This window comes from Dipodomys merriami, unplaced genomic scaffold (assembly GCF_024711535.1).
Source record: "Dipodomys merriami isolate MVZ:Mamm:240054 unplaced genomic scaffold, mDipMer1.0.p SCAF_57, whole genome shotgun sequence".
NCBI lineage: Eukaryota > Metazoa > Chordata > Mammalia > Rodentia > Heteromyidae > Dipodomys > Dipodomys merriami.
The window spans coordinates 2795711-3372426 of NW_027206146.1; the positions used below are offsets into that span (position 1 = coordinate 2795711).

The following is a 576716-nucleotide window of genomic DNA, read 5'->3' on the forward strand; positions in this document are numbered from 1 at the left end:
CTTATTCTGTAATCAAAGTCAAGGACCCTAAGTGAAGAGTCTATACTTTTAGGGGGAAACTTCACAGAACCTTCACCTGCATTCAGTGACAGGAATACAGGGAAGGGGCTACCAGAACCCTTCCCAAACTCAACCCAACCCATATTCTCTTATAGCACAATTTCTCCTAGAGAATCTTCCCCATGACATGGAGGATTCTGATAAATGAGGATTACAATCATTTATAGTTACGGAATTGTACCTGCGACCGTGCCCGCAGGAACTCACCCAAAGGAAGACTGAAGCTGGATTGATTTGCACCCCATGAAAGTTTCTCCTCCTTCAGCCATGAGGCCTGCGGCTGTTTCTATTGCCGCCTGCTGACCGGCAACATGCATTGCAGGCTGCCCTCATCCAATCCTGTGTCCTGGCTGGCCCACTGGGGGAGAGCTGTCCCAGGTTCTGATTCCTGCTTCAGGCCCTGCTTTCTGCACCAGGAGTTGGCATCCTTGGAGACTTGGGGGCCTAGGGCCCTACAAAGAAGCACATGAAAAGCCGGGCACAGGTAGCTCATGCCTGTAATCTCAGGAGGCTGAGATCTGAGGGTCGCGGTTCAAAGCCAACCCCGGGTAAGAAAGTCTGTGAGACTCTTATCTCCAATAAATCACTAGAAAACCAGAAGTGGTACCCAGGCCCAGAGTTCAAGCCCCATGACTGACCAAAAAACAAACAAACAAACAAACAAACAAACAAAAAAACACATGAAGGGGTAGCCCTTGAGCTGGGTGCCGGTGGCTCACACTGTCATCCTAGAAACCCAGGAGACTGAGATTGGAGGACTCCAGTTCGAAGCCAACCTAAGCCAGAAAGTCTATGAGACTCTGTCTCCAAGGAGCCACCCCAAAGCTGGAGCTGAAGGTATGGCCCAAATGGTAGAGCACCAGCCTTGAATAAAGAAAATGATCATGAGCATAAGGTCCTGAGTTCCAGCCAGCCACACACACACACTCTCTGTCTCTCTGTCTCTCTGTCTCTCTGTCTCTGTCTCTGTCTCTGTCTCTGTCTCTGTCTCTCTCTCTCTCTCTCTCTCTCTCTCTCTCTCTCTCTCTCTCTCTCATTCTCTAGATAGTAGAAGAAAGAAAGAAAGGTCCTGCCGATCTAGGAGGCAGAAATAGAGTCACCAGGAGGGTCTGGCTTTGGCTTATCCACAGGTGCTCAGTGCTTTCAGGACAAAGCAGCAGCTCTCTGTGTTTGGGGGCAGGGTGCATTTCAGGCTGAGCCCAGGCCTATACCCCACAGCAGTGGAAGAAAGAGCACTTTGGAGTGGAAGGTAGACATAAAAGGGAAGTAAGCCCTGCTCTATCTCCTGTCGTTTGGTCCAGAATATTACACGTGCACCTCCAAGCCCACTCCATCCCTTCCCTCTCCTTCACTTCCATCCTCCACATGGCAAACATTTGGGGGTGACAACTCTGTCCCCTATGTAACCCAAGGATCAGACAGATCTAGCTTTACTCTGTAGAGAGTTCCGATTTCAACCTCACCAACTTAACAGCCTTGAGAATCCAGAGATATACCATCATTTTTGGCTAGTAACCAGGGTTCACAGTCTGGATCTATTACGCTTTCTACTCAGGCTTCTTCATTGAACAACTGGTCTTTGTGTTATGTCAGCTCTCAGTGTTACACCACCCACCAGAGAGAAAAGGCTCGGTGAATAGTCTTTTCTTTATTAAAGCTACAAGATGGCTGACATGCAGAGAGAGAGATGCTTTCCAATCTCCTGTGGAGGGACAGCCTAATAACTGCACAGTAATTCTCTCTTCTTTCTTCCAATTCTGCCTGCCACTGCCTGCCTATTCAGTCCCTCGCTCTGATATATTATATTGCTCTTCTCTCTCCTGGTCCAGCTTGCCCACAGTATCACATATCTATATCTGGATGGATGGATGGATCGATAGATAAGATATAAGATATTTCAGTGCTCTGGATTGAACCCAGAGCCTCTCAGGAGTGAGGAACAAAGGACTTGGTTATCAGGACAGCAGGCATCTGGATGAGCTGGGGAAAATGGTATTCCTCTGAGTGTTGTAGACCTGCTCTTTGTGTCTGTACGGGATGAAAGCCATGGAGTCACAGGCCCAGAGGACGAGTTGTGGGCATAAGGTATTAGGAGAAGCTGACAGATCTGAAACGGAGATGGCCTGGCTTCCTCAGTAACTGTGAAGCCATGTTGTGACAAGTGTGCTGCTCCATGACCTAGGCACACACACACAAATAAAACTACATTCTCCAGGATATTTGGGACCCAGCGCAAGGTGTTGCAGACCTTAAAAAAAAAAATGGGAGCGGTTAGCTGGGTGCTGGCTCGCGTCTGTCATCTGAGCTCCTCAGGAGGCAGAGATCTGAGGATCGCGGTTCGAAGACAGCCCAGGCAGGAAAGGCCGTGAGACTCTCATCTGCAATGAACCTGCAAAAAGCCGAAGTGGCGCTGTGGCTCAGGTGGTAGGGCATCAGCCCAGGCCCTGAATTGGAGCCCAGGGCCGGTGCACGAGTATGACCCTTCTCCGGGCCTCCTCCCTCACAGAGGCGGCGGGAATCTGGCGGAACCTCGTCCGCGCAAGCAAGACCCTGCAGGTCGCCCGGTCCCCGCATGACGTCACCCCTCACGAGCGACCCCGCGCCGGAGCGGCCCAAGGGCAAGGCTTCGCCTTATCCCGCTCCCGACCTTGATTGGGCCGCAATAGCTGCTCGTTTTAGCCGTAGTTAGTAGCAACGTGGGCGGGTGCAGTCTTGGTCGCTAAGATACTCGGCACTTCCGCTTCCTCTCCACTCCCTCCCAACCCCGACTCTGGCAAGCCAATGTCGTTCTTTCCACCAATGGTAAAAGGACGGTGGGCGGGACTTCACTCGTCCGGACCAAAGAAATGCTGCCGTGGCGGTAGCGCGGCCAATGAGTGTGGGGCAGCCCCTGTAGAGTGGCTCGGGCGTCCCCACGCCCGCCTTTCCTCCTCCTTCGCGCCCTGCCCCTCCCGACCCGGGCTTCAGCACAGCGCTGGCCGCAGTCTGACAGGAACGGGACGGAGCCAAGATGGCGGCGGCCGACGGCGACGACTCGCTCTACCCCATTGCGGTGCTCATAGACGAGCTCCGCAACGAGGATGTTCAGGTCTGGAGACTAGTGGGGTCTTGGGGGAAGATGGAAAAAGCGAGAGCCGGGTGGGGGCTGGAACGGCCCTCGCGGGGGAGAGCTCTGCGTTCGCTGGGAGGGGCGGGGCGGCGGCCAATCAGCGTCCGTCTCTCATCTCTTACGGTCGCTAGGCTGCCTGAGACGGCGTCCCGGATTGGGTGTTGGCTCAGCGGAGGGCGGGGGCCGGGTCGGCCTCGAGGGTCCCGGGCCTGGCGGGTCCGCGCGGCGGCCCGGGATCTGGGACTGGGGACGGCGGCCTCCCTGACGGGGGTCGGCGACCGGGATTGGGGGCGGCCGAGGGCCGGGTGATTGGCAGCAGGCCTTGAGTGGTCCCTGGGAGACGGGGAGGACGCGTGGTGTGGCCGCGCGTGGGGAGGGGTCCTGCGGTGTGTGTGTGTGGGTCTTGTGCGGAGGCCGGGGCCGCCACATCCCCTCCCGTGCTGGGGTGGGTCCCTGGTTGGGAGGGGGACGTGATGCCCTCCCGAGGGGAGAACCGGCTACCTTTGGGGGCCAATCTGTACGGGGCGTATAGTTACGTCGACGGCTGCGAGGTGCCGCTGGGGGCTTCGAACCGGGGCTCGGCCCGTGGGTCCCCGCCCGCCCGCCGGCCCGGCCCGGCACCCGGGGACTGGGCGCGGCAGTTCGTCCCGGGCGGCTCTTTCCCATGAAGTCTGGGGCTCCTGGTGATGGCGGCTCCCCTGGCTGGTTGGGGAACTGAGGCCGCTTCGGGGTCCAGGCCCTACCGGGGGGCGCCTTACACGTTGGCCGGCACTACCGGGAGCGGCCCCTGCCCTCCCTTCAGGCCTCAGTTTACCTCGATGTAAGACCTCGCAGAAGAGGGCCCAGCCTCGTGGGTCGGGGGTAGATGACTCTGATTCTGTTATTTGGGCCTGGGCCCCCGTTAGGCGTCACCCCAACTTCTGGGCACCTGGAGTGAAATGAGGAGGGGCGATGGGCGAAGCACAGGTCCAATGCAGCCAAAGTAAAGTGAGGAGAAGGCGGAGGTCCGCGCCGCAGAGGGGTCAGGATTTGAGGCCGATAAGGGGTGGGGGTAGTCTCTCCTTCAAAAGGAGACGTCTGTCTGTCCTGACAGGCCTTGTCGGGGTTGAGGGGGGCTGCGGAGCCCTGCCCCACCATCCCACTGCCGCATCATTACCCCTGCTCCCCTGCGGCAGCATAGGGATTGGAGAAACGAGGCCTCAGTACAGTCCTGGGACTCCGTGCGTGTTCATCATCCATTCCAGCCCTGGGATGTACACAGAAAACAGCCAGTCGATGCTAGCTGCTCTGAGGACTGGCATGACAATTATGGTGATGGTGATGGTTTATTTGCCGGTGCCGCTGCTCACATCTTGTGGCCCCTACCCAGTGTCCATGCCACAGAGAGGAGCACATGGAGACCTCACCTGAAGACAAAGCAGGGAACATAGACACCTAGGTCAGTGCTCCCCAAAATGTTTTCTTAGGAAACATTTCAGACCCAAGAGCACTGTATGATTAGTGCAGGGGTCAAAAAAGCACAACCCCAGGCCAGATTCAGCCTTTGCTGCTTTTGCAAATCATATCAGTTTGTTTACATAACATCTGGCTCCTGGGGTGCTGGAAAGCCAGCTGAGTGGTCAGACTGACTGCCAGTCTAAAGCTGAGAGTGGTTACAGCCCCTCCCTAGCACAGCCCACACACCTGCGTTCACTACCCACCCAGCTGAGTTGGCTTGTATCTTTCTGGAGGTCGCTGCCTATTTTAGTTTGGACTTAAAGTAAGTTTTGAGTCTGTGAGTCTTTCATGCTGCAGTTCTTTTACTGCCTGAAACTTAGGTAGTCAATAAGGCCCAGAGAAAATTTTCAGGTGTGTATTTTTCTTTTTCTCTTCTCTCTTCCTTCCCTTCCCTTCCTCCACACCTCTTCATTTCTCTTCTCTCTCATTTTATTTTATTCTTGCCAGTCATGAGGCTTGAAATCGGCCTGGGCACTGTCCATGAGCCTCTTTGTGCTCAAATCTAGCACTCTTCCAGCACTTTCTGAGAGGTTTATTGGAGAGAAGCGTCTCACAGACTTTCCTGCCAGTGCTGGCTTTGAACCACGATCCTCAGATCTTAGCTTCCTGAGTAGCTAGGGTGACAGGCGTGAGCCACCAGTGCCCCATTTTTTTTTTTTTTGCTGTTTTTTAAAATTTATTTTATTTTATTTTATTTTACAGGATCCAGTTCATCGTCTCTTTTTATTTGCTGTTTTGTTTTTGTTTTTTAGTCGGTCATGGGGCTTGAACTCTGGGCCAGGGCACTGTCCCCCAGCTCTTCAGCTCAAGGCTAGTGCTCTACCATTTGAGCCACAGTGCCACTTCCAGCCTTTGCTGCTTGTGTGGTGCTGAGGAATCGAACCCAGGGCCTCCTGCATGCAAGGCAAACAGTCTATCACCAAGCCACCTTCCCAGCCCCTCTTTTGCTTTTTAAGACAGGGTCTCAACTCTGTAGTCCAGGCTAGCCTTGAACCTAGTATCCTCTTGCCTCAGCCTCCTCAGTGCTGGAATTTCAGGTGCACATCACTAAGCCCAGCTGCATTTTTTACCTAACTGTTCATCAGTTCCATTGTGATCCCAAAGAGATGCATAATGCCTTGATGAGAGGCTCATCTGCAGGGAAGCTCTCAGTCACTCTTCGCCTTCCTGGGGCATGGGGCCTACTCCTCACCTCAATGCAGCTTCCTGGTCTGCCATGCCCTGTGGGAGGAGGCCTTCTGTGCCCACCAGGGTTAGCTGGTCTCAGTGATGTCACTCACTCAGCACACATGATGTCATTGTGCTCCGTGCACTGGAGCTAGGCAGGAGAAGCACACAGGAGGGTTTGCAGTCTGCTGCAGTGGTCACAATCAGAGCCTCAGGGTTAGGACCCTGTCTACCCAGGCTGGCCTAGGCGGGTATCCCTTGCTCTCAGCTTGGTTTCTGCAGGGGAGGGAGGGTCTGGCTGCTCCTCCCTTCATGTGAACACACTACTAGAATTTGATGCACCTGTTCTCTGGGACTGCTGGGACAAATAGCCTCACCCAGTGGCTTACATTCACAGCTTCTATGGAGATCCACTCTGAGCTCCTCTCCTCACTTCAGGCCCAGTTATGGTTCTTGATTTTCTTGGGCTTATGGATGTATCCTCAGCCTCCCCGAGCCTCTGTCCCCAGGCTGTGCCCTCTGAGTACTGTGTCTTCTCCAGCTGGGGTGCTTAGGAGGACACTGGTTGGCTGTAGGACCCACCCCCAATTCAGAGTGAACCCATCGTGGGATGTTGAAACAGTCACCCACAGACACTACTTTCCTGTTCACCAGCACTGGCTCGGGACTGGGAAATAGCTTACAGGCCATGTGTAAAGAAAAACAAAATTAGCCGGGTGCAGGTGGCTCACGTCTATAATCCTAGCTACTCAGGAGGCTGAGATCTGAGGATCACGGTTCAAAGCCAGCCCGGGCAGGAAAGTCCGTGAAACTCTTATCTCCAATAAACATTCAGAAAACTAGAAGTGGCTCTGTAGCTCAAGTGGTAGAGCACTCACCTTGAGCGGAAAAGCTGAGGAACAGTGCTCAGGCACAGAGTTCAAGCCCTATAACCGACAAAAAAAAAAAAAGAAAAAAGAAAAACAAAATTCCCTGATTTTCTCCACCTTTCCACCAGAGTCAACAGAAAAGCTTTGGCCCTGAAAATTTGAGCATTTCTCCCCAATAGCCAGCAAGCATTTTTTTTTTTTTAAATTTGAGACTAGAACTTGAACTAGGTATCTGATGCTTTTGCTCATTGGCTGGTGCTTTACTACCAGAGCCATACCTCCTGCCCCGAGCATTTCCTTATGCAACAACAGACACAGCCCGGCCCCTCTAATTCGGTTCACTTCTCATCCTAACTTCCCCTGCTGTGGATGTGAAGGCCCAGGTTGCTTGCCTGTGTTTCTGACTCTGCCCCCACGTGAGGCTGATCGGCTCAAAGGAATCTGTACCGGGAACAAATCCTCTTGGGTTCACCATAAAGGATGCCACTGAAAAGAGATGTGTGGCAAGGCCCCGAGAGCTGCATGCCTTGTCTACACCCACTACGCTCCATGAACCCTCACATTTTTAGCTCTCTGGAAGCTCTCCAAACCCTCTTTTTTTTTTTTTTTTTAATGCAGACTTCATTGGATCGGGATGACTGTGTCAAAGTGTGATCAAGCAGAAGGGGTGTGACAGGGCCAGGCTGGGGGGCCTAGCAGCACTTCCTCCTGCACGCTGTGGCACTCCTGTTGGCATGTGGGGCTGGACCCTTCCCAAAACAGGTCTTGGGATGTACTGTGCGACACTGGTCTGGATTCTGCAGCGATGGCTCTGAGACAGAAAAGCTGGGCCCAGTAGTTACCATGTCCCTTCTCCGAAACAAAGCTCAGGTTCTATGGCCAGCATTCCCGAGGGAATTAATGAGCCAGAAACTGTGTACCCACAGCCACCTGTACAGTCTTGAGTTCCCGTTCACTCATGGTATTGCCCACAGCATGGCTGTGGATGCCCCTCTGTTGTCATTGTTATATTGAGAGAAGATCACACTATGTATCCCAGGCAGATTTTGAAGTCACGATTCTTGTGCCTCAGTCTGCTGAGTACTGGGATTACAGGTGTGCATCAGCATACCTGACTTTTGTTTTTGTAGTAATAGTATCCTATTGTTTGTTCTCTCATCATCACCATTAGCCACAAGTCTTGTGTTTAAATGCCTGTTCTGCCAGCCATTCTCTTACCTCTGTGAGCTGGCCAGAGGTTCTGCCTCGTGCTGCGCCTCACAGGATTGACGCTGTGAGCCAGCTTCACACCTTGTACGATTGCTTTGAGGGTTCAGTGAGGTTGCAGGTGTGTGTGCCTTGTCTAGGGCCTGGCCCAGAGCATGCATGCATGCATGCTATGCAGTGGCTGCTACTAAGTGGAATATGTGGTGTAGTAGCCAGTAGTGGGCAGCGTGTGTGATCTTACGTGAACTCAGAAAGTGCGCTGTTTCTATTGAACTGTGCACTTCAGGTCAGAGGAGGGCATGGTGGGTGTGCTGATCGTCTGCTCCCAGCACTGTGGAGCTCCCTTGAGTCTGGGATTACTGACATTCTCCCTCATTCTCTCCTCAGCTTCGCCTCAACAGCATCAAGAAGCTGTCCACCATCGCCTTGGCCCTTGGGGTGGAAAGGACACGAAGTGAACTCCTCCCCTTCCTTACAGGTGGGGACTCTTGGGGCCCAGTGCAGTAGGGGTGCCTGGAGATGGCTTCTGCTTAATAAGAGAAGCCCACGGCAGGGGCCCTGGATGATGGGGTACAGAGGCTGAGGTGCAGGTAGACAAGCTTTATGTACTGCAGGACTGTGTTGAGGGGAAGGCTGAGGAAGAGGAAGGTGGAGGCAGGATGTCCTCTCGGAAGTGTGCTGGAAGGCAGCCGCAAGCCCTGGAGTGAGACTCCCAGCCTGAGACCTGCCTCGGGCTCTGCCAGATAGACACATGGAGAGCATTCAGTCTGTTTAACACCTAAGTGTCAGCTGTGAGGACAGTCTCATCAGACAATGTTCTGCCTGCCTGGATGGAAAGAACTGGGGCTTGGGATGGGGGGGGAATGTGGGAGCTTCAGACCAAGAGCTGCCGGGTATACAGATACGTGGACTCAGAGCCCCAAGGGACGTTAGGTCCCTTCTTTGGACTTGCTGCCTGGGAGCCTCTCCAGTCGCATGTGGCAGATGCCGTGTCTTTGGGTAAAGGTAGTGCTGTCCAGACAGACAAGCCGAAGCCTCAGCCTCACGCCAGCAGAACATGCAGGATTGGTTTTGTAAGCGATTACTGCAGCATGATCGTGGGGTAGAGCAAAATGCCAGGCTGGCATCTTAAAGGACAGCAGTGTAATATCACGGTTCTGGAGGTGGTGCTCTGAGCCCTGGGTGCTGCGCTTCCTGTGGTGAGTCCTAGGTCAGAAAGGAAGAATCCCAGAGATGGCCTGTGCCCCGGCCTGCCCTGCCCAGCCCTGAGGCCTGAGACTGTGGCTGGCTTGGCGCTGTCTTCAGTGGGAGCTGGGCACAGGGGCCGGTGGTTGGGGGCAGGCTGGGGGAGGGACAGCCTGCAAAGCCTCCAGGAGGCAGTAGCTGAACCGAGTCTGAACAGATAGAAAAGGATTTTTGGCAGAGAACAGTGCTGAGTTGTAAGCTGTACCTGAACAGGAAATCTGCTTGCCACAGTGATGCACATGATGGGACTCGGTTTCCCCTCCCTGAGGGGTGTAGAGTGGCCCTGTCATGCAGCACTCCCCCACCCATCCCCAGCTCGTGTCTTGTTCTCTGTGCTGGCCATATGGAAAAACTCTGGGTGCTGACAGCAAGCTTGGGTTTCTTGGGGCCGGGATCCCAGGGTGCCGGGGCCCCAGGGTGGGCTGTGATGGGAATGCCCTGTCCCTACAGACACCATCTACGATGAGGATGAGGTCCTCCTGGCCCTGGCTGAGCAGCTTGGAACCTTCACTGGCCTGGTGGGGGGCCCAGAGTACGTGCACTGCCTGCTGGTGAGTATAGCATGTGGGGTCCTCGCTCCCATCCCTGGAGCGGAGACAGGCACCATGGAGCAGGGTTGGGAGGGGGGCGGGGTGCTGTCCAGGGGGATGGCCTCAGGGCTGGAGGGCTGAGCAGAGCATCAGTGCCACCCGCCCCTCCCCCGCCCCTGCAGCCCCCACTGGAGTCGCTGGCCACGGTGGAGGAGACGGTGGTGCGGGACAAGGCCGTGGAGTCCTTGCGGGCCATCTCCCATGAGCACTCGCCCTCTGACCTCGAAGCCCATTTTGTGCCCCTGGTGAAACGGCTGGCGGGGGGTGACTGGTTCACCTCCCGCACCTCGGCCTGTGGCCTCTTCTCCGTCTGCTACCCGCGAGTGTCCAGCGCTGTGAAGGCAGAGCTCCGCCAGTGAGTCCTGGGCTCCCTTGCCCACCGCCTGCCCCACCGCCTCTGTCCTGTCCCCTTGGGTCAGCTCACCTGCTGGGCCTCAGGAGCAGTCCCCTCCCCCTCCCATGGGTGTGTGAATGCACAGTAACCCTACCCGCTGCTCCCTTGAGCTGCCCTGGCCGAAGGCCGCCCTCCTCCTCTTTCTCCTATCCTGATTGAAGCCTCCTATGCCCTGGGCAACAACCATAGTGCCCAAGGGTCCATGCCCTCTGATCTCTCTCGGTTCTTTGAGTTCCTCCTGCCCAGCGCCACTCTGGATCCCCAGGTACTTCAGGAACCTCTGCTCAGATGACACCCCCATGGTGCGGCGGGCCGCAGCTTCCAAGCTGGGGGAGTTCGCCAAGGTCCTAGAGCTGGACAACGTCAAGAGTGAGATCATTCCCATGTTCTCCAACCTAGCCTCTGATGAGCAGGTGGGTCCCTGCTCTGCCCTTTCTCCTCTCCCCCACTTACCACTCCCCCCATCCCACCACTGGGCCTTCTGCCCTTATGCCCCATGGGCACTCAGCACCCCTTCTGCTCCCCAGGACTCCGTGCGGCTGCTGGCGGTGGAGGCGTGTGTGAACATCGCCCAGCTCCTGCCCCAGGAGGACCTGGAGGCCCTGGTGATGCCCACACTGCGTCAGGCAGCCGAGGACAAGTCCTGGCGCGTCCGCTACATGGTGGCCGACAAGTTCACTGAGGTGTGTGAGGCCTGCAGTGCACAGGCAGGGCCAAGGCTGAAGGGAAGAGGGAGGTGTGTCTGTCCTGCATGGGAGCAGGCAGCCTGACATCCGTGGGCAGAGAAGCCAGGGCTGGATCTTGGCAGGGTCAGGAGTGCACATTCACACTGGGAAGCTGTCACTCGCCCTGATTTGTACATGGCAGGGCCCGGAAAAGGTGGGAAAGTCAAGCTCTGTCCTGGACTCCAAGGGAGACTCTTGTCCTGCCCAGGAGTGGAAGCTGCAGACAGACAAGGAGCTGAGATAGAAACAGGGCTGCTCACCAGCACTCCATACCAGTTACACTGATAAAAGAGCATGAGGCCCTTGGAGGGCTACCCTTGTGTGTGCGTTAGTATGGACACATCAGTTCTGGTGATGGTCACGAGCAAGCATAAGGCATGTCTGGCAACCAAGAAAACCCAGAGTCACTAGGCACCTATTCGTCCAGACATATGTTCATACTGGCAACTGGGGCTGTGAACTGGGGTCTTGTGCTCACTGGGCAGGTGCCCCCCTTCTTGAGGCACACCCTACCCTTTGTATTTATTTTTCAGCTAGGATCTCCACCTTTGCCTAGACTAACCTTGGACTCCAATTCTCCTAACTCTGCCTCCTATATATCTAGCTAGATTGTAGGTGTGAGCTGCTGTGCACAGCCCATTTTATACATGTGAACTGTTATTATAGAGGGGATGTACAGAGGGATTACAATGGCATGCATGAGTCAGAGAATGAGGACATTTCCTTTTGTACAGAGTGTCTGCTGTTCTCATTCCCTCCCCGTCCCTCCCTCCCATCTCTACCCACGAGTTGTGCAGTTTACTTTCATCAATGTCTTGTGAGATCCATGGATGCACTTTTTTTTTCTATCCTTTTTCTCTCCCTGGACCCTCCCAGAGATAACACGAGAACAGACTCTTTATCAGATAAAGAACACAGAAGTATCAAAAGCTAAAACCAAAAAATATATATGTATTTTGTTTCCACATCTTGGGATTTGTTTCAGTATGTGTAATATTTTATATAAATATGAAGAGATGCTTAGGCATTGGTCCTTTGTGATTCTCTCCTAAGACTATTCTCCTTTGGTCTCACTGTGTGTGAGTCTCTGGACTCCTGTGGCATTTGTCATATCCCAGTGCATTTTAGATCTAACTTCCTTATATCAGAGAGAACACGCACCATTTATCTCCAATCTTGACATACCTCACTTCACATGATTTGTTCTAGTTCCATCCATTTCCCTGCAAATGACATTATTTTATTCTTCCTAATGATGGTGTAAAGTTCCATTGTCCACATTTTGTGGGTCCTCTCATCTACTGTGGGACATCTGGGCTATTTTCGTATCTTGGCTATTGTGAGTAGTGTGGAAGTGAACATGGGTGTGCCCTTGTCATGATGTTCAGTGTAGATGCCCAGGAATGGGTGGGAGGGAAGGTCTGTGTTTAGTATTTGGAGGAACCTGCAGGCTGCTGTGCTGAGTGGCTGCACTAGTTCACATTCCCACCAGCATCGCAGTAGGGCTCCTTTTCTCCACATCCCCGCCAGCATTTGTTCTAATTCACAATGCTGGCCAATCTAACTAGATTAAGATGGAATCTCAGGGTTGTTGTGATTTGTACTTCCTTCATGCCCAGAGATGATGAGCATTTCCTCTTGTGTTTCTTTGCCATTCTTCCCTCTTCTGAGGAATCTCTCCTTAGCTCCCCTGCCCATTTAGTGACTCAGCCCACTATATTTTAGTATAAATGTAAAAGCGGGAGACACTGCATCGATGGCATGTTTTTGGATCAGGTCACAGAAAGCCCCACTTGGGACAATGTGAACTAAGGTCTGTGGTTTTGGCGCACACTGCTGGGGACGTGTCCTGGCTCTAGGGAGATCAGCCTGCCTAGTCTCCACACCTCTGTACCGCTTCTGTATGGATTTTGGCCTCAGTAGCTGAGAGAGGCTGCCAGACCCCCTTTCGCTCCACACACCCCGCTTCTCCCTGGTTCTGGGTTTACAGCTCCAGAAGGCAGTGGGGCCTGAGATCACCAAGACAGACCTGGTACCCGCCTTCCAGAACCTGATGAAGGACTGCGAGGCGGAGGTGAGGGCCGCGGCCTCTCACAAGGTGAAAGGTGGGTGCCCGTGACCCATTCTTGAGGAGGGGTAATCAGGGTAGAGGTGCAGCCAGCTCCATCTCATCCCCCACCCTGGCCCGCAGAGTTCTGCGAGAACCTCTCTTCGGATTGTCGGGAGAACGTGATCATGACCCAGATCTTGCCGTGCATCAAGGTAACCAGTTTGGCGGAGGGAGTCAGCTGGGCTTGAAAGAGGGCAAAGAACAGGCTGTAGAAATGCTCCAGGCAGCTCGGTCACAGGCTGCAGCTAAGGAGATGGAGGCATGGACCCTGCAGCCCACCCTCATGCCCCTGCCAATCATGTTCAGAGGAGCTGAGGCAGGTCCCCCGGGGCCTCCCTCCCTTCTCCCTCCCAGGAACTGGTGTCAGATGCCAACCAGCATGTGAAGTCCGCCCTGGCCTCCGTCATCATGGGCCTCTCTCCCATCCTGGGCAAAGACAACACCATCGAGCACCTCTTGCCCCTCTTCCTGGCCCAGCTGAAGGACGAGGTGAATCTCCCCTCCCCCAGGCTCCCACCCAGGTGATCAATCGCCATCCCGGAGTCCATTGGGTATCCCCCGGGCCAGGTTGGGGCTGGGGCAGTGGCCCTGGGGAGATGGCAGGTCTGTAGGGTGTTGCTGTGGGGTGGCACTCCCCTCCCCCCATTCTGGGCCACCTTGGGCCAGGCATTACTGGAGCCCCATCCTCTGCAGTGCCCGGAGGTGCGACTGAACATCATCTCCAACTTGGACTGCGTGAACGAGGTGATCGGCATCAGGCAGCTGTCCCAGTCCCTGCTGCCTGCGATCGTGGAGCTAGCCGAGGATGCCAAGTGGCGGGTGCGGCTGGCCATTATCGAGTACATGCCCCTGCTGGCTGGGCAGCTGGTGTGTGATCCAGGGCATGCCGGGTAGGGCAGGGAGGGGAGAGGAGGCAGGCCGGCCTCCCTCATCCTCAGAGTCCTCACCACCTCTCTCCTCTGGCAGGGAGTGGAATTCTTTGATGAGAAACTCAACTCGTTATGCATGGCATGGCTGGTGGACCATGGTGAGTCCTGCTAGAAGGACCTGGCAGCCAGTGGGTGGGGCCATGCCACTGTTCTGTCTGTGCCCTGCCCCCACTGTTGGAACCCTGGGGAAGGCTGGCTCTGAGCCATGCGCACTTTAAAACTCCCCGATGGCCTTCCTGTCCCCCTTGCAGTCTATGCCATCCGTGAGGCAGCCACCAGCAACCTCAAAAAGCTGGTGGAGAAGTTCGGGAAGGAGTGGGCACATGCTACCATCATTCCCAAGGTGCTGGCCATGTCTGGAGACCCGAACTACCTGCACCGCATGACTACCCTCTTCTGCATAAACGTGAGTGGGGCCCCGCCACACCTGAGCCCAGGAGCCGGCTTGCCAGGGGAGGGGCACGCACGGTCCTGCCTTGACACCAAGCTTGCAAATGGAGAGGCTGGAGGCCAGGGCAAGCGGTACACATCTGGAGCTGGGCGGGCTCCAGACCTCCGGCACCCTTGGCCTGGGCGAGGGTGACCTGGTGTGAGACACACCGTTGGCTGCGTGTTCAGAGTTGAGCTTGTTGTAAATCGTAATCGCGGGGAGATGGTGTCAGTTACGCACTCCGTTTGGATGCCAGTGAGGGTTGGCGTAGCCTTGACACCCGGGCCCAGGTGCCAGGCGCTGACTGTACTGATCGTGTGCACGTGCTTGGCCAGGTTCTGTCAGAGGTGTGTGGGCAGGACATCACCACCAAGCACATGCTGCCCACTGTTGTGCGCATGGCAGGGGACCCCGTTGCCAACGTACGCTTCAATGTGGCCAAGTCCCTGCAGAAGATCGGGCCCATCCTCGACAACAGGTGAGCTGGGACTCGCTGTTCTTATGCTCCTCTCCAGCTACACGGTTTCTTCCTTTATGGTGATACTGAGGGTTGACCTCGCTAGGCAAGCATTCTGCCACTTGAGCCATGCCCGCAGTGCTTTTTGCCTTTGTTATATTTCACAGAGTGCATGTGTAGGCCCAGGCTGCCTGGTCTGTGCATGCTGCTCACACTGCTAGGATAACGGGTGCCACCACGCCCAGCTATTGCTAGGGCTTCCTCAGTGTCTGGGATTCCAGATGTGCACCACTGTGTTCAGCTGCCACTGCTCCCTGCTGCTTCCTCCCAGTGTCAGCTTCACTATAGACTGAGGAGTCGGCAGTGGTGGTGGCGAGCCTTATGGGGAGCGGTGTGAAGGGATGGGAGGTGAGGGGTGGCTCAGCATTGCTAGTCATCTGGAGATGCAAGGGGGTGGCCAGGCTGAACTGAGTTCCCAGCTGTGGGCCCCCATCAGCTTCATGCTCCAGCCCTTTCCCCTCTGCTTCCAGCACCCTGCAGAGCGAGGTCAAGCCGGTCCTGGAGAAGCTGACCCAGGACCAGGATGTGGACGTCAAGTACTTTGCCCAGGAGGCCTTGACTGGTGCGGGCTGCGGGTGGGCGGGCGGTGGCAGGAGGGAGGGGTGGTAGTGCCTTGGCAGGGGCCTGGGAGGGCTAGAGGGTGGCAGTACCCAGTCAGTGACTGGGGGGGCCAGACATGCGGGTGGATGGGGAGAGGGTGGTGGGGCCTGGGCAGGGGTGCAAGAGGGCCAGGGTGGGCTTCTGAGCTGGCCCATTCCTGTTCCTTCAGTTCTGTCTCTTGCCTGATGCTGGATGAAGAGCCAGTGCTTGGGCCTCCAGTGCCCGGCCTCTGGCCCACCCTTGGCTCAGCCTTCCCTGAGCTCCTCCCTCATGGAGCCAGTGAGTCACTGACAGCCCTCCCTGTGCATGGCCTGATCCCAGACCTGGCCCCACGCACGTTCCTTGAGCCGCCTGGGGAGACAGTGCCCGGCCCCCTACCAAAGGCTGAGGGACACACGGTGGGATGGACAGCAGCCAGGAAGAAGGCGCCACTCCTGCCCTGTAGGGAGAGACACGAGCATCCTGGTCACTGCCTCTTGCTGCTGAGATGGGAACCCCATCCCCAACTCTCTCCCACCTCCCTCCTCTTTCTTCCCCCCACCTTCTACCCCGGTGGTTTATTTGTGTCAACTGTACTGTTTATATTTTATTCCTTTTTTCCCTCTTTTCACAAAGAAATAAAGGTGTAGAAACAGTTGGCCCTCAGGTCTTAGTGGGGGTTGGTGGGAATGTCTTGGGACGTTGGTCTCTGCCCTTTTCTTTGAGGAAACATAGTCCTAAGCACTCACACTGAGTGTCCTGACCCCAAGGCATGCTGCCTGCTGTAGCAGAGCTGGCCAAGGACCCGGCTGCCTGGGGAGGCCCTACTGTTCACATCCTCCTATTATTCACTTCCTCCTACTGCTCAAGTCCTCTTACTGTTCACTGAGCCACACCCCTGCCCTGGGAAAATCATCCATTTTTTTTGATGAGCACATAGTATTGTATCAAAGCCTGGGTTTCCCACTGGGTACTGCAAGCATGCCCAAAGCCCCTGTGGTAGAGGACATCACTATGAGTCTCCTTTATAGCTTTATATCATTTTTTTCTTTTTTTGGTTACTCATGTGTATTGAACTTTGGTCCTGGCTGCTGTGCCACAGCTCTTCAGCTGAGGGTGAGCACTCTACCACCTGAGCCACAGTATCACTTCTGGTTTTCTGGTGGTTTACTGGAGATAAGAGTCTCATGGACTTTCTTGCCTTGGCTGGCTTTGAACCGTGATCCACATATCTCAGCCTTTTGAGTAGCTAGGATGACAGGAGTGAGCCACTGGCTCGCGGCTAGGTTTGTGTCTTTTAAAGTCTGGATTCCACCTGGAAAAAACATACTTACGTTTCTTGTCTGGCTTGTTTTCCTTCCCAAGATCTATGGTGAATTCCAGTTCCATCCATTTTCCTGCATTTGCCAAGCTTTGTTCTTCATGGAATGTTGTTTTTTTTAGCAGAACAGACAAATATACGAGATAGAAAGGAGTAGATGGCAATAGATATTATATTAAAAATTTGGAGCTATTTGGTGGTGGGGAATTGTTGTACAACATAAAGCTGACAGTATTTTCCAGATCTGTATACACCTGTCTGAACTGTAAAGCAGTGACCCAGCTCTACCCCGTGCCTGTCAGCCAGGAGGGAGAGCTGGCCCAGCCCAGTTATAAACCAACACTGCATAGAGATGACACTTCACCAGCCAAGACAAAATTGAAAGTTCAGGGTGGAAAACTGTCCCAAGCAAATGGGAACTGACCTGAAAGGGAGCCCCATTTGCTTGTCCCACGAGAGCAGGGGAGACATCAAACCCAAGTTAGGTTGATGAGATAAAGACTGTCACCCTCTGCTGACAGAACAGCTTGCCAGCCCACAGATGTCTACTGCTGCCCTGGTTTCATGAACTAGTACTACTGGATGCCATGGACCCGTAAGTCTAGGCCAAGTTAGAAAGTTGGCTTAAGACCCCTCATCAAGTGATAGGCTGTCCAGCCCAAAGTCAGCCATAAGACTTAAGGATCAAATGAAGGAACAACTTTACAAATTCAAGAATCAAAACCATATGGCAACTTTCCAGAAACTCTGGGATGCAGCAAAAGCTTCTCAGGGAATTTATAGCTATGTGGGCCTGGCATGAAAACAGTCAGGTGTCTCAAATGCAATCAACAATGAAGTACAAACCCAGAACAATGGATAGAAAGATAATCATAAGGTCTGGGAAGGTGGCTCAGTGGTAAGCACTTGCCTTGCATGATTGAGGCCCTGGGTTCAATTCCTCAGCACCACATAAGCAGGAAAAAAAAAGCCGGAAGTGGCGCTGTTCCTCAAGTGGTGCTAGCCTTGAGCTGAAGAGCTGAGGGACAGTGTCCAGGCCCAGAGTACAGGCCCCATGACTGGACTCCTCCCCCCACCCCCAGAAAAGAAAGATAATCATAAAAATCAGCATAGAGCCAGCCAGGCACTGATGGCTGCTCACCACTAATGAGAGCTACTCTAGAAGCTCAGATCTTAGGATTGTGGTTCAAAGGCAGCAGAAATGTTCATGAGGCTTATTATCAATAAACTATCCCCAGAATGTACAAAGCAGAGATGTGGCTCAAGTGGTAGCGCACTAACCTGGAGCTAAAGAAGCTTAGCAACAGTGCCCAAGCCCTGAGTTCAAGCCCTAGGACAGGCGCGCACACACACACACACACACACACACACACACACACACACACACACACACACACACACACACAAATCAGGGTAAAAATGAAAAATGGAGATTAAAGAACAATGTAAAAAAAATGAGTGAAAGAAGCTGAGCACTGGTGTATCACGCCTGTAATCCTAGCTACTCAGGAGGCTGAGATCTGAGGATCATGGTTCAAAGCCAGCTGAGGCAGGAAGGTCCATGAGACTCATCTGCAATAAACCACCAGAAAACTGGAAGTGGCGACTGTGGCTCAAGTGATAGAGTATTCGCCTTGAGCTGAAGAGCTGAGGGACAGTGCTCAGGCCCAGAGTTCAAGCCTCAGGACTGACAAAAAATTAAGCAAGGTAAGAACTTTCCTTGGGAAGATAGCTAAGACTGACAAGCCTTAATCCAAGAACAGTGAAGACATTAACTAAGAAAATTAGAATATCATAACAGTTTAAATTCAAGTTGTCACTGGGAAGTATATTAGAAAATTAATCCAACACATTAAAAAACATACAAGAAATGGATTCACTTCTTTGCATGTTGGACCCATTAGGTTTGACACAAGAAGGTTTTCGTCACCTAACTATATCTGTAATCAAGCAGTAAATAGATTTACTGACTGGTTCCACTAGGTGTTCAGAGTTACCACCAATGCTCCTCAGACAGGTTCAAAAACTAGGAAAGGAAGAATGCTACCAAACTCCCTCTCATACCAAAATGAGGACAGACTAGAGACAAGATTAGACACCTATTTTCTTGAAGAACACAGATGTAAAATATTTCATAACATACTTGCAAGTAATTTCAACAATGCATTGAAAGATCATGCACCATGCCCACGTTACATTCCACCCAAAATTGCAAGTGTGGCTCAACCAGTCCTGGACAATTTGAAGAGTAAGACCCTGGACACCCGTGGCTTGCACCTGTAATCCTAGATACTGAGGCTGAGATCTGAGGATCACAGTTCAAAGCCAGCCTGGGCAGAAAAGTCCAGGAGACTCTTCAATTCCCTACCAGAAAACTGGAAGTGGCACTGAGCTCAAAGTGTTAGAGCATTAGCCATGAGGAAAAGAGCTCAGGGACAGCACCCAGGCTCTGAGTTCAAGCCCCACTACTGATTTCCCGCTGCCCCCCTCACTCCCCAAAAATCATTATACCAAAGATCCATCTGCTTTAAAGGTTTCTCTGCCAAGACACTATCAGCTTTAAGAAGAAGTGAGTAGTTAGGGATTTTAATGAAGTAGAAACAATGGGAAGGTAGATAGTCTGGCAAGGACCTGACAAGGTAGGTGTGTGCAGTGCCAGGACTCAGGTATGACCCAGGAACACAAGTTAGATGGCGCCTGTCCTAGGCATCAGTCAATGGTTACTCCCAGATCTGACCTGGCATGAGTGCTTCTCCCCAAAACCTCCCCAGGACTTTCTTGGCCCTTCTGGATTCCGCTGTTTTGATCGCAATGGCAGCGATTTGCCAGACTGGTGGTTTTGTGAGGATGGCGACCACAGTGTGGCTTGCTGTACCAGCAGGAGGTGCACAAGGTGTGGGGCTGGAGCCCCTAAACTTAGGATGCAGGGTGTGTTTGGGGGTAACTGACTTCCCAGCCGGTTCACAGGCTGAGTCGCACCTTTGTGTCACAACCCATTTTTCCTGGAAGGATTTGTCAGGAGCTTCAAGTTATCCCCAGGAGTGAGACGTGTCTCATCCCTCCTTCATATTGAGCATAGTTACCAGGTGCTGCTGTGAATGAAGCCAAGTCAGGAGCTGGCTGTGAGCTCTGGCCGGCAGCTGTGTGGCGGGGGGAGCTGGAGTTGGGGGGTCCGTCCACTGAGTGGCAAGGATGCAGGGAACAGGAAAGGGATTGTACAAGATGTTGGCGCAGAACTGAGGGTGCTCAGGAAGAAAGGAGACAGCGATGGAGAGAGATGTCCTGAATATGTGAACTCTCCAGAAGTAACGTGTTCAGGCAGGGCTGCATGTCAGCGTGACATCGGGAGGCTGTGCTTCCAGTGGACTGCAGGGGTGCATGGGGTGCAGAGCTTAACCTTGAGCTGAAGAGGTGAAGGAGAGACAGAGCCTAGGCCCAGAGTTCAAGCCCCATGGCCGAGCAAAGAAAAAAAAGAGGAAAAGCTGGTGGAGCATTGCTGAGCGCTGTGGGGGAGGGGAAGTGCGGGGCATGGGTTGTCTTGGATTTGGATCAGGCTCAAGACTAAGTGTGAGGTGGGTGGAGGGTTGGGTGCTCCTGGGGAGCGGGTGCTGAGAGGGGGTGGGGTGGGGGCAGGGAAAGCCTGCGTCACCTCAGAAGGCAGGGAGCTGGTGGAGGAAGCACGCTGACCCTAGATCAGGAGGCTAAGTCCACATCCATGCTCTCCAAGGTGACACAGTCAGGGAAGACCTCTGGGGACGGGAACACCAGGGGTCAGGAAAGGACCAGGTGTGCGTGAGGTTAATGATGACACCAGACATCTCCCCAAGGAGCCCAGGACATGCGTGTGCTGGGAGGAATGACTTTGGGTTGGATTAAGGGCGTGGGACAGGTACAGAATCTGGCTAGAGCAAGTGTGGGGGGAGGGAGTGCAGGGACGGCAGGGCCTGTGGTTCAAGCCTTTCTGTGGTGTGGTGGATATGGGAACTTCAGGATCAGGAGGAGGCACCTGGCTCAGAGCACAGAGTCCACTCAGCACCCCGCATAGTCCCTGGATGGCTCCTGGCGGCAGGCCTGCCATCTGCTTGCTTTCCTTTTCTGTGCTGGTCCCAGGACTTGAACTCAGGGCCTGGGTCCTATCCCTGAGCTTTTGTACTCAGGGCTGGTCACTGTCCCTGGGGCATCAGTGCTACTTCTGGCTTGCTGTCACCCTGCAATTCATTACTGAGAAAAAAAGGGTGGTGGTGGAGAGCCCTGGACCAAAGGGCCCTGTTTGTCATTCAGCACAGCAGTCCTGACCTGCACCCCAGAGGCCTTTGTAAAGTGACCTTATCACAAGGGACATGAGGAGCACTGCAGGAAATGTCACAATAGCCAAGCAAGGGACTTTCTCAAGGAGCCTTTGTTTTTTAAAAACATCTTTATATTAAAAAAATGTGCTTTATATTAAAAAAAAACAAATGCATGAAAGAAAAAAAAACATTTAAAATACGTATCTTAGCGTTCATTTTCCTAACATCACCTTATCTGACCTTTTCTGCTTGACTCATACATATACTAGATATTGCAAATAAGGGAAAACATGGGACCTATGTTTCTTTGGGCCTGACTTACTTCACTTAATACAATTTTTTCCAAGTCTTTCCATTTCCTAACAAATGGGGCAATGTCATTCTTTCTGATGGAGGCATAGAATTCCATTGTGTATATATACCACATTTTCTTGATCCATTCATCTATTGAGGGGCATCTGGGTTGGTTCCAGATCTTAGCTATGGTAAATAATGCTGCAATAAACATAGTTGTGCTGGTAGCTTTAGTGTGGTCTTGTTTGTAAACATTTGGGTAAATGCCCAAAAGTGGGACTGCTGGGTCATAGGGGAGCTCTATGTGGAGTCTTTTGAGGAACCTCCATACTGCTTTCCAAAGTCGTTGAACAAGTTTACACTCCCACCAACAATGAAGTAAGGTTCCCTTCTGTCCACATCCCCTCCAGCATCTGTTGTTATTAGAGTTCTTTTTTTTTGGGTCCGGTCATGGGGCCTGAACTCTGTACCTGGGCTCTGTCCCTCAGCTCTTCAGCTCAAGGCTAGCGCTCTACCACTTGAGCCACAGCGCCACTTCCGGCTTTTTTCTTTTTTCTTATGAGGAATCGAACCCAGGGCCTCAGGCATGCAAGGCAAGCGCTCTACCACTGAGCCACCTTCCCAGCCCCGTTATTTGAGTTCTTGATTTTTGCCATTCTAACTGGGGTGAGGTGGTATCTCAATGTTGTTTTGATTTGCATTTCTTTTATGGCAAGGGAGGTTGAGCATTTCTTCATGTGTCTATTGGCCATCCTTCTTTCTTCAGAGGAGTTTCTCTTTAAGTCATTAGCCCACTTATTTATTGGGCAGTTGTTTCTTTGAGGATTTGTTGTTGGAGGATTTAATTTTTTGAGTTCCAAGTATATTTTTGATATGAGACCCTTGTCCGTTGTATGGCTAGTGAAGACCTTCTCCCAATCTGTAGGCTTTCTATTGATCTTGCTAGCTATGTCTTTTGCCAAGCAGAAGCTCTGCAACTTCATGCAATCCCATTTGTCCAACCTTTCTTTGATTTGTTGTGTTGCTGGGTCTCTAGAAAATTTTGACCTGAGTCAAGGAGACCTAGCGTTTCTCCTATTCCATCCTGTAATGTTTTCAGAGTGTCTGCTTTGACTTCGAGGTCTTTGATCCATTTGGAGTTGATTCTGGTGCAGGGTGATATATAAGGATCTAGCTTTAGTTTTCTACAAGTAGTTAAACAATTTTGCCAGCACCATTTACTGAAGAGCCTGTCGTTCTTCCATTCTATTTTTTTTTAGCTCCCTTATCGACGATTAGATGGCTATAGGTCTGTAGGTTCATTTCTGGGTTTTCAATTCTATTCCATTGGTCCTGAGGTCTCTTCTTGTGTCAATACCAAGCTGTTTTGATTACTATGGCTTTGTAGTAGAGTTTGAAATTTGGTATTGATATTCCTTCAGCACTGTTCTTTCTGTTGAGGATTGTTTTTGCTATTTGGGGTCTTTTATTGTTCCATATGAATTTTTGGATTGTCTCTTCTATTTCCTTGAAGAATGAGGTTGGAATATTGATAGGTATCACATTGAATTTGTAGATAGCCTTGGGAAGTATTGCCATTTTCCAATCCAGGAGCATGGGAGTTGTTTTTTTTTTTTTTGGGTCCGGTCGTGGGGCCTGAACTCTGGGCCTGGGCGCTGTCCCTCAGCTCTTCAGCTCAAGGCTAGTGCTCTACCACTTGAGCTACAGCGCCACTTCCGGCTTTTTTTCTTTTTGCTTATGTGGTGCTGAGGAATCGAACCCAGGGCCTCAGGCATGCAAGGCAAGCGCTCTACCACTGAGCCACCTCCCCAGCCCAGCATGGGAGTTTTTGCCACTTTCTAAGTTCTGTTTTGATTTCCTTTTTCAAGTTTTTAAAGTTTTCATCATAGAGGTCCTTCACCTCTTTGGTTAAGTTAATTCCTAGGTGTTTTATTTTTTGTGGGGCTATTACGAATGGAGTTGCTTTCCTAATTTTAGCCACACTTTTCTCATTGTTAGCATACAGAAAAGCCATTGATTTTTGAGGGTTAATTTTATACCCTGCTGTTTTGCCAAAGTTTTGAATCAGCTTGAGTAATTTGGGAGTGGAGTCTGTGGGATTCTTTAAATCAAGATCATGTCATCTGCAAAGAGGGAGAGTTTTATTTCTTCTTTCCCTATTTGGATCCCCTTTATGTTTGCATCTTGTCTTATTGCTGTAGGTAGGTATTCTAATACTAGATTGAAGAGCAGTGGAGAGAGTGGACATCCTTGTCTCATTCCTGAGTTTAGAGGAAATGGCTTTAGTTTTTCACCATTATGTACAATGCTGGCTGTAGGTTTGTCATATACAGCCTTTATTGTATTGAGGAATGTTCCATGGATTCCTAATTTTTCCAGTACCTTTATCATAAAGTGCCACGCCTACTCCGGTGGAGGCTGCTTAGCATGGAAAACCTGCTTTCAGACCTGAGAATGGGGCTTCACAGAGACCTATCTCTGAGAATGGGACTTCACCGAAGTCTACCTCGGAGAATGGGGCTTCACAAAGACCTATCTCTGAGAATGGGACTTCACCGAAGTCTACCTCAGAGAATGGGGCTTCAAAGAGGCCTACCTCCTGGAAAGGCTGGCAAGCCCCTGGGAAAAATGTGTTGCTGTTCTTGTTTTTTTCTTTTCTTCACTGTATAGGAGTGCCTATTAATCTTTTACTGTTTCTGCTGCTCATTGTACTTACTCATGCTCAACGTTCCCTTATTCAAGGCTCTTTCTTAAGAGTGTTGATGACTCCAACATCTGATGAGTGTCTTAAAAATATGACTAACTCACCAGAGTTAAGTGCTACCCCGAAAGCCCCTCTTATGGAGGCTAGTAGACAAGTCATAAGTAAATATAAAAGTATTGGGGGTTTCACGACGTCATTTCAGCAGAAGGAATTGTTTGTAAGAGATTTACAAGAAGCTGTAGGTGTGGCTAGAACAGAAAGAATGTATGGCAATTGCTGGGAGAACTACTTAGGAGAAAGAACTTCCTGTTACTCTCTTTCATTTACTAAGAGACTTGCTAGATCTAGGCCTCCTTGGTGCTTACTATTAAAGAAGGAACAGGAAAGATCTTATGGGACAGTTAAGGCCTCTATAGAAAAAAGTAATGGTTAGTTGGTGATAAACATCGAAACCCATTGTATTTCTTAAAAATAGAGGTAAAGCCGGAAACAAGTGCCTATCAGGCGACCAGCTGGTGACCACCCAAGAATGAAGCCCTGCAGCAAGATTGTGTAAACTTTTGCCCTTTTTCATGGAGACTTTTGCTATAAAAGTTTGTTATCCTCTGCATTAAATCGCACTCAGCATCCACTCCTCTTGTGTGTGAGTTGTCTGTTTGCTATCTCCCAACCTATTCCAGTTCCTCCACTAGGTGTCCTCTGTTGTCCTGACAGAGCCGGTCCGTGGCAATAAAGTGGTGTTGGATCTTGTCAAATGCTTTTTCTGTATCTATTGAGAAAACCATGTGGTTCTTATCCTTGCTCTTGTTGATGTGATGAATTATATTAACCGATTTGTATATATTGAACCATCTTTGCATCCCTGAAATGAATCCTGTTTGATCGTGGTGTATGAATTTTTGGATGAATTGTGGAAGTTGATTGGCCAAACTTTTGTTTAGAAGTTTTGCATCAATGTTCATCAAAGAAATGGGTGTATAGTTCTCTTTCTTTGATGAGTCTCTGCCTGGTTTTGGGATGAGGGTTATGATGGCTTCATAGAATGTGTTCGGTAGTGAACTTTCTCTTTCAATTTCATTGAAGAATTGGAGGAGTATTGGTGTGAGCTCTGCTTTGAAGGCCTTGTAGAATTCCACTGTAAAACCATCTGGTCCTGGACTTTTCTTAGATGGGAGGATTCTTATTGCTGTTTCTATTTCAATACTTGATATGGCCCTGTTAAGATGCTTTAACTCATCTTGGTTTAGTTTCGGCAGGACATTTTCTTTTGTACAGTGAGTGCCTGCTGTTCTCTCATTCCCTCCCAGTCCCTCCCTCCTGTCTCCACCCATGAGTTGGGCAGTTCACTTTCATCAATGTCCAGTGAGCTCCATGGATGCACTTTTTTTTTCCATCCTTTTTCCCTTCTTGGAACCTCCCAAAGATAACATGAGAACAGACTGTTTATGAGATAAAGAACACAGAAGTATCAAAAGTTAAAACCAAAACATATATTTGTATTTTGTTTCAACATCTTGGGATTTGTTTCCATATGTGTAATATTTTATATGAATATGAAGAGACGCTTAGGCATTGGGCCTTTGTGATTCTCTCCTAAGACTATTCTCCTTTGGTCTCACTGTGTGTGAGTCTCTGGAATCTTGTGGCATTTGTCATATCCCAGTGCATTTTAGATCTAACTTTCTTATATCAGAGAACTTGCACTGTTAATCTCCAATCTTGACTTACCTCACTTCCCATGATTTGTTCTAGTTCCATCCATTTCCCTGCAAATGACATTATTTTATTCTTCCTAATGATGGTGTAAAGTTCCATTGTCCACATTTTGTGGGTCCTCTCATCTACTGTGGGACATCTGGGCTGTTCCATATCTTGGCTATTGTGAATAGTGTGGCAGTGAACATGGGTGTGCAGGTGTCCTTGTCATGATGCTCAGTGTAGATGCCCAGGAATGGGTGGTAGGGAAGGTCTGTGTGTAATATTTGGAGGAACCTGCAGGCTGCTGTGCTGAGTGGCTGCACTAGTTCACATTCCCACCAGCATCGCAGTAGGGCTCCTTTTCTCCACATCCCCGCCAGCATTTGTTCTAATTCACAATGCTGGCCAATCTGACTGGATTAAGATGGAATCTCAGGGTTGTTGTGATTTGTACTTCCTTCATGCCCAGAGATGATGAGCATTTCCTCTTGTGTTTCTTTGCCATTCTTCCTTCTTCTGAGGAGTCTCTCCTTAGCTCCCCTGCCCATTTAGTGACTCAGCCCACTATATTTTAGTATAAATGTAAAAGCGGGAGACACTGCATCACTGGCATGTTTTGGATCAGATCACAGAAAGCCCCACTTAGGACAATGTGAACTAAGGTCTGTGGTTTTGGCGCACGCTGCTGGGGATATGGCCTGGCTCTGGGGAGAACAGCCTGCCTAGTCTCCACTCCTCTGCACCACTTCTGCCTGGATTTTGTCCCCAATAACTGTGAGAGGCTGCCAGATGCCTTTCACTCCCCACACCCCGCCTCTCCCTGGTTCCAGGTTGACAGCTCCAGAAGGCAGTGGGGCCTGAGATCACCAAGACAGACCTGGTACCTGCCTTCTAGAACCTAATGAAGGACTGACTGCGAGGCCAAGGTGAGGGCCGCGGGCTCCCACAAGGTGAAAGGTGGGTGCCTGTGGCCCATGCTTGAGGAGGGGGGCTCAGGGTGGAGGTGCAGCTGGCAACATCTCACCCCCACCCTGGCCCGCAGAGTTCTACGAGAACCTCTCTCCAGATTGTCGGGAGAACGTGATCATGACCCAGATCTTGCTGTGCATCAAGGTAACCGGATTGGGGGAGGCAGTCAGCTGGGCATGAAAGAGGGCACAGAACAGGCTGTGGAAACAGCCCAGGCACCTGGTTCATAGTCTTCAGCCAAGGAGATGTAGGCAGGACCCTGCAGCCCACCCTCATGCCCCTGCCAATCATGTTCAGAGGAGGCTGAGGCAGGTCCCCCCGGGGGCCTCCCTCCCTTCTCCCTCCCAGGAACTGGTGTCAGATGCCAAGCAGCAAGTGAAGTCTGTGCTGGCCTCCGTCATCATGGGCCTTTCTCCCCTCCTGGACAAAGACAACACCATTGAGCACCTCCTGCCACTCTTCCTGGCCCAGCTGAAGGACAGGTGAGTATCCCCTCCCCAAGTCCCCCACCCAGGTGATCGATCGCCATCGCAGAGTCCAGCAGGTATCCCCAGGCCAGTTTGGGGCTGGGGCAGTGACCCTGGGAAGATGGCAGGTCTGTAGGGTGTTGCTGTGGGGTGGCACTCCCTTCCCCCCATTCTGGGCCGCCTTGGGCCAGGCATCACTGGAGCCCCATCCTCTGCAGTGCCCGGAGGTGTGGCTGAACATCATCTCCAACCTGGACTACGTGAAGGAGATTTTCGCCATCCGGCAGCTGTCCCAGTTGCTTCTGCCAGCCATCCTGGAGCTAGCCGAGGATGCCAAGTGGCAGGTGCAGTTGGCCATCATTGAATACATGCCCCTGCTGGCTAGGCAGCTGGTGCATGATCCAGGGCATGCCAGGTAGGGCGGGGAGGGGAGAGGAGGCTGGCCATCCTCCCTCACCCTCAGAGCCCTCACCACCTCTCTCCTCTGGCAGGGAGTGGAATTCTTTGATGAGAAACTCAACTCATTGTGCATAGCATGGCTGGTGGACCATGGTGAGTCCTGCCATAAGGAGCTGGCAGCCAGTGGGTGGCACGCCACTGTTCTGTCTGTGTAGCCCCCTGCTGTTGGAACCTTGAGGGAGGCTGGCGCTGAGTCCTGACCCACTCTAAAACTCCCCCATGGCCTTCCTGTCCCCCTTGCAGTCTATGCCATCTGCGAGGCAGCCACCAGCAACCTCAAGAAGCTGGTGGAGAAGTTTGGGAAGGAGTGGGCACATGCCACCATCATCCCCAAGGTGCTGGCCATGTCCGGAGACCCCAACTACCTGCATGGCATGACTAACCACTTCTGTATAAACGTGTGTGTGGCCTGCGCCCCAACTGTACCCAGGAGCCGGATTGCCAGGGGAGAGGCACGCACAGCCCCGCCTTGACACCAAGTTCGGGAGTGGAGAGGCCGAGGGCCAGGGCCAGTGGTACACATCCGGAGCTGGGCAGACTCTAGGCCTCCGGCATCCTTGGCCTGGGTGTGGGTGACCTGGTCTGAGACACAATGTTGGCTGCGTGTTCTGATTTGAGCTCGTTGTAAATCGTAGTCGCAGGGAGGTGGTGTCAGTTGTGCGTGCCTTTTGGATGCCAGTGAGGGTTCTCGCAGCCTCGACACCCGGCCCCAGGTGCCAGGCACTGACTGTACTGATCGTGTGCCCATGCTTGGTCAGGTTCTGTCGGAGGTGTATGGGCAAGACATCACCACCAAGCACATGCTGCCCACCGTTGTGCGCATAGCAGGGGACCCAGTCGCCAAAGTCTGCGTTAATGTGGCCAAGTCCCTGCAGAAGTTCAGGCTCATCCTCCACAACAGGTGAGCTGAGACTCACTGTTCTTATGCTCCTCTCCAGCTACACTGTTTTTTAATTTGTGGTGATAGTGAGGGTTGACCTCCCTAGGCAAGCATTCTGCCACTTGAGCCATGCCCCCAGTGCTTTTTGCCTTTGTTATATTTCACAGAGTGCATGTGTGGCCCAGGCTGCCTGGTCTGTGCATGCTGCTCACACTGCTAGGATAACGGGTGCCACCACATCCAGCTATTGCTAGGGCTTCCTCAGTGGCTGGGATTCCAGATGTGCACCACTGTGTTCAGCTGCCACTGCTCCCTGCTGCTTCCTCCCAGTGTCAGCTTCACTGTAGACTGAGGAGTCGGCAGTGGTGGTGGCAAGTCTTATGGGGAGGAAGGTGTGAAGGGAAGGGAGGTGAGGGGTGGCTCTGTATTGCTAGCCATCTGGAGATGCAAGTTGTAATTCGGTAGGGAGTAGCCAGGCCTGAACTGAGTTCCCAGCTGTGGGCCCCATCAGCTTCGTGCTCCTGCCCTTTCCCCTCTGCTTCCAGCACCCTGCAGAGCGAAGTCAAGCCGGTCCTGGAGAAACTGACCCAGGACCAGGACTTTGCCCAGGAGGCCTTGACTGGTGCGGGCTGTGGGCGGGCGGGCAGTGGCAGGTGGGAGGGGTGGTGGTGCCCGGTTAGGGGCCTGGGAGGGCCAGAGGGTGGCAGTGCCCATGCAGGGGCTGGGGGCCAGACAGGCAGGTGATAGGGAAAGGGTGGTGGGGCCTGGGCAGGGGCGCAAGAGGGCCAGGCTGGGCTTCTGAGCTGGCCCACTCCTGTTCCTCCAATTCTGTCTCTTGCCTGATGCTGGAAGAAGAGCCAATGCTTGGGCCTCCAGTGCCTGGCCTCTGGCCCACCCTCTGCTCAGCCCTTGCTGAGCTCCTCCCTCAAGGAGCCAGTGTGTCCCTGACAGCCCTTCCTGTGCATGGCCTGATCCCAGACCTGGCCCCACGCACATTCCCTGAGCTGCCTGGGGAGATGGTGCCGGGACCCCTCCCAAAGGCTGAGGGACACATGGTGGGACGGACAGCAGCCAGGAGGAAGGAGCCACTCCTGCCCTGTAGGGAGAGACACGAGCATCCTGGTCACTACCTCTTGCTGCTGAGATGGGGACCCCATCCCTCCTTCCCTCCCACTTCGCTCCCCTTCCCTCCCCCCATACCCCACCCGGGTGGTTTATTTGTGTCAACTGTACTGTTTATATTTTATTCCTTTTTTCCCTCTTTTCACAAAGAAATAAAGGTATAGAAAGAGTTGGCCCCCAGGTCTTAGTGGGGGTTGGGGGGGAGTGTCCTGGGACCTTGGTCTCTGCCCATTTCTGTGAGGAGACATATTCCTAAACACTCACACTGAGTGTGCTGACCCCTAGGCATGCTGCCTGCTGTGGCAGAGCTGGCCAAGGACCCGGGCTGCCTGGGGAGGCTCTACTGTTCACATCCTCCTATTAATCACATCCTCCTACTGCTCAAGTCCTCTTACTGTTCACTGAGCCACACCCCTGCCCTGGGAAAATCATCCATGTTTTTTGATGAGCACATAGCATTGTCTCAAAACCTGAGTTTCCCACTGGGTACCGCAAGCATGCCCAAGGCCCCTGTGGTAGAGGACATCAGTGTGAGTCTCCTTTACAGCTTTATATCTTTGTTCTTTTTTTTTTTTTTTTTTTGGTTACTCATGTGTATTAAACTCTAGTCCTGGCTGCTGTGCCACAGCTCTTCAACTGAGGGCGAGCACTCTACCACCTGAGCCATAGTCTCACTTGTGGTTTTCTCGTGGTTTATTGGAGATAAGAGTCTTTGTGCCAGGCTTAGGGCTTGAAATCGGGGCCTCCGTTCTGTCCCTGGGACAATTTTGTTCAAGGCTAGAGCCCTTCCACTTCAGCCACAGCACCACCTCCATGTTTGTTTGTTTGTTTTTAGTGGTTTATTGGAGATGAGAGTCTCAGAGAGTTTTCTGCCTCGACTGGCTTTGAAATGTGATCCTTAGATCTTGCCTCCTCATGAAATCAGAACAAAGGCATCAACCACCACACCCAGAAGCTATTTTCTTTTCTTTTCTTTATTTTTTATTTTTATTTTTAGTTCCAGTCATGGGGCCTGAACTCTGGGCCTGGGTGCTATCCATCAGCTTTTCAGCTCAAGGCTAGTGCTCAAACACTTGAGCCACAGCGCCACTTCCGGCTTTTTTCTTTTTGCTTATGTGTTGCTGAGGAATTGAACCCAGGGCCTCAGGCATGCAAGGCAAGTGCTCTACCACTGAGCCACCTTCCCAGCCCCTTCTTGATTTTTTTTTTATTGTGAGAATACCCTACAGAGGAGTTACAATTATATGGGGAAGATAACGAGTACGTTTCTTATCAAGCATTATTGCATCCTCTTTGTTTCCCCTTCCTATCCCTTCCCATACTCCCGTCCTCCCCCAACCCGATTCCCCCCCACACCAAAGTTGTAAAGTTCATTTTTCGACATAACGACTTGTACATCTCATTGTTGCGATGGGTCCACCTGTATCCCTAGTTAAACAATTTGTTTTTTTCCCTTCCCCTCCACAAATTATACCAACATCAAATACAGTGAAAGCATGGGTTACACCATGGAGGAGGGACATAGAAAGCAACATAGAAATCATCTTATAAATATGTTAGGAACAATTGCCAGCTGATATTTTCTTTCCAACTACTTTCTTCTCCAGAACAGAAAGGGCTTTAAGAATTATTTGCTTCATTGCATAGGGAACTATTAAGAAAGAAAGAAAAAAAATCAAAGGCTCAAAATGGAATTAGGAAAACATGTTAGGTGAGTTTAGTCAGTTAATCTTGAATTTGACACGACTACCAATTAATGGGGCAGATTCTCTGGAGGAAGTTGACATGACCTAATAAGCATTATTTCAAAATCTCACATTTCCACTCTGATATAGTTTTGTGGGCCAGCACAACAGAGACAGATGAACACACACACACAGATATATAGCACACAAATGCACAGGTGTGGACGTGTGTGCCCACCTCTATCTCTCAGCAGATGACTTTTATCTAGGTGTGGAGATTGTTGAATGGCCAAGCAAAGTTCAGCAGAGATGCTAGCTTGGTGGTCCTCAGGGGTGGATCGCTTTCTTCTTCTTTGTGCAGGTGAAGAGGAGGCTGCAGGGAGTGGAGTGTCTGCTCATGAGCAGGAAAGGACTGAGGGCTGGGAAACAGCCCATAGCAAACGCCACCATATTGTGTAGCACAGGGCTGGGGTTGTAAATCACAGACATGCAAATGTGACAGATGAAGGACACGGTATAAAAGGAGACAAAGGTACTCATCACGAGAAGGAGGATTATGGTGCCTCTGGACTCGAGAGAGGCTCTGGTGGAGACGCTGATCTCTGGATGTGTCACATTCTCTGCTTGTGTCTGTACAGGAGGAAGAGCATGGAGGTGCTGGCCCGGAGATTGAGCCCCAGACACAGAACATCAGGCACTAAGAAAATGGCTGCGTACAGCACAATAGCAGCTGGGTCCTGACGCATGGAAGAGCAGTATCCATAGGCCTTTAAGCTTGTCATGTTGTCATGTGCTTTGGGTCCAGTCATGAACATAAGATAAACAATGCTCAGCAGGAGAAAGACCCCCCAGCTGAGGTAGATGGTGGAGACAATGTGTTTGTGGGCTCTCCCCTTCAGCCCTGCCCACCTGGAGTCCCCCTGGCTGATGCTGACAGCAAGGAAGATGCTCAGGGAGCAAGTGCTACTGATCGACACCCCCCTGCCCACTCGAGAAAAATAGAAGACCATTTTGCACTCCACATCATTGAAGAAATTTCTCCAGCCCAAAGCCAACATGGTTTGGGGAACATCCCTACATAGAAGACTTAGGAAGTTGGCGACAATCAAGTGCCTAATAATCAAGTCTGTGGCTCTCATTCTGTTCCCCATGCAGGAAAGGAATAGATAATAGGAGAGAAGATACAAATTACCCACAAACCCAACCACAGTCTGGGCTAAGAAGATCACCCCCATAGACACATGGGCATCTCCCATCCTCTCTGTTCCTTGAGTCTCATCCAGAGATTCTGGCCTGGGAAACTGAGGCCTGCATGGTTCCAAGGGAACTCAACATTCTCCATCCAGCATTCAGACTACTGAAAATACTCTCCTACAGTCTCTCATGTGTCAGGAAAAATCCAATTCTATTCATCCATCGGGAAGAGGAAGATGGCATGTTCAGGGAAATGGGTGAACCTGGAGAAATGGTATTAAGGGAAGGTGAGTCTGGTTCTGAGGTGAAGGTGGCTGCATTTCTCCTCTGTAGAATCAGATCTAAGATTCTAAACAAGCAAGACCCTAGTGGCTCAAGCCTGTAATCCTAGCTACTCAGGGTCTGAGACCTTGGATTCCCAATTCAAAGCCAGCCCAGAGAAGGAAAGTCTCTGAGACTTTTCTCTCCAGTTAAGCACCAACAAACCCAAAGTAGATCTGTGGCTCAAAGTGGTAGAGTCCTAGCCTTGAGCAAAAAGGGCTGAAGGAACATGGGCAAGACTCAAGTTCAAGCTCTCTGACTGACTAAAGAAAGAAACTTGAAACATGGGTGACATGTTCCCTGGGTCACAAGCACTTATACCTGAATATGCTAGCTGCAGGAGTGGGTCCCAGCTGTCACCCTTTCTTCAACACGGAGCCCACATTTCACAGAAGAAATACCAGGAAGATGAAACAGGTCTGCGTTGGGGATGTTGCCAGTGAAGAAGGAGGTGGACTTCCTCAAAAGACTTCACATAGAGCTCCCCTATGACCCAGCAATCTCACTTTTGGGCATTTACTCAAATGTTTACAAACAAGACCACACTAAAGCTACCAGCACAACTATGTTTATTGCAGCATTATTTACCATAGCTAAGATATGGAACCAGCCCAGATGCCCCTCAGTAGATGAATGGATCAAGAAAATGTGGTATATATACACAATGGAATTCTATGCCTCCATCAGAAAGAATGACATTTCCCCATTTGTTAGGAAATGGAAAGACTTGGAAAAAATTATATTAAGCGAAGTAAGCCAGGCCCAAAGAAACATAGATCCCATGGTTTCCCTTATTTGCAATATGTAGTATATGTATGAGTCAAGCGGAAAAGGTCAGATAATGTGATGTTAGGAAAATGAACCCTTAGATATATATTTTAATGTTTTTTTCTTTCATGCATTTGTTTCTTACTCATTTATAAGATTATCTCTTTGTTGCTTTGTATGTCCCTCCCCCACAATATAACCCCTGCTTTCACAGTATAACTTGTAGAGCAGATGGGGAAAAACAAGTTGTTTAAGGATACAGGTGGACCTGTTGCAACAATGAGAAGTACAAGTTGTCATGTTGAAACGAGCTTTACAACGTTTGTGCGGTGGGGGGGAGGGGGCAGGCAGGGAGGATTGGGTGGGGGGTTTGGGGGGGAGGCTGGGAAGGGATGTGAAGGGTAAACAAAGGAGGAGGCTGCAATGCTTGATAAGAAATGTACGCATTATCCTGCCCATGTAATTGTAACCCCTCTGTACAGTGTGTTCACAAAAAAAAAAAAATAGAGAAAAAACAAAGAAAACAAAACAAAACAAAAAGAAGGAGGTGGATGACAGAGACAGAGAGAGGGCAATTTTAGGTTCAAATGCCATTCTAGAGTCGCTGATGTGAACACATCTTCCCCAGTCCCTGGACAATCAGGATTCCTCCTCACTTGTCATAAACCAGGACAGACTCTGTGAGGGGAGTCGAAGTTAGGAACCAACAGGGCTTGGGGATGGGGGGCCTAGAACCCCAGTTCTTTTCACTGTTCTAGCCCATTACTATATTTCCCTGTTTCTTTGTCATGCAACCGCGTTCAATCTGGAAACCCTGCTCCTAAGGTGATCCCTTACCCAGAGTGTGGAACCTGGGGTCTCTTCTGCAGGCTGCGCCTCTCCAGTGGCAGTGAACACAAGTGCTCGCCTCTTCTCTCATGATGTTCTTGGCAGTAGGGATCGTTTCTGAGATGCACATGGGCACTACAGAGCTGCAGAGGGCTTCTTAGATAGGGGTCCAGGAGGACGGCAGCTGAGGCCATCTCCCGCGGGAGCGGTGATTTTCCCTTCACCTGCGGTGGCAAGCCAAGTTCTCAGTAAACTTTTTCTTTTCCCCCATGTGACAATTATCAAGACATTTTTCACTTTCTCGTGGGTGCTTCTCCTGGGGTCAAGGGAGTGGTGCAGTCACTTACCTCTCCTGGATCACAGTAGGCCAGCAGGAGACACTGGGGCCCAACTTGAGATTACTGTCTGTAAACAACCTCAGTGGTGTGTAAGCCATGTGTCCACAATGTTTCTTACCCAAAGTGTCCCTTCCCTTTTTTTTTTGTTTCCAGTTCTGAGACTTGAACTCAGGGCTTGGGCACTGTTCCTGAGCTGCTTTTGCTCAAGGCTAGCACTCTACCATTGGTGCCACAGCACTACTTCTGGCTTTTTCTATGTATGTGCTGCTGAGAAATTGAACCCAGAGCTTCATGCATGCTAGGCAAGCACTCTACCACTGAGCCACCTTCCCAGCCCTCCTCATCTCAGTCTCCTTTTGTTTGATCATCATATATGCTGTTAGAAAACAAAAATGGAACCTTGTACTGATGCAATCTCAGGAGCCTGATATCAGAGAATCAAGGTTCAAAGCCAGCCTGGTGAAGAAAGCCCATGAGATTCTTATCTCCAATTCTTATCTCCACTCTCTGGTGGTACAGTGCAAGCCTGGAACAAAAAAGCTCAGCACCAGCATCCAGGCCCAGAGTTCAAACCCCTGTACTGGCCCCCAAAAAGAAACAAAATAGAATGAGACATTTCTGTACAGGAGTTTCTTTCGCAATAATGGCCATTTTTTTCTAAAAATGTTTTCATCTCTAGAGACCCCATTTGAAGATTAGAGGTAAGCAATTCATGCATATTCCTGAAAGCAGGGTGATAAGTGATCTCTTTTCATGCCTGGTTGTTTCTGAGGAGGTAGCTTCATTCTCTAATTCCATACTCATTTTCATCGTTATCAGTGGTGATTTTGAAGCAGAAATTTGTCACTGTGCTCAGGAGAGGATCAGTAGTGACTCCTCACCCTGGGTTTCTGGTCTGCCTCATTGCATGGACTCCATTCCTCACCTGGACCCTACTGCTCTTGCTGACAATTCCTCTGCCCTGTTCTTGTGTGTTTCAAGAACATACATTTGCCTTTCTGTGTCTGACTTCCTGCATTTTCCACAGCGATCTGTAGTTCTACAGATGTGGCAGCAAATGACAGGATTTCCTTCTTGTTCCTGGCCTAGTCGTACTTTGTGATTGAAATAGGCTACATCTTTTTTTTGTGTGTGAAACATCTTTTTATTAAACAGCAAAGCAGAAATGCAACACAATTTTAAATATTTGTAAAATTAAGTCACAAAAGGGCTTCAAAATTTTTGTATTATGACTATTACATCTTCATATAGTTAAAGTCATTTATGAAATAATATACTAACAAGATTATCCCATGATTAAAGGAGTTCAAATCAAGTAACTGTAAGCTATATTAGTGGATCTCGTTTCCTAGTATAATATCTTAGTATTACCTCTGATATTTGTTGGGAGCCGACAGTAAAGCTCTATGGTCATCTTGACCCCTGTGCTCAGTTAAAGGCATGTACAAGGAGCTGGCTTACTTAAAAAACACTAGGTGTCCGGGATTGCTTTGCTATGTCTGCAGAGTTTGTTTTACTTTCTTCCAGTTGATCTTGTCTTGTTTTACTGCACTCTGTTTTTACTGAAATTTTCCTTGTTTTTCTGGACTATTGTAACCTTATGTTACCGGTTGACTTCTAATAGTATATATTAGGGAAAGTTAAAAATAAACGGTGCTGTAGTCTTGAGCTGCAGACCTCCAGACCCCATCCTTTGTCTTATGTCTTTATTTTTCTCATTCTTGCCCCCTAATTCAGGATTCCCTTTCGTTGCTGGCAGGCTCCAGCAAGTGGTGCCGGATAAGGGATCTGAAATCCTGGGATCACGGCAGAGGACCCCGCTAAGATAAGAGGACATGTTCGAAAAAAGAGAGTGGGTGAAAGTATAGTTGGGAGTAAGAAATTATGGGGCAAGGTAAGAGCCGCACATTATATGTGCAGGCTCTTAAGGGCATGCTTCAAGCTCGAGGAGTGAAAGTTGGACCGAGTCAGTTAGAGAGTTTCTTTTGCTTTGTCAAGTAAGTATGCCCCTGGTTCCTGGAGGAAGGAACCATTAGTTTAGAAAGTTAGCAAAAAAAAAAAAATAAATAAAAAGGAAAAAACGATTCAGGGACACTATGATCCAAATGGCCTGTAAGTTAAAACATTGCTGGTTTGTAATTGTCTGGTATCTGTGTAACCTGCAGGTTCTGTATTGGGGTTGGCAAGAGTCTTGGAGGACGCGCTACAAGACAGCCAACTAGGCCGGTGGGAGAGGTCCCCCGGATCCTCATCAGGGTAAACTATCCACTAGTGGGTCCGCACTTTCTGTCTGACAGTCTACAATGCGCATGCTGTAAATGTGTTTTGTCTCAATGTTTGTGTGTATGCATTTTGGAATTCTTGGAATGTTTTTTCTCTCAGATTCATCCTGATGTGAGAGCCCAGAGGAGGCTGGCTAACACCACCTTTTAATATCTGTTTCTCTCTAGCTCCTTCTTTTTTACTTACACTTTAAACTGACCCCCCTTTCTACCCTTCACTGCCACCTCCTCCACCCTCTCTGGATCCAGAAGTAGGGGAGTAGTGTGGGGTGAAAAACCTGGAGGATCTAACAATAACTTAAAAGGACTGGCAGGGAGAACTTGCAGCCGGATGAAAATGCCACTGACCACCTGCAAGTGACACCAGCAAGATCTTAGCCTCAGGCCTTGGCCCAGGGGGTCTGAGTAGGGGGGAGTGCCTGTAAGTCTGAGGGGATGGCCACTAGGGACTTCTTTCCCTTGCCCCAAGATGACTGGGAAATCTCATCCACCTTGGAAGGCCCCTGGGTCAATGATTGTAGGAATCTAAAAGAAAAATCCTCCGGAGGTGAGTAGAGGGTGTTCAAGTCCCCTGGTAAGTGGATTTGAGTCCCACTTGTGAATGGTGGTGAGATGTTGCCCCATTCACTGAGACCTGATTTTGTCTTTGTGGCCACTTGTCTATCTTGTTTACTTCAGTGTGTTTTCTGAGGTAGGGATAAACTGGGGGCCCATTAGCCCCCAACTCAGCCTTTGGTTGTTGTCTTGTCTAGTTCTGTTTTAGAATTGGTACCAGTTTTAAATGTATGTACAACAGATTTGGATTTTTTGCACGCTTTAAGATCTTTTTGTGTTTTGTATGTGTTTGTGAACATGTTCAAGATAAAAATTATCAGCATGCTGTAACAATTGGGTAAGTTAAAGTTTAAAATTTAAAAGGTTATGAGGTTTGGACATCACCAAAAATTTCAAAATATTTTCACAGTGTTTTAAATGACTTTTTAAGGATTCTTTATCTTTTTTAAAATTTAATTTATTTTATTTGTGAACATACTGTACAGAGGGGTTACAATTACATGAGCAGGATAATGCGTACATTTCTTACCAAGCATTGCAGCCTCCTCCTTTGTTTATCCTTCACATCCCTTCCCAGCCTCCCCCCTCGCCCCCCAGTCCCAATCCTTCTCCCGCCCCCCCTCCAGGCCCCCCTCCCCGCACAGATATTGTAAAGCTCGTTATGGACATGACAACTTGTACTTCTCACATTGTTGTAACAGGTCCACCTGTATCCTTAAACGACTTGTTTTTCCCCATGTCCTCCACAAGTTATACTGACATCAAATATAGTGAAAGCAGGGGTTATACTGTGGGGGAGGGACATACAAAGCAACAAAGAAATAATCTTATAAATGCGTTAGAGACACATGCATGAAAGAAAAAAAAACATTAAAATACATATCTAAGGGTTCATTTTCCTAACATCACATTATCTGACCTTTTCCGCTTGACTCATAGATATACTACATATTGCAAATAAGGGAAACCATGGGGCCTATGTTTCTTTGGGCCTGGCTTACTTTGCTTAATATAATTTTTTCCAAGTCTTTCCGTTTCCTAACAAATGGGGCAATGTCATTCTTTCTGATGGAGGCATAGAATTCCATTGTGTATATATACCACATTTTCTTGATCCATTCATCTACTGAGGGGCATCTGGTTTGGTTCCAGATCTTAGCTATGGTGAATAATGCTGCAATAAACATAGTTGTGCTGGTAGTTTTAGTGTGGTCTTGTTTGTAAACATTTGAGTAAATGCCCAAAAGTGAGATTGCTGGGTCATAGGGGAGTTCTATGTGGAGTCTTTTGAGGAACCTCCATACTGCTTTCCAAAGTGGTTGAACAAGTTTACATTCCCACCAACAATGAAGTAAGGTTCCTTTCTGTCCACATCCCCTCCAGCATCTGTTGTTGTTAGAGTTCTTGATTTTTGCCATTCTAACTGGAGTGAGGTGATATCTCAATGTTGTTTTGATTTGCATTTCTTTTATGGCTAGGGAGGTTGAGCATTTCTTCATGTGTCTATTGGCCATCCTTCTTTCTTCTTCAGAGAAGTTTCTCTTTAAGTCTTTCGCCCACTTGTTTATTGGGCAGTTGTTTCTTTGAGGTTTTGTTGTTGGGGGGTTTAATTTTTTGAGTTCCAAATATATTTTAGATATGAGACCCTTGTCCATTGTATGGCTAGTAAAGATCTTTTCCCAATCCGTTGGCTTTCTATTGATCTTGCTAGCTATGTCCTTTGCCATGCAGAAGCTCTGCAACTTTATACAATCCCATTTGTCCAACCTTTCTTTGATTTGTTGTGTTTCCAGGTCTCTATTAAGAAAATTTCTGCCTGTGCCAAGGAGACCTAGGGTTTCTCCTATTCCATCCTGTAACGTTTTCGGAATGTCTGCTTTGACTTCGAGGTCTTTGATCCATTTGGAGTTGATTCTGGTGCAGGGCGATATATAAGGATCTAGCTTTAGTTTTCTACAAGTAGTTAACCAATTTTGCCAGCACCATTTACTGAAGAGCCTGTCGTTCTTCCATTCTATTTTTTTTTAGCTCCCTTATCGACGATTAGATGGCTATAGGTCTGTAGGTTCATTTCTGGGTTTTCAATATTATTCCATTGGTCCTGAGGTCTCTTCTTGTGCCAATACCAAGCTGTTTTGATTACTATGGCTTTATAGTAGAGTTTGAAATTTGGTATTGATATTCCTCCAGCAGTGTTCTTTCCATTGAGGAGCGTTTTTGCTATTTGGGGTGTTTTATTGTTCCATATGAACTTTTGGATTGCCTCTTCTATTTCCTTGAAGAATGAGCTTGGAATTTTGATAGGTATTGCGTTGAATTTGTAGATAGCCTGGGAAGTATTGCCATTTTCATGATTTTAATCTTCCCAATCCAGCAGCATGGGAGGTTTTGCCATTTTTTATGTTCTGTGTTGATTTCCTTTTTCAAGATTTTAAAGTTTTCATCATAGAGGTCCTTCACTTCTTTGGTTAAGTTAATTCCTAGGTATTTTATTTTTTGTGGGGCTATTACAAATGGAGTTGCTTTCCTAATTTCAGCCATACTTTTCTCATTGTTGGCATACAGAAAGGCCATTGATTTTTGGGTGCTAATTTTATACCCTGCTACTTTGCCAAAGTTTTGAATCAGCTTGAGTAATTTGGGAGTGGAGTCTATGGGATTCTTTAAATACAAGATCATGTCATCTGCAAAGAGGGAGAGTTTTATTTCTTCTTTCCCTATTTGGATCCCCTTTATGTCTGCATCTTGTCTTATTGCTGTAGCTAGGCATTCTAATACTAGATTGAAGAGAAGTGGAGAGAGTGGGCATCCTTGTATTGTTCCTGAGTTAAGAGGAAATGGCTTTAGTTTTTCACCATTAAGTATAATGCTGGCTGTATGTTTGTCATATACAGCCTTTATTGTATTGAGGAATGTTCCATGGATTCCTAATTTTTCCAAAACCTTCATCATAAAGGGGTGTTGGATCTTGTCGAATGCTTTTTCTGCATCTATTGAGATAACCATGTGGTTCTTATTCTTGCTCCTGTTGATGTGATGAATAATATTAATTGATTTGCGTATATTAAACCAGCTTTGCATCCCTGAAATGAATCCTGTTTGATCGTGGTGTATGATTTTTTGGATGAATTGTTGAAGTTGGTTGGCCAATATTTTGTTGAGAAGTTTTGCATCAGTGTTCATTAAAGAAATGGGTGTATAGTTCTCTTTCTTTGATGAGTCCCTGCCTGGTTTTGGGATGAGGGTTATGATGGCTTCATAGAATGTGTTCGGTAGTGAACTTTCTCTTTCAATTTCATTGAGGAGTTGGAGGAGTATTGGTGTGAGCTCTGCTTTGAAGGCCTTGTATAATTCCGCTGTAAAACCATCTGGTCCTGGACTTTTCTTAGCTGGAAGGTCTCTTATTGGTGTTTCTATTTCAACGCTTGATATGGGCTTGTTAAGCTGGTTTAACTCATCTTGATTTAGTTTTGGCATGTCAGTATTTGCTAGGAAAAGGTCCATTTCTGTCAAGTTCTCAAACTTATTAGCATAATGTTTTGAGAAGTATTCCCTTATAATGTTTTGAATCTTGGTTGTTTCCGTGGTGATGTTTCCATTCTCATCTCTGAGTTTATTTATTTGGGTGTGTTCTCTTCTTTTTCTGGTAAGATTTGCTAAGGGTTTGTCAATTTTGTTAATTTTTTCAAAGAACCAACTCTTTGTTTTGTTGATTCTTTCTATATTTTTTTGGATTCTAATTCATTTAATTCTGATTTAATGTTAATTATTTCTTTCTGTCTACTGGGTTGGGGTTTATCTTGCTGCTCTTTTTCAAGGAGGTTTAGATGTCTCATTAAATTGTTAGTTTCAGATCTCTCCAATTTGTTGATGTAGGAGCTCAGAGCTATAAACTTGCCTCTGAGTACTGCCTTTGCTTTCCCAGAGGAGCTGGTAATTTGTGTGTTCATTTTTGTTGAGTAGCATGAACATTTGAATTTCCTTTCTAATCTCTTCCATGACCCACTCGTGATTCAGGAGTGTGTTGTTCAGCCTCCATGTGATACCAGACTTTCTTAGGTGGCTTTTGGTGTTGAGTTCTAATTTTATTCCCTTGTGTTCAGAGAGAATGCAAGGTATAACTTCAATGTTTCTCAATTTGGACAAGTTTGCTTTGTGGCCTAAAATGTGGTCTATTTTAGAAAATGTTCCATGTGCTGCTGAGTAAAACGTGTATTCTGATGCTGCTGGGTGAAATGTTCGGTAGATACCTGTTAAATTTTGTTGATCTATGCAGCTGTTTAGATCTGTAGTTTCTCTGTTGAGTTTTTGCCGAGTTGATCTATCTAGTGGGGAGAGTGGTGTGTTAAAATCCCCAACAATTAATGTCTGGAGTTATATGGGATTTGAGGGAAAGTAGTGTTTCTTGGATAAATTTGGGTGCTCCATTGTTTGGCGAGTAGATATTTAGAATTGTAATATCCTCCTGAAAGAGAGATCCCTTAATTAGTATGTAGCAACCTTCTTTATCTCTTCTGATGAGTTTTAATTTGAAATCTATTTTATCTGATATTAGGATTGCAACTCCTGCCTGTTTATGGGGGCCGATTGCTTGGTAGATTTTGTTCCAACCTTTAACATTGAAAATGTGTTTGTTTTTACAGGCACGATGTGACTCCTGAAGGCAGCAGATAGAAGGGTCTTGTTTTTTAATTCAACTAGACAGTCTATGTCGCTTAATTGGAGAGTTCAGTCTGTTAACGTTAAGAGAAAGGACTGAGAGGTATTTGGGAGTTCCTGCCATGTTATCCACCTTCTTGAGGGTTGTGAAAACTGGGTTCTTCCTATGGTTCTTGGATTCTCAGTTTGGGTGCAGTTTCTTGACCTTTATTGTGGTCCTGTTGGTTTTCTATGTGTAGGACATCTTTAAGAATCTTTTGTAGGGCTGGTTTGGTGGAGATGTATTGTTTCAACTTTTCTTTGCTATGGAAAGTTTTTATTTGGTCTTCAGTTATGAAGGAGAGTTTAGCTGGGTACAGTATTCTTGGTTGATAGTTGTTTGTTTTTAGGGCATGGCATACATCGTTCCAGGCTCTTCTTGCTTTGATTGTCTCTGCTGAGAAATCTGAGGTGATTCTAATTGGTTTTCCTTTATAGGTGATTATTCTTTTCTCCTTGACAGCTTTAAGGATCTTTTCCTTGGTCTGAGTTGATCCTGTGTGGATTTTAATGTGACGGTGGGATGTCCTATTCTGGTCTGGTCTGTTTGAAGTTCTAAAGGCTTCTTGTATCTGAATAGGCCTATCTTTTTGCATGTTTGAGAAGTTCTCTGCTAGGATCCTGTTAAACAAATTTCCTAGGCCATTGATTTTTGTTTCTAGGTGCTCCTCTACACCCATTATCCTTAGATTAGGCCTTCTGATGGTGTCTTCCAGGTGTTGGATAGATCTATCATATTTCTTGGCCTTGTCTTGGATGGTTGTATGTTCTTTCTGTATTATATCTAGGCTGTCTTCAATCCCTGAGATTCGATCTTCTGCATGGTCTAACCTGCTGTCAAGACTTTCTACTTTGTTTTTTTTTTTTTTTTTAATCTCTTTTCCTTCTAATTGGTCAGTTTTGATGGCTTCAAGTTCTTTGTTGAAGCTTTGTTTTAGATCTTGTATGAACTTCTTTACTTCCTTAATTTGATGTTCAGTGTTTATTCTCAGATCACTGAGTTGATTGGTTATGGTTTCCTTGGACTCCCATTCCTTCTGTTGGGTTCCATTCAGCATTCCCTTTGTGGTCTCCCTGACTTCCTTCAGCTCTTTGTTAATGGATTCCATGAATGCCTTTAGTGATCTTTGTGTGTTCTCTTCCTGCTCTCTCAACTCCTGTATTACTCTTTGATTAGCTTCTTCCCTTTCGTGGGATTCCTGTAGTTCTCTTTGAGTGTTCTCAGCCTGTTCACGCCATTCCTGTTTTTCTCTTTGAGTATTCTCAAGCTGCTCATCCAAATCCTGTATCAGCTTTTGAGTAGCTTCCTTATGCTTATGATATTCCTGTATAAACTTTTGAAATGCCTCCTCTCTCTCCCTATCACGCTCATACAGAGACCTTTGTATGCTTTCAATCTTTTGATTCATCATGTTTGCCAGCAGTGTTTGTAGAGCTATTTGGGAATTCTCCTCTGGATTATTCATTATCTGTTCTGTCCCCTGACTATCGGGATTGGGAATTGAGATACCCGGATTTGCCATTTTTCTTGTGTTTTTCCGGCTTACTCTGCCCATTTGAGATGAAAATAGCACCAGTTTTGTGCTAGAACACTATCTTAAGGCAAGCATCAACCAAAGACTGAATTTGCACAGTCAATAGTCTACAGATACAATCTAGTTCAACAGGTACATCTATTCAACATCAAACAACTATACGTTAATGGGCTACGGACTGCAAAGAAGAATTTGGAAGACCAGAAATTATTAGGGTTAGGGAGAGATGTGGGTAAAAAAATAGGAATAGATTGATGTGGGGAGGCTCTGGGGGAGTTAACTAAGTCTTAATCTGAAAGCAGGAAATAGGTTGGGTAGGATGAAAGTAGACAGAGAGAGAAAACAGAAAAAAAAGAAAGGGAACGGGAAAAGAAAAGAGACCAGAAAAAATAGAAAGGTAGAAATTAATAAAAATTATGTAGATTCGATAACAATCTATTTAGATAAGAATGTGAATTTATTCAGAGAAGGGGAGGGATATAAAGAAGATGTAAAAAACTTAAAAATAAAAATGCTTAAAATATTATATAGGTATAAAGAGGTAGTACTGCTATTAGGGAATTTACGTCTTAGCGGTTTTGACTTGTGTAATAAATTTGTGGATTAAGTGTGTACACAATGGGGGATAGGGTCTAATAGTCAACTACAGGTTTATCTGAGGGTGTGCAGGAGAAGGATTAAGTCACATAAAGAAGAACGAAAGAGAAGAGAAGGTGAAAAAGATAAGCAAGGAAGAAGAAAAAGATGAGAAGTTCAGTAGAGCTAAACAAAAAACAAAAAGATAATTTAAAAAGAGAGAGAGAAAAAAAGAGAAGACCAAAAAAGAAAGCAAGAATGCATACTCCCATATCCCCAAAATAAAAATTATAAGAGGAAAAGAAACTTTGTGGAAAACATTTTTTTTTATCAAAAAAGGCAAAGATTAAAGATTGAAAAAAGTTTTAGAAAAGAAAAATTTTTTTTAATATAAGGTACCAAAAATAAAAACTAAAAAAAAAACAACAACAACAAAACAAAAAACAAAAAACAAAAAAAACCCCAAAATTTCTTTGATTTTTTTTTTTTTTGGGAGGAGTGGGAAAAATCCTGTATCTCCCTTGTGTCCGTAACCAGCCTCTTATTGGAGTCTCTGGTCTGCTTGTGGTCCTGTGGCTTGGTTGGTTTCTTAAGTCAGTTTGTTCGAACAGGCAGTAAAATGCTCTGCTTTACCCAGGATTTGGCGATTCTCCTCTCAGGCTAGTTCATTGGGAGACAGATCTGCTTTGAGTATCACAAAAGAGGGGGATGCAGTGATGAGGCTAGGTTCTGGTAGCTTTTCCGGGGCTGGTTTGTGAAAACCTCACAGAGCCCAGTCTGGAGCCATTCTCAGGGTTTCTGTTTACTGATTTTCAATTGCTTGTGGAGGCTGCTAGAGGGAGGGGCAGCCTCTGGCTCTGATTACCCAGTGAAGAAACCCACTCCTTGGGCTGGCGCCCGAGCTGGGTGACTTTTCCCTGGGTGGAGTTGAGTCTGGTAGGTCACGCCACCGTTAAGTTCTTGTGACCTGCTAAATGACTCGTTTTATTCCAAGGCCTGAGCTGGAGCTAGCAGCTCCTCTGAGCTTTGTCGGTATCCAAGATGGAGATCACCAGTGCTGGGGGGAAGGGGTGGCCTTCCCTCCTCTGCTCCCTGAGAAGGAGTGAGGACGTCAGGCTTCTACTCACGCCATCTTGGTTCCTGGGTCGTCTCTGGTCTGGGAACTGCAGGATGAAGATATCCATTCCTTGTGGGTTCTTGCTGGTGTTGAGTAGAATCCGCTTGCCTGCTGCGTCTGGCTCCTTCGTCCCAGACTCTCTGTTGCTCAGGTATGGTGGCTGCGCTTGCCTGCCACCGCCACAGCTGCCGCCACAGCGGCGGCTGCTGGTAAGGGCTCAGATGTGTCTCCTTGTCTGAGTTTCCTTCTCTGGCCAAACTCTCTGTTCTTCCAGGAAGATGGCGGAGGAGAAGCTGGAGTCTAAGTAAGCTCTCGCATAGAAAGCAGTTTTAGAGTTCCAGTGAACAGTCCTAAGTCAGAGAATTACACCAAGTGAATCATCACAGGATTCTTTATCTTAAAAAATTAAAAAATCTGGTATTTTAAAATGCATAAGGCTGTTTACACTGTAATCAAGTTATCTGGCTTAACAAAAATGCATTGGCTGTTTGGAATTTAGTTCTCTTGGCTAAAATTTGGGGATAAATATTAAAAGTTTAAATATAAAAGTTTGTTTAACACTGTCAAAGACATTACCTGTTCTGTCTGTCTAAAACTGTGTATTTTCATTCAAAAACCAAGAGATAAGAAAAGGAAAAATCTTAAAAGCCAACAAAAGACCTATCTTTAGGGGTAAGCAGTAAACAGGCAAAAGTGCAGTTCAGCTGGTCATACATGGTGGGATGGCCATGGGAGGAGTCCACGCATGGTGAAAGAGGACAAGCTGGCACAAACGCAGTTCATCTTACCCTAAAGAGTGAGATTAGTTGCATGCCCATTCCATAGGAGGGGCCACGTGGCCCAGCTTTGTTCTGTCATTTTTCTCTGCAGATAAATACTGGAAACATGATGGTAAAATTAGTGATGTGATGATCTGATTAGTATTGCTAAAACTGCCCCTTGGACTTAAAAAGAGGGTTAAAAAATGTATTTGTATGATGTGATTTGCTTTTAATGATGTTCTACAATTAGGATATGTTTTTGAAAGTCATAAATGTGTTGTTTAACTTCTTGGTACAGTGATGATTGTAATTCTTGCATTAAGAAAAAATTGTCATTTGAGTTTAAAAGTTTTAAAGAGTACCTGTTTTATTTTTTTAAATTTTTATTGTAAAGATACTATACAGAGGGTTAAGTTACTTGAGCAAGGTAATGAGTACACTTCCTAATGAGCATTGTTACCCCCTCCATTGTTTTCCCCCTACTATCCCTTCCTTCCCTACCTTCCCCGAGATTCTTTTTTTTCTTAATTGTGATTAAGTGATTACATAATTTCCCAAATTTCACAGTATTGTGGAATAATGATGCTCATTTAAAGTCACAAGTTCATTCTAACTTTCCTGGAGCAAATTGTCTATCATAGTCTATAACATATAACGGTGTACACATATACACCATACATGTGATCAGCAGCATGGGGATATTTAGTAGTGGTTCGACCAGATGAGTGAGAGTTCTTTGTTTCTTAAGTCCTGCTAATTTTGTCATATCACCTAACATTTTGGATTTAGCATCCACTTATCAGGGAGATCATGTACCGTTTGTCTCTTTGGTCTAGGCTTACCTCCATCAACATGATTCCTTAAAACAAAAAGCCAAGAGACAATGAGTGACACTTGGCCTCGAGATTTTAAGGGATTTTTTAAAATGTAACAAAAAACTAAAGTATAAAATAATAAAAGAGATTAATAGGAGGCTTAAAAATAGGGATGGATTTCTGGATAAAATGTTTAATAGTAAAATTGTTCTTAACATTTGCCTCAAAGTGGAAAAATTAGGATTACCAAAATAATTGCTTAATTGCTATTCCAGTTTGCTCTTAGAGGTTTTTTAAGTTTCCAGCAAGCCAAGAAAAAAACACAGAGGATTCTTATAAGTTTGTCAGATGTAACTTTGGCTCTTAATAAGTTTCAGGTAAGAGCATGCTTAAAAGCTACTTCTATGTTGACCACCTTGTTGCTTTTAATTGGAGTAAAGTGGCCTTTTATAAGACTCATTGATCTGCAAACTGGTTCAAAACCAGCCTGGGCAGAAAAAGGTCCCTGTGAGACTGTCACCTCTACTCAGCCAGCAGAGTGCTGAAAGAGCAAGCAGAGTTGCTTTGGGACTCATAGTGGCAGAGTGCTAGCCTTGAGTTGTAGAGCTGAGGGAAAGCACTCAGGCCCGAGTTCATGTCCAGCAACCAGCTAAGGAAAATACAGATAAGACATTTATCCCAGTGTAGAGAAGACATTGCTGGGACAAGAGCAATGGAGGAGCATCCAGAGGCAGTAAGCCACTGCTTGGATGACAAAAATGTCAAATCCTAGAGTCATTTGTGCATGGCCCTTCAAAAATTGGTCAGAGCCAGGAGGTCATGGGAAGATAGTTGTAAGCATGCCTAATATCCATGACTATCTACTTTGTAGGGACAGAAACTTGTTATAGTACTAAAAAGCTAAAGTTATAAAATGTGGGGGATGGTTGAAATCCCAACCCCTGTATGTGCCAAAAGCACTAATTGGTAATAACTTTTGAGGTAACACCAGCTACATAAAATTTATCTGCTCAAGAAAAAAGTTTGCAAACCTAAGAGTGTGTTTCTATTAACATCTGTCTAAAGGCCTGCACAGGTGACTTAGACATTTTTAGGATCACTAGATGTCACATTCCTAAAGATGCTTTCACAAACCAAACTGCTAAACAAGCTACACTGCTGTAGCAAAAAAAAAAGTCTGTGCATTTGCCAAAGTTAAAATATTGTTCTTAATGACATCTAACCCTGGTAACCTCTTTGTAAAATAGACTAAGGTTATAGGTTCCTTGCTAGGTAGGATCAACATCCCTAAGTCAGCTTGAAGAAGTTACAGAAGATGAATCTTTGTCCATCATATCCTGTTTCGAACAAGGGATCAAAATCATGAAAAAATGTGACAAAATAGACCAAAAAAAGACATGAAAGGGGCTAGGAAAATGGCTCTGTGGTAGAACGCATACTTTGCATGCCTAAGGCCCTGGGTTCAATTCCTCAGCACCACATAAGCAAAAAGAAAAAAGCCAGAAGTGGTGCTGTGGCTCAAGTGGTAGAGCACTAGCTGAAGAGCTGAGGGACAGCACCCAGGCCAACGACCCAACCTAAAATAAATAAATAAATAAATAAAAAAGACATGAAAAATAGAAGTACAGGCCTGAGCTCTCTATATCTGCCTAAAAAAGTCAGCCTTATTAAAAAAAAAAAACCTATCTAGTTAAAATGGTTGTCATCTTGGAAATTTGTCCTGGGCTATCATCTAAATAGTCTTAAAAACTAGTGGGCCCACAGCCTGTCAATCCTATGTATTACTTGTATCCTTAACCAGGCTGTGTAGAAATTTACAGCCCAGCACAAGGTGTGTGACAGCTGATTGGAGCCACTGAGAGACCCTGCTGCTGCTGCTGCTACAGCCTGACAGTCACCTGGAGGAAATCGACATCATTACCATGACCACCTCCACTGTGGAAAAAGTAGACTAAACTCCTGCCTGATTCCATCTTTTGGATGGCTTCGCTTTGTCCATGTTACCATATACCTACTCTAATTTTATTATGGCTACTCCTCTTACCAGGGAGACTAGCAAATATTGTATTGCTCCTTCCCTACACTGCTTTGCCACTATGGGACTTCCTAAATATATTAAAACTGATAATGGTCCGGGATATGTTGGAGAAGATTTTCAAACTTTTTATAAATCTTACCAGATTTTTCACTCTACAGATATTCCCTATCTTCCTCAAGGACAAGAAATTGTTAAACAAGCCAACGGGCTATTAAAACACCAAATTTCTAAATTAAAATGGGGGAATTATGCCCCTTCTCTCCTGTTAATATTCTTCTCACACTTTATTTGTACTAAAATTTTTAAGCTTAGACTGTAATGGTCTTTCCGCAGCAAGCGGTTTTGGGAAAAAAAAGAGAGCAAAGAGCTTTTGCCCAAGTTAAGTGGAAGGATCCTTTAATAGGTGATTGGCACGGGCCTAATACGGTTTTAACATGGAGTTGATGACATGTTTGTGTTATTTTGCAGGAAGAAAATAAATCCCGCTGGTTGCCTGAGCATTGCATTAGGATTGTGGAGGCTCATTCAGATGACACAAACGATGACACTTTGGGGTTACGTGCCAGATCCCCCGATTGTGCACCCTACGACTTGGGAGGGAGTTGAAGTACTCATTCACCTCAATAGATTAGCATACAATACAGCCCCAGATCCCTTCATCCAGCACAGCAAGATGGGAGATATTTCTGCTTCAGACATTGGAACTCCTTTTTGCTTTACCACCAGCTGTAAAACCTCCATTCCAGGCTGTATTATAATGCTATCCATAACTCATAAAATTTGGATCCTGGACAAAAATCTAATGTACAATATACAGATGACATCTTTACCAACTGAACACCCAGTTCATGCAAATTCTACTCCATACCCCATTGCATTAATTCTTCACAAACAATAGTATCTACAGGAGAGCCTCATCCGAAAAGGAACAGGCATGTACAGCCATTTGTTACCAATATTTCTGGAACTAACTCTCAATTAATGGACTTGTCTGGAGCCAATCTTAATAATAAGTACAATCTTGGACTGTGTGAATGGGCATCCTCAACATCATGTTTGGATGCTGGTGACTGCACTCAGCAACATAACCTGGCCCAATTAATCTCTCTTAAAAAATATTATGAGTTGTGTATCACCACCTCATGTCATTATGTATGGACCGTTTAATATCTCTGTAGGAGCTAATTATTTTAATGTCACCTGTTCTAATTGTTCTTTTATTAATTGCTTGTATAGTGGCATAACCAAAGCCATACTTATTGTTAGACAACCATCTTTTGTTATGCTTCCTGTATATATTTCTAAAACTTGGTATAAAAATTCTGGCATTCAGGTGTTAAGACAATTGAAAGAACTAATGTGCCTTCATCGATTTGTTGGGCTACTTTAGCTGATGTTTTTGCCTTTATTTCGTTAGCTGCCTCCACAGCAGCTGCTGCTGTGGAGCTAACACAAAATGTATAAACAGCCCATTATCTTAATCAGCTTGCTCATAATACTACACAAGCCCTACCTCTGGACTCTAAAGTGGCAAAAACTGCTAAAAAAACTGTTTAAACATTTTCAACGCAATATCCCTTCCCTGACTTATGTTAAAGGATTGCTAATGTCATTCCTTGGCCTGGGAATGATTTTACTGATGGTTTCTCTATGCCTTCCTTGTATTATATGTGCACTGCAAAACTCTTTTATGAGTTTAGCCAGCCAGCTACATAAGATCAAGCTCCATATAAATGAATCCTTCCCCCTCCGCCCGAGAGGAACTGCTGCCAGAGACGGGTAACAGGGGGTGCCAGTCTGACCAACCTAAGACAGGGCCTTCGGCTTCACTCAGAAGAAGTTTCCGATGATGGGTAAGGCAGACAATGTGATCCACCCACCCTAAGACAGGTGGGTTCACTTCTTCAAAAAAAAAAGACAGAGGAAATATTGATTCCTTTACCAAATGGAATATATGAACTAAATTTTTAGAAATAGTTATGAGAATGACTAAAATTCTACCATCCAATTAGTTGAATTTACAGGGTGAGATAAAAATACTGAGCTTACCAATTATTATACATGTAAAATTCTCTCATTCATGATTCTAATACCAGTACACTCTTCAAGGAATTTGGTAACAGTTAATTGACTATGTACAACAAATAAACCTTGCAACCAAACCCTAGAGCTGGAATAGCATAGCATGTGGCATATGTAAGATGAGTCAAACAACCCATTTACATATATTTAGATATATATTCCCTGGAAGATCTGTTCTGTGCCAGAGATAATTCAAATCTGGAGTGAAAACAGTTGGAGTTGATTGCTACTTTTATCACATTATTATTATTATTTTTTGCATATTTCTATGTATTCCTCCCAGACTTTCTACTTCTAATTGATACATAACCAAAATTCTTTTTTTTTTGGGAGGGGTTTGGTCATGGGGCTTGAACTCTAGGCCTGGGCACTGTCCTTCAGCTCTTCTGCTCAAGGCTAGCCCTCTATAGCTTGTGAGCCATAGCGCCACTTCTGGTTTTTTTCTTTTTGATTATGTGTTGCTGAGGAAACGAACCCAGGGCCTTATACATGCAAGGCAAGCACTCTACCACTGAGCCACCTTCATAGCCCAAAACCAAAATTCTTATCTTTTCAGATAGCAAGTGAATTATTGGGTGCAAAACCAAGTTCGTTCTTTGTTTTTAAACAAAGATCTCAATTTGATAATTTAGTTTCAATTTAAAAATCCTCTTTATAGTCCAAATCTGTTTTCAAATGCTTAAAGAGAAACCATTAGTCCTATCTTATTATTAGAAAGTACAACTGACAAACTTTAGGCAAGGTTTTGGTTAACTTCAGGACTTACAGATTAGGTTACTGTCAGGTGATTACTTCTCAAAGTACTTTTACAAATGTGAAACTATCTTAACTTAGGAGAAGGTAAATGGGGAGGATGAGGCAGATGGAGGAGAGGCACACAATGGTGAACAGGTACATACATAAAGGTATGCATTCAGTACATGATTTTGGTCACATTTTCACAACATGGTTATTTTCTTCTATATCTTACTAATTTAGTGTGTAGTAAAAGACTAAGCCTATATATCAAAGCAAATTCAATAAAACATTCATCTTCAAGTTTCATAAATATATGCAATTCTAATTATAAAGTCTGTACAATACATCTGTACATTTTCTTAGACTAACATAATACACAGACTCATGGAAGTCTCCTGTTAAGTAGTTAATTTTGCCTAGATTTGAAATTATTTTCATAAACATTCAATGAAGTCACAAACAAAGGTTCTGTAACATTTGGAATCTACCCAAGTTTTAAAGGGGGCAGAGAAGGAGGGAGAGGAAGGGACAGAGAGAAGGAAAGGGCGAGAGAGAAGCAGTAATTCTGTAAATGAGAAGGGAACTCAATCCCTTACTTTCTTTTGCTTTTGTGTCAGTTGTTTGGAAAACACTGGAAGCAGACATGAGGTTTTCTTGCATCCACTCTTGCTGAGAGATCTTCAAGTGTGTGTTGGAGTTCCAGCACTTGATTAATAAGTCGTGTTTTCTCCTCCAGTTCCATTTGATTTTCAGCATCAACATCCATGTTAGCGTTCATCATCCTGGGCACTGAACTATGCCTCAGACAGAAAAATCCTGATGAAGGGTTGTCAGAGGCACCGGGAGGGGCAGGATCCCAAGATCATGCCTCCGGCCAGGGACTCCAGCACTGACTGACCAGGCTACATCTTCTTTATGCATTCATCCACAGTTGGGCCTTTGACTCACTACTCTGAACCTGGCTGACTTTGTTCCACACGACCATGTGCAGTGTTACTCATTTCTTTGCAGACACCATGGAACTTCTGGGTTGTTTCTTGGCCGTGGTGAATAGTGCGTCAATGGATATGGTGTTCAAAGACCTATATATTCTTGAGAATATGCGTAAATATTTCATTTTCTATTGTCTTTTTTTTTCGCTCGGTTGTAGGGTCTGAACTCTGGGCCTGGGCGATGTTCTTCAGCCCTTCAGCTCAAGGCTAACACTCTACCACTTGAGCCACAGCAACATTTCTGGCTTTTTCTGCTTAGGTGATACTGAGTAATTGAACCTGGTCATCATGCATGCAAGCAATCAGTCTACCACTGCGCTACCTTCCCAGCCCCTCATTTTCTATTCTTTTTTTTTTTTTTGGTCAGTATTGGGGCTTGAACTTAGCCTGGGCACTGTCCCTCAGCTCTTCAGCTCAAGGCTAGTGCTCTACCATTTGAACCACATTGCCACTTCCAGCTTTTGCTGTTTATGTGGTGCTGAGGAATCAAACCCAGGGCTTCCTGTATGTAAGGCAAGCAGTCCATCACTGAGCCACCTTCCCAGACCCTCTTTAGCTTTTGAAGACAGGATCTCCACTGTGTAATCCAGGCTAGTCTTGAGCCTAGTATCCTCTTGCCTCAGCCTCCTCAGTGCTGGAATTTCAGGTGCACATTACTAAGCCCAGCTGCATTTTTACCTAACTGTTCATCAGTTCCATTGTGATCCCAAAGAGATGCTTAAATGCCTTGATGAGAGGCTCATCTGCAGGGAAGCTCTCAGTCACTCTTCGCCTTCCTGGGACATAGGACCATTCTTCACCTCAGTGTAGCTTGCTTATCTGCCATGCCCTGGGGAAGGAGGCCTTCTGTGCCCACCAGGGTTAGCTCATTTCAGTGATGTCACTGCACTCAGCACACGTGGCATCACTGTGTTTCATGCACTTGAGCAAGGCAGGAGAAGCACAAAGGGGAGGGTTTGCAGTCCACTGCTGTGGTCACAATCTGAGCCTTGAGATGAGGACACTGTCCTCCCAGGATGGCCTAGGGTGGTGTCACTTGCTCCCAGCCTGGTTTCTGCAGGGGAGGGAGTGTCTCACTGCTGCTTTCTCCCTTCATGTGCACACAATACGAGAATTTGATGCACCTGTTCTCTGGGGCTGTTGGGACAAATAGCCTCACCCAGTGGCTTACATTTGCAGCTCCTATGGGGATTGGCTCTGCACTCCTCTCCTCACTTCAGGCCCAGTTATGGTTCTTGATTTTCTTGGGCTTATGGATGTATCCTCAGCCAACCCCTGCCTCTGTTCCTAGACTGTGCCCTCTGTGTACTGAGTCATCTCCAGCTAGGGTGTTTAGGAGGACACTGTGGTTGGCTCTATGACCCACCCTTAATTCAGAGTGAACTCATCATGGGATGTTGAAACACTCACCCACAGACACTACTTTCCTGTTCACCAGCACTGGCTGGGGACTGGGAAATATCTTACAGGCATGTGTAAAGACAAACAAAATTCCCTGACTTTTCTCCACATTTCCACCACAGTCAACAGAAAAGCTGTGGCCCTGAAAATTTGAGCATTTCTCCCCAGTAGCAGGCAAGCATTTCCTTTTTTTTTTTTTTTAAATCTGAGAGTAGGACTTGCAGTAGGTATCTGATGCTTTTGCTCATTGGCAGGTGCTCTACCACCTGAGTCATACCTCCCACCCCAAGCATTTCCTCATGGAACAGCAGACACAGCCTGGCCCCTCTAATTTGGTTCACTTCTCACCCTCACTTCACCTGCTGTGGATGTGAAGGCCCAGGTTGCTTTCCTGTGTTTCTGACTCTGCCCTGACGTGGGGCTGATCGGCTCAAAGGAATCAGGACCGGGGACAAATCCTCACAGGTTCACCATAAAGGATGCCACTGAAAAGATTTTTATGGCAAGGCCCATGGGAGCTGAGTGCCTTGTCTACACCCCCTACGCTCCACGAACCCTTACATTTTCAGCTCTCAGGAAGCTCTCCCAACCCTCTCTCTTTGTTTTTGTTTTTTTTTTTTAATACAGATTTTATTGGATGGGGGACTGTGTCAAAGTGTGATCAAGCAGAAAGGGTGTGACAGGGTGCTGACAGGGCCAGGCTGAGGGCCTAGCAGAGCCTCTGCCTGCACTCTGTGGTCCTCCTGTTGTCACATGGGGCTGGACCCTTCCTGAAACTGGTAAAGGAATGTACTGTCAGACACTGGTCAGGATTCTGCTGTGATGGCTCTGAGATGGAAAAGCTGCGTGCAGTAGTTAGCATGGCCGTCCTCTGAAACAAAGCTCAGGTTCTATGGCCTGCATTCCAGAGGGAGTTAATGAGCCAGAAACTGAGCACCCAGATCCACCTGTACAGTCCAGTCCCACCTGTACAGTCTTGGGTTCCCGTTCAGCCATGGTGTTGCCCACAGCACGGCTGTGTGTAGAGCACATGGGCAGCAAAGATGGCGCTGAGAGAGGTAGTTGAGTGGGCAGAGCCCGATTTGCTTTACATTTATTGCCTAATCAGACAGTGGAAGCTTAGGTGCATGATAAGGTGTGAACTTGACAGTGATTGGTTTCTTTTCCTCCCCTGTCATGCCACCTGCTCTTTTTTGCTTTAAAAAGGGCTTCCTGTGTGTTAATAAACGAGTTTTCCTGCTTGATTTGACTCTCCAGTGTGTCTGATTGTTTCCCAGGCAAAGGGAGGCTGGGGAACAGGCGAGCTGCCGCACTTTCCTTTCCTCGGACCCCTTCCATCTTTGAGGAACAGACAAAGACCCGACATCTGGCACCCAACTTGGGGCATGAAAGGAAAAGATGTTGGCCAATGCTAAGCAGTCTCTCAGGGTAAGTGAAATCCTTTGTATGGGTAATGCTATCTCACAGAAGAAGGAGGAGGAGGCAACATTAGGCCTTAGGGAGTAAAGGAGGACTTGGGAAGTGGGAAGGAAAAGGAATGGGTCAAATTTGACAGAGAATGCACTGAAACATGCACAGTGGAAGTCAAAACAAGGGTGAAAGTTACTCCCTCTGACTCAGGTGCCCCTGACAATCATAGGCCCCCTCCCTGTTCCCCTGATTGGAGGGGAGGTATGTCACCCTACGCAACCTGCAAAAGGGACCTGCAAGACCTGGACCCCTACCAACCTTCCACAGAGGGGCCGAGGGCTGGGGAAGTAACCTACTCGGTGGCCTACCTGGAAAGGAAGGGCCACCCGGGAGACAGGACCCTAGGCCATAGGATTTGCTTCCCCAGGCATATCTGGTCAATCTGGCACCATGAGCTAATAGGCCCTTGGAATGGTATCTGTGGGAAGCTAAGGACCTTTTTTTTTTTTGGGTCCTGTCATGGGGCTTGAACTCTGGGCCTAGGCGCTGTCCCTCAGCTCTTCAGCTCAAGGCTAGTGCTATACCACTTGAGCCACAGCGACACTTCCGGCTTTTTTCTTTTTGCTTATGTGGTGCTGAGGAATCGAACCCAGGGCCTCATGCATGCAAGGCAAGCACTCTACCACTGAGCCACCTTCCCAGCCCTAAGCTAAGGACCTTAAAGAGCACTGCAAGGCAGTGGTGGAGGATGGCCCGAACTCTCCTTGGGCCCAGACCCTATTACAGGACATTGCTTATCGCCCGTGTGTCCCTAAGGACTGGCTGGATGTGGCCAAAGCTATCTTCACCAGTTCTCAGTTTATTAATTGGTGTGCTTCCTTTAAGGAGGAATGCAGAGTGCGGGTGGTGAATAACTGGCAGGGTCAACCCGAGATACCTATTATTTGTGCCATGTTAACAGAGACATGGGAAGGGCACTCCACTGGTGTCCAACAGGCCGCAATACCTGGTCCGTACTGTGACCAGGTGAGGCAGGCAGGACTTGGAGCATGGTATAAACTGGATGATGGGCCTACTGAGTCCCCCAGAGCAGGAGTGAGACAAAAACCTGGTGAGCCTCTAGCTGAGTTTGTAGACTGAGTCCAAAGAGTATTAACTGCAAGCTGCCGGCAGGGAACCTCCGAGATCAGTTTGTAAAGCTGCTGGTCTGGGAAGGGATGAATGCAGACCACCGCATGGCCTGCGAGGGATTGAGAGAGAGTTCCCTAAGCATATGGGTGGTGGCCTCGCAGGATGTGGCAACACAACAGCACCAGTCCCAATCACTAGCTTTAGCCTTACAGGCTCAGACATCGGCAATGACTGAGGCTATTACCCATCACCTGCAGCCCAGGGCCAAGGAACCCCAATACCATTGGGGAGAGGGACTTGTTTTAAATGCAGGCAGGAGGGGCACTTTAAGAGGGACCCTTTACAACAATCCTGGCCAGGGGTATGGGGGGCTGGCAAATTGCCACCTGCACCCTGCCCCAGGTGCAGGAAGGAATACCATTGGGAAACGGATTGTCGATCCAAGTTTGATTTAGATGGAAAGACTTTAACCTAGGGTAGGGGCATTCTCCAGCCCCGTTAACTCAAGGAGGAACCCCCTCTGCTGCGAGGCCAGGCAGCCTTGTGGCAGGATGACCCAGGCCCATTGGACTGTCCCCCTGGTAGAGGCACTCAGTCCTATAATGAGTATTCTCATAACATAGGTGGGAAGCAGTTTCACTGCTTAATTGACACGGGGGCAGATTGATCTTTACTCAGGGAGGAGGAAGTGCCCTTGGACTGTAAGCTTGCACCTGAGCCCCCGATATTGGGGGTAGGGGCCAACTACCAGTCCAAAGAGATGGTCATCCTTATTAGATGGACTAGCCTAGATGGAGAGCAGGGAAAGATATGCCCTTTAGTGGCAAAGAACCTCACTGCCAATTTACTAGTGCACAACATGCTTAGACAAATGGATACCGTGGTCACCTCAGACCATCGAGCATCCTATGATGATATCCTGGATGGGGAAGAAGCACAAAGGCTTAAACAGGATCTAGAGGGAATTAAGGAAAACGAGTTTTTTAACTTTCATAATTACAGAGAAGAACATAGGGGACCTGCTCGGGTGCACCCCCAATCCTAAAGGCCACTCCCCCACCCCTGGTACTTCCCACTAGATGGAAGCCAGGAAGCCCTATCTGGGTGGAGCAGTGGCCATTGACCAAACCTAAACTTGTAGCCCTCTACCTTCTGGTGGAGGAACAGAAAAACCTTGGGCACATACTCCCTTCTGTGAGTCCTTGGAACACACCCCTATTTGTTATTCAAAAAGCCTCTGGGGCTTGGCCTATGCTCAAGATCTAAGTAAGATAAATGAAGGGATGGAGGTAGTAGGAATGCCCCTAAGAAGCAGGCCCTGGACTCCTGCTATACCTTCAGAATATGTACCTTGGTTGTCATTGATATTCAAGATTTTTAAAAAAATATCCCCCTGCATCCAGATGACTGAGAGAAGTTTGCTTTCTCCATCCCTTCTAGCCCGGCCTTTTGCCAACAATTCTTGGCCACACTTTAAGGGCCTATGCTTGGTTCAGATACCTCCCTTGCCTATGCCTACATGGATGATATAACACTGGGGCACCAAGACCCGGGCTACATGGAGGGCCTTCTGGCCCAGGTTCTCGCCATATTTAAAAAGGGGGGGGTTTACCATAGCTCTCAATAAAATTCAAAAGGTACCTCCTTTTAAGGTGCTTGGAACCTACCTTACCTTGACTCAGGCCAGGCCCTTAAGCCTTTGCTGGATATTCCAGCCTCTCTGACCTTAACTCAACTTCAGAGCCTTTTAGGGGAAATCAATTGGCTGTTGCCATGGGTTCCTGTCCCTAAAGATAGTCTTGTGCCCTTATTTGCCCTACTAAAAGACAGGATGCCCCATGAAGTTATTACAATTACAGACAGCCATCGGGCAATATTTTTGCAGTTCCAAGAAGCCCTGGATGAAGTTTCCCTGAGGAGGTATTCTATTTTTGATCCCATTTCCCTTTGGTTGTTTTTAGGTGTTACATTGATTTCTGCAGTTTTAACTCAAAGTGGGGAGCCATTAGAATGGGTTCACACTCCCCTAGGGGAGCAAACCTCGGGTGTACTCTCAGGCAAACCAACTTGCAGATGCTATTGTCAAGGGAAGGGCCCAAGCCCAAAGGCATTATGGCCTGGATCCTCACTCCATTTTTTTCTTTTTCGGGTGGCAGATGTTGAGTGGCTTACTCGAGCCAATGCTCGTCTTGCTCTCTCCTTGGAGGGTTTTTATTTATTTTTTTTTAAGTAGAAAATGCTTTAATGTATCATAATAAAGATACACAGACTAATTAGATATAAACATAACATACATAAGCTGGGCGCTGGTGGCTCACGCCTGTAATCCTAGCTACCCAGGAGGCTGAGATCTGAGGATCCCAGTTCAGAGCCAGCCTGGGCAGGAAGGTCCCTGAGACTCTTATCTCCAATTAACCACCAGAAAACCAGAAGTGGTGCTGTGGCTCAAGTGGTGGAGCGCTCACCTTGAGCTGAAGAGAGCAGGGACAGCGCGCAATCCCAGAGTTCAAGCCCCCCAACCAAAAAGAAAAAAAGAAAAGAAAAAAAAGAAAAGAAAAGTAAAAGTTAGAGCCAGTGGCTCATGCTATAATCCTGGTTACTCAGGAAGCTAAGATCTGAGGATTGTGGTTTGAAGCCAACCCAGGCAGGAAAGTTCATGAGACTCTTACCTCCAATAAACTACTCAGAAAAAGCTGGAAGTGGTGTTGTGTTTCAAGTGGTAGAGTACTAACCTTGAGCAAAAGAAGCTAAGGAACAGTGCCCAAGACCACAGTTCAAGCCCTAGGACAGACAAAACTTGGAGGGGTTTTTAGGCCAAATTGACTGCACTGACTGGGAGCCTCTCCCATTGCATGTGGCAGGCGCCGTGTCTTTTGGAAAAGGTGGTGCTGTCCAGACAGAAAAGCAGAAGCCTCAGCCTCATATCTGCAGAACATGCAGGATTGGTTTTGTGAGAGATTACTGCAGCATGATTGTGGGCTAGAGCAAAATGCCAGGCTGGCATCTTAAAGGACAGCAGTGTAGTGTCGCGGTTCTAGAGGTGGTGCTCTGAGCACTGGGTGCTGTGCTTCCTGTGGCAAGTCCTACGTCAGAAAGGAAGAATCCCCCAGATCGCCTGTACCCCTGCCTGCCCTGCCCAGCCCCGAGGCCTGAGACTGTGGCTGGGCATGGCGCTGTCTTCGGGTGGGAGCTGGGCACAGGGGCCGGTGGTTGGGGGCAGACTGGGGGAGGACAGCCTGCAAAGCCTCCAGGAGGCAGTAGCTGAACCGAGTCTGAACAGATATAAAAGGATTTTTGGCAGAGAACAGTGCTGAGAGTGTAAGCTGTACCTCAAAAGGAAATCTGCTTGCCACAGTGTTGCACAGGGTGGGACTCAGTCTCCCTTCTCTGAGGGGTGCAGAGTGGCCCTGTCATGCAGCGCTCCCCCACGCACCTCCAGCTTGTATGTTGTTCTCTGTGCTGGCCATATGGGAAAACTCTGGGTACTGACAGCAAGCTTGGGTATCTTGGGGCCGGGATCCCAGGGTGCCAGGGACCAGGGTAGGCTGTGATGGGAATGCCCTGTCCCTACAGACACCATCTAAGATGAGGATGAGGTCCTTCTAGCCCTGGCTGAGCAGCTGGGAACCAGCCTGGTGGGGGGCCCAGAGAATGTGCACTGCCTGCTGGTGAGTGACATGGGGGTTCCCATCCCCAGGTCAAAGACAGGAGCCGTGGAGCCATGTTGGGAGTGGGGCAGGGTGCTTTCCAGGGGGATGACCTCAGGGCTGGAGGGCTCAGCAGAGCATCAGTGCCACCCCCCTTGCTCCGTCCCTGCAGCCCCCACTGGAAGTGGGGGCCACGGTGGAGGAGACAGTGGTGTGGGACAAGGTGGTGGAGGCGTTGTGGGCTATCTCCCATGAGCTTTCGCCCTCTGACCTCGAAGTCCACTTCATGCTGCTGGTGAAACGGCTGGCGGGGGGCAACTAGTTCACCTCCCGCACCTTTGCCTGTGGCCTCTTCTCCGTCGGCTACCCAGGAGTGTCCAGTGCTGTGAAGGCAGAGCTCCGCCAGTGAGACCCAGGCTCCCCTGCCACCGCCTGCCCCACCACCCCTGTCCTGTTCTCTCGGGACAGCTCACCTGCTGTGCCTCAGTGGCTGTCCCCTCTCCCCCCATGGGTGTATGAATGTGCAGTAACCCTACCTGTTGCTCCCTTGAGCTGCCTTGACTGAAGGCCCCCCTCCTCCTCTTCCTCCTATCCTGTGTGTAGCCTCCTATGCCCTGGGCAGCAAGCATGGTGCCCAAGGGTCTACCCCCTCTGATCTCTCCTGGCTCCGGGTTCCTCCTGCCCAGCGCCACTTTGGATCCCCACCCCAGGTACTTCCGGAAACTGCTCAGATGACACCCCCATGGTGTGGCGGGCCACAGTGTCCAAGCTGGGTGAGTTCACCAAGGCCCTGGAGGACAATGTCAAGAGTGAGATCATCCCCATGTTCTCCAACTTAGCCTCTGATTAGCGGGTGGGTCTGTACCCCCCCTCCACCCGCAATTGGCTTCTCTCCCTCCCCCCCACTGGACCCTCATGTCTTATGCCCCTTGGGCACTCAGCACCCTTTCTGCTCCCCAGGACTCCGTGCGGCTGCTAGCAGTTGAGGCGTGTGTGAACATCGCCCAGCTCCTGCCTCAGGAGGACCTGGAGGTCCTGGTGATGCCCACACTGTGCCAGGCGGCCAAGGACAGGTCCTGGCGTGTCCACTACATGGTGGCTGACAAGTTCACTGAGGTGTGTGTGGCCTGCAGTGCACAGGCAGGGCCAAGGCTGAAGGGAAGAGGGATGCGTGTCTCTCTTGCAAGGCAGCGGGCAGCCTGATGTCCGTGGGCAGAGAAGCCAGGGCTGGATCTAGGCAGGGTCAGGTTAGACTGGCTTGTGTGGAGCCCTGCTGGCCCCTCCCCCCTTTTGGGGTGCACGATCACACTGGGAAGCTGTCACTCACTCCACTTTGCACATGGCAGAGCCCAGAGAAGTTGGGAAAGGTGGGAAAGGCAAGCTCTCTGTCCTGGGCTCTGAGTGAGATTCTTGTCTTGCCCAGGAGTGGAAGGTGCAGACAGACAAGGAGCTGAGGTAGAAACAGGGCTGCCCACCAGCACACTATACCAGTTACACTGGTAAAAGAGCATGAGGACCTTGGAGGGCTACCCTTGTGTGTGCCCTTAGTGTGGACCCATCGGCTTTGGTGGTGGTCAGGAGCAACCGTGGTCAGGAGCAAGCTTAAGGCATCTCTGGCAACCAGTCTCAAGAAAATGCAGAGTCACTAGGCACAACTTCTTCCAGACATGTGTTCATACTGGCAACTGGGGCTCTGAACTGGGGCATTGTACTCGCTGGACAGGTGTCCCCCTTCTTGAGGCACACCCTGCCCTTTGGCTTTTATTTCAGCTAGGATCTCAAGCTTTTTCCTGGGCTGACCTTGGACTCCAATTCTCCTAACTCTGCCTCCTGTATAGCTAGCTAGATTGTAGGTGTGAGCTGCTGTGCACAGCCCATTTTATACATGTAGGGGTCCTCCCTCTAATCCCCCACGCAATCCTTCTCCCCCCCCCACCAAAGTTGTAAAGTTTGTTTCACCACATAACGACTTGTACATCTCATTGTTTCAATGGATCCGCCTGTATCCCTAATTAAATGATTAGTTTTTCCCCTTCCCCTACACAAATTATACCAACCTCAAATACAGGAAAAGCAGGGGTTATACCATGGGGGAGGGACATACAAAGTAACAAAGAAATAATCTTATAAATGCATCAGAAACAATCACCTGAAAGAAAAACAACATTTGAATATATATCTTAGGGATCATCTCCCTAACATCAACTTATCTGACCTTTTCTGCTTGACTCATACATATACTAGTTATTGCAAATTAGGGAAACCATGGGACCTGTGTTTCTTTGGGCCTGGCTTACTTCACTTAATATAGTTTTTTCCAAGTCTTTCCATTTCCTAACAAATGGGGCAATGTCATTCTTTCTGATGAAGGCATAGAATTCCATTGTGTATATATACCACATTTTCTTGATACATTCATCTACTGAGGGGCATCTGGGCTGGTTCCATATCTTAGCTATGGTAAATAATGCTGCAATAAACATAGTTGTGCTGGTAGCTTTAGTGTGGCCTTGTTTGTGATCATTTGGGTAAATGCCCAAAAGTGGGATTGCTGGATCATAGGGGAGCTTTATGTGGAGTTTTTGAGGAACCTCCATACTGCTTTCCAAAGTGGTTGAACAAGTTTACACTCCCACCAACAATGCAGTAAGGTTCCCTTCTGTCCACATCCCCTCCAGCATCTGTTGTTATTAGAGTTCTTGATTTTTGCAATTCTAACTGGGGTGAGGTGGTATCTCAATGTTGTTTTGATTTGCATTTCTTTTATGGCTAGGGAGGTTGAGCATTTCTTCATGTGTCTATTGGCCATCCTTCTTTCCTCTTCAGAGAAGTTTCTCTTTAAGTCTTTAGCCCACCTATTTATTGGCCAGTTGTTTCTTTGAAGATTTGTTGTTGGGGAATTTAATTTTTTGAATTCCAGGTATATTTTAGATATGAGACGCTCGTCTGTTGTATAGCTAGTGAAGATCTTCTCCCAATCTGTGGGCTTTCTATTGATCTTGCTAGCTATGTCCTTTGCCATGCAGAAGCTCTGCAATTTCATGCAATCCCATTTGTCCAACCTTCCTTTGATTTGTTGTGTTTCTGGATCTCTATTAAGAAAATTTCTGCTTGTGCCAAGGAGACCTAGGGTTTCTCCTATTCCATCCTGTAATGTTTTCAGAGTGTCTGCTTTGACTTCAAGGTCTTTGATCCATTTGGAGTTGATTCTGGTGCAGGGTGGTATATAAGGATCTAGCTTTAGTTTTCTACAAGTAGTTAACCAGTTTTGCCAGCACCATTTACTGAAGAGGTTGTCTTACTTCCATTCTATTTTTTTAGCTCCCTTATCGACAATTAGATGGCTATAGGTCTGTAGGTTCATTTCTGGGTTTTCAATTCTATTCCATTGGTCCTGAGGTCTGTTCTTGTGCCAATACCAAGCTGTTTTTATTACTATGGTTTTGTAGTAGAGTTTGAAATTTGGTATTGATATTCCTTCAGCACTGTTCTTTCTGTTGAGGATTGTTTTTGCTATTTGGGGTCTTTTATTGTTCCATATGAACTTTTGGATTGCCTCTTCTATTTCCTTGAAGAATGAGGTTGGAATATTGATAGGTATCACATTGAATTTGTAGATAGCCTTGGGAAGTATTGCCATTTTCCAATTCAGGATCATGGGAGTTTTTTGCCACTTTCTAAGTTCTGTTTTGATTTCCTTTTTCAAGTTTTTAAAGTTTTCATCATAGAGGTACTTCACTTCTTTGGTTAAGTTAATTCCTAGGTGTTTTATTTTTTGTGGGGCTATTACGAATGGAGTTGCTTTCCTAATTTTAGCCACACTTTTCTCATTGTTAGCAAACAGAAAAGCCATTGATTTTTGAGGGTTAATTTTATACCCTGCTGCCTTGCCAAAGTTTTGAATCAGCTTGAGTAATTTGGGAGTGGAGTCTGTGGGATTCTTTAAATACAAGATCATGTCATCTGCAAAGAGGTAGAGTTTTATTTCTTCTTTCCTTATTTGGATCCCCTTTATGTCTGCATCCTGTCTTATTGCTGTAGCTAGGCATTCTAATACTAGATTGAAGAGCAGTGGAGAGAGTGGACATCCTTGTCTCATTCCTGAGTTTAGAGGAAATGGCTTTAGTTTTTCACCATTATGTACAATGCTGGCTGTAGGTTTGTCATATACAGCCTTTATTGTATTGAGGAATGTTCCATGGATTCCTAATTTTTCCAAAACCTTCATCATAAAGTGGTGTTGGATCTTGTCAAATGCTTTTTCTGCATCTATTGAGAAAACCATGTGGTTCTTATCCTTGCTCTTGTTGATGTGATGAATTATATTAATTGATTTGTGTATATTGAACCAGCTTTGCATCCCTGAAATGAATCCTGTTTGATCGTGGTGTATGATTTTTTGGATGAATTGTGGAAGTTGATTGGCCAAACTTTTGTTGAGAAGTTTTGCATCAATGTTCATCAAAGAAATGGGTCTATAGTTCTCTTTCTTTGATGAGTCCCTGCCTGGTTTTGGGGTGAGGGTTATGATGACTTCACAGAATGAGTTCGGTAGTGAACTTTCTCTTTCAATTTCATTGAGGAGTTGGAGAAGTATTGGTGTGAGCTCTGCTTTGAAGGCCTTGTAGAATTCCACTGTAAAACCATCTGGTCCTGGACTTTTCTTAGCTGGGAGGACTCTTATTGCTGTTTCTATTTCAATACTTGATATGACCCTGTTAAGATGGTTTAACTCATCTTGGTTTAGTTTTGGCAGGACATTTTCTTTAGTACAATGAGTGCCTGCTGTTCTCTCATTCCCTCCAAGCCCTTCCCTCCTGTCTCCACCCACCAGCTGGGCAGTTCACTTTCATCAATGTCCAGTGAGCTCCATGGATGCCCTTTTTTTTCCATCCTTTTTCCCTCCTTGGACCCTCCCCAAGATAACATGAGAACAGACTGTTTATGAGATAAAGAACACAGAAGTATCAAAAGTTAAAACCAAAAAAAATATATATGTATTTTGTTTCCACATCTTGGGATTTGTTTCAGTATGTGTAATATTTTATATGAATATGAAGAGATGCTTAGGCATTGGGCCTTTGTGATTCTCTCTTAAAACTATTCTCCTTTGGTCTCACTGTGTGTGAATCTCTGGAATCCTGTGGCATTTGTTGTATCCTAGTGCATTTTAGTTTTTCCTTGTCTTTTTTTTGGGGGGGGGGTCAGGTCGTAGGACCTGAACTCTGGACCTGGGCGCTATCCCTCAGCTCTTCATCTCAAGGCTAGTGCTGTACCACTTGAGCCACAGTGCCACCTCCAGCTTTTTTCTTTTTGCTTATGTGTTGCTGATTAATCGAACCCAGGGCCTCATGCATGCAAGGCAAGTGCTCTACTACTGAGCCATGTTCCCAGCCCCCCAGTGTATTTTAGATCTAACTTCCTTATATCTGAGAGAATGTGCACCGTTAATCTCCAATCTTGACTTACCTCACTTCACATGATTTGTTCTAGTTCCGTCCCTTTTAATGCGAATGACATTATTTTATTCTTTCTAATGGCTGTGTAATGTTCCATTGTCCACATCTTGCGGCTCTCCTCATCTACTGTGGGACATCTGGGCTGTTTCCATACCTTGGCTATTGTGAGTAGTGTGGCAGTGAACATGGGTGTGCAGGTGTCCTTGTCATGACGTTTAGCGTAGATGCCCAGGAATGGGTGGGAGGGAAAGTCTGTGTTTAGTATTTCCAGGAACCTGCAGACTGCTGTCCTGAGTGGCTGTACTAGTTCAAATTCCCACCAGCAGTGCAGTAGGGTTCCTTTTCTCCACTTCCCCATCAGCATTTGTTCAAATTCACAATGTTGGCCAATCTAACTGGATTAAGATGGAATCTCAGGGTTGTTATGATTTGTACTTCCTCCATGCCCAGGAATGATGAGCATATCCTCGTGTGTTTCTTTGCCATTCTTCCCTCTTCTGAGGAGTCTCTCCTTAGCTCCCCTGTCCATTTAGTGACTCAGCCCACTATATTTTAGTGTAAATGTAAAAGCGGGAGACTCTGCATCACCGGCATGTTTTTGGATCCGGTCACAGAAAGCCCCACTTTGGATGATGTGAACTAAGGTCTGTGGTTTCTGCGCATGCTGCTGGGGACGAGGCCCGGATCTGGGGAGAGCAGCCTGCCTAGTCTCCACACCTCTGCACTGCTTCTGCCTGGATTTTGGCCTCAATAGGTGAGAGAGGCTGCCAGACCCCCTTTTGCTCCACACACCCTCCCTCTCCCTGGTTCTGGGTTTACAGCTCCAGAAAACAGTGGGGCCTGAGATCACAAGACAGACCTGGTTCTCACCTGCCAGAACCTGATGAAGGACTGCGAGGCCAAGGTGAGGGCTGCGGCCTCCCACAAGATGAAAGGTGTGTGCCTGTGACCCTGCTTGAGGAGGGAGGCAGCCGGCTGCATCTCATCCCCCACCTTGGCCTGCAGAGTTCTGCGAGAACCTCTCTTCGGATTGTCAGGAGAACATGATCATGACCCAGATCCTGCCATGGATCAAGGTAACCAGTTTGGCAGAGGGAGTCAGCTGGGCATGAAAGAGGGCACAGAACAGGCTGTGGAAACGCCCCAGGCACCAGAGTTACAGGCTGCGGCCAAGGAGATGGAGGCATGGACCCTGAAGCGCACCCCTATATCCCCTGCCAATCACGTGCAGAGAAGGCTGAAGCAGGTCCCCTGGGTCCTCCCTTCCTTCTCCCTCCCAGGAACTAGTGTCAGATTCCAACCAGCAAGTGAAGTCTGCCTTGGCCTTCATCATCATGGGTGTCTCTCCCCTCCTGGGCAAAGACAACACCATTGAGCACTTTCTGCCCCTCTTCCTGGCCCAGCTGAATGACGAGGTGAATCTCCCCTCCCCCAGTCTCCCACCCAGGTTATCAATCACCATGCCAGAGTCCATTGGGTATCCCCAGGGTCAGGTTGCAGCTGGGGCAGTGGCCCTGGGGAGATGGCAGGTCTGTTGTGTGTTGCTGTGGGGTGGCATTACCCTCCCCACATTCTGGACCACCTTGGGCCAGGCATCACTGGAGCCCCATCCTCTGCAGTGCCCGGAGGTGCGGCTGAACATCATCTCCAACCTGGACTGCGTGAACGAGGTGATCGGCATCCGGCAGCTGTCCAAGTCCCTGCTGCCTGCCATCCTGGAGCTAGCTGAGAATGCCAAGTGGTGGGTGCGGCTGGCCATCATCGAGTACATGCCCCTGCTGGTTGGGCAGCTGGTGCGTGATCCAGGGCATGCTGGCTAGGGCGGGGAGGGGAGAGGAGGCAGGCCGGCCTCCCTGACCCTTGGAGCCCTCACTACCTCTCTCCTCTGGCAGGGAGTGGAATTCTTTGATGAGAAACTCACCTCCTTGTGCATGGCATGGCTGGTGGACCATGGTGAGTCCTGCCAGAAGGAGTTGGCAGCCACTGTGTGGGGCCACACCGCTGTTCTGTCTGTGCCCATCCCCCCCCCCACCCCCGGTGTTGGAACTCTGTGGAAGGCTGGCGCTGAGCCATGACTCACTTTAAAACTCCCCCATGGCCTTCCTGTTCCCCTTGCTGTCTATGCCATCTGTGAGGCATCCACCAGCAACCTCAAGAAACTGATGGAGAAGTTCGGGAAGGAGTGGGCACATGCCACCATGATCCCCAAGGTGCTGGCTATGTCCGGACACCCCAACTACCTGTAGTGCATGGCCACACTCTTCTGCATAAATGTGAGTGTGGCCCGCACTACACCTGCACCTAAGTGCAAGCTTGCCAGGGGAGGGGCACGCCCAGCCCCACAGTGATACCAGGCTTGGGAGTGGAGAGGTTGGTGGCCAGGGCCAGCGGTACACATCTGGAGCTGGGTGGGCTTCAGGTCTCCGGCACTCTTGGCCTGGGTGTGGGTGAACTGGTGTGAGACACACCATTGGCTGAGTGTTCAAAGTTGAGCTCGTTGTAAATCATAGTCGCGGGGAGGTTGTGTCAGTTGTGTGCTCCCTTTGGATGCTGGTGAGGGTTGGCGTAGCCTCGCCCAGGTGCCAGACGCTGACTGTACTGATTGTGTGCTCATGCTTGGCCAGGTTCTGTCGGAGGTGTGCGGGCAGGACATCACCACCAAGCTCATGCTGCCCAGAGTTGTGCGCATGGCAGGGGACCCAGTCGCCAACGTCCACTTCAATGTGGCCAAGTCCCTGCAGAAGATTGGGCCCATCCTCTATAACAGGTGAGCTGGGACTCGCTGTTCTTATGGTCCTCTCCAGCTACACGGTTTCTTCCTTTGTGGTGATAGTGAGGGTTGACCTCACTAGGCAAGCATTCTGCCACTTGAGCCATACCCCCAGCACTTTTTCACTTGGTTATATTTCACAGAGTGCATGTATAGGCCCAGGCTGCGTGGTCTGTGCATGCTGCTCACACCGCTAGGAATACGGGTGCCACCATGCCCAGCTATTGCTAGGGCTTCCTCAGTGGCTGGGATTCCAGATGTGCACCACTGTGTTCAGCTGCCACTGCTCCCTGCTTCTTCCCAGGGTCGCCTTCACTGTAGACTGAGGAGTCTGCAGTGGTGGTGGCGAGCCTGATGGGGAGGGAGGTGTGAAGGGAAGGGAGGTGAGGGGTGGCTCAGCATGGCTAGCCATCTGGAGATGCAAAGTGTAATTCGGCAGGGGGTGGCCAGCCTGAACTGAGTTCCCAGCTGTGGGTCCCCATCAGCTTCATGCTCCAGCACTTTCCCCTCTGCTTCCATCACCTGCAGAGTGAGGTCAAGCCGGTCCTGGAGAAGCTGACCCAGGACCAGGATGTGGACGTCAAGTACTTTGCCCAGGAGGCCTTGACTGGTGTGGGCTGCTGGTGTGTGAGCAGTGGCAGGTGGGAGAGGTGGTGGTGCCCGGGTAGGGGCCCAGGCAGGCCAGAGGGTGGCAGTGCCCAGTCAGGGGCTGGGGGGCCAGACAGGTGGGTGGATGGGGAGAGGGTGGTGGGGCCTGGGCAGGGACACAAGAGGGCCAGGCTGGGCTTCTGATCTGGCCCATTCCAGTTCCTGCAGTTCTGTCTCTTGCCTGATACTGGAAGAAGAGCCAGTGCTTGGGCCTTCAGTGCCTGGTCTCAGGCCTAACCTCTGCTCAGCCCTTCCTGACCTACTCCCTCAAGGAGCCAGTGTGTCACTGCCTCTTGCTGCTGAGATGGGGACCCCATACCTCCCTCCCTCCCACTTCCCTCCCATTCCCTCCCCCATCCCACCCTGGTAGTTTATTTGTGTCAACTGTACTGTTTATATTTTATTCCCTTTTCCCCTCTTTTCACAAAGGAATAAAGGTGTAGAAACAGTCAGCCCACAGGTCTTAGTGGGGGTTGGGGGCAATGTCTTTGAGCCTTGGTCTCTGCCCTTTTCTGTGAGGAGACTTAGTCCTAAACACTCACACTGAGCCCTGACCCCTAGGCATGCTGCCTGCTGTGGCAGAGCTGGCCAAAGACTCTGGCTGCCTGCGGAGATCCTACTGTTCACATCCTCCTACTATTCACATCCTCCTACTGCTCAAGTCCTCTTACTGTTCACTGAGCCCTGGGAAAATCATCCATGTTTTTTGATGAGCACATAGCATTGTCTCAAAACCTGGGTTTCCCACTGGGGACTGCAAGCATCCCCAAGGTCCTTGTGGTAGAAGACATCAGTGTGAGTCTCCTTTACAGCTTTATATCTTTTTTTTTTTTGATTACTCATGTGCATGGAACTCAGGTCCTAGTTGTTGTGCCTAAGCTCTTCAGCTGAGGGGGAGCACTCTACCACCAGAGCCACAGCCTCACTTCTGGTTTTCTGGTGGTTTATTGGAGATAAGAGTGTCATGGACTTTCCTGCCCTGGCTGGCTTTGAACCGTGATCCTCATATCTCAGCCTTCTGAGTAGCAAGGATGACAGGAGTGAGCCACCGGCACGTGGCTAGGTTTGTGTCTTTTAAAGTTTGGATTCTACCTGAGAAAACATATTTACATTTCTTGTCTAACTTGTTTTCCTTCTCAAGATGTATGATGAATTCCAGTTCCATCCATTTTCCTGCAGGTGCCAGGCTTTGTTCTTCATGGAAAGTTTTTTTAGCAGAACAGACAAATATACAAGATAGAAAGGAGTAGACGGCAATAGAAAGTATATTAAAAATTTGGAGCTATTTGGTGGTGGGGAATTGATATACAACATAAAGCTGACAGTATTGTCCGTATCTGTATACACCTGCCCGAAGTGTAAAGTAGTGACCCGGCTCTACCCTGTGCCTGTCAGCCAGGAGGGAGAGCTGGCCCGGCCCAGATATAAACCAACACTGCACAGAGATGACACTTCACCAGCCAAGACTGAAAACTGAAAGTTCCGGGTGGAAAACTGTCCCAAGCCAATGGGAACTGACCTGAAAAGGAGCCCCAGTTGCTTGTCCCACAAGAGCAGGGGAGACATCCAACCCAAGTTAGGTTGATGAGATAAAGACTGTCACCCTCTGTTGACACACAGCGAGCCAGCACACAGATGTCTACTGCTGCCCCGATTTCATGAACTAGTACTACTGGATGCCATGGACCCGTAAGCCCAGGCCAAGTTAGAATGTTGGGTTAAGAGCCCTCTCATCAAGTGATAAGCTATCGAGCCCAAAGTCAACCATAAGACTTAAGGATCAAATGAAGGAACAAGTTTACAAATTCACGAATCAAAACCATACCACAACTTTCCAGAAACTCTGGGATGCAGCAAAAGCTTCTCAGGGAATTTACAGCTGTGCGGACCTGACATGAAAGCAGTCAGGTGTCTCAAATGCAATCAATGATGAAGTACAGTCTAGACGCAAATCCAGAACAGTGGATAGAAAGATAATCATAAGGTCTGGGAAGGTGGCTCAGTGATAGAGCACTTGGCTTGCATGACTGAGGCCCTGGGTTCAATTCCTCAGTACCATATGAGCAGGAAAAAAAAGCCGGAAGTGGCACTGTGGCTCAAGTGGTAGAGTGCTAGCCTTGAGCTGAAGAGCTGAAGGACAGTGTCCAGGCCCAGAGTACAGGCCCCACGATTGGACCCCCCCCCATCCCCCCAGAAAAGAAAGATAATCATAAAAATCAGCATAGAGCCAGCCAGGCACTGATGGCTGCTCACCACTAATCAGAACTACTCCAGAAGCTCAGATCTTAGGATTGTGGTTCAAAGGCAGCAGAAATGTCCATGAGGCTTATTATCAATAAACTATCCCTAGAATGTACAAAGCAGAGCCGTGGCTCAAGTGGGAGCACACTAGCCTGGAGCTAAAGAAGCTTAGCAACAGTGCCCAGGCCCTGAGTTCAAGCCCTAGGACAGGCACACACATAAAACACACACACACACACAAACACACACACACACACAAATCAGGGTAAAAATGAAAAAAATGGAGATTAAAAGAAAAATGTAAAAAAAAATCAGTGAAAGAAGCTGGCGCTGGTGTCTCTCACCTGTAATCCTAGCTACTCAGGAGGCTGAGATCTGAGGATCATGGTTCAAAGCCAGCAGAAGCAGGAAGGTCCATGAGACTCATCTCCAATAAACCACCAGAAAACTGGAAGTGGCCACTGTGGCTCAAGTGATAGAGTATTCGCCTTGAGTTGAAGAGCTGAGGGAGAGTGCTCAGGCCCAGAGTTCAAGCTTCAGGACTGACAAAAAAAAATTAAGGAAGGTAAGAACTTTCCTTGGGAAGATAGCTAAGACTGACAAGGCTTAATCCAAGAACAGTGAAGACATCAACTAAGAAAACTAGAATATCATAACAGTTTAAATTCCAGTTCTCACTGGGAAGTATGTTAGAAACTTAATCCAACACCTTAAAAAACATACAAGAAATGGATTCACTTCTTTGCATGTTGAACCCATCAGGTTTTATCCAAGATGATTTTAGTCACCTAACTATATCTGTAATCAAGGAGTAAATAGATTCCACCAGGTGTTCAGAGTTACCACCAATGCCCCTCAGACAGATTCAAAAACTGGGAAAGGAAGAATGCTACCAAACTCCCTCTCATACTAAAATGAGAACAGACTAGAGACAAGATTAGACACCTATTTCCTTGAAGAGCACAAATGTAAAACATTTCATAACATACCTGCAAGTAATTTCAACAATGCATTGAAAGATCATGCACCATGCCCACATTACATTCCACCCAAAATTGCAAGTGCGGCTCAACCAGTCCTGGACAATTTGAAGAGTAAGACCCTGGACACCTGTGGCTTGCAACTGTCATCCTAGCTACTGAGGCTGAGATCTGAGGATCACAGTTCAAAGCCAGCCTGGGCAGAAAAGTCCAGGAGACTCTTCAATTCCCTACCAGAAAACTGGAATTGGCACTGAGCTCAAAGTGGTAGAGCGCTAGCCATGAGGAAAAGAGCTCAGGGACATCACCAAGGCTCTGAGTTCAAACCCCACTGCTGATTTCCCGCTGCCCCCTCTCCCCCCAAATAGTCATTATACCAAGGATCCATCTGCTTGAAAGGTTTCTCTGCCAAGGCACTATGAGCTGTAAGAAGAAGTGAGTGGTTAGGGATTTTAATGAAGTAGAAACAATGGGAAAGTAGACACAGTCTGGCAGGGTCCTGACAGGGCAAGGTGTGTGCAGTGTACAATAGTGGCCATCCTCATGCCAGGACTCGGGTATGACCCAGGAACACAAGTCAGATGGCTCCTGTGCTAGGCATCAGTCAATGGTTACTCCCAGATCTGTCCTGGCATGAGCGCTTCCCCCCCAAACCTCCCCAGGACTTTCTTGGCTCTTCTGGATTCTGCTGTTTTGATAGCAATGGCAGCGATTCGCCAGACTGGTGGTTTTTTGAGGATGGCAACAACAGTGTGGCTTGCTCTAACAGCAGGAGGTGCACAAGGGGTGGTACTGGAGCCCCTAAACTTAGGATACAGGGTTTGGGGGGCAGGGGTAGCTGACCTCCCAGCCGGTTCACAGGCTGAGTCCCACCTTTGTGTCACAACCCATTTTTCCTTGAAGGATTTGTCAGAAGCTTCAAGTCATCCCCAGGAGTGAGAGGTGGGTGGTTCTCATCCCTCTTTCATATTGAGCATAGTCACCAGGTGCTGCTGTGAATGAAGCCAAGTCAGGAGCTGGCTGTGAGCTCTGAGAGGCAGGTGTGCAGCGGGGGAGCTGGAGTCGGGGGTCTGGCCACCAAGTGGAAAGGACACAGGGAACAGTAAAGGGATTGTACAAGATGGTGGCGCAGAACTGAGGGTGCTCAGGAAGAAAGGAGGAGATAGAGATGGAGAGAGATGTCCTGAATGTGCGAACTCTCCAGAAGTAACAAGTCCAGGATGGGCTGCATGTCAGTATGACAACAGGAAGCTGTGCTTCTAGCAGACTGCAGGGGTGCGTGGGGTGCAGAACCTAACCTTGAGCTGAAGAGGTGAGGGAGAGACAGAGCCTAGGCCCAGAGGCCAAGACTCATGGCTGAGCAAAGAAAAAAAAAAGAGGAAAAGCACTTGGAGCATTGATGAGTGCTATGAGGGTGGGGAAGCATAGGGCATTGGTTCTCGGGTTTGGCTCATGCTCAAGACAGAGTGTCAGGCGGGTGTAGGGTGGGGTACTCCTGGGGAGCAGGTGCTGAGAGAGGGTGGGGTAGGGGCAGGGAAAGCCTGGCTCCCCTCAAAAGGCAGGGAGCTGGTGGAGGATGCACGATGCCCCTAGGTCAGGAGGCTAAGTCCACATCCACACTCTCCAAGGTGACACAGACGGGGAGGACCTCTGGGGATGGGAACACCAGGGGTCAGGAGAGGACCAGGTGTGTGTAAGGTTAATAATGACACCAGACAGCTCCCCATGGAGCCCAGAGCACGTGTGTGCTGGGTGGAATGACTTTGGGCTGGATTAAGGGCATGGGGCATGGAGAGAATCTGGCTGAAGCAAGTGTGGGGGGAGGGAGTGCAGGTATGGCAGGGCCTGTGGTTCAAGCCTTTCTGTGGTGGGGTGGCTGTGGGAACTTCAGGATAAGGAGGAGGCACCTGGCTCAGAGCCCACAGTCCACTCATCACTTGGCATAGTCCCTGGATGGCTCTGGCCAGCAGGTGTGGGGCAGGGGAGCAGGAGTCAGGGGTCCGGCCACGGCGTGGCAAGGACACAGGAGACAGGAAAGGGATTCATACAAAATCGTGGCACAGAACTGAGGGTGCTCAGGAAGAAAGGAGACAGAGATGGAGAAAGACATCCTGAAAATGCAAACTCTCCAGAAGTAACCAGTCCAGGCAGGGCTGCATGTCAGTGTGAGGACAGGCGGCTGTGCTTCCAGTGGACTGCAGGGGTGTGTGGGGTGCAGAGCCCAACCTTGCACTGAAGAGCTGAGGTACAGCGCCTAGGCCCAGAGTTCAAGGTATATGGCTGGCCAAAAAAAAAAAAGGAAAGCACATGGAGCATTGCTGAGCGCTGTGGGGGAGGGGAAGCGTGGGGCGAGGGTTGTCTTGGATTTGGATCATCCTGAAGACAGAGTGTCAGGCAGGTGGAGGGTGGAGTGCTCCTGGGGACTGGTTGCTGAGAGGGGGTTGGGAGGGGGCTGGAAAAGCCTGCGTCCCCTCAGAAGGCAGGGAGCTGGTGGAGGATGCACGATGACCCTAGGTCAGGAACGATGACCCTAGGTCAGGAGGCTAAGTCCACATCGACTCTCTCCAAGGTGACACAGATGGGGAGGACCTCTGAGGACAGGAACACCAGGGGTCAGGAGAGGACCAGGTGTGTGTGAGGTTAATGATGACACCAGACAGCTCCCCAAGAAGACCAGAGCACACCTATGCTGGGGGGAATGACTTTGGGCTGGATTATGGGCGTGGAGGAGGGACAGAATCTGGCTAAAGCCAGTGTTGGGGGAGGGAGTGCAGGGACTGCAGGGCCTGTGGTTCAAGCCTTTCTGTGGTGGGGTGGCTGTGGGAACTTCAGGATCAGGAAGAGGTGCCTGGCTCAGAGCCCACAGTCCACTCAACACCTAGCATAGTCCCTGGATGGCTCCTGGAGGCAGTCCTGCCATCTGCTTGCTTTCCTTTTCTGTGCTGGTCCCAAAACTTGAACTCAGTGCCTGAGGCCTCTCCCTGAGCTTTTGTGCTCAGGGCTGGTGACTGTGCCCGGGACATCAGCGCTACTTCTCGCTTGCTGTCACTCTGCAATTCATTCCTGAGAAGAAAAGCGTGGAGGTGGAGAGCCCTGGACCGGAGGGCCCTGCCTCTCATTCAGCACAGCAGCCCTGACCTGCACCCCAGAGGCTGTGGTAAAGTGACCTCATAACAAGGGACATGAGGAGCACTGCAAGAAATGTTACAATAGCCAAGCAAGGGACTTTCTCAAGGAGCCTTCGTGTTTTAAAAACAACTTTACATTAAAAAATGTGCTTTTCAAAAATACACTTAATGTCCTTGTTGAATTAGCAGAGAGTCTAGAGATATGTAACATAGACTGCCAAGGAAAAGAAAGAGTTGTGAAAATAAATTATGTGGAAGAAATAAGCACAGACAAGACTAAGGGAGTAACTGTCTGGAAAGAGCCTGGATGTTTGTGGTCAGAGCTACACCAGCAGGACTCCCTTCCTTCCTTCCTTTCTTCCTTCCTTCCTTCCTTCCTTCCTTCTTCTTTGCTGGCTTGCAATCTCTCTTCTCTGTCTGTCTCTGTCTGTCTGTGTCCCTCATTCTCTCTTTCCTTCTTTGTGCCAGGCCTGAGACTTGAACTCTGGGTGTCTGTTATGTCCCTGGGATAATTTTGCTCAAGGCTAGCTCTCTTCCACTTCACCCACAGCACCACCTCCATCTTTTTTTTCTTTCTTTTTTTTTTTATTATTGTGAACATACTGTACAGAGGGGTTACAATTACATGGGCAAGATAATGAGTACATTTCCTATCAAGCATTGTAGCCTCTTCCTTTGTTCTGTTTTTTGTTTTTTAGTGGTTTATTGGAGATGAGAGTCTCAGAGGGTTATCTGCCTAGACTGGCTTTGAACTGTAATCCTTAGATCTCACCTCGTCAGGAACTCAGAACACAGGCATGAATCACCAACACCCAGCTGCTATTTTCTTTTCTTTCTTTCTTTCTTTTTTTTATTGTGAGAATACCCTACAGAAGAGTTACCATTATATGGGCAAGATAACGACTACCTTTGTTATCAAGCATTGTTCCATCCTCTTTGTTTCTCCTTCCAATCCCTTCCCATACTCCCACCCTTCCCCAACCCAATTCCCCCCAACACACCAAAGTAGTAAAGTTCATTTTTCGACATAATGACTTGTATGTCTCATTGTTGCAATGGGTCCACCTGTATCCCTAGTTAAACAATTTGTTTTTTCCCTTCCTCTCCACAAATTATGCCAACATCAAATACAGTGAAAGCATGGGTTATACCGTGGGTGAGGGACATACAAAGCAACATAGAAATCATCTTATAAATATGTTAGAAACAATTGCCAGCTGCTATTTTCTTTCCAACTACTTTCTTCTCCAGAACAGAAGGGGCTTTAGGAATGATTTGCTTCATTGCATAGGGAACAATTAAAGAAAGAAAGAAAAAAATCAAAGACTCAAAATGGAATTAGGAGCACATGTTTGGTGAGTTTGACCAGTTTATCTTGAATTTGACACGACTACCAATTAATGGGGCAGATTCTCTGGAGGAAGTTGACATGACCTAATAAGCATTATTTCAAAATCTCACATTTCCACTTTCATATAATTTTGTGGGCCAGCACAATAGAGACAGATGAACACACACACAGATATATAGCACACAAAAGCACATGTGTGGACATGTGTGCACACCTCTATGTCTCAGCAGATGACTTTTATCTAGGTTTGGAGATTGTTGAATGGCCAAGCAAAGTTGAGCAGAGATGCAAGCTTGGTGGTCCTCAGGGGAGGACCACTTTCTTCTTCTTTGTGCAGGTGAAGAGGAGGCTGCAGGGAGTGGAGTGTCCGCTCATGAGCAGGAAAGGGCTGAGGGCTGGGAAACAGCCCATAGCAAATGCCGCCATATGGTGCAGCACAGGGCTGGGGTTGTAAATCACAGATGAGCAAATCTGACAGATGCAGGACATGGTATAAAAGGAGACAAAGGCGCTCACCAGGAGGAGGATGCTTATGGTGGCTCTGGACTGGAGAGAGGCTCTGGTGGAGACACTGGTCCTCTGGATGTTTCGCATTCTCTGCTTGTGTCTGTACAGGACAAAAAGCATGTAGCTGCTGGCCCAGATCATGAGCCCCAGACACAGAACATCAGGCACTGAGAGCATGGCCACATACAGCACATCAGCCGCTGGATCATGACGCACTGCAGAACAGTATCCATAGGCCTTGAAGCTCGTAATGTTGTCGTGTGATTTGGGTCCAGTCATGTACATAAGAAAAAAAATGCTCAGCAGGAGGGAGACCCCCCAGCTGAAGTAGATGGTGGAGACAATGTGCTTGTGGACTCTCCCCTTCATCCCTGCCCACCTGGAGTCCTCCTGACTGATGCTGATAGCAAGGAAGAGGCTCAGGGAGCAAGTGCTAACGATCGATACCCCCTTGCCCACTCGGTGAAGATAGAAGACCATTGTGCACTCCACATCATTGAAGAAATTTCTCCAGCCCAAAGCCACCATGGTTTGGGGCACACCCCTACACAGAAGACTTAGGAAGTTGGCTACAATTAAGTGCCTAAGAATCAAGTCTGTGGCACTCATCCTGTTCCCCATGAAGGAAAGGAGTAGATAATGGGAGAGAAGAGACAAATTACCCACACACCCAACCACAGTCTGGGCTAAGAAGATCACCCCCATAGACACATGGGTATCTCCCATCTTCTCTGTTCCTTGAGTCTCATTCAGAGGCTCTGTCTTGGGAAACTGAGGCCTGCATGGTGCCAAGGAAACTCAACATTCTCCATCCAGCATTCTGACCACTGGAAATACTTTCCTAATGTGTCTCATGTATTAGGAAAAATCCAATTCTATTCATCGATCGAGAAGAGGAAGATGGCATGTTCAGGAAAATGGGTGAGCCTGGAGAAATGGCATTAAGGAAAGGTGAGTCCGGTTCTGAGATTAAGATAGCTACATTTCTCCTCTGTAGAATCAGATCTAAGATTCTAAACAAGCAAGACCCTAGTGGCACAAACCTGTAATCCTGGCAACTCAGGGGCTGAGACCTCGGATTCCCAATTCAAAGCCAGCCCAGAGAAGGAAAGTCTGTGAGACTCTTCTCTCCAGTTAAGCACCAGCAAACCAGAAGTAGAGCTGTGGCTCCAGTGGTAGCGGCCTAGCCTTGAGCAAAAAGGGCTCAAGGAACATGGGCAAGCCCCAAGTTCAAGCTCTCTGACTGACTAAATAAAGACTGGAAACTTGCGTGAGACGTTCCCTGGGTCACATGCACTTATACCTCAATACACTAGCTGCGGGACTGGGTCCCAGGTGTCACCCTTTCCTCAACATGGAGCCCAGATTTCACAGAAGAAATACCAGGAAGATGAACCAGGTCTGTGATGGGGATGGTGCAGGTGATGGAGGAGGTGGATGACAAAGAACAAGAGGGGCAATTTTAGGTTCAAATGCCATTCTAGAGTCGCTGATGTGAATACATCTTCCCCAGCCCCAGGACAATCAGGATTCCTCCTCACTTGTCAGAAACCAGGACAGACTCTGAGGAAGAGGAAGTGAGGAACCAACAAGGCTTAGGTTTAGGGAGCCTAGAACCCCAGTTCTTTTCACTGTCCTAGCCCATTTCTATCTTTCCCTGCGGCTTTGTCATGCATCCAGGTTCAATCCAGAATCCCTGCTCCTAAGGTAATCCCTTACCCAGAGTGTGGAACCTGGGGTCTCTCCTGCAGTCTGCGTCTCTCCAGTGGCAGTGAACACAAGTGCTGGCCTCTTCTCTCAGGATGTGTGTGGCATGGCGGGTCATTTCTGAGATGCACATGGGCACTTCAGAGCTGCAGAGGGCTCCTTAGATAGGGGTCCAAGAGGGCGGCAGCTGAGGTCGTCTCCTGCGGGAGCGGTTATTTTCCCTTCACCTGGGGTGGCAAGACAAGTTCTCAGTAAACTTTTTCTTTTCCCCCATGTGACAATTATCAAGATATTTTTGACTTTCATGTGGGTGCTTCCCCAGGGGACAGGAGAGTGGTGCAGTCGCTTACCTCTCCTGGATCCCACTAGGCCAGCAAGAGACACTGAGGCCCAATACTGGATGATTGTCTGTAAACAACCTCAGAGTTGTGTAAGCCATGTGTCCCCAAACTTTTTTACCCAAAGTGAGCCTTCCGTATTTTTTTCCAGTTCTGAGACTTGAACTCAGGGCTTGGGCAGTGTTCCTGAGCTGCTTTTGCTCAAGGTAGCACTCTACCATTGGCCTTTTCTATGTATGTGCTGCTGAGGAATTGAACCCAGGTCTTCATGCATGCTAGGCAAGCACTCTACCACTGAGCCACCTTCCCAGCCCTCCTCATCTCAGTCTCCTTTTGTTTGATCATCATATATGCTGTTAGAAAACAAAAATGGAACCTTGTACTGAGGCAATCTCAGGAGCCTGATATTAGAGAATCAAGGTTCAAAGCCAGCCTGGTGAAGAAAGCCCATAAGATTCTTATCTCTATTCTCTGGTGGTATAGTGCTAGTCTGGAATAAAAGAGCTCAGCAATAGCATCCAGGCCCAGAGTTTAAACCGCTGGACTGGCACAAAAGAAAGAAAGAAAGAAAATAGAATGAGACATTTATGTACAGTAATTTCTTTGTCAATAATGGCCATTTTTTTTTCTAAAAATGTTTCATCCCTAGAGAACCCATTTGGAGATTAGAGGTAAGCATTTCATGCATATTCCTGAAAGCAGGGTGATCTCTTTTCATGCCTGGTCATTTCTGAGGAGGTAGCTTCATTCTCTAATTCCCTACTCATTTTCAAGGTTATCACTGATGATTTTGAAGCAGAAATTTGTCACTGTGCTCAGGAGAGGATCAGCAGGGACTACTCACCCTGGGTTTCTGTTCTACCTCATTGCATGTGACTCCATTCCTCACCTGGACCCTTCAGGTCTTCCTCACAATTCTTATGCCCTGTTCTTGTCTGTTTCAAGAACATGCATTTGCCTTTCTGTGTCTGACTTCTTGCATTTTTCACAGCGATCTGTAGTTCTAGAGATGTGGCAGCAAATGACAGGATTTCCTTGTAGTTCCTGGCCTAGTCGTACTTTGTGATGGAAATAGGCTATATCTTCTTTTTTGTGTGTGTGAAACATTTTTTTATTAAACAGCAGAGCAGAAATGAAACACAATGTTAAATATTTGTAAAATTATGTAACAAAAGGGATGCAAGAGGGATGTTTGCAGTATGACTCTGACATCTTCATATAGTTAAAGTCATTTATGAAATCTTATACTAACACATAAGATTATCCCATGATTAAAGTAGTTGAAATATAGTAACTGTTAATTACATTAGTGGATCTCGTTTCCTAGTATAATATCTTAATATTACCTCTGATATTGATTCCTTTACCAAATGGAATCTATGAACTAAATTTTTAGAAATTGTTATGAGAATGACTAAAATTCTACTAACCAATTAGTTGCATTTACAGAGTGAGATAAATATACTGAGCTTACCAATTATTATACATATAAAATTCTCTCATTCATGATTCTAATACCAGTACACTCTTCAAGGAATTGCCACCAAACCCTGGAACTGGAATAGCATAGCATGTGGTCTATGTAAGGTAAGTCAAACTTAACCCATTTTCATATATTTATATAAATATATATTCTCTGAAAGATCTGTTCTGTGCCAGAGACAATACAAATCTGGAGTGAAAACATTTGGAGTTGGTTGCTACATTTATCACATTATTTTTTACCTATTTCTATGCATTCCTCCCAGACTTTCTACTTCTAATTGATACATAACCAAAATTCTTTTTTTTTAGGGGGCGGAGGCCGGTCGTGGGGCCTGAACTCTAGGTCTGGGTGCTGTCCCTCAGCTCTTCAGCTCAAGGCTAGAGCTCTACAACTTGAGCCATAGCATCACTTCTGGCTTTTTTCTTTTTGCTTATGTGGTGCTGAGGAATCAAACCCAGGGCCTCATACATGCAAGGCAAGCACTCTACCACTGAGCCACCTTTGCAGCCCATAACCAAAATTCTTATCTTTTCAGGTAGCAAGTAGGTTATTTGGTGCAGAGGCAAGTTGGTTTTTTGTTTTTAAACAGATCTCAATTTGATAATTTAGTTTCAACTTAAAATACTCTTTATAGCCCAAATCTGTTTTCAAATGAATAAAGAGAAACCATCAGCCCTATCTTATTATTAGAAAGTACAACTGACAAACTTTAGGCAAGGTTTTGTATAACTTCAGGACTTACAGATCAGATTACTGTCCGGTGATTACTACTCAAAGTACTTTTACAAATGTGAAACTATCTTGACTTAGGAGAAGGTAAATGGGGAGGATGAGGCAGATGGAGGAGAGGCACACAATGGTGAACAGGTACATACATAAAGCTATGCATTCAGTACACGATTTTGGTCACATTTTCACAACACAGTTATTTTCTTGTATATCTTACTAAGTAAGCATGTAGTAAAAGACTAAGCCTATATATCAAAGCAAATTCAATAAAACATTCATTTTCAAGTTTCATAAATATATGCAATTCTAATTATAAAGTCTGTACAACACATCTGCACATTTTCTTAGACTAACATAATACACAGACTCATGGAAGTCTCCTGTTAAGTAGTTAATTTTGCCTAGATTTGAAATTATTTTCATAAACATTCAATGAAACCACAAACAAAGGTACTGTAACGTTTGGAATCTACCCACGTTTTAAAGGGGGGGAGAAAAGGAGGGAGGGGGAAGGGATGGAGAGAAGGAAAGGGAAAGAGAGAGAGGGAGAGAGAAGCAGCAATTCCGTAAATAAGAAAGGAACTCAATCCCTTACTTTCTTTTGCTTTTTGCATCAGTTGTTTGGAAAACACTAGAAGTAGACATGAGGTTTTCTATATATTGTCCAAAAACTTGGTCTTCTGATTTTAGCTTCAGAGTTTCTTCCTTAACTGCACCTACTCTTGCTGAGAGATCTTCAAGTGTGTGTTGGAGTCCCAACACTTGATTAATGTTGTGCTTTTCCCTCTCATTTTATACTTTTTTAAATGCAGATTTCATTGAATGGGGAAGACTGTGTCTAAGTGTGATCAAGCAGAAAGGGTGTGACAGGGTGCAGACAGGGTCAGGCTGGGGACCTAGCAGCACCTCCACCTGCACCCTGTGGCCCTCCTGTTGGCACATTGGGCTGGACCCTTCCCGTAACGGGTGTTGGGATGTACCATCAAACACTGGTCAGGATTCTACTGTGATGGCTCTGAGATGGACACGCTGGGCGCAGTAGTTACCATGGCCCTCTTCTGAAACAAAGCTCTGGTCCTATGGCCAGCATTCTGGAGGGAGTTAATGAGCCAGAAACTGTGCACCCAGACCCACCTGTACAGTCCCAGGTTTCCATTTACCCATGGTGCTGCCCACAACATGGCTGATGTTGCCCCTCTCTTGTCATTGTTAGTTTGAGAAAAGACCTTCCTATGTACCTCAGGCTGGTTTTGAAGTCTCGATTCTTCCACATCAGTCCACTGAGTACTGGGATTACAGGTGTGCATCAGCATACCTGACTTTTGTTTTTGTAGTAATAGTATCCTATTGTTTATTCTCTCATCATCACCGTAAGTCACATGTCTTGAGTTTAAATGCCTGCTCTGCCAACCATCCTCTTAGCTCTGTCAGCTGGCGAGAGGTTCTGCCTTGTGCTGCGCCTCACAGGATTGACACTGTGAGCCAGCTTCACACCTTGTATGATTGCTTTGAGGGTTCAGTGAGGTCGGAGGTGTGTGTGCCTTGTCTAGGGCCTGGCCCAGAGCATACATGCATGCATGCTATGCAGCTGCAGCTACTACATGGAGTATGTGGTGTAGTAGCCAGTGGTGGGCAGCGTGTGTGATCTTACGTGAACTCAGAAAGTGCACTGTTTCTACTGAACTGTGAGCTCCTGGTCAGAGGAGGGCATGGTGGGTGTGCTGAGCGTCTGCTCCCAGCACTGTGGAGCTCCCTTGAGTCTGGGATTACTGACATTCTCCCTCCTTATTCTCTCCTCAGCTTCACCTCAACAGCATCAAGAAGCTGTCCACCATCGCCTTAGCCCTTGGAGTGGAAAGGAACAGAAGTGAACTCCTCTCCTTCTTTACAGGTGGGGACTCTTGGGGGCACAGTGCAGTTGGGGTGCCTGGAGATGGCTTCTGCTTAATAAGACAAGCCCACGGCAGGGGTCGTGATGGGGTACAGAGGCTGAGGGGCAGGTAGACAAGCTTTATGTACTGCAGGACTGTGTTGAGGGGAAGGCTGAGGAGGAAGAAAGTGGAGGCAGGATGTCCTCTCGGAAGTGTGCTTGGAAGGCAGCCCCAACCCTGGAGTGAGACTCCCAGCCTGAGACCTGTCTTGGGCTCTGCCAGGTGGACACAGTCATGTGACTGGTACTAGAGACATGGAGAGCATTCAGTCTGTTTAACACCTAAGTGTTAGCTGTGAGGACAGTCTCATCAGACAATGTTCTGCCTGCCTGGATGGAAAGAACTGGGGCTTTGGATGGGGAGAAAGTGGGAGCTTCAGACCAAGAGCCGCCAGGGATCCAGACATGTGGGGTCAGAGCACCAAGGGGTGTTAGGTTGCTTCTTCTCCTGGCTTGCTGCCTTAGAGCCTCTCCAGTCGCATGTGGCAGGCACCTTGTCTTTGGGAAAAGTTGGTCCAACAGAAAAGCAGAAGCCTTGGCCTCATGCCTGCAGAACATGTAGGACTGGTTTTGTAAGCGATTACTGCAGCATGATTGTGAGCTAGAGCAAGATGCCAGGCTGGCATCTTAAAGGACAGTAGTGTAGTGTCTCAGTTGTGGAGGTGGTGCTCTGAGCCCTGGGTGCTGCGCTTCTTGTGGTAAGTCCTAGGTCAGAAAGGAAGAATCCCAGAGATCGCCTGTGCCCCGGCCTGCCCTGCCCATCCCTGAGGCCTGAGACTGTGGCTGGGCTTGGCACTGTCTTCAGGTGGGACTCTTTCTCCCTTCCCTGAGGGGTGTAGAGTGGCCCTGTCATGCAGTGCTCCCCCACCCACCTCCAGCTCGTATCTTGTTTTCTGTGCTGGCCATATGGGAAAACTGTGGGTAATGACAGCAAGCTTGCACATCTTGGGGCTGGGATCCCAGGGTGCCGGGGCCCCTGAGTGTGCTGTGATGGGAATGCCCTGCCCCTACTGATACCATCTACACTGAGGATGAGGTCCTTCTGGCCCTGGATGAGCAGCTGGGAACCTTCACCGGCTTGCTGGGGGGCCCAGAGTATTGCACTGCCTGCTGGTGAGTGGCATGCGGGGTCCTTGCTCCCATCCCCAGGGCAGAGACAGGAGCCATGGAGCTGGGATGGTGGAGGGGTGGGGTGATATCCAGGGGCATGGCCTCTGGGCTGTAGGGCTGAGCAAAGCATCAGTGCCACTCGCACCTGCCCCACCCCTGCAGCCCACTGGAGTCTTTGGCCACTGTGGAGGAGATGGTGGTTTGGGATAAGGTGGTGGAGTGATTGAAGGCCATATCCCATAAGCACTTTTCTTCTGACCTCAAAGCCCACTTTGTGCCTCTGGTGAAACTGCTAGCGGGGGGCGACTGCTTCACCTCCCGCACCTTGGCCTGCAGCCTCTTCTCCGTCTGCTACCCACGAGTGTCCGGCGCTATGAAGGCAGAACTCCACCAGTGAGTCCCGGGCTCCCTTGCCACCGCCTGCCCCACCGCCCCGGCTGTCCCCTGGGATCAGCTCCCCTGCTGGGCCTCAGTGGCAGTACCCTCCCCCTCCCATGGGTGAGTGAATGTGCAGTAACCCTACCTGCTGCTCCCTTGAGCTGCCCTGGCCGAAGGCCCCCCTCCTCCTCTTCCTCCTATCCTTCATGAAGCCTTCAATGCCCTGGGCAGCAACCATGGAGCCCAACGGTCCACACCCTCTGATCTCTCCTGGGTCCTTGAGTTCCTCCTGCCCAGTGCCATTCTGGATCCCCAGGTACTTCTGGAACCTCTGCTCAGATGACACCCCCATGGTGTGGCAGGCTGCAGCTTCCAAGCTGGGGGAGTTCACCAAGGTCCTAGAGCTGGACAACGTCAAGAGTGAGATCATCCCCATGTTCACAAACCTAGCCTCTGATGAGCATGTGGGTCCCTGCTCTGCCCTTTCTCTTCCCCCCCTTGGCCACTCCCCCAATCCGCTACTGGGCCCTCAGCCCTTATGTCCTTCATTGTAGACTGAGGAGTCGGCAGTGGCAGTGGTGAGCCTTATGGGGAGGGGTGTGTGAAGGGAAGGTAGGTGAGGGGTGGCTCAGCATCCCTAGCCATCTGGAGATGCAAGTTGCAATTCGGCAGGGGGTAGCCAAGCCTGAACTGAGTTCCCAGCTGTGGGTCCCCATCAGCTTCATGCTCCAGCCCTTTCCCCTCTGCTTGGAGCAATGAGGTCAAGCCAGTCCTGGAGAAGCTGACCCAGGACCAGGATGTGGACATCAAGTACTTTGCCCAGTGCGGGCTGCAGGTGGTCTGCAGGTAGGCGGGCGGTGGCAGGATGGAGGGGTGGTAGTGCATTGGCAGGGGCCTGGGAGGGCCAGAGGTTGGCAATGCCCAGTCATGGACTGTGGGCCAGACATGCGAGTGGATGGGGAGAGGCTGGTGGGGCCTGGGCAGGGGCGCAAGAGGGCTAGGCTGGGCTTCTGAGCTGCCCATTCCTGTTCCTCCAGTTTGGTCTCTTGCCTGATGCTGGAAGAAGAGCTAGTGCTTGGGCCTCCAGTGCCAGGCCTCCAGCCCACCCTCGGCTCAGCCCTTCTTGAGCTCCTCCCTCAAGGAGGCAGTGAGTTGCTGACAGCCCTCCCTGTGCATGTCTTGATCCCAGACCTGGCTCTACACACTTTCCCTGAGCCGCCTGTGAAGACGGCGTCCGGCCCCCTCCCAAAGGCTGAGGGACACATGGTGGGCCAGACTGCTGCCAGGAGCAAGACGCAACTCCTGCCCTATAGGGAGAGACGTGAGCATCCGGGTCACCATAGCACAACTTGCCAGAGACTCAGGGATGCAGCAAAAGCTTCTCTGAGGGAATTACAGCTGTGCGGGCCTGGCATGAAAACAATCAGGTGTTTGTTTTTTTTTGGTGGCTTTATTTATTTTTATTTTTTTAAATTAAATTAAATTAAATTTATTATTATTATTTTATTTTATTTGTGAACATATTGCACAGAGGGGTTACAATTACATGGGCAGGATAATGCATACATTTTTTACCAAGCATTGCAGCCTCCTCCTTTGTTTACCTTTCACATCCCTTCCCAGACTGCCCCCTCCCCCCCCAAACCACCCTCCCCCCCACACACCAACATTGTAAAGCTAACAAGCTTGTACTTCTCATTGTTGCAACAGGTCCACCTGTATCCTTAAATGACTTGTTTTTCCCAATCTCCTCCACAAGTTATACTGACATCAAATATAGTGAAAGCAGGGGTTATACAGTGGGGGAGGGACATACAAAGCAACAAAGAAATAATCTTATAAATACTTTAGAAACACATGCATGAAAGAAAAAAATGTTAAAATACTTATCTAAGGGTTCATTTTCCTAACATCACATTATCTGACCTTTTCCGCTTGACTCATACCTATACTAGATATTGCAAATAAGGGAAACCATGGGACCTATGTTTCTTTGGGCCTGGCTTACTTCACTTAATATAATTTTTTCCAAGTTTTTCCATTTCCTAACAAATGGAGCAATGTCATTCTGATGGAGGCATAGAATTCCATTGTGTATATATACCACATTTTCTTGATCCATTCATCTACTGAGGGGCATCAGGGTTGGTTCCATATCTTAGCTATGGTAAATAATGCTGCAATAAACATAGTTGTGCTGGTAGCTTTAGTGTGGTCTTGTTTGTAAACATTTGGGTAAATGCCCAAAAGTGGGATTGCTGGGTCATAGGGGAGCTCTATGTGAAGTGTTTTGAGGAACTTCCATACTGCTTTTCAAAGTGGTTGAACAAGTTTACATTCCCACCAACAATGAAGTAAGGTTCCCGTCTGTCCACGTCCCATCTAGCATCTGTTGTTGTTAGAGTTCTTGATTTTTGCCATTCTAACTGGAGTGAGGTGGTATCTCAATGTTGTTTTGATTTGCATTTCTTTTATGGCTAGGAATGTTGAGCAATTCTTCATGTGTTTATTGGCCATCCTTCTTTCTTCTTCAGAGAAGCTTCTCTTTAAGTCTGTAGCCCACTTATTTATTGGGCAGTTGTTTCTTTGAGGATTTGTTGTTGGGGTATTTAATTTTTTGAATTCCAGGTATATGTTAGATATGAGACCCTTGTCCGTTGTACGGCTAGTGAAGATCTTCTCCCAATCTGTGGGCTTTCTATTGATCTTGCTAGCTATGTCCTTTGCCATGCAGAAGCTCTGCAACATCATGCAATCCCATTTGTCCAACATTCCTTTGATTTGTTGTGTTTCCGGGTCTCTATTCAGAAAATTTCGGCCTGAGCCAAGGAGACCTAGGGTTTCTCCTATTCCTATTCCATCCTGTAATGTTTTCAGAGTGTCTGCTTTGAGTTCAAGGTCTTTGATCCATTTGGAGTTGATTCTGGTGCAGGGTGATATATAAGGATCTAGCTTTAGTTTTCTACAAGTAGTTAACCAATTTTGCCAGCACCATTTACTGAAGAGGCTGTCTTTCTTCCATTCTATTGTTTTAGCTCCCTTATCGAAGATTAGATGGCTATAGGTCTGTAGGTTCATTTCTGGGTTTTCAATTCTATTCCATTGGTCCTGAGGTCTGTTCTTGTGCGAATACCAAGCAGTTTTGATTACTATGGCTTTATAGTAGAGTTTGAAATTTGGTATTGATATTCCTCCAGCAGTGTTCTTTCCATTGAGGAGCGTTTTTGCTATTCGGGGTCTTTTATTTTTCCATATGAATTTTTGGATTGCCTCTTCTATTTCCTTGAAGAATGAGGTTGGAATTTTGATAGGTATCACGTTGAATTTGTAGACAGCCTTGGGAAGTATTGCCATTTTCACGATGTTAATCTTGCCAATCCAGGAGCATGGGAGATTTTGCCATTTTCTAAGTTCTGTTTTGATTTCCTTTTTCAAGATTTTAAAGTTTTCATCATAGAGTTCCTTCACTTCTTTAGTTAAGTTAATTCCTAGGTATTTTATTTTTTGTGGTGCAATAAAAATGGAGTTGTTTTCCTAATTTCAGCCACACTTTTCTCATTGTTGGCATACAGAAAAGCCATTGATTTTGGGGTGTTAATTTTATACCCTGCTACTTTGCCAAAGTTTTGATTCAGTTTGAATACTTTGGGAGTGGAGTCTATGGGATTCTTTAAATACAAGATCATGTCATCTGCAAAGAGGGAGAGTTTTATTTCTTCTTTCCCTATTTGGATCCCCTTTATGTCTGCATCTTGTCTTATTGCTGTAGCTAGGCATTCTAATACTAGATTGAAGAGAAATGGAGAGAGTGGGCATCCTTGTCTTGTTCCTGAGTTAAGAGGAAATGGCTTTAGTTTTTCACCATTAAGTATAATGCTGGCTGTAGGTTTGTCATATACAGCATTTATTGTATTGAGGAATGTTCCATGGATTCCTAATTTTTCCAAAACCTTCATCATAAATGGGTGTTGGATCTTGTCGAATGTTTTTTCTGCATATATTGAGATAACCATGTGGTTCTCATTCTTGCGCTTGTTGATGTGATGAATAATATTAATTGATTTGCGTATATTGAACCAGCTTTGCATCCCTGAAATGAATCCTGTTTGATCATGGTGTTTGATTTCTTGAATGAATTGTTGAAGTCGATTGGCCAAAATTTTGTTGAGAAGTTTTGCATCAATGTTCATCAGAGAAATGGGTCTATAGTTCTCTTTCTTTGATGAGTCCCTACCTGGTTTTGGGATGAGGGTTATGATGGCTTCATAAAATGTGTTCGGTAGTGAACTTTCTCTTTCAATTTCATTGAAGAGTTGGAGGAGTATTGGTGTGAGCTCTGCTTTGAAGGCCTTGTAAAATTCTGCTGTAAAACCATCTGGTCCTGGACTTTTCTTAGCTGGGAGGTCTCTTATTGCTGTTTCTATTTCAATGCTTGATATGGGCCTGTTAAGCTGGTTTAACTCATCTTGGATTAGTTTTGGCATGTCAATATTTGCTAGGAAAAGGTCCATTTCTGTCAAGTTGTCAAACTTATTACCATAATGTTTTGAGAAGTATTCCCTTATAATGTTCTGAATCTTGGTTGTTTCCGTGGTGATGTTTCCATTCTCATATCTGAGTTTATTTGTTTGCATGTGTTCTCTTGGTTTCTGATAAGATTTGCTAAGGGTCTGTCAATTTTGTTAAGTTTTTCGAGGAACCAACTCTTTGTTTTGTTGATTCTTTCTATAGTTTTTTTGGATCCTAATTCATTTAATTCTGATTTAATTTTATTTATTTCTTTCCATCTACTGGATCAGGGTTTATCTTGCTGCTCTTTTTCAAGGAGGTTTAGATATGTCATTAAATTGTTGGTTTCAGATCTCTACAATTTGTTGATGTAGGAGCTCAGAGCTATAAACTTGCCTCTGAGTACTGCCTTTGCTGTGTCCCAGAGGAGCTGGTAATTTGTGTGGTCATTTTTGTTGAATAGCATGAACATTTGAATTTCCTTTCTAATCTCTTCCATGAAACATTCGTGATTCTGCAGTGTGTTGTTCAGCCTCCATGTGATACCGGACTTTCTTTTGTGGCTTTTGGTGTTGAGTTCTAATTTTATTCCCTTGTGGTCAGAGAGAATCCCAGGTTTAATTTCAATGTTTCTGAATTTAGACAAGTTTGCTTTGTGGCCTAAAATGTGGTATATTTTAGAAAATGTTCCATATGCTGCTGAGAAAAACGTGTATTCTGATGCTGTTGTGTGAAATGTTCGGTAGATGTCTGTTAAGTCTAGTTGATCTATGCAGCTGTTTAGATCTGCGTGTTCCTTGTTGAGTTTTTGCCGAGTTGATCTATCTAGTGGGGAGAGTGGTGTGTTAAAATCCCCAACAATTAATGTCTTTGGATCTATGTGGGATTTGAGGGAAAGTAGTGTTTCTTGGATAAATTTGGGTGCTCTATTGTTTGGCGTATAGATATTTAGAATTGTAATATCCTCCTGAGGGAGAGATCCTTTAATTAGTATGTAGCGACCTTCTTTATCTCTTCTCATGAATTTTAATTTGAAGTCTATTTTATCTGATATTAGGATTGCAACTCCCGCCTGTTTATGGGGGCCATTTGCTTGGTAGATTTTGCTCCAGCCTTTAACATTGAAAATGTGTTTGTTTTTACGGGCAAGATGTGACTCGTGAAGGTATGAGATAGAAGGATCTTGTTTTTTAATCCAACTAGACAGTCTATGTCGCTTAATTGGAGAGTTAAGTTTGGTAACGTTAAGAGATAGGACTGAGAGATATTTGGGAGTTCCTGCCATGTTATCCACCTTCTTGGGGGTTGTGAACACTGGGTTCTTCCTATGGTTCTTGGATTCTCAGTTTGGGTGCAGTTTCTTGGCCTTTATTATGGTCTTGTTGGTTTTCTATGTGTAGGACATCTTTAATAATCTTTTGTAGGGCTGGTTCGGTGGAGATGTTTCAATTTTTCTTTGCTATAGAAGGTTCTTATTTGGCCTTCAGTTATGAAGGAGAGTTTAGCTGGGTACAGTATTCTTGGTTGATAGTTGTTTGTTTTTAGGGCTTGGCATGCATCATTCCAGGCTCTTCTTGCTTTGATTGTCTCTGCTGAGAAATCTGAGGTGATTCTAATTGGTTTCCCTTTATAGGTGATTAATCTTTTCTCCTTCACAGCTTTAAGGATCTTTTCCTTGGTCTGAGTTGATCCTGTGTGGATTATAATATGACTGTGGGATGTCCTATTCTGATCTGGTCTATGTGGAGTTCTAAAAGCTTCTTGTATCTGTATAGGCCTATATTTTTGCATGTTTGGGAAATTCTCTGCTAGGATCCTGTTAAACAAATTTCCTAGACCATTAACTTCTGTTTCTAGCTGCTCCTCTACACCCATTATCCTTAGATTAGGCCTTCTGATGGTGTCTTCCAGGTGTTGGATAGATCTATCATATTTCTTGAACTTGTCTTGGATGCTTGTATGTTCTTTCTCTATAATATCTAGGCTGTCTTCAATCCCAGAGATTCGATCTGCATGGTCTAAACTGCTGTCAAGACTTTCTACTTTGTTTTTTATTTCTTTTCCTTCTAATTGGTCAGCTTTGATGGCTTCAAATTCTTTGTTGAAGCTTTGTTTTAGATCTTGTATGGACTTCTTTACTTCCTTAATTTGGTGTTCAGTGTTTATTCTCAAATCACTAACTAAGTGATTGGTTATGGTTTCCTTGGACTCCCATTCCTTCTGTTGGGTTCCATTCAGCATTCCCTTTGTGGTCTCCCTGACTTCCTTCAGCTCTTTGTCAATGGATCCTATGAATGCCTTTAGTGATCTTTGTGTATTCTCATCCTGCTCTCTCAATTCATGTATTACTCTTTGCTCAGCTTCCTCCCATTCATGCCATTCTTGTAGTTCTCTTAGAGTGTTCTCAGCCTGTTCATGCCATTCCTGCCTTTCTCTTTGAGTATTCTCAAGCTGCTCATGCAAATCCTGTATCAGTTTTTGAGTAGTTTCTTCACCCTCCTGATATTCCTGTATAAACCTTTGGATTGCCTCCTCTCTCTCCCTATCACACTCATACAGAGTTCTTTGTATATTTTCAACCTTTTCATTTATCATGTTTGCCAGCAGTGTTTGTAGAGCTATTTGTGAACTCTCCTCTGGATTATTCATTATCTGTTCTGTCCCATGATTATCAAGATTGGAAATTGAGATAACCGGATTTGCCATTTTTCTTGTGTTTTTCCGGCTTACTTTGCCGATTTGAGGTGAAAATAGCACCAGTTTTGTGCTAGAACACTATCTTAAGGCAAGCATCAACCAAAGACTGAATTTGCACAGTCCATAGTCTACAGATACAATCTAGTTCAACAGATACATCCATTCAACATCAAACACCTATATGTTAATTTGCTATGAACTGCAAAGAAGAATTTGGAAGAGCAGAAATTATTAGGGCTAGGGAGAGATGTGAGTAAAAAATAGGACTAGATTGGTGTGGGGAGGCACAGGGAGAGTTAACTAAGTTCTAATCTCAAAGCAGGAAATAGGTTGGGTAGGATGAAGGTAGAGAGAGGTGAAAAAGAAGAAAGGGAAAGGGAAAAGAAAAGAGACCAGAAAAAATAGAAAAGTAAAAAATTAATAATATTATGCAGAATTGAAATCCATCTATGTATCTATGAATATATTGAAAGAAGGGGAGGGATGTAAAACAGATGTGAAAAACTTAAAAATAAAAATGCTTAAAATATTATATAGGTATAAAGAGGTAGTACTGCTATTAAGGAATTTAAATCTCAGAGGTTCTAAATTGAGTAATAAATTTGTGGATTAAGTGTGTACACAATGGGGGATAGGGTCTAATATTCAACTACAGGTTTATCTGAGGATGTGCAGGACAAGAATTAAGTCACATAAAGAAGAACAAAAGAGAGGAAAAGGTGAAAAGGATAAGAAAGGAAGAAAAAAGATCAGAAGTTCAGTAGAGCTAAAGAAAAAACAAAAAGATAATTAAAAAAGAAAAAAGAGAGAGAGAAAACAAAAAAGAAAGAAAAACGCACACTCACATATCCCTTAAATAAAAATTATAAGAGGAAAAAAAGTTACTAGAAAACAATTTTTTTTCAAAAAAGGCAAAAATTAAAGATTAAAAGAAAGTTTTAGAAAAGAAAAAAAATTTTATATAAGGTACCAAAATAAAAAAAAAAAAAGAAGAAGAGGGGGAAAAAAAGTTCTTTGATTTTTTTGGGAGAGGTGGGAAAAATCCTGTATCTCCCTTGTGTCCGTAACCAGCCTCTTGTTGGAGTCTCTGGTCTGCTTATGGTCCTATGGCTTGGTTGGTTTCTTGAGTCAGTTTGTTCAAACAGGCAGAAAAATGTTTTGCTTTACCCAGGATTTTGCGATCCTCCTCCCAGGCTAGTTCAATGGGAGGCAGATCTGCTTTGAGTATCACAAAAGAGGGGAACGCAGTGATGTGGCTAGGTTGTGGGTAGAGTTGAGGCCTTTCAACAAACAGTAGCTTTTCCAGGGGCTAGTTTGTGAAAAACTCACAGAGCCCAGCCTGGAGCCATTCTCAGGGTTTCTGTTTACTGATTTTCAATTGATTGTCGAGGCTGCTACAGGGAGGGGCACCCTCTGGTTCTGATTACCCAGTGAAGAAAGCCACTCCTAGGGCTGGCGCCCGAGCTTGGTGACTTTTCCCTGGGTGGAGCTGAGTCTGGCAGGTCACTTCGCCGTTAAGTTCTTGTGACCTGCTAAATGACTCGTTTTATTCCAAGGCCTGAGTTGGAGCTAGCAGCTCCGCCAAGCTTTGTCGGTATCCAAGATGGAGATCTCCGGTACTGGGGGGGGGGTGACCTTCCCTCCTTTGCTCCTGAGAAAGAGTGAGGATGTCAGGCTTCTACTCACACCGTCTTGGTTCCTGGGTCGTCTCTGGTGTGGGAACTGCAGGATGAAGATGTCTGCTCCTTGTCGGTTCTTTTTTTTTTTTTTTTGTGGGTTTGGTCTTTTTTTTTATTTTATATTTTTTATTTTATTTGAGAACATACTGTACAGAGGGGTTACAATTACATGGGCAGGATAATGCATACATTTCTTACCAAGCATTGCAGCCTCCTCCTTTGTTTACCCTTCACCTCCCTTCTCAGCCTCTCCCCTCCCCCCACCCAATCATACCCCCCTCCCCCCCACACCGACATTGTAAAGCTGGTTTTGACATGACATTTTGTACTTCTCATTGTTGCAACAGATTCACCTGAATCCTTAAACAACTTGTTTGTCCCCATCTCCTCCACATGTTATACTGACATCAAATATAGTGAAAGCGGGGGTTACACTGTGGGGGAGGGACATACAAAGCAACAAAGAAATAATCTTATAAATGCGTTAGAGACACATGCATGAAAGAAAAAAAACATTAAAATACATATCTAAGGGTTCGTTTTCCTAACATCACATTATCTGACCTTTTCCGCTTGACTCATACCTATACTAGATATTGCAAATAAGGGAAAACATGGGACCTATGTTTCTTTGGGCCTGACTTACTTCACTTAATATAATTTTTTCCAAGCCTTTCTGTTTCCTAACAAATGGGGAAATGTCATTCTTTCTGATGGAGGCATAGAATTCCATTGTGTATATATACCACATTTTCTTGATCCATTCATCTACTGAGGGGCATCTGGGTTGGTTCCATATCTTAGCTATGGTAAATAATGCTGCAATAAACATAGTTGTGCTGCTAGCTTCAGTGTGGTCTTTTTCGTAAACATTAGGGTAAATGCCCAAAAATGGGATTGCTGGGTCATAGGGGAGTTCTATGTGAAGTCTTTTGAGGAACCTCCATACTGCTTTCCAAAGTGGTTGAACAAGTTTACATTCCCACCAACAATGAAGTAAGGTTCCTTTCTGTCCACATCCCCTCCAGTATCTGTTGTTGTTAGAGTTCTTGATTTTTGCTGTTCTGAGAGGTGATATCTCAATGTTGTTTTGATTTGCATTTCTTTTATGGCTAGGGATGTTGAACATTTCTTCATGTGTCTATTGGCCATCCTTCTTTCTTTTTCAGAGAAGCTTCTGTGTAAGTCTGTAGCCCACTTATTTATTGGGCAGTTGTTTCTTTGAGGATTTGTTGTTGGGTGGTTTAATTTTTTGAGTTCCAAGAATATTTTAGATATGAGACCCTTGTCCGTTGTATGGCTAGTAAACGTCTTCTCCCAATCCGTGGGCTTTCTATTGATCTTGCTAGCTATGTCATTTGCCCTGCAGAAGCTCTGCAACATCATGCAATCCCATTTGTCCAACATTCCTTTGATTTGTTGTGTTTCCGGGTCTCTATTCAGAAAATTTCGGCCTGTGCCAAGGAGACCTAGGGTTTCTCCTATTCCTATTCCATCCTGTAATGTTTTCAGAGTGTCTGCTTTGAGTTCAAGGTCTTTGATCCATTTGGAGTTGATTCTGGTGCAGGGTGATATATAAGGATTTAGCTTTAATTTTCTACATGTAGTTAACCAATTTTGCCAGCACCACTTACTGAAGAGGCTGTCTTTCTTCCATTCTATTGTTTTAGCTCCCTTATCGAAGATTAGATGGCTATAGGTCTGTAGGTTCATTTCTGGGTTTTCAATTCTATTACATTGGTCCTGAGGTCTGTTCTTATGCCAATACCAAGCTGTTTTGATTACTATGGCTTTATAGTAGAGTTTGAAATTTGGTATTGATATTCCTCCAGCAGTGTTCTTTCCATTGAGGAGCGTTTTTGCTATTCGGGGTCTTTTATTGTTCCATATGAATTTTTGGATTGCCTCTTCTATTTCCTTGAAGAATGAGGGTGGAATTTTGATAGGCATCGCGTTGAATTTGTAGATAGCCTTGGGAAGTATTGCCATTTTCACGATGTTAATCTTGCCAATCCAGGAGCATGAGAGGTTTTGCCATTTTTTATGTTCTGTGTTGATTTCCTTTTTCAAGATTTTAGTTTTCATCATAGAGGTCCTTCACTTCTTTAGTTAAGTTAATTCCTAGGTATTTTATTTTTTGTGGGGCTATTACAAATGGAGTTGCTTTCCTAATTTCAGCCACACTTTTCTCATTGTTGGCATACAGAAAAGCCATTGATTTTTGGGGGTTAATTTTATACCCTGCTACTTTGCCAAAGTTTTGAATCAGCTGGAGTAATTTGGGAGTGGAGTCTATGGGATTCTTTAAATACAAGATCATGTCATCTGCAAAGAGGGAGAGTTTTATTTCTTCTTTCCCTATTTGGATCCCCTTTATGTCTGCATCTTGTCTTATTGCTGTAGCTAGGCATTCTAATACTAGATTGAAGAGAAATGGAGAGAGTGGGCATCCTTGTATTGTTCCTGAGTTAAGAGGAAATGGCTTTAGTTTTTCACCATTAAGTATAATGCTGGCTGTAGGTTTGTCATATACAGCCTTTATTGTATTGAGGAATGTTCCATGGATTCCTAATTTTTCCAAAACCTTCATCATAAATGGGTGTTGGATCTTGTCGAATGCTTTTTCTGCATCTATTGAACTAACCATGTGGTTCTTGTTCTTGCTCTTGTTGATGTGATGAATAATATTAATTGATTTGCATATATTGAACCAGCTTTGCATCCCTGAAATGAATCCTGTTTGATCGTGGTGTATGATTTTTTGGATGAATTGTTGAAGTCGGTTGGCCAAAATTTTGTTGAGAAGTTTTGCATCAATGTTCATCAAAGAAATGGATCAATAGTTCTCTTTCTTTGATGAGTCCCTGCCTGGTTTTGGGATGAGGGTTATGATGGCTTCATAGAATGTGTTCGGTAGTGAGCTTTCTCTTTCAATTTCATTGAAGAGCTGGAGGAGAATTGGTGTGAGCTCTGCTTTGAAGGCCTTGTATAATTCCACTGTAAAACCATCTGGTCCTGGACTTTTCTTAGCTGGGAGGTCTCTTATTGCTGTTTCTATTTCAATGCTTGATATGGGCCTGTTAAGATAGTTTAACTTATCTTCGTTTAGTTTTGGCATGTCAATATTTGCTAGGAAGAAGTCCATTTCTGTCAAGTTGTCAAACTTATTAGCATAAAGTTTTGAGAAGTATTCCCTTATAATGTTCTGAATCTTGGTTGTTTCCGTGGTGATGTTTCCATTCTCATGTCTGAGTTTATTAATTTGGGTGTGTTCTCTTCTTTTTCTGATAAGATTTGCTAAGGGTCTGTCAATTTTGTTAAGTTTTTCGAGGAACCAACTCTTTGTTTTGTTGATTCTTTCTATACTTTTTTTGGATTCTAATTCATTTAATTCTGATTTAAATTTGATTATTTCTTTCCTTCTACTGGATTGGGGTTTATCTTGCTGCTCTTTTTCAAGGAGGTTTAGATGTGTCATTAAATTGTTAGTTTCAGATCTCTCCAATTTGTTGATGTAGGACCTCAGAGCTATAAACTTGCCTCTGAGTACTGCCTTTGCTGTGTCCCAGAGGAGCTGGTAATTTGTGTGTACATTTTTGTTGAATAGCATGAACATTTGAATTTCCTTTCTCATCTCTTCCATGACCCACTCTGTTCTTGCTGGTGTTGAGTAGAATCCGCTCGCCCGCTGCGTCTGGCTCCTTCATCCGGGACTCTCTGTGGCTCAGTTATTGTGCCTGCGATCGCCACCACCACCGCTGTCGCCGCTGTGGCAGCTGCTTGCCAGAGCTCAGATGTGTCTCCTTGCTGGATTTTCCCTCTCTGGCCTGACTCTGTCCTGTCATGGCACACTTGGTGTGATTCTCTGGCTTAGGACTGTTCACTGGAACTCTAAAACTGCTTTCTATGCAAGAGCTTGTTTAGACTTCAGCTTCTCCTCCGCCATCTTCCTGGAACTCTTCTTCCTCTTCTATTTTTTTGTTAATTGACTTGTTATGTTTTTCTCTTTTTTTGTTGTTTTTTTCTGTTTTTTTTTTTTTTTGTTTGCTGTTGTTGGTTTTTTATGTCATTTTCTGTGTTTTTTTTTTTTTTTTTTTTTTTTTTTTTTGCATGTGGAAGGTCTCCTGTGGATGGATTTTCCCCTTCCCCTCGGCTTGGACCCTGTGCCTCCTGGTCCGGTCCTCACCGCTCCGGCCCTCTGTCCCCCAGGCAGGCAGCCCCCGCCGAGATCTTCAGACGGGTATGGTCCTGTGGTTGGCTGTGTTGGAATGTAGCAAGTCCTTGCTCTCCCTGGGGATACAGTTGTGGACTTGAAGGAAGCTATTGTCCCTGTCCGAGTTGTAGGTGGCGGTGGGCGTGGTGGCGGCCTTCCGCGTGTCCCTGCTGAGCGTGTACATGGAGATCTCGGTAGACAGCAGGGTGTTGAAGCCCTTGATGCCCACGGACGAGGTGTCCCTGGAGTGGGAGGGCTCAGTGTAGCAGGAGCTGGAGCGGCTGCAGCGCTGGTTAGCGGTAGCGGTAACTGGGGATGCGGGTGATGGCTGAGGCCTAGAGGTAGTCCTTGGCGCGGGCCATGGCCCACAGGTGTTTGTGGCTGTCGATAAACATGTGCACCGCAAGCACCCCGACCATCTCGGCGATGATGAAGGACAGGGCCCCAAAGTAGAAGGACCAGCAGTACGAGTAGCTGTTCTTTTAGGAGTCGCTCTTGGAGAGGTCCCCGGCATTGGCAGATATGTACACTATGATGCCAATGATGTTACTCAGACCTGGGCACGGGGCAGGACGGGTGGCAGAGACAAGGCTGTTAGTTCTGGGGTGGGCGTGGGTTGGGGGTGAGGCCGCTGTCCCAGCTGCCCCCCTCCTGGCCTAGGTTTTCACAGTCTGAGCATCTGTTCTTGTGAACCTGTCTGTCGCCAGGGATATTGCAAATGTCATCTTTTCCATTTTTCTTTTTGTGCCTGGACTGGGACTTGAACTCATGGCCTGGGTGCTGAGCGTTTTGACCCAAGGCTGGCACTCTACCATTTGAGCCACAGCTCCACTTCTGGATTTTTTTTGGTGGTTAATTGGAGATAAGAGTCTCACTGACTTTCCTGCCTGAACTGGCTTCAAATCAACATCCTCAGATCTCAGCCTCCCTAGTAGCTAGGATTACTGGTCTCCCCGGCTCTACTTCGTAGCTTAAGTCAGTCAGGGTGGGAAAGGCTAGTAGACAGAGAGGAGGAGGCCAACATTTCACACACAATCAGCTGAGTAGCAATAATACTTACAATAAGAATTGAAATTGCTTACTGAGTGCTTTACAAGCAACTTGCAGACCAGGAGACAGAAGATCACAGAAGTTTCTCTCCGTGTACTTCCGTCTCCTGGAAGGAGCTGTTCTGAAGGCAGCACAGCTTTGCACGCAGGTCTACCTTGGTTAGGCATGGCTCCTGGAGACAGATGGCCTGGCTTCAAAGACTAAGCCTTTACCTGAGTCTCCTGCTCTGTAAACAGTCACCTTAATCGAGAGGACTGGTTCTAGAGATGAGGAAAGGATGGGAATCTGACTTGAGAATGTTCAGAGAATCCCTCTGCATGTGGGAAGTGCTCCGAGGTGTTAGTTTTATCCAGTTGCTCAAGTACAATCCCTGTTCCTTTCTGGGCATCTGAAACCAGTGTAACTCATCATACAATCCAGCTCAGAAAGCTGGTTGTGGGGGCCTGGCTGCAAAAGTAGGGGTGAGGGAGGAGGAGAGTCTTCCTTGGGCTTAGCTGGGCATCAGGTAGGGGCTCAAGAAATGATGGGGAGCCAGATACTGGTGGCTCATTCCTGTAATCCTAGCTACTCAGGAGGCTGAGAGCTAAGGATTGTGGTTCAAAGCCAGCCCAGGCAGGCAAGTCCATGAGACTCTTATCTCCAATGAACTACCAGAAAACCAGAAGTGGCACTGTGGCTCAAAGTGGTAGAGCACTAGCCTTGAGTGAAAAGGGTCAACACTCAAGCCCCAAATTCAAGCCCCAAGACTGATAACAATGACAAAAGAAAAAAAAGAAGAAAAGATCAAAAGAAAAAAGAAAAGAAATGATGGGGCCCCTTGGTTGTCCCCCACTCTGTCTGCTCAGTGGATTTGCATGGGCAGAGCATGTAGGATCAGGCCTGGTATTTCCAAGTGGTGGGGAAGATGGTCCAATGGGCAGCTGGGGGTGAGTGGGGCTGAGGTTCCCGAGGGACTCAGTGAGGGCTCTATAGAGCCTTCCCTTGAGACAGCCCAGGACCAGAGATGTCCCTTACCCCAGGTCCCCCAAGTCTCCTAGCCCTGCACTTGGGGGCTTCCCTTACCCCTCTGCTGGCCCGCCCACCTGGTGCTCTCACCTGCAGACAGGAAGAAGATGCCGGCACTCAGGATGATGTTGTGCCGAGTCTTGTAGAACTCGCTGGCTGCAATGCAGTGCCCACCCATGAAAAGCAGAATCACGCTGAGGATCGGGAAGATGCTCGAGGCTCTCACAGCCCCTGCAGGACACAGAGGGCCAGGGAGTGAAAGAAAGAAGTGACAGTGAGGCTGTGGGATGGGGGGTAAGCAAAGGGAATGGACCACAGCAGTCAGGCCTTCTACGACATAGCCTAGATCCGGGTTGCTTAGCAACAGGAGAGAGGGCGGGAGGGGGGCCACTTTCCTTCAAGAGCTTTCCTCCATTTTCAGGACCAATCTCCAGCCCTTTGTCATGCACACAGAGGCCCCTGTGGGGACTCCTGCATCCCAGTGGCCATGTTCTTTCTTGCTTAGCAGAGCAAACTGCCCATGGCTCTGTTTTCATGCTGAGGACTTTTGGCATACTTAATGGAAATGTCTTTTTCTGTTCTCTCAGCAACCTTCTATTTATGCATCAAAACCGAATTCAAAGTCTTATCTGTGAGGTCTTCCCTGACTTCCTCATGCAAAACTGTTAGCTAAACTTTCTCTTATGCCTTGGAAAGCACTGGCACAGTGAGAGGGTGGCATGGCAGCTAATAGATCTACATGGCTTGAATTGGAATCTGGCTGTAGCATTTATTAGCATATACACTTAGGGAAGTTATCATGTCTTTGTGTGCCTCAGTTTCCTTACCTGTAAAACAGAGATGACAATAGTATTTACCTCCTAAGTTTGCTGTGAGGATTAACTGAGCTGAGAAAATAATTCATTTATAAAAAAAGTTACTGGGAGCTAGGTACCAAATAGCTCACATTTGTAATCCTAGCTACTCAGGAGGCTGAGAGCTGAAGATCATGATTCAAAGCTAGCCAGGACAGGAAAGTCTGTAAGACTCTTATCTCCAATGAACTACTCAGAAAAAGCCAGAAGTGGAACTGTGGCACAGTGGTAAAGTGCTAGCCTTGAACAAAAAGAGCTCAGGAATAATGTCTAGACCCTGACTTCAAGCCCTAGGATTGGCACAAATAAACCCAACAACCCAAAAAAGGTACTGAGGCAAGAAATAGTAATTACTGATACCATAGGGACCTTTTGGCCAATGCCAGGGATTGGTTGTTTGGGGATGTGTTTTGGGGTGAGTGTAACAGGTGTAGCTTCCTCCACTTCTTGTCCCTTTGAGTGGCTACATAGCCACGAGGTTCTGTCTAGACTTGTTGTTGTTGTTCTGGGGCTTGGTTCTGGAACTTGAACTCTAGGATTTGTATCCTTACTTGGCTTGTTTGCACAGGGCTGGAGCTCTACCACTTCAGTCATGCCTCCAGCCTGATTTTTATATGGATTTTTCTTCCCTGGGCTGACTACAAACCATGATCTTCCCAGTCTCTGCTTCTTGAGTAGCTAGAGTTAAAAGTATTTGCTGCGCCAGGTGCTGGTGGCTCACGCCTGTGATCCTAGCTATTCAGGAGGCTGAGATCTGAGGATTGTGGTTCCTACCTGGGCAGGAAAGACCGTGAGACTCTTATCTCCAATTTACCACTAGAAAACCAGAAGTGACATTGTGGCTCAAGAGGTAGAGCACTTGCTTTGAGCTGAAGAGCTGAGGGACAGCACCCAGGCCCAGAGTTCAAGCCCCATGACTGACAAAAAAAAAAAAGTATGGGCTGCTTTTGCCTGGTAACTAGACTTTTCTAAGAGGGTTCACTGCAATGTGTGACATGAGAAACCCTTACTTGCCCCTCATCTGCAGCAAGGTCTAGCTGCTCACTGATGCTGTAGAAGAGAGGAGACCTGGTGTTTGCGGTTGGGGGACTTGCAGGGTGGAGCTGTGCACTCAGGCTGGCTGCAGGGGCCAGAGGGCAAAGCAGTTGGCTTACCCTGCAGCCTTAGCACCAGAGGGCTGGACCCTGGTGTGGTATTCTCCTCCTGCAAGTCACCTCTCAGACAGTGAAAAGTATCTGCTCCCAACTCGCTCTCCAGCCTAGGCATGGCCACCCACACCCCCCATGACCACACAGACACATGGCAACTTGCAGCTATCTATTCCTCATCTTTACAGGAACACAGGGGTGATAAGACCTTGGGGAGGACCCTGGGGATGAGAGATGACAGTGCACTCTTGGTATTTGCAGGTGCTTGGCTCCCAGCAGACTCTGATTGAGGAAAACCTGTGCATGCTCAGGGCAGAGCTCAGTACACTAAAGTTCTGTGGGTATAGTAGGTATGAGCATTCAAACTTGAGAGAGCATGGAGCTGCTACGTTACTGTCACAAAAATGGCAGTTGTGTACTTTAATTCTGTTCACCAAAGATTAGATCTTATTTCAAGCTCTTTGTCTCAGCACTGAAAACGCTTCATTCATTCCCCCACCCCCCACTATGCCACCCAACTTCTCTTAAAAACAAGCCGCCTGTCAACAAGTCTGTAATTTTCACTTGAGTGCTTCAATTAAGCACATTACATGCCCTTTTTGGCTCAAGAGGATGACTTTAACGTTCACCTTGCTTGTTGGGAGGCAGATTTTCACTCGATCAAGGGCAGGGAAACACTCAGCAGATCACATAATGATTTAAACACAACAGATGATAACAGAGAGCTTCTCCCCATTCTCTGTCAAAACCATGTACAGGACTGGGAATGTGGCTTAGTGGTAGAGTACTAGCCTTGAGCAAAAAGAAGCTTAGGAACAGTGCCCAGGCCCTGAGTTCAAGACCCAGGACTGGCAAACAAAAGCAAAAACAAAACCATGTGTAGCTGGGTGCTAGTGGTTCATGCCTATAATCCTATATAATGTACAAGTAAGGTGGACTTAATGTATCTATCCAGATACAAGCTGTGAGGGTGCTGGGTGGTATAGCCAAGGCCTGTGAAACTGAATGGGGAACAAGAACTGTGTGTGTGTGTGTGTGTGTGTGTGTGTGTGTGTGAGAGAGAGAGAGAGAGAGAGAGAGAGAGAGAGAGAGAGAGAGAGAGAGAGAGAGAGAGAGAGAGAGAGAGAGAGAGAGAGAGACAGACAGACAGACAGAGAGAGAGAGAGAGACAGACAGAGAGAGAGAGACAGACAGACAGACAGACAGACAGACAGACAGACAGACAGACAGACAGACAGACAGACAGACAGACAGACAGACAGAGGGCAAAAGGAGGAGGATGAAGAAGAAGTAAAAGGTCTGAGGCACCAGCCCCTCCCTTTCCCCACAGGAAGAAGTGTGGCTGAGACAGTAACCAGCTCTGGTCTTTACCCAGACCTCCAATTCCAAGGTGTTTCTATGCAGAGGGGAGACCCCATCTCACACTGTAGTTCTGCACTGTGAGTGTCCCCAAGAATGTATTTCTAGGCCCCGTATACGGCATGTGTTTAATATATGACCATGGAAAGGAACCAAATTGGTCTGATTCACTTCCCTCAGGCTAAATCATACTGGGACATCTAAGGAATCCCAGCTCCTATCTCCTGGACACAAGAAACACACCACAAAGGGACCCACAGCACACAGGACTGTGTCTAAATACATATTTGGACAGAGACTCATGTGGGCTCACAGGTACCCAAGGACACAGAACACAGCACTGACATGGGGCACACAGAGACAGAGGCACCAACATTCCCACAAGAGGGGTCCCTGACTACCCCCTCTATGCTTCTCCTTTATCTTCAATCTTTGGTAGCCAAAGAAGAGGATAGGGACAGCCAATGGGTCCACCGCACTGGGTGAGACAGTGACCACTATTTGTTACTGGGGGAGCTGGCAGTAGGTGGGATGGGACTTGCAGCACCACACCTTCACTGGACCTATGTATTGTAGGGCTAAAGTGGTAACAGGGATGCATGGGGCTCCTGGGCTCTGACTCAGGCTATGGATTTCTCAGACACTCTTAGGGCTGGAGAGAAACAACTTTGATTTATCCATCTATCCTACAATGTACCCCTTTACTCATCCATCCATCCACCCACCCATCCATCTATCCATCCATCCATCCATCCATCCATCCATCCATCCATCCATCCATCCATCCATCCTCCCACTTAATCATCTATGCGCTCATCCAATCACCCATCCATCTATCCACCCACCTACCCACTCACCCATCCAACTATCCATCCACCCATCCACCCACCCACCCACCCACCCATCTATCCATCCATCCATCCATCCATCCATCCATCCATCCATCCATCCATCCATCCATCCATCCTCCCTCCCTCCCACTTAATCATCTATCCACTCATCCAATCACCCATCCATCTATCCACCCACCTACCCACTCACCCATCGAACTATACATCCACCCATCCACCCACCCATCCATCCATCCATCTATCCTTCCATCCATCCATCCATCCATCCATCCATCCATCCATCCAACTATCCACCCACCCACCCATCCATCCATCCATCCTCACACCCATCCACCCACCCACCCATCCATCCATCCATCCATCCATCCATCCATCCATCCATCGATCCATCCATCCATCTGCCCACCCACCCACCCACCCATCCATCCACTTATCTATCCATCTATCCATCCAGCCAAGTGTTGAGGACATTTTCCTTCTTCTAGGACCTTAGGAAACACAGGATGACATCTGAGGCTCAAGAATTGAGCCCCATTTTCTTGGCCACTCTAGCCTATGAACACAGGTCTCCTGTCCAGACTTGCCCTGTGTCATCCTCTGCCCTCCCTCTTTTTCTTCACCTCTTGATGGTGAAACAAGACACAGGAGTCATCCCTGGACATCTTATTCAGTCTCTTTCCTGGGCCTCCTCAGCTTCTTGACCTTTGACCTTGGGTGTCCTGGGGCTCAGTGTCTGGGCCCCCTCTTTCTTCCCATACTGCTCCCTCAGTGGTCATCAACCCTCATGGCTTTAAACTATCACTCACAGGTTGACAGTTCCAGAGCCCCTTCCTCTGCCCTGGCACCCCTCAGCCAGGCCTGCACGGAGTGCCAGACACATTCCAACTCCTTCTGTAGGCATTTCTCACCCAGAATGGCCCACACGGAGCCTGGTCTCAACCTGCTGTCCTACTCAGGCACAAGCTTGGAATCATCCAGACCTCACCTTTTCCCAGGAACCTTTCAGACCACACTGTTCCTTGTAAGAATTTCTTAGCCCTTTACTGCCACTGCCCACCATCTCTTGTCTCGATTATGCCCACAGCAGGCTCCTGACTTCTCTACTTGCCCTCATCCTGGTTTGGTCTCGTACAAACACAGCAACCAGAAGGTCCTGTCCAAAGGTGAGTTGGTGGCCCTCAATCTCAGCCACTCTCTCTCCAAGACCTTGCCACAGCCCACAGGGTTGCCAGGGCCTTTCTTCACTGTGGTTTGACCACTCCATTCTCAGTGCCCTCAGTCCTGTGCCTCAAACATTCCTGGTATGGACCTACACCAGGATCTTTGCATTTGCCAGTCCATCCTAGAACATTCATTCTGCAAATAGCCACGTGGCTACTTATTACTTTGAATCTTTGCTCAGACTTCTCAGTGAGGCCTTTCTTGATCCCATTCCTGATGTGGAATTTCTTGACTTTCTAGAAACTCTGGGATGCAGCAAAAGCTTCTCTGAGGGAATTTACAGCTGTGCGGGCCTGGCATGAAAACAGTCAGGTGTCTTAAAAGCAATCAACGATGAAGCACCGTCTAAAAGCAAACCCAGAACAATGGATAGAAAGATAATCATAAGGTCTGGGAAGGTGGCTCAGTGGTAGAGCACTTGCCTTGTATGCTTGAGGCCCTGGGTTCAATTCCTCAGCACCACATAAGCAGGAAAAAAAAAGCCGGAAGTGGCGCTGTGGCTCAAGTGGTAGAGTGCTAGCCTTGAGCTGAAGAGATGAGGGACAGTGCCCAGGCCCAGAGTTCAGACCCCACGACTGGACCCCGCCCCCCTAAAAGAAAAATAATCATAAAATCCGCATAGAGCCAGCTAGGCACTGATGGCTGCTCCCCACTAATCAGAGCTACTCCAGAAGCTCACATTTTAGGATTGTGGTTCAAAGGCAGCAGAAATGTAAATGAGGCTTATTATTAATAAACTATCCCGAGAATGTACAAAGCAGAGCTTTGTGGTAGCACACTAGCATGGAGCTAAAGAAGCTTAGCAACTGCCCAGGCCCTGAGTTCAAGTCCTAGAACAGGCACACACATAGACACATACACAAAAATAAGAGTAAAAATGAAAAAATGGAGATTAAAAAAACCATGTAAAAAATCAGTGAAAGAAGCTGAACACTGGTGTCTCCCACCTGTAATCCTAGCTACTCAGGTGGCTGAGATCTGATCATCATGGTTCAAAGCCAGCCGAGGCAGGAAAGTCCATGAGACTCATCTCCAATAAACCACCAGAAAACTGGAAGTGGCCACTGTGGCTCAAGTGAGAGAGTATTTGCCTTGAGCTGAAGACCTGAGGGACAGTGCTCAGGCCCAAAGTTCAAGCCTCAGGACTGACAAAAAAAATCAGGGAAGATAAGAACTTTCCTTGGGAAGATAGCTAAGACTGACAAGCCTTCATCCAAGAACAGTGAAGACATCAAGTAAGAAAACTAGAATATCATAACAGTTTAAATTCAAGTTGTCACTGGGAAGTATATTAGAAACTTAATCCAACACATTAAAAAACATACAAGAAATGGATTCATGTCTTTGTATGTTGGACCCCTCAGGTTTGATCCAAGATGATTTTAGTCAGCTTACTATATCTGTAATAAAGGAGTAAATAGATTCACTGAAGGTTCCACCAGGTGTTCAGACTTACCACCAATGCCCCTCAGACAGGTAAAAAAAAACCAGGAAAGGAAGAAGGCTACCAAACTCCCTCTCATATCAAAATGAGAACAGACTAGAGACAAGATTAGACACCTATTTCCTTGAAGAGCAGAGATGTAAAATATTTCATAACATACCTGCAAGTAATTTCAACAATGCATTGAAAGATCATGCACCATGCCCACGTTGAATTCCACCCATAATTGCAAGTGTGGCTCAACCAGTCCTGGATAATTTGAAGAGTAAGACCCTGGACACCTGTGGCTTGCACCTGTCATCCTAGCTACTGAGGCTGAGATCTGAGGATCACAGTTCAAAGCCAGCCTGGGCAGAAAAGTCCAGGAGACTCTTCAATTCCCTACCAGAAAACTGGAAGTGGCACTAAGCTCCATGTTGTAGAGTGCTAGCCATGAGGAAAAGAGCTCAGGGACAGCACCCAGGCTCTGAGTTAAAGACCCACCACTGATTTCCTGCTGCCCCGTCCCCCGAAAAAAGTCTTTTTTTTTTTTGTCGGTCGTGGGGCTTGAACTCTGGGCCTGGGCGCTGTCCCCTCAGCTCTTCAGCTCAAGGCTAGCACTCTACCACTTGATCCACAGCGCCACTTCCGGTTTTCTTGTGGTTTATTGGAGATAGGAGTCTCACAGTCTCTCCTGCCTGGGCTGGCTTTGAACCGCGATCCTCAGATCACAGCCTCCTGAGTAGCTAGGATTACAGGCATGAGCCACCAGTGCTCAGTGGAAAAAAGTCTTTATACCAAGGATCCATCCGTTTTAAAGTTTTCTCTGCCAAGGCACTATCAGATGTAAGAAGAAGTGAGTAGCTAGGTATTTTAATGAAGTAGAAGCAATGGGAAGGTAGATACAGTCTGGCAAGGACCTGACAAGGCAAGGTGTGTGCAGTGTGCAATAGTGTCCACCATCATGCCAGGACTCTGGTGTGACCCATGAACACAAGTCAGATGGTGCCTGTCCTAGGCGTCAGTCAATGGTTACTCCCAGATCTGACCTGGCATGAGTGCTTCTCCCCACAACCTCCCCAAGGCTTTCATGGTCCTTCTGGTTTCTGGTGTTTTGATCCCAATGGCAGGGATTTGCCTGGTGGTTTTGGGAGGATGGTGACCACAGGAGGTGCACAAGGGATAGGACCAGAGCCCCCAAGCTAAGGATGCAGGGTGTGGGGGGCAGCTGACCTCCCAGCCGGTTCAAGGGCTTAGTCCCACCATTGTGTCACAACCCATTTTTCCTGGAAGGCTTTGTCAGGAGCTTCAAGTCATCTCCAGGAGTGGGAGGTGAGTATATCTCATCCCTCCTTCATATTGAGCATAGTCATCAGGTGCTGCTGTGAATGAAGTCAAGTCAGGAGCTGGCTGTGAGTTCTGGCGGGCAGGTGTGCGGCGGGGGAGCAGGAGTCGGGGGTCAGGCCACTGCATGGCAAGGACACAGGGAACAGGAAAGGGATTCGTACAAGATGGTGGTGTAGAATGGATGATGCTCAGGAAGAAAGGAGACAGAGATGGAGGGAGACGTCCTGAATGTGCGAACTCTCCAGAAGTAAGGAATCCAGGCAGGGCTGCACGTCAGGATGACGATGGGTGGCTGTGCTTCCAGCGGACTGCAGGGGTTCATGGGGTGCAGAGCCCAACCTTGAGCTGAAGAGCTGAGGGAGAGCGCCTAGGTCCAGAGTTCAAGCCCCATGGCAGACCAAAAAAAAAAAAAAAAAAAAAAAAGAGGAAAAGTGTATGGAGCATTGCTGAGCACTGTGGGGGATGGGTAGCACGGGGCGTGGGTTGTCTTGGATTTGGATCATGCTCAAGACAGTGTGAGGTGTGAGGAGGGTGGGGTGCTCCTGAGGAGCGAGTATTCAGAGGGGGTGGGTGGGGGCAGGGAAAGCCTGCATTGCCTCAGAAGGCAGCGAGCTGGTGGAGGACGCCCACTGCCCATACCTCAGGAGGCTAACTCCACATACCTGCTCTCCAACGTGACTCAGATGGGGAGGACCTCTGAGCACGGGAACACCAGGGGTCAGGAGAGGACCAGGTGTGTGTGAGGTTAATGATGACACCAGTCAGCTCCCCAAGGAAACCCCAGCACCTGTGTGCTGGGTGGAATGACTTTGGGCTGGATTAAGGGCGTGGGGCATGGAGGGAATCTGACTAAAGGGAGTGTGGGGGGAGGGAGTAGAGGGTCGGCACGGACTGTGGTTCAAGCCTTTTTGTTGTGGGGGTGGCTTTAGGACCTTCAGGATCAGTAAGAGGCACCTGGTTCTAAGCCCACAGTCCACTCAACACCTAGCATAGTCTCGGGATGGCTCCTGGAGGCAGGCCTGCCATCTGCTTGCTTTCCTTTTCTGTGCTGGTCCTAGGACTTAAACTCAGGGCCTGGGGCCTGTTCCTGACCTTTTGTGATCAGGGCTGGTGACTGCTCCCGGGGCATCAGTACTACTTCTGGCTTGCTGTCACCCTGAAATTCATTCCTGAGAAGAGAAGGGTGGAGGTGGAGATCCCTGGACTTGAGGGCCCTGCCTGTCATTCAGCACAGCAGCCCAGACCTGCTCCCCTGAGTCTGTGGTAAAGGGACCTCATAACAAGGGACATGAGGAGCACTGCAGGAAATGTCACAATAGCCAAGCAAGGGACTTTCTCAAAGAGCCTTCGTGTTTTAAAAACAACTTTCCATTAAAAAAAAGTGCTTTCAAAAGTATTCTTAATGTACCTGTTGAATTAGCAGAGAGTCTAGAAATATGTAACATAGCCTCCAAGGAAAAGAACCAGTTGTGAAAATAAATTATGTGGAAGAAATAAGCACGGACAAGACTAAGGGAGTAACTGTCAGGAAGGAGCCTTGATGTTTGTGGTGAGAGTTACACCAGCAGGATGCCCTTCATTCCTTCCTTCTTTCATTCCTACCTTCCTTCCTTCTTCCTTCCTTCCTTCCTTCCTCCCTCCCTTCTTTCCTTTTTCTTTGCTGGCTTTCCATATCTCTTCTCTGTCTGTCTCTATTTGTCTGTATGTCTGTGTCCCTCATTCTCTCTTTCCTTCTTTGTGCCAGTCCTGGGGCTTGAACTCTGGGCCTCCGATCAATCCCTGTGACGATTTTGCTCAAGGCTAATGCTCTACCACTTCATCCACAGCACCACCAACATCTTTTTTTTTTTTTTTACTGGTTTATTGGAGATGAGATTCTCAGAGTTTTCTGCCTAGACTGGTTTGAACTGTGATCCTTAGATCCTACTTCCTCAGGAACTCAGAACACAGGCATCAACCACCAACACCCAGCTGCTATTTTCTTTTCAACTACTTTCTTCTCCAGAACAGAAAGGGCTTTAAGAATGATTTGCTTCATTGCATAGGGAAATATTAAAGACAGAAAGAAAAAAAAATCAAAAGACTCTAAATGGAATTAGGAAAATATGTTAAGTGATTTTAACCAGTTTATCTTGAAATTGACATGACTACCAATTAATGGGGCAGATTCTCTGGAGGAAGTTGACATGACCTAATAAGCATTATTTCAAAATCTCACATTTCCACTTTCATATAATTTTGTGGGTCAGCACAATAGAGACAGATGAACACACACACAGATATATAGCACACAAATGCACAGGTGTGGACGTATGTGCACACCACTATCTCTCAGCAGAAGACTTTTATCTAGGTGTTGAGATTGTTGAATTGCCAAGCAAAGTTGAGCAGAGATGCAAGCTTGGTGGTCCTCAGGGGAGGATCACTTTCTTCTTCTTTGTGCAGTTGAAGAGGAGGCTGCAGGGAGTGGAGTGTCCGCTCATGAGCAGGAAAGGGCTGAGGGATGGGAAACAGCCCATACCAAATGCCGCCATATGATGCAGCACAGGGCTGGGGTTGTAAATCACAGTCAAGCAAGTCTGACAGATGCAGGGCATAGAATAAAAGGAGACAAAGGTGCTCAACAGGAGGAGGATGATTATGGTGGCTCTGGACTCGAGAGAGGCTCTGGTGGAGATGCTGATCCTCTGTATGTGTCGCATTCTCTGCTTGTGTCTGTACAGGATGAAGAGCATGGAGGTGCTAGCCCAGAGCATGAGCCCCAGACACAGAACATCAGGCACTGCGAGCATGGCCACATACAGCACATTAGCAGCTGGGTCCTGACGCATGGAAGAACAATATCCATAGGCCTGTAAGCTTGTCATGTTGTCGTGTGCTTTGGATCCGGTCATGAACATAAAACAAGAAATGCTCACCAGGAGGAAGACACCCCAGCTGAGGTATAGGGTGAAGACAATGTGCTTGTGGTCTCTCCCCTTCAGCCCTGCCCACCTGGAGTCCCCCTGAGTGATGCTGACAGCAAGGAAGATGCTAAGGGAGCAAGTGCTACCAATCGACACCCCCCTGCTCACTCGGTAAAGATAAAAGACCATTTTGCACTCCACATCATTGAAGAAATTTCTCCAGCCCCAAGCCACCATGGTTTCGGGAATACCCCTACACAGAAGACTTACGAAGTTGGCCACAATTAAGTGCCTAATAATCAAGTCTGTGGCTCTCATCCTGATCCCCATGCAGGAAAGAAACAGATAATGGGAGAGAAGAGAAAAATTACCTACAAACCCAACCACAGTCTGGGCTAAGAGGATCACCCCCATAGACACATGGGCATCTCCCATCCTCTCTGTTCCTTGAGTCTCATTCAGAGGCTCTGGCTTGGGAAACTGAGGCCTTCATGGTGCCAAGGGAACTCAACATTCTCCATCCAGCATTCAGACCACTGGAAATACTGTCCTAATGTACTCATGTATTAGGAAAAATCGAATTCTATTCATCCATCGGGAAGAGGAAGATGGCATGTTCAGGGAAATGGGTGAACTTGGAGAAATGGCATTAAGGGATGGTGAGTCTGGTCCTGAGGTGAAGGCGGCTGTATTTCTCCTCTGTAGAATTAGATCTAAGATTCTAAACAAGGGAGGCCCTAGTGGCTCCAGACTGTAATCCTAGTTACTCAGGGGCTAAGACCTTGGATTCCGAATTCAAAGACAGCCCAGAGAAGGAAAGTCTCTGAGACTCTTCTCTCAAGTTAAGCACCAGCAAACCCAAAGTAGATATGTGGCTCAAAATGGTAGAGGCCTAGCCTTGAGCAAAAAGGGCTGAAGGAACATGGGCAAGACTCAAGTTCAAGCTCTCTGACTGACTAAAGAAAGAAACTTGAAACATGGGTGACATGTTCCAGGGGTTACATGCACTTATACTTCAATAAGCCTGGAGCAGGAGTGGGTCCCAAGTGTCACCCTTTCCTCAACACGGAGCCCACATTTCACAGAAGAAATACCAGGAAGATGAACCAGGTCTGCGTTGGGGATGTTGGCGGTTAAGAAAGAGGTGGATGTCAGAGACAGAGAGGGGGCAATTTTAGGCTCAAATGCCATTCTAGAGTCACTTATGTGAACACATCTTCCCAATTGCCTGGACAATCAGGATTCCTCCTCACTTGTCATAAACCAGGACAGACTCTGTGAGGGGAGTCGATGTTAGGAACCAACAGGGCTTGGGGGTGAGGGGCCTGGAACCCCTGTTCTTTTCACTGTCCTAGCCCATTCCTATCCTTCCCTGTTTCTTTGTTATGCAACCCGGTTCACTCTGGAATCCTTGCTCCTAAGTTGATCCCTTACCCAGGGTGTGGAACCTGGGGTCTCTCCTGCAGGCTGCGTTTCTCCAGTGGCAGTGACCACAAGTGCTCGCCTCTTCTCTCAGGATGTGTGTGGCAGGGCGGGTCGTTTCTGAGATGCACATGGGCACTTCTGAGCTGCAGAGGGGTCCTTAGATAGGGGTCCAGGAGGGCAGCAGCTGAGGTCGTCTCCCGTGGGAGCGGTGATTTTCCCTTCACCTGCGGTGGCAAGCCAAGTTCTCAGTAAACTTTTTCTTTTCCCCCATGTGACAATTATCAAGACACTTTTCATTTTTTTGTGGGTGCTTCTCCAGGGGGCCGGGGAGTGGTGCAGTCGCTTATCGCTCATAGGTCCCAGTAGGCCAACAGGAGACACTGAGGACCAACTTGAGATGACTGTAAAAAACCTCAGCGGCGTATAAGGCATGTAGCCCCAAAGTTTCTTACCCAAAGTGTCCCTGTCCTTTTTTTACCCCATTCTGAGACTTGAACTCAGGGTTTGGACACTGTTCTTGAGCTGCTTTTGCTCAAGGCTAGCACTCTACCATTGGTGCTACAGCACTACTTTTGGCTTTTTCTCTGTATGTGCTTCTGAGGAATTGAACCCAGGGCTTCATGCATGTTAGGCAAGCACTCTACCACTGAGCCACCTTTCAAGCCCTCCTCATCTCAGTCTCCTTTTGTTTTATCATCATATATGCTGTCAGAAAAGAAAAGTGGATGCCTGTACTGATGCAAACTCAGGAGCCTGATATTAGAGAATCAAGGTTCAAAGCCAGCCTGGTGAAGAATGACCATGAGATTCTTATCTCCAATTCTTTTCTCCATTCTCAGGTGGTAGAGTGCCAGTCTGGAATAAAAGAGCTCAGCATCAGCATCCATGCCCAGAGTTCAAACCCCTGGACTGGCACATGAAAAGAAAGAAAATAGAATGAGACATTCCTGTACAGAAGTTTCTTTGGCAATAATGGCTGTCCTCTGTAGAATCAGATCTAAGATTCTAAACAAGCAAGGCCCTAGTGGCTCAAGCGTGTAATCCTAGCTACTCCGGGGCTGAGACCTTGGATTCCCAATTCAAAGCCAGCCCAGAGAAGGAAAGTCTCTGAGACTTTTCTCTCCAGTTAAGCACCAACAAACTGAAAGTAAATCTGTGGCTCAAAGTGGTAGAGGCCTAGCCTTGAGCAAAAAGGGCTGAAGGAACATGGGCAAGACTCAAGTTCAAGCTCTCTGACTGACTAAAGAAAGAATCTTGAAACATGGGTGACATGTTCCCGGGGTCACATGCACTTATACCTGAAAACACTAGCTGCCAAGTGGGTCTTAGGTGTCACCCTTTATTCAACACGGAGCCCACATTTCACAGAAGAAATACCAGGAATATGAACCAGGTCTGCGTTGGGGATGTTTCGGGTTAAGCAGAAGATGGATGACAGAGACATAGAGGGGGCAATTTTAGGTTCAAATGCCATTCTAGAGTCACTGATGTGAACACATGGTCCCCAGCCCCCGGACATTCAGTATTCCTCCTCACTTGTCATAAACCAGGACAGACTCTGTGAGGGGAGATGAAGTTAGGAACCAACAGGGCTTGGGGATGGGGGGGCCTAGAACCCCAGGTCTTTTCACTGTCCTAGCCCATTACTATCCTTCCCTGTTTCTTTGTCATGCAACCGGATTCAATCCCGAATCCTTGCTCCTAAGGTGATCCCTTACCCAGAGTGTGGAACCTGGGGTCTCTCCTGCAGGCTGCGCCTCTCCAGTGGCAGTGACCACAAGTGCTCGCCTCTTCTCTCAGGATGTGCGTGGCAGGGTGGGTCGTTTCTGAGATGCACTTCAGAGCTGCAGAGGGCTCCTTAGATAGGGGTCCAGGAGGACAGCATCTTAGGTCGTCTCTCGCGGGAGCGGTGATTTTCCCTTTCCCTGGTGTGGCAAGCCAAGTTCTCAGTAAACTTTTTCTTTTTCCCATGTGACAATTATCAAGACACTTCACTTTCTCGTGGGTGCTTCTCCTGGGGTCAGGGGAGTGGTGCAGTCGCTTACCTCTCCTGGATCCCAGTAGGCCAGCAGGAGACACTGAGGCCCAACTTGAGATGACTGTCTGTAAACAACCTCAGCGGTGTGTAAGCCATGTTTCCCCAACGTTTCTTACCCAAAGTGTCCCTTCCCTTTTTTTTTCCAGTTCTGAGACTTGAACTCAGGGCTTGGGCACTGTTCTTGAGCTGCTTTTGCTCAAGGCTAGCACTCTACCATTGGCGCCACAGCACCACTTCTCGCTTTTTCTATGTATGTGCTGCTGAGGAATTGAACCCAGAGCTTCAAGCATGCTAGGCAAGCACTCTACCACTGAACCAACTTCCCAGCTGTCCTCATCTCAGTCTGCTTTTGTTTTATCATCATATATGCTGTTTGAAAAGAAAAGTGGATGCATGTACTGATGAAATCTCAGAAGCCTGATATTAGAGAATCAAGGTTCAAAGCCAGCCTGGTGAAGAAAGCACATGAGATTCTTATCTTCAATTCTTATCTCCACTCTCTGGTGGTAGAGTGCCAGCCTGGAACAAAAAAGCTCAGCAACAGTATCCAGGCCCAGTGTTCGAACCCCTGGACTGGCACAAAAAAAGAAAGAAAATAGAATGAGACATTTCTGTACACGAGTTTCTTTGGCAATAATGGCCATTTTTTTTTCTAAAAATGTTTTCATCGCTAGAGAACCCATTTGAAGATGAGAGATAAGCATTTCATGCATATTCCTGAAAGCAGGGTGATGAGTGATATCTTTTCATGTCTGGTTGTTTTTGAGGAGGTAGCTTCATTCTCTAATTCCCTACTCATTTTCATCTTTATCAGTGGTGATTTTGAAGCAGAAATTTGTCACTGTGCTCAGGAGAGGATCAGTAGTGACTCCTCACCCTGGGTTTCTGGTCTGCCTCATTGTATGTGACTCCATTCCTCACCTGGACTCTTCGGGTCTTGCTGATAATTTCTCTGCCCTGTTCTTGTGTGTTTCAAGAACATACATTTGCCTTTCTGTGTCTGACTTCCTGCATTTTCTACAGCGATCTGTAGTTCTACAGATGTGGCTGCAAATGACAGGTTTTCCTTCTTATTCCTGGCCTAGTCATACTTTGTGGTGGAAATAGGCTACATCTTTTTTTGTGTTTGAAACATCATTTTCTTAAACAGCAAAGCAGAAATGCAACACAATTTTAAATATTTGTAAAACTAAGATACAAAAGGTCTTCAAAATGTTTGTAGTATGACTATTACATCTTCATATAGTTAAAGTCATTTATGAAATCATATACTAACACATAAGATTATCCCATTATTAAAGGAGTGAAGTCCTTTAAGCTATATTAGTGGATCTTGTTTCCTAGTGTAATATCTTAATATTACCTCTGATATTTGTTGGGAGCCGACAGTAAAGCTCTAAGGTCATCTTGACCCCCGTGCTCAGTTGAAGGCATGTACAAGGAGCTGGCTTACTTAAAAAACACCAGGTATCTGGGATTGCTTTGCTATGTCTGCAGAGTTTGTTTTACTTTCTACAAGTTGACCTTGTCTTGTTTTACTGCACTCTGTTTTTACTGAAATTTTCCTTGTTTTTCTGGACTATTGTAAGCTTATGTTACCTCTTGGCTTCTAATAATATATATCAGGGAAAGTTAAAAATAAACGGTGCCGCAGTCTTGAGCTGCAGACCTCCGGCCCCCATCCTTTGTCTTATGTCTTTAGTTTTCTCATCCTTGCCCCCTAATTCAGGATTCCCTTTCATTGTCGGCACACTCCAGCAAGTGGTACCCGATCAGGGACCTGAAATCCTGGGATCAAGGCAGAGGACCCCATTAAGGTCCGAGGATGTGTCCAGAAAAAGAGAGTGGGTGAAAGTATAGTCGGGAGTAAGAAATTATGGGGCAAAGTAAGAGCCGCACGTTATATGTGCTGGCTCTTAAGGGCATGCTTCAAGCTCGAGGAGTGAAAGTTGCACAGGGTCAGTTAGCGAGTTTCTTTCGCTTTGTCAAGTAAGTATGCCCCTGGTTCCTGGAGGAAGGAACCATTAGTTTAGAAACATAGCAAAAATATAAAAGAAAGGATTCAGGGACATTATGATGCAAATGGCCTCTAAGTTAAAACATTGCTGGTTTGTGATTGTCTGGTATCTGTATAGCCTGCAGGTTCTGTATTGGGGTTGGCAAGAATCTTGGTGGACAAGCTACAAGACAGCCAACTGGGCCGGTGTTTGAGGTCCCCAGGATCCCCATCAGGGTAAACTATCCAATAGTGGGTCTGCACTTTCTGTCTGACAGTCTAAAATGCGCATGGTGTAAATGTGTTTTGTCTCAATGTTTGTGTGTATGCATTTTGGAATTCTTGGAATGTTTTTTCTCTCAGATTCATCCTGATGTGAGAGCCCAGAGGAGGCTGGCTAACACCACCTTTTAATATCTGTTTCTCTCTAGCTCCTTCTTTTTTACTTACACTTTAAACTGACCCCCCTTTCTACCTTTCATTGCCACCTCCTCCACCCTCTCTGGATCTAGAAGTAGGGGAGTGGTGGGGATGAAAAACCTGGAGGATCAACAATAACTTGAAAGGGCTGGCAGGGAGAACTAGCAGCCAGATGAAAATGCCACCGACCACCTCCAAGTGACACTAGCAAGATCTTAGCCTCGGGCCTTGGCCCAGGGGGTTTGAGTAGGGGGAGTACCTGTAAGTATGAGGGGATGGCCACTAGGGACTTCTTTCCCTTGCCCCAAGATGACTGGGAAATGTCCTCCACATTGGAAGGCCCCTGGGTCAACGTTTGCAGGAATCTAAAAGAAAAATCCTCTGGAGGTGAGTAGAGTGGGTTCGAGTTCCCTGGTAAGTGGATTTGAGTCCCACTTTTGAATGGTGGTGAAATGTTGCCCCATTCACTGAGAACTGATATTGTCTTTGTGGCCAGTTGTCTGTCTTGTTTACTTCAGTGTGTTTTCTGAGGTAGGGATAAACTGGGGGTCCATTAGCCCCCAACTCAGCCTTTGATTTTTGTCTAGTTCTGTTTCAGAATTGATACCAGTATTAAATGTATGTACAAGTGATTTTGATTTTTTCCCGTGCTTTAAGATGTGTGTGTGTTTTGTATGTGTTTGTGAACATGTTCAAGATAAAAATTATCAGCATGCTGTAACAATTGGGTAAGTTTAAGTTTAAAATTTATGAGGTTTGGACATCACCTAAAATTTCAAAAAATTATCACATTGTTTTAAATGACTTTTTAAGGATTCTTTAACTTAAAAAATTAAAAAATCTGGTATTTTAAAATGCATAAGGCTGTTTACACTATAATCAAGTTATCTGGCTTAACAAAAATGCATTGGCTGTTTGGAATTTAGTTCTCTTGTCTAAAATGTGGGGATAAATATTAAAAGTTTAAATATAAAAGTTTGTTTAACCCTGTCAAAGACATTACCTGTTCTGTCTGTCTAAAACTGTGTATTTTCATTCAAAAACCAAGAGATAAGAAAAGGAAAAATCTTAAAAGCCAACAAAAGACCTATCTTTAGGGGTAAGCAGAAAACAGGCAAAAGTGCAGTTCAGCTGGTCATACATGGTGGGATGGCCATGGGAGGAGTTCACGCATGGTGAAAGAGGACAAGTTGGCACAAATGCAGTTCATCTTACCCTAAAGAGTGAGATTAGTTGCATGCCCATTCCATAGGAGGGGCCATGTGGCCCAGCTTTGTTCTGTTCTTTTTCTCTACAGATAAATACTGAAAAAATGATGGTAAAATAAGTGATGTGATGATCTGATTAGTATTGTTAAAACTGCCCCTTGGATTTAAAAAAGGGTTAAAAATGTATTTGTATAATGTGACTTGCTTTTAATAATGTTCTACAATTAGGATATGTTTTTGAAAGTCATAAATGTGTTAAGTTTAACTTCTTGGTACAGTGATGATTGTAATTCTTGCATTAAGAAAAAATTGTCATTTGATTTTAAAAGTTTTAAAGAGTACCTGTTTTATTGTTTTTAAATTTTTATTGTAAAGATAGTATACAGAGGGTTACAGTTACTTGAGCAAGGTAATGAGTACACTTCCTATTGAGCATTGTTACCCCCTCCATTGTTTTTCCCCTAACATCCTTTCCCTCCCTAACTTCCCCTAGGTTCTGTTTTTTTCTTTATTGTGATTAAGTGATTACATAATTTCCCGAATTTCACAGTATTGTGGAATATTGATGCTCATTTAAAGTCACAAGTTCATTCTAACTTTCCTGGAGCAAATTGTCTATCATGGTCAATAACATATAACGGTGTACACATGTACACCATACATGTGATCAGCAGCATGGGGATATTTAGTAGTGGTTCGACCAGATGAGTGGGAGTTCTTTGTTTCTTTTTTTTTTTTTTCTTTTTTTTTGGGTCCGGTTGTGGGGCCTGAACTCTGGGCCTGGGCACTGTCCCTCAGCTCTTCAGCTCAAGGCTAGCGCTCTACCACTTGAGCCCTAGTGCCACTTCTGGCTTTTTTCTTTTTGCTTATGTGGTGCTGAGGAATCGAACCCAGGGCCTCATGCATGCAAGGCAAGCACTCTACCACTGAGCCACCTTCCCAGCCCGAGTTCTTTGTTTCTTAAGACCTGTTAGTTTTGTCATATCACCTAACATTTTGGATTTAGCATCCACTTATGAGGGAAACCATGTACCGTTTGTCTCTTTGCTCTTGGCTTTCATCCCTCAACATGATTCCTTAATGCAAAAAGCCAAGAGATAATGAGTGACACTTGGACTCGATATTTTAAGGGATTTTTTAAAATGTAACTAAAAACTAAAGTATAAAATAATAAAAGAGATTAATAGGAGGCTTAAAAATAGGACTGTATTTCTGGATAAAATGTTTAAAAGTAAAATTGTTCTTAACGTTTGCCTCAAAGGGGAAAAATTAGGATGACCAAAATAATTGCTTAATTGCTATTCCAGTTTGTTCTTAGAGGTTTTTTAAGTTTCCAGCAAGCCAAGAACAAAACACAGAGGATTCTTATAAGTTTGTCAGATGTAACTTTGGCTCTTAATAAGTTTCAGGTAAGAGCATGCTTATAAGCTACTTCTATGTTGACCACCTTGTTTCTTTTAATTGGAGTAAAGTGGCCTTTTATAAGACTCATTGATTTGCAAACTGGTTCAAAGCCAGCCCGGGCAGAAAATGGTCCCTGTGAGACTTTCACCTCTACTCAGCCAACAGAGTACTGAAAGAGCAAGCAGAGTTGCTTTGGGACTCATAGTGGCAGAGTGCTAGCCTTGAGTTGTAGAGCTGAGGAAAAGCACTCAGGCCCGAGTTCATGTCCAGCAACCAGCTAAGGAAAATACAGATGAGACATTTATCCCAGTGTAGAGAAGACATTGCTGGGACAAGAGCAATGGAGGAGCATCCAGAGGCAGTAAGCCACTGCTTGGATGACAAAAATGTCAAATCCTAGAGTCATTTGTGCATGGCCCTTCAAAAATTGGTCAGAGCCAGGTGGTCATGGGAAGATAGTTGTAAGCATGCCTAATATCCATGACTATCTACTTTGTAGGCACAGAAACGTGATAGTACTAAAAATCTAAAGTTATAAAATGTGGGGATGGTTTAAATCCCAACCCCTGTATGTGCCAAAAGCCCTAATTGGCAATAACTTTTTAGCTAACACCAGCTTCATGAAATTTATCTGTTCAAGAAAAAAGTTTGTAAACCTAAGAGTGTGTTTCTATTAACATCTGTCTAAAGGCCTGCACAGGTGACTTAGGCATTTTTAGGATCACTAGATGTCACATTCCTAAAGATGCTTTTACAAACCAAACTGCTAAACAAGCTACACTGCTGTAGCCAAAAAAAAAAAGTCTGAGCATTTGCCAAAGTTAAAATACTGTTCTTAATGACATCTAACCCTGGTAACTTCTTTGTAAAATAGACTGTTATAGGTTCCTGGCTAGGTAGGATCAATACCTCTAAGTCAGCTTGAAGAAGTTACAGAAGATGAATCTTTGCCCGTCATCCCCTTTTTAGAACACGGGATCAAAGTCATTAAAAAAAAAAGTGCCAAAATAGACCAAAAAAAACACATGAAAAATAGAAGTACAGGCCTGAGCTCTCTATATCTGCCTAAAAAAGTCAGCCTTATTAAAAAAAATATCTAGTTAAAAAGGTTGTCATCGTGGTAATTTGTCCTGGGCTATCTTCTAAATAGCCTTAAAAACTAGTGGGGCCGGGGCTGGGAAGGTGGCTCAGTGGTAGAGTGCTTGCCTTGCATGACTGAGGCCCTGGGTTCGATTCCCAGCACCACATAAGCAAAAAGAAAAAAACCGGAAGTGGCGCTATGGCTCAAGTGGTAGAGCGCTAGCCTTGAGCTGAAGAGCTGAGGGACAGCACCCAGGCCCAGAGTTCAGGCCCCATGACTGGACCCAAACAAAACAAAACAAAACAAAACAAAACAAAACAAAAAAACTAGTGGGGCCACAGCCTGCCAAGCCTATATTACTTGTATCCTTAACCAGTCTGTGTAGAAATTTACAGCACAGCACAAGGTGTGTGACAGTCCCTTGGAGCCACTGAGAGACCCTGCTGCTGCTGCTACAGCCTGACAGTCACCTGGAGGAATTCTACATCGTTACCCTGACCACCTTCACCATGGAAAAAGTAGACTAAACTCCTGCCTGATTCCATCTTTTGGGTGGTTTCGCTTTGTCCATGTTACCATATACCTACTCTAATTTTATTATGGCTACTCCTCTTACTGGGGAGACTAGCAAACATTGTATTGCTCCTTCCCTACACTGCTTTGCCACTATGGGACTTCCTAAACATATTAAAACTGATAATGGTCCGGGATATGCTGGACAAGATTTTCAAACTTTTTATAAATCTTAACAGACTTTTCACTCTACAGATATTCCCTATATTCCTCAAGGACAAGAAATTGTTTAACAATCCAACGGGCTATTAAAACACCCAATTTTAAAATTAAAATGGGGGAATTATACCCCTTCTCTTCTGTTAATATTCTTCTCACACTTTATTTGTACTAAATTTTTGAAGCTTAGACTGTAATGGCCTTTCCGCAGCACAGTGTTTTTGGGAAAAAATAGAGAGCAAAGATCTTTTGCCCAAGTTAAGTGGAAGGATCCTTTAACAGGTGATTGGCACGGGCCCCCGATCCAGTTTTAACATGGGGTCGAGGACATGTTTGTATTACTTTGCAGGAAGAAAATAAATCCCGCTGGTTGCCTGAGCATTGCGTTAGTAGTGTGGAGGCTCATTCAGATGACACAAATGCTGACACATTGGGCTTACTTGCCGGATCCCCTGATTTGTCCACCGTACAACTTGGGAGAGAGTTGAAGTACTCATTCATGTCAATAGATCAGCATACAATACAGCCCCGGATCCCTTCATCCAGCACAGCAAGATGGGAGATATCTCAGATCCAGGCATTGGAACTCCTTTTTGCTTTACCACCAGCTCTAAAGGCTCCATTCCAGGGTGTATTATAATGCTATCCATGACTCATGTAATTTGGAACCTGGACAAAAATCTAATGTACAATATACAGATGACATCTTTACCAACTGAACACCCAGTTCATGCAAAAAGTCTACTCCATCCTATATGATACCCCATTGCATTAATTCTTCACAAACAGTAGTATCTACAGGAGAGCCTCATCCAAAAAGGAACAGGCATGTACAGCCATTTGTTACCAGTATTTCTGGAACTAACTCTCAATTAATGGACTGGTCTGGAGCCGATCTTAATAATAAGTACAATTTTGGACTGTGATGGATGAATGGGCATCCTCAACATCATGTTTGGATGCTGGTGGCTACACTCAACAACATAGCCTGGCACAATTAATCCCTTTTTAAAAATATTATGAGTTGCATATCACCACCCCATATCATTATGTGTGGACTGTTTAATATCTCTGTAGGAGCTAATTATTTTAATGTCACCTGTTCTAATTGTTCTTTTACTAATTGCTTGTATAGAGGCATAACTCAAGCCATACTTATTGTTAGGCAACCATCTTTTGTTATGGTTCCTGTAAATATTTCTAAAACTTGGTATAAAAATTCTGGCATTCAGGTGTTAAGACAATTGAAAGAACTAATGTGCCTTCGTTGATTGTTGGCCTACTTTTAGCTGATGTTTTGGCCTTTATTTCATTAGCTGCCTCCAGAGCAGCAGCTGCGGTGGAGCTAACACAAAATGTAGAAACAGCCGATTATCTTAATCAGCTTGCACATAATACTACATAATCCCTACCTCTGGACTCTAAAGTGGCAAAAACTGCTATAAAAAACTGTTTAAACAATTTCAACACTATATCCCTTCCCTGACTTATTTTAAAGGATTGCTAATGTCATTCCTTGGCCTGGGAATGCTTTTACTGATGGTTTTTCTATGCCTTCCTTGAGTTATACGTGCACTGCAAAACTCTCTTGTGAATTTAGCCAGCCAGCTACATAAGATCAAGCTCCATATAAATAAATTGTCCCCGAGAGGAACTGCTGCCAGAGATGGGTAAGAGGGAGTGCCAGTCTGACCAACCTAAGACAGGGCCTTCTGCTTCGCTCTAAAAAGTGCCCGATTATGGGTAAGGCAGACAAGGTGATCCACCCAACCTATGATAGGCGGGTTGGCTTCTTCAAACAAAGACGGGGAAGATATTGATTCCTTTATCAAATGGAATCTATGAACTAAATTATTAGTAATTGTTATGAGAATGACTAAAATTTTACCTTCCAATTAGTTGAATTTACAGGGTGAGATAAAAATACTGAGCTTACCAATTATTATACATATAAAATTGTCTCATTCATGATTTTAATACCAGTACACTCTTCAAGGAATTTGGTAACAGTTAATTGACTAGGTACAACAAATAAACCTTGCAACCAAACCCTAGAGCTGGAATAGCATAGCATGTGGCGTATGTAAGAGCAGTCAAACAACCCATTTACATATATTTAGATATATATTCCCTGGAAGATCTTTTCTGTGCCAGAGACAATACAAATCTGGAGTAAAAACAGTTGGAGTTGATTGCTACTTTTATCACATTATTATTATTTTTTTTTACTTATTTCTATGTATTCCTCCCAGACTTTCTACTTCCAATTGGTACATAACCAAAATTCTTTTTTTTTCGGAGGGGCGGGGTTCGGTCGTGGGGCCTGAACTCTAAGCCTGGGCACTGTCCCTCAGCTCTTCTGCTCAAGGCTAGCCCTCTAAAACTTGAGACATAGCGCCACTTCCGGCTTTTTTCTTTTTCTTTTTATGTGGTGCTGAGGAATCAAACCCAGGGCCTCATACATGCAAGGCAAACACTCTACCACTGAGCCACCTTCGTAGCACATAACCAAAATTCTTATCTTTTCAGATAGCAAGTGAATTATTGGGTACAAAAGCAAGTTGGTTCTTTGGTTTTAAACAGATCTCAATTTGATAATTTAGTTTCAACTTAAAATACTCTTTATAGCCCAAATCTGTTTTCAAATGGTTAAAGAGAAACCATCAGTCCTATCTTATTATTAGAAAGTACAAGTGACAAACTTTAAGAATGGTTTTGGTTAACTTCAGGACTTAAAGATTAGGTTACTGTCAGGTGATTACTACTCAAAGTACTTTTACAAATGTGAAACTATCTTGACTTAGGAGAAGGTAAATGGGGAGAATGAGGCAGATGGAGGAGAGGCACACAATGGTGAACAGGTACATACATAAAGCTATGCATTCAGTACAAGATTTTGGTCACATTTTCACACCATGGTTACTTTCTTGTATATCTTACTAAGTAAGCATGTAGTAAAAGACTAAGCCTATATATGAAAGGAAATTCAATAAAACATTCATCTTCAAGTTTCATAAATATATGCAATTCTAATTATAAAGTCCCTAAAATACATCTGCACATTTTCTTAGACTAACATATTACACAGACTCATGGAAGTCTCCTGTTAAGTAGTTAATTTTGCCTAGATTTGAAATTATTTTCATAAACACTCAATGAAGCCAAAAACAAAGGTTCTGTAACATTTGGAATCTACCCAAGTTTTAAAGGGGGGAGAAAGGGAGGGAGGGGGAAGGGACAGAGAGAAGGAAAGGGAGAGAGAGAGGGAAAGAGAGAAGCAGCAATTCTGTAAATGAGAAGGTCACTCTGACTTTATTTTGCTTTTCATGTAAGTTGTTTGGAAAACACTAGAAGCAGACATGAGGTTTTCTATATATTGTCCAAAAACTTGGTTTTCTGAATTTAGATTTAGGTTTTCTTCCTTAACTGGATCTACTCTTGCTGAGAGATCTTCAAGTGAATGTTGGACTTCCAGCACTTGATTAATAAGTCGTGTTTTTTCCTCCAGTTCTATCTGATTTTCAGCATCAACATCCATGTCAGCATTCATCATCCTGGGCACTGAACTGTGACTCAGACAGAAAAATTCTGATGAAGGGTCGTCAGAGGCAACGGGAAAGGTGGTATCCCAAGATCACACCTCCGGCCGGGGACTCCAGCACTGACTGACCAGGCTACATCTTCTTTATGCATTCATCCACAGTTGGGCCTTTGAAGCCACTGCTCTGAACCGGGCTGACTTTGCTCCACACGACCATGTCCAGTGTCACTCATTTCTCTGCAGACACCATGGAGCTTCTGGGTTGTTTCTTGGCTGTGGTGAATAGTGCCAAAATGGATATTGTGTTCAAGGACCTATATATTCTTGAGAATATGCCTAAATATTTCATTTTCTATTTTCTTTTTTTTTCAGTTTGTTGTAGGGTCTGAACTCTGGGTCTGGGCTATATTCTTCAGCCCTTCAGCTCAAGGCTAACACTCTACCACTTGAGCCACAGCAACACTTCTGGCTTTTTCTGCTTAGGTAATGCTGAGGAATTGAACCCTGGTCATCATGCATGCAAGGCAATCAGTCTACCACTGAGCTACCTTCCCAGCCCCTCATTTTCTATTCTTCTTTTTTTTTTGGTTGGTCATGGGGCTTCAACTCAGCCTGGGCACAGTCCCTCAGCTCTTCAGCTCAAGGCTAGTGTTCTACCATTGAACCACATTGCCACTTCCAGCCTTTGCTGCTTATGTGATGCTGAGGAATCAAACACAGGGCCTCCTGCATGCAAGGCAAGCAGTCTATCACTGAGCCACCTTCTAGACCCTCTTTTGCTTTTGAAGACAGGGTCTCTACTGTGTAGTCCAGGCTAGCCTTGAACCTAGTATCCTCTTGCCTCAGCCTCCTCAGTGCTGGAATTTCAGGTGTACATTACTTAGCCCAGTTACATTTTTCACCTAACTGTTCATCAGTTCCATTGTGATCCCAAAGATATGCTTAAATGCCTTGATGAGAGGATCATCTGCAGGGAAGCTCTAAGTCACTCTTTGCCTTCTTGGGGCATAGGACCATTCTTCACCTCAATGCAGCTTCCTGGTCTGTCATGCCCTGGGGAAGGAGGCCTTCTGTGCCCACCAGGGTTAGCTGGTCTCAGTGATGTCACTCACTCAGCACACATGATGTCATTGTGCTCCGTGCACTGGAGCAAGGCAGGAGAAGCACACATTGAAGGATTTGCATTCTGCTGCTATGGTCACAATCGGAGCCTTGAGGTTAGGACATTGTCCTCCCAGGCTGGCCTAGGCTGGTGTCTCTTGCTCCCAGCCTGGTTTCTGCAGGAGAGGGAGTGTCTCACTGCTGCTTTCCCCCTTCATGTGCACACAATATGAGAATTTGATGTACCTTTCTCTGGGACTGCTGGGACAAATAGCCTCAACCAGTGGCTTACATTCACAGCTTCTATGGGGATCCACTTTGCACTCCTCTCCTCACTTCAGGCCCAGTTATGGTTCTTGATTTTCTTGAGCTTATGGATGTATCCTCAGCCAACCCTGCCTCTGTTCCCAGATTGTGCCCTCTGTGTACTGAGTCTTCTCCAGCTGGGGTGCTTAGGAGGACACTGTGGTTGGCTCTAGGACCCACCCTCAATTCAGAGTGAACTCATCATGGGATGTTGAAACACTCACCCACAGACTCTACTTTCCTGTTCACTAGCACTGGCTGGAGACTGGGAAATAGCTTACGGGCCATGTGTAACGAAAAACAAAATCCCCTGACTTTTCTCCACATTTCCACCACAGTCCACAAAAAAGCTGTGGCCCTGAAAATTTGATCATTTGTCCCCAGTAGCAAGCAAGCATTTCCTTTTTTTTTAAAAAAAATCTGAGACTATGACTTGAAGTAGGTATCTGATGCTTTTGCTCATTGGCAGGTGCTCTACCACCTGCGTCATACCTCCCACCCTGAGCATTTCCTCATGGAACAACAGACACAGCCCAGCCCCTCTAATTCAGTTCACTTCTCACCCTAACTTCCCCTGCTGTGTATGTGTAGGCTCAGGTTGCTTGCCTGTGTTTCTGACTCTGCCCCCAGGTGGGGCTGATAAGCTCAAAGGAATTAGGACCTGGGACAAATTCTTACGGGTTCACCATAAAGGATGCCACTGAAAATAAATGTATCGCAAGGCCCTGCTCCATGAATGCTCACATCTTCAGCTATCTTGAAGTTCTCAAAACCTCTCATTTTGTACTTTTTTTTTTTTTTTTTGGGTCCGGTTGTGGGGCCTGAACTCTGGGCCTGGGCACTGTCCCTCAGCAATTCAGCTCAAGGCAAGTGCTCTACCACTTGAGTCACAGCGCCACTTCCGGCTTTTTTCTGTTTTGCTTATGTGGTGCTGAGGAATTGAACCCAGGGCCTCAAGCATGCAAGGCAAGCACTCTACCACTGAGCCACTTCCCAGCCCGGCTGTACTTTTTTTTTTAATGCAGATTTCATTGGATGGGGATTACTGTGTCAAAGTGTGATCAAGCAGAAAGGGTGTGACAGGGTGCTGACAGGGCCAAGCTGGGGGCCTAGCAGAGCCTCTGCCTGCACTCTGTGGTCCTCCTGTTGGCACGTGGGTCTGGATCGTTCCCCAAACTGGTAAAGGGATGTACTGTCAGACACTGGTCAGGATTCTGCTGGGATGGCTCTGAGATGGAAAAGCTGTGTGCAGTAGTTACCATGGCCATCTCTGAAACAAAGCTCAGGTTCTATGGCCTGTATTCCAGAGGGAGTTAATGAGCCAGAAGCTGAGCACCCAGATCCACCTGTACAGTCCAGTCCCACCTGCACAGTCTCAGGTTCTCGTTCACCCATAGTGTTGGCCACAGCACGGCTGTGTGTAGAGCACATGGGCAGCAAAGATGGCTTTGAGAGAGGGAGTTGAGTGGGTAGAGCCCGATTTGCTTTATGTTTATTTCATAACCAGACCATGGAAGCATAGGTGCATGATAGGGTGTGAACTTGACAGTGATTGGTTCCTTTCCTCCCCTGCCATGCCACCCGCTCTTTTTTGCTTTAAAAAGGGCTTGCTGTGTGTTAATAAATGAGTTTTCCTGCTTGACTTGACTCTCCACTGTGTCTGATTGTCTCCCAGGCAAAGGGAGGCTGGGGACTGGTTGAACTGCCGCACTTATTTTTCCTCTGACCCCTTCCATCTTCGAGGAACAGACAAAGACCCGACATCTGGCACCCAACTTGGGGCATGAAAGGAAAAGATGCTGGCTGAGGCTAAGCAGCCTCTCAGGGTAAGTGAAACCCTTAGTATGGGTAATGCTACCTCACAGGAGAAGGAGGAGGAGGCAACATTAGGCCTTAGGGAGTAAAGGAGGACTTGGGAAGTGGGAAGGAAAAGGAATGGTTCAAATTCAACTGAGAATGCACTGAAACATGCACAGTGGAAGTCAAAACAAGGGTGAAAGTTACCCCCTCTAACTCAGGTGCCCCTGACGCTAATAGGCCTTCTCCCTATTGCCCTGTTTGAGGGGAGGTACGTCACCCTATGCGACCTGTGAGAGGGACCTGCAAGACCTGGATCCCTACCAAACTTCCACGGAGGGGCCGAGGGCTGGGGAAGTAACCTACTCAGAGACCTACCCAGGAAAGGAAGGGCTACCCAGGAGCCCCACCCTAGACCATAGGATTTGCTTCCCCAGGCATATCTGGTCAATCTGGTACCAGGAGCTAACAGGCCCTTGGAATGGTACCATGGGAAGCTAAGGACTGGCTGGATGTGGCCAAAGCCATCCTCACCAGTTCTCAGTTTATTAAATGGTGTGCTTTTTTAAAGGAGGAATGCAGAGTGCTGGCGGTAATAACCGGCAGGGTCAACCGGTGATACCTATTACTTTTGCCATGTTAACAGAGATGCAGCGTCCAACAGGCTGCAATACCTGGTCTGTAGTGTGACCAGGTGAGGCAGTCAGGACTGGCCATATGGTACAAACTGGATGATGGGCTTACTGAGTCCTTCAGAGCAGGAATGAGATAAAAACCTGGTGAGCCTCTAGCTGAATTTATAGACTGAGTCCAACAGAGTATTAACTGCAAGCTGCTGGCAGGGAACCTACAAGATCAGTTTGTAAAGCTGCTGGTTTGGGAAGGAATGAATGCAGATCACCGAATGGCCTGTGAGGTATTGAGAGAGAAAGTTCCCTGAGCAGATGGTTGGTGGCCTGGCAAGATGTGGGAACACAACAGCACCAGTCCCAATCACTAGCTTTAGCATTACAGGCTCAGACATCAGCAATGTCTGAGGCTATTACCCATCACCTGCAGCACAGGGCCAAGGAACCCTAATACCATTGGGGAGAGGGACTTGTTTTAATTGCGGGCAGGAGGGACACTTTAAGAGGGACTCTTTACAACAATCCCCCACCACCTGGCCTGGGGTAGGGGGTGGCAAACTGCCCCCAACACCCTGTCCCAGGTGCAGGAAGGGATACCATTGGGAAAAGGATTGTCGTTCCAAGTTTGATTTAGATGGAAAGCCTTTAAACTAGGGTAGGGGCATTCTCCAGTCCCGTTAACTCAAGGAGGAACCCCCTCTGCTGCGAGGCCCAGGCAGCCTCATGGCAGGATGACCCAGGCCCATTAGACTGTCCCCCTGGTGGAGGCATTCAGCCCTATCATGAGTATTCTCATAACATAGGTGGGAAGCAGTTTCACTGCTTAATTGTCACGGGGGCAGATCGAACTGTACTCAGTGAGGAGGAAGTGCCATTGGACTGGAAACTTGCATCTGGGCCCCCGATATTGGGGGTAGGAGGCAACTCCCAGTTCAAAGAGATGATCACCCTTATGAACTGGACTAACCCAGATTGAGAGCAGGGAAAGATATGCCCTTTAGTGGCAAAGAACCTCACTGCCAATTTACTAGTGCAAAACATGCTAAGACAAATGGATGCCATGGTCACTACAGACCATCGAGTATCCTATGATGATATCCTGGATGGGGAAGAAGCACAAAGGCTTAAACAGGATCTAGAGGGAATTAAGGAAAAGGATTTTTTTAACTTTCATAATTACAGAGAAAATCATAGGGGACCCGCTCTGGTGCACCCCCAATCCTAAAGGCCACTCCCCCACCCCCAGTACCTCTCATTAGGTGGAAGCCAGGAAGCCCTATCTGGGTGGAGCAGTGGTCATTGACCAAACTTAAACTTGTAGTCCTCCACCTTCTGGTGGAGGAACAGAAAAACCTTGGGCACATACTCCCTTCTGTGAGTCCTTGGAACACAACCCTATTTGTTATTCAAAAAGCCTCTGGGGCTTGGCATATGCTCCAAGATCTAAGTAAGGTAAATGAAAGGATGGAAGTAGTAGGAATGCCCCTAAGAGGCAGGCCCTGGACTCCTGCTATACCTTCAGAATATACCTTGGTTGTGATTGATATTCAAGATTTTTTTTTTTTAAATCCTCCTGCATCCAGATGACTGTGAGAAGTTTGCTTTCTCCATCCCTTCTAGCCCGGCCTTTTGCCAACAATACTTAGCCACACTTTTAGGGCCTATACTTGGTTCAGATACCTCCCTTGCCTATGCCTACATGGATGATATAATCCTGGGGCACCAAGACCCGGGCCCCATGGAGGGCCTTCTGGCCCAGGTTCTCACCATATTTAAAAAGGGGAGTTTTACCATAGCTCTCAATAAAATTCAAAATGTACCTCCTTTTAAGGTGTTTGGAACCCACCTTACCTTGACTCAGGCCAGGCCCTTAAACCTTTGCTGGATATTCCAGCCTCTCTGACCTCAACCCAACTTCAGAGCCTTTTAGTGGAAATCATTGGCTGTTGCCATGGGTTCCTGTCCCTAGAGATAGTCTTGTGCCCTTATTTGCCCTACTAAAAGACAGGACACCCCATGAAGTTATTACAATTACAGACAGCCATCGGGTAATATTTTTGCAGTTCCAAGAATCCCTGGATGAAGTTTCCTGGAGGATGTATTCTATTTTTGATCCCATTTCCTTTGGTTGTTTGCAATTTTAATTCAAAGGGGGGAGCCATTAGAGTGGGTTCCCACTCCCTTGGGGGGGCACACCTCGGGTGTACTCTCAGGCTGACCAACTTGCTATTGTCAAGTGAAGGACCCAAGCCCAAAGGTAGTATGGCTTGGATCCTCACTATATTGTTTTTCTTTTTCGGGTGGCAGATGTTGAGAGGCTCCATCGAGCCAATGCTCGTCTTGCTCTCTCCTTGGAGGGGTTTCTAGGGCAAATTGTCTGCATTGACTGGGAGCCTTTCCAGTCGCATGTGGCAGGTGCCATGTCTTTTGGGAAAGCTAATGCTGTCGAGACAGCAAAGCAGAAGCCTCGGCCTCACTCCTGCAGAACATGCAGGATTGGTTTTGTGAGCAGTTACTGCAGCGTGATTGTGGGCTAGAGCAAAATGCCAGGTTGGCATCTTAAAGGACAGTAGTGTAGTGTCGCGGTTCTGGAGGGGGTGCTGTGAGGACTGGGTGCTTCACTTCCTGTGGCAAGTCCTATGTCAGAAAGGAAGAATCCCAGAGATTGGTGGTGCCCCAGCCTGCCCTGCACAGCCCTGAGACCTGAGACTGTGGCTGGGCTTGGCACTGTCTTCGGGTGGGAGCCGGGCACAGGGGCCAGAGGTTGGGGGCAAGCTTAGGGAGAGACAGCCTGCAAAAGCTCCAGGGGGCAGTAGCTGAACCGAGTCTGAACAGATAGAAAAGGATTTTTAGCAGAGAACAGTGCTGAGAGTGTAAGCTGTACCTGAACAGGAAATCTGCTTGCCACAGTGTTGCACAGGATGGGACTCAGTCTCCCCTCCCTTAGGGGTGCAGAGTCGGACTGTCATGCAGTGCTCCCCCACCCACCCCCAGGTCATATCTTGTTCTCTGTGCTGGCCATATGGGAAAACTCTGGGTACTGACAGCAAACTTGAGTATATTGGGGCCGAGATTCCAGGGTGCCGGGGCTCAGGATAGGCTGTGATGGGAATTCCCTGCCCCTAGAGACACCATCTACATTGAGGATGAGGTAACCCTGGCCCTGGCTGAACAGCTGGGACCCTGCCTGGTGGGATCCCAGAGAATGTGCACTGCCTGCTCATGAGTGACATGGGGGTTCCCATCCCCAGGTCAAAGACAGGAGCCATGGAGCCGTGTTGGGAGTGGGGCACGGTGCTTTCTAGGGGTTTGAACTCAGGGCTGGAGGGCTGAGCAGAGCATCAGTGCCACCCCCTTTCTCTGCCCCTGCAGCCCCCACTGGAAGTAGGGGCCACGGTGGAGGACACGGTGGTGCGGGACACGGTGGTGAAGTCGTTTTGGGCCATCTCCCACAAGCTCTCGCCCTCTGACATCGAAGTCCACTTCATACTGCTGGTGAAACGGCTAGCAGGGGGAAACTGGTTCACTTCCTGCACCTTTGCCTGTGGTCTCTTCTCTGTCTGCTACCCAGGAGTGTACAGCGCTGTGAAGGCAGAGCTCCCCCAGTGAATCCCCGGCTCCCCTGCCACCACCTGCCCCACCACCCCTGTCCTGTTCTCTTGGGACAGCTCACCTGCTGGGCCTCAGTGGCTCTCCCCCCCCCCCCACGGATGCTTGGATGTGCAGTAATCCTACCTGTTGCTCCCTTGAGCTGCCTTGACTGAAGGCCCCCCTCCTCCTCTTCCTCCTATCCTGTCTGAAGCCTCCTATGCCCTGGGCAGCAAGCATGGCACCCAAGGGTCTACCCCATCTGATCTCTCCTGGCTCCAGGTTCCTCCTGCCCAGTGCCACTCTGGATCACCACCCCAGGTACTCCCGGAAACTCTGCTCAGATGACACCCCCATGGTGAGGCGGACCACAGTGTCCAAGCTCTGGGAGTAAGCCAAGGCCCTGGACCTGGATAACGTCAAGAGTAAGATCATCCCCACGTTCTCCAACTTAGCCTCTGATTAGCGGGTGTGTCTATGCCCCCCCTCCTTCCCCAATTGGCCTCTCTCCCTTCCCCCCCGTCCTGCCACTGGGCCCTCATCTCTTATGCCACTTGGGCACTCAGCACCCCTTTTGCTCCCCAGGACTCTTTGCGGCTGCTGGCAGTGGAGGCGTGTGTCAACATCACCCAGCTCCTGCCTCAGGAGGACCTGGAGGCCCTGGTGATGCCCACACTGCGGCAGGCGGCCGAGGACAAGTCCTGGTGTGTCTGCTACATGGTGGCCGACAAGTTCACTGAGGTGTGTGTGGCCTGCAGGGCACAGGCAGGGCCAAGGCTGAAGGGAAGAGGGATGCGTGTCTCTCCTGCAAGGCAGCGGGCAGCCTGACGTCCATGGGCAGAGAAGCCAGGGCTGGATCTTGGCAGGGTCAGGTTAGACTGGCTTGTGTGGAGCCCCGCTGCCCCCACTTGCGGGGTGCACGTTCACAATGAGAAGCTGTCACTTACTCCACTTTGCACATGGCAGAGCCCAGAGAAGTTGGGAAAGGTGGGAAAGGCAAGCTCTCTGTCCTGGGCTCTGAGCGAGATTCTTGTCCTGCCCAGGAGTGGAAGGTGCAGACAGACAAGGAGCTGAGGTAGAAACAGGGCTGCCCACCAGCACACTATACCAGTTACACTGGTAAAAGAGCATGAGGACCTTGGAGGGCTACCCTTGTGTGTGCCCTTAGTGTGGACCCATCGGCTTTGGTGGTGGTCAGGAGCAAGCGTGGTCAGGAGCAAGCTTAAGGCATCTCTGGCAACCAGTCTCAAGAAAACGCAGAGTCACTAGGCACACCTTCGTAGAGACATGTGTTCATACTTGCAGAATGGGGTTCTGAACAGGGGCCTTGTGCTTGCTGGGCAGGTGCCCCCCTTCTTGAGGCACACCCTACCCTTTTGCTTCATTTTTCAGCTAGGATCTCGAGCTTTTTCCTGGGCTGACCTTGGACTCCAATTCTCCTAACTCTGCCTCCTGTATAGCTAGCTAGATTGTAGGTGTGAGCTGCTGTGCACAGCCTATTTTATAACTGTGGGAGGTCCTCCCTCCAATCCCCCACGCAATCCTTCTCCCCCCCACCAAAGTTGTAAAGTTTGTTTTGCCACATAATGACTTGGGCATCTCATTGTTTCAATGGATCCACCTGTATCCCTAGTTAAACGATTTGTTTTTTCCCTTCCCTTACAAAAATTATACCAACCTCAAATACAGGGAAAGCAAGGGTTCTACCATGGGGGAGGGACATATAAAGCAACAAAGAAATAATCTTATAAATGCATCAGAAACAATCACCTGAAAGAAAAACAACATTTGAATACATATCTTAGGGATGATCTCCCTAACATCAATTTATTGGAACTTTTCTGCTTGACTCACACATATACTAGTTATTGCAAATTAGGGAAACCATGGGACCTGTGTTTCTTTGCGCCTGGCTTACTTCACTTAATATATTTTTTTCCAAGTCTTTCCATTTCCTAACAAAAGGGAGAATGTCATTCTTTCTGAGGAAGGCATAGAATTCCATTGTGTATATATACCACATTTTCTTGATCCATTCATCTACTGAGGGGCATCTGGGTTGGTTCCATATCTTAGCTATGGCAAATAATGCTGCAATAAACATAGTCATGCTGGTAGCTTTAGTGTGGCCTTGTCTGTGATCATTTGGGTAAATGCCCAAAAGTGGGAATACTGGATTATAGGGGAGCTTTATGTGGAGACTTTTGAGGAACCTCCATACTGCTTTCCAAAGTGGTTGAACAAGTTTACACTCCAACCAACAATGCAGTAAGGTTCCCTTCTTTGCATATCCCCTCCAGCATCTGTTGTTATTAGAGTTCTTGATTTTTGCCATTCTAACTGGGGTGAGGTGGTACCTCAATGTTGTTTTGATTTGCATTTCTTTTATGGCTAGGGAGGTTGAGCATTTCTTCATGTGTGTATTGGCTATCCTTCTTTCCTCTTCAGAGAAGTTTCTCTTTAAATCGTTATTCCACTTATTTATTGGGCAGTTGTTTCTTTGAAGTTTTTTTGTTGGGGGATTTAATTTTTTGAATTCCAGGTATATGTTAGATATGAGACCCTTGTCTGTTGTATAGCTAGTGAAGATCTTCTCCCAATCTGTGGGCTTTCTATTGATCTTGCTAGCTATGTCCTTTACCATGCAGAAGCTCTGCAATTTCATGCAATCCCATTTGTACAACCTTTCTTTGATTTGTTGTGTTTCTAGATCTCTATTAAGAAAATTTCTGCCTGTGCCAAGGAGTCCTAGGGTTTCTCCTATTCCATCCTGTAATGTTTTCAGAGTGTCTGCTTTGACTCCGAGATCTTTGATCCATTTGGAGTTGATTCTGGTGCAGGGTGATATATAAGGATCTAGCTTTAGTTTTCTACAAGTAGTTAACCAATTTTTGCCAGCACCATTTACTGAAGAGGCTGTCGTTCTTCCATTCTATTTTTTAGATCCCTCATCGAAGATTAGATGGCTATAGGTCTGTAGGTTCATTTTTGGGTTTTCAATTCTATTCCATTGGTCCTGAGGTCTGTTCTTTTGCAAATACGGAGCTGTTTTGATTACTATGGCTTTGTAGTAGAGTTTGAAATTTGGTATTGATATTCCTTCAGCACTGTTCTTTCTGTTGAGGATTGTTTTTGCTATTCGGGGTCTTTTATTGTTCTATATGAATTTTTGGATTGCGTCTTCTATATCCTTGAAGTATGAGGTTGGAATATTGATAGGTATCACATTGAATTTATAGATAGCTTTAGGAAGCCATCTTCCAATCCAGGAGCATGGGAGTTTTTGCCACTTTCTAAGTTCTGTTTTGATTTCCTTTTTCAAGTTTTTAAAGTTTTCATATTAGAGGTACTTCACTTCTTTTTTTTTATTTTTATTTTTTAATTTTTTTTAATTTTATTTTATTTGAGAACATACTGTACAGAGGGGCTTCAATTACATGGGCAGGATAATGCATACATTTCTTACCAAGCATTGCAGCCTCCTCCTTTGTTTACCCTTCACCTCCCTTCCCAGCCTCCCCCCTCCCTCCACCCTATCATACCCCTCCCCCACCCCACACAGACATTGTAAAGTTGGTTTTGACATGACATTTTGTACTTCTCATTGTTGCAACAGGTCCACCTGAATCCTTAAACGACTTGTTTGTCCCCATCTCCTCCACATGTTATACTGACAACAAATATAGTGAAAGCGGGGTTACACTGTGGGGGAGGGACATACAAAGCAACAAAGAAATAATCTTATAAATGCGTTAGAAACACATGCATGAAAGAAACAAAAACATTAAAATACAAATTTAAGGGTTCATTTTCCTTACATCACATTATCTGACCTTTTCTGCTTGACTCATACCTATACTAGATATTGCAAATAAGGGAAACCATGGGACCTATGCTTCTTTGGGCCTGGCTTACTTCACTTAATATAATTTTTTCCAAGCCTTTCCATTTCCTAACAAATGGGGAAATGTCATTCTTTCTGATGGAGGCATTGAATTCCATTGTGTATATATACCACATTTTCTTGATCCATTCATCTACTGAGGGGCATCTGGGTTGGTTCCATATCTTAGCTATGGTAAATAATGCTGCAATAAACATAGTTGTGCTGGTAGCTTTAGTGTGGTCTTGTTTGTAAGCATTTAGGTAAATGCCCAAAAGTGGGATTGCTGGATCATAGGGGAGATCTATGTGAAGTCTTTTGAGGAACCTCCATACTGCTTTCCAAAGTGGTTGAACAAGTTTACATTCCCACCAACAAGGAAGTAAGGTTCCTTTCTGTCCACATCCCCTCCAGCATCTGTTGTTGTTAGAGTTCTTGATTTTTGCTGTTCTAACTGGAGTGAGGTGATATCTCAATGTTGTTTTGATTTGCATTTCTTTTATGGCTAGGGATGTTGAACATTTCTTCATGTGTCTATTGGCCATCCTTCTTTCTTCTTCAGAGAAGCTTCTCTTTAAGTCTTTCGCCCACTTATTTATTGGGCAGTTGTTTCTTTGAGGATTTGTTGTTGGGTGGTTTAATTTTTTGAGTTCCAAGTATATTTTAGATATGAGACCCTTGTCCGTTGTATGGCTAGTAAAGATCTTCTCCCAATCCGTGGGCTTTCTATTTATCTTGCTAGCTATGTCATTTGCCCTGCAGAAGCTCTGCAACCTTATGCAATCCCATTTGTCCAACCTTTCTTTGATTTGTTGTGCTTCCGGGTCTCTATTCAGAAAATTTCGGCCTGAGCCCAGGAGACCTAGGGTTTCTCCTATTCCATCCTGTAATGTTTTCAGAGTGTCTGCTTTGGGTTCAAGGTCTTTGATCCATTTGGAGTTGATTCTGGTGCAGGATGATATATAAGGATCTAGCTTAAGTTTTCTACATGTAGTTAACCAATTTTGCCAGCACCATTTACTGAAGAGGCTGTCTTTCTTCCATTCTATTGTTTTAGCTTCCTTATCGAAGATTAGATGGCTATAGGTCTGTAGGTTCATTTCTGGGTTTTCAATTCTATTCCATTGGTCCTGAGGTCTGTTCTTATGCCAATATCAAGCTGTTTTGATTACTATGGCTTTATAGTAGAGTTTGAAATTTGGTATTGATATTCCTCCAGTAGTGTTCTTTCCGTTGAGGAGCGTTTTTGCTATTCTGGGTCTTTTATTGTTCCATATGAATTTTTGGATTGCCTCTTCTATTTCCTTGAAGAATGAGGGTGGAATTTTGATAGGCATCGCGTTGAATTTGTAGATAGCCTTGGGAAGTATTACCATTTTCATGATGTTAATCTTGCCAATCCAGGAGCATGGGAGGTTTTGCCATTTTTTAAGTTCTGCGTTGATTTCCTTTTTCAAGATTTTAAAGTTTTCATCATAGAGGTCCTTCACTTCTTTGGTTAAGTTAATTCCTAGTTATTTTATTTTTTGTGGGGCTATTACAAATGGAGTTGCTTTCCTAATTTCAGCCACACTTTTCTCATTGTTGGCATATAGAAAAGCCATTGATTTTTGAGGGTTAATTTTATATCCTGCTACTTTGCCAAAGTTTTGAATCAGCTTGAGTAATTTGGGAGTGGAGTCTATGGGATTCTTTAAATACAAGATCATGTCATCTGCAAAGAGGGAGAGTTTTATTTCTTCTTTGCCTATTTGGATCCCCTTTATGTCTGCATCTTGTCTTATTGCTGTAGCTAGGCATTCTAATACTAGATTGAAGAGAAGTGGAGAGAGTGGGCATCCTTGTCTTGTTCCTGAGTTAAGAGGAAATGGCTTTAGTTTTTCACCATTGAGTATAATGCTGGCTGTAGGTTTGTCATATACAGCCTTTATTGTATTGAGGAATGTTCCATGGATTCCTAATTTTTCCAGAACCTTCATCATAAAGGGGTGTTGGATCTTGTCAAATGCTTTTTGTGCATCTATTGAGATAACCATGTGGTTCTTATTCTTGCTCCTGTTGATGTGATGAATAATATTAATTGATTTGCGTATATTGAACCAGCTTTGCATCCCTGAAATGAATCCTGTTTGATCACGGTGTATGATTTTTTGGATGAATTGTTGAAGTCGATTGGCCAAAATTTTGTTGAGAAGTTTTGCATCAATGTTCATCAAAGAAATGCGTCTATAGTTCTCTTTCTTTGATGAGTCCCTGCCTGGTTTTGGGATGAGGGTTATGATGGCTTCATAGAATGTGTTCGGTAGTGAGCTTTCTCTTTCAATTTCATTGAAGAGTTGGAGGAGTATTGGTGTGAGCTCTGCTTTGAAGGCCTTGTAAAATTCCGCTGTAAAACCATCTGGTCCTGGACTTTTCTTAGCTGGGAGGTCTCTTATTGCTGTTTCTATTTCAATGCTTGATATGGGCCTGTTAACCTGGTTTAACTCATCTTGGTTTAGTTTTGGCATGTCAATATTTGCTAGGAATAGGTCCATTTCTGTCAAGTTCTCAAACTTATTAGCATAAAGTTTTGAGAAGTATTCCCTTATAATGTTCTGAATCTTGGTTGTTTCCGTGGTGATGTTTCCATTCTCATCTCTGAGTTTATTAATTTGGGTGTGTTCTCTCCATTTTCTGATAAGGTTTGCTAAGGGTCTGTCAATTTTGTTAAGTTTTTCGAAGAACCAACTCTTTGTTTTGTTGATTCTTTCTATAGTTTTTTTGGATTCTAATTCATTTAATTCTGATTTAATTTTAATTATTTCTTTCCATCTACTGGATTGGGGTTTATCTTGCTGCTCTTTTTCAAGGAGGTTTAGATGTGTCATTAAATTGTTAGTTTCAGATCTCTCCAATTTGTTGATGTAGGAGCTCAGAGCTATAAACTTGCCTCTGAGTACTGCCTTTGCTGTGTCCCAGAGGAGCTGGTAATTTGTGTGTTCATTTTTGTTGAATAGCATGAACATTTGAATTTCCTTTCTAATCTCTTCCATGACCCACTCATGATTCAGCAGTGTGTTGTTCAGCCTCCATGTGATACCGGACTTTCTTTGGTGGCTTTTGGTGTTGAGTTCTAATTTTATTCCCTTGTGGTCAGTGAGAATGCAAGGTATAACTTCCATGTTTCTGAATTTAGACAAGTTTGCTTTGTGGCCTAAAATGTGGTCTATTTTAGAAAACGTTCCATGTGCTGCTGAGAAGAACGTGTATTCTGATGCTGCTGGGTGAATTGTTTGGTAAATGTCTGTTAAGTCTAGTTGATCTATGCAGCTGTTTAGATCTGCGGTTTCTCTGTTGAGTTTTTGCCGAGTTGGTCTATCTAGTGGGGAGAATGGTGTGTTAAAATCCCCAACTATTAATGTCTTTGGATCTATATGGGATTTGAGGGAAAGTAGTGTTTCTTTGATAAATTTGGGTGCTCCATTGTTTGGCGAATAGATATTTAGAATTGTAATATCCTCCTGAAGGAGAGATCCTTTAATTAGTATGTAGCGACCTTCTTTATCTCTTCTCCCGAATTTTAATTTGAAGTCTATTTTATCTGACATTAGGATTGCAACTCCCGCCTGTTTATGAGGGCCGTTTGCTTGGTAGATTTTCTTCCAGCCTTTGACATTGAAAATGTGTTTGTTTTTACGGGCAAGATGTGACTCCTGCAGGCAGCAGCTAGAAGGGTCTTGTTTTTTAATCCAACTAGACAGTCTATATCGCTTAATTGGAGAGTTCAGTCCGTTAACGTTAAGAGATAGGACTGAGAGGTATTTGGGAGTTCCTGCCATGTTATCCACCTTCTTGGGGGCTGTGAAAACTGGGTTCTTCCTAAGGTTTTTGGATTCTCAGTTTGGGTGCAGTTTCTTGGCCTTTGTTGTGGTGTTGTTTGTTTTCTATGTGTAGGACATCTTTAAGAATCTTTTGTAGGGCTGGTTTGGTGGAGATGTATTGTTTCAATTTTTCTTTGCTATGGAAGGTTTTTATTTGGCCTTCAGTTATGAAGGAGAGTTTAGCTGGGTACAGTATTCTTGGTTGATAGTTGTTTGTTTTTAGGGCATGGCATACGTCATTCCAGGCTCTTCTTGCTTTGATTGTCTCTGCTGAGAAATCTGAGGTAATTCTAATGGGTTTCCCTTTATAGGTGATTACCCTTTTCACCTTGACAGCTTTAAGGATCTTTTCCTTAGTCTGGGTTGATCCTGTGTGGATTATAATGTGACAGTGGGATGTCCTATTCTGGTCTGGTCTATTTGGGGTTCTAAAAGCTTCTTGTATCTGAATAGGCCTATCTTTTTGTATGTTTGGGAAGTTCTCTGCTAGGATCCTGTTAAACAAATTTCCTAGACCATTAACTTCTGTTTCTAGGTGCTCCTCTACACCCATTTTCCTTAGATTGGGCCTTCTGATGGTGTCTTCCAGGTGTTGGATAGACCTATCGTATTTCTTGGACTTGTCTTGGATGGTTGTATGTTCTTTCTCTATAATATCTAGGCTGTCTTTAATCCCTGAGATTCGATCTTCTGCATCGTCTAACCTGCTGTCAAGACTCTCTACTTTGTTTTTTATCTCTTTTCCTTCTAATTGGTCAGCTTTGATGGCTTCAAGTTCTTTGTTGAAGCTCTGTTTTAGGTCTTGTATGAATTTCTTTACTTCCTTAATTTGGTGTTCAGTGTTTGTTCTCAAATCACTTAGTTTATTGGTTATGGTTTATTTGGACTCCCATTCCTTCTGTTGGGTTCCATTCAGCATTCCCTTTGTTGTCTCCCTGACTTCCTTCAGCTCTTTGTTAATGGATTCCATGAATGCCTTTAGTGATCTTTGTGTATTCTCTACCTGGTCTCTCATTTCCTGAATTACTCTTTGATTAGCTTCCTCCCGTCTGTGGGATTCCTGCAGTTCTCTTTCTTCCCATTCGTCGGATTCCTGCAGTTCTCTTTGAGTGTTCTCTGCCTGCTCACGCCATTCCTCTCTTTCTCTTTGAGTATTCTCAAGTTGTTCACGCAAATTCTGTATCAGTTTTTGAGTAGCTTTCTCACGCTTATGATATTCCTGTATAAACTTCTGGGATGCCTCCTCTCTCTCCCTATCACGCTCATACAGAGTCGTTTGTACATTGTCAAACTTCTCATTTATCATGTTTGCTATTAGTGTTTGTAGAGCTATTTGGGAACTCTCCTCTGGATTATTCTTTATCTGTTCTAATCCCTGATTATCAAGATTGGGAATTGAGATACCCGAATTTGCCATTTTTCTTGTGTTTTTCCGGCTTACTCTGCCCATTTGAGATGAAGATTGCACCAATTTTGTGCTAGAACACTATCTTAAGGCAACCATCAACCAAAGTTTGCGTTTGTACAGTCAATAATCTACAGATACAATCTAGTTCAACAGATACATCTATTCAACATCAAACAACTATATGTTAAAGGACTTCGAACCGCAGAAAAGAATTTGGAAAACCAGAAATTATTAGGATTAGGGAGAGATGTGGGTAAAAAATAGGAATAGATTGGTGTGGGGAGGCACAGGGAGAGTTAACTATGTCCTAATCACAATGCAGGAAATGGGTTGGGTAGGATGCAAGTAGAGAGAGAGAGAAAAAGAAGAGACGGAAAGGGGAATGAAGAGAGACCAGAAAAAAAAATAGAAACGTAAAAATTAATGTTATTATAGAGGTTAAAAGACCGTCTATTTAGAGAGGAATATGAATATGTTCAGAGAAGGGGAGGGACATAGAGGAGATGTGAAAAAGTTTAAGGATGCGAAAGGGAGAAGATAAGATCAGAAGTTCAGTAGAGCTAGACAAAAAACAAAAAGATAATTAAGAAAGAAAGAAAAAGAGAAAGAAGACAAGAAAAGAAAGGAAAACGCTCATTCACATATTCCTAAAATAAAAATTATAAGATGAGAAAAAAAAAGTTACTGGAAAACAATTATTTTTTCAGAAGAGGCAAAAATTAAAGATTAATAAAAGTTTTAGAAGGGAAAAAATTTATATATATATATATATATATATATATATATATATATATATAAGGTAACAAAAAACAAAAAACAAGCAAAAAAAAGAAAAGAAGAAGAAGAAAAAAAAAAGAAAAAAAATTCTTTTGATTTTTTTTTTGGGGGGGGGAGGAGTGGGAAGAATCCTGTTTCTCCCTTTTGTCTGTAACCAGTCTCTTGTTGGAGTCTCTGGTCAGCTTGAGGTCCTGTGGCTTGATTGGTTTCTTAAGTCGGTTTGTTGGAAGAGGCAGAAAAATGCTCTGCTTTACCCAAGATTTTGAGATCCCCCTCCCAGGTTAGTTTTCTGGGAGGGTGATCTGCTTTGAGAATCACAAAAGAGGGGGATGTGGTGATGAGGCTAGGTTCTGGGTAGAGTTGAGGCCTTTCAACAAACAGTAGCTTTTCCCTGGGGCTATTTTGTGATAAAGCTCACAGCGCCCAGCCTGGAGCCATTCTCAGGGTTTCTGTTTTTCAATTGATTGTGGTGGCTGCTAGAGGGAGGGGCAGCCTCTTCCTCTGGTTACCCAGTGAGGCAAGGCACTCCAATGGCTGGCGCCTGAGCTGGGTGACTTTTCCCTGGATGGAGCTGAGTCTGGCAGGTCACTTCGCCATTAAGTTCTTGTGACCTGCTAAATGACTCGTTTTATTCCAAGGCCTGAGCTGGAGCTAGCAGCTCCTCCGAGCTTTGTCGGTATCCAAGATGGAGATCACCGGTGCTGGGGGGGGAGGGGTGGCCTTCCCTCCTCTGCTCCCTGAGAAGGAGTGAGGACGTCGGGCTTGTACTCACGCCGAGTCTTGGATCCTGGGTCGTCTCTGGTCTGCAAACAGCAGGATGAAGATGTCCGCTCCTTGTCGGTTCTTGTTGGTGTTGAGTAGAATCCGCTCGTCCGCTGCGTCTGGATCCTTCGTCCTGGACTCTGTGTCTCAGGTATGACCCCGCGGCGGTGGTCGCCACCGCGACCCTGCCGTCGCAGCGGCAGCTGACGTGTTTCCTTGGCTTCCCCTCTCTTGTCTAACTCTCTGTCCTGTGATGGCACACTTGGTGTGATTCTCTGGCTTAGGACTGTTCACTGGAACTCTAAAACTGCTTTCTATGCGAGAGCTTGTTCAGATTCCAGCTTCTCCTCCGCCATCTTCCCCCTTCACTTATTTGGTTAAGTTAATTCCTAGGTATTTTTTTCTGTGGGGCTATTACGAATGGAGTTGCTTTCCTAATTTCAGCCACACTTTTCTCCTTGTTAGTATACAGAAAAGCCATTGATTTTTGAGGGTTAATTTTATACCCTGCTGCTTTGCCAAAGTTTTGAATCAGCTTGAGTAATTTGGGAGTGGAGTCTGGGATTCTTTAAATACAAGATCATGTCATCTGCAAAGAGGGAGAGTTTTATTTCTTCTTTCCCTATTTGCATCCCCTTTATGTTTGCATCTTGTCTTATTGCTGTAGCTAGGCATTCTAATACTAGATTGAGGAGCAGTGGAGAGAGTGGACATCCTTGTGTCATTCCTGAGCTTAGAGGAAATGGCTTTAGTTTTTCACCATTAAGTACAATGCTGTCTTTTCGTTTGTCATACACAGCCTTTATTGTATTGAGGAAGGTTCCATGGATTCCTAATCTTTCCAGAACCTTTATCATAAAGTGGTGTTCGATCTTGTCAAATGCTTTTTCTGCATCTATTGAGAAAACCATGTGGTTCTTATCCTTGCTCTTGTTGATGTGATGAATTATATTAATTGATTTGCGTATATTGAACCAGCTTCGCATCCCTGAAATGAATCCTGTTTGATCGTGGTGTATGATTTTTTGGATGACTTGTGGAAGTCGATTGGCCAAACTTTTGTTTAGAAATTTTGCATCAATGTTCATCAAAGAAATGGGTCCATAGTTCTCTTTCTTTGATGAGTCTTTGCCTGGTTTTGGGATGAGGGTTATGATGGCTTCATAGATTGAGTTCGGTAGTGAACTTTCTCTTTCAATTTCATTGAAGAGTTGGAGGAGTATTGGTGTGAGCTCTGCTTTGTAGGCCTTGTAGAATTCCACTGTAAAACCATCTGGTCCTGAACTTTTCTTAGATGGGAGGACTCTTATTGCTGTTTCTATTTCAATACTTGATATGGCCCTGTTAAGCTGGTTTAACTCAACCATGTGGTTCTTATCCTTGCTCTTGTTGATGTGATGAATTATATTAATTGATTTGCGTATATTGAACCAGCTTCGCATCCCTGAAATGAATCCTGTTTGATCGTGGTGTATGATTTTTTGGATGACTTGTGGAAGTCGATTGGCCAAACTTTTGTTTAGAAATTTTGCATCAATGTTCATCAAAGAAATGGGTCCATAGTTCTCTTTCTTTGATGAGTCTTTGCCTGGTTTTGGGATGAGGGTTATGATGGCTTCATAGATTGAGTTCGGTAGTGAACTTTCTCTTTCAATTTCATTGAAGAGTTGGAGGAGTATTGGTGTGAGCTCTGCTTTGTAGGCCTTGTAGAATTCCACTGTAAAACCATCTGGTCCTGAACTTTTCTTAGATGGGAGGACTCTTATTGCTGTTTCTATTTCAATACTTGATATGGCCCTGTTAAGCTGGTTTAACTCATCTTGGTTTAGTTTCGGCAGGATATTTCCTTTAGTACAGTGAGTGCCTGCTGTTCTCTCATTCCCTCCATGCCCCTCCCTCCCGTCTCCACCCATGAGTTGGGCAGTTCACGTTCCTCAATGTTCAGTGAGCTCCATGGATGCACTTTTTTTTCCCATCCTTTTCTGCTCCTTGGACCCTCCCAAAGATAACACGGGAACAGACTGTTTATCACATAGAGAACACAGAAGAATCAAAAGTTAAAACCAAAACATATATATGTATTTTTTTTTGTTTTGACATCTTGAGATTTGTTTCAGTATGTGTAATATTTTATATGAATATGAAGAGATGCTTAGGCAATGGGCCTTTGTGATTCTCTCCTAAGACTATTCTCCTTTGGTCTCACTGCGTGTGAGTTTCTGGATTTCTGTTGCAGTTGTCATATCCCAGTGTATTTTAGTTTTTTCTTTCTCTCTCTTTTTTTTTTTGGGTCCGGTCGTGGGGCCTGAATTCTGGGCCTGGGCTCTATCCCTCAGTTCTTCAGCTCAAGGGTAGCCCTCTACCACTTGAGCCACAGTACCACTTCTGACTTTTTTATTTTTGCGTTTGTGGTGCTGAGGAATTGAACCCAGAGCCTCATGCATGCAAGGCAAGTGCTCTACCACTCAGCCACATTCCCAGCCCTCAAGTGCATTTTAGATCTAACTTCCTTATATCAGAGAGAATGTGCACCATTAATCTCCAATCTTGGCTTACCTCACTTCACATGATTTGTTCTAGTTCCGTCCATTTTCCTGCAAATGATATTATTTTATTCTTTCTAATTGCTGTGTAAAGTTCCATTTTCCACATTTTGTGGGTCTACTCATCTACTGTGGGACATCTGGGCTGTTTTCATATCTTGGCTATTGTGAGTAGTGTGGCAGTGAACATGGGTGTGCAGGTGTCCTTGTCATGACTTTCAGTTTGGATGCCCAGGAATAGGTGGGAGGGAAGGTCTGTGTTTAGTGTTTCCAGGAACCTGCAGACTGCTGTCCTGAGTGGCTGTACTAGTTCAAATTCCCACCAGCAGCGCAGTAGGGTTCCTTTTCTCCACTTCCCCATCAGCATTTGTTCAAATTCACAGTGTTGGCCAATCTAACTGGATTAAGATGGAATCTCAGGGTTGTTGTGATTTGTACTTCCTTCATCCCCAGAGATGATGAGCATATCCTCCTGTGTTTCTTTGCCATTCTTCCCTCTTCTGAGATGTCTCTCCTTAGCTCCCCTGCCCATTTAGTGACTCAGCCCACTATATTTTAGTATAAATGTGAAAGCAGGAGACTCTGCATCGCTGGCATGTTTTTGGATCTGGTCACAGAAAGCCCCACTTTGGATGATGTGAACTAAGGTCTGTGGTTTCTGCGCACGCTGCTGGCGACGAGGCCTGGCTCTGGGGAGAGCAGCCTGCCTAGTCTCCACACCTCTGGCACTGCTTCTGCCTGGATTTTGGCCTCCATAGCTGAGAGGCTGCCTGACCCCCTTTTGCTCCACACACCCCACCTCTCCCTGGTTCTGGGTTTATAGCTCCAGATAGCAGGGGGACCTGAGATAACCAAGACAGACCTGGTGCCCGCCTTCCAGAACCTGATGAAGGACTGCGAGGCCGAGGTGAATGCCGTGGCCTCCTACAAGGTGAAAGGTGGGTGCTCATGACCCATGCTTGAGGAGGGCAGCTCAGGGTCGAGGTGCAGCTGGCTCCATCACATCCCCCACCCTGGCCTGCAGAGTTCTGCAAGAACCTCTCCGCACATTGTAGGGAGATTGTGATCATGACACAGATCCTGCCATGGATCAGGGTAACCGGTTTGGTGGAGGGAGTCAGCTGGGCATGAAAGAGGGCACAGAACAGGCTGTGGAAACATCCCAGGCACCTGGTTCGCAGGCTGTAGACAATGAGATGGAGGCATTGACCCTGCAGCCCACCCCCAGGCTCCCTGTCAATCAGGTGCAAAGAAGACTGAAGCAGGTTCCCTGGGGCCTCCCTCCTTTCTCCCTCCCAGGAACTGGTGTCTTATGCCAACCAGCAAGTGAAGTCCCCCTTGGCCTTCATCATCATGGGTCTCTCTCCCATCCTGGGCAAAGACAACACCATTGAGCACCTTCTGCCCCTCTTCCTGGCCCAGCTGAAGGACGAGATGAATCTCCCTTCCCCCAGTCTCCCACCCAGTTGATCAATCGAGATCCTGGAATCCATTGGATATCCCCGGGGCCAGGTTGGGGCTGGGGCAGTGGTCCTGGGGAGATGGCAGGTCTGTAAGTTGTTGCTGTGGGGTGGCACTTCCCTCCCCCATTCTGGGCCGCCTTGAGTCACGCATCACTGGAGCCCCATCCTCTGCAGTGCTCAGAGGTGTGGCTGAACATCATCTCCAACCTGGACTGTGTGAACGAGGTGATCGACATCAGGCAGCTGTCCCAGTCGCTGCTGCCCGCCATCATGGAGTTTGCCAAGGACACCAATTGGAGGGTGTGGCTGGCCATCATCGAGTACATGCCCCTGCTGCCTGGGCAGCTGGTGGATGATCCAGAGCATGCCAGGTAGGGCAGGGATGGGAGAGGAGGATAGCCAGCCTCCCTCACTCTTGGAACCCTCACCACCTCTCTCCTCTAGCAGGGAGAGGAATTCTTTGATGAGTAACTCAACTCTTTGTGCATGGCATGGCTGGTGGACCATGGTGAGTCCTGGCAGAAAGACCCGGTAGCCAGTGGGTGGGGCCATGCCACTGTAATGTCTGTGCCCTGTCCCCTGCTGTTGGAACCCTGGGAAAGGCTGGCTTTGAGCCATGACCCATTCTAAAACTCCCCTATAGCCTTCCTGTCCCCCTTGCAGTCTATCCCATCCATGAGGCAGCCACCAACAACCTCAAGAAGCTTGTGGAGAAGTTCAGGAAGGAGTGGGCACATGCCACCATCATTCCCAAGGTGCTGGCCATGTCTGGAGACCCCAACTACCTGCACCGCATGACTACCCTCTTCTGCATAAACATGAGTGTGGCCCACGCCACACCTGCACCCAGGAGCCGGCTTCACAGTGGAGGGGCACTCACGGCCCCCCTGACACCAAGCTTGCAAATGGAGAGGCTGAGGGCCAGGGCAAGCAGTACACATCTGGAGCTGCGCAGGCTCCAGGCCTCGAGCACCCTTGGCCTGGGTGTGGGTGAGGTGGTGTGAGACCCACCGTTGGCTGTGTGTTCAGAGTTGAGCTCATTGTAAATCGTAATTGGGGGAGATGGTATCAGTTGTACACTCTGTTTGGATGCCAGTGAGGGTTGGCATAGCCTCGACATCCGGGCCCAGGTGGCAGGCACTCACTGTACTGATCGTGTGCCTGTGCTTGGACAGGTTCTGTAGGAGGTGTGAGGGCCGAACATCACCACCAACCACATGCTACCCTCTGTCGTGCGCATGGCAGGGGACCCCGTTGCCAACGTTCGCTTCAATGTGGCCAAGTCCCTACAGAAGATCGGGCCCATTCTCAACAACAGGTGAGCCGGGACTCGCTGTTCTTATGCTCCTCTCCAGCTACACTGTTTCTTCCTTTATGGTGATACTGAGGGTTGACCTCACTAGGCAAGCATTCTGCCACTTGAGCCATGCTCCCAGTGCTTTTTGCCTTTGTTATAGTTCACAGAGTGTATGTGTAGGCCCAAGCTGCCTGGTCTGTGCATGCTGCTCACACTGCTAGGATAACGGGTGCCACCACATCCAGCTATTGCTAGGGCTTCCTCAGTGGCTGGGATTCCAGCTGTGCACCACTGTGTTCACCTGACACTGCTCCCTGCTGCTTCCCAGTGTCAGCTTCACTGTAGACTGAGGAGTGGGCAGTGGCGGTGGCGAGCCTTATGGGGAGGGGTTGTGAAGGGAAGGGAGCTGAGTGGTGGCTCAGCATTGCTAGCCATCTGGAGATGCAAGTTGTAATTCGGCAGGGGTAGCCATGCATGAACTGAGTTCCCAACTGTGGGCCCCCATCTGCTTCATTCTCCAGCCCATTCCCCTCTGCAGAGCGAGGTCAAGCCAGTCCTGGAGAAGCTGCCCCAGGACACGGATGTGGATGTCAAGTACTTTGCACAGGAGGCCTTGACCGGTGCAGGATGTGGGTGGGTGGGCGATGGCAGGTGGGAGGGGTTGTGGTGCCCTGGCAGGAACCTGGGAAGGCCAGAGAGTGGCAGTGCCCAGTCAGGGACTGGGAGGCCAGACAGGCGGGTGGATGGGTAGAGGGTGGTAGGGCCTGGGCAGGGGCACAAGAGGGCCAGGCTGGGCTTCTGAGCCGGCCCATTCCTGTTCCTCCAGTTCTGTCTCTTGCCTGATGCTGGAAGAAGAGCCAGTGCTAGGGCATCCAATGCCCCGCCTCTGGCCTACCCTTGACTCAGCCCTCCCTGAGCTCCTCCCTCATGGAGCCAGTGTGTTGCTGACAGCCCTCCCTTGCATGTACTGATCCCAGACCTGGCCCCATGCACGTTCCCTGACCCCCCTGGTGAGACAGTGCCCAGCCCCCTCCCAAAGGCTGAGGGACACGCAGTGGGATGGACAGCAGCCAGGAGGAAGGCACCACTCCCGTCCTGTAGGGAGAGACATGAGCGTCCGGATAACCGCGTCTTGCTACTGAGATGGGTACCCATACCTACCTCCCACCCACTTCCCTCCCTTTCCCTCCATACAACCCCCCACCCCAGTGGTTTATTTGTGTCAACTGTACTATTTATATTTTATTCCTTTTTTCCCTCTTTTCACAAAGAAATAAAGGTGTAGAAACAGCCGGCCCTCAGGTCTTAGTGGGGGCTTGGGGGAATGTCTTGGGGCCTTTGTCTCTGCCCTTTTCTGTGAGGAGACTTAGTCCTAAGCACTCAAACTGGTGTCCTGACCCCTGGGCATGCTGCCTGCTGTGGCAGAGCTGGCCAAGGCCACAGGCTGCCTGCGGAAGCCCCACTGTTCACATCCTCCTATTATTCACATCCTCCTACTGCTCAAGTCCTCTTACAGTTCACTGAGCCACACCCCTGCCCTGGGAAAATCATCCATTTTTTGATGAGCACATAGTATTGTATCAAAGGCTGGGTTTCCCACTGGGTACTGCAAGCATGCCCAAGGGCCCTGAGGTAGAGGACATCAGTGTGAGTCTCCTTTAAAGTTTTATATCTTTTCTTTTTTTGGTTACTCCTGTGCATTGAACTCTGGTTCTGGCCGCTGTGCCTCAGTTCTTCAGCTGAGGGTGAGCACTTTACCACCTTAGCCACAGCCTCACTTCTGGTTTTCTGGTGGTTTATTGCAGATAAGCGTCTCATGGACTTTCCTGGCCTGGCTGGCTTTGAACCGTGATACTCATATCTCAGCCTTCTGTGTAGCTAGGATGACAGGAGTGAGCCACCGGCACGAGGCTAGGTTTCTGTCTTTTAAAGTCTGGATTCCACCTGGGATAAAAATATTTATGTTTCTTGTCTGGCTTGTTTTCCTTCCCAAGATGTCTGAGGAATTCCAGTTCCATCCATTTCTGCAGGTGCCAGGGTTTGTTCTTCATTCAAATTTGTTTTTTAGCAGAACAAATATACGAGATAGAAAGGAGTAGATGGCAATAGATAGCATATGAAAAATTTGGACCTATTTGGTGGTGGGCAACTGATATACAATGTAAAGCTGACAGTATTTTCCGGATCTGTATACACCTGCCCAAACTGTAAAGCAGTGACCCGGCTCTACCCTGTGCCTGTCAGCCAGGAAGGAGAGCTGACCCGGCCCAGTTATAAACCAACACTGCATAGAGATGACACTTCACCAGCCAAGACTGAAAACTGAAAGTTCCGGTAGAAAACTGTCGCAAGCAAATGAGAACTGACCTGAAAGGGAGCCCCAGTTGCTTGTCCCATGAGAGCAGGGGAGACATCAAACACAATTAGGTTGATGAGATAAAGACGGTCACCAGCTGCTGACAGAAAGCGAGCCAGCACACAGATGCCTACTGCTGCCCCGGTTTCATGAACTAGTACTACTGGAGGCCATGGACCTGTAAGTCCAGCCCAAGTTAGAATGTTGGCTTAAGACCCCTGTCATCAAGTAATAGGCTATTGAGCCCAAAGTCAGCCATAATACTTAAGGATCAAATGAAGGAACAAGTTTACAATTTCAAGAATCAAAACCATACCACAACTTTCTAGAAACTCTGGGATGCAGCAAAAACTTCTCAGGGTATTTACAGTGTTGCAGGCCTGGCATGAAAACAGTCAGGTGTCTCAAAAGCAATCAACGATGAAGCACAGTCTAAAAGCAAACCCAGAACAGTGGATAGAAAGATAATCATAAGGTCTGGGAAGGTGGCTCAGTGGTAGAACACTTGCCTTGTATGTTTTTCAAAAGTATACTTACTATACTTGTTGAATTAGCAAAGAGTCTAGAGATATGTAACATAGACCTCCAAGGAAAAGAAAGAGTTGTGAAAATAAATTATGTGGAAGAAATAAGCACAGACAAGACTAAGGGAGTAACTGTCAGGAAAGAGCCTTGATGTTTGTGGTTAGAGCTACACCAGCAGGACTCCCTTCCTTCCTTCCTTCCTTCCTTCCTACCTTCCTTCCTTCCTTCCTTCCTTCCTTCCTTCCTTCCTTCCTTCCTTCCTTCCTTCCTTCCTTCCTTCCTTCCTTCCTTCCTTCCTTTCTTCCCTCCTTTCTTTCTTCCTTCCTTCCTTCTTTCCTTCTTCTTTGTTGGCTTTCCATCTCTCTTCTCTGTCTGTCTCTATTTGTCTGTATGTCTGTGTCCCTCATTCTCTCTTTCCTTCTTTGTGCCAGCCCTGGGGCTTGAACTCTGGGCCTCCGTTCAATCCCTAGGACGATTTTGCTCAAGGCTAACACTCTACCACTTCATCCACAGCACCACCAACATCTTATTTTTTTTACTGGTTTATTGGAGATGAGTGTCTCGGAGTTTTCTGCCTAGACTGGTTTGAACTGTGATCCTTAGATCCTACTTCCTCAGGAACTCAGGACACAGGCATCAACCACCAACACCCAGCTGCTATTTTCTTTCTAACTCCTTTCTTCTCCAGAACAGAAAGGGCTTTAAGAATGATTTGCTTCATTGCATAGGGAACTATTAAAGAAAGAAAGAAAAAAAAATCAAAAGACTCTAAATGGAATTAGGAAAATATGTTAAGTGATTTTAACCAGTTTATCTTGAATTTGACATGACTACCAATTAATGGGGCAGATTCTCTGGAGGAAGTTGACATGACCTAATAAGCACTATTTCAAAATCTCACATTTCCACTTTCATATAATTTTGTGGGCCAGCAAAATAGAGACAGATGAACACACACACAGATATATAGCACACAAATGCACAGGTGTGGACGTATGTGCACACCTCTATCTCTCAGCAGATGACTTATCTGTTTCTGGAGATTGTTGAATGGCCAAGCAAAGTTCAGCAGAGATGCAAGCTTGGTGGTCCTCAGGGGAGGATCACTTTCTTCTTCTTTGTGCAGGTGAAGAGGAGGCTGCAGGGAGTGGAATGTCCGCTCATGAGCAGGAAAGGGCTGAGGGATGGGAAACAGCCCATAGCAAACACCGCCATATGATGCAGCACAGGGCTGGGGTTGTAAATCACAGTCAAGCAAGTCTGACAGATACAGGGCATGGTATAAAAGGAGACAAAGGTGCTCAACAGGAGGAGGATGATTATGGTGGCTCTGGACTGGAGAGAGGCTCTGGTGGAGATGCTGATCCTCTGGATGTTTCGCATTCTCTGCTTGTGTCTGTAGAGGACGAAGAGCATGGAGATGCTGGCCCAGAGCATGAGCCCCAGACACAGAACATCAGGCACTGAGAACATGGCCACGTACAGCACATTAGCAGCTGGGTCCTGACAAATGGAAGAACAGTATCTATAGGCCTTTAAGCTCATCATGTTGTCATGTGCTTTGGGTCCGGTCATGAACATAAGACAAACAATGCTCACCAGGAGGAAGACTCCCCAGCTGAGGTAGATAGTGGAGACAATATGCTTGTGGGCTCTCCCCTTCAGCCCTGCCCACCTGGAGTCCCCCTGAGTGATGCTGACAGCAAGGAAGATGCTCAGGGAGCAAGTGCTACTGATTGACACCCCCCTGCCCACTCGGTGAAGATAGAAGACCATTTTGCACTCCACATCATTGAAGAAATTTCTCCAGCCCCAAGCCACCATGGTTTGGGGAACACCCCTACACAGAAGACTTAGGAAGTTGGCCACAATTAAGTGCCTAAGAATCAAGTCTGTGGCTCTCATCCTGTTCCTCATGCTGGAAAGTAATAGATAATGGGAGAGAAGAGACAAATTACCCACAAACCCAACCACAGTCTGGGCTAAGAGGATCATTCCCATAGACACATGGGCATCTCCCATCCTCTCTCTTTCTTAAGCCTAATTCAGAGGCTCTGGCTTGGGAAACTGAGGCCTTCATGGTGCCAAGAGAACTCAACATTCTCCATCCAGCCTTCAGACCACTGGAAATACTGTCCGAATTTATCTCATGTGTTAGGCAAAATCCAATTCTATTCATTCTTTAGGAAGAGGAAGATGGCATGTTCAGGTAAATGGGTGAACTTGGAGAAATGGCATTAAGGGATGGTGAGTCTGGTCCTGAGGTGAAGGCGGCTGCATTTCTCCTCTGTAGAATCAGATCTAAGATTCTAAAATGGGAGGCCCTAGTGGTTCAAGACTGTAATCCTAGTTACTCAGAGGCTGAGACCTTGGATTCCCAATTCAAAGCCAGCCCAGAGAAGGAAAGTCTGTGAGACTCTTCTTTCAAGTTAAGCACCCGCAAACCGAAAGTAGATATGTGGCTCAAAGTGGTAGAGGTCTAGCCTTGAGCAAAAAGGGCTCAAGGAACATGGGCAAGCCCCAAGTTCAAGCTCTCTGACTGGCTAAAGAAAGAAACTTGAAACATGCGTGACATGTTCCCAGGGTCACATGCACTTATAGTTCAATATGCTTGCTGCAGAAGTGGGTCCCAGGTGTTACCCTTTCCTCAACACAGAGCCCACCTTTCACAGAAGAAATACCATGAAGATGAACCAGGTCTGTGTTGAGGATGTTGGGGGTTAAGAAGGAGGTTGATGTCAGAGACAGAGAGGGGGCAATTTTAGGCTCAAATGCCATTCTAGAGTCACTTTTGTGAACACATCTTCCCCAATCCCTGCACAATCAGTATTCCTCCTCACTTGTCATGAACCAGGACAGACTCTGCGAGGGGAGTTGAAGTTAGGAACCAACAGGGCTTGGGAGTGAGGGGCCTGAAACCCCTATTCTTTTCACTGTCCTATCCCATTCCTATCCTTCCCTGTTTCTTTGTTATGCAACCCCTTTCACTCCAGAATCCCTGCTCCTAAGTTGATCCCTTACCCAGAGTGTGAAACCCGGGGTCTCTCTTGCAGGCTTCGCCTCTCCAGTGGCAGTGAACACAAGTGCTCAACTCTTCTCTCAGGATGTGCGTGTCATGGCGGGTCATTTCTGAGATGCACATGGGCACTTCAGAGCTGCAGAGGGCTCCTTAGATATGGGTCCAGGAGGGCGGCAGCTGAGGTCGTCTCCCGCAGGAGCAGTGATTTTCCCTTCACCTCGGTGGCAAGCCAAGTTCTCAGTAAACTTTTTCTTTTCCCCCATGTGACAATTATCAAGACACTTTTCACTTTCTTGTGGGTGCTTCTCCAGGGGGCAGGGGAGTGGTGCAGTCTCTTATCTCTCCTAGATCCCAGTAGGCCAGCAGGAGACACTGAGGCCCAACTTGAGATGACTGTCTGTAAACAACCTCAGCGGTGTATAAGCCATGTGTCCCCAAAGTTTCTTATCCAAAGTGCCCCTTCCCTTTTTTTCCCATTCTGAGACTTGAACTCAGGGCTTGGGCACTGTTCTTGAGCTGCTTTTGCTCAAGGCTAGCATTCTACCATTGGTGCCACAGCACCACTTCTGCCTTTTTCTATGTATGTGCTGCTGAGGAATTGAACCCAGGGCTTCATGCATGCTAGGCAAGCACTCTACCACTGAGCAACCTTCCGAGCCCTCCTCATCTCAGTCTCCTTTTGTTTTATCATCATATATGCTGTTAGAAAAGAAAAGTGGATGCCTGTACTGATGCAAACTCAGGAGCCTGATATTAGAGAATCAAGGTTCAAAGCCAGTCTGGTGAAGAAAGACCATGAGATTCTTATCTCCAATTCTTTTCTCCATTCTCAGGTGGTAGTGTGCCAGTCTGGAATAAAAGAGCTCAGCATCAGCATCCATGCCCAGAGTTCAAACCCCTGGACTGGCACAAGAAAAGAAAGAAAATAGAATGAGACCTTTCTGTACAGGAGTTTCTTTGGCAATAATGGCCATTTTTTTCTAAAAATGTTTTATCCCTAGAGACCCCATTTGAAGATTAGAGGTAAGCAATTCATGCATATTCCTGAAAGCAGGGTGATAAGTGATCTCTTTTCATGCCTGGTTGTTTCTGAGGAGGTAGCTTCATTCTCTAATTCCCTACTCATTTTCATCATTAGTAGTGGTGATTTTGAAGCAGAAATTTGTCACTGTGCTCAGGAGAGGATCAGTAGTGACTCCTCACCCTGGGTTTCTTGTCTACCACATTGCATGTGACTCCATTCCTCCCCTGGACTCTTCTGGTCTTGCTGATAATTTCTCTGCCCTGTTCTTGTGTGTTTCAAGAACATACATTTGCCTTTCTGTGTCCGACTTCCTGCATTTTCCACAGCGATCTGTAGTTCTATAGATGTGGCAGCATATGACAGGATTTCCTTCTTGTTCCTGGCCTAGTCAGTCATACTTTGTGGTGGAAATAGGCTACATCTTTTTTGTGTGTGTGAAACATCTTTTTCTTAAACAGCAAAGCAGAAATGCAACACAATTTTAAATATTTGTAAAATTAAGTCACAAAGGGATTCAAAATGTTTGTATCATGACTATTACATCTTCATATAGTTAAAGTCATTTATGAAATCATATAATAACACATAAGATTATCCCATGATTAAACGAGTTCAAATCAAGTAACTGTAAGCTATATTAGTAGATTTTGTTTCCTAGTATAATATCTTAATATTACCTCTGATATTTGTTGGGAGCCGACAGTAAAACTCTAAGGTCATCTTGACCCCTGTGCTCAGTTGAAGGCATGTACAAGGAGCTGGCTTACTTAAAAAACACTAGGTGTCCGGGATTGCTTTGCTATGTCTGCAGAGTTTGTTTTACTTTCTTCCAGTTGACCTTGTCTTGTTTTACTGCACTCTGTTTTCACTGAAATTTTCCTTGTTTTTCTGGACTATTGTAACCTTATGTTACCTCTTGACTTCTAATTGTATATTTTAGGGAAAGTTAAAAAAAACGGTGCTTAGGTCTTGAGCTGCAGACCTCTGGACCCCATCCTTTGTCTTATGTCTTTATTTTTCTCATCCTTGCCCCCTTTCGTTGCCGGCAGGCTCCAGCAAGTGGTGCCCAATCAGGGACCTGAAATCCTGGAATCAAGGCAGAGGACCCCGCTAAGATAAGAAGATGTGTTCAGAAAAAGAGAGTGGGTGAAATTATAGTTGGGAGTAAGAAATTATGGGGCAAGGTAAGAGCCACATGTTATATGTGCAGGCTCTTAAGGGCATGCTTCAAGCTTGAGGATTGAAAGTTGGACAGAGTCAGTTAGAGAGTTTCTTTTACGTTGTCAAGTAAGTATGCCCTTGCTTCCTGGAGGAAGGAACCATTAGTTTAGAAACTTAGCAAAAATAAAAAATAAATAAAAAGGAAAAAAGGATTCAGAGACACTATGATGCAAATGGCCTCTAAGTTAAAACATTGCTGGTTCGTAATTGTCTGGTATCTGTGTAGCCTGAAGGTTCTGTATTGGGGTTGGCAAGAGTCTTGGTGGATGCGCTACAAGACAGCCAACTGGGCCAGTGGGAGAGGTCCCCCGGATCCCCATCAGGGTTAACTATCCACTCATGGGTCCGTACTTTCTGTCTGACAATCTACGACATGCATGCTGTAAATGTGTTTTGTCTCAATGTTTGTGTGTATGTATTTTGGAATTCTTAGAATGTTTCTTCTCTCAAATTCTACTTGATGTGAGAGCCCAGAGGAGGCTTGCTAACACCACCTTTTAATATCTGTTTCTCTCTAGCTCCTTCTTTTTTACTTACACTTTAAACTGACCCCCCTTTCTACCCTTCACTGCTACCTCCTCCACCTTGTGTGGATCCAGAAGAAGGGGAGTAGTGGGGGGCGAAAAACCTGGAGGATCTAACAATAACTTAAAAAGACCAGCAGGGAGAACCTGCAGCTGGATGAAAATGCCACTGACCACCTTCAAGTGACACCAGCAAGATCTTAGCCTCAGGCCTTGGCCCAGGGGGTCTGAGTAGGAGGGAGTACCTGTAAGTCTGAGGGGACAGCCAAGAGGGACTTCTTTCCCTTGCCCCAAGATGACTGGGAAATCTCCTCCACCTTGGAAGGCCCCTGGGTCAACGTTTGCAGGAATCTAAAAGAAAAATCCTCCGGAGGTGAGTAGAGGGTGTTCGAGTCCCCTGGTAAGTGGATTTGAGTCCCACTTGTGAATGGTGGTGAGATGTTGCCCCATTCACTGAGACCTGATTTTGTTTTTGTGGCCACTTCTCTGTCTTGTTTACTTCAGTGTGTTTTCTGCTATGTTTTCTGAGGTAGGGATAAACTGGGGGCCCTTTAGTCCCCAACTCAGCCTTTGGTTGTTGTCTTGTCTAGTTCTGTTAGAATTGATACCAGTTGTAAATGTATGTACAACTGATTTTGATTTTTTGTGTGCTTTAAGATCTGTGTGTGTTTTGTATGTATTTGTGAACATGTTCAAGATAAAAATTATCAGCATGCTGTAACAATTGGGTAAGTTTAAATTTAAAGTTTAAAAGTTTATGAGGTTTGGAAATCACCAAAAATTTAAAAAATTTTTCACATTGTTTTAAATGACTTTTTAAGGATTCTTTAACTTAAAAATATCTGGTGTTTTAAAATGCATAAGGCTGTTTACACTGTAATCAAGTTATCTGGCTTAACAAAAATGCATTGGCTGTTTGGAATTTAGTTCTCTTGGCTAAAATGTGGGGATAAATATTAAAAGTTTAAATATAAAAGTTTGTTTAGCCCTGTCAAAGACATTCCCTTTTCTGTCTGTCTAAAAGTGTGTATTTTCATCCAAAAACCAAGAGATAAGAAAAGGAAAAATCTTTTTTTTAAAAAAAATTTATTTTATTTTATTTGAGAGCATACTGTACAGAGGGGTTACAATTACATTGGCAGGATAATGCATACATTTCTTACCAAGCATTGCAGCCTTCTCCTTTGTTTACCTAAACTTCACCTCCCTTCCCAGCCTCCCCCCTCCCCCCCACCCAATCATACCCCCCTCCCCCCCCACACCGACATTGTAAAGCTTGCTTTGACATGACATTTTGTAATTCTCCTTGTTGCAACAGGTCCACCTGAATCCTTAAACGACTTGTTTGTCCCCATCTCCTCCACATGTTATACTGACATCAAATAAAGTGAAAGCGGGGGTTACACTGTGGGGGAGGGACATACAAAACAACAAAGAAATAATCTTATAAATGCGTTAGAAACACATGCATGAAAGAAACGAAAACATTAAAATACATATTTAAGGGTTCGTTTTCCTAACATCACATTATCTGACCTTTTCCGCTTGACTCATACCTATACTAGATATTGCAAATAAGGGAAACCATGGGACCTATGTTTCTTTGGGCCTGGCTTACTTCACTTAATATAATTTTTTCCAAGAAAAATCTTAAAAGCCAACAAAGGACTTATCTTTAGGGGTAAGCGGTAAACAGGCAAAAGTGCAGTTCAGCTGGTCATACATGATGGGATGGGCCATGAGAGGAGTCCACGCATGGTGAAAGAGGACAAGCTGGCACAAACGCAGTTCATCTTACCCTAAAGAGTGAGATTAGTTGCGTGCCCATTCCATAGGAGGAGGCACATGGCCCTGCTTTGTTCTGTCCTTTTTCTCTATAGATAAATACTGGAAACATGATGGTAAAATTAGTGATGTGATGATCTGATTAGTATTGCTTAAACTGCCCCTTGGACTTAAAAAGAGGGTTAAAAATGTATTTGTATAATGACACTTGCTTTTATTGATGTTTTACAATTAGCATATATTTTTGAAAGTCATAAATGTGTTAAGTTTAACTTCTTGGTACAGTGATGATTGTAATTCTTGCATTAAGAAAAAATTGTCATTTGAGTTTAAAAGTTTTAATGTGTTCCTGTTTTATTTTTTTAATTTTTTATTGTAATGATACTATACAGAGGGTTAAGTTACTTGAGTAAGGTAATGAGTACACTTCCTATTAACCATTGTTACCCCCTCCATTGTTTTCCCCTTACCATCCCTTTACTCCCTACCTTCCCCGAGGGTCTTTTCTTTTTCTTAATTGTGATTACGTGATTTCCCAAATTTCACAGTATTGTGGAATATTGATGCTCATTTAAAGTCACAAGTTCATTCTAACTTTCCTAGAGCAAATTGTCTATCATGGTCTATAACATATAACAGTTTACACATATACACCTTACATGTGATCAGCAGCATGGGGATATTTAGTAGTGGTTCGACTAGATGAGTGGGAGTTCTTTGTTTCTTAAGTCCTGTCAATTTCCTCATATCACCTAACATTTTGGATTTAGCATCCACTTATAAGGGAGATCATGTACCATTTGTCTCTTTCCTCTTGGCTTACCTCCCTCAAGATGATTCCTTAAAACAAAAAGCCAAGAGACAATGAGTGACACTTGGCCTCAAGATTTTAAGGAATTTTTTTTAATGTAACTAAAAACTAAAGTATAAAATAATAAAAGAGATTAATAGGAGGCTTAAAAAATAGGAATGGATTTCTGGATAAAATGGTTAAAAGTAAAATTGTTCTTAATGTTTGCCTCAAAGTGGAAAAATAAGGATGACCAAAATAATTGCTTAATTGCTATTCCAGTTTGCTCTTATAGGTTTTTTAAGTTTCCAGCAAGCAAAGAACAAAACACAGAGGATTCCTATAAGTTTGTCAGATGTAACTTTGGCTCTTAATAAGTTTCAGGTAAGAGCATGCTTAAAAGCTACTTCTATGTTGACCACCTTGTTGCTTTTAATTGGACTAAAGTAGCCTTTTATAAGACTCGTTGATGTGCAAACTGGGTCAAAGCCAGCCCGGCCAGAAAAAGGTCCCTGTGAGACTGTCACCTCTACTCAGTCAGCAGAATGCTGAAAGAGCAAGCAGAGTTGCTTTGGGACTCATAGTGGCAGAGTGCTAGCCTTGAGTTGTAGAGCTGAAGGACAGCACTCAGGCCCGAGTTCATGTCCAGCATCCAGCTATGGAAAATACAGATAAGACATTTATCCCAGTGTAGAAAAGACATTCCTGGGACAAGAGCAATGGAGGAGCATCCAGAGGCAGTAAGCCACTGCTTGGATGACAAAAATGTCAAATCCTAGAGTCATTTGTGCATGGCCCTTCAAAATTTGGTCAGAGCTAGGAGGTCATGGGAAGATAAGGTGTAAGCATGCCTAATATCCATGACTATCTACTTTGTAAGAACAGAAACTTGTGATAGTACTAAAAAGCTAAAGTTATAAAATGTGGGGGATAGTTTAATCCCAACATCTGTATGTGCCAAAAGCCCTAATTGGCAATACCCTTTCAGCTAACATCAGCTACATAAAGTTTATCTGTTCAAGAAAAAAGTTTGTAAACCTAAGAGTGTGTTTCTATTAACATCTGTATAAAGGTCTGCACAGGTGGCTTAGACATTTTTAGGGTCACTAGAGGTCACATTCCTAAAGGGGCTTTTACAAACCAAAGTGCATAAAAAGGTACACAGTTGTAGCCAAAAAAATCTGTGCATTTGTCAAAAAATAAAATATTTTTCTTAATGACGTCTAACCCTGGTAACCTCTTTGTAAAATAGACTAAGGTTATAGGTTCCTGGGTAGGTACGATCAACACCCCTGAGTCAGCTTGAAGAAGTTACAGAAGATGAATCTTTGACCATCATCTCCTTTCGTGGATAAGAGACCAAAGTCATTAAAAAAGTGTGACAAAATAGGCAAAAAAAGACCTGAAAAATAGTATTACAGGCCTGAACCCTCTATATCTGCCTAAAAAAGACAGCCTTATTAAAAAAAACTATCTAGTTAAAAAGGTTGTCAACTTGGTAATTTGTCCTGGGTTATCGTCTAAATAGTCTTAAAAACTACTGCGGCCACAGCCAGCCAAGCTTATGTATTACTTGTATCCATGAACAGTGTGTGGAGAAATTTCCAGCCCTGCAAGAGATGTGACAGTCCCTTGGAGCCACTGAGAGACCATGATGCTGCTGCTGGTACAGCCTGACAGTCACCTGGAGGAAATCTACATCCTTCCCCTGACCACCTCCACCATGGAAAAAGTAGAGTAAACTCCTGCCTGTTTCCATTTTTTTGGATGGCTTCACTTTGTCCATGTTATCATATACCTACTGTAATTTTATTATGGATACTCCTCTTACTGGGAAGATGAACAAATTTTTTTTAATTTAATTTAATTTTATTTATGAACATACTGTACAGAGGAGTTACAATTACATGGGCAGGATAATGCGTACATTTCTTACCAAGCATTGCAGCCTCCTCCTTTGTTTACCCTTCACATCCCTTCCCAGCATCCCCCCTCCCCCCCAATCCCAATCCTTCTCCTTCCCCTCCTGTTCTCCCCCACACACACCAAAGTTGTAAAGTTCATTTTCTACCTGACAACTTGTACTTCTCATTGTTGCAACAGGTCCACCTGTATCCTTAAACAACTGGTTTTTCCCCATCTGACATCATATATAGTGAAAGTAGGGGTTATACTGTGGGGGAGGGGCATACAAAGCAACAAAGAGATAATCTTATAAATGCATTAGAAACACATGCATGAAAGAAAAAAAAACATTAAAATACACATCTAAGGGTTCATTTTCCTGACATCACATTATCTGACCTTTTCCGCTTGACTCATACATATACTAGATATTACAAATAAGGGAAACCATGGGACCTATGCTTCTTTGGGCCTGGCTTACTTCACTTAATATAATTTTTTCCAAGTTTTTCCATTTCCTAACAAATGGGGCAATGTCATTCTTTCTGATGGAGGCATAGAATTCCATTGTGTATATATACCACATTTTCTTGATCCATTCATCTACTGAGGGGCATCTGGGTTGGTTCCATATTTTAGCTATGGTAAATAATGCTGCAATAAACATAGTTGTGCTGGTAGCTTTAGTGTGGTCTTGTTTGTAAACATTTGGGTAAATGCCCAAAAGTGGGATTGCTGGGTCATAGGGGAGTTCTATGTGAAGTTTTTTGAGGAACCTCCATACTGCTTTCCAAAGTGGCTGAACAAGTTTACATTCCCACCAACAATGAAGTAAGAAGACGAACAAATATTGTATTGCTCATTCCCTACACTGCTTTGCCAATATGGGACTTCCTAAATATATTACAACTGATAATGGTCCGAGATATGTTGGACAAGCTTTTCAAACTTTTTATAAATCGTACCAGATTTTTCACTCTACAGTATTCCCTATATTCCTCAAGGACAAGAAATTGTTAAACAAGCCAACTGGCTACTAAAACACCAAAATTTTAAATTAAAAAGGGGGAATTATTCCGCTTCTCTCCTGTTAATATTTTTCTCACACTTTATTTGTACTAATTTTTTTATTTTTTAAAAATATTTTATTTTATTTTATTTGAGAACATACTGTACATACAGGTTACAATTACATGGGCAGGATAATGCATACATTTCTTACCAAGCATTGCAGCCTCCTCCTTTGTTGTACTAAATTTTTTAAGCTTAGACTGTAATGGTCTTTCCACTGCACAGCAGCTTTTGAAAAAACAAAAAAACAACAGAGATCAAAGAACATAGAGCTTTTGCCCAAGTTAAGTGGAAGGATCCTTTAACAGGTGATTGGTACGGTCCCGATCCGGTTTTAACATGGGGTTGAGGACATGTTTGTGTTATTTTGCAGAAAGAAAGTACATCCCGCTGGTTGCCTGAGCATTGCATTAGGATTGTGGAGGCTCATTCAGATGACACAAACACTGACATTTTGGGGTTACGTGCTGGATCCCCCGATTTTGCACCCTACAACTTGGGATGGAGTTGAAGTACTCATTCATGTCAATAGAACAGTATACAAAACAGCCCCGGATCCCTTCATCCAGCACAGCAAGATGGGAAATATCTCAGCTTGAGACATTGGAATTCCTTTTTGCTTTACCACCAGCTCTAAAGACTCCATTCCATGCTGTATTATAATGCTATCCATGATCATAAAATTTGGATCCCGGACTAAAATCAAATGTACAATATACAGATAACATCTTTCTCAACTGAACACCCAGTTCATGCAAATTCTTCTCCATCCTATATGATACATCATTGCATTAATTCTTCACAAATAGTAGTATCTACAGGAGAGCCTCATCCAATAAGGTACAGGCATGTACAGCCATTTGTTACCAATATTTCTGGAACTAACTCTCAATTAATGGACTAGTCTGGAGATAATCTTACTAATAGGTACAATCTTGGACAGTGGTGGATGAATGGGCATCCTCAACACCGTGTTTGGATGCTGGTGGCTGCACTCAACAACATAAGCTGGCCCAATTAATCCCTTTTAAAAAATATTATGAGTTGTGTATCAGCACCTGATGTCATTATGTATGGACTGTTTAATATCTCTGTAGGAGCTAATTATTTTAATGTCACCTGTTCTAATTAGTCTTTTACTAATTGCTTCTATAGCAGCATAACTAAATCCATACTTATTGTTAGGCAACCATCTTTTGTTATCCTTCCTGTAAATATTTCTAAAACTTGGTATAAAAATTCTGGCATTCCCTCGTCGATTTGTTGGGCTACTTGTAGCTGATGTTTTGGCCTTTATTTCATTAGCTGCTTCCGCAGGGGCAGCTGCTGTGACATTAACACAAAACACAAACAGCCCATTATCTTAATCAGCTTGCTCATAATACTACATAAGACCTACCTCTGGACTCTAAAGGGGCAAAAACTGCTAAAAAAACTGTTTAAACAATTTCAACAAAACTTTAAAATCTTAAAAAAGGAAATCAACACAGAACTTAAAAAATGGCAAAACCTCCCATGCTCCTGGATTGGAAAGATTAACATTGTGAAAATTGCAATTCTTCCCAAGGCTATCTACAAATTCAATGCAATACCTATCAAAATTCCAACCTCATTCTTCAAGGAAATAGAAGAGGCAATCCAAAAATTCATATGGAAAAATAAAAGACCCCGAATAGCAAAAACGCTCCTCAACGGAAAGAACACTGCTGGAGGAATATCAATACCAAACTTCAAACTCAACTATAAAGCCATAGTAATCAAAACAGCTTGGTATTGGCATAAGAACAGACCTCAGGACCAATGGAATAGAATTGAAAACCCAGAAATGAACCTACAGACCTATAGCCATCTAATCTTCGATAAGGGAGCTAAAACAATAGAATGGAAGAAAGACAACCTCTTCAGTAAATGGTGCTGGCAAAATTGGTTAACTACATGTAGAAAACTTAAGCTAGATCCTTATATATCACCCTGCACCAGAATCAACTCCAAATGGATCAAAGACCTTGAACTCACAGCAGACACTCTGAAAACATTACAGGATGGAATAGGAGAAACCCTAGGTCTCCTTGGCACAGGCAGAAATTTTCTGAATAGAGACCCGGAAGCACAACAAATCAAAGAAAGGTTGGACAAATGGGATTGCATAAAGTTGCAGAGCTTTTGCAGGGCAAATGACATAGCTAGCAAGATCAATAGAAAGCCCACGGATTGGGAGAAGATCTTTACTAGCCATACAACGGACAAGGGTCTCATATCTAAAATATACTTGGAACTCAAAAAATTAACCCCCCAACAACAAATCCTCAAAGAAACAACTGCCCAATAAATAAGTGGGCGAAAGACTTAAAGAGAAACTTCTCTGAAAAAGAAAGAAGGATGGCCAATAGACACATGAAGAAATGTTCAACATCCCTAGCCATAAAAGAAATGCAAATCAAAACAACATTGAGATATCACCTCACTCCAGTTAGAACAGCAAAAATCAAGAACTCTAACAACAACAGATGCTGGAGGGGATGTGGACAGAAAGGAACCTTACTTCCTTGTTGGTGGGAATGTAAACTTGTTCAACCACTTTGGAAAGCAGTATGGAGGTTCCTCAAAAGACTTCACATAGAACTCCCCTATGACCCAGGATTCCCACTTTTGGGCATTTACCCAAATGTTTACAAACAAGACCACACTAAGGCTACCAGCACAACTATGTTTATTGCAGCATTATTTACCATAGCTAAGATATGGAACCAACCCAGATGCCCCTCAGTAGATGAATGGATCAAGAAAATGTGGTATATATACACAATGGAATTCTATGCCTCCATCAGAAAGAATGACATTCCTCCATTTGTTAGGAAATGGAAAAACTTGGAAAAAATTATATTAAGTGAAGTAAGCCAGGCCCAAAGAAACATAGTTCCCATGGTTTCCCTTATTTGTAATGTCTAGCATATGTATGAGTCAAGCGGAAAAGGTCAGATAATGTGATGTCAGGAAAATGAACCCTTAGATGTGTATTTTAATGTTTTTTCTTTCATGCATGTGTTTCTAATGCATTTATAAGATTATCTCTTTGTTGCTTTGTATGTCCCTCCCCCACAGTATAACCCCTGCTTTCACTATATTTGATGTCAGTATAACTTGTGGAGGAGATGGGGAAAAACCAGTTGTTTAAGGATACAGGTGGACCTGTTGCAACAATGAGAAGTACAAGTTGTCATGTCCAAAACGAGTTTTACAACGTCCGTGCGGGGGGGGGGGGGGGGGAAGGAGAAGGATTGGGATTGGGGGGAAGGGGGGAGGCTGGGAAGGGATGTGAAGGGTAAACAAAGGAGGAGGCTGCAATGCTTGGTAAGAAATGTACACATTATCCTGCCCATGTAATTGTAACTCCTCTGTACAGTATGTTCACAAATAAAATAAAATTAAATAAAAAACAACAACAACAAAAAAACAATTTCAATGCTATATCCCTTCCCTGACTTATGTCAAAGGATTGCTAATGTCATTCCTTGGCCTGGGAATGCTTTTACTGATGGTTTCTCTATGCCTTCCTTGTATTATATGTTCACTCCAAACTCTCTTATGAGTTTAGCCAGCCAGCTACATAAGATCAAGCTCCATATAAATGAATCCTTCCCCCTCTGCCTGAGAGGAACTGCTGCCAGAGACGGGTAAGAGGTGGTGCCATTCTGACCAACCTTAGACAGGGCCTTCAGCTTCACTCAGAAGAAGTTTCCGATGATGGGTAAGGCAGACAATGTGATCCACAGGTGGGTTCACTTCTTCAAATAAAGACAGGGGAAATATTGATTACTTTACCAAATGGAATCTATGAACTAAATTTTTAAAAATTGTTATGAGAATGACTAAAATTCTAAGAACCAATTAGTTGAATTTGCAGAGTGAGATAAAAATACTGAGCTTACCAATTCTTATACATATAAAATTCTCTCATTCATGATTTTAATACCAGTACACTCTTTAAGGAATTTGGTAACAGTTAATTGACTAGGTACAACAAATAAACCTTGCAACCAAACCCTGGAGCTGGAATAGCATAGCATGTGGTATATGTAAGGTCAAACTTAACCCATGTTCATATATTTAGATATATATTCCCTGGAAGATCTGTTCTGTGCCAGAGACAGTACAAATCTGGAGTGAAAACATTTGGAGTTCGTAGCTACTTTTATCACATTATTTTTTACCTATTTCTATGTATTCCTCCCAGACTTTCTACTTATAATTGATATATAACCAAAATTCTTCTTTTTTTGTGTGTCTGGTCAGGGAACCTGAACTCTAGGCCTGGGCACTGTTCCTCAGCTCTTCAGCTCAAGGCTAGCCCTCTACAACTTGAGTCATAGCGCCACTTCTGCCTTTTGTTTTCTTATGTGGTGCTGAGGAATCCAACCCAGGGCCTCATATATGCAAGCTAAGCACTCTACCACTGAGCCACCTTCGCAGCCCATAACCAAAATTCTTATCTTTTCAGATAGCAAATGGGTTATTTGATGCAAAGCAAGTTGGTTCTTTGTTTTTAAACAGATCTCAATTTGATAATTTAGTTTCAACTTAAACATCCTCTCTATATCCCAAATTTGTTTTCAAATGATTAAAGAGAAACCATCAGTCCTATCTTTTTATTAGAAAGTACAACTGACAAACTTTAGGCAAGGTTTTGGTTAACTTCAGGACATACAGATTAGGTTACTGTAAGGTGATTACTACTCAAAGTACTTTTACAAATGTGAAACTATCTTGACTTAGGAGAAGGTAAATGGGGAGGATGAGCCAAATGGAGGAGAGGCACACAATCGTGAACATGTACATACATAAAGTTATGCATTCAGTACATGATTTTAGTCATATTTTCACATTTTCATGTATATCTTACTAAGTAAGCATGTAGTAAAAGACTAATCCTATATATCAAAGCAAATTCAATAAAACATTCATTTTCAAGTTTCATAAAAATATGCAATTCTAATTACAAAGTCTGTACAATACATCTGCACATTTTCTTAGACTAACGTAATACACAGGCTCATGGAAGTCTCCTGTTAAGTAGTTAATTTTGCCTAGATTTGAAATTATTTTAATAAACATTCAATTAAGCCACAAACACAGGTACTGTAACATTTGGAATCTACCCAAGTTTTAAAGGGGGGAAAAATGGAGTGAGGGGAAGGGATGGAGAGAAGGAAAGGGAGAGAGAGAGGGAAAGAGAGAAGCAGCAATTCCGTAAATGAGAAGGGAACTCTTACTTTCATTTGCTTTTCATGTCAGTTGTTTGGAAAACACTAGAAGCAGACATGAGGTTTTCTATATATTGTCCAAAAACTTGGTTTTCTGATTTTAGCCTTAGGTTTTCTTCCTTAACTGCATCTACTGTTGCAGAGAGATCTTCAAGTGTGTGTTGGAGTTCCAACACTTGATTAATAAGTCGTGTTTTTTCCTCCAGTTCCCTGATTTTCAGCATCAATATCCATGTCAGCATTCATCATCCTGGGCACTGAACTGTGTCTCAGACAGAAAAATCCTGATGAAGGGTAGTCAGAGGCACCAGGAGGGGCGGGTTCCCAAGATCACACCTCCGGCCGGGGACTCCAGCACTGACTGACCAGGCTACATTTTCTTTATGCATTCATCCACAGTTGGGCCTTTGACTCCACTGGACTGAACCTGGCTGACTTTGCTCCACAGGACCATGTCCAGTGTCACTCATTTCTCTGCAGACACCATGGAGCTTCTGAGGGTTGTGTCTTGGCTATGGTAAATAGTGCCTAAATGGATATGGTATTCAAGGACCTATATATTCTTGAGAATATGCCTAAATATTTCATTGTCTATTTTCTTTTTTTTCCAGTCGGTTGTAAGGCCTGAACTCTGGGCCTTGGCTATGTTCTTCAGCCCTTCAGCTCAAGGCTAACACTCTACCACTTAAGCCACAGCAACACTTTTGGCTTTTTCTGCTTAGGTGATGCTGAGGAATTGAACCCTGGTAATCATGCATGCAAGGCAATCAGTCTACCACTGAGCTACCTTCCCAGCACCTCATTTTCTATTCTTTGTTTTTTTGGTCAATCATGGGGCTTGAACTCAGTCTGGGCACTGTCCCTCAGCTCTTCAGTTCAAGGTTAGTGCACTACCATTTGAACCACATTGCCACTTCCAGCCTTTGCTGCGTATGTGGTGCGGAGGAATCAAACCCAGGGCCTCCTGCATGCAAGGCAAACAGTCTATCACTGAGCCACCTTCCCAGACCCTCTTTTGCTTTTGAAGACAGGGTCTCAACTGTGTAGTCCAGGCTAGCCTTGAACCTAGTATCCTCTTGCCTCAGCCTCCTCAGTGCTGGAATTTCAGGTTCACATCACTAAGCCCAACTGTATTTTTTACCTAACTGTTCATCAGTTCCATTGTGATCCCAAAGAGATGCATAATGCCTTGATGAGAGTCTCATCTGCAGGGAAGGTCTCAGTCACTCTTTGTCTTCCTGGGGCATAGGACCATTCTTCACCTCAATGGAGCTTCCTGGTCTGTCATGCCTTGGGAAGGAGGCCTTCTGTGCCCACCAGGCTTAGCTGGTCTCATTGATGTCACTGCACTCAGCACATGTGATGTCATTGTGCTCCATGCACTTGAGCTAGGCAGGAGAAGCACACTGGTGAGGGTTTCCCGTCCACTGCAGTGGTCGCAATTGGAGCTTTGAGGTTAGGACCTTGTGTACGCAGTCTGGCCTATGTGGGTGTCTCTTGGTCCCAGCCTGGTTTCCTCAGGGGAGGGAGGGTCTCACTGTTGCCTCTTCCTTCATGTGAACACACTATGAGAATTTGATGCACCTGTTCTCTGGGGCTGCTGGGACAAATAGCCTCACCCAGTGGCTTACATTCACAGCTTCTATGGGGATGCACTCTGAGCTCATCTCCTCAATTCGGGCCCAGTTATGGTTCTTGATTTTCTTGGGCTTATGGATGTATCCTCAGCCTCCCCCTGTCTCTGTCCCCAGGTTGTGCCCACTGTTTACTGAGTCTTTTCCAGCTGGGGTGCTTAGGAGGACACTGTGGTTGGCTCTAGGACCCACCCTCAATTCAGAGTGAACTTATCATGGGATGTTGAAACACTCACCCACAGACACTACTTTCTTGTTCACCAGCACTGGCTCAGGACTGGGAAATAGCTTACAGGCCATGTGTAAAGACAAACAAAATTTCCTGATTTTTCTACACATTTCTAGCACAGTCATCAGAAAAGCTTTGGTCCTAAAAAGTGTGATCATTTCTCCCCAGTAGCAAGCAAACATTTCCCTTTTTTTCTTTCTTTTTTTTTTTTGTCTGAGACTAGAACTTCAACTGGGTATCTGATGCTTTTGCTCATTGGTTGGTGCTCTACCACCAGAGCATTTCCTTATGCAACAGCAGACACAGCCTGGCCTCTCTAATTCGGTTCAGTTCTCACCCTAACTTGCCCTGCTGCGGATGTGAGGGCCCAGGTTGCTTGCCTGTGTTTCTGACTCTGCCCCCAAGTGAGGCTGATCAGCTCAAAGGAATCAGGACCGGGGACAAATTCTTATGGGTTCACCATAAAGGATGCTATTGAAAAGATGTGTATGGCAAGGCCCCAGGAGCCGAGTGTCTTGTCTACACCCCCTACGCTCCACGAACCCTCACATCTTCAGCTCTTTGGAAGCTCTCCAAACCCTCTCATTTTTTTTTTAATACAGACTTCATTAGATGGGGAAGACTGTGTCAAAGTGTGATCAAGCAGAAAGGGTGTGACAGGGTGCAGACAGGGTCAGGCTGGGGGCCTACCAGTGCCTCCATTTGCACCCTGTGGCCCTCATCTTGGCAAGTGGGGCTGGACCGGTCCTGTAACGGGTCTTGGGGATGTACCATCAGACACCGGTCAGGATTCTGCTGTGATGGCTCTGAGATGGAAACACTGGGCACAGTAGTTTACATGGCCCTGTTCTGAAACAAAGCTCAGGTTCTATAGCCTGCATTCCGGAGGGAGTTAATGAGCCAGAAACTGTGCACCCAGACTCACCTGTACAGTCTCGGGTTTCCATTCACCCATGGTGTTGCCCCTCTGTTGTCATTGTTATTTTGAGAAAATATTTTACTATGTACCTCAGTCTGGTTTTGAAGTCACGATTTTTCCACATCAGTCTGCTGAGTACTGGGAATACAGGTGTGTACCGCACTTTTGTTTTTGTAGTAATAGTATCCTATTGTTTATTCTCTCATCATCACCATTAGCCACAAGTCTTGTGTTTAAATGCCAGCTCTGCCAGCCATCCTCTTAGCTCTGTGAGCTGGCCAGAGTTTCTGCCTTGTGCTGTGCCTCACAGGATTGATGTTGTGAGCCAGGTTCGTACCTTGTATGATTGCTTTGAGGGTTAAGTGAGGTCACAGGTGTATGTGCCTTGTCTAGGGCCTGCCCCAGAGCATGCATGCATGCATGCTATGCAGCCGTTGCTAAGTGGAGTATGAGGTGTAGTAGCCAGTAGTGGGCAGCGTGTGTGATCTTATGTGAACTCAGAAAGTGCACTGTTTCTATTGAACTGTGCACTCCAGGTCAGAGGAGGGCATGGTGGGTGTGCTGAGCATCTGCTCCCAGCACTGTGGAGCTCCCTTGAGACTGGGATTACTGACATTCTCCCTCCTTGTTCTCTCTCAGTTTCACCTCAACAGCATCAAGAAAGTGTCCACCATCGCCTTGGCCCTTGGAGTGGAAAGGACATGAAGTGAACTCCTCCTCTTCCTTACAGGTGGGGAATCTTGGGGCCCAGAGCAGTAGGGATGCCTGGAGATGGCTTCTGCTTAATAAGAGAAGCCCATGGCAGGGACCCTGGATGATGGGGTACAGAGGCTGAGGGGCAGGTTGACAAGCTTTATGTACTGCAGGACTGTGTTGAGGGGAAGGCTGAGGAAGAAGAAGGTGGAGGCAGGATGTCCTCTCGGAAGTCTGCTGGAAGGCAGCTGCAGATCTGGTGCGAGACTCCCAGCCTGAGGCCTGCCTCAGGTCTGCCAGGGGGATACAGTTATGTGACTTGTACTAGAGACATGAAGAGCATTCAGTCCATTTACTACCTAAATTTCAGCTGTGAGGACAGTGTCATCAGACAATGTTCTGCCTGCCTGGATGGAAAGAACTGGGGCTTGGGATGGGGGAAATGTTGGAGCTTCAGACCACGAGCTGCCGGGTATCCAGAAAAGTGGGGCTCAGAGCCCCAAGGGACGTTAGGTCCCTTCTTTGGACTTGCTGCCTGGGAGCCTTTCCAATTGCATGTGGCAGGTCCCGTGTCCTTTGGGAAAAGGTGGTGCTGTCCAGATAGCAAAGCAGAAGCCTCAGTCTCATGCCAGCAGAACATGCAGGATTGGTTTTGTAAGCGATTACTGCAGCATGATTGTGGGCTAGAGCAAAATCCCAGGCTGGCATCTTAACGGTCAGAGTTCTGGAGGTAGTGCTCTGAGCCCTGGGTGCTGTGCTTCCTGTGGTGAGTCCTAGGTCAGAAAGGAAGAATCCCCAAGATCGCCGGTGTCCCAGCCTGCCCTGCCCAGCCCTGAGGCCTGAGACTGTGGCTTGGCTTGGCACTGTCTTCGGGTGGGAGCCGGGCACAGGGGCCTTTGGTTGGGGGCAGGCTGGGGGAGCAATAGCCTGCTAAGCCTCCAGGAGGCAGTAGCTGAACCGAGTCTGAACAGATAGAAAAGGATTTTTGGCAGAGAACAGTGCTGAGAGTGTAAGCTGTACCTGAACAGGAAATCTGCTTGCCACAGTGTTGCACAGGATGGGACTCAGTCTCCCCTCCCAGAGGGCTGCAGAGTGGCCCTGTCACGCAGTGCTCTGCCACCCATCCCCAGCTCATATCTTTTTCTCTGTGCTTGCCCTGCCCCTACAGACACCATCTACGATGAGGATGAGATCCTTCTGGCCCTGGCAGAGCAGCTGGGAACCTTTCCCCACCTGGTGGGGGTCCCCGAGTATGTGCACTGTCTGCTGGTGAGTGGCATGCGGGGTCCTCGCTCCCATCCCCGGAGCAGAGACAGGAGCCATGGAGCAGGGTTGGGAGGGGGGCAAGGTGCTGTCCAGGGGCATGGCCTCAGGGCTGGAGGGCTGAGCAGAGCATCAGTGCCACCCCCACCTCCCCCACCCCTGTAGCCGCCACTGGGGTCTTTGGCCACAATGGAGGAGACGGTGGTGTGGGACAAGGCAGTGGAGTCCTTGCGGGCCATCTCCCATGAGCACTTGCCCTCTGACCTCGAAGCCCATTTGTGCCCCTGGTGAAACGGCTGGCGGGGGGCGACCACTGGTTCACCTCCCAAACTTCGGCCTGCGGCCTCTTCTCCGTCTGCTACCCACGAGTGTCCAGCGCTGTGAAGGCAGAGCTCCGCCAGTGAGTCCCGGGCTCCCTTGCCACCTCCTGCACCACCACCCTTGTCCTGTCCCCTTGGGATAGCTCACCTGCTGGGCCTCATGGGCAGTCCCCTCCCCCTCCCATGGGTGAGTGAATGTGCAGTAACCCTACCTGCTGCTCCCTTGAGCTGCCCTGGCCAAAGACCACCCTCCTCCTCTTCCTCCTATCCGGAGTGAAGCCTCCAATGCCCTGGGCAAGAACCATGGCGCCCAAGGGTCCACGCCCTCTGAACTCTCTTGGTTTCTTGAATTCCTACTGCCCAGCACCACTCTGGATCCTCAGGTACTTCAGGAACCTCTGCTCAGATGACACCCCCATGGTGCGGCGGGCCACAGCTTCCATGCTGGGGAAGTTCACCAAGGTCCTAGAGATGGACAACATCAAGAGTGAGATCATCCCCATGTTCTCCATCGTAGCCTCTGATGAGCAGGAGGGTACCTGCTCCGCCCTTCATCCTCCCTCCCTTGGTCGCTCCCCCGATTCCACCACTGGGCCATCTGCCCTTATGCCCCATGGGCACTCAGCACCCCTTCTGCTCCCCAGGACTCTGTGCGGCTGCTGGCAGTGGAGGCGTGTGTGAATCTCGTCCAGCTCCTGCCCCAGGAGGGCCTGGAGGTCCTGGTGTTGCCCACACTGCGCCAGGCGGCCGAGGACAAGTCCTGGCGCATCCGCTACATGGTGGCTGACAAGTTCACTGAGGTGAGTGAGGCCTGCAGTGCACAGGCAGGGCCAAGGCTGAAGGGAAGAGGGAGGTGTGTCTGTCCTGCATGGGATTGGGCAGCCTGACGTCCGTGAGCAGAGAAGCCAGGGCTGGATCTTGGCAGGGTCAGGGGTGCACATTCACACTGGGAAGCTGTCACTTGCCCTGATTTGTACATGGCAGGGCCCGGGAAAGGTGGGAAAGTCAAGCTCTCTGTCCTGGGCTCCAAGCGAGACTCTTGTCCTGCCCAGGAGTGGAAACTGCAGACAGACAAGGAGCTGAGGTAGAAACAGGGCTGCCCACCCGCACTCCATACCAGTTACACTGGTAAAAGAGCATGAGGCCCTTGGAGGGCTACCCTTGTTTGTGCATTAGTATGGACCCATCAGTTCTGGTGCTGGTCAGGAGCAAGTGTAAGGAATCTCTGGCAACCAAGAAAAGTCAGAGTCACTAGGCACACATTTGTCCAGAGGTGTGTTCATACTGGCAACTGGGGCTATGAACTGGGGCCTTGTGCTCACTGGGGAGGTGCCCCCCTTCTTGAGGCACACCCTACCCTTTGGATTTATTTTTCAGCTAGGATCTCCACCTTTGCCTAGACTAACCTTGGACTCCAATTCTCCTAACTCTGCCTCCTAGATATATATCTAGCTAGATTGTAGGTGTGAGCTGCTGTGCACAGCCCATTTTATACATGTATACTGTTATTATAGAGGGAATGTACAGAGGGATTACAATGGCATGCATGAGTCAGAGAATGAGGACATTTCCTTTTTCACAGTGAGTGTCTGCTGTTCTCTCATTCCCTCCCAGCTCCTCCCTCCCATTTCTAACATGAGTTGTGCAGTTCACTTTCATCAGTGTCCTGTGAGCTCCATGGATGCACTTTTTTTTTCTATCCTTTTTCCCTCCCTGGACCTTCCCAGAGATAAACACGAGAACAGACTCTTTATCAGATAAAGAACACAGAAGTATCAAAAGCTAAAACCAAAAAATATATATGTATCTTGTTTCCACATCTTGGGATTTGTTTCAGTATGTGTAATATTTTATATAAATATGAAGTGACGCTTAGACATTGGGCCTTTGTAATTCTCTCCTAAGACTAAATTCCTTTGGTCTCACTGTGTGTGAGTCTCTGGAATCTTGTGGCATTTGTCATATCCCAGTGCATTTTAGATCTAACTTCCTTATATCAGAGAGAACGTGCACCATTAATCTCCAATCTTGACATACCTCACTTCACATGATTTGTTCTAGTTCCATCCATTTCCCTGCAAAGGACATTATTTTATTCTTCCTAATGACTGTGTAAAGTTCCATTGTCCACATTTTGTGGGTCCACTCATCTACTGTGGGGCATCTGGGCTGTTTCTGTATCTTGGCTATTGTGAGTAGTGTGGCAGTCAACATGGGTGTGCAGGTGTCCTTGTCATGATGCTCAGTGTAGATGCCCAGGAGTGGGTGGTAAGGAAGGTCTGTGTTTAGTATTTGCAGGAACCTGCAGGCTGCTGTGCTGAGTAGCTGCACTAGTTCACATTCCTACCAGCTGCACAGTAGGGCTCCTTTTCTCCACATGCCCACCAGCATTTTTTCCAATTCACAATGCTGGCCAATCTAACTGGATTAAGATGGAATCTCAGGGTTGTTGTGATTTGTACTTCCTTCATCCCCAGAGATGATGAGCATTTTCTCCTGTGTTTCTTTGCCATTTTTCCCTCTTCTGAGATGTCTCTCCTTAGCTTCCCTGGCCCTTTAGTGACTCAGCCCACTATATTTTAGTATAAATGTAAAAGCAGGAAACACTGCATTGCTGGCATGTTTTTGGATCAGGTCACAGAAAGCCCCATTTGGGATAATGTGAACTAAGGTCTGTGGTTTCTGCGTACGCTACTGGGGATGAGGCCCAGCTCTGGGGAGAGCAGCCTGCCTAGTCTCGACACCTCTGCCCCGCTTCTGCCTAGATTTTGACCTCAATGGTGAGAGAGGCTGCCAGACCCCCTTTCGCTCCACACATCCCGCCTCTCCCTGGTTTTGGGTTTACAGCTCCAGAAAGAAGTGGGGCTTGAGATCACCAAGACAGACCTGGTGCCCACCTTCCAGAACCTGATGAAGGACTTCGAGGCCGAGGTGAGGGCCGCGGCCTCCTACAAGGTGAAAGGTGTGTGCCTGTGACCCATGCTTGAGGAGGGCAGCTCAGGGTGGAGGTGCAGCTGGCTCTATCTCATCCCCCACCCTGGCCTGCAGAGTTCTGCGAGAACCTCTCTTCGGATTGTTGGGAGAATTGGATCATGACCCAGATCTTGCCATGCATCAAGGTAACTGGTTTGGCGGAGGGAGTCAGTGGGCATGAAAGAGGGCACAGAACAGGCTGTGGAAATGCCCCAGGCACCTGGGTCACAGGCTGCAGCCAAGGAGATGGAGGCATGGACCCTGCAGCCCACCCTCATGCCCCCTGCCAATCATGTGCATAGGAGGCTGAGGCAGGTCCCCCTGTGGCTCTCTCCCTTCTCCCTCCCAGGAACTGGTGTCAGATGCCAACCATCATATGAAGTCCCCCCTGGCCTCCGTCATCATGGGCTTCTCTCCCATCCTGGGAGACAACACCATCGAGAACCTCTTGCCCCTCTTCCTGGCCCAGCTGAAGGACGAGGTGAATCTCCCCTTTCCCAGTCTCCCACCCATGTGATCAATCACCATCCTGGAATCCATTGAGTATCCCCAGCGTCAGGTTGGGACGGGGGCAGTGGCCCTGGGGAGATGGCAGGTCTGTAGGGTGTTGCTGTGGGGTGGCACTCCCCTCCCCCCATTCTGGGACAGGCATCACTGGAGCCTGTGGAGGCCCTAGTGTTCACATCCTCCTATTATTCACATCCTCCTACTGCTCAAGTCCTCTTACTGTTCACTGAGCCACACCCCTGCCCTGGGAAAATCATCCATGTTTTTTGATGAGCACATAGCATTGTCTCAAAGCCTAGGTTTCCCACTGGGTATGGCAAGCATTCCCAAGGCCCCTGTGGTCAAGGACATCGGTGTGAGTCTCCTTTATGGCTTTATATCTTTTTTTTTGGTTACTCATGTGGATTGAACTCTGGTGCTGGCTGCTGTGCCTCAGCACTTCAGTTGAGGGAGGGCACTCTACCACCTGAGCCACAGCCTGGTTTTCTGGTGGTTTATTGGAGATAAGAGTCTCATGGACTTTCCTGCCCTGGCTGGATTTGAACCATGATCCTCATATCTCAGCCTTCTGAGTAGCTAGGATGACAGGAGTGAGCCACTGGCACCTGTCTAGGTTTGTGTCTATTAAAGTCTAAATTATACCTGAGAAAAACATATTTATGTTTCTTGTCTGGCTTGTTTTCCTTCCAAAAATGTATGATGAATTCCAGTTCCATCCATTTTCCTGCAGGTGCCAGGCTTTGTTCTTCATGGAAAGTTGTTTTTTAGGAGAACAGACAGATACACAAGATCGAAAGGAGTAGACGGTAATAGACAGTATATTAAAAATTTGGAGCTTTTTTGTGGTGGGGAAGTGATATACAACATAAAGCTGACAGTATTTTCCAGATCTGTATACACCTTTCCATACTGTGAAGCACTGACACAGCTCTACCCTGTGCCTGTCAGCTAGGAGGGAGAGCTGGCCCAGCCCAGTTATAAACCATCACTACATAGAGATGACACTTCACCAGCCAAGACAAAATTGAAAGTTCAGGGTGGAAAACTGTCCCAAGCAAATAGAAACTGTCCTGAAAGGAATTCCTAGTTGATTGTCCCATGAGAGCAGGGGAGACATCAAACCCAAGTTAGGTTGATGAGATAAAGACCATCACCCTCTGCTGATAGACACCGAGCCAGCACACAGATGCCTACTGCTGCCCCAGTTTCATGAACTAGTACTACTGGATGACATGGACTCGTAAGTCCAGACCAAGTTAGAATGTTGGCTTAAGACCCCCTCTCCTCAAGTGATAGGCTGTCAAGCCCAAAGTCAGCCATAAGACTTAAGGATCAAATGAAGGAACTAGTTTACAAATTCAAGAATCAAAACCATAGCACAACTTTCCAGAACTTCTGGGATGCAGCAAAACTTCCCAGGGAATTTACAGCTGTTTCGGCCTGGCATGAAAACAGTCAGGTGTCTCTAATGCAATCACCGATGAAGCACAGTCTAAAAGCAAACCCAGAACAGTGGATAGAAAGATAATCATAAGGACTGGGAAGGTGGCTCAGTGGTAGAGCACGTGCCTTGTACGCTTGATGCCCTGGGTTCAATTCCTCAGCACCACATAAGCAGGGAAAAAACCCGGAAGTGACCCTGTGGTTAAAATGGTAGAATGCTAGCCTGACCTGAAGAGATGAGGGACAGTGCCCAGGCCCAGAGTTCAGGCCCCACGACTGGACTCCCCCACCCCTCGCAGAAAAGAAAGATAATCATAAAAATCAACATAGAGCCAGCCAGGCACTGATGGCTGCTCACCACTAATCAGAGCTACTCCAGAAGTTCAGATCTTAGGATTGTGGTTCAAAGAAATCAGAAATGTCCATGAGGCTTATTATCAATAAACATCCCCAGAATGTATAAAGCAGAGCTGTGGCTCAAGTAATAGCGCACTAGCCTGGAGGAAAAGAGGCTTAGCAACAGTGCCCAGGCCCTGAGTTCAAGCCCTAGGACAGGCACACACATAAACACACACACACACACACACACACACACACACACACACACACACACACACACACACACACACAATCAGGGTAAAAATGAAAAAAAATGGGGATTAAAAGAACAATGTAAAAAAAATCTGTGAAAGAAGCTAAGTGCTGGTGTTTCATGCCTGTAATCCTAGCTACTCAGGAGGCTGAGATCTGAGGATCAATGTTCAAAGCCAGCCGAGGCAGGAAAGTCCATGAGACTCATCTCCAATAAACCACCAGAAAACTGGAAGTGGCCACTGTGGCTCAAGTGATAGAGTGTTTGCCTTGGGCTAAAGAGCTGAGGGACAGTGCTCAGGTCCAGAGTTCGAGCCTCAGGACTGACAAAAAAAAAAACAGGGAAGGTAAGAACTTTCCTTGGTAAGATAGCTAAGACTGACAAGCCTTAATCCAAGAACAGTGAAGATATCAACTAAGAAAACTAGTATGTCATAACAGTTTAAATTCAAGTTGTCACTTGTGTTAATCCAACACATTAGAAAATATACAAGAAATGGATCCACTTCTTTGCATGTTGGACCCATCAGGTTTGATCCAAGATGATTTTAGTCACCTAACTATATCTGTAATCAAGGAGTAAATACATTCACTGACAGGTTCCACCAAGTGTTCAGAGATACCATCAATGCTCCTCAGACAGGTTCAAAAAGTAGGAAAGGAAGAAGGCTACCAAACTCCCTCTCATACCAAAATGAGAACAGACTAGAGACAAGATTAGACACCTATTTCCTTGAAGAGCACAGATGTAAAATATTGCATAACATACCTGCAAGTAATTTCAACAATGCATTGAAAGATCATGCACCATGCCCACATTACATTCCACCCAAAATTGCAAGTGTGGCTCAACCAGTCCTGGATAATTTGAAGAGTAAGACCCTGGACACCTGTGACTTGCACCTGTCATCCTAGCGACTGAGGCTAAGATCTGAGGATCACAGTTCAAAGTCAGCCTGGGTAGAAAAGTCCAGCAGACTCTTCAATTCCCTACCAGAAAACTGGAAGTGGCACTAAGCTGCAAGTGGTAGAGCACTAACCATGAGTAAAAGAGCTCAGGGACAGCACCCAGGCTCTGAGTTCAAGCCCCACTACTGATTTTCCGCTGCTTCCCTCCCCCCCCAAAGTCATTATAACAAGGATCCATCTGTTTAAAGGTTTGTCCGCCAAGGCACTATCAGCTGTAAGAAGTGAGTAGTTAGGGATTTTAATGAAGTAGAAACAATAGTAAGGTAGATACAGACTGGTAGGGACAGGACTAGGCAAGGTGTATACAGTATGCAATAGTGGCCACCATCATGCCTGGACTCAGGTGTGACACAGAAACAGAAGTCAAATGGTGCCTGTGCTAGGCGTCAGTCAATAGTTACTCCCAGATCTGACCTGGTGTGAGTGCTTCCTCCAAAATCCTCCTCAGAACAGGACTTTCGTGGCCCTTCCTGATTCCGCTGTTTTGATCCCAATGGCAGTGCTTCTCCAGGCTGGTTGTTTTGCAAGGATGGTCACCACAGTGTGGCCTGCTCTACCAGCAAGAGGTGCACAAAGGGTGGGGCCCGGAGCACCCAATCTAAGCATGCAGGGTGTGGGGGGGAGCTGACCTCCCATCTGGTTCACGGACTGAGTCGCACCTTTCTGTAACAACCCATTTTTCCTGAATGGCTTTGTCAGGAGCTTCAAGTCATCCCCAGGAGTGAGAGGTGGGTGGGTCTGATCCCTCCTTCATATTGAGCATAGTCACCAGGTGCTGCTGTGAATAAAGCCAAGTCAGGAGCTGGCTGTGAGCTCTGGCTGGCAGCTGTGCTGCAGGGGAGAAGGAGTCGGGGGATCTGGCCACCTCGTGGCAAGGACACAGGTGACAGGAAAGGGATTCGTACAAGATGGTGGCGCAGAACTGAGGGTGCTCAGGAAGAAAGGAGGAGACAGAAATGGAGAGAGACATCCTGAATATGCAAACTCTCCAGAAGTAATGAGTCCAGGCAAGGCTGCAAGGCAGCATGAGGACCGGCGGCTGTGCTTCCAGTGGACTGCAGGGATGTGTGGGTTGCAGAGCCTAATTTTGAGCTGGAGAGCTGAGGGACAGCGCCTAGGCATAGAGTTCAAGCCCCACTGCCGACCAAAAATAAAAAAGAGGAAAAGCTCCTGGACTGTTGCTGAGCGCTGTGGGGGAGGGGAAGTGGGGGGCGTGGGTTGTGTTGGATTTGGATCAGGCTCAAGACAGAGTGTGAGGTGGGTGGAGGTTGGGGTGCTCCTGGGGAGGCGGTGCTCAGAGGGGGTGGGGTGGGGGCAGGGAAAGCCTGTGTCCCCTCACAAGGCAGGGAGCTGGTGGAGGATGTGCTGCCCCTAGGTCAGGAGGCTAAGTCCACATCCAATCTCTCCATGGTGATACAGATGGGGAGGACCTCTGGGGACAGGAACACCAGGGGTCAGGAGAGGACCAGGTGTGCGTGAGGTTAATGATGAAACCAGACAGCTCCCCAAAGAGCTCAGAGCATATGTGTGCTGTGTGGAATGACTTTGGGCTGGATTAAGGGCGTGGGGCAGGTACAGAATCTGGCTAAAGCCAGTGTGGGGGGAGGGAGTGCAGGGACGGCGGGGCCTCTGGTTCAAGCCTTTCTGTGGTGGGGTGGCTGTGGGAACTTCAGGATCAGGAGGAGGCGCCTGGCTCAGAGCCCACAGTCCACTCAACACCCGGTATAGTCCCTGGATGGCTCCTGGAGGCAGGCCTGCCATCTGCTTGCATTCCTTTTCTGTGCAGGTCCCAGGACTTGAACTCAGGGCCTGGGTCCTATCTCTGAGCTTTTGTGCTCAGGGCTGGTGACTGTCCCCGGGACATCATTGCTACTTCTGGCTTGCTGTCACCCTGATATTCATTCCTGAGAAGAAAAGGGTGGAGGTGAAGAGCCCTGGACTGGAGGGTCCTGCCTGTCATTCAGCACAGCAGCCCTCACCGGCACTCCAGAGGCTGTGGTAAAGTGACCTCATAATAAGGGGCATGATAAGCACTGCAGGAAATGTCACAATAGCCAAGGAAGGGACTTTCTTAAGGAGCCTTCGTGTTGTAAAAACAACTTTACATTTAAAAATGTGCTTTTCAAAAGTACACTTAATGTTCTTGTTGAATTAGCAGAGAGTCTAGAGATATGTAACATAGACCTCCAAGGAAAAGAAAGAGTTGTGAAAATAAATTATGTGGAAGAAATAAGCACGGACAAGACTAAGGGAGTAACTGTCAGGAAGGAGCCTTGATGTTTGTGGTCAGTGCTACACCAGCAGGACTCCCTTCCTTCCTTCCTTCCTTCTTTCCTTCCTTCCCTCCTTCTTTGCTTGCTTCCTTCTTTCCTTGCTTCCTTCCTCCTCCTCCTTCTTTCTTTCCTTTCTATCTACCTTCCTTCCTTCCTTCCTTCCTTCTTTGATGTCTTACCATCTCTCTTCTCTGTCTGTCTCTGTTTGTCTGTCTGTCTGTCTGTGTCCCTCATTTTCTCTTTCCATCTTTGTACCAGTCCTAGGCCTTGAACGCTGGGCCTCTGTTCTATCCCTGGTACGATTTTGCTCAAGGCTAGCGCTATACCACTTCAGCCACAACACCACCTCCATTTTTTTAGTGGTTTATTGGAGATGACAGTCTCAGAGAAATTTTTCCCTAGACTGGCTTTGAACTATAATCCTTAGATCTCACCTTCTCAGGAACTCAGAACACAGCCATCAACCACCAACACCCAGCTGCTATTTTCTTTCCAACTACTTTCTTCTCCAGAACAGAAAGCACTTTAAGAATGATTTGCTTTGTTGCATAGGTAACTATTAAAGAGAGAAAGAAAAAAATCAAAAGGCTCAAAATGGAATTAGGAAAACATGTTAGGTGAGTTTAACCAGTTTATCTTGAACTTGAAACCACCACCAGGTAATGGGACAGATTCTCTGGGAGAAGTTGACATGATCTAATAAGCATTATTTCAAAATCTAACATTTCCACTTTCATTTAATTTTGTGGGCCAGCACAATAGAGACAGATGAACACACACACAGATATATAGTACACAAATGTGCAGATGTGGACGTGTGTGCATACCTCTATCTCTCAGCTGATATTACCTAGGTGTGGAGATCGTTGAAGGGCCAAGCAAAGTTCAGCAGAGATGCAAGCTTGGTGGTCCTCAGGTGAGGAACACTTTCTTATTCTTTGTGCAGGCGAAGAGGAGGTTGTAGGGAGTGGAGTGTCTGCTCATGAGCAGGAAAGGGCTGAGGGCTGGGAAACATCCCATAGCAAATGCCCCTATAAGGTACAGCATAGGGCTGGGGTTGTAAATCACAGCCAAGCACATTTGAGAGATGCAGGACATAGTGTAAAAGGAGACAAAGGCAGTCACCAGGAGGAGGATGCTTATGGTAGCTCTGGACTCGAGAGAGGCTCTGGTGGAGACACTGGTCCTCTGGATGTGTCGCATTTTCTGCTTGTGTCTGTACAGGACGAAGAGCATGGATGTGCTGGCCCAGAGCATGAGCCCCAAACACAGAACATCAGGCACCGAGAGCATGGTCCCAAGAAGCACATCCTCAACTGGATCATGACGCGCAGAACAGTATCCAAAGGCTTTTAAGATTGTGATGTTGTTGTGTGCTTTCCATCCGGTGATATACATGGGAAAAACAATGCTCACCAGGGGGAAAACCCCCCAGCTGAGGTAGACGGTGGAGACAATGTGCTTGTGGGCTCTCCCCTTCAGCCCTGCCCACTTGGAGTCCCCCTGGCTGATGCTCACAGCCTGGAAGATGCAGAGGGAGCAAGTGCTACCTATCGCCACCCCCCTGCCCACTCGGCAAAGATAGAAGACAATTTTGCACCCCATATCATTGAAGAAATTTCTCCAGCCCCAAGCCACCATGGTTTGGGGAACACCCCCACACAGAAGACATAGGAAGTTGGCCACAATTAAGTGCCTAAGAATCAAGTCTGTGGCTCTCATCCTGTTCCCCATGCAGGAAAGGAATAGATAATGGGAGAGAAGAGACAAATTACCCACAAAACCAACCACAGTCTGGGCTAAGAGGATCACCCCCATAGACACATGGGCATCTGCCATACTCTCTGTTCCTTGAGTCTCATCCAGAGGCTCTGGCTTAGGAAACTGAGGCCTGCACGGGGCCAAGGAAACTCAACATTCTCCATTCAGCATTCAGACCACTGGAAATACTGTCCTACTATCTCTCATGTATTAGGAAAAATCCAATTCTATTCATCCATCAGGAAGAGGAAGATGGCATGTTCAGGGAAATGGGTAAACCTGGAGAAATGGCATTAAGCGAAGGTGAGTCAGGTTCTGAGATGAAGGCGGCTACATTTCTCCTCTGTAGAATCAGATCTAAGATTCTAAACAAGCAAGACCCCAGGGGCTCAAGACTGTAATCCTAGCTAAACAGGGGCTGAGACCTTGGATTCCCAATTCAAAGCCAGCCCAGAGAAGGAAAGTCTGTGAGACTCTTCTCTCCAGTTAAGCCTCAGCAAACTGGAAGTGGACCTGTGGCTCAAAGTGGTAGAGGCCTAGCCTTGAGCAAAAAGGGCTCAAGGAACATGGGCAAGCCCTGAGTTCAAGCTCTCTGAGTAAAGAAAGGAACTTGAAATATGCGTGACAGGTTCCCGGGGTCACATGCACTTAAACCTCAATAGGCTGGCTGTGGGAGTGGGTCCCAGGTGTCACTGTTTCCTCAACATGGAGCCCACATTTCACAGAAGAAATACCGGGAAGATGAACCAGGTCTGTGGTGGGGATGGTGCGGGTGAAGGAGGAGCTGGATGACAGAGACAGAGAGGGGGCAAGTTTAGGTACAAATGCCATTCTAGAGTCGCTGATGTGAACACATCTCCCACAGCCCCTGGACATTCAGCATTCCTCCTCACTTGTCATAAACCAGAACAGACTCTGTGAGGGAGAGGAAAGTTAGGAACCAACAGGGCTTGGGGGTGAGGGGCCTAGAACCCTAGTTCTTTTCACTGTCGTAGCCCATTCCTATCCTTCCCTGTTTCTTTTTCATGCAACCGGTTTCAATCTGGAATCCCTGCCCCTAAGGTGATCACTTACCCAGAGTGTGGAACCTGGGGTCTCTCCTGCAGGCTGCGCCTCTCCAGTGGCAGTGAACACAAGTGCTCGCCTCTTCTCTTAGGATGTGCATGGCAGGGCGGGTCATTTCTGAGACACACATGGGAACTTCAGAGCTTCAAAGGCCTCCTTAGATAGGGGTCCAGGAGGGCGGCAGCTGAGGTCATCTCCCACGGGAGTGGTGATTTTCCCTTCACCTCGGATGGCAAGCCATGTTCTCAGTAAACTTTTTCTTTTCCCCCATGTGACAATTATCAACACACTTTTCACTTTCATGTGGGTGCTTCACCAGGGGACGGGGAGTGGTGCAGTTGCTTACCTCTCCTGGATCCCAGTAGGCTGGCAGGAGACACTGAGGCCTGAAGCTAGGTGACTGTAAACAACCTCGGCGGTGTGTAAGCCATGTGTCACCAAAGTTTCTTACCCAAAGTACCCCTTCCCTTTTTTTTCCAGTTCTGGGACTTGAACTCAGGGCTTGGGCACTGTTCCTGAGCTGCTTTTGCTCAAAGTAGCATTCTACCATTGGCACCACAGCAGCATTTATGGCTTTTTCTATGTGTGTGCTGCTGAGGAATTGAACCCAGGGCTTCATGCATGCTAGGCAAGCACTCTACCACTGAGCCACCTTCCCAGACTCCTCATCTCAGTCTGCTTTTGTTTTATCATCATATATGCTGTTAGATAAGAAAAATGGAACCCTGTACTGATGCAATCTCAGGAGACTGATATCAGAGAATCAGGGTTCAAAGCCTGCCTGGTGAAGAAAGCCCATGAGATTCTTATCTCCACTCTCTGGTGGTAGAGTACCAGTCTGGAATAAAAGAGCTCAACAACAGCATCCAGGCCCAGAGTTCAAACCCCTAGACTGGCACAAAAGAAAGAAAGAAAATAGAATGAGACATTTCTGTACCGGAGTTTCTTTGGCAATATGGCAATTTTTTTCTAAAAATATTTTCATCCCTAGAGAACTCATTTGGAGATTAGAGGTAAGCATTTCATGCATATTCCTGAAAGCATGGTGATTTCTTTTCATGGCTGGTTATTTCTGAGGAGGTAGCTTCATTCTCTAATTCCCTACTCATTTTCATCATTAGCAGTGGTGATTTTGAAGCAGAAATTTGTCACTGTGCTCAGGAGAGGATCAGCAGTGAATCCTCACTCTGGGTTTCTGGTCTACCTCATTGCATGGACTCCATTCCTCACCTGGACCCTTCTGGTCTTGCTGACAATTCCTCTGCCCTGTTCTTGTCTGTTTCAAGAACATGCATTTGCCTATCTGTGTCTGACTTCTTGCATTTTCCACAGCGATCTGTAGTTCTACAGATGTGGCAGCAAATGACAGGATTTCCTTGTTGTTCCTGGCCTAGTTGTACTTTGTGATGGAAATAGGCTACATCTTCTTTTTGTGTGTGTGTGAAACACCTTTTTATTAAACAGCAAAGCAGAAATGCAACACAATTTGAAATATTTGTAAAATATGTCACAAAAGGGATGCAAAAGGGATGTTTGCAGTATGACTATTACATCTTCATATAGTTAAAGTCATTTATGAAATCTTATACTAACACATAAGATTATCCCAAGATAAAAGTAGTTCAAATCTAATAACCATGAGCTATATTAGTGGATCTAATTTCCTAGTATAATATCTTAATATTACCTCTGATATTGATTCTTTTACTAAATGAAATCTATGAATTAAATTTTAGAAATTGTTATGAGAATGACTAAAATTCTACCAACCAATTAGTTGCATTTACAGAGTGAGATAAAAATAATGAGCTTACCAATTATTATACATATAAAATTCTCTCATTCATGATTGTAGTACCAGTATACTCTTCAAGGAATTTGGTAACAGTTCATTGACTAGGTACAACATATAAACCTTGCAACCAAACCCTAGAGCTGGAATAGCATAGCATGTGGTGTATGTAAGATTTGTCACACTTAACCCATTTTCATATATTTAGATATATATTCCCTGGAAGATCTGTTCGGTGCCACATACAATACAAATCTGGTGTAAAAACATTTGGAGTTGGTTGCTACTTTTATCACACTATTTATTACCTATTTCTATGTATTCCTCCCAGACTTTCTACTTCTAATTGATACATAACCAAAATTATTTTTTTAGGGGTGGGGGGTCCAGTTGTTGGGCCTGAACTCTAGGCCTGGGCGCTGTCCCTCAGCTCTTCAGCTCAAGGCTAGCGCTCTATAACTTGAGCCATAGCGCCACTTCCGGCTTTTTTCTTTTTGCTTATGTGGTGCTGAGGCATCGGACACAGGGCCTCATACAGGCAAGGCAAGCACTCTACCACTGAGCCACCTTTGCAGCCAATAACCAAAATTCTTATCTTTTCAGATAGCAAGTGGGTTATTTGGTGCAAAAGCAAGTTGGTTTTTTGTTTTTCTACAGATCTCAATTTGAAAATTTAGTTTCAACTTAAAATCCTCTTTATAGCCCAAATCTGTTCTCAAATGAGTAAGAAAAATCATCAGTCCTATCTTGTTATTAGAAAGTACAACTGACAAACTTTAGGCAAGGTTTTGGTGAACCTCAGGACTTACAGATCATATTACTGTCGGGTGATTACTACTCAAAATACTTTTAATAATGTGAAACTATCTTGACTTAGGAGAAGGTAAATGGGGAAGATGAGGCAGATGGAGGAGAGGCACACAATGGTGAACAGGTACATCCATAAAGCTATGCATTCAGTAAATGATTTTGTTCACATTTTCACAACATGGTTATTTTCTTCTATATCTTACTTAAGTATGCATGTAGTAAAAGACTAAGCCTATATATCAAAGCAAATTCAATAAAACATTCATTTTCAAGTTTCATAAATATATGCAATTCTAATTATAAAGTCTCTACAACACATCTGCACATTTTCTTAGACTAACATAATATACAGACTCATGAAAGTCTCCTGTTAAATAGTTAATTTTGCCTAGATTTGAAATTATTTTCATAAACATTCAATTAAGCCACAAACAAAGGTACTGTAACGTTTGGAATCTTCCCAAGTTTTAAAGGGGAGAGAGAAGGAGGGTGGGGGAAGGGATGGAGAGAAGGAAAGGGAGAGAGAAAGAGGGAGAGAGAAGCAGCAATTCTGCAAATGAGAAGGGAACTCAATCCCTTACATTCTTTTGCTTTACATGTCAGTTGTTTGGAAAACACTAGAAGCAGACATGAAGTTTTCTATATATTGTCCAAAAACATGGTCTTCTCATTTTAAGTTCAAGTTTTCTTCCTTAACTGCATCTACTCTTGCTGAGAGATCTTCAAGTGTGTGTTGGAGTTCCAACACTTGATTAATGTTGTGCTTTTTCCTCCAGGTCTATCTGATTTCAGCATCAAAATTCATGTCAGCTTTCATCATCCTGGGCACTGAACTGTGCCTCAGACTGAAAAATCCTGATGAAGGGTCCTCAGAGGCACTCAGAGCGGTGGTATCTCAAGATCACGCCTCTGGCCAGGGGACTCCAGCACTGATGGACTAGGCTAAATCTTCTTTATGCATTCATCCACAGTTGGGCCTGTGACTCCACTGCTCTGAACCTGGCTGACTTTGCTCCACATGACCACTCATTTCTCTGCAGACACCATGGAGCTTCTGGGTTGTTTCTTGGGTGTGGTGATTAGTGCCACAGTAGATATGGTGTTCAAGGACCTACATATTCTTGAGAATATGCCTACATATTTCATTTTCTTTTTTTTTTTTCTGTTGGTTGTTTGGCCTAAACTCTGGTACAAGGTGATGTCCTTCAGCTCTTCAACTCAAGGCTAACAGTCTACAACTAGAGCCACACCACTACTTCTGGCTTTTTCTGCTTAGGCGATGCTGAGGAATTGACCCTGGTCATCATGCATGCAAGGCAATCAGTCTACCACTGAGCTACCTTCCCAGCACCTCATTTTCTATTCTTTTTTTTTTTTTTTGTCGGTAATTGGCCTGGAAACTGTCCCTTAGCTCTTCAACTCAAGGCTATGGCTCTACCATTTGAGCCACAGTGCCACTTCCAGCCTTTTCTGCTTCTGTGGTGCTGAGGAATCAAACCCAGGGCCTCCTGCATGCAAGGCAAGCAGTCTATCACTGAGCCACCTTCCCAGTCCCTTTTTTGCTTTTGAAAACAGGGTCTCAACACTGTAGTCCAGGCTAGCCTTGAACCTAGTATCCTCTTGCCTCAGCCTCCTCAGTGCTGGAATTTCAGGTGCACATCACTAAGCCCAGCTGCATTATTTACCTAACTGTTCATCAGTTCCATTGTGATCCTAAAGAGATGCATAATACCTTGATGCGAGGCTCATCTGCAGGGAAGCTCTCAGTCACTCTTCGCCTTCCCAGGGTGTGGGGCCTACTCTTCACCTCAGTGCAGCTTGCTGGTTTGCCATGCCTTGGGGGAGGAGGCCTACTGTGCCCACCAGGATTAGCTGGTCTCAGTGATGTCACTGCACTCGGCACACGTGATGTCATTGTGCTCAGTGCACTGGAGCTAGGCAGGAGAAGCACACAGGGGAGTGTTTGCAGTCCACTGTAGTGGTCGCAATCAGAGCGTTGGGGTTAGGACTTGTCTACACAGGCTGGCCTAGGCGGGTGTCCCTTGCTCCCAGCCTGGTTTCCTCAGGGGAGGGAGGGTCTCCCTGCTGCTTCTCCCTTCATGTGAACACATGACGAAAATTTGATGCACCTGTTCTCTGGGGCTGCTGGGACAAATAGCCTCACCCAGTGGCTTACATTCACAGCTTCTATGGGGATCCACTCTGAGCTCCTCTCCTCAATTCAGGCTCAGTTATGGTTCTTGATTTTCTTGGGCTTATTGATGTATCCTCAGCCTCCCCCTGTCTCTGTCCCCAGGCTGTGCCCTCTGTGTACTGACTCTTCTCCAGCTGGGGTGCTTAGGAGGACACTGTGGTTGGCTCTAGGACCCACCCTCAATTCAGAGTGAACTTATCATGGGATGTTGAAACACTCACCCACAGACACTACTTTCCTGTTCACCAGCACTGGCTCAGAACTGGGAAATAGCTTACAGGCCATGTGTAAAGACAAACAAAATTCACTGATTTTTCTACACATTTCCAGCACAGTCCACAGAAAAGCTTTGGCCCTGAAAAGTGTGATCATTTTCCCCCAGTAACAAGCAAGCATTTCCTTTTCTTTCTTTATTTTTTTTTTTTACCTGAGACTAGAACTTCAACTGGGTATCTGATGCTTTTGCTCATTGGTTGGTGCTCTACTACCAGAGCATTTCCTTATGCAACAGCAGACACAGCCCAGCCCCTCTAATTCGGTTCACTTCTCACCTTAACTTCCCCTGCTGCGAATGTGAAGGCCCAGGTTGCTTGCCTGTGTTTCTGACTCTGCCCCCACGTGGGGCTGATCAGGTCAAAGGAATCAGGACCGGGGACAAATTCTGATGGGTTCACCATAAAGGATGCTACTGAAAAGATGTGTATGGCAAGGCCCCGGGAGCCGAGTGTCTTGTCTACACTCCCTACGCTCCACCAACCCTCACATCTTCAGCTCTCTGGAAGCTCTCCAAAACCTCTCCTTTTGTTCTTTTTTTTTAATGCAGACTGCATTGGATAGGGGTGCAGGTCAGGGCTGCTGTGCTGAATGACAGGCAGGGCCCTCCGGTCTAGGGCTCTCCACCTCCACCCTTTTCTTTTCAGGAATGAATTGGAGGGTGACAGCAAGCCAGAACTAGCACTGATGTCCCGGGCACAGTCACCAGTCCTGATCACAAAAGCTCAGGGACAGGCCTCAGGCCCTGAGTTCAAGTTTTGTGACCGGCACAGAAAAGGAAAGCAAGCAGATGGCAGGCCTGCCTCCAGGAACCATCCAGGGACTATGCCGGGTGTTGAGTGGACTGTGGGCTCTGATCCAGGTGCCTCTTCCTGATCCTGAAGTTCCCACAGCCACCCCACCACAGATAGGATTGAACCACAGGCCCTGCCGTCCCTGCACTCCTTCCCCCCACACTGGCTTTACCCAGATTCTGTCCCTCCTCCATGCCCATAATCCAGTCCAAAGTCATTCCACCCAGCATAGGCGTGCTCTGGTCTTCTTGGGGAGCTGTCTCGTGTCATCATTAACCTCACACACACCTGGTCCTCTCCTGACACCTAGTGTTCCTGTCCTCAGAGGTCCTCCCCATCTGTATCACCTGGGACAGCGTGGATGTGGACTAGCCTCCTGACCTAGGGGCAGCGGGTGTCCTCCACCAGCTACCTGTCTTCTGAGGGGACACAGGTTTTCCCTGCCCCCACCCCACCCCCTCTCAGCACCTGGTCCCCAGGAGCACCCCACCCTCCAGCCATCTCACACTCTGTCTTGAACATGATCCAAATCTAAGACAGCCCATGCGCTGAGCTTCCCCTCCCCTACAGCACTCGGTAATGCTCCACGCGCTTTTCCTCTTTTTTTTTTTTTTTGGCCGGCCATATGGCTTGAACTCTGGGCCTAGGCGCTGACCCTCAGCTCTTCAGCTCAAGGTTAGGCTCTGCACCCCACGCACCCCTGCAGTCCGCTGGAAGCACAGCCGCCTGTCATCACGCTGACATGCAGCCCTGCCTGGACTCGTTACTCCTAGAGAGTTCGCACTTTCAGGACTTCTTTCTCCATCTGTGTCTCCTTTCTTCCTGTGCACCCTCAGTTCTGCACCACCATCTTGTATGAATACCTTTCCTGTCTCCTGTGTCCTTGCCACGCTGTGGCCAGACCCCTGACTCCTGCTCCCCTGCCGCACACCTGCTGGGCAGAGCTCACAGACAGCTCCTGACTTGGCTTCATTCACAGCAGCACCTGGTGACTGTGCTCAATATGAAGGAGGGATGAGACACGCTCACGTCTCACTCATGGGGATGACTTGAAGCTCCAGACAAAGCCTTTCATTAAAAATGGGTTGTGACACAAAGGTGCGACTCAGCCTGTAAACCGGCTGGGAGGTCAGCTCCCCCCCACCCCCTGCATCCTTATCTTGGGGGCTCTGGGCCCACCCCTTGTGCACCTCCTGCTGGTAGAGCAGGCCAAATTGTGGTGGCCATCCTCACAAAACCACCAGCCTGGCGAATCATCTTCTATTGCAATCAAAACAGCAGAATCCAGAAGGGCCAAGAAAGTCCTGGGAGGTTTTGGGGGGAAGCACTCATGCCAGGTTAGATCTGGGAGTAACCATTGACTGATGCCTAGGACAGGTGCCATCTGACTTCTGTTCCTGGGTCACACCCAAGTCCTGGCATGATGGTGGCCACTATTGCACACTGCACACACCTTGCCTTGTCAGGTCCCGGCCGAACAGTATCTACCTTCCCATTGCTTCTACTTCATTAAAATACCTAGCTACTCACTTCTTACAGCTGATAATGGGTTAGCGGAAAAGCCTTTAAAGCAGATGGATTCTTGGTATAATGACTTTGAGGGGGAGGGAATCAGTATTGGGGCCTGAACTCAGGGCCTGGGTGCTGTCCCTAAGCTCTTTTCCTCATGGCTAGCATTCTACCACTTGGAGCTTAGTGCCACCTCCAGTGTTCTGGTAGGGAATTGAAGAGTATCCTGGACTTTTCTGCCCAGGCTGGCTTTGAACTGTGATCCTCAGATCTCAGCCTCAGTTGCTAGGATGACAGGTGCAAGCCACAGGTGTCCAATGTCTTACTCTTCAAATTGTCCAGGACTGGTTGAGCCACACTTGCAATTTTGGGTGAAATGCAATGTGGGCATGGTGCATGATCTTTCAATACATTGTTGAAATTACTTGCAGGTATGTTATGAAATATTTTACATCTCGTCTCTTCAAGGAAATAGGTGTCTAATCTTGTCTTTAGTCTGTTCTCATTTTGGTATGAGAGGGAGTTTGGTAGCCTTCTTCCTTTCCTAGTTTTTGAACCTGTCTGAGGGAAATTGGTGGTAACTCTGAACACCTGGTGTATCCCATCACTGAATCATTATACTGCTTGATTACAAATGAAATTTGGTGATTAAAGTCACCTTAGATCAAACAGGATGGGTCCAACCTGCAAAGACTGAATCCATTCCTTGTATGTTTTCTAATGTGTTGGACTAATTTTCTAATATATTCTCCAGTGACAATTTGAATTTAAACTGTTATGATATTCTAGTTTTTTTAGTTGATGCCTTCACTGTTCTTGGATGAAGGCTTGTCAGTCTTAGCTATCAAGAAAACTTCTTTCCTTCACTGATTTTTTTTTTGTCTGTCCTGAAGCTTGAACTCTGGGCCTGGGCACTGTCCCTCAGCTCTTCAGCTCAAGGCAGGCACTCTATCACTTGAGCCATAGTTGCCACTTCCAGTTTTCTGGTGAGATGAGTCTCATGAACTTTCCTGCCTCAGCTGGCTTTGAACGATGATCCTCAGATCTCAGCCTGCAGAGTAGCTAGGATTACAGGCGTGAGCCTGATTTTTTTTACATTGTTCATTTAATCTCCTTTTTTTCATTTTTACCCTTATTTGTGTGTGTGTGTGTGTGTGTGTGTGTGTGTGTGTGTTTATGTGTGTGCCTGTCCTAGGTCTTGAACTCAGGGCCTGGCACTGTTGCTAAACTTCTTTAGCTCCAGGCTAGTGTGCTACCACTTGAGCCACAGCTCTGCTTTGTACATTCTGGGGATAGTTTATTGAAAATGAGCCTTGTAGGGCTGGGAAGGTGGCTCAGTGGAAGAGCTCTTGCCTTGCATGCGTGAGGCCCTGGGTTTGATTCCACAGCACCACATAAGCAAAAAGAAAAAAGCCAGAAGTGGCGCTATGGCTCAAGTGGTAGAGCACTAGCTTTGAGCTGAAGAGCTGAGGGACAGCGCCCAGGCCTAGAATTCAGGCTCCACGACAGGACCCAAAAAATAAAAAAATAAAAAAAAAATAGAAAATGAGCCTGGTGGACTTTTCTGCTGACTTTGAACCATAATCCTCAGATCTGAGCTTCTGGAGTAGCTCTGATTAGTGGTGAGCAGCCATCAGTGTCAGGCTGGCTCTATCCTGATTTTTATGATTATCTCTCTATCCACTGTTCTGGGTTTGCTTTTCGACTGTGCTTCGTCGTTGATGACATTTGAAACACCTGACTTTTTTCATGCCAGGCCCAAACAGCTGTAAATTCCCTCAGAGAAGCTTTTGCTGCATCCCAGAGATTCTGGAAAGTTGTGGTATGGCTTTGATTTTTGATTGTGTAAATTTGTTCCTTCATTTGATCCTTAAGTCTTATGGCTGACTTTGGGCTCGACAGCCTATCACTTTATGAGAGAGGGGTCGTAAGCCAACATTCTAACTTGGTCTGGACTTACGGGTCCATGGCATCCAGTAGTACTAGTTCATGAAACCGGGGCAGCAGTAGGCATCTATGTGCTGGCTTGCTGTCAGCAGAGGGTGACAGTCTTTATCTCATCAACCTAGCTTGGGTTTGATGTCTCTCCTGCTCTCGTGGGACAAGCAACTGGGGCTTCCTTTCAGGTCAGTTCCCATTTGCTTGGGACAGTTTTCCACATGGAACTTTCAGTTTTCAGTCTTGGCTGGTGAAGTGTCATCTCTATGCAGTGTTCCTTTATAACTGGGCCGGGCCAGCTCTCCCTCCTGGCTGACAGGCACAGGGTAGAGCCGGGTCACTGCTTTACAGTTCAGGCAGGTGTATACAGATCAGGAAAATACTGTCAGCTTTATGTTGTATATCAATTCCCCACCACCAAGTAGCTCCAAATATTTAATATACTATCTATTGCCGTCTACTCCTTTCTCTCTTGTATATTTGTCTGTTCTCCTAAAAAACAACTTTCCATGAAGAACAAAGCATGGCAACTGCAGGAAAATGGATGGAACTGGAATTCATCATACATCTTAGGAAGGAAAACAGGCCAGACAAGAAATGTAAATCTGTTTTTCTCTGGTAGAATCCAGACATTAAAAGACAAAAATCTAGCCGCATGCCAATGGCTCACTATTGTCATCCTAGCTACTCAGAAGGCTGATATAGGAGGATCATGGTTCAAAGCCAGCCAGGGCAGGAAAGTCCATGACACTCTTATCTCCAATAAACTACCAGAAAACCAGAAGTGAAGCTGTGGCTCAGGTGGTAGAGTGCTCACCCTCAGTGAAGAGCTGAGGCACAGCAGCCAGGACCAGAGTTCAATCCACATGAGTAACCAAAAAAAAAAAAAAAAAGATATAAAGTTCACAGTGATGTCCTCAACCATAAGGTCTTGGGCATGCTTGAGGTACCCAGTGTGAAACCCAGGCTTTGAGACAGTGCTATGTGCTCATCAAAAAAATGGATGATTTTCCCAGGGCAGGAGTGTGGCTCAGTGAAGAGTAAGAGGACTTGAGCAGTAGGAGGATGTGAATAATAGGAGGATGTGAACAATAGGGCCTCCGCAGGCAGCCCAGGTCCTTGTCCAGCTCTGCCACAGCAGGCAGCATGCCTAGGGGTCAGGACACTCAGTGTGAATGTTTAGGACTAAGTCTCCTCACAGAAAAGGGCAGAGACCAAGGCTCCAGGACACTCCGCCCAGCACCCACTAAGACCTGAAGGCCGACTGTTTCTACACCTTTATTTCTTTGTGAAAAGAGGGAAAAAAGGAATAAAATATAAACAATACAGTTGACACAAATAAACCACCAGGGGGTGGGCGGAGGGAAGGGGATAGAGGTGGGAGGCAGGTGGGGATGGGGTCCCCATCTCCGCAACAAGAGGCAGTGACCCGGATGCTTGAGTCTCTCCCTATGGGGCAGGAGTGCCGCCTTCCTCCTGGCTGCTGTCCATCCCACCCTGTGTCCCTCAGCCTTTGGGAGGGGGGCGGGTGCCATCTCCTCAGGCAGCTCAGGGAACGTGCGTGGGGCCAGGTCTGGGATCAGGCCAAGCACAGGGAGGGCTGTCAGGGACACACTGGCTCCGTGAGGGAGGATCTCAGGGAGGGCTGAGCCGATGGTGGGTCAGAGGCCGGGCACTGGAGGCCCAAGCACTGGCTCTTCTTCCAGTATCAGGCAAGAGACAGAACTGGAGGAATAGGAATGGGCCGGCTCAGAAGCCCAGCCTGGCCCTCTTGCGCTCCTGCCCAGGCCCCACAACCCTCTCCCCATCCACCTGCATGTCTGGCCCCCAGCCCCTGCATATGCACTGCCACCCTCTGGCCCTCCCAGGCCTCTGTCTGGGCACCACCACCCCTCCCACTTGCCACTGCCCGCCCACCCCCAACCCACATCGGTCAAGGCCTCCTGGGCAAAGTACTTGAAGGCCACATCCTGTTCCTGGGTCAGCTTCTCCAGGACTGGCTTGACCTCACTATTCAGGGTGCTGGAAGTAGAGGGGAAAGGGCTGGAGCATGAAGCTGATGGGGCCCACAGCTGGGAACTCAGTTCAGGCCTGGCCATCCCCTGCAGAATTACATCTTGCATCTCCAGATGACTAACGATGCTGAGCCATCCTTCCCCTCCCTTCCCTTCACATCTCCCTCCCCAGAAGGCTCACCACGGCCACTGCCGACTCCTCAGTCTACAGTGAAGCTGACACTGGGAGGAAGCAGCAGGGAGCAGTGGCAGCTGAACACAGTGGTGCATATCTGGAATCCCAGCCACTGAGGAAGCCCTAGCAATAGTGGGCATGGTGGCACCCATTATCCTAGCGGTGTGAGCAGCATGCACAGACCAGGCAGCCTGGGCCACACATGCACTCTGTGAAATATAACAAAGGCAAAAAGCGCTGGGGGCATGGCTCAAGTGGCTGAATGCTTGCCTAGCGAGATCAACCCTCTGTATCACCACAAAGGAAGAAACAGTGTAGCTGGAGAGGAGCATAAGAACAGTGAGTCCCAGCTCACCTGTTGTGGAGGATGGGCCTGATCTTCTGCAGGGACTTGGCCACATTGAAGGGGATGTTGGCGATGGGGTCCCCAACCATGTGCACAATGGTGGGCAGCATGTGCTTGGTGGTGATGTCCTGCCTGGACACCTCCGACAGAACCTGGCCAAGCACGGGCATACAATCAGTACAGGCAGCGCCTAGCACCTGCGCCTGGGTGGCGAGGCTATGCCAATCCTCACCGGCATGGAAACGGTGTGCACAACTGACAATACCTCCCCCCGACTATGATTTACAACGAGTTCAACTCTGAACACGCAGCCAACAATGTGTCTCACACCAGCTCACCCAGGCCCAGGCCAAGGGTGCCAGAGGCCTGGAGCCCGCCCAGCTCCAGAAATGAACTGCTGGCCCTAGCCCCCAGCCTCTCCACTCCCAAGCCTGGTTTCACGGTGGGGCTGGCCGTGCCCCTCCCCTGGAAAGCTGGCACCTGGGTGCAGGTGTGGTGCAGGCCACACTCATGTTTATGCAGAAAAGGGTGGCCATGCAGTGCAGGTAGTTGGGGTGTCCGGAGATAGCCAGCATCTTGGGGATCATGGTGGCATGTGCCCACTCCTTCCCAAACTTCTCCATCAGCTTCTTGAGGTTGCTGGTGGCTGCCTCACGGAAGGCATAGACTGCAAGGGGGACACGAAGGCCATGGAGGAGTTTTAAGGTGGGTCATGGCTCAGTGCCAGCCTTCCCCTGGAGGCAGGGCACAGACAGAACAGCTGCGTGGCCCCACCCACTGGCTGCCAGCTCCTTGTGGCAGGACTCACCATGGTCCACCAGCCATGCCATGCACAACGAGTTGAGTTTCCCGTCAAAGAATTCCACTCCCTGCCATAGGAGAGGTGGTGAGGGGTCTAAGGGTGAGGGAGTCTGGCCTGCCTCCTCTCCCCCCATTCTGGGACGCCTTGGGCCAGGCATCACTGGAGCCCCATCCTCTGCAGTGCCCGGAGGTGCAGCTGAAAATCATCTCCAACCTGGACTGTGTGAACGAGGTGATCGACATCTGGAAGCTGTCCTAGTCACTGCTGCCCAGCCAGCAGGGGCATGTACTTGATGATGGCCAGCCGCACCCGCCACTTGGCATCCTCGGCTAGCTCCATGATGGCGGGCAGCAGTGACTAGGACAGCTGCCGGATGTCGATCACCTCGTTCACACAGTCCAGGTTGGAGATGATTTTCAGCTGCACCTCTGGGCACTGCAGAGGATGGGGCTCCAGTGATGGCTGGCCCAAGGCGTCCCAGAATGGGGGGAGGGGAGTGCCACCCCACAGCAACACCCTACAGACCTGCCATCTCCCCAGGGCCACTGCCAGCCCCAACCTGGCCCCAGGGACACAGTGACAAGGCCACATACAGAGCCACACTTGACATTAAGTGATGGAGGCTTGGGCATCATATGACACCTGCAGTCATTCTGAGAGAACTTGCAGGAATCATGAGGAAAAATAACACAGTGGGAGAAGAAAGGTGAGCCCCAGCTCCGCCCAGGACAGCTGTGTCAGGACCCAATTGAGGCTGGAGCCAGGAGGGCGGAGTCATGGCACTTGGCCCACCAGTACTGAGACTTGCCCCTTTCATTCCTGTCACCTCAACTCCCTCCACTGACATGAGCCCCTACAAGAGCACAGCTCTGCCTCCAGGGCAAGTCTCATCCATGCCATGCCCCCACTATCCAGCAGGGCTAGGGCAAAGACAGCAGGTGCTCCATGACAGAAAGAGTTTGAACTGCTTCTGCCTCCCAGATTGTGAGCTCCGATCAACCCCACATGTGCATGCTTACCCATCCCTCAGCTCAGAAGCCCCCCCCACCTGCTGGATTCCATGATAGCCATAAATCACCTTGGCAGGGGGCTAGGGGAGGGGAGATTCACCTAGTCCTTCAGCTGGGCCAGGAAGAGGAGCAGGAGGTTCTGGAGAGTGTTGTCTTTGCCCGGGATGGGAGAGAGGCCCATGATGACGGAGGCCAGGGCTGACTTCACATATTGGTTGGCATCTGACACCAGTTCCTGGGAGGGAGAAGGGAGGGAGGCCCAGGGGGACCTGCCTCAGCCTCTTCTGCACATGACTGGCAGGGGGCATGGGGATGGGCTGCAGGGTTCATGCCTCTATCTCCTTGGCTGCAGCCTGTGACCCAGGTGCCTGGGGCATTTCCACAGCCTGTTCTGTGCCCTCTTTCCTGTCCAGCTGACTCCCTCCACCAAACCAGTTACCTTGATGCACGGCAAGATCTGGGTCATGATCACGATCTCCCGACAATCTGCGGAGAGGTTCTTGCAGAACTCTGGGGGCCAGGGTGGGGGATGAGATGGAGCCGGCTGCATCTCCACCCTGAGCCCCCCTCCTCAAGCATGGGTCACGGGCACCCACCTTTCACTTTGTTGGAGGCCGCGGCCCTCACCTCGGCCTCACAATCCTTCATCAGGTTCTGGAAGGCGGGCACCAGGTCTGTCTTGGTGATCTCAGGCCCCACTGCTTTCTGGAGCTGTAAACCCAGGACCAGGAAGAGGCGGGGTGTGTGGAGCAAAAGGGAGGCTGGCAGCCTCTCTCAGCTATTGAGGCCAAAATCTAGGTGGAAGCAGTGCAGGTGTGGAGATGGGGCAGGCTGCTCTCCCCAGAGCCAGGCCTCGTCTCCAGCAGCGTGCGCCAAAACCACAGACCTTAGTTCACATTATCCCAAGTGGGGCTTTCTGTGACCTGATCCACAAACATGCCAGTGATGCAGAGTCTCCTGCTTTTACATTTATACTAAAATATAGTGGGATGAGTCACTAAATGGGCAAGGGGAGCTAAGGAGAGACTCCTCAGAAGAGGGAAGAATGGCAAAGAAACACATGAGGAAATGCTCATCATCTCTGGGTATGAAAGAATTACAATCACAACAACCCTGAGATTCCATTTTATTGCAGTTAGATTGGCCAGGATTGTGAATTCGAACAAATGCTGGTGGGGATGTGAAGAAAAGGAGCCCTACTGTGCAGCTGGTGGGAATGTGAACTAGTAGAGCCACTCAGCACAGCAGTCTGCAGGTTCCTCCAAATACTACACACAGACTTTCCCTCCCACCCACTCCTGGGCATCTACACTTAGCATCATGACAAGGACACCTGCACACCCATGTTCACTGCCACAGTACTCACAATAGCCAAGATATGGAAACAGCCCAGATGCCCCACAGTAGATGAGTGGACCCACAAAATGTGAACAATGGTACTTTACACAGTCATTAGAAAGAATAAAATAATGTCAGTTGCAAGGAAATGGATGGAACTAGAACAAATCCTGAGAAGTGAGGTAAGTCAAGACTGGAGATTAATGGTGCACGTTCTCTCTGATATAAGGAAGTTAGATCTAAAATGCACTGGGATATGACAAATGCCACAGGATTCCAGAGACTCACACACAGTGAGACCAAAGGAGAGTAGTCTTAGGAGAGAATCACAAAGGCCCAATGCCTAAGCGTCTCTTCATATTTACATAAAATATTACAAATACTAAAACAAAACCCAAGATGTGGAAACAAAATACATATATATTTTTTGGTTTTAGCTTTTGATACTTCTGTGTTCTTTATCTGATAAAGAGTCTGTTCTCATGTTATCTTTGGGAGGGTACAGGGAAGGAAAAAGGATAGAAAGAAAAGTGCATCCATGGAGCTCAAAGGACACCTATGAAAGTGAACTGCACAACTCGTGGGTAGAGATGGGAGGACGCATCTGATGTGGCTCCCGATGTCAGATCACCACCAGACAGGGCCATCATTTAGTCTGTGACAGCCTCATCAGCAAAAGATCACACCAATAATTTCTACAAAACCAACTAATGATTTGCGCCCTATTAGAATAATTTGATGAATCGTTTGCACTTCAATTTATAACTGGGTAGGCAGTTTTTGAATATATATCATTGACATACACAGGAAAAATAATAGGGAACACTTTCGCCTCATCTTGTTTGCTAATTCCTGCGACCTTTCCTTTGAGTACCATCCAGAGACAGCCATGCTTCTGGTCTTACCCTTGACCTTGGCTTTACCAGTGACTGTCCCGCTCCACAATCTGTCTTTCAAATCTCCCTCCCTGACCATCATGGCTCACCCTGATAGCTCACTCTCCCAGCCTCCAACTTGACCCATCCCCACCCCCACCCCCAAGGCTTCTAAAGCCCAGCAGCTCACCAGCCCCAAGATCCTACACACTCACCTCACCATTTTATACTCACCTCACGTGAGCCCCCCTCCTGATCGAGAGAGCTCCCAACCAAGCCACTCCTGTACTCTGGATGGGGCTGGAAAAAACCACACACTCTCGAAGGGACCTTCAACCACTGACACACATATACTATGTCACCTTCCTTTGGGTGCCTGGTCCACTGCCCCGCCTACTCTCACAGGGGAAATGTCCCTTCCCTTCCTCCTTCCTCAAGTCACCAGCCCATCTATAACCTATCCTGCTTCCTGCTGCATCAGGAAAAAGGCATCACAGGCCACTGGCACCATGTTACCTGACCTCCTGGGGTACGTCACCCCTAACACCCCTGTGTCCTGGACCTCATCCTCTTACCTCCCTCCTCCTTCCTTAGTCATCCATCTGCCCTCTAATGGAATGTTCCCATGAGCACCACACATACCTAAACATCTACCCCTACACACACACACACACACACACACACACACACACACAGAGCAGCCAGTGGTTGTTAGACATGCCCACTAACACCGAGAAGAAGGGTGGAAGAAGGAAACTAATAAAGCAGGTGATAGAGCCTGGGCAACAAGACCAGCAAGTGCAAGAGTCCTGTGGGATGAGGGAAGGCCAAGGTTCAGAAAGAAGGAAATGGGAGGGCGGTAAGGCAGAGATAGAAAGTAGGTCTACCACCCCTGATAATGATACCCAGCACCAAGGAAGTGTGTGTGTGTGTGTGTGTGTGTGTGTGTGTGTGTGTGTGTGTGTGTGTGTGTGTGTGAAGCTGGAGGTGTATGCTCAGATTTGTATTTCTGAAGGCTCCTGGTGATTATCCTGTAGGGGGGGAAAGAGTGGGTAATAAATGCAGAAGTAAGGGGCTGGGGTATCATCCAGGGGTTGGGGGTGCTGTCTGTGGAGAGACAGGGGCAGGTACTGGGGTGCTCTCATGGGTAGGACACGGGGATGGCAGTGAGCAAGAGGAGAAGCCTGGATGGTGACAGGGGCTCTAGTGGCTGGACTCTCTCTGTTACAAGGGAGCCATGGATAGGAGAGGTGCTTGCTGCTCTCTCATGGGGCCTCAGCCCTGCTGAGTGTATGGTCCTGTGTAAGACCCATCAGCAGGCATGGGACTGGGAGTGGGACCGGAAGTGGACCCGCTGTCCATGCTTGGTGCAGCCTCTCCATACACACCCTGTGCTGGGAGCCACTTGCCCACTCAGGAGTGAGACAGGGGATTGTGGAGAGCCAGGCTGTAGGGAATAGGGGTGGTGGAGCCCAGGTAGGAGCGATGGGTCCTCGGGTGAGAGAAAAGAACTACTCTGAGCCCTTAGTGCTGGGTCCGGCTCTGTCCCCAATTTGTAAGGCACCTCAGGAAGGCCAGTATTGCATCCTCAGGGGGTCACTTCCAGTGTCACCAACATCATAGTTGCCAGCCACCAATTGGTGCTGGCTTAATGTTTGTCAGATGGAATTGTCAGCGCTTTTCAGCTGCACTGATGTGAAATTGTAACAATCTTCCTTCATGGCCCCATTAAGACTTTTCTCACAGAGAAGGCTGAGCAGGTGTGTGGTTGGAATAAGGTCTTGGGGCAAACCAGGCCTCCTATTGACACCCTGACATGCAGGAAGACAGAGGGGAGACAAGAAGGCAGGCAGGGTGAGCAAGAAGAGGGCAAAGCCCAAAGCACTTGGGGTTCCTATTTTGACCCTACCAAGCTTCCGTAGTGGCCAAAGATCCCAATGGCCTATGGGGAGTTTTCTTTCTGAGAGAAATCAGGAAAGTTGGAAAGTTTGGGACAGAGAAGATCCAGGCGTGAACAAGAGCCGGAGGCTGTGAAATGTATAGCACAGAATAATACTAGAAAGCTCTAAATGCTATGTGCATACAGAGCACATACACTATCTTAAACTATTCGTAAGGCAGGTTGAACAGCCCTCATGCAAAATACTTAGGCCTCAGATTTTTTTTTCAGATTTTGGGATATTTGTATCTATCTATAATGATATAGCCTGGAGACAGGGCCCAGGTCTAAACAGGAAGTCTATCTCTGTGTCATTCACACCTTAAACATCCAGTCTGAAGGTAATTTCCTACAATATTTTCAGCATGCCAACATTCTGACCGAGACCCTTCACCTGAGGTCAGGTGTGAAGATCCCCACATCAACAACGCACACTAGCACTCAAGACGGTTTTGAGCCAGGTACCAATCTGAGGATCTCAGTTTGAAGTTAACCTGGGCAGATAAATCCAAGAGACTCTCCTCTCCAATTAACCACCAAAAAGACAGAAGTAGAACTGTGGCTCAAGTGATAGACCACCAGCATTGAGAGGAAAAAGCTAAGGGAGAGCATGAGGTCCTGAATTCAAGCTCCAATAGTAGCACAAATAAGATGAAAAACACTTAGGATTTTGACCTTTTAAATTAGGGATTAACACTATATAGTGCTCAGTATTTGACAAGGCGTGGAGTCTCAGGACTCTATAAGAAAATTAATTACTAACAGATATTGAGGAGCTGTCTTCAATAAACACTAGTCACAAAAAGCCCCAAACATCAGTGACTAGACAGAGTCAAGTTCATTCGTCTCTTCAATTGGTCTCCAAGGACTAAATGCACTGGCCTCTGTTCAGATGGGGAAACTGAGTCAACTCCAGGAAGCCAAACTGGACCAGATGGTCTGACCATAGAAACCTGCTTTGATGCAGGATATCATCACAGGCTCAATTATTTTCCCACTCAAAGAAAGTTAACAGGCATTGGCTCTGCCTTCCCCTTGGCTATTAAAACCAACACTGGCAACTATAAATGGACTTCATTCAACACTTTCTGTGAAGGTGTCCTTCGTAGCTATATTAGTGGATCCTAGTATAATATCTTAATATTACCTCTGATATTTGTTGGGAGCCGACAGTAAAGCTCTAAGGTCATCTTGACCCCTGTGCTCAGTTGAAGGCATGTACAAGGAGCTGGCTTACTTAAAAAACACCAGGTGTCCGGGATTGCTTTGCTATATCTGCAGAGTTTGTTTTACTTTCTACCAGTTGACCTTGTCTTGCTTTACTGCACTCTGTTTTTACTGAAATTTTCCTTGTTTTTCTGGACTATTGTAACCTTATGTTACCTCTTGGCTTCTAATAGTATATATTAGGGAAAGTTAAAAATAAACGGTGCAGCAGTCTGGAGATGCAGACCTCCGGACCCTATCCTTTGTCTTATGTCTTTATTTTTCTCATCCTTGCCCCCGAATTCAGGATTCTCTTTAGTTGCCAGCAAGTGGTACCCGATTAGGGACCTGAAATCCTGGGATCAAGGCAGAGGACCCCGCTAAGGTCAGAGGATGTGTCCGGAAAAAGAGAGTGGGTGAAAGTATAGTCGGGAGTAAGAAATTATGGGCCAAGGTAAGAGTCGCATGTTATATGTGCAGGCTCTTAAGGGCATGCTTCAAGCTCGAGGAGTGAAAGTTGCACAGAGTCAGTTAGAGAGTTTCTTTCGCTTTGTCAAGTAAGTATGCCCCTGGTTCCTGGAGGAAGGAACCATTAGTTTAGAAACTTAGCAAAAAAAAAAAAAAAAGGGTTCAGGGACATTATGATGCAAATGGCCTGTAAGTTAAAACATTGCTGGTTTGTAATTGTCTGGTATCTGTATAGCCTGCAGGTTCTGTATTGGGGTTGGCAAGAGTCTTAGCGGACACGCTATAAGACAGCCAACTGGGCCGGTGGGTGAGGCCCCCAGGATCCCCATCAGGGTAAACTATCCACTAGTGGGGCCACACTTTCTGTCTGACAATCTACAATGTGCATGCTGTAAATGTGTTTTGTCTCAATGTTTGTGTGTATGTATTTTGGAATTCTTGGAATGTTTCTTCTCTCAGATTCATCCTGATGTGAGAGCCCAGAGGAGGCTGGCTAACACCACCTTTTAATATCTGTTTCTCTCTAGCTCCTTCTTTTTTACTTACACTTTAAACTGACCGTCCTTTCTACCTTTCACTACCACCTCCTCCACCCTCTCTGGATCCAGAAGTAGGGGAGTGGTGGGGATGAAAAACCTGGAGGATCAAATAATAACTTGAAAGGGCTGGCAGGGAGAACTTGCAGCCAGATGAAAATGCTACTGACCACCTCCAAGTGACCCTAGCAAGATCTTAGCCTCTGGCCTTGGCCCAGGGGGTTTGAGTACGGGGGAGTACCTGTAAGTATGAGGGGATGGCCACTAGGGACTTCTTTCCCTTGCCCCAAGATGACTGGGAAATCTCCTCCACCTTGGAAGGCCCCTGGGTCAACGTTTGCAGGAATCTAAAAGAAAAATCCTCTGGAGGTGAGTAGAGTGGGTTTCAGTCCCCTGGCAAGTGGATTTGAGTACCACTTGTGAATGGTGGTGAGATGTGGTCCCATTCACTGAGAACTGATTTTGTCTTTGTGGCCAGTTGTCTGTCTTGTTTACTTCAGTGTGTTTTCTGAGTTAGAGATAAACTGCGGGTCCATTAGCCCCCAACTCAGCCTTTGATTGTTGTCTTGTCTAGTTCTGTTTAAAATTGATACCAGTTTTAAATGGATGTACAAGTGATTTTGATTTTTTCCCATGCTTTAAGATCTGTGTGTGTTTTGTATGTATTTGTGAACATGTTCAAGATAAAAATTATCAGCATGCTGTAACAATTGGGTAAGTTTAAGTTTAAAATTTAAAAGGGTATGAGGTTTGGACATCACCAAAAATTTCAAAAAATTTACACATTGTTTTAAATGACTTTCTAAGGATTCTTTAACTTAAAAAATTAAAAAATCTGGTATTTTAAAATGCATAAGGCTGTTTACACTATAATCAAGTTATCTGGATTTACAAAAATGCATTGGCTGTTTGGAATTTAGTTCTCTTGGCTAAAATGTGTGGATTAATATTAAAAGTTTAAATATAAAAGTTTGTTTAATCCTGTCTAAGACATTACCTGTTCTGTCTGTCTAAAACTGTGTATTTTCATTCAAAAACCAAGAGATAAGAAAAGGAAAAATCTTAAAAGCCAACAAAAGACCTATCTTTAGGGGTAAGCGGTAAAAGGCAAAAATTCAGTTCAGCTGGTCATACATGGTGGGATGGACCATGGGAGGAGTCCACGCATGGTGAAAGAGCACAAATTGGCACAAACGCAGTTCACCTTACCCTAAAGAGTGAGATTAGTTCCATGCCCATTCCATAGGAGGGGCCACGTGACCCAGCTTTGTTCTGTCCTTTTTCTCTACGGATAAATACTGGAAACATGATGGTAAAATTATTGATGTGATGATCTGATTAGTATTGCTAAAACTGCCCCTTGGACTTAAAAAGTGGGTTAAAAAATGTATTTGTATAATGTGACTTGCTTTTAATGATGTTCTACAATTAGGATATGTTTTTGAAAGTCATAAATGTGTTAAGTTTAACTTCTTGGTACAGTGATGATTGTAATTCTTGCATTAATAAAAAATTCTCATTTGATTTTAAAAGTTTTAATGTGTACATGTTTTATTGTTTTTAAATTTTTATTGTAAAGATACTATACAGAGGGTTACAGTTACTTGAGCAAGGTAATGAGTACCTTCCTATTGAGCATTGTTTTACCCCCTCCATTGATTTTCCCCTACCATCCTTCCCCTCCCTACCTTCTCCTAGATTCTTTTTTTCTTATTTGTGTTTAAATGATTACATAATTTCCCGAATTTCACAGTTTTGTGGAATATTGATGCTCATTTAAAGTCACAAGTTCATTCTAACGTTCCTGGAGCAAATTGTCTATCATGGTCAATAACATATAACGGTGTACACATGTACACCATACATGTGATCAGCAGCATGGGGATATTTAGTAGTGGTTCGACCAGATGAGTGGGAGTTCTTTGTTTCTTAAGACCTGTTAGTTTTGTCATATCACCTAACATTTTGGATTTTAGCATCCACTTATCAGGGAGACCATGTACCGTTTGTCTCTTTGCTCTGGGCTTTCGTCCCTCAACATGATTCCTTAAAAGAAAAAGCCAAGAGACAATGAGTGACACATGGCCTCGAGATTTTAAGGGATTTTTTTTAATGTAACTAAAAACTAAAGTATAAAATAATGGAAGAGATTAATAGGAGGCTTAAAAATAGGAATGTATTTCTGGATAAAATGTTTAAAAGTAAAATTGTTCTTAACGTTTGCCTCAAAGGGGAAAAATCAAGATGACCAAAATAATTGGTTAATTGCTAATTCGGTTTGCTCTTATAGGTTTTTAAAGGTTCCAGCAAGCCAAGAACAAAACACAGAGGATTCTTATAAGTTTGTCAGATGTAACTTTGACTCTTAATAAGTTTCAGTTAAGAGCATGCTTAAAAGCTACTTCTATGTTGACCACCTTGTTTCTTTTAATTGGAGTAAAGTGGCCTTTTATAAGACTCATTGATCTGCAAACTGGTTAAAAGCCAGCCCAGGCAGAAAAAGGTCCCTGTGAGACTGTCACCTCTACTCAGCCAGCAGAGTGCTGAAAGAGCAAGCAGAGTTGCTTTGGGACTCATAGTGGCAGAGGGCTAGCCTTGAGTTGTAGAGCTGAGGAAAAGCACTTAGGCCCAAGTTCATGTCCAGCAACCAGCTAAGGAAAATACAGATGAGACATTTATCCCAGTGTAGAGAAGACATTCCTGGGACAAGAGCAATGGCGGAGCATCCAGAGGCAATAAGCCACTACTTGGAGGACAAAAATGTCAAATCCTAGAGTCATTTGTACATGGCCCTTCAAAAATTGGTCAGAGCCAGGTGGCCATGGGAAGATAGTTGTAAGCATGCCTAATATCCATGACTGTCTACTTTGTAGGCACAGAAACGTGATAGTACTAAAAATCTAAAGTTATAAAATGTGGGGATGGTTAAAATTACAACCCCTGTATGTACCAAAAGCACTAATTATCAATAACTTTTGAGCTAACACCAGCTCCATAAAATTTATCTGCTCAAGAAAAAAGTTTGTAAACCTAAGAGTGTGGTTCTATTAACATCTGTCTAAAGGCCTGCACAGGTGACTTAGGCATTGTTAGGGTCACTAGAGGTCACATTCTTAAAGATGCTTTTACAAACTAACTGCTAAACAAGCTACACTGCTGTAGCCAAAAAAAAAAAAAGTCTGTGCATTTGCCAAAGTTAAAATATTGTTCTTAGTGACATCTAACCCTGGTAACTTCTTTGTAAAATAGACTGTTATAGGTTCCTGGTTAGGTAGGATCAATACATCTAAGTCAGCTTGAAGAAGTTACAGAAGATGAATCTTTGCCCATCATCCACTTTTTAGAACAAGGGATCAAAGTCATTTTAAAAAAGTGCAAAAATAGACCAAAAAAAAGACATGAAAAATAGAAGTACAGGCCTGAGCTCTCTATATCTGTCTAAAAAAGTCAGCATTATTAAAACAAAAACTATCTAGTTAAAAAGGTTGTCATCTTGGTAATTTGTCCTGGGCTATCTTCTAAATAGCCTTAAAGACTAGTGGGGCCACAGCCTGCCGAGCCTATATTACTTGTATCCTTAACCAGTCTGTGTAGAAATTTACAGCACAGCACGAGGTGTGTGACAGTCCCTTGGAGCCACTGAGAGACCCTGCTGCTGCTGCTACAGCCTGACAGTCACCTGGAGGAATTCTACATCGTTACCCTGACCACCTCCACCATGGAAAAAGTAGACTAAACTCCTGCCTGATTCCATCTTTTGGGTGGTTTCGCTTTGTCCATGTTACCATATACCTACTCTAATTTTATTATGGCTACTCCTCTTACCGGGGAGACTAGCAAACATTGTATTGCTCCTTCCCTACACTGCTTTGCCACTATGGGACTTCCTAAACATATTAAAACTGATAATGGTCCCGGATATGTTGGACAAGATTTTCAAACTTTTTATAAATCTTACCAGATTTTTCACTCTACAGTATTCCTTATATTCCTCAAGGACAAGAAATTGTTAAACAAGCCAACGGGCTATTAAAACACCAAAATTTTAAATTAAAAGGGGATAATTATAACCCTTGTCTCCTGTTAATATTCTTCTCACACTTTATTTGTACTAAATTTTTTAAGCTTATACTGTAATGGCCTTTCCTCAGCACAGCGTTTTTGGGTAAAAAAAAGAGAGCAAAGATCTTTTGCCCAGGTAAAGTGGAAGGATCCTTTAACAGGTGATTGGCACAGTCCCCTGATCCAGTTTTAACATGGGGTTGAGGACATGTTTGTATTACTTTGCAGTAAGAAAATAAATCCCGCTGGTTGCCTGAGCATTGCCTTAGTATTGTGGAGGCTCATTCAGATGACACAAATGCTGACACATTGGGCTTACTTGCCGGATCCCCCGATTCGTGCACCCTAAACTTGGGAGAGAGTTGAAGTACTCATTCATGTCAATAGATCAGCATACAATACTGCCCCAATCCCTTCATCCAGCACAGCAAGATGGGAGATATCTCAGATCCAGGCATTGGAACTCCTTTTTGCTTTACCACCAGCTCTAAAGCCTCAATTCCAGGCTGTATTATAATGCTATCCATGACTCATGTAATTTGGAACCTGGACAAAAATCAAATGTACAATATACAGATGACATCTTTCTCAACTGAACACCCAGTTCATGCAAATTCTTCACCATCTGATATGATACACCACTGCATTAATTCTTCACAAATAGTAGGATTAGAGGAGAGCCTCATCCAATAAGGTACAGGTATGTACAGCCATTTGTTACCAATATTTCTGGAACTCACTCTCAATTAATGGACTGGTCTGGAGCTCATCTTACTAATAAGTACAATCTTGGACTGTGGTGGATGAATGGACATCCTCAACATCATGTTTGGATGCTGGTGGCTCCACTCAACAACATAACCTGGCCCAATCAATCCCTTTTAAAAAATATTATGAGTTGTGTATCCCCACCCAATGTCATTATGTATTGACTGTTTAATATCTCTGTAGGAGCTAATTATTTTAATGTCACTTGTTCTAATTGTTCTTTTACTAATTGCTTGTATAGAGGCATAACTAAAGCCATACTTATTGTTAGGCAACCATCTTTTGTTATGCTTCCTGTAAATATTTCTAAAACTTGGTATAAAAATTCTGGCATTCAAGTGTTAAGACAATTGAAAGAACTAATGTGCCTTCGTTGATTTGTTGGCCTACTTTTAGCTGATGTTTTTGCCTTTATTTCATTAGCTGCCTCCAGAGCAGCAGCTGTGGTGGTGCTAACACAAAATGTAGAAACAGCCGATTATCTTAATCAGCTTGCACATAATTCTACATAATCCCTACCTCTGGACTCTAAAGTGGCAAAAACTGCTAAAAAAAAAACTATTCAAACAATTTTAACACTATATCCTTTCCCTGACTTATGTTGGATTGCTAATGTCATTGCTTGGCCTGGGAGTGCTTTTACTGATGGTTTTTCTATGCCTTCCTTGTGTTATACGTGCACTGCAAAACTCTCTTGTGATTTTAGCCAGCCAGCTACATAAGATCAAGCTCCATATAAATAAATTGTCCCGGAGAATAACTGCTGCCAGAGACGGGTAACAGGGGGTGCCAGTCTGACCAACCTAAGACAGGGCCTTCTGCTTCGCTCTGAAAAAGTGCCCGATTATGGGTAAGGCAGACAAGGTGATCCACCCAACCTATGACAGGCGGGTTGGCTTCTTCAAACAAAGACGGGGAAGATATTGATTCCTTTATCAAATGGAATCTACAAACTAAATTATTAGTAATTGTTATTAGAATGACTAAAATTCTACCATGCAATTAGTTGAATTTACAGGGTGAGATAAAAATACTGAGCTTACCAAGTATTATAGATATAAAATTGTCTCATTCATGATTTTAATACCAGTACACTCTTCAAGAAATTTGGTAACAGTTAATTGACTACGTACAACAAATAAACCTTGCAACCAAACCCTAGAGCTGGAATAGCATAGCATGTGGCATATGTAAGAGCAGTCAAACAACCCATTTACATATATTTAGATATGTATTCCCTGGAAGATCTTTGCTGTGCCAGAGACAATACAAATCTGGAGTTAAAACAGTTGGAGTTGATTGCTACTTTTATCACATTATTTTTTTTTTTTACCTATTTCTATGTATTCCTCCCAGACTATCTACTCCTAATTGGTACATAACCAAAATTCTTTTTTTTTCAGGGGGGGGGGGTTCGGTCGTGGGGCCTGAACTGTAGGCCTGGGCACTGTCCCTCAGCTCTTCTGCTCAAGGCTAGCCCTCTAAAACTTGAGACATAGCGCTACTTCCAGCTTTTTTCTTTTTTTTTATGTGGTGCTGAGGAATCGAACCCAGGGCCTCATACATGCAAGGCAAACACTGAGCCACCTTCGTAGCACATAACCAAAATTCTTATCTTTTCAGCTAGCAAGTGAATTATTGGGTGCAAGTTGGTTCTTTGGTTTTAAACAGAGCTCAATTTGATAATTTTGTTTCAACTTAAAAATCCTCTTTATAGACCAAATCTGTTTTCAAATGGTTAAAGAGAAACCATCAGTCCTATCTTATTATTAGAAAGTACAACTGAAAAACTTTAGGCAAGGTTTTGGTTGACTACAGGACTTACAAATTAGGTTACTGTCAGGTGATTACTACTCAAAGTACTTTTACAAATGTGAAACTATCTTGACTTAGGAGAAGGTAAATGGGGAGAATGAGGCAGATGGAGGAGAGGCACACAATGGTGAACAGGTACATACATAAAGCTATGCATTCAGTGCATGATTTTAGTCACATTTTCACAACATGGTTACTTTCTTGTATATCTTACTAAGTAAGCGTGTAGCCTATATATCAAAGCAAATTCAATAAAACATTCATCTTCAAGTTTCATAAATATATGCAATTCTAATTACAAAGTCCCTAAAATACATCTGCACATTTTCTTAGACTAACATAATACACAGACTCATGGAAGTCTCCTGTTAAGTAGTTAATTTTGCCTAGATTTGAAATTATTTTCATAAACATTCAATGAAGCCACAAAGGTTCTGTAATGTTTGGAATCTACCCAAGTTTTAAAGGGAGGCGAGAAGAAGGGAGGGGGAAAGGACGGAGAGAAGGAAAGGGAGAGAGAGAGAGGGAGAGAGAGAAGCAGTAAGGGAACTCAATCCCTTACTTTCTTTTGCTTTTGTGTCGGTTGTTTGGAAAACATTGAAAGCATACATGAGATTTTCTATATATTGTCCAAGAACTTGGTTTTCTGATTTTAGCTTCAGGTTTCCTTTCTCACCAGCATCTACTGTTGCTGAGAGATCAAGTGTGTGTTGGAGTTCCAGCACTTGATTAATAAGTCGTATTTTTTCCTCCAGTTGCATCTGATTTTCAACATCAACATCCATGTCAGCGTTCATCATCCTGGGCACTGAAGTATGCCTCAGACAGAAAAATCCTGATGAAGGGTTGTCAGAGGCACCGGGAGGGGCGGGATCTCAAGATCATGCCTCCGGCCGGGGACTCCAGCACTGACTGAGCAGGCTAAATCTTCTTTATGCATTCATCCACAGTTGGGCCTTTCACTCCACTGCTCTGACCCTGGCTGACTTTGTTCCACAAGACCATGTCCAGTGTCACTCATTTCTCTGCAGACACCATGGAGCTTCTGGGTTGTTTCTTGCCTGTGGTGAATAGTGCCACAATGGATATGGTGTTCAAGGATGTACATATTCTTGAGAATATGCCTAAATATATCATTCTCTATTGTCTTTTTTTTTCGGTTGGTTTTAGGGCCTGGCGATGTTCTTCAGCTCTTCAGCTCAAGGCTAACACTCTACCACTTGAGCCACAGCAACACTTCTGGCTTTTTCTGCTTAGGTGATGCTGAGTAATTGAACCCTGGTCATCATGCATGCAAGGCAATCAGTCTACCACTGAGCTACCTTCCCAGCCCCTCATTTTCTATTCTTTTTTTTTTTGGTCCATCATGGGACTTGAACTCACCCTGGGCACTGTCCCTCAGCTCTTCAGCTCAAGATTAGTGCTCTACCATTTGAACCACATTGCCACTTCCAGCTTTTGCTGTTTATGTGGTGCTGAGGAATCAAACCCAGGGCTTCCTACATGCAAGGCAAGCAGTCTATCACTGAGCCACCTTCCCAGACCCTCTTTTGCTTTTGAAGACAGGGTCTCCACTGTGTAGTCCAGGCTAGTCTTGAACCTAGTATCCTCTTGCCTCAGCCTCCTCAGTTCTGGCATTTCAGGTACACATCACTAAGCCTAGCTGCATTTTTTACCTAACTGTTCATCAGTTCCATTGAGATCCCAAAGAGATGCTTAAATGCCTTGCACAGAGGATTGTGTGCAGGGAAGCTCTCAGTCGCTCTTCACCTTCTTGGGGTATAGGACCATTCTTCACCTCAATGCAGCTTGCTGGACTGCTATGCCCTGGGGAAGGAGCCCTTCTGTAGCCACCAGGGTTAGTTGTTCTCAGTGATGTCATTGCACTCAGCACACGTGGCATCATTGTGCTGCATGCACTGGAGCAAGGCAGGAGAAGCACACAGGGGAGGGTTTGCAGTCCACTGCTGTGGTCACAATCAGAGCCTTGAGGTTAGGACACTGTCCTCCCAGTCTGGCCTAGGATGGTGTCCCTTGCTCCCAGCCTGGTTTCTGCAGGGGAGGGAGCGTCTCACTGCTGCTTTCTCTGATCATGTGCACATAATATGAGAATTTGATGCACCTGTTCTCTGGGGCTCTTGGAACAAATAGCCTCACCCAGTGGCTTACATTCGCAGCTTCTATGGGGATCGGCTCTGCACACCTCTCCTCACTTGAGGCCCAGTTATGGTTCTTGATTTTCTTGGGCTTAGGGATGTATCCTCAGCCAACCCCTGCCTCTCTTCCTAGACTGTGCCCTCTGTGTACTGAGTCTTCTCCAGCTGTGGTGTTTAGGAGGACACTGTGATTGGCTCTAGGACCCACCCTTAATTCAGAGTGAACTCATCATGGGATGTTGAAACACTCACCCACAAACACTACTTTTCTGTTCACCTGTACTGGCTGGAGACTGGGAAATAGCTTACAGGCCATGTGTAAAGACAAACAAAATTCCCTGACTTTTCTCCACATTTCCACCACAATCAACAGAAAAGCTTTGGCCTGGAACATTTGAGTATTTCTCCCCAGTAGCAAGCAAGCATTTCCCTTTTTTTAAAAAATCTGAGACTAGGACTTGAAGTAAGTATCTGATGCTTTTGCTCATTGGCAGGTGCTCTACCACCTGAGTCATACCTCCCACCCCAAGCATTTCCTCATGGAACAGCAGACACAGGCTAGCCCCTCTAATTCGGTTCACTTCTCACCCTAACTACCCCTACTGTGGATGTGAAGTCCCAGGTGGCTTGCCTGTGTTTCTGACTCTGCCCCCACGTGGGGCTGATCAGCTCAAAGGAATCAGGACCGGGGACAAATCGTTACAGGTTCACCGTAAAGGATGCCACTGAAAAGATTTTCATGGCAAGGTCCAGCAGAGCTGAATACCTTGTCTACACCCCCTATGCTCCACGAACCCTCACATTTTCAGCACTCAGGAAGCTCTCCAAACCCTCTCTCTTTGTTTTTTTCTTTTTTTAAATACAGACTTCATTGAATGCGGGACTGTGTCAAAGTGTGATCAAGCAGAAAGGGTGTGACAGGGTGCTGACAGGGCCAGGCTGGGGCCCTAGCAGAGCCTCCACCTGCACTCTGTGGTCCTCCTGTTGGCATGTGGGGCTGGACCCTTCACCAAACTGGTAAAGGGATGTACTGTCAGACACTGGTCAGGATTCTGCTGTGATGGCTCTGAGATGGAAAAGCTGTGTGCAGTAGTTACCATGGCCATCCTCTGAAAAAAAGCTCAGGTTCTATGGCCTCCATTCCAGAGGGAGTTAGTTAGCCAGAAACTGAGCAGATCCACCTGTACAGTCCAGTCCCACCTGTACAGTCTCGGGTTCCCATTCAGCCATAGTGTTGCCCACAGCACGGCTGTGTGTAGAGCACATGGGCAGCAGAGTTGGTGCTGAGATAGGTAGTTGAGTGGGCAGAGCCTGATTTGCTTTAAGTTTATTGCATAATCAGATGGTGGAAGCTTAGGTGCCTGATAGGGTGTGAACTTGACAGTGATTGGTTTCTTTTCCTCCTCTGCCATGCCACCCGCTCTTTTTTGCTTTAAAAAGTGCTTGCTGTGTGTTAATAAATGAGTTTTCCTGCTTGACTTGACTCTCCACTGTGTCTGATTGTCTCCCAGGCAAAGGGACACTGGGGAATGGGCGAGCTGCCACACTTACCTTTCCATGGACCCCTTCCGTCTTTGAGGAACAGGCAAAGACCCGACATCTGGCACCCAGCTTGGGGCATGAAAGTAAAATATGCCGGCCAAGGCTAAGCAGTCTCTCAGGTAAGTGAAACCCTTAGTATGGGTAATGCTATCTCACGGAAGTGGGAAGAGGAGTAACATTGGCCTTAGGGAGTAAAGGAGGACTTGGGAAGTGGGAAGGAAAAGGAATGGGTCAAATTTGACAGAGAATGCACTGAAACATGCACAGTGGAAGTCAAAACAAGGGTGAAAGTTACTCACTCTGACTCATGTGCCCCTGATGGTCATAGACCCCTTCTCTATTGCCCTGATTGGAGGGGAGGTACGTCAACCTATGCGACCTAGGAGAGTGACCTGCAAGACCGAAACCCCTACAAACCTTCCACTGAGAAGCCGAGGGCTGGGGAAGTAACCTACTCGGAGGCCTACCCTGGAAAGGAAGGGCCATTCGGGGGACATGACCCTAGGCCATAGGATTTGTTTCCCCAGGCTTATCTGGTCAGTCTGGCACCAGCAGCTAATAGGCCCTTGGAATGGTATCCATGGGAAGCTAAGGAACTTACAGAGCACCGAAAGCCAGTGGTGGAGGATGGCCCGGACCCTATTACAGGACATTGCTTATCACCTGTGTGTCCCTAAGGACTGGCTGGATGGGGCCAAAGCCATCCTCACCAGTTCTCAGTTTATTAAATGGTGTGCTTTCTTTAAGGAGGAATGCCGAATGCGGGTGGAAAATAACCGGCAGGGTCAACCGGAGATACCGATTAATTATGCCATGTTAACAGAAATGCAGGAAGGGCACTCCACTGGTGTACAACAGACCGCAATACCTGGTCCATACTGTGACCAGGTGAGGCAGGCAGGACTTGCCGCATGGTACAAACTGGATGATGGGCCTACTGAGTCCCCCAGAGCAGGAGTGAGACAAAAACCTGGTGAGCCTCTAGCTGAGTTTGTAGACTGAGTCCAACAGAGTATTAACTGCAAGCTGCTGGCAGGGAACTTCCGAGATCAGTTTGTAAAGCTGCTGGTCTGGGAAGGGATGAATGGAGACCACCGCATGGCCTGTGAGGGATTGAGAGTTCCCTAAGCAGATGGGTGGTGGTCTTGCAGGATGTGGGAACACAACAGCACCAGTCCCAATCACTAACTAGCTTTAGCCGTACAGGCTCAGTCATTGGCAATGACTGAGGCTATTACCCATCACCTGCATCTCAGGACCAAGGAACCCCAATACCACTGGGGAGAGGGACTTGTTTTAAATGCAGGCAGGAGGGGCACATTAAGAGGGACTCTTTACAACAATCCCGGCCGGGGGGGCGCTGGCAAACTGCCACCTACACCCTGCCCCAGGTGCAGGAAGAAATACCATTGGGAAAAATATTGTTGATCCAAGTTTGATTTAGATGGAAAGCCTTTAAACTAGGGTAGGGGCATTCTCCAGCCCTGTTAAGTCAAGGAGGAACACCCTCTGCTGCGAGGCCCAGTTAGCCTTGTGGCAGGATGACCCAGACCCATTGGACTGGTGGAGGCACTCAGTCCTGTATTGAGTATTCTCATAACATAGTTGGGAAGCAGTTTTACTGCTTAATTGACACTGGGGCAGATTGATCTGTACTCAGGGAGGAGGAAGTGCCCTTGGACTGTAAGCTTGCACCTGGGCCCCTGTTATTGGGGGTAGGGCCCAACTACCAGTCCAAAGAGATGGTCACCCTTATGAAATGGACTAACCCAGATGGAGAGCAGGGAAAGATATGCCCTTTAGTGGCAAAGAACCTCACTGCCAATTTACTAGTGCAAAACATGGTAAGACAAATGGATACCGTGGTCACTACAGACCATCGAGCATCCTATGATGATATCCTGAATGGGGAAGAAGCACAAAGGCTTAAACAGGATCTAGAGGGAATTAAGGAAAAGGATTTTTTAAACTCTCATCATTACAGAGAAGAACATAGGGGACCCGCTCGGGTCCACCCCCAATCCTAAAGGCCACTCCCCCACCTCCAGTACTTCCCACTAGCTGGAAGCCAGGAAGCCCTACCTGGGTGGAGCAGTGGCCATTGACCAAACCTAAACTTGTAGCCCTCCACCTTCCGGTGGTGGAACAGAAAACCTTGGGCACATACTCCCTTCTGTGAGTCCTTGGAACACACCCCTATGTGTTATTCAAAAAGCTTCTGGGGCTTGGCATATGCTCCAAGATCTAAGTAAAGTAAATGAAAGGATGGAGCTAGTAGGACGTTCCCTAAGAGGCAGGCCCTGGCCTCCTGCTATACCTTCAGAATATACCTTGGTTGTGATTGATATTCAAGATTTAAAAAAAAAAATATCCCCCTGCATCCAGATGACTGAGAGAAGTTTGCTTTCTCCATCCCTTCTAGCCTGGCCTTTTGTCAGCAATACTTGGCCACACTTTTAGGGCCTATGCTTGGTTCAGATATCTCCCTTGCCTATGCCTACATGGATGATATAATCCTGGGGCACCAAGACCCGGGCCCCATGGAGGGCCTTCTGGCCCAGGTTCTCACCATATTCAAAAGGGGGGGTTACCATAGTCCTCAATAAAATTCAAAAGCTACTACCTTTTAAGGTGCTTGGAACCCACCTTACCTTGACTCAGGCCAGGCCCTTAAGCCTTTGCTGGATATTCCAGCCTCTCTGACCTTAACCCAACTTCAGAGCCTTTTAGGGGAAATCATTGGCTGTTGCCCTGGGTTCCTGTCCCTAAAGATAGTCTTGTGCCCTTATTTGCCCTGCTAAAAGACAGGACGCCCCATGACTTTATTACAATTACAGACAGCCATGGGGCAATATTTTTGCAATTCCAAGAAGCCCTGGATGAAGTTTCCCTGAGGAGGTATTCTATTTTTGAGTCCATTTCCCTTTGGTTGTTTTCAGGTGTTACATTGAGTTCTGCAGTTTTAACTCAAAGGGGGGAGCCATTAGAGTGGGTTCACACTCCCCTATGGGGGCAAATCTAGGGTGTACTCTCAGGCAGACCAACTCGCAGATGCTGTTATTAAGGGAAGGGCCCAAGCCCAAAGGCATTATGGCCCGGATCCTCACTCCATTTTTTTTCCTTTTCGGGTGGCAGACGTTGAGTGGCTCACTCAAGCCAATGCTCGTCTTGCTCTCTCCTTGGAGAGGTTTTTAGGCCAAATTGACTGCACTGACTGGTAGCCTCTCCCGTTGCATGTGGCAGGCGCTGTGTCATTTGGAAAAAGTGGTGCTGTCCAGACAGAAAAGCAGAAGCCTCAGTCTCACATCTGCAGAACATGCAGGATTGGTTTTGTTAGCAATTACTGCATCATGATTGTGGGCTAGAGCAAAATGCCAGGCTGGCATCTTAAAGGACAGCTCAGGCAGAAGCTGCTTGAGCGAGGACACTGTGGACCCGACAGCTTCGACAGAGGCAGAGGCAGAAAAGGATCACACAGAGCCACCACAGCCCAGCCTAGCCCACAATCACCCCAACTGAACTCGGATTGCAACAACAACTGATGACCTACACCACACAGAAACAACTAGCGCCAGGTTGAGTACCCCACAGGGGACAGTGTATCCCTCAAGGGAGACCAGAGCTGGAGGGAATCCCCAGACCCTGATCCAGACTCCCTACCCCAACACCCGGACCACAGGACCCATAGAAGTGGGAACTATTCAAGAGCTCCACCAGCCCATGGAGCACATTCTGCTGTCCAGGCTAGAGCAAGAGCACCCCTGGTAGGGAGCTAAAACATCCAAGCCAGGAAAAGTGCCCTGGGTAAACACAACCAACAGTAGAAGAAATTTGAACTGTGTGCTCCAGGCTGCATAACCTAGGTGGTATACACAGCAGCACAGGCCCAACTGGCGCACTCAGGCTGGGGGACCGGAATCAGGCCTCGGGATCTGGTGCCTGAACAACACAACCAACTCCTCCCAACTGAAGTCAAAAGCTGTGCATATGCCTCAGCAGAGGGGAGAAAAACAAGGATCTGTACCCCCTGGGAAGCACGCCTGTGACAACAAAAGACCTGGAGGCTCAGGACATGAGAAGCCCAAACCCCACCAAAACCCCACCCATATACTCTAGGCTGGGAATTGGACAACACAGGCCACCAGCATCTGATAGTAAGCAGGAGCTCAGACTGATAAGGCGGCTCAGCAGTAGAGTGATAGTCTTGGATGCATGAGGCCCTGGATCTGATTCCTCAGCATCACAAAAGCAAAAAGAGTCAGAAGTGGTGCTGTAGGTCAAATGGTAGGGTGCCAGCCTTGAGCTGAAGAGCTGAGGGACAGCACACAAACCTAGAGTTCAAGACTACAACCAGCCAAAAACAAACAAACATGCAAAAACACAGCAGGAGCCCATAGAAGACTCCAACATCTGGGAGAGTGCATCCAGAGCATCTGATCTTGCCAAGAGCACCAGAAGGAGCAAACACAAGCAGTCTAGGCTGCTCAACCCTTCCAAAGGAGAGAATTGGCAGCGATCTACAACAGAGAGCCAAGAATCCTAAGTAGGTCAGACCAGCAGCTGGAAGTAGGCTCCCAACAGAACCCAGATCAGGCACAGACTCTCTCTACCAATACAGAATCAGCAACCAAGCAAAGACAGACACACCAAAACAAAATTGCAGATTAGTCTCCTGAACCCCCATGCGATAATCACAGAGAAAAATTACAAGGTTTACCACCACCCAGGACAGCAAGCTATCCTCAATAGCCAGCAGCCACGCACGGGAGAGTCCTAGTGGGAGCAAAGCAGGAATGGAAGACAAAAGCTACATCCAAGGGTTGCTGGAGGCAATGACTCAAGAAATAAAGCAAGAAATAGATCAGAAATTGAAAGAGCACAAGGATGAACTACCAAAAGAGATGCATGCAAAAATAGAAGCTGCACAAACCTCAGTAAAAACTGAGATAAAGGCCAAATTAGAGGTAATGCATACTGATCTCACCTCATTAAGAGGTGAGACCAGTGCTTTGGGAACCAACATCGAATCCATAAAGGAATCTACTTCCTCCATGCAAACCACAATGGAAGCCACCATCAACAGAGTGAACGAAATGGAAGGTAGAGTGTCAGATACAGAAGACAGAATACACCCACTGGACCAAAAAGTGATAGATATGGAAAAATCACTCAAATTAAACCAAAAGGAAATTCAAGAGCAAGCAGATAATGCCAAGAAATTTAACCTTCGTATAACTGGAGTGGATGAAGGTGAGGAATTTCAGAGTAAGGGAATGCAACACCTATTCAACAAGATAATCGGTGAAATTTTTCCCCACCTCAAAATAGAACATCTTACCTACATAACAGAAGCATATAGAACACCCAACAAGCAAGATCCCAGGAAAAACACTTCTGGACACATTATAGTAAAAATGATAGATCTGAATAATAAGGAAACAATCTTGCATGCAGCAAAAATGAAGAAGGAGCTATACTACAATGGGAAAAAAATTAGAATCACTGCAGACTTCTCCAAACAAACAATGAACGCAAGAAAGGCCTGGGAAAGCACCATACGAGCACTGAGAGCCAATAACTGCCAACTCAGACTGATATACCCGGCAAAGCTAGCATTTACATTCGATGGAGAACTGAAAATTTTTCATAGCAAAGAAAAACTAAATGAATACATAAACATTAATCCAGCATTACAAAGAATTCTAAGAGGGGGGACACAACCTGAAGAAAGCAACCAGGAACTGAGATCTGCCCTAGACAGGCATTACTCAAAGTCTAACTGAGCAAGCACAGGAGGAAAGGAAAGAAGAAAAACTTAGGAAAATGGAATGACAGGGACAACAATGCATCTCTCTATACTTTATCTTAATATGAATGGGCTTAATTCGCCAATCAAAAGAAAAAGAACTGCAGACTGGATCAGAAAACAAGACCCATCCATCTGTTGCTTTCAGGAGACTCACCTCTCAGCCAAACATAAAAACAAATTCAGAGTGAAGGGTTGGAAAAGGATCTACCAATCAAATGCCCCCAGTAAGAAAGCAGGTGTAGCTATCCTGATGTCCGAAAAAATAAACTTTTCATTAAAATCAGTACAGAAAGACAAGGATGGACACTACATATTAATACAGGGAACAATCCAAGAGGAGGATATTACCATCATCAACTTATATGCCCCAAATATAGGTGCACCCAGATATGTTAAACAAATGCTCTCAAACTTACAGAATAAAATATATCCCAATACGATAATACTAGGAGACTTTAACACACCACTCTCACCAAAGGACAGGTCTACCAACCAGAGGATCGGCAAAGAAGCTACCAAATCAAGTGAGGCCATACTTCAAGCAGAATTAACTGACATCTACCGAGTATTTCACCCTAAAACAACACAGTACACATTCTTCTCAGCAGCTCATTGAACTTTTTTCAAAATAGACCATATCATACTTCATGCAAGGAACTTAAGAAAATACAAAAGGATCGACATAATCTCCTGTATCCTATCTGACCACAGTGGAATCAAGCTAGTTCTCAATAACAAAGCATACCCCAGAAATTTCTCTAATACATGGAAATTGAACAGCACACTCCTTAGCAATGCTTGGGTAGCGGAAGAGATCAGAGAAGAAATAAAACCTTTCCTACAACTCAATGAAAATGAAAACACCTCACAAAGAAACTTGTGGGACACAGCAAAAGCAGTCCTGAGGGGCAAATTTATTGCCCTCAGTGCCCACTTCAAGAGAATGGTAACCGACCAAGTAAATAATCTCACGTTGCAATTAAAACAGCTAGAAAAACAAGAAAAAATGGAACCTAAAGTTACTAGACGAAGCCAGATAACCAAATTCAGAGCAGAGATTCACCAATTAGAAAATCAGAAAATTATAGCCAAAATAAACCAAACAAAAAGCTGGTTCTTTGAAAAAATAAACCAAATTGATGGCCCATTGGCAAGATTAATTAAAAAAAGAAGAGAGGAAACCCATATTAACAGGATTAGGGATGCCAAGGGAAAAATCACAACACATACCCAATATATCCAAACAATTCTAACGGACTACTTTCAAAAGTTATACTCTCTAAAGGAAGAAAATCTGGCAGAAATGGATGTATTTTTTAGAGAAATACAAGTTGCCCAAACTGAGCAAAGAAGAAGTAAACCAATTAAATAAGCCAATATCCTACAACGAGATACAGGAAGCTATCAAAATCTTCCAACAAAAAAAAAGCCCAGGACCAGATGTATTCACAGCAGAATTCTATAAGACCTTTAATGAAGTACTAATACCCATACTCCTCAAGCTCTTCAGAGAAACAGAGAAGGAGGGAGCTATCCCAAACTCATTCTACGAAGCCAATATCACACTCACCCCCAAACCAGGCAAAGACCCAACCAAAAAGGAGAATTGCAGGCCAATTTCCTTCATGAACACAGATGCAAAGATCCTTTATAAGATTCTAGCTAACAGAATCCAGAAACACATAAAAAATATACACTATGACCAGGTAGGCTTCATCTCAGAGACACAAGGATGGTTTAACATACGTAAGTCAATAAATGTAATCAAACACATCAACAGAGCCAAGGTCAAGAATCACATGATTATCACGACAGATGCAGAAAAGGCCTATGATAAAATTCAACATTCATTTATGCTAAAAGCTCTGGAGAAAATAGGAATAGAAGGAACATTTCTAAAAACAATAAAAGCCATTTATGACAGACCAATAGCCAATATTATACTTAATGGGGAAAAGCTACAACCAATTCTCCTAAAATCAGGAATAAGGCAAGGATGCCCACTGTCTCCACTCCTCTTCAATATAGTCCTGGAACCTTTAGCCAGGGCAATAAGGCAAGAAAAAGACATTACAGGGATTTGTATAGGGAAAGAAGAAGTTAAACTCTCCCTTTTTGCAGACGACATGATACTATACCTTCACAATCCCCAAATCTCCATCCCCAAACTCTTAGAAATCATAAATCACTTCGGCAAAGTAGCAAGATACAAAATAAACCCACAAAAATCAGTTGCCTTCCTGTACACTGACAATGTACAAGAAGAGAGGGAAATAAAGGGAGCAACCCCATTCACAATAACCTCCCCAAAAATAAAATATTTAGGGATTAACATAACCAAAGATGTAAAAGAACAATTTAATGAAAACTATAAAAAGTTAAAGAAAGAAATTGCAGAAGACACTAGGAAATGGAAAGACCTCCCATGCTCTTGGATAGGCTGACATAATGATGGTAATACTTCCAAAATTAATATACAAATTCAATGCAATTCCTATTAAAATCCCAATGACATACATCACTGAAATACAGAAAACAGTCCAAAAACTCATATGGAACAACAAAAGACCTAGAATAGCCAAAACAATTCTAGGAGATAAAAACAATATGGGAGGGTTATCCATGCCGAACTTCAAACTCTACTACAAAGTTATAATAACAAACCCAGCATGGTACTGGCACAAAAACAGACCAGAATACCAATGGAACAGAACAGAAGATCCAGAAATAAATCCACAGGCCTACAGCCAGCTGATATTTGACAAAGGAGCCAAAGACATACAATGGAAGAAACACAGCCTCTTCAACCACTGGTGCTGGGAAAACTGGGTGGTCACATGCAGAAAACTAAAAGTGGACCCCAGCCTATCACCATGCACCAACATCAACTCAAAATGGATTAAAGACCTTAACATTAAACCTGAATCTCTGAAACTACTGCAGGACAGAGTAGGAGAGACACTTGAACTAATAGGCACAGGAAGGAACTTCCTGAACAGCGTCCCAGGGTCACAACAAATTGGAGAGAGACTCGACAAATGGGACTACCTTAAAATAAAAAGCTTCTACACAGCTAAATCTATTGCACCCAAGCTAGAAAGACAACCAACTAATTGGGAAAAAATAGTTACCAGTAATATATCAGACAAGGGGTTAACATCCTGTATATACAGGGAACTCAAGAAACTAATCCCTCCCAAACCTAACAAACCAATTACTAAATGGGCAAGGGAACTAAAGAGGGACTTCTCAAATGAAGAAATAAAAATGGCAAAGAAACACATGAGGAAATGTTCATCATCCCTGGTGGTGAAGGAAATGCATATAAAGACAACCCTGAGATACCACCTTACCCCAGTCAGAATGGCCCACATCCACAAATCAGCCAATGACAAATGCTGGAGGGGATGTGGAGAAAGAGGAACCCTATTACAATGCTGGTGGGAATGCACACTTATACAACCACTTTGGAAAGCAGTCTGGAGGGTCCTTAGAAAGCTAAAGATTGACCTCCCTTTTGACCCAGTCATACCACTTCTAGGCATCTACCCTGAACAACAGGAACCAATATACAAGGACACGTGCATCTCCATGTTTATTGCAACACTGTTCACAATAGCTAGGATATGGAAACAACCCAGATGCCCCACCACAGATGAATGGATCCAAAAATTGTGGTATCTATACACAATGGAATATTATTCAGCCATTAGAAATGACAAAATAATGGCATTTGCAGGGAAATGGATGGAGCTAGAAGGAATCATGTTGAGCGAGGTAAGCCAAGAGCAAAGAGACAAACGGTACATGGTCTCCCTAATAAGTGTATGCTAAATCCAAAATGTTAGGTGATATGACAAAACTAACAGGACTTAAGAAACAAAGAACTCCCACTCATCTGGTCGAACTACTACTAAATATTCCCATGCTGCTGATCACATGTATGGTGTATAACATGTGTACACCATTATATTTTATAGACTGTGATAGACAATTTGCTCCAGGAACGTTAGAATGAACTTGTGACTTTAAATGAGCATCATTATTCCACAATACTGTGAAATTCGGGAAATTATGTAATCACTTAATCACAATAAAAAAAAAACAACCTCGGGGAAGGTAGGGAGGGAAGGGATGGTAGGGGGAAAACAATGGGGGGGTAACAATGCTCAATAGGAAGTGTACTCATTACCATACTCATGTAACTGTAACCCTCTGTATAGTATCTCTACAATAAAAAATAAAAGATCAAACTTCAAAAAAAAAAAAAAAAGAAAGTGCATTTGCCTTTCTGTGTCTGACTTCTTGCATTTTCCACAGCAATCTGTAGTTCTACAGATGTGGCAGCACATAACAGGATTTCCTTCTTGCTCCTGGCCTAGTCATACTTTGTGATGGAAATAGGCTACATCTTCTTTTTTTGCGTGAAACATCTTTTCATTAAACAGCAAAGCAGAAATGCAACACAATTTTAAATATTTGTAAATTTAAGTCACAAAAGGGATTCAAAATGTTTGCAGTATGACTATTACATCTTCATATAGTTAAAGTCATTCATGAAATCATATACTAACACATAAGATTATCCAATGATTAAAGTAGTTCAAATCTAGCAACCTTAAGCTATATTAGTGGATTTCATTTCCTAGTATAATATGTTAATATTACCTCTGATATTTGTTCGGAGTCGACAGTAAAGCTCTAAGGTCATCTTGACTCCTGTGCTCACTTGAAGGCACGTACAAGGAGCTGGCTTACTTAAAAAACACCAGGTGCCCGGGATTGCTTTGCTATGTCTTTAGAATTTTTTTTACTTTCTACCAGTTGGCCTTGTCTTGTTTTACTGCACTCTGTTTTTATTGAAATTTTCATTGTTTTTCTGGACTATTGTAACCTTACATTACCGATTTACTACTAATAGTATATATTAGGGAATGTTAAAAATAGACGATGCTGTAGTCTTGAGCTGCTGCTGACCCCATCATTTGTCTTATGTCTTTATTTTTCTCCTCCTTGCCCCCTAATTCAGGATTCCCTTTCGTTGCCGGCAGGCTCCGGCAAGTGGCGCCTGAATAGGGGACTGAAAATCTGGGATCAAGGAAGAGGACCCCCACTAAAGTAAGAAGACGCGCCCGGAAAAAGAGTGTAGGTGAAAGTATAGTTGGGAGTAAGAAATTATGGGGCAAGGTAAGAGCTGCACGTTATAAGTGCAGGCTCTTAAGGGCATGCTTCATGTTCGAGGAGTGAAAGTTGGACAGAGGCTATTAGAGAGGTTCATTTGCTTTGTCAAGAAGTATGTCCCCATGCCCCCTGCTGGTGGCTCACGCCTGCAATCCTAGCTACTCAGGAGGCTGAGATCTGAGGATCACTGTTCAAAGCCAGCCCAGGCAGGAGAGACCGTGAGACTCCTATCTCGAATAAACCACCAGAAAACCAGAAATGTCCCTGTAGCTTAAGTGGTAGCGCTTGCCTTGAGCTGAAGAGCTAAGGGACAGTGGCCAGGCCCAGAGTTCAAGCCCTACCGCCAACCAAAAAAAAAAAAAAAAAAAAAAAAGAAAAAGAAAAAGAAAGAAGTATGTCACTGGTTTCCTGAGTAAGGAACCATTAGTTTAGTTTAGAAACTTAGCAAAAAAAAAAAAAAAAAAAAGGAAGAAAGGATTCAGGGACACTATGATGCAAATAGCCTGTAAGTTAAAACATTGCTGCTTTGTGATTGGTATCTGTGTAGCCTGCAGTTTCTCTATTGGGGTTGGCAGGAGTCTTGGTGGACGCGCTATAAGACAGCCAATTGGGCCGCAGGGACACGTCCCTGGGATCCCCTTCAGGGTAAACTATCCACTACTGCTGACATTTGGGCCTGTCAATAGTTTGGCACTTTCTGTCTGACAGTCTACAACACGCATGTTGTAAATGTGTTTTGTCTCAATGTTTGTGTGTATGTATTTTGGAATTCTTGGAATGTTTCTTCTCTCAGATTCATCCTGATGCTAGAGCCCGGAGGAGGCTGGCTAACACCCCCTTTTAATATCTGTTTCTCTCTAGCTCCTTCTTTGTTACTTACACTTTAAACTGAACCCCCTTTCTACCCTTCACTGCCACCTCCTCCACCCTCTCTGGATCCAGAAATGGGGAGTGGTGGGGAGTGAAAAACCTGGAGGATCTAACAATAACTTAAAAGGGCCAGCAGGGAGAACTTGCAGTCGGATGAAAATGCCACTGACCACCTGCAAGTGACACCAGCAAGATCTTAGCCTCGGGCCTTGGCCCAGGGGGTCTTAGTATTGGGCAGAATCTTTCAGTCTGAGGGGCGACCACTAGGGACTTCTTTCCCTTGCCCCAAGATGACTGGGAATCCTCCACCTTGAAAGGCTCCTGGGTCAACTTTGCAGGAATCGAAAAGAAAAATCTTCCGGAGGTGAGTAGACGGGGTTTGAGTCCCCTGGTAAGTGGATTTGAGTCCCACTTGTAAATGGGTGGTGAGATGTTGTCCCATTCACTGAGATCTGATTTTGTTTTTTGGCCACTTGTCTTTCTTGTTTACTTCAGTGTGTTTTCTGTTATGTTTTCTGACGTAGGGATAAACTGGGGGCCTATTAGCCCCCAACTCAGCCTTTGGTTGTTGTCTTGTCTAGTTCTGTTTTAGAATTGGTACCAGTTTTCATTGTACATACAATTGTTTTTGATTTTTGCATGCTTTAAGATCTGTGCGTGTTTTGTATGTGTTTGTGAACATGTTCAAGATACAAATTATCAGCGTGCTGTAACAATTGGGTAAGTTTAAGATAAAATTTAAAGCTTATGAGGTTTGGACATTACCAAAAATTTTAAAGACTTTTCACATTGTTTTAAATGACTTTTTAAGGATTCTTTGCCATAAAAAAATTAAAAAATCTGGCGTTTTTAAATGCATAAGGCTGTTTCCACTGTAATCAAGTTATCTGGCTTAACAAAAATGCATTGTATGTTTGGAATTTAGTTCTCTTAGCTAAAATGTTGGGATAAATATTGAAAGTTTAAATATAAAACACATAACCTGTTCTGTCTTAAAATGTGTATTTTCATTCAAAAACCAAGAGATAAGAAAAGGAAAAAACTAAAAAGCCAACAAAAGACCTATCTTTATGCGTAAGTGGTAAACTTGTAAAAGTGAAGTTCAGCTCATCATACGTGGTGGGATGGGCCATAGGAGGAGTTCACACATGGTAAAAGAGGACAAGCTGGCACAAACGCAGTTCATCTTACCCTAAAGATTGAGATTAGTTGTGTTCCCATTCCATAGGAGGGGCCACGTGTCCCAGTTTTGTTTTGTCCTTTTTCTGTGCAGATAAATACTAGAAACATGATGGTAAAAATTAGTGATGTGATTATCTGATTAGTATTTCTAAAACTGCCCATTGGACTTAAAAAGAGAGTTAAAAATGTATTTGTATAATGTGACTTGCTTTCAAAGATATTCTACAATTAGGATATGTTTTTAAAAGTCATAAATGTGTTAAGTTTCACTTCTTGGTACAGTGATGATTGTAATTTTTGCATTAAGAAAAATTGTCAGTAGAGTTCAAAAGTTTTAATGTGTATCTATTTTAAACCAAACAGCCAAGAGACAATGAGTGACTGTTGGCCTCGAGATTTTAAGGGATTTTTTAAAATATAACTAAAAAATAAAATATATAATAATAAAAGAGATTAATAGGAGGCTTAAAAATAGGAATGGATTTCTGTATATAAAGCTTAAAAGTAAAATTCTTCTTAACATTTGTCTCAAAGTGGAAAAATTAGGATTACCAAAATAATTGCTTAATTACTATTCCAGTTTGCTCTTAGAGGTTTTTTAAGTTTCCAGCAAGCCAAGAACAAAACACAGAGGATTCTTATAAGTTTGTCAGATGTGACTTTGGCTCTTAATAAGTTTCAGGTAAGAGCATGCTTAAAAGCTACTTCTATGTTGACCAACTTGTTGCTTTTAATTGGCGTAAAGTGGCTTTTTATAAGACTCATTGATCTGCAAACTGGTTCAAAGCCAGCCCGGGCAGAAAAAGGTCCCTGTGAGACTGTCACCTCTACTCAGCCAGCAGAGTGCTGAAAGAGCAAGCAGAGTTGCTTTGGGACTCATAGTGGCAGAGTGCTAGCCTTGAGTTGTAGAGCTGAGGAAAAGCACTCAGGCCCGAGTTCATGTCCAGCAACCAGCTAAGGAAAATACAAATGAGACATTTATCCCAGTGTAGAAAGACAGTCCTGGGACAAGAGCAATGGAGGAGCATCCAGAGGCAGTAAGCCATTGCTTGGATGACAAAAATGTCAAATCCTAGAGTCATTTGTGCGTGGCCCTTCAAAAACTGGTTAGAGCCAGGAGGTCATGGGAGGATAGGTTGTAAGCATGCCTAATATCCATGACTATCTACTTTGTAGGAACAGAAAATTGTGATAGTACTAAAAAGCTAAAGTTATAAAATGTGGGGGAAAGTTTAAATCCTAACCCCTGTATGTGCCAAAAGCCCTAATTGGCAATAACCTTTGAGCTAACGCCAGCTACATAAAATTTATCTGCTCAAGAAAAATGTTTGTAAACCTAAGAGTATGTTTTTATTAACATCTGTATAAAGGTCTGCACAGGTGACTTAGACATTTTTAGGGTCACTAGAGGTCACATTCCTAAAGGTGCTTTCACAAAACAAAGTGCTAAACAAGCTACACTGCTGTAGCCAAAACAAAAAAAGTCTGTGCATTTGTCAAAAGTTAAAATATTGTTCTTAATGACATATAACCCTGGTAAACTCTTTGTAAAATAGACTAAGGGTATAGGTTCCTGGCTAGGTAGGATCAACATCCCTGAGTCAGCTTGAAGAAATTACAGATGAATCTTCACCCATCATCCCCCTTTTTAAATAAGGGACCAAAGTCATAAAAAAAGTGACAAAATAGACAAAAAAAGACATGAAAAATAGTTTTACAGGCCTGAGCCCTGTATATCTGCCTAAAAAAGTCATCCTTATTAAAAAAAATTGTCTATTTAAAAAGGTTGTCATCTTGGTAATTTGTCCTGGGTTATCGTCTAAATAGTCTTAAAAACTAGTGGGGCCACAGCCAGCCAAGCCTATGTATTACTTGTATCCATAACCAGTCTGTGTAGAAATTTACAGCCCTGCAAGAGGTGTGACAGTCCCTTGGAGCCTCTGAGAGACCCTGCTGCTGCTGCTGCTACAGCCTGACAGTCTTCTGGAGGAAATCTACATCATTCCCCTGACCACCTCCACCGTGGAAAAAGTAGACTAAACTCCTGCCTGATACCTTTTTTTTGGATGGCTTCGCTTTGTCCACGTTACCATATACCTACTTGAATTTTAGTATAAATACTCCTCTTGCTTTGAAGACTAGCAAACTTTGTATTGCTCATTCCCCACACTGCTTTTCCACTATGGGTTTTCCTAAATATATTACAACTGATAATGGTCCGGGATATGTTGGACAAGCTTTTCAAACTTTTTATAATTCTTACCAGATTTTTCACTCTACAGTATTCCCTATATTCCTCAAGGACAAGAAATTGTTAAACAAGCCAACTGGCTATTAAAACACCAAAATTTTAAATTAAAAGGGGATAATTATAACCCTTGTCTCCTGTTAATATTCTTCTCACACTTTATTTGTACTAAATTTTTTAAGCTTAGACTGTAATGGCCTTTCCGCAGCACAGCAGTTTTTGAAAAAAAAAAAAGAGATCAAAGGGCAAAGAGCTTTTGCCCAAGTTAAGTGGAAGGATCCTTTAACAGGTGATCGGGCACGGGCCAGATCCGGTTTTAACATGGGGTTGAGGACATGTTTGTATTATTTTGCAGGAAGAAAGTAAATCCCGCTGGTTGCCTGAGCATTGCATTAGGATTTTAGAGGCTCATTCAGATGACACAAATGATGACACATTGGGCTTACATGCCAGATTCCCCGATTGTGCACCCTACAACTTGGGAGGGAGTTGAAGTACTCATTCATGTCAATAGATCAGCATACAATACAGCCCCGGATCCCTTCATCCAGCACAGCAAGATGGGAAATATCTCAGCTTCAGACATTGGAATTCCTTTTTTGTTCTACCACGAGCTCTAAAGCCTCAATTCCAGGCTGTATTATAATGCTATCCACGATTATAAAATTTGGATCCTGGACAAAATTCAAATGTACAATATACAGATGACATCTTTCTCAAATGAACACCCAGTGCATGCAAATTCTTCTCCATCCTATATGATACCCTGTTGCATTAATTCTTCACAAATAGTAGTATCTACAGCAGAGCCTCATCCAATGAGGTGCAGGGATGTACAGCCATTTGTTGCCAATATTTCTGAAACTAACTCTCAATTAATGGACTGGTCTGGAGCTAATCTTACTAATAGGTACAATCTTGGACTGTGGTGGATGAATGGGCATCCTCAAATCATGTTTGTATGCTGGTGGCTGCACTCAACAACATAACCTGGTTCAATTAATCCCTTTTAAAAAATATTTTGAGTTCTGTATCACCACCCGATGTCATTATGTATTGAGTGTTTAATATCTCTGTAGGAGCTAATTATTTTAAGTCACCTGTTCTAATTGTTCTTTTACTAATTGCTTCTATAGCGGCATAACTAAATCCATACGTATTGTTAAGCCATCATCTTTTGTTATTCTTCCTGTAAATATTTCTAAAATTTGGTATAAAAATTCTGGCATTCCCTCATCGATTTGTTGGGCTACTTGGAGCTGATGTTTTGGCCTTTATTTCGTTAGCTGCTTCTGCATGGGCAGCTGCTGTGACACTAACACAAAATATACAAACAGCCCATTATCTTAATCAGCTTGCTCATAATACTACATAAGCCCTACCTCTGGACTCTAAAGTGGCAAAATCTGCTAAAAAAACCTGTTTAAACAATTTCAACACTATATCCCTTCCCTGACTTATGTCAAAGGATTGCTAATGTCATTCCTTGGCCTGGGAATGCTTTTACTGATGGTTTCTCTATGCCTTCCTTGTATTATACATGCACTCCAAACTCTCTTATGAGTTATGCCAGCCAGCTACATAAGATCAAGCTCTATATAAACGAATCCTTCCCCCTCCCCCTGAGAGGAACTGCTGCCAGAGACGGGTAACGGGTGGTGCCACTCTGACCAACCTAAGACAGGGCCTTCAGCTTCACTCAGAAGAAGTTTCTTATGATGGGTAAGACAGACATTGTGATCCACCCACCCTAAGACAGGTGGGTTCACTTCTTCAAACAAAGACAGGGGAAATATTGATTCCTTTACCAAATGGAATCTATGAACTAAATTTTTAGAAATAGTTATGAGAATGACTAAAATTCTAAGAACAAATTAGTTGAATTTACAGAGTGAGATAAAAATAATGAGCTCACCAATTCTTATAAATGTAAAATTCTCTTATTCATGATTCTAATACCAGTACACTCTTCAAGGAATTTGTTAACAGTTAATTAACTAGGTACAACAGTTAAATCTTGCAACCAAACCCTAGAGCTGGAATAGCATAGCATGTGGCATATGTAAGGTCAGTCAAACTTAACCAATTTTCATATATTTAGGTATATATTCCCTGGAAAATCCGTTCTGTGCCAGAGACAATACAAATGTGGAGTGAAAACATTTGGAGTTGGTAGCTACTTTTATCACATTATTTATTACTTGCCGTGGACAGGCTCTGTCGGGACAACGGAGGACACCTAGTGGAGGAACTGGAATAGGTGGGGAGATGGCAAACAGACAACTCACACACAAGAGGAGTGGATGCTGAGTGTGATTTAATGTAGAGGATAACAAGCTTTTATAGCAAAAGTCTCCATGAGAAAGGGCAAAAGGTTACACAATCTTGCTGCAAGGCTTCGTTCTTGGGTGGTCACCAGCTGGTCGCCTGATCTTGTTTTTTGGATGATGAGCTATGACAATAGGCACTTGTTTTCGGCTTTACCACTATTTTTAAGAAATACAATGAGTTTCGATGTTTATCACCAATTAACCATTAACCAGAGCATATGGGCAAGGTGCTGAACAGAAAGGCATGAACTCTAGTACTTCATAGTTACTTTTGTTTAGTTTTGTACTTTATACGTTTTAAATCTTTTCTAAGCAATTGTGCTTAGAGGGTTCCCAATTTGTGGCCCAAAATCACGATATTCAGTATACTTAGTTAAATCTGGCCATATATCAAATTTAAGCTCATAATGTCTTTTCTATAACCCTTTCACATAATCGTTTACTCTTTTCTATACAGGCCTTAACTGTCTTATAAGATCTTTCTTGTTTCTTCTTTAATAGTAAGCACCAAGGAGGCCTAGATCTAGCAAGTCTCTCAGTAAATGAAAGAGAGTAATAGGAAGTTTTTTCTCCTAAGTAGTTTTCCCAGCGATTGCCATCCTTATCATACACACCTGTTAAAGGCTATGGATCTGGGGGAAGTCTTTGGGGTCCTCTAGATAATGGAGGATCCCACCATTTTCCTCTGATAAGCCATTGCCACCTTTTATCTACCAACCTTTTAGGAATCTTATTTAGCTTTTGGTCTAAATATCCCTCTACATCTGTCTTATCTACAGGATATCTATATGAGTCTATTGTATATGCTTTAGGATTAAAGGGAAGTCTCCAATAGCCATACACTCTTTCTGCTCTAGTTGTGCCTACAGCTTCTTGTAAATCTCTTACAAACTATTCCTTCTGCTGAAGTGATGTCATGAAGCCCCCAATACTTTTATATTTACTTATGACTTGTCTACTAGCCTCCACAAGAGGGGCTTTTATGGTAGCACTTAACTCTGGTGAGTTAGTCATATTCTTAAGACACTCCTCAGATGTTGGAGTCGTCAACACTTTTAAGAAAGAGTGTTGAATAAGGGAACGTTGAGCATGAGTAAGTACAATGAGCAGCAGGAACAGTAAAAGATTAATAGGCAGTCCTATACAGTGAAGAAAAGAAAACCAGGAACAGAAACACATCTTTCCCCGGGGCTTGCCAGCTTTTCCAAGAGGTAGGCCTCTTTAAAGCCCCATTCTCTGAGGTAGACTTTGGTGAAATCCCAATCTCAGTGATAGGTCTCTTTGAAGCCCCATTTTCTGAGGTAGACTTCGGTGAAGTCCCCTTCTCAGAGATAGGTCTCTGTGAAGCCCCATTCTCAGGTCTGAAAGCAGGTTTCCCATGCTAAGCAGACTCCACCTGAGACTTTCTACTTTTAATCAATACATAACAAAAATTCTTTTTTTGTGTGTGTGTCCGGTCATGGGGCCTGAACTCTAGGCCTAGGCACTGTCCCTCAGCTCTTCAGCTCAAGGCTAGCCCTCTACAACTTGAGACATAGCGCCACTTCTGCCTTTTGTTTTCTTATGTGGTGCTGAGGAATCCAACGCAGGGCCTCATACATGCAAGGCGAACACTCTACCACTGAGCCACCTTTGCAGCCCATAACCAAAATTCTTACCTTTTCAGATAGCAAGTGGGTTATTTGGTGTAAAAGCAAGTTGGTTCTTTGTTTTTAAACAGATCTCAATTTGATAATTTAGTTTCAACTTAAAATCCTCTTCATAGCCCAAATCTGTTTTCAAATGATTAAAGAGAAACTATCAGTCCTATCTTATTATTAGAAAGTACAACTGACAAACTTTAGGCAAGGTTTTGGTTGACTACAGGACTTACAAATTAGGTTACTGTCAGGTGATTAGTACTCAAAGTACTTTTACAAATGTGAAACTATTTTGACTTAGGAGAAGATAAATGGGGAGGATGAGGCAGATGGAGGAGAGGCACACAATTGTGAACAGGTACATACATAAAGCTATGCATTCAGTACATGATTTTGGTTACATTTTCACATTTTCTTTTATATCTTACTAAGTAAGGGTGTAGTAAAAGACTAAGCCTATATATGAAAGGAAATTCAATAAAACATTCATCTTCAAGTTTCATAAATATATGCAATTCTAATTATAAAGTCCCTAAAATACATCTGCACATTTTCTTAGACTAACATAATACACAGACTCATGGAAGTCTCCTGTTAAGTAGTTAATTTTGCCTAGATTTGAAATTATTTTCATAAACACTCAATGAAGCCACAAACAAAGGTTCTGTAACATTTGGAATCTACCCAAGTTTTAAAGGGGGGAGAAAGGGAGGGAGGGGGAAGGGACAGAGAGAAGGAAAAGGAGAGAGAGAGGGAAAGAGAGAAGCAGCAATTCTGTAAATGAGAAGGGAACTCTGACTTTATTTTGCTTTTCATGTCAGTTGTTTGGAAAACACTAGAACCAGACATGAGGTTTTCTATGTATTGTCCAAAAACTTGGTTTTCTGAATTTAGCTTTAGGTTTTCTTCCTTAACTGCATCTACTCTTGCTGCGAGATCTTCAAGTGTATGTTGGACTTCCAGCACTTGATTAATAAGTTGTGTTTTTTCCTCCAGTTCTATCTGATTTTCAGCATCAACATCCATGTCAGCGTTCATCATCCTGGGCACTGAACTGTTCCTCAGACAGAAAAATCCAGATGAAGGGTCGCCAGAGGCACCGGGAGGGGTGGTATCCCAAGATCACACCTCTGGCCGGAGACTCCAGCACTGACTGACCAGGCTACATCTTCTTTATGCATTCATCCACAGTTGGGCCTTTCACTCCACTGCTCTGAACCGGGCTGACTTTGCTCCACACGACCATCTCCAGTGTCATTCATTTCTCTGCAGACACCATGGAGCTTCTGGGTTGTTTCTTGGCTGTGGTGAATAGTGCCAAAATGGATATTGTGTTCAAGGACCTATATATTCTTGAGAATATGCCTAAATATTTCATTTTCTATTGTCTTTTTTTTCCGGTCGGTTGTAGGGCCTGAACTCTGGGCCTGGGCTATGTTCGTCAGCCCTTCAGCTCAAGGCTAACACTCTACCACTTGAGCCACAGCAACACTTCTGGCTTTTTCTGCTTAGGTAATGCTGAGTAATTGAACCCTGGTCATCATGCATTCAAGGCAATCAGTCTACCACTGAGCTACCTTCCCAGCCCCTCATTTTCTATTCTTCTTTTTTTTCTTTTTTGGTTGGTCATGGGGCTTCAACTCAGCCTCGGCACAGTCCCTCTGCTCTTCAGCTCAAAGCTAGTGCTCTACCATTTGAAAAACATTGCCACTTCCAGCCTTTGCTGCTTATGTGGTGCTGAGGAATCAAACCCAGGGCCTCCTGCATTCAAGGGAAGCAGTCTATCACTGAGCCACCTTCCAGACCCTCTTTTGCTTTTGAAGACAGGGTCTCAACTGTGTAGTCCAGGCTACCATTGAACCTAGTATCCTCTTGCCTCAGACTCCTCAGTGCTGGAATTTCAGGTGTACATTACTTAGCCCAGTTGCATTTTTTACCTAACTGTTCATCAGTTCCATTGTGATCCCAAAGTGATGCTTAAATGCCTTGATGAGAGGCTCATCTGCAGGGAAGGTCTCAGTCACTCTTTGCCTTCTTGGGGCATAGGACTATTCTTCACTTCAATGCAGCTTCCTGGTCTGTCATGCCCAGGGGAAGGTGGCCTTCTGTGCTCACCAGGGTTAGCTGGTCTCTGTGATGTCACTGCACTCAGCACAGGTGACGTCATTGTGCTCCGTGCACTGGAGCAAGGCAGGAGAAGCACACAGTGAAGGATTTGCATTCTGCTGTTATGGTCACAGTCCGAGCCTTGAGGTTAAGACATTGTCCTCCCAGGCTGGCCTAGGCTGGTGTCCCTTGCTTCCAGCCTGGTTTCTGCAGGGGAGGGAGTGTCTCACTGCTGCTTTCTCCCTTCATGTGCACACAATATGAGAATTTGATGTAGCTTTTCTCTGGGACTTGTGGGACAAATAGCCTCACCCAGTGGCTTACATTTGCAGCTTCTATGGGGATCCACTCTGCACTCCTCTCCTCACTTTAGGCCCAGTTATGGTTCTTGATTTTCTTGGGCTTATGGATGTATCCTCAGCCAACCCTGCCTCTGTCCCCAGGCTGTGCCCTCTGTGTACTGAGTCTTCTCCAGCTGGGGTGCTTAGGAGGACACTGTGGTTGGCTCTAGGACCCACCCTCAATTCAGAGTGAACTCATCATGGGATGTTGAAACACTCACCCACAGACTCTACTTTCCTGTTCACCAGCACTGGCTCGAGACTGGGAAATAGCTTACGGGCCATGTGTAATGAAAAACAAAATCCCCTGACTTTTCTCCACATTTCCACCACAGTCCACAAAAAAGCTGTGGCCCTGAAAATTTGAGCATTTGTCCCCAGTAGCAAGCAAGCATTTCCTTTTTTTTTTTTTTTAAATCTGAGACTAGGACTTGAAGTAGGTATCTGATGCTTTTGCTCATTGGCAGGTGCTCTATCACCTGAGTCATACCCACCACCCTGAGAATTTCCTCATGGAACAGCAGACACAGCCCAGCCCCTCTAATTCGGTTCACTTCTCACCCTAACTTCCCCTGCTGTAGATGTGAAGGCCCAGGTTGCTTGCCTGTGTTTCTGACTCTGCCCCCACGTGGGGCTGATCAGCTCGAAGGAAACAGGACCGGCAACAAATCCTCACAGGTTCTTCATAAAGGATGCCACTGAAAATGTATGTATCGCAAGGCTCTGGGAGCTGAGTGCCTTGTCTATACCCACTATACTCCACGAACGCTCACATCTTCAGCTATCTTGAAGGTCTCAAAACATCTCATTTTGTACTCTTTTTTTTAATGCAGATTTCATTGGATGGGGATTACTGTGTCAAAGTGTGATCAAGCAGAAAGGGTGTGACAGGGTGCTGACAGGGCCAAGCTGGGGGCCTAGCAGAGCCTCCGCCTGCACTCTGTGGTCCTCCTGTTGGCACGTGGGTCTGGATCGTTCCCCAAACTGGTAAAGGGATGTACTGTCAGACACTGGTCAGGATTCTGCTTCGATGGCTCTGAGATGGAAAAGCTGGGTGCAGTAGTTACCATGGCCGTCCTCTGAAACAAAGCTGAGGTTCTATGGCCTGCATTCCAGAGGTAGTTAATGAGCCAGAAACTGAGCACCCAGATCAACCTGTACAGTCCAGTCCCACCTGTACACTCTCGGGTTCCAGTTCACCCATGGTGTTGCCCACAGCATGGCTGTGTGTAGAGCACATGGGCAGCAAAGATGGCTTTGAGAGAGGGAGTTGAGTGGGCAGAGCCCGATTTGCTTTATGTTTATTGCATAACCAGACCATGGAAGCATAGGTGCATGATAGGGTGTGAACTTGACAGTGATTGGTTCCTTTTCCTCCCCTGCCATGCCACCCACTCTTTTTTGCTTTAAAAAGTGCTTGCTATGTGTTAATAAATGAGTTTTCCTGCTTGACTTGACTCTCCACTGTGTCTGATTGTCTCCCAGGCAAAGGGAAACTGGGGACTGGGCAAGCTGCCGCACTTATCTTTCCTCGAACCCTTTCTGTCTTGGAGGAAAGACAAAGACCTGACATCTGGCACCCAACATGGGGCATGAAAGAAAAAGATGCTGGCTGAGGCTAAGCAGCCTTTCAGGGTAAGTGAAACCCTTAGTATGGGTAATGCTACCTCACAGAAAAAGGCGGAGGAGGCCACATCAGGCCTTAGGGAGTAAAGGAGGACTTGGGAAGTGGGAAGGAAAAGGAATGGTTCAAATTCAACTGAGAATGCACTGAAACATGCACAGTGGAAGTCAAAACAAGGGTGAAAGTTACCCCCTCTAACTCAGGTGCCCCTGACGCTCACAGGCCCCCTCCCTATTGCCCTGATTGGAGGGGAGGTACGTCACCCTATGCGACCTGTGAGAGGGACCTGCAAGACCTGGATCCCTACCAACCTTCCACGGAGGGGCTGAGGGCTGGGGAAATAACCTACTCAGTGGCCTACATTGGAAAGGAAGGGCCACTCAGGAGCCCCACCCTAGGCTATAGGATTTGCTTCCCCAGGCATATGTGGTCAATCTGGCACCAGGAGCTAACAGGCCCTTGGAATGGTACCAAGGTAAGCTAAGGACCCTAAAGAGTGCAGCAAGGCAGTGGTGGAGGATGGCCCTAAGTCTCATTGGGCCCAGACCCTATTACCGGACATTGCTTATCACCTGTGTGTCCCTAAGGACTGGCTGGATGTGACCAAAGCCATCCTCACCAGTTCTCAGTTTATTAAATGGTGTGCTTTTTTTAAGGAGGAATTCAGAGTGCAGGCGGAGAATAACCGGCAGGGTCAATCCGAGATACCTATTATTTATGCCATTTTAACAGAGACGTGGGAAGAGCACTCCACTAGCATCCAACAGGCTGCAATACCTGGTCTGTACTGTGACCAGGTGAGGCAGTCAGGATTGGCCGCATGGTACAAACTGGATGATGGGCCTACTGAGTGCCTCAGAGCAGGAATGAGATAAAAACCTGGTGAGCCTCTAGCTGAGTTTATAGACTGAGTCCAACAGAGTATTAACTGCAAGCTGCTGGCAGGGACCTCTGATATCAGTTTGTAAAGCTGCTGGTCTGGGAAGGAATGAATGCAGACCACCGCATGGCCTGTGAGGGATTGAGAGAGAGAGTTCCCTGAGCAGATGGGTGGTGGCCTGGCAAGATGTGAGAACACAACAGCACCAGTCCCAATCACTAGCTTTAGCATTACAGGCTCAGACATCAGCAATGTCTGAGGCTATTACACATCACCTGCAGCACAGGGCCAAGGAACCCCAATACCACTGGGGAGAGGGACTTGTTTTAATTGTGGGCAGCAGGGGCACTTTAAGAGGGACTCTTTACAACAATCCCCCACCACCTTGCCTGGGGGCGGGGGGTGGCAAACAGCCCCCTACACCCTGCCCCAGGTGCAGGAAGGGATACCATTGGGAAAAGGATTGTCATTCCAAGTTTGATTTAGATGGAAAGCCTTTAAACTAGGGTAGGGGCATTCTCCAGCCCCGTTAACTCAAGGAGGAACCCCCTCTGCTGCGAGGCTCAGGCAACCTCATGGCAGAATGACCAGGCCCATTAGACTGTCCCCCTGGTGGAGGCATTCAGCCCTATAATGAGTATTCTCATAACATAGGTGGGAAGCAGTTTCACTGCTTAATTGACACGGGGGCAGATCGAACTTTACTCAGTGAGGAGGAAGTGCCATTGGACTGGAAATTTGCATCTGGGCCCCCGATATTGGGGGTAGGAGGCAACTCCCAGTCCCAAGAGATGGTCACCCTTATGAACTGGACTAACCCAGATGGAGAGCAGGGAAAGATATACGCTTTATTGGCAAAGAACCTCACTGCAAATTTACTAGGGCAAAACATGGTAAGACAAATGGATGCCATGGTCACTACGGACCATTGAGCATCCTATGATGATATCCTGGATGGGGAAGAAGCACAAAGGCTTAAACAGGATCTAGAGGGAATTAAGGAAAAAGTTTTTTTAACTTTCCTAATTACAGAGAAGAACATAGGGGACCTGCTTGGGTGCACTCCCAATCCTAAAGGCCACTCCCCCACCCCCAGTACCTCCCATTAGGTGGAAGCCAGGAAGCCCTATCTGGGTGGAGCAGTGGTCATTGACCAAACCTAAACTTGTAGGAACAGAAAAACCTTGGGCACATACTCCCTTCTGTGAGTCCTTGGAACACACCCCTATTTGTTATTCAAAAAGCCTCTGGGGCTTGGCATGTGCTCCAAGATCTAAGTAAGGTAAATGAAAGGATGGAGGTAGTAGGAATGCCCCTAAGAGGCAGGCCCTGGCCTCCTGCTATACCTTCAGAATATACCTTGGTTGTGATTGATATTCAAGATGTTTTTAAAAAAAAAATCCTCCTGCATCCAGATGACTGTGAGAAGTTTGCTTTCTCCATCCCTTCTAGCCCGGCCTTTTGTCAGCAATACTTGGCCACACTTTTAGGGCCTATGCTTGGTTCAGATACCTCCCTTGCCTACATGGATGATATAATCCTGGGGCACCAATACCCGGGCCCCATGGAGGGCCTTCTGGCCCAGGTTCTCACCATATTTAAAAAGGGGAGTTTTACCATAGCCCTCAATAAAATTCAAAAGGTACCTCCTTTTAAGGTGTTTGGAACCCACCTTACCTTGACTCAGGCCAGGCCCTTAAGCCTTTGCTGGATATTCCAGCCTCTCTGACCTTAACCCAACTTCAGAGCCTTTTAGGGGAAATCATTGGCTGTTGCCCTGGGTTCCTGTCCCTAGAGATAGTCTTGTGCCCTTATTTGCCCTACTAAAAGACAGGCCAACCCATGAAGTTATTACAATTACAGACAGCCATCGGGTAATATTTTTGCAGTTCCAAGAAACCCTGGATGAAGTTTCCTGAAGGAGGTATTCTATTTTTGAGCCCATTTTCTTTGGTTGTTTGCAGTTTTAATTCAAAGGGGGGAGCCATTAGAGTGGGTTCACACTCTCTTGGGGGGGCACACTTCAGGTGTACTCTCAGGCAGACCAACTTGCTATTGTCAAGTGAAGGACCCAAGCCCAAAGGCATTATGGATTGTATCATCACTAAATTGTTTTTCTTTTTGGGGTGGCAGACGTTGAGAGGCTCCATCGAGCCAATGCTCATCTTGCTCTCTCCTTGGAGGGGTTTCTAGGCCAAATTGTCTGCATTGACTGGGAGCCTTTCCAGTCGCATGTGGCAGGCGCCGTGTCTTTTGGGAAAGCTAATGCTGTCGAGACAGCAAAGCAGAAGCCTCGGCCTCACTCCTGCAGAGCATGCAGGATTGGTTTTGTGAGCAGTTACTGCAGCGTGATTGTGGGCTAGAGCAAAATGCCAGGCTGGCATCTTAAAGGACAGTAGTGTAGTGTCGCGGTTCTGGAGGGGGTGCTGTGAGCACTGGGTGCTGCTCTTCCTGTGGCAAGTCCTATGTCAGAAAGGAAGAATCCCAGAGATCGGTGGTGCCCCAGCCTGCCCTGCACAGCCCTGAGGCCTGAGACTGTGGCTGGGCTTGGCGCTGTCTTTGTGTGGGAGCCGGGCACAGGGGCCAGAGGTTGTGGGCAAGCTCGGGGAGAGACAGCCTGCAAAGCCTCCAGGGGGCAGTAGCTGAACCGAGTCTGAACAGATAGAAAAGGATTTTTGGCAGAGAACAGTGCTGAGAGTGTAAGCTCTACCTGAACAGGAAATCTGTTTGCCACAGTGTTGCACAGGATGGGACTCAGTCTCCCCTCCCTTAGGGGTGCAGAGTCGGCCTTCATGCAGCGCTCCCCCACCCACTCCCAGGTCATATCTTGTTCTCTGTGCTGGCCATATGGGAAAACTCTGGGTACTGACAGCAAACTTGAGTATCTTGGGGCCAAGATTCCAGGGTGCCAGGGCCCAGGGTAGGCTGTGATGGGAATTCCCTGCCCCTAGAGACACCATCTACATTGAGGATGAGGTAATCCTGGCCCTGGCTGAACAGCTGGGAACCTGCCTGGTGGGATCCCAGAGAATGTGCACTGCCTGCTGGTGAGTGACATGGGGGTTCCCATCCCCAGGTCAAAGACAGGAGCCATGGAGCCGTGTTGGGAGTGGGGCACGGTGCTTTCTAGGGGGATGACCTCAGGGCTGGAGGGCTGAGCAGAGCATCAGTGCCACCCCCCTTCTCTGCCCCTGCAGCGCCCACTGGAAGTAGGGGCCACAGTGCAACTGGTTCACGTCCCGCACCTTTGCCTGCGGTCTCTTTTCTGTCTGCTACCCAGGAGTGTCCAGTGCTGTGAAGGCAGAGCTCCACCAGTGAGTCCCGGGCTCCCCTGCCACCGCCTGCCCCACCACCCCTTTCCTGTTCTCTCGGGACAGCTCACTTGCTGGGCCTCAGTGGCAGTCCCTTCCACCCACCCACGGAATCATGGATGTGCAGGAATCCTACCTGTTGCTCCCCTGAGCTGCCTTGACTAAAGGCCCCCCTCCTCCTCTTCCTCATATCCTGTCTGAAGCCTCCTATGCCCTGGGCAGCAAGCATGGCACCCAAGGGTCTACCCCCTCTGATCTCCCCTGGCTCCGGGTTCTTCCTGCCCAGTGACACTCTGGATCACCACCCCAGGTACTTCCGGAAACTCTGCTCAGATGACACCCCCATGGTGAGGCGGACCACAGTGTCCAAGCTGGGGGAGTAAGCCAAGGCCCTGGATCTGGATAATGTCAAGAGTAAGATCATCCCCATTTTCTCCAACTTAGCTTCTGATTATCGGTTGTGTCTGTGCCCCCCTCCTTCCCCAATTGTCCTCTCTCCCTTCCCCACCCCCCCAGTCCTGCCACTGGGCCCTCATCTCTTATGCCCCTTGGGCACTCAGCATCCCTTCTGCTCCCCAGGACTCTTTGCAGCTGCTGGCAGTGGAGGTGTGTGTCAACATCACCCAGCTCCTGCCTCAGGAGGACCTGGAGGCCCTGGTGATGCCCACACTGCAGCAGGCGGCCGAGGACAAGTCCTGTTGTTTCCGCTACATGGTGGCCGACAAGTTCACTGAGGTGTGTGTGGCCTGCAGGGCACAGGCAGGGCCAAGGTTGAAGGGAAGAGGGACACGTGTCTCTCCTGCATGGGAGTGGGCAGCCTGACATCCGTGGGCAGAGAAGCCAGGGCTGGATCTTGGCAGGGTCAGGTTAGAGTGGCTTGTGTGGAGCCCCGCTGCCTCCACTTGTGGGGTGCACATTCACACTGAGAAGCTGTCACTCACTCCACTTTGCACATGGCAGAGCCCAGAGAAGTTGGGAAAGGTGGGAAAGGCAAGCTCTCTGTCCTGGGCTCCGAGCGAGATTCTTGTCCTGCCCAGGAGTGGAAGGTGCAGACAGACAAGGAGCTGAGGTAAAAACAGGGCTGCCCACCAGCACACTATACCAGTTACACTGGTAAAAGAGCATGGGGACCTTGGAGGGCTACCCTTGTGTGTGCCCTTAGTGTGGACCCATCAGCTTTGGTGGTGGTCAGGAGCAAGCGTGGTCAGGAGCAAGCTTAAGGCATCTCTGGCAACCAGTCTCAAGAAAACGCAGAGTCACTAGGCACACCTTCGTAGAGACATGTGTTCATACTTGCAGAATGGGGCTCGGAACTGGGGCCTTGAGCTCTCTGGGCAGGTGCCCCACTTCTTCAGGCATACCCTACCCTTTGGCTTCATTTTTCAGCTAGGATCTCGAGCTTTTTCCTGGGGTGACATTGGACTTCAATTCTCCTAACTCTGCCTCCTGTATAGCTAGCTAGATTGTAGGTGTGAGCTGCTGTGCACAGCCCATTTTATATATGTGGGGGGTCCTCCCTCCAATCCCCCACGCAATCCTTCTCCCCCCCACCAAAGTTGTAAAGTTCATTTTGCCACATAATGACTTGTGCATCTCATTATTTGAATGGATCCACCTGTATCCCTAGTTAAACGATTTGTTTTTTTCCCTTCCCTTACACAAATTATACCAACCTCAAATACAGGGAAAGCAGGGGTTATACCATGGGGGAAGGACATACAAAGCAACAAAGAAATAATCTTATAAATGCATCAGAAACAATCACCTGAAAGAAAAACAACATTTGAATACATATTTTAGGGATCATCTCCCTAACATCAATTTATCGGACCTTTTCTGCTTGACTCACACATATACTAGTTATTGCAAATTAGGGAAACCATGGGACCTGTGTTTCTTTGGGCCTGGCTTACTTCACTTAATATAATTTTTTCCAAGTCTTTCCATTTCCTAACAAATGGGGCAATGTCATTCTTTCTGAGGAAGGCATAGAATTCCATTGTGTATATATACCACATTTTCTTGATCCATTCTTCTACTGAGGGGCATCTGGGTTGGTTCCATATCTTAGCTATGGTAAATAAAGCTGCAATAAACATAGTCGTGCTGGTAGCTTTAGTGTGGCCTTGTCTGTGATTGGGTAAATGCCCAAAAGTGGGATTACTGGATTATAGGGGAGCTTTATGTGGAGTCTTTTGAGGAACCTCCATACTGCTTTCCAAAGTGGTTGAAAAAGTTTACATTCTTACCAACAATGCAGTAAGGTTCCCTTCTTTCCATATGCCCTCCAGCATCTGTTGTTATTAGAGTTCTTGATTTTTGCCTTTCTAACTGGGGTGAGGTGGTATCTCAATGTTGTTTTGATTTGCATTTCTTTTATGGCTAGGGAGGTTGAGCATTTCTTCATATGTCTATTGGCTATCCTTCTTTCTCTTTAAGTAGTTATCCCACTTATTTATTGGGCAGTTGTTTCTTTGAAGATTTGTTGTTGGGGGATTTAATTTTTTGAATTCCAGGTATATTTTAGATATGAGACCCTTGTCTGTTGTATAGCTAATGAAGATGTTCTCCCAATCTGTGGGCTTTCATTTGATCTTGCTAACTATACCTTTGCCATGCAGAAGCTCTGCAATTTCATGCAATCCCATTTGTCCAACCTTTCTTTGATTTGTTGTGTTTCTAGATCTCTATTAAGAAAATTTCTAGCCTGTACCAAGGAGACCTAGGGTTTCTCCTATTCCATCCTGTAATGTTTTCAGAGTGTCTGCTTTGACTCTGAGGTCTTTGATCCATTTGGAGTTGATTCTGGTGCAGGGTGATATATAAGGATCTAGCTTTAGTTTTCTTCAAGTAGTTAACCTATTTTGCCAGCACCATTTACTGAAGAGGCTGTCGTTCTTCCATTCTATTTTTTAGCTCCCTTATTGAAGATTAGATGGCTATAGGTCTGAAGGTTCATTTCTGGGTTTTCAATTCTATTCCATTGGTCCTGAGGTCTGTTCTTTTGCAAATACCAAGCTGTTTTGATTACTATGGCTTTGTAGTAGAGTTTGAAATTTGGTATTGATATTCCTTCAGCACTGTTCTTTCTGTTGAGGATTGTTTTTGCTATTCGGGCTCTTTTATTGTTCCATATGAATTTTTGGATTGCCTCTTCTATTTCCTTGAAGTATGAGGTTGGAATATTGATAGGTATCACATTGAATTTGTAGATAGCCCTAGGAAGTATTGCCATCTTCCAATCCAGGAACATGGGAGTTTTTGCCACTTTCTAAGTTCTGTTTTGATTTCCTTTTTCAAGTTTTTAAAGTTTTCATCATAGAGGACCTTCACTTCTTTGGTTAAGTTAATTCCTAGGTATTTTATTTTTTGTGGGGCTATTACAAATGGAGTTGCTTTCCTAATTTCAGCCCCACTTTTCTCTTTGTTGGCATACAGAAAAGCCATTGATTTGGGGGGGTTAATTTTATACCCTGCTGCTTTTCCAAAGTTTTGAATCAGCTTGAGTAATTTGGGAGTGGAATCTGGGATTCATTAAATACAAGATCATGTAATCTGCAAAGAGAGAGAGTTTTATTTCTTCTTTCCCTATTTGGATCCTTTTTATGTTTGCATCTTGTCTTATTGCTGTAGCTAGGCTTTCTAATACTAGATTGAAGAGCAGTGGAGAGAGTGGACATTCCTGAGCTTAGAGGAAATGGCTTTAGTTTTTCACCATTAAGTACAATGCTGTCTGTACGTTTGTCATATACAGCCTTTATTGTATTGAGGAAGGTTCCAAGGATTCCATGGTGTTCGATCTTGTCAAATGCTTTTTCTGCATCTATTGAGAAAACCATGTGGTTCTTATCCTTGCTCTTGTTGATGTGATGAATTATATTAATTGATTTGCGTATATTGAACCAGCTTCGCATCCCTGAAATGAATCCTGTTTGATCGTGGTGTATGATTTTTTGGATGAATTGTTGAAGTTGATTGACCAAACTTTTGTTTAGAAGTTTTGCATCAATGTTCATCAAAGAAATGGGTCTATAGTTCTCTTTCTTTGATGAGTCCCTGCCTGGTTTTGGGATGAGGGTTATGATGGCTTCATAGATTGAGTTCGGTAGTGAACTTTCTCTTTCAATTTCATTGAAGAGTTGGAGGAGTATTGGTGTGAGCTCTGCTTTGTAGGCCTTGTAGAATTCCACTGTAAAAGCATCTGGTCCTGAACTTTTCTTAGATGGGAGGTCTCTTATTGCTGTTTCTATTTCAATACTTGATATGACCCTGTTAAGATGGTTTAACTCATCTTGGTTTAGTTTCGGCAGGACATTTTCTTTAGTACAGTGAGGGCCTGCTGGTCTCTCATTCCGTCCAAGCCCCTCCTTCCCGTCTCCACCCACGAGTTGGGCAGTTCACTTTCATCAATGTGCAGTGAGCTCCATGGATGTACTTTTTTTCCCATCCTTTTCTGCTCCTTGGACCCTCCCAAAGATAACACGTGAACAGACTGTTTATCAGATAAAGAACACAGAAGTATCAAAAGTTAAAACCAAAACATATATATGTATTTTGTTTCCACATCTTGGGATTTGTTTTAGTATGTGTAATATTTTATATGAATATGAAGAGATGCTTAGGCAATGGGCCTTTGTGATTCTCTCCTAAGACTATTCTCCTTTGGTCTCACTGCGTGTGAGTCTCTGGATTTCTGTTGCAGTTGTCATATCCTAGTGCATTTTAGTTTTTTCTTTTCTCTCTGTCTTTTTTTTGGGGGGGTCCGGTCATGGGTCCTGAATTCTGGGCCTGGGCTCTATCCCTCAGCTCTTCATCTCAAGGCTAGCCCTCTACCACTTGAGCCACAGTGCCACTTCTGGCTTTTTTACTTTTGCTTATGTGGTGCTGAGGAATTGAACCAGGGCTTCATGCATGCAAGGCAAGTGCTCTACCACTCAGCCATGTTCCCAGCCCTCAAGTGCATTTTAGATCTAACTTCCTTATATCAGAGAGAATGTGCACCATTAATCTCCAATCTTGACTTACCTCACTTCACATGATTTGTTCTAGTTCCGTCCATTTTCCTGCAAATGATATTATTTCATTCTTTCTAATTGCTGTGTAAAGTTCCATTGTCACATTTTTTGGGTCTACTCATCTACTGTGGGACATCTGGGCTGTTTCCATATCTTGGCTATTGTGAGTAGTGTGGCAGTGAACATGGGTGTGCAGGTGTCCTTGTCATGACATTCATTTTGGATGCCCAGGAATGGGTGGGAGGGAAGGTCTGTGTTTATTGTTTCCAGGAACCTGCAGACTGCTGTCCTGAGTGGCTGTACTAGCTCAAATTACCACCAGCAGCGCAGTAGTGTTCCTTTTCTCCACTTCCCCATCAGCATTTGTTCAAATTCACAATGTTGGCCAATCTAACTGGATTAAGATGGAATCTCTGGGTTGTTGTGATTTGTACTTCCTTCATGCCCAGGAATGTTGAGCATAACCTCCTGTGTTACTTTGCCATTCTTCCCTCTTCTGAGATGTCTCTCCTTAGCTCCCCTGCCCATTTAGTGACTCAGCCCACTATATTTTAGTATAAATGTGAAAGCAGGAGACTCTGCATCGCTGGCATGTTTTTGGATCTGGTCACAGAAAGTCCCACTTTGGATGATGTGAACTAAGGTCTGTGGTTTCTGTGCATGCTGCTGGAGAAGAGGCCTGGCTGTGGGGAGAGCAGCCTGCCTAGTCTCCACACCTCTGCACTGCTTCTGCCTGGATTTTGGCCTCCATAGCTGAGAGAGGCTGCCTGACCCCCTTTTGCTTTACACACCCCGCCTCTCCCTGGTTCTGGGTTTATAGCTCCAGAAAGCAGTGGGGCCTGAGATCACCAAGACAGACCTGGTGCCCGCCTTCCAGAACCTGATGAAGGACTGCGAGGCCAAGGTGAGGGCCGCGGCCTCCCACAAGGTGAAAGGTGGGTGCCCGTGACTCATGCTTGAGGAGGGCAGCTCAGGGTCGAGGTGCAGCTGGCTCCATCTCATCCCCTACCCTGGCTTGCAGAGTTCTGCAAGAACCTCTCCACAGATTGTAGGGAGATTGTGATCATGACCCAGATCCTGCCATGGATCAGGGTAACCGGTTTGGCAGAGGGAGTCAGCTGGGCATGAAAGAGGGCACAGAACAGTCTGTGGAAATGCCCCAGGCACCTGGTTCACAGGCTGCAGCCAAGGAGATGGAGGCATGGACCCTGAAGCCCACCCCCAGACCCCCTGCCAATTGGGTGCAAAGAAGACTGAAGCAGGTTCCCTGGGGCATCCCTCCTTTCTCCCTCCCAGGAACCGGTGTCTTATGCCAACCAGCAAGTGAAGTCCACCTTGGCCTTCATCATCATGGGCCTCTCTCCCAATCTGGGCAAAGACAACACCATTGAGCACCTTCTGCCCCTCTTCCTGGCCCAGCTGAAGGACGAGGTGAATCTCCCCTCCCTCAGTCTCCCACCCAGGTGATCAATCACCATCCTGGAGTCCATTGGATATCCCCAGGGCCAGGCTGGGGCTGGGGCAGTGGTCCTGGGGAGATGGCAGGTCTGTAAGGTGTTGCTGTGGGGTGGCACTTCCCTCCCTCCATTCTGGGCCGCCTTGAGCCAAGCATAACTGGAGCCCCATCCTCTGCAGTGCCTGGAGGTGTGTCTGAACATCATCTCCAACCTGGACTGTGTGAACGAGGTGATCGACATCAGGCAGCTGTCCCAGTCGCTGCTGCCCGCCATCATGGAGTTAGCCAAGGACACCAAGTGGAGGGTGTGGCTGGCCATCATCGAGTACATGCCCCTGCTGGCTGGGCAGCTGGTGGATGATCCAGAGCATGCCAGGTATGATGGGGATGGGAGAGGAGGGTAGCCAGCCTCCCTCACTCTTGGAGCCCTCACCACCTCTCTCCTCTGGCAGGGAGTGGAATTCTTTCATGAGAAACTCAACTCTTTGTGCATGGCATGGCTGGTGGACCATGGTGAGTCCTGGCAGAAAGACCTGGCAGCCAGTGGGTGGGGCCATGTCACTGTAATGTCTGTACCCTGTCCCCTGCTGTTGGAACCCTGGGAAAGGCTGGCTTTGAGCCATGACCCACTCTAAAATTCCCCCATTGCCTTCCTGTCCCCCTTGCAGTCTATCCCATCCGTGAGGCAGCCACCAACAACCTCAAGAAGCTTGTAGAGAAGTTCGGGAAGGAGTGGGCACATGCCACCATCATTCCCAAGGTGCTGGCCATGTCTGGAGACCCCAACTACCTGCACCACATGACTACCCTCTTCTGCATGAACATGAGTGTGGCCCACACCACACCTGCACTCAGGAGCCGGCTTCCCAGGGGAGGGGCAGTCACGGCCCCCCTGACACCAAGCTTGCAAATGGAGAGGCTGAGGGCCAGGGCAAGCAGTACACATCTGGAGCTGCGCAGGCTCCAGGCCTCGAGCACCCTTGGCCTGGGTGTGGGTGAGGTGGTGTGAGACCCACCGTTGGCTGTGTGTTCAGAGTTGAGCTCGTTGTAAATCGTAATTGGGGGGAGATGGTGTCAGTTGTGAACTCTGTTTGGATGCCAGTGAGGGTTGGCATAGCCTCGACACCCGGGCCCAGGTGGCAGGCACTCACTGTACTGATCGTGTGCCTGTGCTTGGACAGGTTCTGTAGGAGGTGTGAGGGCCGAACATCACCACCAACCACATGCTGCCCACTGTCGTGCGCATGGCAGGGGACCCCGTTGCCAACGTTCGCTTCAATGTGGCCAAGTCCCTACAGAAGATCGGGCCTATCCTCAACAACAGGTGAGCCGGGACTCGCTGTTCTTATGCTCCTCTCCAGCTACACTGTTTCTTCCTTTATGGTGATACTGAGGGGTGACCTCGCTAGGCAAGCATTCTGCCACTTGAGCCGTGCTCCCACTGCTTTTTGCCTTTGTTATATTTCACAGAGTGCATGTGTAGACCCAGGCTGCCTGGTCTGTGCATGCTGCTCACACCGCTAGGATAATGGGTGCCACCATGCCCACTATTGCTAGGGCTTCCTCAGTGGCTGGGATTCCAGATATGCACCAATGTGTTCAGCTGCCACTGCTCCCTGCTGCTTCCCAGTGTCGGCTTCACTGTAGACTGAGGAGTGGGCAGTGGCGGTGGCGAGCCTTATGGGGAGGGGTTGTGAAGGGAAGGGAGCTGAGTGGTGGCTCAGCATTGCTAGCCATCTGGAGATGCAAGTTGTAATTCGGCAGGGGTGGCCATGACTGAACTGAGTTCCCAACTGTGGGCCCCCATCTGCTTCATGCTCCAGCCCTTTCCCCTCTGCTTCCAGCACCCTGCAGAGCGAGGTCAAGCCAGTCCTGGAGAAGCTGCCCCAGGACACGGATGTGGATGTCAAGTACTTTGCACAGGAGGCCTTGACTGGTGCGGGCTGTGGGTGGGTGGGCGGTGGCAGGTGGGAGGGGTTGTGGTGCCCTGGCAGGAACCTGGGAAGGCCAGAGGGTGACAGTGCCCAGTTAGGGACTGGGAGGCCAGACAGGTGGGTGGATGGGTAGAGGGTGGTAGGGCCTGGGCAGGGGCGCAAGAGGGCCAGGCTGGGCTTCTGAGCTGGCCCATTTCTGTTCCTCCAGTTCTGTCTCTTGCCTGATGCTGAAAGAAGATGCCAGTGCTAGGGCCTCCAATGCCCCGCCTCCGGCGGCCTACTCTTGACTCAGCCCTCCCTGAGCTCCTCCCTCATGGAGCCAGTGTGTCGCTGACAGCTCTCCCTGTGCATGTACTGATCCCAGACCTGGCCCCATGCACGTTCCCTGACCCGCCTGGTGAGACAGTGCCCGGCCCATTCCCAAAGGCTGAGGGACACGCAGTGGGATGAACAGCAGCCAGGAGGAAGGCGCCACTCCAGCCCTGTAGGGAGAGACACGAGCATCCGGGTCAGCGCCTCTTGCTGCTGAGATGGGGACCCCATACATACCTCTCACCCACTTCCCTCACTGTTCCTCCACCCAACCCCCCACCCTGGTGGTTTATTTGTGTCAACTGTACTATTTATATTTTATTCCTTTTTCCCTCTTTTCACAAAGAAATAAAGGTGTAGAAACAGTCGGCCCTCAGGTCTTAGTGGGGGTTGGGGGGGAATGTCTTGGGGCCTTTGTCTCTGCCCTTTTCTGTGAGGAGACTTAGTCCTAAGCACTCAAACTGGGTGTCCTGACCCCTGGGCATGCTGCCTGCTGTGGCAGAGCTGGCCAAGGCCACAGGCTGCCTGCGGAAGCCCTACTGTTCACATCCTCCTATTATTCACATCCTCCTACTGCTCAAGTCCTCTTACCGTTCACTGAGCCACACCCCTGCCCTGGGAAAATCATCCATTTTTTTTGATGAGCACATAGTATTGTATCAAAGGCTGGGTTTCCCACTGGATACTGCAAGCATGCCCAAGGCCCCTGTGGTAGAGGACATCAGTGTGAGTCTCCTTTAGAGCTTTATATCTTTTCTTTTTTTGGTTACTCCTGTGCATTGAACTCTGGTCCTTGCTGCTGTGCCTCAGATCTTCAGCTGAGGGTGAGTACTCTACCACCTGAGCCACAGCGTCATTTCTGGTTTTCTGTTGGTTTATTGGAGATAAGTGTCTCATGGACTTTCCTGCCCTGGCTGGCTTTGAACTGTGATCCTCATATCTCAGCCTTTTGAGTAGCTAGGATGACAGGAGTGAGCCACCAGCACGAGGCTAGCTTTCTGTCTTTTAAAGTCTGGATTCCACCTGGGATAAACATATTTATGTTTCTTGTCTGGCTTGTTTTCCTTCCCAAGATGTATGATGAATTCCAGTTCCATCCATTTCTGCAGGTGCCAGGGTTTGTCCTTCATTCAAATTTGTTTTTTAGCAGAACAAATATACAAGATAGAAAGGAGTAGATGGCAATAGATAGCATATGAAAAATTTGGAGCTATTTGGCAATTCATATACAACGTAAAGCTGACAGTATTTTCAGTATCTGTATACACCTGCCCAAACTGTAAATCAGTGACCCGGCTCTACCCTGTGCCTGTCAGCCAGGAAGGAGAGCTGGCCCGGCCCAATTATAAACCAACACTGCATAGAGATGACACTTCACCAGCCAAGACTGAAAACTGAAAGTTCCGGTAGAAAACTGTCGCAAGCAAATGGGAACTGACCTGAAAGGGAGCCCCAGTTGCTTGTCCCATGAGAGCAGGGGAGACATCAAGCCCAATTAGGTTGATGAAATAAAGACCGTCACCCGCTGCTGACAGAAAGCAAGCCAGCACACAGATGCCTACTGCTGCCCCGGTTTCATGAACTAGTACTACTGGATGCCATGGACCCGTAAGTCCAGGCCAAGATGGAAAGTTGGCTTAAGATGCCTCTCATCGATAGGCAATCAAGCCCCAAGTCACCCTTAAGACTTAAGGATCAAATGAAGGAACAAGTTTACAAATTCAAGAATCAAAACCATAGCACAACTTTCCAGAAACTCTGGGATGCAGCAAATGCTTCTCAGGGAATTTACAGCTGTGCAGACCTGGCATGAAAACAGTCAGGTGTCTCAAATGAAGTCAACGATGAAGTACAGTCTAAATGCAAACCCAGAACAGTGGAAAGAAAGATAATCATAAGGTCTCAGAAGGTGGCTCAGTGGTAGAGCACTTGCCTTGTATGCTTGAGGCCCTGGGTTCCATTCCTCAGCACCACATAAGCAGGAAAAAAAGCCGGAAGTGGCACTGTGGCTCAAGTGGTAGAGTGCTAGCATTGAGCTGAAGAGTTGAGGGACAGTGCCCAGGCCCAGAGTTCAGGCCCCACGACTGGACCGCCCCCCCCCTAGAAAAGAAATATATTCATAAAATCAGCATAGAGCCAGCCAGGCACTGATGGATGCTCACCACTAATCAGAGCTACTCCAGAAGCTCAGATCTTAGGATTGTGGTTCAAAGGCAGCAGAAATGTCCATGAGGCTTATTATCAATAAACTATCCCTAGAATGTACAAAGCAGAGCTTTATGGTAGCGCACTACCCTGGAGCTAAAGAAGCTTAGCAACTGCCCAGGCCCTGAGTTCAAGCCCTAGGACAGGCACACACATAAACACACACACAAAAATCAGGGTAAAAATGAAAAAAATGGAGATTAAAGGAACAATGTAAAAAATCCGTGAAAGAAGCTGAGCACTGGTGTTTCATGCCTGTAATCCTCGCTACTCAGGAGGCTGAGATCTGAGGATCATGGTTCAAAGCCTGCCAATGCAGGACAGTCCATGAGACTCATCTCCGATAAACTATCAGAAAACTGGAAGTGGCGACTGTGGCTCAAGTGATAGAGTATTTGCCTTGAGCTGAAGAGCTGAGGGACAGTGCTAAGGCACAGAGTTCAAGCCTCAGGACTGACAAAAAAAAAATAAGGGAAGTTAAGAACTTTCCTTGGGAAGATAGCTAAGACTGACAAGCCTTCATCCAAGAACAGCGAAGACATCAACTAAGAAAACTAGAATATCATAACAGTTTAAATTCAAGTTGTCACTGGGAAGTATATTAGAAACTTAATCCAACACATTAAAAACATACAAGAAATGGATTCACTTATTTGCATGTTGGACCTCTCAGGTTTTATCCAAGATGATTTTAGTAACCTAACTATATCTGTAATCAAGCAGTAAATAGATTCACTGAGTTTCCACCAGGTGTTCAGAGTTACCACCAATGCCCCTCAGACAGGTTTAAAAACTAGGAAAGGAAGAAGGCTACCAACCTCCCTCTCATACCAAAATGAGAACAGACTAGAGACAAGATTAGACACCTATTTCCTTGAAGAGACGAGATGTAAAATATTTCATAACAAACCTGCAAGTAATTTCAACAATGCATTGAAAGATCATGCACCATGCCCACATTACATTCTACCCATAATTGCAAGCGACCACAGTGTGGCCTGCTCTACCAGCAGGAGGTGCACAAGGGGTGGGGCCCAGAGTCCCCAAGCTAAGGATGCAGGGTGTGGGGGGAGCTGACCTCCCAGCCGGTTCATGGGCTAAGTCGCACCTTTGTGTCACAAACCATTTTTCCTGGAAGGCTTTGTCAGAAGCTTCAACTCATTCCCATGAGTGAGAGTTGAGCATGTCTCATCCCTCCTTCATATTGAGCATAAGGGGTGTGTGGTGTGCACAGCCTAACCTTGAGCTGAAGAGCTGAGGGACAGTGCCTACGCCCAGAGTTCAAGCCCCAGGGCCAAGAAAAAAAAAAAGAGGAAAAGCACGTGGAGCATTGCTGAGCACTGTGGAGGAGGAGAAGCGCGCGGTGTGGGTTGTCTTGGATTTGGATCATGCTCAAGACAGAGTGTGAGGTCTGTGGAGGGTGAGGTGCTCCTGGGGAGCTGGTGCTGAAAAGAGGTGGGTTGGGGGCAGGGAAAGCCTGCATCCCCTCACAAGGCAGGGAGATGGTGGGGGATGCGAGATGCCCCTAGGTCAGGAGGCTAAGTCCACATCCATACTCTCCAAGGTGACAGAGACGGGGAGGACCTCTGGGGATGGGAACACTAGGTGTCAGGAGAGGACCAGGTGTGGGTGAAGTTAATGATGACACCAGACAGCTTCCCAAGGAGGACCGAGCTAGGTGGAATGAGTTTGGGCTGGATCAAGGGCCTGGGGCAGGTATGGAATCTGGCTAAAGCCAGTGTGGGGGGAGGGAGTGCAGGGACGGCGGGGTCTGTGGTTCAAGCCTTTCTGTGGTGGGGTGGCTGTAGGAACTTCAGGATCAGGAGGAGACGCCTGGCTCAGAGCCCACAGTCCACACAACACCCGGCACAGTCCCTGGATGGCTCCTGAAGGAGGACTGCCATCTGCTTGCTTTCCTTTTCTGTGCTGGTCCCAGGACTCAGGGCTTGGGTCTTGTCTCTGAGCTTTTGTGTTCAGGGCTGGTGACTGTCCCTGGGACATCAGTGCTACTTTTGGCTTTCTGTCACCCTGCAATTCATTCCTGAGAAGAAAAGGGTGGAGTTGGAGAGCCCTGGATAGGAGGGCCCTGCCTGTCATTCAGCACAGCAGTCCTGTCCTGACACCAGAGGCTGTGTTAAAGTGACCTCATAACAAGGGACATGAGGAGCACTGCAGGAAATGTCACAATAGCCAAGCAAGGGACTTTCTCAAGAAGACTTCGTGTTTTAAAAACAATTTTACATTTAAAAATGTGCTTTTCAAAAGTACACTTAATGTCCTTGTTGAATTAGCAGAGAGTCTAGAGATATGTAACATTGACTGCCAAGGAAAATAAGGAGTTGTGAAAATAAATTATGTAGAAGAAATAAGCATGGACAAGACTAACAGAGTAACTGTCTGGAAGGAGCCTTGATGGTTGGGGTCAGTGCTACACCAGCAGGCCTCCCTCCCTCCCTCCCTCCCTTCCTTCCTTCCTTCCTTCTTTCTTTCCTTCCTTCCTTTCTTCCTTCCTTCCTTCTTTCCTTCCTTCCTTCCTTCCTTCCTTCCTTCCTTCCTTCCTTCCTTCCTTCCTTCTTTCCTTTCTTCCTTCTTTGATGTCTTGCCATCTTTCTTCTCTGTCTGTGTGTGTACCTGAGTCCCTCATTCTCTCTTTCCTTCTTTGTGCAAGGCCTGGGACTTGAACTCTGGACCTACATTCTGAAAGATTTTGCTCAAGACTAGGGCTCTACCACTTCAGCCACAGCACCACCTACATGGTTTTTGTTTTCTTTTAGTGGTTTATTGGAAATGAGAGTCTCAGAGTGTTTTCTGCCTAGACTGGCTTTTAAATGTGATCCTTAGATCTCGCCTCCTCATGAACTCAGAACACAAGCATCAAACACCAACACCCAGCTGCTATTTTCTTTTCTTTATTATTTTATTGTGAGAATACCCTACAGAGCAGTTACAATTATACGGGGAAGATAATGAGTATGTTTCTTATCAAGCATTGTTGCCTCCTCTTTGTTTACCCTTCCCATCCATTCCCATACTCCCGCCCTCCCCCAACCTGATTCCCCCCAACACCAAAGTTGTAAAGTTCATTTTTCGACATAACCACTGGTAGGTCTCATTGTTGCAATGGGTCCACCTGTATCCCTAAAAGATTTGTTTTTTCCCTTCCCCTCCACAAATTATACCAACATCAAATACAGTGAAAGCATGAGTTACACCATGGGGGAGGGACATACAAAGCAACATAGATATCATCTTATAAATATGTTAGAAACAATTGCCAGCTGCTCTTTTCTTTCCAACTACTTTCTTCTCCAGAGAGAAAGGGCTTTAAGAATGATTTGCTTCATTGCATAGGGAACTATTAAGAAAAAAAATCAAAGGACTCAAAATGGAATTAGGAACACATGTTAGGTGAGTTTAACCAGTTTATCTTGAATTTGATACGACTACCAATTAATGGGGCAGATTCTCTGGAGGAAGTTGACATGACCTAATAAGCATTATTTCAAAATCTCACATTTCCAAGTTCATATAATTTTGTGGGCCAGCACAAGAGAGACAGATGAACACACACACAGATATATAGCACACAAATGTGCAGGTGTGGACGTGTGTGGAGATTGTTGAATGGCCAAGCAAAGTTGAGCAGAGATGCAAGCTTGGTGGTCCTCAGGGGAGGACCACTTTCTTCTTCTTTGTGCAGGTGAAGAGGCTGCAGGGAGTGGAGTGTCTACTCATGAGCAGGAAAGGGCTGAGGGATGGGAAACAACCCACAGCAAACACCGCCATATACTGCAGCACAGGGCTTGGGTTGTAAATCACAGACAAGCAAATCTGACAGATGCAGGACACAGAATAAAAGGAGACAAAGGCGCTCACAAGGAGGAGGATGCTTATGGTGGCTCTTGACTTGAGAGAGGCTCTGGTGGAGACACTAGTGCTCTGGGTTTGTTGCATTCTCTGCTTGTGTCTGTACAGGACAAAAAGCATGGAGGTGCTGGCCCAGAGCATGAGCCCCAGACACAGAACATCAGGCACGAAGAGCATGGCCACGTACAGCACATTAGCATCTGGGTCCTGACGAATGGAAGAACTGTATCCATAGGCGTTTAGGCTCTTCATGTTGTCCTGTGCTTTGGGTCCAGTCATGAACATGAGATTAACAATGCTCAGCAGGAGGAAGATCCCCCAGCTGACTTAGACAGTAAAGACAATGTGCTTGTCGGTTCTCCCCTTTGGCCCTGCCCACCTGGAGTCCCCCTGGCTGATGCTGACAGCAAGGAAGATGCTCAGGGAGCAAGTGCTACTGATCAACACCCCCCTCCCCCCCCCCGGCCACTCGGTGAAGATAGAAGACCATTTTCACTCCACATCATTGAAGAAATTTCTCCAGCCCCAAGCCAGCATGGTTTGGGGAACACCCCTACACAGAAGACTTAGGAAGTTGGCCACAATTAAGTGCCTAAGAATCAAGTCTGTGGCTCTCATCCTGTTCCCCATGCTGGAAAGGAATAGATAATGGGAGAGAAGAGACAAATTACCTACAAACCCAACCACAGTCTGGGCTAAGAGGATCACCCCCATAGACACATGGGCATCTCTCATCCTATCTGTTCCTTGAGTCTGGTTCACAGGCTCTGGCTTGGGAAACTGAGGCCTGCATTGTGCCAAGGGAACTCAACATTCTCCATCCAGCATTCAGATCACTGGAAATACTCTCCTACTGTCTCTCATGTATTAGGAAAAATCCAATTCTATTGATCCATCAGGAAGAGGAAGATGGCATGTTCAGGGAAATGGGTGAACCTGGAGAAATGGCATTAAGGGAAGGTGAGTCTGGTTCTGAGGTGAAGGCGGCTGCATTTCTCCTTTGCAGAATCAGATCTAAGATTCTAAACAAGCAAGGCCCTAGTGGCTCAAGCCTATAATCCTAGCTCCTCAGGGGCTGAGACCTTGGATTCCCAATTCAAAGCCAGTCCAGAGAAGGAAAGACTCTGAGACTCTTCTCACCAGTTAAGCACCCGCAAACTGAAAGTTGATCTGTAGCTCAAAGTGGTAGAGGCATAACCTTGATCCAAAAGGACTTGAGAAACATGGGCAAGACTCAAGTTCAAGCTCTCTGACTGACTAAAGAAAGAAAGGTGAAACATGCATGACACGTTCCCGAGGGAACATGCATTTATACCTCAATACGTTGGCTGCATGACTGGGTTCCAGGTGTCACCCTTTCCTCAACACGGAGCCTACATTTCACAGAAGAAATACCAGGAAGATGAACCAGGTCTGAGGTGGGGATGGTGCGGGTGAAGGAGGAGGTGGATGACAGATACAGACAGGGGACAATTTTAGGTTCAAATGCCATTCTGGATTCTCTGATGTGAACACATCGTCCCCAGTCCCTGGACAATCAGGATTCCTGCTCACTTGTCATAAACCAGGACAGACCCTGTGTGGGGAGACAAAGTTAGGAACCAACAGGGCTTTGGTAATGAGGGGCCTGGAACCTCAGTTCTTTTCACTGTCCTAGCCCACTCCTATCCTTCACTGTTTCTTTGTTATGCAACCTGGTTCAATCTGGAATCCCTGCTCCCAAGGTGATCCCTTACCCAGAGTGTGGAACCTGGGGTCTCTCCTGCAGGCTGCGCCTCTCCAGTGGCAGTGGACACAAGTGCTCGCCTCTTCTCTCAGGATGTGTGTGGCAGGGTGAGTCGCTGCTGAGATGCACATGGGCACTTCAGAGCTGCAGAAGGCTCCTTAGATAGGGGTCCAGGAAGGTGGCAGCTGAGGTTGTCTCCTGTGGGAGCGGTGATTTTCCCTTCACCCTGGGTGGCAAGCTAAGTTCTCAGTAAACTTTTTCTTTTCTCCCATGTGACAATTATCAAGACACTTTTCACTTTCTCGTGGGTGTTTCTCCTAGATCCCAGTAGGCCAGCAGGAGACTTGAGATGACTGTAAAGAACCTCAGACGTGTGTAGGCCATGTGTCCTCAAATTTCTTACACAATGTGTCCCTTCCCTTTTTTTCAGTGCTGAGACTTGAACTCAGGGCTTGGGCACTGTTCTTAAGCTGCTTTTGCTCAAGGCTAGCACTCTACCATTGATGCCACAGCACCACTTCTGGCTTTTTCTATGTATGTGCTGCTGAGGAATTGAAGTCAGGGCTTTATGCATGCTAGGCAAGCACTCTACCACTGAGCCACCTTCCCAGCCCTCCTCATCCCAGTCTCCTTCTGTTTTATTATCATATATGCTGTTAGAAAAGAAAAATGGAACCCTGTACTGATGCAATCTCAGGAGCCTGATATCAGAGAATCAAGGTTCAAAGCCAGCCTGGTAAAGAAAGCCCATGAGATTCTTATCTTCAATTCTTATCTCCACTCTCTGGTGGTAGAGTGCAAGTCTGGAAGAAAAGAGTTCAGCAACAGTATCCAGGCCCAGAGTTCAAACCACTGGACTGGAACAAAAAAAGAAAGAAAATAGAATGAGACATTTCTGTGCCGGAGTTTCTTTGGCAATAATGGCCTTTTTTTTTCTAAAAATGTTTTCATCCCTAGAGACCCCATTTGGAGATTAGAGGTAAGCATTTCATGCATATTCCTGAAAGCAGGGTGATGAGTGATCTCTTTTCATGCTTGGTTGTTTCTGAGGAGGTCGCTTCATTCTCTAATTCCCTACTCATTTTCATCATTATCAGCGGTGATTTTGAAGCAGAAATGTGTCACTGTGCTCAGGAGAGGATCAGCAGTGACTCCTCACCCTGGGTTTCTGGTCTACCTCATTGCATGTGACTCCATTCCTCTCCTGGACCCTTCTGGTCTTGCTGACAATTCCTCACCCTGTTCTTCTCTGTTTCAAGAACATGCATTTGCCTTTCTGTGTCTGACTTCTTGCATTTTCCACAGTGATCTGAAGTTTTATTAAACAGCAAAGCAGAATGCAACACAATTTTAAATATTTGTAAAATTAAGTCACAAAAGGGATTCAAAATGTTTGCAGTATGACCATTACATCTCCATATAGTTAAAGTCATTTATGAAATCTTATACTAACACATAAGGTTATTCCATGATTAAAGTAGTTCAAATCTAGTAATCGTAAGCTATATTAGTGGATCTCGTTTTCTAGTATAATATCTTAATATTACCTCTGATATTTGTTCAGAGCTGACAGTAAAGCTCTAAGGTCATCTTGACCCCTGTGCTCAGTTGAAGGCATGTACAAGGAGCTGGCTAACTTAAGAAACACCAGTGGTAGAGTGTTTGCCTTGCATGCATGAGGCCCTGGGTTTGATTCCTCAGCACCACATAAGCAAAAAGACAAAAAGCCAGAAGTGGCGCTGTGGCTCAAGTGGTAGAGCGCTAGCTTTGAGCTGAGGAGCTGAGGGACAGCGCCCAGGCCCAGAGGTCAGGCCCCATGACTGGACCAAAACAACAACAACAACAACAACAACAACAACAACAACAAACAAAACACCAGATGCCCGGGATTGCTTTGCTATGTCTTCAGAGTTTGTTTTACTTTCTACCAGTTCACCTTGTCTTGTTTTACTGCACTCTGTTTTTACTGAAATTTTCCTTGTTTTTCTGGACTATTGTAACCTTATGTTACCTCTTGACTTCTAATAGTATATATTAGGGAAAGTTAAAATTAAACAGTGCTGCAGTCTTGAGCTGCAGACCTCCAGACCCCATTCTTTGTCTTATGTCTTTATTTTTCTTGTCCTCACCCCCTAATTCAGGATTCCCTTTCATTGCCGGCAGGCTCCAGCAAGTGGCATCTGAACAGGGACCTAAAAACCTGGGATCAAGAGAGAGGACCCCGCTAAGGTAAGAGGACGTGTCCAGAAAAAGAGAGTGGGTGAAAGTATAGTCGGGAGTAAGAAATTATGGGGCAAGGTAAGAGCTGCACATTATATGTGCAGGCTCTTAAGGGCATGCTTCAAGTTCGAGGAGTGAAAGTTGGTCAGAGTCGGTTAGAGAGCTTCTTTTGCTTTGTCAAGGAAGTATGCCCCTGGTTCCCGGAGGAAGGAACCATTAGTTTAGAAACTTAGCAAAAAAAAAAAAAAAAAAAAACAACTGGAAAAAAGAATTCAGGGACACTATTATGCAAATGGCCTGTAAGTTAAACCATTGCTGCTTTGTGATTGTCTGGTATCTGTATAGCCTACAGGTTCAATAAAGATTGGCAAGAGTCTTGGCATACACGCTATAAGACAGCCAACTGGGCCAGTGGGAGACATCCCCTCGGATCCCCATCAGGGTAAACTATTCTCTAGTGCAGAAATTTGGGTCCCTCTGTAGTCCTGAACTTTCTGTCTGACAGTCTACAACGCGCATGTTGTAAATGTGTTTTGTCTCAATGTTTGTGTGTATGTATTTTGGAATTCTTGGAATGTTTCTTCTCACAGATTCATCCTGATGGGAGAGCCCGGAGGAGGCTGGCTAACACCCCCTTTTAATATCTGTTTCTCTCTAGCTCCTTTTTTACTTACACTTTAAACTTACCCCCCTTTCTACCTTTCACTGCCACTTCCTCCACCCTCTCTGGATCCAGAAGTAGGGGAGTAGTGGGGGGTGAAAAACCTGGAGGATCTAACAATAACTTAAGAGGGCCAGCAGGGAGAACTCTCATCCAGATGAAAATGCCACTGACCAACTGCTAGTGATACCAGCAAGATCTTAGCCTTGGACCTTGGCCCAGAGGGTCTGAGTATAGGAGAGAACCTGTCAGTCTGAGGGGATGTCCGCTAGGGACTTCTTTCCCTTGCCCCAAGATGACTGGGGAATTCTCCACCTTGGAAGGCCCCTGTGTCAACGTTTGCAGGAATCTAAAGACAAATCCTCCAGAGGTGAGTAGAGGGGGTTCGAGTCCCCTGGTAAGTGGATTTGAGTCCCACTTGTGAATGGTGGTGAGATGTTGCCCCATTCACTGAAACCTGATTTTGTCTTTGTGGCCACTTCTCTGTCTTGTTTACTTCAGTGTGTTTTCTGTGATGTTTTCTAAAGTAGGGATAAACTGGGAGCCCATTAGCCCACAACTCAGCCTTTGGTTGTTGTCTTGTGTAGTTCTGTTTTAGAATTGGTACCAGTTTTAAATGTATGTACAACTGATTTTGATTTTTTGCATGCTTTAAGATCTGTGTGTGTTTTGTATGTATTTGTGCACACGTTCAAGGTAAAAATTATCAGCATGCTATAACAATTGGGTAACTTTAAGTTTAAAATTTAAAAGGTTATGAGGTTTGGACATTACCAAAAATTTAAAAAATTTTTCACATTGTTTTAAATGACTTTATAAGGATTCTTTAACTTAAAAAATTAAAAAATCTGTTATTTTAATATGCATAAGGCTGTTTACACTGTAATCAAGTTATCTGGCTTAACAAAAATGCATTGGCTGTTTGGAATTTAGTTCTCTTGGCTAAAATTTGGGGATAAATATTGAAAGTTTAAAAATAAAAGTTTAACACTGTCAAAGACATTACCTGTTGTGTCTGCTAAAACTGTGTATTTTCATTCAAAACCCAAGAGATAAGAAAAGGAAAAAACTTAAAAGCCAACAAAAGACCTATCTTTATGGACAAGGGGTAAACAGGCAAAAGTGCAGTTCAGCTGGTCATACATGGTGGGGTGGGCCATGGGAGGAGTCCACACATGGTAAAAGAGGGTAAGCTGGCACAAACTCAGTTCATCTTAGCCTAAAGAATGAGATTAGGTATGTGCCCATTCCATAGGAGGGGCCAAGTGGCCCAGCTTTGTTCTGTCCTTTTTCTCTACAGATAAATACTAGAAACATGATGTAAAAATTAGTGATGTGATTATATGATTAGCATTTCTAAAACTGCCCATTGGACTTAAAAAGAGGGTTAAAAATGTATTTGTATAATGTGACTTGCTTTCAATGATGTTCTACAATTAGGATATGTTTTTAAAGTCATAAATGTGTTAAGTTAACTTCTTTGTACAGTGATGATTATAATTCTTGCATTAATAAAAAATTCTCATTTGATTTTAAAAGTTTTAATGTGTACCTGTTTTAAAACAAACAGCCAATGTTGGGAGCCAATAGTAAAGCTCCAAGGTCATCTTGGCTCTTGTGCTCACTTGAAGGCATGTACAAGGAAATGGATTTCATGAAAATCACCAGGTGCCCGGGTTTGCTTTGCTATGTCTGTAGAGTTTGTTTTACTTTCTATCAGTTGACCTTGTCTTGTTTCAATCTGCACCATGTTTTTATTAAAAATTTTCCTTGCTTCTCTGCACTATGGTGACCTTAAGTTACCTCTTGACTTCTAATAGTATATAATAAGGAGATTTTAAAATAAACGGTGCTACAGTCTTGAGCTACAGACCTCCCGACCCCATCCTTTGTCTTATGTCTTTATTTTTCCATCCTCACCCCCTAATTCAGGATTCCCTTTCGTTGCCAGCAGGCTCTAGCAAGTGGCGCCTGAACAGGGACCCTGAAAACCAGGGATCAAGGCAGAGGACCCTGCTAAGGTAAGAGGACGCTTCCAGAAAAAGAGTGGGTGATAGTATAGTCAGGAGTAAGAAATTATGGGGCAAGGTAAGAGCCGCACATTATATGTGCAGGCTCTTAAGGGCATGCTTCAAGCTCGAGAAGTGAAAGTTGGACAGAGTCAATTAGAGAGTTTCTTTTGCTTTATCGAGGAAGTATGCCCCTGGTTTCTGGAGGAAGGAACCATTAGTTTAGAAACTTGGCAAAAAATAGGAAAAATGATTCAGGAACATTATGATGCAAGTGGCCCTGAAAAACCCTCAGTGGATGCTTTTACTCTTTGGAATTTAGTTCAAGACTGTCTGGACTCCAGACATGAACAAATAAAATTTAATCAGTTGATTGGGAAAGTTGAACAGGGTAACGAGTCTCGCCCTGCTCCGGGAGCGCATACTGCTGCCCGAGAGAAATCAAATAAATTGATAAAAGTTAAATCTATTGGGTCAGAAAATGAGGAAAAGTCAGATGGCTCGGATGCTGAGAAAAAGTCAGATGACTTAGATGCTGAGGAAAAAATATATGATGAGCCTACTGAGGATAAAATAGTCCATGTTGAGGAAATGTTGAATTCAGTTATAAAAAAAATTGTCACAGATTAAAACAAGGCAATGACCCCCTTTAGAGGTGAATGTTTGTGAGCCCTCTTTAACAGCTCTAGGGGACTCAGATTTCTTTCTGCCACCCACTCCGCCTGTTATTCCCCAGGCGCAGTCTACTTGGTCAGTGCAGCCTAATCAACCCAGGCCTTTAAAGTTATCTAGTCCTCCTAATGATAAATTCCCTCTTGGGACAGGGGCTATTCGCCCTCCCAGGCATAGTGCCTTGCAGCTCTCATTAGCACAGGCTGCTCAAAGAGGGGAGGATATTACTGGTTTTCATTTATTTCCTGTAATGGAGGACCAACAAAGAACTCACCAACCTATTCAATTTAAGCAAATAAGAGACTTGAAAAATGCTTGCGCTCAATATGGACCTACAGCTCCATTTACACAGGTAATTTTGGAAACATTGTCCACTGATGCTTTATGCCCTAATGATTGGAAACAATCAGCTAGAGCTTGTCTTAGTGGAGGAGATTACTTGTTGTGAAAGTCTGAATTTGTGGAACAGTGTCAGGCCACAGCAGAGGTTAATAGGGCTAATAATATACCTACTACTTTTGCAGAGCTTGCTGGGGAAGGTGCTTATAATGATATCCATACCCAGTTAAATTACCCTGTGGGCGCATATGCTCAGATTAATGCCGCTGCTAAGTGTGCCTGGAAAAAGCTTCCTACCTCTAATAAGACTGAGGATCTTTCTAAAATTAGACAGGGACCAGATGAACCTTATCAAGACTTTGTCTCTCGGTTACTAGAGGCAACAGGCCGTCTCATCCAAGATGGGGATGCCGGTATAGTTCTTGTACAACAATTGGCATATAAAAATGTTAATGCAGCTTGCCAAGCAGTCATTAGACTGTTTAGAAAAAAAGGAGGAAAAACTGATCATTTGCCCATTAATTTGTGTGGGAGAGATATTATGGAAAAAATGGGAGTTTATTTGTTTAGCCCAAATGATGTAGTCACTTGACAACTCTTAGATCAAGGACTGCTACCTTCAGGGGGACTGGGGATTGGTTAACAAGATATTCGAGAGCCCATTCAGCCACAGCCCCGACCAAATAGACAAGGTTTAGAATATTTTTAGTGGGGGCTGCTACTCATCCTGCCTCTCACGCTGATCCTATTACATGGTTATCAAAAACTCCCCTGTGGGTGGATCAGTAGCCCCTATCAAATAAAAAGATTATTGTTGCACAGCAGCTGGTGCAGGAACAGCTGGAATTGGGCCATATAGCTCCCTCTACTTCCCCATGGAATTCACCTATTTTTGTTATCAAAAAAAAATCTGGAAAATGGAGACTTCTTCAAGATCTCCGGCGAGTAAATGCTACTATGAAACTTATGAGGCCGTTACAACCAGGTTTACCTTCCCCAATTGCCATTCTTTAAAATACATACAAAATAATAATTGATTTAAAAGACTGCTTTTATACCATACGCCTTGCCCCTCAAGATTGCAAACGTTTTGCATTTTGTGTCCCTTCCACTAATTTTAAAGAACCCATAAAACGGTACCATTGGCTAGTATTGCCTCAAGGCATGGCAAATAGCCCCACCTTGTGTCAAAGTTTTGTAGCACGGGCTCTTTCTTTTACTCGCCAAAAATTTCCTTCTGTTTCTATCATTCATTATATGGATGATATATTGTTAGCTCATTTAAATCCTACAGTATTACAACAAGCTTTTGGACAATTAAAATTAGACCTTACCTCTTTTGGATTAATTGTAGCCAATGATAAAGTACAAGAGCATTCTCCGTTCACTTATCTTGGTTATATGTTGGGTCCTTATTATTTTACTAGTCAAAAATTACAGATTAAAACTTCTCATTTGGGTACTTTACATAATTTTCAAAAATTTCTAAGAGATGTTAATTGGCTTCTCCCTTATATTAAATTATCTACAGCTAAATTAAAACCTTTATTTGATTTGTTAAAAGGAGACCCTAACCCTACATCCCTCAAAAAATTAACAATTGAAGCGGCTAAAGCTTTAAAAATAGTAAATTCTGCTATCTCTTCCCAACACGTAAATTATATTGATTATTCAGCTCCTTAGGAAGCTTATATTTTAACTACACCTCATTCTCTCACAGCGGTCCTCTGGCAAAAGGGACCCCTTTTATGGCTTTCTTTATCTGCTACCCCTTAAAAAGTATTAACTCCTTATTATAAATTGGTGGCTACTTTAGTCCACATGTGCTGTGTAAAATCTTGCAAATATCTCGGACGAGATCCACATGCTATTTATATTCCCTATACATTACAACAGCAGAAATGGCTTTATTTTCATTGTGATTCCTGGGCTATTGCTTGGGCTAATTTTATGGACACAATTTCACATCATTATCCCTCTAACAAATTGCTTCAATTTGCCCCTTCTTACACTTTTATATTTCCTCGAGAGGTATCTTTATCACCTCTTTCTATGGCTGCCTTAGTGTTTACAGATGGATCTTCTAATGGAATGGCCGCTCTTACTATTGATGGAAATACTACATCCTGGGATACTGGTCTTTCTTCAGGCCAGGAAGTTGAGCTTCAAGCAGTTTTACAGGCCCTTACGTTTCTGCCTACTAGTGCTTTTAATTTATATTCAGATAGTCATTATGTTATTCGAGCCCTTCAGGTTATTAAAACTGGCCCCTTTCTTGGAATGGCAAATTCCAGTATTCAAACTCTTTTTCACCAAATACAGCTTCTTCTTCACTCTCACACTTGTCCATGCTATTTTGGGTTTATACGTGCCCATAATAAGCTTCCTGGTCATTTAAGTGAGGGCAATGCTATTACAGACAAGGCTACCCAAGTTTTTCTTACTCAAATTGATTTGGCAAAGCAATCACATGCCATCCATCATCAAAACAGTCGTGCTTTATGCCGACAATTCCAAATCACTCGTGAGACAGCTCATCAAATTGTAAAGACCTGCCCTAGTTGTACTACTTCCTTACCAGTGCCCTCCATTGAAATTAACCCTCAAGGTTTAGTTGCCAATCAGATCTGGCAAATGGACATTACTCATATTTCATCCTTTGGATGGCTTCGCTTTGTTCATGTTATTACAGATACTTATTCTAATTTTATTATGGCTACTCCCCTTGCTGGGGAGACTACCAAACATTGTGTTTCCCATTCTCTGCATTGTTTCGCCACTATGGGACTTCCTAAATATATTAAAACTGACAATGGTCCAGGATATGTTGGACAGGCTTTTCAAAATTTTTGTAAATCTTATCAGATTATTCACACTACAGGTATTCCCTATAATCCTCAAGGTCAAAAAATTGTTAAATGAGCTAATGGTTTGCTCAAACATCAAATTTTTAAATTAAAAGGTGGGAAATTATACCCCTTCTCTCCTGTTAATATTCTTTCTCATGCTTTGTTTGTACTAAATTTTTTAAACTTAGATTATAATGGCCTTTCCACAGCACAGCGGTTTTTGGGGGAAAAAAGAGAGCAAAGAGCTTTTGCCCAAGTTAAGTAAAAGGATCCTTTAAGAGGTGATTGGCATGGGCCTGATCCGGTTTTAACATGGGGTTGAGGACATGTTTGTGATTTTTTTGCAGGAAAAAATAAATCCCGCTGGTTGCCGGAGCATTGCATTAGAATTGTGGAGGCTCATTCAGATGACACAAACGCTGACCCATTGGGCTTACATGCTGGATCCCCCAATTGTGCACCCAGTGACCTGGGAGGGAGTTAAAGTAATCATTCATGTCAGTAGATCAGCATATGGTACAGCCCCCGATCCTTTCATCCAATATACAAAGATGGGAGATATCTCAGCTTCAGACATTGGAACTCCTTTTTGCTTTACCACCAGCTCTAAAGGCTCCTTTCCAGGCTGTATTATAATGCTATCCATGACTCATAAAATTTGATTCCCAGACAAAAATCAAATGCAAAATATACAGATGACATCTTTGCCAACTGGGCACTTAGTTTTTACAAATTCTACTCCATCCTACAGGATACCCCGTTGCATTAATTCTGCACAAATAGTAGTATCTACAGGAAAGCCTCATCCAATAAGGTACAGGCATGTGCAGCTATTTGTTACCAATATTTCTGGAACCAATTCTCAATTAATGGATTGGTCTGGAGCTAATCTTACTACTAAGTTCAACCCTGGATTGTGGTAGATGAATGGGCATCCTCAACATCATGTTTGGATGTTTGTGGCTGCACTCAATAATATAACCTGGCCCAATTCATCCCTTTTAAAAAATATTATGAGTTGTGTATCCCAACCCCATGTTATTATGTATGGACTGTTTAATATTTCTGTAGGAGCTAATTATTTTAATGTTACCTGTTCTAATTGTTCTTTTACTAATTGCTCGTATAGTGGCATAACTGAATCCATACTTATTGTTAGACAACCATCTTTTGTTATGCTTCCTGTAAATATTTCTAAAACTTGGTATAAAGATTCTGACATTCAGGTGTTAAGACAATTAAAAAAACTAATGCACCCTCATCGATTTGTTGGGCTACTTGTAGCTGATGTTTTGGCCTTTATTTCATTAGCTGCCTCTGCAGCAGCAGCTGCTGTGGCACTGACATAAAATGAAGAAACTGCCCATTATCTTAATCACCTTGATCATATTACTACACAAGCCCTACCTCTGGACTCCAAAGTGGCAAAAACTGCTAAAAAAAATCCTGTTTAAACAAATTCAACGCTATATCCCTTTCCTTGCTTATGTTAAAGGATTGTTAATGTCATTGCTTGGCCTGGGAATGCTTTTGCTGATGGTTTTTCTATGCCTTCCTTGTATTATGCGTGCACTGCAAAATTCTCTTATGAGTTTAGCCAGCCAGCTACATAAGATCAAGATCCATATAAATAAATTCCCCCCGAGAGACGGGTAAGAGGGGGTGCCAGTCTGACCAACGTAAGACAGGGCCTTCAGCTTTGCTCTAAAGAAGTTCCCAAAGACGGGTAAGGCAGACAAGGTCATCCACCCAACCTAAGACAGCGGTTTGCTTCTTCAAACAAAGACAGGGCAGATGTTGGGAGCCGAAACTAAAGCTCCAAGGTCATCTTGACCCTTGTTCTCACTTGAAGGCACATACAAGGAAATGGATTTCATGAAAAACACCAGGTGCCCGGGTTTGCTTTGCTCTGTCTGTAGAGTTTGTTTTACTTTCTATCAGTTGACCTTGTCTTGTTTCAATCTGCACCTTCTTTTTATTAAAAATTTTCTTTGCTTTTCTGCACTATGGTGACCTTAGGTTACCTCTTGACTTCTAATAGTATATAATAAGGAGAGTTAAAAATAAACGGTGCTACAGTCTTGCGCTACAGACCTCCCGACCCCATCCTTTGTCTTATGTCTGTTTTTCCGACCTCGCCCCCTAATTCGGGATTCCCTTTCGTTGCCGGCAGGCTCCAGCAAGCCAAGAGACAATGAGTGACACTTGACCTCGAGATTTTAAGGGATTTTTTAAAATGTAACTAAAAACTAAAATATAAAATAATAAAAGAGATTAATAGGAGGCTTAAAAATTAGGAATGGATTTCTGGATATAAAGTTTAAAAATAAAATTGTTCTTAACATTTGCCTCAAAGTATAAAAATTAGGATTACAAAAATAATTACTTAATTGCTATTCCAGTTTGCTCTTAGAGGTTTTATAAGTGTCCAGAAAGCCAAGAATAAAACACAGAGGATTCTTATAAGTTTGTCAGATGTAACTTTGGCTCTTAATAAGTTTCAGGTAAGAGCATGCTTAAAAGCTACTTCTATGTTGACCAACTTGTTGCTTTTAATTGGAGTAAAGTGGCCTTTTATAAGACTCATTGATCTGCAAACTGGTTAAAAGCCAGCCCAGGCAGAAAAAGGTCCCTGTGAGACTGTCACCTCTACTCAGCCAGCAGAGTGCTGAAAGAGCAAGCAGAGTTGCTTTGGGACTCATAGTGGGAGAGTGCTAGCCTTGAGTTGTAGAGCTGAGGGACAGCACTCAGGCCCGAGTTCATGTCCAGCAACCAGCTAAGGAAAATACAAATGAGACATTTATCCCAGTGTAGAAAGACAGTCCTGGGACAAGAGCAATGGAGGAGCATCCAGAGGCAGTAAGCCACTGCTTGGATGACAAAAATGTCAAATCCTAGAGTCATTTGTGCATGGCCCTTCAAAAATTTGTCAGAGCCAGGAGGTCATGGGAGGATAGTTTGTAACCATGCCTAATATCCATTAATATCTACTTTGTAAGGACAGAAACTTGTGATAGTACTAAAAGGCTAAAGTTATAAAATGTGGGGGAAAGTTTAAATCCCAACCCCTGTATGTGCCAAAAGCCCTAATTGGCAATAACCTTTGAGCTAACGCCAGCTACATAAAATTTATCTGCTCAAGAAAAATGTTTGTAAACCTAAGAGTGTGTTTCTATTAACATCTGTCTAAAGGCCTACACAGGTGACTTAGACATTGTTAGGGTCACTAGAGGTCACATTCCTAAAGATACTTTTGCAAATCAGAGTGCTCAACAAGCTACACTGCTGTAGCCAAAAAAGTCTGTGCATTTGTCAAAAGTTAAAATATTGTTCTTAATGACATCTAACCCTGGTAACCTCTTTGTAAAATAGGCTAAGGTTTAGGTTCCTGGCTAGGTAGGATTAATACCTCTAAGTCAGCTTGAAGAAGTTACCGAAGATGACTCTTTGCCCAAAATCCCCTTTTGAGAACAAGGGAACAAAGTCATAAAAAAAAGTGACAAAATAGACAAAACAGACATGAAAAATAGTAGTACAGGCCTGAGCTCTCTATATCTGCCAAAAAAATCAGCCTTATTAAAAAAAACTATCTAGTTAAAACAGTTGTCATCTTAGTAATTTGTCCTGGGCTATCGTCTAAATAGTTTTAAAAACTAGTGGGGCCACAGCCTGCCAAGGCTATGTATTACTTGTATTCTTAACCAGTCTTTGTAGAAATTTACAGCCCAGCACAAGGTGTGTGACAGTCCCTTGGAGCCACTGAGAGACCCTACTGCTGCTGCTACAGCCTGACAGTCACATGGAGGAAATCTACATCGTTACCCTGACCACCTCCACTGTGGAAAAAGTAGACTAAACTCCTGCCTGATTCCATCTTTTGGATGGCTTCACTTTGTCCATATTACCATGTACCTACTCTAATTTTATTATGGCTACTCCTCTTGCTGGAGAGACTAGCAAACTTTGTATTACTCCTTCCCTACACTGCTTTGCCACTATGGGACTTCCTAAACATATTAAAACTGATAATGGTCCGGGATATGTTGGACAAGTTTTGTAAACTTTTTATAAATCTTACCAGATTTTTCACTCTACAGGTATTCCCTATATTCCTCGAGGACAAGAAATTGTTAAACAAGCCAACGGGCTATTAAAACACCCAAGTTTTAAATTAAAAGGGGGGAATTATACCCCTTCTCTCCTGTTAATATTCTTCTCACAGTTTATTGTACTAAATTTTTTCAGCTTAGACTGTAATGGCCTTTCCTCAGCACAGCGGTTTTGGAAAAAAAAGAGAGCAAAGAGCTTTTGCCCAAGTTATGTGGAAGGATCCTTCAACAGGTGATTGGCACAGGACTGATCTGGTTTTAACATGGGGTCGAGGACATGTTTATGATTTTTTGCAGGAAAAAGTATATCCCACTGGTTGCCTGAGCAATGGGTTAGGATTGTGGAGGCTCATTCAGATGACACAAATGAAGACACATTGGGCTTACGTGGTGGATCCCCCGATTGTGCACCCTACAACTTGAGAGGGAGTTGAAGTACTCATTCATGTCAATAGATCAGCATACAATGCAGCCCCTGATCCCTTCATCCAGCACACCTAGATGGGAAATATCTCCGCTTCAAACATTGGAACTCCTTTTTGCTTTACCACCAGCTCTAAGGCTCCATCCCAGGCTGTATTATAATGCTATCCATGACTCATGAAATTTGGATCCCAGACAAAAAAATCAGATCTACAATACGCAGATGACATCTTTGCCAACAGAACACCCAGTTCATGCAAATTCTACTCCCTCCTGTGTGACACCCCGTTGCATTAATTCTTTACATATAGTTGTATCTATAGGAGAGCCTCATCCAATAAGGTACAGGCATATACAGCCATTTGTTACCAATATTTCTGAAACTAACTCTAAATTAATGGACTAGTCTGGAACTCATCTTACTAATAAGTAAAATCTTGGATTGTGGTGGATGAATGGGCATCCTCACCATCATGTTTGGATGCTGGTGGCTGTACTCAATAACATAACCTGGCCCAATTCATCCTTTAAAATCAAAAAGAACTAAAAAAATGGCAAAGCCTCCCATGCTCCTGGATTGGAAAGATTAACATCGTGAAAATGGCAATACTTCCCAAGGCTATCTACAAATTCAACGTGATACCTATCAAAATTCCACCCTCATTCTTCAAGGAAATAGAAGAGGCAATCCAAAAATTCATATGGAACAATAAAAGACCCAGAATAGCAAAAACGCTCCTCAACGGAAAGAACACTGCTGAAGGAATACCAATACCAAATTTCAAACTCTACTATAAAGCCATAGTAATCAAAACAGCTTGGTATTGGCATAAGAACAGACCTCAGGACCAATGGAATAGAATTGAAAGCCAGAAATGAACCTACAGACCTATAGCCATCTAATCTTCGATAAGGGAGCTAAAACAATAGAATGGAAGAAAGACAGCCTCTTCAATAAATGGTGCTGGCAAAATTGGTTAACTACATGTAGAAAACTTAAGCTAGATCCTTATATATCACCCTGCACCAGAATCAACTCCAAATGGATCAAAGACCTTGAACTCAAAGCAGACACTCTGAAAACATTACAGGATGGAATAGGAGAAACTCTAGGTCTCCTTGGCTCAGGCCAAAATTTTTTGAATGGAGACCCAGAAACACAACAAATCAAAGAAAGGTTGGACAAATGGGATTGCATAAAGTTGCAGAGCTTTTGCAGGGCAAATGACATAGCTAGCAAGATCAATAGAAAGCCCACGGATTGGGAGAAGATCTTTACTAGCCATACAACGGACAAGGGTCTCATATCTAAAATATACTTGGAACTCCAAAAATTAAACCCCCCAACAACAAATCCTCAAAGAAACAACTGCCCAATAAATAAGTGGGCGAAAGACTTAAAGAAAAACTTCTTTGAAGAAGAAAGAAGGATGGCCAATAGACACATGAAGAAATGTTCAACATCCCTAGCCATAAAAGAAATGCAAATCAAAACAACATTGAGATATCACCTCACTCCAGTTAGAACAGCAAAAATCAAGAACTCTAACAACAACAGATGCTGGAGGGGATGTGGACAGAAAGGAACCTTACTTCATTGTTGGTGGGAATGTAAACTTGTTCAACCACTTTGGAAAGCAGTATGGAGTTTCCTCAAAAGACTTCACATAGATCTCCCCTATGACTCAGCAATCCCACTTTTGGGCATTTACCCAAATGTTTACAAACAAGACCACACTAAAGCTACCAGCACAACTATGTTTATTGCAGCATTATTTACCATAGCTAAGATATGGAACCAACCCAGATGTCCCTCAGCAGATGAATGGATCAAGAAAATGTGGTATATATACACAATGGTATTCTATGCCTCCATCAGAAAGAATGACATTGCCCCATTTGTTAGGAAATGGAAAAACTTGGAAAAAATTATATTAAGTGAAGTAAGCCAGGCCCAAAGAAACATAGGTCCCATGGTTTCCCTTATTTGCAATATCTAGTATATGTATGAGTCAAGCAGAAAAGGTCAGATAATGTGAGGTCAGGAAAATGAACCCTTAGATATGTATTTTAATGTTTTTTTTCTTTCATACATGTGTTTCTAATGCATTTATAAGAATATCTCTTTGTTGCTTTGTATGTCCCTCCCCCACAGTATAACCCCTGCTTTCACTATATTTGATGTCAGTATAACTTGTGGAGGAGATGGGGGAAAAAACCAGTTGTTTAAGGATACAGGTGGACCTGTTGCAACAATGAGAAGTACAAGTTGTCATGTCCAAAACGAGCTTTCCAACGTCAGTGCGGGGGTGGGAGGGAAGGGGGGGAAGGAGAAGGATTGGGATTGAGGCTGGGAAGGGATATGAAGCGTAAACCAAAGGAGGAGGGTGCAATGCTTGGTAAGAAATGTACGCATTATCCTGCCCATGTAATTGTAACCCCTCTCTACAGTATGTTCACAAATAAAATAAAATAAAATTAAAAAAAATAATCATGAGTTGTGTATCACCACCCATGTCATTTGTATGGACTGTTTAATATTTCTGTGGGAGCTAATTATTTTAATGTTACTTGCTCTAATTGTTCTTTTACTAATTGCTCGTATAGTGGCATAACTGAATCCATACTTATTGTTAGACAACCATCTTTTGTTATGCTTCCTGTAAATATTGGTATGAAGATTCTGGCATTCAGGTGTTAAGCCAATTGAAAGAACTAATGCACCCTCGTCGATTTGTTGGGCTACTTTAACTGATGTTTTGGCCTTTATTTCGTTAGCTGCCTCTGCAGCAGCAGCTGCTGTGGGGCTAACACAAAATGTACAAATTGCCCATTATCTTAATCAGCTTGCTCATAGTACTACACAAGCCCTACCTCTGGACTCTAAAGTGGCAAAAACTGCTAAAAAAAACCTATTTAAACACTTTCAACACTACATTCCTTCCCTAACTTAGGTTTAAGGATTGCTAATGTCATTGCTTGGCCTGGGAATGCTTTTGCTGATGGATTTTCTATGCCTTCCTTGTGTTATACATGCACTCCAAACTCTCTTATGAGTTTAGCCAGCCAGCTACATAAGATCAAGCTCCATATAAATGAATTCCCCTCACCCCCCGAGAGGAACTGCAGCTAGAGATGGGTAAGAGGGCGTGCAAGTCTGACCAACCTGACAGGGCCTTCAGCTTCACTCAGAAGAAGTTCCCGATGACGGGTAAGGCAGACAAGGTGATCCACCCAACCTAAGACAGGCAGGTTCACTTCTTTAAACAAAGACAGGGAAGATGTTGGGAGCCGAGAGTAAAGGGTTTTTTGTGCGGGGGGGGGGTCCAGTCTTGGGGCCTGAACTCTGGGCCTGGGCACTGTCCCTCAGCTCTTCAGCTCAGGCGAGTGCTTTACCACTTGAGCCACAGCGCCACTTCTGGCTTTTTTCTTTTTGCTTATGTGGTGCTGAGGAATCAAACCCAGGGCCTCATACATGCAAGGCAAGCTCTCTACCCAGCCTATCTGACAGTACAGTTTAAAGGTCACTTGAAGGCATGTACAAAACACCAGGTGCCTGGGATTGCTTTGCTATGTCTGCAGAGTTTGTTTTACTTTCTACCAGTTGACCTTGCCTTGTTTGTACTGCACTCTGTTTTTACTGAAATTTTCCTTGTTTTTCTGGACTATTGTAACCTTATGTTACCTCTTGACTTCTAATAGTATGTATTAGGGAAAGTTAAAAATAAACGGCGCTGCAGTCTTGAGCTGCAGACCTCCCGACCCCATCCTTTGTCTTATGTCTTTATTTTTCTACATCCTTGCCCCCTAATTCAGGATTCCCTTTTGTTGCTGGCAGGCTCCGGCAGTCACTCATATCTCTGCAGACACCATGGAGCTTCTGGGTTGTTTCTTGGCTTGGTCAATAGTGCCCCATTGGATATAGTGTTCAAGGACCTACATATTCTTGAGAATATGCCTAAATATTTCATGTTCTATTTTTTTTTCTGTCGGTAGTAGGGCCTGAACTCTGGGCCTGGGCGATGTTCTTCAGCTCTTCAGCTCAAGCCTAACACTCTACCACTTGAGCCACAGCAACACTTCTGGCTTTTTCTACTTAGGTAATGCTGAGGAATTGAACCCTGGTCATAATGCATGCAAGGCATTCAGTCTACCTCTGAGCTACCTAACCAGCCCCTCACTTTCTTTCTTTCTTTCTTTCTTTTTGGTCAGTCATGGGGCTTGAAATCAGCCTGGGCACTCTCCTTCACCTCTTCAGCTCAAGGCTAGTGCTCTACTATTTGAGCCACAGTGCCACTTCCAGCCTTTGCTGCTTATGTGGGGCTGAGGAATTGAACGCAGGGCCTCCTGCATGCAAGGCAAGCAGTCTACCACTGAGCCACCTCCTCAGCCCCTCTTTTGCTTTTTAAGACAGGGTCTCAACTGTGTAGTCCCGGATAGCCTTGAAACTAGTATTCTCTTGCCTCAACCTCCTCAGTGCTGGAATTTCAGGTGCATGTCACTAAGCCCAGCTGCATTTTTTACCTAACTTTTCATCAGTTCCATTGTGATCCCAAAGAGATGCTTAAATGCCTTGATGAGAGGATCATCTGCAGGAAAGCTCTTAGTCACCCTTTGCCTTCCCGGGGTGTGGGGCCTACTCTTCACCTCAGTGCAGCTTCCTGGTCTGACATGTCCTGGGGGAGGAGGCCTTCTGTGCCCACCAGGGTTAGCTGGTCTCAGTGATGTCACTGCACTCAGCACACGTGATGTCATTGTGCTACGTGCACTGGAGCTAGGCAGGAGAAGCACACAGGGGAAGGTTTGCAGTCCACTGCAGTGGTCCCAATCGGAGCTATGGGGTTAAGACCCTATCTATCCAGGGTGGCCAAGGCGGGTTTCCCTTGTTCCCAGCCTGGTTTCTTCAGGGGAGGGAGGGTCTCCCTGCTGCTTCTCCCTTCATGTGAACTCACTTCCAGAATTTGATGCACCTGTTCTCTGGGGCTGCTGGGACAAATAGCCTCACCCAGTGGCTTACATTCACAGCTTCCATGGGGATCCACTCTGAGCTCATCTCCTCACTTCAGGCCCAGTTAGGGTTCTTGTTTTTCTTGGGCTTATGGATGTATCCTTAGCCTCCCCCTACCTCTGTCCCCAGGCTGTGCCCTCTGAGTACTGTGTTTTCTCCAGCTGGGGTGCTTAGGAGGACACTGTGGTTAGCTTTAGGACCCACCCTCAATTCAGAGTGAATTCATCATGGGATGTTGAAACACTCAAGCACAGACACTACTTTCCACAAGCACTGGGTCAGGACTGAGAAATAGCTTACAGGCCATGTGTAAAGAAAAACAAACCTAGCCGGGCGCCGGTGGCTCACTTCTATAAACCTACCTACTCAGGAGGCTGAGATCTGAGGATTGTGGTTGACAGCCAGCACAGGCAGGAAAATCTGTGAAAGTCTTATGTACAATAAACATTCAGAAAACTGGAAGTGGCACTATAGCTCAAGTGGGAGAGAACTTGCCTTGAGCTGAAGAGCTGAAGGACAGCATTCAGGCCCAGTGTTCAAGCATATAAATGACAGAAAAACAAAATTTCCTGATTTTCTCCACGTTTCCACCAGAGTCAACAGAAAAGCTTTGGCCCTGAAAAGTGTGATCATTTCTCCCCAGTAGCAAGCAAGCATTTCCTTTTCTTTCTTTCTTTCTTTCTTTTTTTTTTTTATCTGATACTAGAACTTCCACTGGGTAGCTGATGCTTTTGCTCATTGGCAGGTGCTCTACCGCCAGAGCCATAACTCCCGCCCTGAGCATTTCCTTATGCAACAGCAGACACAGCCGGGTGCCTCTAATTCGGTTCACTTCTCACCCTAACTTCCCCTGCTGTGGATGTGAAGTCCCAGGTTGCTTGCCTCTGTTTCTGACTCTGCCCCCATGTGGGGCTGATCAGCTCAAAGGAATCAGGACTGGGGACAAATCCTCACGGGTTCACCATAAAGGATGCTACTGAAAAGATGTGTATGGCAAGGCCCCAGGAGCCGAGTGCCTTGTCTACACCCCTTAGGCTCCACGAACCCTCACATCTTCAGCTCTCTGGAAGCTCTCCAAAACCTCTCAGTTTGTTTTTTTTTATGCAGACTTCATTGGATGGGGAAGACTGTGTCAAAGTATGATCAAGCAGAAAGGGTGTGACAGGGTGCAGACAGACCCGGGCTGGGGGCCTAACAGCACCTCCACCTGCACCCTGTGGCCCTTCTGTTGGCACATAGGACTGGAACCGTCCCATATCGGGTCTTGGGATGTACCATCAGACACTGGTCAGAATAATGTTGCTATGGCTCTGAGATGGAAATGCTGGGCGCAGTAGTTATCATGACCCTCTTCTGAAACAAAGCTCACGTTCTATGGCCTGCATTCCAGAGGGAGTTAATGAGCCAGAAACTGTGCACCCAGACACACCTGTACAGTCTCGGGTTCCTGTTCACCCATGGTGTTGCCCACAGCATAGCTGTGGATGCCTCTCTGTTGTCATGATCTTACTATGTATCCCAGGCAGGTTTTGAAGCCACAATTCTTGCGTCTCAGTCTTCTGAGTACTGGAATTACAGGTATGCATCAGCATACCTGACTTTTGTTTTTGTAGTAATAGTATCCTATTGTTTGTTCGCTCATCATTACTGTTAGACACAAGCCTTGTGTTTAAATGCCTGCTCCACCAGCCATCATCTTAGCTTCATGAGTTGGCAAGAGGTTCCGCCTTAGGAGTTCCGGGAAGATGGCGGAGGAGAAGCTGGAATCTGAACAAGCTCTCACATAGAAAGCAGTTTTAGAGTTCCAGTGAACAGTCCTAAGCCAGAGAATCACACCAAGTGTGCCATCACAGGACAGAGAGTTAGACAAGAGAGGGGAAGCCAAGGAAACACATCAGCTGCCGCTACGGCGGCAGGGTCGCGGCGGCGACCACCGCCGCGGGGTCATACCTGAGACACAGAGAGTCCGGGACGAAGGAGCCAGATGCAGCGGACGAGCAGATTCTACTCAACACCAACAAGAACCGACAAGGAGCGGACATCTTCATCCTGCTGTTTGCAGACCAGAGACGACCCAGGATCCAAGATTCGGCTTGAGTACAAGCCCGACATCCTCACTCCTTCTCATGGAGCAGAGGAGGGAAGGCCACCCCTCCCCCCCCAGCACCGGTGATCTCCATCTTGGATACCGACAAAGCTCGGAGGAGCTGCTAGCTCCAGCTCAGGCCTTGGAATAAAACGAGTCATTTAGCAGGTCACAAGAACTTAATGGCGAAGTGACCTGCCAGACTCAGCACCATCCAGGGAAAAGTCACCCAGCTAAGGCACCAGCCATTGGAGTGCCTTGCCTCACTGGGTAACCAGAGCCAGAGGCTGCCCCTCCCTCTAGCAGCCACCACAATCAATTGAAAAACAGAAACCCTGAGAATGGCTCCAGGCTGGGCTCTGTGAGCTTTATCACAAAATAGCCCCAGGGAAAAGCTACTGTTTGTTGAAAGGCCTCAACTCTACCCAGAACCTAGCCTCATCACCACATCCCCCTCTTTTGTGATTCTCAAAGCAGATCACCCTCCCAGAAAACTAACCTGGGAGGGGGATCTCAAAATCTTGGGTAAAGCAGAGCATTTTTCTGCCTCTTCCAACCAACCGACTTAAGAAACCAATCAAGCTACAGGACCTCAAGCTGACCAGAGACTCCAACAAGACACTGGTTACAGACAAAAGGGAGATACAGGATTCTTCCCACTCCTCCCCCCCCCCAAAAAAAATCAAAAGACTTTTTTTTTCTTTTTTTTTTCTTCTTCTTCTTTTCTTTTTTTGCTTGTTTTTTGTTTTTTGTTACCTTATATATATATATATATATATATATATATTTCCCTTTTAAAATTTTTATTAATCTTTAATTTTTGCCTCTTCTGAAAAAAAATTGTTTTCCAGTAACTTTTTTTTTTTCTCATCTTATAATTTTTATTTTAGGAATATGTGAATGAGCGTTTTCCTTTCTTTTCTTGTCTTCTTTCTCTTTTTCTTTCTTTCTTAATTATCTTTTTGTTTTTTGTCTAGCTCTACTGAACTTCTAATCTTTTCTTCTCCCTTTCCCATCCTTAAAGTTTTTCACATCTCCTCTATGTCCCTCCCCTTCTCGGAACATATTCACATTCCTCTCTAAATAGACGGTCTTTTAACTTCTATAATAACATTAATTTTTACGTTTCTATTTTTTTTTCTGGTCTCTCTCTCTCTCTACTTGCATCCTACCCAACCCATTTCCTGCATTGTGATTAGGACATAGTTAACTCTCCCTGTGCCTCCCCACACCAATCTATTCCTATTTTTTACCCACATCTCTCCCTAATCCTAATAATTTCTGGTTTTCCAAATTCTTTTCTGCGGTTCGAAGTACTTTAACATATAGTTGTTTGATGTTGAATAGATGTATCTGTTGAACTAGATTGTATCTGTAGACTATTGACTGTACAAACACAAACTTTGGTTGATGGTTGCCTTAAGATAGTGTTCTAGCATGAAACTGGTGCAATCTTCATCTCAAATGGGCAGAGTAAGCCGGAAAAACACAAGAAAAATGGCAAATTCGGGTATCTCAATTCCCAATCTTGATAATCAGGGATTAGAACAGATAAAGAATAATCCAGAGGAGAGTTCCCAAATAGCTCTACAAACACTAATAGCAAACATGATAAATGAGAAGTTTGACAATGTACAAAGGACTCTGTATGAGCGTGATAGGGAGAGAGAGGAGGCATCCCAGAAGTTTATACAGGAATATCATAAACGTGAGGAAGCTACTCAAAAACTGATACAGGATTTGCGTGAACAACTTGAGAATGCTCAAAGAGAAAGGGAGGAATGGCGTGAGCAGGCAGAGAACACTCAAAGAGAACTGCAGGAATCCCACAGACAGGAAGAAGCTAATCAAAGAGTAATTCAGGAATTGAGAGACCAGGTAGAGAATACACAAAGATCACTAAAGGCATTCATGGAATCCATTAACAAAGAGCTGAAGGAAGTCAGGGAGACCACAAAGGGAATGCTGAATGGAACCCAACAGAAGGAATGGGAGTCCAAAGAAACCATAACCAATCAACTAAGTGATTTGAGAACAAACACTGAACACCAAATTAAGGAAGTAAAGAAATTCAAACAAGACCTAAAACAGAGCTTCAACAAAGAACTTGAAGCTATCAAAGCTGACCAATTAGAAGGAAAAGAGATAAGAAACAAAGTAGAGAGTCTTGACAGCAGGTTAGACCATGCAGAAGATCGAATCTCAGGGATTGAAGACAGCCTAGATATTATAGAGAAAGAACATACAACCATCCAAGACAAGTCCAAGAAATATGATAGGTCTATCCAACACCTGGAAGACACCATCAGAAGGCCCAATCTAAGGATAATGGGTGTAGAGGAGCACCTAGAAACAGAAGTTAATGGTCTAGGAAATTTGTTTAACAGGATCCTAGCAGAGAACTTCCCAAACATACAAAAAGATAGGCCTATTCAGATACAAGAAGCTTTTAGAACCCCAAATAGACCAGACCAGATTAGGACATCCCACCGTCACATTATAATCCACACAGGAACAACCCAGACCAAGGAAAAGATCCTTAAAGCTGTCAGGGAGAAAAGGGTAATCACCTATAAAGGGAAACCCATTAGAATTACCTCAGATTTCTCAGCAGAGACAATCAAAGCAAGAAGAGCCTGGAATGACGTATGCCATGCCCTAAAAACAAACAACTATCAACCAAGAATACTGTACCCAGCTAAACTCTCCTTCATAACTGAAGGCCAAATAAAAACCTTCCATAGCAAAGAAAAATTGAAACAATACATCTCCACCAAACCAGCCCTACAAAAGATTCTTAAAGATGTCCTACACATAGAAAACCAACAAGACCGCAACAAAGGCCAAGAAACTGCACCCAAACTGAGAATCCAAGAACCTTAGGAAGAACCCAGTTTTCGCAGCCCCCAAGAAGGTGGATAACATGGCAGGAACTCCCAAATACCTCTCAGTCCTATCTCTTAACGTTAACGGACTGAACTCTCCAATTAAGCGACATAGACTGTCTAGTTGGATTAAAAAACAAGACCCTTCTATCTGCTGCCTGCAGGAGTCACATCTTGCCTGTAAAAACAAACACATTTTCAAGGTTAAAGGCTGGAACAAAATCTACCAAGCATACGGCCCTCATAAACAGGCGGGAGTTGCAATCCTAATATCAGATAAAATAGACTTCAAACTAAAATTGGTGAGAAGAGATAAAGAAGGTCGCTACATACTAATTAAAGGATCTCTCCTTCAGGAGGATATTACAATTCTAAATATCTATTCGCCAAATAATGGAGCACCCAAATTTATCAAAGAAACACTACTTTCCCTCAAATCCCATATAGATCCAAAGACATTAATTGTTGGGGATTTTAACACACCACTCTCCCCAGTAGATAGATCAACTCGGCAAAAACTCAACAGAGAAACCGCAGATCTAAACAGCTGCATAGATCAACTAGACTTAACAGACATTTACCGAACATTTCACCCAGCAGAGTCAGAATACACATTCTTCTCAGCAGAACAGGGAACGTTTTCTAAAATAGACCACATTTTAGGCCACAAAGCAAACTTGTCTAAATTCAGAAAAATTGAAATTATACCTTGCATTCTCTCTGACCACAAGGGAATAAAATTAGAACTCAACACCAAAAGCCACCAAAGAAAGTCCGGTATCACATGGAGGCTGAACAACACACTGCTGAATCGTGAGTGGGTCATGGAAGAGATTAGAAAGGAAATTCAAATGTTCATGCTATTCAACAAAAATGAACACACGAATTACCAGCTCCTCTGGGACACAGCAAAGGCAGTACTCAGAGGCAAGTTTATAGCTCTGAGCTCCTACATCAACAAATTGGAGAGATCGGAAACTAACAATTTAATGACACATCTAAACCTCCTTGAAAAAGAGCAGCAAGATAAACTCCAATCCAGTAGACGGAAAGAAATAATCAAAATTAAATCAGAATTAAATGAATTAGAATCCAAAAAAACTATAGAAAAAATCAACAAAACAAAGAGTTGGTTCTTCGAAAAACTTAACAAAATTGACAGACCCTTAGCAAACCTTATCAGAGAAAGGAGAGAACCCACCTAAATTAATAAACTCAGAGATGAGAATGGAAACATCACCACGGAAACAACCAAGATTCAGAACATTATAAGGGAATACTTCTCAAAACTTTATGCTAATAAGTTTGAGAACTTGACAGAAATGGACTTCTTCCTAGCAAATATTGACATGCCAAAACTAAACCAAGATGAGTTAAACCAGCTTAACAGGCCCATATCAAGCATTGAAATAGAAATAGCAATAAGAGACCTCCCAGCTAAGAAAAGTCCAGGACCAGATGGTTTTACAGTGGAATTTTACAAGGCCTTCAAAGCAGAGCTCACACCAATACTCCTCCAAATCTTCAATGAAATTGAAAGAGAAAGCTCACTACCGAACACATTCTATGAAGCCATCATAACCCTCATCCCAAAACCAGGCAAGGACTCATCAAAGAAAGAGAACTATAGACCCATTTCTTTGATGAACATTGATGCAAAATTTCTCAACAAAATTTTGGCCAATCGACTTCAACAATTCATCCAAAAAATCATACACCATGATCAAACAGGATTCATTTCAGGAATGCAAAGCTGGTTCAATATACGCAAATCAATTAATATTATTCATCACATCAACAGGAGCAAGAATAAGAACCACATGGTTATCTCAATAGATGCAGAAAAAGCATTTGACAAGATCCAACACCCCTTTATGATGAAGGTTCTGGAAAAATTAGGAATCCATGGAACATTCCTCAATACAATAAAGGCTGTATATGACAAACCTACAGCCAGCATTATACTCAATGGTGAAAAACTAAAGCCATTTCCTCTTAACTCAGGAACAAGACAAGGATGCCCACTCTCTCCACTTCTCTTCAATCTAGTATTAGAATGCCTAGCTACAACAATAAGACAAGATGCAAATATCAAGGGGATCCAAATAGGGAAAGAAGAAATAAAACTCTCCCTCTTTGCAGATGACATGATCTTGTATTTAAAGAATCCCATAGACTCCACTCCCAAATTACTTAAGCTGATTCAAAACTTTGGCAAAGTAGCAGGGTATAAAATTAACCCCCCAAAATCAATGGCTTTTCTATATGCCAACAATGAGAAAAGTGTGGCTGAAATTAGGAAAGCAACTCCATTTGTAATAGCCCCACAAAAAATAAAATACCTAGGAATTAACTTAACCAAAGAAGTGAAGGACCTCTATGATGAAAACTTTAAAATCTTGAAAAAGGAAATCAACACAGAACTTAAAAAATGGCAAAACCTCCCATGCTCCTGGATTGGAAAGATTAACATCGTGAAAATGGCAATACTTCCCAAGGCTATCTACAAATTCAATGCGATACCTCTCAAAATTCCACCCTCATTCTTCAAGGAAATAGAAGAGGCAATCCAAAAATTCATATGGAACAATAAAAGACCCAGAATAGCAAAAACGCTCCTCAACGGAAAGAACACTGCTGGAGGAATATCAATACCAAATTTCAAACTCTACTATAAAGCCATAGTAATCAAAACAGCTTGGTATTGGCATAAGAACAGACCTCAGGACCAATGGAATAGAATTGAAAACCCAGAAATGAACCTACAGACCTATAGCCATCTAATCTTCGATAAGGAAGCTAAAACAATAGAATGGAAGAAAGACAGCCTCTTCAGTAAATGGTGCTGGCAAAATTGGTTAAGTACATGTAGAAAACTAAAGCTAGATCCTCATATAACACCCTGCACCAGAATCAACTCCAAATGGATCAAAGACCTTGAACTCAAAGCAGACACTCTGAAAACATTACAGGATGGAATAGGAGAAACCCTAGGTCTCCTTGGCTCAGGCCAAAATTTTTTGAATGGAGACCCAGAAACACAACAAATCAAAGAAAGGTTGGACAAATGGGATTGCATAAAGTTGCAGAGCTTTTGCAGGGCAAATGACATAGCTAGCAAGATCAATAGAAAGCCCACGGATTGGGAGAAGATCTTTACTAGCCATACAACGGACAAGGGTCTCATATCTAAAATATACTTGGAACTCCAAAAATTAAACCCCCCAACAACAAATCCTCAAAGAAACAACTGCCCAATAAATAAGTGGGCAAAAGACTTAAAGAGAAGCTTCTCTGAAGAAGAAAGAAGGATGGCCAATAGACACATGAAGAAATGTTCAACATCCCTAGCCATAAAAGAAATGCAAATCAAAACAACATTGAGATATCACCTCACTCCAGTTAGAACAGCAAAAATCAAGAACTCTAACAACAACAGATGCTGGAGGGGATGTGGACAGAAAGGAACCTTACTTCATTGTTGGTGGGAATGTAAACTTGTTCAACCACTTTGGAAAGCAGTATGGAGGTTCCTCAAAAGACTTCACATAGATCTCCCCTATGATCCAGCAATCCCACTTTTGGGCATTTACCCAAATGTTTACAAACAAGACCACACTAAAGCTACCAGCACAACTATGTTTATTGCAGCATTATTTGCCATAGCTGAGATATGGAACCAACCCAGATGCCCCTCAGTAGATGAATGGGTCAAGAAAATGTGGTATATATACACAATGGAATATTATGCCTCCATCAGAAAGAATGACATTTCCCCATTTGTTAGGAAATGGAAAGGCTTGGAAAAAATTATATTAAGTGAAGTAAGCCAGGCCCAAAGAAGCATAGGTCCCACGGTTTCCCTTATTCAATATCTAGTATAGGTATGAGTCAAGCAGAAAAGGTCAGATAATGTGATGTTAGGAAAATGAACCCTTAAATATGTATTTTAATGTTTTCGTTTCTTTCATGCATATGTTTCTAACGCATTTATAAGATTATTTCTTTGTTGCTGTGTATGTCCCTCCCCCACAGTGTAACCCCCGCTTTTACTATATTTGATGTCAGTATAACATGTGGAGGAGATGGGGGCAAACAAGTCGTTTAAGGATTCAGGTGGACCTGTTGCAACAATGAGAAGTACAAAATGTCATGTCAAAACCAGCTTTACAATGTCGGTGGGGGGGGAGGGGGGTATAATTGGGTGGGGGGAGGGGGGAGGCTGGGAAGGGAGGTGAAGGGTAAACAAAGGAGGAGGCTGCAATGCTTGGTAAGAAATGTATGCATTATCCTGCCCATGTAATTGTAGCCCCTCTGTACAGTATGTTCTCAAATAAAATAAAATTATATATATATATAAAAAAAGAGGTTCTGCCTTGTGCTGCGCCTCACAGGATTGATGCTGTGAGCAAGTTTCACAACTTGTATGATTGCTTTGAGGGTTCAGTGAGGTCCCAGGTGTGTGTGCCTTGTCTAGGGCCTGGCTCAGAGCATGCATGCATGCATGCTACGCAGCCATTGCTACTAAGTGGAGTATGTGGTGTAGTAGCCAGTGGTGGGCAGCGTGTGTGATCTTAGAACTCGGAAAGTGCGCTTTACTATTGAAATGTGCGCTCCAGGTCAGAGGAGGCATGGTAGGTCTGCAAAACATCTGCTCCCAGCACTGTGGTGCTCCCTTGAGTGGGATTACTGACATTCTCCCTCCTTATTCTCTCCTCAGATTCACCTCAACAGCATCAAGAAGCTGTCCACCATTGCCTTGGCCCTTGGAGTGGAAAGGACGTGAAGTGAACTCCTCTCCTTCCTTACAGGTGGTGACTCTTGGGGCCCAGTGCAGTGGGGGTGCCTGGAGATGGCTTCTGCTTAACAAGAGAAGCCCAGGGCAGGGGCCCTGGATGATGGGGTACAGAGGCTGAGGTGCAGGTAGACAAGCTTTATGTACTGCAGGACTGTGTTGAGGGGAAGGCTGAAGAAGAGGAAAGTGGAGGCAAGATGTCTTCTTGGAAGTCTGCTGGAAGGCAGCCACAGCCCTGGAGTGAGACTCCCAGCCTGAGACCTGCCTCGGGCTCTGCCAGGTGGACACAGTCGTGTGACTCGTACTAATGATATGGAGATCATTCAGTCCATTTAACACCTAAGTGTCAGCTGTGAGGGCATTCTCATCAGACAATGTTCTGCCTGCCTGGATGGAAAGAACTTGGGCTTGGGATGGGGGGAATGTGAAAGCTTCAGAGCAAGAGCCGCTGAGGATCCAGACATGAGGGGTCAGAGCCCCAAGGGGCGTTAAGTTCTTTCTTCTCCTGACTTGCTGCCTTGGAGCCTCTCCAGTCGCATGTGGCAGGCGCCTTGTCTTTGGGAAAAGGTGGTGCTGTCCAGACAGAAAAGCAGAAGCTTTGGCCTCATGCCTGCAGAACATGTAGGATTGGTTATGTAGGATTACTGCAGCATGATTGTGGGCTAGAGCAAAATGCCAGGCTGGCATCTTAAAGGACAGCAGTGTAGTGTCTCGGTTCTGGAGGTGGTGTTCTGAGCGCTGGGTGCTGCGCTTTTTGTGGTAAGTCCTAGGTCAGAAAGGAAGAATCCCAGAGATTGCCTGTGCCCCTGCGTGCCCTGCCCAGCCCTGAAGCCTGAGACTGTGGCTGGGCTTGGCACTGTTTTCGGGTGGGAGCTGGGCACAGGGGCCTGTGGTTGGGGGCAGGCTGGGGGGAGGGGACAGCCTGCAAAGTGTCTAGAAGGCAGTAGCTGAACTGAGTCTGAACAGATAGAAAAGGATTTTTGGCAGAGAACAGTGCTGTACCGGAACAGGAAATCTGCTTGCCACAGTGTTGCACAGGATGGGACTCTGTCTCCCTTCCCTGAGGGGTGTAGAGTGGCCCTGTCATGCAGTGCTCCCCCACCCATCCCCAGCTCGTATCTTGTTCTCTGTGCTGGCCATATGGGAATACTGTGGGTACTGACAGCAAGCTTGTGCATCTTGGGGCAGTGATACCAGGATGCCGGGGCTCCTGAGTGTGCTGTAATGGGAATGACCTGCCCCTACAGACACCATCTACACTGAGAATGAGGTCCTTCTGGCCCTGGCTGAGCAGCTGGGAACCTTCACCAGCCTGGTGGGAGGCCCAGAGTATGTGCACTGCGTGCTGGTGAGTGGCATGCGGGGTCCTTGCTCCCATCCCCGGGGCAGAAACAGGAGCCATGGATCTGGGATGGTAGAGGGGTGGGGTGTTGTCCAGTGCCATGGCCTCAGGGCTGGAGGGTTGAGCAGAGCATCAGTGCCACCCACCCCTCCCCCGCCCCTGCATCCCCCACTGTAGTCTCTGGCCTGTGTGGAGGTGACGTTGGTGCGGGACTAGGAGGTGGAATCCTTGTGGGCCATCTCCCACAAGCACTCACCCTCTGACCTCGTAGCCCACTTCATGCCCCTGGTGAAATGGCTAGAGGAGGGCGAATGGTTCACCTCCCGCACCTTGGCCTGTGGCCTCATCTCCCTCAGCTACCCGCGAGTGTCTGGCGCTGTGAAGACAGAGCTCCACCAGTGAGTCCCGGGCTCCCTTGCCACCGCCTGTCCCACCGCCCCTGGCTGTCCCCTCGGATCAGCTCACCTGCTGGGCCTCAGTGGCAGTACCCTCTTCCCCCATGGGTGCGTGAATGTGCAGTAAACCTACCTGCTACTGCCTTGAGCTGCCTTGGCCGAAAGCCCCCCCCCTCATCTTCCTCCTATCCTGAGTGAAGCACCAATGCCCTGGGAAGCAACTATGGAGCCCAAAGGTCCATGCCCTCTGATCTCTCTGGGTTCCTTGAGTTCCTCCTGCCCAACGCCACTCTGGATCCCCAGGTACTTCTGGAACCTCTGCTCAGAGGACACCCTCATGGAACAACGGGCCGCAGCTTCCAAGCTGGGGGAGTTCGCCAAGGTCCTGGAGCTGGACAACGTCAAGAGTGAGATCATCCCCATGTTCTCCAACCTAGCCTCTGATGAGCAGGTGGGTCTCTGCTCTGCCCTGTCTCCTCCCCCCCCCATGCCTCTCCCCCATCCCACCACTGGGCCCTCTGCCCTTATGCCCCATGGGCACTCCTGCTCCCCAGGACTCTGTGCGGCTGCTAGTGGTGTAGGCGTGTGTGAACATTTCCCAGCTCCTGCCCCAGGAGGCCCTGGAGACCCTGGTGATGCCCACACTGCACCAGTCGGCCAAGGACAAGTCCTGGCGCGTCCGCTACATGGTGACCGACAAGTTCACTGAGGTGAGTGGGGCCTGCAGTGCACAGGCAGGGCCAAGGCTGAAGGGAAGAGGGACCTGTGTCTGTCCTGCATGGGAGTGGGCAGCCTGACGTCCGTGGGCAGAGAAGCCAGGGCTGGATCTTGGCAGGGTCAGGGGTGCACATTCATACTGGGAAGCTGTCACTGGCCCTGCTTTGCACACGGCAAGGACATGGAAAGTAGGGAAAGTGAAGCTCTCTCTCTTCTAGGCTCCAAGGGAGACTCTTGTCCTGCCCAGGAGTGGAAGCTGCAGACAGACAAGGAGCTGAGGTAGAAACAGGGCTGCCCACCAGCACTCCATACCAGTTACACTGGTAAAAGAGCATAGGGCCCTTGGAGGGCTACCCTAGTGTGTGCCCTTAGTATGGACCTATCGACTCTGGTGGTGGCCAGGAGCAAGCATAAGGTATCTCTGGCAACCAAGAAAAGGCAGAGTCACTAGGCACACATTCGTTCAGACGTATGTTCATATTGGCAACTGGGGCTGTGAACTGAGGCCAGGTGCCCCCCTTCTTGAGGCACATTCCACCCTTTGGATTTATTTTTCAGCTATGATCTCCACCTTTGCCTAGGCTAACCATGGACTCCAATTCTCCTAACTCTGTCTCCTATATATCTAGCTAGATTGTAGGTGTGAGCTGCTGTGCACAGCCCATTTTATACATGTGCACTGTTATTATAGAGGGGATGTACAGAGGGATTACAATGGCATGCATGAGTCAGAGAATGAGGACATTTCCTTTTGTACAGTGAGTGTCTGCTGTTCTCTCATTCCCTCCCAGACCCTCCCTCCCATCTCTACCCACGAGTTGTGCAGTTCACTTTCATCAATGTCCTGTGAGCTCCATGGATGCACTTTTTTTTCCATCCTTTTTCCCTCCCTGGACTCTCCCAGAGATAATATGAGAACAGACTCTTTATCAGATAAAGAACACAGAAGTATCAAAAGCTAAAACCAAAAAATATATATGTATCTTGTTTCCACATCTTGGGATTTGTTTCAGTATGTGTAATATTTTATATGAATATGAAGAGACGCTTAAGCATTGGGCCTTTGTGATTCTCTCCTAAGACTATTCTCTTTTGGTCTCACTGTGTGTGAGTCTCTGGAATCCTGTGGCATTTGTCATATCCAAGCGCACTTTAGATCTAACTTCCTTATATCAGAGAGAACATGCACCATTAATCTCCAATCTTGACTAACCTTACTGCACATGATTTGTTGTAGTTCCATCCATTTCCCTTCAAATGACATTATTTTATTCTTTCTAATGGCTGTGTAAAGGACCATTGTCCATATTTTGTGGGTCCACTCATCTACTGTGGGGCATCTGGGCTGTTTCCATATCTTGGCTATTGTGAGTAGAGTGGCAGTGAACATGGGTGTGCAGGTGTCCTTTTCATGATGCTCAGTGTAGATGCCCAGGAGTGGGTGGTAGGGAAGGTCTGTGTTTAGTATTTGGAGGAACCTGCAGACTGCTGTGCTGAGTGGCTCTACTAGTTCACATTCCCACCAGCTGCACAGTAGGACTCCTTTTCTCCACATCCCCACCAGCATTTGTTCCAATTCACAATGCTGGCCAATCTAATTGGATTTAGATGGAATCTCAGGGTTGTTTTGATTTGTACTTCCTTCATGCCCAGGGATGGTGAGCATTTCCTCCTGTGTTTCTTTGCCATTCTTCCCTCTTCTGAGAAGTCTCTCCTTAGTTCCCCTGCTCATTTAGTGACTCAATCCAATATATTTTAGTAGAAATGTAAAAGTGGGAGAGTGCATCGCTGGCATGTTTTTAGATCCGGTCACAGAAAGCCCCATTTGGGATAATGTGAACTAAGGTCTGTGGTTTTGGCTCACACTGCTTGAGACTCTGGGGAGAGCAGCCTGCCCAGTCTCCACACCTCTGCACTGCTTCTGCCTGGATTTTGGCCTCAATAGCTGAGAGAGACTGCTAGACCCCCTTTCGCTCCACACACCCTGCCTCTTCCTGGTTCTTGGTTTACAGCTCCAGAAAGCAATGGGACCTGACATCACCAAGACAGACCTGGTGTCCACCTTCCAGAACCTGATGAAGGACTGAGAGGCTGAAGTGAGGGCCAAGGCCCCCCACAAGGTGAAATGTGGGTGCCCGTGACCCATGATTGAGGAGGAGGGCTCAGGGTGGTGGTGCAGCTGGCTCCATCTCATCCCCCACCCTGGCCTGCAGAGTTCTGTGAGAACCTCTCCGTGGATTGTCGGGAGATCGTGATCATGACCCAGATCCTGCCATGGATCAAGGTAACCAGTTTGGCGGAGGGAGTCAGCTGGGCATGAAAGAGGGCACAGAATAGGCTGTGGAAATGCCCCAGGCACCTGCGTCACAGGCTGCAGCCAAGGAGATGGAGGTATGGACCCTGAAGCCCACCGCCATTCCCCCTGCCAATCACGTGCAGAGAAGGCTGAAGCTGGACCCCTGGGGCTTCCTTCCTTTCTCCCTCCCAGGAACTGGTGTCAGATGCCAACCAGCAAGTGAAGTCCACCTTGGCTTTCATCATCATGGGCCTCTCTCCCATCCTGGGCAAAGACAACACCATCAAGCACCTCCTGCCCCTCTTCCTGGCCCAGCTGAAGGACAAGGTGAATCTCCCCTCCCCCAGTCTCCCACCCAGGTGATCAATCGCCATGCTGGAGTCATTGGATATTCACAGAGCCAGGTTGGGGCTGGGGCAGTGGTCCTGGGGAGATGGCAGGTCTGTAAGGTGTTGCTGTGTGGTGGCACTCCCCTCCCCCCATTCTGGGCAGCCTTGGGCCAGGCATCACAGGAGCCCCATCCTCTGAAGTGTCCAGAGATGCAGCTGAACATCATCTCCAACCTGGACTGTGTGAACAAGGTGATCGACATCAGGCAGCTGTCCCAGTCGCTGATGCCCGCCATTGTGGAGCTAGCCGAGGATGCCAAGTGGCGGGTGCGGCTGGCCATCATGAAGTACATGCCCCTGCTGGCTGGGCAGCTGGTGCATGATCCAGGGCATGCCAGGAAGGCGGGGAGGGTAAGAGGAGGGTAGCCGGCCTCCCTCACCCTTGGAGCACTCACCATGTCTCTCCTCTGGCAAGGAGTGGAATTCTTTGATGAGAAACTCAACTCGTTATTCATGGCATGGCTGGTGGACCATGGTGAGTCCTGGCAGAAAGACCTGGCAGCAAGTGGGTGGGGCCATGCCACTGTTCTGTCTGTGCCCTGCCCCCCGCTGTTGGAACCCTGGGAGAGGCTGGCTTTGATCCCTGACCCATTCTAAAACTCCCCCATGGCCTTCCAGTCCCCCTTGCAGTCTATGCCATCTGTGAGGCAGCCACCAGCAACCTCATGAAGCTGGTGGAGAAGTTCAGGAAGGAGTGGGCACATGCCACCATCATTCCCAAGGTGCTGGCCATGTGCAGAGACCCCAACTACCTTCACCATTTGACTACGCTCTTCTGCATAAACGTGAGTGGGGCCAGCACCACACCTGCACCCAGGTGCTGGCTCTCCAGGGAAGGGACACGCACGGCCCTGCCAGAACACCAAGGTTGCGAGTGGAGAGGCTGAGGGCCAGGGCCAGCGGTACACATCTGGAGCTGGGCGGGCTCCAGGCCTCCGGCACCCTTGGCCTGGTTGTGGGTGAGCTGGTGTGAAGCACACCGTTGGCTGGGTGTTCAGAGTTGAGCTCGTTGTAAATCATAATCGCAGGGAGATGGTGTCAGTTGTACGCTCCGTTTGGATGCCAGTGAGGGTTGGAGTAGCCTGGACACCCGGGACAAGGTGCCAGGTGCTGACTGTACTGATTGTGTGCCCGTGCTTGGCCAGGTTCTGTACGAAGTGTGCGGGCAGGACATCACCACCAAGCACATGCTGCCCACCGTCGTGCGCATGGCAGGGGACCCCATCGCCAACCTCTGCTTCAATGTGGCCAAGTCCCTGCAGAAGATCGGGCCCATCCTCCACAACAGGTGAGCTGGGACTCGCTGTTCTTATGCTCCTCTCCAGCTACACTGTTTCTTCCTTTGTGGTAATACTGAGGGTTGACCTCGCTAGGCAAGCATTCTGCCACTTGAGCCATGCCCCAGTGCTTTTTGCAGAGAAGACATCAAACCCAAGTTGGGTTGATGAGATAAAGACCGTCACCCTCTGCTGACAGACAGCGAGGCAGCGCACAGATGCCTACTGCTGCCCCAGTTTCATGAACTAGTACTACTTGATGCCATGGACCCATAAGTCCAGACCAAGTTAGAATGTTGGCCTCAGGGCCCTCTCATCAAGTGAGGCAATGGAGCCCAAAGTCAGCCATAAGACTTAAGGATCAATGAAGGGACAAGTTTACAAATTCAAGAATCAAAACCATACCACAACTTTCCAGAAACTCGGATCCAGCTTCTTGAATTTACAGCTGTGCGGGCCTGGCATGAAAACAGTCAGATGTCTCAAATGCAATCAACGATGAAGCACAGTCTAACAGCAAACCCAGAACAGTGGATAGAATGATAATCATAAGGTCTGGGAAGGTGACTCAGTAGTAGAGCACTTGCCTTGCATGCTTAAGGCCCTGGGTTCAATTCATCAGCACCATATATGCAGGAGAAAAAAGCTGGAAGTGGCACTGTGGTTCAAGTGGTAGAGTGCTAGCCTTGAGCTGAAGGTATGAGGGACAGTGCCCAGACCCAGAGTTCAGGCCCCACGATTGGATTCCCCCACCCCCAAACAGAAAGATAATCATAAAAATCAGCATAGAGCCAGCCAGGCACTGATGGCTGCTCACCACTAATCAGAGCTACTCCAGAAGCTCAGATCTCAGGATTGTGGTTCAAAGGCAGCAGAAATGTCCATGCGGATTATTATCAATAAACTATCCCCAGGATGTACAAAGCAGAGCTGTTGCTCAAGTGGTTGTGCACTAGCCTGGAGCTAAAGAAGCTTATCAACAGTGCCCAGGCCCTGAGTTCAAGCCCTAGGACAGGCACACACATAAACACACACACACACACACACACACACACACACACACACACACACACACACACACACAAATCAGGGTAAAAATGAAAAAAATGGAGATTAAAAGAACAATGTAAAAAAATCAGTGAAAGAAGCTAAGCACTGGTGTCTCATGCCTGTAATCCTAGCTACTCAGTAGGCTGAGATCTGAGGATCATGGTTCAAAGCCAGCCGAGGCAGGAAAGTCCATGAGACTCATCTCCAATAAACCACCAGAAAACTGGAAATGGGGAATGTGGCTCAAGTGATAGAGTAATTGCCTTGAGATAAAGAGCTGAGGGACAGTGCTCAGGCCCAGAGTTCAAGCCTCAGGACTGACAAAAAATCAGGGTAGGTAGGAACTTTCCTTGGGAAGATAGCCAAGACTGACAAGCCTTCATCCAAGAACAGTGAAGACATCAACTAAGAAAACTAGAACATCATAACAGTTTAAATTCTAGTTGTCACTGGGAAGTATATTCGAAACTTAATCCAACACATTAGAAAACATACAAGAAATGGATTCACTTCTTTGCATGTTGGGCCCATCAGGTTTGATCCAAGATGATTTTAGTCAGCTAACTATATCTGTAATCAAGCAGTAAATAGATTCACTGACGGGTTCTACCCGGTGTTCAGAGTTACCACCAATGTCCCTCAGAAAGGTTCAAAAACTAGGAAAGGAAGAAGGCTACCAAACTCCCTCTCATACCAAAATGAGAACAGACTAGAGACAAGATTAGACACCTATTCCCTTGAAGAGCACAGATGTAAAATATTTCATAACATACCTGCAAGTAATTTCAACAATGCATTGAAAGATCATGCACCATGCCCACATTGCATTCCACCCCAAATTGCAAGTGTGGCTCAACCAGTCCCGGATAATTTGAAGAGTAAGACCCTGGACACCTGTGGCTTGCACCTGTCATCCTAGTTACTGAGGCTGAGATCTGAGGATCACAGTTCAAAACCAACCTGGGCAGAAAAGTCCAGGAAACTGGAAGCGGCACTAAGCTCCAAGTGGCAGAGTGCTAGCCATGAGTAAAAGAGCTCAGGGATAGCACCCAGGCTCTGTATTCGAGCCCCACTACTGATTTCCCACTGCTGTCCATCCACGCAAAAAGTCATTATACCAAGGATCCATCTGCTTTAAAGGTTTCTCCGCCAAGGCACTATCAGCTGTAAGAAGTGAGTAGTTAGGGATTTTAATGAAGTAGCAACAATGGGAAGGTAGATATAGTCTGGCAGGGACCTGACAAGGCAAGGTGTGTGCAGTGTACAATAGTCGCCACCATCATGCCAGGACATGGGTGTGACCCACGAACAAAAGTCAGATGGTGCCTGTGCTAGGTGTCAGTCAATGGTTCTTCCCAGATCGGACCTAGCATGAGTGCTTCCCACCTAAACCTCCCCAGGACTTTTTGTCCCTTCAGGATTCCACTGTTTTGATCGCAATGGCAGTGATTAGCCAGGCTGGTGGTTTTGTGAGGTTGGTGGCCACAGTGTGGCTGCTCTACCAGCAGGAGGTGCACAATGGATGGAGCCAGAGCCCCCAAGCGAAGGATGCAGGGTGTGGTGGGGAGCTGACCTCCCACCTGGTTCACAGGCTGAGTCGCACCATTGTGTCACAACCCATTTTTCCTGGAAGGCTTTGTCAGGAGCTTCAAGTCATCCCCACGAGTGAGAGGTGAGCGTGTCTCATCCCTCCTTCATATTAAGCACAGTCACCAGGTGCTGCTGTGAATGAAACCAAGTCAGAAGCTGGCTGTGAGGTCTGGCTGGCAGGTGTGGGGCAGGGGAGCAGGAGTCGCGTGTCCGGCCACTGCATGGCAAGGACACAGGGGACAAGAAAGGGATTTGTACAGATGGTGGTGCAGAACTGAGTGTGCTCAGGAAGAAAGGAGACAGAGATGGAGAGAGAAATCCTGAATGTGCAAACTCTCCAGAAGTAAGGAGTCCAGACAGGGCTGTATGTGAGCATGACGATGGGTGGCTGTGCTTCCAGTGGACCGCAGGGGTGCGTTGGATACAGAGCCTAACCTTGAGCTGAAGAGCTGAGGGACAGCACCTAGGGCCAGAGTTCAAGCGCCAGGGCCGACCAAAAAAAAAAAAAGAGGTAAAGCCCATGGAACGTTTCTGAGCGCTGTGCGGGAGGGGAAGCGCAGGGCGTGAGTTGTCTTGGATTTGGATCCTGCTCAAGACAGAGTGAGTGTGAGGTCTGTGGAGGGTGAGGTGCTCCTGGGGAGCTGGTGCTGAAAAGAGGTGGGTTGGGGGCAGGGAAAGCCTGTATCTCCTCACAAGGCAGGGAGTTGGTGGAGGATGCGCAATGCCCCTAGGTCAGGAGGCTAAGTCCACATCCACACGCTCCAAGATGACACAGATGGGGAGGACCTCTGGGGACAGGAACACTAGGGGTCAGGAGAGGACCAGGTGTGAGTGATGTTAATGATGACACCAAACAGCTCCCCAAGGAGACCTAAGCATGCGTGTTCTGGGTGGAATGATTTTGGGCTGGATTAAGGGCATGAGGCAGGTACGGAATCTGGTAAAGCGAGTGTGGGGGGAGGGAGTGCAGGGACGGCGGGGTATGTGGTTCAAGCCTTTCTGTGGTGGGGTGGCTGTGGGAACTTCAGGATCAGGAGGAGGCGCCTGGCTCAGAGCCCACAGTCCACTCAACATCAGGAATAGTCCCTGGATTGCTCCTGGATGCAGGCCTGCCATCTGCGTGCTTTCCTTTTCTGTGCTGGTCCCAGGACTTGAACTCAGGGCCTGGGACCTACCCCCGAGCTTTTGTGCTCAGAATTAGTGATTGTCCCCGGGACATCAGTGCTACTTCTGGCTTGCTGTCACCCTGCAATTCATTCCTTAGAAGAAAAGGGTGGCGGTGGAGAGCCCTGGACCGGAGGGCCATGCCTGTCATTCAGCACAGCAGCCCTGACCTGCACCCAGAGGCTGTGGTAAAGTGACCTCATAACAAGGGACATGAGGAGCACTGCAGGAAATGACACAATAGTCAAGCAAGGGACTTTCTCAAGGAGCCTTCGTGTTTTAAAAACAACTTTACATTAAAAAATATGCTTTTCAAAAGTACACTTAATGTCCTTGTTGAATTAACAGAGAGTCTAGAGATATGTAACATAGACTGCCAAGGAAAATAAAGAGATGTAAAAATAAATTATGTGGAAGAAATAAGCACCGGAAATACTGTGCTATTGTCTCTCATGAATTAGGAAAAATCCAATTCTATTCCTCCATCGGGAAGAGGAAATGGCATGTTCAGGGAAATGGATGAACCTGGAGAAATGGCATTAAGGGAAAGTGAGTCGGGTTTTGAGATGAAGGCGGCTCCATTTCTCCTCTGTAGAATCAGATCTAAGATTATAAACAAGCAAGGCCCTAGTGGCTCAAGCCTGTAATCCTAGCTACTTAGGGGCTAAGACCTTGGATTCCCAATTCAAAGCCAGCCCAGATAAGGAAAGACTCTGAGACTCTTCTCTCCAGTTTAGCACGAGCAAACCGGAAGTAGACCTGTGGCTCAATGTGGTAGAGGCCTAGCCTTGAGCAAAAAGGTCTGAAGCAACATGGGCAAGACTCAAGTTCAAGCTCTCTGACTGGCTAAAGAAAGAAACTTGAAACATGTGTGACACATTCCCAGGTTCACATGCACTTAAACCTCAATATGCTGGCTATGGGAGTGGGTCCCAGTTGTCACACTTTCATCAACACGGAGCCCACATTTCACTGAAAAACTACCAGAAAGATGAACCAGGTCTGCGGTGGGGATGTTGCGGGTTAAGAAGGAGGTAGATGACAGAGAGAGAGAGGGGGAAATTTTAAGTTCAAATGCCATTCTAGAGTCGCTTATGTGAACACATTGTCCCCAGCCCCTGGACAATCAGGATTCCTCCTCACTTGTCATAAACCAGGACAGACTCTGTGAGGGAGAGGAAGTTAGGAATCAATAGGACTTGGTGGTGGGGGGCCTTGAACCCCAGTTCTTTTCACAGTCCAAGCTCATTCCTATCCTTCCCTGTTTCTTTGTTATACAACTGGTTTCAATCCAGAATCCATGCTCCTAAGGTGATCCCTTACCCAGAGTGTGGAACTTGGGGTCTCTCCTAAAGGCTGTGCCTCTCCAGTGGCAGTGAACACAAGTGCTTGCCTCTTCCCTCAGGATGTGCATGGCAGGGCGGTCATGTCTGAGATGCACATAGGCACTTCAGAGCTGCAGAGGGCTCCTTAGATAGGGGTCCAGGAGGGCAGCAGCTGAGGTCATCTCCCGCGGGAACGGTGATTTTCCCTTCACCTGGTGTGGCAAGCCAAGTTCTCAGTAAACTTTTTCTTTTCCCCCATGTGACAATTATCAAGACACTTTTCACTTTCTCCTGGGTGCTTCTCCAGGGAGCAAGGGAGTGGTGCAGTCACGTACCTCTCCTGGATCCCAGTAAGCCAGCAGAAGACACTGAGGTCCAACTTGAGATGACTGTCTGTAAACAACCTCAGCGGTGTGTAAGGCATGTGTCCCCAAAGTTTCTTACCCAAAGTGTCCCTTCCTTTTTTTTTTCCAGTTCTGAGACTTGAACTCAGGGCTTGGGCACTGTTCCTGAGCTGATTTTGCTCAAGGCTAGCACTCTACCATTGGCACCACAGCACCAATTCTGGCTTTTTCTATGTATGTGCTGCTGAGGAATTGAACCCAGGGTTTCACGCATGCTAGGCAAGGACGCTACCTGTGAGCCGCCTTCCCAGCCCTCCTCATCTCAGTCTCCTTTTGTTTTATCATCATATATGCTGTTAGAAAAGAAAAATGGAAGCCTGTACTGATGCAATCTCAGGAGCCTGATATCAGAGAATCAAAGTTCAAAGCCAGCCTGGTGAATAAAGCACATGGGATTCTTATCTCTAATTCCTATCTCCACTCTCTGGTGGTAGAGTGCCAGTCTGGATTAAAAGAGCTCCACGTAGTAGAGCGCTAGCCATGAGGAAAAGTGCTCAGGGACATCACCCAGAGCCTGAGTTCAAGCCCCACTACTGATTTCCCACCCTCCCTCCCCCAATTATTATAATAATGATCCATCTGCTTTAAAGGTTTCGCTGTGAAGGTACTATCAGCTGTAAGATGTGAGTAGTTAGCGCTTTTAATGAAGTAGAAACAATGGGAAGATAGATAAAGTCCGGCAGGGACCTGACAAGGCAAGGTGTGTGAAGTGTGTAATAGTGGCCCCCATCATGCCAGGACTCGGGTGTGACCCAGGTACAGAAGTCAGATGGCGCCTGTCCCAGGCGTCAGTCAATGGTTACTCCCAGATCTGACCTGGCCTGATCACTTCCCCCCAAAACCTCCCCAGGACTTTCTTGGCTCTTCTGGATTCGACTGTTTTCATCACAATGGCAGCGATTGGCCAGGCTGGTTGTTTTGGGAGGATGGCAACCACAGTATGGCCAGCTCTACCAGCAGGAGGTGCATAACGGGTGGGTCCAGGAGCCCCCAGTTAAGGATGCAGGGTATTGGGGGGAGCTGACCTCCTAGCCGGTTCCTGGGCTGAATCCCACCTTTGTGTCACAACTCATTTTTCCTGAAAGGCTTTTTAAGGAGGTTCAACTGATCCCTAGGTGATCATGTCTCATCCCTTCTTCATATTGAGCATAGTCACTAGGTGCAGCTGTGAATGAAGCCAAGTCAGGAGCTGGCTGTGAACTCTGGCTGGCAGGTGTGCGGGGGAGAGCAGGAGTCAGGGGTCAGACCACCGTGTGGCAAGGACACAGGGGACAGGAAAGGGATTCGTACAAAATGGTGGCACAGAACCAAGGGAGCTAGGAAGAAAGTAGGAAAAAGAGATGGAGAGAAGTCCTGAATGTGTGAACTCTCCAAAAGCAACTAGTCCCATGGCCGACCAAAAAAAAAAAGGGTAAACTGTGTGGAGCATTGCTGAGTGCAGTGAGGGAGGGGAAGCACCGGGCCAGGATTGTCTTGGATTTGGATCAAGCTCAAGACAGAGTGTGAGGTGGGTGGAGGGTGGGGTGCTCCTGGGGAGCAGGTGCTGAGAGGGGGCGGGGTGGGGGCAGGGAAAGCCTGTATCCCCTCAGAAGGGAGGGAGCTGGTGGAGGATGCGGGCTGCCCCTAGGTCAGGAGGTTAAGTCCACATCCAATCTCTCCAAGTTGACACAGACGGGGAGGACCTCTGGGGACGGGAACACCAGGGGTTAGGAGAGGACCAGGTATGCATGATATTAATGATGACAGCAGACAGCTCGCCAAAGAGCCCAGATCATGCCTGTGCTGGCATCAATGACTTTGGGTTGGATTAAGGGCATGGGACTGGTACAGAATCTGGCTAAAGCGGGTGTGGGGGCAGGGAGTGCAGGGATGGTGGGGTCTGTGGTTCAAGGCTATCTGTGGTGGGCTGGCTGTGGGAACTTCAGGATCAGGAGGAGGCGCCTGGCTCGGAGCCCACGGTCCAAACAACGCCTGGCATAGTCCCTGGATGGCTCCTGGAGGCAGGCCTGCCTTCTGCTTGCTTTCCTTTTCTGTGCCGGTCCCAGGACTTGAACTCAGCACCTGGGTCTTATTCCTGAGCTTTGTGCTCAGGGTTGGTGACAGTCCCCGGTGCATCAGTGCTACTTCTGGCTAGCTGTCACCTGCAATTCATTCCTGAGAACAAAAGGGTGGCATTGGAGAGCCCTGGACAAGAGGCCCCTCCTCACATTCAGCACAGCAGCCTTCACCAGCACCCCAGAGGCTGTGGTAAAGTGACCTCATAACAAGGTACATGAGGAGCACTGCAGGAAATGTCACAATAGCCAAGCAAGGGACTTTCTTAAGGAGCCTTCATGTTTTAAAAACAACTTTACATTTAAAAATGTGCTTTTCAAAAGTACACTTAATGTCCTTGTTGAATTAGCAGAGAGTCTAGAGATATGTAACATAGACTGCCAAGGAAAATAAAGAGTTGTGACAATAAATTATGTGGAAGAAATAAGCACGGAAAAGACTAAGGGAGTAACTGTCAGGAAGAAGCCTTGATGTTTGTGGTCAGTGCTACACCAGCAGGCTTCCCTCCCTCCTTCCCTCCCTTCCTTCCTTCCTTCTTCCCTTTTTTCCTTCCTTCCTTCCTTCCTTCCTTCTTTCCTTCCTTCCTATTTTCCTTCCTTCCTTCTTTACTTTCTTCCTTCTTTCCTTCCTTCCTTCTTTCTTTCCTTCCTTCCTTCTATGCTGGCTTGCCCTCTCTTTTCTCTGCCTGTCTCTGTCTGTCTGTGTGTCTGTGTCCCTCATTCTCTCTTTCCTTCTTTGTGCCAGGCCTGGGGCTTGAAATCTGGGCCTCCATTCCGTCTCTGGGAAGATTTTGCTCAAGGCTCGTGCTCTACCACTTCAGCCACAGCAGCACCTCATGTTTTGTTGTTGTTGTTGTTTTGTTAGTGGTTTATTGGAGAGGAAGTCTCAGAGAGTTTTCTGCCTAGACTGGTTTTTAAATGTTATCCTTAGATCTCGCCTCCTCATAAACTCAGAACACAGGCATTAACCACCACACCCAGCTGCTATTTTCTTTTCTTTATTTTTTTTTATTGTGAGAACACCCTGCAGAGGATTTACAATTATATGGGCAAGATAACGAGTACGTTTCTTATCAAGCATTGTTGCCTCTTCTTTGATTCCCTTTCCCAGGCGGTAGCAGTGGCAGCGGCGACTGCAGGGCACCATACCTCAGCCCCAGAGAATCCGGCACGAAGGAGCCAAATGCGGCGGGCAAACGGATTCTACTCAACACCAGCAAGAACCAACAAGGAGCGGACATCTTCAACCTCCAGTTCGCAGACCAGAGACGACCCAGGAACCAAGACTCGGCGTTAATAGAAGCCCGAAGTCCTCACTCCTTCTCAGGGAACAGAGGAGGGAAGGCCACCCCTCCCCTCCCAGTACCGGAGATCTCCATCTTGGATACCGACAAAGCTCGGGGAGCTGCTAGCTCCAACTCAGGCCTTGGAATAAAACGAGTCATTTAGCAGGTCACAAGAACTTAACAGCAGTGTGACCTGCCAGGCTCAGCTCCACCCAGAGAAAAGTCACCCAGCTTGGGCGCCAGCCCTAGTGGCGGCTTTCTTCACTGGGTAATCAGAGCCAGAGGCTGCCCCTCCCTCTAGCAGCCTCGACAATCAATTGAAATTCAGTAAACAGAAAATCTGAGAATGGCTCCAGACTGGGCTCTGTGAGTTTTTCACAAAATAGCCCCAGGGAAAAGCTACTGTTTGTTGAAAGGCCTCAACTCTACCCAGAACCTAGCCTAATCACTGCATCCCCCTCTTTTGTGATTCTCAAAGCAGAACAGCCTCCCATTAAACTAACCTGGGAGGAGGATCTCAAAATCCTGGGTAAAGTAGAGCATTTTTCTGCCTGTTCGAACAAACTGAATTAAGAAACCAACCAAGCCACAGGACCACAAGCAGACCAGAAACTCCAACAAGAGGCTGATTACAGACACAAGGGAGATACAGGATTTTTCCCACCCCTCCCAAAAACGAAAATCAAAGAACTTTTTCTTTCTTTCTTCTTCTTCTTCTTCTTCTTCTTCTTCTTCTTCTTCTTCTTCTTCTTCTTCTTCTTCTTCTTCTTCTTCTTCTTCTTCTTCTTCTTCTTCTTCTTCTTCTTCTTCTTCTTCTTCTTCTTCTTCTTCTTCTTCTTCTTCTTCTTCTTCTTCTTCTTTTTTGGTACCTTATAAAATTTTTTTTTTCTTTTCTAAAACTTTTTTTAATCTTTAATTTATGCCTTTTTTGAAAAAAAATTGTTTTCCAGTAACTTTTTTTCCCCTCTTATAATTTTTATTTTAGGGATTCATGAATGTGCATTTTTCTTTCTTTTTTGTCTTCTTTCTCTTTTTTTTTAAATTACATTTTTGTTTTTTGCTTAGCTCTATTGACCTTCTGATCTTTTTTCTTCCTTTCTTATCCTTTTCCCTTTTTCCTCTCTTTTGTTCTTCTTTAGGTGACTTAACTCTTTTTTTTTTAAATTTTTTTAATTTTATTTGAGAACATACTGTACAGAGGGGCTACAATTACATGGGCAGGATAATGCATACATTTCTTACCAAGCATTGCAGCCTCCTCCTTTGTTTACCCTTCACTTCCCTTCCCAACTTCCCCCCTCCCCCCATCCAATTATACCCCCCCCCCACACCGACATTGTAAAGCTGGTTTTGACATGACATTTTGTACTTCTCATTGTTGCAACAGGTCCACCTGAATCCTTAAACGACTTGTTTGTCCCCATCTCCTCCACATGTTATACTGACATCAAATATAGTGAAAACGGGGGTTACACTGTGGGGGAGGGACATACAAAGCAACAAAGAAATAATCTTATAAATGCGTTAGAAACACATGCATGAAAGAAACGAAAACATTAAAATACATATTTAAGGGTTCATTTTCCTAACATCACATTATCTGACCTTTTCCGCTTGACTCATACCTATACTAGATATTGCAAATAAGGGAAACCATGGGACCTATGCTTCTTTGGGCCTGGCTTACTTCACTTAATATAATTTTTTCCAAACCTTTCCATTTCCTAACAAATGGGGAAATGTCATTCTTTCTGATGGAGGCATAGAATTCCATTGTGTATATATACCACATTTTCTTGACCCATTCATCTACTGAGGGGCATCTGGGTTGGTTCCATATCTTAGCTATGGCAAATAATGCTGCAATAAACATAGTTGTGCTGGTAGCTTTAGTGTGGTCTTGTTTGTAAACATTTGGGTAAATGCCCAAAAGTGGGATTGCTGGATCATAGGGGAGATCTATGTGAAGTCTTTTGAGGAACCTCCATACTGCTTTCCAAAGTGGTTGAACAAGCTTACATTCCCACCAACAATGAAGTAAGGTTCCTTTCTGTCCACATCCCCTCCAGTATCTGTTGTTGTTAGAGTTCTTGATTTTTGCTGTTCTAACTGGAGTGAGGTGATATCTCAATGTTGTTTTGATTTGCATTTCTTTTATGGCTAGGGATGTTGAACATTTCTTCATGTGTCTATTGGCCATCCTTCTTTCTTCTTCAGAGAAGCTTCTCTTTAAGTCTTTTGCCCACTTATTTATTGGGCAGTTGTTTCTTTGAGGATTTGTTGTTGGGTGGTTTAATTTTTGGAGTTCCAAGTATATTTTAGATATGAGACCCTTGTCCGTTGTATGGCTAGTAAAGATCTTCTCCCAATCGGTGGGCTTTCTATTGATCTTGCTAGCTATGACATTTGCCCTGCAGAAGCTCTGCAACCTTATGCAATCCCATTTGTCCAACCTTTCTTTGATTTGTTGTGCTTCCGGGTCTCTATTCAGAAAATTTCGGCCTGAGCCAAGGAGACCTATGGTTTCTCCTATTCCATCCTGTAATGTTTTCAGAGTGTCTGCTTTGAGTTCAAGGTCTTGGATCTATTTGGAGTTGATTGTGGTGCAGGGTGATATATCAGGATCTAGCTTTAGTTTTCTACATATAGTTAACCAATTTTGCCAGCACCATTTACTGAAGAGGCTGTCTTTCTTCCATTCTATTGTTTTAGCTTCCTTATCGAAGATTAGATGGCTATAGGTCTGTAGGTTCATTTCTGGGTTTTCAATTCTATTCCATTGGTCCTGAGGTCTGTTCTTATGCCAATACCAAGCTGTTTTGATTACTATGGCTTTATAGTAGAGTTTGAAATTTGGTATTGATATTCCTCCAGCAGTATTCTTTCTGTTGAGGAGCGTTTTTGCTATTCAGGGTCTTTTATTGTTCCATATGAATTTTTGGATTGCCTCTTCTATTTCCTTGAAGAATGAGGGTGGAATTTTGATAGGTATTGCGTTGAATTTGTAGATAGCCTTGGGAAGTATTGCAATTTTCACGATGTTAATCTTGCCAATCGAGGAGCATGGGAGGTTTTGCCATTTTTAAGTTCTGTGTTGATTTCCTTTTTCAAGATTTTAAAGTTTTCATCATAGAGGTCCTTCACTTCTTTGGTTAAGTTAATTCCTAGGTATTTTATTCTTTGTGGGGCTATTACAAATGGAGTTGCTTTCCTAATTTCAGCCACACTTTTCTCATTGTTGGCATACAGAAAAGCCATTGATTTTTGGGGGTTAATTTTATACCCTGCTACTTTGCCAAAGTTTTGAATCAGCTTGAGTAATTTGGGAGTGGAGTCTATGGGATTCTTTAAATACAAGATCATGTCATCTGCAAAGAGGGAGAGTTTTATTTCTTCTTTCCCTATTTGGATCCCCTTGATATTTGCATCTTGTCTTATTGTTGTAGCTAGGCATTCTAATACTAGATTGAAGAGAAGTGGAGAGAGTGGGCATCCTTGTCTTGTTCCTGAGTTAAGAGGAAATGGCTTTAGTTTTTCACCATTGAGTATAATGCTGGCTGTAGGTTTGTCATATACAGCCTTTATTGTATTGAGGAATGTTCCATGGATTCCTAATTTTTCCAGAACCTTCATCATAAAGGGGTGTTGGATCTTGTCAAATGCTTTTTCTGCATCTATTGAGATAACCATGTGGTTCTTATTCTTGCTCCTGTTGATGTGATGAATAATATTAATTGATTTGCGTATATTGAACCAGCTTTGCATTCCTGAAATGAATCCTGTTTGATCATGGTGTATGCTTTTTTGGATGAATTGTTGAAGTCGATTGGCCAAAATTTTGTTGAGAAGTTTTGCATCAATGTTCATCAAAGAAATGGGTCTATAGTTCCCTTTCTTTGATGAGTCCCTGCCAGGTTTTGGGATGAGGGTTATGATGGCTTCATAGAATGTGTTCGGTAGTGAGCTTTCTCTTTCAATTTCATTGAAGAGTTGGAGGAGTATTGGTGTGAGCTCTGCTTTGAAGGCCTTGTAAAATTCCGCTGTAAAACCATCTGGTCCTGGACTTTTCTTAGCTGGGAGGTCTCTTATTGCTATTTCTATTTCAATGCTTGATATGGGCCTGTTAAGCTGGTTTAACTCATCTTGGTTTAGTTTTGGCATGTCAATATTTGCTAGGAAAAGGTCCATTTCTGTCAAGTTCTCAAACTTATTAGCATAAAGTTTTGAGAAGTATTCCCTTATAATGTTCTGAATCTTGGTTGTTTCCGTGGTGATGTTTCCATTCTCATCTCTGAGTTTATTAATTTGGGTGGGTTCTCTCCTTTTTCTGATAAGGTTTGCTAAGGGTCTGTCAATTTTGTTAAGTTTTTCGAAGAACCAACTCTTTGTTTTGTTGATTTTTTCTATAGTTTTTTTGGATTCTAATTCATTTAATTCTGATTTAATTTTGATTATTTCTTTCTGTCTACTGGATTGGAGTTTATCTTGCTGCTCTTTTTCAAGGAGGTTTAGATGTGTCATTAAATTGTTAGTTTCCGATCTCTCCAATTTGTTGATGTAGGAGCTCAGAGCTATAAACTTGCCTCTAAGTACTGCCTTTGCTGTGTCCCAGAGGAGCTGGTAATTTGTGTGTTCATTTTTGTTGAATAGCATGAACATTTGAATTTCCTTTCTAATCTCTTCCATGACCCACTCACGATTTAGCAGTGTTTTGTTCAGCCTCCATGTGATACCGGATTTTCTTTGGTGGCTTTTGGTGTTGAGTTTTAATTTTATTCCCTTGTGGTCAGAGAGAATGCAAGGTATAACTTCAATGTTTCTGAATTTAGACAAGTTTGCTTTGTGGCCTAAAATGTGGTCTATTTTAGAAAACGTTCCCTGTGCTGCTGAGAAGAATGTGTATTCTGATGCTGCTGGGTGAAATGTTCGGTAAATGTCTGTTAAGTCTAGTTGATCTATGCAGCTGTTTAGATCTGCGGTTTCTCTGTTGAGTTTTTGCCGAGTTGATCTATCTAGTGGGGAGAGTGGTGTGTTAAAATCCCCAACAATTAATGTCTTTGGATCTATATGGGATTTGAGGGAAAGTAGTGTTTCTTTGATAAATTTGGGTGCTCCATTGTTTGGCGAATAGATAATTAGAATTGTAATATCCTCCTGAAGGAGAGATCCTTTAATTAGTATGTAGCGACCTTCTTTATCTCTTCTCACGAATTTTAATTTGAAGTCTATTTTATCTGATATTAGGATTGCAACTCCCGCCTATTTATGGGGGCCGTTTGCTTGGTAGATTTTGTTCCAGCCTTTAACCTTGAAAATGTGTTTGTTTTTACAGGCAAGATGTGACTCCTGCAGGCAGCAGTTAGAAGGGTCTTGTTTTTTAATCCAACTAGACAGTCTATGTTGCTTAATTGGAGAGTTCAGTCCGTTAACGTTAAGAGATAGGACTGAGAGGTATTTGGGAGTTCCTGCCATGTTATCCACCTTCTTGGGGGCTGCGAAAACTGGGTTTTTCCTAAGGTTCTTGGATTCTCAGTGTGGGTGCAGTTTCTTCGCCTTTGTTGCGGTCTTGTTGGTTTTCTATGTGTAGGACATCTTTAAGAATCTTTTGTAGGGCTGGTTTGGTGGAGATGTATTGTTTCAATTTTTCTTTGCTATGGAAGGTTTTTATTTGGCCTTCAGTTATGAAGGAGAGTTTAGCTGGGTACAGTATTCTTGGTTGATAGTTGTTTGTTTTTAGGGCATGGCATACGTCATTCCAGGCTCTTCTTGCTTTGATTGTCTCTGCTGAGAAATCTGAGGTAATTCTAAATGGTTTCCCTTTATAGGTGATTAACCTTTTCTCCTTGACAGCTTTAAGGATCTTTTCCTTGGTCTGGGTTGATCCTGTGTGGATTATAATGTGACGGTGGGATGTCCTATTCTGGTCTGGTCTATTTGGGGTTCTAAAAGCTTCTTGTATCTGAATAGGCCTATCTTTTTGTATGTTTGGGAAGTTCTCTGCTAGGATCCTGTTAAACAAATTTCCTAGACCATTAACTTCTGTTTCTAGGTACTCCTCTACATCCATTATCCTTATATTGGGCCTTCTGATGGTGTCTTCCAGTTGTTGGATAGACCTATCATATTTCTTGGACTTGTCTTGGATGGTTGTATGTTCTTTCTCTATAATATCTAGGCTGTCTTCAATCCCTGAGATTCGATCTTCTGCATGGTCTAACCTGCTGTCAAGACTCTCTACTTTGTTTCTTATCTCTTTTCCTTCTAATTGGTCAGCTTTGATGGCTTCAAGTTCTTTGTTGAAGCTCTGTTTTAGGTCTTGTTTGAATTTCTTTACTTCTTTAATTTGGTGTTCAGTGTTTGTTCTCAAATCACTTAGTTGATTGGTTATGGTTTCTTTGGACTCCCATTCCTTCTGTTGGGTTCCATTCAGCATTCCCTTTGTGGTCTCCCTGACTTCCTTCAGCTCTTTGTTAATGGATTCCATGAATGCCTTTAGTGATCTTTGTGTATTCTCTACCTGGTCTCTCAATTCCTGAATTACTCTTTGATTAGCTTCCTCCTGTCTGTGGGATTCCTGCAGTTCTCTTTTTTCCCATTCGTGGGATTCCTGCTGTTCTCTTTAAGTGTTCTCTGCCTGCTCACGCCATTCCTCCCTTTCTCTTTGAGTATTCTCAAGTTGTTCACGCAAATCCTGTATCAGTTTTTGAGTAGCTTCCTCACGTTTATGATATTCCTGTATAAACTTCTGGGATGCCTCCTCTCTCTCCCTATCACACTCATACAGAGTCGTTTGTACATTGTCAAACTTCTCATTTATCATGTTTGCTAGTAGTGTTTGTAGAGCTATTTGGGAACTCTCCTCTGGATTATTCTTTATCTGTTCTAATCCCTGATTATCAAGATTAGGAATTGAGATACCGGAATTTGCCATTTTTCTTGTGTTTTTCCGGCTTACTCTGCCCATTTGAGATGAAGATTGCACCAGTTTTGTGCTAGAACACTATCTTAAGGCAACCATCAACCAAAGTTTGCGTTTGTACAGTCAATAGGCTACAGATACAATCTAGTTCAACAGATACATCTATTCAACATCAAATAACTATATGTTAAAGTACTTCGAACCGCAGAAAAGAATTTGGAAAACCAGAAATTATTAGGATTAGGGAGAGATGTGGGTAAAAAATAGGAATAGATTGGTGTGGGGAGGCACAGGGAGAGTTCACTATGTCCTAATCACAATGCAGGAAATGGGTTGGGTAGGATGCAAGTAGAGAGAGAGATAAAAAGAAGAGACGGAAAGGGGAATGAAAAGAGACCAGAAAAAAAATAGAAACGTAAAAATTAATGTATTTAGAGAGGAATGTGAATATGTTGAGAGAAGGGGAGGGACATAGAGGAGATGTGAAAGACTTTAAGGATGGGAAAGGGAGAAGAAAAGATCAGAAGTTCAGTAGAGCTAGACAAAAAACAAAAATATAATTAAGAAAGAAAGAAAAAGAGAAAGAAGACAAGAAAAGAAAGGAAAACGCTCATTCACATATTCCTAAAATAAAAATTATAAGATGAGAAAAAAAAAGTTACTAGAAAACAATTATTTTTTCAGAAGAGGCAAAAATTAAAGATTAATAAAAGTTTTAGAAGGGAAAAAAATTTATATATACATATATATATATATATATATGGTAACAAAAAACAAAAAACAAACAAAAAAAGAAAAGAAGAAGAAGAAAAAAGAAAGAAAAAAAAAGAAAAGAAAAAAAAGTCTTTTGATTTTTTTTGGGGGGGGAGGGGTGGGAAGAATCCTGTATCTCCCTTTTGTCTGTAACCAGTGTCTTGTTGGAGTCTCTGGTCAGCTTGAGGTCCTGTGGCTTGCTTGGTTTCTTAAGTCGGTTTGTTGGAAGAGGCAGAAAAATGCTCTGCTTTACCCAAGATTTTGAGATCCCCCTCCCAGGTTAGTTTTCTGGGAGGGTGATCTGCTTTGAGAATCACAAAAGAGGGGGATGTGGTAATGAGGCTAGGTTCTGGGTAGAGTTGAGGCCTTTCAACAAACAGTAGCTTTTCCCTGGGGCTATTTTGTGATAAAGCTCACAGAGCCCAGCCTGGAGCCATTCTCAGGGTTTCTGTTTTTCAATTGATTGTCGAGGCTGCTAGAGGGAGGGGCAGCCTCTGGCTCTGGTTACCCAGTGTGGCAAGCCACTCTGATGGCTGGCGCCTGAGCTGGGTGACTTTTCCCTGGATGGAGCTGAGTCTGGCAGGTCACTTCGCCGTTAAGTTCTTGTGACCTGCTAAATGACTCGTTTTATTCCAAGGCCTGAGTTGGAGCTAGGAGCTCCTCCAAGCTTTGTCGGTATCCAAGATGGAGATCACCGGTGCTGGGGGGGGAGAGGTGGCCTTCCCTCCTCTGCTCCCTGAGAAGGAGTGGGGACGTCGGGCTTGTACTCACGCCGCGTCTTGGATCCTGGGTTGTCTCTGGTCTGCAAACAGCAGGATGAAGATGTCCGCTCCTTGTTGGTTCTTGTTGGTGTTGAGTAGAATCCGCTCGTCCGCTGCTTCTGGATCCTTCGTCCCGGACTCTCTGTGTCTCAGGTATGACCCCGCGGCGGTGGTTGCCGCCGGGACCCTGCCACCGCAGCAGCAGCTGATGTGTTTCCTTGGCTTCCCCTCTCTTGACTAACTCTCTGTCCTGTGATGGCACACTTGGTGTGATTCTCTGGCTTAGGACTGTTCACTGGACCTCTAAAACTGCTTTCTATGTGAGAGCTTGTTCAAATTCCAGCTTCTCCTCCGTCATCTTCCCCTATGTGACTTAACTCTTGTCCTGCACATCCTCAGATAAACCTGTAGGTAACTAGTAGATCCTATCCCCCATTGTGTACACACTTAATCCACAAATTTATTACTCAATTCAAAACCTCTGAGAATTAAATTCCTTAATAGCAGTACTACCTCTTTATACCTATATAATATTTTAAGCATTTTTATTATTAAGTTTTTCACATCTCCTCTGTGTCCCTCCACTTCTCTCTATATATTCTCATTCTTCTCTAAATAGAATGTTTTTGATTCTCCATAATATTAATAATTTTTTCTTTTCTATTTTTTCTGGTCTCTTTTCTTTTCCCTTTCCCTTTCTTCTTTTTTTTCTCTCTCTCTACTTTCATCCAACCGAACCTATTTTCTGCATTGAGATTAGGACTTAGTTAACTCTCCCTGTGCCTCCCCAAACCAATCTATTCCTATTTTTTACCCACATCTCTCCGTAACCCTAATAATTTCTGGTTTTCCAAATTCTTCTCTGCGGTTCAAAGCCCATTAACATTTAGTTGTTTGATGTTGAATAGATGTATCTGTTGAACTAGATTGTATCTGTAGACTATTGACTGTACAAATTCAGACTTTGGTTGATGGTTTCCTTTAGATTCCCCTTCCCATACCTTCCCATACTCCCACCCTACCCCAACCTGATCCACCACCACACCAAAGTTGTAAAGTTCATGTTTGGACATAAGGACTTGTACATCTCATTGTTGCAATAAGTTCACCTGTATCCCTAGTTAAACGATTTGTTTTTTCATTTCGCCTCCACAAATTATACCAACATCAAATACAGTGAAAGCATGGGTTATACCATGGGGGAGGGACATACAAAGCAACATAGAAATCATTTTATAAATATGTTAGAAACCATTGCCAGCTGCTATTTTCTTTCCAACTAATTTTTTCTCCAGAACAGAAGGGACTTTAGGAATGATTTGCTTCATTGCATAGGGAACTATTAAAGAAAAAAGAAAAAAATCAAAGACTTAAAATGGAATTACGAAATCATGTTAGGTGAGTTTAACCAGTTTATCTTGAATTTGACACAACTACCAATTAATGGGGGAGATTCTCTGGAGGAAGTTGACATGGCCTAATAGGCATTATTCCAAAATCTAACATTTCCACTTTCATATAATTTTGTGGGCCAGCACAATAGAGACAGATGAACACACAGAGAGATATACAGCAAACAAATGCACAGGTGTAGATGTATGTGCACACCTCTATCTCTGAATAGATGACTAGGTGTGGAGATTGTTGAATGGCCAAGCAAAGTTCAGCAGATATACAACCTTGGTGGTCCTCAGGGGAGGAACACTTTCTTCTTCTTTGTGTAGGTGAAGAGGAGGCTGCAGGGAGTGGAGTGTCCACTAATGAGCAGGAAAGGGCTGAGGGCTGGGAAACAGCCCATAGCAAATGCAGCCATATGGTTCAGCACAGGGCTTGGTTTGTAAATCACAGACAAGCAATTCTGACAGAGGCAGGACACGGAATAAAAGGAGACAAAGGCACTCACCAGGAGGAGAAAGCTTATGGTGACTCTGGACTTGAGAGAGGCTCTGGTGGACACGCTGATCCTCTGGATGTGTCCCATTCTCTACTGTGTCTGTATAGGTAGCAGAGCATGGAGGTGCTGGCCCAGAGTATGAGCCCCATACACAGAATATCAGACACTGAGAGCATGGTCACGTACAACACATTAGCACCTGGGTCCTGACACATGGAAGAGCAGTATCCATATGACTTTAAGCTTGTCATGTTGTCGTGGGCTTTGGGTCTGGTCATGTACATAAGACAAACAATGCTCACCAGGAGGAAAATCCCCTAGCTTAGGTAGACGGTAGAGACAATGTGCTTGTGGGTTCTCCCCTTCAGCCCTGCCCACTTGGAGTCCCCTTGCCTGATGCTGATAGCAAGGAAGAGGCTCAGGGAGCAAGTGCTACTGATCAACATCCTCCTGCCCACTCAGTGAAGATAGAAGACCATTTTTCACTCCACATCATTGAAGAAATTTCTCCAACCCAAAGCCACCATAGTTTAGGAAACACCCCTACACAGAAGACTTAGAAAGTTGGTCACAATTATGTGCCTAAGAATCAAGTCTGTGGCTCTCATACTGTTCCTCATGCAGAAAAGGAATAGATAGTGGAAGAGAAGATACAAATTATCAACAAACCCAAGCACAGTCTGGCCTAAGAGGATCACCCATAGACACATGGGCATCTCCCATCCTCTCTGTTCCTTGAGTCTCATTCAGAGGCTCTGGCTGGGGAAACTGAGGTCTGCATGCTGCCAAGGGAACTCAACATTCTCCATCCACTGGGAATACTGTCTTACCATCTCTCATGTATTAGGAAAAATCCAATTCTATTCATCCTTAGGGAAGAGGAAGATGGCATGTTCAGGGAAATGGGTGAACCTGGAGAAATGGCATTAAGGGAAGGTGTGTCAGGTTCTGAGGACTAGACAGCTGCATTTCACCTCTGTAGAATCAGATCTAAGATTGTAAACAGGCAAGGCCCTAGTGGCTCAAGCCTGCAATCCTAGCTACTCAGGGGCTGAGACCTTGGATTCCCAATTCAAAGACAGCCCAGAGAAGGAAAATCTCTGAGACTCTTCTCTCCAGTTAAGCACCAGCAAACGAAAAGTAGATCTATGGCTCAAAGTGGTAGAGGCCTAGCCTTAAGCAAAAAGGGTGCACGGAACATCGGCAAGAGTCAAGTTCAAGCTCTCTGACTAAAGAAAGAAACTTGAAACATGCGTGACACATTCCCGGGGTCACATGCACTTATACCTCAATACACTGGCTGTGGGAGTAGGTCCCAGGTATCACCCTTTCCTTAACATGAGCCCACATTTCACAGAAGAAATACCAGGAAGATGAACCAGGTCTGCAGTGGGGATGGTACGGGTGAAGGAGCAGGTGGATGATATAGACAGAGAGGGGCAATTTTAGGCTCAAATGCCATTCTAGAGTCGCTTATGTGAACATATTTCCCCAGACCCTGGACAATCAGGATTCCTCCTCACTTGTCACAAACCAAGACAGACTCTGTGAGGGGAGACAAAGTTAGGAACCAACAGGTCTTGGGGATGAGGGGCCTAGAACCCCAGTGCTTTTCACTGTCCTAACCCATTCCTATCCTTCCCTGTTTCTTTGTTATGCAACCGGGTTCACTCAGGAATCTGTGCTCCTAAGGTGACCCCTTACCCAGAGTGTGGAACCTAGGGTCTCTCCAGAAGGCTGGGCCTCTAGAGTGGCAGTGAACACAAGTGCTTGCCTGTTCTCTCAGGATGTGTGTGGCAGGGCAGGTCGTTTCTGACATGCACATGGGCACTTCAGAACTGCAGAGGGCTCCTTAGATAAGGGTCCAGGAGGGCGGCAGCTGTAATCTCACGCAGGAGTGGTGATTTTCCCTTCACCTGGTGTAGCAAGCCATGTTCTCAGAAAACTTTTTCTTTTCCCCAATGTGACAATTATCAAGACACTTTTCACTTTCTCATGGGTGCTTCTCCAGGGGGATGGGAAGTGGTGCAGTCACTTACCTCTCCTGGATCCCAATAGGCTAGCAGGAGACACTGAGGCCCTACTTGAGATGACTGTCTGTAAACAACCTCAGCGGTGTGTAAGCCATGTGTCCCCAAAGATTCTTACCCAAAGTGTCCCTTCCCTTTTTTTTTCAGTTCTGAGACTTGAACTCAGGGCTTGGGCACTGTTCCTGAGCTGCTTTTGCTCAAGGCTAGCACTCTCTCATTTGTGCCACAGCAACACTTCTGGCTTTTTCTATGTATGTGCTGCTGAGGAATTGAACCCAGGGCTTCATGCATGCTAGGCAAGCACTCTACCACTGAGCCACCTTCCCAGCCCTCCTCATCTCAGTCTGCTTTTGTTTTATCATCATATATGCTGTTAGAAAAGAAAAATGGAACCCTGTACTGATGCAATTTCAGGAGCCTGATATCAGAGAATCAAGGTTCAAAGCCAACCTAGTGAAGAAAGCACATGAGATTCTCATCTCCAATTCTTATCTCCACTCTTGGTGGTAGAGTGCAAATCTGGAATAAAAGAGCTCAGGAACAGCATCCAGGCCCAGAGTTCAAAGCCCTGGACTGGCACAAAAAAAGAAAGAAAATAAAATGCGACATTTCTGTGCAGGAGTTTCTTTGGCAATAATGGCCATTTTTTTTCTAAAAATGTTTTCATTCCTAGAGACCCTATTTGGAGATTAGAGGTAAGCATTTCCTGCATATTCCTGAAAGCAGGGTGATGAGTGATCTCTTTTCATGTCGGTCATTTCTAAGGAGGTAGCTTCATTCTCTAATTTCCTCCTCATTTTCATCGTTATCACTGATGATTTTGAAGCAGAAATTTGTCACTGTGCTCAGGAGAGGATCAGCAGTGACTCTTCACCCTGGGTTTCTGGTCTACCTCATTTCATTTGACTCCATTCCTCACCTGGACTGTTCCAGACTTGCTGACAATACCTCTACCCTGTTCTTGTCTGTTTCAAGAACATTCATTTGCCTTTCTCTGTCTGACTTCTTGCATTTTCCACAGTGATCTGTAGTTCCACAGATGTGGCAGCAGATGACAAGATTTCCTTTTTGTTCCTGGCCTAGTTGTACTTTGTGACGGAAATAGGCTACATGTTTTTTGTGTGTGTGAAACATCTTTTTTTAAACAGCAAAGCAGAAATGCAACACAATTTTAAATATTTGTAAAATTATGTCACAAAAGGGATTCAAAATGTTTGCAGTATGACTATTACATCTTTATATAGTTAAAGTCATTTATGAAATCATATACTAACACATAAGATTATCCCATGATTAAAGTAGTTCAAATCTAGTAACCGTAAGCTATATTAGTGGATCTGGTTTCCTAGTATAATATCTTAATATTGCCTCTGATATTTGATCGGAGCCGACAGTAAAGCTCTAAGATCATCTTGACCCCTGTGCACAGTTGAAGGCACATACAAGGAACTGGCTTACTTAAAAAACACCAGGTGTCCAGGATTGCTTTTCTATGTCTTCAGAGTTTGTTTTACTTTCTACCAGTTGATCTTGTCCTTTTTTACTGCACTCTGTTCTTACTGAAATTTTCCTTGTTTTTCTGGACTACTGTAACCTTATGTTACCTCTTGACTTCTAATAGTATATATTAGGAAAATTTAAAAATAAACTGTGCTGCAGTCTTGAGCTGCAGACCTCCCGACCCCATCCTTTGTCTTATGTCTTTATTTTTTCACATCCTCGCCCCCGAATTCAGGATTCCCTTTCGTTGCCGGCAGGCCCGGCAAGTGGTGCCCAGTCAGGGACCTGAAAACCTGGGATCAAGACAGAGGTCCCCGCTAAGGTAAGAGGACGCGTCTGGAAACAGAGAGCGGGTAAAAGTATAGTCAGGAGTAAGAAATTATGGGGCAAGGTAAGATCTGCATGTTATATGTCAGGCTCTTAAGGGCATGCTTCAAGCTCGAGGAGTGAAAGTTGGACAGAGTCGGTTAGAGTTTCTTTTGCTTTGTAAAGGAAGTATGCCCCTGGTTCTCAGAGTAAGAAACCATTTGTTTAGAAACTTAGCAAAAAAAAAAAAAAAAGGAAAAAATGATTCAGGAACACTATGATTCAAATGGCCTGTAAGTTAAAACATTGCTGCTTTGTGATTGCCTAGTATATGTGTAGCCTGCAAGTTCTGTATTAGGGTTGGCAAGAGTCTTGGCGGACACACTATGAGACAGCTAACTGGGACAGTGGGAGACGGTGCGCAGAGCCACAGCAGGGTAAACTATCCACTAGTGTGGACATTTGGGCCTGTCTATCGTTCGACACTTTCTGTCTGACAGTCTACAACACGCATGGTGTAAATGTGTTTTGTCTCAATGTTTGTGTGTATGTATTCTGGAATTCTTGGAATGTCTCTTCTCTCAGATTCATCCTGATGGAGAGCCCGGAGGAGGCTGGCTAACACCCCCTTTTAATATCTGTTTTTCTCTAGCTCCTTCTTTTTTACTTAAAGTTTAAACTGACCCCCCTTTCTACCCTTCACTGCCACCTCCTCCACCCTCTCTGGATCCAGAAGTAGGGGAGTGGTGGGGGGTGAAAAACCTGGAGTATCTAACAATAACTTTAAAGGGCCAGCAGGGAGAACTTGAAGCCGGATGAAAATGACACTGACCACTTGCAAGTGACACCAGCAAGATCTTAGCCTCGGGCCTTGGTCCAGGGGGTCTGAGTATGGGGGAGGACCTGTCAGTCTGAGGGGACGACCTCTAGGCACTTCTTTCCCTTGCCTCAAGATAACTGGGGAATTCTCCACTTTGGAAGGCCCCTGGGTCAACGTTTGCAGGAATCTAAAAGAAAAATCCTCCAGAGGAGAGTAAAGGGGGTTCGATTCCCCTTGTAAGTGGATTTGAGTCCCACTTGTGAATGGTGGTGAGATGTTGCCTCATTCACTGATTTTTTCTTTGTGGCCACTTGTCTGTCTTGTTTGCTTCAGTGTGTTTTCTGTTATGTTTTCTGAGGTAGTATTAAACTGGGGGCCCATTAGCCCCCCACTCAGCCTTTGGTTGTTGTCTTGTGTAGTTCTGTTTTAGAATTGGTACCAGTTTTAAATGTACATACAACTGATTTTGATCTTTGCACGATTTAAGATCTGTGTGTGTTCAGTATATGTTTGTGAACATGTTCAAGATAAAAATTATCGGTGTGATGTAACAATTGGGTAAGTTTAAGTTTAAAATTTAAAGGTTATGAGATTTGGACATTCCCAAAAATTTTAAAGACTTTTCACATTGTTTTAAATGACTTTTTAAGGATTCATTACCATAAAAAATTTAAAAATTTGATATTGTTAAATGCATAAAGCTGTTTACACTGTAATCAATTTACCTGGCTTAACAAAAATGCATTGGCTGTTTGGAATTTAGTTCTCGGCTAAAATGTGGGGTTAAATATTAAGAGTTTAAACATAAAGTTTGTTTAACACTGTCAAAGACATAACCTGTTCTGTCTGTCTAAAAATGTGTATTTTCATTGAAAAACCAAGAGATAAGAAAAGGAAAAAACTTAAAATCCGACAAAAGACCTATCTTTAAGGACAAGGGGTAAACAGGCAAAAGTGCAGTTCAGCTGGTCATACATGGTGGGACATGCCAGGGGAGGAGTTCACACATGGTAAAAGAGGACAAGGTGGCACAAAAGCAGTTCTTTTTTTTTTTTTGTCGGTCGTGGGACTTGAACTCTGGGTCTGGGCGCTGTCCCTCAGGTCTTCAGCTCAAGGCGAGCACTCTACTACTTGAGCTACAACGCCACTTCCGGTTTTCTGGTGGTTTATTGGAGATAGGAGTCTCACAGTCTCTCCTGCCCGGGCTGGCTTTGAACCACGATCCTCAGATCTCAGCCTCCTGAGTAGCTAGGATTACAGGCGAGAGCCACCAGCGCCCAGCACAAAAGCAGTTCTTCTTACCCTAAAGAGTGAGATTGTGTTCCCATTCCATAGGGGGGCCACGTGGCCCAGCTTTGTTCTGTCCTTTTTCTCTACAGATAAATACTAGAAACATGATGGTAAAATTTAGTGATGTGATGATCAGATTAGTATTGCTAAAACTGCCCCTTGGTTTTAAAAAGAGGGTTAAAAAATGTATTTGTATAATGTGACATGCTTTCAATGATGTTCTACAATTAGGATATGTTTTTAAAATTATAAATCTGTTAAGTTTAACTTCTTGGTACAGTGATGATTGTAATTCTTGCATTAAGAAAAAATTGTCATTTGAGTTTAAAAGTTTTAATGTGTATCTGTTTTTAAAACAAACAGCCAAGAGACAATGAGTGACACTTGGTCTCGAAATTTAAGTTTTTTTTTTTTTTTTTTTTTTTTTTTTTTTTTTTTTTTTGACATGACATTTTGTACTTCTCATTGTTGCAACAGGTCCACCTGAATCCTTAAACGATTTGTTTGTCCCCATCTCCTCCACATGATATACTGATATCAAATACAGTGAAAGCGGGGGTTACACTGTGGGGGAGGGACATACAAAGCAATAAAGGAATAATCTTATAAATGCATTAGAAATACATGCATGAAAGAAACGAAAACATTAAAATACATATTTAAGGGTTCATTTTCCTAACATCACATTATCTGGCCTTTTCCGCTTGACTCATACCTATACTAGATATTGCAAATAAGGGAAACCATGGGACCTATGCTTCTTTGTCGAAATTTAAGTTTTTTTTTAAATGTAACTAACAACTAAAATATAAAATAATAAAAGAGATTAATAGGAGGCTTAAAAATAGGAAGGGATTTCTGGATATAAGTTTAAAAGTAAAATTGTTCTTACCATTTACCTCAATGTAAAAAAATTAGGATTACCAAAATAATTGCTTAATTGCTATTCCAGTTTGCTCTTAGAGGTTTCATAAGTTTCAAGCAAGCTAAGAACAAAGCACAGAGGATTCTTATAAGTTCGTCAGATGTAACTTTGGCTCTTAACAAGTTTTAGGTAAGAGCATGCTTAAAAGCTACTTCTAGGTTGACCACCTTGTTGCTTTTAATTGGAGTAAAGTGGCCTTTTATAAGACTCATTGATCTGCAAACTGGTTCAAAGCCAGCCCGGGCAGAAAAAGGTCCCTGTGAGACTGTCACCTCTACTCAGCGAGCAGAGTGCTGAAAGAGAAAGCAGAGGTGCTTTGGGCCTCATAGTGGCAGAGTGCTAGCCTTGAGTTGTAGAGCTGAGGGACAGCACTCAGGCCTGAGTTCATGTCCAGCAACCAGCTAAGAAAAATACAGATAAAACATTTATCCCAGTGTAGAGAAGACATTTCTGGGACAAGAGCAATGGAGGAGCATCCAGAGGCAGTAAGCCACTTCTTGGATGACAAAAATGTCAAATCCTAGAGTCATTTATGCATGGCCCTTCAAAAATTGGTCAGAGCCAGGAGGTCATGGGAAGATAGTTTGTAAGCATGACTAATATCTATGAGTATCTACTTTGTAGGGACAGAAACTTGTGATAGTACTAAAAAGCTAAAGTTATAAAATGTGGGGGATGGTTTAAATCCCAACCCCTGCATGTGCCAAAAGCCCTAATTGGCAATAACTTTGAGCTAACACCAGCTACATAAAATTTATCTGCTCAAGAAAAAAGTATGTAAACCTAAGAGTGTGTTTCTATTAACATCTGTCTAAAGGCCTGCACAGGTGACTTAGACATTGTTAGGGTCACTGCACTAGAGGTCACATTCCTAAAGATGCTATTGTAAACCAGACTGCTCAACAAGCTATACTGCTGTAGCCAAGAAAAAGTCTGTGCATTTGTCAAAAGTTAAAATGTTGTTGTTAATGACATCTAACCCTGCTAACCTCTTTGTAAAATAGACTAAGGTTATAGGTTCCTGGGTATGTAGGATCAACACCCCTAAGTCAGCTTGAAGAAGGTACAGAAGATGAATCTTCGCCCATCATCCCCCTTTTAGAACAAGGGACCAAAGTCATAAAAAATATGACAAAATAGACCAAAAAAAAAAAAGATGTGAAAAATACTAGTACAGGCCTGAGCCCTGTATATCTGCCTAAAAATGTCAGCTTGATTAAAAAAAACTATCTAGTTAAAAAGGTTGTCGTTTTGGTAATTTGTTCTGGGTTATCATCTAAATAGTCTTAAAAAGTAGTGGGGCCACCGCCTGCCAAACCTATGTATTATTGTATTATAAACAGTCTGTGTAGAAATTACAGCCCTGCAAGAGGTGTGACAGTCCCTTGGAGCCACGGAGAGACCCTGCTGCTGATGCTGCCACAGCCTGACAGTCGCCTGGAGGGAAGCTACATCATTAACCTGACCACCTCCACCATGGAAAAAGTAGACTAAACTCCTGCCTGATTCTATTTTTTTGGATGGCTTCTCTTTGTCCATGTTACCATGTACATACTCTCTAATTTTATTATGGCTACTCCTCTTACGGGGGAGACTAGCAAACATTGTATTGCTCATTCCCTACACTGCTTTGCCACTATGGGACTTCCTAAACATATTAAAACTGATAATGGTCCGGGATATGTTGGACAAGCTTTTCAAACTTTTTATAAATCTTATCAGATTTTCACTCGACAGGTATTCCCTATATTCCTCAAGGACAAGAAATTGTTAAACAATCCACCTGTCTATTAAAACACCAAATTTTTAATTTAAAAGGGATGAATTATACCCCTTCTCTCCTGTTAATATTCTTCTCACACTTTAGTTGTACTAAAATTTTTAAGCTTAGATTGTAATGGCCTTTCCGCAGCACACCGTTTAAAAAAAAAACAAAGATAGCAAAGATCTTTTGCCCAAGTTAAATGGAAGGATCCTTTAACAGGTGATTGGCACGGGCCGAATCCGGTTTTAACATGGGGTTGATGACATGTTTGTGTTATTTTGCAGGAAGAAAATAAATCCTGATGGTTTGCTGAGCATTGTGTTAGGATTGTGGAGGCTCATTCAGATGACACAAATGCTGACACATTGGGTTTACCTGCCGGATCCCCCGATTGTGCACCCTACAACTTGGGAGGGTGTTGAAGTACTCATTCATGTCAATAGATCAGCATACAATACAGCCCCCTATCCCTTCATCCAGCACACTAAGATGGGAGATATCCCAGCTTCACACATTGGAATTCCTTTTTGCTTTACCACCACCTCTAAAAGCTCCATTCCAGGCTCTATTAAAATGCTATCCATGACTCATAAAATTTGGATCATGGACAAAAATCAAATGTACAATATACAGATGACATCTTTCCCAACTGAACACCCAGTTCATGCAAATTCTTCTCCATCCTATATGAAACCCCGTTGCATTAATTCTTCACAAATAGTAGTATCTACAGGAGAGCCTCATCCAATAAGGTGCAGGCATGTACAGCCATTTGTTGCCAATATTTCTGGAACTAACTCTCAATTAATGGACTGGTCTGGAGCTCATCTTACTAATAAGTACAATCTTGGACTGTGGTGGATGAATGGACATCCTCAACATCATGTTTGGATGCTGGTGGCTGCACTCAACAACATAACGTGGCCCAATTCATTCCTTTTAAAAAATATTATGAGTTGTGTATCATCATCTCATTTCATTATGTATGGACTGTTTAATATCTCTGTAGGAGCTAATTATTTTAATGTCACCTGTTCTAATTGTTCTTTTACTAATTACTTGTATAGCGGCATAACTAAATCCATACTTATTGTTAGGCAACCATCTTTTGTTATGCTTCCTGTAAATATTTCTAAAACTTGGTATAAAAATTCTGGCATTCAGATGTTAAGACAATTGAAAGAACTAATGTGCCCTCATCTATTTGTTGGGCTACTTGTAGGTGATGTTTTGGTCTTTATTTCCTTAGCTGCCTCTGCAGCAGCAGCTGCTGAGACACTAACACAAAACATAAAAACAGCCCATTATCTTAATCAGCTTGCTCGTAATACTACATAAGCCCTACCTCTGAACTCTAAAGTAACAAAAACTGCTAAAAAAACCTGTTTAAACAATTTCAACACTATATCCCTTCCCTGACTTATGTCAAAGGATTGCTAATGTCATTCATTGGCCTGGGAATGCTTTTACTGGTTGTTTTTCTATGCCTTCCTTGTATTATACCTGCACTGAAAAATTCTCTTGTGAGTTTAACCAGCCAGGTACATAAGATCAAGCTCCATATAAATAAATTTCCCCTGAGAGGAACTGTAGCCAGAGATGGTTAAGAGGGGGTGCCAGTCTGACCAACCTAAGACAGGGCCTTCAGCTTTGCTCTGAAAAAGTGCCTGATGATGAGTAAGGTTTACAAGGTGACCCACCCAACCATAGACAGGTGGGTTCGCTTCTTCAAACAAAGACGGGGAGATATTGATTGCTTTACCAAATGGAACCTGTGAACTAAATTTTTAGAAATTGTTGTGAGAATGACTAAAATTCTACCAACCAATTATTTGAATTTACAGAGTGAGATAAAAATACTGAACTTACCAATTATTATACATATAAAATTTTCTCATTCATGATTCTAATACCAGTACACACTTCAAGGAATTTGGTAACGGTTAATTGACTAGGTACAAAAAATAAACCTTGCAACCAAACCCTAGAGCTGGAATAGCATAGTATGTGCCATATGTAAGATTAGTCAAACTTTACCCATTTTCATATATTAAGATATATATTCCCTGGAAGAGCTCTTATGTGCCAGAGACAATACAAATCTGGAGTGAAAACATTTGGAGTTGGTAGCTACTTTTATCACAATGTTTTTTTCCTATTTCTATGTATTCCTGCCAGACTTTCTACTTCTAATCGATATATAACAAAAAATCTTTTTATGGGAGGGGGTCTGGTCATGGGGCATGATCTCTAGGCCTGGGCGCTGTCCCTCAGCTCTTCAGCTCAAGGCTAGCCCTCTACAACTTGAGCCATACTGCCAGTTCCGGCTTTTTTTTTCTTATGTGGTGCTGAGGAATCCAACCCAGGGTCTCACACATGCAAGGCAAGCACTCGACCACTGAGCCACCTTCGCATCCCATAACCAAAATTCTTATCTATTCAGACAGCACGTGCGTTATTTGTGCAAAAGCAAGTTGGTTCTTTGTTTTTCAACAGATCTCAATTTGATAATTTAGTTTCAACTTAAAAATCCTCTTTATAGCCCAAATCTGTTTTCAAATGGTTAAAGAGAAATCATCAGTCCTATCTTATTATTAAAAAGTACAACTGACAAACTTTAGGCAAGGTTTTGGTTAACTTCAGGACTTACAGATTAGGTTACTGTCAGGTGATTACTACTCAAAGTACTTTTACAAATGTGAAACTATTTTGTCTTAGGAGAAGTTATATGTGGAGGATGAGGCAGATGGTGAACAGGTACATACATCAACCTATGCATTCAGTATATGATTTTGGTCACATTTTCACAACATGGTTATTGTCTTGTATATCTTACCAAGTAAGCGTGTAGTAAAAGACTAAGCCTATATATCAAAGCAAATTCAATAAAACATTCATCTTCAAGTTTCATAAATATATGCAATTCTACTTATAAAGTCTCTACAATACATCTGCACATTTTCTTAGACTAACATAATACCCAGACTCATGGAAGTCTCCTGTTAATTTTGCCTAGATTTGAAATTATTTTCATAAACATTCAATGAAGCCACAAACAAAGGTACTGTAACATTTGGAATGTACCCACGTTTTCAAGGGGGGAGAGAGGGAGGGAGGGGGAAGGGACAGAGAGAAGGAAAGAGAGAGAGAGAGAGGGAGAGAGAAGCAGCAATTCCATAAATAAGAAGGGAACTCAATCCCTTTCTTTCTTTTGTTTTTTGCATCAGTTGCTTGGAAAACACTAGAAGCAGACATGAGGTTTTCTCGTTATTGTCCAAGAACTTGGTTTTCAGATTTTAGCTTTAGGTTTTCTTCCTTAACTGCATCTACTCTTGCTGAGAGATCTTCAAGTGTGTGTTGGAGTTCCAGCACTTGATTAATTAGTCGTGTTTTTTCCTCCAGTTTCCTCTGATTTTCAGCATCAACATTCACATCAGCGTTCATCATCCTCAGCACTGAACTGTGCCTTGGACAGAAAAATCCTGATGAAGGGTCGTCAGATGCACCTGGAGGAGCAGGATCCCAAGATCACGCCTCCGGCGAGGGACTCCAGCACTGACTGACCAGGCTACATCTGCTTTATACATTCATCCAGAGTTGGGCCTGTGACTCCACTGCTCTGAACCTGGTTGACTTTGCTCCACACGACCATGTCCAGTGTCACTCATTTCTCTGAAGACACTATGGAACTTCTTGGTTTTTTCATGGTTGTGGTAAATAGTGCCACAATGGATATGGTGTTCAAGGACCTATATATTCTTGAGAATATGCCTAAATATTTCATTTTCTATTGTGTTTTTTTTTTGGTCTGTTGTAGGGCCTGAACGCTGGGCCTGGGCGATGTTTTTCAGCCCTTCATCTCAAGGCTAATACTCTACCACTTGAGCCACAGCAACACTTCTGGCTTTTTCTGCTTAGGTGATGCTGAGGAATTGAACCCTGGTCATCATGCATTCAAGGCAATCAGTCTACCACTGATCTACCTTCCCAGCCTCTCATTTTCTATTCTTTTTTTTTTTTTTTTGGTTGGTCATGGGGCTTGAACTCAGCATGGACACTGTCCCTCAGCAATTCAGCTCAAGGCTAGTGCTCTACCATTTGAACCAAATTGCCACTTCCAGCCTTTGCTGCTTATGTGGTGGTGAGGAATCAAACTCAGGGCCTCCTTCATGCAAGGCAAGCAGTCTATCACTGAGCCACCTTCCCAGACCCTCTTTTACTTTTTTTATATAATTTTTTTTGCAAAGATACTATACAGAGGATTACAATTACATGAGTAAGGTAATGAGTACACTTCCTATTGAGCATTGTTATCCCCTCCATTGTTTTCCCCCTACCATCCCTTTTCTCCCTCCCTTCCCCGAAATTCTTTTTTTTTATTGTGATTAAGTGATTACATAATTTCCCAAATTCTACAGTATTGTGGAATAATGATGCTCATTTAAAGTCACAAGTTCAATCTAACTTTCCTGGAGCAAATTGTCTATCACAGTCTATAACATATAACACTGTACACATGTTATCCACCATACATGTGATCAGCATATTTAGTAGTGGTTCGACCAGATGAGTGGGAGTTCTTTGTTTCTTAAGTCCTGTAAGTTTTGTCGTGTCACCTAACCTTTTGGATTTAGCATCCACTTATCAGGGAGACCATCTACTGTTTGTCTCTTTGCTCTTGGCTTACCTCACTCAACATGATTCCTTCTAGCTCCATCCATTTCCCTGCAAATGCCATTATTTTGTCATTTCTAATGGCTGCATAATATTCCATTGTGTATAGATACCACAATTTTTGGATCCATTCATCGGTGGTTGTTTCCATATCCTAGCATTGTGAACAGTGCTGCAATAAACATGGAGGTGCACGTGTCCTTGTATATTGGTTCCTGTTGTTCAGGGTAGATGCCTAGAAGTGGTATGACTGGGTGGTAAGGGAGGTCAATCTTTAGCTTTCTAAGGACCCTCCAGACTGCTTTCCATAGTTGTTGTATAAGTGTACATTCCCACCAGCAGTGTAATAGTGTTCATCTTTCTCCACATCCCCTCCAGCATTTGTCATTGGCTGATTTGTGGATGTGGGACATTCTGACTGGGGTAAGGTACTATCTCAAGGTTGTTTTTATTTGCATTTACTTCACCACCAGGGATGATAAACATTTCCTCATGTGTTTCTTTGTCATTTTTATTTCTTCATTTGAGAAGTCCCTCTTTAGTTCCCTTGCCCATTTAGTTATTGGTTTGTTAGGTTTGGGAGGGATTAGTTTCTTGAGTTCCCTGTATATACAGGATGTTAACCCCTTGTCTAATATATTACTGGTAACTATTTTTTCCCAATTAGTTGGTTGTTTATCTAGGTTGGTTGCGATAGATTTAGCTTCGCAGAAACTTTTTATTTTAAGGTAGTCCCATTTGTCGATTCTCTCTCTCCAATTTGTTGTGACCCTGGGACTCTGTTCAGGAAGTTCCTTTTTGTGCCTATTAGTTCAAGTGTCTCTCCTACTCTGTCCTGCAGTAGTTTCAGAGATTCAGGTTAAATGTTAAGGTCTTTAATCCATTTTGAGTTGATGTTGGTGCATGGTGATAGGCTGGGGAACACGTTTAGTTTTCTGCATGTGGCCGCCCAGTTTTCCCAGTACCAGTGGTTGAAGAGGCTGTGTTTCTTCCATTGTATGTCTTTGGCTCCTTTGTCGAATATCAGCTGGCTGTAGGCCTGTGGGTTTATTTCTGGATCTTCTATTCTGTTCCATTGGTCTTCCGGTCTGTTTTTGTGCCAGTACCATGCTGTCTTTGTTATTATAGCAATGTTGTAGAGTTTGAAGTTTGGCATGGATAGCCCTCCCATATTGTCTTTATCCCCTAGTATTGTTTGGCTATTCTAGGTCTTTTGTTGTTCCATAGGAGTTTTTGGACTGTTTTCTGTATTTCAGTGATGTAGGTCACTGGGATTTTAAAAGGAATTGCATTGAATTTGTATATTAAATTTGAAAGTATTACCATCTTTACTATATTAAGTTGGCCTATCCAAGAGCATGGGATGTCTTTCAATTTCCTAGTGACCTCTGCAATTTCTTTCTTTAACTTTTTATAGTTTTCATTAAAGAGTTCTTTTACATCTTTGGTTAGGTTAATTCCTAAATATTTTTTTGGAAGTTATTGTGAATGGGGTTCCTCCCTTTATTTCCCTCTCTTCTTGTACATTCTCAGTGTACAGGAAGGCAACTGATTTTTTTAGGTTTATTTTGTATTCTGCTACTTTGCCGAAGTGATTTATGATTTCTACGAGTTTGGGGATGGAGTTTTTGGGATCATGAAGGTATAGTATCATGTCGTCTGCAAAAAAGGATAGTTTAACTTCTTTCCCTATAAGGATCCCTTTAATGTCTTTTTCTTGCCTTATTGCCCTGGCTAAGGGTTCTGGGACTATATTGAAGAGGAGTGGAGACAGTGAGCATCCTTGCCTTGTTCCTGATATTAGGAGAATTGGTTGTAGCTTTCCCCCTTAACTATAATATTGGCTATTGGTCTGTCATAAATGGCTTTTATTGTTTTTAGAAATGTTCCTTCTATTCCTATTTTCTCCAGAGCTTTTAGCATGAATGAATGTTGAATTTTATCAAAGGCCTTTTCTGCTTCTGTGGCGATAAACATGTGATTCTGGACTTTGGCTCTGTTGATGTGTTGGATTACATTTATTGACTTACTATGTTAAACCATCCCTGCATCTCTGGGATGAAGCTTACCTGGTCATAGTGTATGATTTTTTTAATGTGTTTCTGGATTCTGTTAGCTAGAATCTTGTTAAGGATCTTTGCATCTGTGTTCATCAATGAATTTGGCCTGTAATTCTCCCTTTTGGTTGGGTCTTTGCCTGCTTTGGGGTTGAGTGTGATATTGGCTTCGTAGAATGAGTTTGGGATAGCTCCCTCCTTCTCTGTTTCTCTGAAGAGCTTGAGGAGTATGGGTATTAGTACTTCATTAAAGGTCTTATAGAATTCTGCTGTGAATACATCTGGTCCTGGGCTTTTTATTGTTGGAAGACTTTTGATAGCTTCCTGTATCTCGTTGTAGGATATTGGCTTATTTAATTGGTTTACTTTTTTTTTGCTCAGTTTGGGCAACTTGTATTTCTCTAAAATTGCATCCATTTCTGCCAGATTTTCTTCCTTTAGAGAGTATAACTTCTGAAAGTAGTCCGTTAGAATTGTTTGGATATCTTGAGTATGTGTTGTGATTTTTCCCGTGGCATCCCTAATCCTGTTAATATGGGTTTCCTCTCTTCTTTTGTTAAATTAATCTTGCCAATGGGCCATCATTTTTGTTTATTTTTTCAAAGAACCAGCTTTTTGTTTGGTTTATTTTGGCTATAATTTTCTGATTTTCTAATTGGTTAATCTCTGCTCTGAATTTGGTTATCTGGTTTCGTCAGGTAACTTTAGGTTCCATTTTTTCTTGTTTTACCAGCTGTTTTAATTGCAACATGAGATTATTTACTTGGTCTGTCTTCATTCTCTTGAGGTGGGCTCTGAGGGCAATAAATTTGCCCCTCAGGACTGCTTTTGCTGTGTCCCACAAGTTTCTTTGTGAGGTGTTTTCATTTTCATTGAGTTGTAGGAAATGGTTAATTTCTTCTCTGATATCTTCCATTACCCAAGCATTGCTAAGGAGTGTGCTGCTCAATTTCCATGTATTAGAGAAATTTCTGCAGTGTCCTTTGTTATTGAGAACTAGCTTGATTCCACTGTGGTCAGATAGGATACAGGAGATTATGTCGATCCCTTTGTATTTTCTTAAGTTCCTTGCATGTATTATGATATGGTCTATTTTGGAAAAAGTTCAATGAGCTGCTGAGAAGTATGTGTACTGTGTTGTTTTAGGGTGAAATACTCGGTAGATGTCAGTTAATTCCACTTGAAGTATGGCCTCACTTTATTTGGTTGCTTCTTTGCTAATCCTTATCTTGTTGAAGAGGTGTTGCATTCCCTTGCTCTGAAATTCCTCACCTTCATCCACTCCAGTTATACAAAGGTTAAATTTCTTGGCATTATCTGCTTGCTCTTGAATTTCCCTTTGGTTTAATTTGAGTCATTTTTCCATATCTATCACTTTTTGGTCCAGTGGGTGTATTCTGTCTTCTGTGTCTGACACTCTACCTTCCATTTCGTTCACTCTGTTGACCATGGCTTCTATTGTGGTTTGCATGGAGGAAATGGATTCCTTTATGGATTCTATGTTGGTTCTCAAAGTACTGATCTCACCCCTTAATTAAGTGAGATCAGTATTCATTACCTCTAATTTGGCATTTATCTCACTTTTTACTGAGGTTTCTGCAGCTTCTATTTTTTTCTTTTTGCATGCATCTCTTGTTTGATATCCTGTATCTCTTTTGATAGTTCATCCTTGTGCTCTTTCAATTTTTGATCTATTTCTTGCTTTATTTCTTGAGTCATTGCCTCCAGCAACCCTTGGATGTAGCTTTTGTCTTCCATTCCTGCTTTGCTCCCACTAGGGCTCTCCCCTGCGTCGCTGCTGGCTATTGAGGATAGCTTGCTGTCCTGGGTGGTGGTAAACCTTGTAATTTTTCTCTGTGATTATCGCATGGGGGTTCAGGAGACTAATCTGCAATTTTGTTTTGGTGTGTCTGTCTTTGCTTGGTTGCTGATTCTGTATTGGTAGAGAGAGTCTGTGCCTGATCTGGGTTCTGTTGGGAGCCTACTTCCAGCTGCTGGTGTGACCTACTTAGGATTCTCGGCTCTCTGCTGTAGATCACTGGCAATTCCCTCCTTTGGAAGGGTTGAGCAGCCTAAACTGCTTGTGTTTGCTCCTACGGGTGTTCTTGGCAAGATCAGATGCTCTGGATGCACTCTCCCAGATGTTGGAGTCTTCTATGGGCTCCTGATGTGTTTTTGTTGGTTTGTTTGTTTTGGGCTGGTTGTGGGCTTGAACTCTAGGTTTGGGTGCTGTCCCTCAGCTCTTCAGCTCAAGGCTGGCACCCTACCATTTGAGCCACAACACCACTTCTGACCCTTTTTGCTTTTGTGATGCTGAGTAATCAGATCCAGGCCTCATGCATCCAAGACTATTACTCTACTGCTGAGCCACCTTATCAACCTGAGCTCCTGCTTACTATCAGGTGCTGGCGGCCTGTGTTGCCCAATTCCTAGCCTAGAGTATATGGGTGGGGTTTTGGTGGGGTTTGGGCTTCTCTTGTCCTGAGCCTCCAGGTCTTTTGTTGTCAGAGGCATGCTTCCCAGGGGGTGCAGTTCCCTGTTTTTCTCCCCTCTGCTGAGGCGTATGCTCAGCTTTTGACTTCAGTTGGTTGTGTTGTTCAGGCGCTGGATCCTCAGGCCTGCTTTCCAGCCCCCGCCTGGAATACGCTTGTTGGGCCTGTGCTGCTGTGTATATCACCTAGGTTATGCAGCCTTGGGTACACAGTTCAAATTTCTTCTACTGTTGGTTGTCTTGACCAGGGGCACTGTTCCTCGCTTGGGTGTTTAAGCTTCCTTCCAGTGGTGCTCTTGCTCTAGCCTGGCCAGCGGAGTATGTTCCAGGGCTGGTGGAGCTCTCGAACAGTTCCCAGTTTTTGTGGGTCCTGTGGTCAGGGTGTTGGGGTAGGGAGTCTGGGTCAGGGTCTGGGGATTCCTTCCAGCTCTGGTCTCCTTTGAGGGATACACTGTCCCCTGTGGGGTACTCACCCTGGAGCTAGTTGTTTCTGTGTGGTGTAGGTCGTCAGTTGCTGTTGCAATGCGAGTTCAGTTGGGGTGGTTGAGGGCTGGGCTGGGCAGTGGTGGCTCTGTGTGAATTTTTTCTGTCTCTGCCTCTATTGCAGCTGTCAGGTCCACAGTGTCCTCACTCTAGCGGCTTCTGTGATGGTGATCTGCAGGCAGCCCCCTGTGTGTCTGGGATCCCGGCGGCCCCTGCTGGATTCTTGAGATCAGCGGGTCTGACACTGGTGCCTCAGGAGGCTTCTGCGGGGGTGATCTGCAGGCAGGCCCCTGTGCCTCTGGGACCCGGGCGGTCCCCGCTGGGTGGTCGCAATTGGTGGGTCTGACACCAGTACCTAAGATGGCTTCTGTGCGGGTTATTTGCAGGCAGCCCCCTGTACCTCTGGGATCTGGGGGGCCCCTACCAGGTCATCTGACACCGGTGCCTCAGGTGGCTTCTTCGCGGGTGATCTGCAGGCAGCCCCCTGTGCTACTGGGATCCTGACGGCCCCTGCTGGGTTGTCATGATCAAAGGGTCTGGTCCCTCAGGCGGCTTCTGCACAGGTGGTCTGCAGGCAGCCCTCTGTGCCACTGGGACCCCAGTGGCCCCCGCCGGGTCTTCCCGATCAGCCGGTCTGACACCGGTTTCTCAGGCGGCTTCTGCGTGGGTGATCTGCAGGCAACTCCCTTTACCTCTGGGACCCTGGTGGCCCCCGCTGGGTCATCAGGATCAGCAGGTCTGACACTGGTACCTCAGGCGGCTTCTGCATGGATTGTCTGCAGACAGCTCCCTTTGTTGCGCTGCTGGTGCCAGGCTGGTTTGGTGGGATGGAGCCGCTCTGCTCAGGTGGTGAGTGAGGGGTGGGGGTAAGATCTTCGTGGAGACTCCCAGCTGGTAGATTTCTCTGTTTGTGGTGATCAGCGGGTCTGCAAACCGGTACCTCAGGTGGCTTCTGTGAGGGGGATCTGCAGGCAGCACCCTGTGTCTCTGGGACCCCGGAGGCCCCGCCGGGCCGTCTGGCCGCGGCTTGACACACTACCACACGGCCAGTGAAGGTTGGGGAAGGAGAATTTGCTCTTCTCTGTTCTGAATTTCTTCTTTTCCTCTCTATCTTTTTTGTTATTTTCCACCTCCTGTTTTTCTCTGAGTGTTTGTCTTTTTGTTGTTGTTGGTCTCTAGGGCAGATTAAGCATTGGAACGCAAACTCTCTTTGGTTGGGAAGAGCTGTGGCATTTCTGATTTTAGCTTTAGGTTTTCTTCCTTAACTGCATCTACTCTTGCTGAGAGATCTTCAAGTGTGTGTTGGAATTCCAGCACTTGATTAATAAGTCGTGTTTTTTCCTCCAGTTCCATCTGAATTTCAGCATCAACATCGATGTTAGCATTCATCATCCTGGGCACTGAACTATGCCTCGGATAGAAAAATCCTGATGAAGGGTCGTCAGAGGCACCGGGAGGGGCGGGATCCCAAGATCATGCCTCTGGCCGGGGACTCCAGCACTGACTGACCACACTACATCTTCTTTATGCATTCATCCACAGTTGGGCCTTTGACTCCACTGCTCTGAACCTGGTTGACTTTGCTCCACACGACCATGTCCAGTGTCACTCATTTCTCTGCAGACACCATGGAGCTTCTGGGTTGTTTCTTGGCTGTGGTGAATAGTGCCACAGTAGATATGGTGTTCAAGGACCTACATATTCTTGAGAATATGCCTAAATATTTCATTTTCAATTTCTTTTTTTTTTTTTCGATCGGTTGTAGGGCCTGAACTCTGGGCCTGGGCAATGTTCTTCAGCCCTTCAACTCAAGGCTAACACTCTACCACTTGAGCCACAGCAACACTTCTGTCTTTTCCTGCTTAGGTGATGCTGAGTAACTGAACCCTGGTCATCATGCATGCAAGGCAATCAGTCTACCACTGAGCTACCTTCCCAGCTCCCATTTTCTATTCTTTTTCTTTTTTGGTCGGTCATGGGGCTTGAACTCAGCATGGACACTGTCCCTCAGCTCTTCAGCTCAAGGCTAGTGCTCTACCAGTTGAACTACAGTGCCACTTCCAGCTTTTGCTGCTTATGTGGCATGTGGGGCTAGACCCTTCCCCAAACTGGTAAACAGATGTACTGTCAGACACTGGTCAGGATTCTGCTGTGATGGCTCTGAGATGGAAAAGGTGGGTGCAGTAGTTACCATGGCTGTCCTCTGAAACAAAGCTCTGGTTCTATGGCCTGCATTCCAGGGGTAGTTAATGAGCCAGAAACTGAGCACCCAGATCCACCTGTACAGTTCAGTCCCACCTATACAGTCACCCATGGTGTTGCCCACAGCATGGCTGTGTGTACAGCACATGGCCAGCAAAGTTGGTGCTGCGAGAGGTAGTTGAGTGGGCAGAGCCCGATTTGCTTTACGTTTATTGCATAATCAGAAGGTGGAAGCTTGGTGCATGATAGGGTGTGAACTTGACAGTGATTGGTTCCTTTTCCTCCCCTGCCATGCCACCTGCTCTGTTTTGCTTTAAAAAGGGCTTGCTGTATGTTAATAAATGAATTTTCCTGCTTGACTTGACTCTCCACTGTGTCTGATAGTCTCCCAGGCAAAGGGAGGCTTGGGAACCGGCGAGCTGCCCCACTTACCTTTCCTCAGACCCTGTCCGTCTTCGAGGAAGAGACAAAAACACAACTTCTGGCACCCAACTTGGGGCATGAAAGCAAAAGATTCTGGCCGAGGCTAAGCAGTCTCTCAGGGTAAATGAAATCCTTAGTATGGGTAATGCTATCTCACAGAAGAAGGAGGAGGAGGCAACATTAGGCCTTAGGGAGTAAAGGAGGACTTGGGAAGTGGGAAGGAAAAGGAATGGTTCAAATTCGACCAAGAACACACTGAAACATGCACAGTGGAAATCAAAACAAGGGTGAAAGTTACCCCCTCTGACTCAGGTGCCCCTGACGGTTGCAGGCCCCATCCCTATTCCCCTGATTTGAGGGGAGGTACATCACCCTACGTGACCTACGAGAGGGACCTGCAAGACCTGGCAGAGGGCTGGGGAAGTAACCCACTTGGAGGCCTACCCTGGAAAGCAAGGCCACCAGGGAGACCAGACCCTAGGCCATAGGATTTGCTTCCCCAAGTGTATCCAGTCAATCTGGCACCAAGAACTAACAGGTCCTTGGAATGGTATCCATGGGAAGCTAAGGACCTTAAAGAGTGCCACAAGGCAGTGGTGGAGGACGGCACGAACTCTCATTGGGCCCAGACCCTATTACAGGACATTGCTTATCAACCATGTGTCCTTAAGGAATGGCTGGATGTGGCCAAAGCCATCCTCACCAGTTCTCAGTTTATTAAACGGTGTGCTTTCTTTAAGGAGGAATGCAGAGTTCTGGCAGAGAATAACCAGCAGGGTCAACCCGAGATACCTATTACTTCTGCCATGTTAATAGAGAAGCTGGAAAGGCACTCCACTGGAGTCCAACAGGCCACAATACCTGGTCCATACTGTGACCAGGTGAGGCAGGCAGGACTTGCTGCATGGTACAAACTGGATGATGGGCCTACTGAGTCCCCCAGAGCAGGAGTGAGACAAAAACCTGGTGAGCCTCTAGCTGAGTTTGAAGATCGAGTCCAACAGAGTATTAACTGCAAGCTGCCAGCAGGGAACCTCCAAGATCAGTTTGTAAAGCTGCGGGTCTGGGAAGGGGTGAATGCAGACCACCACATGGCCTGCACAGGATTGCAAGAGAGTTCCCTGAGCAGATGGATGGTGGCCTCACAGGATGTGGGAATGCAACAGCACCAGTCCCAATCACTGGCTTAACCTTACAGGCTCAGACATCGGCAATGACTGAGGCTATTACGCATCACCTGCAGCCCAGGGCCAAGGAACCCCAATACCATTTGGGAGAGGGACTTGTTTTAAAAGCGGGCAGGAGGGGTACTTTAAGAGGGACTCTTTACAGCAATCCCCCACCAACCGACCGGGTACAGGAAGGGATACCATTGGAAAAAGGATTGTCAATCCAAGTTTGATTTAATTGGAAAGCCTTTAAACTAGGTTAGAGGCATTCTCCAGCCTCGTGATCTCAAGGAGGGACTCACTCTGCTGTGAGGCCCGGGCAGCCTCAAGGCAGGATGATCCAGGTCTATTGGAATGTCCCCCTGGTGGAGGAACTCCACCGTATAATGAGTATTCTCATAACATAGGCGGGAAGCAGTTTCACTGCTTAATTGACACGGGGGCAGATTGAACTGTACTCAGGGTTGAGGAAGTTCCCTTGGACTGGAAGCTGACTGAGCAGCTGGGAACCTTTACCGGCCTGGTGGGGGCACAGAGAATGTGCACTGCCTGCTGGTGAGTGGCATGTGGGGTCCCTGTTCCCATCCCCATGACAAAGACAGGAGCCATGGAGCCGTGTTGGGGGAGGTGAGGTGCTGCCCAGGGGGATGGCCTCAGGGCTGGAGGGCTGAGCAGAACATCAGTGCCACCCCCTGCCCCACCCCTGCAGCCCCCACTGGAGTCGGTGACCACGGTGGAGGAGAAAGTGGTGCAGGCCAAGGCGGTGGAGTCCTTGTTGCCAGAGCCTGCCAGCAACGAAATGGAATCCTGAATTAGGGAAGCTGAGATATCTCCCATGTTGGATTGCTGGATGAAGGGATAGGGGGTTGTACTGTATGCTGATCTATTGACCTGAATGAGTACTTCAACTCCCTCCCAAGTTGTAGGGTGCACAATCGGGGATCTTGCACGTAAGTGCAATGTGTCAGCATTTGTGTCATCTGAATGAGCCTCCACAATCCTAATGCAATGCTCAGGAAAACCAGCAAGATTTACTTTCTTCCTGCAAAAAAACACAAACATGTCCTCAACTCCAGGTTAAAACTGGATCGGGCCCATGCCAATCACCTGTTAAAGGATGCTTCCACTGAACTTGGGCAAAAGCTCTTTGCTCTCTTTTTTCCCAAAACCGCTGTGCTGCAGAAAGGCCATTACAATATAAGCTTAAAAAGTTTAGCACAAATAAAGCATGAGAAGAATATTAACAGGAGATAAAGGGTATAATTCCCACATTTTAATTAAAAAATTTGATGTTTTAACAGCCCATTGGCTTGTTTAACAATTTCCTGTTTTTGAGGAATATAGGGAATATATGTAGAGTTAAAAATCTGGTAAGATTTACAAAAAGTTTGAAAAGCTTGTCTGACATATTCTGGACCATTATCAGTTTTAAAATGTTTAGGAAGTTCCATAGTGGCAATTCAGTGTAGGCAAGGAGCAATACAATGTTTCCTGGTCTCCCCAGCAAGAGGAGTAGCCATAATAAAATTAGAGTAGTTATATGGTAACATGGACAAAGCGAAGCCATCCAAAAAATGGAATCAGGCAGGAGTTTAGTCTAGTTTTTCCACGGTGGAGGTGGTCAGGGTAACAATGTAGATTTCCTCCAGGTGACTGTCAGGCTGTAACAGCAGCAGCAACAGCAGGGCCTCTCAGTGGCTGCAAGGGACTGTCACACCTTGTGCTGGGCTGTAAATTTCTACACAGACTGTTAAGGATACAAGTAATACATAGGCTTGCCAGGCTTTGGGCCTACTAGATTTTAAGACTATTTTTAATTTTCTAAGTTAAAGAGTCCTTAAAAAGTCATTTAAAACAATGTGAAAATTGTTAAAAATTTTTGGTAATGTCCAAACCTCATAACCTTTTGAATTTTAAACTTAAACTTACCCATTTTTTACAACATGCTGATAAGTTTTATCTTGAACATGTTCACAAACACATACAAAACACATACAGATCTTAAAGCACACAAAAATCAAAATCAGTGTTACGTACATTTAAAACTAAAACAGAACTAGACAAGATAACAACCAAAGGCTGAGTTGGGGGCTAATAGGCCCCCACTTTATCCCTCCCTCAGAAAACATAACAGAAAACACACTGAAGTAAACAAGACAGACAAGTGGCCACAAAGACAAAATCAAGTCTCAGTGAATGGCACAACATCTCACCACCATTCACAAGTGGGACTCAAATCCACTTACCAGAGAACTCTAACCCCCTCTACTCACCTCTGGAGGATTTTTCTTTTAGATTCCTGCTAACATTGACTCCTTCCAAGATGGAGGAGAATTCCCAGTAATCTTGGGGCAAGAGAGAGAAGTCCCTAAGGCCGTCCCGTCAGCCTGACAGGTTCCCCCCACCCATTCTCAGACCCCCTGGGCTAAGGCCCTAGGCTAAGATGTTGCTGGTGTCACTTGCAGTTGGTCAGTGGCAGTTTCATCTGGCTGCAAGTTATTCCTGCTGGCCCTTTTAAGTTATTTTTAGAATCTCCAGGTTTTTCACCCCCTACCACTCCCCTACTTCTGGATCCAGAGAGGATGGAGGAAGTGGCAGTGAAAGGTAGAAAGGGGGGTTAGTTTAAAGTGTAAGTAACAAAGAAAGAGCTAGAGAGAAATAGATATTGAGGGGGTGTTAGCCAGCCTCCTCCGGGCTCTCGCATCAGGATGAATCTGAGAGAAGAAACATTCCAAGAATTCTAGAATACATACACACAAACATTGAGACAGAACACATTAACAGCATGCACGTTGTAGACTGTCAGACAGCACGTGCTGGACTAGAGACGGGCCCAACTATCCGCACTAGTTGATAGTTTACCCTGATGGGGATCTGGGGGACGTCTCCCACCGACCCAGTTGGCTGTCCTATAGTGCGTCTGCCAAGATTCTTGCCAACCCCAATACAGAACCTGCAGGCTACACAGATACCACACAATTACAAAGCAGCAATGTTTTAACTTACAGGCCATTTGCTTCATAGTGTCCCTGAATCTTTTTTTTTTTTTGCTAAGTTTCTAAACTAATGGTTCCTTCCTCCTGGAACCAGGGGCATACTTCCTTGAAAAAAAATGAAAGAAACTCTCTAACTGCCTCTGTCCAACTTTCACTCCTCGAGCTTGAAGCATGCCCTAAGAGCCTGCACATATAACGTGCAGCTGTTACCTTGACCCATAATTTCTTACTCCTGATTATACTATCACCCCCTCTCTTTTCCAGACATTTCCTCTTACCTTAGCGGGGTCCTCTGTCTTGATCCCAGGTTTTCAGGTCCCTATTCTGGCCCCACTTGCCGAAGCATGCCAGCAATGAAAGGGAATCCTGAATTAGTGGGTGAGGATGTGGAAAAATAAAGATATAAGACAAAAGATGGGATCGGAGGTCTGCAGCTAAAGACTGCAACACCATTTATTTTTAACTCTCCCTAATATTTACTATTAGAAGTCAAGAGGTAACATAAGGTTACAATAGTCCAGAAAAACAAGGAAAATTTCAGTAAAAACAGAGTTCAGTAAAAACAGGACAAGGTCAACTGGTAGAAAGTAAAACAAACTCTGCAGACATAACAAAGCAATCCCGGGCACCTGGTGTTTTTCAAGAAAGCCAGCTCCTTATATGTGCCTTCAAATGAGCACCAGGGTCAAGATGACCTTTATACTTTACTTTCGTCTCCCAACACCTTGTGGGCCATCTCCCATGAGCTCTTGCCCTCTGACCTCGAAGTCCACTTCATGCTGCTGGTGAAATGGCTGGCGGGGGGCAACTGGTTCATCTCCCACACCTCTGCCTGAAAGGCTTCCGTCTGCTACCCGGGAGTGTCCAGAGCTGTGAAGGCAGAGCTCCGCCAGTGAGTCCCGGGCTCCCCTTCCACTGCCTGCCCCACCACCCCTGTACTGTCCCCTTGGGACAGCTCACCTGTTCGGCCTCAGTGGCAGCCCTTCCCCCCCTCCATGGGTGTGTGAATGCACAGTAACCCTACCTGCTGCTCCCTTGAGCTGCTGTGGCTGAAGGCCCCCCTCCTCCTCTTCTTCCTATCCTGGTTGAAGCCTCCTATGCCCTGGGCAGCAAACATGGTGCCCAAGTGTTCACTCCCTCTGATCTCTCCTGGCTCCTAGTTCATCATGCCCAGCGTGTTTCATCCCTCCTTCATATTGACCATAGTCACCAGGTGCTGCTGTGAATGAAGCCAAGTCAGGAGTTGGCTGTGAGCTCTGACCAGCAGGTGTGCAGGGTTAGCAGGAGTCGGGAGTCTGGCCACCGCATGACAAGGACACAGGGGACAGGAAACAAGATGGTGGCGCAGAATTGAGGTTGCTCAGGAAGAAAGGAGGAGACAGAGATGGAGAGATATGTCCTGAATGTGTGAACTCTCCAGAAGTAACCAGTCCAGGCAGGGCTGCATGTCAGTGTGATGACAGGAGGATGTGCTTCCAGCGGACTGCAAGGGTGCGTTGGGTGCAGAGCCTAAACTTGAGCTGAAGAGCTGAGGGACAGCACCTAGGCCCAGAGTTCAAGCCTCACGGTGGGCCAAAAAAAAAAAAAAAGAGAAATAGAGCGTTTAGCGTTGCTGAGCGCTGTGGGGGAGGGGTAGTGCGGGGCATGGCTCAGAGACCATAGTCCCCTCACCACCTGGCATACTCCCTGGATGGTTCCTGGAGGCAGGCCTGCCATTTGCTTGCTTTCCTTTTCTGTGCTGGTCCCAGGACTTGAAATCAGGGCCTGGGTCCTATCCTTAAGCTTTCTTGCTCAGGGCTGGTGGTCCCTTGGCATCAGTGCTACTTCTGGCTTGCTGTCACCCGGCAATTCATTCCCAAGAAGAAAAGGGTGAAGGTGGAGAGCCCTGGACAGGAGGGCCCTGCCTGTCATTCAGCACAGCAGCCTTCACCAGCACCCCAGAGGCTGTGGTAAAGTGACCTCATAACAAGGAACATGAGGAGCACTGCAGGAAATGTCACAATAGCCAAGCAAGGGACGTTCTAAAGGAGCCATCGTGTTGTAAAAACAACTTTACATTAAAAAATGTGCTTTTCAAAAGTACACTTAATGTCCTTGTTGAATTAGCAGAGAGTCTAGAGATATGTAACATAGACCGCCAAGAAAAACAAAGAGTTGTGAAAATAAATTATGTGGAAGAAATAAGCACAAGACTAAGGGAGTAACTGTCAGGACAGAGCCTTGATGTTTGTGGTCAGTGCTACACCAGGAGGACTCCTCACTTCCCTCCCTCAGTTCCTTTGCTCCTTCATTCCTTCGTTCCTTCCTTCGTTCATTTGTTCGTTCGTTCGTTCCTTCCTTCCTTCCTTCCTGCTGCGCTGGCTTTCCCTCTCTTTCCTCTGTCTGTTTGTCTGTGTGTGTCCCTCATTCTCTTTCCCTCTTTGTGCCATTCCTCGGGCTTGAACTCTGGGCCTCCATTCTATCACTGGGACGATTTGGCTCAAGGTTAGCGCTCTAGCACTTCAGCCACAGCACCATTTCCATCTTTTTTTAAAAATTGGTTTATTGGAGATGAGAGGCTCAGAGAGTTTTTTGCCTAGACTGGCTTTGAACTGTGATCCTTAGATCCCGCCTCTTCAGGAAATCAGAACACAGCCATCAACCATCAACACCTAGCTGCTATTTTCTTTCCAACTACTTTTTTCCCCAGAACAGAAAGGGCTTTAAGAATGATTTGCTTCATTGTATAGGGAACTATTAAAGATAGAAGGAACAAAAAATCAAAGACTCAAAATGGAATTAGGAAAATATGTTAGGTGAGTTTAACCAGTTTATCTTGAACTTGACACTACCACCCACTAATGGAGCAGTTTCGCTGGAGGAAGTTGACATGAACTAATAAGCATTATTTCAAAATCTCACATTTTCGCTTTCATATATTTTGTAGGCCAGCACAATAGAGACAGATGAACACACACACACAGAGATATATAGCACACAAATGCGCAGGTGTGGACATCTGTGCATACCTCTCTCTCTCAGCAGATAACTTTTATCTAGGTGTGAAGATTGTTGAATGGCCAAGCAAAGTTCAGCAGAGATGCAAGCTTGGTGGGCCTAAGGGGAGGACCACTTTCTTCTTCTTTGTGTAGGTGAAGAGGAGGTTGCAGGAAGTGGAGTGTCCACTCATGAGCAGGAAAGGGCTGAGGACTTGGAAACAGCCAATAGCAAACACCCCCATATGGTAAAACACAGGGCTAGGATTGTAAATCACAAACAAGAAAATCCGAAAGATGCAGGACAAGGAGTAAAAAAAGACAAAGTCACTCACCAGGAGGAGGATGCTTATGGTAGCTCTGGACTCAAGAGAGGCTCTGGTGGAGACACTGGTCCTCTGGATGTGTTGCATTGTCTGCTTGTGTCTGTACAGGACCAAGAGTGTGGAGGTGATGGCCCAGAGCATGAGCCCCAGACAGAGAGCATCAGGCACCTAGAGGATGGTCAAGTACAGCACATCAGGAGCTGAGTCATGACACATGGACGAACATTATCCATAGACCATTAAGCTGGTCATGTTGTCATGTGCTTTAGGTCCAGTCATGAGCATGAGAAAAACAATGCTCACCAGAAGGAAGACCCCCCCCAGCTAAAGTAGACGGTGGACACATGTGCTTGTGGGCTCTCCCCTTCAGCCCTGCCCACCTAGAGTCCCCTTGGCTGATGCTGAAAGCAAGGAAGATGCTCAGGGAGCAAGTGTTACCGATTGACACCCAGTGCAAACTCGGTACATATAGAAGATCATTTTGCACTCCACATCATTGAAGAAATTTCTCCAGCCCCAAGCCACCATGGTTTGGGGAACACCCCTACACAGAAGACTTAGGAAGTTGCCCACAATTAAGTGCCTAAGAATCAAATCTGTGGCTCTCATCCTGTTCCCCATGCAGGTAAGGAATAGACAATTGGAGAGAAGATACAAATTACCCACAAAACCAACCACAGTCTGGGCTAAGAGGATCACCCCCATCGACACATGGGCATCTGCCATTCTATCTGTTCATTGAGTCTCATCCAGAGGTTCTGGCTTGGGAAACTGAGGCCTGCACAGTGGCAAGGGAACTCAACATTTTCCATCCAGCATTCAGACCACTGGAAATACTGTCCTACTCTCTCTCATGTATTAGGTAAAATCCATTCTATTCATCCATCGGGAACAGGAAGATGGCATGTTCAGGAAAATGGGTAAACCGGGAGAAATGGCAGTAAGGGAAGGTGAGACAGGTTCTGAGATGAAGGTGGCTACATTTCCCCTCTGTAGAATCAGATCTAAGATTCTAAACAAGCGAGGCCCTAGTGGCTCGAGCCTGTAATTCTAGCTACTCAGGGGCTGAGACCTTGGATTACCAATACAAAGCCAGACCAGAGAAAGAAAGCCTATGAGACTCTTCTCTGCAGTTAAGCACCAGCAAACCAGAAGTACACCTGTGGTTCAAAGTGGTAGAGGCCTAGCCTTGAGCAAAAAGGGATGAAGGATAATGGGCAAGCCCCATGTTCAAGCTCTCTGACTGAATAAAAATAAATTAGAAACATGCATGACACATTCCCCGGGACACATGCTCTTATACCTCAATATGCTGGCTGCAGGAGTGGGTCACAGGTGTCACCCTTTCCTCAACATGAAGCCCACATTTCACAGAAGAAAGACCAGGAAAGTGAACCAGGTCTGAGGTGGGCATGGTGCGGGTGAAAGAGGAGGTAGATGACAGAGACTGAGAGGCGCAATTTTAGGTTCAAATGCCATTCTAGATTCGCTGATGTGAACACATCATCCTCAGACCCTGGACAATCAGGATTCCGCCTCACTTGTCATAAACCAGGACAGACTCTGTAAGGGAGAGGAAGTTAGGAACCAACAGGGCTTGGGGCTGAGGAACCTCGAACCCCAGTTCTTTTCACTGTCCTAGCCCATTCCTATCCTTCCCTGTTTCTTTGTCATGCAACCCGGTTCAATCCCAAATCCCTGTTCCTAAGGTGATCCCTTACCCAGAGTGTGGAACCTGGGGTCTCTCCTGCAGGCTGTGCCTCTCCAGTGGCAGTGAACCCAAGTGCTCGCCTCTTCTCTCAGGATGTGCGTGGCAGGGCCAGTCGTTTCTGAGATGCACAAGGGAACTTCAGATATTCAGTGGACTCCTTAGATAGGGGTCCAGGAGGTCGGGAGCTGCGGTCGCCTCCCGTGGGAGCAGTGATTTTCCCTTCACCTGGTGTGCCAAGCCAAGTTCTCAGTAAACTTTTTCTTTTCCCCCATGTGACAATTATCAAGACACTTTTCACTTTCTCATGGGTACTTCACCAGTAGGCAAGGGAGTGGTGCAGTTGTTCACCTCTCCTGGATCCCAGTAGGCCAGCAGGAGACACTGAGGCCCAACTTGAGATGACTGTCTGGAAACAACCTCAGCGGTGTGTAAGCCATGTGTCCCCAAAATTTCTTACCCAAAGTGTCCCTTCCCTTTTTTTCTAGTTCTGAGACTTGAACTCAGGGCTTGGGCTCTGTTCCTGAGCTGCTTTTGCTCAAGGCTAGCACCCTAGCATTTGTGCCACAGCAACACTTCTGGCTTTTTCTTTGTACGTGCTGCTGAGGAATTGAACCCAGTGCTTCATGCATGCTAGGCAATCACTCTACCACTGAGCCACCTTCCCAGTCCTCCTCATTTCAGTCTCATATATGATGTTTAATCATCATATATGCTGTTAGAAAAGAAAAATGGAACCGTGTACTGATGCAATGTCAGGAGCCTGATATCAGAAAATCAAGGTTCAAAGCCAGCCTGGTGAAGAAAGCCCATGAGATTCTTTTCACCAATTCTTCTCTCCACTCTCTGGTGGTGGAGTCCAGTCTGGAATAAAAGAGCTCAGCAACAGCATCCAGGCCCAGAGTTCAAACCCTTGGACTGGAGCAAAAGAAAGAAAGAAAGGATATAGAATGAGACATTTCTGTGCAGGAATTTCTTTGGCAATAATGGAAATTAAAAAAAAAATATTTTAATTCCTAGACACCTCATTTGGAGATTAGAGGTAAGCATTTCATGCATATTCCTGAAAGCAGGGTGAGGAGCGATCTTTTTTCATGCCTGGTCTTTAATGAGGAGTTAACTTCAATCTCTAAGTCCATACTCATTTTCATCATTATCAGTGGTGATTTTGAAGCAGGAATTTGTCACTATGCTCAGGAGAGGATCAGCAGTGACTCATCACCCTGGGTTTCTCGTCTACCTCATTGCATGTGACTCCATTCCTTACCTGGACCCTTCTGGTCTTGCTGACAATTCCTCTGCCCTGTTCTTGTCTGTTTCAAGAACATGCATTTGCCTTTCTGTGTCTGACTTCTTGCATTTTCCACAGCAATCTGTACTTCCACAGATGTGGCAGCAAATCACAGGATTTCCTTCTTGTTCCTGGTTTAGTCGTAATTTGTGATGGAAATAGGCTACATCTTCTTTATGCATTCATTCACCGTTGGGTCTGTGACTCCACTGCTCTCAACCTGGTCAACTTTGCTCCACACGACCATGTCCAGTGTCACTTGTTGGGAGCCAACAGCAACATTTAAAATCATCTTAACCCCGGTGCTCACTTGAAGGCACGTACAAAACACCAGGTTCCTGGTATTGCTTTGCTATTTCTGCAGAGTTTGTTTTACTTTCTACCAGTTGATCTTGTCTTGTTGTTATTGCATTCTGTTTTTACTGAAATTTTCCTTGTTTTTCTGGACTAATGTAACCTTATGTTACCTCTTGACTTCTAATAGAATGTGTTAGGGAAAGGTAAAAATAAACGTTGCTGTAGTCTTGAGCTGCAGACCTCCAGACCCCATCCTTTGTCTTATGTCTTTATTTTTCCACACCCTCAACCCCTAATTCCGGATTCCCTTTTGTTGCCTGCAGGCTCCGGCAAGTGGCGTGTGAACAAGGACCTGAAAACCTAGGATCAAGGCAGAGGACACCGCTAATGTAAGAGGACATCCAGAAATACAAAATAGAGAGCCAGAGAGAGTATAGTCGGGAATAAGAAACTATGGGCAAGGTAAGATCCGCACGCTGTATGTGCAGGCTCTCAAGGGTATGTTTCACACTCCAGGAATGAAAGTTAGACAGAGTCAGTTAGAATGTTTCTTTCACTTTGCTGAGGCAGTATGCCCCTGTTTCTTGGAGGAAAGAACCATTAGTTTAGAAACTTAGCCAAAAAAAATGGAAAAAAGGATTCAAGGATATTATGATGCAAATGGCCTGTAAGTTAAAACATTGCTGCTTTGTAATTGTGTGGTATCTGTGTACCCTGCAGGTTCTGTATTGTGGTTGGCAAGAGTTCTTGGCAGAAGCGCTATGACAGGCGACTGAGCTGGTGGGAGACGTCCCCCAGGTCCCCATCAGTGTAAACTATCCACTAGTGGGGACATTTGGGCCCATCTGTAGTCTGGAACTTTCTGTCTGACAGTCTACAACGCACATGCTTAAATGTTATTTTGTCTCAATGTTCGTTTGTATGTATTCTGGAATTCTTGGAATGTTTCTTCTCTCAGATTCATCTTGATGCAAGAGCCCAGAGGGGACTGGCTAAAACCCCCTTTTAATATTGGTTTCTCTCTAGCTCCTTTTTTACTTACACTTTAAACTGACCCCTGTTTTCTACCCTTCATTGACACTTCCTTCACCCTCTCTGGATCCAGAAGGAGGGGTGGTGGTGCGGGAGGAAGAACCTGGAGGATCTAACAATAACATAAAAAGGCAGCCAGGAAGAACTCACAGCCAGATGATAATGCCACTGACCTACTGCAAGTGATAGTACTAAAAAGCTAAAGTTATAAAGTGTGGAAGATGGTTTAAATCCCTTTTTTAGAACAAGGGACCAGAGTCATAAAAAAATGTGGCAAAATAGACAGAAGCAAAAGGCATGGAAAATAGTAGTATAGGCCTGAGCCCTCTACATCTGCCTAGAAAATAAGCCCTATTAAAAGAATTATCTGGTTAAAAAGGTTGTCATCTTGTTCATTTGTCCTGGGCTATTGTCAAATTAGTTTTAAAAACTAGTGGGGCCAGAGCCTGCCAAGCCTATATATTACTTGTATCCTTAACCAGTCTGTGTAGAAATTTACAGCCCAGCACAAGGTGTGACAGTCCCTTGGAGCCACTGAGAGACCCTGTTGCTGCTACTGCTACAGCCTGACAGTCACCTGGAGGAAATCTACATTGTTACACTGACCACCTCCACAGTGGAAAAAATAGCTAAACTCCTGCCTGATTCCATTTTTTGGATGGCTGCACTTTGTCCATGATACCATATACCTACTCTCATTTTATTATGGCTACTCCTCTTGCTGGGGAGACTAGCAAACATTGTATTGCTCCTTCCCTACACTGCTTTGCCACTATGCGACTTCTTAAATATATTAAAACTGATAATGGTCTGGGATATGTCGGAGAAGCTTTTCAAACTTTTTGTAAATCTTACCAAATTTTTCACTCTACAGATATTCCCTATATTCCTCAAGGACAAGATATTGTTAAACAAGCCAATGGGCTGTTAAAACACCCAATTTTTAAATTAAGATGAGGGAATTATACCCCTTCTCTCCTGTTAATATTCTTCCTCCTGCTTTATTTGTACTAAATTTTTTAAGCTTAGATTGTAATAGCCTTTCTGCAGCACAGCGGTTTTGGGAAAAAAAGAGAGCAAAAAGCTTTTCCCAAGTGGAAGGATCGTTTATCAGGTGTTTGTCCCGGGCCCGATAAGGTTTTAACTTGGGGTCGAGGACATGTTTGTGTTTTTGCACAGGAAGAAAGTACATCCCCCTGGTTGCCTGAGCATTGTGTTAGGATTATGGAGCCTCACTCAGATGACACAAATGCTGACACATTGCGCTTACGTGCAGGATCCCCCGATTGTGCACCCTAAAACTTGGGAGGGAGTTGAAGTACTCATTCACATCAATAGATAAGCACACAGTACAAACCCCTATCTCTTCATCCAGCACACCAAGATGGGAAATATCTCAGCTTCAGGCATTGGAACTCCTTTATGCTTTACCACCAGCTGTAAGGCTCCATTCCAGGCTGTATTATAATGCTATCCATGACTCATAAAATCTGGATCGGACAACAAAATCAGATCTACACTATGCAGATGACATCTTTCCCACCTGAACACCCAGTTCATGCAAATTCTACTCCATCCTATATGATACCCCGTTGCATTAATTCTTCACAAATAGTGGTATCTACAGGAGAGCTTCATCCAATAAGGTGCAGGCATGTACAGCCATTTGTTACCACTTTCTGGAACTAACTCTCAATTAATGGACTGGTCTGGAGCTAATCTTACTAATAAGTACAATCTTGGACTGTGGTTGATGAATGGGAATCCTCAATATCATGTTTGGATGCTGGTGGCTGCACTCAACAACATAACCTGGCCCAATTCATCCTTTAAAAAAATAATTATGAGTTGTGTATCATCACCCCATATAATCATGTGTGGACTGTTTTCTATTTCTGTGGGAGCTAATTATTTTAATGTCACCTGCTCTAATTGTTCTTTTACTAATTGCTCGTATATTGGCATAATTGAATCCATACTTATTGTTAGACAACCATCTTTTGTTATGCTTCCTGTAAATATTTTTGAAACTTGGTATGAAGTTTCTGGAATTCAGGTGTTAAGACAATTGAAAGAATTAATGTGCCCTCTTCGATTTGTTGGACTACTTTAGCTGATGTTTTGGCCTTTATTTCATTAGCTGCCTCCACAGCAGCAGCTGCTGTGGCGCTAACACAAAATGTACAAACTGCCCATTATCTTAATCAGCTTGCTCATAATATTACACAAGCCTTACCTCTGGACTCTAAAGTGGCAAAAACTGCTAAAAAACTGTTTAAACAATTTCAACGCTGTATGCCTTCCCTAACTTGCGTTAAAGGATTGCTAATGTCATTGCTTGGCCTGGGAATGCTTTTGCTGATGGTTTTTCTATGACTTCCTTGTATTATACGTGCACTCCAAACTCTCTTATGAGTTTAGCCAGCCTGCTACATAAAATCAAGCTCCATATAAATGAATCCTCCCCCGGCCCCTGAGAGGAACTGCTGCCAGAGACGGGTAAGAGGGTGTGCCAGTCTGACCAACCTAAGACAGGGTCTTCAGCTTCACTCAGAAGAAGTTTCAAATACTGGGTAAGGCAGACAAGGTGATCCAGCACCCAACCTAAGACAGGTAGGTTTGTTTCTTTAAGCAAAGTCGGGGGAGATGTTGGGAGCCTACAGTAAAGTTTGTGTTTTGTTTTTTGTTTTTTGGGTTTGGTCATGGGGCCTGAACTCTGGGCCTGGGCGCTGTCCCTCAGCTCTTCAGCCCAGGCTGGTGCTTTACCACTTGAGCCACAGCACCACTTCTGGCTTTTTTTCTTTTTGCTTATGAGGTGCTGAGGAATACAACCCAGGGACTCTGTGGTAGAGGACATCACTGTGAGTCTCCTTTACAGCTTTGTATCTTTGTTGTTGTTGTTGTTGTTGTTTGGTTACTCATGTGGATTGAACTCTGGTCCTAGCTGCTGTGCCTCAACTCTTCAGCTGAGGGCGAGCACTCTACCACCTGAGCCACAGCCTCACTTCTGGTTTTCTGGTGGTTTATTGGAAATAAGAGTCTCATGGACTTTCCTGCCATGGCTGGCTTTGAACGGTGATCCTCATATCTCAGTGGTAGAGTGCTTGTCTTGTATGCCTGAAGCCCTGGTTTCAATTCCTCAGCACCACATAAGCAAAAAGAAAAAAGCCAGAAGTGGCACTGTGACTCAAGTTATAGAGGGCTAGCCATGACCTGAAGAGCTGAGGGACAGCGCCCAGTCCCAGAGTTCAGGTCCCATGAACGGACCCCCCCCCCAAAAAAAAAAGAAAAGAAAAGAAAAGAAAAGAAAATTAGTCCAACACTATACAAAACATACAAGGAATGGATTCAGTCTTTGCACATTGGACCCATCAGGTTTGATCCAAGATGACTTTAATCACTGTAGGGAGCCGAGGCGAGACTCCGCCCACTCCCTTGCAGCTTTGAGGTTTCCACCCCAGACGGTGCTTGGTGGGAGGCCTGGGCTGTGTGCGTGCACGAGCCAGGTAGAGTTCCCAGCCAATCCCATGACACCTGGTGACGGTGAAAGGCAGGCGACCAACAATAGAAAGACCCGTGTTCCAATTCCCTATATAAGCGGCTGTATTTCGGGTGCACGCTCTCTCGCGCCCAAGCTCTCCTACAACTAAAAGGCTCTCCAATAAAGCGTGATCTGAGAAGACTCCTGGTGTGGTGGTCGTTTTTCCTCGCTGGTCGAGTAGGCGGTCACTACAACTGGTGCTGAAACCCGGGAACGAACCTGGGACGGGACCCGCGCGAGAGGCCGAATTGGAGCCAGAACTCAACACGCGGAGAGGAGACGTCGGTAAATATCCCCCGGTATGCTGTTCACTGTAGATTTAGATATTTATTGGTTGCTTGCATTGCTTCTTCCTTTGTGGCTTGTCTTTTTGATGGTGCGCACTTGCCTCGAGGAGGGAGGGTTTGATTTAATCCAGGAAGGATGCAAAGTACTAACGCAGCATCAGGATAGTCTATCAGAGTCAGCATACAGTAAGGGGGAGGAAAATAGGCCTAAAAGAAAAAGGGAAAAAAGAGAAAAGGATCCTAAAGAATTAAAGCAAGAGGGGCTGCAGCCCTCACAAAAGGAGAAGGGTTTCAGAGAGGAGGGGGTCTCAAGGAGACTCCCGCGCCCTTCTTTAAAAGCAAACCGGTTCTCAGCCCTACATGTGGAAGGGCGGGACCAAGAATATAGTAATCTTGTGAGTGACTCAGAGGAAGAAATGTTAGAGGAGGAGGGAGAGCAGCTCGATCCAGATGATAGTGAAGAGTTAGAAGAGGCTGCGGCGGAGCACGTGGCAGACAGATATGGAGGGTGGCGCCCCCTAGGGGTGGGAGTACCGCAGCAGCCAGGGAGAGGAAACGGAGCTGCCCCTCACCCGTCGGCCCCCCCGCCGTGCCCGCCGGCAGGGAAGAGTCACTTTATAAAAGGCAGCACCTGGTCGCCGTTAGCGGCCGCCTTTCCAGTTTTTGAAAATCCCATTAGTAATGAGAGAATTCTTGAGCCGGTTTCCTACTCCCAGTTAAAAGATTTAGTTGAGGCAGTCAGGACTTATGGAGTGACGGCCAATTATACCACTGCCTTGCTTCAAAGGCTAACTATTAATGCTATGATTCTGTGGGAGCAAAAACTGTTCAATATTTTCCTGAATTAGTGGCTAAACAGGCAATTTTGATCTGAGAAAAAAATAAAAAAAATAAAAAATAAAAAAATAAAAATAAAAAAAAATAATAAAATAAAAAAAGGCAATTTTGGGTATAAAGTATTGTTTGATGCACTTTGCAAAAATTCCAGATAAATTAATTATTCCATACACCCGTGAGCAAGTTGAAATTTTAGCAGCCACAATGGATATGTGGGCAATTCTTGTTTGCTCATTTCCAAATGTAATTGATAATCATTATCCTAAGCATCCTCTGCTTGCCATAGTTAACAAAAATTTAGTGTATTTTCCTGTTGTCACTTCAAAGGAGCCCTTGGCTGATGCTCTAACCATCTTTACGGATGGATCAAAATCTGGACAAGGTGCCTTTTTTGTTCAAGGACACAAACAGCCGGCAGTCTTTAATTTTCGGCCGAATGTCCCACAGGCTGTTGAATGTTTAATTGTGCTTGAAGTTTTTAAAAGATTTGATCAACCTTTTAACTTATTTTCTGATTCATTATATGTTGTAAATGCCGTTGCTTCTCTTGAAGTTGCTGCTTCAATTAAGCAGGCCAGTACAATTTCTAATGTTTTGTTACAGATTCAATCCCTTATCTTAAACAGAAAACATCCTTTTTATATTGGACATATTCGTGCCCACTCCATGTTGCCGGGCCTGATGGCAAAGTGTAATGATTTGGTGGACCAGGCAACTCGGGCTATGGCTCTGGTTGCTGCTGATCCTGTAGAATTGGCAAAAGACTTTCATAGATTGTATCATGTACCTGCTAATACCCTTAGGAAAAGATATAATTTGTCCAGGCATGTGGCAAGAGATATTGTTAAAGCCTGTAAATCTTGTGTTACCTTTCTTCATCCTCCCCATGTGGGGGTAAACCCCAGGGGGTTGAGACCAAATGCCCTATGGCAAATGGATGTTACTCATCTGACGGAATTTGGTAAGTTGAAATATTTACATGTGTCTGTGGACACCTTTTCTGGTGTCATTCATGCCACACCTCTGGCAGGAGAAAAGGTGTCTCACGTCAGAATACACTGCTTAGAAGCTTGGGCAGCTTGGGAAAAGCCCCTTAGACTTAAGACGGATAATGGCCCTGCTTATACTTCCCATGGTTTTCGCGCCTTTTGCGCACAAATGCAGGTTGCCCACACCACCGGATTGCCCTACAATCCTCAAGGACAAGGTATAGTGGAAAGAGCTAATCGAAGCATAAAAGAAATGCTTCAAAAACAAAAAGGGGGAGTTGCTGAGTCCGCGTCCCCCAGGGAAAGACTTTCTCTTGCGCTCTTTACCCTTAATTTTTTAATTCTAAATGACAACGATCAGTCTGCCGCAGATCGGCATATGACAAGAGACTCCATGGATACTAAAGACATGGTTATGTGGAAGGATGTTATTAATAATAAATGGTATGGACCGGATCCGGTAATAACGAGATCCAGGGGAGCTGTTTGTGTTTTTCCACAGAGTCAAGAAGTACCTCACTGGGTGCCAACGAGACTGACCAGGCCGGTGGAGACTGCAGCAGAACCCGCTCTTGAAGATGCAGCTGATCTTCCTGCTGTTAGCAACAGTGCTAATAGCAATCCCTGTGATAGCTAAACCAATGATGCTGTGGGCTGTCACAATTTACTGACTGGATTGCCTCTGCGGTGTCCTTTTCCAAAGAGCGGGTGGGAGTCGGAATGTTTTTAGCCTGCTGCTTGGGAGGATGCGTGGTCTGCCTATGGTTGGTCTGTCGCCTTCGAGCCCAAACCAGAAGGGACAAGGTTGTTATCTCGCAAGCATTAGCCACTTTGGAGAGTGGATCCTCACCCCAGATTTGGCTGTCGGCCCTAAGAGGCAGTTAAGCCTTACCATTCTGCATAGCCTTAGCACCCCGAGGGATCAGGGGATCCCATTGCACCGGGACAGGTATGCAATTTGCAATTTGGGACAGGGTGCAAGGCAAGTGCACTGCACTTGAGGAGATGGTTCTCATCTCCTCAAGAAGAGCATGCTGGGTTGCAAGTGGGTTGATGCCCAAGATCCCACCTCTGCAAAAAAGGCATCGGACGGGCCTGGTCATCACTGGGGAAGGCGCGCCCCTCAGGCGAAGGCCAGTGCAAGGTCCTCTCATTAATGTCTTAGACAGAGGCCCAACCTCTACTCTTACCTGTTGCCATAAAACAAAGAAGGGGGAACTGTAGGGAGCCGAGGCGAGACTCCGCCCACTCCCTTGCAGCTTTGAGGTTTCCACCCCAGACGGTGCTTGGTGGGAGGCCTGGGCTGTGCGCGTGCACGAGCCAGGTAGAGTTCCCAGCCAATCCCATGACACCTGGTGACGGTGAAAGGCAGGTGACCAACAATAGAAAGACCCGTGTTCCAATTCCCTATATAAGCGGCTGTATTTCGGGTGCACGCTCTCTTGCGCCCAAGCTCTCCTACAACTAAAAGGCTCTCCAATAAAGCGTGATCTGAGAAGACTCCTGGTGTGGTGGTCGTTTTTCCTCGCTGGTCGAGTAGGCGGTCACTACAAATCACCTAACTTCATCTGTAATCAAGCAGTATATCGAATCACTGATGTGTTACACAAGGTGTTCATAATTACCACCAATGCTCCTCAGACAGGTTCAAAAACTAGGAAAGGAAGAAGGCTACCAAACTCCCTCTCATACCAAAATGAGAACAGACTAGAGACAAGATTAGACACCTATTTCCTTGAAGAGCACAGATGTAAATTATTTCATAACATACCTGCAAGTAATATCAACCATGCATTGAAAGATCATGCACCATGCCCACATTGCATTCCACCCATAATTGCAAGTGTGGCTCAACAAGTCCTGGACCATTTGAAGAGTAAGACCCTGGGCACCTGTGGCTCGCATCTCTCATCCTAGCTACTGAGGCTGAGATCTGAGGATCACAGTTCAAAGCCAGCCTGGGCAGAAAAGTCCAGGAGACTCTTCAATTCCCTACCAGAATACTGGAAGTGGCACTAAGCTCCAAGTGGTAGAGTGGTAGCCATCAGGAAAAGAGCTTAGGGACAGCACCCAGGCCCTGAATTCAAGCCCCACTACTGATTCCCTACCCTCCCAAAAAAGTCATTTTACCTAGGATCCATCTACTTTAAAGGTTTCTCCGCCAAGGCACTATCAGCTGTAAGAAGTGAGTAGTTAGGTATTTTAATGAAGTAGAAGCAATGGGAAGGTAGATACAGTCTGGCAGGGACCTGAAAAGGCAAGGTGTGTGCAGTGTGCAATAGTGGCCACCATTATGCCAGGACTTGGGTGTGACCCAGGAACAGAAGTCAGATGGTGCCTGTCCTAGGTATCAGTCAATGGTTATTCCTAGATCAGACCTGGCATGAGCGCTTCCCCCCAAAACCTCCCCAGGACTTTCTTGGCCCTTCCGGATTCTGCTGTTTTGATTGCAATGGAAGATGATTTGCCAGGCTGGTGGTTTTGTGAGGATGGTGACCACAGTGTGGCCTGCTCTACCAGCAGGAGGTGCACAAGGGGTGGGGCCGGAGCCCCCAAGCTAAGGATGGAGGAGGGGGAGGTGAACTCCCAGCTGCTTCACAGGCTGAGTCATACCTTTGTGTCACAACCCATTTTTCCTGAAAGGCTTTGTCAGGAACTTCAAGTCATCCCCACGAGTGAGAGGTGAGCGTGTGTCATCCCTCCTTCATATTGAGCATAGTCACCTGGTGCTGCTGTGAATGAAGCCAAGTCTGGAGCTGGCTGTGAGCTCTGGTCGGCAGGTGTGCAGCAGGGGAGCAGGAGTCAGGGGTCCGGCCACCACGTGGCAAGGACACAGCGGACAGGAATGGGATTCGTACAAGATGGTGGTGAAGAACTGATGGGAAGAAAGGAGACCGAGATGGAGAGAGATGTCCTGAATGTGGGAATTCTCCAGAAGTAACGAGTCCAGGCAGGGCTGCATGTCAGCATGACGATGGGTGGCTGTGCTTCCAGCGGACTGCAAAGCTTAACCTTGAGCTGGAGAGCTGAGGGACAGTGCCTAGGCCCAGAGTGCAAGCCCCAAGGCCAATCAAAAAATAAAAGAGGAAGCGCGTGGAGCGTTGCTGAGCACTGTGGAGGAAGGGAAGTGTGGGCCATGGGTTGTCTTGGATTTGGATCATGCTCAAGACAGAGTTGAGGTGGGTGGAGGGTGGGGTGCCCTTGGGGAGCGGGTGCTGAGAGCGGGTGGGGTTGGGGCAGGGAAAGCCTTCATCCCCTCACAAGGTACAGAGCTGGTGGAGGAATCAAGCTGCCCCTAGGTCAGGAGGATAAACCATATCCATGCTCTCCAAGGAGACACAGAAAAGGGAAGACTTCTGAGGATGGGAACACCAGGGGTCAGGAGAGGACCAGGTGTGTGTGAGGTTAATGATGACACCAGACAGCTCCCCATGGAGCTCAGTGCATACACATGCTGGGTGGCATGACTTTGGGCTGGATTAAGGGCGTGACAGGTGGAGGGAATCTGACTCAAGCAAATGTGGGGGGAGGGAGTACAGGGACAGCAGGGCCTGTGGTTCAAGCCTTTCTGTGTTGGGGTGGCTGTGAAAACTTCAGGATCAGGAGGAGGCACCTGGCTCAGAGCCCACAGTCCACTCAACGCCAGGCACAGTCCCTGGACGGCTCCTGGATGCAGGCCTATCCTTTTCTGTGCCTGTCCCAGGACTTCAACTCAGGACCTGGGTCCTACCCCTGAGCTTTTGTGCCCAGGACTGGTGACTGTCCCCAGGACATCAGTGCTACTTCTGGCTGGCTGTCACGCTGCAATTAATTCCTGAGAAGAAAAGGGTGGCGGTGGAGAGCCCTGGACTGGAGGGCCCTGCCTTTCATTCAGCACAGCAGCCCTGACCTGCACCCCAGAGGCTGTGGTAAAGTGACCTCATAACAAGAGACATGAGGAGCACTGCAGGAAATGTCACAATAGCCAAGCAAAGGGACTTTCTCAAGGAGGCTTCGTGTTGTAAAAACAACTTTACATTAAAAAATGTGCTTTTCAAAAGTACACTTAATGTCCTTGTTGAATTAGCAGAGAGTCTAGAGATATGTAACATAGACCGCCAGGAAAATGCAGAGTTGTGAAAATAAATCATGTGGAACAAATAAGCATGGACAAGACTCAGGGAGTAACTGTCAGAATGGAGCCTTGATGATTGTGGTCAGAGCTACACCAGCAGGACTCTCTTCCTTCCTTTCTTCTTTCTTTCCTTCTGTCCTTCCTTATTCCTTCCTTCCTTCTTTGCTGGCTTGTCCTCTCTCTTCTCTGTCTGTCTCTGGCTGTCTGTGTTTCTGTGTCCCTCATTCTCTCTTTCCTTCTTTGTGCCAGGCCTGGGTCTTGAACTCTGTGCCTCCATTCTGTCCCTGGAACAATTTTGTTCAAAGCTAGTGCTCTACAATTTCAGCCACAGCACCACCTCCATAGTTTTTGTTTTTTTTAGTTGTTTATTGGAGATGAGAGTCTCAGAGTTTTTGCCTAGACTGGCTTTGAAATGTGATCCTTAGATCTCACCTCCTCGTGAACTCAGATCACAGGCATCAACCACTACACCCACCTGCTATTTACTTTTCTTTATTTTTTTTATTGTGAGAATACCCTACAGAGATGTTATAATTACATGGCAAGATATCAAGTACGTTTCTTATCAAGCATTGTTGCCTCCTGTTTGTTTCCCCTCCCCATCTGTTCCCATACTCCCACCCCCCCCGAACCTGAATTCCCCCCACACCAAAGTTGTAAAGTTCATTTTTTCACATAATAACTTGTATGTCTAATTGTTGCAATGGGTCTACCTGTATCTCTAGTTAAAAGATTTATTTTTTCCCTTCCCCCCCACAAATTATACCAACATCAAATAAAGTGAAAGCATGGGTTATACCGTGGGCGAGGGACATACAAAGCAACATAGACATCATCCTAAAAATATGTTAGAAACAATTGCCAGCTTCTATTTTCTTTTCAACTACTTTCTTCTCCAGAACAGAAAGGGCTTTAAGAATGATTTGCTTCATTGCATAGGGAACTATTAAAGAAAGAAAGAAAAAAAATCAAAAGACTCTAACTGGAATTAGAAAACATGTTAAGTGAATTTAACGAGTTTATCTTGAATTTGACATGACTACCACTTCATGGGGCAGATTCTCTGGAGGAAGTAGACATGACCTAATAAGCATTATTTCAAAATCGCACATTTCCACTTTCATATAATTTTGTGGGCCAGCACAATAGAGACAGATGAACACACACAGACTTATATAGCACACAAATGTGCAGGTGTGGACGTGTGTGCACACCTCTATCTCTCAGCAGATGACTTTTATCTAGGTGTGGAGATTGCTGAATGGCCAAGCAAAGTTGAGCAGAGATGCAAGCTTGGTGGTCCTCAGGGGAGGACCACTTTCTTCTTCTTTGTGTAGGTGAAGAGGAGGCTCCAGGGAGTGGAGTGTCCACTCATGAGCAGGAAAGGGCTGATCGCTGAAAAATAGCCCAAAGCAAATGCCACCATATGGTGCAGCACAGGTCTGGGCTTGTAAATCACAGACAAGCAATTCTGACAGACACTGGACATGGTATAAAAAGAGACAAAGGCGCTCATCAGGAGGAGGAGGATTGTGGTGGCTCTGGACTCCAGAGAGGCTCTGGTGGAGACGTTGATCCTCTGGATCTGTTGCATACTCTGTTTGTGTGTTTACGAAGAGCAGGGAGGTGCCTGCACAGAGCATGAGCCCCAGACAAAAAACATCAGGCACCGAAAGCATGGACACGTACAGCACATTAGCAGCTGGGTCCTGACACATGGAAGAACAGTATCCATAGGCCTTTAAGCTCATCATGTTGTCGTGTGCTTTGGGTCCGGTCGTGAACATGAGACAAACAATGCTCACCAGGAGGTAGACCTGCCAGCTGAGGTAGTCGGTGGAGACAATGTGCTTGTGGGCTCTCCCCTTCAGCCCTGCCCACCTGGAGTCCCCCTGGCTGATGCTGACAGCAAGGAAGAGGCTCAGGGAGCAAGTGCTACTGATCGACATCCCGCTGCACACTCAGTGAAGATAGAAGACCATTTAACACTCCACATCACTGAAGAAATTTCTCCAGCCCCAAGCCACCATAGTTTGGCGAACACCCCTACACAGAAGACTTAGGAATTTGGCCACAATTAAGTGCCTAAGAATCAAGTCTGTGGCTCTCATCCTGTTCCCCATACAGGAAAGGAATAGATAATGGGAGAGAAGAGACAAATCACCCACAAACCCAACCACAGTCTGGGCTACGAGGATCACCCCAATAGACACACGGGCATCCAATTCTATTCATCCATCGGGAAGATGAAGATAACATGTTCAGGGAAATGGTGAAGCTGGAGAAACGGCATTAAGGGAAGGTGAGTCAGGTTCTGAGATGAAAGAGGCTGCATTTCTCCTCTGTAGAATCAGATCTAAGATTCTACACAAGCAAGGTCCTAGTGGCTCAAGACTGTATTCCTAGCTACTCAGTGCTGAGCCCTTGGATTCCCAATTCAAAGCCAGCCCAGAAAAGGAAAGTCTCTGAGACTATTCTCCACTTAAGCACCAGCAAAGCGGGAGAAGACCTGTGGCTCAAAGTGGTAGAGGCCTAATGTTGAGCATAAAGGGCTCAAGGAACATGGGCAAGCCTCCAGTTCTAGCTCTCTGACTGACTAAAGAAAAAAATTTGAAACCTGCTTGACACATTCCTGGGGTCACTTGCACTTATTCCTCAATATGCTGGCTGGGGAGTGGGTCCCAAATGTCCCACTTTCCTTAACAAGGAGCCCACATTTCACAGAAGAAATACCAGGAAGATGAACTAGGTCTGCGATGGGCATGGTGCAGGTGAAGGAGGAGGTGGATGATAGAGAAAGAGAGGGGCCAATTTTAGGTTCAAATGCCATTCTAGAGTGCTGATGTGAACACATCGTTCCCAGCCGCTGGACAATCAGGATTCCTCCTCACTTGTCATAAACCAGGACAGACTCTGTGAGGAAGAGGAAGTGAGGAACCAACAGGGCTTGGGATTTGAGGGCATAGAACTCCAGTTCTTTTCACTGTCCTAGCCCATTCCTATCCTTCCCTGTGGCTTTATCATGCATCCGGGCTCAATCCAGAATTCCTGCTTCTAAGGTGATCCCTTACACAGAGTGTGGAACCTGGGGTGTCTTCTGCAGTCTGCACTTCTTCAGCGGCAGTGAACACAAGTGCTCGCCTCTTCTCTCAAGATGTGTTGGGCAGGGCGGGTCATTTCTGAGATGCACATGGGCACTTCAGAGCTGCAGAGGGCTCCTTAGATAGGGGTCCAGGAGAACGGCAGTTGAGGTCGTCTCCCGCGGGAGCAGTGATTTTCCCTTCACCTGGGGTGGCAAGCCAAGTTCTCATAAAACTTTTTCTTTCCCTCCATGTGACAATTATCAAGACACTTTTCACTTTCTCGTGGGTGCCTCTCCAGGGGGCAGGGGAGTGGTGCAATTACTTACCTCTCCTGGATGCCAGTAGGCCAGCAGGAGACACTGAAGCCCAACTTGAGATGACTGTCTGTAAACAACCTCAGCGGTGTGTAAGCCATGTGTCCCCCAAAGTTACTTACGCAAAGTGTCCCTTCTCTTTTTTGTTCCAGTTCCGAGACTTGAACTTAGGGCTTGGGCATTATTCCTGAGCTGCTTTTGCTCAAGGCTAGCACTCTACCATTGGCGCCACAGAACCACTTCTGGATTTTCTATGTAAGTGCTGCTGAGGAATTGAAACCAGTGCTTCTTGCATGCTAGGCAAGCACTCTACCACTGAGCCACCTTCCCAGCCCTCCTCATCTCAGTCTCATATATGATGTTTTATCATCATATATGCTGTTAGAAAAGAAAAATGGAACCCTGTAGTAATGCAATCTCAGGAGCCTGATATCAGAGAATCAAGGTTCAAAGCCAGCCTGGTTAAGAAAGCCCATGAGATTCTTATCTTCAATTCTTATCTACACTCTCTGGTGGTGGAGTCCAGTCTGGAATAAAAGAACTCAGCAACATCATCCAGTCCCAGAGTTCAAACCCCTGGACTGGCACAAAAGAAAGAAAGAAAGGAAATAGAATGAGACATTTCTGTACAGGAATTTCTTTGGCAATAATGACCATTTTTTTCTAAAAATGTTTTCATCCCTAGAGAACCCATTTGGAAATTAGAGGTAAACATTTCATGCATATTCCTGAAAGCAGGGTGATCTCTTTTCATGCCTGGTCGTTTCTGAGGAGGTAGCTTCGTTCTCTAATTCCCTACTCATTTTCATCATTAGCAGTGGTGATTTTGAAGCAGAAATTTGTCACTGTGCTCAGGAGAGGATCAGCAGTGACTCCTCCCCCTGGGTATCTGGTCTACCTCATTGCATGTGACTCCATTCCTCACCTGGACTCTTCTGGTCTTGCTATCAATTCCTCTGCCCTGTTCTTGTCTGTTTCAAGAACTTGCATTTTCCACAGCAATCTGTAGTTCTACAGATGTCGGAGCAAATGACTAGATTTCCTTCTTGTTCTTGGTCTAGTCATATTTTGTGATGGAAATAGGCTACATCTTTTTGTGTGTGTGTGAAATATCTTTTAATTAAACAGCAAAGCAGATATGCAACACAATCTTAAATATTTGTAAAATTAGGTCACAAAACGGATGCAAAATGTTTGCAGTATGACTACTACATCTTCATATAGTTAAAGTCATTTATGAAATCTTATACTAACACATAAGATTATCCCATAATTAAAGTAGTTCAAATCTAATAACCATAAGCTATATTAGTTGATCTCGTTTCCTCATATAATATCTTAATATTACCTCTGATATTGATTCCTTTATGGAATCTATGAACTAAATTTTTCGAAATTGTTATGAGAATGACTAAAATTCTACCAACCAATTAGTTGAATTTACAGAGTGAGATAAAAATACTGATCATACCAATTATTATACATGTAAAATTCTCTCATTCATGATTCTAATACTAGTACACTCTTCAAGGAATTTGGTAATAGTTAATTGACTAGGTACAACAAATAAGTCTTGCAACCAAACCCTGGAGCTGGAATAGCATAGCATGTGGTGTATGTAAGATCAGTCAAACTTAACACATTTTCATATATATATATATATATATATATATACACATATATATGTGTATATATACATAAATATATATAAATATATAATATAAATATATAATACAACATATAATATAATATAATACATATAATATAACCTATATAATATATATAATATAATATAAATATACATACATATATATGTGTGTGTGTGTATATATATATATATATATATATATATATATATATATATATATATATATATATATATATATATATTCCCTGGAAGATATGTTCTGTGCCAGAGATAATATAAATCTGGAGTGAAAACATTTAGAGTTGGTTGCTGCTTTTATCACATTTATTTTTTACCTATTTCTATTTATTCCTCCCAGACTTTCTACTTCTAATCGATACATAACCAAAATTCTTTTTTTTAGGGGTGGGTCCAGTGTGGGGCCTGAACTATAGGCCTGGGCGCTGTCCCTCAGCTCCTCAGCTCAAGGCTAGCGCTCTAAAACTTGAGCCATTGCGCCACTTCTGGCTTTTTTCTTTTTGCTTATGTGGTGCTGATGAATCGAACCCAGGGCCTCATACATGCAAGGCAAGCACTCTACCACTGAGCCACCTTCAAAGCCCATAACCAAAATTCTTAATTTTTCAGATAGCAAGTGGTTTATTTGGTGCAGAAGCAAGTTGGTTTTTTGTTTTTAAACAGATCTCAATTTGATAATTTAGTTTCAACTTAAAATCCTCTTTATAGCCCAAATCTGTTTTCAAATGATTAAAGAGAAACCATCAGTCCTATCTTATTATTAGAAAGTACAACTGACAAACTCTAGGCGAGGTTTTGGTTAACTTCAGGACTTACAGATCAGATTAGTGTCAGGTGATTACTACTCAAAGTACTTTTACAAATGTGAAACTATCTTGACTTAGGAGAAGGTAAATGGGGAGGATGAGGCAGATGGAGGAGAGGCACACAATGGTGAACGGGTACATACATAAAGCTGTGCATTCAGTACATGATTTTGATCACATTTTCACAACATGATTATTTTCTTGTATATCTTACTAAGTAAGTGTGTAGTAATAGACTAAGCCTATATATCAAAACAAATTCAATAAAACATTCATTTTCAAGTTTCATAAATATATGCAATTCTAATTATAAAGTCTCTACAACACATCTGCACATTTTCTTAGACTAACATAATACACAGACTCATGGAAGTCTCCTGTTAAGTAATTACTTTTGCCTAGATTTGAAATTATTTTCATAAACGTTCAATGAAGCCACAAACAAAGGTACTGTAATGTTTGGAAACTTCCCAAGTTTTAAAGGGGGGAGAGAGTGAGGGTGGGAGAAGGATGGAGAGAAGGAAAGGGAGAGAGAGGGAGAGAGAAGCAGTAATTCCGTAAATGAGGAAGGAACTCACTCCCTTACTTTCTTTTGCTTTTCGTGTCAGTTGTTTGGAAAACACTAGAAGCAGCCATGAGGTTTTCTATATATTGTCCAAAAACTTGGTCTTTTGATTTTAGCTTCAAGTTTTCTTCCTTAACTGCATCTACTCTTGCTGAGAAATCTGCAAGTGTGTGTTGGAGTCCCAACACATAATTAATGTCGAGCTTTTTCCTCCAGTTCCACCTGATTTTCAGCATCAACATCCATGTCAACATTCATCATCCTGGGCACTGAACTGTGCCTCAGACAGAAAAATCCTGATGAAAGGACCTCAGAGGCACCCGGAGGGGCGGGATCTCAAGATCATGCCTCCGGCCAGGGACTCTAGCACCTACTGACCAGGCTACATCTTCTTTATGCATTCATCCACAGTTGGGCCAGTGACTCCACTGCACTGAACCTGGCTGACTTTGCTCCACATGACCATGTTCAGTTTCACACATTTCTCTGCAGACACCATGGAGCTTCTGGGTTGTTTCTTGGCTGTGGTGAATAGTGCCACAGTAGATATGATGTTCAAGGACCTACATATTCTTGAGAATATCCTTACATATTTCATTTTCCATTGCTTTTTTGTCTGTCGGTTTTGGGGCCTAAACTCTGGTCTAGGGTGATGTTCTTCAGCTCTTCAGCTCAAGGCTAATACTCTACAACTTGGGCCACAGCACTACTTCTCGCTTTTTCTACTTAGGTGATGCTGAGGAATACAACCCTTGTCATCATGCATGCAAGGCAATCAGTCTACCACTGAGCTACCTTCCCAGCCCCTCATTTTCTATTCTTTTTTTTTTTTTCGGTAATGGCACTTGAACTCGGCCTGGACACTGTCCTTCAGCTCTTCAACTCAAGGCTATGGCTCTACCATTTGAGCCACAGTGCCACTTCCAGCCTTTGCTGCTTATCTGGTGCTGAGGAATCCAACACAGGGCCTCCTGCATACAAGGCAAGCAGTCTAGCACCGAGCCTCCTCCCCAGCCCCTCTTTTGCTTTTTAAGACAGGGTCTCAACTGTGTAGTCCAAGATAGCCTTGAACCTAGTATCCTCTTGCCTCAGCCTCCTTAGTACTGGAATTTCAGGTGCATGTCATTAAGCCCAGCTGCATTTTTTAAACCTAACTGTTCATTAGTTCCATTGTGATCCCAAAGAGATGCTTAAATGCCTTGATGAGAGGATCATGTGCAGGGAATCTCTCAGTCACTCTTCCCCTTCCTGGGGTGTGGGGCCTATTCTTCACCTCAGTGCAGCTTCCTGGTCTGCCATGCCCTGGGGTAGGAGAACTCTGTGCCCACCAGGGTTAGCTCATCTCATAGATGTCACTGCACTCAGCACACGTGACATCATTGTGCTCCATGCACTGGAGCTGAGCAGTAGAAGCACAAAGAGGAGAGTTTGCAGTCCACTGCAGTTGTTGCAATCGGAGCTTTGGGGTTAGGACCCTATTTACGTAGGCTGGCTTAGGAGGGTGTCCATTTCTCCCATCCTGATTTCTTCAGGGAAGTGAGGGTCTCGCTGCTGCTTCTCCCTTCATGTGAACACACTTCGAGTATTTGATACACCTGTTCTCTGGGTCTGCTGGGAAAAATAGCCTTACCCAGTGACTTACACTCACAGTTTCTATGAGGATCCACTCTGCACTCCTGTCCTCACTTCAGGCCCAGTTATGGTTCTTGATTTTCTTGGGCTTATGGATGTATCCTCAGCCTCCCCCTGCCTCTATCCCCAGGCTGTGTCCATTTGTGTACTGTTTTTTCTCCAGCTGGGGTGCTTAGGAAGACACTGTGGTTGGCTCTAGGACTCACTCTCAATTCAGCGTGTATTCATCATGGGATGTTGAAACACTCATCCACAGACACTACTTTCCTGTTCACCAGCACTGGCTCGGGACTGGGAAATAGCTTACAGCCATGTGTAAAGACAAACAAAATTCCCTGATTTTTCTCCACATTTCCACCACAGTCAACATAAAAGCTTTGGCCCTGAAAAGTATGATCATTTTTTCCCCAGTAGCAAGCAAGCATTTTCTTTTTTTTCTTTCTTGTTTTTTTTTTTTTATCTGAGACTAGAACTTCAACTGGGTATCTGATGCTTTTGCTCATTGGCTGGTGCTCCACCACCAGAGCCATACTTCCCACCCCGAGCATTTCCTTATGCAACAGCAGACACAGCCTGGCCCCTCTAATTCAGTTTACTTCTCACCCTAACTTCCCCTGCTGTGGATGTGAAGGTCCAGGTTGCTTGCCTGTGTTTCTGACTCTGCCCCCACCTGGGGCTGTTCAGCTCAAAGGAATCAGGACCAGGGACAAATCCTCACAGATTCACCATAAAGGATGCTATTGAAAAGATTTGTATGGCAAGACCCGGGAGCCGAGAGCCTTGTCTATACCCCCTATGCTCCAGGAACCCTCACATCTTCAGCTATCTGGAAGCTCTCCAACCCTCTTGTTTTGTTCTTTTTTTTAATGCAGACTTCATTGGATGGGGAAGACTGTGTCAAAGTGTAATCAAGGAGAAAGGGTGTGACAGGGTGCTGACATGGCTAGTCTGGGGGCCTAGCAGCACCTCGGCCTGGAATCTTTGGACCGCTTATTTGCACATGGGGCTGGACCCATCCCGTGACAGGTCTTGGGATGTACCATCAGACACTGGTCAGGATTCTGCTGTGATGGCTCTGAGATGGAAAGGCTGGGTCCAGTATTTATCATGGCCCTCTTTTGAAACAAAGCTCAGGTTCTATAGCCTGCATTCTAGAGGGAGTTAATGAGCCAGAAACTGTGCAGCCAGACCCACCTGTACAGTCTCCGGTTCCAGTTCACCCATGGTGTTACCCACAGCACAGCTGTGGATGCCCCTATGTGGTCATTGCTATTTTGAGAATAGTTCTTACTATGTAAGCCAGGCGGGTTTGATGTCACGATTCTTCCACATCAGTCTGCTGAGTACTGGGATTTCACGTGTGCATCAGCATACCTGACTTTTGTTTTTGTAGTAATAGTATCCTATTTTTTGTTCTCTCATAATCACAATTAGCCACAAGTCTTGTGTTTAAATGCCTGCTCCACCAGCCATCCTCTTAGCTCAGTGAGCTGGCCATAGTTTCTGCCTTGTGCTGCACCTCACAGGACTGAAGCTTTGAGCCAGCTTCCCACCTTGTATGATTGCTTTGAGGGTTCAGTGAGGTCGCAGGTTTGTGTGCCTTGTCTAGGTCCTGGCCCAGAGCATGCATGCATGCATGCTATGAAGCCGCTGCTACTAAGTGGAGTATGTGGTGTAGTAGCCAGTGGTAAGCAGGGTGTGTGATCTTACGTGAACTCAGAAAGTGTTCTGTTTCTATTGAACTGTGAGCTCCAGGTCAGAGGAGGGCATGGTGGGTGTGCTGATCGTCTGCTCCCAGCACTGTGGAGCTTCCTTGAGTCTGCGATTACTGACATTCTCCCTCCTTATTTCTCCTCAGCTTTAGCTGAACAGCATCAAGAAGCTGTCCACCATTGCCTTGGCCCTTGGAGTGGAAAGGACCCGAAGTGAACTCCTCTCCTTCCTTAAAGGTGGGGACTCTTGGGGCCCAGTGCAGTGGGGGTGCCTGGAGATGGCTTCTGCTTAATGAGAGAAGCCCACGGCAGAGGCCCTGTATGATGGGATACAGAGGCTGAGGTGCAGGTAGACAAGCTTTATGTACTGCAGGACTGTGTTGAGGGGAAGGCTGAGGAGGAGGAAGGTGGAGGCAGGATGTCCTCTCAGAAGTCTACTGGAAGGCATCTGCAGTCCTGGACTGAGACTCCCAGCCTGAGACCTGCCTTGGGCTCTGCAAGTTGGAAAAAGATTTTTGGCAGAGAACAGTGCTGAGAGTGTAAGCTGTACCTGAGCAGGAAATCTGCATGCCATTGTGTTGCACAAGATGAGACTCAGTCTCCCGTCCCTGAGGGGTGTAGAGTGGCCCTGTCACACAGTGTTCCGCCACCCACCCCCAGCTCATATCTTTTTCTCTGTGCTGGCCATATGGGAAAACTCTGGGTACTGACAGCTAGCTTGTGCATCTTGGGGCCGGGATCCCAGGGTGCAGGGGCCCCAAGAAACTGGAAGTGGCACTAAGCTCCAAGTGGTAGAGCACTAGCCATGAGTAAAAGAGCTCAGGGACAGCATCCAGGCTCTGAGTTCAAGGCTCACTACTGATTTTCTGCTGCTCCCCTCCCCCGAAAAAAGTCTGTATAACATCCATCTGCTTTAAAGGTTTCTCCACCAAGGCACTATCAGCTGTAAGAAGTGAGTAGTTAGGGATTTTAATGAAGTAGAAACAATGGGAAGGTAGATACAGTCTGGTAGGGACATGACTAGGCAAGGTGTGTACAGTGTGCAATAGTGGCTACCATCATGCCTGGACTCCGGTGTGACCCTGGAACAGAAGTCAGATGGTGACTGTGCTAGGCATCAGTCAATGGGTACTCCCAGATCTAACCGGGCATGAGAGCTTCTGCCCAAAACTTCCCCAGGACAGTACTTTCTTGGCCCTTCAGGATTCCGCTGTTTTGATCCCAATGGCCGGGCTTCTCCAGGCTGGTCCTTTTGGGAGGATGGCAACCACAGTGTGGCATGCTCTACCAGTAGGAGGTGCACAAGGGGTGGGGCACAGAGCCCTCAAACTAAGCATGCAGGGTGTGGGGGGGAGCTGACCTCCCAGCCGGTTCACAGGCTGAGTCGCACCTTTGTGTCACAACCCATTTTTCTTGGAAGGCTTTGTTAGGAGCTTCAAGTCATCCCCACGAGTGAGAGGTGAGCATGTCTCATCCCTCCTTCATATTGAGCATAGTCACGAGAGGCTGCTGTGAATGAAGCCAAGTCAGGAGCTGGCTGTGAGCTCTTGCCGGCAGGTGTGCGGCGGGGAACAGGAGTCAGGGGGACCGGCCACAGTGTGGCAAGGACACAGGGGACAGGAAAGGGATTCCTACAAGATGGTGAAACAGAACTGTGGGTGCTCAGGAGAAAAGGAGGAGACAGAGATGGAGAAAGACCTCCTAAATGTGGGAACTCTCTAGAAGTAACGAGTCCAGACAGGGCTGCATGTCAGCATGATGATGGATGTCTGTGCTTCCAGTGTACTGCAGGGGTGCATGGGGTACAGAGCCGAACCTTGATTGAGCTGAGGGACAGCACCTAGGCCCAGAGTTCAAGCCCCAAGCCCGACCAAAAAATAAAAGAAGAAAAGCGTGTGGAGCATTGCTGAGCACTTGGGTCCTGTCCCTGAGCTTTTGTGCTCAGGGCTGCTGACTGTCCCCAGGACATCAGTGCTACTTCTGGTTTGTTGTAACCCTGCAATTCATTCCTGAGAACAAAATGTGGAGGTGGAGAGCCCTGGACGGGAGGCTCCTCCTCACATTCACCACAGCAGTCCTGACCTGTGGTAAAATGAATAATACGTATTAGGTCATGTCAACTTCCTCCAGAGAATCTGCTCCATTAACTGGTAGTGGTGTCAAATTCAAGATAAACTGATTAAACTCACTTAACATGTTTTCCTAATTCCATTTTGAGTCTTTTGATTTTTTTCTTTCTTTCCTTAATAGTTCTCTATTCAATGAAGCAAATCATTCTTAAAGCCCTTTCTGTTCTGGAGAAGAAAGTAGTTGGAAAGAAAATATCAGCTGGCAATTGTTTCTAACATATTTATAAGATGATTTCTATGTTACTTTGTATGTCCCTCACCCACGGTGTGTGGTAAAATGACTTCATAACAAGGGACATGAGGAGCACTGCAGGAAATGTCACAATAGTCAAGCAAGAGACTTTCTCAAGGAGCCTTCGGGTATTTAAAACAACTTTATATCAAAAAAGGTGCTTTTCAAAAGTTCACTTAATGTCCTTGTTGAATTAGCAGAGTCTAGAGATATGTAACATAAACTGCCAAGGAAAAGAAAGAGTTGTGAAAATAAATTATGTGAAAGAAATAAGCACGGACAAGACTAACGGACTAACTGTCAGGAAGGAGCCTGGATGTTTGTGGTCAGCAGTACACCAGCAGGACTCCCTTTTTTTCTTTCTTTCTTTCTTTCTTCCTTCCTTCCTTCCTTCCTTCCTTCCTTCCTTCCTTCCTTCCTTCCTCCCTTCCTCCCTTCCTCCCTTCCTCCCTTCCTCCCTTCCTTCCTTCCTTCCTTCCTTCCTTCCTTCCTTCCTTCCTTCCTTCCTTCCTTCCTTCCTTCCTTCCTTCCTTCCTTCCTTCCTTCCTTCTTTACTGGCTTGCGCTCTCTCTTTTGTGTCTGTCTCTGTCTGTGTGTCTGTGTCCCTCATTCTCTCTTTCCTTCTTTGTGCCAGGACTGGAGCTTAAAATCTGAGCCTCCATTCTGTCCCTGGGAAGATTTTGCTCAAGGATAATGCTCTACCACTTCAGCCACAGCACCACCTCCATGTTTATTTGGGTTTTTTTAGTGGTTTATTGGAGATGAGAGTCTCAGAGAGTTTTCTGCCTAGACTGGCTTTGAAATGTGATCCTTAGATCTCGCCTCCTCATGAACTCAGAACACAGGCATCAACCACCACACCCAGCTGCTATTTTCTTTTCTTTATTTTTTTCATTGTGAGAATACCCTACAGAGGAGTTACAATTATATGGGCAAGATAACGAGTACGTTTCTTATCAAGCATTGTTGCCTCCTCTTTCTTTCCCCTCCCCATCCCTTCCCATACTCCCACCCTCCCCCAACCCGATTCCCCTCCCCACCAAAGTTGTAAAGTTCATTTTTCGACATAACGACTTGTATGTCTCATTGTTGCAATGGGTCCACCTGTATCCCTAGTTAAAAGATTTGTTTTTTCCCTTCCCCTCCACAAATTATACCAACATCAAATACAGTTAAAGCATGGGTTATACCGTGGGTGAGGGACATACAAAGCAACATAGAAATCATCTTATAAATATGTTAGAAACAATTGCCAGCTGATATTTTCTTTCCAACTACTTTCTTCTCCAGAACAGAAAGGGCTTTAAGAATGATTTGCTTCATTGAATAGAGAACTATTAAGGAAAGAAAGAAAAAAATCAAAAGACTCAAAATGGAATTAGGAAAACATGTTAAGTGAGTTTAACCAGTTTATCTTGAATTTGACACAACTACCAATTAATGGAGCAGATGCTCTGGAGGAAGTTGACATGACCTAATAAGTATTATTAAAATTTCACATTTCCACATTAATATAATTTTGTGGGTCAGCACAATAGAGACAGATGAACACACACAGATATATAGGACACAAATGCACAGGTGTGGACATGTGTGCACATTGCTATCTCTCAGCAGATGACTTTTATCTAGGTGTGGAGATTGTTGAATGGCCAAGCAAAGTTCAGCAGAGATGCAAGCTTGGTGGTCCTCAGGGGAGGACCACTTTCTTCTTCTTTGTGTAGGTGAAGAGGAGGCTGCAAGGAGTGGAGTGTCCACTCATGAGCAGGAAAGGACTGAGGGATGGGAAACAGCCCATAACAAACACCGTCATATGGTGCAGTACAGGGCTGGGGTTGTAAATCACAGACAAGCAAATCTGACAAATGCAGGACATTGTATAAAAGGAGATAAAGGCGCTCGCCAGGAGGAGGATGATTATGGTAGCTCTGGACTCGAGAGAGGCTCTGGTGGAGACGCTGATCTTCTGGATGTGTTGCATTCTCTGCTTGTGTCTGTACAGGACAAAGAGCATGGAGATGCTGGCCCAGAGCATGAGCCCCAGACACAGAACATCAGGCACTGAGACCATGACTACGTAGAGCACGCCAGCAGCTGGGTCCTGATGCATGGAAGAACAGTATCCATAGGCCTTTAAGCTCGTCATGTTGTCGTGTGCTTTGGGTCCGGTCGTGAACTTGAGATTAACAATGCTCACCAGGAGGAAAACCCCCCAGCTGAGGAAGATAGTGGAGACAATGTGCTTGTGGGCTCTCCCCTTCAGCCCTGCCCACCTGGAGTCCCCCTGGCTGATGCTGACAGCAAGGAAGATGCTCAGGGAGCAAGTGCTACTGATCGACACCCCCCTGGCCACTCGGTGAAGATAGAAGACCATTTTGCACCCCACATCATTGAAGAAATTTCTCCATCCCCAAGCCAACATGGTTTGGGGAACACTCCTACACAGAAGACTTAGGAAGTTGGCCACAATTAAGTGTCTAATAATCAAGTCTGTGGCTCTCATCCTGTGCCCCATGCAGGAAAGAAATAGACAATGGGAGAGAAGAGACAAATTACCCACAAAACCAACCATAGTCTGGGCTAAGAGGATCAACCCCATAAACACATGGGCATCTCCCAACCCCTCTGTTCCTTGAGTCTCATTCAGAGGCTCTGGATTGGAAACTGAGGCCTGAATGGTGCCAAGGGAACTCATCATTCTCCATCCAGCATTCAGACCACTGGAAATACTCTCCTACTGTCTCTCATGTATTAGGAAAAATCCCATTCTATTCATCCATTGGGAAGAAGAAGATGGCATGTTCAGGGAAATGGGTGAACCTGGAGAAATGGCATAAAGGGAAGGTGAGTCTGGTTCTGAGGTTAAGGTGGCTGCATTTCTCCTCTGTAGGATCAGATCTAAGATTCTAAACAAACAAGGCTCTAGGGGCTCAACTGTAATCCTAGCTACTCAGGGGCTGAGACCTTGGATTCCCAATTCAAAGCCAGCCCAGAGAAGGAAAGTCTCTGAGACTCTTCTCCCCAATTAAGCACCAGCGAACCGAAAATAGGTCTGTGGCTCAAAGTGGTAGTGGCCTAGCCTTGAGCAAAAAGGGAGGAAGGAACATGGGCAAGTCTCAAGTTCAAGCTCTCTGACTGACTAAAGAAAGAAACTTGAAACATGGGTGACATGTTCCCGGGGTCACATGCACTTATACCTCAATACGTTGGCTGCAGGAGTGGGTCCCAGGTGTCACCCTTTCCTCAATGGGACGGAGTCCATATTTCACAGAAGAAATACCAGGAAAATGAACCAGGTCTGTGTTGGGGATGTTGCAGGTTAAGAAGGAGGTGGATGACAGAGACAGATAGAGCGCAATTTTAGGTTCAAATGCCGTTTTAGAGTCACTGCTGTGAACACATCATCCCAAGCTTCTGGACAATCAGGATTCCTCCTCACTTCTCCTAAACCAGGACAGACTCTATGAGAGGAGACAAAGATAGGAACCAACAGGGTTTGGGTGTGAGGGGCCTAGAACCTCAGTTGTTTTCACTGTCCTAGCCCATTCCTATCTTTCCCTGTTTCTTTGTTATGCAACTGGGTTCAATCCAGAATCCCTGCTCCTTGAAAGATTAAAAATTAGAGTTACTTTTTACAATTGCTAACTGCTGATTTTGCTTTTGTAAACTTGCTTGTGCTAACACCAACCCCCTCCCTGGAAATAAGGAACTGGGTAAAGTCTCAGAGCCCAGATGTCGGCCCCAGGACAAGGTCTGTGGTCATAGATAAAGAACAGACAGTTCGTGTGTTTTCCAGTTTCCGTTTAGAAATTCCTCAGAGGGGACCTTGAGATAACGACCATCTGGCAGGACCAGAAAACTAGGCCAAATATCAACCAATCACAAGCCTGTAACTATGTGAACTCCCCTAACCCTTATTCTCCAAAGTAACCACCTGCCTTTGAGTCCCCCGCGCCAGTCATTTTACAAATAGTGTTACAAAATTTCCCGCGTTAAAAAAAAAAAAAAAAAGATTGCTGGGGTATATGGTGACCTTTAAACGGGCCAATCCCCGGACGCCTTTTGTTAATCCTGTGGTCTTTGCTTTTAAAAATCCCTGTAACCACTGCCCCAGGCTCTCTCCCTTCCCAAGGCAGAGAGTCCATTTGCGCAAACGTAAAATAAACTCCTCTTGCTTGTTGCATCTCCCGGTGTGGAGTATGGGTTTCTGGGGCACCCTCCCGTCAATGGAAGTATCCTAGGGGGCTAGGGTCTTTCAGTGGGGGCTCGTCTGAGATACCTGCACCCCCAGACCCCAAATTCCAGAAGCAGCAGGAGGTAAGATAGAGCTCTTGTGTTTCGCGTCTTCTGTGTTTGTCACTTTAGTTTTGCATTCTGGGATCCAAAAGTGCCTGTACAGGACCTGTATTCTGAATTTGGGCCAGCGGGGGAGGCAGATGTGCCCTGAAACCCCTGGTCCCCACCCTGGAGTCCCACTTTTGGGTGGTTTGGAGGAAGGATGAGACCTGAGTGTCTCTCTGTACTGGGGAGTTAAGGGACAGCCGGCCACTCCCATCTGTAGTTTCCTTCCTCATCTGTAGTCGCTCAGCTGCCAGGCGGCATTTGTCTGGTTCTGTCTGTCTCTGTTTAGTGTTACTTGTTTTTAGTGTGTGTTTTGTATTCTCTATAGAGATGGGACAACAAGTGAGTCCACTCCCAGGACACCCGTAGACCTTGTCCTAGTTCGTTTAAAAACAAAAACAAAAACTGCTGGTTCTGCTTTTGTAACTTGCTTGTTTGTCAATTATGAAACTGCTACTGACCACCTGCAAGTGGCCCCAGTTAGATCTCAGCCTCGGGCCTTGGCTCGGGGTGTGGGGGGAGTCTGAGCATGGGGGAGAACCTGTGAGTCTGAGGGGACGGCCGCTAGGGATTTTTTTGCCCTTTCCCCAAGATGACTGGGAATTCTCCTCTGCCTTGGAAGTCCCCTGAGTCAATGTTTGCAGGAATCTAAAAGAAAAATCCTCCAGAGGTGAGTAGGGGGGTTGAGTCCCCTGGTAAGTAAATGGTGGTGAGATGTCGTCCCATTCACTGAGACCTGATTTTGTCTTTGTGGCCACTTGTTTGTCTTGTTTACTTCGGTGTGTTTTCTGTTCTGTTTCCAGAGGTAGGGAAGTTTTGGGTGAGCATGGCAGGCTCATTCAGCAGACTCTGGATTCAGCTTGCTGAGTGGGAGCAGCACAGAGCTTTGGTAGCAATAAATTGGGTCCCATTAGTCCCCAACTCAGCCTTTGGTTCTTGTCTAGTTCTGTTTTAAAATTGGTACCAGTTTAAAATGTGGATCCTTGGTTTTTGTGTTTATGTGTGTTTTTGTTATTTATTTATTTATTTATTTGAACATCTCTGGGGAAATAGGAGTTCCAGCTGGGCTTGGTCACAGACCTGCTATGCCCACCCTCTCTGTGAGGCATGGAAGGTTACTGGGCTAGTTTGGTTCCCTTCAAGCCTCAGGCTGCATTTTCTCCTTGTGGAGGCTGCTGGCAGGGAGGGTGTAGAAGGCTGTGTGCCTGGTTTGGACTTTTTCAGCTAGTCCTGACAATGTAACAATTTGTAAAGTGCTCTTGTCTAAAATTGGATTTAAAAAAATCTGGCCAGTTTAGTTTTAGGTGACCCCCTCCCCCAGCCCTCCTCCAAGGGACGGGATTCAAAAGACTAATTAGTGAATTGTCTTGCTAAACAAGCAAGCTCTGGGAAAATGAAGCCCAACAAAGGTACCTAGTTTAAAAGAAACACTGTACTAAATTTTTGTTTAAAAACTTTAAAAGGTGTACGTACAACTGATTTTGATTTTTGTGGGCTTTAAGATCTGTGTGAGAGTTTTGTGTGTCTGTGACCATGTTCAAAGATAAAAATTGTCAGCATGCTGTAACAATTGAGTGAGTTTAAATTTAAGATTCAAAAGGTTATGAGGTTTGGACATTAACAAAAATTTTAAAAAATCTTCATAGTGTTTTAAATGACTTTTTAAGGATTCTTTAACTTGGAAAATAAAAAAATCTGGTATTAAAAAAACTAATATTTTAAAATGCATAAGACTGCTTATACTATAATCAAGTTATTTGGCTTAACAAAAATGCATTGGCAGTTTGGGATTTACTTCCCTTGGATAAAATTTGGGTATAAATATTAACATTTTAAATGTAAATGTTAATTTAACACTGTCAAAGACCGTACCTGTTCTGTCTGCCTCAAACTGTGTATTTCATTCAAGAACCAACAGAAGACCTGTCCTTAGAGGTAAGGGGTGAACAGGCAGAAGTGCAAATCAACTGGTCATGCATGGTGGGACAAGCCCTGGGAGAAGTCCACCCATGATTAAAGAGGGTAAGCTGGCACAAACGCAGTTCATCTAATCCTAAAGAGTCAGATTGGGTGTGTGCCCATTCCATAGAAGGGGCTGAGTCGCCCATCTTTGTTCTCTTTTTTTCCCTGCAGATAGACACTAAAAACATGATGGTTAAAATGAGTGATGGGATGATCTGATTAATATTGCTAAAACTTCCCCTTGGATGTGTTAACATTAAAATTAGGAAGGCCTTAAAAAGAGGGTTAAAAAGTTATTTGTATAATGTGGCTTACTTTCAATTATGTTCTACAATTAGGATGTTTTTAAAAGTTATAAAGGTGTTAAGTCTAGCTTGAAAGACCCCAGACCCCCTGGGGTGCTTTCTTCAACGGGAGGGCACCCCAAGAACCAAGACTCCAAACCAGCAGCTGCAATAAGCAAGAGGAGTTTATTTGGCGTTTGCGCAAACGGGCTCTCTGTCCAGGGCAGACAGGGAGCCCCGTCCAGCGGTTACAGGCACTTTTAAAGACAAAGACCACAGGATTAGCATATAACACCAGGTGTCCCTGGGATTGGCCCATTTAAAAGGTCACTATGTACTTTAGCAATTATTTTTTTACTACCCGGGGAAGTTTATAACACTCTTTGCAATAAGATAATTAGTGCAGATGGAGGTAGTCACTCTGGGAGATAAGGGTTAGGAGATTTACAGTGTTACAGGTTTGTGATTGATTAACAATTTGGCCTAGTCTGCAGAGCCCACCAGATGGCCCTTATCTTGAGCCCCCTAAACTGGGAATTTCTGCACAGGAATGCGGAGGAACATACTCTTTGTTCCTTATCTTGGGTCCCATTTGGCCATTTGGGGAATTTATTTGTTAGCTCTTTATTTAAGACTACAGAGCTTGTCCCAGGGCCGACACCTAGACTCCGAAGCTTTTTATTTATCTCCAGCGAGGGGAAGGGTCAGGGCTAGCGCAAGTTTACAGAAGCAAAACCAGCAGTTAGTATTTGTAAAAATATAACTCTAATTTTTAATCTTTCATTCCCCAGTTTTTTTCTTTGGGCTAATTTTAATCTTAAAATTTAGGCGCTATTATCTCATTTGCAAGTGTGTCCCTTGCCTGTAACACTTGGTATTGTTGAGTTAGTATGATGGCTTGTATGACGTACAGCCTTTTACGAATGGACTGCAATAGCTTGTTAATGATGCAAGGACCAAAGGTGAGAAGCAACAATAATGACAGGTCCTGCTACTGCCGACAGGAGCGTAGTGAGCCAGGGGGATTTAGACCACCAACTCTCAAACCAGCTACCTTGCTCAATCTTGTCCCAATTTCGAACGCTTTTGGAGTTCGGCCATGGAGTCGCGCGCTACCCCAGTATGATCAGCATAAAAACAGCATTTTTTTAAGGCTGTACACACCCCACCATCCCTGAGAAAGACTGAGTCTAAACCTCTACGGTTTTGAAGCACTACCTCTGATAGGGAGGTGAGGGAGTCTGTTACTGCTGTGACCAATTTTTGTACATTTTTTAAGACCTGGTTTATGGCAGCTTTTAGCTGTCTTAGGCCTTGTTGGCCTTCCGCATATGTAGCCGCCCCTACTCCTACTCCGGTAATACCTGTGGCGGTCCCAAATCCCAAGAGGACAGGTAATGTTACCCTGATGGGTCCTCTTTTGTATCTGCAGGGGGCCAGGCTTTCCGCCAATTTTTTGAAGGATTGGGAGTCATGGTATATAACCCGGGGGTTGAAGTGCAAGACATACTCATACCATTTGCTACATACTTAAACTTTCTGAGGTTTGTCTTAAAGACAATCCTTACTCTTTAAATCCTTTTTTATCCAAAGGGGATACCAATTTTTCCCCAATTCCTTTTCCAAGGCTTTCTTTACTACCCCCCCTCTCCTTTTCAGTTTATTACTTTCATTGATAACACACTCAGGTTATTACCATACCAGAGCCAAACTAGGCTGTGACCATAGAGAGGATTTCCAGTCACTATGCACTGAATTGCCTAAGACAAGCAAGCCAGTGATATCCTTGTCCCCAATACCCACTGTGGGAAGAGAGGGTTTCTGGATATCACCCAAAAGAATGTCCCACGAGATCTTAGATTTAGCAGCAGTCAACCAGGAAGCAGACTCAGGTGATGGAATCAGGCAGGAGTTTCTCCAGGTGGCTGTCAGGCCGTCGTTGAACTTTACCCATTAGGGTATGCAGCAGCAGCAGCAACAGCAGCAGCAGCAGCAGCAGCAGCAGCAGCAGCAGCAGCAGCAGCAGCAGCAGCAGGATCTCTCAGTGGCTCCAAGGGACTGTCACACCTCATACTGGGCTGTAAATTCCTACACAGACTGGTTAAGGATACATTGCATAGGCTTGGCAGGCTTTGATGCTTTGATCCTGCTGGTTTTTAAGATCTTTAAACAATAGCCCAGGACAATTTACCAGAATCACAACTTTTTTACTAACCAGATATTTTTGTAAATAGACACAGAAGGCTCAGAAGGCTTAGTCTTGTAACCATCTCTGACAGATGCAGTCTCCACACCTTGCACATCGACAACTGTTAACACTATTTTTTATGTCTTTTTTTTTTTAATTATTTTATCTATTTTGCTCATTTCTCCAAAATTTCTGACTCTGGACCCTTGATCTTAAAATGGTGGTAGAAGGGCGAAGGTCAATCTTCTGTAACTTCTTCAAGCTGACTTCAGGGGCGTTGATCTTACCTAGCCAGGAATCTATAACCTTAGCCTATTTTACAAAGAGGCCATCAGGGTTAGATGTCATTAAGAACAATATTTAACTTTTGACAACGGCACAGACCTTTTCTCTAGCTACAGCAGTGTAGCGTGTTTAGCACTCTGGTTTGCAAAAGCATCTTCCTAGATGGCTTAGGGATGTGATCTCTAATGATCCCTACAATGCCTAAATTACCTTTGCTGGCCTTGAGACAGATATCAATAGAAACACATTCTCAGGTTTACAAACTTTTTCCTGAGCAGATGAATTTCATGTAGCTGGTGTCAGCTCAATATTACTGCCAATTAGAGCTTTTGGTACATAAAGGGGTTGAGATTTAAACTATCCCCCACATTTTATAACATTAGCTTTTTACTATCACAGAGGACTGGCAAGTTCCTGTCCCTTACAAGGTAGTCATGAACATTAGGCATGCTTCCAAACTATCTTCCTATGACCTCCCGGCTCTGACCTGTTTTGAAGGGCCACACACAAATGACTCTAGGATCTGACATTTCTACCATCCAAGCAGTGGCTTACTGTCTCTGGATGCTCCTCCATTGCTTTTGTCCCAGGAGTGTCTTTTTCACATTGGGATAAATGCCTCATTGGCATTTCCCTTTAGCTGGTTGCTGGATTTGAACTCGGGGCCTGAGCACTATCCCTCAGCTCTACAGCTCAAGGCTAGCTCTCTGCCACTTTGAGTCCCAGACTCGGGGCTTGAATGCTGTCCCCTAACTCTTCAGTCCAGGGCTAGTACTCTGCCACTGTGAGTCTCGAGCTTGCGGCTTGAGTACTGTCCCCTGACTCTTTAGTCCAGGGCTAGTACTCTGCTGCTGGCTGAATAGAGGTGACAGTCTCACAGGAACCTTTTTGTGCCCGGGCTGGCTTTGAACCAGTTTGCAGATCAATGAGTCTTATAAGAGGCCACTTTACTCCAATTAAAAGCAACAAGGTGGTCAACATAGAAGTAGCTTTTAAGCATGCTCTTACCTGAACTTATTAAGAGTCAAAGTTACATCTGACAACTTGTAAGAATCCTCTGTGCTTTGCTCTGGACTTTGCTGGAAACTCAAAAAAACAACCTATAAGAGCAAACTGGAATAGCAATTATTTTGGTAATCCTAATTTTTTTCTTTGTGTACACTTAGGCCAATGTTAAGAACTATTTTACATTTAAACTTTATATCCAAAAATCCATTTTTAATTTTTTTTTAAAACTTCTTATTTCCATTTTGAAAAGATCCCTTGAAATCTTGAGGCAAAGTGTCACTCATTGCCTCTTTGTTGCTTGTTTTAAAACAGACACACATTAAGATTTTTAAACTCAAATGACAATTTTTCCTTAATGCAAAAATAACAATCATCATAACTGAACCAAAAAGCTAGACTTAACGTCTTTATGACTTTGAAAACATCCTAATTGTAGAACATAATTGAAAGTGAGCCACATTATACAAATAACTTTTTAACCCTCTTTTTAAGGCCTTCCTAATTTTAATGTTAACACATCCAAGGGGAGGTTTTAGCAATACTAATCAGATCATCACATCACTCACTTTAACCATCATGTTTTCAGTGTCTATCTGCAGAGAAAAGAGAGAACAAAGATGGGCCACTCAGCCCCTTCTATGGAATGGGCACATATCCAATCTGACTCTTTAGGGTTAGATGAACTGCGTTTGCACCAGCTTGCCCTCTTTCACCATGCGTGGACTCCTCCCAGGGCCTGTCCCACCATGCATGACCAGCTGAACTGCACTTCTGCTTGTTCACCCCTCACCCCTAAAGATAGGTCTTCTGTTGGCTTCCAGTTTTCCCTTTTCTTATCTCTTGGTTCTCGAATGAAATATACAGTTTTAGACAGACAGAACAGGTAACATCTTTGACAGTGTTAAACTAACCTTTACATTTAAATTTTTAATATTTATCCCCAAATTTTAACCAAGGGAATTATATCCCAAACTGCCAATGTATTTTTGTTAAGCCAGGTAACTTGATTACAGTATAAACAGTCTCATGCATTTTAAAATATTAGTTTTTTAAAATACCAGATTTTCTAATTTGCAAGTTAAAGAAACTTTACAAAGCCATTTAAAACAAAGCGAAGATTTTTTTTTTAAATTTTGGTAATGTCCAAACCTCATAACCTTTGAGCTTTAAATTTAAACTCACCCAATTGTTACAGCATGCTGACAATTTTTATCTTTGAACACATTCACAGACACACACAAAACACTCACACAGATCTTAAAGCGCGCAAAAATCAAAATCAGTTGTACGTACACCTTTTAAAGTTTCTAAACAAAAATTGAAGATAGTATTTCTTTTAAACTAGGTACCTTTGTTGGGCTTTATTTTCCCAGAGCTTGTTTGTCTAGCAAGGCAATTCACTAATTAGTCTGTTGAATCCCTTCTGTTGGAGGAGGGCTGGGGGAGGGGGCCACCTAAAACTAAACTGGCCTGATTTTTACCCAATTTTGACAAGAGCATTTTACAAATTGTTAAGCTGTCTGGAGTAGCTGAAAGTCCAGACCAGGCAGGCTCACAACTTTCTACACCCTCGCCTCTCCTCCAGCAGCCTCCACTGGGAGAAGGTGTAGCCTGAGGCTTGTGCATGCCCTGCCTCTTGGCTGCTGTAACACAGGGGGGGGGGCGGTCTTAGCAGGGCTGTGACCAAGCCCAGTGGGAGGCTGGAACTTTTATTCCCCCAGAGATGTTTAAATAAATAACAAAAACACAGATAAACACAAAAACCAAGGATCCACATTTAAAACTGGTACCAATTCTAAAACAGAACTAGACAAGAACCAAAGGCTGAGTTGGGGACTAATGAGACCCAGTTTATCCCTACTGGAACTCTGTGCTGTTCCCACTCAGCAAGCTGAATCCAGAGTCTGCTGAGTGAGCCTGCCACACTCACCCAGAACTTTCCTACCCCATAGAACAAACACACACACTAAAGTAAACAAGAAAAACAAGTGGCCACGAAGACAAAATCAGGTCTAAGTGAATGCGGCGACATCTCACAACCATTCACTTATCAGGGGACTCAACCCCCCACTCACCTCCGGAGGATTTTTCTCTTAGATTCCTGCAGACGTTGACCCAGGGGCCTTCCAAGGTGGTGGAGAATTCCCAGTCATCTTGGGGCAAGGGAAAAGAAAAATCCCCAGCGGCCGTCCCCTCAGACTGACAGGTTCTCCGCCACGCTCAGACCCCCCCAAGCCAAGGCCCGAGGCTGAGATCTAACTGGGGCCACTCGCAGGTGGTCAGTGGCAGCTTCATAATTGACAAGCAAGCAAGTTATAAAAGCAGAACCATCGGTTTTTGACGAACTAGGACAAGGTCTCCGGTGTCCTAGGAGTGGACTTACTTGTTGTCCCATCTCTATAGAGAATACAAAACACACATTAAAAACAAGTAACACTAAACAGAAACAGACAGAACCAGACGCCGCGCGGCAACCGAGTGAATACAGATGAGGAAGGAAATTACAGATGGGAGTGGCCGGCCGTGCCTAACCTCCCCAGAACAGAGAGACACTCGGATCTCCTCCTTCCTCCAGACGACCCTGGAGCAGGACTCCAGGGCGGGACCAGGGTACTGGGCACGTCTGCTTTTCCCTCTGGCCCAAATACAGATTCAGACGACCCTGGAGCAGGGCTCCAGGGCGGGACTAGGGTACCGGGCACGTCTGCTTTTCCCTCTAGTCCAAATACAGATTTGGATCCCAGAACATAAAACAAAAACGACAAGCACGGAGAACACAGAAAATTAGAGCTCTGCCTTACCTCCAACTGGTCTTGAAATTTTGGGTCTGGGGCGCCTTATCCCGGATGAGCCCCCACTGAAAGACCCCAGACCCCCTGGGGTGCTTTCTTCAACGGGAGGGCACCCCAAGAACCAAGACTCCAAACCAGCAGCTGCAATAAGCAAGAGGAGTTTATTTGGCGTTTGCGCAAACGGGCTCTCTGTCCAGGGCAGACAGGGAGCCCCGTCCAGCGGTTACAGGCACTTTTAAAGACAAAGACCACAGGATTAGCATATAACACCAGGTGTCCCTGGGATTGGCCCATTTAAAAGGTCACTATGTACTTTAGCAATTATTTTTTTACTACCCGGGGAAGTTTATAACACTCTTTGCAATAAGATAATTAGTGCAGATGGAGGTAGTCACTCTGGGAGATAAGGGTTAGGAGATTTACAGTGTTACAGGTTTGTGATTGATTAACAATTTGGCCTAGTCTGCAGAGCCCACCAGATGGCCCTTATCTTGAGCCCCCTAAACTGGGAATTTCTGCACAGGAATGCGGAGGAACATACTCTTTGTTCCTTATCTTGGGTCCCATTTGGCCATTTGGGGAATTTATTTGTTAGCTCTTTATTTAAGACTACAGAGCTTGTCCCAGGGCCGACACCTAGACTCCGAAGCTTTTTATTTATCTCCAGCGAGGGGAAGGGTCAGGGCTAGCGCAAGTTTACAGAAGCAAAACCAGCAGTTAGTATTTGTAAAAATATAACTCTAATTTTTAATCTTTCAAGCTTCGTGGTATAGTGATGGTGACTGTAATTCTTGCATTAAGGAAAAATTGTCATTTAAGTGTAAAAGTTTTAATGTGTAAAAACAAGCAGCCAAGAGACAATGAGTGACACTTGGCCTCAAGATTTTAAGAGGTTTTTTAAAACGCAAATAAAAACTAAAGTATAAAATATTAAAGGTGATTAATAAGAGGTTTAAAAATTAAAAATGGATTTTTAGACATAAAGTTTAAATATAAAATTGTTCTTAACATTGGCCTCAAAGTGCACGAAAACAAAATTAGGATTACAAAAATAATTGCTATTCTAGTTTGCTCTTATAGGTTTTTTTTTTTAAGTTTCCAGCGAAGTCCAGAGCAAAGCACAGAGGATCTTTAAAAGTTTGTCAGATGTAACTTTGACTCTTAATAAGTTTCAGGTAAGAGCATGCTTAAAAGCTACTTCTATGTTGACCACCTTGTTGCTTTTAATTGGAGTAAAATGGCCTTTTGTAAGACTCATTGACCTGCAAACTGGTTCAAAGCCAGCCCAGGCAGAAAAAGGTCCCTGTGAGACTGTCACCTCTACTCAGCCAGCAGAGTACTGAAAGAGCAAGCAGAGTTGCTTTGGGACTCATAGTGGCAGAGTGCTAGCCTTGAGCTGGAGAGCTGAGGGACAGCACTCAGGCCCCGAGTTCAAGTCCAGTGACCAGCTAAGGGAAATGCCAATGAAGCATTTATCCAGTGTAGAGAAGACACTCCTGGGACAAGAGCAATGGAGAAGCATCCAGAAGCAGTAAGCCACTGCTTGGATGGCAGAAATGTCAGATCCTAGAATCATTTGTGTATGGCCCTTCAAAACTGGTCAGAGCCGGGAGGTCATGGAAAGAGTTTGTAAGCATGCCTAATGTCCATGACTATCTACCTTGTAAGGGACAGGAACTTGCCAGTCCTCTGTGATAGTAGTAAAAAGCTAATGTTATAAAATATGGGGGATAGTTTAAATCTCAACCCCTTTATGTGCCAAAAGCTTTAATTGGCAGTAACTATTGAGCTGACATCAGCTACATGAAATTCATCTGCTCAGGAAAAAGTTTGTAAACCTGAGAGTCCATTGATCTCTTTCTAAAGGCCTGCAAAGGTAACTTAGGCATTGTTAGGGTCACTAGAGATCACATTCCTAAGCGGTCTAAAAAGATGTTTTTGCAAACCAGAGTGCTAAACAAACTACACTGCTGTAGCTGGAGAAAAGGTCTGTGCAGTTGTCAAAATATTGTTCTTAATGACATCTAACCCTGATAGCCTCTTTGTAAAATAGGCTAAGGTTATAGGTCCCTGGCTAGGTAGGATCAATGCCCCTGAAGTCAGCTTGAAGAAGTTATAGAAGATGGACCTTCACCCATCAACCCCCTTTTAAGATCCAGAGTCTAGAGACAGTTTTTAAAAAATGAGGCAAACTAAATAAAATAATAATTTTTTAAAAAAAGGCATAAAAATAGTGTTAACAGGTGTGCAAGTGTTGAGACTGCATCTGTCGGAGATGGTTACAAGACTAAGCCTTCTGTGCCTGTTTACAAAAATATCTGGTTAGTAAAAAAAAGTTGTAATTTTGGTAAATTGTCCTGGGCTATTGTTTAAAGGTCTTAAAAACCAGCAGGATCAAAACCTGCCAAGCCTACGTATTACTTGCATCCTTAACCAATCTGTGTAGGAATTTACAGCCCAGCATGAGGTGTGACAGTTTTTTGGAGCCACTGAGAGATCCTGCTGCTGGTGTACACCCTAATGGGTAAAGTTCAACGACGGCCTGACAGTCACCTGGAGGTACTCCTGCCTGATTCCATCACCTAAGTTTGCTTCCTGGTTGACAGCTCCTAAATCTAAGATCTTGTGGGACATTCCAACAGTGGATACTGGGGACAAGGATATCATTGGCTTGCTTACCTTAGGCACTTCCATGCATAGTGACTGGAAATCCACTCTATAGTCACAGCCTAGTTTGGCTCTGGTATGGTAATAACCTGAGTGTGTTATCAATGGAAGTAGTACTCTTAGCCTTAACTTCTGCATCACAGTGGTGCCTTAAGGCTGTTCTAAGATAAAGGTTCCACAAGCCAAAGGAGGGAATGGCGCCCTGCAACTCATTCAAAATCAAGTGTGGAGACCTCTGGCAACAGCCTAGGCAGCTGAGAACTCCACCGTCCCACACCCCTTCCAGATCGGCGATGAGGTGTATGTGAGGAGACATCAGTCCAGGACCCTTGAGCCTCGCTGGAAAGGCCCGTATACCATACTACTGACCACCCCCACAGCATTAAAGGTGGACGTGATTGTGGCCTGGATTCATGCCTCCCACGTTAAACGTGCACCACCAGAGGTCAACGAGAATCCCACAGCGTCGTCCAGATGGAAGCTGCAGCGTACTCAAAATCCTCTCAAGATAAGACTCTTAAAAACTGCTTAATGTTTTTTTCTATTGTGGCTTTGACCGTAACAGAAGGACGAAGTGTCCATCCCCTGGCAGGCATAAACCCAAACTTTCCCCAAAACCAGACGTGACAAGTAGTGACTGGGCAGGGGGCCGTAATATGGTCTACCTCTACCATAGACCCCCTCTGGACTTGGTGGCCAAATTTGTATCCAGACCTTTGGAAGCTAGCACTGGGAGAGTATGGCTACTGGGACCTAGGGCAGTATTTTGACCCAGTCAAACCCCCCTTCGGCCCTACCCCTGAAAACAAAATTGGGGGCTGCGGGAGAGCAGAAGGTAGGAGAGACCTACGATCCCACTCAATATCCGTTTGTCCCAGATATCATGGGGACTGCTCCACCAACCGCTGCGGGGGAAGGAGTGACTAGTTTTGTAAGGCTTGGGGCTGTGAGACCACAGGTGACACCTATTGGAAGCCTTCCTCCTCTTGGGATTACGTACATGTAAAGGCAAACAACACACACCTTCCTCTGTGGGATCCATCCATCCAAATATCCAAGGGGCCTGACAAAGTGAATCTCGCGCTCCTTAACGAGTGCCAAGCTTGGTGTAACCCCCTCAAAGTACAATTTACCTCTAAGGAAAAGAGACCGAATATGGGATGGGTCACTGGTTTTTCTTGGGGCATCAGGTTGTACAAGGACTTACATGATGATGGGCTTCTCATGACCATCTGGCTACGAGTAGAGACCCCTGCACCCCAACTTTTAGGGCCATATCCGGTGCTGGGAGAACGAGGTTCCCTCAAAATGAGACCACAGGAAGATCCCCCGCTTACCCCCCCATGCTATGGCCAAACACCCAGCTATAGGTTTCAAGACTCCCTCACCACCCCGAGCCAGCCCATTGCCTTCCTCCACAGGGCAGCATTTATTTAATCTGGTAAATGGTGCATATTTGGCTCTAAATCAGACTCTGCCTTTGGGGACTGAGTCTTGCTGGTTATGCCTAGCTTCAAGCCCCCCTTACTATGAAGGCATTGCAGTCCCAGGGTCTTACACCAGCACTTCGGACCCCAGTAGGTGCCATAGCTCCCTGCCTATGCTAACCTTGACTCAAATATCTGGCCAAGGAACTTGTATAGGACATCCACCCCTGCCATATAACAACTTTTGCAACTCTACCAGTCCCAGTCGTGGCCCAGGTCCCTACTTGTTGCCGCACCCTGGAGCTTGGTGGGCCTGCAACAAAGGACTTTCCCCCTGCCTAGCCACCCACGTTTTAAATTTTACCAGTGATTTCCGCATTATGATCTAGGTGCTCCCCAAAATCTTTTACCACCCAGCTGGAACCATGGAGGCCCGATACGAACAACACCCCACCAGATACCGTAGGGACCCAGTGTCCCTCACTCTAGTAGTTATGTTGGGGATAGGAATGGCAGCCGGGGTGGGTACCAGAACAGCTGCTTAAGTACAGGGAGACTGACAATGCTCCGCCCTCCAAGCAGCGGTGGATGAGGACTTAGAGGCTTTAGAAAAGTCAGTAACAAAGCTTGAACAGTCCCTGATTTTCCTTTCTGAAGTAGTGTTGCAGAACCGGCGGGGCCTAGATTTGCTGTTCCTAAAGGAAGGGGAAATGTGTGCTGCCTTGGGAGAAGAATGCTGTTTCTATGCAGATCATACAGGACTAGTTAGAGACTCTATGGCAAAACTTAGAGACAGACTTAAAAAGAGACAAAAAGACCGTGAAACCCAGCAGGGCTGGTTTAAAGGATGGTTTAACAAATCACCCTGGATGACTACCCTAATCTCCACTGTAATGGGACCCTTGCTTATCCTTCTTTTACTCCTCACCCTTGGACCCTGCATTTTTAACAAGCTATTATAATTTATCTGAGAAAGGCTTTCCGTTGTACAGGCCATAGTATTAACCCAGAAATATCAGGCATTAAAGATAACCCTCTAAATTTTAAGATTAAAATTATTCAAAATAAAGGAGGGAATGAAAGATTAAAAATTAGAGTTACTTTTTACAATCGGTAACTGCTGATTTTTCTTTTGTAAACTTGCTTGCGCTAACACCAACACCCTCCCTGGAAATAAGGATTTGGGTAAAGTCTCAGAGCCCAGATGTCAGCCCCAAGATAAGGTCTGTGGTTGTAGATAAAGAAAAGACAGTACGTGTTTTTCAGTTCCCGTTTAGAAATTCACCAGACAGGACCTTGAGATAACGATCATCTGGCAGGACCAGCATACTAGGCCAAATGTCAACCAATCACAAGCCTATAACTATGTAAACTCCCCTAACCCTTATGGCCCAAAGTAACCATCCCCCTTTGAGTCCCCCCCCCCCCCCGCCACTCATTTTACAAAGAGTGTCACGAAATTTCCCGCGTTAAAAAAAATGATTGCTGGGGTATATGGTGACCTTTAAACGGGCCAATCCCGGGACGCCTTGTGTTAATCTTGTGGTCTTTGCCTGTAACCGCTGCTTAGGGCTCCATCCCATCCCAAGGCAGAGAGTCCCTTTGCACAAACATCAAATAAACTCCTCTTGCTTGTTGCATCTCCCGGTCTGGAGTCTGAGTTTCTGGGGCGCCCTGCAATCGATGGAAGTATCCTAGGGGGCTAGGGTCTTTCACTCCTAAGGTGATCCCTTACCCAGAGTGTGGAACCTGGGGTCTCTCCTGCAGGCTGCGCTTCTCCAGTGGCAGTGAACAAAAGTGCTGGAATCTTCTCTCAGGATGTGCTTGGCAGTGTGGGTTGTTTCTGAGATGTATACAGGCACTTCAGAGCTGCAGAAGGCTCCTTAGATAGGGGTCCAGGAGGGCGGCAGCTGAGGTCATCTCCCGGGGGAGCAGTGATTTTCCCTTCACCTGGGGTGGCAAGACAAATTCTCAGAAAGCTTTTACTTTTCCCCCATGTGACAATTATCAAGACACTTTTCACTTTCCTGTGGGTGCTTCTCCAAGGGGCAGGGGAGTGGTGCAGTCCCTTATCTCTCCTGGATCCCAATAGGACAGCAGGAGACACTGAGGCCCAACTTGAGATGGCTGTCTGTAAACAACCTTAGCGGTGTGTAACCCATATGTCCCCAAAGTATCTTACCCAAAGTGTCACTATCCTTTTTTTTTTTCCCGTTCTGAGACTTGAACTCAGGCCTTGGGCACTGTTCCTGAGCTGCTTTTGCTCAAGGCTAGCATTCTACCATTGGCGCCACAGCACCACTTCTGGCTTTTTCTATGTATGAGCTGCTGAGGAATTGAACCCAGGGCTGCATGAATGCTAGGTAAGCACTCTACCACTGAGTCACCTTCCCAGCCCTCCTCATCTCAGTCTCCTTTTGTTTTATCATCATATATGCTGTTAGAAAAGAAAAATGGAACCTTGTACTAATGTAAACTCAGGATTGCATCAGAGAATCAAGGTTCAAAGCCATCCTGGTGAAGAAAGCCCATGTGATTCTTATCTCCAATTCTCATCTCCAATCTCTGGTGGTACAGTGCCAGTCTGGAATAAAAGAGCTCAGCAACAGCATCAAGGTCCAGAGTTCAAACCCCTGTACTGGCACAAAAAAAGAAAGAAAATAGAATGAGACATTCCTGTACAGAAGTTTCTTTGGCAATAATGGCCATTTTTTTCTAAAAATGTTTTCATCCCTAGAGACCCCATTTGGAGATTAGAGGTAAGCATTTCAAGCATATTCCTGAAAGCAGGGTGATGAGTGATCTCTTTTCATGCCTGGTTGTTTCTGAGGAGGTAGCTTCATTCTCTAATTCCCTCCTCATTTTCATCATTATCAGTGGTGATTTTGAAGCCGAAATTTGTCACTGTGCTCAGGAGAGGATCAGTAGTGACTCCTCACCCTGGGTTTCTGGTCTACCTCATTGCATGTGACTCCATTCCTCACCTGGACCCTTCTGGTCTTGTTGACAATTCCTCTGCCCTGTCCTTGTCTGTTTCAAGAAAGTGCATTTGCTGAGGCACCGATGTCAGACCTGCCGATCTCGACGACCTGGCGGGGGGCCCCCCAGGTCCCAGAGGCACAAGGGGCTCCCTGCAGATCACGCACGCAGAAGCCACCTGAGGTACCAGTGTCAGGCCTGCTGATTGTGACGACTTGGCGGGGGCCGTCAGGGACCCAGAGACACAGGGGGCTGCCTGCAGATCACCCTCGCAGAAGCCGCCTGAGTGAGGACACTGTGGACCCGACAGCTTTGACAGAGGTAGAGACAGAAAAGAATCACACAGAGCCACCACTGCCCAGCCCAGCCCGCAACCACCCCAACTCAACTCAGATTGCAACAGCGACTGATGCCCATCCCCACACAGAAACAACTAGCTCCAGGGTGAGTACCCTACAGGGGACAGTGTATCCCTCAAGGGAGACCGGAGCTGGAGGTAATCCCCATACCCTGACCCATACTCCTTACCCCAACATGCCTTTTATAAGACTCATTGATCTGCAAACTGGTACAAAGCCAGCCCGGGCAGAAAAAGGTCCCTGTGAGACTGTCACTTCTACTCAGCCAGCAGAGTACTGAAAGAGCAAGCAGAGTTGCTTTGGGCCTCATAGCGGCAGAGTGCTAGCCTTGAGCTGGAGAGCTGAGGGACAGCACTCAGGCCCGAGTTCATGTCCAGCGACCAGCTAAGGAAAATACAGATAAGACATTTATCCCAGTGTAGAGAAGACATTCCTGGGACAAAGCAATGGAGGAGCATCCAGAGGCAGTAAGCCACTGCTTGGATGACAAAAATGTCAAATCCTAGAGTCATTTGTGCATGGCCCTTCAAAAATTGGTCAGAGCCAGGAGGTCATGGGAAGATAGGTTGTAAGCATGCCTAATATCCATGAGTATCTACTTTGTAGGGACAGAAACTTGTGATAGTACTAAAAAGATAAAGTTATAAAATGTGGGGGATGGTTGAAATCCCAACACCTGTATGTGCCAAAACCCTAATGGCAATAACTTTTGAGCTAACACCAGCTACATAAAATTTATCTGCTCAAGAAAAAAGTTTGTAAACCCAAGAGTGTGATTGTGTTAACATCTGTCTAAAGGCTTGCACAGGTGACTTAGACATTGTTAGGGTCACTAGAGGTCACATTCCTAAAGATGCTTTTACAAAACAGAGTGCTAAACAAACTACACTACTGTAGCTTGAGAAAAAGTCTGTGCATTTGTCAAAAGTTAACACATTGTTCTTAATGACATCTAAACCTGGTAACCTCTTTGTAAAATAGACTAAGGTTATAGGTTCCTGGCTAGGTAAGATCAATACCTCTGAGTCAGCTTGAAGAAGTTACAGAAGATGAATCTTCGCCCATCATCTCCTTTTTAGAACAAGGGACCGAGTCATAAAAAAAATGTGGCAAAATAGACAGAAGAAAAAGGCATGGAAAATAGTAGTATAGGACTGAGCCCTCTATAGCCTAGAAAATCAGCCTTATTTAAAGAACTATCTAGTTAAAAAGGTTGTCATCTTGGTAAAATTGTCCTGGGCTATTGTCAATCTATTCTTAAAAACTAGTGGGGCCACCGCCTGCCAAGCCTATGTATTAATTGTATCCTTAACCAGTCTGTGTAGAAATTTACAGCCCAGCGCGACGTGTGACAGTCTTTTAGAGCCACTGAGAGACCCTGCTGCTGCTGCTGCTGTTGCTGCTTCTACACCCTGACAGTCACCTGGAGGAAATCTACATTGTTACCCTGACCACCACCACTTTGCAAAAAGTAGACTAAACTCCCGAATGATTCCATCTTTTGGATGGCCTGGCTTTGTCCATGTTACCATATACCTACTCTAATTTTATTATGGCTACTACTCCTCCCAGGGAGACCAGCAAACATTGTATTGCTCCTTCCCTACACTGCTTTGCCACTATAGGACTTCCTAAACATATTAAAACTGATAATAGTCCGGGATATGTTGGACAAGCTTTACAAACTTTTTGTAAATCTTACCAGATTTTTCACTCTACAGATATTCCCTATATTCCTCAAGAACAAGAAATTGTTAAACAAGCCAATAGACTGTTAAATTACAATGGGGAATTATACCCCTTCTCTCTTGTTAATATTCTTCTCATGCTTCATTTGTAGTAATTTTTTAAAGCTTAGATTGTAATGGCCTTTCTGCAGCACAGCAGAGAGCGCAAAGAGCTTTTGCCCAAGTTAAGTGGAAGGATCCTTTCACATGTGATTGGCACGATCCCCGATCCACTTTGGGATCGAGGACATGTTTGTGTTATTTTGCAGGAAGAAAAAAAATCCCACTGGTTGCCTGAGCATTGCATTAGGATTGTGGAAGCTCATTCAGATGACACAAATGCTGACACATTGGGCTTACATGCCGGATGCCCCAATTGTGCACCCTACAACTTGGAAGGGATTTGAAGTACACATTTACGTCAAGAGATCAGCATACAGTACAACCCCCTATCCCTTCATCCATCGCACCAAGATGGGAAATATTTCAGCTGCAGGCATTTGAGCTCCTTTTTTGCTTTACCACCAGCTCTAAGGCTCCATTCCAGGCTGTATTATAATGCTATCCATGACTCATAAAATTTGGATCCCAGACAAAAATTCAGATCTACAATATGCAGATGACATCGATGCCAACTGAACACCCAGTTCATGCAAATTCTACTCTATCCTATATGATACAACATTGTATTAATTCTTCACAAATAGTGGTATCTAGAGGAGAGCCTCATCCAATGAGGTGCATGAACATACAGCCATTTGTTACCAATATTTCTGGAACCAACTCTCAATTAATGGACTGGTCTGGAGCTTATCTTACTAATAAGTACAATCTTGAACTGTGGTGGATGAATGGGCATCCTCAACATCATGTTTGGATGCTGGTGGCTGCACTCAACAACATAACCTGGCCCAATTCATCCTTTAAAAAATAATTATGAGTTGTGTATCATCACCCCATGTCATTATGTATGGACTGTTTAATATTTCTGTGGGAGCTAATTATTTTAATGTTACCTGCTCTAATTGTTCTTTTACTAATTGCTCATATAGCAGCATAACTGAATCCATACTAATTGTTAGACAACCATCATTTGTTTACTTCCTGTAAATATTTCTGAAACTTGGTATGAAGATTCTGGCATTCAGGTGTTAAGACAATTGAAAGAACTAATGTGCCCTCTTCGATTTGTTGGGGTAGTTTAGCTGATGTTTTGGCCTTTATTTTGTTAGCTGCCTCCACAGCAGCAGCTGCTGTGGTGTTAACACAAAATGTACAAACTGCCCATTATCTTAATCAGCTTGCTCATAGTACTACACAAGCCCTACCTCTGGACTCTGAAGTTACAAAAATTGCTAAAAAAAAAAACTGTTTAAGCAATTTCAACGCTATCTCACTTCCCTGACGTATGTCAAAGTATTGCTAATGTCATTCCTTGGCCTGGGAATGCTTTTACTGATGGTTTTTCTATGCCTTCCTTGTATTATATGTGCACTGCAAAACTCTCCTGTGAGTTTAGCCAGCCAGCTACATAAGATCAAGCTCCATATAAATTAATCTTCCCCCCTTGCACAGAGACGAACTGCTGCCAGAGATGGGTAAGAGGGGGTGCCAGTCTGACCAACCTAAGACAGGGCCTTCAGCTTCACTCAGAAGTTTCAGAAGACAGGTAAGGCAGACACAGTGATGTTGGGGAGATGTTTGTTTTTTTGTGTCTGGTTGTGGTGCCTGAACTCTGGGCCTGGGCGCTGTCCCTCAGCTCTTTAGCTCTGAGTTACCACCAATGCCTCTCAGACAGGTTCAAAAACTAGGAAAGGAATAAGGCTACCAAACTCCCTCTCATACCAAAAGGAGAACAGACTAGAGACAAGATTAGACACCTATTACCTTGAAGAGCTCAGATGGAAAATATTTAATATAACATAACTGCTAGTAATTTCAACAATGCATTGAAAGATCATGTACCATGCCCACGTTACATTCTACCAATAATTGCAAGTGTGGCTCAACCAGTCCTGGATAATTTGAAGAGTAAGACCCTGGACATCTGTGGCTGGCACCTGTCATCCAAGCGACTGAGGCTGAGATCTGAGGATCACAGTTCAAAGCCAGCCTGGGCGGAAAAGTCCAGGAGACTTCAATTCCCTACCAGAAAACTGGAAGTGGCACTAAGCTCCAAGTGGTAGAGTGCTAGCCATGAGTAAAAGAGCTCAGGGACATCACCCAGGGCCTAAGTTCAAGCCCCACTACTGATTTCCTTCCCCCCCCATCATTATTATAAGAATCCATCTGTTTTAAAGGTTTTGCTGTGAAGACACTATCAGCTGTTAAGAAGTGAGTAGATAGGGATTTTAATGAAGTAGAAACAATGGGAAGTTAGATACAGTCCAGCAGGGACCTGACAAGACAAGGTGTTTGAAGTGTGTAATAGTGGCCACCATCATGCCAGGAATCAGGTGTGACCCAGGAACAGAAGTCATATGGTGCCTGTCCCAGTCGTCTGTCAATGGTTACTCCCAGATCTGAACTGGCCTGAGAGCTTCCCCCCAAAACCTCCCCAGGACTTTCTTGACCCTTCTGGATTCGGCTGTTTTCATCGGAATGGGAGCGATTGGTCAGGCTGTTTGTTTTGGGAGGATGGCAACCACAGTGTGGCCAGCTCTACCAGCAGTAGGTGCATAAGGGGTGGGGCCCGGAGCCCCCAAGCTAAGGATGCAGGGTGTGGGGTGGAGCTGACCTCCTAGCCGGTTCCTCAGCTGAGTCCCACCTTTGTGTCACAACCCATTTTTACTGAAAGGCTTTTTCAGGAGGTTCAACCTATCCCCAGAGGTGAGAGGTGAGCATGTCTCATCCCTCCTTCATATTGAGCATAGTCAACAGGTGCTGCTGTGAATGAAGCCAAGTCAGGAGCTGGCTGTGAGCTCTGGCTGGCAGGTGTGCAGGAGAGAGCAGGACTCGGGGGTCTGAACACCGCGTGGCAAGGAAATGGGGGACAGGAAAAGGATTCATACAAAATGGTGGAACAGAACGGAGGGAGCTAGGAAAAAGGAGGAGTCAGAGATGGAGAGAGGTCCTGAATGTGTGAACTCTCCAGAAGCTACTAGTCCCATGGCCGACCAAAAAAAAGGGGGGGGGGAAACTGTGTGGAGCATTGCTGAGCACTGTGGGGCAGGGGAAGCATGGGGGGGTGGGTAGTCTTGGATTTGGATCAGGCTCAAGACAGAGTGTGAGGTGGGTGGAGGATGGGGTGCTCCTGGGGAGCAGGTGCTGACAGGGGGCGGGTTTGGGGCAGGGAAAGCCTGCGTCCCCACAGAAGGCAGGGAGGTGGTGGAGGACGCACGCTGCCCCTAGGTCAGGAGGCTAAGTCCACATCCAAGCTCTCCAAGGTGACACAGACCGGGAGGACCTCTGGGAATGGGAACACCAGGGGTCAGGAGAGGACCAGGTGTCCGTGATGTTAATGATGACTCCAGACAGCTCCCCAAAGGGCCCAGATCATGCCTGTGCTGGCATCAATGACGTTGGGTTGGATTAAGGGAGTTGGACAGGTACAGAATCTGGCTAAAGCAAGTGTGGGGGCAGGGAGTGCAGGGATGGTGGGGTCTGTGGTTCAAGCCTATCTGTGGTGGGCTGGCTGTGGGAACTTCAGGATCAGGAGGAGGTGCCTGGCTCAGAGCCCACAGTGCAAACAATGCCTGGCATAATCCCTGGATGGCTCCTGGAGGCAGGCCTGCAATCTGCTTGCTTTCCTTTTCTGTGCTGATCCCAGGACTTGAACTCAGAGACTGGGTCCTATCCGTGAGCAGGGCTGGTGAATGTCCCCGTTGCATCAGTGCTACTTCTGGCTTGCTGTCACCCTGCAATTTATTCCCAAGAAGAAAAGGGTGGAGGTGTAGAGTCATGGACCAGAGGACCCTGCCTGTCATTCAGCACAGCAGCCCTGACCTGCACCCTAGAGGCTGTGCTAAAGTGACCTCATAACAAGGGACATGAGGAGCACTGCAGTAAATGTCACAATAGTCAAGCAAGAGACTTTCTCAAGGAGCTTTCGTGTTGTAAAAACAATTTTACATTAAAAAATGAGCTTTTTAGAAGTACACTTAATGTCCTTGTGAAATAGCAGAGAGTCTAGAGATATGTAACATAGACCTCCAAGGAAAATAAAGACTTGTGAAAATAAATTATGTTCAAGAAATAATCACGGAAAAGACTAAGGAAATAACTGTCAGGAAGAAGCCTTGATGTTTGTAGTCAGTGCTACACCAACAGGACTCCCTTCCATCCTTCCTTCCATCCTTCCTTCCTTCCTTCCTTCCTTCCTTCATTCCTTCCTTCCTTCCTTCCTTCCTTCTTTCATTCATTCCTTCTTTCATTACTTTCTTCCTTCCTTCCTTCTTTGCTGGCTTGCCCTCTCTCTTCTCTGTCTGTGTCTGTCTGTCTGGTGTCTGTGTCCCTCATTTTCTCTTTCCTTCTTTGTGCCAGGCCTGACTCTTGAAATCTGGGCTTCCATTCTGTGTCTGGGAAGATTTTGCTCAAGTATCGTGCTCTACCACTTCAGCCACAGCACCACCTCATGTTTTTTTTTTTTGTTTTGTTTTGTTTTTTTGTTTTCTTTCTTTTTTTTTTTTTGTTACTGGTTTATTGGAGAGGAAGTCTCAGAGAGTTTTCTGCCTAGACTGGCTTTGAAATGTGATCCTTAGATCTGGCTTCCTCATAAACTCAGAACACAGGCATCAACCACCACACCCAGCAGCTATTTCCTTTTCTTTATTTATTTTATTGTGAGAATTCCCCGCAGACGAGTTACAATTATATGGGCAAGGTAACGAGCACTTTTCTTATGAAGCATTGTTGCCTCTTCTTTTGTTTCCCTTCCCATCCATTCCCATACTCCACCCCTACCCCAACCCGATTCCCACACACACACCAAAGTTGTAAAGTTCATTTTTCAACATAATGACTTGTACGTCTCATTGTTGCAATGGGTCCACCTGTATCCCTAGTTAAATGATTTGTTTTTTCCCTTCCCCTCCACAAATTACACCTACTTCAAATAGAGTCAAAGCATGGGTTATACCGTGGGTGAGGGACATACAAAGCAACAAAGAAATCATCTTATAAATATGTTAGAAACAATTGCCAGCTGCTATTTTCTTTCCAACTACTTTCTTCTCCAGAACAGAAGGGGCTTTAGGAATGATTTGCTTCATTGCATAGGGAACTATTAAAGAAAGAAAGAAAAAAATCAAAGACTCAAAATGGAATTACAAAATCATGTTAGGTGAGTTTAACCAGTTGATCTTGAATTTGACAGGACTACCAATTACTGGGGCAGATTCTCTGGAGGAAGTTGACATGACCCAATAAGCATTATTTCAAAATCTCACATTTCCACTTTCATATAATTTTGTGGGCCAGCACAATAGAGACAGATGAACACAAACACAGATATATAGCACAAAAAAGCACAGCTGTGGACGTCTGTGCACACCTCTATCTCTAAGCAGATGACTTTTATCTAGGTGTGGAGATTGTTGAATGGCCAAGCAAAGTTCAGCAGATATACAAGCTTGGTGGTCCTTAGGGAAGGACCACTTTCTTATTCTTTGTGTAGGTGAAGAGGAGGCTGCAGGGAGTGGAGTATCCGCTCATGAGCAGGAAAGGGCTGAGGGCTGGGATACAGCCTATAGCAAATGCTGCCATATGGTGCAGCACAGGGTTGGGGTTGTAAATCACAGACAAGAAAATCTGACAGATGCAGGACATGGAATAAAAGGAGACAAAGGCGCTCACCAGGAGGAGGATACTTATGGTGGCTCTGGACTCGAGAGAGGCTCTGGTGGAGACGCTGATCCTCTGAATAAGTCCCATTCTCTGCTTGTGTCTGTACAGGATGAAGAGCATGGAGGTGCTGGACCAGAGCATGAGCCCCAGACACAGAACATCAGGCACCGAAAGCATGGCCACGTACAGCACATTAGCAGCTGGGTCCTGACTCATGGAAGAACAGTATCCATAGGCCTTTAAGCTCGTCATGCTGTCGTGCGCTTTGAGTCTGGTCATGAACATAAGAGAAACAATGCTCACCAGGAGGAAGATACCCCAGTTGAGGTAGACGGTGAAGACAATATGCTTGTGGGCTTTCCACTTCAGCCCTGCCCACTTGGTGTCCCCCTGGCTGATGCTGATAGCAAGGAAGAGGCTCAGGGAGCAAGTGCTACTGATCGACACCCCCCTGCCCACTTGTTGAAGATAGAAGACCATTTTGCACTCCACATCATTGAAGAAATTTCTCCAGCCCCAAGCCACCATGGTTTGGGGAACACCCCTACACAGAAGACTTAGGATGTTGGCCACAATTAAGTGCCTAAGAATCAATTCTGTGGCTCTCATCTTGTTCCCCATGCTGGAAAGGAATAGGTAATGGAAGAGAAGAGACAAAGTACCCACAAACCCAACCACAGTCTGGCCTAAGAGAATCACCCCCATAGACACATGGGCATCTCCCATTCTCTCTGTTCCTTGAGTCTCATTCAGAGGCTCTGGCTGGGGAAACTGAGGCCTGTATGCTGCCAAGGGAACTCAACATTCTCCATCCAGCATTCATACCACTGGGAATACTGTCTTACCGTCTCTCATGTATTAGGAAAAATCCAATTCTATTCATCCTTTCAGGAGAGGAAGATGGCATGTTCAGGGAAATGGGTGAACCTGGAGAAATGGCATTAAGGGAAGCTGTGTCAGGTTCTGAAGTGTAGGAAGCTGCATTTCACCTCTGTAGAATCAGATCTAAGACTCTAAGCAAGCAAGGCCCTAGTGGCTCCAGCCTGCAATCCTAGCTACTCAGGGCCTGCGACCTTGGATTCCCAATTCAAAGCCAGCCCAGTGAAAGAAAATCTCTGAGACTCTTCTCTCCAATTAAGCACCAGCAAACCAAAACCAGATCTGTGGCTGAAAGTGGTCGAGGCCTAGCCTTGAACAAAAAGGGCTCAAGGAACGTGGGCAAGCCCTGAGTTCAAGCTCTCTGCTGACTAAACAACAAAATTTGAAACATGTGTGACATGTTCCTGGGGTCACATGCACTTGTACCTCAATATGCTGGCTGTGGGAGTAGGTCCCAGGTGTCACCTTTTTCCTCAACATGAGCCCATATTTCACAGAAGAAATACCAGGAAGATGAACCAGATCTGCGGTGGGGATGGTACTGGTAAAGGAGGAGGTGGTTCACATAGACATAGAGGGGCAATTTTAGTTTCCAGCAAGCCAAGAACAAAGCACAGAGGATTCTTATAAGTTTGTCAAATGCAACTTTGGCTCTTAACAAGTTTCAGGTAAGAGCATGTTTAAAAGCTACTTCTATGTTGACCAACTTGTTGTTTTTTATTGGAGTAAAGTAGCCTTTTATAAGACTCATTGATCTGCAAACTGGTTCAAAGCCAGCCCAGGCAGAAAAAGGTCCCTGTGAGACTGTCACTTCTACTCAGCCAGCAGAGTACTGAAAGAGCAAGCAGAGTTGCTTTGGGCCTCATAGCGGCAGAGTGCTAGCCTTGAGCTGGAGAGCTGAGGGACAGCACTCGGGCCCGAGTTCATGTCCAGCGACCAGCTAAGGAAAATACAGATAAGACATTTATCCCAGTGTAGAGAAGACATTCCTGGGACAAAGCAATGGAGGAGCATCCAGAGGCAGTAAGCCACTGCTTGGATGACAAAAATGTCAAATCCTAGAGTCATTTGTGCATGGCCCTTCAAAAATTGGTCAGAGCCAGGAGGTCATGGGAAGATAGGTTGTAAGCATGCCTAATATCCATGAGTATCTACTTTGTAGGGACAGAAACTTGTGATAGTACTAAAAAGATAAAGTTATAAAATGTGGGGGATGGTTGAAATCCCAACACCTGTATGTGCCAAAACCCTAATGGCAATAACTTTTGAGCTAACACCAGCTACATAAAATTTATCTGCTCAAGAAAAAAGTTTGTAAACCCAAGAGTGTGATTGTGTTAACATCTGTCTAAAGGCTTGCACAGGTGACTTAGACATTGTTAGGGTCACTAGAGGTCACATTCCTAAAGATGCTTTTACAAAACAGAGTGCTAAACAAACTACACTACTGTAGCCAAAATAAAAAAGTCTGTGCATTTGTCAAAAGTTAAAATATTGTTCTTAATGACATCTAAACCTGGTAACCTCTTTGTAAAATACACTAGCATTGTAGGTTCCTGGGTAGGTAGAATCAACACCCCTAAGTCGGCTTGAAGAAGTTACAGAAGATGAATCTTCGCCCATCATCTCCTTTTTAGAACAAAGGACCGAAGTCATAAAAAAAATGTGACAAATTAGACAAAAAAATACGTGAAAAATATTAGTACAAGCCTGTGCCCTCTATATCTGCCTAAAAAAGTCAGCTTTATTAAAAAAAACTATCTAGTTAAAAAGGTTGTCATCTTGGTAATTTGTCCTGGGTTATCGTCTAAATAGTCTTAAAAACTAGTGGGGCCACCGCCTGCCAAGCCTATGCATTGCTTGTATCCTTAACCAGTCTGTGTAGAAATTTACAGCCCAGCACGAAGTGTGTGACAGTCTCTTGGAGCCACTGAGGGACCCTGCTGCTGCTGCTGCTACAGTCTTACAGTCACCTGGAAGGAATCTACATCGTTCCCCTGACCACCTCCACTGTGGAAAAAGTAGACTAAACTCCTGCCTGATTCTTTTTGTTTTGGATGGCTTCGCTTTGTCCATGTTACCATATACCTACTCTAATTTTATTATGGATACTCCTCTTACTGGGAAGACTAGCAAATTTTTATTGCTCATTCCCCACACTGCTTTCCCAATATGGGACTTCCTAAATATATTACTACTGATAATGATCCAGGATATGTTGGACAAGCTTTTCAAACTTTTTATAATTCTTACCAGATTTCACTCTACAGTATTCCCTATATTCCTCAAGGACAAGAAATTGTTAAACAAGCCAATTGGCTATTAAAACACCAAAATTTTAAATTAAAAGGGGGGAATTATACCCCTTCTCTCCTGTTAATATTCTTCTCACACTTTATTTGTACTAAATTTTTTAAGCTTAGACTGTAATGTCCTTTCCGCAGCACAGCAGTTTTTGAAGAAAAAAAGAAGAGATCAAAGGGCAAAGAGCTTTTGCGCAAGTTAAGTGGAAGGATCCTTTAACAGGTGATTGGCACGGGTCTGATCTGGTTTTAACATGGGGTCGAGGACATGTTTGTGTTTTTTTGCAGGAAGAAAGTAAATCCTGCTGGTTGCCTGAGCATTGCATTAGGATTGTGGAGGCTCATTCAGATGACACAAATGATGACACATTGGGCTTACGTGCTGGATCCCCCGATTGTGCACCCTACAACTTGGGAGGGAGTTGAAGTACTCATTCATGTCAATAGATCAGCATACAATACAGCCCTGATCCCTTCATCCAGCACAGCAAGATGGGAAATATCTCAGCTTCAGACATTGGAATTCCTTTTTGCTTTACCACCAGATCTAAAGGCTCCATTTCAGGCTGTATTATAATGCTATCCATGATCATAAAATTTGGATTCCGGATAAAAATCAAATGTACAATATACAGATGACATCTTTATCAAATGAACACCCAGTTCATGCAAATTCTTCTCCATCCGATGTGATACAACATTGCATTAATTCTTCACAAATAGTAGTATCTACAGGAGAGCCTCATCCAATAAGGTACAGGCATGTACAGCCATTTGTTACCGATATTTCTGGAACTAACTCTCAATTAATGGACTGGTCTGGAGCTCATCTTACTAAAAAGTACAATCTTGGACTGTGGTGGATGAATGGGCATCCTCAACATCATGTTTGGATGCTGGTGGCTGTACTCAATAACATAACCTGGCCCAATTAATCCTTTAAAAAATAATTATGAGTTGTGTATCACCACCCATGTCATTTGTATGGACTGTTTAATATTTCTGAAGGAGCTGATTATTTTAATGTCACCTGTTCTAATTGTTCTTTTACTAATTGCTCATTTAGCAGCATAACTAAATCCATACTTCTTGTTAGGCAACCATCATTTGTTATGCTTCCTGTAAATATTTCTAAAACTTGGGAAGGGATGTGCAGGGTAAACAAAGGAGGAGGCTGCAATGCTTGATAAGAAATGTACGCATTATCCTGCCCATGTAATTGTAACCCCTTTGTACAGTATGTTCACAAAAAAAAATAAAATGAAAAAAAAATAAATTATACACAAGATTGATTTTCATAGGAAAAAAAAATTCTGGCATTCCCTCATCGATTTGTTGGGCTACTTGTAGCTGATGTTTTGGCCTTTATTTCGTTAGCTGCCTCCGCAGCGGCAGCTGCTGTGACACTAACACAAAACATACAAACAGCCCATTATCTTAATCAGCTTGCTCATAATACTACATAAGCCCTACCTCTAGACTCTAAAGTGGCAAAAACTGCTAAAGAACTGTTTAAACAATTTCAACGCTATATCCCTTCCCTGACTTATGTCAAAGGATTGCTAATGTCATTCTTTGACCTGGAAAAGCTTTTACTGATGGTTTCTCTATGCCTTCCTTGTATTATATGTGCACTCCAAACTCTCTTATGAGTTTAGCCAGCCAGCTACATAAGATGAAGCTCCATATAAATGAATCCTTCCCGCTCCCCCTGAGAGGAACTGCTGCCAGAGACTGGTAACAGGGGGGCCAGTCTGACCAACCTAAGACAGGGCCTTCAGCTTCACTCAGAAGAAGTTTCTGATGACGGGTCAGGCAGACAAGGTGATCCACCCACCGTAATTCAGGTGGGATCACTTCTTCAAACAAAGACAGGGGAAATATTGATTCCTTTACCAAATGGAATGTATGATCTAAATTTTTAGAAATTGTTATGAGAATGACTAAAATTCTAAGAACCTATTAGTTGAATTTACAGAGTGAGATAAAAATACTGAGCTTACCAATTCTTATATATATAAAATTCTCTCATTCATGATTCTAATACCAGTACACTCTTCAAGGAATTTGTTAACAGTTAATTAACTAGGTACAACAAATAAACCTTGCAACCAAACCCTAGAGCTGGAATAGCATAGCATGTGGTGTATGTAAAATCAGTCAAACTTAACCCATTTTCATATATTTGTGTGTGTGTGTGTGTGTATATATATATATATATGTATATATATATATATACATATATATATATGTATATATATATATATATATATATATATATATATATATATTCCCTGGAAGATCTCTTCTGTGCTAGAGACAATATAAATGTGGAGTGAAAACATTCGGAGTTGGTAGCTACTTTTATCACATTATTTATTACCTATTTCTATGTATTCCTCCCAGACTTTCTACTTCTACTTGATACATAACCAAAATTATTTTTTTTTTGTGCATGTGTCTGGTCATGGGGCCTGAACTCTAGGCCTGGGTGCTGTCCCTCAGCTCTTCAGCTCAAGGCTAGCCTTCTACAACTTGAGACATAGCACCACTTCTGCCTTTTGTTTTCTTATGTTTTGTTTTCTTATGAGTTCCACCCAGGGCCTCATACATGCAAGGCAAGCACTCTACCACTGAGCCGCCTTCGCAGCCCATAACCAAAATTCTTATCTTTTCAGATAGTAAGTGGGTTATTTGGTGCAAAAGCAAGTTGGTTCTTTGTTTTTAAACAGATCTCAATTTGATAATTTAGTTTCAACTTAAAATCCTCTTTATAGCCCAAATCTGTTTTCAAATGATTAAGGAGAAACCATCAGTCCTATCTTATTATTAGAAGGTACAACTGACAATCTTTAGGCAAGGTTTTGGTTGACTACAGGACTTAAAGATTAGGTTACTGTCAGGTGATTATTACTCAAAGTACTTTAACAAATGTGAAACTATCTTGACTTAGGAGAAGGTAAATGGGGAGGCAGATGGAGGAGAGGCACACAATGGTGAACAGGTACATACATAAAGCTATGCATTCAGTACATGATTTTGGTCACATTTTCACATTTTCTTTTATATCTTACTAAGTAAGCGTGTAGTAAATGACTAAGTCTATATATCAAAGCAAATTCAATAAAACGTTCATCTTCAAGTTTCATAAATATTTGCAATTCTAATTATAAATTCCTTAAAATACATCTGTACATTTTCTTAGACTAAAATAATACACAGACTCATAGAAGTCTCCTGTTAAGTAGTTAATTTTGCCTAGATTTGAAATTATTTTCATAACCATTCAATGAAGCCCCAAACAAAGGTACTGTTACATTTAGAATCTGCCCAAGTTTTAAAGGGGGGAGAAAGAGGGAGGGGGAAGGGACAGAGAGAAGGAAAGGGAGAGAGAGAGGGAATGAGGGAAGCAGCAATTCTGTAAATGAGAAGGGAACTCTGACTTTATTTTGCTTTTCATGTCAGTTGTTTGGAAAACACTAGAAGCAGACATGAGGTTTTCTATATATTGTCCAAAAACTTGGTTTTCTGAATTTAGCTTTAGGTTTTCTTCCTTAACTGGATCTATTCTTGCTGAGAGATCTTCAAGTGTATGTTGGAGTTCAAGCGCTTGATTATTAAGTTGTGTTTTTTCCTCCAGTTCCATCTGATTTTCAGCATCAACATCCATGTCAGCGTTCATCATCCTGGGCACTGAACTGTGCCTTGGACAGAAAAATCCTGATAAAAGGTCATCAGAGGCACCGGGAGGGGTGGGATCCCAAGATCACACCTCCGGTCGGGGACTCCAGCACTGACTGACCAGGCTACGTCTTCTTTATGCATTCATTCACAGTTGGGCCTTTGACTCTACTGCTCTGAACCAGGCTGACTTTGCTCCACACGACCATGTCCAGTGTCATTCATTTCTCTGCAAACACCATGGAGCTTCTGGGTTGTTTCTTGGCCATGGTGAATAGTGCCAAAATGGATATTGTGTTCAAGGACCTATATATTCTTGAGAATATGCCTACATATTTCATTTTATATTGTCTTTTTTTTTTTTCGGTCGGTTGTAGGGCCTGAACTCTGGGCCTGGGCGATGTTCTTCAGCCCTTCAGCTGAAGGCTAACACTCTACCACTTAAGCCACAGCAAAACTTCTGGCTTTTTCTGCTTAGGTGATGCTGAGCAATTGAACCCTGGTCATCATGCATGCAAGGCAATCAGTCTACCACTGAGCTACCTTCCCAGCCCCTCATTTTCCATTCTTTTTTTTTTTTTGGTAGGTCATGGGGCTTGAACTCAGCCTGGGCACTGTCCCTCAGCTCTTCAGCTCAAGGCTATGGCTCTACCATTTGAACCACATTGCCACTTCCAGCCTTTGCTGCGTATGTGGTGCTGAGGAATCAAACCCAGGGCCTCCTGCATTCAAGGGAAGCAGTCTATCACTGAGCCACCTTCCCAGACCCTCTTTTGCTTTTGAAGACAGGGTCTCAACTGTGTAGTCCAGGCCATCCTTGAACCTAGTATCCTCTTGCCTCAGCCTCCTCAGTGCTGGAATTTCAGGTGTACATCACTAAGCCCAGCTGCATTTTTTACCTAACTGTTCATCAGTTCCATTGTGATCCCAAAGAGATGCTTAAATGCCTTGATGAGAGGATCATGTGCAGGGAATCTCTCAGTCACTCTTTGCCTTCCTGGGGCATAGGACCATTCTTCACCTCAATTCAGCTTCCTGGTCTGTCATGCCCTGGGAAGGTGGCCTTCTGTGCCCACCAGGGTTAGCTGGTCTCAGTGATGTCACTGCACTCAGCACACGTGACGTCATTGTGCTCCGTGCACTGGAGCAAGGCAGGAGAAGCACACAGGGGAGGGTTTGCAGTCCGCTGCTGTGGTCACAATCGGAGCCTTGAGGTTAGGACACTGTCCTCCCAGGCTGGCCTAGGATGGTTTCCCTTGCTCCCAGCCTGGTTTCTACAGCGGAGGGAGTGTCTCACTGCTGCTTTCTCTCTTCATGTGCACATAATAAGAGAATTTGATGCACCTGTTCTCTGGGGCTCTTGGGACAAATAGCCTCAACCAGTGGCTTACATTCGCAGCTTCTATGGGGATTGGCTCCATACTCCTCCCCTCAATTCAGCCCCAGTTATGGTTCTTGATTTTCTTGGCCTTATGGATGTATCCTCATCCAACCCCTGCCTCTGTTCCTAGACTGTGCCCTCTGTGTACTGAGTCTTCTCCTGCTGGGGTGCTTAGGAGGATACTGTGGTTGGCTCTAGGGCCCACCCTTTTATTCAGAGTGAACTCATCATGGTATGTTGAAACACTCAGCCACAGACAGTACTTTCCTGTTCACCAGCTTGAGACTGGGAAATAGCTTACAGGCCATGCGTCATGAAAAACAAAATTCCCTGACTTTTCTCCACATTTCCACCACAGTCAACAGAAAAGCTGTGTCCCTGAAAATTTGAGTATTTCTTCCCCGTAGCAAGCAAGCATTTCCTGTTTTTATTTAAATATGAGACTAGGACTTGAAGTAGGTGTCTGATGCTTTTGCTCATTGGCAGGTGTTCTACCACCTGAGTCATACCTCCCACCCTGAGCATTTCCTCATGGAACAGCAGACACAGCCCGGCCCCTCCAATTCAGTTCACTTCTCACCCTAACTTCCCCTGCTGAGGATGTGTGGGCCCAGGTTGCTTGCCTGTGTTTCTGACTCTGTCCTGACGTGGGGCTGATCAGCTCAAAGGAATCAGGACCAGGGACAAATCCTCACAGGTTCACCATAAAGGATGCCACTGAAAAGACTTTATGGCAAGGCCCATGGGAGCTGAGTGACTTGTCTACACCCCCTACACTCCAGGAACCCTTACATTTTCTGCTCTTAGGAAGCTCTCCAAACCCTCTCTCTTTGTTTTTTTCTTTTTTTAAATACAGACTTCATTCAATGCGGGACTGTGTCAAAGTGTGATCAAGCAGAAAGCGTGTGACAGGGTGCTGACAGGGCCAGGCTGGGGGCCTAGCAGAGCCTCTGCCTGTACTCTGTGGTCCTCCTGTTGGTATGTGGGGCTGGACCCTTCCCCAAACTGGTAAAGGGATGTACTGTCAGACACTGGTCAGGATTCTGCTTCGATGGCTCTGAGATGGAAAAGCTGGGTGCAGTAGTTACCATGGCCGTCCTCTGAAACAAAGCTGAGGTTCTATGGCCTGCATTCCAGAGGTAGTTAATGAGCCAGAAACTGAGCACCCAGATCAACCTGTACAGTCCAGTCCCACCTGTACACTCTCGGGTTCCAGTTCACCCATGGTGTTGCCCACAGCATGGCTGTGTGTAGAGCACATGGGCAGCAAAGATGGCTTTGAGAGAGGGAGTTGAGTGGGCAGAGCCCGATTTGCTTTACGATTATTGTATAATCAGACGGTGGAAGCTTAGGTGCATGATACGGTGTGAACTTGACAGTGATTTGTTTCTTTTCCTCCCCTGCCATGCCACCTGCTCTTTTTTGCTTTGAAAAGGGCTTGCTGTGTGTTAATAAACGAGTTTTCCTGCTTGACTTGACTCTCCACTGTGTCTGATTGTTTCCCAGGCAAAGGGAGGCTGGGGAATGGGCGAGCTTTCCCACTTTCCTTTTCTCGGACCCCTTCCATCTTTGAGAAACAGACAAAGACCCGACATCTGGCACCCAACTTGGGGCATGAAAGGAAAAGATGCCGGCCAAGGCTAAGCAGTCTCTCAGGGTAAGTGAAAACCTTAGTATGGGTAATGCTACCTCACAGAAGTGGGAGGAGGAGGTAACATTAGGCCTTAGGGAGTAAAGGAGGACTTGGGAAGTGGGAAGGAAAAGGAATGGGTCAAATTTGACAGAGAATGCACTGAAACATGCACAATGGAAGTCAAAACAAGGGTGAAAGTTACTCCCTCTGACTCATGTGCCCCTGATGGTCATAGGCCCCCTCCCTATTCCCCTGATTGGAGTGGAGGTACATTACCCTACACAACTTGCGAGAGGGACCTGCAAGACCTGGACCCCTACAAACCTTCCAAGGAGGGGCCGAGGGCTGGGGAATTAACCTACTCGGTGGCCTACCCTGAAAGGAAGGGCCACTCTGGAGACAGGACCCTAGGCCATAGGATTTGCTTCCTAAGGCGTATCAGTCAATCTGGCATCAGGAGCTAACAGGCCCTTGGAATGGGAAGCTAAGGACATTACAGAGCGCCGAAAGGCAGTGGTGGAGGATGGCCTAGACCCTATTACAGGACATTGCTTATCACCTGTGTGTCCCTAAGGACTGGCTGGATGTGGCCAAAGCCATCCTCACCAGTTCTCAGTTTATTAAATGGTGTGCTTTCTTTAAGGAGGAATGCAGAGTGTGGGGGGGAGAATAACCGGCATGGTCAACTGGTGATACCTATTACTTATGCCATGTTAACAGAAATGTGGGAAGGGCATTCCACTGGTGTCCAACAGGCCACAATACCTGGTCCATACTGTGACCAGGTGAGGCAGGCAGGACTTGCCGCATGGTACAAACTGGATGATGGGCCTACTGAGTCCCCAGAGCAGGAGTGAGACAAAAACCTGGTGAGCCTCTAGCTGAGTTTGTAGACTGAGTCCAACAGAGTATTAACTGCAAGCTGCCAGCAGGGAGCCTCTGAGATCAGTTTGTAAAGCTGCTGGTCTGGGAAGGGATGAATGTAGACCACCGCATGGCCTACATGGGATTGAGAGAGAGTTCCCTGAGCAGATGGGTGGTGGCCTGGCAGGATGTGGGAACGCAACAGCACCAGTCCCAATCACTAGCTTTAGCATTACACACTCAGACATCGGCACTGACTGAGGCGATTACCCAGGCTCTGGCAGCCCAGGTCTAAGGAATTCCAATACCATTGGGGAGAGGGACTTGTTTTAAATGAGGGCAGGAAGGGCACTTTAAGGGGGACTCTTTACAACAATCCCCAACCAACCAGCCTGGGGGACGAGGGGCTGGCAAACTGCCCCCTACACACTGTCCAATATGCAGAAAGGGATACCATTGGGAAAAGGATTGTCGATCCAAGTTTGATTTAGGGTAGGGGCATTCTCTAGCCCCATTAACTCAAGGAGGAACCCCCTCTGCTGCAAGGCCCAGGCAGCCTTGTGGCAGGATGATCCAGGCCCATTGGACTGTCCCCCTGGTGGAGGCACTCAGCCCTATAATGAGAATTCTCATAACATAGGTGGGAAGCAGTTTCACTGCTTAATTGACACTGGGGCAGATTGATCTGTACTCAGGGAGGAGGAAGTGCCCTTGGACTGTAAGCTTGCACCTGGGGCCCCGATATTGGGGGTACGGGGCAACTCCCAGTCCAGAGAGATGGTCACCCTTATGAACTGGACTAGCCCAAATGGAGAGCAGGGAAAGATACGCCCTTTAGTGGCAAAGAACCTCACTGCCAATTTACTAGGGGAAAACATGCTAAGACAAATGGATACCGTGGTCACTACAGACCATGGAGCATCCTATGATGAGATCCTGGATGGGGAAGAAGCACAAAGGCTTAAATAGGAACTAGAGGGAATTAAGGAAAATGATTTTTTTTTAACTTTCATAATTACAGAGAAGAACATAGGGGACCCGTTCTGGTGCTCCCCCAATCCTAAAGGCCACTCCCCTACCCCAGTACTTCCCACTAGGTGGAAGCCAGGAAGCCCTATCTGGGTGGAGCAGTGGCTATTGACCAAACCTAACCTTGTAGCCCTCCACCTTCTGGTGGAGGAACAGAAAAACCTTGGGCACATACTCCCTTCTGTGAGTCCTTGGAACACACCCCTCTTTGTTATTCAGAAAGCCTCTGGAGCTTGGCCTATGCTCAAGATCTAAGTAAGGTAAATGAAAGGATGGAGGTAGTAGGAATGCCCCTAAGAGGCAGGCCCTGGACTCCTGCTATACCTTCAGAATATATACCTTGGTTGTGATTGATATTCAAGATGTTTTTTAAAAAAAAATCCCCCTGCATCCAGATGACTGAGAGAAGTTTGCTTTCTCCATCCCTTCTAGCCCAGCCTTTTGCCAACAATACTTGGCCACACTTTTAGGGCCTATGCTTGGTTCAGATACCTCCCTTGCGTATGCCTACATGGATGATATAATCCTGGGAAACCAAACCCGGGCTGCCTGGAAGGCCTTCTGGCCCAGGTTCTTGCCATATTTAAAAAGGGGTGGGGTTTACCATAGCCCTAAATAAAATTCAAAAGGTACCTCCTTTTAAGATGCTTGGAACCCACCTTACCTTGACTCAGGCCAGGCCCTTAAGCCTTTGCTGGATAGTCCAGCCTCTCTGACCTTAACCCAACTTCAGAGCCTTTTAGGGGAAATCATTGGCTGTTGCCCTGGGTTCCTGTCCCTAAAGATAGTCTTGTGCCCTTATTTGCCCTACTAAAAGACAGGACGCCCCATGAAGTTATTACAATTATAGAAGCCATCAGGCAATATTTTTGCAGTTCCAAGAAGCCCTGGATGAAGTTTCCCTGAGGAGGTATTCTATTTGTGATCCCATTTCCCTTTGGTTGTTTTCAGGTGTTACATTTATTTCTGCAGTTTTAACTCAAAGGGGGGAGCCATTAGAGTGGGTTCACACTCCCCAGGGGGGGCACACCTAGGGTGTATTCTCAGGCAGACCCACTTGCAGATGCTATTGTCAAGGGAAGGGCCCAAGCTCAAAGGCATTATGACCTGGATCCTCACTTCACTGTTTTTCCTTTTCGGTTGGCAGACGTTGACTGGCTCACTCGAGCCAATGCTCTTCTTGCTCTCTCCTTGGAGGGGTTTTTAGGCCAAATTGACTGCACTGAATGGGAGCCTCTCCCGTTGCATGTGGCAGGCACCGTGTCTTTTAGAAAAGGTGGTGCTGTCCAGACAGAAAAGCAGAAGCCTCAGCCTCATGTCTGCAGGACATGCACGATTGGTTTTGTTAGCAATTACTGCAGCATGATTGTGGGCTAGAGAAAAATGCCAGGCTGGCATATTAAAGGACAGCAGTGTAGTGTTGCGGTTCTGGAGGTGGTGCTCTGAGCACTGGGTGCTGTGCTTCCTGTGGCAAGTCCTAGGTCAGAAAGGAAGAATCCCAGAGATCACCTTTGCCCCGGCCTGCCCTGCCCAGCCCTGAGGCCTGAGACTGTGGCTGGGCTTGGTGCTGTCTTTGTGTGGGAGCCGGTCAAAGGGGCCAGTGGTTGGGGGCAGGCTGGTGGAGGGACAGCCTGCAAAGCCTCCAGGAGGCAGTAGCTGAACCGAGTCTGAACAGATAGAAAAGGATTTTTGGCAGAGAACAGTGCTGAAAGGGTAAGTTGTACCTGAACAGAAAATCTACTTGCCACAGTGTTGCACAGGATGGGACTCAGTCTCCCTTCCTTGAGGGGTGCATAGTGGCCCTGTCACACAGTACTCCCCCATGCACCCCCAGCTCATATGTTGTTCTCTGTGCTGGCCATATGGGAAAACTCTGGGTACTGACAACAAGCTTGGGTATCTTGGGGCCGGGATCCCAGGGTGCCGGGGCCCAGGGTAGGCTGTGATGGGAATGCCATGCCCCTACAGTCACCATCTAAGATGAGGATGAGGTCCTCCTGGCCCTGGCTGAGCAGCTGGGATCCTGCCTGGTGGGGGATCCAGAGAATGTGCACTGCCTGCTGGTGAGTGACATGGGGGTTTCCATCCCTAGGTCAAAGACAGGAGCCATGGAGCCATGTTGGGAGTGGGGCGCGGTGCTTTCCAGGGGGATGACCTCAGGGCTGGAGGGCTGAGCAGAGCATCAGTGCCACCCCCCTTGCTCCGTCCCTGCAGCCCCCACTGGAATGGGGGGCCATGGTGGAGGAGACGGTGGCGTGGGACAAAGTGGTGGAGTCATTGTTGGCCATCTCCCACGGGCTCTGGCCCTCTGATTTCGAAGTCCACTTCATGCTGCTGGTGAAACGGCTGGCCGGGGGCAACTGGTTCACCTCCCGCACCTTTGCCTGTGGCCTCTTCTATGTCTGCTACCCGGGAGTGTCCAGAGCTGTGAAGGCAGAGCTCTGCCAGTGAGACCCAGTCTCTCCTGCCACCACCTGCCCCACCACCGCTGTCCTGTTCTCTCAGGACAGCTCACCTGCTGGGCCTCAGTGGCTATCCCCTCTCTCCCCTCCCCCCCCGACAGGTGCATGAATGCGCAGTAACCCTACCTGTTGCTCCCTTGAGCTGCTGTGGCTGAAGACCCCCCTCCTCCTCTTCTTCCTATCCTGCATGAAGCCTCCTATGCCCTGGGCAGCAAGCATGGCACCCAAGGGTCTACCCCCTCTGATCTCTCCTGGCTCCAGATTCCTCCTGCCCAGCACCACTCTGGATCCCCACCCCAGGTACTTCCGGAAACTCTGCTCAGATGAGACCCCCATGGTGTGGCAGGCCACAGTGTCCAAGCTGGGGGAGTTCGCCAAGGCCCTGGAGCTGGACAATGTCAAGAGTGAGATCATCCCCATGTTCTCCAACTTAGCTTCTGATTAGCGGGTGGTTCCGTACCCCCCCATCCCCCAATTGGCCTCTCTCCCTTTCCCCCCACTGGGCCCTCATCTCTTATGCCCCTTGGGCACTCAGCACCCCTTCTGCTCCCCAGGACTCCGTGAGGCTGCTAGAGGTGGAGGCGTATGTGAACATCACCCAGCTCCTGCCTCAGGAGTACCTGGAGGCACTGGTGATGCCCACACTGCGGAAGGTGGCCGAAGATAAGTCCACTACATGGTGGCCGACAAGTTCACTGAGGTGTGTGTGTGGCCTGAAGGGCACAGGCAGGGCCAAGGCTGAAGGGAAGAGGGATACGTGTCTCTCCTGCATGGGAGCGGACAGCCTGACATCCGTGGGCAGAGAAGCCAGGGCTGGATCTTGGCAGGGTCAGGTTAGACTGGCTTGTGTGGAGCCCCGCTGGTCCCTCCCCCACTCACTCCAGTTTGCACATGGCAGAGCCCAGAGAAGTTGGGAAAGGTGGGAAAGGCAAGCTCTCTGTCCTGGGCTCCGAGTGAGATTCTTGTCTTGCCCAGGAGTGGAAGGTGCAGACAGACAAGGAGCTGAGGTAGAAACAGGGCTGCCCACTAGCACACTATACCAGTTACACTGGTAAAAGGGCATGAGGATCTTGGAGGGCTACCCTTGTGTGTGCCCATAGTGTGGACCCATCGGCTTTGGTGGTGGTCAGGAGCAAGCGTGGTCAGGAGGAAGCTTAAGACATCTCTGGCAACCAGTCTCAAGAAAATGCAGAGTCACTAGGCACAGCTTCTTCCAGACATGTGTTCATACTGGCAACTGGGGCTCTGAACTGGGGCATTGTGCTCACAGGGCAGGCGTCCACCTTCTTGAGGCACACCCTGCCCTTTGGCTTTTATTTCAGCTAGGATTTCAAGCTTTTGCCTGGGCTGAACTTGGACTCCAATTCTCCTAACTCTGCCTCCTGTATAGCTAGCTAGATTGTAGGTGTGAGCTGCTGTGCACAGCCCATTTTATACATGTGGGGGGTCCTCCCTCCAATCCTCCACGCAATCCTTTTCCACCTCCTACCAAAGTTGTAAAGTTCATTTTGCCACATAATGACTTGTATATCTCATTGTTTCAATGGATCCACCTGTATCCCTAGTTAAACGATTTGTTTTTTCCCTTCCCCTACACAAATTGTACCAACCTCAAATACAGGGAAAGCAGGGGTTATACCATGAGGGAAGGACATACAAAGCAACAAAGAAATAATCTTATAAATGCATCAGAAACAATCACCTGAAAGAAAAACAACATTTGAATACATATTTTAGGGATCATCTCCCTAACTTCAACTTATCTGACTTTTTCTGCTTGACTCACACATATACTAGTTATTGCAAATTAGGGAAACCATGGGACCTGTGTTTCTTTGGGCCTGGCTTACTTCACTTAATATAATTTTTTCCAAGTCTTTCCATTTCCTAACAAATGGGGCAATGTCATTCTTTCTGATGAAGGCATAGAATTCCATTGTGTATATATACCACATTTTCTTGATCCATTCAAGATCCATTTCTACTGACAAGCATCTGGGTTGGTTCCATATCTTAGCTACTGTAAATAATGCTGCAATAAACATAGTTGTGCTGGTAGCTTTAGTGTGGCCTTGCTTATGATCATTTGGGTAAATGCCCAAAAGTGGGATTGCTGGATCATTGGGTAGCTTTATGTGGAGTCTTTTGAGGAACCTCCATACTGCTTTCCAACATGGTTGAACAAGTTTACACTCCCACCAACAATGCAGTAAGGTTCCCTTCTGTCCACATCCCCTCCAGCATCTGTTGTTATTAGAGTTCTTGATTTTTGCCATTCTAACTGGGGTGAGGTGGTATCTCAATGTTGTTTTGATTTGCATTTCTTTTATGGCTAGGGAGGTTGAGCATTTCTTCATGTGTCTATTGGCCATCCTTCTTTCCTCTTCAGAGAAGTTTCTCTTTAAGTCTTTAGCCCACTTATTTATTGGACAGTTGTTTATTTGAAGATTTGTTGTTAGGGGATTTAATTTTTTGAATTCCAGGTATATTTTAGATATGAGACCCTTGTCTGTTGTATAGCTAATGAAGATCTTCTCCCAATCTGTGGGCTTTCTATTGATCTTGCTAGCTATGTCCTTTGCCATGCAGAAGCTCTGCAATTTCATGCAATCCTATTTGTCCAACCTTCCTTTGATTTGTTGTGTTTCTGGATCTCTATTAAGAAAATTTCTGCCTGTGCCAAGGAGACCTAGGGTTTCTCCTATTCCATCCTGTAATGTTTTCATAGTGTCTGCTTTGACTCCGAGGTCTTTGATCCATTTGGAGTTGATTCTGGTGCAGGGTGATATATAAGGACCTTGCTTTAGTTTTCGACAAGTAGTTAACCAATTTTGCCAGCACCATTTACTGAAGAGGTTGTCTTTCTTCCATTCTATTTTTTTAGCTCCCTTATCGAAGATTAGATGGCTATAGGTCTGTAGATTCATTTCTGGGTTTTCAATTGTATTCCATTGGTCCTGAGGTATGTTCTTGTGCCAATATCAAGCTCTTTTGATTACTATGGTTTTGTAGTAGAGTTTGAAATTTGGTATTTATATTCCTTCAGCACTGTTCTTTCTGTTGAGCATTGTTTTAGCTATTTGGGGTCTTTAATTTTTCCATATGAATTTTTGGATTGCCTCTTCTATTTCCTTGAAGAATGAGGTTGGAATATTGACAGGTATCACATTGAATTTGTAGATAACCTTGGGAAGTATTGCCATTTTCCAATTCAGGAGCATGGGAGTTTTTGCCACTTTCTAAGTTCTGTTTTGATTTCCTTTTTCAAGTTTTTAAAGTTTTCATCATAGAGGTCCTTCACTTCTTTGGTTAAGTTAATTCCCAGGTGTTTTATTTTTTGTGGGGCTATTACGAATGGAGTTGCTTTCCTAATTTTAGCCACACTTTTCTCATTGTTAGCATACAGAAAAGCCATTGATTTTGAGGGTTAATTTTATACCCTGCTGCCTTGCCAAAGTTTTGAATCAGCTTGAGTAATTTGGGAGTGAAGTCTGTGGGATTCTTTAAATACAAGATCATGTCATCTGCAAAGAGGGTGAGTTTTATTTCTTCTTTCCCTATTTGGATCCCCTTTATGTTTGCATCTTGTCTTATTGCTGTAGCTAGGCATTCTAATTATAGATTGAAGAGCAGTGGAGAGACTGGACATCCTTTTCTCGTTCCTGAGTTTAGAGGAAATGGCTTTAGTTTTTCACCATTAAGTACAATGATGGCTGTAGGTTTGTCATATTCAGCCTTTATTGTATTGAGGAAGGTTCCATGAATTCCTAATTTTTCCGGAACCTTTATCATAAAGTGGTGTTGGATCTTGTCAAATGCTTTTTCTGCATCTATTGAGAAAACAATGTGGTTCTTATCCTTGCTCTTGTTGATGTGATGAATTATATTAATTGATTTGTCTACATTGAACCAGCTTTGCATCCCTGAAGTGAATCCTGTTTGATCGTGGTGTATGATTTTTTGGATGAATTGTGGAAGTTGATTGGCCAAACTTTTGTTTAGAAATTTTGCATCAATGTTCATCAAAGAAATGGGTCTATAGTTCTCTTTCTTTGGTGAGTCCCTGCCTGGTTTTGGGGTGAGGGTTTTGATGACTTCACAGAAGGAGTTCGGTAGTGAACTTTCTCTTTCAATTTTATTGAAGAGTTGGAGGAGTATTGGTGTGAGCTCTGCTTTGAAGGCCTTGTAGAATTCCACTGTAAAACCATTTGGTCCTGGACTTTTCTTAGATGGGAGGACTCTTATTGCTGTTTCTATTTCAATACTTGATATGGCCCTGTTAAGATGGTTTAACTCATCTTGGTTTAGTTTTGGCAGGACATTTTCTTTAGTACAATGAGTGCCTGCTGTTCTCTCATTCCCTCCAAGCCCCTCCCTCCTGTCTCCACCCACCAGCTGGGCAGTTCACTTTCATCAATGTCCAGTGAGTTCCATGGATGCACTTTTTTTTCCATCCTTTTTCCCTCCTTGGCCCCTCCCCAATATAACATGAGAACAGACTGTTTATCAGATAAAGAACACAGAAGTATCAAAAGTTAAAACCGAAAAATATATATGTATTTTGTTTCCACATCTTGGGATTTGTTTCAGTATGTGTAATATTTTATATGAATATGAAGAGACCCTTAGGCATTGGGCCTTTGTGATTCTCTCCTAAGACTATTCTCCTTTGGTCTCACTGTGTGTGAGTCTCTGGAATCCTGTGGCATTTGTTGTATCCCAGTGCATTTTAATTTTTTCTTGTGTGTTCTTTTTTTTTTTTTGGGTCAGGTCATAGGACCTGAACTCTGGACCTGGGCGCCATCCCTCAGCTCTTCAGCTCAAGGCTAGTGCTGTACCACTTGAGCCACAGTGCCACTTTCAGCTTTTTTCTTTTTGCTTATGTGGTGCTGAGGAATTGAACCCAGGGCCTCATGCATGCAAGGCAAGTGCTCTACTACTGAACCATGTTCCCAGCCCCCCAGTGCATTTTAGATCTAACTTCCTTATATCAGAGAGAATATGCACCGTTAATCTCCAATCTTGACTTACCTCACTTCACATGATTTGTTCTAGTTCCGTCCATTTTCATGTGAATGACATTATTTTATACTTTCTAATGGCTGTGTAAAGTTCTATTGTCCACATCTTGCGCCTCTACTCATCTACTGTGGGACATCTGGGCTGTTTCCATATCTTGGCTATTGTGAGTAGTGTGGCAGTGAACATGGGTGTGCAGGTGTCCTTGTCATGACGTTCAGTGTAGATGCCCAGGAATGGGTGGGAGGGAAGGTCTGTGTTTAGTATTTCCAGGAACCTGCAGACTGCTGGGCTGAGTGGCTCTACTAGTTCAAATTCCCTCCAGCAGCGCAGTAGAATTCCTTTTCTCCACTTCCCCATCAGCATTTGTTCAAATTCACAATGTTGGCCAATCTAACTGTATTGAGATGGAATCTCAGGGTTGTTTTGATTTGTACTTCCTTCATGCCCAGGAATGATGAGCATATCCTCATGTGTTTCTTTGCCATTCTTCCCTCTTCTGAGGAGTCTCTCCTTAGCTCCCCTGCCCATTTAGTGACTCAGCCCACTATATTTTAGTGTAAATGTAAAAGCGGGAGACTCTGCATCACTGGCATGTTTTTGGATCCGGTCACAGAAAGCCCCACTTGGGATGATGTGAACTAAGGTCTGTGGTTTCTGCGCATGCTGCTGGGGACGAGGCCCGGATCCAGGGAGAGCAGCCTGCCTAGTCTCCACACCTCTGCACTGCTTCTGCCTGAATTTTGGCCTCAATAGGTGAGAGAGGCTGCCAGACCCCCTTTTGCTCCACACACCCTCCCTCTCCCTGGTTCTGGGTTTACAGCTCCAGAAAGCAGTGGGTCCTGAGATCACAAGACAGACCTGGTGCCCGCCTTCCAGGACCTGATGAAGGACTGCGAGGCCAAGGTGAGGTCTGCGGCCTCCCACAAGATGAAAGGTGTGTGCCTGTGACCCTGCTTGAGGAGGGGGGCAGCCGGTTGCATCTCATCCCCCACCTTGGCCTGCAGAGTTCTGGGAGAACCTCTCTTCGGATTTTTGGGAGAAGATGATCATGACCCAGATCCTGCCATGGATCAATGTAACCGGTTTGGCAGAGGGAGTCAGCTGGGCATGAAAGAGGGCACAGAACAGGCTGTGGAAATGCCCCAGGCACCTGGGTTACAGGCTGAGGCCAAGGAGATGGAGGCATAGACCCTGAAGCGCACCCCTAAATCCCCTGCCAATCACATGCAGAGAAGGCTGAAGCAGGTCCCCTGGGTCCTCCCTTCCTTCTCCCTCTCAGGAACTGGTATCAGATTCCAACCAGCAAGTGAAGTCTGCCTTGGCCTTCATCATCATGGGCCTCTCTCCCCTCCTGGGCAAAGACAACACCATCGAGCACTTTCTGCCCCTCTTCCTGGCCCAGCTGAAGGACAAGGTGAATCTCCCCTCCCCCAGTCTCCCACCCAGGTTATCAATCACCATCCCGGAGTCCATTGGGTATTCCCAGGGTCAGCTTGAGGCTGGAACAGTGGCCCTGGGGAGTTGGCTGGTCTGTAGTGTGTTGCTGTGGGGTGGCACTACCTTCCCCACATTCTGGGCCACCTTGGGCCAGGCATTACTGGAGCCCCATCCTCTGCAGTGCCCGGAGGTGCGGCTGAACATCATCTCCAACCTGGACTGCATGATCGAGGTGATCGGCATCCGGCAGCTGTCCCAGTCACTGCTGCCTGCCATCCTGGAGCTAGCTGAGAACGCCAAGTGGTGGGTGCGGCTGGTCATCATCGAGTACATGCCCCTGCTGACTGGGCAGCTGGTGCATGATCCAGGGCATGCCGGCTAGGGCGGGGAGGGAAGAGGAGGCAGGCTGGCCTCCCTGACCTTTGGAGCCCTCACCACCTCACTCCTCTGGCAGGGAGTTGAATTTTTTTATGAGAAACTCACCTCCTTGTGCATGGCATGGCTGGTGGACCATGGTGAGTCCTGCCAGAAGGAGCTGGCAGCCACTGTGTGGGGCCATGCCGCTGTTCTGTTTGTGCCCTGCCCCCCGGTGTTGGAACCCTGCGGAAGGCTGGCGCTGAGCCATGACCCATTTTAAAACTCCCCCATGGCCTTGCTGTTCCCCTTGCAGTCTCTGCCATCTGTGAGGCATCCACCAGCAACCTCAAGAAGCTGATGGAGAAGTTCGGGAAGGAGTGGGCACATGCCACCATGATCCCCAAGGTGCTGGCTAAGTCCGGTCACCCCAACTTCCTGCAGTGCATGGCCACCCTCTTCTGCATAAACGTGAGTGTGGCGCGCACCACACCTGCACCTAGGTGCCAGCTTGCCAGGGGAGGGGCATGCCCGGCCTCACCATGATACCAGGCTTGGTAGTGGAGAGGTTGGTGGCCAGGGCCTGCGGTACACATCTGGAGCTGGATGGGCTCCAGGCCTCCGGCCCACTTGGCCTGGGTGTGGGTGAACTGGTGTGAGACACACCATTGGCTGCATGTTCAGAGTTGAGCTCATTGTAAATCATAGTCGCGGGGAGGTCGTGTCAGTTGTGCGCTCCGTTTGGATGCTGGTGAGGGTTGGCATAGCCTTGCCACCAGGGCCCAGGTGCCAGGCCCTGACTGTACTGATTGTGTGCCCATGCTTGGCCAGGTTCTGTCGGAGGTGTGCGGGCAGGACATCACCACCAAGCTCATGCTGCCCAGAGTTGTGCACATGGCAGGGGACCCAGTTGCCAACGTCCGCTTCAATGTGGCCAAGTCCCTGCAGAAGATCGGGCGCATCCTCTATAACAGGTGAGCTGGGACTCGCTGTTCTTATGCTCCTCTGCAGCTACACTGTTTCTTCCTTTGTGGTGATAGTGAGGGTTGACCTCACTAGGCAAGCATTGTGCCACTTGAGCCATACCCCCAGCACTTTTTCACTTGATTATATTTCACGGAGTGCATGTGTAGACCCAGGCTGCCTGGTCTGTGCATGCTGTTCACACCGCTAGGAATACGGGTGCCACCATGCCCAGCTATTGCTAGGGCTTCCTCAGTGGCTGGGATTCCAGATGTGCACCACTGTGTTCAGCTGCCACTGCTCCCTGCTGCTTCCCAGTGTCGGCTTCACTGTAGACTGAGGAGTCGGCAGTGGTGGTGGCGAGCCTGATGGGGAGGGAGGTGTGAAGGGAAGGGAGGTGAGGGGTGGCTCAGCATGGCTAGCCATCTGGAGATGCAAGGTGTAATTCGGCAGGAGGTGGCCAGCCTGAACTGAGTTCCCAGCTGTGGGTCCCCATCAGCTTCATGCTCCAGCACTTTCCCCTCTGCTTCCATCACCCTGCAGAGTGAGGTCAAGCCCGTCCTGGAGAAGCTGACTCAGGACCAGGATGTGGACGTCAAGTACTTTGCCCAGGAGGCCTTGACCAGTGCGGGCTGCCGGTGGGTGAGCAGTGGCAGGTGGGAGGGGTGGTGGTGCCCTGGTAGGGGCCCGGGAGGGCCAGAGGGTGGCAGTGCCCAGTCAGGGGCTGGGGGGCCAGACAGGTAGGTGGATGGGGAGAGGGTGGTGGGGCCTGGGCAGGGACACAAGAGGGCCAGGCTGGGCTCCTGAGCCGGCCCATTCCTGTCCCTGCAGTTCTGTCTCTTACCTGATGCTGGAGGAAGAGCCAGTGCTTGGGCCTTCAGTGCCTGGTCTCTGGCCTAACCTCCGCTCAGCCCTTCCTGACCTACTCCCTCAAGGAGCCAGTGTGTCACTGCCTCCTGCTGCTGAGATGGGGACCCCATACCCACCTCCCTCCCACTTCCCTCCCCTTCCCTCCCCCATCCCACCCCGGTGGTTTATTTGTGTCAACTGTACTGTTTATATTTTATTCCCTTTTTCCCTCTTTTCACAAAGAAATAAAGGTGTAGAAACAGTCGGCCCACAGGTCTTAGTGGGGGTTGGGGTCAATGTCTTGGGGCCTTGGTCTCTGTCCTTTTCTGTGAGGAGACTTAGTCCTAAACACTCACACTGAGTGCCCTGACCCCTAGGCATGCTGCCTGCGGTGACAGAGCTGGCCAAGGACTCTGGCTGCCTGCGGAGACCCTACTGTTCACATCCTCCTACTATTCACATCCTCGTACTGCGCAAGTCCTCTTACTGTTCACTGAGCCCTGGGAAAATCATCCATGTTTTTTGATGAACACAAAGCATAGTCTCAAAACCTGGGTTTCCCACTGGGTACCGCAAGCATCCCCAAGGCCCTTGTGGTAGAAGACATCAGTGTGAGTCTCCTTTACAGCTTTATAGCTTTTTCTTTTTCTTTTTTCTTTTGGTTACTCATGTGGATGGAATTCTGGTCATGGCTGCTGTGCCTCAGCTCTTCAGTTGAGGGCGAGCACTCTACCACCTGAGCCACAGCGTCACTTCTGGTTTTCTGGTAGTTTATTGGAGATAAGAGTCTAATGGACTTTCCTGCCCTGGCTGGCTTTGAACCGTGATCCTCATATCTCAGCCTTCTGAGTAGCTAGGATGACAGGAGTGAGTCCCCGGCATGTGGCTAGGTTTGTGTCTTTTAAAGTTTGGATTCTACCTGAGAAAACATATTTACATTTCTTGTCTAACTTGTTTTCCTTCTCAAGATGTATGATGAATTCCAGTTCCATCCATCTTCCTACAGGTGCCAGGCTTTGTTCTTCATGGAAAGTTTTTTTTTTTTTTTAGCAGAACAGACAAATATACAAGATAGAAAGTAGTAGACGGCAATAGATAGTATATTAAAAATTTGGAGGTATTTGGTGGTGGGGAACTGATATACAACATAAAGCTCACAGTATTGTCCATATCTGTATACACCTGCCTGAAGTGTAAAGTAGTGAACCACCTCTACCCTGTGCCTGTCAGTCAGTGGGGAGAGCTGGCCCGGCCCAGTTATAAACCAACACTGCATAGAGATGACACTTCACCAGCCAAGACTGAAAACTGAAAGTTCAGGGTGGAAAACTATCCCAAGCAAATGGGCACTGACCTGAAAGGGTGCCCCAGTTGCTTGTCCCACGAGAGCAGGGGAGACATCAAACCCAAGTTAGGTTGATGAGATAATGACTGTCACCCTCTGTTGACAGACAGCGAGCCAGCACACAGATTTTTACTGCTGCCTGATTTCATGAACTAGTACTACTGGATGCCATGGACCCGTAAGTCCAGGCCAAGTTAGAATGTTGGCTTAAGACCCCTCTCATCAAGTGATAAGCTATCAAGCCCAAAGTCAACCATAAGACTTAAGGATCAAATGAAGGAACAGGTTTACAAATTCAAGAATCAAAACCATAGCACAACTTTCCAGATCCTCTGGGATGCAGCAAAAGCTTCTCAAGGAATTTACAGCTGTGCGGGCCTGACATGAAAGCAGTCAGGTGTCTCAAATGCAATCAATAATGAAGTACAGTCTAAACGCAAATCCATAACAGTGGATAGAAAGATAATCATAAGGTCTGGGAAGGTGGCTCAGTGATAGAGCACTTTGCTTGCATGATTGAGGCCCTGGGTTCAATTCCTCAGCACCATATAAGCAGGAAAATAAAGCCAGAAGTGGTGCTGTGGCTCAAGTGGTAGAGTGCTAGCCTTGAGCTGAAGAGCTGAAGGACAGTGTCCAGGCCCAGAGTACCGGCTCCATGATTGGACCCCTCCCTATCCCCCCAGAAAAGAAAGATAATCATAAAAATCAGCATAGAGCCAGCCAGGCACTGATGGCTGCTCACCACTAATCAGTGCTACTCCAGAAGCTCAGATCTTAGGATTGTGGTACAAAGGTAGCAGAAATGTCCATGAGGCATATTATCAATAAACTATCCCCAGAATGTACAAAGCAGAGCTGTGACTCAAGTGGGAGCACACTAGCCTGGAGCTAAGGAAGTGTAGCAACAGTGCCCAGGCCCTGAGTTCAAGCTTTAGGACAGGCACACACATAAACACACACACACACACACACACACACACACACACATACACACACACACACACACACACACACAAATCAGGGTAAAAATGAAAAAAATGGAGATTAAAAGAAAAATGTAAAAAAAATCAGTGAAAAAAGTTGGCGCTGGTGTCTCACGCCTGTAATCCTAGCTACTCAGGAGGCTGAGATCTGAGTATCATGGTTCAAAGCCAGCAGAGGCAGGAAGGTCCATGAGACTCATCTCCTATAAACCACCAGAAAACTGGAAGTGGTGACTGTGGCTCAAGTGATAGAGTATTCGCCTTGAGCTGAAGAGCTGAGGGACAGTGCTCAGGCCCAGAGTTCAAGCCTCAGGACTGACAAAAAAAATTAGGGAAGGTAAGAACTTTCCTTGGGAAGATAGCTGAGACTGACAAGCCTTAATCCAAGAACAGTGAAGACATCAACTAAGAAAACTAGAATATCATAACAGTTTAAATTCCAGTTCTCACTGGGAAGTATATTAGAAACTTAATCCAACACATTAAAAAACATACAAGAAATGGATTCACTTCTTTGCATGTTGGACCCATCAGGTTTTATCCAAGATGATTTTAGTCAGCTAACTATATCTGTAATCAAGGAGTAAATAGATTCCACCAGGTGTTCAGAGTTACCACCAATGCTCCTCAGACAGGTTCAAAAACCGGGAAAGGAATAATGCTACCAAACTCCCTCTCATACCAAAATGAGAACAGACTAGAGACAAGATTAGACACCTATTTCCTTGAAGAGCAAAAATGTAAAACATTTCATAACATACCTGCAAGTAATTTTAACAATGCATTGAAAGATCATGCACTAGGCCCACATTACATTCCACCCAAAATTGCAAGTGTGGCTCAACCAGTCCTGAACAATTTGAAGAGTAAGACCCTGGACACCTGTGGCTTGCAACTGTCATCCTAGCTACTGAGGCTGAGATCTGAGGATCACAGTTCAAAGCCAGCCTGGGCAGAAAAGACCAGGAGACTCTTCAATTCCCTACCAGAAAACTGGAAGTGGCACTGAGCTCAAAGTGGTAGAGCGCTAGCCATGAGTAAAAGAGCTCAGGGACATCACCAAGGCTCTGAGTTCAAGCCCCACTACTGATTTCCCGCTGCCCCCTCCCCCCCAAAAAAAGTCATTATACCAAGGATCCATCTTCTTGAAAGGTTTCTCCGCCAAGGCACTATCAGCTGTAAGAAGAAGTGAGTAGTTAGGGATTTTAATGAAGTAGAAACAATGGGAAAGTAGATACAGTCTGGCAGGGACCTGACAAGGCAAGGTGTGTGCAGTGTACAATAGTGGCCACCCTCATTCCAGGACTCGGGTATGACCCAGGAACACAAGTCAGATGGCGCCTGTGCTAGGCATCAGTCAATGGTTACTCCCAGATCTGACCTGGCATGAGCGCTTCCCCTCAAAACCTCCCCAGGATGTTCTTGTCCCTTTTGGATTCCACTGTTTTGATAGCAATGGCAGCGATTCGCTAGACTGGTGGTTTTTTGAGGATGGCGACGACAGTGTGGCTTGCTCTAACAGCAGGAGGTGCACAAGGGGGGGGCTGGAGCCCCTAAACTTAGGATACAGGGTTTGGGGGCAGGGGTAGCTGACCTCCCAGCTGGTTCACAGGCTGAGTCGCACCTTTGTGTCACAATCCATTTTTCCTGGAAGGATTTGTCAGGAGCTTCAAGTCATCCCCAGGAGTGAGAGGTGGGCAGTTCTCATCCCTCCTTCATATTGAGCATAGTCACCAGGTGCTGCTGTAAATGAAGCCAAGTTAGGAGCTGGCTGTGAGCTCTGAGAGGCAGGTGTGCAGCAGGGGAGCTGGAGTCGGGGGTCTGGCCACTGAGTGGAAAGGACACAGGGAACAGGAACGGGATTGTACAAGATGGTGGCGCAGAACTGAGGGTGCTCAGGAAGAAAGGAGGAGACAGAGATGGAGAGAGACGTCCTGAATGTGAGAACTCTCCAGAAGTAATGAGTCCAGGCAGGGCTCCATGTCAGCATGACAATGGGAAGCTGTGCTTCCAGCGGACTGCAGGGTTGCGTGGGGTGCAGAACCTAACCTTGAGCTGAAAGGGTGAGGGAGAGAAAGAGCCTAGGCCCAGAGTCCAAGACTCATGTCTGAGCAAAGAAAAAAAAAGAGGAAAAACACTTGGACCATTGCTGAGTGCTATGAGGGTGGGGAAGCATGGGGCATGGGTTGTCTCAGATTTGGATCATGCTCAAGACAGAGTGTCAGGTGGGTGGAGGTTGGGGTACTCCTGGGGAGCAGGTGCTGAGAGTGGGTGGGGTAGGGGCAGGGAAAGCCTGGCTCCCCTCAAAAGGCAGGGAGCTGGTGGAGGACGCACGATGCCCCTAGATCAGAAGGATAAGTCCACATCCACACTCTCCAAGGTGACACAGACGGGGAGGACCTCTGGGGAAGGGAGCACCAGGTGTCAGGAGAGGACCAGGTGTGCGTGAGGTTAATAATGACACCAGACAGCTCCCAATGGAGCACAGAGCACACATGTGCTGGGTGGAATAACTTTGGGCTGGATTAAGGGCATGGGGCATGGAGAGAATCTGGCTGAAGCAAGTGTGGGGGGAGGGAGTGCAGGGATGGCGGGGCCTGTGGTTCAAGACTTTCTGTGGTGTGTGGCTGTGGGAATTTCAGGATAAGGAGGAGGCACCTGGCTCAGAGCCCACAGTCCACTCAACACCCGGCATAGTCCCTGAATGGCTCCTGGAGGCAGGCCTGCCATCTGCTTGCTTTCCTTTTCTGTGCCGGTCCCAGAACTTGAACTCAGGGCCTGGGGCCTGTCCCTGAGCTTTTGTGCTCAGGGCTAGTGACTGTCCCTGGGACATCAGTGCTACTTCTGGCTTGCTGTCACTCTGCAATTCATTCCTGAGAAGAAAAGGGTGGCGGTGGAGAGCCCTGGACAGGAGACCCCTCCTCACATTCAGCACAGCAGCCCTGAACTGCACCCCAGAGGCTGTGGTAAATTGACCTCATGAAGAGCACTGCAAAAATGTCACAATAGCCAAGCAAGGGACTTTCTCTAAGAGCCTTCGTGTTTTAAAAACAACTTTACATTAAAAAATGTGCTTTTCCAAAGTACACTTAATGTCCTTGTTGAATTAGCAGAGAGTCTAGAGATATGTAGCATAGACTGCCAAGGAAAAGAAAGAGTTGTGAAAATAAATTATGTGGAAGAAATAAGCACAGACAAGACTAAGGGAGTAACTGTCAGGAAAGAGCCTTGATGTTTGTGGTGAGAACTACACCAGCAGGACTTCCTTCCTTCCTTCCTTCCTTCCTTCCTTCCTTCCTTCCTTCCTTCCTTCCTTCATTCCTTTGTTCTTTACTTCCTTCCTTTATCCTTCTTTCCTTCCTTCCTTCCTTCTTTCCTTCCTTCCTTCCTTCCTTCCTTCTTTCCTTGTTTCCTTCATCTTTGCTGGCTTGCCATCTCTCTTTTCTGTCTGTCTCTATCTGTCTGTATATCTGTGTCCATCATTCTCTCTTTCCTTCTTTGTGCCAGTCCTGGGGCTTGAACTCTGGGCCTCCATTCTATCCCTGGGATGATTTTGCTCAAGGCTAGCACTCTACCACTCTGCCACAGCCCCACCTCCATCTTTTTTTAAATTGGTTTATTAGAGATGAGAGTCTCAGAGAGTTTTCTGCCAGACTTGTTTGAACTGTGATCCTTAGATCCCACCTCCTCAGAAACTCAGAGCACAGGCATCAACTACCACCACCCAGCTGCTATTTTCTTTCCAACTACTTTCCCCTCCAGAGCAGAAAGGGCTTTAAGAATGATTTGCTTCATTGCATAGGGAACTATTAAAGACAGAAGGAACAAAAAATCAAGGATTCAAAATGGAATTAGGAAAACATGTTAGGTGAGTTTAACCAGATTATCTTGAAGTTGACCTGAACACCACTTAATGGAGTAGATTCTCTGGAGGAAGTTGATATGATCTAATAAGCATTATTTCAAAATCTAACATTTTCATTTTCATATAATTTTGTGGGCCAGCACAATAGAGACAGATGAACACACACACAGATATAGAGCACACAAATGCACAGGTGTGGACGTATGTGCACACCACTATCTCTCAGCAGATGACTTTTATCTAGGTGTGGAGATTGTTGAATGGCCAAGCAAAGCTCAGCAGAGATGCAAGCTTGGTGGGCCTTAGGGGCGAACCACTTTTGTCTTCTTTGTGCAGGTGAAGAGGAGGCTGCAGGGAGTGGAATGTCTGCTCATGAGCAGGAAAGGGCTGAAAGCTGGGAAACAACCCATACCAAACACTCTTATATGGTCAACACAGGGCTAGGGTTGTAAATCACAGACAAGCAAATCTGATAGATGCAGGACATGGTGTAAAAGGAGACAAAGGTAATCACCAAGAGAAGGATGCTTATGGTAACTCTGGACTCAAGAGAGACTCTGGTGGAGACACTGGTCCTCTGGATGTGTCTCATTCTCTGTTTGTGTCTGTACAGAATGAAGAGCCTGGAGGTGCTGGCCCAGAGCATGAGCCCCAGACACAAAACACCAGGCACCGAGAACATGGCCACGTACAGCACATCAGCAGCAGGGTCGTGAAGCACCGAAGAACAGTATCCATAGGCGTTTAAGCTCGTCATGTTGTCGTGTGCTTTGGCTCTGGTCATGTACATGAGAAAAACAATGTTCACCAAGAGGAAGACCCCCCAGCTGAGACAGACGTTTGGGACAATGTGCTTGTGGGCTCTCCCCCTCAGCCCTGCCCACTTAGAGTCCCCCTGGCTGATGCTGACAGCAAGGAAGATGCTCAGGGAGCAAGTGCTACTGATCGACACCCCCTGCTCACTCAGTAAAGATAGACCATTTTCTACCCCACATCATTGAAGAAATTTTTCCAGCCCTAAGCCAACATGGTTTGGGGAACACGCCTACACAGAAGACTTAGGAAGTTGGCCACAATTAAGTGCCTAAGAATTAAGTCTTGTCTCTCATCCTGTTCCCCATTAAGGAAAGGAATAGACAATTGGAGAGAAGAGTCAAATTACCCACAAACCCAACCACAGTCTGGTCTAAGAGGATCACCCCCATAGACACATGGACATCTTCCATCCTGTCTGTTCCTTGAGTCTCATCCAGAGGCTCTAGCTTGGGAAACTGAGGCCTGCATGGTGCCAAGGGAACTCAACATTCTCCATCCAGCATTCAGACCACTGTATATACTCTCCTACAGTCTCCCATTTGTCAGGAAAAATCCAATTCTATTCATCCATCGGAAAGAGGAAGATGGCATGTTCAGGGAAATGGGTGAACCTGGAGAAATGGCATTAAGGGAAGGTGAGTCAGGTTTGGAGATGAAGATAGCTACATTTCTCCTCTGTAGAATCAGATCTAAACAAGCGAGGCCCTAGTGGCTCAAGCCTGTAATCCTAGCTACCCATGGTCTAAGACTTTGGATTCCCAATTCAAAGCCAGCCCAGAGAAGGAAAGTCTGTGAGACTCTTCTCTCCAGTTTAGCACCAGCAAACTGGAAGTAGACCTGTGGCTCAAAGTGGTAGCGTCCTAGCCTTGAGCAAAAAGGGCTGAAGGAACATGGGCAAGCCCTGAGTTCAAGCTCTTTGACTGACTAAAGAAAAAATATGAGGGGCTGTGCAGGTGGCTCAGAGGTAGAGCGCTTGCCTTGCATGCATGAGGCCCTGGATTTGATTCCTCAGCACCACATAAGCAGAAAAATAAAGGCAGAAGTGGAGCTGTGGCTCAAGTGGTAGAGCACTAGCTTTGAGCTGAAGAGCTGAGGGACAGCGCCCAGGCCCATAGTTCCGGCCCACGAATGGATCCCCTCCCCCCCGCAAAAAAATATTGAAACATGCATGACACGTTCCATGACTATGTACCTTGTAGGGACAGAAACTTGTTAGTAATCTGTGATAGTACTAAAAAGCTAAAGTTATAAAATATATGTGCCAAAAGCCCTAATAGTAAGTTTTGAGCTAACAGCAGCTACATAAAGTTTATCTGCTCAAGAAAAAGTTTGTAAACCTGAAAGTGCGTGTCTATTAACATCTGTCTTAAGGCCTGCACAGGTGACTTAGGCATTGTTAAGGTCACTAGAGGTCACATTCCTAAAGATGCTTTTACAAAACAGAGTGCTAAACAAGCTACACTGCTATAGCCAAAAAAAAATCTGTGCATTTGCAAAAGTTAAAATATTGTTGTTAATGACATCTAACCCTGGTATCCTCTTTGTAAAATAGACTAAATTTATAGGTTCCTGGCTAGGTAGGATCAATACTCCTTAGTCAGCTTGAAGAAGTTACAGAAGATGAATCTTCACCCATCATCCCCTTTTTAGAACAAGGGACCAGAGTCATAAAAAAATGTGGCAAAATGGACAGAAGCAAAAGGCATGGAAAATAGTAGTACAGGCCTGAGCCCTCTATATCTGTCTAGAAAATCAGCCCTATTAAAAGAACTTTCTATTTAAAAAGGTTGTCATCATGGTAATTTGTCCTGGGCTATTGTCAAAATAGTCTTAAAAACTAGTAGGGCCACAGCCTGCCAAGCTATGTATTACTTGTATCCTTAACCAGTCTGTGTAGAAATTTACAGCCCAGCAGGAGATGTGACAGTCCCTTGGAGCCACTGACAGACCATGCTGCTGCTGCTGCTACAGCCTGACAGTCACTTGGATGAAATTTACATTGTTAACCTGACCACCTCCACCGTGGAAAAAATAGACTAAACTCCTGCCTGATTCCATTTTTTGGATGGCTTTGCTTTGTCCATGTTACCATATACCTACTATAATTTTATTGTGGCTACTCCTCTTGCCAGGGAGACTAGCAAACATTTTATTGCTCCTTCCCTACACGGCTTTGCCATTATGGAACTTCCTAAACATATTAAAACTGATAATGGTCCGGGATTTGTCAGACAAGCTTTTCAAACTTTTTGTAAATCTTACCAGATTTTTCACTCTACAGATATTCCCTATATTACTCAAGAACAAGAAATTGTTAAATAAGCCAAAGGGCTGTTAAAACACCCAATTTTTAAATTAAAATGAGGGAATTATACCCCTTCTCTCCTGTTAATATTCTTCCTCCTGCTTTATTTGTAATAGATTTTCTAAGCTTAGATTGGAATGGCATTTCTGCAGCACAGCGGTTTTGGGAAAAAAGAGAGCAAGGAGATTTTGCCCAAGTTAAATGGAAGGATCCTTTAACAGGTGATTGGCACAGGCCCCGATCTGGTTTTAACTTGAGGTCAAGGACATGTTTGTGTTTTTTCATTGGAAGAAAATAAATCCCACTGGTTGCCTGAACATTGAGTTCGGATTGTGGAGTCTCATTCAGATGACACAAACGCTGACACATAGGGCTTATGTGCCAGATCCCTCGATTGCGCACCCTACAACTTGGGAGGGAGCTGAAGTCAATAGATCAGCGTACAGTACAACCCCCTATCCCTTTATCCAGCACATCAAGGTGGGAAATATCTCAGCTTCAGGCATTGGAACTTCTTTATGCTTTACCACCAGCTCTAAGGCTCCATTCCAGGCTGTATTATGATGCTATTCATGACTCATAAAATTTGGATCCTGGACAAAAAAATCAGATCTACAATACGCAGATGACATCTTTGCCAACTGAACACCCAGTTCATGCAAATTCTACTCCATCCTATATGATACCCTGTTGCATTAATTCTTCACAAATAGTAGGATTAGAGGAGAGCCTCATCCAATAAGGTACAGGTATGTACAGCCATTTGTTACCAATATTTCTGGAACTAACTCTCAATTAATGGACTGGTCTGGAGCTAATCTTACTAATAAGTACAATCTAGGACTGTGGTAGATGAATGGGCATCCACAACATCATGTTTGGATGCTGGTGGCTGCACTCAACAACATAACCTGGCCCAATTCATCCTTTATAAAAATAATTATGAGTTGTGAATTTCCACCCCATGTGTGGACTGTTTAATATTTCTTGGGCGCTAATTATTGTAATGTTACAGGCTCTAATTATTCTTTTACTAATTGCTTGTATAGCAGCATAACTGAATCCATACTTTGTGTTAGACAACCATCTTTTGTTATGCTTCCTGTAAATATTTCTAAAACTTGGTATAAAGATTCTGACATTCAGGTGTTAAGACAATTAAAAAACTAATGCACCCTCATCGATTTGTTGGGCTACTTTAGCTGATGTTTTGGCCTTTATTTCATTAGCTGCCTCCACAGCAACAGCTGCTGTGGCGCTAACACAAAATGTACAAACTGCCCATTATCTTAATCAGCTTGCTCATAATATTACACAAGCCCTACCTCTGGACTCTAAAGTGGCAAAAACTGCTAAAAAACTGTTTAAACAATTGCAACCCTATATGCCTTCCCTAACTTATGTTAAAGGATTGCTAATGTCATTGCTTGGCCTGGGAATGCTTTTGCTGATGGTTTTTCTATGCCTTCCTTGTATTGTATGTGCACTCCAAACTCTCTTATGAGTTTAGCCAGCCAGCTGCATAAGATCAAGCTCCATATAAATTAATCCCCTCCCACTGAGAGGAACTGCTGCCAGAGATGGGTAAGAGGGGTTGCCAGTCTGACCAACCTAAGACAGGGCCTTTAGCTTCACTCAGAAGGTCCCAATGATGGGTAAGGCAGACAAGGTGATCCATCCAACCTAAGACAGACGGGTTCGCTTCTTTAAAGAAAGACGGGGGAGATGTTGGGAGCCAAAAGTAAAGTTTTTTTTGGGGGGGGGTCCAGTCGTGAGGCCTGAACTCTGGGCCTGGGTGCTGTCCCTCAGCTCTTCAGCTCAGGCTAGTGCTTTAACACTTGAGCCACAGCGCCACTTCTGGCTTTTTTTCTTTTTGCTTATGTGGTGCTGAGGAATTGAACCCAGCGCCCCTGTGGTAGAGGACATCACTGTGAGTCTCCTTTACAGCTTAATATCATTTTATTTTTTGGTTACTCATGTGGATTGAACTCTGGTCATGGCTGCTGTGCCTCAGCTCTTCAGCTGAGGGTGAGCACTCTACCACCTGAGCCACAGCTTCACTTCTGGTTTTCTGGTGGTTTATTGGAGATAAGAATCTCATGGACTTTCCTGCCCTGGCTGGCTTTGAACTATGATCCTCAGATCTCAGCCTTCTGAATAGCTAGGATGACAGGAGTGGGCCAACAGCACATGGCTAGGTTTGTGTCTTTTAAAGTCTAAATTATACCTGGGAAAAACATATTTACATTTCTTGTCTGGCTTCTTTTCCTTCCCAAGAAGTATGATGAATTCCAGTTCCATCCAGGCTTTGTTCTTCATGGAAAGTTGGTTTTTAGTAGAACAGACAAATATATGAGATAGAAAGGAGTAGATGGCAATAGAAAGTATATTAAAAATTTGGAGCTATTTAGTGGTGGGGAATTGATATACAACATAAAGCTGACAGTATTGTCTGGATCTGTATATAACTGCCCGAATTGTAAAGCAGTGACCCAGCTCTACCCTGTGCCTGTCAGCCAGGAGGGAGAGCTGGCCCAGCCAGTTATAAACTAACACTGCATAGAGATGGCACTTCACCAGCCAAGACTGAAAACTGAAAGTTCCGGGTAGAAAACTGTCCCAAGCAAATGGGCACTGACCTTAAAGGAAGCCCCAGTTGCTTGTCCCATGAAAGCAGGAGACACATGTTAGGTTGATGAAATGAAGACTGTCACCTTCTGCTGACAGCTAGCCAGCAGATAGATGCCTACTGCTGCCCCGATTTCATGAACTAGTACTACTGGATGCCATGGACCCATAAGTCCAGGCCAAGTTAGAATGTTGGCTTAAGACCCCTGTCATCAAGTGATAGGCTATGGAGCCCAACGTCAGCCACAAGACTTAAGGATCAAATGAAGGAACAAGTTTACAAAATAAAAAATCAAAGCCATACCCCAACTTTCCAGAACCAATGGGATGCAGCAAAAGCTTCTCTGAGGGAATTTACAGCAGTTTGGGCCTGGCATGAAAAAAGTCAGGTGTTTCAAATGTCATCGATGACGAAGCACAGTCTAAAAGCAAACTCAGAACAGTGGATAGAGAGATAATCATAAAAATCAGGATAGAGCCAGCCAGACACTGATGGCTGCTCACCACTAATCAGAGCTACTCCAGAAGCTCACATCTGAGGATTATGGTTCAAAGTCAGCAGAAAAGTCCACGAGGCTCATTTTCTATGTATGTATGTATGTATGTATGTATGTATGTATGTATGTATGTATGTATGTATGTATTTATTTATTTATGGGGTCCTGTCGTGGGGCCTGAAATCTGGGTGTGGGCTCTGTCCATCAGCTCTTCAGCTCAAGGCTAGTGCTCTACCACTTGAGCCACAGCGCCAGTTCTGGCTTTTTTCTTTTTGCTTATGTGGTGCTGTGGAATCAAACCCAGGGCTTTACGTATGCAAGGCAAGAGCTCTACCACTAAGCCACCTTCCCAGCCCCACAAGGCTCATTTTCAATAAACTATCCCCAGAATGTACAAAGCAGAGCTGTGGCTCAAGTGGTAGCACACTAGCCTGGAGCTAAATAAGCTTAGCAACAGTGCCCAGGCCCTGAATTCAAGCCCTAGGACAGGCACACACATAAACACACACACACACACACACACACACACACACACACACACACACAAATCAGGGTAAAAATGAAAAAATAGAGATTAAATTAACAATGTAAAAAAAATCAGTGAAAGAAGCAGAGGCATGGGGGCTCACGCCTTTAATCCTAGCTACTCTGCAGGCTGAGATCTGAGGATCATGGTTCAAAGCCAGACGAAGCAGGAAAGTCCATGAGACTCATCTCACCAGAAAACTGGAAGTGGCAACTATGGCTCAAGTGCCTGCCTTGACCTGAAGAGCTGAGGGAGAGTGCCGAGGCCCAGAGTTCAAGCTTCAGGACAGACAAAAAAAATCAGTGAAGGTAATAAGTTTTCTTGATAGCTAAGACTGACAAGCCTTCATCCAAGAACAGTGAAGGCATCACCTAAGAAAACTAGAATATCATAACAGTTTAAATTCAAATTGTCAATGGGGAATATATTAGAAAATTAGTCTAACACATTAGAAAACATATAAGGAATGGATTCAGTCTTTGCAGGTTGGACCCATCCTATTTGATCCAATTTGACTTTAATCACATAAGTTCATCTGTAATCAAGCAGTATATTGATTCAGTGATGAGTTACACCAGGTGTTCAGAGTTACCACCAATGTCCCTCAGACAGGTTCAAAAACTAGGAAAGAAAGAATGCTATGAAACTCCCTCTCATACCAAAATGAGAACAGACTAGAGACAAGATTAGACACCTATTTCCTTGAAGAGCACAGATGTAAAATATTTCATAACATACCTGCAAGTAATTTCAACAGTGCATTGAAAGATCATGCACCATGCCCATATTACATTCCACCCATAATTGCAAGTGTGGCTCAACCAGTCCTGGACAATTTGAAGAGTAAGACCCTGGACACCTGTGGCTTGCACCTGTCATCCTAGCTACTGAGGCTGAGATCTGAGGATCATAGTTCAAATCCAGCCTGGGTAGAAAAGTCCAGAAGACTCTTCAGTTCCCTACCAGAAAACTGGAAGTGGCACTAAGGTCCAAGTGGTAGAGTGCAAGCCATGAGGAAAAGAGCTTAGGGACACACCCAGGCCCTGAGTTCAAGCCCCACTACTGATTCCACCCCCCCCAAAAGTCATTATACCAAGGATCCATCTGCTTTAAATGTTTCTCCACCAATACACTATCAGCTGTAAGAAGTGAGTAGTTAGGCATTTTACTGAAGTAGAAGCAATGGGAAGGTAGATACAGTCCGGCCAAGACCTGACATATGAGGATCACAGTTCAAAGCCAGCCTGGGCAGAAAAGACCAGGAGACTCTTCAATTCCCTACCAGAAAACTGGAAGTGGCACTAATCTCAAAGTGGTAGAGTGCTAGCCATGAGTAAAAGAGCTCAGGGACATCACCAAGGCTCTGAGTTCAAGCCCCACTACTGATTTCCCACTGCCCCCTCTCCCTTCAAAAAGTCATTATACCAAGGATCCATCTTCTTGAAAGGTTTCTCTGCCAAGGCACTATCAGCTGTAAGAAGAAGTGAGTAGTTAGGGATTTTAATGAAGTAGAAACAATGGGAAAGTAGATACAGTCTGGCAGGGTCCTGACAAGGCAAGGTGTGTGCAGTGTGCAATAGTGGCCACCATCATGCCAGGACTTGGGTTTGAACCAGGAACAGAAGTCAGATGGCTCCTTTGCTAGGTGTCAGTCAATGGTTCCTCCCCGATCTGACCTGGCATAAGTCCTTCACCCCAAAACCTCCCAGGACTTTCTTGGCCCTTCTGGATTCCGCTGTTTTGATTGCAATGGAAGATGATTCGCCAGGCTGGTGGTTTTGTGAGGATGGCGACCACAGTGTGGCCTGCTCTACCAGCAGGAGGTGCACAAGGGGTGTGGCCAGAGCCCCCAAGCTAAGGATGCAGGGTGGGGGGAGGATGCTGACCTCTCAGCCGGTTCACAGGCTGAATCACACCTTTGTGTCACAACCTATTTTTCCTGAAAGACTTTTTCTGGAGCCTCAAGTCATCCCCAAGAGTGAGAGGTGAGCATGTCTCATCCCTCCTTCATATTGAGCATAGTCACCAGGTGCTGTTGTGAATGAAGCCAAGTCAGGAGCTGGCTGTGAGCTCTGGCCGGCAGGTGTGGGGCAGGGGAGCAGGAGTCAGGGGTCCAGCCACGGTGTGGCAAGGACACAGGAGTCAGGAAAGGGATTCATACAAAATGGTGGTGCAGAACTGAGGGTGGTCAGGAAGAAAGGAGTTAGAGATGGAGAGAGAAATCCTGAAAGTGCGAACTCTCCAGAAGTAACCAGTCCAGGCAGGGCTGCATGTCAGTGTGAGGACAGGCAGCTGTGCTTCCAGTGGACTACAGGGGTGTGTGGGGTGCAGAGCCCAACCTTGGGCTGAAGAGCTGAGGGATAGCGCCTTGGCCCAGAGTTCAAGCCATAGGGCCGGCCAAAAAAAAAAAGAAAAGAGGAAAGCACGTGGAGCATTGCTGAGCTCTGTGGGGGAGGGGAAGCGTGGGGCGAGGGTTGTCTTGGATTTGGATCATCCTCAAGACAGTGTGTCAGGCGGGTGGAGGGTGGAGTGCTCCTGGGGACCGGGGGTGGGGAGAGGGCAGGAAAAGCCTGCGTCCCCTCAGAAGGCAGGGAGCTGGTGGAGGACACCCGCTGTCCCTAGGTCAGGAGGCTAGTCCACATCCACACCCTCCAAGGTGGGGAGGACCTCTGAGGACAGGAAAACTAGGGGTCAGGAGAGGACCAGGTGTGTGTGAGGTTAATGATGACACCAGACAGCTCCCCAAGAAGACCAGAGCATGCCTATGCTGGGTGGAATGACTTTGGTCTGGATTATGGGCGTGGAGGAGGGACAGAATCTGGCTAAAGCCAGTGTGGGGGGAGGGAGTCCAGGGACGGCAGGACCTGCAGTTCAAGCCTATCTGTGGTAGGGTGTCTGTGGGAACTTCAGGATCATGAAGAGGCACCTGGATCAGAGCCCACGGTCCACTCAACACCCAGCATAGTCCCGGGATGGCTCCTGGAGGCAGGCCTGCCATCTGCTTGCTTTCCTTTTCTGTGCCGGTCCCAAAACTTGAACTCAGGGCCTGAGGCCTGTCCCTGAGCTTTTGTGCTCAGGGCTGGTACCTGTGCCCAGGACATCAGTGCTACTTCTGGCTTGCTGTCACCCTGCAATTCATTCCTGAGAAGAAAAGGGTGGAGGTGGAGAGCCCTGGACCAGAGGGACCTGCCTGTCATTCAGCACAGCAGCCCTGAACTGCACCCCAGAGGCTGTGTTAAAGTGATCTCATAACAAGGGACATGACGTGCACTGCAGGAAATGTCACAATAGCCAAGCAAGTGACTTTCTCAAAGAGCCTTCGTGTTTTAAATACAACTTTACATTAAAAAATGTGCTTTTCCAAAGTACACTTAATGTCCTTGTTGAATTAGCAGAGAGTCTAGAGATATGTAGCATAGACTGCCAAGGAAAAGAAAGAGTTGTGAAAATAAATTATGTGGAAGAAATAAGCACAGACAAGACTAAGGGAGTAACTGTCAGGAAAGAGCCTTGATGTTTGTGGTGAGAGCTACACCAGCAGGACTCCCTTCCTTCCTTCCTTCCTTCCTTCTTCTTTGCTGGCTTGCAATCTCTCTTCTCTGTCTGTCTAAGTCTGTCTGTGTCCCTCATTCTCTCTTTCCTTCTTTGTGCCAGACCTGAGGCTTGAACTCTGGGCGTCTGTTATGTCCCTGGGATGATTTTGCTCAAGGCTAGCTCTCTTCCACTTCACCCACAGCACCACCTCCATCTTTTTTTTCTTTCTTTTTTATTATTGTGAGCATACTGTACGGAGGGGTTTCAATTACATGGGCAAGATAATGAGTACATTTCCTATCAAGTATTGTAGCCTCTTCCTTTGTTCTTTTTTGTTTGTTTTTTTAGTGGTTTATTGGAGATGAGAGTCTCAGAGGGTTATCTGCCTAGACTGGCTTTGAACTGTGATCCTTGGATCTCACCTCGTCAGGAACTCAGAACACAGGCATCAACCACCAACACCCAGCTGCTATTTTCTTTTCTTTCTTTCTTTTTTTTATTGTGAGAATACCATACAGAAGAGTTACCATTATATGGGCAAGATAACGACTACCTTTGTTATCAAGCATTGTTGCATCCTCTTTGTTTCTCCTTCCAATCCCTTCCCATAATCCCACCCTTCCCCAACCCAATTCCCCCCACCACACCAAAGTTGTAAAGTTCATTTTTCGACATAACGACTTGTACGTCTCATTGTTGCAATGGTTCCACCTGTATCCCTAGTTAAACAATTTGTTTTTTCCCTTCCCCTCCACAAATTATACCAACATCAAATACAGTTAAAGCATGGGTTATACCATGGGTGAGGGAAATACAAAGCAACATAGAAATCATCTTATAAATATGTTAGAAACAATTGCCAGCTGCTATTTTCTTTCCAACTACTTTCTTCTCCAGAACAGAAGGGGCTTTAGGAATGATTTGCTTCATTGCATAGGGAACTATTAAAGAAAGAAAGAAAAAATCAAAGACTCAAAATGGAATTAGGAGCACATGTTAGGTGAATTTGACCAGTTTATCTTGAATTTGACACAACTACCAATTAATGGGGCAGATTCTCTGGAGGAAGTTGACATGACCTAATAAGCATTATTTCAAAATCTCACATTTCCACTTTCATATAATTGGTGGCCCAGCACAATAGAGACAGATGAACACACACACAGATATATAGCACAAAAAGCACATGTGTGGACATGTGTGCACACCTCTATGTCTCAGCAGATGACTTTTATCTAGGTGTGGAGATTTTTGAAGGGCCAAGCAAAGTTCAGCAGAGATGCAAGCTTGGTGGTCCTCAGGGGAGGACCATTTTCTTCTTCTTTCTGCAGGTGAAGAGGAGGCTGCAGGGAGTGGAGTGCCCACTCATGAGCAGGAAAGGGCTGAAGGTTGGGAAACAGACCATAGCAAACGCCGCCATATGGTGCAGCACAGGGCTGGGGTTGTAAATCACAGACGAGCAAATCTGACAGATGCAGGACATGGTATAAAAGGAGACAAAGGTGCACACCAAGAGGAGGATGCTTATGGTGGCTCTGGACTGGAGAGAGGCTCTGCTGGAGACACTGGTCCTCTGTATGTGTCGCATTCTCTGCTTGTGTCTGTACAGGACAAAAAGCATGTACCTGCTGGCCCAGAGCATGAGCCCCAGACACAGAACATCAGGCACGGAGAGTATGGCCACGTACAGCACATCCGCAGCTGGATCATGACGCACTGCAGAACAGTATCCATAGGCCTTGAAGCTCGTAATGTTGTCATGTGTTTTGGGTCCAGTCATGTACATAAGACAAACCATGCTCAGCAGGAGGAAGACCCCCCAGCTGAAGTAGATGGTGGAGACAATGTGCTTGTGGGCTCTCCCTTTCATCCCTGCCCACCTGGAGTCCCCCTGACTGATGATGATAGCAAGGAAGATGCTCAGGGAGCAAGTGCTAACGATCGACACCCCCCTGCCCACTCGGTGAAGATAGAAGACCATTTTGCACCCCACATCATTGAAGAAATTTCTCCATCCCCAAGCCACCATGGTTTGGGGAACACCCCTACACAGAAGACTTAGGAAGTTGGCTACAATTAAGTGCCTAATAATCAAGTCTGTGGCTCTCATCCTGTTCCCCATTAAGGAAAGGAATAGATAATGGGAGAGAAGAGACAAATTACCCACAAACCCAACCACAGTCTGGGCTAAGAGGATCACCCCCATAGACACATGGGTATCTCCCATCCTCTCTGTTCCTTGAGTCTCATTTAATGGCTCTGGCTTGGGAAACTGAGGCCTGCATGGTGCCAAGGGAACTCAACATTCTCCATCCAGTATTCTGACCACCGGAAATACTTTCCTAATGTATCTCCTGTATGAGGAAAAATCCAATTCTATTCATCGATTGAGAAGAGGAAGATGGCATGTTCAGGGAAATGGGTGAGCCTGGAGAAATGGCATTAAGGAAAGATGAGTCAGGTTGTGAGATGAAGATACCTACATTTCTCCTCTGTAGAATCAGATCTAAGATTCTAAACAAGCAAGACCCTAGTGGCACAAACCTGTAATCCTAGCTACTCAGGGGCTGAGACCTTGGATTCCCAATTCAAAGCCAGCCCAGAGAAGGAAAGTCTCTGAGACTCTTCTCTCTAGTTAAGCACAAGGAAACCAGAAGTAGAAATGTGGCTCCAGTGGTAGCGGCCTAGCCTTGAGCAAAAAGGGCTCAAGGAACATGGGCAAGCCCCAAATTCAAGCTCTCTGACTGACTAAATAAAGACTGGAAACATGCGGGACACATTCTCTGGGTCACATGCACTTATATCTCAATATACTAGCTGTGGGACTGGGTCCCAGGTGTCACCCTTTCCTCAGCATGGAGCCCAGATTTCACAGAAGAAATACCAGGAAGATGAACCAGGTCTGTGATGGGGATGGTGCAAGTGATGGAGGAGGTGGATGACAAAGAACAAGAGGGGCAATTTTAGGTTCAAATGCCATTCTAGAGTCGCTGATGTGAACACATTGTCCCCAGCCCCTGGACAATCAGGATTCCTCCTCACTTGTCAGAAACCAGGACAGACTCTGTGAGGAAGAGGAAGTGAGGAACCAACATGGCTTGGGTTTAGGGAGCCTAGAACCCCAGTTCTTTTCACTGTCCTAGCCCATTTCTATCCTTCCCTGTGGCTTTGTCATGCATCCGGGTTCAATCCAGAATCCCTGCTCCAAATGTGATCCCTTACCCAGAGTGTGGAACCTGGGATCTCTCCTGCAGTCTGTGTCTCTCCAGTGGCAGTGAACACAAGTGCTGGCCTCTTCTCTCAGGATGTGTGTGGCATGGCGGGTCATTTCTGAGATGCACACGGACACTTCAGAGCTCCAGAGGGCTCCTTAGATAGGGGTCCAGGAGGGCGGCAGCTGAGGTCATCTCCTGCGGGAGCGGTTATTTTCCCTTCACCTGGGGTGGCAAGACAAGTTCTCAGTAAACTTTTTCTTTTCCCCCATGTGACAATTATCAAGATATTTTTCACTTTCATGTGGGTGGTTCCCCAGGGGACAGGAGAGTGGTGCAGTTGATTACCTCTCCTGGATCCCACTAGGCCAGCAGGAGACACTGAGGCCCAATGCTGGATGATTGTATGTAAACAACCTCAGAGTTGTGTAAGCCATGTGTCCCCAAACTTTTTTACCCAAAGTGTCCCTTCCGTATTTTTTTTCAGTTCTGAGACTTGAACTCAGGGCTTGGGCAGTGTTCCTGAGCTGCTTTTGCTCAAGGTAGCACTCTACCATTGGCGCCACAGCACCACTTCTGGCTTTTTCTATGTATATGCTGCTGAGGAATTGAGCCCAGGTCTTCATGCATGCTAGGAAACCACTCTACCACTGAGCCACCTTCCCGGCCCTCCTCATCTCAGTCTCCTTTTGTTTTATCATAATATATGCTGTTAGAAAAGAAAAATGGAACCTTGTACTGATGCAATCTCAGGAGCCTGATATTAGAGAATCATGGTTCAAAGCCAGCCTGGTGAAGAAAGCCCATAAGCTTCTTATCTCTACTCTCTGGTGGTATAGTGCTAGTCTGGAATAAAAGAGCTCAGCAACAGCATCCAGGCCCAGAGTTCAAACCGCCTGACTGGCACAAAAGAAAGAAAGAAAGAAAATAGAATGAGACATTTATGTACAGTAATTTCTTTGGCAATAATGGCCATTTTTTTTCTAAAAATGTTTCATCCCTAGAGACCCCATTTGGAGATTAGAGGTAAGCATTTCATGCATATTCCTGAAAGCAGGGTGATCTCTTTTCCTGCCTGGTCGTTTCTGAGGAGGTAGCTTCATTCTCTAATTCCCGACTCATTTTCATGGTTATCACTGATGATTTTGAAGCAGAAATTTGTCACTGTGCTCAGGAGAGGATCAGCAGTGACTACTCACCCTGGGTTTCTGTTCTACCTCTTTGCATGTGACTCCATTCCTCACCTGGACCCTTCTGGTCTTGCTGACAATTCCTCTGCCCTGTTCTTGTTTGTTTCAAGAACATGCATTTGCCTTTCTGTGTCTGACTTCTTGCATTTTCCACAGCGATCTGTAGTTCTAGAGATGTGGCAGCAAATGACAGGATTTCCTTCTAGTTCCTGGCCTAGTCGTACTTTGTGATGGAAATAGGCTATATCTTCTTTTTTGTGTGTGTGAAACATTTTTTTATTAAACAGCAAAGCAGAAATGTTAAATATTTGTAAAATTGGATAACAAAAGGGATGCAAGAGGGATGTTTGCAGTATGACTATATATTCCTATAGTTTAAGTCATTTATGAAATCTTATACTAACACATAAGGTTATCCCATGATTAAAGTAGTTGTAATGTAATAACTGTTAATTACATTAGTGGATCTCATTTCTTAGTATAATATCTTAATATTACCCATGATATTGATTCCTTTACCAAATGGAATCTATGAACTTAATTTTTAGAAATTGTTATGAGAATGACTAAAATTCTACCAACCAATTAGTTGAATTTACAGAGTGAGTTAAATACACTTAGCTTACCAATTTTTATACATATAAAATTCTCTCATTCATGATTCTAACACCAGTACACTCTTCAAGGAATTGCCACCAAACCCTGGAACTGGAATAACACAGCATGTGGTCTATGTAAGGTAAGTCAAACTTAACCCATTTTCATATATTTATATAAATATATATTCTCTGAAAGATCTGTTCTGTCCAGAGACAATACAAATCTGGAGTGAAAACATTTGGAGTTTGTTGCTACTTTTATCACATTATTTTTTACCTATTTCTATGTATTCCTCCCAGGCTTTCTACTTCTATTCGATACATAACCAAAATTCTTTTTTTTTTAGGGGGCTGAGGCTGGTCGTGGGGCCTGAACTCTAGGTCTGGGTGCTGTCCCTCAGCTCCTCAGCTCAAGGCTAGCGCTCTAAAACTTGAGCCATTGCGCCACTTCTGGCTTTTTTCTTTTTGCTTATGTGGTGCTGATGAATCGAACCCAGGGCCTCATACATGCAAGACAAGCACTCTACCACTGAGCCACCTTCAAAGCCCATAACTAAAATTCTTAATTTTTCAGATAGCAAGTGGTTTATTTGGTGCAGAAGCAAGTTGGTTTTTTGTTTTTAAACAGATCTCAATTTGATAATTTAGTTTCAACTTAAAATCCTCTTTATAGCCCAAATCTGTTTTCAAATGATTAAAGAGAAACCATCAGTCCTATCTTATTATTAGAAAGTACAACTGACAAACTCTAGGCGAGGTTTTGGTTAACTTCAGGACTTACAGATCAGATTAGTGTCAGGTGATTACTACTCAAAGTACTTTTACAAATGTGAAACTATCTTGACTTAGGAGAAGGTAAATGGGGAGGATGAGGCAGATGGAGGAGAGGCACACAATGGTGAACGGGTACATACATAAAGCTGTGCATTCAGTACATGATTTTGATCACATTTTCACAACATGATTATTTTCTTGTATATCTTACTAAGTAAGTGTGTAGTAATAGACTAAGCCTATATATCAAAACAAATTCAATAAAACATTCATTTTCAAGTTTCATAAATATATGCAATTCTAATTATAAAGTCTCTACAACACATCTGCACATTTTCTTAGACTAACATAATACACAGACTCATGGAAGTCTCCTGTTAAGTAATTACTTTTGCCTAGATTTGAAATTATTTTCATAAACGTTCAATGAAGCCACAAACAAAGGTACTGTAATGTTTGGAAACTTCCCAAGTTTTAAAGGGGGGAGAGAGTGAGGGTGGGAGAAGGATGGAGAGAAGGAAAGGGAGAGAGAGGGAGAGAGAAGCAGTAATTCCGTAAATGAGGAAGGAACTCACTCCCTTACTTTCTTTTGCTTTTCGTGTCAGTTGTTTGGAAAACACTAGAAGTAGACATGAGGTTTTCTATATATTGTCCAAAAACTTGGTCTTTTGATTTTAGCTTCAGGGTTTCTTCCTTAACTGCATCTACTCTTGCTGAGAGATCTTCAAGTGTGTGTTGGAGTCTCAACACTTGATTAATGTTGTGCTTTTCCCTCTCATTTTGTACTTTTTTAAATGCAGATTTCATTGAATGGGGAGACTGTGTCAAAGTGTGATCAAGCAGAAAGTGTGTGACAGGGTGCAGACAGGGTCAGGCTGGGGGCCTAGCAGCACCTCCACCTGCACCCTGTGGCCCTCCTGTTGGCACATTGGGCTGGACCCATCCCATAATGGGTGTTGGGATGTACCATCAAACACTGGTCAGGATTCTACTGTGATGGCTCTGAGATGGACACGCTGGGCGCAATAGTTACCATGGCCCTCTTCTGAAACAAAGCTCTGGTCCTATGGCCTGCATTCTGGATGGAGTTAATGAGCCAGAAACTGTGCACCCAGACCCACCTGTACAGTCTTGGGTTTGTGTTCACCCATGGTGCTGCCCACAACACGGCTGATGTTGCCCCTCTCTTGTCATTGTTAGTTTGAGAAAAGACCTTCCTATGTACCTCAGGCTGGTTTTGAAGTCTCGATTCTTCCATATCAGTGTGCTGAGTACTGGGATTACAGGTGTGCATCAGCATACCTGACTTTTGTTTTTGTAGTAATAGTATCCTATTGTTTATTCTCTCATCATCACCGTAAGTCACATGTCTTGAGTTTAAATGCCTGCTCTGCCAACCATCCTCTTAGCTCTGTAAGCTGGCGAGAGGTTCTGCCTTGTGCTGCGCCTCACAGGATTGACACTGTGAGCCAGCTTCCCACCTTGTACGATTGTTTTGAGGGTTCATTGAGGTCGCAGGTGTGTGTGCCTTGTCTAGGGCCTGGCCCAGAGCATACATGCATGCATGCTATGCAGCTGCTGCTACTACATGGAGTATGTGGTGTAGTAGCCAGTGGTGGGCAGCGTGTGTGATCTTTCGTGAACTCAGAAAGTGTGCTGTTTCTATTGAACTGTGAGCTCTAGGTCAGAGGATGGCATGGTGGGTGTGCTGAGTGTCTGCTCCCAGCACTGTGGAGCTCCCTTGAGTCTGGGATTACTGACATTCTCCCTCCTTATTCTCTCCTCAGCTTCACCTGAACAGCATCAAGAAGCTGTCCACCATCGCCTTAGCCCTTGGAGTGGAAAGGAACAGAAGTGAACTCCTCCCCTTCCTTACAGGTGGGGACTCTTGGGGGCACGGTGCAGTTGGGGTGCCTGGAGATGGCTTCTGCTTAATAAGACAAGCCCACGGCAGGGGCCCTGATGGGGTACTGAGGCTGAGGGGCAGGTCGACAAGCTTTATGTACTGCAGGACTGTATTGAGGGGAAGGCTGAGGTGGAAGAAGGTGGAGGCAGGATGTCCTCTCGGAAGTGTGCTGGAAGGCAGGCCCAACCCTGGAGTGAGACTCCCAGCCTGAGACCTGTCTTGGGCTCTGCCAAGTGGACACAGTCATGTGACTCATACTAGAGACATGGAGAGCATTCAGTCCATTTAACACCTAAGTGTTAGCTGTGGGGACAGTCTCATCAGACAATGTTCTGCCTGCCTGGATGGAAAGAATTGGGGCTTGAGATGACACAGCATAGAGATGACATTTCACCATCCAAGACTGAAAACTGAAAGTTCGGGGTAGGAAACTGTCACAAGCAAATGGGAACTGACCTGAAAGGGAGCCCCAGTTGCTTGTCCCACGAGAGCAGGGGAGACATCAAACCCAAGTTAGGTTGTTGAGATAAAGACTGTCACCCTCTGCTGACAAACAGCGATCCAGCACACAGATGCCTACTGATACCCCATTTTCATGAACTGGTACTACTGGATGCCATGGACACGTATGTCCAGGCCAAGTTAGAATGTGGGCTTAAGATCTCTGTCATCAAGTGATAGGCTATCGAGCCCAAAGTCAGCCATAAGACTTAAGGATCAAATGAAGGAACAAGTTTGCAAATTTAAGAATCAAAACCATAGCACAACTTGCCAGAAACTCAAGGATGCAGCAAAAGCTTCTCTGAGGGAATTACAGCTGTGCTGGCCTGGCATGAAAACAGTCAGTTGTCTTTTTTTTTTTTTTTTTGGTGGCTTTATTTATTTTTAATTATTTTTAATTTAATTTAATTTAGTTTTTTATTATTATTTTATTTTATTTGTTAACATATTGTACAGAGGGGTTACAATTACATGGGCAGGATAATGCATACATTTTTTACCAAGCATTGCAGCCTCCTCCTTTGTTGACCCTTCACATCCCTTCCCAGCTCCCCCCTTCTCCCCAACCTCACTCCCCCCACACACCAACATTGTAAAGCTCGTTTTCGACATGACAACTTGTACTTCTCATTGTTGCAACAGGTCCACCTGTATCATTAAACGACTTGGTTTTCCCCATCTCCTCCACAAGTTGTACTGACATCAAATATAGTGAAAGCAGGGGTTATACTGTGGGGGAGGGACATACAAAGCAACAAAGAAATAATCTTATAAATATGTTAGAAACACATGCATGAAAGAAAAAACGTTAAAATACATATCTAAGGGTTCATTTTCCTAACATCACATTATCTGACCTTTTCCGCTTGACTCATACATATACTAGATATTGCAAATAAGGGAAACCATGGGACCTATGTTTCTTTGGGCCTGGCTTACTTCAATTAATATAATTTTTTCCAAGTTTTTCCATTTCCTAACAAATGGGACAATGTCATTCTGATGGAGGCATAGAATTCCATTGTGTATATATACCACATTTTCTTCATCCTTTCATCTACTGAGGGGCATCTCGGTTGGTTCCATATCTTAGCTACGGTAAATAATGCTGCAATAAACATAGTTGTGCTGGTAGCTTTAGTGTGGTCTTGTTTGTAAACATTTGGGTAAATGCCCAAAAGTGGGATTGCTGGGTCATAGGGGAGCTCTATGTGAAGTCTTTTCAGGAACCTCCATACTGCTTTCCAAAGTGGTTGAACAAGTTTACATTCCCACCAAAAATGAAGTAAGGTTCCCTTCTGTCCATATCCCCTCCAGCATCTGTTGTTGTTAGAGTTCTTGATTTTTGTCATTCTAACTGGAGTGAGGTGGTATCTCAATGTTGTTTTGATTTGCATTTCTTTTATGGCTAGGAATGTTGACCATTTCTTCATGTGTTTATTGGCCATCCTTCTTTCTTCAGAGAAGTTTCTCTTTAAGTCTTCAGCCCACTTATTTATTGGGCAGTTGTTTCTTTGAGGATTTGTTGTTGGGGGATTTAATTTTTTGTGTTCCAAGAATATTTTAGATATGAGACCCTTGTCTCCGAATCCCTGGGCTTTCTATTGATCTTGCTAGCTATGTCCTTTGCCATGGAGAAGCTCTGCAATTTCATGCAATCCCATTTGTCCAACCTTCCTTTGATTTGTTGTGTTTCTGGATCTCTATTAAGAAAATTTCTGCCTGTGCCAAGGAGACCTAGGGTTTCTCCTATTCCATGCTGAAATGTTTTCAGAGTGTCTGCTTTGACTCCGAGGTCTTTGATCCATTTGGAGTTGATTCTGGTGCAGGGTGATATATAAGAATCTAGCTTTAGTTTTCGACAAGTAGTTAACCAATTTTGCCAGCACCATTTACTGAAGAGGTTGTCTTTCTTCCATTCTATTTTTTTAGCTCCCTTATCGAAGAATAGATGGCTATAGGTCTGTAGGTTCATTTCTGGGTTTTCAATTCTATTCCATTGGTCCTTAGATCTGTTCTTGTGCCAATATCAAGCTCTTTTGATTACTATGGTTTTGTAGTAGAGTTTGAAATTTGGTATTGATATTCCTTAAGCACTGTTCTTTCTGTTGAGGATTGTTTTCGCTACTTGGGATCTTTTATTGTTCCATATGAATTTTTGGATTGCCTCTTCTATTGCCTTGAAGAATGAGGTTGGAATTTTGATAGGTATCGCCTATTTAGATAGCCTTGGGAAGTTTTGCCATTTTCACGATGTTAATCTTTCCAATCCAGGAGCATGGGAGGTTTTGCCATTTTCTAAGTTCTGTTTTGATTTCCTTTTTCAAGATTTTAAAGTTTTCATCATAGAGGTCCTTCACTTCTTTGGTTAAGTTAATTCCTAGGTAGTTTATTTTTTGTGGGGCTATTACAAATGGAGTTGTTTTCCAAATTTCAGCCACACTTTTCTCATTGTTGGCATACAGAAAAACCTTTGATTTTGGGGTGTTAATTTTATACCCTGCTACTTTACCAATGTTTTGATTCAGTTTGAGTAATTTGGGAGTGGAGTCTATGGGATTCTTTAAATACAAGATCATGTCATCTGCAAAGAGGGAAAATTTTATTTCTTCTTTCCCTATTTGGATCCCCTTTATGTTTGCATCTTGTCTTATTGCTGTAGCTAGGCATTCTAATACTAGATTGAAGAGAAGTGGAGAGAGTGGACATCCTTGTCTTGTTCCTGAGTTAAGAGGAAATGGCTTTAGTTTTTCACCATTAAGTATAATGCTGGCTGTAGGTTTGTCATATACAGCATTTCTTGTATTGAGGAATGTTCCATGGATTCCTAATTGTTACAAAACCTTCATCATAAAGGAGTGTTGGATCTTGTCGCATGCTTTTTGTGCATCTATTGAGATAACCATGTGGTTCTCATTCTTGCTCCTGTTGATGTGATGAATAATATTAATTGATTTGCATATATTGAACTAGCTTTGCATCCCTGAAATGAATCCTGTTTGATCATGGTGTATGATCTTTTGGATGAATTGTTGAAGTCGATTGGCCAAAATTTTGTTGAGAAGTTTTGAATCAATGTTCATCAAAGAAATGAGTCTATAGTTCTCTTTCTTTGATGAGTCCCTGCCTGGTTTTGGGATGAGGGTTGTGATGGCTTCATAGAATGTGTTCGGTAGTGAACTTTGTCTTTCAATTTCAATGAAGAGTTGGAGGAGTATTGGTGTGAACTCTGCTTTGAAGGCCTTGTAAAATTCTGCTGTAAAACCATCTCGTCCTGGACTTTTCTTAGCTGGGAGGTCTCTTATTGCTGTTTCTATTTCAATGCTTGATATGGGCCTGTTAAGCTGGTTTAACTCATCTTGGATTAGTTTTGGCATGTCAATATTTGCTAGGAAAAGGTCCATTTCTGTCAAGTTCTCAAAATTATTAGCATAAAATTTTGAGAAGTATTCCCTTATAATATTCTGAATCTTGGTTGTTTCCGTGGTGATGTTTCCATTCTCATATCTGAGTTTATTTATTTGGGTGTGTTCCCTTGGTTTCTGATAAGATTTGCTAAGGGTCTGTCAATTTTGTTAATTTTTTTTGACGAACCAACTCTTTTTTTTGTTGATTCTTTCTATAGTTTTTTTGGATTCTAATTCATTTAATTCTGATTTAATTTTAATTATTTCTTTCCATCTACTGTATTGGGGTTTATCTTGCTGCTCTATTTCAAGGAGGTTTAGATGTGTCATTAAATTGTTGGTTTCAGATCTCTCCAATTTGTTGACGTAGGAGCTTAGAGCTCTAAACTTGCCTCTGAGTACTGCCTTTGCTGTGTCTCAGAGGAGCTGGTAATTTGTGTGCTCATTTTTGTTGAATAGCATGAACATTTGAATTTCCTTTCTAATCTCTTCCATGACACTTTCGTGATTCAGCAGTGTGTTGTTCAGCCTCCATGTGATACTGGACTTTCTTTGGTGGCTTTTGGTGTTGAGTTCTAATTTTATTCCCTTGTGGTCAGAGAGAATGCAAGGTATAATTTCAATGTTTCTGAATTTAGACAAGTGTGCTTTGTGGCCTAAAATGTGGTCTATTTTAGAAAATGTTCCATGTGCTGCTGAGAAAAATGTGTATTCTGATGCTGTTGGGTGAAATGTTCGGTAGATGTCTGTGAAGTCTAGTTGATCTTTGAAGCTGTTTAGATCTGCGGGTTCTCTGTTGAGTTTTTGCCGAGTTGATCTATCTAGTGGGGAGAGTGGTGTGTTAAAATCCCCAACAATTATTGTCTTTGGATCTATGTGGGATTTGAGGGAAAGTAGTGTTTCTTGGAAAATTTGGGTGCTCCATTGTTTGCCGAATAGATATTTAGAATTGTAATATCCTCCTGAAGGAGAGATCCCTTAATTAGTATGTAGCAACCTTCTTTATCTCTTCTCACGAATTTTAATTTGATGTCTATTTTATCTGATATTAGGTTTGCAACTCCTGCCTGTTTATTGGGGCTGTTTGCTTGGTAGATTTTGTTCCAGCCTTTAACATTGAAAATGTGTTTGTTTTTATGGGCACGATGTGACTACTGAAGGCAGCAGATTGAAGTGTCTTGTTTTTTAATCCAACTAGACAGTCTATGTCCTTTAATTGGAGAGTTAAGTCCGTTAATGTTAAGAGATAGGACTGAGAGGTATTTGGGAGTTCCTGCCATGTTATCCACCTTCTTGGGGGCTGCAAAAACTGCGTTCAACAGATACATCTATTCAACATCAAACAACTATATGTTAATGGGCTATGAACTGCAAAGAAGAATTTGGAAGAGCAGAAATTATTAGGGCTAGGGAGAGATGTGAGTAAAAAATAGGAATAGATTGGTGTGTGGAGGCACAGGGAGAGTTAACTAAGTTCTAATCTCAAAGCAGGAAATAGATTGGGTAGGATGAAAGTAGAGAGAGGGAAAAAAGAAGAAAGGGAAAGGGAAAAGAAAAGAGACCAGAAAAAATAGAAAAGTAAAAAATTAATAATATTATGCAGAATTGAAATCAATCTGTGTATCTATGAATATATTGAAAGAAGGGGAGGGATATAAAAGATGTGAAAAACTTAAAAATAAAAATGCTTAAAATATTATATAGGTATAAAGAGGTAGTACTGCTATTAAGGAATTTAAGTCTCAGAGGTTTTGAATTGAGTAATAAATTTGTGGATTAATTGTGTACACAATGGGGGATAGGGTCTAATATTCAACTACGGGTTTATCTGAGGATGTGCAGGACAAGAGTTAAGTCACATAAAGAAGAACAAAAGAGATGAAAAGGTGAAAAGGATAAGAAAGAAAGAAGAAAGATCAGAAGTTCAGTAGAGCTAAACAAAAAACAAAAAGATAATTAAAAAAGAAAAAAAGAGAGAGAAAACAAAAAGGAAAGAAAAACGCTCACTCACGTATCCCTAAAATAAAAATTATAAGAGGAAAAAAATTTACTAGAATACAATTTTTTTTTCAAAAAAGGCAAAAATTAAAGATTAAAAGAAAGTTTTAGAAAAGAAAAAAAATTTATATAAGGTACCAAAATAAAAAAAAAAAAAAAGAAGAAGAGGGAAAAAAAAGTTCTTTGATTTTTTTGGGAGGGGTGGGAAAAATCCTGTATCTCCCTTGTGTCCGTAACCAGCCTCTTGTTGGAGTCTCTGGTCTGCTTGTGGTCCTATGGCTTGGTTGGTTTCTTAAGTCAGTTTGCTCGAACAGGCAGAAAAATGCTTTGCTTTACCCAGGATTTTGTGATCCTCCTCCCAGGCTAGTTCAATGGGAGGGAGATCTGCTTTGAGTATCACAAAAGAGGGGGATGCAGTGATGTGGCTAGGTTGTGGGTAGAGTTGAGACCTTTCAACAAACAGTAGCTTTTCCCTGGGGCTAGTTTGTGAAAAACTCACAGAGCCCAGCCTGGAGCCATTCTCAGGGTTTCTGTTTACTGAATTTCAGTTGATTGTCGGGGCTGCTAGAGGGAGGGGCAGCCTCTGGCTCTGATTACCCAGTGAAGAAAGCCACTCCTAGGGCTTGCGCCCGAGCTGGGTGACTTTTCCCTGGGTGGAGCTGAGTCTGGCAGGTCACGCTGCCGTTAAGTTCTTGTGACCTGCTAAATGACTCGTTTTATTCCAAGGCCTGAGTTGGAGCTAGCAGCTCCGCTGAATTTTTTGTTATCCAAGATGGAGATCTCCGGTACTTGGGGGGGGGGGTGACCTTCCCTCCTCTGCTCCCTGAGAAGGAGTGAGGACGTCAGGCTTCTCCTCACGCCGAGTCTTGGTTCCTGGGTCGTCTCTGGTCTGGGAACTGCAGGATGAAGATGTCTGCTCCTTGTCGGTTCTTGCTGGTGTTGAGTAGAATCCGCTCGCCCTCTGCGTCTGGCTCCTTCATCCCGGACTCTCTGTGGCTCAGTTATGGCGCCTGCGATCGCCACCACCACCGCTGTCGCCGCCACGGCAGCTGCTTGCAAGAGCTCAGATGTGTCTCCTTGCTGGATTTTCCTTCTCTGGCCTGACTCTGTCCTGTGATGGCACACTTGGTGTGATTCTCTGGCTTAGGACTGTTCACTGGAACTCTAAAACTGCTTTCTATGCAAGAGCTTGTTTAGACTTCAGCTTCTCCTCCGCCATCTTCCTGGAACTCTTCTTCCTCTTCTATTTTTTTGTTCATTTACTTGTTATGTTTTTCTCTTTTTTTGTTGTTTTTTGGGTTTTTTTTTTGTTTGTTGGTGGTGGTTTTTTATGTCATTTTCTGTGTTTTTTTTTTTTTTGTGTGTGTGTGTGTTGGTGGTCTCCTGTGGTTGGATTTTCCCCTTCCCCTTGGCTTGGACCCTGTGCCTCCTGGTCCGGTCCTCACCGCTCCGGCTCTCCGTCCCCCAGGCAGGCAGCCCTGGCTGAGGTCTTCAGGCGGGTGTGGTCCTGTGGTTGGCTGTGTTGGAATGTAGTGAGTCCTTGCTCTCCTTGAGGATTCAGTTGTGGACTTGGAGGAAGCTATTGTCCCTGTCCGAGTTGTAGGTGGCGGTGGGCGTGGTGGCGGCCTTCAGCGTGTCCCTGCTGAGCGTGTACATGGAGATCTCGGTAGACGGCAGGAAATATTCTGCTGTGTCGGCTTCGTAGTCCGCATCCTCTGGGAAGTGATCAATTTGCTTGCACAGACCTTTGAAGTTTCCTGCAAGACAAGGGAGAAGGAGTGCATGAGCCATGGGTACTTTGCCAGGGGGCTGGGGGTCCACCTGCCTCTTCCCGACCTCTCACTTTTCAGCAGCTCACTCCAGCCCCTCCCTGGCCCTGGGAGAAACGTATTGCTTTGTCTGTTGTCACTTCTGCGGGGTGGATCATAACACACTGGCCTGCAGCCCTGCAGAGAGGATCTGGAGCTCAGACTTCAAAACCAGGCCTTTTGTCCCTGCAGCTCTGCTTCTAAGGATTAGCTGGGGTTTGATTCTGGGCAGGGTGGGTCCTATGCTTGGGGGATGGTGGATGTTGGGGTGGGGAGCAGGAGAGGGGGAAGATGGAGGGAAGAAACTGAGGCTCAGTTGGGCAGATGAACAGAGTAAGGGTTTGTGACTAGGAAATAGAACATTTCCTCTGTGTTTGATGAGCACATACTGTAAGCACAAGGCCCTGGTCTTCCCTCACCAATGTTCACTGAGCTTATGAGTGAACTACGAAGGCCACCTTCACAGAAAGTGTTGAATGAAATCCATTTATAGTTGCCAGTGTTGGTTTTAATAGCCAAGGGGAAGGCAGAGCTAATGCCTGTTAACTTTCTTTGAGTGGGAAAATAAGTGAGCCTGTGCTGATATCCTGCATCAGAGCAGGTTTCTATGGTCAGACCATCTGGTCCAGCTTGGCTTCCTGGAGTTGACTCAGTTTCCCCATCTGAACAGAGGCTGGTGCATTTAGTCCTTGGAGACCAATAGGAGAGATGAATGAACTTGACTCTGTCTAGTCACTTATGTTTGGGGCTTTTTGTGACTAGTGTTTATTGAAGACATTTCCTCAATATCTGTTAGTAATTAATTTTCTTATAGAGTCCTGAGACTCCACGCCTTGTCAAATACTGCGCACTATATAGCGTTAATCCCTAATTTAAAAGGTCAAAATCCGAAGTGTTTTTCATCTTATTTGTGCTACTATTGGAGCTTGAATTCAGGACCTCATGCTCTCCCTTAGCTTTTTCCTCTCAATGCTGGTGCTCTATCACTTGAGCCACAGTTCTACTTCTGTCTTTTTGGTGGTTAATTGGAGAGGAGAGTCTCTTGGATTTATCTGCCCAGGTTAACTTCAAACTGAGATCTTCAGATTGGTGCCTGGCTCAAAACCGTCTTGAGTGCTAGCGTGCATTGTTGATGTGGGGATCTTCACACCTGACCTCAGGTGAAGGGTCTCGGTCAGAATGTTGGCACGCTGAAAATATTGTAGGAAATTACCTTCAGACTGGATGTTTAAGATGTGAATGACACAGAGATAGACTTCCTGTTTAGACCTGGGCCCTGTCTCCAGGCTATATCATTATAGATAGATGCAAATATCTCAAATTCTGAAAAAAAAAATCTGAGGCCTAAGTATTTTGCATGAGGGCTGTTCAACCTGCCTTACGAATAGTTTAAGATAGTGTATGTGCTCTGTATGCACATAGCATTTAGAGCTTTCTAGTATTATTCTGTCCTATACATTTCACAGCCTCCGGCTCTTGTTCACGCCTGGATCTTCTCTGTCCCAAACTTTCCAACTTTCCTGATTTCTCTCAGAAAGAAAACTCCCCATAGGCCATTGGGATCTTTGGCCACTACGGAAGCTTGGTAGGGTCAAAATAGGAACCCCAAGTGCTTTGGGCTTTGCCCTCTTCTTGCTCACCCTGCCTGCCTTCTTGTCTCCCCTCTGTCTTCCTGCATGTCAGGGTGTCAATAGGAGGCCTGGTTTGCCCCCAAGACCTTATTCCAACCACACACCTGCTCAGCCTTCTCTGTGAGAAAAGTCTTAATGGGGCCATGAAGGAAGATTGTTACAATTTCACATCAGTGCAGCTGAAAAGCGCTGACAATTCCATCTGACAAACATTAAGCCGGCACCAATTGGTGGCTGGCAACTATGATGTTGGTGACACTGGAAGTGACCCCCTGAGGATGCAATACTGGCCTTCCCGAGGTGCCTTACAAATTCGGGATAGAGCCGGACCCAGCACCAAGGGCTCAAGAGTAGTTCTTTTCTCTCACCCGAGGACCCATCGCTCCTACCTGGGCTCCACCACCCCTATTCCCTATAGCCTGGCTCTCCACAATCCCCTGTCTCACTCCTGAGTGGGCAAGTGGCTCCCAGCACAGGGTGTGTATGGAGAGGCTGCGCCAAGCATGGACAGCGGGTCCACTTCCGGTCCCACTCCCAGTCCCATGCCTGCTGATGGGTCTTACACAGGACTATACGCTCAGCAGGGTTGAGGCCCCATGAGAGAGCAGCGAGCACCTCTCCTCTCCATGGCTCCCTTGTATCAGAGAGAGTCCAGCCACTAGAGCCCCTGTCACCATCCAGGCTTCTCCTCTTGCTCACTGCCATCCCCGTGTCCTACCCATGAGAGCACCCCAGTACCTGCCCCTGTCTCTCCACAGACAGCACCCCCAACCCCTGGATGATAGCCTAGACCCTTACTTCTGCATTTATTACCCACTCTTTCCCCCCTACAGAATAATCACCAGGAGCCTTCAGAAATACAAATGTGAGCATACACCTCCAGCTTCACACACACACACACACACACACACACACACACACACACACACACACACACACACACACACACACACACACTTCCTTGGTACTGGGTATCATTATCAGGGCTGGTAGACCTACCTTCTATCTCTGCCTTACCTCCCACCCATTTCCTTCTTTCTGAACCTTGGCCTTCCCTCATCCCACAGGACTCTTGCACTTGCTGGTCCTGTTGCCCAGGCTCTATCACCTGCTTTATTAGTTTCCTTCTTCCACCCTTCTTCTCGGTGTTAGTGGGCCTGTCTAACCACCACTGGCTGCTGTGTGTGTGTGTGTGTGTGTGTGTGTGTGTGTGTGTGTGTGTGTGTGTGTGTAGGGGTAGATGTTTAGGTATGTGTGGTGCTCATGGGAACATTCCATTAGAGGGCAGATGGATGACTAAGGAAGGAGGAGGGAGGTAAGAGGATGAGGTCCAGGACACAGGGGTGCTAGGGGTGAAGTACCCCAGGAGGTCAGGTAACATGGTGCCAGTGGCCTGTGATGCCTTTTTCCTGATGCAGTAGGAAGCAGGATAGGTATGGATGGGCTGGTGACTTGAGGAAGGAGGAAGGGAAGGGACATTTCCCCTGTGAGGGTAGGCGGGGCAGTGGACCAGGCACCCAAGGGAAGGTGACATAGTATATGTGTATCGGTGGCTTGAAGGTCTCTTAGAGTGTGTGTGGTTTTTTCCAGCCCCATCCAGAGTGCAGGAGTGGCTTGGTTGGGGGCTCCCTTGATCAGGAGGAGGGCTCACATGAGGTGAGTATAAAATGGTGAGGTGAGTGTGTAGGATCTTGGGGCTGTTGAGCTGCTGGGCTTTAGAAGCCTTGGGGGTAAGGGTGGGGTCAAGTAGGAGGCTGGGGGAGTGAGCTATCAGGGTGAGCCATGATGGTCAGGGAGGGAGGTTTGAAAGACAGATTGTGGAGCGGTACAGTCACTGGTAATGCCAAGGTCAAGGGTAAGACCAGAAGCATGGCTGTCTCTGGATGGTACTCAAAGAATCTGGCAACCGGAAAGGTCGCAGAAATTAGCAAACAAGACGAGGCGAAAGCGTTCCCTATTATTTTTCCTGTGTATGTCAAGGATATATATTCAGAAACTGCCTACCCAGTTAAAAATTGAAGTGCAAACGATTCATCAATTTATTCTAATAGGGCGCAAATCATTGGTTGGTTTTGTAGAAATTATTGGTGTGATCTTTGGCTGATGAGGCTGTCACAGGCTAAACGATGACCCTGTCTGGTGGCGATCTGACATCGGGAGCAGCACCAGATGCGTCCCCAGTTTTCCTGGAGGAGGAGGAACCGCTGGGGCTGAGGACACACCATTTCCTAATTTGTTCTGGAGGACCTGCTGTGAAAGCCGGCCCAGGCCCCAGGAGGCATGCACAGTACACAAGATGGTGTGTGTGTGTTTGTGTGTGTATGTGTGTGTGTGTGTGTGTGTGTGTGTGTGTGTGTGTGTGTGTGTGTGTGTGTGTGTTGGGAAGGGGAACAGGGGGAAATGAAGAAACTGGGCTGAGGCTGGATGAGTTTCAGAGACAGGAAGTTGGGAGGAGGCAGAGTTATAAGGATGGCCTTGGAACAGTCAGGAGCTACAGTGAGGAGCAGGGCTGCTGGGCATGGGCAAGCTGCACCCCATGTGAGAGACTGCAGTGGCGGTGGTACCCCTGGGAGCCCAGGTATGGCTACGGGCAAGAAGAGAGGAAGTTGAGACTCAGGAGATTCCCCTGGCATTGGCACATAAATTACAGGGGGCTCAGAGAATGGATCGAGGTGTTGGAGACTGGGCTAGCTTGGGGGGGGGGTGTTTGATGAGGCTGTGAAGGTTGGCTGGTAGAGAAACTTCCTACCCAGTTAAAAATTGAAATGCAAATGGGATGGGAGCCTGCAAGCTGGGCAGTGGATTCAGACTCAATAATGAGGTTGTCCAGGCTCACATAAGTGGCTCATGCACTGATGGTGAAATTTAAATTCCATAGCTCACTCATATGGGCAGACATCACTATAATCTGTGAAGAGTAGTGTGATGTTTTCACAATGCCAGTGTAGAGCTCCACTCTGTCTCTTTCTGGTTGATGGTAATCAAGGCCACAATTGGGATGGCTTCAGGCAAACATGGATACAGGTGCTCAAAACTCTGACATGTCCTTCTATTTCTGGCTTTGCTCTCAGTTGTCCTTAATACTTAAGCAGCCATAGTAGAGAAGACTGCCTAAGTGCCAGGCACTGGGTGATAGGTCTCACCTGAACCTCTGCCCTTCATGGGCTTATAGTCTAGAGGGGAGAAAACAGAAAGTAAAGGATGGACTAGAATGAGTGTCACATTCTGTTTTAGAGGGACATATGAGGTCTTATGGGAACACAGCACAGCACAGCTTTTCAGATAAGTAACATTAATGTAGCATCAACTCTATGCCATGCTCTGTGTGTGTTTGTGTGTGTGTGTGTGTGTGTGTGTGTGTGTGTGATCATGCAGGTGTGTGTTTGTGGGAGGTAATGCAGTGGTGGGGGGTGTGAAGGGATTTCTAGGGAGAGGGACCAGTGAGAGGAGAGCCAGGAAGTGCTGGAGGTGCAGGGGTGGGGGGAGTGGAGGAGGGAGGTAGGGCAGAGCAGCTTTCCCAGAGCAGAGTGGGGACAGCAGGACTGGGCATGGAACATGCAGGCCATAGGCCGAGGTGTGCTGGAGCAGGCTTGTGCCTACCCGTGCCATGGGAGATTTGCTTCCTAACTCACATTGGTAGCTTGAAATCAGTGCTGAAAGAATGTTGACACCAGGGGAACTGACCTACAAATCAAGGTCAGAATCAAGGTCAGCCACTTCCAACTCTTTGCAGTCTAGAGAGCCAGTTAACCCTTCACTAGAATCCCACTGGGTGAGGGCAATCCTAGGTGGAGCTGGCCACAGAGACAGGACAGCTTGAGGTGGTGGGGCGGGGGGGGGGGAACTGAAGACTTGCAAATAAAGATCTGTTCCTTTTGGAGGGGCTGGCTGGGTGGGGTAAGGGCAGACAACAGCTGGGGAGGGGCAGGGGCCGGATTCCACGGCTCCAAGCTGAAGGGAGGAGCAGGACTCACTGCCCATTCCCCACAAAGGCTTAGCAGCCTGCTTGGAGGATCAAGGGCTGCCTTGGGCTATCCAACTAAGGGGCTGGACCACCAGGAGCCTCAGCTGATTCCCCCAACCCAGAAGGGCAGAAGTGGTGACTTCAGCCACGGGGAGGTGGCATGGCCCTTGGCGGTGCCTCAGGCGGCCCAAGCTCTGCCTCCTGGAACTTCCTGGGTTAAGACTGGGAATTTGGGCTTGCAGGTATTAAGTGGCTTAAAGAGAGGTTTCCAGCAACTATGTCAAAAGCACGTTAATATCTCACAACACCAACTGCTGTCTTGTTTCTCTAGATACAATAAGCTCCCGGTAAACCTGGTCATTAGGGGCTGCATGCGCTGGTTTATTTTCACATATTCATGAGAAGTAGAAAGAGCTGCCCCAGAGCCAGGAGTAGGCCCAGGGAGCTGAGTGGCAGAGGCCGGGGAGGCGGCTGCACTTAAAAAATTAAGTGAGGTAAATGAAGGGTTTGGAGGTTGCTGATTCCTTGGTGTTTTCAACCATTTTCTTTTTTTACTCCTGGCATTTTGCTTTCCTAGCAGTGATGCAGGAGGCCTTGGGGTTGGGGGGGGGGTGTCTGGCTGGATCTCCAGATCCCAGCCCAGCCTGCATGGGATCATGTGGTTTAGTAATAGGACGGCCCATGTGGCAGTGAATGAAGGTGCTCATTAGATGGCTGGCTCACTCATTCACTCATTCACCTGCCCATTCATTCACCCACTCATTCATTCTCACTCACTCATTCATTCTCACTCACTCATTCATTCATTCACTTGCTCATCAACTTATTCATTCTTTCGTGTATTCAGTCATTTGGTGGATGGTTGAGTGCCTCTTGTAGGCCAGATACTGGGCAGTGTCTGGGCAAAGTTGAATGGGATAGAACGTCTCTTCTGCCTGCCTGCCTTCCCTGAGTTTGCTTGCTCCTCCTGTTCTGGCTTCTCCCCTCTCCGTAGCCCTCAACGTCTGGGCTGCCCACAGCAATGAACTCTTGCTCATGCATTGTCTGGTTGTACCTGGTGGTGGATTTCATCCCCACAGAGGCTTCTTTCTATGGGTTGCAGGAACTAGACAGAGCTGGCTTCTAAGTCTGGTTCTCTTAGTGATCAGCTATATGAATTCGAGCAACTCGTGTGATCTCTCCAGGTCTGTTTCCTTTGTGTAAGAAAGTGATCTTAATCCTGGCACAGGGCTTGTGGGAGCAGGGCGGGAGGGAAGTCAATCTGAAAGATTCAGGCTGGGAAGGTGGCTCAGTGGTAGAGTGTTTGCCTTACATGCAAGAGGCCCTGGGTTTGCACCACATAAGCAGAAAAAGCCACATGTGGCACTATGGCTCAAGCAGAGTGCTCACCTTGAGCTGAAGAGCTGAGGGACAGCATCCAGGTCCAGAGTTCAGGCCCTACAACAGACAAAAAAAAAATTCTAAAGATTCAATTAGATAATAGAAGTAAAAGACCCCCAGGGGTTCTAACCCAGAGGAGGAGCCCAACACATGTAGCTCTTCCTTCTGTTTCTTCCTGAAATGCCACCTCTCCCAGGAAGCCTCTCTCCATTGCCCTGGGCGGGAAGGATTCTTCCATGCTCTCTGGCCGGGCTTCCCAGATTTTAGTGGGCATAGGAATTGCCTGGCGCTCATCCAGACAGGCAGAACAAAGTTCTCAGGGTGGCAGTAGACAGGCAGAGCTATGTCTAGCTGAGATAAATGTGTATGTGCATGCGTGCTGGGGCTTGAACTCAGGGCATTGTCTCTTAGCTCTTTTGCTCCAGGCTAGCACTCTACCATGTGAGCCACAGCTCCACTTCTGGCTTTTTGGTGGTAAATTGGAGATAAGAACCTCACAGACTTTTTCTGCCTGAGCTGGCTTTGAACCATGATCCTCCGATCTCAGCCTCCTAAGGATTACAGGTGTGAGCCACCAGTTCCTGGCTCTGATATATAAACTTTAAGGAGGAACAGTGAACACTTCCCACTTTGACCTGACTTACCTCACCCTAGTGCTGTGTGTGGGAGACTTCGGGTCTGTAGATGGGGAGTGTTATGAGTTCTAGAACTGCCTCCCATGGTAGAGCTGTCGTCCATGGCAGGAATTTGTAGAGTTGCTGGGATCCTGAGTTCCTCGCTCGTGTTCAGAGCCAGGATACTAAGAAGTCTTCCCTCATGCTTGCAGCCCACAGCCGCCTCTCCCTCCTTTCTTCTCTGCTTTTACCTCCAAGATCTCTCAGCAGCAATTAACCACAGGCAACCTTGTGACAGTTCTTGTGTCACTGTCTTGTCTTGTTATTTCAAAGTTCATGTGTCATTTTCCTAATAGAATTGTGTCGAGGACAGGGGTTACATTTCATACTCTGTTCTCTCTCTCTCTCTCTCTCTCTCTCTCTCTCTCTCTCTCTCTCTCTCTCTCTCTCTCTCTCTCTCTCTCTCTCTCTCTCTCTCTATCTCTCAGTGTGTTACAAGACTAGTGTTACAGGATTCCATGTCTCATCTGATTTAATGACCATATTAATCCCCTGATGGGGGTTCTGCTGATGAACCCATTCTACAGAAGAGAGACTAGAAGTTTGCAGAGGCTGCCAGATAGATGCTAGTTTGTGTGTGTGTGTGTGTGTGTGTGTTAGTCCTAAGACTTGAGTTCAGGGCCTGGGTACTAACCTCAGTTTTTCTGCTCAAAGCTAGCACTCTATCACTTGAGTCACAGCTCTAACTTCCAGCTTTCTGGTTGTTAATTAGAGATAAGAGTCTCATGGACTTTCCTGCCTAGGCTGGCTTCAAACCTTGATCCTGAGATCTCAGCTTCCCAAGTAGTAGGATTACAGGTGTGAGCCACCAGCACCTGGCTGCTAGACTCAGGATGGAGGCTGTCAGACTACCTGGCTGTGTGGAGCCTTACATAAGCTGATTCATGTCTTGGAGCCTCACTCATCCTCATTAAAATGGGATAATAGCATGGCCTGTTTCACAGTGTGTTAGTACACATGTAGTGAAGTATGCAGCAAGCTCTGGGTTTATGTGAGCCAGTATTCTCATCACTGTGTATATGACAAGACTAGCAGGCCTTGTTCAACCTAGATAATAGAATGGATAGATGCAAGTTATAGCATTTCCAGATGTTTACTAAGATCCAGATTGACCAACCAGGAGGAAGGAAGACTGCCTTCCTTGCAGCGTTCTGTTGTCCTCATTCCTGTCCTTGAGCCCCTAGGAGCAAGCATTCTGCTTCAGCCACCATTTGTTTAATCACAATAGGTATGTGGGTTTCTTTATGGGTCTAAGTGGCAGGCATTACCATTTCTGGGGCTTGGCCTTTTTTGAGCAAGTCCAAGAATCTATAAAGGGCAAGACTGGGTTCTGTGTGTGTGTGTGTGTGTGTGTGTGTGTGTGTGTGTGCGCGCGCGCGCGCATGTGCACATGTACACATACACACAGTACTGGGGCTTGAATTCAGGGTCTTACACTTTTGCTAGCTTTTTCTCTCAAGGCTGGCACTCTATCACTTGAGGCATACCTCCATTTCTGGCTTTTTGCTGGTTAGTTAGAGATAAGAGTCTTAAGGCCTTGTCTGCCCAGACTGGCTTCAAACCTTGATCCTTAGATCTCAGCCTCCTAAGTAGCTAGGATTCCAGGCCAAAGTCCCAAGAACCCAGCAAGATCAAGTGTTTAACTGGCGATGGATGCATCGATCAAGTGGACTTTAGCAGCCTCCTCTGTGCCAGGCCCTAGGCAGTTAAGATGAGAAAATCAGAATCTTTGTTCTGGAAGCTTCCTTGCCTGAGGGATGTGGAAGGGACAGAGTAGTGGGTAAGAGATAGGAGTGGGTAAGATGGCTAGTCACCTTCTACCTGTCCATCATGGTTCCCCAAGAGGAAAGGGGTTCCCAAGGGATGAGAAGAATTATTTGGAAAGTTATAACTGATCTGGAGTGCTAGACAGGGACAGTGAGTTGTTTGCACAGCCACTGAATATGTGTGGAAGAGATGGCACAGGCTCCGCTGTGTGTGTGTGTGTGTGTGTGTGTGTGTGTGTGTGTGTGTGTTTGTGTGTTTGAGAGAGAGAGAGAGAGACAGACAGAGACAGAGAGAGAGTGCAGAGTGCATGTGCACACATACACGCATGCTCACTCAGTCTTCTGTCTTGCTGGCAGTGGAGTGGGGGATGGAGGAAGAACCCTCTGGAAAGACCTGCCTCTGCCTCTGGCCTTGCTTGGCTACTTTGGGTGCTGGTGAGAAGGCAAATGCTGTTTGCATTTCTGTCATTTAAAACAATGTGGTGTTGTGACACTCTGGAATCTGCAGATAAATGTTTAATAAAAGGATTCAATTTGATATGATGTCGGAACTTAATTAGATCCACAATGCACAGAGGGCTCAGCCAGCCCTTCAATTAGGAGCTACTTAAGGGTCCTGCGTGTGGGGAATCAGCAGGGCTGCCCAGGGGCTGTGGGGGTTGGGATGGGGCCTCCCAGCCCGGAGGCCTGCCCTCTGAAGATTCTGGCTCAAGGGCACTGCTTTTTTTTCTGACAGTCTGAATGGAGTGTCCTGGCCGATTCTGTGCCTGCAAAATCTGTACTTGCTAGCAGTGGAGCTACAGCTTGTTACTGGAGAATGATGCAAAGGAATCTGACCTACTTGAGGCTTAAGACCATGACCCCGGACCAGGCAAGGACTCTTCAGAGACCAGCCTTGGACAGGGAAACTGTCTTCAAGTACACTTGGCCCTTAGTCCAGGGCCACTGAAGGCTAAGGCTGCTAGAAACTGGTAAACAACCAGGCTTGTGACCCCAGACAGGACAGACACTCTGCAGACAAATGCAGGCTGATAAAATGCCTCTTGTCCAAGTAGCTTTCAGCTCCCCTTCTCCACACTGCCCTGGAATCACTGAGATGTTTCCAGCAGCCAGGGCTGGAGCTTGCATCCCAGAGGTGTTACCCAGATTTGGTTTTAGCACCATGGCCAGAGCCCATTTGTGTGTTGAGGCCTCAAGAGTTGTGAAATTGTTCACTCTCACCCTAACTCCAACTTGTAAAATGACATCAGTCTGAGGAGAGAAGGGGTGGGGGGAGAAGGAGAACACAGCTCGAGCATGAGATTGGGATGTCTGAACCTCACCTCAACATGGATTTGATGTCCGTCTCCCCCACACATCCTCCTCCTTATTGGCTTTCTGAACAAACTATTACTTTATCCAGCCTGTGCCTCAAGCTGCAAGCCTGGGCATCGTCCTTGATGCCTACCTCTATCTCTATCCTCACCTGCTCTCAAATGCTCCCCTCACTTTTTTCTTTGCTTTTGCAACCCTGGGGACTGAACCCAGGGCCTTGTGCACACTGGGCAAGCACTCTAGTGTCACACACCCTCTAGCCATTTCATTTTTGTCTTTTGTTTCTGAGACAGGATCTCCTAACTTTGCCAATCTTCCTGCCTCTGCCTCCTGAGTAACTGGGATTATAGGTATGAACTGCCACACTTGGCTGCTTTCCAATTCTCTACTCTAACCTGTTCTGAATCACACATGCTTTAATCCAGACCATTATCAAGTTTCTCTGTATTAAAAGAGCACCCTCCAAGCGCTAGCCAGCTTCCCTCTTGCCCTCAGCTGCTGCTCCCTGGATGCATTCCTGCCCCTAGAGGATGGGACAAATTATTTGTTTGATGCTTTGTTCTTCAGAAGCTACAAGCTGCTGTAAGCCCTAGGGTCTATTATTTTCTCTCCTATCTCTGGGCTTTTCCACATGCCTCCTACCTGTCCATCCCTTCGTCTCTATTCCATGTCTCCTCTTGGCCAATCCCCTGGGTCTTCCAACTGGTACCTTAACTTTCCATTACACAGGGCACCTCTAGAGAGGTTCCCTCAAATACTGCTTGTCCCTCATCATCCCAAAGACTGGCCCTGCTGTTTCCTCCAGTACCTCCCTACCACTAGTGACACTTCCCATGCTGCACTGTGAGGCCCTGTTGGCCTGGTTCCCATGGTGCACTGCGAGGTCCTGTTGGCCTGGTTCCCCTGGTGCACTGCGAGGCCTTATTAGCCTGGTTCCCATGGTGCACTGCGAGGCCCTGTTGGCCTGGTTCCCATGGCACACTGCGAGGCCCTGTTGGCCTGGTTCCCATGGTACACTGCGAGGTCCTCTTGACCTGGTTCTCATGGTGCACGGCGAGGCCTTGTTGGCCTGGTTCCCATGGTTCACTGTGAGGCCTTGTTGGCCTGGTTCCCATGGTGCACTGCTAGGCCTTGTTGGCCTGGTTCCCATGGTGCACTGCAAGGCCCTCTTGGCCTGGTTCCCATGTTGCGAGGTCCTGTTGGCCTGGTTCCCATGGTGCACTGCAAGACCCTGTTGTCCTGGTTCCTATGGTGCACTGCGAGGCTCTCTTGGCCTGGTTCCCATGGTGCACCTCGAGGCCCGGTTGCCCTGGTTCCCTGACCTGTTCCTCATGAGAATGTGAGCCCTTGAGAAGCTGCTGTGTTAGGGGAGCGTCTGCTGATCTTCTATTTCCGGCTTCACCCTCATTAGCACATCTACAGAGTGTGGGCTGGGTGGGGGGGCCACAAGTGCTGAGCATGTGGTGTTATTGTCCATTCTGCTGGGCAGAGGGTAGACAGTGAAAGGCTTGAGATGGGAAGGGCCCACACCTGTTGAGAAAAAGGAGACTCAGTCTTTTCTGTGTTTATAACCATCTACTCATCCACTGGGACCCCTGGCCTGGGCCAGCTGCACAGGGAAGAAGGTGCTTTGGAGTCTGGAGGCAGAGCTTGTTTCTCTTCTCCCAGCATCTCTTGTCCTTGTCTCTCCTCTTGAGTCATGGACAAGAGCCTCTGTATCAGGTATAATAACTCAGTTTACTTCATGTCTCCCTCTCTGGAGGATATGCATGGCTTAGAATCAAGGACTTTGTGTATTTCATTCACAATGTATCTCCATCACTGATTTAGGGTCCTGTCTTACACTAAGGTGCTCAGTAAATATCCGGGAAATCAATGCATTGGATGAATATGAATGCATAGGCCAACTGTACCAAATAAGGCTATATCTGATTGATCAGGAAAGATCATATATGTATAAGGTTTGCAATGACTGGCTGGACTCTTACACAGAGAAGACCTGTGAGCAAACTGCATGAATTGCTGCCCAGTGTAATGTCTTGTGTATCTTGTTGGTACCACGATGATAGAGCCCTGTCTATTTTAGTCTGCAATGATTGACAGGCCCAGCCGCCTCTGCACCCTGCCCAGCACTGCACCCCTCCCCACTCCACTCTGTTCCAACCACACTGGCTTTCTACTTCCTTCAATATGCCAAATAGGGCTGTGTCCATGTGGTTGGACCCCCACTTGAACTAGTTAATCCAATAAAAGACAATATTTAAAATAAAAAGAATCACCTGATTGTCACTCTCTGCTCCCTTAGCTTAGTTTATTTTCTTTTTTTAAATAGAAATTAGTCAGGTGCCGATGGCTCATACCTGTCTTCCTAGCTATTCAGGAGGCTGAGATCTGAGGATTGCAGTTCAAAGCCAGCCCAAGCTGGAAAATCCATGAGACCTTATTGTTAACCACCAAAAAGCTGGAAGTGGAGTTGTGGCTCAAGAGGTAGAGCACTAGCCTTGAACAAAACAATTCCGGGAGAGCACCCAGGCTCTGGGTTCATGTCCCAGGATTGGCACTCACCAAAGAGTAGAAATTGTCTTTAAGCTGTTGTACAAAGAGGTTTCAATCCAACATATCAGTTTATGAGAACAATGCATCTTGATCAGGTTCACCCCTTGCAACCCTCTCCCTCATCTTTCTCAACCCCATCTATCACATCCCGTTACCTGGTTCCGTTTTCAGATATACACACTGAATATTATGACATTATTTGCCCATCCTTTCTCCTTCCATTCATCTGCCTCCCGCAATTCACCTTGCCCCCTCCTGAAAATAATAGCTTCCTAGCGCTCATTTAGTTAAACTATGACTTGGTTGTGGAAAGGATTACACCATTGCAAACCTTTCCTGTGCAAACATACTTTTAGATGATGATAGCTTCCTAGCGCTCATTTAGTTAAACTATGACTTGGTTGTGGAAAGGATTACACCATTGCAAACCTTTCCTGTGCAAACATACTTTTAGATGATGTATCCATATCTATTTATCTATATATAGAGAGATATTTGTATCTCTCACTATATTTATCTCAATAAATGTTATCATATATATTTGTAATTTAGATTTAATTTCCTCATCTGAGGGAAAACATGCTCTTTGTCTCTCTGAGCCTGGCTTACACCACTTAACAAATTTTTTTTCTTTTAACCACATGTCACTCCCTGGTGTGCCTGCCATTGCTCTTCTGCGTCCATTAGAGCAGAGGAGGCACAGCCCAGGGCCCTGCCTGGCTCGTTGTACAGCCTACGTGTCCACAGAGCCCCTGGCACCAAGCAGGTACTCTGCGTGCGAACAAATCTTCTTGGCACCTCTCAGTGTTACCTTCTGTTTTCCAAAGACCTAATGTCATAGTTGTGTTAACTAATTCACTGACATACTGCATTTTAAGGCAAGATTGTATGCTCATGTGCTGTCAATGGAACCCTCCTCCCTCCATTTCTCAAACCCAGGCAAAGAAAAATAAAACCATTTTGCCTGAAAGGTCCTCAGCTAAGAAACTCGGGTCACCTGAATCTGAATCAAGTGTCCCTTTTGTGACACTTGAACAACTGAACCTCTAGAAGCCTTGGTTTCCTCATCAGTGATAAGAAGACCAGAAAGAGATGCTCCTCCTGGGGCCGGCTGAAGGTTGAATGAATTAATTTGGTTAAGTGCTTAGATGAGTGCCTGGCACATACCAGAGACTCTATAAATGTTAGCTACTGTTGAGTCATTTCAATATTGAAGTATGCCTGGAATATTCCTTCATTAGAATTCCATCCTTGAATTTCTAAGGCCTTTTTCATATAGTTGAATTTTAGATAAGACATATTAAGTGTTTATCTTCAACTGTGAAGACTGATCCTGGGAAGACTGAATTGTAGAATCTCGGGTCTGTTCATGAGAGTGTAAGATCCTGGAGATTAGAAAGTGTTTTTCTAGTTGAGGTCTGGATATAGCCTTATGGTTTTTCCTTTCTTGTTTAGATCCGTAATTCATCCAGACTGATTGTTCTTTCTATACAGTGTGAGGTGGGGATTGAGATACATTTTGTTCCCTATGTGGAAATTCAATTGGCCCAGTACCAGTTTGCCTTGTAGTTTGGCCCAGAAATTTTTCCCTGCTTTGACTACCCAGGCCTTTCTCTGGATACAAGTTGTTCCTGTACTTTAAGGCACAACAAAGCCACTCTTTCAACAGGGAACCGGTGGTTTACACCTGTAATCCTAGCTACTCAGAAAGCTGAGATCTGAGGATCATGGTTCAAAGCCAACCTGGGCAGGAAAGTCCGTGAGACTCTGATCTCCAGTTAACCACCTGAAAACCAGAAGTGGCCCTGTGGCTCAAGTGGTAGCTTGCCTTGAACTGAAGAGCTCGGGGACAGTGCCCAGGCCCAGAGTTCAAGACCCAAGGCTGACAAAAATAAATAAATAAATAAATAAATAAATAAAGTCCCTCCTTCATGAGGGGTTTCCTGATTATTTCTTCTATCATGGTTTACTATTTTCTAGTTTATGTCAGGCAGTTTTACTGGCTTTTGGGGTTTTCCAGGCATCTGGGAGACTGGTGAATGAGTTGGAGATCACCTCTGCTCTCCAGAAGTGGATAGGTTGGTCAGGGTCACAGTAGTATACAGTGTACGTGGCTGGTCTGAGGAAGGGGAAGTCTATGACTCCTGGGAATGTATAACAGGGATATAACCCAGTTCATGCCAGCAAAGTCTACACAGAGGAATCCACATGTAGCTGGACTCCCCAGGAGTGGTGAGGGACACTGATCCTCAGAGGACCTGAGCTGGGGATGTTAGCATTTCTCCATCTTCTAGATGCTCAGAACACTGGGACATGCGATACTCTTTGTGTTTTCATGACTTATTTACCTATGTGGCGGGATGGTCCTGTGAGGCTAGGAACAGATGCTAGTCTTCATAACTACTACTACAGAGCTAGAGGCAGGGCAAGTGAGCTATGCATATTAATTGATGTTAGGTGATGGTGAGGAGAATTGGTGATGTAATATCTTTTCCAATCATGCTGGAAATGCTACACCTGGCCATTGGCTCAGGGGGAGAGAAGGCGTGCTGGCTTCTGGAAACAGGCCTGTTGTCATTTCATCGATGTCAAATTTCAGGTATTTCACATTGAGCCAGTTTCCCAAGCTTTCTGTGGCTCCATTTCCTCATCTGAAATGGATATACAGTCATATCTACCTCGTGGGCTTATTATGAAGATAGGAGGAAGACATGACATAAAAGTCTCCAACTCTGGAAAACTTGTAGGTGTTCATTAAAACCCTGGTTTGCTTTTCCCATCAAGACACTCCAAAGCTAAGGGCTTTGAGGTCAGACAGTCCAAAGGCCAAAGTCAAAGATGATTAACTCTACCATTCATCTCTCAGCCTGTTAGCTCACCTGCGGAGAGGAGTGATGGTTCCTGCTTTTGAGGATTCACTGAGATAATTTGTGTTGAGCATCTGCCATATTCTAGGAGCTGGTAACTGTTAGCCATCCATCTAAACCTGAGAAGCTCAGAACATTTCAGTTGCTTGCTTGCTGAGAGTGTAAACAAGGGCCACGTGATGTCTACCTGGCCATAGTAGCTGATCGATAAACATGCGCTGAACTGCTATGATTTTGTATGGCTATGCTCCATCCTAGGTGGGGGTGGTGGTGAGCAGGGGGAGAGAGGAATGGCAATGAGTTGGGTGCTGGTGACATCTGGTTGCTTTTGAATGGGTTCCAGGACTCCCAGGCCCAGGACACTGTCCCCTGAGCTTGGTAGGACCAACTTCCCCTTCTTTCTCCAATAAGGAGCTTCTGCCATATGGCCCTATCTTCAGCTGGGCTGGAACTGGGTGAAGCTCAGAAGAAAGCAGCCAAGTGTGTCTGCAGGGGCCCTGGGAGGCAGCTGTTCCTCTGTCACCACCCTGCTGCAAAGGCTGCCAGATCCTCTTGCTAATCTCTCACAAGTGGCTGGCTCTGTGCTTCCTGGGGAGACAGGTGGCAGCTGAAGGTACCAAGTGCCTCGCCTCACCCATCACCTTCCTGCTGGCCCCAAGGGCTCGGCCACCCATCTTCCTGGGCAAGCCAGAAAGATCCAAATGGACATGACCAAGTGTGAGTTCATTGATTCCAGACCTGGCTTTCCACCCTGCCTGTCCTCTACCTGGGGCAGGAAAGAGGGGACGGCAGTGGGGTGCAGACAGTGGGGTAACAACACTGTGGAGATCAGGTTTCTAGCAATGTCTACTGTACAGTTGGCCCTTCCCATTAAAAATCATTATGAGAAACCAGACACCAGTGGCTCATGCCTGTAATCCTAGCTACTCAGAAGGCTGAGATCTGAGGATCGCCCAGGCAGGAAAGTCTGTGAGACACTTACCTCCAATAAACCACCAGAAAACCACAAGTGGCACAGTGGGCTCAAGTGGTAGAGCACTAGCCTTGAGCTGAAGAGCTGAGGGACAGTGTTCAGGCCCAGAGTTCAAACCCCATGACTGACAAAAATTAAAAATATTCATGAGCAGGACACTGGTGGCTCACACCTGTAATCCTAGTATTCAGGAAGCTGAGATTTGAGGACCATAGTTTGAAGCGAACCCAGGCAGAAAAGTCCCCATGAGACTCTTATCTCCAATTAACTATTCAAAATCTGGAAGTGGAGCTGTGGCTCAAAGTGGTAGAACATTAGCCTTGAGCAAAAGAGCTCAGCAGCAGTACTCTGGCCCTGAGTTCTAGCCCCAGAACTGACAAAAAAAAATCTTTGTGAAGCCAGCATTCTTATTTTCGTTTGGATGAGGACACTGAAGGCTAGAAAAGCAACAGTGTCTATGTGGCAGAGGTGGGCTTTCCCTGGGAGCCATCAGGACCCTGTTCCGCACTCCTTCAGCTGCATTAGTTCTTTCTACCTAGCAGTGCAGGCATGTCACAAGAAACAAATCCTCCTGCCACTACAGAATGACAGGTTTTTAAGAAGAAATGCTGGTGCTCACGATGAAGAAAAAAAAAAGCCAACAACATATCACCAGGTGCAAATTTCTTATGCATACGCTTATAGCTCTCACACAATTGTACAATAACAGCAAAATTGCTCTGGAAATTCAGAGTTACAGCACTACCAGAATGCAAATGAACAGCGTCAATTGAGCCCATTGGCTAGGTCCGTCTGCCAAAAGCTTAAAAAATTTTTTTTCTAGATTCCTATATTTCAGACAGTATGTGGCAAGCACAAACTCTATTCTTGACTAAGATGTCTAAAGACCCTCACATGTTTCTCTGTAATCCTAGCTACTCAGGAGGCTGAAGATTTGAGGATCGTGGTTTGAAGCCAGTATAGGCAGAAAGTTGGTGAGAATCTTTATCTCTGATTAATCATCCAAAAGAAGTGGAGCTATGGCTCAAGCTTTAGCCTTGAGTGAAAAAAGCCACATGAGAGTATGAGGCCCTGAGTTCAAGCCCTAGTATACGCGCGTGCGCACACACACACACACACACACACACACACACACACACACACACACACACACACACACACTTCATATGTAAAGATCACCACAAAATGATTTGCTCTCCACTGACTCATCCACCATTCACTTTCCCTCATGTTCTTTTCTCATTGGCTGATGAAGAGTAGGCAGGTCCCCTCTTCCTGAAACAAGGATCCTGATTTTGTGACTTACAACCAGCATCTCAGTTCATCAAACAACTTCCAAAGTCTAAGTGCTGCCATCTGATTCTGGCTTTCCATTGACACAGACTGGAAGACAGAATTTGGCCTTCCTGAGACAGACAATTCCCATCTGAAAACCAATTGCCATTTGCAAGTTGGAGGTGCATGCCTATCTGCGTGGCAGCCTGGATGAGTTTATCCATCTGTGGAAAGTTAAATGCTGTTGCTTGGGGTAGCTGGCTTATGTCTACACAAAGTCAAACTCGAGAGCAGAGATGGTACAGACAGGGCTGGGTTGGATGGTGCCTCTGCAGGGCCTTCTAAGCTAGTTATGCTTAAGTGGATTTAAAGAGATTATCCTCAACTGGAAAATGCACGTGTGTGTGTGTGCACAAGGCACCCGGACCGCCAGGGCTAGAGAGGCCTCACAGACTGGGGAATCCTAGCCTGTGCCTTAGTTCAGATGAAAACAGAACAGGCCAGCCCAGACAAGTAATTGGATCCTCACATTTCAGTACCAATCTCCCCAATCTACTTGCAGAGGAAGGCAGCCCCAGAACCTTTCTTTTACTGGCATGAGAACTTAAAGCCGGCTGTCCTCTGGGATGCAACTGAATGACTCTTGTAAGTGACTGCGAAGCCTGTGCTCCGGAGTGAAGATTACTGCAGGGCAAGGACGGTGCACACGGTGGCCTCCGCAGAAAGAGGATGCTAGGGCTTTTTCCTTTTCCTGCCAAAGCACGGTAACCACATAGAAAAAAAATCACTTCTGATCCCGCTGTCAGTTCACTAGTTCGATGACACAGCAGAGTGCTAAAGAGCACAGACTCAAGAGGAAAGCTCCTCAGATGAAACTCAGCAATTGCACTCACTGGCTGTGTGGCCATGGGCAAGTTATCCAACCTCTCTGTGCCTGTGTTGGCTTACCTGTCAAATGGCACCGGTGTTAATTGTGTGGGCAGGCTGTGGGTTTTGTGAGGGAGCTGGTAGTTGAGATGCATATTAGTACTCAGAGCTGGGCTGCATTTGCCTCATTCACCAGCTCCCCTCTGGTTTTTGACTTGAGGCTGGAAGAAGCTCAGGTGGGAAGGTCCACTCATTAGTCCAGCCTGATCCTCTGGGTAAACCTCCACTAGGAAGCCTTCCCTGTGTCTGAAGGGCGACGGGGATGGCCTGCACCCAGGCTGTCTGCTGGTCCTAGATTTTGTCTCTAGAAAGCGTACATCTCAGGAGAACGCAGATGATTGGGATGTGGACTAGACATGGTTGCTAGGGACTGAGGCCCGGCCTGAGACCCACAGAGCAGAGAGAACAAAACGACACTGAGAAAACATAGTGATGAGTTCCACTCCATCTCTCATGACTCAGTATCAGTATGGTTTTTGTTAACACATGGAAAGACTAGATCAAGTGTCTGAGCGCGCTCACACACACACACACACACACACACACACACACACACACACACACACACACACACACTCAAAGCCTTTCTTTCTGCTCTGTGCATAGGCAGGCCAAGGTCCACCCCTCTCCCCATCCTGCCCATTCAGGATGACATCTGTCTTCTGGGACAGTGTCTTGTTCCTCTAGCATCAGAGACAGAGTGACAGAGGTGACAACCAAACATGTTTGCTAACTATTTCTTGAGTAGAGCTGAATTCAAAAGACTTTCCGAGCTCCAGCCTCTTGAGGCAAACCGGCACTGTTCAAGCCTGGCTTGCCTTGTATGCCCCATCAGGCATGCACATTGGTCCTTGTATTTGCTCTAGCTGTAGTCTAACAACAGTTAGACAACAGGTGACATTTCCTGAGTACTCACTGTCTGCTGTTCACTCTGCACTCTGGTGATCTTATTCAACTTTCCATGTACTCTTGCTCTTCAGAGGAGGAGGCTGGAGCCCAGAGAGGTTAAGTGACCTGCCCAAGGTTGCTCAGTCAGGCAGGCAGTGATGGGTCAGGATTCAGAGCTGGCTGTTGTCTCAACTGACATTTCCTGAAGCCTACTGTGTGCTGGGCACACATTAGGTGTGAATGCTCATTGAAGTTTTCAGCGGGAGGTGGGGTGGGAGTTTGTTGAAAACCAGGTGGCTAGGCTGTACCCCCAAAGTTCCTGATTCAGTGGGTTTGGAGTGAAGCTAGAGAAGTCTCACTGGTGTCTAAGTGCAGACGGTCTGGAGCCAGGGCTTGGAGACCTTCTAATGCGGATACACACCATTGATGGGAGGGACCGGGATCCAGGTTGGCCTGGAACTCTGGGGCTGTGCTGGGCCTGATGGTGGTCACTCAGCCTCAGTCCCCTTCTCTGGGAAGCGAGCTAACAGCAATGTCTGTCTGTGGTAGCCTTCACTATGAGGACAGACTAGGCTGGAACACAGTGCTGACTGGAGCCAGCCTTCAGTCACCTCATTCACTGCTAACTCACGCTGACCTGGTCTGGAAGTGTGAGGTTCAAACACGGAAAGGCCTGGGATTTGCTCAGGAATGAATGCTGATGACATGGATGATGGTAATAATGATTAGTATTGTTTAGTGCAACATTTGTAGGCCAGACATGGCACAAAATGTTCTATTGACAGACATCGCTGACTCCTCTCTAATCCTTATCAATACCTTTCCTGCTGGATGGGGAGACAGAGGCTCTATCCCATGAAGTCCAGAGAATGCCCTGTATGGCCTGGGGCAAGTCACTTGACCTCTATCTCTGGGTCTTCAAGATGGGCTTGGTCTCCAAGTCCTGCAAGGGTCTCTCTGCTCCACCCCACCCCACACAATAAAGACAGCTAGTCTTTAGAGCTATGTATGAAACATCTCACCCTTGACCTTCAGGTGACAAGGCACCAGGCTCCTGGAATTCATGCCTTGGAATTCCAGGAATATCTAGAGTAATTCCCAAACCAAGTTAGCTCCAAATGAAGTGGGAAGTCTGTGTGGGAGGTGGAGAAGATGCTGGAGGCGGAGTCGTGAGCCAGGAGGTACAGCTCATCTCTCCTCTCCCCAGCCCTGGTGGGAGCCACAACGCTTCCCTTTGCCTAGCCCTGATTTTGCACTAGCCATCACAATGACTCTGAGCTGCCTGAGCTCTGAGGATGAGGAAAACCAGGGACCTCAGGCTGACCTGATCACCGTCACCCAGTGGGAGAAGCCAAACCAGGACCTGCTAGAGAACCCCACCGTTAACCACCTCTGCCACGCCTCTTCCCCTTCTGCAACCCAGCAATGTCTTTGGTCTAAAGAATACCTTCAAAGGGTCTGAGAGGCCAGGCACTAGGGGCTCACACCTGTAATCCTGGCTACTCAGCAGGCTGGGATCTGAGGATTGTGGTTCAAAGCCAGCCCAGGCAAAGAAAATCTGTGAGATTTTTTTTTACCTCCAATTAACCACCAGAAAACCAGAAATGGAGCTGTGGCTCAAAGTGGTATAGCACTAGCCTTGAACAAAAAAGCTCAGGGACAGCACCCAGGCCTTAAGTTCAAAAGCTCACCACAGCCCGGAGTCAGATACTCATCTGCAGACCTAGGGTGAACAGCAGCGTCTGAGCAAGTGGCCAGATGTAATGGGTTTGACACCAAGGTCTAGAATGTGTTAAAAGGGACCATGTAGTGCCACAGAGCTGTCATGATTCCCAGGCATGGGACAGTAGCATAGTTCAGCAATGAGGCCCAGGTTGAGTCTTAGTTTTGTGCTAATCCTATGGCTTGAATTCATGACCCGGGCACTGTCCCTTAGCTTTTCCACTCAGGCTGCATTCTACCTCTTGAGCCACAGTTCCACTTTTGGCTTTCTGCTGTGTTCATTGGAGACAAGTGTCTCAGACTTTCCTATCCTGGCTGGCTTCAAAACGTTATCCTCAGATCTCAGCCTCTTGAATGGCTAGGATTACAGGTACGCACCACTTGTATCCATTTATGCAGGGGAAAGCACACTGGACATGGAGACTGAAAATGCATCCTGCCTTTTCTACGAACTCGCCCTGTGACTTCAGGTTAGTCCTATCCTTCTCTGGGCCTACTTTCAGATGAGGTTGGGGGATACACTCTTGGCTGTCTAATGTGGGGATCACATTCGGTTTGGAGGTTGTGCATGGGTCTGTCTGTTCCCCTTCCTGCCAGGCAGAACCTGGCACCTCCGAATAGCCTCACTTTGTGTCTTTCAAAAACACGAGGTTCTGAGCGATGAATGAACCAGTCTTCCAAGCCTGCCCTAGGCAGCCGGGTTCTGCACACTGTAATGTCTTCCATCCAGATAATCACCAGCAGTAGTTTCCTAATCTGAGCCTTAAAAAAGGAACGGTATTACGTTTTGTCTGACTTGATAAAAGAGCTCAGCTTGGAAGAAACTGTGTTTATCTTTAACTGCAGTTAAAAAATAATTTTTAGTAAAACCTTCCGACAGTAATTTGACTGTATAGGGTTTTTTTTCCCTACCTCTAGTCATTTTCTTGGGGGGAAAAAATGAGAGCAAGTGAACTTCAACAATAGGCAACAGGAGATGCTGCCTGAAAATTTAAAGACACAGGTGCGCAGAAGACAGCAGTGGAGCTCTTAATACCTGCTTAGAAATGTGCCATGATCCCTTTAACTCAGTGGCAGACTTGCGGTGACCTCCTAATTCCAACCCTATTTCTCATGCTGACTTACTTTAGTCACTGAAGGAGTCACTTTGTGCTGGAGTCTCTGGCCAAAGGTGACAGCAGCGACCTAATTCATTCTGGACAAGTGCTCCTGCTCTTCCCTCCTTCTTTCCTCTCTCTTTTCTTTTCCTTCTTTCTCTTGCTTATGATGTGAGCCACACCATCTTTTCCCATTCCTATCCCCCTTGTCCTCTCTCCTATTATTATTATTATTATTATTATTATTATTATTATTACTTGGTTTAAACATGGGTTCAGAAAATGGAAGCTGTCTGGGTTTTCACTGGCTGTTTGCGTCTTTCTCAGGGGAGACACTCTTTCTGGAAGATCTTTGTGTCTGGTGCTGGGAAGGAAGCTGAGGGCCTCACATAACCAGGGAGCACTTTCTTAAGAGCTGAGTAATATTTTACTTCTTGTCTATTCAGTGGTTTGCTTTTGAAACTGGATTCCTAGACTTTTGCCAGGGTTTCTGGCTCTTATATGCAAAGCAGCACTTTATCTAAGCACCTGGCCTGCTGATCAGGAGTTTGTAGCTATAGCAAAGGTGAATGAGCCAAAGAGAGGACTGGCCATTTCAGGGTACACAGGGGTCCTCAACAGATCAGTGGATATAGGGTGACAGCCTGTATTTGGGACATACCCACTCAGTTTAACCATGGTGTCATCCTGAACACGGGGGGCTCTGTATCCCCTTTCACAGATGGGGAAACTGAGGTCCAGAGAAGCTAGGTAACTTGGCCAGAGCCACACAGATTGGAAGTGACACAGCTCATGTGTCATCAAAGCCTGTTTCCATCTATGTGTGCCTCTTTTCTGCTGAGCAACGTGTCCTCCTGGCACCAAGCTTGAGACCAAATGGACTGAAGCTGGACAGGAAGAGACTGAGGGTCAGAGGAAGTCCCTGAATCCCATCCTACTGGCCTAGGACCTGGGGAGGCAGTGTGACTGGTGTAGAGAAATGTGGGAAGTCAATTCAAGGTGGGAGTGTGTGTGTGTGTGTGTGTGTGTGTGTAGGACAAGGAACCATCAGAGTAAGCACAGAATGAAGTGTTGTTTGCTTCCCAAATGAAAATGACCTGATGTTTTATTTCAGATAAACCAGGCATGTTTAGAGTGAGGCATTTAACTGCATGGAAAGGAAAAACAAAGCCAGTAAAAATGTCTAGAGTCCTCCCCCTGGGAAGGGAAAGGTGACCGGATCAAGGATGTGAGTTCATTCTCAGTTCCAGCTCCCTGAAATGTAACCTCTGTCTTGCCTGGCCACAGTTGCCATGGAGACAAGCAGAAAGTAGTAAACAGGAGTTGCTTCTGTGAATTTGGGGCTCACTTGTCACTTTGAGGTAGCTGGGTTGACATCTGATAGCTTTTCTGGGGTTTATTGTATCTAAGTTGGGTCTCAGGGTTACTAAAATATGATTAGTGTTTCAAAGTCATCTTTTTCCTTTCCAGACTAAGGACCTGGAAAACTTTGATGTAAAGTGAAGGAAAAGAATCAAAGTTATATATCCAGTATCAGTGAAGTCTTTTCTTTTGGAGCTTGAACAAGGCCTTTCCCTCTACTTAGCTTTTTCAATTCAAGGCTGGCATTCTAAAATTTGATCCATACCTCCATTTCCAGCTTTTTCCTGGTTAATTAGAGCTAAAACTCTCACAGATTCATCTGACTGGGCTGGCTTTGAACCAAGATCCTCAGATTTCAGCCCTCTGAGTAGCTAGTATTACAAGTGTGAAGCTACCAGCTCACATCTGAAGATGTGAATCTATAGCCACGGTAAAAGCACAAAGGACTTAATGTGTTTCTACTAAAATGTTATCAGTACTTATGTCTCAGTGAGAATGTCATGAGCTATTTTAAATGTCTTCTTCATACGTTTCTATATTTACTACAGTTTTTATAATGAGCGGGTTTTGCTTATACAATCAGAGATAAAAGAATACGTGCTATTTATAAGAAAGGATAGGTATTTGAGGATGAGATGTTTTTGAAAGGTACACAGTGACTGGTATGCACAGGAGCAAAAGAAAGATGAGCAGTAAGCAATTTCCTGTGACTTTAATCAACAGTCTAGCTTGAATGGATGTTAGAAAGGAGGTGTTGGTGACAGAAAGGGAGATGGTTTCTTTGCATTTCTGAAACCTTCCTTTCCCAGCTCTGCCCCAGCCCTTCTAGAAGGGTGGGAACACAAGTTAAAATGAGCAAAAAACAGCTTCTCTCAGTAGGAGCCTCAGAAGTCATCTCTTATTTATACTTAAGATTATATTTTCTCAGTGGAATTTGATGGCTTTATCTATTGACATCTGCCAGAAATCAAACAGAAGGGACAGGAGGAGAAAACAGCCTGCTGTTTAAATTGTATGGATGGGCATCATAAAATAAATGTCCTTGGCTTCTGATAGGAAACTGTCAAGAACCCCTCCTCCCTCGATCTTCCCCCATGGTTTGGGTCCATTGGTAGGCACAGATGACTCCTGGAATCTTCCCACACAGAGCAAACAAGTCCCCCAGCCCCCTGTTTCTCCATCCTACTTAAACGAGTGGTAAAAGACAGCTATAAAAACCTCAAGAATCCTTTCAATCTCAGGGGAGAGCAGAGACAGAAAGCAGGTCTGTTTTATGAAGTACCTTCAATAAAAAGATTTACAAGTAAGCCATTTTCTCTTCTTTCTAGGTGTTCAAGTGAGAGAATCCAGTAAACCAAATCCCACAGAGAGCTTGGCATAAATAAAAAAATTCCAACAAGAGAGTCCGGGACAAAGGAGCCAGATGCAGCGGGCAAGTAGATTCTACTCAACACCAAAAAGAACCGACAAGGAGAGGACATCTTCATCCTGCAGTTCACAGACCAGAGACGACTGAGGAACCAAGACTCAGTGTGAATAGAAGCCTGACATCCTCACTCCTTCTCAGGGAGCAGAGGAGGGAAGGCTACCCCCCCCCATACCTGAGATCTCCATCTTGGATACCGACAAAGCTCGGAGGAGCTGCTAGCTCCAACTCAAGCCTTGGAATAAAATGAGTCATTTAGCAGGTCACAAGAACTTAACGGCGGTGTGACCTGCCAGACTCAGCTCCACCCAGGGAAAAGTCACCCACCTCGGGTGCCAGCCCTAGGAGTGGCTTTCTTCACTGGGTAATCAGAGCCAGAGGCTGCCCCTCCCTCTAGCAGCCTCGACAATCAATTGAAATTCAGTAAACAGAAACCGTGAGAATGGCGCCAGGCTGGGCTCTGTGAGTTTTTCACAAACTAACCTGCGGGAAAAGCTACTGTTTGTTGAAAGGCCTCAACCCTACCCAGAACCTAGCCTCATCACTGCATCCCCCTCTTTGGTGATACTCAAAGCAGATCTGCCTCTCATTGAACTAGCCTGGGAGGAGGATCGCAAAATCCTGGGTAAAGCAGAGCATTTTTCTGCCTGTTCGAACAAACTGACTTAAGAAACCAACCAAGCCATAGGACCACAAACAGACCAGAGACTCCAACAAGAGGCTGGTTATGGACACAAGGGAGATACAGGATTTTTCCTACCCCTCCCAAAAAAATCAAAGAACTTCTTTCTTCTTCTTCTTCTTCTTCTTCTTCTTCTTCTTCTTCTTCTTCTTCTTCTTCTTCTTCTTCTTCTTCTTCTTCTTCTTCTTCTTCTTCTTCTTCTTCTTCTTCTTCTTCTTCTTTTCTTCTTTTTTTTGGTACCTTATATAAAATTTTTTTTTCTTTTCTAAAACTTTTTTTAATCTTTAATTTTTGCCGTTTTTGAAAAAAAATTGTTTTCCAGTGACCTTTTTTTCCTCTTATAATTTTTATTTTAGGGATACGTGAATGTGAGTTTTTCTTTTTTTTTGTTTTCTTTCTCTTTTTTTTCTTTTTTAATTGTCTTTTTGTTCTTTGTTTAGCTCTACTGAACTTCTGATCTTTTTTTCTTCCTTTCTTATCCTTTTCACCTTTTCCTCTCTTTCGTTCTTCTTTATGTGACTTAATTCTTGTCCTGCACATCCTCAGATAAACCCGCATTTGACTATTCGACCCTATCCCCCATTGTGTACACACTTAATCCACAAATTTATTACTCAACTCAAAACCTCTGAGACTTAAATTCCTTAATAGCAGTACTACCTCTTTATACCTATATAATATTTTAAGCATTTTTATTTTTAAGTTTTTCACATCTCCTTTATATCCCTCCCCTTCTCTCAATATATTCACGTTCTTCTCTAAATAGATTGTTTTATTCTGCATAATATTATTGATTTTTACTTTTCTATTTTTTCTTGTCTCTTTTCTTTTCCCTTTCCCTTTCTTCTTTTTTTCTCTCCCTCTACTTTCATTTTGCCCAACCTATATCCTGCTTTGAGATTAGGACTTAGTTAACTCTCCCTGTGCCTCCCCACATCAATCTATTCCTATTTTCCCCCACATCTCTCCCTAACCCTAATAATTTCTGGTTTTCCAAATTCTTCTTTGTGGTTTGTAGCCCATTAACATATAGTTGTTTGATGTTGAATAGATGTAGCTGTTGAACTAGATTGTATCTATAGACTATCAACTGTGCAAATTCAGACTTTGGTTGATGCTTGCCTTGAGATAGTGTTCTAGCACAAAACTGGTGCTATTTTCATCTCAAATGGGCAGAATAAGCCAGAAAAACACAAGAAAAATGGGAAATCCGGTTATCTCAATTACCAATCTTGATAATCAGGGGACAGAAGAGATAATGAATAATCCAGAGGAGAGTTCACAAATAGCTCTACAAACACTGCTGGCAAACATGATAAATGAAAAGATTGAAAACATACAGAGGACTCTGTATGAATGTGATAGGGAAAGAGAGGAGGCAATCCAAAAGTTTATACAGGAATATCATAAGCGTGAGGAAGCTACTCAAAAACTGATACAGGATTTGCATGAGCAGCTTGAGAATACTCAAAGCAAAAGGCAGGAATGGCCTGAGCAGGCTGAGAACACTCAAAGAGAACTACAGGAATCCCACAAACGGGAGGAAGCTAATCAAAGAGGAATACAGGAATTGAGAGAGCAGGAAGAGAATACACAAAGATCACTAAAGGCATTCATGGAATCCATCAACAAAGAGATGAAGGAAGTCAGGTAGACCACAATGGGAATGCTGAATGGAACCCAACAGAAGGAATGAGAGTCCAAGGAAACCATAACCAATCAACTAAGTGATTTGAGAATAAACAATGAACACCAAATTAAGGAAGTAAAAAAGTTCATACAAGATCTAAAACAAAGCTTCAAAAAAGAATTTGAAGCCATCAAAGCTGAACAATTAGAAGGAAAAGAGAGAAAAAACAAAGTAGAAAGTCTTGACAGAAGGCTAGACCATGCAGAAGATTGAATCTCAGGGATTGAAGACAGCCTAGATATTATAGAGAAAGAACAGACAACCATCCAAGACAACTCCAAGAAATATGATAGATCTATCCAACACGTGGAAGACACCATCAGAAGGCCTAATCTAAGGATAATTGGTGTACAGGAGCACCTAGAAACAGAAGTTAATGGTCTAGGAAATTTGTTCAACAGGATCCTAGCAGAGAACTTCCCAAACATGTAAAAAGTTAGGCCTATTCAGATACAAGAAGCTTTTAGAACCCCAAATAGACCAGACCAGAATAGGGCATCCCACAATCCCATTATAATCCACACTGGATCAACTCAGAATATAGAAAAGACCCTTAAAGCTGTGGAGGAGAAAAGATTAATCACCTATAAAGGGAAACCAATTAGAATCACCTCAGATTTCTCAGCAGAGACAATCAAAGCCAGAAGAGCCTGGAATGATGTATGCCATGCCCTAAAAACAAACAACTATCAACCAAGAATACTGTACCCAACTAAACTCTCCTTCATAACTGAAGGCCAAATAAAAACCTTCCATAGCAAAGAAAAATGGAAACAATACATCTCCACCAAACCAGCCCTACAAAAGATTCTTAAAGGTGTGTCCTACACATAGAAAACCAACAAGACCACAATAAAGGCCAAGAAACTGCACCCAAACTGAGAATCCAAGAACCATAGGAAGAACCCAGTTTTTGCAGCCCCCAAGAAGGTGGATAACATGGCAGGAACTCCCTAATACCTCTCAGTCCTATCTCTTAATGTTAACGGACTGAACTCTCCAATTAAACGACATAGACTGTCTAGTTGGATTAAAAAACAAGACCCTTCCATCTGCTGCCTGCAGGAGTCACATCTTGCCCATAAAAACAAACACATTTTCAATGCTAAAGGCTGGAACAAAATCTACCAAGCAAATGGCCCCCACAAAAGGCGAGAGTTGCAATCCTAATATCAGATAAAATAGACTTCAAATTAAAATTCATGAGAAGAGATAAAGAAGGATGCTACATACTAATTAAGGGATCTCTCCTTCAGGAGGATATTACAATTCTAAATATCTCTTTGCCAAACAATGGAGCACCCTAATGTATCCAAGAAACACTACGTTCCCTCAAATCCCATTTAGATCCAAAGACATTAATTGTTGGGGATTTTAACACACCACTCTCCCCACTAGATAGATCAACCAGCAAAAACTCAACAGAGAAACTGCAGATCTAAACAGCTGCATAGATCAACTAGATTTAACAGACATCTACCGAACATTTCACCCAGCAGCATCAGAATACACATTTTTCTCAGCAGCAAATGAACATTTTCTAAAATAGACCACATTTTAGGCCACAAAACAAACTTGTCTAAACCCAGAAACATTGAAGTTATACCTTGCATTCTCTCTGACCACAAGGGAATAAAATTAGAACTCAACACCAAAAGCCACCAAAGAAAGTCCGGTATCACATGGAGGCTAAACAACACACTGCTCAATCATGAGTGGGTAATGGAAGAGATTAGAAAGGAAATTCAAATGTTCATGCTATTCAACAAAAATGAGCGCACAAATTACCAGCTCCTCTGGGACACAGCAAAGGCAGTACTCAGAGGCAAGTTTATAGCTCTGAGCTCCTACATCAACAAATTGGAGAGATCTGAAACAAACAAATTAATGACACAGCTAAACCTCCTTGAAAAAGAGCAGCAAGATAAACCCCAATCCCGTAGATGGAAAGAAACAATTAAAATTAAATCAGAATTAAATGAATTAGAATCCAAAAAACCTATAAAAAGAATCAACAAAACAAAGAATTGGTTCTTCGAAAAAATTAACAAAATTGACAGACCCTTAGCAAATCTTATCAGAAAAAGAAGAGAACACACCCAAATAAATAAACTCAGAGATGAGAATGGAAACATCACCATGGAATCAACCAAGATTCAGAACATTATAAAGGAATAATTCTCAAAACTTTATGCTAATAGGTTTGAGAACTTGACAGAAATGGACCTTTTGCTAGCAAATATTGACATGCCAAAACTAAACCAAGATGAGTTAAACCATCTTAAATGGCCCATATCAACCATTGAAATAGAAAAAGCATTATGAGACCTCCCAGCTAAGAAAAGTCCAGGACTAGATGGTTTTACAGCAGAATTTTACAAGGCCTTCAAAGCAGAGCTTACACCAATACTCCTGCAACTCTTCAATGAAATTGAAAGAAAGAGTTCACTATCGAACACATTCTATGAAGCCAGCATAACCCTCAACCCAAAACCAGGCAGGGACTCATCAAAGAAAGAGAACTATAGACCCATTTCTTTGATGAACTTTGCTGCAAAACTTCTCAACAAAGTTTTGGCCAATCGAATTCAACAATTCATCCAAAAAATCATACACCATGTTCAAACAGGATTCATTTCAGGGATGCAAAGCTGGTTCAATATATGCAAATCAATTAATATTATTCATCACATCAACAGGAGCAAGAATAAGAACCACATGGTTATCTCAATAGATGCAGAAAAAGCATTCGACAAGATCCAACACCCCTTCATGATGAAGGTTTTGGAAAAATTAAGAATCCATGGAACATTCCTCAATACAATAAAGGCTGTATATGACAAACCTACAGCCAACATTATACTTAATGGTGAAAAACTAAAGCCATTTCCTCTTAACTCAGGAACAAGACAAGGATGTCCACTCTCCACTTCTCTTCAATCTAGTATTAGAATGCCTAGCTACAGCAATAAGACAAGATGCAGACATAAAGGGGATCCAAATAGGGAAAGAAGAAATAACACTCTCCCTCTTTGCAGATGACATGATCTTATATTTAAAGAATCCTACAGACTCCACTCCCAAATTACTCAAGCTGATTCAAAACTTTGGCAAAGTAGCACGGTATAAAATTAACCCCCCAAAATCAATGGCTTTTCTGTATGCCATCAATGAGAAAAATGTGGCTGAAATTAGGAAAGTAACTCCATTTGTAATAGCCCCACAAAAAATAAAATACCTACGAATTAACTTAATCAAAGAAGTGAAGGACCTCTATGATGAAAACTTTAAAATCTTGAAAAAGGAAATCAAAACAGAACTTAGAAAATGGCAAAACCTCCCATGCTCCTGGATTGGAAAGATTAACATCGTGAAAATGGCAATACTTCCCAAGGCTATCTACAAATTCAACGTGATACCTATCAAAATTCCAACCTCAATCTTCAAGGAAATAGAAGAGGCAATCCAAAAATTCATATGGAACAATAAAAGACCCCGAATAGCAAAAACGTTCCTCAACGGAAAGAATACTGCTGGAAGAATATCAATACCAACTTTCAAACTCTACTATAAAGCCATAGTAATCAAAACAGCATGGTATTGGCATGAGAACAGACCTCAGGACCAATGGAATAGAATTGAAAACCCAGAAATGAACCTACAGACCTATAGCCATCTAATCTTTGATAAGGGAGCTAAAACAATAGAATGGAAGAAAGACAGCCTCTTCAGTAAATGGTACTGGCAAAATTGGTTAACTACTTGTAGAAAACTAAAGCTAGATCCTTACATATCACCCTGCACCTGAATCAACTCCAAATGGATCAAAGACCTCGTAGTCAAAGCAGACACTCTGAAAACATTACGGGATGGAATTGGAGAAACCCTAGGTCTCCTTGGCTGAAATTTTCTTAATAGAGACCCGGAAACACAAAAAATCAAAGAAAGGTTGGACAAATGGGATTGCATAAACTTGCAGAGCTTCTGCATGGCAAAGGACATAGCTAGCAAGATCAATAGAAAGCCCACAGATTGGTAGAAGATCTTCACTAGTCATACAACAGACAAGGGTCTCATATCTAAAATATACTTGGAACACAAAAAATTTAATCCCCCACCAACAAATCCTCAAAGAAACAACTGCCCAATAAATAAGTGGGCTAAAGACTTAAAGAGAAAGTTCTCTGAAGAAGAAAGAAGGATGGCCAATAGACACATGAAGAAATGTTCAACATCCCTAGCCATAAAAGAAATACAAATCAAAACAACATTGAGATACCACCTCACTCCAGTTAGAATGGCAAAAATCAAGAACTCTAACAACAGATGCTGGAGGGGATGTGGACAGAAGGGAACCTTACTTCATTGTTGGTGGGAATGTAAACTTGTTCTGCCACGTTGGAAAGCAGTATGGAGGTTCCTCAAAAGACTTCACATAGAGCTCCCCTATGACCCAGCAATCCCACTTTTGGGCATTTACCCAAATGTTTACAAACAAGACCACACTAAAGCTACCAGCACAACTATGTTTATTGCAGCATTATTTACCATAGCTAAGATATGGAACCAACCCAGATGCCCCTCAGTAGATGTATGGATCAAGAAAATGTGCTATATATACACACAATGGAATTCTATTCCTCCATCAGAAAGAATGACATTGTCCCATTTGTTAGGATATGGAAAAACTTGGAAAAATTTATATTAAGTGAAGTAAGCCAAGCCCAAAGAAACATAGGTCCCATGGTTTCCCTTATTTGCGATATCTAGTGTATGTATGAGTCAAGCAGAAAAGGTCTGATAACGTGATGTTAGGAAAATGAACCCTTAGATATGTATTTTAATGCTTTTTTCATGCATTTGTTTCTAATGCATTTATAAGATTATCTCTTTGTTGCTTTGTATGTCCCTCCCCACAGTATAACCCCTGCTTTCACTATATTTGATGTCAGTATAACTTGTGGAGGAGATGGGAAAAACAAGTCGTTTAAGGATACAGGTGGACCTGTTGCAACAATGAGAAGTACAAGTTGTCATGTCGAAATCAAGCTTAACAACCTTGGTGCAGGGGGTGGGGGGGGTGGGAGGGGGGAGGATTGGGAGGGGGTGGGGGGAGGCTAGTAAGGGATGTGAAGGGTAAACAAAGGAGGAGGCTGCAATTCTAGATAAGAAATGTACACATTATCCTGCCCATGTAATTGTAACCCCTTTGTACAGTATGTTCACAAAAATTTTTAAATTAAATTTAAAAAAATCCAACAATTGTCAAAACAAATTGCAACCAATCCTGAATACCACGTCAAGGGAGGCCGTGGTTCTAAAGGCATTTAGAGAGATAGGAGGCAGCAACACAGGAAGAAGGAGCAAATGAGGACACCCTGCTCAAGCCTGCAGACCCATTGAGAGACCTGAGTGACACAGGTCTTCTGTTAGTCCTTAAGAGGACTAACCTTTGATGTCAATGAAGAACACATTTGTTTGCTCATTCGGTGTGACCCCACGGTGTCCTGGGCTGGCCTTGGGTTATCAAGGGAGATGCCAGCTAGATGCGTTTAGCCCTTTCCTCAAGGTGCCCAGAGCATGTGGGATGGCTCGTGGTACTAAAGCGCAGTGTCACATCGGTGACAGAAAGAAATGCTGGGTGTACTGGAGTGTAGACTACTACCTGTGCCCAGGCCCATGTGTATGTGTGATCTGAGAGCTGAGTATGAGGGCCCTGAAAGAGGTAGGCAGGGAAAGGGGACAGAATATGAGAAGTATACCAGCCACACTCACTCAACCCTTCACCAATTTCCTACTGTGTTCCAAGGATTGAGTTACTGTAATAGAAAAGGTCCCCACTTTCAGAGAGCTGCTGACTTTAGTGGAACAGACTGGGACAATGGAGCCAACAATTCAGCAGGGCAAGGGCTTGCAGAACTAACGGTATGTTGGATGTGCAGGAGGCAGGGAGCTATCTCAGAGGACTGCTGTAGCCCAAGTCGGACAGGTGAGCTCAGACCAAATAATGCCAGTAGGACTTGGTGAGGATTTTAAGACTTACTGATAAGACTCAGGAGTGGGTGGGTAGACCAGTTGACCAGATATTGTTGAAGCCCCAATAGAGAAGTATGTGGTCTAGGTTGTAGTAGTAGCTATGGCTATGGATAGAGGAGGGCACCTTGAAATTATATTCTTCAGGAAGAGCCAACATTATCCATAGAAAGATTAGATGGGCCTGGAGAAGTAAAGAAAGGAATCAAGGATAAGTCTTAAGAGTTTTGCTCATATTGCAGGTAGATGGTAGTCACACACAGAGGTAAGCTGTTTATATGGAGTGAGGAGACAATCATTTGAGAGTCTACAGCATGACACCAACTCAAGTAGAGGAACAGGGCAGGAAATGTCCAGAGGGGGTCCCATGGGTGAGGAAGGATCCATTACACTTTATTAGACATTACACACACACACACACACACACACACACACACACACACAGCCACAGCCTTTCCAGGGTAGAGCAACACTGCCTGCTTTTATTTCTGGAGACAATGGATTTTCCAGTGTGGATGTCTGGATGGGGCAGTAGAAAGCAGAGTGATGGATGAAGATGCTGTTTTGGCAGTCCAGGCAGATTGGTGGAAGCTGGCAGGAAGGCAGGAACTTCACAATTGGGAGGTGTGGGACATGGGAGTGGCGGGAGACCATGGACTCCTGTTTCCCAGCTGTATGGGCTCCTGCTTGGAGCAGGACAGGGCCTATGATGTCAGACGTAGTAGATGTGGTGTGCCGCTTCCTAAATGCTATTTGTCATCTTCTCCTGCTTTAGCTGTCATTTTGTTCTATGACCGTTTACTGCCCCTTCCTCAGTGTAGCCCATGTCCTCTTGGGGAAGATGACCCCACCCCAGCTCCAGGGATGCTCTTCCTGCCTACCAGGCAAACTAACCTCAGCCAATGATTAGCATGAGTTTTCACATGACCAACGTGGGCCAATAAGACAGGAGGAAAGGCTTTCTGTGGCTTCTGGGAGAGCAGCTTTCTTGCTTCTATCTAAGGACATCTAGAAGAAGCCCTGTCCTGTCCTTTGGGTGTTGTCCTTGCAAACATGAAGCCGCAAAGTCCTGCACCTGTCCTGCTACCGGCCTGGGGAGAGTGAAAGAAACAGGTCAACCAGCTGCAGCTGCTCAGTTCCGCGAGTGGCCCTCTTCCTACTGCAGAGCCAGGCTGAGCTGGTTTTTGTTGTTGTTGTTTTTTGCTTGCAGCTCCAAGCATCTTAACAAACATCATGTAAAGTGAACATTTGATTTTTTTGGGGGGTCCGGTCGTGGGGCCTGAACTCTGGGCCTGGGCACTGTCCCTCAGCTCTTCAGCTCAAGGCTAGCCCTCTACCACTTGAGCCACAGCACCACTTTCGGCTTTTTTCTTTTTGCTTATGTGGTACTGAGGAATCAAACCCAGGGCCTTGAGCATGCAAGGCAAGCGCTCTACCACTGAGCCACCTTCCCAGCCCCAAAGTGAACATTTGTACTACTGCAAGGGCCTTCCAACTGGGGCTGAAGCTCCCCGTGGGCTGAGACCAAGAAAGAGCTCTGCTGCTCATACTCCTGTGAGAGTTGGTGTTAGTAGGCTCTACCTCTTACACAAATTAATTTTTCAAATGAGGAAATGGATCCTTTTACTATCTATTGGTGAATGTACTCATTGAGAGCTCTATCCATCCATCCATCTATCCATCAGTTTCCCTTCTTTCCTTCCTTCCTTCCTTCCTTCCTTCCTTCCTTCCTTCCTTCCTTCCTTCCTTCCTTCCTTCCTTCCTTCCTTCCTTCCTTCCTTCCTTCCTTCCTTCCTTCTTTCCTATCTTCCTTTTTTAATAAGAAAGGAAATGGAGTGGGGAGGAAGACTTCCCCTGTAGAACACAAAGACACAGTGTGGTGCTGTACATGTTAGGTAATGGAACCTCTGTAAGTAAACATCCAAAGGAAACCTGCACCTCATTGGAGTGATACAGATGCTGTTGAGAACTTTGGGGAACTTGCCCAGGCTGTCCCCAGTGCCAGTCCACCCTGTATCCCTTCCCCCCTCTCCCTGACAGTTACCTGGTCCACTTGCTCTTCTGGAAAGTAAAAAGCACGATCTCCTTTCAATTCTCTTTGTGAACTATTCTACCTGGAGTCTCACCAGCAACTTTCTTCCAGTCTTTGCTCATCCCTAGGTCCTGCTGACCCAATGACTCCTGCTTGCATAGCTCCAAGTCCTTTTACCTTCCTTCCATTTTCATAGCACTCACAGCCACCAGGGTGTGTGTGTGTGTGTGTGTGTGTGTGTGTGTGTGTGTGCATTTGCTCTTCTCTGTTAATAGGCCAGCCCCTTGTATTGTTGTGACCTTAGCTTCTGTAGCCACATCGGGCACTGAGCGGGATCTTTGTAGATAGCTATTGAGTGAATGCACTCATTGAGAGTTCTGGCTGCTACTGTCATTACTAAGGTCATTATTTTTTTCACCTCTACAAGATTCTAGAGTCTGTGCTTACACAGCAAGAGGCAGCGCCAATGCCTTCCCAAGAGCTCTTTGCACTTTTCAAGTCCTGAATCCATAACAGAGGGAAGAAGCCCACAGGGCTTGTATGGGAATGAGTCCCACTGAGGGGCCGGTGTTCAGAGCTGCTCCTGTTTATCCTACACATCCTCGAACTCTAAAACGCTGTTCTGAGCGATCTGGCTAGACAGCCTTTTAGACACGTCTGCTTTGGAGGCAGTTTGACCTATGGTGAGAATGTCAAATGAAACAAAAACATTCTGACATTTTAAGAGCTTTAATTTACTCACGATAAAAGCCGGAGCATCTGAAAATGTCAGGTTTATAAGGATAGACTTTAGAACAGAGGTATGCTCCTACCTAGCACAAGGACATGTCAGCGAGTGGATTGACTTGTTGGAGAAGCCCACCCGAAGCACAGTTGGAAGGAAGAGGATGGATCTGCAAAGCCCATCTCAAGCTCAGTTTGGAGGCAGTCTCTCAAGTTCCCACAGTCTGAAGTTGGGTTGTTGGGTTATATGTGAAATAAAACAACTGTTGCAGAGTGGATGCAGCCTGAAGTTGGATAATGTGAAATCAAACAAGGTGATTCAGATAGGCCCATGTCAAAAGGCAAGAGCCCCAGAGATGGCTGCCAGTTACTAGGGTATAGTATATGAGGCCCAGGCTGGGTTATCTGGACTAGGGGGTGAGTCCTAACTTTTCTGTGTTTTGGCTGAACGCCAGCAGGTTAGTGACTTTGCATCTTGGCTTTGGCTTTTACTTTCAAGTGGAGGAGTTACCGAAGTCTCTTGCTCAGCCTGACTTGCTTTTCTCATTTTCCCCTTGCAGGGATGTAGTACCATGTGCCCACTGGGATGCAATGAATGAATTGTGTGCCATGCCCAAACCCTGACCCCTAACAACCTCTTCCAGTTGACCCTCTCTGCTGTTTTCCATTCAGGATTAGGCCGGTGGATCATGTGGGCTTCAGAGGCCATGTGCAGCCACGAGACTGAAAGGCACATGTTCCTGATGCTTGGAGGAGGGCTGCTGGTGGTAGATTTGAAGTGAGCAAGAAACCAACATGTTGGTATGGGGCCACTGGGCTTGGGGGCAGGGGTTAGTTGTTGTAGCAGAGACTATGAGCCTCATACCTTTGCATAATACGGTTACATTTTTTGAAGGTTTAGGTATAAATGTACTTTGTATACTTGGTTTGCAGGGGACAGGGGAGGTGTGGGGTGGTGGTCTCATAGATACTAGCTTGGTTAATCTGTAATGTTTGGTACAGGTAGACCTTCCTTGGGTTTTTCTACATTCTAAATGAGACTCAAGAAACTTAAAACATGGTTCTGGCTTGCAACTTCCAGGTTGTTACTGTGGGAAGATGACTGTCCTTCATGTGTGTATCTATGCTAAAATACCAAAGGATGAGGTCAGAGAGAGTGTCCTCAGGCATTTCCATTAGAGTTCAGAGGAAAGACGTCTCTTTGGTTAGTTAGGAAAGATTTGAATTCAATCACCCAGATCTTAAAAGACAGCAGTTCCAAGAGAGTACCACACATAATAGACAATCAAAAAGAGAATTTCAATTTTACTTTCAGGAGAATGAACGCACTCTATTCATTCTCCTAGTAGATATTTGTTGCTAACCATGTTAGTCACGTAAACGGCTTAGAAAACAAACCTAATATCTGGAAAATGCTATAAATTAAGATCAAGATGCCCATTATTGAGTGATGGTATAATGTCAAAAGGCAGAAAGAACTCAGTGCCCAATACCAGGAGAATGCTAAGTAAATCCTAGTACCTCCCTTAGATGAAGCTTGTCCCCAGGAAATCCCATGGTGGCTCACATGCTGGCCCCCCTCCAGCATCAGCTCTCACTCTTTGTCAGTGATCGCCATGGTCAGAGCAGTGGCTCCAAGTTCCCCATGTCCTCCAGCTCCCTACACGTGAGAGCCCCAAAATCTGAGATGTGAGACCCGAAAGGATTAGGAGCTTGGAAGGTCTTCTTCCAACGTAGTCTCAGAATGCTGAGAGTTTCCTGAAAAGGTCCAGCAGTCTTGGCTGGACTGGAATTCAGCTTTCTTTCCTGAGTGTAGGCTAATTGGACCCCAAACTTTCTGAGAGCTTGGGGGATAGATAAAAGCCTATGCAAATAGTAAATTGTCTACTGCTTACCTCTACTTCCTAGGATAAGGAAGTCATTTATCACTGGAATAAGATTGTATCACATGATTGGTGCTTGTGACTTCAAGGATATTGATGACGATTTATCACATGATTGGTGCGTCTGACTTCAAGAATATGGATACCTCATTTTCTGCACGTATGCTCTTGTACCCTACTCAGTAAATACCTTGTAAAAGAGGACTTTGGGGACCTTAAGCTGACGTGAGGCTACAGGTCACCTGGTACCCCAAACCTCAATTCCACGGTCTGGTCTCTGTTATTGCCTTGTCCCCGGTCCCGGTGAGTTGCAACACCTATAGGATGCTGCCTCCTGACTGTCTCTAAGGTATCTCAGACTCAAGCATTCTTCCTAAAAGTAAGACTTTCATGCTTCCCATGTGCCCTCCCACCGCCTCACATTGTCCTCTTCTGGAAATTTCTGCCTCAACATCCCAGTTGGGAGAGGCATGACATTCTAGAACTCTCCTTGATGCCCCTTTCCTTCCTTCCCCACATCCTTTCCATGAGGCCCTAGATGTCTTTTAAATCCACCCTCTTCATCTGGGCTGGTATCCCCTTGGTCCAGGCTGCCCTCTCCTTTTACTGAGACAGTGGCTTTAGCTTCCCAGCTGGGCTTCCTGCACGAGTTCCAGACTGTTATGTAGTCTGTGCAAGATCAAATCTGCTCATGGCATCCCTGCTGCTCCTCATCTCCAGAACTCTCCAATGGCGTCCCACTGCATTGAGAAAAGAAAGACTGATTCTTCAGATGCCACGGAGCCCTGAGCCCCGCCTCTCTCTGCTTTCTCTCCTTCTCTTTTGGCTCCACCTCCCTCCTTCCCTACCATCCATAGGACATTGCCAAGCTGCTTCCCCTGCTCAGAATGTACTTTCCAATCCTGCTTCCATGCCCACCCCAAACGCACCAGGGCCAGGCTCACACCTCTTCCGTCTCTCAACTACTCAGCCACTGCAAGGAAATCTTCCATGATTTCCACACAGGCCCAGGCTCCTTTGCCACAATCTGGTTCCTGTCTGGACAGGAGCAAAGGCAGTCCAGGGTATTCTGGGCAGCTAGGAGCCAGGCTTAGTCACGAAGACCTTTGTTGCCAATGATACAGAATTGAATCTCGCACCTTCCGAGGTGGGTTGCTAGACTGCAGATCGTAGATGCAATACTGAATCTGAATCAGGCACGACTAGTCCTCCTCGTCTGTGCCAGACTCGGCGCGATGTTCCCCAGTCTCACAGAGCTTAGCACTTACTTACCAAGTTTCAAAGCCCCAGCTACCAGCAAAGCACATTTGTATTCAAGCCTCTCCCGCAACTGTGCTTTAGCTCCTTGAGTAAGACATTTAATTTTCTGGGTCTCTGTGGCGATCACAGTCCTTCCTGACTGCCCTGTGGTGACTCGCGTGGCCTCCACACTGCTGAAATACTCGGCATGGACTGTGGGGCTGGCCAGAAAGCTTGGCTTTGAACCTGAGCAGTTAAAAGCCTGGCATTCCCAAGACCCTTCCCAGATCCCTTCAAAGACTCAGGTTATTAAAGCAGAAAGCAGAGCAGATCCTGGCTGGCAGGGGCCCAGGGATTAACGTCCAGCGTGTTAACATCATAATTGGGCCAGCATGGAAGGCAGCAACATCTGCTGTGGGAGATTCTGGTGCCAGGGCCCACAGCACTTCCTGCCTGGCTGGGCTCTGTTTTGGGAGACAGTTTAGTGGCCTTCAGGCTGCACTTAGCATCTGCCTCACAGCGACTGTTCAAGTGATGAAAAGCTTTCATTAAGGCCAAGAAGTTGACATGTGTCCTGAGCCTCTCAGGAAAACAATGGGGACCCCAAGGAGATTCGGCTGTGTGCCTGAAGGGTACCCAGGGACTGGTAATTGAGTTACGGCTGAAGTGACCAGAGAATGTGGTCAGTGACACATGTTAGTGGCATGATGTGGCAGGCTGTTGCAGACTGACCTGCCGTTTCTGTTTGGCATTGTCTTTTTGGGGTGTGTGTGTGTGTGTGTGTGTGTGTGTGTGTGTGTGTGTGTGTGTGTGTGTGTGTGTGTGTGTGTGTGTGTGTGTGTGTGTGTGTGTGTGTGTGTATTTGAGTGTGTGTGTATGTGCTGTTCCTAGGGCTTGAACTCAGGGCCTGGGTGCTGTCCCTGAGGTTTTGTGTTCATGGCTGGCCCTCTACCACTTGAGCTACAGGTCCATTTCTGGACTTGTGGTAATTAATTGGAGATAAGAATCTCATGGACTTTCTGCCCCAGCTGGCTTTGAACATGATCCTCAGATCTAAGCCTCCTGAGTAGATAGGATTATAGATAGGAGCTGCTGGTGCCCAGCAAGTGCATTGTCTCTTGGGGTTCTTCCTAAGGTAGCAGGCTTGGTGGTCTGGTAGGCAAAGAGAGACATTGCACACCGTGGCCACGCCCCCACATTTCTCCTGAAAGGCCAGAGCTCTTAGACTTACTTTTCAAATGAGGAGACCAAGTTGGGGGTAGGGAGAGGTAGGTGCCAGCCTGAAATCACTTCCCCACATAGGACAGATGTGGGATTAGCAGTTTTATTTGCCATATCCTCATGGCCTTTGCTTTATCCATGGGTTCATTTGTGGATGTGGATGAGCTACATCACTGTCACCTCTCTGCTCAACATTCTGCTTCTACAGGCGATCTCAGCCCTGTTTCTGGTCCCCAGCCCCTGTCCCAGTGGAGTCCATCTGGATGGACACAAGAGCCTCCTAACCAGTTTCTCCGCTTCCTCCGGCTTCCGCATGCTGCCTGCAAAGCAGGCATAGCCCAACAGGCCTCGTCCCTGCTTCCTGCCCCTCATAGGTCACCTGTGTGGTAGGCTAGAACCCAAATTACTTAAGGAAGCCCAGAATGCTCCATTTCTTTGGGCCCCTGCCTTGTTCTTTAGCTCCTTTCCTTCCATCTTCCCCAACTCTTTGCTCTAACCATAGCTGAGTTTCTAGGGTTTTCTGGAAGGCTCTAAGCTCTTAGTCCAGCCCCAAAGCCTTAGCATATGCCATTTCTTCCATATGCAATACTGCCACCCCCCATTTTCACCCGGATGACCTCCATCCAACCTTATATACCTGTTACTCTTGGCCTTCATGTCCAACCATACCTTTCTCCCTGGTACCCTGTGTTCTGTCTCTGTCACTTTTTTAGGGAGCGTACCAGCAATGGGGCCAGGGTGGTCCACAGGCTGAGCATGTACTCCACAGCTCACCCACACCCCCTGCTCTCCCATCACTTTTTACAATAATTTGCCCTGTCTCTTCCCTAGTGACCTCCCTGGCTGTGTGCTTTGGCCTTTCTTCTGGACTCTTCTTCTTTTTATCAACTCTTCAAGGATAGTGGCTGGGGTGGCTCTGCTCCCTTCCCCTCTCCCCTCACAATCCTGCCCAATGCACTTTTGAACTGTGTCCTACCAAAGCTCTTAAGAACCGCTGTCATTGGCCCCGACACCGAAGGCGCATGTGAGCATGTTTGTGCCTACAAACAGTTCTTGATCATGCGGCTTTCATCCACTTATTCATCCATGAGTCATTACCATCAATATTTACTAAGCACAAACTGGGTGCCGAGGTTGCAGATGTAGGTGTGAGAACAAGCCAGCCCTCCAGCGGCTCAGGTGGGGGGTGGGAAGGGGCTGGTATGGAATTTACTAAGGGCACAAGTGCACATGCCTGGGTCAGGAGGCTGTAGGTTTGGACTACAGAGAGGAAAGTGAAGCGAGGCCAGTTCTACTGAGGAAGGAAGCTCAGGCAGCTCCTCCTAAAAGACACATAAGCAGATTGAATGGGAGGGGTGCTGAGAAGGGAGAGGAAACTAGGGACTTGAGCCATGGTCTTTTGACAATGGGTATCTCTTGTTTTCCTGTCCCTTGACCAGCATGCAACAGCCTGTCTTACCCCAGAACAGTTCTGTTCATCATTGAGTGATCTGCTCCCTGCATCCTCTCCTCCTCTTCCACTCTCCTGCCTGTTCCATCTTTGTCTTCCCAGGGGAAGCCTGGGATGCACCAAGGGCTGGGGACATCTCTGTCATCCATCAAATGCAATTGAGAGTTGTCAGTGGGGCTTTATTACTGACTCTTCAATCTCCCCCCTGAATGGGCAACTCTGGCCCCGGGATGGACAGGCCAGTGTACTTGTCAGCTGCTTAGAGATGGATGGCAGACCCTGGGCCATCTCAGCTGCCTTCCTCAGCAGAAAGCACCCTGGCACCTTTTTGAGGAGGATCACTGCTCTCTGCACCACTCTGCAGTGTCCCTAAGTTCATGGCCATGGACATTCTAAATAAGCATGTGAGCTATAGTCTCTAAGCCTCAAACTCAGCAATCTCCAAAGAACACAGCTGTTCAGGGAAGGGCTAGCAAGGTGTCTAAGAGGAAGGAGGGGTTCTAAGAGCTCAGCTTCCGGGGGCCATGCCCTGGTTCTGTCACCCATGACCTCCTGAGTGGCCAGTGATTGGCAGAGTCACAGCTGTCATGAAAAGGGCTCCGTGGGAAGATCCCTTCTGATGGAAGGATTGAGTCAGACTCAGCCCAGAAAACTCCCCAGCCACCCAGGAACCTTTGCTCCTGCCCTCAAATGGAACAAAGTTCTTTTGCTCAGGAGAAGGCTCTTTTTATAACCCAGTGACAGAGAGCAGCAAGAGAGAGCCAGGCCCTGCATCAGGACAGCCTGGGGAATTCGACTGGTTTGGGAGAACATGTTCTCTGCCCGGGCCTTGGTTTTCCTTACCCTCAGCATGGGGTCAGAACACCACTCCAGATCCAGTGGCATCTGAGTTGTTAACAACCTCACCAGAACACGCTTCTCAGACCCAAACTGATGAGTGTTCCCTTCTTTGCTTCATGCGTTCTCTAGAGTGCCTGCCCAGCACTTGTGTCAGTCAGCTTTCTGCTCTTGTCCTCCATTGCTTCCCCCAGCATCTCTACTCTTGCTCACTTTCCTCCATGATATACTCCATGCACCCACAGGGCCTTTGTACTGCCTGTTAATTCTACCTGGAATGGGAGTTATTCCCACAAGGTATGTGAGCTATGTACTGCCTTCTCTAGGGACTCTGCTCAGCCAGGTCCCCTCTGAGAGGCCCGCCCTGGCTATCCTATCTTACACATCATTTCTTTGCTGTCGCTGTCTGTCCCTTCATCTGGGCTTTGTCTGTCTTCAAAGTACATCTCACCACCTTTAACAATCATAGATATATTTGGTTATTGAATTGCCTTCCTGTCAGTCTATAGAGCCAAGAGAGGAAGATTTTTTTCTTTGCTTATTTTTGTTTCTAAATGTGCTAGAACTGGGGCTTCAACTCAGGGCTTGAGCCCTGTCCCTTAGCCTTTTCTATCAATAGTGCTCTACCCCTTGAGCCACAGTTCAACTGGCTTTTTGGTGGCAAATTGGAGCATCTCATGGACTTTCTTGACTGAACTGGCTTAGACCCTTGATCCTCAGATCTCAGCCTAGGTGAGAAGCTGGGATTACAGGTGTGAGCCACCAGTACCCTGCTGTTTTTGTGTGTTTGATCTCTACTGGGTTCTAGAACCTAGCACTGGGCCTGCCCCAGTGTGGACAATCAACAAATACTTCTGAATGAATGAAGAGTTCACTGCTCTGGTAAGGACTAACAGAGTTCGGGAAAACAAATCTGTCTTGTGTTAGGTGTCTAAGTTGGGTGTCTAGTCCCCTTCATTATCAAACTATAGAGTGCATTTAAAAAGTAAATCCCCAGGTCGGGAAGGTGGCTCAGTGGTAGAGCACTTGCTTTGCATGCCTGAGGCCCTGGGTTCGATTCCTCAGCACCACATAAGCAAAGAGAAAAAAGCTGGAAGTGGCGTTGTGGCTCAAGTGGTAGAGCGCTAGCCTTGAGCTGAAGAGCTGAGGGACAGTGCCCAGGCCCAGAGTTCAGGCACCATGACCGGACCCCCCCCCCAAAAAAAGTAAATCCCCTTCAGCAGGGTGCTGTGGCTCACACCTGTAGTCCTAGCTACTCAGGAGGCTGAGATCTGAGGATCATGGCTCACAGCCAGCTTGGGCAGGAAAGTCCATGAGACTCTAATTTTCAATAAACCACTAGAAAACCTGGAAGTGGTGCTGTGGGCTCATGTGATAGACTGTTCACCTTGAGATGAAGAACTGAGGGGCAGTGCCCAGGTCCAGAGTTCAAACCCTATGAACGACAAAAAAAAAAAGTAAATCCCTTTGGGAGTGGGAAACATGTTGATTTAAATTCATAGCAGATTCCTATAAAGGAGAGGCCCCAGTTAGGAGGCCAAAACCAGACAAGCCAGGGGTTCTGGAGACAAATTTCACTCACTAAGCAGTTTTCTCGTTGGCCAGCTGTGTGTGTGTGTGTGTGTGTGTGTGTGTGCGTGCGTGTGTGTTCGTGCGTGTGTGTTTGTGTGTGTGTGTGTCTGTGTGTGTGTGTGTGTGTGTGTGTGTGTGTGTGATTCTCTAGGCAATTGGATGTTACATTTCCTTTTTCACTGTAATAATATGAACAGAATTCAGATGTGGTGTTTGATCATGTCTTGTGGCCTGCCTGGCTCACTGTGGAGAATTACTGTCAACCAGAGGGCTTCTGTGCCTCCCCCAGAGTGCCGGTGTGTGCCTGCAAAATCCCGGCCATTCACAGTTTATTTCTGAAAAATGAATTTTTATTTCATCAGCTTAATCTTTAGAGGTATCAGAAATGTGTGCTTATTTCCAGGGAGATTTCAAATGCAAGATTCTTCTAACAAGACGGATCTGGAAAGTTTCCTAAAGGGGGAGAAAGGCAAGTGCTCCCCACCTAGCTGCAATTGCTATTTGTGGGAGTCCTGCTGAGCGATGGAAGAGGGCAGCTGCATCCTTCTAGAAATGAGAAGGAAAGCTTCTTCATGGGAGGGTATTAAAAGGCTGACAGATATGGGTGTGGAGTGGGTGGGGTGAAGGGATACAGATGAGGAGAGAGGAAACATCATTTCCAGTTCTGTCTGAACTCAGACACCTGGGGGCTAGATGCATCTAACAGTTCTGTGGCCAAGGAACACAGGAAGTGCTCAAGAGATGCAGGTGGTATGGGAGATGAATTTAGCTGGCTTATGAATTCAGTAGCTGCCTTGTTGTGCTCTAGATGAAGATCGGATCAAGCTCCTCTTATTGCCTGATAATTTGTCACAATGACCAGCAGTGTGGAAGCATTGGCTGTGACAAGGAAGGATGCAGCCCCTCTGGGGTGGGTGGGGCCTCTCTGATGGAGGGAGCCTGGCCCAGCTCTGCCCACACACTGGGGCTCTGAATCAGGAGGGCATGCTTTACCCCAGCTTAATTTTACTACTGCTGTTTACACGAGAGATCCCACTGGTAAGAAGCCTGGTAGCATTTTATGGAGGGGGCCCGTGTGAGCTGAGATCTCCAGATACCTCATCCTGATGATGTCTAAGGCTCCCCTGTGGCCTCCTGCCCTGCTCACCCTCAGTCCTCAGACACCAGCTGAAAGACAGCAGCCAGCCCTGTGAGAAGGGATGACCAGTGATGTCTGCTCAGGCCCTGGTGAGGGCTTTAGGACTGGTGAGGGCTCCTGTAGACCCGGCAGTTAGTGAAAGGGCAGCAGCTGATTAATGTGCCTCCAGTGCAAACCTGCTGGTTAGAGTGCTGTATGGCCAACAGAGGGATGCATCTGAGTGCCATGTGGGAAGACATGACACGTGAAGGTGGCTGGCCAGTGACATTTTCAAAACGAGCTGTGAGACAGCAGCATGGTTAGGAGACAGGAAGGAGTTGGCAAGGGAGACTTTTCTACTCTCCCTCCCTTCCTCCCTTCCTCCCTTCCTCCCTCCCTCCCTCCCTCCCTCCCTCCCTCCTTCCCTCCTTCCTTCCTTCCTTCCTTCCTTCCTTCCTTCCTTCCTTCCTTCCTTCCTTCCTTCCTTCCTTCCTTCCTCCATTTTTCCTTCCTGTACTCTTCCTCTTCCTTCCTCCCATCCTCCCTCCCTTCCATCCTTCCCCTCCTTTCTCTTCTTACATTTGTTATCTGTCAATCAAGCTATTCACCTATCATCTACCCAACTATCAATCATCTGTCCACCCAGCCTCTACATTTTTATGCTGGTGCTGGAACTTGAACTCAGGGCCTGAGTCCTGTCCCTTAGCATTTTTACTCAAGACTCAGTGACATTCTCTCACTTAAGGCACAAGTCTACTTCTGGCTTTTTACTGGTTAACTGGCGATGTGAGTTTCAGAAACTTCCCTATCTAGACTGGTTTCAAGCCAAGGTCATCATCCACCTGGATAGCTAGGATTACAGGATTGCAGCCACTGGCAACCTGGCACACACATACATCTTTCAGACTTGAATATAAACATCTCCTAAGCTCTTACGATATGCTTGTACTGTCTTAGTGGTGTTTTGGGGGGGAGGGTACAGCAAGGCAACTCTTTGCTCACTTGTTTCTGTATTCTTTCTATCTATCTATCTATCTATCTATCTATCTATCTATCTATCTATCTATCTATCTATCTATCTATCTATCTATCTGTCTGTCTGTCTGTCTGTCTGTCTGTCTGTCTGTCTGTCTGTCTGTCTGTCTGTCTATCTTCCTCATGTAGTGTCCTAAATCACTCAGACAATAAAAATGACAGAGACAGGATCAAAGATTATCTGCATTAATCAGAAGAAAAGGCTGAGAACAGAGGAGAAGCAAAGAAACACCAGCAGCCAGACTCCCTGTCCCCCAGAGTTGCTTTAGCCAAGTAGGAACTTTGGTCTAAGCTCTCTGGCAGCCAAAGCAGGGGACTATGCTGAGGTACAGGGTCCTACAGTGGGAAGAACTTCATCATGTACTCTATTTCTGCCCATATTGAAATGTGCTGTCTAATTATATTGCCTTATGTAAGTTTTAGGATAATCTCATGCACATTACCAGCCTCATTTGACAGATTTAAAAACTGAATCTACCAAAAAAGAAAGAAAGAAAGAAAGAAAGCTGGGCTCTGGTGGCTCATGCTTGTAATCCTAGTTACTCAGGAGGCTGAGATATGAGGGTCATGGTTCAAAGCCAGCACAGGCAGGAAAGTCTGTGAGATCTTATCACCAATTAATCACTCAAAAACTGGAAGTGGAGCTGTGTCTCAAAGTAGTAGAGCACTAGCACAAAAGCTCAGGGACAGTACCCAGGCCCTGACTGAAAAACAAATCAAAACAAAATAAAAATCAATTAAGTCCCTTGCTTGAGGTCACAACTTGACACAGGCAGAGTTAAGAGGTAGTCTGAACTCCAGAGCCTTCCTCTTTCTCCATTCTTCACTCTCTACTGTACGGGGCAAACTGAGAAGGTACTCAGCGCTCCCTGTATGAAATCCTAATTGTCACAGCGCAGAAGAGAGCCTGGGGAAAATCTTCACAGAATCAGGTACAGACATAGGGAAACAATATCACATATAAAAGTATGCTTTAAGGCCCAAGAACCTAATGGTCCAAGAATGGGAAGAGCAGAATCATCAGGCCCAAGGCTGGGGCAGACGTGGGCTACACTGGCCAGAAAACCCTCCTCTACTTCTTGGTCACAAAGACACCATGTTAGTAAGAGAAGGCTGGGCTTCCACCTTGTCTTCCAACCCCTTTGAGGTGACAGGCAGCCGCTGTACAGGCTGGGGCCTGAGAGGAGAGGGGGAGTTGCTCTCCACGGTGCTGAAAGTGAGCAGCACTTTCTGCCCTTTCTTTAAAGATATGGTTCCCTGCCTTTGGCTCAGCATTCCTGGAGACCAGACTACTCCACATGCTAGCAGGCTGAAAAAGGAGACACAGCCAGCTTGTAAGCTTTGAAGTTTGTTGACAGAGAGGGCCAGCCCTGAGAGGTAGCTCCGTGACTGGGCAAATTTCTTTTTCTGTTTTCTTAGATTGATCCCAAAAGGAATTGCTGCAAAGATCTGATAAGTTACTATTTATGGGGTACTTAATAGTGCCTGAGAAAATGTAATTCCCGCATATGCATATATGTGTTCCTTAAAAGACTTGCTTACTCAAGTCTAGGAAGGTGGCTCAGTGGTAGAGTGCTTCCCTTGCATGTATGAGGCCCTGGGTTCGATTCCTCAGCACACATAAGCAAAAAGAAAAAAGCCAGAAGTGGCTCTGTGGCTCAAGTGATAGAGCCCTAGCCTTGAACTGAAGAGCTGAGAGACAGCACCCAGGCCCAGAGTTCAGGCCCCACGACCAACCAAAAAGGAAAAAAAAAGACTTGCTTACATTCTTTACTGTAAAATTTCTTGGTCAGCGGGGTGCTGGTGGCTCATGCTTGTAGTCCTAGCGACACAGGAGGCTGAGATCTGAGGATCTGAGGTTAGAAGGCAGCCTGAGCAGGAAAGTCTGCGAGACTCTTGCCTCCAATGACCATCAGAAAACCAGAAATGACACTGTGGCTCCAAGTGGTAGAGCGCTAGCCTTGATCGAAAGAGCTGAGGAACAATGCCCAGATCCTGAGTTCAAGCCCCATGGCCACCACCACCACCACCACCAACAACAAAATCTTGGCCATGAGGTCATGTCTGGTGGCAAGCCTGGAGCAGTGATGCCATGATGTGGGAACATGGACCGCTGGGGCCCTGGGGTGTGGTGGCCCTGGTGGCCTAGGAGCCACCCTCACTCCCATCCCTGCCAACCACACGATATGCCAAGACAGAGACTCTACCTCCTGCAGTCTTCAGCTGCAGCTTTGATTGTAAGTCCTTCAACTTAGTTCTAAAATTTTGAATTCTGTGTGCAATACTGTTTTTCCCCCAATGAAACAGATTTTTAAATGACAGCTGTGCATTGACCCTAGAGGTGACAGCGAGCTGGTATCCCTGCATGCCTAGCTCCATCACAGGCACGCTAGAGGGTCTCATTCATTACCATTTGCAAAGCAGCTTAAAAATCCTCTAGTGAAAGTTGCCATAGAAAGGAAGCTGATGTCTGATGATTACATGTGTTTTCCCACGTTTTTGCTTAATGGGCAGGGAAAGAGAGAGAATTTCCTTCCTCGACAGTGGTGGGTAATGCCTGGAGGTGGGCATTTATGGACAGTGAATCATTGCAGTCGAACAGTGAAATATTAAGGGTCCTTCTTACCTGTTGCTACCAACAGGATCATGGTTTGAAGCCAGCCTGGGCAGGAAAGTCTACAAGACTCTTATTTCCAAGTAACCAGCAAACAGCTAAAAGTGGAGATGTGGTTCAAAGGTCAAGTGTCAACCTTGATCAAAAAAGGTAAGGGGCAAGAAATAGGCATGCTCAGAGTTCAAAGCCAGGACCAGCACACACACACACACACACACACACACACACACACACACACACACACACACACACACACACACACACACACACACACACACACACACACACACACACACACAACCTCAATACAGGGCTGGGTACCAGTGACTCATGCCTGTAATCCTAGCTACTCAGGAGGCTGAGATCTGAGGATCAAGGTTCGAGCTGGTAAGTCTGTGAGACTCCTGTCTCCAACAAACTTCGAAAAGGCAGGAAGTGGCGCTGTGGCTCAAGTGGTTTAGCGCTAGCCTTGAGCACAAAGAGGCTCAAGGACAGAGCCCACGCCCTGAGTTCAAGCTCCAGCACCAGGGAAAAAAACCCTCAATCCATATTTTATTTTTAATTCTTTTAAGAACTCTTTTTAAAAAAATTATGTGATGGGCTGGGAAGGTGGCTCAGTGGTAGAGCACTTGCCTTGCATGCATGAGGCCCTGGGTTCGATTCCTCAGCACCACATAAGCAAAAAGGAAAAAGCCAGAAGTGGCGTGGTAGCTCAAATGGTAGAGTGCTAGCCTTCAGCTGAAGAGCTGAGGAACAGCGCCCAGGCCCAGAGTTCAGGCCCATGACCGGACTCCTCCTCCCCCCGCAAAAAAAAATTCATGTGGTACTGAGAAATTTAACTCAGGGCTTCATGCATGCATGCTAGGCTAGCATTCTACCACTAAGCCACATTCCCAGCCTCAATATCTATTTTAATGTAAAATTTCTGATGTAGAGTGGAGTTTGGGGGGAGGGATTTCTTATTAATCATTTCTTATCCATCAGGGCTAAAGTTTTAGAAAGATTAGGTTGAAATCAGAGCTTGGAGTAGAAATGAAAGAAGGTAGGAACAGAAGCAGACACCAGCCATTAAAAGTATATGTTGACTTTCTCTACCTAAAATGCAATCGACAAGTTTGGCTTGATTCTGCAAACCAGGTCTGCTGGAATGAGCAGTGAGCAGCACCTGGAGGCAGACGCCAGGCGCATGTGCAAGCTGTTGGAGCAGGCATGGGGGGGGGGGTCTGAGTTAGATGCCAGTGTCATCATTGCTGCCATCAGCAGGTCCTCAGCCAAGTTTTAGCTGTCGCAGCACAAAATTGATTTGCAATCAGTTATATTTGTTTTTGTTTTTTTAAAAATAAGTCCTATCGAAGTGGCTCTGCGGCTCAGGTGGTAGAGTGCTCGCCTTGAAAACGCCCAGGCCCAGAGTTCGAGCCCCACCACCGACAAAGAAAAAGGTATTTAAATAAGTCCCATTGAATTCCAAAGAGCATACTCCAATCTGTGAAGTTGAACAGAGATTTGCTTCTTTTCCTTTTCATCTTTTTCTCTCATTTCCTTCCTCCCTCTCTCCCTCTCTCCCTCTCTCCCTCTCTCCCTCCCTCCCTCCTTCCCTCCTTCCCTCCTTCCCTCCTTCCCTCCTTCCCTCCTTCCCTCCTTCCTTCCTTCCTTCCTTCCTTCCTTTTTCCTTCCTTCTTTATGTGCTAGTCCTGGGGCTTGAACTCAAGGCTAGTGTTCTATCACTTGAACCACAGCTCCATTTCCAGCCCTTTGGTGGTTAAGGGAAAATAAGAGTCTCACGGACTTTCTTGACAAGGCTGGTTTTAAACCGTGATCCTCAGACCTCAGCCTCTTAGTAGCTAGGATTACAGATATGCACCACCTGTGCTCAGCCAGGAGTACCCTTCATTCAAACAACCAGGCTGCTGTCAGCTCACAGCAGTTCTGCAGGGCTGAGCCAGGTGGTGAACAATCAATGAGTCCAGGATTCTGGCTCATCTAAGGGCTTAGGGATTCCATTGCTTTCTTGGCTATTGATCTAGCGCTCAAAGCTACTTCTTTCCCTCTCCACTCAGCAGCCTGGCCCAGGCCACCTTCACTTCTCAGTAAGGCAGTGGCAGTGGCCTCCTCAAAGGCCCAGCCTGGGTCACCCCAGTTCCTTTCCAGCTTGTTATCTGCTCTACCGTCACAGGGGTTATGTAAAATGCAAATCTGATGACATCAATTCCAGATTTCTTCCTTAGCCACTTTGCCTGCTTTCTTGGTCCTTAATGATCATGATTTGTTTTTCTGCCGCAGGACCTTTGCCCATAAAGTTACCTTAGTCTGGACCATTCTTTCCTTACTCATCTGTCTCCCAGTTGCCATACCAGCCCTCTCCTTCTAGGGACTAAAACCCTGAGTTACACTGTCTCCTAGATTCCTGGATGTTGCCTTCCACACTTGGTGTGGTTGGTAGTTGTATGTGTGTACGTGTGTGTGTTTGTGCGTTTGTGTTAAATTCCATGAGTACAGGGACTGTACTTGTTGCTTCCCACTCTACCCCCAGAACTTAGGCATCCCAGTTAAAAAAAATGGAGGTTTCAAAAAAATATTGTTATCTGGGTGCACTAGCCTGTCATTCTAGCTACTCAGGAGGCTGAGATCTGAGGATCACAGTTCAAAGCCAGCCTGGGCAGGAAAATCCATGAGACTCTTATCTCCAATAAACCACCAGAAAATCTGAAGTGGTGTTTATGGCTCAAAGTGGTAGAGGTGTTAGCCTTGAGCTGAAGAGCTCAGAGACAGTGCCCAGGCCTTAGTTCAAGTCCCATGGCCAACACAGATAGATAGATAGAAAGATAGATAGATAGATAGATAGATAGATGATAGATAGATAGATAGATAGATAGATAGACATAGATAAATAGATAGATAGATAGATAGACATAGATAAATATATAGATAGATAGATAGATAGATAGATAGATAGATAGATAGATAGATAGATAGATAGATAGATAGATTTGCAGTGTCCTAGCTACTGATCATCTTCTCTAGTGATGGATTTTCAAGGCTCGAGGCAAGCCTAAATTAAAACTTTTTAACAGTTCTCAAAATTCGATCCCAGCTGATGTCTGGCTGGCTATTGGTGGCCTGTGCCTGTCACCCCAGCAGCAGAGACACACTCGTAGGAGACTAAAACGCCCTTTGCTGGGGCCTAAAGTGAGACCCTCTCTTGAACGTAACCCAGACAGAAAGGGGGTGGAAGGATAGCTCATTGGTGGAGCAACAGCCTACTAGCCCTACCTCATATATATATATGAGGTATATATATATACATATATATATACATATATATATATATGTATATGTATATATACGAACAAATGACTCTGGGGTAAGAGAAGGATCAAAGCAGGAGCCAGAGGAGAGCTTCTGTCAAGGCAGTTACCACAGTGTCCCGCTCTGCTGCAATCAAGTCCTGGGCTTCCACTGGAGGCAATTATGCAATTGTTCCCCTGGGTAAGCGCCGCCCTTTGCCAAATGACTCCACCAACTCGAGGAGACGTCCATGAGCCCTGAATGAAATGCAAATAAAAAATGTACAAAGATGATCTGATTTCCAAATCAAGCAAGAGAAGAACAAACACCACATCCCATCGGGTCTGGATGGGGGAAGGAGGAATGCAGAGTTGACCCCCAGGGGGTAGGCGCTGGGCTGCAAACACTGGGCAACTTGATGGCTGACCCTTGCCCAGGTCCTGCGGGGGGGGGGGGTGTCCCGCCCTTCCCCCCACCCTCCCAGGTCTCACTCGCTAGCACTATCTTTCTTTCCCTCCCTCCTCTTTCTTTCTTTTCTTTTTCTCTTTTCTTTCTCTCTTTCTCTTTCTCTCCTTCCTTCTTTCTCTCCTTTCTTTCTCTCCTTTCTTTCTTTCTCTCTTTTCTTTCTTTCTTTCTTTCTTTCTTTCTTTCTTTCTTTCTTTCTTTCTTTCTTTTCTCTTTCTCTCTCTCCTTTCTTCCTTCCTTCCTTCTCTCCCTTCCTTCCTTCCTTCCTTCCTTCCTTCCTTCCTTCCTTCCTTCCTTCCTTCCCTCCCTCCCTCCCTCCTTCTCCCTCTTTCCCTCCTTTCTTTCTTTCTTTCTTTCTTTCTTTCTTTCTTTCTTTCTTTCTTTCTTTCTTTCTTTCTTTCTTTCTTTCCTTCCTTCCTTCCTTCCTTCCTTCCTTCCTTCCTTCCTTCACTACCACTTGAAACTGCAGTTCTATTTCTGGTTTTCTGGTGGTTTATTGGAGATAAGAGTCTCACAGACTTTCCTGCTCCGGCTGGCTTTGAACCACAATCCTCAGAGCTCAGCCTTCTGAGTAGCTAGGATGACAGGCGTGAGCCGCCAGCACTCAGCTTTCCAGCATCATCTTAATGAGAGCAGCCTGACACATCTGCCCCACGACCCCTCCACCTGCTTCTCTCTGTCTTTGATCCCCTATTTCCCACCTCCCTCTAGGCCTCTCTCCAAGGCCTCGGATGAAGAGCCATTCCAAAAAAAAAACAAAAAAACAAAAAACTCTGCATTGAAAGAGCCATTCCAACAGAGTCCATTTCACAGTAGCCTGGGAAGGAAATATGGTCAGGTATGCAAGTCCTGGACACTCTTCACCAAGGAAAATGGCCCCCTTCCCTTGTGAGGAGTGCCAAGCCCTGTGACTCACTCCTGCTCCTCTCCCTCCCTCACCGTAACCTCTTTGCTGGGTGACCTCAGCCAGGTGTGATGGGTTCAAGATCTGTGGCTGGGCTGCAGCTGGCTGCCTGACTCTGCTCTGCCTCTCAGGACCAAATCAGCATCTCCATCCTCCCAGCTGGGCCCCAGCACCTCTGTACATGATTCACGCCCAGGGTCCAGCCAACCTGCACAGCCTGTGGCTGCTTCTACTGCCACGCTGCCTGGGCCACCTGTCTAAGCTGCTGAGTCCTGCTGGGATGGGGGCAGGAGCCTGCTTGTCCATTTCTGTACCCGTCCCCTCCCTATGGCCACCTGGCCCTTCACTCACTTCCCACTCAACGCAAGGAATTGTAACCCCACAACAGCCCAGCCTTCGGCTCTCACGCCTCTCTCCTCCCAATGACTCAAAGCCAGCCTCCTTGCAGTGGTCTTCAGGGCCACACCACTGTCCTCTTTACCCTGCTTTCTGTCATCTCAGCACCCAGCCTCTCCTGCTTTGCTTGCTTCACTCGGGCCACACTGGCCTTTCTTGCTGGTCTAAAAACACAGCAGGTGTATTACTGCCTCAGGACCTTTGTACCAGCTATGCTCCACCCCCACCTCAGGACACTTTTTCCCAGATAATGCTCTATTTATTATAACATTCTTAGTTATTTACTCCTTCGTCTCCTTCCAACATAGTCACTCAAATGTGAGTCAAGTCTTCTCACCAAGGTCTTCCCTGTTTGCCCTTACATAAAATTGCCAACTTCCTTTCCACAAAATAAAAGGCAGGCTTTCTTCTCTCTTTAACATGTGTTACTGTGTAGCACATGGGGGCTGTCTTCAGTAGTGGATGGACCATGCCATCCCGCAGACCTTGTGTCTAGAAGAGCCTTGTACTTGGCTTAACATATAATTCAGTATATTTCATATTATTTCAGAAGCGCACACACATACCATATGTATATGATATGATATATAGGCAGAGACGGAGAAAGTTTTCTCTTGTCTCTGTTCTCTTTGTGCTCTCTCCTCTCTCTCCCTTCCCTACCTCCCTCCCCCCACCCCTGTCTCCATCAGTTGATGCACTGGGCCCAACAAATTTGTGTCCACTGCTCTTAGCAAGAGTTCTGCATTTCACCTACTTTGTTCCTGTTGGAGCGTAGCCTGTGCAGGCAGGAACAAGCATAGCTTTGCATGATGACCCTGATGCCTCATTGTAACCCATTTCCTGAGTGACCTCCTCTTCTGCCCCCCCAACCCCTCCCCATAGTTCCCGCCTTCTAGAGCCCAGGGAGAAGGTCAGTGCCTTCAGCATGGCCTGGAGGCCCTGTCAGCCAGCCGGCCCCACCCTCTGCCACCTGCCCTCCTCAGCAATGCTGTCTCTCTGGCCTCCTTCTGATCTGACCTGCAAATGTGTGTTCTGCTGTGTGTGTTGGAATCCGTCTGTCCCTTAGTTCCAGGCCGCCCTTACTCCCCTCTCACTCTCTTCCCCTCAGACCCCAGCCCCTTTCTGAGCCCCTGAATGACATCTTTCCACACCCACAGTCAGAACCACCCCAGTGTCTTTCCTGTAAGATTCTCCCAGTACGAATCGGCAGTGATGAATGAGGACAGAGGTGCATAGATTCAAGACCTATGAAGAAACAAAGCAGATGGAACTTGAATGGGGGGCTCCAAGGGTGGAGGGGTGCCCAGACTTTGGGCTGGGCCTTGTGTTGAGGTGGAGGATGGGAGAAGTTACTCCTCGGTCAGCTCCCATACACCAGGCACAATTTCAGGTTTGGATGGGAGGCGGGGACCAAAACGATGGCTATTCCTGCCCACCCTCACCCCCTTTCCTTGGCATTTCACTCTTATAAAGGCAGATGACCTGTTCTAAGCTGGCCCCCCGACCTGAACTCTGCTTTGACGTCTGTCCTTTCCCTTGACCCACATGCAAATCCACAGACGCCTTCACCCTGCTTCACCACACCCCAAATCCAGCCCCTTCTCATCTGCTCTGCACCCCCAAATCTAAGCCACATCCTCTGCCCAGATCCGGCCCAGCGGCCTCCCAGCTCCCACCCATCCAGTGGCCAGATCATGGCCCGTTCTTCACATCCTCCCATTGTCCTCCCCTGTGCCCAGAGCCAGAGTCCCAGGCCTTGTAGTGATTCATAGCCTCAGTACTTTCCCTGGCACTGGGTGGGACCATCCATGGGGCACGTGACCCAGTTCCTGCTGTTTGCTGTGCTGAGCTGCTGTGCATGTGTGTGTGTGTGTGTGTGTGTGTGTGTGTCTGTATGTGTTTGTGTGTGTCTGTGTGTGTCTGTGTGTGTGAAGGCTTCTGAGGCCTAGTGGTTGAGCAGCCATGTGGCATCGTGCCTTTTTGCTGTCTTCAGAAGAGGTCAAGGGGCGTTGAACACAGAAAGCCAGAGGGGGGTGGGGGAGAGACTTTGCAGTGGAAAAGGCAGAGGGAATGATGTCTGGGGGGAAGTCTTGGGGTGCAGGGGTGGTGGAGGTGCAGATTCTAGTTACAAAAGGAGCCGCTACCCAGAAGACACTTGGCGCATCAGGCCTGGGAGGCGGGGCTCTGCCCCGGGTGGGTGGGAAGGAAGCCAGGGCTCTGAGCAGCTTATTTGCTTAAGAGTCCCCTAGATCAGGAATTTAGCTTAAGATTTCATTTCCTAAATTGGAGAGGGCTGGATGCCGGACTTAAACACTGTGCTGATGATTTTTGTAAAGTCTGGGCAGAGACTTTAATTCTTCTAAACCCTATGATTCTTTTTCACCAGGCCCAGGAACATGGCCTGTGGCAGGGCGGTAGTGAGGTCTGTATTTCTCCTCCACCCTCACCCACAGAGAGGGAGATTCTGATTTCTAGAATATGGAAGAGCCCACAGCGCTCAGGCCTCAAGGGGCTGATTCCCCAATGTGAGTCTCTTGCTGTGGATCTGCCTGGCTGAGTGGCATAAGGGGTCATCTGACCAGGGAAAGATCTGGGGCCCAAGAAGCAGGAGCTGGGGAGGGGGCTGATGGCACCCAGGTGAGACCCCCCCCCCAAGATGACAAAGGTACGGGCTGAAACGGGCTTCACTTTGGGGGGATCAGAAAGAGATGGGCTCAGGAAGTGGCGCTGTAGCTCAAGTGGTAGAGCGCTCGCCTTGAGCTGAAGAGCTGAGGGACAGCACCCAGGCCCAGAGTTCAAGCCCCACGGCCAACAAAAAAAAAAAAAAAAAAGAAAGAGATGGGCTCAGATGCCAGCTTGTGCCAACTGCTAGGCTCAGCAGCAGGAAGAACACACTGTCCATCGCCATCCATACTGCCCCCACCCCCACCCCATAGCCCACCCCAGCAGAAGAGCCCTAGCACCTCCTTCCTGAGGCTGCCTGATAAGCCTCCCCCCCTCCCGAAAAGAGCTGCCTCCTCTGTCTTGGCTCCCATCATTGGGGCTGCGGGCTGGAGTGGGGGAGGGGGCAGAGGCCCAGTGGCTGACTGCCCAGCCTTTTCCATCACCACTCTGTGTGCAGTATCCGCAAAGGCAATGCCTGGGTCACGCCTGTCTCCAGGGCTCATGACAAAACTGGGCCCAGTGCAGGGGCTCACCCCACCCCTGCCCAGGGACCAGCCAGGTGGACGGTCCATGGCGCTGGCTTCCCAGGGCTGAGCTTAACCCCTGCTTCGCCACCCCTCGGGTTTGAAGCAGTCCAAGGCCTCTGTCATATTTCAGCATTGGTTTTCCTCCTGATGCTTTCGATTGCTGGGATAATTCCAGCCCATTCTCACTTTCTGTCTTGGAAAATCACAAGGAAACTCCACGCTGCTCCTGGAATTCCTGCCAACGTGACTCAAGAAGAATCGAGCACATGGCCTTTGGTTTCCAACACAAACAAAGATGTTGCTACTTTCGGTTCGGTGGCCTCCTTCCTCCTGCCAGCCTGGGTCCCCAACTTGCCCAGGTGAGAGGGGGTGGCATGGGTGTTTAGCCAGCCTCGCATGGGCAACACAAGATTGGCTGGCATGGCCAGGGCTCCCCCACAAGGCAGGTGCATCCGAGTTAGGTGACATGGGCCTGTGAATAGACGGAAGCTCCACTGGCCTGTTGTTAAGCCCAGTTGACCCCCTGTTCACCTGTGGTTTTCTCAATCCTGGCCTCTTTCCAGTTTATTTTCCACTTATTTGAGCCTGTCCTGGGGCCTGAGTGCCATACCTGAGCTTGTTTTGCTCAAGGCTGCTGCTCTACCACTTGAGCCATAGCTCCACTTCTAGCTTTTTTTTTTGGTAATTAATTGGAGAAAAGAGATTCATAGACTTCCCTGCCCAGTCTGGCTTCAGATCATAATCCTCAGATCTCAGTCTCCTGAGTAACCAGGTTTATAAGCATGAGCCACAGGCACCTGTCTTTTTCCAGTCTTCTAATTAACCATATGTCTGGGGGTAAATAACTTACTCTCTCTGGCCTCAGTTTCCTCATCTGGAAAATGGAGGTGACTTTAGCATAGGGCCATCATGAAAATTCAACGAGACAGAGTCCAAGTGCCTGGCTTGGAATGTGGTGCCCAGTGAATGTCTGCTGACTGCTGACTGCGACGCTCAGGACTGTGTCTGTATTGAAACCCCTTCTCAGGGCTTGGACCTTCCTTCCTGGACAGCAGATTCTATTGCCAGCTCTCTGCAGTGAAATCAAGTGCTGGGTGCTCTGCCCCTGCCAGGGCACAGCTCGGGAGTTGACATGGATCATGTCCCCTGCCCACTTCTACTGGCTCAGGAAATGGCATGGGGGAGAAAGACGGAGGTCCACAGGGGTCTCAAGGTATTACTGCTCTTCTGTCTCTCATGAGGGGCATTGAGCTACATGGAAATGCTACATTCCTGAGAATGAAGACCTGTTTCCCTATTCAGCCGGAGAAGAGCGAGCGGCATGGAGTTGGCTTCCCATATTGGTCACAACATGGGACAAATCAGCTTCTCAAGTGGCTGATCCCTGTGTCTCCCCCAGGGGCGTCAGGTGGACATGGGGTGGCCACGAGGGGCCACATGGCCTAGGAAAGGCAGCTCTGTTCTCAAGAGCAGCTGCCATGGTGCCCACTCTGGTCTTCCTCCACCTCCAAGGTCTTGTCACAGGCCAGCTTTGTAGAAGGTCATGGCATTGTGGTAGGAGGCAGAGCGTAGGTAATGAACACCACTGCATGTCACCCAATAACAGGGACACTGAGACGGACAGTCCTTTAGCTTGGGGTGGGAGGAATCCAGTCCAGGACTTGTCACAGTGCCAAACCTCTAGAGGAGATAGATCACTGGACCTGGAATGAAGACTGAATGGATTGGGACCCTGCTCCCTTGGGGCCTTGCACACATGCCAGAACATTGCCACCCTCTGCTTCTTCACCTGAAGAATGGACACAATGATATCTTCTTGCAGGCGAACCCCAGGAAGCCGGAGAACAACTGTTGCCACTTCCTACAAGCCGAGTGCCACTCCAAGTCACCCTCAGTGGTGGCCCCAGTGGTCATATCCTCACTGAGCAAGTGGGGAAGTGGAGGCACTGAAAGACCTGTAATCTACTCCCTCATTCATTCATTCATTCATTCATTCATTCATTCATTCATTCCCTCACACGCCTCATCCCCTGTTCATCTCATCTCCCACTCACATGTGCATAGAATCAGGGCTGAATTGCACAGGTCTCCCCAAACTTGGTGGTCTCTGTTTGACTAAGTCACATGTGTCCTTTAAGAATCAGGCTCCCCATCCTCCAGGAAGCCTGGGAGGTGGGAGTGCCCGGGCACCAAGCACCTGGGCACCTCGCATACATCCTAGACAATGACACGCAGTTGGTTGATTCGGTACTTCGGACTCTTTTGCAGACACTTTTGCCATTAGTTCCCCCTCACGGTCAAGGAGCCAGGATTTGAACTCCATCATAACACACTTCATTCTCCATGGGGCACATGGTTACAATTTTTTTCCCCTGAACTTTAAGTTATTTATCTCTGTGTCTCCAGTGTCCTGTGATATGTAGGGAGGCAAACAAGGGTGAATCTGAGCACTGATGTGGGTTGCTAGAATAATAGCCACTGAAAAAGTAAAGGCACAACAGCGCTGCTTGAAGCATTCCAGGTTCCCTTCCTCCTCTGAGCTGGAAGTTTCAGCGTCTCACTGGGAGCATAAGACCTGCCCAAAACTGTCAGTCAACACAGGCCCCACCCCAGTGTGGCAGCCAACACTTGCCTGATCACTGCCTGGCATAGAGGGACACAGAGCAGACAAGTAGGTGCTTTTCCCCTTGATGACTTAGATACCTGTTCTTTGTAAACCAAGACAACTTTGAGGCTCCCAAGTTAAATGGTCTTTGGTTTATACCGAGGGCTACCCTAGAGGAAAGAGCCATCTATGTCTCCCTAAACTCTGGGGAAACTGGATTTTTGATGACCGCTGTGTGCCTAAGCACAAAACGAAATGGCAAAGCGATCCTGAAGTTAAAGTGCGTCTCAAACCAGGCCCCCTCTGCTATTCCTTTTTACAGCAAGCCCAGTAATATTAGCAAATAACAGAAGGCTTGAGAAAATGACTCTTTCCCTTTGACATGGCGAAGATCACAGGGACTAGAGAGACCTTTAATCTTTATTAATGCATCACTTGGGGACCTCTCCTGCAAGCGGTGGGAGGCAGACATCCAAAGTGCTTGCATCTCTCCAGTCCAGCATCCCCAGGAGCCTCAGATCGCTACCTGATACTGTTCAGAGTCGGGCAGGGCCGCGTTGTGAGGCCCCGCTGTGTCCAGGGCCAGAACAAGGCAGTCCTAAACCAGCTCCCATCTGTGGGAGACTGGAAGACAGGGAAATTCAGGACACAGGCCTTGTCACATGGGCCCGTTTCTAAGCAAGGGCACAGATGCCCTGAAGAGGCTCAGAAGGAGCCAGGCTGTTGGTAGTAGGAACAAGCACAGTTCATGCCTAGGAGTGTCACACCTGAGTTCATTAAGGATCGCAGCCAATCACCGACACCCTCATTTCCAGGCATTCACAGCTCTGTTCCGCCCCACACAGCTGAAGCCCTCTTTCCCCTGTTTCCTCCCCAGGGCTGGGCATTGTGTGATGGCCAGAAAAAATGTAGAACTTGATGTCACGAATATTTCATTCCACTATCTTAGTGTGTCAAGCCTTACAAGAAAGGGAGGTTTAGTTGCACAGGGAAAGTTTAGCATGGATGGAAGGGCCAAGGATATTCAGGGTCACGTAACACATGCCCATACCCAGATTCAAGAGGCTGGAACTGGAAAGGCCTATGTTAACATTCATCCATCTGTCCATCCATCATTCCTAACTGCTTACTTATCCCTTATCACAGTTAATCACCAATGCCGTATTAGGATGCAGAGGAATTGTGAGGCAGAAGAGAGCGCAGTAGCCCACCCTCCTAGGGGAGGGATCTTACTGAGCCTAAGACTCACACAAGCATGGCAATCACCCAAGGTCCCACCCACCTGAACCGAGCTCTAAGGCTGGCTGTCTTCCCTTGCTCAAGCTAGGAAAGCTGGAACCACCTGGAAGGAAAAATGGGCTGAAGAAGAAGTATGTGCAAAGAGGCATTGCCTAATTCCATTCCATTCGCTAGACTGCAGAGTGATAAAGGGACTTCTCTCTTATGAGCATCAGCGCCTAATGTTTACAGAGCAGCAAAGAGAAATTAGGACCGGAAGCTCCAGGGGGAAAAGCATGTGTTTCAGGCTGAAATGTAAAGAGAATAGACCCAGAAGAATTAAGTTCTTGCTTTTATAATTCAGCTGGGATAGCGGAGGCCTGGTACCCTGGGAAGTGGGGTTTCTCAAAAGGCCAGGCAGATGCCCAGGGAGCCAGGGGAGGTGGAAGGAAGTCCCAGGGGGCCGCAGATGGGAGAGGTCAATGGAAAGAAGAAGGAAGGAGAGTTCATGAAGGCAGGAGAAGGGAGGACCTGAGTGGACTCAAGATTTATTTCTAGTTCCTCTAAGACTCCAGCTTCTCTTTTCAGTGCCTACTTTCACATGTAGGCACAGGGACTTTTCTAGTCAAACCAAGCCTGGTGATTAGTGTTTAAGCCCGGGAGCCAAGCTGTGTGGCCTTGAAGCCCAGTCCAACCATTTCTATGCTCAGTGGCTCTGTGCAGGTCACTTGACCATTTTGTATTCCTAGTTCCTCATCTGTTAAGTGAGTGACCTACTGGCACCCGCAAAGAACTTTTCAGCACCGTATAAGTGCTCAATTAATGAGAGTTATCATCATTGTCATTTGTTGTCTTTAAATTTTTAGTGCTTAAGATCAGACTCAGGACCTTGCACATGCTAGGCAAGCACTCTGCCACTAAATTATGCTTCCAACTATCAGCATTTTTATTTTTATTTTTTGGGGGGTTCGGTTGTGGGGCCTGAACTCTGGGCCTGAGCACTGTCCCTCTGCTCTTTTAGCTCAAGGATAGCACTCTACCACTTGAGCCGTAGCACCACTTCCGGCTTTTTTCTTTTTGCTTATGTGGTGCTGGGGGGAATCGAACCCAGAGCCTCATGCATGCAAGGCAAGTACTCTACAACTGAGCCACCTCCCCAGCCCCTGTTTTTTCTTTTTTGTTTTTTTGCTTTTGTTTTGGTCCTGTTGTGGGGCCTGGACTCTGGGCCTGGGCGCTGTCCATCAGCTCTTTAGCTCAAGGCTAGCGCTCTACCACTGGAGCCACAGTGCCACTTCCGGCTTTTTTCTTTTTGCTTATGTGGTGCTGAGGAATCCAACCCAGGGCCTCAGGCATGCAAGGCAAGCGCTCTACCTCTGAGCCACCTTCCCAGCCCCTATTAGCATTTTTAAATTGCCTTATACTACTCCCTTTAAAAATTCCATGGGTTAAAAAAATCAAACAGAAATAAAGCCTCCATTAAAAAAAATCAGCAAGTGGCTGGGTGCCGGTGGCTCACGCCTGTAATCCTAGCTACTCAGGAAGCTGAGATCTGAGGATCGCAGTTGTAAGCCAGCCCAGGGAGGAAAGTCCTTGAGACTCTTATCTCCAGTTAGTCACAGAAAAAGCCAGAAGTGGAGCTGTGACTCAAGAGGTAGAGCACTAGCCTTGAGCGAAAGAAGTCCAGAGTTCAAACCTCAGGACTGGACCCCCCAAAAAAAAGAAAAGGAGGGGGGACAAACAAATGACTCAAATGACATTTTAAGTAGCCAATAAGTGCATGAAAATGTCCTCATAATCTTACTCTCTAAGGAAATGCAGGCCCAGCGGTGTGGGTCAGAAGAATCCTACTTTTCACTAGGGTACTCGGGAAAACAGAAAGTACTAAATGCTGCTGAGGAGGTGCAGGCACTATGCCCTGAATGCGGTTGGTGGCACCTTGAAATGCTCCAGTCACTCTAACAAACAGTATACGGGGAGAGGGCCTCCAACAATTAAAAACAGAATTAACATATGACCTAGAAGTCCCACTCCTGAGTATATGTCCAAAAGGACAGAAGAGTTTTATTTTGCTTTGTTTTTGTCCCAGTCCTGGGGCTTGAATTCAGGGCCTGGGCCCTGACCCTGAGTTTCTTTTGCTCAAACTAGTTCTCCAGCACTTGAGCTAAAGCACCACTTGTGGATTTTTCTATTTATGTGGTATTGAGGACTCGAGCCCAGGGCTTCATGCATACTAGGCAAGCACTCTACCACTAAGCCACATTCCCAGCCCACAGAAGAGTTCTTAAAGAGACGTTTGTATGTTTGCAACATTATAATTGTAAACACCCAGAGGCAGCTCAAGAGACTGTGGTTTATGTGTGTTGTAGACATATGGTTTAGGGTTGTGCCAGGGCTGGAGGGGGTGGATGAATGGGGACCTGTGGTTCCCAGGGCCCAGTGCTAAAGATCTATAAGATACAGAGAGTCTGGAGACAGGTGTTGGAGGTGGCTACAGGATTGGGTTTAATACTACTGAGCTATACATACAGCGATAGTTTTTTGTTTTGTTTTGTTTGTTTTTTGTCAGTTGTGGAACTTGAACTTAGGGCCTGGGCATACTATCCTTGAGCTCTTTTGCTCAAGGCTAGGGCTCTACCACTCTTGAGCAACAGTGCCACTTTTGGTTTTTAGTGATTAATTGGAGATAAGATTCCTATGAGGACTTTTCTGTCTGGGCTAGCTTTGAACCATGACAGCCTCCTGAGTAGCTAGGATTACAGGCGTGAGCCACCACAGCCCGGCTGAACAATAGGAACATTTATAGATAATTTTGACACAATAAAAAAAACTGTGGGAAAACACCCCCAGAATACTCGTGAAGACTCTGCTGCCTTCAGAGGAATGCAGGCTGGTTGCCTTCATATCCGCTCCTAGTATACCCAGTGTACCTCAGCACCTTGCCATCTGGGCTCTGCTTTCTCTCCTCTCCCAGCTTAGCTTCTCCCTGCCCAGGCCGCCTGCAACGGGGCATCAGATGGAAGACTCGGTGCCTACCTTAGGGAGAACTTTCATCAGCTACAGGGTCCTTGGCTGGATTTTGGTCCAGTTCTCTATCATGCTCTGCTCACTTGACAGCAAGAATCCACTCCTCAGCCCATGACCTCTCAGGCTAGCCCAGTGCTTAGCACTGTGCCTCAGCCAATGGCTGCCAAGTGGATATAGCCACCTGGCTATTCAAGTGCTGTAGTACATGACTGTTGTCCCAGCTCCTTGGGAGGCTGAGACAGGAGGATCACTTGAGCCTAGGAGTTCAAGGCCAGCCTGGGCAACACAGTAAGACTCTACCCATTAAGTAAATAATAAAAACAATGAAAGAAATGGAGAATGCACTGGCCAGAAGGGCATTTATAACCCGCTATTATTATTATAAAGCATGCTATAACCCCTGGGTAACGAGGCTCCATTAACTTCACACAGAAGCCTGGAAGATTGTTTTTGTCCCCAGCGAAAACACATGGGAACAGCAGGCCAGAGGCAGGAGGCTCCGCTCTGCCTTTGAAGCAAGAGGGATAAAGCCAGGGTTTGTGTTTCTCCTTCGAGAAATTAGGTCACTGGGTGTCGTTAAGTGTGCCTTACAAAGCCATGCTAATCACTTCTCTTCTGGCCTAAATATCTGGTAATTATCTTAGTTCTTTTTTCTTCTTCTTCTTCTATTTTTTTTTTTTTTTTGCTTTGCTAGTCTTGGCTTCCTAAAACAGTTCATCTGTGCTGTTACTTCTCAGCTCCAGCTCGCTCGCGATAATATTAACCACCATCAAACAGCAAGGCCGCCTCAGTCTCCGGCACTGCAACAGTCTAGCCCACACAGACTCCTTAGATCTTCCCAGGGGCTCCCAGGCAGGTCATCCTGTCACCCCAGTTCACAGAGCTCACTGCTTTCCCCCGGCACCCCTCTCCCCTTCACCAGGTCCCTCATTCCCCCCTTGTAGTTCTGGTATGTTCAACTGAAGATTCTTAGGACCAGCCAGCACTCCACAGTGGTCCCAGGCCCCCCGCCTCTCCTGTGCACTCGCCCCCACAAATTAGTCAGGGTCCACAGAGAAACAGAGCTACTAAGATACATAGAGACCATGGAAAGAGGAAATGTGTTAAGATTGATCCACTCTGTAAACAGTATATACATATAGTTGTTGGTGATTGTGGGGCTTGAACCCAAGAACTGGACACTGTCTTTGAGCTCTTTTCCTCAAGGCTAGCACTCTACCACTTTGAACCACAGCTCTGCTTCCAGTTTTCTGGTGGCTAAGTGGAGATAAGAGTTTCATGGATTTTCCTGCCCAAGTTGGTTTTGAACCACAATCTTCAGATCTCAGCTTTCTGAGTAGTTTAGGATGATAGGCATGAGCCACCAGCCCCCAGCAAACAGCACAATCTTAATGAAAGCGAATACAATGGCAGTGACTCTATTCAGCTTCATGTTGTTAGAACAAGGTACCTGATGTAATACACTTACAGAGACGAAAAGTTTATTTCAGTTTATGGTTTTGGAGACTCTTCTAGTCTAAGACTGAGTGGACCTATCACTTTGGGCCTCTGTGGTGCAAGAACTGGGCAGTCAGCAGGGGACCCAGTGTAAAGAAAACTGCTAACCTCATGGCCAAAAAGCAGAGAGAGGAAGAGGAAGAAATCAGGGTTCAATAGTACTCCATGGAACACTCCCCCCATTGACCTAAAATCCTCCCGTAAGACTCCTCCTCTTCCTCTTCCTCAAAGTTCCATTGCAGCTCCTGACTAACGCCAGCCAGGACCTTTGGGGTAGTGGCAGAATCTGATTTTCAGATTTCAGTCAAATCTTACTAGATGGAATTGAAAAGGGCCAGCTTAAAAATCAAATCAAATAAAAACGATTTGTTAAGCCAGTAGTAGAACCCAGTCTGAGTTCAAAGGCTTGGGAACCAAGGGAACTGAAGGTAGAAGTCTTGGTTTTAATCCAGGAACTTCAATACCTGTGGTTCCCACGACCATGAGCAAGAGCAGATGGATACCTCAGCCACCCAGGAAAGAAGAAGCAGTTCAGTTTTGCTCTGTTTGGGTCCTCAGTGAGTCGTATGGAGCCTATCCATATTCTTTACTCAAGTCTACTGACTCAAATGATAATCTCTTCTACAAACACTCTCACAGATACTCCCAGAAAGAATGTTTACCAGCTCCTGGGCATTGGATAAGCCAGCCAAGTTGACACATAAATTCCTCATCAGACCACTCACCCTTAAATGCCTATATGCCTACCTTAGGTCAATAATTCTTGCACATCCTTAAAGGCATGACTTGAGTCTTGGCTCTGAATGCCTGTTGTCCTTGGAGTCTGAACCACCTGCTTTAGCGTTTGTCTGCCTAGAGATTGTGTGTGCAGGAATATGCATGTGTGTGTGTGTGTGTGTGTGTGTGTGTGTGTGTGTGTGTGGTGTGTACATATGTTGTGTGTTCACAGGGTTGCCTTCTTCCCATACTTAGATGATAAGCTGTTTAAATATAAGGATTAAGTTTCTCTCTTTCCCCTTTTCTGACTCTTGAGTTTCTGTGGGGCATTGACATAACCTTAAGATTCACCTTATATGAGCTTCATTCATTTCAAGCATTGACAGCAAACATTGATTAGACACCAGAGCCCATGGCCAGCATGAGGTGCTGGGCTGGAGAGTGATTGACTCTTGATTGACTCGAGAAGAGAATTAAGGAGAAGCCAGCAGAACAGGGCCAGTTAGCTCATCTTGTGGGACTCAAAGCTCCCCATTGCCAAGGTTTTGGCCTAAGAAATCCTGAAGCCAATTACAAAAAAATTGAATAGAAAATATGAATATAGAGTATAGCTTAGTTTCTCATTGGCTGGTGGGACAATCTTACTGGACTACTGTGCAAGTATTGGTTATCATGGTAGCCAAATAATGGAGCTTCATCTTAGACTTTGCTTACAATTTATTCCATGCCCAGAACCCCCTCTTCAAGATGCCTCTTTACACTTGCATCCCCCAAACAGAAATGGGTTATACTCTTGAATTTGGAATGTTCAAATCATTTGTTTAAAGGGTAGGATAGTCAGAACAGCGGGCTGTGTCCACACTGATTTTCTTGACTCAACTAGTGTCTCTCTATTTCTGAAATCCTAATTATACATACCCACACACACACACAAACACACACACACACACACACACACAGAAAGGGGGAGAGGAAAATGCTGTGACCTTGAGGTAATACATTTTCTGTAAAGTCAGAAATAAATAAGTAAAAATTAATTTGACAGTCTCCAAGCAGACTGAAAAAATGCTGCTGAGAGCTCCCCTTGGATTTGACCCCCAAAAGTGTCCCTCTCATTGACTGCTGATTGGTTTAAATAATTCATGGTCCTGTGTGAGGCCTGTGCCTTCCCACTGACATTTGCTTGATGAGGGCTGTGAGAGATGGGTGATTACACACTGACTGTTCTGCCGGCTAACAGTGAGGCTGTGGGTTAGGAGCTAGGGCTCTGCAAGACATTGACTCATCAGCCGCGCACATTTTGAGGTGCTCACAACCTCCGTGAATTTCGAGCCTTCCTGTTGATGGAAGGAAGAAGGCTAGTCACACTTCCTGGGGTATGTAAAGGCACGTCAGATTTGTGTGTGCATGTATGTGCACGCGCACATGCACACGCAGGTGTGTGTGTGTGTCTGTGTGTCTGTGTGTGTGTGTGTGTGTGTGTGTGTGTGTGTCTGTACTGGGGTTTGAACTCAAAGTCTGGGAACTGTCCCTTAGATATTTTGCTAAAGCCTGGCATTCTACCACTTGAGCCACAGCTCCACTTCAGGCATTCTGATGGCTAATTGGAGCTAAGATTCTCATAGACTTTCCTGCTCAGGCTGGCTTTGAATTGAGGTTCTCAGATCTCAGTCTCCGAGTAGCTAGAATTATAGGCATGAGCTACGGGCACCTGGCTGCACTGAGATCTGAGTTACAGGCCTGGCCCAACGCTGTAGGCTCCAAGGGCCTGCTTGGAGCCTCTGCTTCCCATACCCCTTGCCTCCCTTCACAGGCCCATGGGGGTTCTGACAGTCTATATTCGAAGGGGTGTGCCTGGTGTTTCGAGGCCTTTGCTAGTGGGCAGAGTGGCCAGCCCTTGTGGAAAGAAGAGAGAAGCAGGGATGAGAATGAGCAAGACAGATGGGAATTAACCAAGGGCAACACAGAAGAGAAATGACAGGAATAATGGGAGGTGCAGACAGGCCCATTCTCAGACAGGGTAAAGCATCTCCTCAGATGCAGAGCATGAGAGAGACCTCAGGTTGCCAAAGCAACACATGTTAAAACAAAAAACAAACAAGCACAACAAACAACGGTAAAGGCTGCAGGTGGTACAGTTCAAATAGGAGTGGATGGAAGGCAGGAAGTGAGTAGAGGTGGAAAGACCCCCAGGCAATAGTGTTTCCCCAACCAGGCTGGATTCAGGGGGCTTCTGCAGAGAGGGGGGACTCTACTAATAAGCTGGGTCTTGGGATGTGTCAATCTCCCTGCCCCTGACTGTGGGATGACCTTGAACCTGGGAGCAGTTTCAGTGCTCAGTTTATCAGTTTTTCCATCCTCATCCGGGTTCCAGTGGCCATTGCTGTCTGTCCTCACAGCCACGTCCTGCCCCACACTGACCCAACCCCACCCCATGTCTCCACTGGATGGCAAGTGTTTAAGAAGCAAGCTTGGGGCCAGAGCTTGGTGGGTGAGGAGGGCGGCTAGTGCCCATGTGCTGACTTCAGAGGTGGGTGAGGGAGTGACTTAATGAATCTTCCAGAAAACAGAGACAAGGGGCAGGACACGGGCTGGTGGGAAATGGAAGGGATCCCACGAAGGGAAAGAAGGTGATTAATCCATCTGGGTAGGCAGCAAGGATTAAGAGAAGATGGAAGAGACTAGAAATCAATTCTTTGAACTCTTAAAAATGTCAGAACGATCGGTAAACGCTTCGCATGGATAGCAGACTGCCTAGGAAGGCGTCACTGTCACAAGCCGCACCAGGGTCTCCGTGGAGGGGCTGTGCTGGCAGAAGAAGCCATGGGGGCCATGCTGGGCAGATGGGAGGCTGGTGGATAGAAGCCAAGGAGGGTGGGGCCTCGTGTCAGGGAGACAGCAAGTGACAGCTGCCCTCTTTCCTGCCCCAATCATGGTTTATTCAAAATTTAGCCTGTTTTGTTTGTTTCTTTTGTCCTGTTACTGGGTCTTGAACACCCAGAGCCTGGGGTGCTTACTTTAGCCTTTTCACTCAAGGCTGGTATTCTACCACTTGAACCATAGCTCCACCTCTGGCTTTTTGCTGGAGATAAGAGTCTCATGGCTTTTTCTGCCCAGGCTGGCTTTGAACTGCAAATCCTTAGATCTGAGAAGCAAGGATTACAGTGTCTAGCACTGTTTCACCACTTTATCCAAGGGCTCGGGCCTGAAGAGGAAGAACTTCCACGAACAAAGCGCTTTACGGTTCATAAAGCAATCGACTCCTCTCTCCAGGCAGGCAGGAGAGGCCGCAGTGAGGGTGGGTGTGGGGAATGACCAGAGCCGGAGGGGGAGGGACGGGCCTACAGTGATCTGTTTCCAGAGCCTGAGTGAATTTCAGGCGATTGCACAAAACTGCTAGTGGGCACCGACTTGGCAGATTCCCCTCCCTCAGATCGCATAAGACACGGGCGAAAGCATACTTGAACCCCTGCCCTGAGGCTGGGCCCTGGAATCTGACATTGGCCCAGGCTAATGGCCCCATGGAGTGATCTCAATCTATGCTGCCAACTTGCTCTGTGGCCCTCAAGGGAAGAGTGCAACATGAAGGATGGGTGGGCTTCTGGTGCCCATTTCTCAGCATGGACTACAAACCTGTTTAATAATAATAATAACTATGATTGCTAATAATAATAACTATTATTATTATTTATTAATGCTGGGCATCAGTTGCTCACACCTATAGTCCTAGCTACTCAGGAGGCTGTGATCTGAGGATCCTGGTTCGAAGCCTGTCTGGGCAGAAAAGTCCCTGTGAGATTCTTATCTCCAATTAACTACTCAAAAACCAGACATGGTGTTCTGGCTCATAGTGGAAGAGTACTAGTCTTGAGAAAAAGAGCTCAGGGACAGTGCTTAGGCCTTGAATTCAAGCCCCACAAACGACAAAGAAAAAAGATGATTATTATTACTATTACTTGGCAGTACTGGGGTTTGATCGTAGGGTCTCACACTTCTTAGGCATGTGCCCTACCACTTGAGCCAGGGTGCTTCCCCCACTGCTGGGACCACAGACAGGTGGTGCTAAGCTTAGCCTGGGCTTGACATGGAGTTTCATGAGCTCACACCCTCAGGCTGGCCTCCAGCCTCTGTCTCCCTATCTCCACCAAATAGTTAGGATCAGGGTCGAGCCTCAATACATGACCCAAAAGTCAATGGTAATTCTTAAGCCACTTCAAAACCCATTTCACAGGTGAAGACATGGAAGTCCACTGCAGTCCATTGTGATAGCTGCATTGAACGCAGACAGCCCGAGTCCAGGACCGTGGACTGTCTATATACTGTGTTATATATACCATGGGAAAGAATGAGGCAGATCTGGCACTGAGACTGATCTTGATCTCAGCTAATTAGAGATGTGGCCTTGAATAAGTGACTTGATCTCCCTGAGCCTCAGTTTCCTCATCTGTAAAACAAATGGGAGGGCTGTTGTGAGAGTCAAAGAGAGGCACCTGAAACAAGGCCTTTAGAACAGTGCCTGGACTATGGGTAGTATTCTAGGCCCCCTGGCTCTTATTACTCATGAGATTGGTGAGAAGGTAGAGTTGCTTAGAGGTAGGTGACGTTTCAAAGGAAGAAGCCCATCGGTCCTGTCTTCTCTTTTTCCTTCACCCAACAGGGAGGATTTGATCAGGTTTTAAAGGCCTGGGAGGTGAATTCCATTCCTATGATCCTCAGAGTCATCCTGGGAAGTGCTGGGGGGCACATATCCAAGATGGCAGGTCTCATAGGGATGATGTCTCATGGAATACCTCCAGGCTAATGGGTTGCAATGAATTCCAAAGTCTCCCTGGCAGGGAAAGGCATAACCTGCCACCTTGGTTGCCTGCCAGCATGGTCCCTAAGCTCTGCCTCTCTCTCCTGCCCTCTGTTATCAGGAGATTCCTTTCCTTCCCTTTCTGTAGGGAGATACTTGAGAAGGAGGGAAGAGGAGGGAATGAAAGGCTGGTTTGACTCTTCTGTCCCACAAACACAGCCTAGTGAATGACAGCTAGAGGAGAGCAGAGGCCTGCACTTCTGGCCTGGACTTTGAGGGCTTCGCTCTGTCCGCACACTTGCATCCAGCCCCATGTGCACTTCTGGAGGTCTACAAGGCCCGTGCCTCACTGTGGGGCATGGAGAGAAGGAAGAGGGCCAAGGGCACAGCACTTATGGTGGTTCTTCTTATCTGTGTGATGCCAATGCCCACAGTGGCATCCTCTCCTATCTGAAAAAATAGCTTCTCTCCTTTTCCCCCAAAAAAGCTAGTTACAGGACATTCGTTGCCCCTACACACATTGCTACAGCCCTCCCCGAGCTTCAAACCATAAAACATTGGCCTTTCCTTCGTTATTCCTGGGATTAACTTGAATCTTGGTGGCAGACAGGTCTTTTGTGGTTGGGGTCACGGCCCTCTCTGTCAGAGAGTCCTATTTGCCACCAGGGATCCACGCAAACTGCCACCCTCCCAAGCAACAGGACCTCTCATTTTGCAAATGAGAAACTTGAGGCTCAGAGAGGCTAAACCACTAACTCAAGGTGACCAGTGGACTCCTTGATTTTAAAACATAATTTAAAATAATTGTTTTAAGCCAGGCACTGGTGTCTTGTGCCTGTATTCCTAGCTACTAAGGAGGCTGAGGTCTGAGGATCATGGTTCCAAGCCAGCCTGGGCAGAAAAGTTGGAGACTCATATATCCAATTAATCACTCATAAACCAGAAGTGGCGCTGTGGCTCAAAGTGGTGGAGCATTAGCCTTGAGCAAAAAGCTCAGGGACAGTGCCCACCTAGGCTCTGAGTTCAAGGCCCATGGCAGACCAAAAACAAAAAAAATTATTTTAAGCATTGGGGTTTGAACTCAGAAGCTCATGTTGCAAGTACGAGACCACCAGAGCACTGTCCCCCCTTTTTTGCTTTAGTTTATTTTTCAGATAGGGTCTTGTCTTTTTGCCACATTGGCTTCAAATCCCAATCCTCTTACTTTCTGCCTCCTGAGTAGCTGGGGTTCACAGGCATGCACCACCACACCCAGCCTGGGATTCCTATTTTAACTCATATGACTGCCAGAACTATTCTGTGGAACTCAGGTCTTGGGGCTTCAAGTCCACATTAAGCGTCTTCCCCACGTATGCACGCGGAGAACAGGTAGGATGGGGCTTTGTAAGCTGTGGCTCATGGTTGAGGCAAGCACCATCTGCCTTTCCTCCTGTACAGGGGGAGGATGTGGAGGCTCAGAGAGGTTAAGAGCCTTGGCCAAGGTCACAACTCTCAGAAGTGAAAGAGACAGAAAGCTCTTAGCTCAGCTTCTCCTCCTCCACATCTGGTGCGGGGTGTCTGTACCCCAGTGCCTGGGAGCAGCTGCTGGAGCAACTTCCCAATGCCCTGGAAAAGAGGCAGGGACCTAATTTCCCTGAGCTGCCTGATGGAGCTTCTGCATTCTCTCTCTCTCTCTCTCTCTCTCTCTCTCTCTCTCTCTCTCTCTCTCTCTCTCTCTCTCTCTCTCTCTCTCTCTCTCTCTCTCTCTCTCTCGGTCTGCTGAAGTGTGTTTGTGCGCTAAAACATCTTTTGTCAGCACCAACTTTTTCTGCAACGGGAGCAACGACAACACTTGGGGATCACGTTCCTCTTTGTGCTTCTTAAGTCTTATAGCATCAAACAGCCTCTGCTCTAGAGGGGGCAAAAATCATAATGAATGACTCAAAATAACTCTGCCAAAGAAAAATGAAGCCTTGCTTTGAATCACAGAGAGACTGGTACCCCCCAACCCTCCACCCCTCCCTGAATTTCCTGGAGGCGGTCGGAACCAGCAAGGCCCCTCTACAGCCAACGGTTTCCAGGCAAGAAATACCAGAGCCCAGTGACTTGATCTAAAAGTTCATCTGAACAAGCACATATCCCTGTAAGTGATGTCTCCATCCTCCTTTTCTCCCACAAGGAGGCTATTCCCTAGTCAACCTATCCCTGTCTTGCCAAGACAGGTAGATAGAAGATCCCAGAAGATTCTAGAAGCCCATCTCATGGGTGACATTGACTCATGCCATGGAAAGGGCATCCTCAGAACCCAAATGCAGATTGATCAACATTGCTTAATCGAATCCAGTTTATTAGAACTCCATATCTAGGTCCCCAGAAGAGATGGTAGGTCTTGAGTGGAAATTTAACCCACCCTGGGTGTAAACAGAGCTAAAGCTACCAGAGCAGCACACTGGCATGTGCTGGCCCTTTCTGTCATAAGCATGTTCCTCAGATGCCAGTGATTTGGCTGTGCAAGGCCCTGGCAGACAGAGCTGTGAACTGTGTGTTCCGTTTGTGCTTTGAGAATGTCTCTCCTCAGCCAGCGGCCAATAGGCATCGAGCTGATGAGAGGGAGGGAAGACATCATTTTCAGTGGAGTTTGGAGACACGGTGTAGCCTGCCTGCCCTGCTGTTGCACCGACTTGAACACAGCCAGCTTAGAAGCTGCTACAAGGAACTCATCACTCAGCTCTTATTTAGCAACTATATTTTTGACACTCCGAAATCATGATGCTAGGGGTCGGAGAGAAGAGAGAATTGTGGATGGGTTGGTGCGTGGGCTAGAGAGAGGGAGACAGAGCCCACAGTGGCCTAATGTCCTGGGGAATCGTCACCACCACAAACGCCAAGGTAGGTTTGCGAAGCACAGTAAAGAGTGAATGATCCAATGTCCTGGCTGTGCTTTAGGTCATGTGATTTGGGGTAGTCGATCATGTGAGTCTAAGTCAATGCGAGGGCAAGCCAGCAGGCCAACAGAGTGGGGAGGGAATGGCTGCTTCTGCCTGGGCCCTCCCCTCTGATCTGGGGGAGCATCCTGCTGTCCCCAGCACCCCTCTCCTCCCCTTTCTCCATGTACATTCACATTTGACTCACTTTCCCCTCTATCCAAAGGCTTGACCCAATTCTCAAGCCTTCTCCCCCACAGTTCTGACCCAATTTTCTTATCATTTCCACAAAGGTGTGACCCCCTTCCCCTCCCATCCTTCCCCCCTGTACATGTGACATCGTCTCCCAACAGCTCCCACACTACAGGCCTGGCCTGGATTCCACTCCCAGGCTGGCCATCACCCCCTGCTCCTCCTTGTTTCCCCACCATGCCCCTCCCTTCCAGAGCTAGATGGCTTCCTCCTCCCTGAGGCCAGACCCTCCCCTCTCCAGCCCCTCGGGGCTCCCACATGGCATTCCTCAGAATTTGGCTCAATCCCCCTACGTTTCCAACCCTGCTGGAATTTGATTTCACCACAAAGCCTCTTCCTAAGGTGGAGACCCTGAGGGCCACTGCTGGAACAGAACAGAACATGAGGGTCTCAAGTGTGGATCCAGCCAACCCTCTCCGATACAATATGTGAGCCCGATGCCTGTGACTCACGCCTGTCATCCTAGCTATTCAGGAGGCTGAGGTCTTAGAATCGCAGTTCAAAGCCACCCCAAGCAGGAAAGTCCATGAGTCTCTTATCTCCAATGAACCACCAGAAAACAGGAAGTGGAGCTGTGGCTAAAAGGGGTAGAGCACTTGCCTTGAGCAAAAAGAGTTCAGGGACAGTGCCCAGGCCTTGAGTTCAAGTCCCATGACTGACAAAAATAAAAATAAAAAAATATATATATACAGCCTGGCCCGGCCCCATGCAGACAATTACTACTGTGCCTGCCACCACACAGCTGCCCTGCCTTGATCTGAGAGTCCCTTCTTAGTTATTCTTGAGGAAAACATACATAGTTTTTGGCAGACTGTCAGTATTTTTATATTTAATTAATTAATTAATTAATGTTTTGGCCGGTCCTGGGGCTTGAACTCAGGGCCTGGCTATTGCTATCCTGAGCCTCTCTGTGCTTAAGGCTAGCACTCTACCACTTGAGCCATGGGGCTCATGCTCTGTGTCCTATACAGACACAAGTAGAGAATGCGACACATCCAGAGGATCAGGGTCTCCACCAGAGCCTCTCTCGAGTCCAGAGCCACCATAATCATCCTCCTCCTGATGAGCACCTTTGTCTCTTTTTACACTGTGTCCTGCATCTGTCAGAATTGCTTGTCTGTGATTTACAACCCCAGCCCTGTGGTGAACCATATGGCGATGTTTGCTTTGGGCTGTTTCCCAGCCCTCAGCCCTTTCCTGCTCATGAGCGGACACTCCACTCCCTGCAGCCTCCGCTTCACCTACACAAAGAAGAAGAAAGTGGTCCTCCCCTGAGGACCACCAAGCTTGCATCTCTGCTGAACTTTGCTTGGCCATTCAACAATCTCCACACCTAGATAAAAGTCATCTGCTGAGAGATAGTGGTGTGCACACACGTCCACACCTGTGCATTTGTGTGCTATATATCTGTGTGTGTGTTCATCTGTCTCTATTGTGCTGGCCCACAAAATTATATGAAAGTGGAAATGTGAGATTTTGAAATAATGTCAACTTCCTCCAGAGAATCTGCCCCATGAAGTGGTAGTCATGTCAAATTCAAGATAAACTGGTTAAATTCACTTAACATGTTTTCCTAATTCCAGTTAGAGTCTTTTGATTTTTTTCTTTCTTTCTTTAATAGTTCCCTATGCAATGAAGCAAATCATTCTTAAAGCCCTTTCTGTTCTGGAGAAGAAAGTAGTTGAAAAGAAAATAGAACCTGGCAATTGTTTCTAACATATTTATAAGATGATTTCTATGTTGCTTTGTATGTCCCTTGCCCATGGTATAACCCATACTTTCACTTTATTTGATGTTGGTATAATTTGTGGAGGGGAAGGGAAAAAACAAATCGTTTAACTAGGGATACAGGTAGACCCATTGCAACAATGAGACGTACAAGTCGATATGTCGAAAAATGAACTTTACAACTTTGGTGTAGGAGGGTATCGGGTTGGGGGAGGGCAGGAGTATGAGAACAGATGGGGAGGGGAAACAAAGAGGAGGCAACAATGCTTGATAAGAAACATACTCGATATTTTGCCATGAAATTATAATGCCTCTGTAGGGTATTCTCACAATAAAAAAATAAAGAAAAGGAAATAGCAGCTGGGTGTGGTGGTTGATGCCTGTGTTCTGAGTTCATGAAGGATCACATTTCAAAGCCAGTCTAGGTAGAAAACTCTCTGAGACTCTCATCTCCAATAAAAAACTAAAAGAAACAAAAACCATGGAGGTGGTGCTATGGCTGAAGTGGTAGAGCACTAGCCTTGAGCAAAATCATCCCAGGGACAGAATGGAGGCACAGAGTTCATGACCCAGGCCTGATACAAAGAAGGAAAGAGAGAATGAGGGACACAGACACACAGACAGACAGAGACAGACAGAGAAGAGACAGGGCAATCCAACAAAGAAGGAAGGAAGAATAAGGAAGGACAGAAGGAAGGAAAGAAGAAAGGAAGGGAGTCCTGCTGGTGTAGCTCTGACCACAAACATCAAGGCTCCTTCCTGACAGTTACTCCCTTAGTCTTGTCCGTGCTTATTTCTTCCACATAATTTATTTTCACAAGTCTATATTTTCCTTGGCAGTCCATGTTACATATCTCTAGACTCTCTGCTAATTCAACAAGGACATTAAGTGTACTTTTGAAAAGCACGTTTTTTAATGTAAAGTTGTTTTCACAACATGAAGGCTCATTGAGAAAGTCCTTTGCTTGGCTATTGTGTCATTTCCTGCAGTGCTCCTCATGTCCCTTGTTGTGAGGTCACTTTACCACAGCCTCTGGGGTGCAGGTCCAGGGCTGCTGTGCTGAATGACAGGCAGGGCTGTGGGGAAATCTGTGGGGAACACAAGTAGCAAAGATGGCCCTGAGAGGAAGTTGAGTGGGCAGAGCTGATTTGTTTCAGTTCAGTGTGTAAACAACTCATGGAAGCTTAGGTGCATGATAAGGTATGGCCTTTCAGTGATTGGTTGGTTCCATGTCCTCCCCTCCCACGCAGTCTTTTGCTTTAAAAGGGGATGCTCCCTGTTAATAAATGAGTTCCTGCTTGACTTGACTCCCCGCTGCGTCTGATTGTCTACTGGGCTAAGGGAGGCTGGGGAACGGGCGAGCGGCCGCACTTACCCCTCCTCGGACCCCGTCCATCCAAAGACGGACGAAGCCCCAACATCTGGCGCCCAACGTGGGGCACGAAAGGGAAAGATACCGGCCGAGGCTAAGCGGTCTTTCGGGGTAAGTGAAACCCTAAGTATGGGTAATGCTTTATCACAAAAGAAGGAGGAGGAGGAGGCAACACTAGGCCTAGAAAGAGTACAGGAAGACTTGGAAAGTGAAAAGGAAAAGGAAAAGGTCAAATTCGACCGGGAATGCACTATCTGTGCATGCAGGGGCAGAGGCAGCTACTCAGGTGCCCCGGACAGTCCTAGGCCTGCTCCCTATTCCCCTGATTGGAAGGGAGGTACAGCGGCCTACGAGACCTGCGAGAGGGACTTCCAAGTCCCAGACCCCTACCAAATAGAAGGGCCAAGGGCTGGGGAAGTAACCTACTCGGAGACCTCCTCTGGAAAGGAAGGGCCACCCAAGAGCCCTGGAAAGGAAGGGCCACCCAAGAGCCCTGGAAAGGAAGGGCCACCCAAGAGCCCAAACTCTCGGCCACAGGATTCGCTTCCCCAAGCGTATCCGGTCAATGTGGCATCAGGGGCTAACAGGCCCTTGAAATGGTATCCATGGGAAGCTAAGGATCTTAAAGAGCTCCGCCAGGTGGTGGCGGAGGATGGCCCAAACTCTCCCTGGGCCACAGCACATACAGGAGAAAGGACTAAACATTCGCAAACACATTTTCTTCAATGCATCACCATCTTGGGTCTACTAGCACAAGTTAAAACCTAGATTGGACCCTGTTTTGTCAGTAAAGCAATGTCAAAGTTTTTTGACAAATGGCATATTAATCATAGTACAGGAATTCACTATAATCCCCAAGGCCAAGCAATTATAAAAAGAAATCAGCAATGTCTTAAGGAGCAATTAAAACAAACAGGGGGAGTTAGCCCCCTATATACAGTTAACATTTTCAATTTTTCAAAAGGGGCAACTGACTGGGGACAACTAAACCCTAAGCCCCGAGTGAAAGTCAGGTGGAAGGACCCCGTGACACAACAATGGAGAGGACCTGACCCCCTAGTTACCATGGACAGGGGATTTGGATGCATTTTTCCCATAGGGGAGATAGCCCCCATTTGAATTCCTGCTAGGAACCTTAAGTTTTTACCCATTCCTCTATACAGGAGGATGCCTTCGATAAACTAACCATCCCCAAGGGCAACCAGCCCTTGAGAAGCTCTTGTGTTCTTTAACAATTGCAGATGGTGATAGTCTAGCTGATGGCTGTCCTGACCTTCCCAGTCCCTACAATGGCTATGGAATCCACATCAACCTCAACAGGTGACCTGGGCAGTGACCAGCACTGGCAATACCGAAATCATCAATAGCACCACAAGAGAAGCTGTCCCTTCGACCTGGTGGCCTGGCCTTCATTTTGATCACCACCCTATGTCATTACTTATGGACTGTTTAAAACATATTTTTGTAGGAGCTATCTATTTTAATGTTACCTGTTCTAATTGTTCTTTTACTAATTGCTTGTACAACCACCTTTTGTTATGCATCCTGTAAATATGTCTAAAACCTGCTCTAGAACAAGCCCCACCTCTGGACTCTACAGTGGCAAAGACTGCTATCCCATTCCTAAAGTTAAAGGGCTAATGACATTGCTTAGCCTGGGAATGCTTTTGCTGATGCTTTTTCTACGCCTTCCTTGCATTATACGTGCACTGCAAAACTCTTATGAACAGCCAGTTACATAAGATCAAGCTCCAAGTGAATAAATTTCCCCGAGAGGAACCGCAGCCAGAGACGGGTAAGAGGGGGTGCCAGTCAGACCAACCTAAGACAGGGCCTTCAGCTTTGCTCTGAAGAAGTTCCCAATGATGGGTAAGACAGACAAGGCGATCTACCCAACCTAAGACAGGCGGGTTCGCCTCTTTAGACAAAGACGGGGTGTTGGGAGCTGGCAGTAAAGTTTAAAGGTCGCCTTGACCTCTGTGCTCGCTTGAAGGCACGTACAAGGAACTGGCTTACTTGAAAGACATCAGGTGCCTGGGATTGCTTTGCTATGTCTGCACAGTTTGTTTTAAATTTTACTGCTTGGGACATTTCTAACTGTGGTGGAGCTAATGTTTATTATTGTGCTAGGTGGGGATGAGAGGTAACTGGGATGGGCCCTTCCAGACTTGCCTCCAACCCCATTCCTGGCCAAATGTAATCCTGTAAACCTATACAGAGGAGCAGAAAAGGATCACTAACTGGGAGGTGGATCTACCATTAAAACAAAAAGGGTGAATATGTGGGGAAATCTGTGGGGAACACAAGTAGCAAAGATGGCCCTGAGAGGAAGTTGAGTGGGCAGAGCTGATTTGTTTCGGTTCAGTGTGTAAACAACTCATGGAAGCTTAGGTGCATGATAAGGTATGGCCTTTCAGTGATTGGTTGGTTCCATGTCCTCCCCTCCCACGCAGTCTTTTGCTTTAAAAGGGGATGCTCCCTGTTAATAAATGAGTTCCTGCTTGACTTGACTCCCCGCTGCGTCTGATTGTCTCCTGGGCTAAGGGAGGCTGGGCAACGGGCGAGCGGCCGCACTTACCCCTCCTCGGACCCCGTCCGTCCAAAGACGGATGAAGACCCAACACAGGGCCCTCAGGTCCAGGGCTCTCTACCTCCACCCTTTTCTACTCAGGAATGAATTGCAGGGTGACAGCAAGCCAGAAGTAGCACTGATGTCCTGGGAAGGGTCACCAGCCCTGAGCACAAAAGCTCAGGGATAGGACCCAGGACATGAGTTCAAGTGCTGGGACCAGCACAGAAAAGGAAAGCAAGCAGATTGCAGGCCTGCTTCCAGGGGCCGTCCTGGGACTATGCCTGCTGTTGAGTGGACTGTGGGCTCTGAGCCAGGTGCCTCCTCCTGATCCTGAAGTTCCCACAGCCACCCCACCACAGAAAGGCTTGAACCACAGGCCCCGCAATCCCTGTACTCCCTCCCCCCACACTGGCTTTAGCCAGATTCCCTCCTTGACCCACACCCTTAATCCAGCCTAAAGTCATTCCAACCAGCACACTTGTGCTGGGGTCTCCTTCGGGAGCTCACTGGTGTCATCATTAACCTCACACACCTGGTCCACTCCTGACCCCTGGTGTTTCTGTCCTCAGAGGTCCTCCCTGTCTGTGTCACCTTGTAGAGCATGGATTTGGACTTATCCTCCTGACCTAGGGGCAGCGTGCTTCCTCCACCAGCTCCCTGCCTTCAGAGGGGATGAAGGCTTTCCCTGCCCCCATCCCATCCCCTCTCAGCACCTGCTCCCCAGGAGCACCCCACCCTCCACCCACCTGAAACTCTGTCTTGAGCAGGATCCCAATCCAAGACAACCCACGCCCCGCGCTTACCCTTCCCCACAGCACTCAGCAACGCTCCACATGCTTTTCCTCTTTTATTTTTTGGTTGACCTTGGGGATTGAACTCTGGGCCTAGGCACTGTCCCTCAGCTCCTCAGCTCAAGGTTAGGCTCTGCATCCCACGTACCCCTGCAGTCTGCTGGAAGCACAGCCACCCATCGTCATGCTGACATGCAGCCCTGCCTGTACTCGTTAATTCTGGAGAGTTCGCACTTTCAGGATGTCTCTCTCCATCTCTGTCTCCTTTCTTCCTGAGCACCCTCAGTTCTTCAACACCATCTTGTACGAATCCCTTTCCTGTCCCCTGTGTCCTTGCCATGCGGTGGCCAGGCCCTTGACTCCTGCTCCGCTGTCATACACCTGCCGGCCAGAGCTCACAGCCAGCTCCTGACTAGGCTTCACTCACAGCAGCACTTGGGGACTATGCTCAATATGAAGTAGGGATGAGACACGCTCACCTCTCACTGGTGGGGATGACTTGAAGCTCCTGCCAAAGCTTTTCAGGAAAAATGGGTTGTGACACAAAGGTGTGACTCAGCCTATGAAGCAGCTGGGAAGTCAGTTCTCCCCCACACACACCCTGCATCCTTAGCTTTGGGGCTCCGGCCCCACCCCTTGTGCACCTCCTGCTGGTAGAGCAGGCCACACTGTGGTCGCCATCCTCACAAAACCACCAGCCTGGCATATCGTCTTCCATTGCAATCAAAACAGCAGAACCCAGAAGGGCCAAAAAGTCCTGAGGAGGATTTGGGGGGAAGCACTCACGCCAGGTCTGATCTGGGAATAACCATTGACTGACGCTTAGGACAGGCACCATCTGACTTCTGTTCCTGGGTCACATCCAAGTCCTGGCATGATGGTGGCCACTATTGCACACTGCACACACCTTGCCTTGTCAGGTCTCAGCTGGACTGTATCTACCTTCCCATTGCTTCGACTTCATTAAAATCCCTAACTACTCATTTCTTACAACTGATAGTGAGTTAGTGAGTTGGATGACAAACCTTTAAAGCAGATGAATCCTTGGTATAATGACTTTTTTGGAAGGGTGGAGAATCAGTAGTGGGGCTTGAACTCAGGGCCTGGATGCTGTCCCTAAGCTCTTTTCCTCATGGCTAGCGCTCTACCACTTGGAACTTAGTGCCACTTCCAGTTTTCTGGTAGGGAATTGAAGAGTCTCCTGGACTTTTCTGCCCAGGCTGGCTTTGAACTGTGATCCTCAGATCTCAGCCTCAGTAGCTAGGATGACAGGTGTGAGCCACAGATGTCCAGGGTCTTACTCTTCAAATTGTCCAGGACTTGTTGAGCCACACTTGCAATTATGGGTGAAATGCAATGTGGGCATGGTGCATGATCTTTCAATGCATGGTTGATATTACTTGCAGGTATGTTATGAAATATTTTACGTCTGTGCTCTTCAAGGAAATAGGTGTCTAATCTTGTCTCTAGTCTGTTCTCATTTTGGTGTGAGAGGGAGTTTGGTAGCATTCTTCCTTTCCTAGTTTTTGAACCTGTCTGAGGAGCATTGGTGGTAATTCTGAACACCTTGTGTAACCCATCAGTGATTTGATATACTGCTTGATTACAGATGAAGTTAGGTGATTAAAGTCATCTTGGATCAAACCTGATGGGTCCAACGTGCAAAGACTGAATCCATTCCTTGTATGTTTTGTATAGTGTTGGACTAATTTTCTTTTCTTTTCTTTTTTTGGGGGGGTTCCAGTCATGGGGCCTGACTGAACTCTTGGACTGGGTGCTGTCCCTCAACTCTTCAGCTCAAGGCTAGTGCTCTCCCACTTGAGCCACAGTGCCACTTCCGGCTTTTTTCTTTTTTCTTATGTGGTGTTGAGGAATCGAACCCAGGGCCTCAGGCATGCAAGGCAAGCACTCTACCACTGAGCTACCTTCCTAGCCCCTGAACTAATTTTCTAATATATTCCCCAGTGACAATTTGAATTTAAACTGTTACAATATTCTAGTTTTCTTAGTTCATGCCTTCACTCTTCTTGGATGAAGGCTTGTCAGTCTTAGCTATCAAGGAAACTTCTTACCTTCACTGATTTTTTTTGTCTGTCCTGAAGCTTGAACTCTGGGTGTGGGCACTGTCCCTCAGCACTTCAGCTCAAGGCAGGCACTCTATCACTTGAGCTATAGTTGCCACTTCCAGTTTTCTGGTGAGATGAGTCTCATGGATTTTCCTGCCTCCGCCGGTTTTGAACCATGATCCTCAGATCATAGCCTCAAGAGTAGCTAGGATTACAGGCGTGAGCCACCAGGCCTCAGCTTATTTCACTGATTTTTTTTTTTACATTGTTCATTTAATCTCCATTTTTTTTTCATTTTTACCCTTATTTATGTGTGTGTGTGTGTGTGTGTGTGTGTGTGTGTGTGTGTGTGTGTGTGTGTGTGTTTATGTATGTGCCTGTCCTAGGGCTTCAACTCAGAGCCTGGGCACTATTGCTAAGCTTCTTTAGCTCCAGGCTATTGTGCTACCACTTGAGCCACAGCTCTGCTTTGTACATTCTGGTGATAGGTTATTGAAAATGAGCCTTTGTGGGGCTGGAAACATGGCTCAGTGGTAGAGCTATTGCCTTGCAGGCCAGAGGCCCTGGGTTTGATTCCACAGCACCACATAAGCAAAAAGAAAAAAACCGGAAGTGGCACTGTGGCTCAAGGGGTAGAGTGCTAGCCTTGAGTGGAAGAGGGACAGTGCCCAGGCCCAGAGTTCAGGCCCCACAACAGGACCCAAAAAATAAAAAAAAAAAAAAAGAAAATGAGCCTCGTGGACTTTTCTGCTGACTTTGAACCATAATCCTCAGATCTGAGCTTCTGGAGTAGCTCTGATTAGTGGTGAGCAGCCATCAGTGTCTGGCTGGCTCTATCCTGATTTTTATGATTCTCTTTCTATCCTTAAGTCTTATGGCTGACTTTGGGCTCTACAGCCTATCACTTGATGAGATGGGGTCTTAAGCCAACATTCTAACTTGGTCTGGACTTACAGGTTCATGGCATCAAGTAGTACTAGTTCATGAAACCAGGGCAGCAGTAGGCATCTGTGTGCTGGCTCCCTGTCTGTCAGCAGAGGGTGATGGTCTTTAGCTCATCAACCTAACTTGGGTTTGATGTCTCCCCTGCTCTCGTGGGACAAGCAACTGGGAATTCCGTTCAGGTCAGTTCACATTTGCTTGCGACAGTTTTCCACCCTGAACTTTTCAGTCTTGGCTGGTGAAGTGTCATCTTTATGCAGTGTTGGGTCGGGCCAGCTCTCCCTCCTGGCTGACAAGCACAGGGTAAGGCCGGGTCACTGCTTTACAGTTCAGGCAGGTGTATACAGATCAGAAAAATACTGTCAGCTTTATGTTGTATATCAATTCCTCACCACCAAATAGCTCCAAAATTTTAATATACTATCTATTGCCATCTACTCCTTTCTATCTCATATATTTGTCTATTCTATTAAAAAACAACTTTCAATAAAGAACAAAGCCTGGCACCTGCAGGAAAATGGATGGAACTGGTATTCATAATATATCTTTGGGAAGGAAAACAAGCCAGACAAGAAAAGTAAATAAGTTTTTCTCAGGAACAATTTAGACTTTAAAAGACACAAACCTAGCCACGTGCCAGTGGCTCACTCCTAGCTACTCAGAAGGCTAAGATCTGAGGTTTATGGTTCAAATCCAGCCAGGGCAAGAAAGTCCATGAGACTCTTATCTCCAATAAACCACCAGAAAACCAGAAGTGAGGCTGTGGCATAGGTGGTAGAGTGCTCGCCCTCAGGTGAAGAGTAGAGGCACAGAAGCCAGCACCAGAGTTCAATCCACATGAGTAACCAAGAAAAAAAGATATAGAGCTGTAATGGAGACTCACAGTGATGTCCTCTACCACAGTGTCCCTGGGTTGTATTCCTTAGCACCTCATAAGCAAAAAGAAAAATAGCCAGAAATGGTGCTGTGGCTCAAGTTGTAAAGCGCCAGCCTGAGCAGAACAGCTGAGAGACAGCTCCCAGGCCCAGAGTTCAGGCCCCACGACCGAACCCAAAAAACAAAAACAAAAACAAAAAACAAACTTTACTGTTGGCTCCAAACATCTCCCCCATCTTTGTTTAAAGAAGCAAACCCACCTGTCTTAGGTTGAGTGGATCACCTTGTCTGTCTTACCCATCATCGGGAACTTCTTCTGAGTGATGCTGAAGGCCCTGTCTTAGGTTGGTCAGACTGGCACCCCCTGTTACCCATCAGTTCCTCTCGGAGGGAGGGGGAAGGATTCATTTATATGGAGCTTGATCTTATGTAGCTGGCTGGCTAATCTCATAAGAGAATTTGGAGTGTACCTATAATATAAGGAAGGCATAGAAAAACCATCAGCAAAAGCATTCCCAGGCCAAGCAATGACATTAGCAATCCTTTAACATAAGTTAGGGAAGGAATATAGCATTGAAATTGTTTAAACAGTTTATTAGCAGTTTTGCCACTTTAGAATCCAGAGGTAGGGCTTGTGTAGTATTATGAGCAAGCTGATTAAGATAATGGGCAGTTTGTACATTTTGTGTTAGTGCCAGAGCCACTGCTGCTGTGGAGGCAGCTAACGAAATAAAGGCCAAAACATAAGCTAAAGTTGCCCAACAAATCAACAAGGGCACATTAGTTCTTTCAATTATCTTAACACCTGAATGCCAGAATTTTCATTCCAAGTTTCAGAAATGTTTACAGGAAGCATAACAAAAGATTGCTGTCTAACAATAAGTATAGATTCAGTTATGCCGCTATACGAGCAATTAGTAAAAGAACAATTAGAGCAGGTAACATTAAAATAATTAGATCCCACATAAATATTAAACAGTCCATACAAGATTATATGGGGTGGTGATGAACAACTCATAATTATTTTTTTAAAGGATGAATTGGGCCAGGTTATATTGTTGAGTGCAGCCACCAGCATCCAAACATGATGTTGAGGATGCCCATTCATCCACCACAGTCCAAGATTGTACTTATTTGTAAGATTAGCTCCAGACCAGTCCATTAATTGAGAGTTAGTTCCAGAAATATTTGTAACAAATGGCTGTACATGCCTGCACCTTATTGGATGAGGCTCTCCTGTAGATACTACTATTTGTGAAGAATTAATGCAATGGGGTATCATAAAGGATGGAGTACAATTTGCATGAACTGGGTGTTCAGTTGGCAAAGATGTCATCTGCATAGTGTAGGTCTGATTTTTGTCCAGGATCAAAATTTTATGAGTCATGGATAGCATTATAATACAGCCTGGAATGGAGTCTTAGAGCTGGTGGTAAAGCATAAAGGAGCTCCAATGCCTGAAGCTGAGATATTTCCCATCTTGGTGTGCTGGATGAAGGGATAGGGGTTTGTACTGTGTGCTGATCTATTGACCTGAATTAGTACTTCAACTCCCTCCCAAGTCGTAGGGTGCACAATTGGGGGATCCTGCACTTAAGCGCAATGTGTCAGCAATTCTGTCATCTGAGTGAGCCTCCACAATCCTAATGCAATGCTCAGGCAACCAGCGGGATTTATTTTCTTCCTGCGAAAAAACACAAACATGTCCTCGACCCCAACTTAAAACTGGATCGGGGCCCGTGCCAATCACGTGTTAAAGGATCCTTCCACTTAATTTGGGCAAAAGCTCTTTGCTCTCTTTTTTCCCCAAAACCGCTGTGCTGCAGAATGGCCATTACAATCTAAGCTTTAAAAATGTAGTACAAATAAAGTATGAGAAGAATATTAACAGGAGAGAAGGGGTATAATTCCCTCATTTTAATTTAAAAATTTGGTGTTTTAACAGCCCATTGGCTTGTTTAACAATATCTTGTTCTTAAGGAATATAGGGAATATCTGTAGAGTGAAAAATCTGGTAAGATTTACAAAAAGTTTGAAAAGCTTGTCCGATATATCCCGAACCATTATCAGTTTTAATATGTTTAAGAAGTCCCATAATGGCAAAGCAGTGTAGGGAAGGAGCAATAAAATGTTTGCTGGTTTCCCCGGCAAAAGGAGTAGCCATAATAAAATTAGAGAAGGTATATGGTAACATGGACAAAATGAAGCCATCCAAAAAATGGAATGAGGCAGGAATTTAGTCTATTTTTTCCACGGAGGAGTTGGTCAAGGTAACAATGTAGATTTCCTCCAGGTGACTGTCAGGCTGTAGCAAAAGCAGCAACAGGGTCTCTCTATGGCTCCAAGGGACTGTCACACTTTATGCTGGGCTGTAAATTTCTACACAGACTGTTAAGGATACAAGTAATACATAGGGTTGGCAGGCTGTGGCCCCACTAGTTTTTAAGACTATTTTGACAGGGCAGTCTACCAAGATGACAACCGTTTTAACTAGATAGTTCTTTTCATACAGCTGATTTTCTAGGCAAATATAGAGGGCTCAGGCCTGTACTACTATTCCATGCCTTTTGCTTCTGTCTATTTTGCCACATTTTTTTAAATGACTCTGGTCCTTGTTCTAAAAAGGGGATTTAAACCATCCCCCACATTTTATAACTTTAGCTTTTTGTACTATCACTTGCAGGTGGTCAGTGGCATTCTCATCTGGCTGCAAGTTCTCCCTCACAACCCTTTTAAGTTATTGTTAGATCCTCCAGGTTTTTCACCCCGAACCACCCCCTCTAATTCGGGGTCCAGAGAGGGTGGAGGAAGTGCCAATGAAGGGTAGAAAACAGGGGTCAGTTTAAAATGTAAGTACAAAGGAGCTAGAGAGAAACAGATATTACAAGGGGGTTTTAGCCAGTCTCCTCTAGGCTCTCGCATCAGGATGAATGTGAGAGAAGAAATATTCCAAGAATTACAGAATACATACACACGAACATTGAGACAAAAAAAAAAAAAACATTTAAGCATGTAGATGTAGACTTGTTGCGACCGCCTTCTCGACCAGTGAGGAAAACGACCACCACACCAGGAGTCTTCTCAGATCACACTTTATTGGAGAGCCTTTTAGTTGTAGGAGAGCTTGGGCGCGAGAGAGCGAGCACAGAAAAAATGGCCGCTTATATAGGGAATAGGGACACGTGTCGTCCTATCATTGGTCATCTGCCTTTCACCGTCACCAAGTGCCACGGGATTGGCTGGGGACTCTACGTGGCTCGCGCATGCGCAAAGCCCAGGACCCACCGTCCCGCCAAGCACTGCCTAATATGGAGTTGTTTACCTCAACGCTGGAAGGGAGTGGGCGGAGTCTAACTGCGTTCGCCCCGGCTCCCCACAGTTCCCCCTTTTTGTTTTTTGGCGACAGGTAAGAGTAGAGGTTGGGCCTCTGTCTAAAACATTAATGAGAGGACCTTGCACTGGTCTTCGCCTGAGGGGCGCCTTCCCCAGTGATGACCAGGCCCGTCCGATGCCTTTTTTGCAGAGGTGGGATCTTGGGCATCAACCCACTTGCAACCCAACATGCTCTTCTTGAGGAGATGGTCCTCCTCAAGTGCAGTGCACTTGCCTCGCACCCTGTCCCAAATTACAAGTTGCATACCTGTCCCGGTGCAATGGGATCCCCTGATCCCTCGGGGTGCTAAGGCTATGCAGGATGGTAAGGCTTAATTGCCTCTCAGGGCTGACAGCCAGATCTGGGGTGAGGATCCACTCTCCAAGGCGGCTAATGCTTGCGAGATAACAACCTTGTCCCTTCTGGTTTGGGCTCGAAGGCGACAGACCAACCATAGGCAGACCACGCATCCTCCCAGGCAGCAGGCTAAAAACACTCCGACTCCCACCCACTCTTTAAACCAGGAGACTGCAGAGGAGATCCAAGACTGGAGTCCCTCCACCAATCCAGGGTCCACTCGCGTTGAATTCACGGTCACAATGGCAATCCGCAGCTGATCCAGCATTTCATCAAACTCACCAGTCCAGTTACCTAGAAGATAACTCGACAACTGTTTAGATAAGTTTGCAGCTCGGGTAAGGTTATCATACTGAATGCTTGTCACACATAACCCCTCATACTTCCACTGACAGCCAAGCTGAGCAATTTGCCAAAGGGTGTCCACTTGTTCCTGGACGAGATCAATCCTTTGGTTGACCACCATTAACCCTCCTCGCAACTGAGAATTAATGCCCCTCTGAACTGGACCCATAATTTGCATTTGTCCATTGATTGCATGCAAGTCATGTAGCAATCTCCACTTTCCGGATTTCCTTTTTATTACAAAAATAGGAGTATTCCAAGGAGAAACAGAAGGCTTAAGGTGCCCCAGTTCTACCTGTTCTTTTACTAGAGTTTGAGCAGCAGCAAGCTTTTCCGAGGGCAGTGGCCACTGAGGCACCCATACTGGATCCCCCGTCTTCCAAACTATGGGAATGCCCGCCCCAGTGGCCGCTATGAAAAACCCAGTCCCTGTCTATCAAGTTTTCGGTGGTCATCAATAGGCTCTTTACAGCCTTGCAAGTTTTTTCCCAGTCCTTGCCCTGGGCAGTAGCCCATTTGTAACATCATTTCCTTTGAGGTAGGGCTCCCGGACACTATGAACCAAGGAGCTACAATGTTGCGTTCCTCAAGGAACCTCCGTAAAGTATCCTTTTTTAACTTTAGTCCTTTTGAGCATAGCAGCTCTTCCAGGGCCAGAAAAATTGGATGTGCCCAGGCAGCGCCCATCTTAGTTGTTTTTTTTTTTGTTGTTGTTGTTACTTTCACTTTAGGCCTGTGTTTTATTTCTTCCCGGGTTTCCGCTCTCTCTTTTATCTACCTAGATGAGCAAAAAATCCCTCCCGCTTTTATCGCGGATCCCCTCTTACCTGGGAACTTACCCCCCGCTCTTGTCGCGGATTTCCCCTTTTCCTGGGAATTTACCGGTGCACCACACTCTCCGTGTGTTGAGTTCTGGCTCCTGTTCAGCCTCTCGCACGGGTCCCGGGTTTCGGCACCACTTGTTGCGACCGCCTTCTCGACCAGCGAGGAAAACGACCACCACACCAGGAGTCTTCTCAGATCACACTTTATTGGAGAGCCTTTTAGTTGTAGGAGAGCTTGGGCGCGAGAGAGCGAGCACAGAAAAAATGGCCGCTTATATAGGGAATAGGGACACATGTCGTCCTATCATTGGTCGTCTGCCTTTCACCGTCACCAAGTGCCACGGGATTGGCTGGGGACTCTACGTGGCTCGCGCATGCGCAAAGCCCAGGACCCACCGTCCCGCCAAGCACTGCCTAATATGGAGTTGTTTACCTCAACGCTGGAAGGGAGTGGGCGGAGTCTAACTGCGTTCGCCCCGGCTCCCCACATAGACTGTCACACAGAAAGTGTTGGGACTACAGATGGGCCCAAAGGTCCCCACTAGTGGATAGTTTACCCTGGTGGGGACCCGGGGAACGTCTCCCACCAGCCCAGTTGCCTGTCTTACAGCGCTTCTGCCAAGACCTATTGCCAACCCCAATACAGAACCTGCAGGCTACACAGATACCAGACAATTACAAAGCAGCAATGTTTTAAGTTACAGGTCATTTGCATCATAGTGTCCTTGAATCCTTTTTTCCATTTTTTTTTTTTGCTAAGGATCTAAACTAATCGTTCCTTCCCCAGGGAACCAGCGGCATACTTCCTCAACAAAGTGAAAGAAACATTCAACTGACTATGTCTAACTTTCAGTCCTCAAGCGTGAAGCATACCCTTGAGAGCCTGCACATACAGCGTGTGGCTGTTACATTGCCCCATAGTTTCTCACTCCTGACTATACTCTCTCCCGCTCTCTATTTTATGTTTATGGACGTCCTCTTACCTTAGTGGAGTCCTCTGCCTTGATCCCAGGTTTTCAGGTTCCTGTTCAGATGCCACTTGCCGGAGCCTGCCAGCAGTGAAAGGAAATCCTGAATTAGGGGGTGAGGATGCGGAAAAATAAAGACATAAGACAAAGGATGGGGTCTGCAGGTCTGCAGCTCAAGACTGCAGCAATGTTTATTTTTAACTTTCCCTAACATACACTATTAGAAGTCAAGTGGTAACATAAGGTTACATTAGTCCAGAAAAACAAAGAAAATTTCAGTAAAAACAGAATGCAGTAAAAACAATAGAAGGTCAACTGGTAGAAAGTAAAACAAACTCTGCAGACATAGCAAAGCAATCCCAAAACCTGGTGTTTTTTACATGCCTTCAACTGAGCACAGGGGTCAAGATGACCTTTAAACATTGCGGTCGGCTCCCAACAAGTGACACTGGACGTGGTCGTGTGGAGCAAAGTTGGCCAGGTTGAGAGAAGTTGAGTCACAGGCCCAACTGTCCATGAATGCATAAAGAAGATGTAGCCTATTTCCATCACAAATTACGACTAAGCCAGGAACAAGAAGGAAATCCTGTCATTTGCTGCCACATCTGTGGAAGTACAGATCGCTGTGGAAAATGCAAGAAGTCAGACACAGAAAGGCAAATGCATGTTCTTGAAACAGACAAGAACAGGGCAAGGAATTGTCAGCAAGACCAGAACAGTCCAGGAGAGGAATGCAGTCACATGCAATGAAGTAGACCAGAAATCCAGGGTAAGAAGCCACTACTGATCCTCTCCTGAGCATAGTGACAAATTCCTGCTTCAAAATCACCACTGATAATGATGAAAATGAGTATGGACTTAGAGATTGAAGTTAACTCCTCATTAACGACCAGGCATGAAAAGAGATCGCTCCTCACCCTGCTTTCAGGAATATGCATGAAATGCTTACCTCTAATCTCCAAATGAGGTCTCTAAGAATGAAAATATTTTTTTAAAAAATGGCCATTATTGCCAAAGAAATTCCAGCACAGAAATGTCTCATTCTATATCCTTTCTTTCTTTCTTTTGTTCCAGTCCAGGGGTTTGAACTCTGGGCCTGGTTGCTGTTGTTGAGCTCTTTTATTCCAGAGGGTGAAGATGAGAATTGGAGATAAGAATCTCATGGGCTTTCTTCACCAGGCTGGTTTTGACCCTTGATTCTCTGATATCAGGCTCCTGAGATTGCATCAGTACAAGGTTAAATTTTTCTTTTCTAACAGAATATATGATGATAAAACATCATATATGAGACTGAGATGAGGAGGGCTGGGAAGGTGGCTCAGTGGTAGAGTGCTTGCCTAGCATGCATGAAGCCCTGGGTTCAATTCCTCAGCAGCACATACATAGAAAAAGCCAGAAGCAGTGCTGTGGCGCCAATGGTAGAGTGCTAGACTTGAGCAAAAGCAGCTCAGGAACAGTGCCTAATCCCTGAATTAAAGTCTCAGAACTGGAAAAAAAAGGGAAGGGACACTTTTGGTAAAAAATTTTGGGGATAAATGGCTTACACAACGCTGAGGTTGTTTTCAAACAGTCATCTCTATTTGGGCCTCAGTGCCTCCTGCTGGCCTACTGGGATCCAGGAGAAGTTAGCGACTACACCACTCCCTTGCCCCCTGGAGAAGCACCAATGAGAAAGTGAAAAGTGTAATTGACACATGGGGGAAAAAAAGTTTACTTAGAACTTGGCTTGCCACACCAGGTGAAGGGAAAATCACCGCTCCTGTGGGAGACGACCTCAGCTGCTGCCCTCCTGGACCCCTATCTAAGGAGCCATCTTAAGATCTGAAGTTCCCTTGTGCATCTCAGAATGGGCCGCCCTGCGAAGCATATCCTGAGAGAAGAGGCGAGCACTTATGCCACTGGAGAGGCGCAGCCTGCAGGAGAGACCCCAGGTTCCACACTCTGTGTAAGGGATTACCTTAGGAGCTGGGAATTGGGATTGAATCTGGTTGCATGATAACGAAACAGGGAAGGATAGTAATGGGCTAGGACAGTGAAAAGAACTGGGGTTCTAGGTTCCCCAGTCCCAAGCCCTGTTGGTTCCTAACTTCCTCTCCTTAAGCGAGTCTGTCCTGGTTTATGACAAGTGAGGAGGAATCCTGATTGTCAGGGCGCTGGGGAACATGTGTTCACATCCGCGACTCTAGAATGGCATTTGAACCTAAAATTGCCCCTCTTGGTCTCTTTCATACACCTCCTCCTTCACCCACACCATCCCCACTGCAGATGTGGTTCATCTTTCTGGTTTTTCTTCTGTGAAATGTGGGCTCCGTTTTGAGGAAAGTGTGACTCCTGGGACCCACTTCTGCAGCCAGCGTATTGAGGTATAAGTGCATGTCACCCGGGAAATGTGTCACGCATGTTTCTAAATTTTTTTTAGTCAGTCAGAGAGCTTGAACTTGGGGCTTGCCCATTATACCTCAGCCCTTTTTGCTCAAGGCTAGGCCTCTACCACTTTGAACCACAGGTCTACTTCTGGTTTGCTGGTGCTTAACTAGAGAGAAGAGTCTCATAGGCTTTCTTTCTCTGGCTGGCGTTGTATTGGGAATCCAAGGTCTCAGCCCCTGAGTAGCTAGAATTACAGGCTTGAGCAACTAGGGCCTCACTTGTTTCGAATCTTAGATCTGATTCTACAGAGGAGAAATGTAGCCGTCTTCATCTCAGAACTTGACTCACCTTCCCTTACTGCCATTCCTCCAGGTTCACCCATTTTCCTGAACATGCCATCTTCCTCTTCCCGATGGATGAATAGAATTGATTTTTCCTAATACATGAGAGACAGTAGGACAGTATTTCTAGTGGTCTGAATGCTGGATGGAAAATGTGGAGTTCCCTAGGCACTGTGCAGGCCTCCGTTTCCCAAGCCAGAACCTCTGGATGAGACTCAAGGAACAGAGAAGATGGCAGATGCGCATGTGCCCATGGGGGTGATCCTCTTAGGCCAGACTGTGGTTGGGTTTGTTGGTAATTTGTCTCTTCTCTCCCATTATCTATTCTTTTCCTGCATGGGGAACAGGATGAGAGCCACAGACTTGATTATTAGGCACTTAATTGTGGGCAACTTCCTAAGTCTTCTGTGTAGGGGTGTTCCCCAAACCATGGTGGCTTGGGGCTGGAGAAATTTCTTCAATGATGTGGAGTGCAAAATGATCTTCTATCTGTACCGAGTGGGCAGGGGGGTGTCGATCGGTTGCACTTGCTCCCTGAGCATCTTCCTTGCTGTCAGCATCAGCCAGGGGGACTCCAGGTGGGCAGGGCTGAAGGGGAGAGCTCACAAACACATTGTCTCCACTGTCTACTTTAGCTGGGGTGTCTTCCTCCTGGTGAGCATTGTTTTTCTCATATTCATGACCGGACCCAAATCACACGAGAACATGACAAGCTTAATGGCCTATGGATACTGTTCCTCCGTGCGTCACGACCCAGCTGCTGATGTACTGTACTTGGCCATGCTCTCGGTGCCTGATGCTCTGTGTCTGGGGCTCATGCTCTGGGCCAGCACCTCCATGCTCTTAGTCCTGTACAGACACAAGCACACAATGCAACACATCCAGAGGACCAGTGTTTCCACCAGAGCCTCTCTTGAGTCCAGAGCTACCATAAGCATCCTCCTCCTGGTGAGCTCCTTTGTCTTCTTTTACTCCACATCCTGCATTTTTCGGATTTGCTTGTTTGTGATTTACAATCCTAGCCCTGTGTTTTACCATATGGGGGTGTTTGCTATGGGCTGTTTCCCAGCCCTCAGCCCTTTCCTGTTCATGAGTGGGCACTCCAATTCTTGCAGCCTCCTCTTCACCTGCACAAAGAAGAAGAAAGTGCTCCTCCGCTGAGGCCAACCAAGCTTGCATCTCTGTTGAACTTTGCTTGGCTATTCAACAATCTCCACAACTAGATAAAAGTTACCTTCTGAGAGATAGAGGTGTGCACACACATCCACACCTGCACATTTGTGTGCTATATATCTGTGTGTGTTTTCATCTGTCTCTATTGTACTGGCCTACAAAACTATGTGAAAGCAAAAATGTTAGATTTTGAAATAATGTTTATTAGATCATATCAACTTCCTCCAGAGAATCTGCTCCATTAAAGGGTGGTATTTTCAAGTTCAAGATAAAGTGGTTAAACTCACCTAAAATGTTTTCCTAATTCCATTTTGAGTCTTTGATTTTTTTGTTCCTTCTGTCTTTAATAGTTCCCTATCAATGAAGCAAATCATTCTTAAAGCCCTTTCTGTTCTGGGGAAGAAAGTAGTTCGAAAGAAAATAGCAACTGGGTGTTGATGGTTGATGGCTGTGTTCTCATTTCCTGAAGAGGCGGGATCTAAGGATCACAGTTCAAAGACAGTCTAGGCAGAAAACTCTCTGAGCCTCTCATCTCCAATAAACCACTAAAACATAAAAAGATGGAAATGGTGCTGTGGCTGATCGACCCAGGGATAGAAAGGAGGCCCAGAGTTCAAGCCCAGGACTGGCACAAAGAAGGAAAGAGAGAATGAGGGACACACACAGACAGACAGACAGAGACAGACAGAGGAGAGGGAGGGAAAGCCAGCACAGCAGGAAGGAAGGAAGGAAGGATGGAAGGAAAGAAGGAAGGAAGGAAGGAAGGAAGGAAGGAAGGAAGGAAGGAAGGAAGGAAGGAAGGAAGGAAGGAAGGAAGGAAGGAATGGAAGGAAGGAAAGAAGGAAGGAAGGAAGGAATGGAAGGAAGGAACGGAAGGAGGGAAGTGAGGAGTCCTGCTGGTGTAGCACTGTCCACAAACATCAAGGCTCTTTCCTGACAGTTACTCCCTTAGTCTTGTGCTTATTTGTTCCACATAATTTATTTTCACAACTCTTGATTTTCCTTGTCGCTTTGTGTTACATATCTCTATACTCTCTGGTAATTCAACAAGGACATTAAGTGTACTTTTGAAAAGCACATTTTTTAATGTAAAGTTGTTTTTACAACACGATGGCTCCTTGATAAAGAGCCTTGCTTGGCTATTGTGACATTTTCTGCAGTGCTCCTCATGTTCCTTGTTATGAGGTCAATTTACCACAGCCTCTGGGGTACTGGTGAGGGCTGCTGTGCTGAATGACAGGCAGGGCCCTCTGGTCCATGGCTCTCCACCTCCACCCTTTTCTTCTTGGGAATGAATTGCTGGGTGACAGCAAGCCAGAAGTAGCACTGATGTCCCAGGGACAGTCACATGCCCTGAGCACAAACGCTTAGGGATAGGACCCAGGCCCTGGTTTCTAGTCTTGGGACCGGCACAGAAAAGGAAAGCAAGCAGATGGCAGGCCTGCCTCCAGGAGCCATCCAGGGAATATGCCAGGTGTTGAGTGGACTGTGGGCTCTGAGCTAGGCCCCGCCCTTCCCCTCCCCCACAGTGCTCAGCAATGCTCCACCCGCTTTTCCTCTTTTTTTTTTTTTGGTCCACGGTGAGGCTTGAACTCTGGGCCTAGGCACTGTCCCTCAGCTCTTCAGCTCAAGGTAAGGCTCTGCATCCCCCCATCCCTGCCATCCCCTAGAAGCACATCCTCCCATCGTCATGCTGACATGCAGCCCTGCCTGGACTCATTACTTTTGGAGGGTTCGCACATTAAGGACATCTCTCTCCAGCTCTGTCTCCTCCTTTCTTCCTGAGCACCCTTAGTTCTGCGCCACCATCTTGTTTCCTGTCCCCTGTGTTCTTGCCATGCAGTGGCCAGACTCCTGACTCCTGCTAACCTGCTGCACACCTGCTGGTCAGAGCTCACAGCCAGCTCCTGACTTGGCTTCATTCACAGCAGCACCTGGTTACTATGCTCAATATGAAGGAGAGATGAGACAACTTGTGCAGGATGAACTCGGAGCCAGGAGAGATCAGAAGGGGTGGACCCTTGGGCCCCATGATTGCTGCCCAGGGCATAGGAGGCTTCACCCATGATAGGAGGAAGAGGAGGAGGAGGGCTTTCAGCCATGGCATCTCAAGGGAGCAGCAGGTAGGGTTACTGTGCATTCACACACCCGTGGAGGGAGAGAGGGACTGCCACTGAGGCTGAGCAGGTGAGCTGTTCCGAGGGGACAGGACAGGGGTGGTGGTGCAGGTGGTGGCAGGGGAGCCCGGGACTCACTGAAGGAGCTCTGCCTTCACAGGGCTGGACACTCCGGGGTAGTAGACGGAGAGGAGGCCTCAGGCAGAGGTGCGGGAGGTGAACCAGTTGCCCCCCGCCAGCCATTTCACCAGCAGCATGAAGTGAACTTCGAGGTCAGAGGGCGAGAGCTCTTGAGAGATGGTCCACAAGGTGTTCGAGATGAGAATAAAGTTTAAAGGTCATCTTGACCCTGGTGCTCACTTGAAGGCACATACAAGGAGCTGGCTTTCTTGAAAAACACCAGGTGCCTGGGATTGCTTTGCTATGTCTGCAGAGTTTGTTTTACTTTCTACCAGTTGACCTTGTCCTGTTTTTACTGCACTCTGTTTTTAGTGAAATTTTCCTTGTTTTTTTCTGGACTATTGTAACCTTATGTTACCTCTTGACTTCTAATAGTATATATTAGGGAAAGTTAAAAATAAACGATACTTCAGTCTTTAGCTGTAGACCTCCTGACCCCATCCTTTGTCTTAAGTCTTCATTTTTCTGCATCCTCGTCCCCTAATTCAGTATTCCCTTTCGTTGCCAGCAGGTTCCGGCATGTGGGCCTGAACAAGGACCTGAAAACCTGGGATCAAGACAGATGACCCTGCTAAGGTAAGAGGACGCATCTGGAAAAAGAGAGCGGGTGATAGTACAATCAGGAGTAAGAAATTACAAAGCAAGGTAACAGCTGCACATTATATGTGCAGGCTCTTAGGGCATGCTTCAAGCTCAAATAGTGAAAGTTGGACAGAGGCAGTTAGAGAGTTTCTTTCCCTTTATCAAGGAAGTATGCCCCTGGTTCCAGGAGGAAGGAACCATTAGTTTAGAAACTTAGCAAAAACAAATAAAAAAAAGGAAAAAATGATTCAGGGACACTATGATGCAAATGGCCTGTAAGTTAAAACATTGCTGCTTTTTGATTGTCTGGTATCTGTGTAGCCTGCAGGTTCTGTATTGGAGTTGGCAAGAAACTTGGCGGACGCGCTATTAGACAGCCAACTGGGCTGGTGGGAGACATCCCCCGGATCCCCATCAGGGTAAACTATCCACTAGTGCGGATATTTGGGGCCATCTCTAGTCCAGCACTTTCTGTCTGACAGTCTACAATGCATATGCTTTAAATGTGTTTTGTCCAAATGTTTGTGTGTATGTATTCTGGAATTCTTGGAATGTTTCTTCTCTCAGATTCATCCTGATGCGAGAGCCCAGAGGAGACTGGCTAACACCCCCTCAATATCTGTTTCTCTCTAGCTCCTTCTTTGTTACTTACACTTTAAATTGACCCCGGTTTCTACTTTTCACTGCCACCTCCTTCACCCTCTCTGGATCCAGAAGTAGGGGAGTGGTGGGGGGTGAAAAACCTGGAGATTCTAACTATAATTTCAAAGGGCTGGCAGGGAGAACTTTCAGCCAGATCAAACTGCCACTGACAACCTGCAAGTAACACCAGCAAGATCTTAGCCTCAGGCCTTAGTCCAGGGGGTCTGACTATGGGGCGAACCTGTCAGGCTGAGGGGACGGCCGTTAGGGACTTCTTTCTCTTTCCCCAAGATGAGTGGGAATTCTCCTCCACCTTGGAAGGCCCCTTGGGCAAAGTTAGCAGGAATGTAAAAGAAAAATGCTCTAGAGGTGAGTAGAGGGGGTTTGGGTCCTCTGGTAAGTGGATTTGAGTCCCACTTGTGAATGGTGGTGAGATGTCATGCCATTCACTGAGACTTGATTTTGTCTTTGTGGCCACTTGTCTGTCTTGTTTACTTCAGTGTGTTTTATGCTATGTTTTCTAAGGTAGGGCTAAACTGGGGGCCCATTAGCCCCCAACTCAGCCTTTGGTTGTTGCCTTGTCTAGTTGTGTTTTAGAATTGATACCAGTATTAAATGTACCTACAACTGATTTTGATTTTTTTGCGCATTTTAAGATCTGTGTGTGTTTTGTATGTGTTTGTGAACATGTTCAAGATAAAAGTTATCAGCATGCTGTAAAAATTGGGTAAGTTTAAGTTTAAAATTCAAAAGGTTATGAGGTTTGTACATTACCAAAAATTTTTAAGAATTTTCACATTATTTTAAGGATTCTTCAACTTAGAAAATTAAAAATAGGCTTAAAAACTAGTGGGGCCACAGCCTGCCAAGCCTATATATTACTTGTATCCTTAACCAGTCTGTGTAGAAATTTACAGCCCAGCATGAGTTGTGACAGTCCCTTGGAGCCACTGAAAGACCCTGCTGTTTCTGCTGCTGCTACAGCCTGACAGTCACCTGGAGGAAATCTACATTCTTACCCTGACCACCTCCACCGTGGAAAAAGTAGACTAAACTCTTGCCTGATTTCATTTTTTGGATGGCTTCGCTTTGTCCATGTTACCATATAACTACTCTAATTTTATTATGGCTACTGCTCTTGCCAGGGAGACCAGCAAACATTGTATTGCTCCTTCCCTACACTGCTTTGCCACTATGGGACTTCCTAAACATATTAAAACTGATAACGGTCCAGGATATATCAGACAAGCTTTTCAAACTTTTTGTAAATCTTACCAGATTTTTCACTCTACAGCTATTCCCTATATTCCTCAAGAACAAGAAATTGTTAGACAAGCCAATGGACTGTTAAAACACCCAATTTTTAAATTAAAATGGGGGAATTATTCCCTTTCTCTCCTGTTAATATTCTTCTCATGCTTCATTTGTGCTAAATTTTTTAAGCTTAGATTGTAATGGCCTTTCTGCAGCACAGCAGTTTTGGAAAAAAAGAGAGCAAAGTGCTTTTGCCCAAGTTCAGTGGAAGGATCCTTTTACAAGTGATTGGCACAGGCCTGATCCGGATTTACCTTGGAGTTGAGGACATGTTTGTGTTTTTTCGCAGGAAGAAAATAAATCCTGCTGGTTGCCTGAGCATTGCGTTAGGATTGTGGAGGCTCATTCAGATGACACAAATGCTGACACATAGAACTTACATGCCAGATCCCCTGATTGTGCACCCTAAAACTTGGGTGGGAGTTGAAGTGCTCATTCACGTCAATAGATCAGCATACAGTACAACCCCCTATCCCTTCATCCAGCACACCAAGGTGGGAGATAGCTCAGCTTCCTAATCCAGGATTCCATATCGTTGCTGGCAGGCTCCAGCAACAAGGACTACACCGCCTTGGCCCATACCACTGTCTCCGCCACCGCAGCCAGCGACTCCAGTGGGGGCTGCAGGGGTGGGGGAGGGGTGGGTGGCACTGATGTTCTGCTCAGTCCTCCTACCCTGAGGCCATCCCCCTGGACAGCACCCCGCCTCTCTCCCAACATGGCTCCATGGCTCCTGTCTTTGCCATGGGGATGAGAACAGGGGCCCCACATGCCACACACCAGCAGGCAGTGCACATTCTCTGTGCTCTCACCAGGCTGGTGAAAGTTCCCAGCTGCCCAGCCAGGGTCAGAAGGACCTCATCCTCATCGTACATGGTGTCTGTAGGGGCAGGGCATTCCCATCACACCTACTCTGGGCCCCAGCACCCTGGCATCCCAGCCCCAAGATACCAAAGCTTGATGATGTCAGTACCCACAGTTTTCCCATATGGCCAGCACAGAACAAGATACTAGCTGGGGGTGGGTGGGGGAGTGCTGCATGACAGGGCCACTCTGTACCCCTCAGGGAGGGGAGACTGAGTCCCATCCTGTGCAACACTGTGGCAAGCAGATTTCCTGTTCAGGTACAGCTTATACTCTCAGCACTGTTCTCTGCCAAAAATCCTTTCTCTCTGTTCAGACTTGGTTCAGCTACTGCCTCCTGAAGGCTTTGCAGGCTGTACCCCCCCAGCCTGCCCCCAACCACCGGCCCCTATGCCCATCTCCCACCCGAAGACAGAGCCAAGCCCAGCCACAGTCTCAGGACTCAGGATTGGGCAGGGCAGGTTGGGGCACCACCGATCTCTGGGATTCTTCCTTTCTGACCTAGGACTTGCCACAGGAAGGGAAGCATCCAGTGCTCAGAGCACCACCTCCAGAACCGCGATACTACATTGCTGTCCTATAAGATGCCAGCCTGGCATTTTGCTCTAGCCCACAATCATGCTTCAGTAATTGCTCACAAAACCAATCCTGCATATTCTGCAGCCGTGAGACCGAGGCTTCTGCTTTGCTGTCTGGACAGCACTATCTTTCAAAAGACACGGCACCTGCCACATGCAACCGGAAAGGATCCCGGTCAATGCAGTCAATTTGTCCTAGAAACCCTTCCAAGGAGAGAGCAAGACAAGCATTGGCTCAAGTGAGCCACTCAAGGTCTGCCCCCCAAAAGAAAAACAATTTAGTGAGGATCCAGCCATAATCCCTTTGGGCTTGTGTCCTTCTCTTGACAATAGCAAGTTGGTCTGCAAGTTGGTCTGCCTGAGAGTACACCCAAGGTGTGCCCCCCCAGGGGATTGTGAACCCACTCTAATGGCTCCCCCATTTGAGTTAAAACAGCAGAAATCAGTATAACACCTGCAATCAACCAAAAGGAAATGGGCTCAAAAATAGAATACCTCCTCAGGGAAACTTCATCCAGGACTTCTTGGAACTGTAAAAATATTGCTCGATGGCTGTCTGTAATTGTAATAAATTCATGGGGTGTCCTGTCTTTTAGTAGGGCAAATAAGGATTACAAGACTATCTTTAGGGACAGGAACCCATGGCAACAGCAAATTGATTTCCCCTAAAAGGCTCTGAAGTTGGGTTGAGGTCAGAGAGGCTGGAATATCCAGCAAAGGCTTAAGGGCCTGGCCTGAGTCAAGGTAAGGTGGGTTCCAAGCACCTTAAAAGGAGGTACCTTTTGAATTTTATTGAGGGAAATGGTAACCACCCCTTTTTAAATATGGCGAGAACCTGGGCCAGAAGGCCCTCCAGGCGGCCCGGGTCTTGGTGCCCCAGGATTATATCATCCATGTAGACATAGGCAAGGGAGGTATCTGAACCAAGCATAGGACCTAAAAGTGTGGCCAAGTATTGTTGGCAAAAGGCCGGGCTAGAAGGGATTTAGAAAGCAAACTTCTTGCAGTCATCTGGATGCATGGGGATATTTAACAAAAATCTTGAATATCAATTACAACCAAGTTATATTCTGAAGGTATCGCAAGAGTCCAGGGCCTGCCACTTAGGGGAGGTTCTACTAGCTCCATCCTTCCATTTACCTTACTTAGATCTTGGAGCATATGCCAAGCCCCAGAGGCTTTTTGAATAACAAATAGTGGTGTGTTCCAAGGACTCACAGAAGGCAGTATGTGCCCAAGGTTTTTCTGTTCCTCCACCAGAAGGTGGAGGGCTACAAGTTTAGGTTTGGTCAATGGCCACTGCTCCACCCAGATAGGGCTTCCTGGCTTCCACCTAATGGGAGGTACTGGGGGTGGGGGAGTGGCCTTTAGGATTGGGTGTGCACCAGAGCGGGTCCCCTATGTTCTTCTCTGTAATTATGAAAGTTAAAAAAATACTTTTCCTTAATTCCCTCTAGGTCCTGTTTAAAACTGTGCTTTACCCCATCCAGGATATCATCATAGGATGCTCAATGGTCTGTAGTGACCACAGCATCCATTTGTCTTAGCATGTTTTGCCCTAGTAAATTAGTAGTGAGGTTCTTTGCCACGAAAGGGTTTCTCTTGCCCTGCTCTCCATCTGGACTAGTCCATTTCAAAAGGGTGACCATTTCTTTGGCCTGGGAGTTGCCCCCTACCCCCAATATCGGGAGCCCTGATGCAAGTTTCCAGTCCAAGGGCACTTCCTCCTCCCTGAGTAAGGTTCGATCTGCCCCGGTGTCAATTAAGCAGTGAAACTGCTTCTGCCTATGTTATGAGAATACTCATTATAGGGCGGAGTCCCTCCACCAGGGGGATGGTCCAATGGGCCTGGGTCATCCTGCCCGAGGCTGCCTGGGCCTTGCAGCAGAGGGGGTCCATCCTTGAGTTAACGGGGCTGGAGAATTCCTCTACCATAGTTTAAAGGCTATCCATCTAAAGCAAACTTTGATCAACAATCCTTTTTCCAATGGTATTCCTTCCTGCACCTGGAGCAGGTTGTAGGGGGCGGTTTGCTCCCCCCTCCCCCAGGTGGGTGGTGGGGGATTGTTGTAAAGAGTCCCTCTTAAAGTGCCCTTTCTGCCTGCATTTAAAACAAGTCTCTCTCCCCAATGGTATTGGGGTTCCTTAGCCCTGGGATGCAGGTGATGGGTAATAGCCTCAGTCATTGCAGATGTCTGAGCCTGTAAGGCTAAAGCTAGTGATTGGGACTGGTGCTTTTGCATTCCCACATCCTGCGAGTCCATCATCCATCTGTTCAGGGAACTCTCTCTCAATCCTGCACAGGCCACGCAGCGGTCTGCATTCCTCCCTTCCCAGACCAGCAGCTTTACAAACTGATCTCCGAGGTTCCTTGCTGGCAACTTGCAGTTAATATTCTATAGGATTCAGTCTACAAACTCAGCTAGAGGCTCACCAGGTTTTTGTTTCACTCCTGCTCTGGGGAACTCAGTAGACCCATCATCCAGTTTGTACTATGCGGCAAGTCCTGCCTGCCTCACCTGGTTACAGTACGGACCAGGTATTGTGGCCTGTTGGACACAAGTGGAGTATCCTTCCTGTGTCCCTTTTAACATGGCATAAGTAATAGGTATCTAGGGTTGACCCTGCCGGTTATTCTCCACTTGAACTGGGCATTCCTCCTTAAAGAAATCACACCATTTAATAAACTGAGAACTGGTGAGGATGGCTTTGGCCACATCCAGCCAGTCCTTAGGGACACACAGTTGATAAGCAATGTCCTGTAAAAGGGTCTGGGCCCAAGGAGAGTTTGGGCCATCCCCCACCACTGCCTTGTGGCACTCTTTAAGGTCCTTAGCTTCCCATGGATAACATTCCAAGGGCCTGTTAGCTCCTGGTGCCAGATTGACCGGATACGCTTGGAGAAGCTATGGCCTAGGGTCCGGGCTCCCAGGTGGCCCTTACTTTACAGGGTAGGCCTCCAAGTAGGTTACTTCCCCAGCCCTCGGCCCTTCCGTGGAAGATTGGTAGGGTTCCAGGTCTTGCAGGTCCCTCTCACAGGTCTCGTAGGGTGATGTACCTCCCCTCCACTCAGGGGAATAGGGAGGGGGCGTATGACCATCAGGGGCACCTGAGTCAGAGGGGGTAACTTTCACCCTTGTTTTGACTTCCACTGTGCATGTTTCAGTGCTTTCTTGCTTGAATTTGACCCATTCTTTTTCCTTCCCACTTCCCAAGTCCTCCTTTTCTCCCTACGGCATAATGTTGCCTCCTCCTCCTTCTTCTGTGAGACAGCATTACCCATACTAAGGGTTTCACTTACCCTGAGAGACTACTTAGCCTCGGCAGGCATCTTTTCCTTTCATGCCCCAAGTTGGGTGCCAGATGTCAGGTCTTTGTCCGTTCCTCGAAGACGGAAAAGGTCGTAGGATAGGTAAGTGTGGCAGCTTGCCCGTTCCCCAGCCACCCTTTGCCTGGGAGACAACCAGACACAGTGGAGAGTCAAGTCAAGCAGGAATACTCATTTATTAACACACAGCAAGCCCTTTTTAAAGCAAAAAAGAGAGGGTGGCATGGCAGGGGTGGAAAAGAAACCAATCACTGTAAAGTTCACACCCTATCATGCACCTAAGCTTACACAGTCTGGTTAGGCAATAAACGTAAAGCAAACCGAGCTCTGCCCACTCAACTACCTCTCTCAGGGCCATCTTTGCAGACCATGTACTCTACACACAGCCGTGCTGTGGGCAAAATCATGGGTGGACGGGAACCCGAGACTGTACAGGTGGGACAGGACTGTACAGGTGGATCTGGGTGCTCAGTTTCTGGCTCATTAACTCCCTCTGGAATGCATGCCATAGAACATGAGCATTGTTTCAGAGGATGGCCATTGTAACTACTGCACCTAGCTTTTCCATCTCAGAGCCATCACAACAGAATCCTGATCATTGTCTGACATTACATCCTTTTACCAGTTTCGGGAAGGGTCCAGCCCCACATGCCAACAGGAGGGCCACAGAGTGCAGGCGGAAGCTCTGCTAGGCCCCCAGCCTGGCTCTGTCAGCACCCTGTCACACCCTTTCTGCTTGATCACACTTTGACACAGTCTTCCCCATCCTATGAAGTCTGTATATTAAAAAAAAGAGAGAGAGAGGGTTGGGAGAGCTTCCTGAGAGCTGAAAATGTGAGGGTTCGTGGAGCACAGGGGGTGTAGACAAGGCAGTCAGCTCCCATGGGCCTTGCCATACAAATCTTTTCAGTAGCATCCTTTATGGTGAACCTGTGAGGATTTGTCCCAGGTCCTGATTCCTTTGAGCTGATCAGCCCCATGTGGGGGCAGAGTCAGAAAGACAGGCAAGCAAGCTTGCCCTTCACATACACAGCAAGGGAAGTTAGTGTGAGAAGTGAACTGAATTAAAGGAGCCGGGCTGTGTCTGCTGATCAATGAGGAAATGCTCAGGGTGGGAGGTATGACTCAGGTGGTAGAGCAGCTGCCAATGAGCAAAAGCATCAGATACCTACTTCAACTCCTAGTCTCAGATTTTTAAAAAAAGGAAATGCTTGTTTGATACTGGGGAGAAATGCTCAAATTTTCAGGGCCACAGCTTTACTCTTGACTGTGGTGGAAATGTGGAGAAAAGTCACGGAATTTTGTTTGTCTTTACACATGGGCTCTAAGCTATTTCCCAGTCCCAAGCCAGTGCTGGTGAACTGGAAATTAGTGTCTGTGGGTGAGTGTTTCAACATACCATGATGAGTTCACTCTGAATTAAGGGTGGGTCCTAGAGCCAACCACAGTGTCCTCCTAAGCACCCCAGCAGGAGAAGACACATTACACAGAGGGCACAGTCTAGGAAGAGAGGCAGGGGTTGGCTGAGGATACATCCATAAGCCCTAGAAAATCAAGAACCATAACTGAGCCTGAAGTGAGGAGAGGAGTGCATAGCCGATCTCCATAGAAGCTGTGAATGTAAGCCACTGGGTGAGGCTATTTGTCCAAACAGCCCCAGAGAACAGGTGCATCAAATTCTTGTAGTGTGTGCACATGAAGGGAGAAAGCAGCAGTGAGACCCTCCCTCCCCTGCAGAAACCAGGCTGGGAGCAAGGGACACCACCCTAGGCCAGCCTGGGAGGACAGTGTCCTAACCTCAAGGCTCCGATTGCAGAAACCAGGCTGGGAACAAGGGACACCAGTCTAGGCCAGCCTTGGAGGACAGTGTCCTAACCTCAAGGCTCTGATTGTGACCACAGCAGTGGACTGCAAACGCTCCCCTGTGTGCTTCTCCTGCCTTGCTCCAGTGCACGGAGCACAATGATGTCACGTGTTTTCAGTACAGTGACATCACTGAAATCAGCTAACCCTGGTGGCACAAAATACCTCTTCCCCAGGGCATGGCAGACCAGCAAGCTGCATTGAGGTGAAGAATAGTCCTAAGCCCCAGGAAGGCAAAGAGTGGCTGAGAGCTTCCCTGCAGATGAGCCTCTCATCAAGGCATTTAAGCATCTCTTTGGGATCACAATGGAACTGATGAATAGTTAGGTAAAAAAATGCAGCTGGGCTTAGTGATGGGCACCTGAAATGCCAGCAATGAGGAGGCTGAGGCAAGAGGATACTAGATTCAAGGCTACCCTGGACTACACAGTTGAGACCATGTCTTCAAAAGCAAAAGAGGGTCTGGGAAGGTGGCTTGGTGATAGACTGCTTGCCTTGCATGCAGTAGGCCACATAAGCACCACATAAGCAGCAAAGGCTGAAAGTGGCAATTAGTTCAAATGGTAGAGCACTAGCATTGAGCTGAAGAGCTTAGGGACAGTGCCCAGGCTGAGTTCAAGCCCCCATGACCAACCAAAAAAAGAAAGAATAGAAAATGAGGGGCTGGGAAGGTAGCTGAGTGGTAGACTGATTGCCTTGCTTTCATGATGACAAGGTTTCAATTCCTCAGCATCACCTAAGCAGAAAAAGCCAGAAGTGTTGCTGTGGCTCAAGTGGTAGAGTGTTAGCCTTGAGCTGAAGGGCTGAAAAACATCGCCAGGCCCAGAGTTCAGGCCCTTACATGCGACTGAAAAAAAAGACAATAGAAATGACATATTTTGGCATATTCTCAAGAATATGTAGGTCCTTAAACACCATATCCATTGGAGTACTATTTACCACAACCAAGAAACAACCCAGAAGCTCCATGGTGTCTGCAGAGAAATGAGTGACACTGGACATGTTCTTGTGGAGCAAAGTCAGCCAGATTCAGAGCAGTGGAGTCAAAGGCCCAACTGTGGATGAATGCATAAAGAAGATGTAGCCTGTTCAGTCAGTGCTGGAGTCCCTGGCCGGAGGCGTGATCTTGGGATCCCGCCCCTCACAGTGTCTATGACGACCCTTCATCAGGATTTTTCTGTCCAAGGCACAGTTCAGTGCCCAGGATGATGAATGATGACATGGATGTTGATGCTGAAAATCAGATGGAACTGGAGGAAAAAACACGATTTATTAATCAAGTGCTGGTACTGAACACACACTTGAAGATCTCTCAGCAAGAGTAGATGCAGTTAAGGAAGAAAACCTGAAGCTAAAATCAGAAAACCAAGTTTTTGGACAATATATAGAAAACCTCATGTCTGCTTCTAGTGTTTTCCAAACAACTGATGCCAAAAGCAAAAGAAAGTAAGGGATTGAGTTCCCTTCTCATTTACGGATTGCTGCTTCTCTCTCCCTCTCTCTCTCTCTTTCCTTCTCTCTGTCCCTTTCCCCTCCCTCCCTCTCTCCCACCTTTAAAACTTGGGTACATTCCAAATGTTATAGTACGTTTGTTTGTGGCTTCATTGAATGTTTATGAAAATAATTTAAATCTCGGCAAAATTAACTACTTAACAGGAGACTTCCATGAGTCTGTGTATTATGTTAGTCTAAGAAAATGTGCAGATGTATTATAGGGACTTTATAATTAGAATTGCATATGTTTATGAAACTTGAAGATGAATGTTTTATTGAATTTGCTTTGATATATAGGCTTGGTCTTTTCCTACACGCTTACTTAGTAAGATATACAAGACAATAACCATATTGTGAAAATGTGACCAAAATCATATACTTAATGCACAGCTTTATGTATGTACCTGTTCACCATTGTGTGCCTCTCCTCCATCTGCCTCATCCTCCCCATTTACCTTCTCCTATGTCAAGATAGTTTCACATTTGTAAAAGTACTTTGAGTAGTAATCACCTGACAGTAACCTAAACTGTAAGTCCTGAAGTTAACCAAATCCTTGCCTAAAGTTTGTCAGTTGTACTTTCTAATAGTAAGATAGGACTGATGGTTTCTCTTTAATCATTTGAAAACAGATTTGGGTTATAAAGAGGATTTTTAACTTGAAACAAAATTATCAAATTGAGATCTGTTTAAAAACAAAAATCCAACTTGCTTCTGCACCAAATAACCCACTTGCTATCTGAAAAGATAAGAAATTTGGTTATGGGCTGTGAAGGTGGCTCAGTGGTAGAGTGCTTGCCTTGCATGTATGAGGCCCTGGGTTCAATTCCTCAGCACCACATAAGAAAAAAAAAGCCAGAAGTGGCGTTAAGGCTCAAGTTGTAGAGGGCTAGCCTTGAGCTGAAGAGCTGAGGGACAGCACCAAGGCCTAGAGATCAGGCCCCATGACCAGACCCCCCCCCCCCAAAAAAAAGAATTTTGGTTATATATTGATTATAAGTAGAAAGTCTGGAATACATAGAAATAGGTAAAAAATAATGTGTTAAAAGGAGCTACCAACTCCAAATGTTTTCACTCCAGATTTGTATTGTCTCTGGCACAGAAGAGATCTTCAAGGGAATATATATCTTAATTTATGAAAATGGGTTAAGTTTGACTGATATTACATATGCCACATCCTATGCTATTCTAGCTCTAGTGTTTGGTTGCAAGGTTCATTTGTTGTACCTAGTCAATTAACTGTTACCAAATTCCTTGAAGAGTGTACTGGTATTAGAATCATGAATTAGAGAATTTTATATGTATAATAATTGGTAAGCTCAGTATTTTTATCTCACTCTGTAAATGCAACTAATTGGTTGGTAGAATTTTAGCCATTCTCACAACAATTTCTAAAACTTTATTTCATAGATTCAATTTGGTAAAGGAATCAATATCTCCCCCATCTTTGTTTGAAGAAGCGAACCCACCTGTCTTAGGTTGGGTGGATTACTTTGTCTGCTTTACCCCTCATCGGGCACTTTTTCAGAGCGAAGCTGAAGGCCCTGTGTCCCATTGGTCAGACTGGCACCCCCTCTTACCCATCTCTGGCTGCAGTTCCTCTCGTGGGGAATTTCTTTATATGGAGCTTGATCCTATGTAGCTGGCTGGCTAAACTCACAAGAGAGTTTTGCATTGCACGTATAATACAAGGAAGGCATAGAAAAACCATCAGTAAAAGCATTCCCAGGCCAAGGAATGACATTAGCAATACTTTGACATAATTCAGGGAAGGGATATAGCATTGCAATTGCTTAAACAGTTTCTTTTTAGCAGATTTTGCTACTTCAGAGTCCAGAGGTAGGGCTTGTGTAGTATTATGAGCAAGCTGATTAAGATAATGGGCAGTTTGTACATTTTGTGTTAGCTCCACAGCAACTGCTGCTGCGGAAGCAGCTAACGAAATAAAGGCCAAAACATAAGCTAAAGTAGCCCAACATATCGACAAGGGCACATTAGTTCTTTCAATTGTCTTAACACCTGAATGCCAGAATTTTTATACCAAGTTTTAGAAATATTTACAGGAAGCATAACAAAAATGGTTGCCTAAAAATAAGTATGGATTTAGTTATGCCACTATACAAGCAATTAGTAAAAGAACAATTAGAACAGGTGACATTAAAATAATTAGTTACTACAGAGATATTAAATGGTCCATACATAATGACATGGGGTGGTGATACACAATTCATAATTTTTTAAAAGGGATTAATTGGGCCATGTTATGTTGTTGAGTGCAGCCACCAGCATCCAAACATGATGTTGAGGATGCCCATTCATCCACCACAGTCCAAGATTGTACTTATAAGTAAGATTAGCTCCAGACCAGTCCATTAATTGAGAGTTAGTTCCAGAAATATTGGTAACAAATGGCTGTACATGCCTGTACCTTGTTGGATGAGGCTCTCCTGTACATACTACTATTTGTGAAGAATTAATGCAACGGGGTATCATATAGGATGGAGAAGAATTTGCATGAAATGGGTGTTCAGTTGGGAAAGATGTCATCTGTCTATTGTACATTTGATTTTTGTCCAGGATCCAAATTTTATGAGTCATAGATAGCATTATAATACAGACTGGAATGGATCCTTTAGAGCTGGTGGTAAAGCATAAAGGAGCGCCAATGTTTGAAGCTGTGATATCTCCCATCTTGCTGTGCTGGATGAAGGGATCCGGGGCTGTATTGTATGCTGATCTATTGACAAGAATGAGTACGTCAACTCCCTCCCAAGTTGTAGGGTGCACAATCGGGGATCTGGCAGGTAAACCCAATGTGTCAGCGTTCGTGTCATCTGAATGAACCTCCACAATCCTAACACAATGCTCAGGCAAACAGCAGGATTTATTTTCTTCCTGCAAAATAACACAAACATGTCCTCGACCCCAAGTTAAAACAGGACCGGGGCCCGTGCCAATCCCTGTTAAAGGATCCTTCCACTTAACTTGGGCTAAAGCTCTTTGCTCTCTCTCTCTCTTTTTTTTTTCAAATATCTTTGTGCTTCGGAAAGGCCATTACAGTCTAAGCTTAAACATTTTAGTACAATTAAAGTGCGAGAAGAATATTAAAAGGAGAGAAGATGTATAATTCGCCCCTTTTAAATTAAAATTTGTTGTTTTAATAGCCAGTTGGCTTGTTTAACAATTTCTTGTCCTTGAGGAATATAGGGAATACCTGTGGAGTAAAAAGTCTGATAAGATTTATAAAAAGTTTGAAAAGCTTGTCCAACATATCCCGGACCATTATCAGTGTTAATATGTTTAGGAAGTCCCATAGTGGCAAAGCAGTGGAGGGAATGAGCAATACAAAGTTTGCTAGTGTCCCCCGTAACAGGAGTAGCCTTAATAAAATTAGAGTAGGTATATGGTAACATGGACAAAAGGAAGCCTTCCAAAAAAATAGAATCAGGCAGGAGTTTAATCTACTTTTCCCACAGTGGAGGTGGTAAGGGTAATGATGTAGATTTCCTCCAGGTGACTGTCAGACTGTAGCAGCAGCAGCAGCAGGGTCTCTCAGTGGCTCCAAGGGACTGTCAAACACCTCGTGCTGGGCTGTAAATTTCTACACAGAATGGTTAAGGATACAAGCAATACATACGCTTGGCAGGCTGTGGCCCCACTAGTTTTTAAGACTATTTAGATGATAACCCAGGAGAAATTACCAAGATGACAAACCTTTTAAACTAGTTTTTTTTTTAATAAAGCTGACTTTTTAAGGCAGATATAGAGGGCACAGGCTTGTACTAATATTTTTCAGGTATTTTTTGTCTACTTTGTCACATTTTTTTTATGACTTTGGTCCCTTGTTCTAAAAAGGGGATGATGGGCGAAGATTCATCTTCTGTAACTTCTTCACGCTGACTTAGGGGTGTTGATCCTACCTACCCAGGAACCTACAACTTTAGTCTATTTTACAAAGAGGTTACAAGGTTTAGATGTCATTAAGAACAATATTTTAACTTTTGACAAATGCACAGACTTTTTCTCAGGCTACAATAGTGTAGCTTGTTTAGCACTCTATTTTGTAAAAGCATCTTTAGGAATGTGACCTCTAGTGAACCTAACAATGTCTAAGTCACCCGTGCAGGCCTTTAGACAGATGTTAATAGAAACACACTCTTATGTTTACAAACTTTTTTCTTGAGCAGATAAACTTTATGTAGCTGGTGTTAGCTCAAAAGTTATTGCCATTAGGGTTTTGGCACATACAGGTGTTGGGATTTAAACCATCCCCCACATTTTATAACTTTATCTTTTTAGTACTATCACAAGTTTCTGTCCCTACAAAGTAGATACTCATGGATATTAGGCATGTTTACAAACTATCTTCCCATGACCTCCTGGCTCTGACCAATTTTTGAAGGGCCATGCACAAATGACTCTAGCATTTGACATTTTTGTCATCCAAGCAGTGACTTCCTGTCTCTGGATGCTTCTCAATTGCTCTTGTCTCAGGAATGTCTTCTCTACACTGGGATAAATGTCTTATCTGTATTTTCCTTAGCTGGTTGCTGGACATGTACTTGGGCCTGAGTGCTGTCCTTCAGCTCTCCAACTCAAGGCTAGCACTCTGCCACTATGAGGCCCAAAGTAACTCTGCTTGCTCTTTCAGCACTCTGCTGGCTGAGTAGAGGTGACAGTCTCAGAGGGACCTTTTTCTGCCCGGGCTGGTTTTGAACCAGTTTGCAGATCAATGAGTCTTATAAAAGGCCACTTTACTCCAATTAAAAGCAACAAGGTGGTCAACATAGATGTAGCTTTTAAGCATGCTCTTACCTGAAACTTATTAAGAGCCAAAGTTACATCTGACAAACTGTTAAGAATCCTCTGTGCTTTGCTCTGGGCTTGCTGGAAACTTACAAAACCTCTAAGAGCAATCTGGAATAGTAATTAAGCAATTATATTGGTAATCCTAATTTTTCCACTTTTAGGCCAATGTTAAGGACAATTTTAGTTTTAAACTTTATATCCAGAAATCCATTCCTATTTTAAGCCTCCTATTAATCTATTTTATTATTTTATATTTTAGTTTTTAGTTACATTTAAAAAAATACCTTAAATTCTCGAGGCCAATTGTCACTCATTGTCTCTTGGGTGTTTGTTTTAAAACAGATACACATTAAAACTTTTAAACTCAAATGACAATTTTTTCTTAATGCAAGAATTACAATCATCATGAACCAAGAATTTAAACTTAATACATTTATGACTTTTAAGAACATATCCTAATTGTAGAACATCATTGAAAGCAAGTCATATTACACAAATACATTTTTTAACCATCCTTTTAATACCAAGGGGCAGTTTTAGCAATATTAATCAGATCATCACATCAATAATTTTTACCATCATGTTTCTAATATTTATCTGTAGAGAAAAAGGATAGATCAAAGCTGGGCCACGTGGCTCCTCCTATGGAATGGGCACACAACTAATCTCACTCTTTAGGGTAAGATGAACTGCGTTTGTGCTAGCTTGTCCTCTTTTACGATGTGTGGACTCCTCCCTTGGCCCATCACACCATGTATGACCAGCTGAGCTGCACTTTTGCCTGTTTACCCCTTGTCCCTGTAGATAGGTCTTTTGTTGACTTTTAAGTTTTTTCCTTTTCTTATCTCTTGGTTTTTTAATGAAAGTACACAGTTTTAGACAGACAGAACAGGTAGTGTCTTTCACAGTGTTAAACAAATTTTGATATTTAAACTTTTAATATTTATCCCCAAATTTTATCCAAGAGAACTAAATTCCAAACAGCCAATGCATTTTTGTTAAGCCAGATAACTTGAATACAGTGTAAACAGCCTTATGCATTTGAAAATACCAGATTTTTTAATTTTTTATGGTGAAGAATCTTTAAAAAGTCATTTAAACAATGCAAAAACTGTTTTAAATTTTTGGGTGATGTCCAAACATTATAACCTTTTAAATTTTAAACTTAAACTTACCCAACTGTTACAGCATGCTGATAATTTTTATCTTGAACATGTTCACAAACACATACAAAACACACCGAGATCTTAAAGCATGCAAAAATCAAAATCATTTGTACGTACATTTAAAATTGATACCAACTCTAAAACAGAAGTAGACAAGACAACAATCAAAGGCTGAGTTGGGGGCTAATGGGCCCCCAGTTTAGCCCTACATCAGAAAACATAACAGAAAACACACTGAAGTAAACAAGACAGAGAAGTGGCCACAAAGACAAAATCAGGTCTCAGTGAATGGGGCAAAATTTCACCACCATTCACAAGTGGGACTCAAATCCACTTACCAGGGGACTTGAACCCCCTCTACTCACCTCCAGAGGATTTTTCTTTTAGATTACTGCAAATGTTGACCCAGGAGCCTTCCAAGGTGGCGGAGAATTCCCAGTCATATTGGAGCAAGGGAAAGAAGTCCCTAGAGGCCATCCCCTCAGACTGACAGGTTTTCCCCCATAATCAGAACCCCTGGGCCAAGGCCGGAGGCTAAGATCTTGCTGGTGTCACTTGCAGGTGGTCAGTGGCATTTTCATCTGGCTGCAGTTTCTCCCTACAGGCCCTTTTAAGTTGTTGTTAGATCCTCCAGGTTTTTCACGCCCCACTACTCCCCTACTTCTGGATCCAGAGAGGGTGGAGGAGGTGGCAGTGAACGGTAGAAAGGGGGGACAGTTTAAAGTGTAAGTAAAAAAGAAGGAGCTAGAGAGAAACAGATATTAAAAGGGGGTGTTAGCCAGCCTCCTCAGGGCTCTGGCATCAGGATGAATTTGAGAGAAGAAACTTTCCAAGAATTCCAAAATACATACACACAAACATTGAGACAAAGCACATTTACAACATGCGCGTTGTAGGCTGTCAGACAGAAAGTGCCGAACTATAGACAGGCCCAAATGTCCGCACTGGTGGATAGTTTACCCTTATGGGGATCCAGGGGACGTCTCCCACCAGCTCGGTTGGCTTTATTATAGTGCGTTCACCAAGACTCTTGCCAACCCCAATACAGAACCTGCAGGGTACACAGATACCAGACAATCACAAAGCAGCAATGTTTTAACTTACAGGCCATTTGCATCATAATGTCCCTGAATCCTTTTAAAAAAAAATTTTTTTTTGCTAAGTTTCTAAACTAATGGTTCCTTCCTCCAGGATCCAGGGGCATACTTCCTTGACAAAGCAAAAAAAACTCTCTAACTGACTCAGTCCAACTTTCACTCCTCCAGCTTGAAGCATGCCCTTAAGAGCCAGCATGTATAACGTGCAGCTCTTACCTTACCCCATAATTTCTTACTCCTGACTATACTCTCTCCTGTTCTCTATTTCTGGAGGTCCTTTTACCTTAGTGGGGTCCTCTGCCGTGATCCCAGGATTCAGGTCCCTGATCGGGCAGCACTTGCTGGAGCCTGCCGGCGACGATAGGAAATCCTGAATTAGGGGGGGCAAGGACGGAAAAATAAAGACATAAGACAAAGGATGCGGTCGGGAGGTCTGAAGCTCAAGACTGCAGCACTGTTTATTTTAACTTTCCCTAATATAATACTATTAGAAATCAAGAGGTAACAAGGTTACAAAAGTCAAGAAAAACAAGGAAAATTTCAGTAAAAACAGAGTACAGTAAAACAAGACAAGATCAACTGATAGAAACAAAAACAAACTGCACACATAGCAAAGCAATCCCGGGTACCTGGTATTTTTTAGGTAAGTTAGATCCTTTCACGTGCCTTCAACTGAGCACAGGGGTCAAGATGATATTAGAGCTTTACTGTCGGATCCCAACAAATATCAGAAGTAATATTAAGATATTATACTAGGAAACGAGATCCACTAATATAGCTTACAGTTATTAGATTTGAACTACTTTAATCATGGGATAATCTTATGTGTTAGTATATGATTTCATAAACGACTTTACCTATATGAATATGTAATAGTCATACTGCAAACATTTTGAATCCCTTTTGTGACCTAATTTTACAAATATTTAAAATTGTGTTACATTTCTGCTTTGCTGTTTAATAAAAAGGTGTTTCACACACACACAAAAGATGTGGCTTATTTCCATCACAAAGTGCCACTAAGCCAGGAACAAGAAGGAAATCATGTCATCTGCTGCCACATCTGTAGAACTACAGATCGCTGTGGAAAATGCAAGAAGTCAGACACAGAAAGGCAAATGCATGTTCTTGAAACAGACAAGAACAGGGCAGAGGAATTGTCAGCAAGACCAGAAGGGTCCAGGTGAGGATTGGAGTCACATGCAATGAGGTAGACCAGAAACCCAGGGTGAGGAGTCACCGCTGATCCTCTCCTGAGCACAGTGACAAATTTCTGCTTCAAAATCACCCCTGATAATGATGAAAATGAGTAGGGAATTAGAGAATGAAGCTACCTCCTCAGAAACAACCAGGCATGAAAAGAGATCACTCATCACCCTGCTTTCAGGAATATGCAGGAAATGCTTACCTCTAATCTCCAAATTGGGTCTCTAGGGATGAAAACATTTTAAGAAAAAAAATGGCCATTATTGCCAAAGAAACTCCTGTACAGAAATGTCTCATTCTATTTCCTTTCTTTTGTGTCAGTACAGGGGTTTGAACTATGGGCCTGGATGCTTTTGCTGAGCTCTTTTATTCCAGACTGGCACTCTACCACTAGAGAGTGGAGATAAGAATTTCATGTGCTTTCTTCACCAGACTGGCTTTTAACCTTGATTCTCTGATATCAGGCTCCGGAGATTGCATCAGTATAGGGTTCCATTTTTTTTCTAACAGCATGTATAATGATAAACAAAAGGAGACTGAGATGAGGAGGTCTGGGAAGGTGGCTCAGTGGTAGAGTGCTTGCCTAGCATGCATGAAGCCCTGGGTTCAATTCCTCAGCAGCACATACATAGAAAAACCCAGAAGTGGTGCTGTGGTGCCAATGGTAGAGTTCTACCTTGAGCAAAAGCAGTTCAAGAACAGTGCCCAAGCCCTGAGTTCAAGTCTCAGAACTGGAAAAAATTATGGAAGGGACACTTTGGGTAAGACACTTTGGGGACACATGGCTTACACACCGCTGAGGTTGTTTACAGTCATCTCAAGTTGGCCCTCAGTGTCTCCTGCTGGCCTACTGGGATCCAGGAGAGGTAAGCGACTGCATCATTCCCCTGCCCCCTGGAGAAGCACCCACGAGAAAGTGAAAAGTGTCTTGATAACTGTCACATGTGGGAAAAGAAAAAGTTTACTGAGAACTTGGCTTGCCACCCCAGGTGTAGGGAAAATCACCGCTCCTACAGGAGACAACCTCAGCTGCGGCCCTCCTGGACCTCTATCTAAGGAGCCCTCTGCAGCTCTGAAGTGCCAATGTGGGTCTCAGAAACAACCTGCCCTGCCACCCATATCCTGAGAGAAGAGTTGAGCACTTGTGTTCACTGCCACTGCAGAGGAGCAGCCTGCAGGAGAGACCCCAGGTTCCACTCTGGGTAAGGGATCACCTTACAAGCAGGGATTCTGGATTGAACCCGGTTGCATAACAAAGAAACAGGGAAGGATAGGAATGGGCTAGTACACTGAAAAACTAGGGTCGTAGGCCCCCCACCCCCAAGCCCTGTTGGTTCCTAACTTCCTCTCCCTCACAAAGTCTGTACTGCTTTATGACAAGTGAGTAGGAATTCTGATGGTCCAGGGGCTGGGGACGATGTGTTCACATCGGAGACTCTAGAATGGTATTTGAACCCCTCTCTATCTCTGCCATACACCTCCTCCTCAGACCTGGTTCATCTTTCTGGTATTTCTTCTGTGAAATTTGGGCTCCGTGTTGAGGAAAGGGTGACACCTGGGACCCACTCCCGCAGCCAGCTTATTGAGGAATAAGTGCATGTGACCCCGGGAACGTGTCACGCATGTTTCAATTTTTTTTCTTTAGTCAGTCAGAGAGCTTGAACTCAGGGCTTGCCCATGCTCCTTGAGCCCTTTTTGCTCAAGGCTAGGCCTCTACCACTTTGAGCCACAGGTCTACTTCCGGTTTGCTGGTGCTTAACTGGAGAGAAGAGTCTCAGAGACTTTCCTTCTCTGTGCTGGCTTTGAATTGGGAATCCAATGTCTCAGACCATGAATAGCTAGGATTACAGGCTTGAGCCACTAGAGCCTTGCTTATTTAGAATCATAGATCTGATTCTATGGATTAGAAATGGAGCAGCCTTCATCTCAGAACCTGACTCACCTTCCCTTAATGTCATTTCTCCAGGTTCACCCATTTACCTGAACATGCCATCTTCCTCTTCCCGAAGGATGAATAGAATGGGATTTTTCCTAATATATGAGAGACAGTAGCACAGTATTTCCAGTGGTCTAAATGCTGATTGGAGAATGTTGAGTTCCCTTGGCAATAAGCAGGCCTCAGTTTCCTCAGCCAGAGCCTCTGGATGAGACTCAAGGAACAGAGAGGATGGGAGACGCTGATGTGTCTATGGGGGTGATCCTTTTATCCCAGACTTTGGTTGGGCTTGTGGGTAATTTGTCTCTTCTCTCCCATTATCTATTCTTTTCCTGCATGGGGAACAGGATGAGAGCCACAGACTTGATTATTAGGCACTTAATTGTGGGCAGCTTCCTAAGTCTTCTGTGTAGGGGTGTTCCCCAATCCATGGTAGTTTGGGGCTGGAGAAATTTCTTCAATGATGTGGAGTGCAAAATGATCTTCTATCTGTACCGAGTGGGCAGGGGGATGTCGATCGGTAGCACTTGCTCCCTGAGCATCTTCCTTGCTGTCAGCATCAGCCAGGGGGACTCCAAGTGGGCAGGGCTGAAGGGGAGAGCCCACAAGCACATTGTCTCCACCGTCTACCTCAGCTGGGAGTCTTCCTCCTGGTGAGTATTGTTTTTCCCATATATATGACGGGACCCAAAGCTCACGACAACATGACAAACTTAAAGGCCTATGGATACTGATCTTCCGGGCGTCACGATCCAGCTGCTGATGTGCATTACGTGACCATGCTCTCAGTGCCTGATGTTCTGTGGTTGGGGCTCATGTTCTGTGCCAGCACCTCCATGCACTTCATGTTGTACAGACACAAGCAGAGAATGCAACACATCCAGAGGACCAGTGTCTCCACAAGAGGCTCTCCTGAGTCCAGAGCTACCATAAGCATACTCCTCCAGGTGAGCACCTTTATCTCCTTTTACACTCTGTCCTGCATCTGTCAGATTTGCTTGTCTGTGATTTACAACCCCAGCCCCGTGTTGCACCATATGGCGGCATTTGCTATGGGCTGTTTCCCAGCCCTCAGCCCTTTCCTGCTCATGAGCGGACACTCCACTCCTTGCAGCCTCCTCATCACCTGCACAAAGAAGAAGAAAGTGGTCCTCCCTTGAGGACCACCAAGCTTGCATCTCTGCTGAACTTTGCTTGGCCCTTCAACAATCTCTACACCTAGATAAAAGTCATCTGCTGAGAGATAGAGGTGTGCACACATGGCCACACCTACGCATTTGTGTCCTATATATCTGTGTGTGTGTTCATCTGTCTCTATTGTGCTGGCCCACAAAATTATATGAAATTGGAAATGTGAGATTTTGAAATAATGCTTATTATATCATGTCAACTTCTTCCAGAGAATCTGTCTCATTACCTGGTGGTGTTGTCAAGTTCAAGATAAACTGGTTAAACTCACCTAACATGTTTTCCTAATTCCATTTTGAGTCTTTTGATTTTTTCTTTCTTTCTTTAATAGTTCCCTATGCAACAAGGCAAATCATTCTGAAAGCCCTTTCTGTTCTGGAGAAGAAAGAAGTTGGAAAGAAAATAGCAGCTGGGTGGTGGTGGTTGATGGCTGTGTTCTGAGTTCCTGAGAAGGTGAGGTCTAAAGATCACAGTTCAAAGCGAGTCTAGACAAAAAATTCTCTGAGACTGTCATCTCCAATAAACGACTAAAAAAATGGAGGTGGTGCTGTGGCTGAAGTGGTAGAGTACTAGCCTTGAGCAAAATCATCCCTGGGATAGAACAGAGGCCCAGAGTTCAAGCCACATGAGTGGCACAAAGAAGGAAAGAGAGAATGAGGGACACAGACAGACAGACAGACAGACAGACAGAGACAGACAGAGAAGAGAGATGGCAAGCTAGTAAAGAAGGAAGGAAGGAAGGAAGAAAGGAAGGAAGGGATGTGGGTAGAAAGAAAAGAAAGAAGGAAGAAGGAGGAAGAAGCAAGGAAGGAAGAAAGGAAGGAAGGAAGAAAGGAAGGAAGAAAGGACAGAAAGACGGAAGGAAGGAAGGAAGGAAGGAGAGAAGGAAGGAAGGAAGGAAGGAAGGAAGGAAGGAAGGAAGGAAGGAAGGAAGGAAGGGAGACAACGAGGGAGGGAGGGAGTCCTGCTGGTGTAGCACTGACCACAAACATCAAGGCTCCTTCCTGACAGTTACTCGCTTAGTCTTGTCTGTGCTTACTTCTTCCACATAATTTATTTTCACAACTCTTTATTTTCCTAGGTGGTCTATGTTACATAAATCTAGACTCTGCTAATTCAACAAGGACATTAAGTGTACTTTTGAAAAGCACATTTTTTAATGTAAAGTTGTTTTTAAAACAAGAAGGCTCCTTGAGAAAGTCCCTTGCTTGCCTATTGTGACATTTCCTGCAGTGCTCCTCATGTCCCTTGTTATGAGGTCACTTTACCACAGCCTCTGGAATGCTGGTGAGGGCTGCTGTGCTGAATGACAGGCAGGACCCTTCAGTCCAGTGCTTTCCACCTCCACCCTTTTCTTCTTGGGAATGAATTGCAGGGTGACAGTAAGCCAGAAGTAGCACTTATGCCCGGGGAACAGTCACCAGCCCTGAGCACAAAATCTCAGGGATAGGACCCAGGCCCTGAGTTCAAGTCCTGGGACCAGCACAGAAAAGGAAAGCAAGCAGATGGCAGGCCTGGCTCCAGGAGCCATCCAGGGACTATGCCAGGTTTTGAGTGCACTGTGAGCTCTGAGCCAGGCACCTCCTCCTGATCCTGAATTTCCCACAGCCACCCACCAAAGAAAGGCTTGAACCACAAGCCCGGACGTCCCTGCACTCCCTCCTTCCACACTCCCTTTAGCCAGATTCCCTCCATGCCCCACGCCCTTAATCCAGCCTAAAGTCATTCCACACAGCACAGGCGAGCTCTGGTCTCCTTGGGAAACTGTCTGGTGTCATCATTAACCTCACACACACCTGGTCCTCTCCTGACTCCTGGTGTTCCCGTCCTCAGAGGACCTCCCCCTCTGTGTCACCTTGGAGAGCGTGGATGTGGACTTAGTCTGCTGACTTAGGGGCAGCATGCTTCCTCCACCAATTCCCTGCCTTGTAAGGGGACGCAGGCTTTCCCTGCCCCCACCCACCCCCTCTCAGCACCCGGTCCCCAGGAGCACCCCACCCTCCACCCATCTCACACCCTGTCTTGAGCAGGATCCAAATCCAAGACAACCCACACCCTGTGCTTCCCCTCCCCCACAGTGCTCAGCTTTAAAAGTTTGAAAAGCATGTCCGACAAATCCCCGACCATTATCAGTTTTAATATGGTTAATATGTTAATGGAAAAGCAGTGTAGGGAAGGAGCAATACAATGTTGCTAGTCTCCCGGCAAGAGGAGTAGCCACAATAAAATTAGAGTAGGTATCTGGTAACATGGACAAAGTGAAGCCATCCAAAAGATGGAATCAGGCAGGAGTTTAGTCTATTTTTTCCACGGTGGAGGTGGTCAGTGTAACAATGTAGATTTCCTCCAGGTGACTGACAGGCTGTAGCAGCAGCAGCAGCAGCAGCAGGTTCTCTCAGTGGCTCCAAGAGACTGTCACACTTCGTGTTGGGCTGTAAATTTCTACACAGACTGGTTAAGGATACAAGTAATACATAGGCTTGGCAGGCTGTGGCCCCACTAGGTTTTAAGACTATTTAGATGATAGCCCAGGACAAATTACCAAGATGACAACCTTTTTAACTAGATAGCTCTTTTAATAGGGCTGATTTTCTAGGCAGATATAGAGGGCTTAGTCCTTTACTACTATTTTCCATGCCTGTGTCTTCTGTCTATTTTGCCACATTTTTTTTAATGACTCTGGTCCCTTGTTTAAAAAGGGGATGATGGGTGAAGATTCATCTTCTGTAACTTCTTCAAGCTGACTCAGGGGTATTGATCCTACTTAGCTTGGAACCTATAACCTTAGTCCATTTTACAAAAAGGTTACCAGGGTTAGATGTCATTAAGAACAATATTTTAATTTTTGACAAATGCACAGACTTTTTCTCAGGCTACAGCAGTGTAGCTTGTTTAGCACTCTGTTTTGTAAAAGCATCTTTAGGAATTTGACCTCTAGTGACCCTAACAATGCCTAAGTCACCTGTGCAGGCTTTTAGACAGATGTTAATAGAAACATACTCTCAGGTTTACAAACTTTTTTCTTGAACAGATAAATTTGATGTAGCTGGTGTTAGCTCAATAGTTACTGTCAATTAGGGCTTTTGGCACATACATTTTATAACTTTAGCTTTTTAGTACTATCACAGATTATGAACAAGTTTCTGTCCCTACAAGTTAGATAGTCATGGACATTAGGCCTGCTTACCAAGTATCTTCCCATGACCTCCTGACTCTGACCAATCTTTGAAGGGCCATGCACAAATGACTCTAGGATCTGACATTTCTGCCATCCAAGCAGTGGCTTACTCCTCTGGATGCTCCTCCATTGCTCTTCTCCCAGGAGTGTCTTCTGTACACTGGGATAAATGCCTCATTTCTCTTAGCTGGTTGCTGGACTTGAGCTCGGGGCTTGAGTGCTGTCCCTCAGTTCAACAGCTCAAGGCTAGCACTCTGCCACTTTGAGTCCCAAAGAAACTCTTCTGAGTAGCAGTGACATTCTCACAGGGACCTTTTTCTGCAGGGGCTGCCTTCGAACCAGTTTGCAGATCAATGAGTCTTATAAAAGGCCACTTTACTCCTATTAAAAGCAACAAGGTGGTCAACATAGAAGTAGCGTCTAAGCATGCTCTTACCTGAAACTTATTAAGAGCCAAATTACATCAAACAATCTTGCAAGAATCCTCTGTGCTTTGCTCTGGGCTTGTTGGAAACTTAAAAAAACCTATAAGAGCAAACTGGAATAGCAATTAAACAATTATTTTGGTAATCCTAATTTTTCCACTTTGAGGCAAATGTTAAGAATAATTTTACTTTTAAACTTTATATCCAGAAATCCGTTCCTAATTTTTAAGCCTCCTATTAATCTCTTTCATTGTTTTATATTTTAGTTTTTAATTACATTAAAAAAAATCCCTTAAAAGCTTGAGGCCAAGTGTCACTCATTGTCTCTTGTCTGCTTGTTTTAAAACAGGTACACATTAAAAGTTTTAAACTCAAATGACAATTTTTCCTTAATGCAAGAATTACAACCATCATCCCTGTCGCAAGAAGCTAGACTTAACACCTTTGATTTTTAAAAACATATCCTAGTTGTAGAACATCGTTGAAAGCAAGTCACTTTATACAAATACATTTTTAACCTTCTTTTTAAGTCCAAGGGGCAGTTTTAGCAATACTAATCAGACCAGCACATCACTAATTTTTACTATCATATTTCTAGTATTTATCTGTAGAGAAAAAGCATATTGCAAAGATGGGCCACTTTGCCCTTCCTGTGGAATGGACACGCACTTAATCTCACACTTCAGAGTTAGATGAACTGAGTTTGTGCCACTTGTCCTCTTTCACCATGGGTGGAGTCCTCCCATGGCCTGTCCCACCATGTATGACCAGCTGAACTTCACTTTTGCCAGTTTACTCCTTATCCCTAAAGATAGGTCTTTTGTTGGCTTTTAAGTGTTTTCCTTTTCTTATCTCTTGGTTTTTGAATGAAAATACACAGTTTTAGACAGACAGAATAGGTAATGTCTTTCACAGTGTTAAACTTTTATATTTAAACTTCTAATATTTATCCACAAATTTTAGCCAATGGAACTAAATTCCAAACAGTTAATGCATTTTTGTTAAGCCAGATAACTTGATTACAGTGTAAACAGCCTCATGCATTTTAAAAAAGCAGATTTTTTTAATTTTTTAAGTTAAAGAATCCTTAAAAGGTCATTTAAAACTATGTGAAAATTCTTTAAAATTTTTGGTAATGTCCAAACTTCATAACCTTTAAAATTTTAAACTTAAACTCATGCAATTGTTACAGCATGCTGATAATCCTTATCTTAAACATGTTCACAAATACATACAAAGCACACAGAGATCTTAAAGCACGCAAAAAATCAAATCAGTTGTACATACATTTCAAACTGGTACCAGTTCTAAAACAGAACTAGACAAGACAACAACCAAAGGCTGAGTTGGGGGCTAATGGGCCCCTAGTTTATCCCTACCTCAGAAAACATAGAACAGAAAACACACTGAAGTAAACAAGACAAAGAAGTGGCCAAAAAGACAAAATCAAGTCTTAGTGAATGGGACATCTCACAAGTGAGACTCAAATCCACTTACCAGGGGACTCAAACCCTCTCTACTCACCTCTGGAGGATTTTTCTTTTAGATTCCTGCAAATGTTGACTCAGGGGCCTTCCAAGGTGGAGGAGAAGTCCCAGTCATCTTGGGGCAAGGGAAAGATGTCCCTAGCAGCTGTCCCCTCAGACCAACAGGTTCTCCCCCATACTCAGACCTCCTGGGACAAGGCCCGAGGCTAAGATCTTGCTGGTGTCACTAGCACGTGGTCAGTGGCATTTTCATCTGGCTGCGATTTCTCCTTGCCAGCCCTTTTAAGTTATTGTTAGATCCTCCAGGTTTTTCACCCTCCACCACTCCCCTATTTCTGGATCCAGAGAAGGAGGAGGAAGTGTCAATGAAAGGTAGAAAAGGGGGTCAGTTTAAAGTGTAATAAAAAAGGAGCTAGAGCACAACATATATTGAGGGGATGCTAGCCAGTGTCCTCTGGGCTCTTGCATCAGGATGAATCTGAGAGAAGAAACATTCCAAGAATTCCAGAATCCATACACACAAACATTGAGACAAAACACATTTAAGCATGTGAGTTGTAGACTGTCAGACAGAAAGTGCTGGACTACAGGCAGGCCCAAATGTCCCCACTAGTGGATAGTTTACCCTGATGGGGATCCGGGAGATGTCTCCCACCAGCCCAGTTGGCTGTCTTATAGTGCTTCCGCCAAGACCTCTTGCCAACCCCAATACAGAACCTGCAGGCTACACAGATACCAGACAATCACAAAGCAGCAATGTTTTAACTTACAGGCAATTTGCATCATAGTGTCCTTGAATCCTTTTTTCCATTTTTTTTGTGTTTTTTTTGGGGGGGGTCCAATATGGGGCCTGAACTCTGGGCCTAGGCGCTGTCCCTTAGCTCTTCAGCTCAAGGCTAGTGCTTTACACTTGAGCCACAGTGCCACTTTCGGATATTTTCTTTTTTTTAATGTGGTGCTGAGGAATCAAACCCAAGGCCTCATGCACGCAAGGCAAGTGCTCTGCCACTGAGCCACCTTCCCAGCCCCTTCCATTTGTTTTGCTAAGTTTCTAAACTAATGGTTCCTTCCCCCGGGGAACCAGAGGCATACTTCCTCAACAAAGTGAAAGAAACGTACTAACTGATTCTGTCTAACATTCACGCCTCCAGCATGAAGCATACCTTTGAGAGCCTGCACATACAGAAGGCGGCTGTTACCTTGCCCCATAAGTTCTTACTCCAGACTATCCTCTCTCCCAGTCTATATTTTAAGTTTCAGGACATCCTCTTAACTTAGCGTGGTCCTCTGCCTTGATCCTAGGTTTTCAGGTCTCTGTTTGGGCGCCACTTGCCGGAGCCTGCCGGCAATGAAAGGGAATCCTGAATTAGGGGACGAGGATGCATAAATATAAAGACATAAGACAAAGGATGGGGTCTGGAGTTCTGCAGCTCAAGACTGCAGCAACAATTATTTTTAACTTTACCTAATATATCCTATTAGAAGTCAAGAGGTAACACAAGGTAACAATAGTCCAGAAAAACAAGGAAAATTTCAGTAAAAACACAGTTTAGTAAAAACAAGACAAGGTCAACTGGTAGAAAGTAAAACAAACTCTGCAGACATAGCAAAGCAATCCTGGGCACCTGGTGTTTTGTACGTGCCTTCAAGTGAGCATCAGGGTCAAGATGACCTTTAAACTTTGCTGTCGGCTCCCAACAAGTGACACTGGACATGGTCGTGTGGAG

At 45.8% G+C, this 576716-nt stretch overlaps 9 protein-coding genes, 1 long non-coding RNA gene and 15 pseudogenes across 10 annotated transcripts; 10 read left to right on the plus strand and 15 right to left on the minus strand.

The window, feature by feature from the left end:
• The first annotated feature begins 2986 nt into the window (after positions 1 to 2986).
• Ppp2r1a (protein phosphatase 2 scaffold subunit Aalpha) lies at positions 2987 to 16082 on the plus strand. The gene is made up of 15 exons (XM_070000813.1): positions 2987 to 3148; positions 8296 to 8386; positions 9604 to 9704; positions 9866 to 10098; positions 10403 to 10550; positions 10665 to 10820; positions 12853 to 12967; positions 13054 to 13124; positions 13327 to 13461; positions 13666 to 13839; positions 13939 to 13999; positions 14153 to 14307; positions 14667 to 14809; positions 15319 to 15410; positions 15618 to 16082. Exons 1-15 carry the CDS (start codon positions 3071 to 3073, stop codon positions 15632 to 15634), a joined length of 1770 nt encoding a protein of 589 aa, XP_069856914.1. The 5' UTR covers positions 2987 to 3070; the 3' UTR covers positions 15635 to 16082.
• A 9855-nt stretch (positions 16083 to 25937) lies between these two features.
• On the plus strand, positions 25938 to 30270 carry LOC138812423 (serine/threonine-protein phosphatase 2A 65 kDa regulatory subunit A alpha isoform-like; annotated as a pseudogene).
• A 1372-nt stretch (positions 30271 to 31642) lies between these two features.
• Positions 31643 to 32454, minus strand: LOC138812424 (vomeronasal type-1 receptor 4-like; annotated as a pseudogene).
• A 28830-nt stretch (positions 32455 to 61284) lies between these two features.
• LOC138812506 (serine/threonine-protein phosphatase 2A 65 kDa regulatory subunit A alpha isoform-like) lies at positions 61285 to 69626 on the plus strand (annotated as a pseudogene).
• A 7796-nt stretch (positions 69627 to 77422) lies between these two features.
• Positions 77423 to 78106, minus strand: LOC138812425 (vomeronasal type-1 receptor 4-like). The gene has a single exon (XM_070000374.1). The coding sequence runs from the start codon at positions 78104 to 78106 to the stop codon at positions 77423 to 77425; it is 684 nt and encodes a 227-aa protein (XP_069856475.1).
• Positions 78107 to 98421: 20315 nt separating this feature from the next.
• Positions 98422 to 450222, minus strand: LOC138812426 (voltage-dependent calcium channel gamma-2 subunit-like; annotated as a pseudogene).
• On the minus strand, positions 111072 to 112001 carry LOC138812597 (vomeronasal type-1 receptor 4-like). Its single transcript, XM_070000580.1, has one exon. It carries the CDS (start codon positions 111999 to 112001, stop codon positions 111072 to 111074), a length of 930 nt encoding a protein of 309 aa, XP_069856681.1.
• Positions 125172 to 125423, minus strand: LOC138812369 (short coiled-coil protein B pseudogene; annotated as a pseudogene).
• Positions 128663 to 149668, plus strand: LOC138812370 (serine/threonine-protein phosphatase 2A 65 kDa regulatory subunit A alpha isoform-like; annotated as a pseudogene).
• On the minus strand, positions 168318 to 168627 carry LOC138812507 (short coiled-coil protein pseudogene; annotated as a pseudogene).
• Positions 171638 to 197927, plus strand: LOC138812371 (serine/threonine-protein phosphatase 2A 65 kDa regulatory subunit A alpha isoform-like; annotated as a pseudogene).
• Positions 183033 to 183959, minus strand: LOC138812373 (vomeronasal type-1 receptor 4-like). Its single transcript, XM_070000330.1, has one exon. The coding sequence runs from the start codon at positions 183957 to 183959 to the stop codon at positions 183033 to 183035; it is 927 nt and encodes a 308-aa protein (XP_069856431.1).
• Positions 197641 to 217903, minus strand: LOC138812374 (serine/threonine-protein phosphatase 2A 65 kDa regulatory subunit A alpha isoform-like). The gene is made up of 5 exons (XM_070000331.1): positions 217811 to 217903; positions 199201 to 199315; positions 199044 to 199114; positions 198705 to 198839; positions 197641 to 197661 (listed from the first exon to the last, which is right to left on the minus strand). Exons 1-4 carry the CDS (start codon positions 217901 to 217903, stop codon positions 198705 to 198707), a joined length of 414 nt encoding a protein of 137 aa, XP_069856432.1. The 3' UTR covers positions 197641 to 197661.
• On the minus strand, positions 218304 to 235610 carry LOC138812375 (short coiled-coil protein B pseudogene; annotated as a pseudogene).
• On the plus strand, positions 243176 to 251531 carry LOC138812713 (serine/threonine-protein phosphatase 2A 65 kDa regulatory subunit A alpha isoform-like; annotated as a pseudogene).
• Positions 262404 to 270400, plus strand: LOC138812715 (uncharacterized). The gene is made up of 3 exons (XR_011367630.1): positions 262404 to 262597; positions 264182 to 264248; positions 268444 to 270400. It is a non-coding gene; the product is annotated as an uncharacterized lncRNA (long non-coding RNA).
• Positions 316866 to 325101, minus strand: LOC138812376 (short coiled-coil protein B pseudogene; annotated as a pseudogene).
• LOC138812714 (short coiled-coil protein pseudogene) lies at positions 361998 to 362241 on the minus strand (annotated as a pseudogene).
• On the plus strand, positions 364835 to 425254 carry LOC138812377 (serine/threonine-protein phosphatase 2A 65 kDa regulatory subunit A alpha isoform-like; annotated as a pseudogene).
• Positions 369376 to 370188, minus strand: LOC138812378 (vomeronasal type-1 receptor 4-like). The gene has a single exon (XM_070000333.1). It carries the CDS (start codon positions 370186 to 370188, stop codon positions 369376 to 369378), a length of 813 nt encoding a protein of 270 aa, XP_069856434.1.
• LOC138812379 (vomeronasal type-1 receptor 4-like) lies at positions 395285 to 396214 on the minus strand. Its single transcript, XM_070000334.1, has one exon. The coding sequence runs from the start codon at positions 396212 to 396214 to the stop codon at positions 395285 to 395287; it is 930 nt and encodes a 309-aa protein (XP_069856435.1).
• Positions 396398 to 402355, minus strand: LOC138812380 (short coiled-coil protein B pseudogene; annotated as a pseudogene).
• LOC138812381 (vomeronasal type-1 receptor 4-like) lies at positions 436142 to 437071 on the minus strand. Its single transcript, XM_070000335.1, has one exon. The coding sequence runs from the start codon at positions 437069 to 437071 to the stop codon at positions 436142 to 436144; it is 930 nt and encodes a 309-aa protein (XP_069856436.1).
• Positions 450223 to 544595: 94373 nt separating the features above from the next.
• Positions 544596 to 545525, plus strand: LOC138812427 (vomeronasal type-1 receptor 4-like). The gene has a single exon (XM_070000375.1). It carries the CDS (start codon positions 544596 to 544598, stop codon positions 545523 to 545525), a length of 930 nt encoding a protein of 309 aa, XP_069856476.1.
• Positions 545526 to 558210: 12685 nt separating this feature from the next.
• LOC138812508 (short coiled-coil protein B pseudogene) lies at positions 558211 to 558455 on the plus strand (annotated as a pseudogene).
• Positions 558456 to 576716: the final 18261 nt, after the last annotated feature.

Excerpts from the sequence above, each read along its gene's own strand:
- LOC138812427 (XM_070000375.1), top strand. The coding sequence starts at position 544,596 with ATGGCAGATGCGCATGTGCCCATGGGGGTGATCCTCTTAGGCCAGACT.
- LOC138812379 (XM_070000334.1), bottom strand. The coding sequence starts at position 396,214 with ATGGGAGATGCCCATGTGTCTATGGGGGTGATTCTCTTAGGCCAGACT.
- LOC138812374 (XM_070000331.1), bottom strand. The coding sequence starts at position 217,903 with ATGGTAACCCCCCCTTTTGAATATGGTGAGAACCTGGGCCAGAAGGCC. Across the intron at positions 199,316-217,810 it reads CCCAGGATTATATCATCCAT|CTCCAGAAAGCAGTGGGGCC; the intron begins GTAGGCATAGGC and ends CTGGGTTTACAG. Across the intron at positions 199,115-199,200 it reads GGCCTCCAACAAAGTGAAAG|AGTTCTGCAAGAACCTCTCC; the intron begins GTGGGTGCCCGT and ends CCTGGCCCCCAG.
- Ppp2r1a (XM_070000813.1), top strand. The coding sequence starts at position 3,071 with ATGGCGGCGGCCGACGGCGACGACTCGCTCTACCCCATTGCGGTGCTC. Across the intron at positions 10,099-10,402 it reads GTGAAGGCAGAGCTCCGCCA|GTACTTCAGGAACCTCTGCT; the intron begins GTGAGTCCTGGG and ends CTGGATCCCCAG. Across the intron at positions 14,810-15,318 it reads GGGCCCATCCTCGACAACAG|CACCCTGCAGAGCGAGGTCA; the intron begins GTGAGCTGGGAC and ends CTCTGCTTCCAG.
- LOC138812378 (XM_070000333.1), bottom strand. The coding sequence starts at position 370,188 with ATGAGAGCCACAGACTTGATTATTAGACACTTAATTGTGGCCAACTTC.
- LOC138812373 (XM_070000330.1), bottom strand. The coding sequence starts at position 183,959 with ATGGCAGATGCCCATGTGTCTATGGGGGTGATCCTCTTAGCCCAGACT.
- LOC138812425 (XM_070000374.1), bottom strand. The coding sequence starts at position 78,106 with ATGGTCTTCTATCTTCACCGAGTGGGCAAGGGGGTATCGATCGTTAGC.
- LOC138812381 (XM_070000335.1), bottom strand. The coding sequence starts at position 437,071 with ATGGGAGATACCCATGTGTCTATGGGGGTGATCCTCTTAGCCCAGACT.
- LOC138812597 (XM_070000580.1), bottom strand. The coding sequence starts at position 112,001 with ATGGGAGATGCCCATGTGTCTATGGGGGTGATCCTCTTAGCCCAGACT.